The following is a 576716-nucleotide window of genomic DNA, read 5'->3' as shown; positions in this document are numbered from 1 at the left end:
CGTACATACGTGCACTTACAGGAAATTGATAATTTTTCTTTAAATCAAATAAGCTTCATAATTGTAATGACATTTGTATATTACCTGGGTTCGTAAATTCATAACAGCATCGATTTTATGAGACGCGAGGTTCTTCCGACGGGTGAAAGATACGGAGTTCGATTCACGTTCGATCGAGGTATGATAGGCGACGTAGAACGATGAAGCTGTTATGCTAATGACGAAGTTCGATCGATACTTGGAACAAGCTACTCTAAACGAGAACAACCACCCAAGTTATAAACAGGTTTATTACGTGTGTAATTAATTAATTAACTTAGGCAGTGTAAGCGAGTGTATGTTAATTAATGGTCGCATGTAATAGTATCAAGTAAATACATATCGACGTTAAATATGGAAAAAGGAAACTTCGTGATGGGAACGCTACACGAGGTTCTGCTTACTTTCGACAGACTGAAGATCATTTTCTAATTAAACCCTGAACACGATACGAATCGAAATAGAAATAATACGTTACAGTGTATAGAGAAGAAATTATCAAACAATTACGCGTTCAATTGAAATCATTTAAACCGCGTCAAACTACAGCACGGTTTCATTGAAACGAGTTTTTAAGCATCGCTTGAAAAGTAAATGAAACAATTCTTTTTTATTAATCATCCGAAACTTCATGTCAATGTTTTTGACATTTGATTGACTTTTTTGTTTTACATTTTTACAGACTGCACTTTTTTAAAAAGGTTCGAAATACACGAGCAAGCTAATGTATTTACTTCGAGATAAGTAAAATTTACTCTTTTGAAGTTGTCTGATTAACTTGTTTATTATATTTTACATTATTTTGCTATTAAATTAAATAGTACAGCCATTGATATTCGAAAACGAGTGTCATGCATATTATTCCTACGTCATGTTGTTTGAGCGAACGTCGTAATTTACCTTTTAATGTTTGAACACCTGAGTCCTTCGCATAAACAAAATCATAATGTCTATGAAATTTATGGAAGCTTCTACAAATGTATTCGAAATTAGAGTTCTATCGATATATGTGTAACGAAATAACGCACCATAAAATTTTACAACAGCTACAAAAATACGAAATCATATTCTAAGGTAAAGCGTCTGATTTACGACAGTTGGTCTATCGCGAGTGACATGTGTGAAGTCTGTAAAATTCAAACTATCCTGTCCCGTAGGGTACATCGCTGAAATACAGCGATATCAAAATTCACTTAACCTGCTTTACGTGTCCAATTTTACACCGCGAAAGTGCTGCCATCGAATTCGAGGACAAATCGATTTTTCTACCGATATTTCTTTAGAAATCAAAACGGGTATTCTTAGAAAATATCTTATGCGGATTAGACGATACGGCTACTTAAAAAGATTAAAATATGCGTCGGTTCATTACGATTCGAACATTCGATAAAATATAAAACCTAATTTCAAGAGAATTGTTAATATTTGCCTTGAGTTAATTTTTATAAGCGGTAATATTCCAAAAAAACATCGTCACATTTTATTTCTGTACTCTTCAGATTCAAGTACTCTTTTAAATTATTTAATATTTATTAAAAAGCTGTTCCAATCGTGTTTTCTATTAACGTTATCGTTTCTATATCTGGTTAATAATTAAAGAAAGTAATGTATATATCAGTGTAGTGAAATAATCTCTTTATGGAGATTGAAATTATCTCAACAAAAAGGAATCTCATTTCCCATGAACAACATCGGGACAATGAAAAACAGCCACCGGACAAAACTATATAAATACCAGCGCTCGCCTGTCAAATCTGTCAACTTTATAGTCTGAGAAGCATCCTAGAACCATTATCGGCCAGTTAAATTGTGTTTTATACGCTTTTCATTAAGGCTCATTGGATATGTGACAAGCGCACGTGGCCTGACACGTTGGAAACGTTGGCTCCTCTTCCATCTCCTTTTATTCTCTAGTTGCTAGCCGCTGGAGCCACGACAACCTTTTAGGCGAGTTTTCCCCATGAGGAAAAACATTTACCATCGACTATACAGTCCAACGATCTCACTCTCCTTACTCCACCTCCTTTCTTTCTGTCCCTTCGCTCGCCTGCTTCCCCGACTTCTTCCTTTCTTCCCCTTGGCTTCTTCTGCCGGCTTTTTTCATTTACCCGAGATAGAGAGCGAGAAACGAGAGCCAGTACTAATTAAATCCAGTACCGTTGCGCAAGGAAACGAGCTAACGTCCCCGCATTTTTCTACCGACCCCGCTTACGGAACCTAAGCCTTGTTTCTTAATTAAAAATACAGTGCGCTGGAGGACGTTCGATTACACACCGGAATCGACACCCCTTGTCAACGAGGATAACGAAGCCCGACTACTCCGAGCTGATTGCGAACGCCAGACCGCTCTACAATGCGGCAAATAAAAGGTTTAAAGCCTACCTTCCGATGCCTTGATCGATACATTCTTTCGGATATCCGAGAAGGACTCTCGTTCTTTAAGATAGGAAATTTGCATAACGACACTAGAAACGCGATAAGAATAGACGAAGCAAAGATAAATGTACAGAGCGTAGAATGACAAAATAAGACCAATGAAAATAACGTCACTTATAGAATAACGTCAGACAAATCCAACTGAGATCGTATAATTCCTGAGATTTCTCACCAAAATGTTTAAAGATACGTTCGCGAATCCAAAGTATGTCATAACGCACACTTCCTCGCTCACATACATGCCAACGTGTCTTAAAGATGAATACGTAACTCGAGCTAGGGACTAAGTTTCCGAAAAATGTTCGAAAGAGACCAGAGATGAATGAGGAAACCACGCGAGAGAGAGAGAGAGAGAGAGAGAGAGAGAGAGAGAGAGAGAGAGAAGGCGAAAGGAGGGTGGGAGTGGCAACGACCCTTATAATCGAGCTCTAAGCCGGGGCAGTTTATCTCGCTTCACCGAATGAATAATACAGCGGCCAGAAATGTAATTGGACGAACTCGTATAAAGCTAGAAAGGCCGAAAGTAGAAACGGACACGCAAAGGAAACAAGCTACCACTGGTAAAAATACGAACAGGCTGAAGGGCTGAAGAGTCGAGCGCGGTCAGAATGTATGGTTCCTAATTATTTCGCAAGCGTTCACCTTTCCCCTCGCCCCTATAATTCACTCTGTCCGTCTCCTTCTCCCCGTCTCTCTTTCTCTCGTTGCTCATGATTCTTCACGTTGAAATAGATTTCAATGTTAAAAAGAAAAGAAGAAAAAAAAGAGGGTGGATAGAGAAGGAAGAAGGTAGGTTCGTGGCAAACGAGGCACGTGTAACCGGAGAGCCTACGGACGCGGAAGAATATTTCCTCGCGCAAGAACAGCCTTGGCTGGGAGAAAAAGTGGCACCGGGCAGCGCGGTTACGGAGAATGAAATACTGGAACAGTTTTACGGGACCTCGTAGACGTGGATGCAAGCGGTTCTGGCTGCCTCCTGTTTATGGGCTTACACCGTGCAGTTTTCACTTGGTATCGAGGTCGGGTCGAGTATTTTCCGACGTCGTTAATAACAGAAAAAGCACTTGCCCGGGACCAAGTCTGCCCGGTGGATGTTACAACGGACGTTCATAATCTCGCCAGAGGGAAAATTGCGATGCAACCCCGAAGACGCGAACACCAAAAATTCTGCGCACCATCTCACGCGGCCCATCTGATTAATTCTACTGCTAGATGAATTCTAGATTACTCCCATACGAATTTCAACGCACGCTGATCTGTTTGATCTATCAGCGTAACATTGATTTTACGGCAAACGGATATATTAGCTTGGGTTTCAGCTTTAATTAGTTTTATTGGCATTTTTTTTAAAAAGTATCAAAACTGTATGTATTATTTAGTTCCAACAAGCGAAGTTAAGGAAGCTGGAAATTCAAGAAGATTGTGGAATTTTATGAGCAAGCGTGCATTTGTGTCATGATGCATTTACAAGCAATATTTTATCCATACAACGTATATATAACATGCAAAGGTGAGAGGACTTATTACATAAGCTGGTAGATATTGTGTGAATTCGTTGGAGAAGTTTACTTAATGCGATATAAAAAATACGTATGTATAATAAGATGCATATATAATAAATAAAGAATGATATATTTTACAAATGACAAGATTATAAGAGTCGCGCATTCTATAAATAATTAAATGTCATTTCAAACTATATAAGAAAAATATCTCTTCAGTGGTTTTCCCGGTGGTATCTCGCTGTGGTTTTTCCGAATATTGAATATGCGATGAGACGATAAAATCCATTAAATACGATTAAATCTATTTCGACTTAAAATTATCTTTCTTGAAAATCGCTCTGCAAAGATTGATGGTTGCGGAGGTTAAGGCGCTGTGCATCAAACTAATTTTAACGATGATGAGACGTTTGGTAACCTCGCGTGCTTCACTCGCATACCAACAATCTTCGCTTTTAATTTCGAGTCTGTCGTAACGTATAATCCAGTATTTTTCAGAAATATGGTCGATCTAAATTTTAAATCTTGTTTGTTAGATTCCTCTATTTAACGCAACAGTCCCATAAAATTCTTCGGTAACGTCTAGGATATCGATGACAGTCTTTGTACGCTGCTGGAATCTGGATATAATGCGGGAAGACCGAAATCAAATTTCAAAGAGGGAGGGAACGAAATCAAGAACGGGGACGTGATCGCGAGCGCACGCGTGCGGTATAGTCGACAAAGGGTTCTGTTGGTGGGGTGCGAGGGTTGAATGAATATTGCAAATTGCGTTTAATGTAACGCTCACCGCAGGCGAATATGTACAGTTCATACTAATGCAAACGTATCGTAATATCACATCTGCACTTCCGACTACAAATTGGCTCTTTAAGCCAATACCGCCCTATTACCGTCTGAGTAACGGCGCTAGTGATTATTCCTCGACAATTAGAAACTATAACGCGTCTTATCACCGTGGAAATTCTACAAATTCGCCAGTACCGCGGAACTTTACTGCTTCTCGAAATACAAAACAGCTTGGTCGGACCGGATTATCATGTTGAATAATCCGTTTCTATCCATGCGCCACCACGTATCCACTCAGCAGCAAGGTCAGCTTCCATTTGCAAATTTTATCGCGCGTGGCTGCGATAAATAAATAATACCACCCTTTCTCCGCCGTAAAAGATATCTTTCCCCGTGCTAAGGAAAGTCAAGTCTCAAACATTGCATGCGACGTTAAGTTATAAAACCTTGGTTGAGTCACGAATTTGGAACAACAAGCTGGTCAAAATTATCATCAAAATTATGTCGACGATGCAGCCATGAATGTTCGCACAGTGCGCGATGTATGGAAATTAATTAGTTGGATATATTCGTTTATGTGCGAGATTGCCAATTTTTTTGCAGTGGTACGGTAATAATAAGATATTTCGTATATAATGAAACGAATATGATATTTATTCATCGAGTAATTTTTTAAGAATAAATTTCTAAGAAAAGTGCATTCTTCCGGGCGCTCAAAGGTATGAAAGGATATCTGATAAGAGTTAATGACAATTTACAGATTGATTACTCGGTCGAAACAAATCACTGGAAATAATTGAAACTGGAACGAACTACAATGTCCAATTAAGGTTTTGTGAACTCTAACGATATTAGCACCGAGACAATGAAGTTTTAATTTTTAAGTCCTTGATTGTCGTAAAACACCATATGAAATGTATAGCAACTGATGCAGTCCGTCTGATACCGTAGAATCTGAAATTTCCTGACTCTAGAACTATGGGATTCGCCACGAAGCACACAATAAACATCAGTAGAGAAACAGTTTAACCGTGAGAGCAGAAACTTCCTGGCGTCGGAATCGCGAGGGAGGCTTCTAATGGCCCATAGAAAGTAGGATTTTCCGATTTCGGAGTCACACAACGTTCTAACCAGCACTTCAAACGAACTTACCGTACTAATCCATTGGGAAGCTTCAAACTCGATAAGAAAAAAAAAACAATTATATGACTTACAAAGAAAAGAAAACAAAAAGTTGATAAACATTGAAACATCTTACTCCACATCTATAAGCTTTTCTGATCGTTCTCGTTGCGATTGTGGAACAATTGAATCCTAAGAGTTAGTTTTTCTACAATTCGATCATTATCGTAAATACTTATTTTGTAATATCTATCAATGTTCATGACAAAGGAATCGATTTATAATGTTCAATAAATGCTATTCTAGCAAGAAATTCCTCAAAGTTGGATTTTTTATTTCCACTATCTTGTAATTATTCTATTCATAGTCATTATCTCTATAAACAGCAACAAAATTTACAGTTTACAAACAATTAAATTATTTTCTTTAAAAAGGGACATCCCTATGTGACCGCGTGGCCGATATAATGGCAATAAAATATTAGTACAAAACGTGATCGTAAGAACTTAAGTTAGCTCAACTCGGGCAAAGTTACAATCGAAGATTAGGTAAATTCATTTCACGGCGTCGCGTCGTAATTATCTTGTCACGCTCAGGACTAGGTCTTGGGAGCGGAATACACGTCGTAAAGTACACAGTGCTGCCACGTGGAATATTCTGACGATCGTACTTACTGATGGCCCGTGCTTTACTACGTAGGTACTCTATTATGTTGATAGAAGGACAATTAGCCCTTGCATGACGTTGACATCGTAAGCAACCGAGAAATTAATTGCGAGACTAATGCCGGCAACAAGGCGACCCCTTGACAAAAAGACAGCTCGCGTTTATATCGCTTAATTGCAAAATGCAACGCACGTTGACAAACTGTTCGAACACGACTGCACAATTTGAAACACACATTTGTATGCCTGTCTTTCATAAATATGAAAGCGGGCACACTGGCAAATAACGCCTGTTTCCATTTTACCGCTCGTAAAATGGAAATTCGTGCAACGATGTCTCTGTTTCGCCGGAGTATTACGATTATAACGCATGATAGCCTGTACGTTATCGTAACGTTCGCTCCTTGACGGCCACGGATCGGTTAATTGAAATTTGCGTCGAATTGACAACAACGAAATAAAGTGCATCGAATGGTCGTTCGATGCATGTATCTAGATGAGAACCGTTATCGCACGCTGGGATTACTGTCATGCTGGATGAACTTATTTTAATATGTATGTATGCATGTGTATATATATATATATATATGTATACTGGATTTAATTAAACGCAGTTCTTCTTTGATATAATTACAAATGCGCTTACAACAATTTATATAATATGATAAATATTTCCTTCAAAACATTCAAATATATTGAGTAGAAATTAAAGACGCCAGCTAGACCATTCTTTCGTGTTCTCCCAAGAAAACGTGACTAAGAATCATTTTTATTACGTACCTTTGGATTGTTATAAACAACTAAAAACCAATAAATTAATTATCCAATGAACAGAATATTCAACAAATTCGATAAATAGTCCAACGGATATTCCAAGAAAAGCTAACATTAGAATAAATTTCATTGCCATCGGTATCAGAGGAAAATAGATATCAGCTACGACGAAACAGAAAAGAGGATGTGGACCAGATAGGAATAAAAGGTCGCGGATCGATAAAGGACATATCCTTCGATAAAGGACACGATGACCAGCTTTCTGCAATGTATCGGCACGTGGTTGGTGGTCGATGCTAGGCTTCAGCCAGGAAGCCGTGCACAACGAGATAACGGGTGCACGCTACGAAGCACACTTCACAACGAGTCCACGCCACCGAGGCCGAAGGTTTACTAAGAACGATAACGTTATCGTACCTTGCCTCCTCGTTATCGGCCCTTCGGAGCTGCCACTCCTGCGTTCACGAATGAACTTTCAAGGTAATCGACTAGGGGACTCGTGGTCTGCACGCTAAACAGCTCGTGAGCGCACGTACGCCACCCTTCGAACACGCTGTTGCTTCGGCTACGTTGCGGTTAGAACAAACATGGTAAAATTATGGGCCTGCGTCGACCAACTTGCTCGCGCGCGAATAATTGATCTCGTGAATGGGAACGGAGTTACGTGCATCGGTTTCCTAATGCAACCAGGGTGAAAGGGTAACCGAGAAGTTTTTAATGCTACTGCGTGACTACGGAGGTAACGCGACTTCTACGAGTGATGAAAATATAACATTCTTTTTTTTTTCGTTGAGTTTTCCATAGAGTTTGCAATTATAAAGATTACAATGACTCTTAGTAATATTTGAATGTTACGGTGTTTGAGAGATTATCGCTCTATACATTCGTTTTAATAGTATTATCGAGTACTAATTGTGTTTAATTATATTAAAGATAATTACCGTAGTTAGTAAATACATCAATTTTATTTATTTTAATATTTATTTATTTAAAAATGTATTTAATATATATATATTTTTTCAAGAAATTACGTCATTTACGTCATTAAAAATGATAAGAGAATATAAAATAATGTATACCACTCGTCGTAATATACCATTGTATAATATGTGAAAAGCCTCGTATAAAAGGTAGAAATGGCTAAAAGTACTCTGCAATGTAAGAGTTGCTCTACTATTTACCAGACATATTTTCTTCTCCTTGCTTTCACTTTTATTACTCTTATTTACAGTTGTACAGTAAGATACAATGAAATTATCGCTACGAAACAAAGAAAGAAAGAAATATTTTAATGAAATAAAACGACAACAAACGGGTTCGCTGCGCTGGTTTAAATTTAACGCCGGCTTTTATTGTTTAATCAAATGAATTCTCTTTCGAACATGAAAGGTCGTGCTTTTGTGCGAATCCCGTTTGATGGAGATGGTACCAGCGCAGCGCGAGAAAAGCATGTCAAATTTTTATAGTACGCCTGCCAGCAGAAAAAATACCAATATAAAAAAAAAGGGATCGTTTCAGGAAAATTCTTCTGACACCTCGACAAAAAAGCTCCGAAAGTTCCACCAGTTTCCCAATGAATTGTTAATTTAAGATTTGACAGTCCATTATTCCAAAATCGTATTGTTCACTTTTCGAAAGAGACAAAAAACGCTAGCGCGCTTTTAACGGAGGATTTTTTTCTTCGACTTTGGATTAGGTTTTCGTTTCGCTTTGAAATACGTGACGAGAATATGTACGTTTTTCACGACTATGACTAGGTTTATTTTCTTAATCCTTTTCAAGCGAATTCTTCTTCCCAACAATGAATGCGCTATTATCTTTTTAATAATATTCATTCTCAACATTCGTGGCTCTACATTTATATGACATTTTTTTCTTTATTTCTGTTCATAGAATATGCCAGTATCGTTCAGTGAAAAAATAACTGGGACACTCTTTATAATCTCATTAGTTGTCTATAACAGTATCATATATTCCAAAAAAGTGCCATTATTAGTGATACCATGAAAAATGATAAAAACCCAAGAACCTTCGTAAAAGATATTTTGAAAAACGTATTTTTATTAATTTCAAAAGAATTAAGTCGAAATAAACTGTAAGACTTATGTCCTTCAAAATCGCTTTATTAGTTAAAAGCAAGGTTATAACAGAAAAGTGCGGTGCAACTATAACTTTGCGTGTTCTAAAGTGTATCCAACTGAACTTACTTTCCGGGCATAAATCACATTGCAATAACAGTTCCCGTGCTGTGTATTACTTCTCGATTGAGATATCGATTTTGTCTGAGGTTTGTAAACACATCCTCTATTTATTCTTATTTCGCGTCGAGTATCGTATAAAATTAGAACTTTCAGTATCATTTAATAAAAACTGTATCCTTTTACATGAATTTCGTATCGAAATAAATTGCCGTTTACTATCCGTTTTTCATTTTTGTACAATCTTCAAAACCTTAATATCGTAAGAGTTATTTTGTAGAGTATAAAAAACACAGGTATTCTGTTGCAAACCAAATAGACAAACAATATCGATAACATGATATTGATCGGCAGTGTGCTGAATTTTAAGGATTCTTCCCTGTAAAAAGTAGGAAATTCAATTTATCGCGCGCATTCTTCCATGGTCTTCGTGTGCTTCTCTATATTCATCTTGTCCTTGGAAAATTATGTATCGCGTTTCCTTTGAGACCCTAAAATAATAACTCAGGAATATTACCCTAACGTAACACTTGCTCTGTTATGCGCCTAATCTGAATGTATCTGGATGCTGCGTTGCGGGCCAGCCGCAGGCAGGATGTTGTTAATTCAAACAGTTTACTTAATTTATGAATCCCATCTACACGCGTGTTCCGTTTACACGCGCTGGTGCTTCTATTTCGCGGGCACCGCTAATGATTTCGACTGGCGCTGGGCCTCGGCTCTGTCTTTCCGGGAAAGTTGAAGTTTCCGGAAGTAACGCGCAGCTACTGGCGTGTTTTAGTTAAATACGTGAGATATGTAACGTAGGAGGAGGTGACTGCGGTAACGGCGGCGGTGGTGGCTAAATTAATGCGGAATACGTCTGTTCTCTGCGGCTGGGCTGTCTCTCAAGTGCACGCTCGACGAATACAGCCGTTCGCATAAAATACGTACGCTGGGTGTACCGACAGACAACCAGACAGTCAGACACACCGTGAATTCCGCTTGATGCCAGATACGCCGCCGTGAAATTAGATTGTTAGACGGGCATCGATTATTGACAAACGGGATACTATGTATTCAAAGTTTCCAGTGAACGCCCCGCTTTTCAGAAACTGCCTATGAACTGAGATGCAAACGGTGGTTGCAAGGTTCTATGGACTAAAACATGGTGATTTCTCTCGATGTTGGGAGATATTATAATTTCTGAAATCATATCGATAGATAGCGCCTTGCAGACTTGATTGTATTTAGTAAATACGAAGAGTCTGTTTTATCTTCAAAATTCGTACAGGTAAAAGTTTGGTAACTTTTCTGTTTGAAAGCGTACATTTCCCTATTAGAGTTTGTTACTCTTATAATATTTCCTCCAAACCATCTTTCAATAATCCGCGGTGCGATTTTTACGATACTCAAATTTTATTCCGCCTTCGTTTTAGCGGATAGTCTTTTAATCTAAATCCTTCTCCTATTCTCTACATTTTGTGCTCCTCGAATCTTAGACTGATTCAATCTGCATATAATTGATCCTGAATCAAACTTTAGTCGAGATCGTTTGAAGAACGAGTGACAAGGGAAAATACGAAAGATAACAAAGGGGCGTCTTTAATCAACACAAAGATTGTTAGAAGTCCGAGTGTAAAGTTACCTGTCTAACATGTCTAAATCGTAGAATTAAACATAGAATCGTAGAGAACATCCATAATAAATAAAAAATGAAGATTTTTATTCTTGTCAAAGATATTAAAATCACTGGTGTATCTTATTCTGGTACGAATTTTATAAGACAGGATATTGCGAGGGCGGACTGAAAAGTTTCCGGAATGACAATAGCAGTAAGATATAAAGCAACTGCTAGCGGCGATTCCGGAAACTTTTCAATCTGCCCTCGCAGAGTCATGATTCAATGACTAAAGCGTAATAAAAAATGTTACTTTATATTCTTCGAATCAATCAAAAACTTTATACATTTCGCCAGAGATCCAATAACGTTCTTATCAAAGGACTCGGTACGTCGTTCGTTTCTCGTTCCTATTACGCGTGTCATAAACCAAGGATCATTCTTATTAAACGAAAGTACGGTCTTCGAGATTACAGTCAAAATATCGACGTGCACATAGGGGTTAGCAACTTGGCACAACGCAGTGACCGTACGATTATGAGAGGAAAAAAGTTGCCAGAGTAATAAAGGGGAAAAGGTCGAAAAGCAGGGGCGCGATGATATCCAAACTGTTATAGAATTCTCGTCACGCTATCGTACATACATCATCCAGCTGTTTAGATTGACTCCGATGTTTTCATGGTATTTCTAATGGACACTCGAAGCTCGATCGAACGGCTGACAAGAACGGCCGGTTTTTGCGCAAAGTTGAACCGTGGATTGCGAAACTTTCGTCATTACGACCACCCACTGGGCAAATAGGTCGTGCGATATGTAGAGGGTCGCTTGTATCGCGACAGATGCAAGAAGATAATCAATTACATCGTAAAACAAAGAATACGAATCGTTGAAAGGCTAACTTTTATTCGCGTGCATCGATTCGTTTGGTCCATCGTGCGTTATCTTCCGTGACGGAAACTTTTCTTCTCCGAGAGAAGACGCGAACAATGGAGTGTGCGAGTTATAATGTTCTCGGCAGAGAACGGATCGTTAAAGTACCATTAATAATTTCAAAAAGCCACCCTCTCCATCGTAGTTGCGAAACGCGCTATAACGCGGTCGGCGGTTCTTCCTGACTACGAACAGATCACACAGATTAATTCACGTTTGCTTATTGATAATAATCTCGCGCATGCGTCGCAACTTGCTTGCACATGAAATTCCAGGGTGTAAGTTATACTTTAAGACGCTCTACTTAATTCACTCTTACTCGTAATCTTAAAAAAATTCGCGTTTTTACTCGTAATTGAGCAAATTCGAATATCATAAATTGAAGAGCAGACTAGTACGTGGCTAGATGTTAATGACGCGATAAACAATGAAATATATCTTACACATTAAGAGCTCGATGATTATTGTTTTCTACAAATGATTTGTAATTTAATCTTCCAATACAGCTTCAGCAGACAAGATGTTCCCAACCGATAACAACGTTAATATTCCCACAAATTATCAACAGCCTAGATTACATAACGCTATATGTGTACATCATTTTTATTTCTCGAAATTATTCCTTGTCCTTATATAGTAACTCCTCATTTTCGATACTCTTTTTACTACACCTAAAGCGCGCAACGCTTTCTCATTCCTTCATTACGATATCGGAGATTAATGCCATCTCGCAATATACAACAAACTTGATTATTCCGTACGAAGTGAAAAATTGAATTTTAAGATATTGAAACTAACTAACTCGGATGACCCTACTCCATTTTATTGAAATTTCTCAAGTCTAAATCAGCTTTTTGTCATTTTAATACCATTTCTATCTCAAACGAATAACTTCAGCAACTTGGTAGAATCTTAGGTAACAACGCAACAATGAGTGGCAACCGAGAACTCAATCAACGAAAATTAATATTCGTTCTCAGGGAGATTCCGCGAACGCGATGCTCGAAATTCCGGAAACACTTTGTTCGAAGGTACCGCTGCCCTCTGCAAGTTTCCCTTCACCAATTATTCGAGACATGCTTCGTTAATTTTCTATCACCGCGAGCCCTCGTTACCGCTCGTCCCCAAACAAGGCAACACCGCTAACAACTGGTCAACTCGATCAACCCACCGGGGAGCGCTACGCAAAATTGATACGACCCATTTCCAAACGGCGCGGCGGTCAACCTTCATCGATCACCACTGAATTTCTATGATACACGGCCTGCCAATTACAAGAACGAGTTATCTTCGGTGGAACACGAACCACCCAGCTGTTCGATACCCACCAATTCGATGAATATCCATTCCCCCTAGATAGAATCGGATCTAATCTGTCGAATCGTGGCCGATAACCGTGCGGGATAAAATCAGATAATGTGCATTGTGTAACAGAATAAGCTTCGGATTCCCTTTAATATCCGCTCCGATTCTCCCGTTATGCTTCGTCCTGCTACACGGTTTCACTTGGCATTATATATTCGTAGAACGACTACCAAATAATCTAAACTATGGATCGTGTATCGTGTAACGAGAGTGTGCTGGAACGATACTCGAGTATTTACGGAAATATCGTGGAATGGATGAGTTAGCAGTAGAGAACATCTCTTTTATCGTTATTTTATACCTATTAAAGAGACCAGTTTCCATTGAATTCATTAAGATTGATGGAATGCGATGAAAATGAAGAAAATAATAGATACAAGCATTTTAGGTATTTAATGTAGTAGATCTTTGTATCCTTTTTAAGGAAATAGATAATAATATAGAAACTGTTCCTTGCTTTATTTTATGCTTTACATAATAGAGACGCGTTAATTAAATATGAAAGTGTAAGAAGACCATAGGCAAGTGTTCGGAAAGGCAGGAATTCAACAAAATTCCAAACATAGCAGAGAAGCTTCTGATCGCGGAATTTTAATTACTGCATTTTACTGAATCTTAAATCACGCTAAAGCTATATTCTCCTCGCGAACAATGGAGAAAGATTCGTTCGGTATTAAGCAAAAATGGTATAGTATAGATTACAAAAATTCATCAAATCATGTAATACTTATCGTCTTCGTCAATTATGATACTTCACATATGTTCAAAATACGCGACTCGTTTAATTAAAAAAAAGGGCACAACCCAGCTCAAAGTAACAAAGCACAAGCGATAAAACAATAAAGTAAGATCTATATATCCGTATGTACAGTATAGTTTTCAAAAGTTATAATTAAAGAATCTGTTCTGTTCGTCGATCACAGCACGTGAAATTCGGAACACGCGATCGAAGGAACCAGATTAAATCGTTTATCTTTGAATGGTTCGCGTTTTAGTTACACGCTGTAATCTCGTCCTAGATTTAATCGCACCGTGGCGCCGTGACAAATGAAACGAGAAGATAAGGTCCGTCGCGTACGCAGCAATCTCGACGAATAGCAAAGCAACGAACGGATTCTCCTGGATCCTGGTTATCTGCTTTCGTTTCGTTCGACACGTTTCATTCTTCCGATATATTTCGAATCGGATAGTAACGCACTTGTACAATTAAAATCTGGCGATACTCAGCTCAGGTTTAAATCGATAAGGGAATCCTACAGATACGTGATAGATACGATTAGATAAACTAGGTACATCTTGATACACAAATGGCATTCTAAACGTAGTACTGGCATTATGGTTCGTCTTTTTACGTACGCGTACTTCTTATTTGGTCGTTTAATAAAACGATTTTCAAATTCAATGATTTTATTAGTCATTCACTAACTAATAATTTTTATTAGTTAATCTTCGCTTCGATAGTTTTTATTAAAAGTATCACTCTGGTGAAGCTTTACGCGAGTATGCATATTGTCAAAGTCAAGCGACATGTGTGCGTTCGATAAACGCGTGGACCGCGAGACCAGACAGATAGAACCCGAGGGAACTAAGAAACGGACGACTGTGCAGTATAAACTGAGATAGGTACAACCTCAATAAAGCAGAACTTTAACTTGACAGTCGTTCGAGCAAACAGGGAAGAAGGAAACGAACAAGAGAGAGAAAAAACGGCAATACTAAAACTAGCAGTTACAGAAAGCGTAACGCTGGTGGAAACAAAGAAAGAACGGGCCTCGATGCGTTTCAGTATCCAACTTCTTTGCATCGCTCGAAGAACGTTACATGCAATTTACGTATTTATTCAGAATAAATCGATAACATCATCGATTGATAGATATTCGAAATGTAGTAGCTGAGAGAGCATGCATATACAAAAAGTTATGCTTTCCACTCGTGAATATTTGAAAGATATTTGTCGCTTCGATAAAACCGTAAACTCAAAAGAGCTTCCTTTTACTACACGATAAGAAATGCAATGGGGTGGCATTTTGATACAATAGAGCGTCGCGTATCTTTAGTTCGCTATTTCCACGTGCGGCATTTAGCGAAAATTCGTTCGTTAGAGATTGATCATTGTTCGTTTCCTTGCTAGCAAGGTACCATAAAATCATATCCCAAAGGATCTTTTGAAATCCTGATACCTGGTACCTAGCCTAACGCTTTTCGGTATTTCACAGTACCGAGCCTTGACCTAGTCGGATCACCTTGTTGCAAAGCCACCGTCCACCAGCGACTAACTACTTTACCCCCGTTCAAGTGTATGTATTTATAGTTAGTCGTTGGTTGTCATCCTTGGTTGATATTCTCATTCGTAGTCGTCACTTGTCATATCTAGTCCTTAGCAATCGTTTCAATAGTTATTTGCCACGATAGTGAATGATCTTATGGGCTAGTTATTGTAGATAGCTTCTAGTAGTCGGCACAGTACGATCAGCAAAAGGGAACGAACAAAACAATTAGGTTCGTTCGATTAATAACATATTAAGGCAAAGATTTAAAACGCACTTTAGATAAAATTAGAAAATCCATATTTAATTCAACATGTATCGATGCATCATAGAAACTTACTACATTTTATAAGATGATTTTCTGCTACTTTGGTTAATATAAATTATCTAGTAGACAATATCAGTCTGTCGTTGAAATCTTTAATAGCGCGATTTAAAGTTCTTACAATGAATAAACTCATAAGAGCAGTATCAGCATTGAAATGACAACTCTGAATGAATTCTATGAACCATCACCTCAATCTGTCACAGCCACAGCGTTCACTATCGCCAACATTATCATCCTAAACATATCACGCGTTGCATCCCGTGAAACCTGAACACGAGCAATCTAAACGTCTGCTAGTCGGCTGAGAAGCACTCGAGCAATCCAACAGACTGACGCAGATTCCGTGGCACTTTTTGCAGCGACCGATGCGTCGCGTGTCTGCCTTTATTTCCATAGCCGTCGACAACATTCACGAGCCGTGTGTTCACCGAGCACCGATTCACAGAACGCCTTCAGAAAGTCGACGCATTGCTCGGTACGCGTCGCGAGAAACACGCCGTGAACGATGGAAAAGGGAGGACGAGATAAACGAACGGGCGCGAGAGTGTGTCGAGGCGGAAGGGTTGGAGACAGAGTTGGAGGGAGGCAGTGTTGGAAAGAGTGCATTAAAGCGTCGACACAGAACGCGAATGTTCGCGGAACAAAAACCGACACGACCGAAGATTTGCTTTGGGAATGGCGGAACCTGGCCCGGAGAACTCGCTGTGCCGGGTGAGAACTCGACTCATGAACGAAGAAGCTAAGCTCTTTAGCGAGGACGCGGCAAATGGAGTCGACGTTTTCGCTCGTGGATGGTCGACAACCGTCGTGAAATTCTGTATACAGACAGGAACCACCTAAACGGGGCACAATAAACGGCTGCTCGAAGCGACCGCGAAGCTTATTGATGAAAAGAGACGGAATTTGGATAGGCGAGTAAGACGAAGAAGAAGCGGAACGAGTGGCAATCGACGAGCAAAGAGCATCCGGAATGAAAGTTCCGCGACACTTTTAATCATCGCGCCAACTCGTCGTTTGCCTCGCTTTCTTTTTCGTGTTGCGATCTGGAAACGACGGAATTGTGGTTCCTTTTGACGAAGAAACTTAGAAAGGTTTTAGACTAGTCTTGTGATAAAATTGCGTTTAAAATATATTTATATGTAAATTGGGATATTTGTATATTTATATTGGTTGATTCGAGGCCGGTAAATCTAAAGATAGAATTTCTTCGTTCAATAATATCTACCGTTCAGAATTTTCTGCTAGTAGTAAGTGTTTCTGCTAATAGTAAGTGTTTCAATATATCAAAAGCTAACTCCATAACGATATTATGAATAAAATATGCATAGAGCAACAATTTCTGGAACATCGTAGTGTCCAAATATATATTAACGACAATCATTGAAAGCACTCCCGGCTTTACGTAATTCGGTAGCTGTAATTGGCTATTAAGACGCTGCAGATTCGTTAGTGTACGCTTTAAATTCGTCATTAAAGATTCGAAAAGTTAAAGCTTTAATCAGTGATCCCGTCAAAACGTTTTCGGTGGTAGGGTTGGCAATTTCATTCGGCGAACGTTGCTCCCAAAAAGGAAGTTTAATCGCCACGCGTAATTAGGAAATTAACAAGGCAGAAAATAGCTTGCACGAGTTTACAACTGTACATGTATGCGTTACGACAGGAGAAGGCTATACGACAGTTGATGTTTTATGGAGATAAATGAAATTCAAATTTATGCCGTAAATATATGAACACCATGAATTTAGACATGGATTAAGCACTTTTTAATTTTATTCGTCTTGCTTTCGAACGGTTCTACCAGATTTTACGGAGCTACCAGCTCCAATTTTACGAACAACTAGTTCTATATCTGAAGCTTTTTCTTTTGTTACATTTCGTAAACCCATAATAATCTATAGAATAATTGAAAGCCACGAGTAAAAAGACATGATAATTTAAATATTCAAGTTGAAAAACGTTACTTTGCTAGATAAATTGTAAGAATAACGGATTTAAAATCATTCGATTTACTGTTATGTAATATTCTTCGACAAAAACAAGACAAAACGGTGAAATACTCGCTTAATCTTCCAGCATTTGGAAGCCATAGCATGCAGCACTCCTCTCATTCGTACATTTTTCACTTATTTTATCGCGTAGACTCGTGATAAAAAGACAGAAGTATTGTTGCACATTCACGAACCGCCCTGTATTATTTCCGACACCCGCATTCAACGACGACCAATCTTTTTCCCACTTCTCGTTAACCGTTGTTTACGCGTGAAAATAAGTACAATGCCGGCGGAATCACAGCCCGGTGAAAAGGTTATAAAACGCGGAACCAATTTTTCTATGGCAGTTAGTAACATTGTTTGCGAAACAAACAACACTTTGTTGAAAGGTCGAATTATTTCGTGAACAAAAGACGAATGAATTCGTCATATGTTTCGTACAAATCCCTCGTCGCTATTTTTTTTAAAGAGGATCTCACGATAAAATGTGAACATTACACGTATATTGAACAGAACGAATTATCCTATAAACGGATTAATTCAAGTACGCGAAGTAATCACAGATATCACACAGTTTCATTTTCGTGTTTTCCGTCAAATTTTTACGAACTCTTAATGGAACTGCTTGGTAGAAAACTGTAAAAGTGTAAAAATCTATCACGACGGACGCCTTTATCGCGTGGCTTAATCGTAATCCCTCTGTAAACGAACGCTTTACAGGCAACCTGATTGAAAAGTATCTGTAAAACTTTCCCCGTTTCAAAGGATTTTTTAGACGTTTGTTTGACTTTGAATCAAATGGAATTGAACGTCGAATTAAACGGTATTATATTTGAGGGGAAATTATTGTTATTATAAATTCAAGAATTATTATAAAAAATATTCTAACAGGGTACACTGGCACATTTATTTTGCAGAATAAATACGAATTAAAAATAAATGATTCATGCAATAAAACGTGATCCATTAAAACATGCATTATGAAAACCATAACGAAAACACTGAAAGCTATAAGTCATTCAGTCTTGCATTCTATATTCAATATCACACGAACTACTAACCGTAATCAATTCTTAAAAATTAACAAAATATGTATATTAATACATATTAAATATATAATATTTGTAATATTTGATACCAGAGAATAAACTATCTTTAGATCCAAGTATAATTGAATACTAGAAAGAAGCAAGAAATATTTTATAAGCAAAATATCGTGCTATGTTCAAGGTATCATACATATGCAGCGAAATGATTCATCGCCTTTCTTCGTATTGACCTCAAAAGTGGCTATTAACTTTTCGTGGCGCAATGTGTTGACTCCGCGATTAACGGTACCAGTAACGGCCCCACGAAACAATTTTAAAACACGTCAGGACGGTCAGCTTGATCGAATATCATTATCGTTTGATCTATCGTAATCATCGAGAGAGCCGGTTACTGAGCGCGTAATCTTCAACCTGGGAAGAAATTACCATTTCTTATTTATGTAAATGTTAACCTGTTTCTTTTAAGGGTAATAGCCATTTTTCTTATTTCACAGTTAATCTTATTCCCACTTACACTCTTTTATTAATATGAATGAAACGATTTGTTGGCAAGTATCGTATTATCATTGGGTATATGTATAATATATTATGAAATATACGCAACTGAAATAATTGTAGATTATAAAATCGATTGAATCAGTTGCTATAAATCTGATTGTAAAATATATTCTATTTCGTAAAGAGGTGTTCTCTCTGGCAATTATAAATCTCGTTCCAATTAGCAAACATCTAAATCAATTAAATTACAGAAAGTGGATCTATCTCTTTCTATCTATCTCTAGTCTCGAAATATATAATAGTAACGATTTGTAACTTGGTTTGTTCATTTTTGAAAAAATTATATCTTAATAATTAAACAAAATTATAATTACAATTATATTTATTTTTTGATATATGATAATACTAACTAATAATTAATCATAACTTAGCTAATAAAAAAAAGACATTGTAAACCTGCTCATTTTCTTCTAACTAAAATTATCCTCAAGCTCGTGTCGCGTTTCTCATTTTAAACGCTTAAAATTACAACGCACACCGAAGAAAGTTGAACGTGATAAATGTTCAAACGCGATACGTCACGCTCGGGAAAGTATCCGTGCGTACAAAGGGAAATTCGTCTGCTTGGTGTATACAGTTTTTTACGTTTTAATTAATACGAGGATCAAAGCAACGTGCATGAGAGCGAGTTCGAAGCACCTGCTGGGTAAAGAAAGAAATAGAAACGTTCAAACGGGACATGAAAACGTCCCGACGAGAAGCCAACGTGAAATTTTTAACGAGCGATGATTTCAGATGCACGAAATTATGAAAACACGCTAAAATCCGTCAACGAGATTTATCCAATCGCGACACAATTTTGCGACATATTACAAGTTCAAAGGACCTGTTTCCAGCTAGTACTCGCTCGTAATATCGAATTTAGATCACAAAGAGCTGCTCGATGATGCCCGCTCGCGTGAATAACTCGATATATAGAAAAATGACATTTCCTTGAGGTATCTTTCGAGATACAGGAAGATTCTCTGATACTGAAACGATATTTGTCTCTGGATTTAACATTCGACCGAGCAGAAAATACGCAAGGGATCGGTAAAGGCGATGTTTTTGTGTAATAAACGCACGACTAACTTGGCTTTATTCTTTAGCAAATCCTCTTGGAAATACATGTCTTAAACATCTAACGATGTGCAATCCATCATACAGATGACTTTGTGCACGTAATCCGTTGCAATTCACTTGTCAAACTAGAAAAAATATTGTGACTGATCGCATTACTATAAAAATTTATATGTGAAAATCTACCTGATCTAACTTCTCTAATGACATTTCTTAAAATCTTACAGAAGCCATTATTTGAGAAAATAATTGTAAGATTAATATATATATAGATAGAAAGAAGGAGACATTTGGATGCGTCTATTTGTGTTGCTAAATAATATAAAGATATTTCAAAGAAAATCACGTATTAAAGAGGAATTTCTGCGGAACCGATGTGAAACAAGTAACTTATGTAATATGTCAATGTAATTTCTTTTATTAATGATCATTGAATTCATTACCAAAGTAGATATCCGCAATAATAATAATACGCTTCGTATGTAAGAACTCATGTCATATTATCTCCACGCAATTGACTCAAATGGCAATTTTATCAGCAGATATTAAGCTATCAGAAGTCGTCAGAGCCATTGAAAAACAACATTATATTAAAATATTTTTCCACGACCAATCTATGACCATTTTCTTAGCATTTTCAACTGTATATTTAAAGTAAAATATAGATCCTTTAATTAATCTAACAACAGCAAATTAATCTGATAATATACGTTGCTTTCATAAAATACCAACACGCTGCATCAAACCCAGTATCATCTACTCTTAGATTAATCCAAGGACGATCCTCATTTTCTTTTCTGTAGTCTGTAGGGCTCATCGTTATTAATAATCCGACATTTCGCTGACAATCACTCAAGAGATAACCAGCAACGAAAGGAAATGCGATTGCTTAATTTATCATCGAATAGAGGTCACCGGTGAACGCGATAACTAGTCTTATTTACTCGCGAAAATATATTTAACATCGTTTATCGGAATAGTTATCAGTTACGTTAGTCAAAGAGCAGGGCTGTTGGTGGAAAGCGAAGTTACTTTTGACTTTTGTAAAATAGGTATTCGTGAAAAAACAAGTAGCCTGAGAACGAACGGATGTCGCTTCTCTTGATCGAAAGTTCGCCTCTTTAATTTCTGTAAAATACAATATTAGGAAGCATTTGACGTTCCGCAGGAGATGTCACTAGACCACGATATTGTCATCGATCAACCGGCTGGAGAGTTTGTCACCTCTGGATCGAGGAGCAATTAATTCTGGCGAACGACTTCATGGATCGGACAGCGGAGCACGTAAGTAAACCGACTGTCAAATCCGATTTCTGACGCGGTCGAGGGCCTGAATTCGAATGAGGCCGTTCCGCCGAGATTTCTCACTACCGATAATCAGCTAAGATTCTATTCTAGATGGTGGGAACGCGCCTGTTTCCTATTATCATAACGGAATCGGCGAAACACGCTTTCGCAGAGTAATTAACTTTTCGCGTTCGCCACTGGTTTTCAATGCTTGCCAGTTATATACCGTTGGAAAGAAAACAAGAGGTATAAAAATACTTGAACCACGAACTAGTCCCGTTGTAACATTAGCAACGTCATTATCAGAACATTACGTTTAATTAATATTTACTTGGGTTTTACCTCTATGTAACAGTCTGTAATATTCACTGTTTGTTAAGAATTTCTGTTCAGTTTTTATAGACTGTACGGCATGTAATTCATTACATTTAAATTCACTTAAATACAAATTCATTGCCAATATATATATATATATATAAACATATATCTACTTCACATGCACGTATCGATTACAGATAGATTAATGCATAGAATTTCCATTCCAAATATTATACGTTATACTGGCGAGGAAACCCGATTCGACACATATTATTCCAAAAGAAATATTTGAAATAATTTCCATTGGCTGCTTATTTCCAATATTTCACAATCGATAATTTTTAATTTCTGAGGAAAGTTAACTCTGTTACAATCCTCGAATATTCTATATCTCAAACTCGCTTGAATTTCAACTGAGAAAAGGCTATTCGTTGTTTTAGGAAAATCATTAGCGTGCATAATCAAAAAGATTCTCTCAAAATAGCATTTGCAATCTTTTCAATCGCTGAACGTAACTTTTCTAAATTAGTTACCTTTTCATTTTATCAGGCAAAATAGGACACAACGTTAGTTGCGAAATGATATACCAAGCGCTGTACTTTCATCGGATGTTTTTCTTTTTAGATAGAGAATTAGAGATACAAAGAAGTGTTACAGATACAAAGTCCGCAGTCATAAATAACATCATAAATAATAACCAATACGCTACATATAGGAATTCTGTGAAAATATTGCCAGATTACTGCTAAGATTATCCGTTTGTGCCTGTTTCTCGTACAGACGTCGCGTTGGCAGATCGTGCGTTCCAATCGCGTTCGAACGAATCATCGACGTGTAAACCTTTCCCGCTCAACGGTACTGAAGACTCAAACGGAGTTACATTCACGCTATTACGACACACAACACATTTTTTAATGATTCCAGAGTTAAACGGTCTAATCAGTCTTCGACAATGTTTCCTAATCCCTTGATGTAAATGCATAATCGATATATACATGTATAGCGATAACGAGCGGTCGAAATATGTATGCGAATATAATCGTACTTTAAGAGAACTGTGGATCGATTCGAAACACTTTTTGCTGGAACAAGATAAATTCCAAGCACGTCGTCTGGAATGCGTACGACTTAGGAGTGTTCTAACTTTAAGCTATTCGGGACGCTTGTACTACGTGACATCGATTCTATGTAATATCTACTCGAGAATACAGTTTAGTTAATTATTTTCGCGGAGGGTTTGCGATGCAAATTCGCGTTAATGCGAGGAAACTTAATGGAAGATTCTCGTCAGATCAGATTAGTCTGGCGATATATTTAATAAAACATCGTAGGATCCCTAAAACTGCTTGTTGATTATTGATATTTACCTAAGTGCTTTGTGTATTTAGTTTAGTATTTATATAGATTAGTAATTCTTTTTGATACAAAACAGACGATTAGTATTTATTTCTATACGGTGAGATAGTTGTTAAAAGATTGCAGATAAAATGAAAATATTGCTACATATGATACTTTAATTTGCATTTCGTTATTTCAATTCGTCGATAGAATTTAAAAGCTGGTTGTAAATCAAAAGCACTCTGATATCAAACTGCTGTATAACGATCATTGGAATACCTTACGTAATGTCATGACGAAAGGGAAAATCTTCATGGAGATATGATTAATTCAAGATAGTTGATCAAGTTTAGCATCGCTGCAAAGAAAAACTATGACAACAGCGCGAATCTTTTTTGCACGACATAATGTTCCAGAAGAAACAGAGAATGATATACGAGGCTTATTACGTTGAAACAATGTTTCCCTAGCCTATATCAAACAACGTAATTCTAAAAATATACGTTTCTTTCTGCATTTCTCTATATTATAATTTTTTACGAGATATTACATACAGGTATAGTCAGCTTTCTAAACTCACATTGATGTGACTTATTTCATTTCATGAGGATATCATTTTATATAGACTATAACGAAATGATGTAGCAGAGAAGATTACGACGGGAGGAAATCTTACAAATCTTATACAATAATTGTCTCTAATCTTTCATCGTTGACATCATCCTAACCTACATGGAGATACAGACGCTTACATTTGAATGTGGCATGCCAGAACCCACTCGCGAGACCAGATGCCCAGCCGTTGAAACAGATGTTTATTTACCGAATGAAAGAATCCTTTGACCGTTTTGACGAGGTACGCGTCGAAAAAAAAAACATATGGCAGCACAAATACGTCGGCCACGTAATCAGCGTAATACATTGCGTTCCGTGACACGTGTGCCACCGATCGTCGAACTAACCTCTCAACGAGAGACGATCAAATAAATCGAAACAAAGAAATCACATTCGATCATACGTGGAATCTGACGTAAAATCTATCTGTTTCTCTGTTATACGTATATCGTGTTGATAATGTGTCACTGACCTTGAGTCGAACTTGGTACCATCCACCAATGTGCCGGTGTAATGCATCGTCAGCTGGTCACCGATCTTCGATTTGGCGTCGCATACTTCCGGTACATACAGCTTTTCGACCTTCAGTCCCGACTGGTTCTGATCGGCATTTGCAAGAACAAGAACGGCGACGAACACGAGAAGCACCGTACGGCACGTCGCGAGCACGACACCCGCGTTATTATTTTCTAAACGGACAGCCATGACTCGGTTCGTTCGTTGGCAAATGCTCGTAAGCAACTGAGTCGGTGTAGCGCTCTACTCCGCCGAGCTACCTTCGTTTCCCACTCCCTCTGACCGCTGGCTGCGCTGTACTTCGCTCCGAGATCAGGCAAACGCGTTGGAAAAGGACGAGAGCACCGTGCCGCCACATTGCGCCGTCTCATTGGCCCCACGAAATATGTAGGTCTCTGCCTCGGCCTCTTTTCCTCCTTGCTTTCCCTCTCTCTCGCTCCCATTTACTCTCTTCTTCCCTCTCCTTTTCCCTCCTACGCTCTCGCGTGCCAATCCTCTCTCGCGTCTCCTTTTTCCCTTCCGACTCGTTTTCTCTCCCTCCAGCCAAACACTTCCTCTCGCGCATTTCTTTTCTCACTCGCCCGCGCGAAGTCCCTTCTTGTCTTTTCCTTGTTTCTTCCTCGTCACGGCTTCGTTCCACGGTACGGTTCGGCAATGTCGACCTTCCTTTCCTATTGCACGCATGCCATGGCTACGTCGCTATACCTAACATCCCGGCTCTCTCTTTCTTCGAATCTAACCCGCGTGTCCTTCTTTCGAACAACCATTCGCGCCTCTTTCTTCCTTCTTTGCGCTAACAAACATCTTTCGAATCTCTCGTGATGAACCGAGTCGCGTCTCGTGGCATCTTCGTATGGCGTCTCTATTCGGGTCACTTTGTAATTTAGCCTTGCAGGCAGTTTCTTGGTCCTGTACAAGAAGCGCAGAGCATCGTTAGTACAGTGACGCGTTGGTTAGAATTTCTTGCGCGATACACGCTTGCTAAATGAGATTATGTCGACCGATCGACATATTATTTATTATTATTTATTATTTTCTCGTTGTTGTTTATTATTGAGCTATTGAATAATTTAACAAAATATCCCAAGATTATGGAGACAGGAGTTATACCGAAGCATAAATTGCAGTGTATTGTACCGCGCACCATTGAACTGCAATAGGGGGAACAATAATATGTTGCAGGTTATAGTAAAACCTCAAAATCGATCAGTAACGGATTTTTATTGGCATTTGAACTCCTCGTTTCGCATGATGTAGCATGATTATGGCATTATGTACTACATAATACTGATATTATTCAAAGCAGTATCATATTATATGGCACTAGAGGATTGTGTCGATCGATCGATTTTAAACGATGAAATATTGTGGCCCAGAAACGCCATTCTCCGCGTTATCGGATGACAAAATTTGAATAAGAAAATTGTGCGGTAACATAGATCAATGAGAAGGAAAGCTAGCAATTAGGATATCTTTTTCTTTCAATTATTATTCCTCCTCGAGAGAAATCTACAACCTCTTGAGATAAAATAATATGAATGCAATTTTTACAGCATATTTTTATCGTTCTTCTGGAAGACGATAAGAATTCTTACAAACATCTAAAAAACAAAGATCAACCACGTCGACAGAACCGCGCCTGATATACCAAAACATAGGAAGATACACAATTACTGTTGGCGTATTGAAACTGTAGAGGAAAGCAGCGCAAAGTTTCTCAAACGTGCCAGACTAAAGCTCCCTAAAAACATTAACGAAGAGATAAACGAATTGTGACAGGATACGGTGGTATTATAAAAAAAAAAAAAAAAAAAAAAATAATGAACGCTGTTTCGTTTCATTGTACAAAGAACAACCTGAAATATTATCGTTCTCGGACTTCGCTCTTTGTTTTCAACGGAAGTTCCAACGTTAGTCGCGCAACTTTTACATCAAAGAAAAACAAACTGCGTTGACGTTCGTCTCCGCTAACAATTCTGCCAGGTTGCCGGTCGCTGTCGTAATTAATTTCCCTTTACGTGTCCACTCGTTTTTCAACCCTTTTCGTATCCCGCCCTACTTACCCATTTACTTACAGTCTCACGCAGCGTCTTCCAAGCCTCGTTCAAACCCTTTGCTCCTTTCCTCGAACGTAATCCCTTTTCTTTTCAGGGCTTCTTTCACTTTGGCAACGTGCGATATCTTTGCTCTTTGCCATTACATCGTCGTTGTCTTTTCCTCTTTTTCGCATCTTTCGTTGCTCTTCCGCTCGTTTCCATGCAACAGATATCGTTATGATGCGTGTATAGCTCTTTCTGTAAGTTTTCTTCTTCGTGTTCTTCTGCACGTTCGGTAACTACGTGTCCATTTCCAACCCTTTCTCTTTCACATTGCTCACCGTCCTACTTTCTTCGTTTGCCAGCCGTGTCACAGCCGCAGCCAAGCGGACTGCAACATCGCAATACGTCTCTTCTTGCACGGAACCGCGTGCACCAACGCTGCCAGCAATGTTCAAAGTTACACGCGTATCTCGCAACTCGCGAATGCCTCGCTGCATCCCGTCGCTCACCAGCAAGAAATCCATCCTACCGATTAACGAGGTTTGCGAATTATACGCGAAAATTAGGCACACGAGCATCACTCGGTGAACACTCGACTTGCTTTTTAGAATTTCACGGCTCGATGATACGATCCTTTCGAGATTTCCACGAGTTTTCAATTGATGCTGTTTAACACTCGTGTCGAGTGTATTTCTCGAGAGTCGTGTTGACATGTAATATACAGAGTTGCGTTGGAAATTTTACATGGAAAGTTAATACATGGAGAAACTTAAAGCTTTAATCGTATCGTCGATATAAGTTATTAAAATAATTAAAAATAGTTGGTCAAAGATCGTTCTGTTTCGAGATGTTACATTTTATGCAGGTTAATTGTTATCTAGGAAACTCTTTATGCTTTTAAAATTAATTTCTTTATGCAACACAACCTTGAAATAACAAGAACATATTAGGAAGATACATATTTTGATTTACTATACGTAAGTCGATGTCGAATTTGTATATGTTGCGCTAACGATAAAAACTAAATATTTTTTCTTATCAAAAAATATGTAGACATTTGTTAAAATATATTTGAGAGAAACAATATTATATATTCATGACAAATATCTTCAAAGCATTCATCGTAAAACGTTTCGCTGCATGTGATGTAAAATATTTGATCGTTTCTATTTTGTTGGAAAGTAAACCTGACAAATTATTCCAAATTATTCCATAGATACATCCGCTCCATCGTGTTGAATTTTCGTTCCATCAAATTATCAAATATAAATTTATACCTACAGAGTGTTGGCCGATGATTGTCAAGTTTTACGTCATGTAAAATAAACTCATTATATAAATAAACTTAAAATCCTCTTTCGTGATAATTTCGTCCCAATCAGAGATAATTTAGTTTTTCCTATCGACAGAAATATTAACGAATACAATTCCACTGTGTAACTCGGAATTTATTATTCGCAATGCGAAATGCAATTTATCGACAAGAAATTTCACAACACTAACCATTGAAATATCGAGACTAAGGTATCTGCTGAACCAATAGTTTTTCGACATAAATCGTTTCGTACATTATTACAAGAAATATTTAACATCTAATATCTAAAAACATCTAAGTGTAAAATATAATTACATCAGATTACGTTACTCTGGAAACCATTCGGTTCTTTCCTGAACAATTTTTTCATACAAGTAATTTACGAGTAATTTGTAATTACAAAGCCATACAAAATCAGATGGAATTTTATTATATTGGAAATACATAATATGAAAAACTACGTATACCACTAACCAATACTATTCAAGTTTTCGTCTATTCTGAATAAATACGAGGAACGATGATCAAGGATGGAATAAAAATTCCAGTTTCAAATATTGGCTCACCACCACCATGAAAGCAAGCACTTGCCTATCTAGATATTCTGCGGATTCTAATCCCCGGAAATACTATTTTTTTATTTACCCAACCACATGTACCGATCGTTTCAAATTGCACATTCGAATCGCGCGGATTTTGCCGAATCGCGTGTTAAATTAAAACGTTCGTCACGAACGCTCCTCGTACGATCAATCCTTGCTGTCCTTTTTCTTTGACGTACAGTATCTCTCATAAGTACTTACATGGACACCTTGGTCGAATTTTATTAATACTATATACGTCCATACGTTAAATTTAACGTCGTTAATAAATTGTTAATACCGAAGAAAAAACAGCAAACTAACGATAAAAAGCAATAGTTTTATACTATCTCCATTAAATCAACAAAAATATCTCATACGAGATTTAAAACCTTATCGGTAATATGTTAAAACTAAATACACGACTCGGCGAAGTATCAATCGGTAGCTACTAAATGCTACTGAATTTTAAATATAATAGAATCGTTCAGAATAATCTCTCTATTAAATTGAAGAAAGCTTTTCCATCTCAACTGTAACTTAACGATCAAACAAACTACTTCCATAATGTTTGCCACTTAAGGATATCACATTTTTATCGCATATCGACATTTAGAAACAGATTTTGTCGTGTAATAACGTTCTGTAAAAATTCTATCAGGAAAGAATAGAATCGCCTTAAATCCTCGTATTTATAACTTCGTAGCTATGCACTACGCTTTTGAAAGGTAGTGTACAACGTACGTATTACAGTACCGCGACAGCTCGTAAAGTTTCTACATTATCACGAATAAACTCGTTCCAATTACAACGTTCGTAACTTTGCACATTGCACATGCTTCTTTCCGTCCAAGGACTAATTCATCGGTGGGATTCATCGAAGCGCAATGACGCCGCTGCCTCGAAATGGAAAACTCGAGTTCAGAGTTGTTTTCCTACCTCGATCCGGCGAAACGCGCTGCTCTAGATGAATTTCATTTATTCTTAAATAAATGCGATTAAACGGGTTACGACTGAAACGAATGTAGAACGGGAGAACATCGCTTGAAGAGTCGCGCAGAATTATAATTCGCGCGTTTACGTAGCTCGCGACCGCGAAAAGAAATGATCTTCGAGTGTTTGTTGAAATGGGATAAATGAAACCCCTTTATTGCGGGAGTAATTTGAAAGTAAGAAATGGGAGCGTTGTGAGAGGGTTAGATTAAAATTTTTATCTCGCTGAATTATTGAAGATGTCGCCACCAAGCTTAATTTCATTTACATGATTCTTCCAATTTTCACCATCTGCCGCTAGACTACGGATGTTTATACATTTGGGTAAAAATTTAGAGATACAAAAATGCATAGAATACATATATTAAGTTGTCCAAAAAGTGTCTTTCTTTTACAGACACGTCTTTTACAACGACGCATCTTTATACAAGCATGAAACCTAATTTGTCTAATGTCATAATCTTTATCTTGATAGAACAAAATGGATCATGCGTAATTCGATAAAATAATATAAAACGGAAAATGTTGTGCATCCATTATTTCCTTATAAAACGAAAGAAACTTTTCGGACGACCTAATAGTGTAGCATAATATATTTAGGGGATGAAACGCATCTCTACGTTGGTTTTATTTCTTCGCTTGTGTGTTTGTAAAAATATGAAATTGCATAAACACACGCGCTCTGTTTATCATTACGTTACTGATACGCGCGTGTGCTTTTTCGCGTACAAATGCGCAGGACATTTATTTCAGGGGAAATTTTTAATTGGCGATTCGCTGATAGATTCGTTCCGGGAAAAATATGGCTCTATTAACTCATAAAATAACATTTTTATTATCCCTGTTTTATGATTGAATGTAGCGGAGCGAAGAATAGTCGTAAAATAAGTTTCTAATAGACCCGGCATCTTAAAGGAGGGATATACGTATCACGGTCCCACTGCGGACGATATCAATAGCATTGGAATGACCTATCTTTCGTTATAAGCAACAAAAGATAGAATTTCATAAAATATGGAGAACTTGAGATATTTGGACGATATTTGGACACTGGACGATGCCAAGCAAATTCGTCAGAATTTCTTCTCTGTCCGTCGACGGGCACGACCTCTTTCGCAGGCTTTTAACAAGAAGAAACACGAGAGCTGGGTCCGCGAAAGCGATGTTTCATCGAATCGTCCACAAACTTGAACTCGTATAACGTCGAGAGAGAAAACGCGAAACGTTGAACTGTCTGCGTGGTTGTTCGTTACACGAACGGGTCACGACGTTCGGCCAGAAGTGAATTTGCGTCTGGCTCGCAGGAATCTCGGCGAGCCGTGACTTTGGCCGTGCCATCGCAACGCGTCTACATTCCGACTTCATGCATACAAATTATGTGATTTGTGGGGGATCCGGGCCTTTTGAAAGTTTCCAAGTCTGTTGAACAAGGAGAGGATCATAGAGTGCTCTATCGTCAATCCTCGGGGAGGAGAGTATCGCGTTCGATCGCGTTAAACCGAACACCGAAAAGGGAACGAGAAACGAGAAAGTTTTTCGATCCTGGCCGCGTGTACGCTGACTTAATTTCAACGTGGGTTCGTTCGACAAAATTCTCCGTTCCTTCTAACCTTTCTGTGTAACTTGCTCGTTTTATCCGCGACGTGTACGACGTTTTGTTGTCTGACGACGTTCACTGTTAACGAACTTACGAACGAAAGCATCGTGAGAACCGGTGTCCGCCGTGTTGAACGGGAACTTTTATTTCCAGAGAATACAGCATTTCCTGGTAATAAGCTCGTTTCCACGGTTACGGTTTGTCGCAAAAATATTCGCGCCATCCTGAGCGGAGGCAAGAAATAGGATGTAATACTTCGGGCTAGACAATTGTTTCGAAGAAATAGTAACACCAGAGTTCATCTTATCGATGTATCTCTTTTATTGTCCTTTATTCACGGTATCGTGTGTGTGTGTGTCTATGTACGCATGTCGTTGTTTGTCAAAGAGGTAAATACAAGGAAAACCGCGGCGAAAGTAGAGTAGAGGCATATGACTTTCATTGCGGAGCGGTTAAATATGGAAGTGACCTCCAGGTGAAATGGAGACGCTGTTATGCTAATTTATATTCATGCCGGATAGAATTGTTGAATGAGAGTTAAAACGAAAATTAATTTTGATATTTATGTTTGTAGTTCATCGTCGAGTTGATGATTACTTTCAGTTTTACGTGGTTTTAATATACATGTCGCTCAGGAAGATATTTTTTTAGCTTTATTTTCAAGGAAACAATTTGTTTCTCTTTTGACGGTTGATTGATATTTCGTATTTTAATTACTCGTACCCGTACGACTTTAATTTCCCATTTCAACTTCGGTTAGAACTATTTTCAGACATTTAATTATACGTAGAAATTTCACTCGCTTCCCAATAACACGTTTTATACGAATCTTTGCAAAATGGAATCATCGGTGTGAAATAAATTATCAATGAGAGACCGAGACAAAAGTATAAAAGCAAGGCATATTACAATGACGAATACACGAAAAGTTGGTGCAAACCATTTGTTAGTCGGCACTGTATTTCCTCCAAGAATAATTACATCGCGAAATCAATGGAGCCCCATAGAAATGCGGTAGTTCCGTTGGCTCGTGTAACGACGCTACCAACTAATCCCAGTCGCGGCTGCTTAACGCATGGAAATTAATAATGAGACAGAATGGAAATCCTGGAGCGATAAGCCCTGGATCTACATAACTCAGCTCGTGGATTATACAGCGACGCAACGGTGCCGGTGCGAATTGAACGAACGATCGAGAAACAAACATGGAACCGGTTCATTTAATCCGGCGCGAACGCAACCCGCTTAACTTGAAAATTTCTATGCCCGTTATGACGCGGAAGCGCGGCAAATTAATTGCCTACCCGCGACAGACACTCCGTATTGTTCCAGAGAAATTTCTATGGTGCGCAAACTCAAATTATTTATTTCGCATTAAACTTAGAATTGTGGTCTTAGCCGTAGGACGAAGTAAATCAAACGAGTCTACTTACGGTGTATGGTAGATTTTGTTACGTAAAGGACGAGAATAAATTCCCGATGTTTTCGTGCGTGCACCGAATTTAAAATGCAAAGTAAACGGTACATGAAACACGAAACCGTGAGGGCGGAGGAAAGGAAGAGACGAAATATATTGTAGTTTATCTGGAATATATAGAAAATTAATTGCATGGAATGATTTAATATTTTTCATATTATTTTGCTTTTTTAACTCTTTATGTTCCGCCGGTATGATACTGATAACACGAGACTGTTTCTTACATTGTTCGCATGAGATAAGAAATGGAAGGGCGTAGAGAACCATCGTATAGATAAATTTACAAATATTTATTTTATTCTTGCAGTACAATTCTTGATTTCGTCCACTTTCACTGTAAAAGCATGCTGGAGTTGCTGACCGATCTTATTATAAAAATCTTCAAAGTGCAAATATTTTATAGTTGTACTATGTTTTCTCATAAAAGATTAACGTACATTAAAAATCATCGAATTACACGATACGATGTATAATTTGTAATTTTGTTCGTAATTCAAAAACATCGAAATACATGGTGTTTTGCGAATCTTGTCACAATTGGATCAACAGATTCCGTTTCCTCGTATTCTTTCCGCGCATAAGGTATCCGCTTTGCAAATTACATGGCAAACAGATTCTGAAAGAGCGCTGTTATCATTTATTTTCTTGTCGTTAGAGAGGCGGGAGGCGGCATTAGGCAAATAATAACGGTTCGCAGGCCATTGCTCCTCTCTCCTTGAATCTCCGCAGACAGTTAAGGCCGTATCGCTGGAGCGAATTCTCGGGGCAAAGGAATTTTCGTATTCGCGTCACGTCGCCGTTTCTATACGTACCTACCTGCTGCATACCGTTCGATTTAGTGCGGTACCAGTGTTGTCCCGCCGTTGTCCCGCCGCTATCGATATATTAAAGCAAACACAAATAGACCGATTTGTTCTATTTATTACGAATACCGAGCATTAACACGGGTGAAATTTGAAAAATTTATTGAAATTCTAACACACGATGTACTTCAAACGTAGAAAAAAACAATGCGATTTTACTATTATTTATCGTGTCAGCATGAGCAAAAATATGCATTTTAAACGACAAGTGTCTAAATTTTGATATCAAATATTAAAACGCTTCGTCTTTGTCGTGATAGGAATAACCTTAACTGCTTCGATAAATTTCTAAAGTATCTCGATAAATAATCTAAATTTTAATTTGTATGTTATAATTTTATGGATCGAGGTAATTGACAATTAACATGGTATATTGCTTAAAAGCAAAATAATATCATGTATACGAATTGGTAATTGTAAGCCAGATCAAACGAAAGAACGCTGAACATGCATCGAAAAACGCCGATGAAATTGAAATTTAGAGAAATCTTCTTACGTAGGTACGCTCGTGCTTCGAAAGTGACACAACTGAAAGCATGCAGGAATTATGCCTTTGAACATAGCAAGATCTTCCTTCGTTGATTAAATTTATGAATAAGAAAAACTGCTCATAAAACAGAGTGGAGTACGTCCTTGTCATCTGCAAATTATAAACTTAAAGAATCGCATAAAGAACCTTCTCGTAATAATAATGTTGATAGATTCCCTATTTCTCATAGAACCAATCACGTTTTTACATGATATGATGAATGTATCTTCCCAATTATTCTGGTTGCGCCTCTATCGAGTGCAATGAATTCGATATTGCGTAGCTTGTTTGATCGGTTTGGGTCGATTCGTAGCGCGTGGCAGTTATTCTTGTCTGTATTCTGTCAGATTAGCTCGCTCATATCTATGCCATGCCTGCTAGTACCACTGTTATATATTTCTACATGTCTTATGCTTGTGAATCACGTTTGTCTGTTTTCTGTGACGCTGTGTCTTCCTATTTCATGTTGCACTTTCTTTCATTCCGTTTGCTCAGAGTGCTATCTGTGAGGTTGATACCTGCCTAAAGCTAAGGGTAAAACAGAATTAATCTACCGAACTAAGCTTCAAATTCAATCTCAAGGGCCTTGAACATTGCACGGGATAATCAAACTTGTTATCTCACTGTTGATCTTTGATATAGTAACGAAAAAATGAGAAGATATTGCACACTTTAGGCCTGATAAAGAAAGATATTAGCACGTCTGCAGAAAACTTGAAATGAATTCGACGGCAAATCCTGCAACTGAAATCTGAATCTGTTTTGTGGAACCATTTACAAAATCCGTGGAACCAAATGACTTGATCCGACAACGCTTCATTTAATTTACGAAAGGAGACGAGAAGTTATATATTTCGTTTGTTTCACAAGAGCTTTACAAAGTAAAAGAAATAAACTCTCAGATTCGTCTGAGAGAAAAGAAACGCTGGAAAGATGACGCCGCGATAATCCACGGTGTTTGCCATTTAATAGCCGATTTTCCGATATCATAGTGATCGATATTACCTGTATTTGAAAATGAAACGGCTGTACATAGGAGAATGGCCGCGGAAGCCTGATCTCACGAACGCTTAAGCGGCAAATGGCTCGAGCTTAATAGCGGCTCGTTTCCAGTGGGCACTGGTAGTTGGTTAAACGCGCGTAGTTTCGACAGGAAAGCTCGAAAGCAGGAGCGTACGTAACGCGAGCTTCAACCACTTTGAATGCCGGAGATAACTAAACTGGTACTCTTGTCCGCGGATGAGTTCGGGGTTAAGGGAAATACCGCGGCCTGCGGTGTGCTCAATTGTTCATCCGAAGGTTCTATCGCGTTACGCATTACATATATTAACAATTAGTTAGATACACATGCGCGAGATAGACTACACCCCTGAGTTACATTACGAGTTACCTCTCCTTTCTGGCAATCGGTATTTTCTTGATAATACGTTTCTTGATGGTGTGAGACGCGATACGCTCAAGATAGAACAGTCTTATGTTTGCTTTTGGATAATTTCAACCTTTCCAAAACTCGATTGTTTTCAGAATGTGAAAAAAATTGTTTTCCAGCAATTGTCAGAAATAGAAACACGTCTTTTGACGATTTTCTCGTCGCATGATCTTATAAAGAAGATACGATACAGTAAAATTTGAGAACAGTTTTATCGAAAAGAAATATATCTGTTATTTAGTGAACGAACAACTTTAGAAGCACAATCGAGCGTGGCAAGGTCAATACAATTCTCTGTAACTGAAATTTCACTTTCGAAAGAGAAGAAATTTTGCTTCTGGACGAAGGAATCAAATACACAGTTTGACTTTCTAATTATAATATCTATAGATTTCTTCGTATCTGATTATCACGAACTACTATACCGAAGATACTACGTTTAAGAAATACTTCTAAAGATAGTATTAAAATTTGTAAGAACAACACGAAAGAGCTACTCGTATTCGCGACAAATCTAATTCATAGAAGAAACAGTTCTTCTGTATCTTACTCAGCAATCGCGTCAAATGTTATCAAAATATTGCTTTCTCTGTTGCGGTAAACGCGTTCATCGCACTTTTGCAACAGGCTTATGGACTTTGTTATCGTTTAAAGTCGACGTTGTCAACATGTTGACAAATGCTAAGCGTCTGCGGCAGACAGTGCCAGGCTCGGTCGTGCTACGCGATATTCAAAGGTGTCAATGATACGCGTGCCGTTGACATACTTTTGCTTGCTCGATACATTTCGTCGAAAATTTACCAGTTTTATCGTATACTGCTTGATCGATCAGTTAGTTCTTGTTTGCCTATACGCAACAACTTCAACGACGACTTCTACGAATATTGAAGAAGCTGCTCGTTAAACGCAACGCTCTGAGCAATATGGACGACTCCTTGATTACTAGAATTTCCAACATGAGGTACGTTATCCCGAGAAACGACTCGAGGAACTGATTCGTCACGATTGCAACGCGGTTATAGTCGAGATTTGCTCCTTGGTGAGAATGTTTCGGGCCCTTCGGGGCAAAACAATTCCAGACTGAATTTGCAAATGATGCTTCTCGGAGAAGTTTATGGCTGATAGACGCTTTCCTGTGTAACGATTTAGAAACTAGCGATATTAGTAAACCGAATCACAAGTTACCGGGATTATAAATTTCTCTTTCACAGTTTCGATATGACCCTAGAAAGGGTACGATTGACCTGTTTTATACAGGTCAAGCAGAATTGCCATTGAAGTAATTTCCAATGCGAGATGGCGATATTTTTATCGTCAATAATAACAATTTTAATATTCACGGTACCATGTTGAAAATAATACGTCTGTGCAATATTGATATTATATTTGGGATTAACACAGTTCTGAAAGTCATATTTCGAATTGCCTGCCACTTCCATTCAACGGGCTATGCGATCGAATATTTATGGAAATTAATTGGATAGTACAGGTATGTTTTTGAGATTGGAATCATCTGTGGAAGGATAACGCGAGATATAAATAACCGTATACTACTCGATCTTAGGGAAATCGTGTTAAATGAACTTGAACTTCAAGAATAGGATGCCAATGGGACGCAAGCTAAATATGATTGATGGTTTAAAGTCGAAATTCTTAAATAATAGAAAATCCTTGATATAGATACATATTGTTGTAGGTAGACTGCTGATGTTTATACAAACTCAAACTTTTATAAACACAATTGAGATAAAGAAAATAATGATATATAATAATTAAGAATAATATTATCTAAATGATAAATAAATGACCGATTCAGCAACCTAAATATATAAACGTTTCATCTATTAAATATTATTATGAGTACTACATTTCGGATATTTCGTGTATTTTGGCATATCCTGAGCATACTGTGTATTTTTGCGTTTATCCATTTTCCGTAAATGCATAAGCATCCACTATTCTAATTATGACAAATATTTCCTTTATTTTCCATTCTTTCATTTTCAATTTTCCTTCCTTTTATTCAATAACAGACTTATATAAGATTTCTTTGTCCGTCAAATTTATTATATTTAATTAGTATCGAAAGAGGGCTATTACTTTTGCGAGACTCAACATTCGGAACAGTACATGATCTTTGACAATCTCGTTAATGAATAGGTGAAAATTAGAATGGCAGATCGGGGCAGAACAGCTCTTATGGAAATGACCAAAGGATCATATCGATCCATTGTAATTCTTGAGAGAGCGCGCGAGCTTTGAAATTTGTGCGGTGCCCCGCGGGAATGCGGATCTATTTGGATCGCTAATTTCGCCAGTTAATTTTAGGGAGGCTAACCATAGTAATGGAGTTTGCGGTGTGGGCCAAGCTTCTCATCCGTTATCGATAACGTCGATGGCTGAACTCCGTGTACCGGATGTCAGAGGGAATTGGACGTGTACCGAACACGTTTGAAATTCCTACAGAAAGTTCGGAGTACCGTTTGGCATTCCTACCCCAAACAATCGGCTACTTCCGACTCGGTCAAGAGATCCTGAACCTTTCGGCGCCAAGAACATGCGTTTCTCCGTAACTCAACCGCAATCGACGGTTGATTCATTTCCTGTCTAGATTAATTCGCATTTACTCACGATTACTGTGACTAGTGACACCGCACCGGCTCAAACCATTGAATCACCTTGCTGGAACATGTAATTGTACAATGTTGGTCGATTTGCTCGCGCGCATAATGTGTGTTGCAATTTTGGAAAATTCGAAGCAAAATCTGCGTGAATGGTAGAATGGTTCATTCTGTACTGATACTCTTGACCAACTTTCTCCACTTTTTATGGCATTCCCTATTGTGGGTCAGGTCACTTGTAACATCGTAGCCTCTGGAACTTTGTCTTTCTTCTTCTTGTATTCATGCCTTTGCCTGAATTTTAATCTTGAATTTTTGACACGTTGTTATCTACGGTATAGTTGTTAATTTATTTCGACGAATCTGAATTATTTGTTATGAACCGTAATCAATGTATTCAAAGATACTTTTAGTTTGAATTTTAGCAATTTGGTAATTATACAAGTATGTGTATTATACATATACGAATATTTAACTCTTAAAAGATATAGTCAACGACAATCACGTTTAATCCATCATGTTTATTCTAGATATCAATAAAATCAAGCAAGCACAATTAAATGTTCTATTGTTACCCGATATTCGATTTTCTATAGAAAATATATAGTTTCCGATGGATGTATGTCGGTAGTATTATAACGAAACAATAGTATGACAACAAAATGGGGCGGAAATTGCATCCATGATAACTTTTAAGGATTAAATTTATCGTTTTTAAAAAAGGGAAAACTATTTTACATATAAATGTGAAAAATTTCTAAATTGTAATTTAGAATCCAAATTAATCGAATGATAAAGCTTCAGGTTGCATTAAAAATAAACTGAAAATTCTATTATGCCCTGACGATATATGAAATGAATATCAACATTCTCGCCCCGCGAACAATAAAGAAACGAATGATAATCACGCTTGAAATTCGTTGCGTTCCCATTGTTTTTCATACGAACGGACTAATCACGCGATGGACGTTTGAAAACAGAACTCCCATATTGCACGGACGGAATAAACGAACGATTCGGGCTGCGAAATTAAAATCTTTTCCCGAATTCCTTTCTCGACTCCCGGTCCGTGGAATCGCGTAATGAGCTTTTTGTTGCGTCCCGCGTTATTACAAAGTCGAAATAATCACGAGAAATAGCGGAATTCGTAATATCACGAACGACAATCGGCCCTGTCCGCCTCGAATCCCTCTTTTTCGTAGCTGGTTTTAAAATAAGGTTGTTATCATTTTTTTCTTCTCAACGTGTTATTTACTTTGGAAACGAATTTTTATGAACCGAAAAAATTATCCCGATAGATGAAAAAAAAAAAAAAAAGGAAAGTGGAACGAAGAACACAACGAATAACAAACAGGATCGTTTAGTATCTTTTGTCGTCCTGTTCGTTTCGATGCATCCCAGAAGCCTGTGTGAACGTACTCGGTACCGTTGTGAACATGATCACGTCTAGGCAGACAACAAAAGCTACTTGAATAGGTCTCTGCTCTGGCAACGATTCTTCTTGCTATATTTCCCGTGAAAAACGCGCGTGGAAATAAGCCAAGCTTAACGGACGTGATAATTCCACCAAGCATCAGAGATACGTGCACGATTTTTTACTTGGCCGCTCGAGTGATTAATGAATCTGCCCGCGAGATCATATCTTTTCAGTCGGTTCACTATGGCTGAAACAGCGACCGCGTTCGAGCCAATTCGTTGCCCCCAAAATGAACTTGGAACTTGAATTGTACGATACGTTCATGCGTGTTGGTTTCAGTTATACATATTTAAATTCTGTGATTTTTTTTCGATTGCGCCGCGATTAGTACGGTTGAATAAAAGATTTCTTAATTTAACATTTAAAATTTCAAATAAAGAATTAAAGATTTACAACCAACGATTTCGAATTATAACATTAAGATTTTAGATGGCAAGTCTATAAATGTATTAATGAGGCTATTAAATGTAAATCGTTTCTTCGTAGTGATGGAATCAACTTTTTATCGTTCGATTTAAAATTTGGATATAGCCATAGTCTGTATGAGTTTATTGAACTCTTCCTTAACCTCGAATCGGTTTAAACCCAGATTACGAAAGTCGTTCCACCTTTGCTCTGGAAGTTTCTGATTTAAGAAAATCAAAGTGGCACAAAAAACAGTTCTTCTCGAAGTAGGTTAATTTTAGCCTGACACATTATCATTATCAGTCAATTTTAAGGATATTATGTATATATAGACAGACAGCTTTGTTGAAATTGTCAATCTATGAATGAAATAATAATTACTAATACATTATAGATATCAAACGTGTAAAATATCTTCCTGTGGAAAAGGTGAATTCAAATGCTTGCTATTAAAAAGAGAAGATTAAAAACATCCATATTAATACAGAATATCTTATTATAGCACCAAATTATCATGTTTAAAAAAGGAAAGAAATCGATCGGTTAAATTCGTAACAAAGTAAAATCAGATAGTGTTTTATTAGTCGACGATACTGTTTGTTGTTTCGTTAATTTAATGGTCCTTATACGTTATACGTTAATTGCACTAGCCGTGTGATATCGTCCGAACGAGTTTCGTCAATTAAAAGCATTAGATTTCGATTAGCAACAGCGACTCTCCTCGTTGCTTTTCAGCGATTTCATCCCGTTATGATACAACGCTTTTTCGTCCTTTTTCATCATCGATCTAGTTTGTACGACGAAAGGCTTTTGAACGTTTCAGTATCGAACATTGCGAAATAATTTCCTGCTTGACTGCACACTTTGATAGTTCGTCGTGTAATCTTCAGCACGTAAGTCGTTGCATCAAAAATCCTTTGAATGCTATGTTAAATCGATTAGTTCAAATGACAGTCTGTATCATTTGCCATGCTTTATTTATCATCTACTTATTATATATTTGCCGTTAATTATTTAGGATAAAATTCGTGCACGATGTTATAACAATTATAGTTGAATATTAAATTATTTCGTAATTTTTGTAGAATGGCTCGCGAATTGATCGCCATAATACTTGTACCGATTCCGATGGAATGTAGAATATAATTTGAATGTTTACTCTAATTACTGTTATGTATGCAAGTACTATAATTACATGGTGTTGGAAATTTATTTGTTTACGAGTCATTAATTTTATGCATCGGGAACGAAGTTGTGGATTTAGAAACTGTAATTTAGAAACTAATTTAGACACGCATTACGATGTACATGATGTTATTGCGGTGCCTACCTATGTTAATTGTATTATCGCGATATCAGAAAATTAGTATAATACGCGTTATCAGGCCACTGAATTCGTATTATTGCGCAGTTTAAAAACATCGTAATAAAAATATGCGTCGTTGTTTGGAAAGTCGCAAAATCCTGTTTTTGTAACAAAAATGATTGAAATTTTCTTTTACGTCAGTAAATTAAATACCAATGAACTTTTGCTTGAATGTTCATCCAAGCATTAAATGAATTATTTAATTAGAATTACGAATCTTACGTATATAAATATACTTACTGTACGTATTGTGGCGCGTATGTAACACATAATAAGGCAAATACCGCTTGAGATTAGAAAGCCTCACGAGTAGAGTAGACGTTTAAGGATGAGATGCGAGTACTTAGTACACAGGCCGGATTCGAAATGCGACAAGAATAACGGTTCTTCAAGGCTGAAGAGAAGAGTATCCAAAAGGTTGATGACTCGTTAAAATCGCCCAGAACATGGTATACCACTCGGTCTACAGCCATTAAGTTGTATTTAGTTAGCGTGATCCATTCAAGTACCATGGTTCCCAGGTACCATTGGAAATGCATGTGCTGTTCGCGTGACGACAGTCTCTTTTTCTAACGACAAGATACGACGAGCGAGTTTCGTGGGATTTAAATGGAAACGTTTTGTTGGAACTCTCTTCGACGAAGCTTTGGTATCGCGAGCGGAAATCGAGAGAGTGTTGTCTATTTTAATGAAAGATGATCGACGACGAGGCTCCCTTCGCGTCACGATCTCTCGAAACTGCATCCGAGGCGTACGTAGAAAGTTCTCCAGAGGTCAACTTTCACCGTCCGAAACCTGTTCCGCGAAAGAAGATGCGCCACGATGGAAAAGATTTCGAGTTGCATTCTTGGAAATTGTACGTTCGAGAAAATATCGTCACGTATTTATACTTGTTTAAACACATTTACCATTGGATGAGTTAGAAATCGAAAGGTTGTACAGCTTGTTTGCTTAGTCACAATGTGTTCGTTTTAACGGTGGAATTATTAACATTTTTGTTAGATATTTCCACAGCGTCGTCCGATTGCATTCTATAATAAATATGTATTAGTGACGAGTATGTAAATAGGAAAAATCCTAGAATATGACTTGAAAAACCTATTTCGGCATGTGAAAATATAAGACTATAACACTCAGCGAACAAGATCGATGATCTTTTTGTTATGCTTTTCACTATCCAATCTTATGTCTAATTCGCGCATAAAATTCTATTTAAACTACGCGTGCGATGTATTTCTCATAGAAACTGAGCCTTTCAATTTGTTTCGGTCTGTAAAGAAAGCAAGGGAATTTTCTTCTATAACTAATTGTTCTATTGAAGTACTTTCGGTGCAAGATTTCTAATATATCGTGTATGGCCTCGTTATCTATACCTATAACCACTTTTACTGTTTCATAGCGTATAATCTATTGTATTGTACGTGATACGTACATACTACATTTAACGCGCATTAATGCCATCAAGATTTGCTTGCAAGTGTAAGGTAATTACTTTAAGTAAAGATAAATGGACGATAATGGACGAAATATGTAAGAAATGATATTTAATTCATAGCCGAGGTATGCAATTTCGTAATGTAACGAAAAAGAACGCGATCTTCTGTGTTTCTGTGAGTTTTCAAGTTTCACAAAAATGATATACTAGATGGTTTTGCCGACGATAAACTACGCCATTGTAGAAGTGCTGTATCGAAAGATGCACTTAGCTCCTTTCACCATAAGGTTCTTTGAAACTACCAGTCGCAGCACACACGAGAAGTATATTTCTAAATTGGTCGAAGAACATCAATTTATTCAACAATGTAAGATTTGTCAAAAAATGTTGTATTTTGCCCTTAACTATGTGACAAATCGGAACTAGATATTTTATGGTACTCATTATACCGAGATGATAGACACAGATACAAATGTTATAATATATATTTCTAGATATTCTACTATCTTTTATTAATTTAATATCTCAAAAGTGTATACGATACCAACAGTTTCAAGCTTCAACAGGATTCACAAAACAACACAAAGAACAGGTAAAAGCGAGTAACGAAACATTTTCAAATTCTTCTCGATCTCTTGCAAAGCTTTATACTACGTGTTTTGTACAAAGCAAACACGTTTGTTTTTATTTTTATAACAGTTACAATTGGCAACCGGACCGATTTATAGGAATTTGGATTTAAAACAAATAAAATACGGATCTCTCTCCATATATCGAAGAACCATGAGCACGCCCGTACATAAATATTTTTTCCCAGTCAATTTTTTAAAAATCTCCATCGATTTCATATAAACTTCCATTACACCGACATCTTCAACAAACTCTAGTAATTCCATCCTCCCCAATTTAAAAAATAACAATTTAAAATTGAACAATCTCTATCAAGATTGCGCGACTTCGTGATTTAATTAAACACGATTCTTCCATGATATAATTACAGATACACTCGCAGAGTTATGATATTCTTCAATTACGCAAACGTGTTCCTAAAAAACACGGTCATAATAATTAATAAGTCTAGGAATAATTGCGAATCGTGTAAGATTAATTATCGCGCTGATAAACATTATACATAAATATCTCTTTCCCAGTCAGTTTTTCAGAATCTTTATCGATTTTATACAATCTTCCTTAATCAAATGTAATAACTTTAATTTTCCCTGTTTAAAAAATATCGATAAACTTATGCACGCAAACATATATTCTTCAAACGTGTTGCAACAAAATACGATCGCATAAATAAATAAGGGTGAGAGTCATCGCGAATCGTACGGGATTAATTAGCGTCCTGACGATTGCCGGATACTCGTTAGCAAGCTTCGGATCCGCGAACCACGATCCACATGGATCGGCGTAATTAGGTGATGCGTTCGGTTGCATTTCGATACGTCGTATCTGCGCGTATTTTTCTATAGATTTTCACGTTCTTGACACAAGGGTGTCCCTTTAGCCAATAGATGATATTGAAATATAGGTAAAAGGAATCAAAGACAGGTGCGCGCCACTGACGAGAACATCAAGTGGTCGTATGGTCGCGGCTTTTCCAGCGACAAAAATCCTCGCTCCCATTCGTTCGCTCGCTTCTCTCCCCCTCTCTTTCTTTCTTTTTTTCATTTCCCACATACTCGTCGCGTATTTCAACGTTTTCATCGATGTCAATCATGATCGCGGAACGACAGACAGCTCGTAATCATCGGGCCTCCCATAAACTGGTTAGAGGGACGCTTTTAAAATCCAATTCAACCGAAATATTATTTACCGCGTCGTGTCTTGCCGCTTCTGTTTTGTCGCTGTTCGAGCACCAGAGATTCGTAGGCCGACTAGAAGGTAAATATTTACGCGCGAAATGAAATGCAAATTTTCATTCGCAACGGGCCACGCTTCATCGCCGGCTTATTTGTTCCAAGAAGAACAAAATTTCGTCGATTCGCCCCTGTGATATTTATTACGACGATCCAGTGAACTGATGCGGCACGACTTGACAAAATAACGATTGCATATTCGAACGTCAATTGCACCTGGCAATTCGATGCCGCTAACGTTACGCACTGCTGCATCTATTTTATTATTCGTTCAATATTTTTCTTTCCATTTTCCATTCCCTATCGTTGTGTGGATGATACGGCTCGAACGAGTACTGCGCAACGAGAACACATACGAAGATTATCAGTGTTATGGAAAGAAGTGAGCGCATCGATTAAACAATCCTTTCTATCGACATGGGCGTAATTTCATGGGCGGCGTTCATTAATTCGAATGGTATCCCGTTAACCCCTTTATGTTCCTATCGTTTTCCTGTTAAAGAACTGCCGAGCTCTGCGTATTTCGCCTTCGTATGGAATTTTCTGGAAATACTTGATAACGGATAGCTGCGCGAATGTTCGGTAATAACGAGGCGCGTAATTTCTTGTTTTGTCCGGTTAACAAGTACAGAATGTGTTAGGGAAAAAGGAAGTAATATAAAATGTATGTAAAAATTAACCGAACACGGAAAACACGAGAATCGAAACAACTCATGAGCCGATAAAATGCGATAAAACTTAATTCTTGGTTACGAATGTCCCCTTTATTTACTCGTCAACTTCACTAACATATTGCGATGATTACGCCGCGATAAATGATGTAAATATCCATTATTTAAATAGTCGCAAAATTCGAGTTAATAACTTCCGCGATATGAAAAACAAATATTTATCAATTTTCATGAATTGAGAAGACTGGGAATCAATATTGAATTGCGGCAAAGATATCAAAACTGGTTTGTTGCGTGAGTTTACATTGGAAACACATATGGTACGTACGGTATTAGAGCACGTTGCTTCGTTCCCACGTAGAACGAATAGACAGCTAATCAACATTAAATACATCAAAATACTGACGTCAGTGATTGAAATTATGATAGTGGTTCTATATTAATGGTCGACTAATTTGACAACGATATGGACAGCGTATTAAATACTTCTACGTGCGATTGAAAACGATTTAGTAGACATGAAAATGTCATATCGTCGTTATTGACGCTTAAACGTATATGATACGATAAAATGGTATTAAATTATATTAGGTTGTCCGAAAAGTGTCTTTCTTTCGCAAACGTGTTTTTTACAACAGTGCACCTTTATATAAACGTGAAACCAAGTCTGTGAAATATCGCGGTGTTTATTTCAACAAAACAAAATGGATCGTACGTAATTCGACAAAATAATATAAAACAAAGAACGTTGTGCGTCTATTATTTCCTCATAAAACGAAAGAAACTTTTCGGACAAATGAATATATAGATACATAAATTTACAAGAGTGAAACATCCATTCTGCACAAACAGATGATCAATAATAACCATCTATGGAAACAAAAACCAAAGATACAGTTTTTAGAAAACTGACCTGAGACCTGTTAATGAAACAAATATTCTTGTCGCGTCGTTCTATCTGTCTAATAAGTAATTATCGCAATTAGAATCGTCAGGGCATGCCGGCAGAAACGATGTGAGAGTTTTTTGCGTATCATAGTAGACCGGGATGCGGACAATAATGCGATTTCTCAGCTCTCTCCACCTGCTTTTTCGAGGGGTCAGTGATCTACAATCATATGCTTATACGAGGCCAGCCCGCATGTGTGTACGTGCACAGTGCTATGCAAACGTGCCGTTACTCTGGGACCGTCGTTTTAAATCGTAAATAATTTTCTCTCGTTTTGCCAATATTGTTCACTGGCCGATGGAATTCACGAAGACTTGTAATATTGTAATTTTAATTTTTCAAATGTATGCCAAGGAGAGAAAAAAACAACAAAATGTGAGCTACAAAGTTTGGATCGAGTAATAAGCTCTCGTGCATTTCGACGAATGTTATAAAAATTGTTCGGAGAGAGCAAGAAGACATGTACTTGAATTTGTTGGCGAAAAGTATATATTTATGAAAGAACGGAATAAGCAAGTTACTGCTTGGTTAGATAGATTTTATATGAAAGTTATAATACTCGCAAGGTGTTCTTTTAAAAAGAGCATGAATGAACTTATTAATCAATGTAATATAATATCACATATTATTGATCCATGGATTTGTGTAACTTTCAGAAGTATAGACATTTCACTTCTTTCGTGATTATTTGGTGACTTAATCAATTACCTATCTTGCAACATTATTTACAAATTACCTCCAATATTCCTATAGTTTCTGCGTTTCTTACTGGAAGAATTCCTTCAATGAAAGTATATGATATTGTATGGTAATAAATTAATTGTGTCTACGTGTCGAATAATAATTTTGATAGCCAAGAAATATTTACTATTTATTACAATCAACTATTTGTTAGTATAATAGTTTGAAAAATGACATTTTTCCACGGCAATTCCATGGCTAGGGATTGTATAAATACTACATATAAATGCTCGCGTTTAATACGAAATGAAAACCACGCAAACTTATGTGTCAACCTAATACAGAATTAGGAAAGAAAGAAAATAAGGAAGAGAAACGTTACGAACAACGATTTAGCTTGAAATTGGACAAATATTTGGGAATGTTATTAAAAGGTGAATGAAACTCTGTGTGGATGGAGAAAGGGGCGATGGGAAAGCCGGGCCAACGGACAAAGCACGATTTCAAACTTTTTTTTAATCAAAAAACTTTCAGACGACGTCGAGCAACGATGACGGTTTAATTGCATGCGATGCAACGGCAAGTTCCGGTGAACAATAAAATGGAGAAAACGCGATATGTGAATGAAGATTTTTTTATTAAAAACCGGATGAGTCGGGCCCGGTTCTGTGAAACTGTTCCCAGACGCGTGGGCGAGGGAAAATACGTTGTTACGCGCCACCGCGAGATTTTTGCGGAATAAAAAGCTTTAATAGCGCGTGCCATGAAATTTGAATCTACGAGAACGGAGTATGACAAAAAAGTGGCGTATGCAGGTGAAAGTTTAAATAGAAATATGAAAAGGCAAAATAGAAAGATCGTAGGAGGAAGGAAAATTGATACGAGAAAGTAACAACTCTATTGTATATTGATAATTAACAACAGTCCTATTAAAATAAATCAATATATTACCAATCTATTATGCTAGAACGCATGAATGTATAATACGTTGTATGAAGCATGCTGTCTGAATTACAGAGCATGATGCTTCAATTAACCTACCGATTGTCATTTGAATATACATGGGAATTATATATCATAACGTATTGTGCAGTTAATTACAAGAAATTATTTATCCGTATGTTCGCTAATTATGTTGTTTCAATTGTTGTTGCCCTATTTTGAATGTCTCTGAAAATAATAACGTATTGTATATGCACTCACTTATATAATTATTATCGAGACAACTCCTGGTTTTGTATGAAATATGCTAAAATTATCACGACGACGATTAATCAATCATGACTTTGTACACGTGACGAGCGAGGCTACGAAAATTTGTTAAAACTGTTCGTAAGGATTACAAGAGTGTTTGTTTCTACAATTCTCTAACTTAATTGTCATTAATAAAATTTTCTACAAATTAAATGCAAAACTCAAAGAAACTTCTGAACTCTAAAATCACAATAGAGAATTGCAACGACGAATATCAACGATATTGGATAAAAATGCAACAATTTCTTGCATCTATTCCTGTTTTCCAATCTTTCTTACAAGGGATCATCCCAAAATTTTCCATTAGTCTGTTTTATAATCGAAACTTTATAAAAGTAGTTTAAAGTAGAAAATATTCTCTAGTATGAGAATGAAGTTATTCGTTTGTACAAATAAAATACTCATGATTACTTGAAAAAATCAAGATACCATTTCAGTATGTAACCTGCGAATATTTATGCAAATTCGTCTTTTTGTAAATATGATTTACAAAATGGAACTTATATAGAAAACTCTTTTATCTATTAAATATTGTAAAAGGTACTGAACTTTGAAAAATTTTCTGCATATTATACGTATTCAATATATTCGTATATCTTCTCCCACGAATACATAAGCAATGAAAGAATGTATAGCAAATAATAAGTAAATGAAGGAGTGGAAAAATGTAACTCTCTCGCGACTCTGTCGAGAATAGTGCGTTTATAAACCGACTACTCGGTGTTGTTAACGTCGTTCGGTGATGCCTGTCTGAGGCTGCAGGAAGCGTAATTACAGGTAAAATCGAACAATACGCGGATCGGCGAAGGTTCGGCTGGCGCCTCGATTATACGTTAACAGCGACGCGCATTTCCGAGGCAATTAAATGCACGCCTAGCAAAGTGTCGTTAATATTAAATTAGATTTTGTGTCGCTCGGACACGCGTAAATTACCAGATTAAACTAAACGTTAAATTAACGCTAAATTAATTAATACGCGAGTAAGAGCCCGCGAACCGATTTCCGATGACGTTCTAATTAATTTGCGAAGTATGGGAACGTCGTTAAGAATCATACCAGGAGATATCGCAACGTGTCCTAATTGAATTGTCCTTTTCTTCTTCATACTACTTTTGGAATTGTAAATTATGCCCTTACAGTGACTTACGAAGCCATCTGTATATTTATCATAGAAAAGTACTTACACTAACTAACTCTACCTTATCCTCGGTGATTTTTCGAAGATCGTTATTAACATTTCGATCGTCGATCAGATATCGTTCGTTAATTAATTCGTATCACGCGAAACAAATAAAATCATCTCATTTTTCAAATTCGTTTAACTTATGTTATCATGTACAATTAAGTTGTACAATTAATTAAGTACAAATAATTAATACTTAATTAATTAAATACAATTAACAAGTTAATTAATTCGTATCAAGCGAAGCACATAAAATCATTTCATTTTTCAAATTCGTTTAACGTGTGTTATCAAGTACATTAAAGTATATCGGAATAATATATCGGATTTGTAATATCACCAACGCCATTTCCGTTGATTCCCACCTCACTAACTCTAAAAATAATCTCCCGCCGACGACTATGCCGAGAAAGGATACGTAAAGGAAAAAAATAAGTACACATTTCACAAGTTCTAATGGACGCTCCGAAGCGGAGGAGCGAGGTCATTGCGTTAGAAAGAGGAATTCGATGTAAACCCGCGGGCGAAAGTGGTGCGACATCGAAGACGCTGTCCGGTCGGCGAGATTTATTTTCAATCGAGGAACGTCGCGATTCGTCGAAACGTACGGGTTGCCGTGTCCGTGACGGTTTGCCGGGCTGTGTTGTCAAAAGCCGCCGGTAGAATACGTGCTCGTGGCGAGAAAGAGCGGCACTCACCCACGTGGCCAATTTTCTTCCGACAATATTGACCTTCCCTGTACTCCGGATGGAGGACCAAAAATTCCTGCGGATTTCACGTCGCCCGGAGACGGAACAATGTAGATACCGGACGAGTGGCTAATCCGGGATGTTCGACGCGAAGACTCGATTACACTGCGGATTTATCGAAGGCATTGAGTGCTCTAAGCCCCCGGACGACGCTCCGAGGAAATCGAGATTTATATTCCGGTCGCGAGCGACCTCCACTGTCCGGGAAAAAATTCTTTCGCTGCTACACCACAACCAGACTCTCTTTCCCTTCCCTCTGTCTCGCTATTTTCTTTTCATCGGAAAAAATTAAGAATTATACGCGTTTCCGCGCGCACGATAGCGGAAATACACGCTGATTTACTGGAAGAAAGATTTCCCTTGTTTTGCTTGCGTAATGATACTCTGTTGGGGACTTTGTTCGTCGGAAAGATCGAGCATTTTCAGTAGAATAAAGTGAAACGGAATATACGAGACAAATTACTGTGAAAGTAGATCTCGATGAGAAATAAATAAGGAATAAGTTGCGAATAACGCGAACCTGAGAGTATATTAACTCCTTCATTCTGGATTAAAGCGATAATATGTTCCAATAACCACATCGTAAAGTTATTAAATTGAAGACAAATATACAGTATTAATAAAATTTGGGTATCAATCGAACGTCCATTCGTACATAACGATATTAATTTGTCTGTGTGTAATTCTCTTTCTGTTTCCCTCTCTCTCTCTCTCTCTCTTCCTTTTTCGTAAGAAAATTATCTTTCCATTCCTATTAAAAGCTCATCTTAGTGCGCAAACTCTCAAAGACGTTCAACTCCGTTCGTGCGAAAGATAAGGAAATTATTTTCGGTCGATGCAGATTGCCCTGTAATACGGAAGTTGGAAGGCAAGGACGGATGCAAAGAGCCACGTCGGTCAATAAACTGAATTAAAATAGCTCCGGAAATTACACATCCGAGGATGTCCGACGATGAAACGTTCTGTCCGTCTCGACGCAACGCAAACCTCGTAAGCCTACAATTTCTTGCTTATCTATTTGATGGGTAGACCTTGCTCGAACTTTACATTTCTAACATAGCCTTATCAAAGACCGTTTATGACAGTTAAATCAACTGGATTTCACGAGAAAGTATTTTCAAGAAGAATTCGTTATGACGATGAGAAATATTTACAAGTACGTATAATGTCTATTCTTTCGTAAAGTACAAGCGACAATGATCTGAACCTTGTCATTTATTATTAATTACATATTTATAAACGACAGAGAGGAATGAAAAAATTAGTTTGAAATTAAATTTTCTGTGCTTCTAAAATTGTAAAGAGAGATATTTTTTTAACAAGAATGAAAGAAAGATGACGATGCAATTCACGGTATACTTGTACCTGCGATAGAATGCTATTAGCAGTCAAATTTCTTTCTATAGTCAATTTTCTTAATCGAAATAAATGTACTGATAAGAAGCACTGATAATTACAATCGGAGGTAATTATATAGCAATTTATAAAGTAAATATAGTAAAATATATCATGAGTATATTTATTAAGAGAAAATTCAGATTTATAATTCGTCGATTCCGTAAAAAGATAGAAAGTACTACTTCGAATTATCGATATATCGCTAATTTATACACTTTGATGGGATTAAAAAATTGTCGTTACGAATCGCTAAAACTGTCAGTATACCTATGAACAAGAGTGTACATATTTACCAGTGCGTAATACTTTCAAGATTTTACAACCTTCCTATCTCCACACAAAATAACGACACCGAAGTAATCTCGTAACCACATTCACTAACAGCTAGTCGTCACTCGGTCGTAATTCTAAATAAGTCGAACACGGATTCGTCGTCTCGTTAATCGCTTTCACGAATCGTTTTCCGCTGTATGTCGAACGACAGTGAGAGCGACCGGTGAAAGCTGTGCGTTGGCAAAAGTTCGAAAGCTCGATGGTAGCGCGATGTCATCGACCGCTTTCGCGGGAACCAAGTAAACGATGACACGGCGCTTTTCGACGGCAGCGTGAAGCAAGAAAGCGTCTACAATGAAAAATGATTCATCGGGGAGAAAGCTGATGTTCCATCGCGCGAGAAAAGGGTTGAACCGATTCGATCGGATTAGAACATAAATTATGAGATATCTGTTACTGAGATGAATTAAAGACCAACACTGCGATCGATCTAGTTCGACCATTTATGAGATTGTTAAATCTCAATGCTGTAAAGCGTATCTTGTTTACGATTTCGCGAAATAATATCGTAGACTCGCGAGAATAACACGATTAGGAAAAACACATTTTTAACGAAACTCGAATAAACAGATTGAAATAGAAAATTTATTAATAACTCGATCGTTTAACCATAAAAATATTTTGTTTGTTTGCTGTAGCTTAGCTAATGTTGTTTAAGCTCGGATTTATTGTTGTCAGAAATGAACGCGTTAACTATCACGAAAATATACAGCTTTCTCTGGAAATCGCAATAGACTGAAACGTATTACCGCGTTAATATTTGTTACGTCACAAAACGCGTTAAGTTTTGCAAAATATTATGTTTTATTTGCGCTCTTTTTCTCTGGTTCTAGCAGGTTTCACTTTCATGACCTTCCACGACCGTGCATTCGTATCCTCTATTTGCATTTACCTTTCGAACTAAAGAGCAAGCGAAGCTGGCTTATTTACGCGTCAATAACCTCGAAGTGAACTCCTGAAGAAGATTTCTTTGAAGGGTAAAGGTCTCGTTACGCGGCTAATGGGACTCACGACTGCGAGATTACTACAGGGCAACGGTTTTTGCAATTCCACAGAGGAAGAGTGCACCGTCTTCCTAAAATGCACTTAATTAGCCGGAAGATCGGCTTCTTATCGCGCTCTCCGAGGACAGTCAACTCTTTTTAAGTACCCATAAACTTACAAAGGATCACACCTTAGTGACTCTCGGTAGTAACATAAAAAGCTTAAAACAGATAGCTGTTTCTCGGTCGCCACGTATCGATCGTATGTAGAGAAAGTTAGTGAGCGATATAAACTAACACTAAGCACTAAATGGATGCATTAGTCGTTTTAACTAGATTTATCGTGCTTTTATAACGAAAGAGCTAAATCTTTCCACCTGGACACCATTGTTCGACAAATAAAGATTTCTTGTCCGTTTAATATTAGATTGTCCGAAAAGTGTCTTTCTTTCGCAAACGTGTATTTTTACAACAGTGCACCATCGTACAAACGTTAAGCCAAGTCTGTGAAATGTCGCGGTATTTATCTCGACAGAACAAAATTGATCGTACGTAAAAAACAAAAAAATATAAAACAAAGAACGTCGTGCGTCTATTATTTATAAAATATCATAAAACGAAAGAAACTTTTCGGACAACCTAGTACGTATTCGGTGATATGAGCAGATCAATTCGAGCGACTTATAATTTTTATACTTGGAGAGAAATAAAGCTTTCTTCTTTAGAGTTTTTTAATTAACTTTGATTGCTGTGAGTTATATATATAGCATTGCAAGGTAGCTACGTATTTTGAAACACCTACTTCGAATAAAAATAAAGTTTATTACACAATATCGTAATTGAAAATGAAAAAAAAAAAAAAAATATTGGTCCGCTGTGTAAAACTCTAACCGATGAAACACGTAAATTCTGAAAGTCACCGTAAGCTAAGAGGAAAACGCGTGCGTAGAAACAAGGTGCTTCGCTGTATCTGAAAATTCGAAACGAGTAGGTAGTGGTTTTAGAGCTACCTAAAGCCGGAAGAATTAGGCAGCATTGCAGCAACCGATTAAACTGTTCGAAACTAGGTAAAGATAGGCTGTTTAATAGAAAAATACGCGAGTGACCATTTTCTGCAACAATACGCGACAAATGCATTTACATACAAAATACCTGAAAAGCTTTCTGGCAAAGTGATCTATACGACTATAAAATACCAGAACCGAGTGTATTTTCTGATAAAACGGTTAAATTATTACAAAATTTTTATTTATTTTGTAAATAGTTATACAACTAACAATTCAAAGGTAGCTAATTTTTGGCCGTTTCTTTAAAATGCTGCTCGATAGCATACGTACGAAGAATGTTCGTAAACTATGTATCATCTAGCTATTTTGTATTGTTTCTTTACTAACATCTTACTTATTCCCCAATGCATCCAAAAATCTAAACAAGAAATTTCAATGACCAAAAGCGATGGAGCTGTTCCGACGAAAGGAAGAAATACGTTTCAACTAAAATCGTTTCTCCATCGATCTAGTCACAACGTAAACGAAACTATTCGCAAATGCATACGATAATGCTGCATAATTTTATGAAACACGGGCGAACACGTCCGAACAATAAGTGCGTGGACGATCGAACGCAGGGGAATCTTACACCGTTGTTTTTGTGATATTCAAACGAAAACAATGTTACGATATTTTAACGACAAAAATACGCGATAAACACAGCGCAATGCAACGCAATCAGACTACAGGCTACAACGGGATACACCTAACCGCATACAAATTCACATCTACAAGCGAATGCACACTTGATCTCAATCCCTGCTTCCTCCTGCAGTTTAGCAGACGGTATTGTTCGTGTGTGACAATAGATGAAATTGAAGTTGGACCGGTGTGTGTTTGTAATTTCAATGTAGGAAGGATTTCGCGGTAAATCGCGTCCTCTCCCTTTTCATCTCGTCCTCGTCATATTCTAAAAAAACGATTAACTACATTCCATACAGAAATCAATTTCCAGAGAGAATTACATCCTTCTTGTTAATCATCCTAGTGATTGCTGTTAAATGTTACGTTAGTTTCCAGGGAACAAATTCTAGCGGAATTTAGAAATAGCGAGAAAGAGGAGATGGTTGAAATAATCAAGCCACGTGATATACGCCACTGCACACATTGCGCTACATCTTTTTCACCGCGCAATCGCCAAATTAATAAAATCAAAGATTTTTCGTGTATTTTTATCGTCTCTTCTTCCTCTTTTTAATTTAATCAGCTCTTTGCTACAGATTTAAAATCTTTTTCTTAAGACGTCGTGACTTACGATAAATCTTTGGGGGCAGCTCCGATCCAATGTCTAAATTGTCCTGATAAGAGATATTAGCTGAAAACAAGTTATTAACTTAAAAATTAACGGAGTAGCTATTTTCTTCTTGATAGTACAGCTAAGATTACTAATTTCAAATACATAGTTCGTAGCACAGTCTGCAACGAAGGCAGTTTCGTACGTGAGAGCAATTAAGCAAGTAACACGTAGTTCAGCAATGTTTATTTTCGTTCCTGACGCCATTAAAGCAAATTAACCGTGAAATTGTGACGGTCATTATAACGGCGTGGGCCACGAGGCAAAAATTATCCGGCCGCGTTCGCGGGCAACGATAGAATTTAAAGGGCGCGTTAGTATTCGAGATTACGACGATCCTAAGCTCGCGCTATAGGCGCTTAGCGGCCATTTTAAACTTCCAACGACCCGCTAAAGTCTGTTCACCTCATTGAATTCATAAAACCCTCTGAACTACTTACCGGATTGCAATAATTAATAAGCGGGCAACTTTAATCGCGAGAACTTTCAATCGAACCATCTTAAAATACTTAAATAATTCCAATCGAGGCAGCATCGTTCAAATTGACGAAATTATCTGCGTTCGAGCAATTTTCGCAACGATTATTCATATTATAGATAGAATCGCTATAGCGTGACGAGGCAGAATGAAAGTTTTTGAGGAAGAAAATAGTACGTCGAAATTTGGAAAAATTATCCGATTAAAAGGAAAGAACGTACAAGATCTTTGTCAGATCGTAGTATCGTATGTGTAAATCGATTAAGCGCTCGCTTTTAAATAACGTTTATTATTCCTGATGATTATCTCGAGCCAAAAGTGAGTTGTACCTGTCACTCTGTCTCGTGTTTTAAGCTTTTTATTTGAACAACTACGTTACGCGTGTTTTATTGCCGTTATCAGATGCCGTTAAAACGTACACTTATTTTGGATATAACTTAACCATGCTACGATAATATCGTGCGGAGGAAATATTTGGCTCAGGTGGTCGCCTATTAAATTCCAAGCCAACTGGTTAGCAGAAAGTCTTCCGCTAAATTTCCTTCCGAGTAAATATACTATAAACTGGAATTATAAATTTTAGAAAGAACGGTAAGGAACTGTACACGAAAAGCTGGTAGAGTCGTTCTGGTACATTAACGAGACAGACAAATTATTACTTTTATGAACAAATACAATTACTTCAACGATCCTAGCCTTTAAAGAAGAAAACAGCAAGACTTTCGTGTCGATTAATAGATTTAGGTCTAATAGCTACCGAGCAACACCGTACGATATAAGATAGTAAATAATTATATGTAATAGGAGTAACGTGGAATTTACGGCAATTTCCATTATCAATTCGCAGATTATTATAATCGAGCGAGAGATTACCTCGCATCGTATTTATCACGGCAGTCGCGAACAGCCAGCAAACTATTTACGTGTTCTATGTATTTCACGATGCTACCACCTTATTAATGAAAGCTATTTATTATCGACCTAGTATTTGTCAGATCAACGCGATTAAGCGCATGATCCTATTAACGCGCGTAACGTTCATTCGCAAGTTGAACGAATAATAGAAAAGAAAGCGAGCATACTATATTTTTGATCGAAAAGTAACGCCGTCGAGTTTGTAAAATTCTCGACTGACGAGTCTTGGCAAAACAGCCTGTTCGGCGAATGCAAAGCGAGTAAAGTGCTTGACATTTGGATTCCCTCGCACAATCATTTACCTTCTTTGTCAAACTCCCTTCTCATAATTTCACTGTTTTGGAATTACTGATATAATCGGTTGACCTGTAATTCTCAATTTCATCTACACTTTGCTTCTTTTCTTATCTTAAAGTCAGATATCTAATCGATTTATGAAAGAAAACAAGTAGGAATTTTATAAAAGGATCGTCGAGTTTACTGATCTGTCAAGGAGATAATTCGTAAAGGTCGTAAACAGATCTTGGACAAATAGATCAGAGAGGTTTACGAAAAAATGTTGTCGATACCGCGATACGATGTTTCTTCGCTGCTTTCAGAAACGTTCGCGAGTACAAGGAATAGATTTTACGATGCACGAAGATCGTGTCCTCGCGATTAAAGCGAATCTCCCGTCTTTATCGCTTGCCGGGGAAAGCTGGATTTCCTTTTATGGCAAAGAGAAAATTTGCATCGACACTGCCAATAAAATAATTCTTGAAATTTGTAATTTATATGATGATGAAATATTGAAAGCAAGTTTACGTTCGCTAAAACGTTTTACACGTGTTTCTCTCTTCGAGTCTCAGCAGAAAAGTATCATTGATTTCCGATTACAAATATTAAGTTCTTTTGTTTACGACGTCATTCGTGTATTTTTATTATATATTCGTATCATCTGTCATGAAATAAACTTTTTCTGAGGCAAACAGGTTATCAAAATAAACGTAAAAGTAAGAACGTGGCGTAACGCGTACATAAATCGTTTATTAGATTCGCATACGCTTTTAGAACACGGCGCCATTAGTTCGACGATATTCGCTTATGCCACGAGCGGAAATGAAATTTTTCGCTTACTTTGCCAATGATATCGCTGATATTTTCCATGTTACTGACGGCTTGCTACATTTTGATATCGATACTGTTTGTATATTTAACGCGCTCGCTACGCCGGATAAAAAAAAGCAAATTCGAGAAATAAAGTGGTTTACACATTTCGTGCCACAAAGCTGGTTTCGATCGAAATAGCGTTGAAGTATCAGGCTACGAAATTAATCTATGCACATCTATCGCGTTTAGATCGAGCGAATTGAAAACACGGTGAAATGAAAATTTAGTTTCCTCCGGCGATCAAATAAATTTTAGTCGGGCGCAACTCGAACGAACTGTTCCCTCTGCAATTTTGCGATACGTGCGTATGTCACTTGGAAAAGTTGCAGAATTGCAGAACGTAATAAAACAAATTTATTTTCACATGGAATCCATTTTGCTCGATCGCCTAAATATCAGACAAATGAGTAGGTATATCTTTGTATTATATTTTCTTGATATATTTTAACACAAAGCTAATTTTTTCCACATTGGTCCTACGTTCATTTTATAATTGATGACGTTCCTGGGCAAAGATTCTATAGAGTTATGAGCCCATTTTCGGAAAGTCGTTTTTAGCTAACTGTGCAAAAAGGCTTTTTGTTCGTGTTGCTCGGTAACCGCGAAAATTTCTGCCGTAATTTACTCTATTCGTCGTCTCGACTTATGGGACCTTTTTCCAGAAACGTCCTCAATTAGAACGTTTTCAATTTAGAAGTTAAACGAAACTTGTTCTCTAGTCGAAGAAGTTCAAATACTCCAATCCAACGCAACATTTCTCGGATAACTCCGTTTAAGTAAATTTCAAGCAGCGGTAATGTATTAACGGCGTTTAATACTTCGGAATATTTTGAAATTCCAATCTTCGAGAACATTCTTCTATGGTTAACGTCCGAAGGGATTTATTTTTGCGCCAAGCTCTTAATCTCGTAATTAAAACACGTCCTATGAAAAATAAGCAAACGTCCAGATACTGCAAAAAATTTACCCAGTAATTATATCAGACTTCATCGATATCTATTTTCCTATAACATCAAGCCGCAAACATATGCCATGTATACCAATAATGCTACACGTAATATTATTCAAATCGGAAAATCTGAAAATCGCGTCGAATAAAGAGGAGAAAATTCAAGCCAGCCGTCGTTCGCCCCTCTTGATGTTTCTCGCGAAACACGCAAAACCACGTTGCCACGATAATTGCGATAATTGCAACGAGCTGGCACGCAGTCGTTCCAAGCGAACCGCCGCGTGTCCTGATAACTAATAATAATTGACCGAAGTTTTCAGCGCGCAACTTTTCGACGCGGAATATTTCGGCAGGTAACTGTTGCTCCGTTCGGCGGATTTTAATGCGTACGCATCGGCGATCCGCGGCGGAGGGTGGCATTTCCGTTTTTAATTGGCACCGCTAATTGCAACAGCTTTAACGCACGATTCCCGGATATCCGAAAGCGTGAAGATTTACGCAGCTAATTGGTGGCCTTCTCGTGCCGGTTTCTCGTGACGATGAACGTTGACAAGCAGAGATGTACACGGACGTGGTGCACGCTCGTCGACGTTAACAAGCCGCTTTCACTCGAGCACAGATTGTCGTTGGAAACTATTATTTTGGTTCGAACGAGAGCGTAGAACGCATTGACGTTGCGTATACGATGAAGGTTCGTCGTAGCACCCCCTTAATGGAAGCCTTTCGCGAAAGAAGCCCGAGAGAACTACTTCGCCACAGCGTTATTTTTATTAAATTATCGTCGTATTACGTGGATGCTTTCATCGTGATGAAACGATAAGCATCGATTTTGCGTGTATACGTTCTCATCGATAAGTATCGGAGCTGTAAAGTCTCGGAAGAAATTTAAAGGCGAGCGAAAGAAAATATTTAACCGGAACCGAATGGAACCGACCCTTTGCTTATATTCACGTTACCTGAACGATATCGCACCACAGAATATCCATATTCGCTTGCTTTGAAATTTAGTTTTCCAGGGATTTGAGAGACAGTCACGGAATAATTAAATGTTTTTTATAATAAAATTTGAATTTCTTTTGTATCTAGCCACACAGAAATTCAATGCATTTATAGTGAAACGATTTGTTCATTGCAGCGAGAGTATCGAGAAGTTACACAGTCGTGTGTGTCTCGTCTGTCGGAAGACTGCGATACGAAGCTGCACTCGAAACGCAAAAGGATGCCGAGTGAAAAGGAGACCAGCATGAAATCGAACAGATCGATTCGTTCACCGTGTCTTTCAAACTTTGTAGAATCTTCGTTCGAATGAATTTTTATGTATCGAGTATAAATATTCACAAGCGGATATTAAATTTGCAAGGAGGCGGGGTTCCTCATTGCCACGTTCCCGCGAACCCTCGACCCATTTCATATCGACTACTAACCGGTGTTGGTATCGAGGGAAATAGCTGGCCCGATAATTAAACCAACGGTCGATCGGTCTGTATATGAAAACGCAATTTCCATAGGCACTCGATACACGGCTATGCATCTTACGGGTGCACAGAGGACAATTGATTCTTGACGAACGTATGTACGTCGACCGCGACGTATTATTGCTTTTTCCTCCTGGTTGGCTGATTCCTCCTCTCTGTGTCTCATCCCTGTGTCACAATTCATCCTTTTTACCATTTCGCTCCACTCGTATATAGAAAAACCTTTCGTACAAAGTAGAAATAGCGGACGTCGTTCGCGTAATCGATCGCGAAACTGAATTATCGCGTGTCCTCGCGGTACGTGGGCCGGGAATATGAACGTTTATTATTTACGATAAATATTCGTATCAGATAACGGACGATAACGACTAGCCGAATGTACATGGGCGCGACACCCGGTCTATTCCATTCTGATTTCGCGATATCGAGGAATATATCGAGACTAGTAATTAAACCATTGGCCGATCGCCGCGCAGGAAACGCAATTTCCATGGCCGCCGTTCTGAACGCGTCTACGTGCACGGTTTATACGTATATTTCCTCTTTGCGTCGTCGATCGATGCACCGAGGGAACAAAGAGCAGAGAGGAGAAGGAGGTCAAATAAAGCATGTCGACCAGGATGCCGGAATTGCGCGGTTGTCGTTATAGTTTCAGTAGCCACCGCCACGGGAAATGGAACAACTATAACCCTGAAGATGCAACGCTCCGCTGCGGACTTTCCCTTTCGTCTCACGACCGCTCAACTATACGCTACTCATTTCACAACTGTGTTTAGAGCTGTGATGTCAAATGGATCGCCCACCTTTGAAATTCGTTAACGTAATCGTATGGATATTAATGTGTTATGATAACGAACGTATTACGTTCGTATACGTATGACGTTTTAAGAGATTAGAACGTTGTTCTAATTGCCGTTACTGTTGAAATATGCAAGTATTATACAACATTAGTGTTGGTATTATAAGTATTATATTGGTATATTAGCGTATAAAATATGGATGCTGCTTAAAGAACACTAGTTATTTTTCTTCGATAAAATGTAATTCAATTATGAAGATACGGAAATATATTTATAGTTATCTTGTTCCTTATCATCGTAGTAATTAAATATGCAGATATCGTAAAATATTATATTTTATATAAATTGATTCTTGAAATCTATTACGTATACGATAATAAAATTGGCACCTGTCGAAGTTTCCAGAACATTCGTTTTTGAAAAGCTCTCTATCTTCGGGTGGTTTAATTTTTTCAATTATAAATCGAAACATTTTTCATTTACCGACACAAAGACAAACATCCTTGACGAGTATAATTGGTATATTTCCCAAGAAAATAAAAAATATCGCTTCCAGTAGTGAATTTGCTGTCGGTTTAAGAATTCGATAAAATTCATATATGCATTATATATTACCACAAGTATCAAAGTGTCCAGACTCTTATGAGCGATAGCGTGTGTGGTCATTCGTGGTCGTTTGTGATTTATGAAAGTCTCGGAGACTATACGTTCGTACGACATGGACAGGATTTGTGTTAAAAGTTGAAAACGCTTCTTTTAGTATCTAGATTTTTTGTAATTTATACGTGTGAATTCTGTATCGTTGAAACATAGATATAAGGGCAGTTTGTATCTTTGTATTTGTAAAAAAATATATTTTGATTTATTACGGCAAACTCATCAGTTAATATATACGGATTAAAAATTTCACATTTCAACGCGAGAGATCGACACGATAAAATTAATTACATACAAGCTTGCGAAAGTATAAAATTAAAAAGTCTTGTAATTACTAACATCGACGGGGCTATCGTATTTTACAACATAACACGGAATTTGTCGATCATTATAAATCACCGTGTAATTCCCTAATCGATAAATTCTACACTCGACTGCAGCTCGAGCAACAGAACGTCAAGCGCAAACCTTCCAAACTATCCATTTACATCTTCTGCTTCAAAAAATTTCAAATATTGAAAACTGCTTAAACTCTTCTTTCCTGTCAGATGCTTTAGATCTCCCACTTTGTTACGTTACTATCGTTAAAACCTCGTTTCAATTTACCCTTCGAACTAACAGTCTGCATCCACCAACTTCATAGATTTTAAACGTTAAAAATTACTCGTTGAGAAAAATTCTTTGTTTCTCTACGATTCTTAAAATCTCGCACCTCGTTATAGCGTATTATCATCGAAACATCAAACTTCTTCCGACTTACGCTGCAAACTATCAATCCACATCGTCGACTACAAATATGTTAAATATCCAGAATTGCTCCAACTCTTCTCCATCAGATTCTTCGAATCTCGCATCTTGTTATAGCGTATTGTCATCGAAACATCAAACTTCTTCCGACTTACGCTACAAACTATCAATCCACATCGTCAACTACAAATATGTTAAATGTGCAAAATTGCTCCAAATCTTCTCCATCAGATTCTTCAAATCTCGTTTTCGTATCATCGTCGAGAGAAAAGAAAAGTTAACTCGCACCAGGCTCACATGAAACGCATCGAACGTAGCAGCGAAGTAACGTAATTGTCGTTATAGTTCCAGCAACAAGGAGAGTAACGGAGGTTACGTGGAAAAGAGAGAGGAGAGAGGGAAGAGAGAGTGAGATCATAACGATACACGGTCGAACTATTAACGGATCCTCGGTCAAAGGACGGCTTAACCCTGCAATGGGGAAACACAGCGCGTCGGTTGAACGGTGAAACACGCTGGAAATTGTGGCAACGGTAACAACGCCGCTATCAGCAACGACAGTTACATGATGGCCGGGGCGCGGACAACATCCGGCCCAGGCTTTCCTCGCGTATTCGTATCCCAAGCAGAATTGCACGTAGCCAACCCCTTGACGTTACAATCCCATCTTAAGCGGCAGCTCCGTGGTCGCGATTAATTTTCCAGCCAGAGAGGAAACGCGCTCCAGTTGATTTCTTGTCATTGTGAAACGGTTGGGAACCGCTAGCGTTTTGCTAGAACGCAATTTTATTGGAAAACTGTTTTTGGAACTCGACTTTTCCATCGATCTAAAAAAAAGAAAAAAAAACAGGCGATATGATGAAGTGGCCAGACGCCATGTGAAAAGAGAATCCTGAAATTGAATTTTGAAGTAGGTAGCTGCCAAATTAATATGGCTAAAGGTTGTGCTTGTGTGTGAGTGTGTGCGTACGTTGTTCCACGTGGTTATTTCGCTTGATCGTTCATGATAATGAGGTAGGAATAGTCGATTCTCCCCGTTTTGCTTTCTTTTTCTCGATCAGATTGGATTTTGAGAGTTGATTTTATTTCGAGTACAATGTACGAACTAGATCTCGGCAAACGATGTTTATGGAATGCGTGTAAATATTTGAATTTGGAAGTACTGCTTCAAGTTTAAGGCTACGTACGATGGTAAACAATTAATTCTCCAACGAACACATTGTACAGTAAATATCAACAAGTAACAGAGTGTTAACGAGTAAAACGTAATTAATTAATAGAGAGAGACGCGCTGTTGTTCTGATAAAGAAACGGGTTTAATATTAAAAAAGAAATATTTGTTTCACGGCGTGCGAGGCTTTCGCAAACACATTTCGCAAGACTACGCGTACATCCTGTAGCGCGTAAAATTAACTTTCACAGCTTCGGTAGCTAGGCCGTGTCAACTCGCAAGATCCGCCTAAATATTCCGCTCTCCTCGTCGCTTAACGTTTTCATTTGACATTTCGGACTGTCGTGGAGGCGGCACGGCTTTCCAGCTAAAAGACTCTCGAGCATATTCAAAGAGCAAAAAGACCGAAAGGATGACGTTTCCTGGTCGCAAAGAATTCATGAAATATGACTGATTTCCCGGCGAAACGAGACGACAACGCGTAAAAAAGAGACGGCAAAAGCTTAGGAGAAATGGACATACCGGGCGAAATTTCTCTGGAAACTCGATTTCTGCTCGAGCATCGCGTCCTTTTCTTCGTGCGGAACCGAGTTCAAGACGCGTTAAAAGTTTCAACCCGCCTCGGGATGCCTCTGGCATGGTATCGACGCTCAACTTTGTCGAAGGGCTCTGCCTGTTTCACGTCCCCTCTCCCACGAATTCCCCCATTTTTACCCCCTTTCTTCTGTCCCCGGCTGATCTCACAGAAATCGCACATCGGGGACGAATTTCCGCGGAAAATTTGTTAATATTGCAGGCTCTCTGGGCTCGTGAAAGCTCGTGACACAAAAAGTCACTCGGCAGCTTCTGAGACGGAAGTTCATAAACGACAAGGGCTGCCGCTGGTGAGGCGACGATAGGAGCGTCGGGTGTAAAAATTAAAAACTTGCCGCGACCGTACATAGCGGACGTCGAGAAGAAACATTCCTGCGCTCGTTTCGCTCTCTTCCTCTTTCTCCCAGCTGGGTCTCCTCCGCGATAAAAGCCGAGAACTTTATACCCCCTGCCATATAAAGTTCCTCCAGCATTCTGTCTACGCACTTTCCGGAACTTTAAATTGAATTAACCTAATAAAGTGCCGGCTTAAGCCGGCGACTGGCGTATCTTTGCGGCAACCGTGAGACGCTGACGCGTTTGTTTGCAGATTTTCCAGATTTTTGCGATACCACACGTACACGTGCACCGGTATTGGTTGCTTTTCGTTTCAAACTTTTAAGCACGACGAATCGCGCAAACAGGTTTTAGAGAAAACCATTCGCCTGCTTCGTGAAATAACATGCAGGATGTTGATAGCTTTTTGGAGAGTTTTGTTCGGTTCTTGCGATTATCGATACCGGCGAATTTAACTGCTTCTTTTTAGAGAGAAATGCTTAATGAATTGTTTATTGTTAGTAGAATCTCTTTCGATGTTTTATACTTCAGTTTGTTGACAAAAAATTCTACTTGTTACGATGTTGTACTTGTTTTCTAGTAGACAAACGAGTAAAGTGAAATCTGATCTTAAGGTACTTGAATTAAATTATAAGCAGCTGATGTAAAAGGAACGGAGCGAAAGTTTGTTTTTTATAAATATTACATTTTATTTTCTACGCAGTGGATGTTACGATTTTTATGATTCACCACTATCCACTTATGCAGCTAATAGCGAAACGTGTTTACCTAATATTATACTGCGAATTTTTGTGTATTTCTAACAAGTGCGACTAAATATACGAAAATATATAAAAACGAGGAAAAATGCAAAAAGTTAGCAAAACATTAGAAATAAAATATATTTTACAACATTTAAGAGCCAAAATATTCTATTTTCCTCGAGTTTAATTTGTTGACGAATGGGTAGGAAAATACAACTCTGCTGAAATATTCGCAGTATATTTATTACACGGCCTAAAATTTCCCAGCGAAATGAATCGAATAAACCACGCGGGCAGCGTTAACAACACGGCTCGATGTTACTTTTAATTTCGCTTCGATGTCTTCCTCGGCTAATACGCCGCAGACTACGTAGCCAAACGAGGAATTAGAGGATCGACGAAAATCCCGGCGTGGCCATTTCCAACGTTGCAGAATCGAGCCTTCGTCTAGGTGTATCCGGCATTTACGATACTGTTATGGCTCGCTGCGATTAAGGAGAACTGGCAGATGGAAAACGGAAGCGTCTCGCTCAAACCCATAGCCTTAAGCCCCGGCCACTCGTTTGCGCCGCAAGCTGTTCGCGGAGAGGTGAAAATCCGATGAACGAGAAACGTTGTTACTCACATGTTAATGGACCGTTTCTCTCTTTCGAATTTTTTTCTATAGTCTGAGAAATGGCAATTATAAGATAGCGTCTGGCTCTTAATATGTTTGTACGTTCCGATTGAAATTTCCTTTTGAACGAATTGAAAAATTTAATTTAGTTAAAACGGCTGGCGCTTCTATTTGTTTGTCAAATATATCGAACTTTTAACTTGCTTTTAGTGGAATTTAAATTAGCATAAATCTGATTGAGCGCCGGAATACACCAGGATGGAATACAATTTTTAATATGGATGTTTCAATAATTCTCCATAATTATCGTTAGTAAGTTTTCGAATATATATTTTATAAACAACAAAGTTGCAGTAATTTCAGCAACTTCACTCTGTAACTTGAATTTTTCACTTTTAGCAGCAGAGCGTATGATTAATTTTTCATAAACCTGGGTACAATTAATTAACTTTATCCAGGCTACATTTATTTAAAACACGCTCGATTTTATCGTAAACATCCATTTCTCTCAACTTCTGCGTTCCAATCAACGTTTGTTACATTATTTCTCAAACGTTGCCTTCTCTCAATTTCCTTTTTCACATGGAAAAAGATCAATCAGATTTTTAATCTATACCTTCTGGTCCACTTTGTTTCAGCTCGCACGTCGTAAAAACGTTCGGTGACACGGAAACCGAGAAAACCACGCGTACCTTTTCCTATAACCTGGTTTACATTTCGAAACGAAACCATCGAAAGAGAGAAAAAAAAAAAGGAAAAAGACCGACGTGAGGTTTTCGCTGTATAAAATTCAACAGAAATATATGTACATACATCCTTCTAATACATCCAGATATTAGGTAACGCAAATTTTGGCGATTCGCGATCGTTAGTCACGATACACGCATTAATCAACGTTTAATTTATCCAATTACGTCGATCTGATTTCAATTAAAGTTGCGATTGAATCGCAACCGGAATTACTTTACCGATTGACCGTTGAATTTATAACTGGCACGTCGCTAAATATTAGTATGCACGAACGTCCTAATCAAAACACCGACACGCGCCACTTTAATTATTCCATTTAACTCGGTTTGTAAAAGTAATATTTCCGTGCTGCGTTTTGGTCACCGCCACCCTATTAATTCGCTGGCTTGACAGGAGTTACATTACTCCGGAAATTTCGAGGAGAGAAAGCTTAATTACCGATTTGAAGTACTGCAAAGCTCGATAAACCGTTTGCCAATTGCGTACTGCGAGTAGAGGGTAGAATTTGATGATTATCCAGAATTTGATTAAGAACAACATACTGTTCAAAATTTGACTGGTAAAACTGTAACGAGCTTCTATTTTAATAGAAAACTGCGTTAACGTTCCTTAATTTCAATCTTTGGTTTCAATCTGAGGAATCCAATAAAATTACCTCAGTTAAGAAGATCAAGTTATTAATAATACTCCAAATCAAACTTTCTATGTCAAATTAATTTCCGAAAAAATTTATTTCTCCCGTATATTTATAAAACTGGCGGATACTGATGGGAAATAGCTTGATGTTACTATTTTCACTAGGTTATAAATCCGTCCAAAAAAATGGTAGATTATTAATTTGCGGTATCTGCTTTTAGCTAGATCTCCTTCTGAGAACGTACCTGTATATAAATAATATCTTTCTCGGTAACGATGTAGGTTATCGTTAATAATTTTAAATCTAATAATTTGCTAAATTTTCTAAATAATTTTAAATTTAAAATGATTGGAAATACACGCGATAACAAAGTTAAACGAAATTTTTATAATTATCCCATATTTAGAAATATCTTACGATTATTTTAATCCGAATAAGTTAACAATAGTAACAACAGAATTAAATAATAAAAAGACAGCGTTGGTAAAAATGTTGCATACTTTCGCGTATATAAATAAAAAATATCTATAACTGCGAATTTTTTAACAAAACAAATATCGGACGCGTCAATATGAACATCTTGTGAAATGCTTTCACAGAGTAATAGAAAGAAGCGATAATAAAATAATCCAAATAATATACGATGTAATAGTTGCATATAGCATGCGCGCTCTCTATAGTTCAGTAATTTACGAATGCTTTATGATCTTCTATCTGTTTACTAACAATGAGTCTTTCAATGAAATCTCGCTTCTGACATAAGCGGTTCCAGTAATTTCACGAATTCTGTACGGGATAACGCGATTTCCAGTTTATCACGTCACGAGGCAAGTTCATCTTCCGAGAATGATGACCGTCCGGATACCGTTAGCAGACCGTGTATTCCATTAGTCGCACGGACAATTTCGGCAAATAGGAGACAAAACCTATTCAATGCCGTAGCATCAGCATTTTAGAATTGAAACGAGTTTCCTGCATTCGTAGTTGAAAGTTGTTATTAACCCTGGATTAAAGTATAAAATATCAAGAAAACGAGATGAAGAGATTATAACGCAAGGACTTGTTATTGCATTATACACACGTGGTGCAATAACTTGTTAGCTGTATATTCTGCAAAAAATCGCTCAAGTTCCTAGAAATGTTCTGCGGCGAGTCTATAAAATTCCTAATCCAAAAGATACGTGGAAGAATAATCCAACAATGTCCAAAGTAATTTACGATAACGGCGTTCTGATATTTCGTGCTTAAAAGATTCGCTGATTGCATAATAAACGTAAAATACCTAGAAATAAATCGCAAAGTCATTTATCGTAAAGCGATGGAACGTCAGGTCGTTAATAGGCGAAAGTAAATACGAGTGAAAGACTTTTGTAAAATACGTGTACCCATTCAGCAATTACAATCTAAGAGGATTCACGAGTAACGAGTAACGAGCATAGATATGCTTCAGACACAGAAACTGTAACGAGGAAAATACTTTGAAACGAAAATCGAAGGATTACTTGTTATTTCCGAAATCTGGAATCTTTCTAAAACACAATATCCAAGTACAGTACGTTTACTGTAAAATATTCTACAAAATTCTAAATTGAATATAACGTTTACAAAATTCCGCGAAACAATCTGACGGATCGTTTATTATTTCAGAAAATAACTGGAAAACTGAAACAACGCAGCGCGTTACTTCTTACGGAAATCCCTTTATCGCGTTTGTTGACTGTGCCTTAATCTAAAGAAGCGAAGGATCACCGAATCGCCGGACTAAATCTCTTTCCTTGTCTTATCTAACGTTCCCCTATCCGGAATAAGATTGATACTTAATTCATCGATTTCCAGAGCTAGATTTGCAACAGCTCGGAACCAATCTACTCCCAGAGCAAGGGAAAACGTCCGACCCGAATCACTGTTCTTCGTTTTCGTAGTAAACTACCGATCCTAGATGAACCGACTGCTTACGCGTTTCTCACCGTCAACATCGGGCTTCTTCCACTGGCTACATTCGCCTGGTTGCATTTAATCGTTTTCGCTTCAATTTCTTCGTTAATGTTTTAAGCGTTATTTCTCTTCGAATAATACAGGATTTCTTCCAGCGTCTTCCGTTTCGTTGCACTCGCGTGGAAGATTAATGAACGAGTATCTGATTTTGAGGTTTGAATTATGTAATTAATTTGTAATATTAAACGTTTAAGAAATCATAGCGCTTTATTGTTGAAATATTTTATGATATAATACTATTTGAAATGAAAATTAATGACGAAATATAAAAACACTAAAAATACGTGACGAAATTACTTTACTAATTGACAGGTCTTATAAAATCGTTAATTTAAGCAATTAATTCGGGTAGTTTCGCATTCGATTTCGATCTCTCTATTATATATGCGATATTGTATATATGTTCTATTCTACGTTCGGAGATTCCATTTCGATAATTCAATTCATTAAATGAATTTAATTATTCGCTACGCTGTTAGATGTGTATCGACATTTATTGTTTGATTGACGTTTACTCCAAAATTCTATTACGACAAAACCGTTACCAATCTGCTGCGAAAATAACGTAGCAAAAGTAACAACTCTGGTGATCGAGAAGCCATGCAAATACTCGTCACAGGCACGGTTAAGCAACGTAACGACTCTCAGAGTAAATCCTTTCATAATGTAAAATAATGTAAATCGATGAATAGCATTAAGCGTTCGGTCGAATGGTTCGTCAAACAACGTGTTTCATACGCGGCTACGCGCCACACGTCGCCCATAAAAATTCGTCTGAGCGGCGAAATTACGTCCGCGCGGTTGCGTATAAGCGCGCGTTAAAGGCGGAAAATAAACGAGCGCGGCAGAAAATTCCCGGCGAATTTGAGATCGGCTAAGCGAAGCGACAGCCAACAGAATCCTGGCCGCGTGCACGGCGTTCAGCCTATTCGCGTGAGCGTTCAACCTTGCTCGTTAACTCTCGCTAAACTGTACTTGACCGAATCACCGAGCCGGTGGCGATTTCCGGCTGCCCCGGGCAACAGTTTTCCCTCGTTTCATCGCCACCTTTTCTACTGATTTCACGGGCTCCCGCCTTTTTCCTTGCGCACCGAAAGAGCCGCATGCCATGACGACTTTCCTCGTAGGCGTTCGTTGGAATGGCCAGGCTCGGACGGAAGGCGATTATGAGCCGAGAGAGGAGTCTGGACAATGGAAGATAAAAATGTGGCAAAAGGCAGGATCAGAGGAAGAGAAAAGTTGAAATAACTGACGGAAAATTCGGAAAGCCGTTTCGGTTGAAAATGCAGCATTTTGGAGTGGATGATATATTATGACACGATTACATCAATAACGATTCTTCTGTTTTACTATCAAACTTCAAAAATGTTCTAAAAATGATAAAGAAATTAAATCGAAAATGGTGTAAACAGCACAGCAAGATAAACTCTATCTCCGATTGATTAACCGATAGACGAACTCATTATACCTAAAAATCTATTTGGTAATCCATCCTCTGGTCGCCTGATAATTTCAACCGGTCGATCCAAATGCTCTTCCTAAAACGCCTCTATATATGTAACTACCTAAATCAAATATCTGTACATCCATCATTTGTACGTGTACCGTTCTGTTTCCAAATACACTGACCCGTATGACAAAACCGCATCACTTCGACATATATTTAACGAATCGACGAATTTGTATGTTTGGAAACGTATTCACGAGTCACCATATTCTGCTATCAATTATCGAAACTGTATTTCCGCGTTTCGATATTTTTCGTCCTGTACTCTGATATTTTTTTATCCACAAACCGTTCATTTCCGCTCTTCCTTTTCCGGCAAATAATTGGCATTGTTAGAAGCGCTACGGAGAAGAATGAACTTTCTATACATTATAGAGATCCAGTGATTGAACGTGGAAATCGATTGTAACGAAGGAGATTGAGCGAATGTTCAGATAAGAATATATTGATTTTATTAAATTAAAGTAAATTAAAGTAACTGTTTGTCTATATAGTATAACGAATTATTTATCTTATTTATTTAGCTTATTTTATCTCTTAGGATTTCAGTTTTATAACTTGTAATTTTAATCTCACTCGTCTCCGAGAGGAATCCGAATTTTGATTTCATTACTTCGATCCTCTCATGAAGTAACGAATCTTAGATACAGTACTTGTCTATTTTCAATCGTTAAACGAAACAGTTATATCAGACTCGTTTTTATAACAACCAGTGAGTCGATAGCTGTATAATGAATAAAATGTGATTTTTAACATAAATTTTAAAAACCAAAGTAATTTAAAACAAAGAAGACTACAGATCTCTAATGATTTGTAATAAAAACAGTTGAGGGTTGGCCATGGTAGAGAACTAAATTAAATATTACCAATGTTTCGATAAATCATATTGTTTCTTACACGTTGGATTTACTAATATTTTGTAAAATTTTCTACAAGTAACGAAAAATATATGGTATGCATATAATACTTAATTGCCAGAAGAAATAATCATTTTTTACAACGTTTGAATAATTTCGTGATTTTTGCGAAGTTTATGTTTGCGATAAATATAACGTAATTCCTGTATACATATATTTTCGTGTTGTTTGAAAACTTTCCAAAATCTTCTTCTGCCAAATGATTACACACCGTAGCAGCTCGCTGAATAGGAGAACACTAAATGGCGTTGCGACTTGGAAAGTATCAATGTATGCTAACAACGGCAATTTTCGAGTCGGAAAGAGAGTTAAACGATCCCGCGATAAAATTTTTAGTTTCGAAACGCGGAGCACGGTTCATTTAGCTCTGCACAATGTTTTATTTAATCACCTGTTCCTGAAATTTAATTGTTCCGCTTTAACGACGTATTCGTATTAATTTCGCAAGGTCGCTTGAAATTCTGCACAGCCGTATTTCGATTTTACGAGTGCGCCTCGCGTGCTTTGTTTTTACGCCCCTTGTGCACCTTTCGACGGGAAACAAATTTGCTAGTGTGAATCACGACGCACGCGAACCCCGCGCACACCTATCAAGAAAATAAGCGAATGAGAACCGTAAATGCAGAGAACTATTTGTTGATTGCACGTTGCTACGTAACGGATCAATGAAATACGAAGACGAACGAGATTTTTCCTCGTTAGTCGACTTTTATCAAGATAAGTTAATAAAAATAAAATAATACATTTTATTAAGGTTAAGAATTATTCCGTTAAAAACCAAGCAGCGAGATAATGGTAAATCATTGTCAATGTCGGAGAATAAACCGAGAATTGTTACATTTTTCTCTTGTCGAAATGACACGAGGAATCGTATTGTTTATGCATCTCTGGTACAGAGTAACGTATGAAATATATATGCGTCTGACGTTAAAACGTTTATTCCACTTGATGAGGGTTCTACCGTAATTTTTCGCCTTTTCCATACTTGCATCGACTTTTCCCTTGGAATATTGAAAAAATATTTTTATGAAATTTGTAACGTGGCTTAGAATGTAATTTAATGTAATTTTTTTATTTATACTGAAACTTATCCACGCAAAAGCATATACATGTTCGCACATTGTTAACTTCATATATTAAGAACATCAACGCTTCCGGCTTGTGCACAACGTGACATCAGTTGCACGTTTATTCTCGTAAGGTAAAAAGACATGCGCAGCCCCCGATATCTGGCGAGTAAATATGAATCAGCAGACGCGTAGATAATACGCAGCCAGCCATATTTTTGATAGTAATGAATACGTGCTGCATACCAGGAGCTGTCTGCTATACAACGCTCGAGAGGACCGACCAGGTTTTGTTTTAAATGTTTTCCCCGTTGGAATAACGCCAGCCTGTGTCGTGCTACATCCACGCCGCATCCGACTCCCTGTTACTCCATCGAATCCTCGGAAAAACGACAATGCCACGCTAACTCTACCATCCCATCCTACCTCTAACCACACCGCCCTCCCCCTTCTAAATCGTTCGACTCATTCCCAAACCCTCGTCTACCGACATCCGCGCACGTATTCCGCGCTGGCGGAACGCGCGTGAACGCCAGAAATTTGCAGCGCTACCCAAAAAACTGCGATAGTCATTGCTTTCGCGGGGATAAATCGCCCTGTTAACCGAAGTAAAAGTAGGGCGTACATATGGCGCGAAAAATTACTTTTCCATTCGATCCTTCTCTGTTAGGCTGCGCTCTGACGTTTATCATAGGGAATGACGGAATTATCATAGGGAAGATGACTGAGTTTCGATCAAAGTTCTTTTTATCTTTGGTAATATCTTGTGGACGTTTCTTAAGATACAGAAAGTCGGGAAATACATGGCCACGTATGCGAAGGGTATTCGTTCGATTTTAAACAGCAAAACGAGAAAAAAGGGTCAGATATGTAAAATTGTCGTTCGAAACATATTTTCTAAAGTTATAAACAGTTGCGTTATAGTGGATAATTTATTTTGCGTCATTTCACAACAATGTCGATGTCGGAAATTTATGCTACAAATGAGTTCGCCAGAAGCCAAGTCGATTGATTCTACGTTTCGTCCATTTCTCGATTTCATTGTCGAGAAACAAATACCCGAAGAAGGTGACATACGCATAGGTAATAGTAAATTCTAAAGTAAATTTAAGAAACGACGTTTGCAATATCATCGATTTTCTGTAGTTTGCAATTTATGGGATCGATCGATCAAATATCAAATGTCCCTCGTACATGTTGTGAGTCCAAACAACTTGTCACACCCTGTACCTGTATAGTTTCACGAAGATCTTTATGTTAACTCTATACGATCGTATTTTAATGGAAGTTTTCTATGATTCTGAGCATTTGCGTACAAACGAGAAACGAAACGTAATACCAAATTAATTAGAAGGGTAACTGGACGAGATTATTTTTCAATGGAGATCGATGGGTTGAAATGATCTCGAAAAAGTTGCTGACACTAGTCACATTTCACGTTATCCACGAACCAGCGAGCATTCGTTCGAACGTGCCAGCGATATTTTACGACGACAAAATGACACGGTCGGATCTTCTTTCGCAACCATTGTCAAAAATACCATCGCGCCTGGAATAGACTACAAATTTGTACGGTCGTTACATTCGCGAAAAATAAATCAATACGTTAATCTAAATATAACAAACCGGACGTATGAAAGCGAAAACTCGTGTTTTTGTCCGAACGGTTCACAGCGAAATGAATTGATGAGAGTTCGAATTGTCGGGCGTCGCAGGCTGAATGTATTACGGGAAAAAGTTTGCTCGATTGAACGGAACTATTTCCCGAACAAAAAGCGCATTACACGACGAATTTGTGTATAATGCTCGTGTACCACAATCGTTACCACTTGGAAGTTGGTGTTTCGTTCGAATAATTTGAACTTCAGAATTCATTGAACTAAATTTCTATCCATTTATATCGATTAATTAGTCAAGGGTATCATTACGCTATCAATTTTTCAGACAGCGATACTTTGTAAACGAATTGTAAACGATTCCTTTCCAGGAAAATAAAATAATTCTCTTTTTAATTGATTTAACAAACCATTCGATAAATTTTAGATACAATAATTATAATTTTGATAAATAAAATATCCTACAGGTTTTGAAACTCATAAATTTCAGATTTTAATCTTTCACGGTGATTAAATTTACGCATTTGTGGTTGCTCGAGGTTCGATCGTGTTCATTAACGCGTTGCGCTTCGTTTCGACAGGCAGATTTGAAAAATGTTTTAATGCAACGAATTGAAATGTTTGGAAGAAAACCCAGAAAGCTACAAATATGAAATCCATAAAGTTTAACACGTTCGATAAACTTCCTCCGAGTAAAATCTGAATCGAAAGAAGTCTTCCACTGACAATAGCGAACGCTGACTGTCGACTACGTGCTCAAGGTACTTAGGTACCTTTCATTCGAGAAAGCAAAGTTGTTTGGAACGCAGGAAACTCTCAAGCGGCAAGGACCGTCGAGAAATCTCTAAAGCGGATCAGCGGCAATGTTTATATTCATTTTAGCATCCATTAGTGACGGCATTAAAACTGAAGATCCGTTCTGACGCAAACTGCTTGCAAATAGTAATCAGACTTCAGTCGCTCTCTGTGCTACACGCGGGTTCTCCCGGTGAGATCTCACGGCAAAGAAGTGGAAGAACATCGAACTCGCGGGAGAGGAATCCATTCAACTGGATTAAAAGGAAAAGAAATGAAAATCTACATCGAATGCTCGCGGATTGAAGCGAATCGAATCAACGCGAGACATTGATTTATCTCGAATTATCGGTCGATATATCGCAATTTAATACAATATTAAAGCTGTCTAGAAACGTACATTGACTGTTTCAGACATTTATATCGATTACTGTAACTGCGTGGATTATTATTGCACGTTTCAAATAATATAGAAACACTGAATTTGTCTCAGAAGAGATAATATTGGTACTTGGCATATTTTCTTCAGCACATACGTAAACTTTTTTATTTACTTCAAAATTATCTTCCTGCATATGTCGGAAGTAGAAATTAATAAAATTTCCCATATACGTATCGTTATAAAGACAGTAAAATATTACGCAGAGACTTTGCAAAAATAACTTGTAACTTCTGTACATTTTATTTCCAATGAAATACGGAATTTCCACGTTGCACTGTTCGTTGATAAACTGGGTCGCTGATAATTCGAGCACAACCCCTGATTTCTTTTTCTTGAATTTCTATTTCTATTCAAAGAGTTTCAAACGTTTGTTAGAACCGAATATTCTAGAATTTTTACAGACTTTTTGAAAGCCTAGAACAGAAAAAGAATTTGGTTTACAGTTGACCCAGTTTGTTTGCGAAGTGTGAAAAAATACGTTTACCTGCCAACAGTTAAATTCCTTGAAACCGGCTCAGCTGCGATATTTAAAGGCAGTATTTTTTAAGCAACGAAGTGTACCTAGTAGCGAACGTTAAACGCGAACGCTTTATCAATCACAGCAATTATTTAAACGAGCGTTTACACGTAAACTCAGAAATCAACGCGTGCATCGAGCGGGCGCGGCTCATTAATTAAACGCAATGCGCCGCTGATTTGTAGTTAAGCGAATCAGTCAATTATCGTTTAACACATTCGCTCGTTTCAAGCGTTTCCCGTGAAATAAAAGGAACTTTGCTGTTTCATGATAATTGCGCGTCGTTTCACACCTTCTCGTGTCATGCTCAAATTATACTATCAAACAGAACTTCTCTGCGATCTACTGATATAATTACTTTTTACTTTTACAGGAAATATCTTAAATCGATTGTACGTTTCATACTGTTTAAAGATAGGTAAATACCGATTGTTTCTGCGATGTTTTCAATTTTTATTCATCTTTGCGCAAACGACACGGGTATATAGATATATATAATATATTCTTTCGTAAATATCGTTGAATATTCGTAATTATTATACCATTTTATACGACGAGTTATCTACGTATATTGCTTGCCACGTGTATTAGGGCGAATTGCATTTTCCTCGGATTGTGAACGTGTTAATTGCGAATTAACTTCTCACACCCATAATATCAAGCGAAGCTCGCACCAAAGATAATGATCAAAGTGTAACAAAGGAAAGAGGGGATGGCTGCGCGTCCAATCCCGGTTCACAAAGGATAATGCAAGGATGAACGCAAACGAACAGGCTTGAACACCCACACTTTCGACCGTGTGGAAACCGCGAGAGTAAACCGGACTATCGAGTAACGGGGAAATAGACGAGGTAAGACGAAAGGTAGTCTGGAATAAGGGTGGTAAAGGACTCGGGAAACAAGGATAAAATAGAAGGCGAGAAGAAGACGGGTGGACGAAGTATCTCGCGCACGACTTGAAGATAAGACGAGCGTCTTTCACGGTTCGTCGCATCTCAACAAACTCAGTATGCGACCGGAGCGAAACAGAAAGGTCGAAGGAGAGGATATTTGCCTTAACATCTCCATCACTTCTTTGCCAGGTTTTCTTTTTCTTTTATTTCGCTCTCGAGCCAGTAAAATTCCGCCGGAATTGCGCGGAAAAAGTGCTCATTTGCAGATCCCACGCCTCCGGACCACACCGACCGCCATATCATCTCCCTCTTTGTATGAATATCGTTAAACTTTTCGTCCCGAAATGCAAAGACCGACCGCCATAAACTGGAATCACCGACAAAGGAACCCTTAATAAGGGGTCACTTTTCCTCTGTTCCTTGTTCTACTACCTTGTCACAACGAGAGACGTTGCCATTAGACGTTGCCAGATTCTTGCTCGATCAAACAAATACCAGCTACTTCTGATCTTCTACTTTTACCTTTTCATTGTTGTATCTCGTGGTTATTATTTCTTATATACTTACGCTTCGATTACTGTTGAGGTTATTAAATGTATAAAGAGAGAAAGCGCGTGGATAAAGTGTAAGGTAGAAAATATATATTTAATAGAGATAAAGTGTAATAATAAGTAGCAATAGAATTTGAGCTGGTCGAGATCCGCACGCTAGCAGTGTTACCTTATAACTGAAAAACCCCAAAGCCAACGTCGCCTGTCTATTGTTTATGGTCTGCCTTCGTGCCAATCTTTTGTCTATATGCTGTCGATGGCTTCAGCGCTTGAGAAAATTAAAAAGATCAGATGTAGAGTTTTCGTGGAAGTGGTGAGCACTTCAACAATCACGATACTAATATTTAGACGTATAAGGTGGACCAATAGATAATTCTATGGGAAATGATACACGTGGCATTGTACGCGTTAATGGAACTTGACGAGTGTTCCTAAGTTAATTTATTTCACCTTCCTGACACCGACACGCACCGCGGAATTCCACAAAGTACGACTTATCGACATTCTAATTTAGTCGCGCGAACTTCGAAGGGCAAGGGTAAAGATTGGAAAGACGAGCCCCTAGAGTTTGATATTTCTTCAAGGTCGTTACGAAGAGTTTCCGCAAAGACAAATGAACCGGAATCCCCCTGATTTTACACGACCACGGGACTTTAGCGAGAGGATTTCCTTCGATGCTTCAACGTACCTGTTCGTCGTCCCTTTCGCCGCACACGGTCCTCGCAATTACTGCGATTAAATCGAGTTAACCAATTACATCGCTCTTTCCAGCCCGAATCGAAAATCTTGCAAACTTTGTACGAATCTCGTCTCGTCAACTTCTTTCATAGTGTGATTTATTTCATTGATCGATTGAAATTGTTTACATATTGAAACGATGTTAAGCGATAATGAATTGTGATGTAAGTTTAACGTTAAGAGAGAAGCATTTTCTTTCGTTTAAATATGAAATCTAGTATAGGGATCGCTTGATAGAATGCTGAAACAGGATAATAATTGATGAAATCGTGTACACTACGTTATAACGCGTGATAAATGTTCTTCAATATTAATACAGAATACTAATTGCGATAATAATGGCATTAAACGCATGTTAAAGCGAGGGCAGCATGTGTAATTATCAAATTTCCTCGTGCTTTCGTAACGATCTGGAATAATCGTATTCGAAAGTATCTAATACAAACGTTCGAAGCGATAAAGAGTATTTAAATTGGATCGTTTAAAATTAACGATAAATTGTAAATAATAAATTATTCAAAATACGAAAGGAACAATTTACAGTGTTCGTTAAGCACTGGATAACATAATATTTCAACAGACGATGATACGTACACATGTCCTGAAAATTATTATTCACATCGGTTTACATGAAACCTATTACGACGTAATGATACAAAATTATATTCAACAACAGCGTATATACACCATATCTTCCTCTTGTTTAATCATTTCCCGTTTCATTCAAAAAATTCATATCTCTCTGTATAAATAAAAGTATATTTACTAGCGTATTACGTTCAACAGCAAATTAAATCTAACTTATTAATGCTATTCTTCTCGTCTACAATCTACCTAGACACAAAATAACGTTAATATAATGGTCGAAGCATACAAACAACAAAAGCAACAAGCGGACGCTTCGTGCATCCTCTAACGAGCAGGCGATTAAAACGAAAATCCACGTGACCGCAAACGCTAACGTTATAATCCATTCAATGTCCGCGTACGCTTATTAGGGGTGCACGGGGTTGCAGTTTTGCAACGTGGCAGTTATAAACGCATGAACGTTCGCCATATTCAAGAAAGCAGAGCTGCGAGAGACAGGTATACGAGGGCGTATCCGACAAATTATCGCGTTTCGTTGCACGAGTCCGCGCACGGCCGCTCGTATTTATACGCGAAGAATAGGCAAACTGAATTGACAAGAAACAGAATCAACGTCGAATCGGACCGAACAGACGTCGGCGGAAATAATGGCTCAAAGATTCTGTTCTCGGCTTCTCACCAGTTGTTTCTATTGAGAGGGATCAGCTCGTCTGAAGCGTAATTACGTCGGGCGACGTCTCCAGAAGCCAGAGAGATTATCAACGGAACATGAAAGCAGACAAAAGCGTGTCGATTTTGTCGAGAATTAACCCGGTTAGGATATACGTATTCTGGCTTAAGGGAATGTCGATGTGGAGCAGAGACTCGTCGGCTCGATCAGCTAGTCTGGTACGAGCAGAATTACACGGATGATCAAGTGGTACGTGTATACGACGACACTTGATATACTTGATTAATTATGGTTGGTATAACGGATGTTAAACTTGCCATTTGTACTGGCAAGGAACGCCAAGCGATTGATGATACATTATGTATAAATATGGTGGAAGTATTATAAAACTGTCGATTTTGTAATCCCCAGACTGGGAAATAGTATCTATAAAATTATGTACAACGGTAGGTGTTATCAAGATTAACGTTTCACGTGTTAACTGTCTTAAATACATTTTCAGAAAATTGGTTTAAGCAGCCAATGTCAGTAAAACTAGAACAGCAACTGTTATTCCTTTCAAGTAAAAGGATAGTTTAGGAGATAACTAACAGATTCATAAGATTTTTAAATTATTCGTTTGTAAGATGACGGATGATCGGATGACTGTCAATTTCACGCTGTTTATGAGATTTTAAGTTACTTACAATTTGGATTGCCTGAATTCAGGAAACTCGACCGATCCGAACGAAGCGTAAATTTCAAACTTGCTTATACACTCGTTAAATAACTTAATAACGATTAAGTAACAGCTGCTAAATAAAAGCAGCTGCATGGATATTCCAATCCACGAATGTCGCAGTCTGGATTTATTCGAGAGCTATTATCGGCACTGGTTTCAAAATCGCTGTAACAATCAAACTGTCGTTTCGGACGTTCGCAGTCCGCGCGGAAGGACCCGTGACGTTTGAAAAGAGTCGAGAACGATACGAGTTAACGTTGACAGGGACTACGCCGCAAATTTTCCACGCTGCAACAGGTATTTGGGTGCTGTTTGCACGCGACCGTCCGCGGGTAAAGTTATACCCGTTGTCTAAGCATTTAGGCAATCCTTCGACCAGGCGAAACTTTTTTTAACCGCTCTGTCACGGACATTCGTCGAGAACAATTGAAACGAGCGAACGTGCGAATATTTGTTACTCGTTGTTTGTTACTTGTCGTCGGGAAAATCTGAAAAAGAGAACGTGTACGCGTTTCGATTTAACAGAGGGAAGAAACCAGAGGAATTCAACGAAACTACACGCGTCGCACGCTAAAGTCGTATCGAAGACGAAAACGGTCTCTTTGAATCTAAAATGCGGGAGTAACTGGAAAAGGTACGTGACACTCCGTACAATATGTATCGAATGGTTTCGTTTCCCTGCGGAGAATACGGAAGTGGTGAACGCGAAATTCAGGACACGATCTCCTTCATAGTTCCGATCTCCGGAGACGCCGCCACATTAAACTTACATAATTTGCTTGCGTTATGTTTTCCAGAATTTTCCGTCAAATCAAACATGAGAACACCACGAACATGGGAGTGCCCTCCGATAGAGCGAGTAAAATGGATTCTTCCATGGAACATGAACGGTGAGTTAGCAAAACTTTTGTTACGCTTTTAAAGCGAAATTGATGTTCATATTTTACTATCGATCCACTCTATACCCTATACTCAACGAGACAAGCTCGATTTCCACTAATATTTATAAGATTTATAATTGTTATGCAATTTGTAAATCGTATAATTTGCGCGTAATATAATAGTACGCTACGTTTGAACAGTTTCACAATGTTTTATGATCCGTTGTGAACATAAAACCATGGAGATAGAAATTGTTTTACTATTTTTGATTCGAACGAAGCGAATGAAAATACTTGAATTTACCACTAAGAATATCGTCATTGGATTTAGTATCTTGAAATAATTTCTCTATTTTAATACAATTTTTAATCGACAAATTTCATAATCTCGTAATAGTTCGTAACCCAGCCAAAGTTAGTCTAGTTTCATACGGTGCTTCCAATGTCTACTGATATTTCTGAACTGGAAGTAGTAGATAAAGGGAAAGAGAATCCTCGTGAAATTTTAGTAACCCTATAAAAGCGAATGTGTCCTCGCAAATCCGTATGCTTTTGGTCCCCTTCGATTCTTCGGGGCCTCAGATTTATCAAAGAACTTGTACGGTTCGATCCTTAGCCACCCCCGTAGTGTCTTTCTTAACGACGGTGCGATAGAATCAAAGCGTTCCGATCATCCGTTTTATTCCGGAATTCACTTGGCCGAATCACTTCGCAAATTTTCCCACTTCACCGAGCCGAGCGAAAACTCTGCTCGCAGCAATTCTCGCCGCTTCTTATCGACTATTCTTTCTTAAACCAATTTAATTCCCATCCCATTTTCGTTCCGATGCGATATAAAGCATTCGGTACGATATAAAATTCTGATAATTCCGATCTATTACGAATACTTATAACGGAGTACGAATGAGTGGTTGAGGACGATAAATCGATCAATTCTGGCAATACGGATTCGCAGAAGAAAGTAGAAGGCAATATTTTGCTTCAAATATTTTGCTTCGGTTATTAAATTTTACAAATCGATAATTCGGCAATTTCGATATTAAATAAGTAAATTATACAGAGAGCGATTCGTTTAGAAAAAGGATTTTGTAAATTAAAAATTATTTTTATCGATGCGATGAAACGATCACGGGAATCTCGATTGATGTAACGTAACGATAAAGTCGCTGACAGACTGTGGATGTGGTGCAGATTTATATTTTTATTAACGCAACTAATAGTATTTAAATGAAGATCTGTCTCGCACGCTGCACGTAACCTATCACAAGTGCTTCACTTTGTATCTATGGTATATTTTTACATATTGCATTTCGCGTTTTACATATTTTTACATACATTTGAATTTTCCATAAACGTTCATATTCCTTTAATAGAAATCTATCGTTTGGCAAAGAAAGTAACAAAGAGTAACGTATAATATTGCAGACGATTCTATTCTATTCGTCTTCCTTTACGTTTAATCAACGAAGTATTCCGGAAGAAAAGGACGAAATCTAATTTTGCAGCTAAGACTGCAAATAATCGTTAAACGATATAAGTCGAAACTTGGGCGAGAAATACGTTGAAACTTTATCCAATCGTTACTATCGCAAATGTCGGAGAAGAAAAGATAGTCGTGCAAAGTTCAACGTGTGGACATCTTCGAATAGAAGCGGATAAAGCTGATCCAAGCAGGCAGAGCTTCGCGTAGGAGATCAGAAATCGGCTTAAACCTCGATATTCCAGCGCGTTTCGATGAAAAGTGCAAAGCGTAGTACGTGCTATGCGAGAGAGGGTACCTAAGAATCCTAAAAGGATCCGAAGATCTCCAGGAATTCGGATACATTTTCGTATATGTCTCTTGAAGCCTCGGCTAGAAATTCCCTTAATGTGTCGGTTCTTAAGGAAATTCTTTCTAAACGATTTTACCTACAGTCCCTAGCCATTCAATCGGAGGATCACGCGGAGAAATTTCCCTTTTTTTTTTGACTACCATATGTCGTATATACACGTAGCACGTTGAACTAACGAAGAAACTTAATACATTTTTTGTCGAAAGAGATTCTAAGAAATCGAATCAAATAATAGAATCAAATCAAACGCTAGAACGATACTAGTACATGAAAACAAATTCCTTTCATATACGTCACATATATTACCTTTAACTATCGCAATCATCGATTCACAATTTGATAATTATAACTATTTTTACGCATTGCTAAGAAATTTAAATTATTTAAATTACAAAAATATATAGATTATATACAAAGATATATGTATGTATTAAATATTTTGAAAGTATTCACAGCAGTGCCTTAAGCGAATCAAGATAGATTAAAATATTATTAGTGAATCAAATCTCTGTATTTCTTCACTCGTATTAATAAAAATGTGAAATAATCACATAAACGTCTACAGTCTATCAATAACTGTGCGCAATTAAATATTCCTCTCTCTTTATATCTGTTTCTCCAAAAAGCATTCTAATTTCAAGTCATCCAATCGGTTCCAACGTACAAGAAATTCGATCGGCAATGCAAAACATCCTGAAAGCAAAGCCAAAGAACGATCTTCGCTGAAGCAAAAGAAGAATTTAGTTTGAATCTGAGGCAGCATATCAATTTTCGTTCTGCCAGTGATCTTTGACTCTGTGATCAAAACGATCGCCCCATCTTCCACGAAGATATTTTACCAGGCGATGCTATGGTCGAGTTAGAGGATTTTGGAACGTGACCCGATTTCTGACCCTCTAGTCTCGGGATGTAATCATCGTTTGATGCTCGAGGGACGAGAACGAAGGAAGACAACAAAGAAGGGGAAGGATTATGGACAGAATGGACGAAGAACCGTGGTCGAGAATGAGATTTAGTTGGAGCCCGGGAATGCAAGGCAACAATCACGGACGATTGAATCGGCCGCACGAGAGATATCGATTGGCAGGACCAGCCGATACCATCTTGTTTCGAACAGCGCCGACGAAAAAGGAAGCACAGGCAGTTTGTAATTCGTTGTAATTGGTTCTTTCGCTTCGGTTGACTCCAGTTCTTTGCGAGTCTTCGGATTTAAGAGCCCCGCTCGCGACTTCAGCGATTGCGACGACGATGCTATTGTCCTCGAGTTTTAATCCCCGATCCGTTAGATTCCAAGGAATTTCGAATAATTGGATGAGATTAACTTTATAGAGAAATCGATTAGCGATCGTTTAACAAAATCTTAAAACTGACAAGCGTGTCTAAAAGATACGAAAGAAGTTCCAAACGAGTATTTGTAATTCAATGGTGTAAAATCGAATTTTTTTGTTGCATAGTTGAACCGTTTTTTTCTTTTTTAATAAATTTTATATCGTAAATACGATCGTAAAACTTAATCGTAATGATCTATGGCACGTAGTATGATTATAGTTCTCTGGTTACAAGCAATATTTTGTAGCAATACTTTGAAGTGTACTGACCGACCACAACGATGTTTCACTCCAAACGACTGCTTTTGATAATTTTGTTTGACTAAATCACGTTGTTGAATTCCGCTATTACGTTAGTAGAAAATACAGGTAGAATAATGAACGCCATTGATTGGTCGATCAAATAGAATTCTAGAATTAAATAAATTACATTGAATTCGGTACCGAGAGACATCTAAAGGTGCGGGAGGAAATAAAATGAGCAAGAACCGCTAACTAATTTTACCAAAGCAACTAATATGTATCACAATCCGTGTATCCGGCTCGTGTGTACAATAATTGTACGTGTTCTCGATTCACACGTGTTCGTATTTACAAAGCTGTAATACAAAACCAGGATGCACTATCTTTAGTAACAGCCAAGTCTTGTACACTACGTATAATCCACCAGTAATATACTTTGTAATGTCATATCGTAGTACCTTTATAGTGCCATATCATAGCTTTACACACCGGAAGACACATCTATACACGCATTCTCTCAAATTTACTGCTTTACATTTGCATACGTCAGACACAGATCCGCCTCTCTCACATTTTACAAAGAATTTTGGCACCATTCTCTGTTACCTTATGCTCGACCGTTTAAAATGCTTATCCTCTACAGGAAGACCACGCAGAGAAAACGTAATAGCTCTATTTTTGTTGTCTTTTCAACTTGTATGCCGTTTAGCTAAGTTTTCTTACGATGAAATAATATTCGATTAAACTTTTTCGAACAGTTCGAATCTTATTCGTACCTTCTCCCCTTAAAAATGGTAGTGTTTATTTAAAAATAGTGGTCGATAGAAAATTTAAAAACGGTGGTACGTGTTCACAGAGAAAGAATAGAAGAGAAGTTCCTAAGATACCGTTTTAATAATATATATTTATATTTACAACTTGTTTCACTTGTTATCTTCAATTGCTATTATTTAAGTAAAAAATTACAGTGGAAGAATTCAAGAATTCCCGGAACGAGACAAAGGGGCAGAATGAGAAGGGAATTGAAGATCGAGGCAAAGAAAACAGGAGAACGAGGCAGAAGGAAGTTTCTCGTCTGTGTGGCAATGGGCGAGAAACGCACGAATGTATTTGGGAGTTTACGAACTTAGAGAAGGGTTTTACTTATGTATTAGTTCATCACAGAAACGACTATTGCCGAGACGGATCCAGCTGCGCCCTTTTTACACCAACCTTTCTTTCCCTTGCTCTTTTCCACTCTGTTGTTTTAAGTATTTATGAAAAACATTAAAGCCCCGAAACATAGACTCGAATACGAACGTTGACGAAAATGTCGACGATAATATATCGAATGAGTTCACGCTGGGATATACCGAATGGATATTACAGTAGAACTCCATTTATCCGATCTTGTCAGGGGATAAATAATTTATATACAATAATTGGAGTTTATGTAACAGAAACGTACCATTTTTCGTTTACGTAATACGAGCTGGCGTTCAGATAAGTGAATCGAAGCAGCAAAAGTGCAGTTAATCAGGCATTAACTAAAATTTCGTTCAAATAAATACAGTTCTACTATACTCGATTCTGAAAGTTAATTTGCGTCGCATCATTGTTTTCTCTGTTTATCCATAACCCAGCGTGTGTATGTAAAATTCTTCGTACGTGAACGAATTTGAAAGAAACACTTTATACGATCGTATAGCAGATATTTACAAAACAGCAGAGTTTAAATGAAACGTGTTTAACATATGTTTCGAGATGAATTACGAGCTCGTATTTCCAACGTGAAGGAAACCGTACAAGATAATTAAGTACATGTAATTGCTCTGGAAAATGACGTCGATTTCCCGTGCGCTATACAAGTTTCAAAGCTTTTCATTGCAATTACGCAAGAAAGCACGCCTCAACCACGTGAAACGTGTAAATTTCATAGACGTTATTCCAATCTCCCAGTTCTAATCTTCTAATTTTAAACATCTCACAAAACGTGCCTTCTGTTTTTCATCTTGCTATTACTTTCATGTTCATGTGAGGTACTAATTAACAAAATGATCGCCAGAAATAAAATACACGCGCTACTAAATTACGTTTACCAAATTATTAATAAATAACAGTTATTCTCGCAATTTACAAATATTCTGTCAACTATTCCAAAGTAATTTTCATCGCGTAAGCATCAAACGCGTGTTTTCATCCAGAGCAGAGGTGAAAAAGGCCCTATGCGGGAAGAGTGACAATTGCGAGGAATTCCTGGGACGTTAAGGCGTCGCGTCGGTGGCAAAGCTCGTAAACGAGCGACGAGATAATAGATTAGATTGCCGGCGATGCGTTTAACGCGAAGTCCGGTCACGTTGGCGTTAAACGTATAGCGAATGCCATTTTATGCACGCGGCTATGCAACGAACGAACTCGACGAACGTTCTAGAAAATCGTGAGTAGTGGCGGTCGTCGAGACTCTTAAAGGTTCATCTTCAAATATTTAATGAAGCCTCGCACGGGCCTATTACATTTTTAACGCTCGCCGCCCACTCCAAACTCGTATCCGTGACGAGAAGGATTTATAAGCTTCTCAACGACGAATAAGACAAAAAAACGTAAAAGCTGGAAGGGAAAAATGGAAATTTCCGAGCAACCGCATAATTAGATGGAAAAGATAAATTCGGAGACGTCTAACAGTGCGTACTCGAGTCGACACTGTCCAGATGTTAACTTAATAATACATCGTTTGGGATCAAATTTTTTTTGCATCATCAGCTCCTTTTTTTTCTTTTACCCTAATGTTCTTTCCGTGTACCGAGATTTTTTTTCATTTTTTAACGGATTCGCCTACCCACGCTGTCCTATGACCTTTCTTTGTGCCACATACGTATCAATTTTCCCTCTCTTTCTCTTTTTTTTTTGACAATATGAATTTACATTACCGGTCATAACATTCCGGGTAGTTTAATCAAATTCTAGTAAGAATATAATACAAATTTGTAGCATCGCGTACAAATTAATGGCAGATTAAGATAATTTTTATGTGAAATTAATTGACAGTATATTAAATGTTTTAAATGAAAAGCAAAATCGGAGAAACGTGACTTATATTTTTCGTTTGTATATCAAAAATGAATCGATGTTTAAATATTTTTGGCTTATGTACGTATTCGGATTTAGCTATTATCATATTCGTTTTTATATTCATGGTGGACGATAGCCTATCGCCACGTGCTATGAAAAATGATGCGTCATATCGGACTAGAATCTGATAGAAAGTAATCCAGTGACTAACAGCCGAAAAGTATTTATTTCGTTCTAACATCCCTACTACGTACGAAGAAATTGAAGTTTATAATATTTCCAGTAGCATTTCCGTCTGCTGGTTAAATCTGCATATTTCACGGGTAAAATTCTCGAATGTTGTTAGGGCGGTTTCACGATCGAAGTTCCGCGGCAAAAGGAAAGCCGGACCAGGGAAAAGGGGAGAGTAGAAAACGCTGTTAGCCTGTGTTCCCTGCACGAGAAAACGTAATTTCACGTATTAACCGCCAACAAGGTTGTTCCTCTCAACTATCTAACCAGCTGCAGATATACCCGCGTAAAGACAGAAAGAAGTTCCAAGCCACGGACTTTTACACGCTTCGTTATGATTTCAACTCGAAGAACCAGCACCGAGACCGCTTTATTTTCTTAAGTCTTCGCGTCGCTTTCATTCCCTGTTTTTACCGCATAAAGCACGAGTTTCAACGGAATGAAAGGATATACAGCAAGCCCCGACCATGTTCCAAACCATCTCTTATTTTCAATATTTACCTCCGTTTTGTCGGCAAATAAACAGTTTCAACGCGTACTGAATTTCATTCCTGTACAAAATATATAATTGTTTCGCCGTACTCCTTATAGTTAGCTCCGGTACTAAGAAAAGGTAGATTTCCCCTTAGACAAACGTAACTTTCCGTTGCCGGTGTAACGAGATTGCGTTCGCTTCATACAACACGTTAATCGCGACTTTCTTATATACCCTATCCAGATCCGAAAAACGCGCGCACCATAGCCAAGGTAGAAAATGCGTTTTCCACCGTATCTCCTCGCGCGGAACGCCCCCATTTATTCGTAAGACGGTCACGTATTACTTTAGTCGGCTGGTAGCCGCGTTACCTCGGGCCGCGGTAAATCAACTAAGCGTTTCCGTGTACATATATTTCGATGTTTATGGCCTCGCGTTATCCATCGAATTTCTTTTACCTTCTTTTTTACTCCCTTTGCTTTCCTCGCCTCGTACTTCCGCAGTATCGTCGGCTTATTTTCCGCCTGATGTAAGCTCGCTGCCGCTTGCATCCGCCTACGCGCCGAAGAGCCATGGAACCAACTACGCCCGCGTTTACTCGCTTAGCGTGGTGGCCAGTAAACGGACCGCGTGCTCGTAAAATGCGGCGATCGCAAGACCGCAATAAAGACTTCGAGTTGGTCGTGTGTTAGAGATAGAAGCGCGAAAGCGAGCAACGCTTGGCATGTGGGCAGAGGGATGAAGGGAAGAGAAGGGTTGGAGGATCCTGCAGAAGTGCACCCCGTGGACCGGTGCCAGCGGCCGGCAGCTACTCTCGTGCTCGTTGCATCGAACCTCCAGTCGTACGTAAAGGGATCGGTATTTATGGTACTGCCACATTGATTCGTGTAAAGCCGACGGTACTTGACCTCTTCAACGTAAAGTAGTAGCCGGTCGAAACCACGAATGAATTCGGTTTACTCGCCGTCTACCGGTGGATACGTTGCACGTGTTGGCCCTCCGTGGATAGAGACATTAGCAAGGGTTACTTTATGTACAAGCCGATCCGGCCGCGTTGAAAATTTCATCTGGAACGCGAATTTGCGGCCGACCCAAACTGCGAGCGCATCCTCTGCAATACATAAGCTAATGGCTGAATGTATCTTGCTTTCTGCTTCTATCTTTTTGCTTCTCTTTGTTATTGGCTTTTAATTACCTCTGTCGCGTTCTTTCGGTCGTTTTCCACTCGATTGCAAATTTTCTAACGTTGAAAGATATCTCCAGTTTGAATAGAATATGAGATAATTCTTATTGGTATGCACGGTTTTTCCTTTCAATTTACGTCAAATCTTCGTGTCAATCTTCGTGAAATCTGGTGTTGAAGTATATCAGTTTTTAAGAGGAGAATTGATATCCGAAGGGAGAATAATTATTCGAGGATTTGATTACTCTATCGATACGAAACGTTAATATAATACGATGAAATGTAAATAACGCGCGGCGAGATTAAGAATGCCGTTTTTACCTTATCCTATTACGGTAATTTTGTTACATTCGTTTAATACGATCCCTCGCGCAGGTGATACACTCCCGAAACTCCCATACGTGTCATAATAAATTCCGGTAATTTGTGCGCCGGCCGCAATGAATTTCACGCGTGTTATTTCCATAGCCGCGTCTCCGGAAAAATATGGCGATGCGAGATAACGAGCGAACAAAATATGCACACCGTCCGGTAAAAATGCTTCCCACGCTTGGAAAATTGTTCGATCGACAAGACCGATTTTAGAACCGATTAATCTGCCGCTCAATACCAGTTAATAGAGAACTAGGTTCTACCCAATAGAGTCTATCAGTTTCTCTAGCAAAACCGAGCAGGATCAACAACTTTATTCTGATATACCGGTAGTTATCTGTGATTTTGATATTAAATTAAATCTTCACAAAAATAAATAAGTGCTTCAAAGATGATCGTAAGCGATAACGTAGTCGCGATGATGCAATTCTTCGAGTATAATTTTCAGTTAAATATCCATCAATTTCTCTTCCTTTTTTCATCGCCTTTCATCGTCTCTTTCAGCGAAGAGAAAATTTTTGAAAAATATCCATCTAGAGTTTTCCCAACTTGAGTTTTAGAACGAGCCTCTCTGTATTTAAGGCAGTTCAAGAAAATGTATTTGCCGATAAATCAGCAACTACAAGCGTCAGAAATTAATGTTAAATCTTTGTTGAAAAATCCTTTCTTGGTGAGATCAGGTTTCCTGATACGAATAACTTGAATTCCAGTAATTCGAATAAATAGAACGAGGCTGGAGAATGAAAAATAATATGAAACATGTTCAACGAAGCAGATATTTCGTAAGTAAAGATGGAAGCAAGCGGGAAAGGGTCGTCACAGGTGGCGTTGACATAGAAACGGGATATAAACGAAACAATCTACGTGGTTCGTTCGGTGATAGATGGTTGCCGTGGAAATCTGGCCAGAAGCCGACGGAGAGGAGAAAATTGGTAGGGGATGGAAAATTATATGTTAGCCGGCCAAATATCTGACGCGATTATAACTTGATCTAAGTTGAGCCCGGCATGGTACCTGCGTGATCTCCGTGGCAACTAACACAGCCGAGAAATCTACAAGTGCACCGACGTGCTTCCGCTTCGTAGGAGACAATTCGATCTGGCCCCGAGGACTCTTGCCCGGAAACAGCACACCCAACCCTGACTGGATATCCTTATTAATTACAACACCGGGTTAAGTTGAATTGTCTCCGTTCCCATTTGCGGTTACCAAGGACGGACTAATTACCGGCAAGTTACATCTCTCGCAGCCGACACCTTCTTAGTTCCAATTATTAAGACATCACGATTTTCGTCGACGGCTGGCTAAACTAGTATAAAGGAATAGTTATCGTTATACGAAATTAGACCACTTACGAAATTATTACTTGTCGAAGGTATCGAGTTTTAAACTCGGATGTTTCAACTGTCGAGTTTTTACATCTGAAAAGTGAAAAATGTCTTGTACTTGGTTTAATGCAAACGCGGTTCAATGTAGGAAATTATTATTTAAGATATATAAAAGAATATAAGAGAATATAAAATTGAAAACTGGAAAATCTGAACTATCGAGCTTCTACGTTTGAAACTTGAGGAATTTCTTGCACTTCGTGCATTTCGATAAGAAGATTTCAAAAGAGGAACGAGATAGTAAGTTAAAGTATACCTGGCTACTTGAAGTGGATCTTTCTAGTGAAGAAAAGTATAGTTTATATTTTAATAGTAGTGTCAACAGAGCAACCTAAATGAAACACGAGCAAACTATGAAGTATTGATATTTATCTCTTATAAAAAAAGGATTAAAAGTATGTATTTTTTATATAGGACGCCAAAAATACAGGTGATTTTGAAAATAAAGAGATACTTATATTCTAAAACATTAATTTTGAATTCTTCGTTATTTCATCACGTTATCGAAGGATAGTTAATTTTATATTTCTGATCATCTACCGATACGTATTATAATTCTAAATACAGAATATTTCAATATTCAAAGATCAGCAACTCGAAGCAAGTACATACATACACATCGAGATGGAAATACCTTCGCAATATGTGCACTTCAGTTTTTGGCGATGTATATAACGTTGTGTATACTTCTCCATTGTGGAAATTAGTTTCGAAGTGAAATTAATCTTGTGATGCGAAAGTTATTAATTGTAGCAAGCCTGTTCCATCCCATAAATATAAAATGGAATAAGTTTCGTGGTAACAGTTTGCAACAAGGGCCTATCTTGTATCCTTGCTGTTCAATTTTTCGGCCGTTTATCCTAAACGTTCGATACGTTAAAAGTTCTCATATCGAGTCGCCTTTCTATTTTCGGTTCGCTGAAAGTGACGCGATTGACGCCTCCCTATCCATCTCGTCAACGTTTTGTAGAGGTCTTCTCGGGCACAGTATAGAATCCCTTTATCCCTCATCGAAACGACTTCAAATCTCTTCCCTCTCTTCCTTTGAAAATGACTTTTGGATATGCGTCTTATAAATCTCGAGAATACGCTTAGTCAGTGGAAATTGTTACGATATGTCAGTTTGATCGCGTCCGAAATATTTCAAAAATCACATAGATACCAGATTTATTAAAAAATATTTTAGCGTGCTGCGCTCGATGTGATATTGCGCTTTACCGGGGGCAATATTCTGAAATTAATTTTAAGTATACTATGCCTGACATGTGATTGAAATTAAATTCGTAAGGTGTGCAGAAAAATAGGATGGCAATGTTGGATTTAACATATATTATATATGAGGTGAATTATTATTAAACGTGTTGGTTTATTAAAGATCGCTTTAAGTACAAGTACTGACGTAGTGTACACCGATCGTAATCGTCGCTTCTACCGTTCGACTATACGCTCGCTATTCGACTCTATGACTGGCTATAATGATTGTCCTAGAGAGCACGTTCGTCTATTTGTATCGACCGGTGTTATTACAAAAAGTTCAAGTGTAACTCCGGTTGACGACTACAAAGAACAACGATAATATTTTGTCCGGAGTTTGTTTACCTTTGAACCTAGCAAGCCAAAACAACGTTGCCACTCCAAGGCACAACGATACGAGTCTTTTTCGATTCTTCCTTTGACTCATGTGCCGCTACATATATGTAGTACATATATGTAGTATGTATATCGGTCGAAAATGTACAAAACTTTTAGAAATTTTATCAACATCGTGATGAGACACGGTTATTATAATTATACTGGTAATATTTAAAATCAATCTGAAAATGTATATTCCTGTTCACAAGTGTCGGAGCAACATTATCATCAGATACGATAGTTGATTTAAATTATTAAGAAAATGATTTATCGATAATAATTTTGCATTTGCGCAACATAACGATGCAAATCTTTATGAAGATCATTCGTATACGTCAGAAGATGAATACGTGTTAAAAATCGCAAATGTTGATCCTTGCGATTCTCTAACTTTTTAAATAAAATAAAAAGTGTATGATGTAAGTATATATAGAAAAATTTCTAGAGGATCGAACAACATTAATCAAACTATCCGCAAGATTTCTCGAACGAGACATGCCGCAAGGAGCAACATCTTCCAAACTTCGAAGTAACATGAATATCGCGTGAACAGTAGCGAGAATATAGCTGATAGCAAAGGAAGAAACTTTGTGCAATAGCACTGTTTGTAAGGAAACAAACTTCGATCGGATAATTATCAGGATCGCTGCCTTACGAATACTTGAACATAATTTATTTTGTATCACGTTGAACACAGATGCGTAATATTGCGGTTTCAACAAGTTTCGCGGCTATCCGCAAAGCGTATAATTTACCTATGGATAATCGTGAGTTTACTGTTTCTGTGACGGCTGGAGGAAGCCACTGCATCCCCTCTCTTTCGCTTGCCAGCATGTTAATAGAACGAGTAAACGGCTAAGTTCGTTCTCGCGTACAAACGACAGGGGGTGGAAGAGATAGATACGTTTGACATTACCGTACTAACAAAAAGTTTTATTCGGAGAGAAATTTCCATGTTTCGAGCGACGTGATCCGTGTCGCAGCAGGATTCGAGTGCTTACTCGTGTTTAATGCCGAACGGAGCCCCGTGGAATCCATTAAAGCACAAAACACACGATTAACCGCCTTCTGCTACAACATAATTCAATCTTCCTGCTGTATTCCAGACGCTTATAAAAACTTAATTTAATTTATGAAGCGATCATAAACCGACCCGTAAATGGACTCCTTTCTAATTATAGCTCGTCAAACAGTCAACTGATAATGGGTTCCATTTGTATCTGTTGTATCAAATTTGGAAATATAGTTTGCTGACGCGAGGACGCGGCTTCCATGATCAATTAAATAACAAAGTTTTATTATTTGATATTTGTCTTCGTACCGTTTCGAGATTATAACTGTATGCGAGTGCACAGTGTACATAGTCTTGTACATAAGGAAATATTAGTATCCTCAATTAGTAATTTCGACAGACTTTGAAGTACATAACCATGTATAACATAATTCTGGCAAAGGCTGCTAGAATATCATGCAAATCCCTCCAATCCGTTAATATGCTTGCTTAATAACAGCAAACCGAATGAAAAATTCATAACGGAGTTTGATAATGGTTTCTATTTAAACTGATAATGAACGGTTATGTAAATATGTCCACCATACTGGATCATCTTAACCAAAAGTACGGAAGTCCAGTAACGTTGAAAGCACGCGTAACTGGGGCATAAAATCAGGTAAAACGAGATTTCTACAGATTCGTCCCATTGTTTCTACCTGTCATCCTGATTTTAATATTATACGAATCCATTATCCATTGCTCCAATATCGCTCACGAGTGTCTCTCTTGATAAAAAAAAAAAAACACTCATTCTCCGTAGCTTTCATTCCGACTACTCCATAGTATTCATATCGATTCCGTAACGAGATTTCCATTTTTCGATTCCATTTTTTCCGGCTGCACTATGGTCGAGTGTAGCCAGGTGAAGCGAAAGGGACAACAGAATCTCCATAATTTCCCTAGGTCTGTCTCAAGAGCCGAGTTCTCACGCTATCGTAACAAAGGCAACAAGAGGAACTCTCCAAGTACACTCGCAAACCAAAACAGAACTCCAAAAGCTATGGCAGGGTTCGAAGAGGCAGCCAGCATGACGACGGCGTTGTCAAGTCTCGGTGACAAACTTCTTACCGTCTGGAGGCTGTGTGATCCACTCTCCTCTCTCTCTCTCTCTCTCTCCTTGGTGCAAAGCTCGCCTCTCGTTTGCGATTACGTTTCCTCTTGGTCCAGGTCTAGCTTCGCCAGTGGTCTCGAATACGTACACAGCAGTGGCCTCGTCACGATCTGGTCTTAGTCATGAGAGTTGCCGCGTGTTAGGTGGCAGACAGGATAGCGTTGGATGCAGGGAAAGCGGAAGAACGAGAAGGGAGATGGTAGCTAGAGTACACCGAGGGTTTTCGTTGCGCGATCCCTAAACTTGAGAAATCTACGGCGATCCCGTTCCATCTTTGTCGGACGAACCACCGTGTTGAAGCTCATGAATTTCAGACGCATTCGTGCCCAACTACCTCAGGCTTGCGTTAATACATAGGCCAACGCGAATGGACTACACGGACGTGAGCGCGCGGCCATGTTTGCGGAAAAGGATACACGTAATTACCGCCCTGGCACCGCTAGCACCTGCTATGAATCTTTTTCCATGGCACATATGGCTTTCCCCTAATTCGTTTGAATGGCTGTACTGATGCGTGAAGACCTGGTACAACGATTCAGTTACTCTACATAGTGGTTCGTTAGTTTTTCTAACTTTGAGGGAGGCTTTCTAACTACTTCGTCAGGGGTGAATTTATGGTAATATGTATAATATAATTTATGATGTACGACATTCTACACTATAATACTATAACGTATGCACGATGTAGATTAATGCAACGTAAATACATTATAATATAATGTGAAGCAAACATCGTGCCACTATCTGTTTAATACTTGAAAAGTCTTTCTGTGCTGATTATAATTGTACGGTAAAGATCAATTACATTTCTATAATACATTCTTTTGACACACTTTGATACGTTAAACTGACTGCGTTGATCATTTACTAAATAATAATAAGAATTTTAAGAAGCAGCTGTATGCAGATTCAGTATACTTCGATAACGCTATTTATTTAAATTTTGATTAAGAACGTGTGCAAATAGTAATATCAGTTTAGCTGTCGACATGGAACGTTCAAAGTATTTCATCTAGGCTGGCTTTAAACTGTCGCGTTTAATTCCTCCTGATTAAAGAGAAAAGTACAGGATATATTTTTTTTTAAAGAATTGTGCGTCTCTTGTAAAAGATAAGGATGGAAGAGGTATAAAAGTTAAATGTTATAATTTAATTGTCGCTCGTGCATCTTTTTTGTGCTTCATGGCTATATGCCGGAAGAAATATGCGATGATGGATGTAAAAGTCAAGAGATACAAAGCGAAATTCCCGGTACTGTCCAGGAAAACGAATGCGTATGAGAAAATGGACGTAATAATATGTACGTGTATTTCAAAGGAGAATTACGTCGCCATTAGGAATACAAATGGTAGCGTCGCGGTCGTGTTTTATCTCTACTGTTATTTTTCGTGTTTATTTTCTAATATTTCGACGGGCCACCGTCCACATCCGAACGTAATCCCAATTAGAAATGTAATATTTGCGCGAGCAAAACGAAGGTTGCGTTTGTACGAATACCGGCACATACGATCATGGAAGAAACATAGTCACATCGTAAAATGGTCAAGCACTAAAGCTTACATGTTTCGAAAACTGAAATTGCAATTGAAAACATTATCAGAGGATGTGATAAGGAATTCGAGTTTCATTTAGAATTTATTTAGGACCGTACGATTTCAAATCAGAATTATTGCTTCCGCTGTATTAGCTGTGTGGAAATGTATATTTCCGTTGACAAAGGAAACGTCTGAAAAGATAATCTACACATATGTAATAAACTGTAAATTTTGTAAACATATATTTAGAGAGAAATGTAAATTTCGCATAAATTTTAATCAAACAGTACGTATACTTAAAAAATATCTTGTATAACATATAATCAGATCCTAGAAATACATAATTTGTTACATTTCACGCGAGCCACGCACATCGTATAAAAATTTCAAATATAACAAATTGTATTAGGTCGTCCCATAAATTCGTGCCGACCTTTGTGTATACATTTCATATTTTAAAGAAGAACAAGAGAACTTCTATCGAGACGGAATAATGAAAAATGGGAAGAATTTGTACAACGAGAGGGGGATTACGTTTTTTCATGGAACTGAAAGGTATGTAAATAATCTTAACATATATAATCGCTCGAAAAACGGCACGAACTTATGGGATGACCTAATATGTGGCTTTTGCAATTTGATATTCAAGATACTTCCGTAAAACGCGTACAGCTCTGGGCACGATTATATTAATCGATATCACCGCTTAATATTTCAATTTATAACCTTGCTACGTCGGTTCCTTCAATATCTGCGCGTGTCCGTATCGAAGTTAGAAGGACGCAAATTGCTATTGCAGTCAAGCGTAACGTAAAACCCCGGCTATTAAATTGAAATCGTAAAACGTTTTCGTAAAAAGGCATGCAAAAACTTGGTCGTTTACGGCGAACGTGAATTGTCCGATTGTTTCTAAGTAAAATACAGGTGGAGAAACAAATATGTTGCGAACCTTGTCTACGAGTATTAAAACACTTATAGGAAATGAGATAAATCTGGAAGATCATTGGAAACTTATTAAAATTTTGTATGATTATTATCTTGTTTGGAACTGTGAGCTATAAAGAATTCATTTTGAATCTGAATATGTAGAATGATTCTCTAAGGTAATATATTTCTTTTATCGAAGGTTTTATATATTGCTTCTACGCTATAATTCTATAATACGAGTTTTAAAGCGATATGTCAAAACGCGTTCCCACGGAAACGATAAAAAGTCCACTAACGCAGAAGTACAGCGATTAATAAGAAGAGCGACTGATTGATGCCAATAGCTGCCTATTAACGTTACCAAGCTTCACCTTGTCGTCGACAGATACAGAGGCGTGTTTATCGGAAACGTATTATTTCGCTGATACACCGACTCTGATGACACGTGGTAGTACAAACAGGCTAATAAGCTTTGTTCCGTAGATACAATCTGCCTTACATGCGAGTCTTAATAAAAATTCCATGTGAGTTCTTAATCTTTAATCAAACAACTAGCTAAACGTGATTATTTTAATCGTTTTGTGTCATAAAATACATCGAAAATATTATTGCACGATTTAATATCTAATAGGTTTCCTTGTGTATAACGCGAGTTAAATTCGAAAATTATAATACGCACGACGCGTTCCTCGATATCGAACTTTCGATAATTGCATCGTTCGATCTCTAAAGGCATAAAAAAATTTATTCGTAGAATAATACACTCATCTGGATAGCTTTCGATGATGGAACCTAGATCGTCGATATCGTTCGGGATCGCAAACAAAGAAAGAACAAATGTTTGAAAAATTTCTACTGTAAAGAACTGTGATGCCACTGTAAGTCGAAGGGATGAAAGACGCGGAATAGCGGGCACAAAGATAACAAAATATACTCGCGCCTACTTTTCCTTCCTTTCCGTCGGTCTATCGTGTACTTTATGCTAACCCAAATTCAAGAGCTAACGTTGTATCTTCCTTTCCACGGGTACATTCGAGGCAACGGTGATCGTAGAACGGCGAACAGACAGAGCATTTCAATTGGTTGCTTTTATGCGTTTGGTTATACTTTCAAAAGTCCTACTCGCCCCCTGCCTCCCTCCATTCTTCGTACAATTCGAGAATTTGCAATTCCCAACGTCGACGCGTGTGTGCGCGCCAGAGAGAAGTCTGATGCCGTTATCTCTACATACTTGCACGAATCTCTGGCTCGTACGACGTGTCTGCATTCCTTTCATCCTCGAAACGGGAATTAGAAGGCGCGAAATTCGTGGAAAGCTTGCTAACGTTAAGGAAACGAAGAAGGAGGAAATTGAAACGTTGCTATAAAATTCGTGGAAGGAAAAGGACCGTTTACTCCGAAAATTCGACAAAACGTCTCCGGTTTATGACAGGGAAATGTAATAGCGACAACGTAGAAACGAGGAAATAAATATATTCCTTGAAAGTTCACGATAAATATCATTTATTTCCTTTGCATTTTCAATCGATCGATCGATTACTCGTCCTCGTTGAACGCACGTTCGAAATTCGATCAATGGAGGATCCAAGAAGATTTTTTATTTTAGTGTCGCTTTAAAAATCAAGAAGGAATATCTTGATACAAGAGATATGATTATTCAATTTTGTAGAAGTCAATGCTATGTAACATTTAACGCAGATTATATTAATATATCGACATGTTTAAAATTATGAACGAAGTAAAAAGTAGAAAATGTAACTTATCCTGTTCCTCTACTGTGGTCTTTAATTGTTTTCCTATACAAGACGAAAGTCATATTTCTCCCCTACAATCTTGAAATATTTTATTCAAATCTATATTTAACAACGTTTAATTACTAAATCCTGAACGATTTTACACGTTTGTGAAACCAGTAATTTCACGTGCAACAATTTTAATATTCTTTACTCGTCCGATTAATAAACCAAGAAACAGATGCAGGTGCTCTTGGTGAAAATAGAGCTTTAATTTTCATCGGAGTAAAAAATCCTAACGCGAAAACTTATTTTACACAGTGTGGTCGTCTCTGCTCAGGCAGCAATAAATGCTCTTGGACAAGACCGTCCTCGCGGTTTTCTTTCACCAGCGAGTGGCTCAGTCGTAGGGAAGTCTTCTCGAGCCAAGGATTTCCTTTTCTAAAGAGTCGTTGGGGCTAGCTCGCGATACAAGAGCTTATATAACGCGCGTTTTCTCGTCATGTTTCTCTCTCCTGCCGGCACAGCCAGGCTTTTCAAACCTGTTTTTAAGGTGGATAGAGCGCGCCAATAATGCCGTACGTACGTGCATGCGTTCATTTGCGCTCACCTCGCCGTAACGAAATCATTAACCTGTGTCTACCGGACCCTCCCAACGATAACGTAATCGCGCCATTTGTTGGTCCACCGTTGTGTTATTTAGCAGAGAATCGTACGAAAGGCGAGCTCGGTCGAGACTGCACTGCACGTAATTCGGAACGAAACGCGTCCAACAGAGCATTTACCGTGAGGTTATTCAGGAAATTAAAGTGCAAGTGCGATTCTACGTTTCGATCTTCTTTTGTTTCGCGTTTCGTCGTGATAGTGTCTTGTTTAATTTAGTTTAGTTTCATTTTGTTTTGTTGAATCAAGTGCGCTTCAAGAACGTGTAACATGATAAAAAATATGCCAGTAAATGGTAAACCGAAGATATGGTGTCCAAAAGAGGATTACCAGACGCACGATGCCGATGGTATCTCTATGTCCACGACATCCGGTTCGTCAAGCTGGAAGAACATCGCGGAAATCGAGGCTGTGATGTATCAGGGCACCAGGGCGAAGCAACGAGGAAACCTTTTTGTCTTAGAGCCCTCGAGGATGGTTATCGTCGATTCTAGACAGTCCAGGTATCGACTTGACACGAATAATTTAGCGCTTTAACATTGAGAGTTAATACAATTTCGTGCAAACGAAGGGGAGATTTCGTTCAAAAGCAATTACTTAAAATATGAATAATTTTGGACACGGGAAACTTGCATATGAATTTTGTCAATATGTGAATTTTAAAAAGCAAATATTTACACACGAAATATTGTATGATTTGATATTTTCTTTCGCGCTTTTTTAGCTTCTACAGTTGTGCAAACATGGTTCTGTTCGGGAACGCGTGTATATTCCGTTTTGTGTACATAATTCAAATTAAACCGGCGATATACATATATATTGAAAGAGCAGAGGTTTTCAACGTTAGGGATACTTTAATAGATCTGTTCTGTTTCAAAGAATATTATCAGCTGACAAAATGTCAATTTGCATAAATATATCGACTTATTCGCATTTATTAGAAGTAGAAGCGTAATAAGAAATATCTTTATGGATACAAACTACGATACAAAATTTCATTGTATATATTACATACGATAATAAAAGAAGGATAATCTATTCAAAATGTTTGTGTGCGCAATCACGTCGAAACAGAATTTTAATCAGAATTTTATCATGGTTAAGATTAATACGAAGAGCATGAATAAGAAACTTGGCCACATAATGTATTAACATAAAACGATAAAACGAGAATAATGTATTAATCGTTCACAAATATATTCATAAGTACAAAATCTTTTAAACGAAATTACCGAACGCGAAATTGTTAGTACTGTTGGACGATATAAAATCACCAAAAACCTTAAAATAATGAAAAAAACAACCAAAATAACAAGCAACGAAATTTCCAACAAGATAAACCTATATCACCAATCCACCTAACTAGCGTTTCAATCGCAGAAACAGTACTGAATCACGTATTCTATTTTTTATACCAAGCTAAAATATCACGTGCTGTAAAATTTTCTAAAACGACAGATACTACACGTCTGATAATAATAATCTGATTTGGGGGAGGTAGGTAGAGCATAAAGAATCAAACGTTCGACGTGGAAAATTGAATTGAGCTAGTCGGGAATGAGATCTCGTTCGTGGAAAACTATTTGAATGCATTCGGGGTAGTTGGAAAAAATACCCGGGTAGCATCTGTTGGTAGTCGGCTTTCATTCTAGAAGACGTTCACGTTGCTGCTTCTTGTAAACCTCATTGCCCGGAACTTGCAAACGCATGCACGTGCGTGCCATTCGTTCGGACCCTGTGTCTACGAATGTATAAGGTACAGGTGCAAGGGAGGAAGTGACGACTGCAATTGCGACTCGGAACTACTGGCCACGAATACATTCTCGCAGCGCACGTGATCTACTATACGTTGTTTCTTTAGTAAGCGTAGTATTCTCCGCTTCGTTTCGACCATTTCGATCGGATAACGTTCCATGGAAGCACATAAACAAATGCCCTTGCTTTCGCGCATTAACTTTTAAACGCGCTGCCGTTTCCTTGACATCGATGCCAATATTTCTTTATTAGAAAAGATTTATTAGAATACTACTTACATAAAAGATCTTGCAGCATGCTGCTTAAAATGGCAGATTTAAATTTGTATTTAAATTAACACAACCATCTTCTAAGGCAACGAAATTTCTATAAATTGATTTATTAAAATTTTTGCGAGATACAAGGACACTTACAGGTACAGTTTGACACTTTTACCGATTACACTGCGAATATGCATTCAACGAGGACAAGTAAGCAATTAATCAATCGAAAAAGGGGGAAAAAATGAATGACATTTATCACCCGCTTTCAAAGGAGCGATATACGATAAATATATTGATAAACGACCAATCGAAAGGAGATTTTATTCGCATTACATATTGCGTTATTTAATACGCGCTCATTAGAATCGCGCGATACTCGCGTGAAAAAAAGTGTAATATAGTAACATCTGCAAGAGTTACGCATTTGTAAAGAATTAAAATGAAGCTTACGTAATAACTGTAGAGTATTTTAAAAAAATATGTACTTGTAATATCATTATCCAAAGGTAATTTTATATTTTACCTGTGAAAATCCAGTTATTTTTCGATTTCACTAATTAAACGATTGATAAATCTCTTACCGTGTGATAGATCCATTTAAAAAAATAACTTTTACCTTAATAACTCTTTTTCTATTCCTCGCAATTTAATTTAGTAAGTTACAAAGTAACATCTAAAAATAGCCGAATTTTCAATGGTTAACCTTCACTCCATAGCGTGAATTTAGATATCGAAAAAATTGCATAATGTATACCTACGTACGCCTTATATGACCCCGAAGAATATTAAAAAAGTAATTGGCCAATTTTCAATAAGATCGAAAGCACAAACTTCAGCAGCTGTACTCCAGGTATATAAATTCTTTTGGCAAAAGAGGTAAAAGCCACAATACGGGAAGCTGCTCGACGGGCAAAAGTTAGTCGAAGGCAAATAATTCGAAGAGCGTTTTCATCAAAATGCCAATACATCCGACGACAGGAGCGACCGAAGTCAACCAGGCATATCAAAAGAGACCAGGACGATGGGTTAGGTTTTCTAGCAACGTATAAACTCGGTCTTCCGTTAACGTCGAAAAAGGCATCGACGTTGGTGACGACCCAACAGTCGAAGCTCTCTCCATTTGGTCAAAAATAAATTACAAGGAAAAGAGTTCTAGGCTGCATCATTTTCGATCCTCTTCTCTTTCGAGGAAGATCCGGAAGAGGAGAAACCGCTCTATGGCTGTTCAGAAGCTAGTCGACCAAAAGGAGGTTTACATTGATCGGCAAATCCCAATCGGTTTCGTCATTAAATATTTACAGCCAGGGGCCAGAAGTCCAGGGATGAAGCTGTATCCTCGTGGAAGCTCGCGTTTACGTAAGTGAACGCAAGTAAAGCAGCAAAGCTACGCCGCCGCTGTGTCTTTATTATATGCAGAGAATTTCATGGTAAACGGATTCGATAAATAGATTCCAGTTCAGATTATCGACACAACCAAATCAAGTAATCGGTCGCGTTCGATTTCCCGTTACCACGATATTTACGTTGCGTAATGGTTAATAAGCTTCTGCAAATACGCCAAGTTAGAGTTGGTTAACCAATACATATAACGTGGAATGTAAAATATTCGATTTACAAGAGGCGAACGAGTTTCGTGAAAGTAACCTGACCTGTTGTTGCAAGGAAACGATTTATACTTTATACGCGTTAACCGTAATCATCTCGCGATGCAGTGGTTTCTAACGAGGCAACTCGATATGTAACATTTCTATCGCAGTAAATGGCCATTGAATTAGGAACATATGGAAACATTTTTATTTATAGCAATACTATTTCATAAACGATGAACTACTCTTAGGGAAAGTAATATATGTAAGTACACATGTATATACATACTGAGATCGTTTCGATGTTTCAACTCTACCACAAAAATTAAAAGTGTCGAAAATTTTGAATAATCCTAATTTAATACAACGATTATCAGGCTTACTCGAACTGTACTTACATATCGATTCTCGACCATTAAAGCGTTCCGACTATTTGAATATCCCAGAAGAAAATCCCGGAACAATTAACGTTTAATCGAGTGTCGTCTTTATCGGAGTAGCAAAATGAACGAGTGGGAAGTCGCAAACACTCGCACGCGACGCAACCTCGGTTTGCAAGAATCGGTGTGAGAACAACTCGATCGAAGAATGATTCTAATTAAGTCGAATCCCTTTTATGTTAATGCACCGGTGCCGTACAGTTTCTCCAAACTTGTCGCCAAGACCCGCGAACTCTTCGAGACTTTATCGGATCTTTAAGCGCCTGTCTTAGCATTCGCTCATTTCGAAGTACGGGCGCTGGCTTTGCCGCGCAAGTACCGACGTCGGGAATATTTATTCAGCCGAGCTCCCTTTCGAGGGCCGCTCGATTTGTCAAGATTACGCGAAATCGAGTCTTCTCTAGTTTGAGGAAACTAGAGGCTGTCACGTATAGATACCGTACGGTTTTACGTATACTCTAGCAACGGGACGATGGGAGTACGCGAGCGCGTAATTCGACTCTACCGAGAATGCCGATGCATTTGCATAATTGTGCGTACAAATTTCGAACTTTGCCAGAAGGATTTGCCTGGCTCACCGCGAGCCGTCGCGGAGCGAAGCTGAGCGGCTCCACGTCTACGCCACTGTGCAGCTGCGGTTCCTCGTTCGTAGATTCCGAATTCTATCCGATGAATTATTTATGCGAATACGCGTCATTTTAAAAGCAGCCGTAATTTCCGAGCGAGTTCCATCGCGTCTGCATTTCGGTGCTCCGTGCCGGAAACGTGTACGACGCCACTCTGCTTCAACGAAATATTTCACCTTAATTTCTCTGTATCTTTACGACCCATGTATCATAGAAATATAGCGAATAAATGCAGGGTGTTTTCCTTGAATTACGTTTTATATCGGTTAAGATAAACATCTTACAATTAGTTAGCTGCATCGATAGAAAACATCGTGTTAGGAGTTAAGTTGATTCAGAATGACGAACATTCTGATTTATGATCTTCTGTCCTCAAAATCCATTCTTTTTTTTTTTTTTTGTTAAATTATGATGATCATATTTTTATGTAGGTTGAACTGAATATTCGATAAACATGGCATTGCTCATGAAATGGCCTAATACTTATCATTAAGATATGTCGCGCAATCAAGTTTAAAAAGAAATGCATACATATTCAGAAATTTCAACATTTCTATAAAAACTCGTGCATCATAGTCCGCATTATTGAACAAGACAGCGCATTCATATCACTGCAGAGTTTCGTGGGAGTTTAATATTAATACACAATTTCGCTTACTGTCTTGAAAGCTCCGGTACACGCGCGTATTTCTACCATGAAATATTTATATGATCATACGGTAAGGATACAAATGAGAATAACGCACCTGTTTCTTATCCTTTCTACGCGTCGGTATACACATGTGAAAGTAGAATCGGCATCGAAAGCTTTCCTAGTGTGAGCAATGATAGAACGAGGTAACCAACCTCCCTTACACTCGATCGAAGCACACCCCAGTGTCTCGTTGCTATATCTTTTACTCTGTGAGATTTCTGCGATGCAACCCGGCACGAGTATCATCGGCAAACGTGTAAAAAAATACCCAAAGGACGTGTACTAATTCAAGAACCCTGGTTTAACGATTTCCAGATACCTTCGCTATCGTAAAATCAAGAAATGTAAGAAAAGAAGAAACGCGGCCGATCTTGATCGAATATTATGCAAAACAGCTGTCTTAGAAATCTTACTACCTATAAAATGTCACGTAATATCGTCACTGAAACGTCTTAGCATCTTAGAGATTTTATTCCAAGAGAGGCGATTGAATCTGAACAGCTTTTTCAAGAATCGAGCGAAGTTCACGAGTTTGCAATAACGAGTTACATCGCTTCAAAGTACCGATCATTTGAAACAGGGGAACGTTCCCGTCAAGAATAATATTTGCCACATTGCGCGAACTTATCCAATTTCCGGCGAGTTAAAAAATGTACATTAATCTTATCCCTGACTCGAACTTCGTTCGAAGTTCATTCTCGTTTAATACGTTGCATACGTATTCATTCAAAAGTTATGCGGCGTAGCTCGATTCAGTTTTTTATCCATCAGAGAGATTAACAGCCGACCATTCGATAATTTAATAGCAAACTACAAACTTTGCTCGCAACCGAATTTCTTCTTACACATTATTAAACGCTACTTTTATATCGGTAATAATCCTTAACAGGTTTGATAATAATTTCCTAATAACATTTCAAGCTTTCTTATGTTTTCGTCAAGTATCTTAATGCTTATAAACGACGACAAATCGATCTTAGGTTCTATGACGATACGCAAAAAGTTGATAAGCAAAGGAACAAGCGACAAATAGAAGAACATCAAACGAATAGAACAGAGAGAAAGGGAGAAGAACATCAGCGAGTAATATCGATCAGTATTCAAGTTTTCCAAGCAAAAAAAGAGCTACGTGAAGTAGCTTTAAACCTGGCCCCTCTGCAACGCTCACAGCGATTCTTCACAACGGTTGACAGACTAAATACCGTTCCTTGACAACTTTTTATACAAGAGCTTGGCCTCCTCCAGCGAAGAGTTTCCGGCGTCAGAAGCACGTCGACTACAGGGGTGGATGTAAGATGGAAAGAAACGTAAGAAAAAATATGTAGCCGACGTTGCACGCATATTACAGACTGCCACGTACGAGTGAACACGCTCTCGCATGCCACTTTCTACAAATCCGGTGTAATCGAGAGGGTACAAAGTGGCATGGAGTGGCGCGTCGCAACAATACGTATTCCACGGAGCAGACCGGTAAAAATATACATAAATATACATTTTTATGATGAATATACTCGAGGAAATATATAGCGCTTGAAGAAGGAGATTCCAAAGGCGAATAGCGATGGATGGTATAGAGGGGTGGCGGGTCAGGTGCGGCGTATGATATCAGAGAAACTCGTAAACGGATGTAAAGAAGAAACGTCACGTCTAACACCGGATATTTCACACCGCGACTTCCGTTCTCTTCGTTTCTCTTTCGTATTTTTCTTTGATGAACGTGCGTTATAATGTAACGCGGCGAATTTGACTTCTGTGATGAAAGATACGTCGTGAGATATTTATTTAATCGATAAATGCATTTATGTTGGTAAAAAAATGTTCTCGTACAAATTTTAGTACATTGCCGTCCTCTTTGTAAAGGATCTGGAAAAATATTAGTATTACTAACATTAAAAAAATTAGTATTAACAACTAAGAAAAGATTCTCATTAAGCTAAAAAAAAGAATTAGTAATACATTGAAGAATTTGCAGCAATAAAAAGAAAAGAAATGTATGCAATTAACATTTCTTAGAATGACAGGTATAGATACATAAATGAAAGACTTTTCCATGAAAACTAAACTAAAATATTTATTACACAACGATAATTTAAATACTATAGAAATGGAGAATATTCATATTTCCTAGATTTTAATTACAATCGAGAATAGTCCGTAATTATTTGTTTTCTAATTGCACCATTACAAAAACCAATGGCTCTATACATTAGGACAATTCCTCTTCGCCTCTAGCCTCTACCGAAACTTAATTAAAATTTTAATGAGGAAGCAGTAAATGGAAACTTGATCGTTTATAAACGCATTTAAACAGCATTTCTGTCTCTTTGAATTAATCATTTATTAAAATAATTTTTTACAGCAGCAAAAGCACCGTGTAATTCAATTTCAATGACAAATTGTATAGTTAACTTTTGTCATTAAAATGCAATCTAAAGATTTCATTTCCCCATACTTAGTTATTATTCATCCCTTAATGAAGTTATCTTAGATATAATTGAAGTTGTCCCATCATCGCGACTCGCATAATCGTTCGCTCGGAATTAGGTTGGCGACTTTTCAGACAGCTTACGCTATCTTTTAATTAGCCCCGAGCAATATACTTCGATTCACATTTTAAAACCTAAGAAAATGCACTTAAAACCGTAGTAGATGCCCAGAGGAGAGGGAAAGTAACTTTTCCAAGCTTCAGAACTTACTTTCGATTCGATATTCCCAATCGTAAGGAAAATGTAAAAATGTAAAAATATGTAAAAATGTAAAAACGTAAAAATCATAAAAATTAAAGGAATTTCGAAACATGCTTCAAACCATCTTATAATTTTAATCGTCAAAATGAATTCGTAATCCGTACGGTACTACGCGTTATTTAATTATTCACCATATTCCCAGATTCTGTATTCTAATTTGCGAGACGTGCACGGAAGCAACAACGTAAATTCACGCGAAATGCATATTAATCTAACGATAAATATCGTTAAGAGCGATCTACCTTGTTTGTAGATACGCGATATGACAAACTTGGCGCTAATATCTGACCTCGTTCATCGAGAAAGTCGAAAAGGATTTTAATCGAGCGTTCCAAGATTTTTCTACGGACGATGGCGGCGACTACGCTAGAGTGTTGGAAAATGAATACGTGATCGCGTTGAAAGGCTATCGTTGAATCCGTAACGGTCGGCTGTTATACGGTGCTGTCGTTCACGGAAATTCCTCCGCTTTGGCGCAACCCCACCGCGACCATATACCGTTGAAGAATATAACGCGCGTCTTTTTGAATTACTACGGCAGGTCGCTGCTTTTAACCGGACATAAATAAAGCACGCTCGGCCGGGTAATCTCCGGAATTGATTACTCGGGTGATGCCAGCGCGAAAGCGAGAGACTTTCGTTTACCTCGACGTCATCAAATAGGGCGTAGACGCAGTCAAGCTGGGGATAGCTTGCCTGATTTTATCTGGTCTTGTGTTTTCGCGCACGTCCACCAATCCAAAAACGTCCCTTCCCATCCACAAGAGCGATTCCTTCGTAACGCCGAATCCCCGCTGTCCCGCGCAAATTTAATCTCTATCGTTCGCGTCAAAGTGAATTTCATAAAACAGACCGTCCCTCTTAAATTCTCCCGAGAACATTTCCGTTTCGTTGTTCCATTCTTCTCATATTTGACTCGATTACGAAGGAGAAAGAGAGAAACAACATCGATCGAACGAGGAAAGAACAAGGAAAAGAGGGGGAGAGGGACAAATGAATAAGGGAGAAGAGAAACGTGTTCGAACCGATCTGGGATTCTTGCGGACTAATCTCGAGAACGAGGTAAATGGTAACTGATCAACGGGGAAGAGACGCGGATGAAAGTGGAACGTGACGGTCTAGAATGCAATTGAATTTCAGATTTACGCTCGACAACGTAATACGACTTGGAATTACGTTGAATCGTACGTATAGGCTACTCATGCATACCGGTTACAAAAGAGCATCCGTCAGTTGGTTCGATTCTTTGCTTTGTTCTGCTTTGATCGTTAATTCGTTTCTAAGACGACAGTGATGGGCGCAATTCTGAGCGAAATTGAAGTCTTAAAAAATTATATTCGAATTGTTTGACCAAATCTTGGAGCGCGTGAAATACGACAGGTTTAAAAGCAGTTTAGGAGATATCAACTTTAAACCGACATATTACGACAATATACGTATATCGTGTCATAAGACATAAATTAAACGTGCAAATCGTAGGATGTTTACCGTGTCTAACAAAATCTTTCTTCGGTGCATGAAGCTTTTCGTTCGAGTCGTTGCGAACTAGATCTAGCTGGATCGTTCCTGTTAAGACTCGCGATAATTGTTGTAGAAACGATCGATTATGGATCTGGTTTCTCTTCGTATTTAACACTGCACGTAGCAAATTTCTTCATCGAATATCTCGTAACAGTAAGTACAGCTCTCGATCAGCTCAGGGTTCATACTTCGTTATTACAACACGTTACTCGACTCGTTTATAAAATATCTGTTTTCCTTGCAAAATAAAAATATTATTAGGAAATTTTTTAACCAAACAGAATAAACACGATGATATAATATAAGATAACGAAAATTATCTGCAATACATATATCGTTAAATCTAAGCACGTGCAACGGCGACTCCACTCTGATAAAGCAACTAAATACATAGTAACAGCGCGATAGGTAGCATGGATTCCTACAGAGCCGACGGAGCAAACCCTTCGGGATAAAACAAAAGTTGGTGTTATCCAAGGTCGATTAAGGTTGGCCGGTAGTCAGGTAAATGTTTTCCCTCTTGTATCAGGATCCTACATCTTGCAGCCAGATGTCGGTAGACCGTCCGTAACCGGTTCGATCCGCTCTACACCGCGCACGAAGCGACGCGCATTCCCATTGACCAGTCTGTAGTCTGAGTCGTGTATTCGGGCCAATAGTAATCGTGCGGTGCCTTTGAGAACACGGTACGGTCTCTCGTTAGTCTTGTCTCTCGTGGTGCGTTTTCACACGTCACACGTCGGAAACGAAAAAGGGCAAACGAAGGAAAAGAAGGGAACAACGACGAAAGTTACGTCAGAGCACCGCGTCGGTTAAGGAACGAAAAGACAAAATCACGAGTTAGCTGTGAGAGCTGTCGCGAAGGGATCGAGCAACAGAAAGAAGAGCGAACACAAAGATCCCTAACGCTTCGTAATCGTCTGTCGCGTCTCTGTTTCCGTACTATCCTGTTCGAAAGTCGCAGAGAAGCTGCAACTCTTTTTCGGTACCAGAATTCCGCAGCGGGAGCCGCGCAAGACGAGGTGAGTCACAGGTCGTGCACCAACCACGCGCAATTTCCTAGTCGAGACCTGTTTGCGAGAATCGAACAGGTAATAAAAAGAAATTCCCCAACACGACGTATAACATTCCGATCGATGACGATTGCGTTTGTCTTTGTCGTCTCTATCACTGATGTTACAACGCGCGTAAGTGCGTCTGTCCGTGTCTGTATGTATGTGCGCGCGTTCGGGCGTTCATTTCCTCGCCACATTTTCACACGACTCTTTCTGTTTTAATGAACTGTGGCGATTAAGTATAACCGACAGCGACGTTACTCGAAATGAGTCATAGGGCGAAGGTCGAGCTTCACCTTGCGACATCAATCTCCATTCTCATCCTTACGTTTTTTAAACCAGCTCCCGCCACTACGGGATTTAACATTGACTGTCGCAAGAGTGCGTCAGCGATACGATCGAGAGCTCGATACGTCACACTGGTAGCCCGGGTATGCGATTACTCGACGGGAAACGAGGTTAGACGTTATACACGCGGCTATCCACGCGAAAAATCAATACACGACCCTCCTGTGCTACGATTCAAACGCGCACCGATACATTTCTACTATTGCAGCAATTTTACCTTTCGGAGAAAACGACGATCGCCGTGGTTTCTGTCTTTGAAAAATTCCTACGTGTGCGTGGACACACACGCACACGTAGATGCATATACGAGTCGGAGACCGCAGCTGATCCCCATAGTTGTTTCCACGGTCGTACGAAGCTTATATAAGTTATACGACGCATCGTACATGTTTGTGGAGTAATTTTAATCGAACGACTCGAGAGAATGATCGGAGAGGTTGGAATCGAACGTTTCATCAATAGCTTGTAATATTTACGACTGTCTTCCTGTTCGTGATAAAAGTTTAATGGGATTTCACGGCTACGCTCGAATATCAAATTAACGGGCTGTAGAACAAACAGGGGTCATTCTTTAATACGGAAATCGGTTTATTTTCGTTCGTCAATCTACATACGTGTATCGAGCTTTTTACGATCTTCTTTCTTATCGATTTATTTTCCCATACGCGCGTCAACCACGAAATATAAATTCTTCGGGCTATGCTTGTAACGTATGCGTTTATATTTACAGCAAGGTTTAAAATCAAGTATTTACCTCAAGTAACGTTTATCGAAGGGACAAGTGATCCCATTTTTAATCGTAATATGCCGCGTACTTTTATCGGGTTAAAGAATTTATAGAACTTCGAGGAGCTCCGATAAAATGAAAAACCAATTGCGCGTTTAAATTGTATATTTATAATCTTACCCTGAAACGTCGTGACTTTATTTTTGCTTTCTTTTTTTTTTTTTTTCTATATCACGTTACGAGAACTCGATGGCCACGAGCGTAATGCACAATATAACGGTCTTCGTAGTCGAAGAAAGAAATTTCTTGGTGAGTGGAGGTTCTAATTGACAGGAAGACCGTCAAATCGCCACGTTAATACCCCTTGGTGTTCCGAAGAGGGTCGTGCTCGTAAAAAGTGATTTACGCTTTCGTTTTTACGGTCAATAACGGGACATCGTAGAAAAGAAATTTCTTTTTAGCGAAGCGGGTCGCGTCGACCGGATTAAACGCTTGCGTTACGAGGCGTTATTTTCTTCGCGACATCCAGCCCGGGTATAATTTATCGATCGTTATCGTCGCTTCGACATCATGCGAATTCGTCCAAACGCAAATAATGAGATACGAAATGAATTCGTGGTCCTCTTGTATAATTGAACTAATATTATTAGTAAAATTTGACAAGTGTGAGTTAACAGTATTGACAAATTTCGTCATACATGATAGAAGAAGTTTGGTAATAAAACAAGCGTATAATTGTATGATCCAATATAAAATTATAAAATTATAAATTATCTGTAGTAATAAATTCTCTTAGACAACCATAAGAAATTTGTTAATGAGAACTATCCACTTTAATTAAAATGTTCTATCTAGCATTCTTTTATTTTCCATAGATTCATAAATTTTTCATAGATTCTTTCATAGACAATTACGCTTAAATATTATAAATTGAATGAAGAAAGAAATGGCAGAAAGAAAATGATATAACTGCAGTTTTCTTCAGATTCGAAATGTCAAATAGAATATTTTAAATCGGGAGGACGGGTGACAAGTTCTGCGAGTACATGTTACAAATTAAAATTCGTGATTATAGTATTCGACGTGAAATTTAAAAACTTGTAAATTAATAATACCAATAAATTGTTTTAAATAATTTTTGTTTAATTACGAATAATCGTAAAAATTACTTGGCAAAGGCTTAAATAAAAGTTTACAACCTACGAATTATCCCTTGTTGATTCACTAATATTAGTTACCAAATTATTATGCAAGAGGTCTCACGTAACAAAATAATAAGGAAAATATAAAAATCGATCGAACATCGAATCTTCGATCAGGCTTTTTATTTATTCACAACTTCTGCATGCACGTGCCTGTTTTCTCGGATACATGTGCAAATACACGTCCAAAATCACCGGCGAAGCGTGTAATCAGTAAACCGTGTGATCATTCGAATTTTGAAAATGTTTTCGTACACAGTCGAGCAATTTCGTAACCATTTCGAATTGGCACGGCCACTGATCACCGTTTTCGCTTCTCTCTCAGCATCTGCGTGTTTTCACAAAGGCGCACAAGCGTTGCACCTTGCAATTGGCATGCGGCCACGCATGAATGTCTCGATGTGTAATGACTAAGTCATTGAATTTTGTGCATGCCGAGCCATGTTTCCTGACACCTATCTTACTTCCTTGTCTTGTTTTCTTGTTTTGTTTCGCGGAGACTTGTCGACGAGGTAATGGCAAAACGATTCTATTCGTAGGTAAAGAGCCTTTCTACATTAATGGAAATGTCAAACGTTCGGAAAAAAGATGAAGATATCGCGTTAGATGATTTAGACGCGATCCCGTAATCTCGAGAAGTGTATCGAGATCTGGAATCGAGGAAGGGCATACACAGGAAACGTCCTATTAGTTCTGAAAGCGCAACATCTGTCCCTTTCTTAGCTAGAAACCAATTAAGGAACGTCAATTAAGAATAGACAGGTGCACGCAGACAACATCAGTCTCGTCGTTCCTCTCTAATTTATCGAATTAAAGACGTTACGTTATAAAAACACCAACTATAGAAACAACGATAGAAAATGATAGAAGTAAATCCTACAATTTCAATGACATTTTTTCATATGTGATTAAACACGAACGAGAAAAAAAAAAACGATAAAAATAACCATGGAAATAAATTCTAACGATTAAATTCTGCAATTTCAATTCAATTTTTGTATCGGTGTATGTTCATGCGTGAATATGTGCATAACAGTTCGAGTAATTATGAAACAGTCTGCCTGCTTTCATTTAGTTATGGTGTTTGGAATAAGCAGTGGTTGGTGTTGAGTCATCGGAAACATAATGGCAATTGCAACCGAGTAACGACAGGTGTAGTTGTCCTTTCTCCTATATAATGACGTCACGAACTTCCAACGATCCTTGATGTACAGCATTAATGAGCGACTGTAGTGTTATTCATACCTTTCGACCGCGTTTGGTTTTGCTCGATTTTGAATACATTAAGATGAGAACGTCGGTGGATACAGCTGTACGTGCGGAAAGTTCACTTGAGTCGAATCACGAATAAAAATCTCATATAAGTATTAATGGAGTATTAATAATTAATAAGTATAATTAATAAGTATTCATATAATATAATGAAGTTGGATTATATATATAAAAAAAAAGTAAAACGGTATTACGAATATTTGTCACTAATATTCTTTAAAATGATTTCGAATATAAGTAATTTAAACGAGATGTACCTGCATTCTTTTTCTCTTTTTTTTTTCTTTTTTTTTTTGAAAGAGGAAATTACCGAGCGAAAATGAATTAACGAGAAAAACGGAGTAATTAAGAAAATTAGGTATCGGGGCGTTAATAAAAGCAGGCTGAAAACAAGAACAAAAGAATTACACGAGTTAATTATATATATATATGCTATACTTGATATACATAAATCCATACTTTGACTTGGTAAGCACATTTTTGTGGAATTCAACCGAAAAATTCTCCTCTCGTAAGTACGCGTTCCAACGAGGTACGAATTACAAGCACCCTTGCTCTATGACTGGCACTATAAATTCCGAATTTCAAACTAAAGTCAAGCTCATATTAAAATATACCTGCTTAACATGGTTCGTATCACGTAAACTATCTGCGTCTAAATATATAGGTAGAAAGAAATACTATAAACAAACTAAAATTTTGATTAAATCTTTCTATCGGTATATTTATATATGATTATTTAACGATTCGGTTAATCGCGAAGCGAATCGCCTTGCTTTATTTAATTATAATGTATTACATAACGACTATTAGTTGAAAGTTTTAAACATAACTTCTGTGCTGGAGTGAAAGTATTTCAACGTTCCAATGGTAATAATCATTAACGTGTCATAGATAAGCTATCTACAATACTGAAAACACTGGAATAATTCTATATTTCGACACGGTTTGCCTGTGGATATCTTAAACGGAAATTCGTTAAACGTCCGTTTAAATAAAATGAAATTAGAGGAAAATAAATAAATTGGTTAAACTTGAAACGTTAAATATTCTTTTCTGTACTAATCAAACGAGAAAGAAAAATGAAATAGAACTATCCATAACTCGCTCCACAAATGATACTTTTCTTCCATTATCGTACTTACCGTAGTTCGTTTATATAACTCCAAAATTCCAAAATTCCAAAACTTTCCAAGTTTCAACCATAAAACATTTACAGTTGCGAAAGAAATGTATGCTTCAACGAAACGTTGTAACCAATAAAAGATGTGACCAAATGCGATCCAATATCAAAACATTTACCGCCACGGTTACGCAATACGACATCCTAACTGGTAAAAGTATGGAAGTCAGTGGATTACGTCTCCGTATTCGTGGCGTCGTACCACCTGCGACTGAAACGAAGTCGATGGCCGTTCCATCAGAGAATCGTTTGCCAATGCCTCGATCGATAGTCCGAGCGCGTTCACATGGAACCTCTTTATCTTGGGTTTTCTTTATTTGCCCCTTTGCCCGTTCGTTTGCCTTGTTGACGCACGATATTGGCGTATCTCGGCTTCGGGCACGCGTATCAGCATCATCAACGCGGCAACAGCAGCAAGCAGCAATCGGAGAGGAGAACAACGTGGGACGCGTGTCGGCGAAGAACATCGAAGTCAGAGGTAGATCCACCGCAACGGTGGACAGGATCATCCTTGTCGAAGACGTCCGAATAGGTCGTCCGAGTCGGGGTTGGGTTTTATCATCGTGGGCGAGCAACAGCGAGCGGAAACGTCGCCATGCCGGCAGGTATTGGCGCTTCGTACAGGTCGTTAGGCGACCTGGGCGAAGACGTGTACAAAAGTACAACGATCGTCGACCAAACACAGACCACCGGGCAGAGCGTCCTCGAGAGTGTCAAGAAGGCTTTCAGTTTCGCCTCGCCCAAGGTCGAGCTAAGGAAAAAGGATCCGCTGATCGTGGACCGCCGTGAGAGCGTCTCGATCGTCTCAAGGTAATGTCTTATATATACGTTATTGTCTGCGTATACAGGGGAAAAACCGGTCGGCAGGTAGGGGTGACGGTCGCGGGACACGCTGTTTCGCTTCGTCTTTTCGTTGTTTCTCGACCTCGGGCCTTTCTACTCAAGATTTACTCATCGCAAGTCGCGGATGAAGTAATTCTGTAAGTAATTCTGATTACTAGCAGATTTGATGCACGATCTGTTTTGCTGACTTTTAAGTAAGAACCTAGATACAGAGTTATCAAATATTGAATCGTTATACGGTGCATCCGATCCTTTTAGTAATTTATGGAATGCTATTATTGTTTATCTTCTTATGAAATTTATGATACTTGTATATATTTATTGTATGATATCGAATGCCTAATACATTGTTAATAATTTTGCATTATTTAGAATATATAATACGCTGGTTTAAGTTAGCGACTTCATAGACATTCAAATTACGATTAATTGAATTGAAATTATTTCTATATTAAAGAGAAGAACCTCCTTAGAGCTTATCGAATACTTTCTCAGTGAGATAGCATTGTTCGTATCAAAGAGAGATTTCGTATTGAAAGACTAACTCGATCAATGACGAGGTAACCTGGGCAGAAGCTAAGGAGGTCGTGAATGATCGGTTCGAGGTCGAAAATGTCGGCGGTACGGTTAGAGTGCTTTTGCTATTGGCCACGGTGGTGGACTGGGACGTCGAGGAATCGATCGTTACAGTTTCCTGCTGCTTTTTTAAACCGGTCGTCACTAAAATTACAGAAACTTACTTTGTGTACTTGGAAGAAATATGACGAAAATTACGGGGATGGTGGCTTTTCGATTATTAAATTTTATTGCTACTAATACGTCTGACTTACTAACTGCTTGCAATAACGAACTTCGGAAATAGAACCTATAAAGAAGTTTGTAATCTGTCTGAAAATATCGTGTAGTTGTTGGAATAAATGCAGGGATTATATTTTGCGCAGATGGATTCTTTTCTCTTTTAAACGTGCAGCATTCTTTGAATCATTTTCGACTCTTAATCTTGTTTTAACCTATTTCCTTTCAATTTAAGAATAATGCGACACAGACGTTGTTGGTACGTCCAATTTCTCGTGACAATTTTTTACTATAAAATTGGTTTTAAAACGGTAGAAATTTGTTCCCTTAATGATACAGGAGTGAGGTTGAGACGTAATAATTCGATGACGGCAACAGGGTTAATACCTTTCTCCTGCTACGTTGAACTCTGTAACTTGAATTCGTACTGTGGCTTAAAACGGTATTCGAAGTACGTGTTGTGTTTAAACAATATCGTAGGAATTTTCATAAATATATTATGTGTATTGTATTTCGAAATTGCATTATCACTGTAATGAAACACGACTATTATGATTATGTTGTTAAAAAAGACGAGTTTGAGAATACATATTTTATTAGAATGTTAATGAAATTTCAATTAGATGTATCTCACATAATATATTCACAAAAGTTTTCCCTGGTTTTGTTGTTACCGAATAAACCACGGGACAACACGAACGATCTCGGAGTTTTCCAACATTCGATAAACGAAAAATGTTCAGGAACACCCGATTTAATCGTTCCATTTAAAAACGAGAAATTGCATCCGCGATGTTCTTGTTTTTCAAATTCCAATCACAATTTCTTGGATGGCGACGTCCTAAATTTGCGAGTGCTCCATAATTGAGAATAATTAAGAATCGATAGCACGACCACGACAACGTGGCTCCAACGATTTCGATCTTGCGATCGCTTCTCGATGTGAACTCCTTCCAGCCTAACGACGAATCGAATTAGGCACACGCGTGTCCCTGTTATCAGAATAATCAAAGACTGGTTTAACCTTAAGCACGGACGGACTTTAGGACCGGAAGTTGGTGGTGCGACTATTGATCGGTCTGGGTACAAAAGCAGGCCACGAGGTAAGCCGCATCGTGCGACATGAACGTCACTCCTTTCCTAGCACTTGTATCGCGTGTATTATATTCATTGTCTAATTTTTCGACTTCCTCTGCTTTCCTCTTTATCGCTTATGTTTGTGCTCGCTGCTTTGCCGCCTTATCTATGCTAACCTGAGCGAATGTCGTAACGCAACATTGGTGATAAGTTTGTTGTGCACCGAATTTTAATTAAGGATAACGATGTCACAACGCGAAAGCAATTTTAATATTTCTCTTTCTCTGAAAAGACATCGAGGGAAGAATTTAATATCTTATCGAAGAATTTGTATAATTTTATCTAAACGATCTAAGGTAATATTTCATTTTGATAGAAGATCCTTTCAGATTGGGACGTTTTTGAATTATACATAGCAATATCAGTTTCATAAGATGTGAACATATAGGGATAATGGTCTGATCTAGGTTATAGTCTACAGTGCAGACCACTGATAAGTCTATATCATTTGTAATATCGGCGGAGAAAAGTTTCCAATAAATCCAGTACAAATTCTGTTTCATATTTATGAATGAATTTTTATATGTTGCTACGACGAGATCAAATATTATGGAACGTATAGCGTTATGCGCACTTTGATTCGATAGTAGAGAATTGAGCAAGACAGGAAATGTGATGTTTGAGATTAAGTATATGATATAAATCACAAATTTTGAAAAATGTGATATATACGTTCAGTAGAATACAAAGCTGTGCTCTTTGTAATAGGAAGCTATTATTCTGATTTACGTTTCCGGTATCTATCTGCTATTTATCTTCCGACTATTTCATGTACCAATGAAAGCATACATATATATGCATTATTATTATACGCTTTGATTTATGTTACAACACTCTGAGAATTTCCGTACATTCGTTTAAATCAGAGTGATTCCTTTCGGCAACAAATTGTACACATTCTGACAGTGAAGTTTTTTTCTTGAGCATATACCTGTGTAATTTTTCTCTGTCATATTACTAGTGTTTTTAAAACTCTAATTACCACATTACGCTGTAGCATATAACATTTTCAATAAATCCTAAATCGATCGTAAGAAATAATGTTACAGAGAATTATTTCAATCTTAAATGTATATTATAACATATAATCAAAATGAAAGAATTACCATTATTAAATTTTTTTCGAAAAGGGGAATATCAAGCGTGTAATCGCGTGTTTCGTTATATAACGACTGAAAATGAATTTCTGTAACGTTATCACCGGTGTTATATTGTTATTATCGTTAGTAGTAATCTTTTTTTGCATGCACGTAGTCGGATGTGTGTTCCTTTGTCCTCGCAACGCTCGAGTTGCATTAGCGTGTGCTTCGTGGCGCGCGACGACAGCGCGTGCGTTGTGGAACCGGCTTCTCGGTTCGAGAGATCCTCCTGCGAGGTCGATCCTCCGAGAACGGCGACACACCAACCGTATTCAGCACGACGCGTCTCTTAACCGCACGGATCCTCGATTTCCTCTGCGGGGAACAGCCCAAGCTTCTTTTTGTTTCAACGATGCGTTCGATCGTTCTGGTTCACTTTGTTATCGTTTTTCAAGTCTATTTCCCCCGTTGGGCGGTTCAAGTCAACGAAAATTACGTGACATTAATTTATGATGTATTTCGATCGATCGTTGACCGGAAAATAATGCTTGGAACCTCGACAATATCGCGTATGCTTGAGGTGCGGTTAGGAAAACGTGTTTCATACTGATACGACAAATGATTCAGACTTTTGGGTATAGATGATCGTTCATCGGTTTTTTAAAATAATGTATTTGAAATGTTTTAATTATATTGCCTGCTAATATTTGTCGTTGGTACCCGGGTAGAGGCCGTAAGCCGCTAGGGCCGGGTGTTGTTATTATTCGCCGCTATTTTGTTCTAGGGAAAGAAACAGGATGCCGACAGCAGCCACACCCGAGAAATCTGCTCTTTTGGGGTAAGTTTCGTTGAAAACAAACAATGTAGAACGTAGTCGCGTGGTATACGTATCTATGTGTGGCATACGTATATGTATTATAGATCTACCCTGTTCATATATGTACGTAGACTGCAGTTGATTTTGTACAAGAGTGAAACTCGTTGTAGCTGATCGAAGCGACCTGTACGTACACGTAATATTCATTGACATCCATCTGCTGTCCCGTAGGGATTTTCAAATCCCGTAGAGAGAGAATTGGCATTGACCCCGATATCGGTAAAGCCGAATGATCGTCACGGTAATAGGCAGTTACGTTGTTAAGAGTGGCAACGTTACTCCTTCTTTTCAAATGTACAGACAAGTCAAGGTTTGCTTTCGATAAATTGCTGATAATGTCAGAGGCGCGAGCGTAGACACGTCTCTCCATATAAAAATCTAGAACGATCATTTCGAACCGGTGTCATATTTGCACGAACATTTTTCTCTTTTTTCCCTTTCCTCCCCCCCCCCACTCTTTCTTGTTTTTTTTCCATTGAAGTTATCGCAATTCTCTGAAGTTGTAACGCAAGAACGAATCGATACGATGCATTAACTCGGGCTCGGAGAAAATGAAATTGTAATGGCGAGGCATTGCGTGCGACCTATTTCTCCTGACTTTTATTGAATGACCGTGTATTGTTTTCGTTATTCACCATGGAAAATATATTTTTGATTACACAGCGGGATGAAGCCTGAAAAGTATCTGGAGCACCGGTTCCGCGGAAAGCGAGTATTTTCTCGATTTTCCACCGGTAAAATGGAATTCTTGTAGCCGATTATTCGAACGAACTTTGGCGATTCTCTTCGTTGCGCTCTTTGTCGAAATAGTACGAAAGTTCTTGGAAAGTTTCGCGATTTACGTAATTACGTCTCCCTTTTAAATATAAATTTTGGACACAATTACAGTTCTCAAATATTATCTCAACTTCCAAGGTTTCTTCAAAACTATCTACTTTCAAGCGCGCCAAACCGTATTCTTTTTAATTCAAAGAGCCAGGTACGAATTGACGCTTGACGTCTGCCTTAGAGTTAACAATAAAGTGCAAATTGAAGTCTCAGCTAGCCATTTAATCACCTGTGTTCAATATTTTTGAATTACTTAACAAAATAAAGAAACCGATCTATCTAACAGAGAAAGTGCATATGGGCGAAGTTTAAATGCAGTTTCTAACACGGCAATCTTAATGAAATCTGCGTTACATAACTGTCTCAAATGTACTTCGTTTGTGTACACTGTTCATGACGAGCCAAGCGGCAACAGCCGCTTTGATGCACGATGCGACATTAAATTTCTAATTCTGCCAACACGTCGTATTGTTCCCATATAATTAAACTACGAGACATACGCTTCTATCTGTTCGTACATAATGACGCTTGACTCGAACGTGTCCACGAGACAAAGAATTCCGCTATCGAATATATCGCAATCCTAACACGTTTCGCAATTTATTGTTGTATACATGTATCGACACGTTCTGTTGTAATTAATTTAATTTTGAGATGGATTCACTCTTGAAGCGTACATTGGGGATACGTGATCAATTGCGCATTATCGTGTACAAGTTTCGAGTGCATCTTGTTTTGATCGAAACGATCAAATCGAACGATCGAGTAAGTAATAGAAGAGTTCGGAATGGCGCGAATTGCCGGTTATTTTTCTCTGTTGTACCGAAATTGGGTAATCAGACAGACTGGCGCCCTACTTCAAATTGCAACCAATAAACTTCTTCCTAATTGATCTCCGTTGCGGAGGAGTTAGCTGTGAAATTAGGATTAACTGCGGGTCATTAGAGAAAGAAACAACTTTTCCTTGAAAACGTTAAGTTGCGCAATTTAAAAATATTTACTCGCAAATAGGAGCCAAGTTTCCGCGTTACATGGAAAGCAATGGGCAATATCGATCAACGTAGTATTTGTGTCACAAGCCTGTGGCAGTTGACAGTACCATACATCGCTTAAAATAATACTCTGGACAAGAAAAGTTGAATCTGTGGTTTCATCTCGTAATTCGAATTAAACAATTTATAGACAATGCCTGGGAAATATTTGAAAAACTGTCTCGACCTTTGAGGAATGCAGTTCTCCCACATCAAGTTTAATCTTTTATCCTTTGCCTCTTTTTGACTCTCCGAAGCATTTTATCTTAAATTGAAAAGGAAGAAAGTCGACTGTGTTTCGTTATGAAACTCGAGATATGCAATTTAGAGATAATATTTGAAAAATATTTGGACAGTCCCGACATTCGAGGAATGCAGTTTTTTCGCATCAAGTTTAATCTTTTATCCTTTGCCTCTTTTTGACTCTCCGAAGCATTTTATCTTAAATTGAAAAGGAAGAAAGTCGACTGTGTCTCGTTTTGAAACTCGAGATATGCAATTTAGAGATAATATTTGAAAAATATTTGGACAGTCCCGACATTCGAGGAATGCAGTTTTTTCGCATCAAGTTTAATCTTTTATCCTTTGCCTCTTTTTGACTCTTCGAAGCATTTTATCTTAAATTGAGAAGAATTGAAAGGAAGAAAGTCGACTTTGTTTCATTTCGAAACTCGAGATACGCAATTTAGAGATAATATTTGAAAAATATTTGGAAAATCGTCGGTGTCAGTTCGTCGACGTCAAACTTCATCTTCTTTGCTTTATATATTTTTCTAACTTCTCTTTTGCATCGCAGTATTTCATTTTCGATTCAAAAGAAAAATATGGCCTTTTAGGATATCGTAACGTAGTAATCTATAGATACGCACATATCCTTCGTTGACACTTACTCCTGCGATATAAGACACGCGTGATGATAAATGGTGTTAGCAGGACATTAAAATGTAAGAGTTCCTTGTGACACGACTCTGTGAACTCATACGTCATTTTGTTCTACTTTCGCTGAAAATTCGTTTTTGTGCCACTTGGCAACACGCCGTATTCACCTGAATTGTACGATCCTCGGGACTTAGCTCAACTTCCCACTCGATAAAAACAATGAAACCATCTGTGTCTCTCTTAAAGATATATCATTGGTAACGTGATCGAAGCATTAGAAAATCGGAAACTCTACACCATCGTATGAAATTGTGGTTTCCGCGAGACGTACTCTTCTAGACTATTGGTTCGTGTTTTGTTCTGTCACGTGTTTCGTTATTAAAATGAAAGAAATATCAACACGAATATGAAATTACTTCATACAGCAACTGGATTGCAACGTAACCAGGATACCGATCGTAACCTTAATTATATCGTAATAATCCATAATAAAGGTATATTAGTATACATTTCTATAAACAGTGTCTGTAACGAGAATATGGTAAAAAAGTGAAGGTAAATTCGTGATTCTCTAATTACTAATTAACAACTGTACTGAAATATCTTATACGCTGCCATTGCGTTATAATCCCGATCATTGTAGCAACTAATTAACGAAAACGGAAAATCCCACGTTATTCAATTCTCGTGCAACATCATAGTGTCCTTTAGAGGCAGACAAATTTCAATAACAGAGAGAGAGATGCCTACGTTGCGTAATTAGCGAGTGCGCATGAAACCAGAGAAGAGGTCACGAAATAGTTGAAAATTAGAACAGACCCTACAACGACTCTTCGAGGATCGGAGGCGAACGAAAGGTAACGAATTGTTGTGAGATTGAAGTTAATGCATGGTATGCATAGTCCATATTTCATTTTTCTCTTTATATTACATTTTGGGATGCATTTTTCTCGACGTTCAGCATTCGATCAATTTTTATCTGTAGAAGCGATTACACTTTATTTTTCTCTGAGTGAAACGGCTTTAGCGAATCGTGCTCTGCATTCAGCATAGATTTAGCGAGCAGTCGTTCGAGATCACCTGGTTTTCGAAAGAAAGCCTGACTCCAGAAAGGAAAGACGTAAATCAATCTGTTCCCGACAGCCTCGTCTTACACGCGTCTCTCTGCGACAGAGCACTGGCTGACGAAAAAATGTCATGTGCAGCTCGGTTAATCGATCGGTAAAAAGGATACAAACGAGATATCGAATGACAGGGATATCGAGTGTTCCTTCGTGGTGGTTAGCTTGCTTTTTATCGATCGGATGGTTTCTTACGAATCCACCATTTTCTCTTCTTCGGTAAGCGTTACGAATCTCGACAGGTACCGTAAACCGTATACGACTTGTTTCTACTTCTAACCGCAGCAATTTTATTTCGTGCTTCGGTGTGCTTTCATAAATTTATGTCTACTCGCGAGGAAGATTATCCAATTGATAATGGAACTGCAATGATTTTTTAATATATGTATAGCGACTCGCGAAAATGTTCGAACATTTGCTATAGAAAACTTAAAAAAAATACATTATTTTGAGATTTCATTAGCACGCGTTACAACGAGATACGACTGTCCTGAAAATAAAAAATCTGAAAATGTCTAGCTCTTAAACTGATTGTCAATAGTACATCCTTGCAATATCTTCGTGAACTAAAGATATTACAAATTTATGTCATGATAGATGGAATAATGTGCCTGGTCTGTTTTAGTACAGACTCTTATAGCTTGCGTTAGATTCCTGGTATATTATTTAATATATAAATATAATATATTATTATTTCTACGATATAATATATCTGACGACTAACGAGGTTCATTAATATCATTCACACTGTAAATTTCACAGAATGTGATACACGAACCCTAATAAAAGATACTGTTTCAGTGAATTTGTTATCTGTTTTAACCGCTCCAGTTTCGAGCATGCGTAGACGTTTATTTGACCTAAAATTTAAATCAACTTTAAATTTCGAATTAACTCTGGCAAAACTAGGAAACTGGCCACGGTATCCGCGATTAATTTGCAGCGAGTTTGAAGCGGATTTGAAGCTCGGCTTAAAGCTCTCTGATCTTTCTATGCGAATACCTCGAAAGTTCTGCCGTTTTTTTGCCCGCTAAGTCATTGAAGGCAGCCGCCGATTAAATCCTGCTTTTCAGCGATATTGTGTCTATTCAGGAGTTTTTCGCAATTCCCGCGAACACCTTCCACCGAATACTTTTTCTTTTCGTATACGTAACACGAAGCAATTTCGGAGTTGAAAAAAAAAAAACCGGTAGAACGTCCGATTCGCGTGAAAATCTTATCAGGCGTCTGCCTAGCAGATTTTCAACGTTACGGTTTTAGAAATCCATTTTCGTCCGTATTATCCAATCGTCGATGCATCTACGAAGCTTCTTTAAATAAAGAGGGATCCTGGAAGGCAAACCGACGTCTAGAATTTGCATAACCGATATTCCAGCATCTTCGCCCGCATCCTGGAATAATCAATTCCCATTTCTTCGAGCATTGGAACTTTAAAACTAAGCAGCTGTCGCGAAAAGGTAGATGAAGGAATCGATGAGTTTTGTTCGAATACCTTGTGAAATGCAAAGCCAGAATATATTTATTTCAACTTGCTTCGTGATAATCGTAATCCTGACTTGGCGAATGTTTGCGAATCAGTGGTTTTTTTACATAATTATAAAAGTTAATCAAAAAGGAAAACGCAAAAATACGTTGACAACATACTTTTATGGTTACTATCTTCATCGACAACTTGGGACAGGAACACAACCGGATTTAACTTGCACCGGAAATGATAGTGCGACGTGCTAGCGATGCGGGAAACCACACGCAGACAGATTTGCTGTGCTTTGAAATTCAATGAAGTGAACTCAAACGATATATTCGAACCACTACAAGTACCGTTTAATCTTTAACCGGAAACTAGAACAGCTGGAGAATTAATGAGATCATTATATTAACGTAATAGGTTGGAAACGATAATTCGAAGCGCTACTTAGAAGCAGAAGAACCAGTTATCTCAACGAATGAATTTTCAAAAACAGCGATATTGTTAAAATCATGTTGTTATTCTAAAGGAAATATCAAATATAAGGCAAGTGCAGTTCGCCGTGAAACGTATAATATCTTTTTAAAATAATTAATACTTCTTTTAAGAAAGCAGTGATAGAAAGAAACGGAGGGAAATGGAATTCTAACTTAATTTAAAAACTGAAGCCTAAGTAATTCTATCTAGAAAATATTTTTTACAAATATACTATATCTTGAATATTTTACATATCCTTGCAATTTTATATGCATCCTGCGCGTTTTTGCGCCTTTAAAAGTCATTAAAACGCATTAAACTCTTAATCCAGTAATAACCTACAACCTCTAACCTACATAAAATCGCGTTTATGCGAGATAAAGTTAAATTCATCGAGGCATAAAAAGAAGGCTGTTAAATCTACACAAGAAGTATACTTCAAGTTATATTATCCTGTTATTGGATGTCTCGTCGTATTTTTAGATTACATCGTATTTCGTCGCAAAAATATGGCAATCGTCTTTTATTGTAGTCTTGAGTAATTAGAAAACTCTTAATTAAGATAAGATGAAGCACTCGACATCTTTAAAATTTCGTTCGCCTCATGGACGATGATCGATGGTAATAATTTTCTTCCTCTTCCTTTAGTAGGTTTCTTCCTTATTAGGATTCTCGTTTGCAATTATGGAACGTATTTTCAACGAAAATGACTTTTATTATAGCCGAGTCTTAAAATGTAAAAAGGTAAATGGAAAAGCTTTGGTGAAACTATTTATTTTCAGTTATCATTATTGGATAGGTATGCTAATAAGAATCTAGCATTCGATAAAGTAAATATTCGTATAGAATATATATTGCAATGAATATTTCCTGAACGAATTTAATCATCTTCGCTTGTGTCGAAAAATACACATAGAAATTCTAAAATATTGAAAAATAATATTGATATTCGCATATAAATTACAGTATTTTACATACATTTCTCTCGTGAACCTCGTTTTTCCTCTTGTATGTTTTTTTCCTGCTGAATCTTAAACGTTCGTTTCAACACCTGTTCGCGTAACAACATTATGGTGTACGTTACCAGAGAAATATGATCATAGTAATAAAGTGAATAAAGTTGGGTTACTATCGTTCGCAAGCAATGCTCTATCAGTGTAAACAAGGGGGTGCTGTATATCTAACCGAGACTTTATCTATTTATCATCAAATTCCTTGGCGTGAGAAATTACTTTGAAGAACTTTTTATTGATGTCGTTCGATATTTAACTCGCTCGAGGCTAGAATTTTCTTTTAACAATAAAGCCAATAATATAATGGTTCATAATAGAAAATTAGATTAGATAAGATAGATTAGATAGATATGTGGCTCCATTTATAATGAACTCTCATATCCAAATGGCCCTCTACGGTGCTAGAAGAATTATAGCGAACCAACAGTTTTCCTAAAAATTACCTTCAAACATATTCTACTATTCTGATTACTATTCTGCCGTAAATACGAGTACTACCGATTTCAAATAACTTTCATTTGTTAATATTAAAAAACTGCCAATGTTGTTCCACTTTTAACGAATACTTGGAAACATTTTAACGACTCAATCTCTAAATGATTACTTTGAGAGTACATTTGTACATGTATGGCGATGTCCGCAGGATAACGTATTGATTTTCAAGTAAAATCAAACTGCCGCCATCCAGCTGTGTCTATAAATCTCGGCTATAAATTTAATGAAATAATTTCTGCAGATATATTTTCGCAGCGGGTGCCAACGTTTTGAAAGGGAGAATCTCGTTCCATATCTTCTTCTTTTTGCGAGATCACGGCTCCATTCAAGCGCCACGTGAATAAACGGAATATGGAATGTGACAGAAAGAGTATTAAAATTATAGCAGAAATTAATTCACATTGACTAACGAGGTCGTTCTTAAAGCTTGTATACCAGAAAATAGAAGCAGTATTTTCATTTACATATATATATATACATAAGAAACAGTATGAAAAAAGAGAAACAGGAGAATGGTATTACTGGAAAAGCAATTTACGCAACGCTGTCTTCCTAAATGATAAAGCTAGGAAAAGAAACGTTTAACAAAAGGGCAGGATCAGCCCCGGGAATCCAACGAAGAAAGTAACTTCTTTATGAGGTCAGTGGATGGTATTTTCACTGATATTTCTGCAAGAAGGGGGTGTCGTTCCTTTATCTCGCACGAACTTGCAGAAGCATCAGCATGTAGGGAACAGGTCAGCCTGAGATCCTGACATTTCCCCGGTAAACTAAATTGGGTCGCCCCGTAAATCCTCAGGAATACAGGTCAAAGTAAATTCTTCGAGTATTAGATAGAGAAAGAGCGCGGGTTGCATCGCCCAAGTGCTCTTTAAACGGTTAACATGATCAAATTAATCACCACGAGTATCATTTGTTTTTCCTAGCGATTTAAATCAGGAAACGCCTTACACGATACTGCGAAAGGACGGTCGTATAAAACGTGCCATTGATTTTATTGCAAGAAGCACTTTAGAATTTCTTGGAACTCTAAGAACTAAGATTCGATATTTTAAAATTCAACCTTGATCTTTTCACAAAATAGTGGAACTTGTACAGTATGAGACACTATTTTTAGTAGAATAATAAGAGAATTGGGAAAATATTGTGTACCTTAGATTCAACAAGAAAAGATATCGAAAAAGAAGAGATGTAGCTCGAAGATTGTTCGTAATCGAATTTAGCAAATTACAAGACGAATTACCTATTTCTACTTAAACGTCATGCTGACACGAATAATCCTATTTTATTCTAATATATTGCCCCTAAGTTGCTACGTTTTATAAGTCGTGAAAATAAAGCGAAAGATGATAGAATCATCGTTAAAGCCATAAATACACATGTCAAGACGTAAAAGAGGAAAATCAGTGTTCTGATTTACTGGATCACATAATAAACGCGTAGTTAAACGAATCTTAAACGGCCATTTCGCTGGAGAGTGAAATGCACTTTTGAACATTACGGAAGCTTTAACGAAGAAGAACGCGGTGCTACGTGTTTCCTCTTTAATGTGTCTACAGCTGAATAGAACTGCAGGCGTCAAAGGGAAATTGCGCACACGAATCACAAGATTACCGCATAGAATGCAAGCGTGTGGTATGCACGGTCTCGGGGACACGGGCCATCTTCAGTAACACACGATCCGGTCAGCAACGCCATGCTCGATAGGGCGTGGTCCTCAGGATCGATACCATAAAAAGCTCACTACACCACCGACTTCTTTAATAAAGTACGTGGCTTTGCGTGTACGCGTTTATATTAAGCGTTTCCACGAGTTTTATGCAAATCACCCATACCTTCCGTAGGCGCGCGTCCGATTACGCCCTTTATCACGCACATCTAGCGACATCGTGGGCATAGCAAGTGCTATCAGCGATTCAGCTGTAGAAAAATATAGTAATTCAAGAAAGCATTTGAATACTCGTCATAAACAATCTTTATGAACATATCAGATGCGCTATATGAAAACTTTTTGGAATTTCATTAACAGTGTATAACCTAGTTTATGTAAATGCCATTTGAAAGTATGAATTACAAACGATTTCAAGTATTTCTTACATTGCAATGTCTTGCCTCAAGCATTTAATTAATTGTTGCGTTAATGGAAATTATCTAGCTTGCTTATGTAAAATAATTATACGATAGACTGTTATGAAATAATGGCAAAATGTTTCCAATTGAACGAAGAATAAAACATCAGTTTCCACGGATGTTTCGAAATGATAGAATATTCTAACTAAGGGCGGCGGTATAATAGATAAATGTACGATTATTATAATTCTGGGATTCGTAGGAAAAAACGACCTTTATCAAAGCTTTCAATTTCTCTGATATCAAATCTTGTCTTCTTTATGAAGTGTGTGTTTGTTATAATCACCTTGTAACTTCTACGTACATTTTCAGATTTATTTCAAATTTTATCAATAGGATGAAAATCGTATCGCGCCGTACGCCATACAAACTCTTTTATATGATACACATAATATATATATATATATTTAGAAAAGTTTTTTTTATTGAAATACTCTCGTAAGCCATTGTACACCGTACATTTATAATATTCCATAAGAAGGTACTTGTAATTGTGATAAGAAAATTCGATATTTTGAAATTCGTATTCAGATAATCGTTTATCGTTTCGTTGGTATTGATAAGTGAGATGTATATTCGTGAACTGATCAAAGTTTATATCGATGAAAGAGCATATATTCGTAACGCAAATTGCACATCCTGCCCTGAATTTTGGCATATGGGAAGGGTGGTTTGTTTCTGCTACATTCGGGTTAATTACTTAATTAATTAAGCGCGAATGCATATCACACGATCGCACTTGTACGAATTCATATACATATTCATGGGTCAAATGAATATTAATTGTTGAACTATCGCGCAAATCGTTTCTGTGAATTACAGTATGGCGAAGAGTTATTAGAAAGCAATTATATAGCGATTACTGCTCCGTTAGCGATCATAAATCATTGACTAACTGTGCTCTGATACTTTTGTCTAATGTACTATGTATTGAGTTACATATTACGTATTAATTAATGAAAAGGGATAAAATATTAATTATAGAGCAATAATACTACATGATAAAGAACAATAATATTTATTTCGCTTGAACTATATTTTTATTCTGTTATAATTGTGATTATTAGAATATTTAAAATTTCTTAATAATATGGCTAAACAAAGGGAAATTATAACAAATAAAAGCAACATTTCTACCGAAACACAAGAACAGAGGAAAACAAACGTTTATTCACGAAATATTTATACGTCGCTTTGAAAGGGACAAAAACCTATAGGACTAGCCATTCAAATCCGCTGAAAGTATCAACTTGGCACATTTTATATTCTGGCGTTGACGTAGCGAATATTTGATGATACTTTGTCTGTAGTGCGAATGAAAAGAGAATAAACAAGAAGGAATAGCTTCTTTCACCTGGCTGATTCTTTTCATTTCACTGTAAACTTTTGCATATTCAATAGTTTCAGGGTTAGCACTCTCGTACCTCATTTGAATATAATTCCTTCTATCTTCGTTTAACCTAATAATATTCTAATTAGTCTAGCGATTAAAATGTAACATTAACAGGAGCGTCTTTTACTTGCATTACGAGCATGTAATTTCGCGTTCGAGAAAATTAAAAATAAAGAGTGCAAATATAGATATCAGGTGAGCATAAAAAATACGCGAGAAAAAATGCGTATCGATTCAACATAAATTTTCCACTATGCAATTTTCTATCGATCCTTGGTTAAGTCAGCACTAAATTTTCTAGGCTATCGATTATTTCCTCCTTATTAAACGTCCTTGTTCGCGCATTTAATTTAATGCTTAACACACCCGCTGTTATTAAAATACGACAATTTTTCCCCAAGAGCTGCATGAAGATAGAGATATCTTCTTTCTTCTTTCATAAAGAAAAAGCTAGTAGAAGAGAATTTATGTTTTTAGATATTTTTATTACGATACTTAAAAACAGAGAGCCAACGATTGCACCTTCAATTATTGCCAAGAGTCTAGCAACTACATTTAGATAATTAGAATAACGCAACGTACGTCACAAATAAGAATGATACCTTTATAAGTGAATGATAACAGAGTACTAAGCACGTTTCAGTATTTTACCAATGATAAAGACAATGTTTCTACTACCTACTTAACTCAAGAAACACCAACGAAGTATAAATTTCGTCTGACTCAACAAACTTTGAATACTTGGTGCTTTGTTTGCACGTGTGCCAAGAATGTCTCGATTGATTTAGTTGTGGCAAAATAGTCAAGGGATTAAGAGACTTCTTTTCATGCGCAGCACGATGCCCTCAGATAGTATGGACGACATTGAACTGAAAAATATTCAACTTCAATTTCCTCCGCTAAGATGCCTATCGAGAGACGACAGTTCTGTGCGAGAGGAAAGGGTTGAAACTGACAAAGGGAGTTTGCTGGTGGCTGTGCAAGGGAACCGAGCAAAACCTGCCATTCTTACTTATCACGACTTAGGCCTTAACTGTAAGTAATCAATGTTTCTAATTGTTTTCAGAGGCTATCATAGATCAAATTTCAGCCCATGTGAATTTTGTTCTAATACCATCCTAATATTATTCCTAACCACTTCGAACAATAATTTTTCTATTTTTCATCTAATATCGTATAGTAACGAAACATTTAATTGTATTTGTTCGACTTTATTGATTTCTAAGAAGAAAAAAGATATAGCAGTGTAAAATCTTACCTATAATAGTATTAATGAGAGTTCATCTGGGGATATCAGAGATTAATTTAAAGAAAAATTACGGAATATTCCCAAATAGATTTTTGACTTTGTATTTTAAAAGCAACAGCTGTATTCTAATTAATATGTACTGTGCATGCGAGTGTGGTAATATTAATTAAAATTCTTCAAAATGTCGTTGTTGGAAAATAAAGTGAAAAATCTGACCGGAAATTTTTCTACATCGCTCGAGAGAAGAAAAATAGATAATTTTAAGTGAATTTGATACGGATGGATAAGATTTTTGATTACAGAAGATATTAAAGAAACACATGGATCGTTATTTGCAGATATATCGAGCTTCCAGGCGTTCTTTAATTACATCGACATGAGAGTTTTACTCGAAAACTTCTGTGTTTATCATGTGAATGCACCGGGTCAAGAAGAAGGTGCACCCACGCTGCCTGAGGAGTAAGTACATTTTCTACAGAAAGTTTATTCGCTTCTCGAAACGCGTTATAAATTCACGGTTAAATATTCATACCGACAAACTTTTATTCTTTTGAACGTGAAACTTATCTTTTTTTTTTTTCTTCCAATAAATACAATTTTTTAATGTTGGAACCGCTGCAAACCTTTAGGTTTTTGTACTAAATAGTCGATGAACAATTTATACAAAGGACCAATTTCTTTTTCCATTTCGGACATGATCCAACAAACGAGTAATTACTAGCAGCCACACCTAACGTCGATAAGCGACCACTTCCAATTATCAACCAGGTTCGAACACCGATTCCCTTGACGTGCAGTAACGAGTTTGCTAATTAACGCGCAGCACAGCTGACAGTGACGAAACAAAACGAAAAAGCAAAAATAGAGACAGCTGATTTCCCAATGTTTACCATATGTGCACGTATTATACGTATGAATATTTAAATATCGTTGAAGAGGATGATACGCGCGCGTCACTTGACGACAGTGAATTCAATTAGTGCAAATCAATGACCTAATTAACATTCTAATTAGTCGAAGCCCCGACTATGTTCCTATTTTAACATGTACCGCGGGTAATTCCTTCATGTCTTAAGAACGATTTTCTCTCCTTTGCCTCATGCCTGCGCGGCAAATTCTTTCTTACGCTTTTCCCTCTATCGCCGTTTGCATTTCTATGGATTCGATCTTATCCGGCTGTTGCGCAGTTCGTCGTTTCGTTATTCAATTTCTCATGAAATCAGGAAATGTTAGGTCAGGAATTTATTCGAAGATCTCTGTCATCATCAATCATTGAACTAGCTCTTGTCGTTTAATGAAAACGAAGTTACGCGATAAGATCGTTTTTATTTGAAACAATAAAATACATTAGATGCTATATAGAGTTTCGATAGCAATGTTTCGATATATGTACGATAGCTGACGAAAGATTGATTTCAGATTGGTTTCAAATTTGATCAATACGTATAATCATCATAATTAATCTCATCACAGTGTTAATAAAATTTCTGTTGCGAATTATCGACTAAACAGCGACCGGTCAGGTCAAACCGATCGGTCGATATCGCGTACCTCGAATGACTTAACGCTCAAGGTGGAGAAGGTTTAATAGATCGTGTGTTAGACTAATCTAGCGCTGTATTTGCACTTGTTGTATAAAAGTAAATTGTGATGTTATGAACACGGCGATGGTGGAATCTTATTGGGTGTGAAGTATTTCACCCATATAGTACGATTTCTGATGATGAACTGTCCTAGTATGTTGCTGATTTTCCCCACCAGCTGTTGTGTCTCTTGCCTTCATAATGTTTTAATTTTAAAATGTTTTATATAACACACATGATACACGAAAGTTTTCTATGATAAATGTCGAAATACTTTGTATCATATACGATTCGATGTTTTACGATTGATGGTAAGAAGAAGAAAATTCCGTAAACCGCGTGACACAATCGCTGAGAATCGTTTACACTGTGGAATTGGAAGATTGACACTATCTACCTACGACGTCCGATTAACCTGACCTCAAACAATCGAGGTTCACCTCGGTGGACGTATACGTAGCTAAACAGAGTGTTACAGAGTAATTTGGACTGCAATGCAGATTTTCATGCAACCAGCAAATACAAACTATTTCCATTCGCGTGCCAAATCCGTAAAATTTGATGCCGAGTATATCTAGTCGAATATTTTGTTTCCGATCGATCGACTTGGTGATACTCGAGAGATTGTATTGGATTTTTGTAATTTAGTCAGAAGAATCAAGATCGTGATTTAAAATTCGCACCTTAAAGTCCATGTAAACATCTCGTATATTATTTTCCACGTGCCTTAGGCTACTTACAATAACGATTTCATAATGGCAACTAATCATATTTTTAGAAGTATTTTACATATTCCTACTAGTGTGTACTTGCATGAAAGAATTTGCAAATATAAATACATCAGCATTAATTTTAATTATATACATCATCAAATACATCAGCAAATTAATTACAACCTAAATGCAATCAATATAATTTATATTATTGATATGAAACTAATAACATCCCACGTTAATTGCCTCTGATGCACCGTATTACGGAAAACATAAATCCCGTTTCACACGTAGGATGCAATGATAAATATTGGCACAAGATAACCACCTAAGGTCAAATGGAAAATTGCTTTGCACGTACCATCAATTCCAATTCAAATTGAGAATTCACCATATAATTTAGTTTCCTTACCGCATGTGTCAAACATTGACACATAACGCAACTCCCGTAAAATGTCCTTCTTGTATCAAATCCAAACCTAATATTTTTTACTGTACATCCAACAGACAAATTGTTACAAAGATAAATTTATTATATCGAAACATAAAAGAAAAATAAAACGCTAAATCTTATTTTCGTATTACAGTTACGTCTATCCGTCCATGGATGAACTGGCTGAACAGTTGCTCTTCGTACTGGGCTATTTTGGCCTGAAATCCGTAATCGGTTTTGGAGTCGGCGCCGGGGCCAACATACTAGCGAGATTCGCACTTGCTCATCCGGAGAAGGTTAATGCTCTGTGCTTGATAAACTGCGTGTCGACGCAGGCAGGTTGGATCGAATGGGGCTACCAGAAGCTGAACGTTCGTCATTTGAGGTCACAGGGCATGACCCAGGGTGTATTGGACTATCTGATGTGGCATCACTTTGGCAGGGTAAGAGCATGCATTTACATATCTAAACACATTAACTAGAGAAACTACACATTCTTTCAACGAGAGAGGTAGACTATTACTTTTCAAATCCTTCGACGGTACTGTTTATTTTTTTCTTTTGTAATTCTGATAATAAAACTTCCATAAAGTCTAAATAATAAAATATTAGAAAATAATAAACTATAACGAAATTGATGTTGAATTTAATATTGTGTTCAGAACGTATAATTACATGTTTTCCAATATTATTCATTATAGATCTTTCTTTCTAATATCGGCAAACAGATCAATTAAACGAGAAGGTCTTAGCAATAAATTTCTAGCACGAAATGGCACGATACGCGTATATAAGAGAATAGGCAATAGCCTGGATGACCCACAAAGTTTCATCAAGGCAAGTTAGTTTAAGCAACGTTCACACGGAAACGTAGATCGATAAATTATTGACGGAATCGAGTATGCCGAAGGCTTATTCTATCGAGTGTTTCCAAGCAACGTAGGAAATTGGATTAGTGCTTCAACGACAATTCCGTCGCTCTTATTATGCAACACGTAGCTCCTTAACGGAGTTATCACATATGTAGGCACCGTAAAAAAAAAAAAAAGAAAATAATAGAAGTAGGTCATGTTTATGGTGTAAACATTCGACACAACGAAGAAAAAAATTGTCAGAGATTCAGCAAGTACCACGTATACAATTTGTTGCAGGGTACGGAGGAAAGAAACCACGACCTCGTCCAAGTGTACAAGAACTATTTTGAGCGTCGTGTAAATCCAACGAATCTAGCGCTATTAATCGACAGCTATGTTCGTCGTACAGATCTGAACATCACGAGGGAATTAGACCCGACGCGTAAGAAGGAAGGTCTCACGCTCGGTGTACCTGTGATGAATATCACCGGTGCTTTGAGCCCACACGTCGACGACACCGTAACGTTAAATGGACGATTAGATCCGATGAACAGCTCTTGGATGAAGGTAAGAGACACTTGCAATATTAATCACCCTCTGTGCTAAAAGATTGTACACATTTGGAGTTTAATTCCGTGGAGAGAGTTTTCACCAAGAATTTCGTGAACTTGACTTAAAATTCGCCTGATAACGTTTTCTCAGTGAGCTTTTAATTGCGAATTATTTTTAGCAAAATAATTCAAATGTACACAAATATAATATCTTTTTTACTATTATGCTATTTCACATACCTACTACCGTTAATGGAAATTCAAATGGAAAATATTTTTACAAAGAACATTAATATCCTTTTACATGGATTATCATTGTTCCTTTGCTACTGTGAATACTGTTGCAACGTTAGATGTAACAGTGAAAGAGATTAGCTATATCGTTAACTAGATAATATCAACTAATTTAATTTGTCCAATTGACAGATTTCTGATTGCGGAATGGTACTGGAGGAACAACCGGGCAAAGTAAGCGAGGCCTTCCGACTGTTTCTGCAGGGCGAAGGATATGGTAAGTGAGCGCCCTGACGAACCACGCTTTAGACGTTAATTATCAAATTGTCAAATGGTTATTCTCATCGATCTTCATCGGTATAAACGAATTTCGCTCGCGCCATGCTATTCCGCAAAAGAGCACGCGACCGCCTGATAAAACTAATACTAGTTCCCATTGATTGATATGTTAAAATAAAACTGGTAGTAAAATTCGAGTTAATGCTCGTTCTTTACAACCTTTACGCCACGTAAATAAGAGACAACATTATTAGTTGTTTAACATTCCAAACAATGAATTAGCGTTAATGATTTCATGAAGACGTTCGCGTGCTCTGTTGCGCAACGATACGCGGAAATGAGAACGCAAGTGTCGTAAATCGTGAATATTCGTAGGCTTAAGTTCGTTCAATCGATTGCTACAATTTGACGAGTATCGGTATTTTTGGCCTATATACACGTATACCCGAATCAAAGCCAACACAACTAACGAGTTATATACAAAAACGAAAGAAACGTTTTATGACCGAACGGATAATCTCTCATCGCGACGTTCCCGACTCCGGTAGTATGCGATCCAATAACGAAGTAACGCTTGTAAATGAAGTCATCCTCGACCATTTTGCCTTGGAACTCGCTAGACTGGTGCGGAAGTCGGTTTAAGCTGCATTTAGCTGTAGCGAGCAACGTTGTTTCTGTTCCCTCACCTTTAAATAGAAACGATTTTATCGCAGACTTTTCTCTTTCTGACGTAGACGTTATCTATCGTGCAATCATATTCGAAGTAACTTGACGTTCGCCAATATCGTAAATATTTTTATCGCTTCATTGAAAACGCATAATAAGCGAATACAAAATATGTTATCACCCCTTTAAACGATTAACGCTAATTACGCGAGTAATTGAAGTTTATTATTCTTTTTGGCTTCTTGATCACAGAAACACGATAGCACTTATCACATAACACAACGCTTTACCACTACTATCGCCCAGTTAATATGCAACAGAACAGAAAGAAATAAGGTGTATTTATCGCGTGAATACAGTACTTCGCCGATGATACTACGCCTCGCCTATTCCTTCTAATTATTATCCAACTCCTTTTTACACTATCGATTCGCTTAAAACAAATACAATGAATTTATTACTTATTTTACATGGTAGGTATCTGCGAATATTAGCCAAGTACGCCCGAGTTGTTCTAATTAAATTAATTAATTGTTCCTATCGTGATGATTATCGTTAATTAATTGTTGTTGTTACGATCGTCTCTGTTATACGAATAGAGTTTTCATGTTGTACGAATGGCGCGATGCCAAGATGTTGTTAATCCTTGATGCATTAAGGATCGATTACGTGAAACGTTTTAAATCTCTTCAAAAAATAATTTTCAAATTACTTTTTATTTAAACCATCGCATCGAATAAACCATTTTGATCTCTCTCTCTCTCTCTCTCTCTCTCTCTCTCTCTCTCTCTCTCTCTCTCTCTCTCTCTCTCTCTCTCTCTCTCTCTTTCTGTCTAACGATCTCACCAGCATCCTTGCTACATCGAGATTTAACAACGTCTTCGATCATGTACTTTCCTTCGTTGGAAAGCCACTGGCTCGACTTGATAAATAAAAAGAGGTTTGAAAAAGGATTACGTTGAATTCATCACTTTAGTCTCACCACCATTTGTCATTTATTTGAGAGCTTAAGAAAAAAAAAAAAAATGATTATCGAAGGCAAATAAGAAAAAAAATACATGTTCACCGACTTGCGCCTTTATTTCCCACGCGTCTCGGATCGATCGAGTGGTACGTATATACTAATACCTAGTGCTCAACTGAAGTAGTCAGTAAAGTAGTGTCGGCTTTTTGGCTATTTTGTTTTGCTTCTGAATTTCTGCCAGTGCTAAGAATCACGCTATCGTTCAAGTAGTTTAGACAGAAGATATACAACGTATATTGTTCTGAAAGTACTTTAATAAATATCGGCAAGAATTTACGCTTTTACTGTTCGAATGGCTCGTAAACTGTTATGAAGTAGCATTAGAATTTCCGATCAAACGATTTATTTGATAATTTCTTTTTTAAGAAGAAGCGAATTTGACACTTACTTTGCAATGTAAATAGCCAAAGCGTTTCTTTGCGACTCGCGTCCATTTCATTCGAATAACAATTTCTTTGACTGCACGAAAAAGGATGAACATGGACGTTAGTCGCGATCTAATCGGTGCTTAATTTTTATTATTTAAATGTATCAGTACACGACAATCGGCCTAGCGATGCATCGCACCCAAGAATGATTTTTTTCAATGAGAGTAAAAACAATTATGATAATATTCGCTATGGCTACGCTACGTTATCATCTGTTCCGTTTTTTTTTGAATGTTTTAAAGAGAATTTGTTTTTTTATGCCTTTTAGTGGTGAGATCCCCGCGGAAGCCCATGACGCCGACAACACCCGAAGGTAATTGTAATTAGGAATTGAAGGCCGCAAGGAGTCAAGCGCGCAGTTGGTCAGTTAGGCCACGTCTATGTGTTAAGTAAGTCGGAATTCAAACTTTTATCGGGAGGTATTAACCGACGATGATGTACTAACAATATCATGGACAACCTCGGGTATATTCTCTCTGTTTCTGTCTTCTCTGTCTATGAAGGATTATCAAAAGGCAACTAACTACTGTTCATTCTGTTAAACAATGCTAACTCTTTTTGGGCTGCAGATGTCGTGGGTTTATGTCTTCGGACTTACTAAACTCTCGTGCATTTCTCGTGAATTTTGATACATCTTGTAGATACATCTTAGAATCGTCGTCCCTCTCGCTGTTTGTTTTTGTGAATGAAATAAACCGTCGATTGAGCTTTTGCACGATGAAACTATAGAATATCGATAAACACTTTTACAATTGTTTTGAAATGTATACGAAGAGTTACAGCGAGAGGATTAGTTCGAGATTGCATTGCATTTTCCTATATTTATTCGACTAATTTTTTATTTAACGAATTTCTTAAAAATCTTCACTACAATGAGGATACATTTACTAGGATCACAAGATCATGGTAAAGTTTTATCGACTGAGTTCTATCATTGTTTGTTCTTATCGGTAGTTGGTATGAAGTAGCCTTTATCAATCAACGATAAATCAAATATCTTTCTAGAGACACCTTACTATCGCTTCCTCGTAGAAGTCGATCTTTCGAACGGAAGTATACCTAGGCTGTTTTCAAATTTTAAATTATTTAATCTGTTTTCTTATAGCAGCATATACTCATGGTGGGACATTAACAGATAGTATTTATAAAAATGTGCAATGAAAGAAAGACTCCGCACATACTGGGCAGTAGAATAGCGAACAACAAATTATGCCGAATCACATGCCTTGCACATAAAACAATTTCACTCTGACACACACGTTATTCTAACCTTCTTGTTTCTCGTTTTGCATGTGTGCCTTTCTATTTATTCTGTCCTCTTTATTTTTTTAATCTCTTCGTTCGATCAAGCTAAATGTTTAATCCCTTTTTAACGATTTTACGTTTCGATTTTTATCTCTATTTACGATACGATGAGTTTATTTGTTTTCGAACGAACGGAACATACATGTGGATACTTTCGTATTAGAAACCTCGATACGAGGATGAAGAATGTGATTCAGCACTCCAATTACTCTGACCTGGAATTTTCGTTTATTTTTCTTTACAGTGGCACCACTATCACCGTTGAAAATGGCTGACTACAGACTGGCTTCCCTCGAAGGACTCAATCATGTTTGCAGTAAGAAGATCGACTGGCCCACCGCCACTATACACATCACCGAGAATCCTATATCGGAGGCAGTCGTTTGTTAAATTTTTCTCGAGAAATTCCACAATTTACCATTGGTTATTTTTTCCGAATGACTAAGCATGCAATGAACTTGAAAGAAAAAGAAAACGAAGAAAAGAAAAAGAAAAAGAGAACGACGCAGATCGAATCGTACATCGATTTTTTTCAAGGCTTCGTCGGAGCAACGATAAACGTGGCTCTAACTCCTAATTTTCGTTTATCAAGCTAATATCGATTATTCGATTTTTAGTTCTAAGCATATTTTTACTTTGATGTATTCGTTTTAAGTTTACTCTACTTCCCTTTTATTTATAACGAGACTAAGATATTTACAAGCGGAATGAACGTTTCCAATGGTACAAGATATTTTGTAGCAACCATAATGCACGTTTCACTTGTTTTTTTTTTCTATTAACTTTCTATAATAGATTAGATTAGTCGGGTAGATTTTATTTCAAATGCAACGAGGATTTTATCGTTTGAATCAATGATACACCGTTTAAGCCGGTTATCGTCCACGGGACTTTTAAACGTTCAATATAATTCAGAATTAACACGCGAGTTCACTTTTAAAAAGCTGGAGACAATTTTTGCCAACACACAACGTGACAATTTTTACTGTTGTAATCCTACGCAATCTTTGTTCAGCGGAACAACGTATTTTTTTAAAATTTCAGCGAATATTATATCGCGTATTACCGACGGTCGTTTTAATAAGGTGAATTTGAGATTAGGAATATGCGATTACAAATTACATCTGACGCATCGAAAGCCAACAACCATCGTATTCATCTATTCGCAGATACGGTTCTCGTACAACGTCAGAAACAACGAAATCATGGTTTTACTTAACTGCGACTTTTACAAAGGAGCAACACGAAAAATAGAAACAGAAAAGATGACAGAGCAGAGTAACGATGATCTGAACGGAACAAGATCAAGGTACTCATCGTATAATGCGCGTGAAAAAAGGAATTTAGTTTAACGGACCGTTAATTATGGTTTAACGATGGATCGATTACGAAGGGTAGGGATGATCGAACGGTTCGATCGATGATTCTAAAAGCGTAAAAGTAATAATTATTCAAAACGATGTGCAAAAAAATCAAATTGCACTAAAGACGAACATGTGTGGTAGCACTGCATCGTAGAGAAGCGCGCACTATTGCTTTCCGTGTTCATAAGGAGATGCAAGAAACGACTGGTAGGTGCAGAATCAAGGGAGTCAAGTTCGTGGAAAGAGCATTGCGCACAATTCGAGCAGATATTCGCGTTTATTCAAACGAATCGACGGACAACAAAAAGCGTGATGTCTTTTTATAAATTTGAACCCGTCCAGCCGCGCCTACTAAAAGCTTTCCGTGAATCACGAGTAAATCGTCGAGCCTCGTCGTCGCTTATGCATCCTTATCGAATTTGACGGGCTGGCTTTATTACTCGCGATAAATCGATGATCGATCAATAAGACACGTTACACGGTTACGAGCAAAATCGAACGTGTCGCTGACACGATGTGCAGAGAATTAAAGAAAAACGAGGTAACAAAGGTAGGTATCGACAGATTAGACGTGTCGACATCTTCGATGATGTCGCTTGTTCGTTACCCACGGACACTTTTCAAGTGGAGGAATGCAACAAAATAAAGCCTAAAGCAATCGGTCGTGACGAACGACCGTCCGTGTTCTCTCGATAAGAAAAAATTCTCGTAGGCCTGCACGTGTGATATGTGCTTCGTGTTAAAACAGGAAGTCTGCCCGAGGATATTCGCGCGTTAAACATCCTCGAACGGCTAAATCCTATGAAATAAATAACGTTTCCTTGCCCGACAACGGAAGAAACGTTCGTTCATTTGTTTGCGCTCGCGCACCGTTCGCACCCTTTCCTTAGTTTCAAGCGTTTAGAAATAATTAGAAGCGAGGATGTATGTATGTATGTGAGCGTGTGTATGTGAAACCGAGAAAAAGAGGAAACGAACGTATGCGTATGAAAGCATGCGTCCGCGTGATATACATAGGAACGAGAATACGTAGATAATCGTTCAAAAAAGAAATAAAGATCGCAAAAAATTAAATAAAAAAGAAGTATCTGGTTCGATACCTCAGTACGGTTCTACCAGGCTTCTTAAAGCCTTTAGCGTGATATGATAAGACGTGCCTGCTACATGATGTCGTACGTAGCTTTCGAAAGTTTCAACGCCTTTAGTTTTATATATTACGATTCCCGTACGTCCCGGATTTTCCCAATTTTCGCGCGTCCTTTCAAAACGAAAGCGTGCAATACGCTACATTCATGGTAATAATCGCCACTGGAAATTCCGCTGAATTCGGCTATCTGGAGCGGACGCTCGAAATTTCTTACATATCTTATATTTCAATCGAGTGAAATTCATATCCAGTCCTTTGATCAGTTTCAATTTTTTTTTTTTTTTTTTTTTTTAATTAGTTAATAAGTTGTGTAGAAATTATCTCTGTGCAAAGAGGATTCTACGAAAATTATGGAACACGATAAAAAAGGATATACATAAAAATGACGAAATTTCTTTGAAATTCCAAAACCCTGGCAAAATTTTTGTAGTACGGCATTTACGACCATCAATGGCGTGTACTGTGCACGTCGGTGAGATATACAGTATCGTTTCTCGATTAATGAAGAAAAAAAGAACGATAGTATTTTAATCGGAAAGTCGTAAAAGAAGAAGATGCGCGAAAACACGACGAAAGTCGAGACAAAGGACGTATCGAGGGACGAAAGGTTTAATCGTTTCATGTAAAAGAGAGTTTATAAAAAAAGAGCGAATATATTATAGATGTATACCTATGGCGCGTTATTTAGGCCGGCGAATTGAAGACAGATCTGTAGTCGACAGCTTAGTATTAGATCTTTCAGGCTCGATTCTTCGAGAGGATTGAGAAAATAAAGGTATGCACGCATTAATCATTGCTAAACCGCGAGCGCTATAAGAGTAACCGTAGCTTCGAAGGACCACCGACACATTACTATTAATCCCTTCGTTTCCACGTCGCTCTTGGAGCTGCATTATAGAAACATTCAAGAACGGATTAGATCCACAACGTTCAAGTCTCACAACGTTTCCCTATTAATTATATTTGATTGAACATATCGTGGAAAAGTGTGATACCATTACGCATTGTACAACCGTTCGACAAGATCTAATCTTAATCCTTAATCTTTCATTGATAATGTTCACGAGTACGCATATCATTAGTACGAATTAATTTACGAATTATATTATATTCGTTATGATTCAACGAAAAAGAAAGAGAGGGAAAAACAACAACTTATCGATATCCCGAGAATTCTATCGTATCTGCACTTTAATTGAAAATGCTAACGGTGATTGAATGTCTATAAAGCTCGAAGGGGGTGCGAAACTGACATGGTTGTTGGTTACGAAGGGCTTAAAAAAAAAGTTCATTTGCACACGGCCGTTCACAAAAAATCGGTATCAAAACGCCACTACAATCTCGCGAGAGGATAGCGATGTTTTTCTTTGAGGTGCTGCGTGGAGCTTTTGCCTCCGAAGCAAATTTCCAAAAAATTCCTCGCGCCGTATCATCAAATAGGTTGTAGCGGAAAAAATATATTACTGACAACAACTCAAAGTAAAACAAGGTATAGTACAGTAAGCGAAATAAACTTAGACGGAGCTTGAGTATATCTATAAATATACAGGTTAAACAACACGTGCGCACCGAATATACATCTTGTTATTTATAATAAATGAACATAAAAAGAAAGAAACGGAAATTTTCTTATAAAATTTTCCTTTTCCATTCTGAATCAAATTAATGTTTCCGATTACTGAACCTCCATTTAATTTGTTATACTTTACATAAAAAATATATTTGTTTATTCCATTTGTTTTTAAAAAATTATTTCTTCCAAGAGATGTAGTATAAAAATTATCAAAAAAAGGGGAAAGCAATGAAATATTTCTTTATACCTATGTGAATGTTAATTGTTATTACAATAATCATATGGTAAGTAAATTATAAAATCTATCTTTTTCTTAAGTTGAAAAAATATATCATTATTATCATTCATATAAAGCCAACACAGAAAAATTAACGAAAGATATTTTACACACAGACAAAAGCCGTAAACGTGTTTTTCGTACACATACGCTCTCTATTACCGCCTTATATCTTTGATAATAAACATATTCCTTCTTGTTTCTTTCATGCAAGAAAAAACTGCCAAAAGAACACGCATTATGGGTCCCGGATCTCATCTGGGAACCAGTGAGTCAGGAGGATCTGGTATAACGATTTAAAAGAAACAAAACAGCTTACAGGGAAAGAAATTCGCGATGAAGACATTTGTAAAGGATTTTAGAAGGATAAAATGTACAAATCAAACGATAACATTTCGTTTCCATATAAAATCATATAAGTACTTCGATTGGAATGAAACATTCGCTTAAAGTGAATCGCCATGTTGCTTTCCTTCATAATCGAACTTCACAATCCACGTATCGATCGTACGAAAGTTATAATGGATTAGACATACGTACAACGATTAAGAAATTCAATAAGTTGAGCAAATAATGTCAATAAAGATTATTTCATAACAAGATTGAGATTAAAATATGTTACATCGGAATTATTTGTAACAAATATTTCATTAATAATACTTCTATGACTGTGAATACGTGATGAACAAAGTTTCGAAAATGTCTACGTGCAGAAGTGTCGATCATCAGAATTTTATTGTATATAGGTATTCGACTGACAGTATTTTCTTACTTGTATCGCATCACCGTATGATTATGTGCCACGTACATCGGGAAAAACTTGCTACGACAAGTATAAGGATACTTCATTTGTACTTACCTGTTGAAAGATATCGTATAGATAAAAAGTCCCTTCCATTTGCAATCTCTATTTTTGTCCCATCCAAATCGTGCGAAGAACATGTCCCTTATTCACTCTATCTCGAAGCATCGAGATTTTTCCCATGTTTTCATAGTTGAAATTAAAGATAAATTATCATTAAACTTGCACTTCTCACTACTTAAACTCATTATTTTAGCAACTAAACATACATTGTTAATTCACACCGTTTGTTACTATTCTCCCTCGCAAACGTTTGTTTGGATACAGTGCTGCCAAATGTCAAATATCGAACTTTGTGTTCGATTGAAATCTCGATATACGTATGTAAATAAAGATACCAACTGAAAAGAATGTATTTATCTTTATAAAGTAACACGTGCTTCAAATTGTTTTAAATATATTCAATATTACAGATATACGCGTTACATGATAAAAACTATTTACAGTTATTTATTTTCATTCGATAAAAAAGCTTACATCGTTTTAAATTAATCGATAGAAAATCGATCGTAGACGTATTTTCTCTTTCCACCGTAGTTCATCGTAACCTTTTTGTATCAAGTTTTCTCTTGGGTACGCAGTTGCATGTGCACACGTACTCTAGATGCGTTCCTCGGCGACGAGAAACCAGTCTCTCGATGATTTTTGCGACGATCAAACGACTACTGTCTTCAAGGAATCGACAGGCCCGTATATGCCGACATGTCTTACCTGGCTCGATGGACAATGACCCGATGCATTTGAATTTTAACTGACAATCTGTGATTTTTAAATAATTAAACAAGTAAATCCTTCTATTCGTATTGTATGTACAATACGATTTTACAACATTACATCGATCGTGTAATGTCAACAATTAATGTAAGGTTAAGGTGTGTCGATAAACATGGTTCGTATAAACACTAACAATATGATTCGATGAAATATTATTCATTTTGTAATCACGTATTTAAAAATCGATGTTTATATCTATGCAGGCACTTTCAGCGATGCCGCTTATCGATTCGTTGATCATCGGCGTTGTTCGTAAGCGTCCGTCAGGCCCCAATGTTACCGCCACCTGCCGTCTTCGAACGGAATCACGACTCGTCTTTGACAAGGCGCGCGTATTCTTGACTCGGCCAGCGTGGGAGTAAGGCTGTCCACCGAGAGACGCCTGAGAAGGTGGTCGATCAAGCGCTTTCTTACATTGAACCCAATTTCTTCGTATACGGTAGTCGAATTTTATTAAATTATCGTTCGATGAATATGTATTTTCATCGAACAAATCGCGAGTGAGTATCGTCCATTCGAATCAGTGAAATTGCAGTGTCTTTGTCACAGAGTGTTTAAGAAATCGTTTTTCCCCCGTGTGCAACCGGCGTTGTTACAAAACAAATCACGGTGAAAACGTAGTCGTTACGCGCGCATGCGTCCAAAACGCTTGAATTTGAACGTGGTTCGAATTTTTCGTGCTTCTTGCCTAATTCGAATGAGCAATTCGAATTGAGGAATATTCGCGGAACTGAAACGGAGCGTGTGTAGTACGATGCAGACTTTGAATGATTTGAAGTGGACTGATATATAGATCTGTCGAAGAGATTCCGATGGAAGTCTAATTCACCTGATACCGTAATAAGCAACTTGTTACTACTTCTATGACACTTGATTCTCGATGTGGAACTATTTACCATCGCCCTGTTGTCGCTAAATCGTTCAGGGGGCGTCCAAAAAAATTCGGAGTGATATATAGTGCGACATTATTAAGTGTGCGGTGCTGGTGTAGTGGATATGCGTCGATCTTTATTGTGAAGGTGCCTGGGGAATTCTTCCTGGATTGAAAGGCCCGGATAAAAGATGAGACTAGCCAGGATCCTCGGGGTTTGCGTACTCCTCGTGCTGGTGTACGTCGTCAAGGCCGACGTCATCGAGGAAAGAGGTTCGTCAATTGTTTATTTTTCTCTCTTCCAACTGAGAAATCATATCAAGTTTCGAAATAGGAACCTATTACCGCATCAAAACATAGAGCGTAAACATATTTTAGCGAAAAAATTAAAAAAACACAGACGCTAGACATTTACGTGTATTAATCGGTTGATACAGGTAACTGTTGCTTATGGCAAATAGTTTCTTTTTATTTTGTAGCGTAAATTTATGAACAATGCTGTATATAGTTGAATCATTTTAACAGTTTTTATTTGCTTTACATTACTTACGTGCTGAAAGAGCATCTTAATCATTTTTCATGCAACGTACATTTATAAATATATATAAATATATCACGCAATTGAATGAATAAAATATCACGCAACAATTGCTTTGTGATTCATAGTTTTGCAGCGAAGTTGTCCAACAAATACAGTTGTTAGAAGCGATAACATTGGAAGTAACATTCTTTTAATGTGAATTTCGCGAGATTAAAAATAATACAAATATGTACACTTTGAAATCTTCGCGATTTTGATTCGTCACCTGTAGATTTCACCTGAAGCGCGTTATCAAACTTAAAATAAAAATCCCCTATCTCAGCAAAACAACAAGCAGACGCTATTACCTTGCAGATAAGCAAATAGGAGATCCCTGGTAGAAACATATAGGCGTGATTCTCTTCCTTTGCTCCAATTTCTTTCTCTCGTTGCTCCATATTTTCGAATCAACGAAAAACATGTATGTTTATCTTTCTTACTTGATGATTAAAATACCAACAAGGGAACGAAGTAAATGTTTCGTTTCTCGGTAAAATCTATTGTAATTAATGCATCGACTGCTTAACGACCTCAGATTCTTTCACTTTTCGTCATGTGGCCGTTGTGTACACCGTAAGTTAAATATATCTTGTTAAATGGCTAATTAAGCCTTAATAAGATCGGTTCACCCAGAGCGCTCGGCCAAGAATGAGGCCAATGGTACAACGTGTCTCGTTTGGAACTTTTGTTAAACCGTGAATACCATTCCTTAAGAATCGCGAGCTATTGCCAGGTGCTTTCTTGCGACTCGCTCTTTGTTATTTCAAACGATCAATTTGCAATCCACTTGTACACATCCAATGACTACATACGAGTTTAATTAAGAATCGGTCCTCCAATCAAATGACACGCACAAACGATAATACGTCACGATTTCGCTTACTCGGTGCACGATTAGATTTGTCCGTCATACTCGTAGATATAATTACTATTTTACTTCTCTCTGATATCGCGTTGTAGGCTTTTACATTCCTTCCATTCAAGCATGTAATCGTATTAGAGATTTATTACTAGTAGAATAGATTGCATATACTGTGATTTATTTTCCGATCGATCTTTGTCCTCCACAATACCTCATTATATCGATTAATCGACGATATCGTAAAAAATTGTCGGGTAAAAGAACCACGTTGAAATGGTATACAGGCGACATACCAAATATGGCGAGGAAATGGTAGAATCAAACATCATGTGCCGATTCTTCATTGAATTCTTCGACCGAGTATCGGTCGAGTGAAAAAGCTGTAGCAACCTGCGGAAGAGGCAAGAACGCGTTCCCTCGCGTTCTTGACGCAACGTCTCTCCTCTCTTTTCTCTCTTTAGTATGCGAAGGAAAGACATAGAGGAGCGGTAGTCAGCCAACCATGAAGTCGAGACTCGAATCGAACGCTACGATTTCGCGGTAGCTATGAAATAATCGGGACGCGAATTAGAAGTGTGTAATTGATCTTGGGACAGTCCAGGATGCTCTCTGTCGAGCAAAAGAGTAAAGTCGGAATAATAAAAGTAAATCTTTACATCCAGAAATTTATCGGCCTGTTCTTTGATTCGCCTTGGATAATATATCAGAAATTAGTTTCTTTTCACGAACACATTAGCATCGATGACGTTTGATCTATCGAACGAACAATTGTTAATAAACTGTTATAGCAGTCGCTGGTTACTGGTTCGTTTTTGCTGTTTGACCGATCAAAGGAATGTTATCTTAATCAAGAATTATTCGGGTAGAAACTTGGCGTGAACGTGACAAATATCCTTTCACTCTGCCATTAGGAATATTTAGTAACAGCATTAATTCATGTTCCAAACCACTCGAGATGATATTCTCCTTCTTCCTTCGTATTACTCGTATGGTTCACACTTGTTAAAGTCGTTTACATGGCATTTTTTCACGTATCTTCTCGGAGGATAATTATTCTAGCAAACCTTGTCGCGAATGAGATCGTCGGGTGGAAAATTAGTACGGGATAGCCATGGCGTTCCCACGAATTGATAACGAGTCGCATGGATGCAAGGGAACGAGTCCGGGTCAACACCACTTGAACCGATGTCGATGACGACGATCGCTACCGATGACGCATCACCTCGCGAATCATCTTGTGCGATGATGTTTCCAAGTGATTTGACCATCGCGATGCTTCTCCTCTTACTTGTGACAAGGTTTTACATCTTGCTCCGTTTCTTCTATTATCTCGGACTAATAACACTCCCATTAAAGCTTATGGAAGCTTGACGATTTTGATATGTGTATGCAAGAGATTGTTATTCTAATGAGTACGTTAGAACGTGTAATATATACATTTCGGTTATCAGATCTTTCATTCGTTAGAGCACGCATCTACTGTAACCGTAGCCTAAATCGTACGTTAGATTAATTTTAGTGGAGAGATATTCTAGTTCTTTTGATTTCTTCCGAGAAGAAATGAATATAATATTATTCGACTGTGTATATTACATCACTTACTTTATAAATTAAAAGTTTTGCACATCTTGCATGACAGATAACTTTAAATATCGTGTACAATGGAGTAGAAGAAGTTTTCAATTTGTGATCATTACCTGTCTTCGATAATTTTTTAGCAACTACTTTCTAAAAAAAGCTCCAGGTTTAGGTCAATTAATTCGGTCTATATCTTGTTTATTGAAAATAGTACCTAACGCCCTTGACTTATCATGAATGAACTTTAGCAGCATTGGATGTTCAACAATTGAGCTATCTCTGCTGGTACTGTGGCGGCAGCAGAAGCAATCAGGGTCGAGCGACAATGCATTCACCTCGTGCATCGACCACGCTTTACTTAGTACATTGTCTCGCGTTCTAACGATATACATACTTATTTCTCTATGTTACTTCGTGCTATCCAAGCCGCATTTCCGCCATGCACAACCGCCGTAATCATTTCGTAACGAAGATTACTGCAAACATACAACTCCACCTTACCAACTTTCGTTTGCAGTAGGAGCAAAATGTGAACAAAATATTAATTTCTATTTTAACTTCTTGATATTTCTTCGAAATATTTCACGATAAAGACGGTTAGGAACAGAAGAAAGGAATTGAACGATCGATGGTGAAAATCACAGATCGTTTAGTGGAATGGATAAGTGAAAACGGTAATATATTAATTAGACAGTCGCATGGACTGGATGTTCAGAATTAGTGGGAACACGATTGTCAATCTCCATGGTAGGAACCTCGGACCCACGTGTCTGGCAAACCAAGAAAGAGACCGAACTAACGTAGTTCAATTACAAGGAACGCATTCACAGCTGGTTGTAGACACGAGCCTAAGTGTACCGGGCTTAACCGTAATTGTTTAATGGGTTAATGAAATGATACACCCGCCGAATCTAAGCGCGCACAAAAAGCCAATTGTGCCCCATCGACATTCCACGATTATTCTGACTTTGTGCCATACTCTCTCTATGAATACTCTATATAGTTTGGTATCATTTTAGTTGCCTGTGTAATAAACTAGGCTGTGGACAGCTATTTCAATGGTAGATAACTTTTATGTGAGATTTTTCGTCTAGCCTATAGAGAATCATATTGTTCTATATTTAAATAGTTTGGAGTGATTTTATGAAACAACATTATCATCAAATACCAAATATGTTTAAACTAATGTCGATATGTGTCTTCACGGATATTGTAGAAATTGAATTTACGAGAATTACGAGAAATTACGAGAAGAGGTTCCAGTAGTACGCAAAGCTCTTGCTGATAACAATAAAATTTTTCAGAATCAATATCTACAACAAAACGGTTGTATAATCTTTCTCTTTACGCTGGTTCCTCTCTGATCAGCTTCTTAATTATTAGGTAAAGATTATTCTGACATATTCATAAACGCATAAATTTCATAATTGGTCAGAGATCGGAAACGAAAATCTGGCAACGTGGTCAAGGAATTCTGAGTGAAATGGAGTCCATTTAGCTTACGGGCGAAAGATGCATCCTGCTGCGAGGGTTTAACGGTGACTGCTTACCTCTCTTCCATTCATGTTGCTTTTCATTCTACGCAGGAATCTCAGAATGACCTGACTACGTGCAAGTTATGACGGTATTGACTGCAATGTTACGGGAGCGTAATTCGTAACACGTTGAAGAGTGTGCAAGAGAGAAATTCTCGTTACATTCCGGTTTACGTATATGTGAAAAAAAAAAACGATTGCACCAACTTGCCCGTAAGAAAGTTCTTTGAACGTAAAGTTTGAAACTACCGTGTATGAAACATGTTTATTCTTGAATTAAATATTTCCAAGATAGGTTTTTGCTTATGCTCGAGACGAAGAAATTCATTCGTGCGTATATTTCTTCATTTACGTCCATAATCTTCGTTATGAATAGCGAAAACCGGCGCAAAATCCACTATCTTTCGTTCAGAAACTTGTTACAAATAGAATAACTGATTTTCTAGTTGAATCCAGTTGAGGATTTTTCCGAAGTAAATCTTACTAACGTTTTCTTAAGAAGCTTTTTATGTTCTCGTCGTTGTTCTATTAAAGGATGCGTCATCCGGTTTTGCGTAAACCGAAAGAAAATATAATTCTCCTGTCCGATGAAGAATTTTTCTATACGTTTGCGTGTAATGGTATAGTCATCTAATGGGCATTTAATGGTAATCTCCGTGTATATGATCAATATAATTAATATAATAGCGTCTAGTAATTTAATTTAGACTTCGTGCTTCAACGAAGAAAATCTTTGTACGATCATCTTATCGATTTCATTATCGAACTAGGGTATTATCTTGAAATTAACGAGAAATTATCAACTTTCAAAAAATTGAGAAGATTCTTGGAAAATGTAATTGTAACACATTGTCGATGCAATTTTGTATCGACGTGGAACATCTTTTCCTTTTTTTCTCCTTTACTCGCTTGCTTCTACATCGTCGGTCGATATTCAATCTAGCGTGAAAGATTTTGCGGATTTCGATGTTCGCTCGCTGTCAGATCGTATCTGGCTTTTCTGTTCTGCACTCAGGACGTGAGAAAATGATATAGAGCCTCTTCCGAAACGCACGCTCGCCGTGAAAAGAAACGTTGGTGCATGCTCGAAATCGAGTCTTGTTGCTCGTAAGGAGCAAGTTCAAAGACCTACACGCTGCTCGCATTCATCGCCACACTGGAAGGTTTTGAGACGGCCCTCGTCGAATCGAGGATCTACCTTTTTATGATCGAGCATTGAAGTTCAACGACATTGCTCTTACCGATGTATAATCCTAACGGTGATATTCAACGTCATGTCCGGCGTGAAATTTGAATCATACAGGTCTCAAGGAGCATGGTCACACTCCGAGGGTCACTAACAGGAAAAGATCTTAGTGGATCCTTAATGGTTGCTGATCGTGACAGTCTAAATGTCGCTAGTCGACAAGGCTAAAGGGATCAATCGCCACTCGTATTTATCTTTACTTATCTTTCTTCTTCGTTGCTGTCGAATAGCAAAAAGATGAAGATTTATAAATCAACGTGTTGAAATACCACGTCGCGTCGCCTTTGTTCTTGGTATCGGGAATTGGAGTGACCGACGCGACGCTTGCAGGCAACGTTGGACGCACGAGAATGTTGAGAAATTCGCGGCGATACAATAGAGCGCGATTTTATAATTGCTGTATAATGTATAACATGTAAACAAGAAACTTTCTACTGCACGCCGTGTGAGCAATGTAAAGTTCACTGGACCGCGTACTGGAAACGCGCGAAGAAAGTACTCGTCATCACTAATGGATTAAAAAGTCAAATTCAAATCGAAAGTTTTAATTGCACTCTTTGATCTTTCTTCGAGCAGGCACCAAAAACGCGAAGTAATTCGTACGAGGGGCGATTGTTCGCTTATTCGTAGCAGTTTTCTGCGATCAGAAACGAGGAAACAAGGATTCCTTTGATGATTCCAAGTCTGCAGAACAACCTTCTTGAGACGAACTCGCTCGACCAATAATACATAGTGACTTAACACCAGCAACACTCGGTGCGCCTCGGGTGCGAAGTGAGCATAAGTGCGAGACGGTGGAGTTTAATTGAGGTTGATGAGGGGGGCGTCCGTATTGGCCCGGAATTCAATGCCGAGATGATGTTTCTTGCTTGTAGCAAGACGTTGTCTTGGAGAGAAAGCGTCAGAAAAATCGATGAATTCGTCTAATTTCTCGACCGACTATTTCGAGATGGTGCAACGATTGCATGGTGGCAAAGTTTTGGAAAACATAAATTTTCCAATATAGTATCTTTAACCACAACGATTGTCGAATGAACGATCGTCAGAATTCTCGGTTGTTGTTCGCCATGAAATATTTTATTTTAAAATGATAAAAGCGAATGAGATCATCAGAGTTATTGAACAGACAATATCTAGTTCATCAGTTGAAATAGTTGTTCGTATCAAATAACGTTACAGAAGCTGTATCACAATTATGTCGAATTGTGCACTACTTTTGTTGTCGAATGTGTCTTTCATGACATTCGGGATCCTTTTTTAAATACTTGCCGTATGGCCGTCTATAGGTGCTTCTTATCAAGCATGTTTTGTACGTGACTTGTACGATACTGACTCTTTGAATGGAGGCGTTCCAGCCGCTTCGATGATCCACTCGTCAGCATCCTGTCTCCAGATACGCACGCACTTGCACATAAACGCGCATACCGAGAAAAGAACAGGATCTTGTGGTGGAAGAAAAGTCTTTCACGGATGTGCGCGAAACAAAATTGTGGCAATGGCCTCGATAGACTGTTACATAAAGGAAAAAAACAAGTAGTTGCCGGTGGATACCAACGCGTTAATAAGTTCTCTTATTACGGTTAGATAATGAAGAAACAGAGATACCGCTAGGTGCTCCATTATAATGTGGAACGAAGTTAATACGCAGTAACAGGAAACAGAAGCGTATCAGTTTTTATCATCGACAACTTTAATCTAACTGAGCAGTGGAAAGCTAAGATACGATCGTAAATGGACCACATCGCAATGGCGAGTCTCGTAAGAAAGATCTCCTAAACTCGTGCAATACACATGATTATCAAAATTCACCAACATTAAAGAACACTGTCAGTTATTGGTGTTAGGGCATTTAATATGTCTGAATAACACGTGATCTACAGTAAAAGCTGAATACTTTTCGCTGCTTTCATTTTATAATTACTGTGTTACAAGATTTGTTATTTTACTTACATTATACGACGGGCTGAAAATCAATTCTAGAATTTGGATTTAGTCACAGAAAAATTTTGTTGCTGCAATTGAAATTGATTTCAAAGACCAATATAATCATGATAATCTATTAAAATTTCAAGATGTTTCATATAATACATACAACACAAACACATGAATGTTTTCTATAAAAATACAAATACTTTCGCGAACCGCTATGCTTGCGACTTTCGTAAAATAATATTACACAGCGATAGTATTGTCGCTTAAAGCGTGGTTAATCGGGTCGGTTGTAGATTCAATCGCCACAACTTGAGCAACCAGTTATCAAACGGCAACCTGTCGAGTAAGTTCATAAAACTGGCGAAGCGAGGGCACCGAGAGTGCGTCGTAAAATCAACAACGACCATGCCACGACACGAGAAACCGTCACTCGCTCTTCAAACACGGTTCCTGAAAGTTTTCGAACAAGGAACTCGGTCGTGGACAACCCCACCCAATGGTTCCAGGTTGCGTGTCGCGGTTGCGGAGCAAGAACCTCCCCTTTGCCAGGAGTAACGCGTACGTTTCGCGTCCATCCTCTGCTACCTTCGACATTCCTGCCCGTCCTGCACATCCCGTCCCCTGTTCCATTCAGGCATAATAACCGTGCAGTTTCCCAGCGCGTCTTCAATGGGCGAAGATTGCACGCTACGAGACCTCGGCCTGCGTCCTCTTCCTCTCCTTCGCTACTCGAATCTTCTTCGCTCCTCTTCGACGCTTCTTGCCATTTTCTTTTCCTCGCGTCTCCTTTCTGCTTTCTCCCGTTCTTCTTTCTCCCCGACCATCTCTCTGCTGTTTTTCTCTTTCTTCTTTTTCTCAGGATTTCGAGTTAGTCGTTCGTTCTTCGATCTTGATGAAACTCGCGGCTGTGTCGTCCGCGGAATGTAGTTTTACAACATTTTCTGGAATTAAGATCTTTAAGAATCTTCCTACACGTTGAGTGCATATATGTAAAAATGAAGCGTATATATCAATTAATTTGAAGAATTGGTTTCGATAGAAGTAATCAGGACCAAAAAGTCTGACTAAAGAATCATTTATCGAGGAATTATTTATCGCTTGTGTTTGTTTTGTTTTGCGTGGATATCCGACGTTTAAACATTAGTATAAAATAGAAATCAAACGAGCCTTAATTATAGTAAAGTTACAAGGGTAACGCATATACGAGGGAATATCATGCTCTCGCGTTTTTCTCACGTGTTCTCCTAGTTTCTCGTCACGCGAGTAAAGGCGACATCCGATTCCCAGTAGGAAAAGGGTACTAAGCGTTACGATAGCGAGCAACGTAATCTTCCTTATTTTCCATCTGGCTTTTCTCTCGTCGTTCGGTATACCACAGATCGAACATCGTGAGTTTCTCTTGACAGTCACGGAGGAAAAACGCTGCTGACAAGATCTTTCTTGCCTTTTCTCTGAACAGCTTTCGGTTATTTGCAATTCAAAGACTTCTGTCATATACCACATTGTACTGTGTATTACGTGCTAATGAAAACGAGAGGTTTCTCGAAGGAAAAAGTAGACTTTCACTCAAGCTGATATGTTTTTATTTCTGCTTTTAGCTATTTATTCTGTTCTTAATTAATCTTTGTATCATCTTTACTTATAAATGAATGGCATTCCATCAGAAAAATATGCTGAATAATGATTATTAATTTATTTAATTGGTGATCTATGACAGTCAGCAGAAATGAAGATTATTGAACAATAATAGATATTTGTAAAAAGCGATTAATTCTAATAGGTTCCTCTTTACACACAGTTTCATATTTTTACTTCTGAATATCAAAACGTATAAAATCATAGGTGATGATGAGGTCAATTTCGACTTGAGGAAGGTAGATTATACTTCTACCAAAGTTTAATTTGAATATTCTCTTCACTTTCAATCGCCTGGATTGGATATACGTAATGTTTCTACATCCCATACAATGTTACAAATTACAATATGCAATACTCGTTTAAGAGGTCTCTGATAAATTCGTAAGAGATTAATCGAATATTGCAGAGAATTTCTATGAACCGAATACGTTGCTATCATTCCAAATTGACATTTACCATCCGTTATTTATAATAACTGTATCGAACGATTGGTATGAAATACGTGGTTTCCACGTAAACCCTTGACTTGTCGGAATCGTGAACGCGCGATGAACAAAAGAATCGTATTGCTTGGCCATGTAAGGTGATGTTTTCCTGTCGGACGACAAACTTGTGTAAAATTGCGACGTACGCTCCGCTGTACCGAAAGGATGAAGAACGAGCCACATCCGTCCGTCCCGCAGCTTCGATTCGCCGCAAGACGAGTCCACGCTCGCAAGGTGCCTGTCTTCTATACCAAATGAGGCAACCAGTCTTGAAGAAAACAGCCCAGATATGTCTCCGGGGACGAGGCTCTGGTCCAAACCGGGACTCGATATCGCGAACTCGCGTTCCCTTCTCTTCGTCACTTGGGATAAACGTCCACCACTCGTTGTTCGTCGTCGGTCAGACTGGATGAACAAGTGAACTCGAGATCCCATTCCTTCGCATCTTCAACACGTACATGTAACCTTCGGATCACATCGCGTTTGATATTGATCGTCCCCGGTTAAGCGATATGAATCTTTTTATCAATTAATTGAGAAGAATCATAAATCCTCCGAAAAATATATTATACGTACTATTGTTTGTGAATGAAATCAGACTCTAAGAGTGGCTCACAGTAGGGAATTAATACCATTAAAAATTTTCAGTAGGTTTCAAAATCTAGTTATTAAAATTAAAGGATAAAGAAACAAAAATCTTTATTTTGAAGTAAATTATATTCTAAAAAGCATTTCAAAAAAACTAGTCGTTAGTAAAACAAATATTCAAGAATTTGTGAAAATACGCAAGTACGAAAGGGCTATATAACTCGAACGCTGGTTAAAATAGCGAAAACCCACTTCCGTTCCGAAGCTTGGCTGGACAACGAAATGCACAGAGGTATGAGTCTCTTTTGCAGCTTCAGGACATCCCCATACCTCGCATGATACGGCATGTGCACCAAGAAAATGGCGCATCCATGAAGAATAGGTATAAAGAAAATCTGTTTGGCCATTGTTACGTGGACTTCAGAGAATCTCGGATGGTGTGACTGCAGTAGGCGAGACAGGGGGGTCCAGGAGGGATGAAAGGCATTGGGGGTTAAGTTACCCGAGGGGCCAAGACACTCAGGTACCGCATTATTGCATCGTGGTCGTGGTACGAATCGCCGTGGCCCTGCTGTGCCTGGTGGAGGTGGAGAAGCAAGCGGCAGGAGAACCGAGACTAACCTGCGAGCCTGTTTGTAGGTGGCACTGAACTTGAGACGGGAATTCAGACGCCTTCAAGGGACAGAAAAAAAAGGCGGAGGGCAAGATGTCGGTATATAGTTAGTTTGCATGCACCTTACGTTTCAGCCACGTTTAGAACCTTGGTGATCGCAAAAAGATAAGACCAGATGGACGAACGGTCTTAAAGGAATCCTATTTTTTCTCCGAAGAAGAAGATCTGCCTTGGCATCACTGCTGAAATTGTCAGAACGTGTGTTTTATACGAATTGAAAAACGAACACTTGAATGTAAATTCGAATGTTTTTCTAAGGAATGTTTAAGGATTCTGGACGTAATTCTTGATCTTAGCAAATTCTCCCTTACGTATTCGACATTGCAAATCACCTTGACCAGTTGAAAGGAGCGGTGAAATCTGGTCTGTTGTCGCTCTTTGGCCACCCATGCAGCCTGCTGAAGTACAACGTGTGCGAGATACGAGTTGGTCGCCATAGTGAAAGAACCACCATAGCGCGGCGGAGATATAACGTTACACTCTGGTAGCAGCCTTGGTGTGGGAACGCCACTGAGATGGAAGTGCCAGAAGAAGCAGCGGCATGTACGCTTGCTTCTCGTCGGACACAATCGCGGTTAAGGAACACCGTGTTGGCTCAACCCGTTTATGCGAGAGGAATAAGATACTCTTTGGTTTCGTTTCTAGAGGATACCTTTACTGTGAACTCCGCAATACGGTAAATACATGAGCGTATTACGTCTGTACGAGTCGTTGTATGCGGTTGTCGGTCGTTTCAACGAACTGAGACCAATTTTTAATAAAAACTTCCTTCGTAAAAATTCTGAAGTGGAATACGAATGTATCGGCAAAGATTGAAAGAACCTTTTCTTTCTTTAGCTTCCTTTATTCGACTGCTATCCAAGGTTGTTCTTTTGGTCCGATTTCTTTCTTTTTTTTTTTTTTACTGACCCCTGACACCGCTTAGCGAAAACACAGCCGCATGCAAAGCTCGTTTCGCCTGTTCGCGCCGCAGGAGAGGACATCGTGTCGTAAAAGAAGTAAAAAAAGTCAGTTTGCCGGCCATGTGCGTATGGTTGGCACACTTGGTAGCCGCACCGTGTAGAAGCATATGTCGTACTTCTTGCCGACCATTTTTTCGCGGGTGTACGAGCTCAGAGACGCCCATACCTTCTTTTTAACGCGCGCGACTTAGTAATACGCCATGTGAACATGCGTGAAATTACACCGAACTTGATTACCTATGCGAAACACGTCAGTAGAAAATTGACCGTGTAAGACCGTGACAAAGTCGATCAGATTGTTACTGGCATTTAGCTTCTATATTAGTGATATGTTTTACAGAAGTAAAACACTAACGCGAGTTTTAAATACTCTGTGTTCCAACGAACATAGAAGTAATTATTTTACGCTATATATGGAGGTTAGAATATTCTCGCCAGGTACCATGTAATTCTTAATTAGACACAGGGAATGAAGTAGAAAGAGGTGCTGAATGCGTAAATCAATCCAAGAAGTTCTTACCAATCCCGTTATGGGAAAAGAAAGACAACGCTGACATCCCGTGTCGTCCCGCGCGGTTTACGGTCTGTTTTTCTCCGACCTTTCTTTCCTCGCACTTCTTTACCCATCTCTGCCAGTATATAATATCGTACCCTTTTTTCTTTGGAATCTACTATGCCAGCAGCGACCACTCAAAACCAGAATAACGCACACAAAACTTCGTTTGATCTACGGCCAAAGGACTCGTTGGATTATTCAACTCATCCATCTTTACTGCTGCCGATACTCAAGCCGATGAACTTTTTCCTTTCGATCCACATATCCAGTTAGAAGAAATCCGCGAATGAAATTTTACTCATGACATTTTCTTAAAAAGCTCTTGAATGATAATTATTAGATTCTTTAGGGTTGTTTTTCGAAGCTCGTCATCCGAGATGAAAAAGGTAGGCAGAATAGGCGTACGACATGCAACGATGGCCTCCTTGATGCCTATTATAGTTACGAGGTATTCTTCCACCCTCGAAATTCTTGCTCCCTCTTCCTTCGATCTCGATGACACGAGAGATTTCTACTCCGGACGAAAGATAGGCCCATGGTCAATGCAATCTGCGTAGTATCGAGGCTGCTTTGTACACGGGAACGAACAATAGAGCGTTGGATTGTCCTGCACCGGCAACTTAGCCCCGTAGAAAAAGGCATACATGAACCTCTTTAAGTCAGAACGGCCGCCAGTGAATGCCGACAAGCCAAATGAATTGTTGGTTCACGTAAAGGATCTTTTTCAGCCAAGGTGCTGAACGCAATCCACCACCTTTGCAATACTGGCGGTAGCGAATATAAAAATTTGAGTTATACTAACATCGTCTCAGTGCTTAAAAAGTTGGTACGTGAATTATTGAAACGAATATTTTATTATAATATTTTAAGATAGTAGTTTCTTGTATCTATAATGAATTACAAAAGTGTCAGGTCTTTAAATAGATCGATGAATGACCATATTTTTCTTAAGGGTGGAACTTGAGAAGTGCAAATAATACTCGTTCTCGTTTGAGAAACTTATGGTCGTTGATAAGCTGGATTATAATAAACTTTACAAGTAGACTACCGGCCTTGTATCGTTTTTGCGTGCCCTTATGATGTATCTCGCCCTTTCTTTCCTCTTGAGACAAGATGCTTTCTAGCGTGCGTATCGAAGCTCCGTTCAAAAAATCCCCGCACACGCAGTACGCCTGTCGCCGATGAAACTCAACGAGTTCCACGAAGTGACGTACGGTTCGTGTCCAGAAAGAAAGAAAGAAAGAAAGAAAGAGAGGTAGATTGGAAAAGCAGCACGTATTGGATAAGGTATTCATGTATTCCCTTGACTCGTTGCCTATCACGTATGTTGACTAATGATGTTCGTCACTTTGATATACCTATACCTATAGTGTGCAACGAAAAGACTTCTAATCCATGAATATTTCTATGACACGTTTAAAATAAAGGAAACGGTACAAGTTGGTGCGATTACGTACCTTTTAATCAATTATTCCAATAGGATAATGCTACGCCTTTTAGGTCACTTTTATTATATATACACTTAGAATCATTTAGAATCGTATTTTTCTGTCGCTACAAAATTTCTTCGATTTGAGTTCTTTTTATAGATTTCATTTCAGACATAGGTCTCAAGAGTTCACTAGTAATATTAACCGCGATTATCGTCCAATTTCCGAGTGATATAGCTTACGTTGCACGTAATACAACGTTTTTAACAGAATTTATTCAGGAAATTCCTCGCTTGTCCTAATGCAATCCACAATAACAGAGGCAATTTGCAACGGTCGTTTGATACTAATAGAACAGCGTGCCATAAACGTGCGCGTTGTTGGAATGCATCGTTCACGCTGCTCTTTTACCTAGCTATTGCCAATGCAATATTATCTACGTGTTTGTCGGTCATACACCGAGCATCGACTTGGCGAATATGTAATTATTTACATCGTGTACTATGCGTGTATATGCGCGTGTACGCGCAGACCTGTTGCATTAGCCCTAGAGCTTCGCATTATACATAAATATACATGACACAATATACGTAAATAGCAAAAACCAGATCCCACCGTATTACCATCGCGACATTATTATTACATTCCTGAGGTTCGATGCTTCCTTGCGTTATAACTTTAGAGGTACGTCATCAACTTTCGAAATTATATTAATTTGACTTTAAATTACTTAAATCATCTGTATACGATAATGGAATTTCTTAATTCGTTGGATGATTCATTATTTGCTAGATTAAGGTGTCATTCAGCTTTGTTGTTCGAAAATAAATGGCGCCACTTTGCACCTCGTAGCAGTGTGGATGGCACGACGCTATCGATATACTTTGCACCTTTTGTGGTGGCCTCGTATCGTTGGTGGGAACAAGATTTAATCACATTACCTTTAGTACTTGAAACTTATGAATAAGGGAAGTGTTCGTTAACGAGTACATCACTTTAATTTCTTCATCTATCAAAGTTCGTAACGTAATTAATTAGCGCACGACTGTACGAATTCACTTTAATTCCCTGAATTATCGAAGTTCATAATAAAATTAATCAATGCACGATTGTACGAATTCACTTTGGTAATGATACGTGGAAATAGCGAATTTATGATATGAGAGTGAATCTACTTCCCACTTTTACAAAAATACTGCGTATTAATTAACATTTTTCATCACTAGAGTAAAAGCTAGTTATTATAGACGAGCAGCCGAGAGAAATATCTGAGAAATGTATACCTGCCTTTTACTAGCGCGTACTCTAGCATTTTACCGTACTTACTTTGTTTCCGGGTATCCTTATCCATCGAACTGTTTAAGACGATTTCAAGCGTCATTTCAAGACAGCATCCCGAAATTCCCCACAAATTGCTGCTCCTTACGGGCTAAGTGCTTGTCTAGCGATGCACAACGGACACAAAGGGCGCTTACACAGTCAAAATGGTTTCCAGCTTCTTCGCGGTGTCCTCTTTAGGAAAAGACGAGGGAGCAAAGTGAAAAGGCACTTCAGTTCCGTAAATATTAGGACAGGTCTGGCGAGATATCCTGCCTCCCTGCACAATTTACACAGCACCCTTTTTATCATGGGAACATGCCCCTTTCTAGAACTCACGTGATCGCGTTAAGAATTTCATTTTAACCTAATAGAACCATTTTTACACTACTTTTACACTATGGACTTCTTTTTATTGTTCGGAAAGAACACGATACTTTATTGATTCTAGAACGATATTCTCTAACAGAGAAGAAAACATTACGTCGAAGAATACGTTTCCAATAAACACACGTGTTCATTCATAATTACGATTCATTGACCGATACTTCATTGATATATCAATTTACCTGTCACCGCTCGTCTTTACGTTAGTTGGGGAGCCATGATGAACCTTGTATTGAAATACGACGCGTTTCTGCCTGCTTCTATCTGACACACGTCATAAAGAACATTCATATTATTTTACGTAATGAAAATCTCGTATTTCGAGCCATTTTGTCGCTGGCGCTTTAGCAAAAATCGACAAATTCACTCTACTAATATTTTTATCGAGCAGTTCCATTTATTCCATATTGTTTCCCGCGTTTCTGGTAGATGAGCCGTTTAGAACATTCGAACATTATATCTCTATAAATTCCTTCAACTGGAATTTCTCACGAGTCGATTCATTACCTATTAACATCGTGTATAACCCTTCCAACTCCATGGAACCTGTTTTGCTACTTTCCTTATGCTTATAACTGCATAGATATACAAATCAGCGACAAACGGTTAAATTCATGGATCGTAATCTACGGGTAGGTGTTCGAGCAGGTTGTTGTTGCTCGGAGACGAACGTCGGTGTACGTTTTAAAGTTAGTTCCCTCCTCGTTTCATCGAGGGGGCAATGGGAGAGAAAAAGCACCAGCTGCCCTGCCCCATAGGAAATGAACGTGAATATCTAATACAGAGGCGAACCCGGAAGCGAGGCTTTCTCGTACGAGAGGAGCACGTCCTGTTCTAAGGATTTCGCCTCTTCTCCCTTTTTTCACATGCTACGCACCGCGTGGCGTTCCATGGACACCGGCAGCTGGCCAACTCGCTTCTTCTTGATGTTTTAAGGAAACTCATGACGCGTCTGGTCCAGAGACTCTGAGAAAAAAGCTAGCTCGCCAGCTTGCCAGCGTCTTCGATTACTTCCTTGTGTCGTGATTCATGGATGCTACAGGGATCAGCTTTAACGCGATCCATGTTCAAACTCTCGTAGGTACTACTATGCGCTAAGATTAACAACTTCCCTGGTTATACCGCTACTTCTTTGCTTCTTACGTGGCCACTGCGATGAACGATATAACATATGGAAGTAATAACATGATTAACAGTGATAGTAATAACAACAGATGCTACGTTGCATTTATAGTAATGGTAGAAAAAATAGTGAAAACTTCCGGAGCTTTAGATTCTGGTTATAAATATTCTATGTACTAGGACATCTGCTATTTCTGATTAAAATGTTCTGCTATTTCCTCGTTAATTTTTTACAAATTTGTTATTTCATTCGTATTATATAACAGATTGAAAATCATAGTGGTGTATATCAAAATTTTGAGAGTCTAAATTTGGTCACGTATTTTATTATTAAAAGTATCACCCTATCAAGTTTCATAATTAATTAAGTTATAATTTTATCCTTTACCGCGATACGTTTTCACAACTTGAAAAAGATACAACGAAAAACACAATTTTTGTTATGTATGCGAAATGGCAGTGGTCTGACCACATATATTATGATTTAAGTTTCTCGGTATTAAACGAAACAAATACAATTCTGAGATAATGTTATCACTGTTTGTAATACGATAGCATAATGAATATAACAACGATAATATCATTATAATTTCACCAATCAGTTTTGAGCATCGGCTGTGCGTATGTTTGGAAACTTGAACGTGCCAAATAAATCTGGTCTTATTGGAGCCACGTGATAAGTAATCACTGAAATAAACCACGCAGATGTTTACGTATTTGTTGGTGACCTAGGAGTAACAGCGTTGCTAGTTCCAGAACAAGCGACGAAATGATCCTAAATCTCTATCAAAAAACACGAAAGTCCCACGAATGCTGCTGCGGTCCATAGGGTAAACGCACATCAGGATCGATGCTTCACGAGATAGACACCAACACGAACGCACGATCTTTATATTCACACGATTCATTAATAATGGAGGGAACCCGTGTTATCCTCAAGGTTGCCTCTCCCTTTTCATTCGATTTCTTTTCGAGGCCTTTTACCTGGGACGGTGCATCATCCCACGCTCGATGATGAGCAGGTGATGAACCAACGCCTCCACCAACCACCACCTTTCGCAAACTTCGAGAGATGGTCCCGGTTACCGCAGGTTATGTAGTATTCTTCCGACTTTCCCGTTGGTCTAGGTCAGGATTTTCGATTTCAAGCTGCTGCCACAGTCTGTGCACCTCGCATCTGCCCATATGTATCGTTTGAACGCGTCGATGGGCGTCTTTTATTAGCTTTCGCCTGCAATTTACGGCGGTCTTTAAACGTAGATTTCGTAACGCGATAAGACGTAGCTGTCTATCCATTCTTAAAGAAGGTGTGGTAATTAAATCGGAAGTGGTTGTAACAGTCATCAATTTTTCTTCCAAGAAGATTGATTTAAATGAACAAGCTGTTTCATATATTGTAGTTCGGTAGAGTTAAATTATACAGCTATAGAGTAAACGGAGTAATTTATTGCCTAAGATTAATTAGGCAATAAATCAGTGAACGAACGAATTATAATCGAACTAAAATACGGGCTTGCACCTTTCACGACCACCCATGATACCAGAATCACTCTCGGCTGATAATTCGCAGCGGGGCTGGAGAAAAGCGAGGGTGGGCGGTCTGGTAATCTATCGGTAGATAACAACTGTGGTAAGCACGACGAACAATCTGGCTTTCTCTGCTTGTTCCTTTGTTCGTGGCGCATTAATCGTTTACTTCGTGATCACGATCGCGAGTAAGTAAGTAGGTAGTCGTCTGCTTACCTTTGTATGGTCGTACTATAAGAGCAAAGGGACCGACGAAAGCGAGGAACATCTTCGTTTCCTTTGGAATCGAACGAGGCTGACAAAATGATCCGCTATAGTGAATGTAGGTACATACGTACGTACGTATGTCGTGTCGTATTCGAGGCGAAAAGATTCCTCGAAAAAAGGTCGAGGATGCTGCGATGCTCGTATTTCTCTTTTAACGGTCGCTAGCCTTCGCAGACCTTTGGTCTTAGAGCAACAGGTGAACTATAATACAAATGAAAGCGTGCCTATTTCATTTTGTTCCGCCGCACCGTGAACGATGGAATTCGGCTAAAACGGTCGTAGAACAGCCGGCGAGAATAATTAGTATCGATGAAGCGTAACTCCATATGGAGTTGTTTTTTTATGGCTTACTTTTTCCCGTACATTGCGGAGCATGTTAGGATTTCGAAACAAAAAGTGATATTCTTAAGTAAATGAGTATTTTATTCACATTAATGTTCCCTGACGCTACTAAAAATGAAACTTATAATATTCTTTCATTCTAGTTCACAGACAAACGTATGGAAAAGTTTGATTTGTCGAAAGAACAAACGATTTTTCCAGAGCCCTGACTCGTCCATCTAGAGATTATTTTTTTATTAAACATTTTAAGATTAATACAGGGTTCATTTCGGCTACACGGGTAATATTTGTACAACACATAACTGAAGTAGAATAAAATATTCTACATATATAAAGTACAATATTTGTGTAGAGAAGAAGTACCCAAATTCTTCCGGTAGTGTCTTAAATTTTTAAATCACGGTTTTTTAAAAAATTATAAATATGTACACGAACGATATATACTTCCGGTTAACAATTTCTCAAATTATTCGAATGTAGAACATCGAGGAATAGAAATAGGAACTTCTAATCTCTATCCACATCCATAAAATCTATAAAATAACGTTTCGCTTTATGAGAAAGCTCGTTACCGCTCCATCCGTGTCTCCAGCACCCTTACGGTGGAAGCATCTTACGCGTAAAGCCGATTTCATTGGTGACCAGGTATCTCGTGGCAGCAGGAACCGGTGACAAGAAACGCGGCACGGTGAATACGTTTCTCCGTTGAAGTTGCAACGATGGACAATCGATCGTTATTATCCCGGGTATATGCGGTGCAAAAAGTTCCTCGCAGCATTCTTTTTTCTTTTCGGATTTGAAACGCCGAGCGAGACCCCGGCACGACAATAATTCCTGCGCTCGATCCGAGTACCGTTTTCCGTTATCCAAGCGAGATGGTTAAGCGAAGTTGGCGAACGTCGAGGTTGTTTTGTGCTCTACCAAGCGAGACTACCGTGAAGAAGACAGAGGCATTTCGTTCGTTGAGACTTCGTGGAAGCGTGTGCGCCTTTGTGAACCCATGAAACACAGTCGAGGACGGTCCTGACCTTCGTCGTTCCTTCCTCTTCCCTTCTCTATCTTGGCCACCCTCCAAAATTATACGCCAGACGGAGTGCGGTCTTTCATTTACTTAATGCCATTTCTTAAAATCAGTTATCGCTTTTATTCGTAACAGCGCCGGAACGATGTGTCCGTAGGTCAGGATAGAACTTTGTTGTTTTTCTGTCGTCGAATTCTCACTTCGTGTTTTAACATATATGTTTTTGATTTTTTAGCGTCTCGTCCATAATGTAAAGTAAAGAGAGAATTGCGAGAATTTCAAATTAGAGTATAGAGGGAATATTAGGATATTTAACGATATGGAGATCTATTACTTTTTAGGGTAACTTTTACTAGTAGTTGATTATTTCCGACAAATATAATTTTCGTCATGTTCGTAAAGTCCAAAGTCATGCAGTTTGTCGTGCGATGGGTTGCACAACATTTCTCTAGATGTATAAATTCATCGATCAATCATCGATTGTCATAGCGTTAATTAGAGAAAATTATAGTTAACGTTGAATATCTGACATTTTGATTTTCTCCTACATCTCATTTAATGTAATTATAAACTATATTGTGTTTTGCCTAATGAGATTTTGTCCTACATAATTATTGCAAATCATTGATGATTCATGTTGCACAATATGTACTACACATAAATAGAATTATATAAATATAATAGATTTTGAGATGAAATCGATATATGTAGTGACAATACGATCTTCAAGAAAGCGGTAGAAAGTAAATAAATAGAGTCAGTATTTAAGTTGGAAAGATTTTTCTTTTATTTGGGTTGTGGTTAGCGGACAAGAATATAGTTTCTTCAGGAAGTACTATTCGACTGCAGAAGGTAAAAGATAAAATTCCTATAATTACAGACGCACACAGAGTACAGACGAAATGCCAAGGGTAACCATGCGTAACGCCAATCAGTTACGGGTCACGCGCCTTCGCTTCGCAGGGAACGACAAAATCGACATGTGTAAAATTCTAGTCCCTTTTTTACATCCTACTATGTACTAGGTTATCCAGCATTCTGATTGCAATATACTTCTTTCCCCTTTTTTTTTTTTGCTGTCCCTTTCCATTATGCAAACAGCTAATGTTGAAAAATTTATTTCTTCGCAGGAAGACTATTAGGCTCTCAAATTTGTCTTATTCTAATCGCTTAATAATTTTCAACGAGTTATTATTCCGTTCACGTTTACCTTTGAATCTCGAGAATTATCTCATTCTCCATACTATGTGATTTTAAGATATAATTCATTAAAATTCCTGGCCTATGAAGGTGCATTCGATAAGTGTTGCATGTAAAGCAACCGATTGTTACAGAATAAAAAACAATTTCCGCATAAAGCTACCAGGAAAATCCTTGACAATCACCGAGTACAAAGTATTCTATACCGTTTACGGAAAATATAATGGCTGGTTTAGTAAAGGAAAGCCGACGTGGAAATTATTATCTCATTCAAAGGAAACGTTAATTAGTATACCTGTTCTAAGAGCGAGACGAACAGTTACAGACAAGTAAATACCATAAGTTTTTTCTTTTGAACAGTATTATTTTTAATAGCATTATTACTTGGAATTCCTCGAGATTTATAATTTCCCTTCTCTAGATGTAATGTAAAACTCAAAATTACGAACGAATAAACATTTGCAGAACATAAGAGAAAAATATGGAGAGCCATGTATGTTCAAAATTTAAGATATTGTCAATTAATCCTATTTAAATAAAATTCGCTCTCTATTAAATACTAAACACAAGTTTGCTTCCATCTCTTGAATGTTTCGAAAATATCGATTGTCATAATATTACTGATTGGCTATTAATCTTTTTGCAATACTTTGTAGGTTTAATTGAAAAGAGACATATTCTCTATATTGTCAAATATGTTCAAATGTATATATAAGTAATTATGTCCTGTACATAGACCTACATATATGTTACCAGGTACTCAGGGTTTAAAGATCAATTGAAGACAAAGCGATTTTTTTAACACTATACACTTTGCATCATCTTCCGCGTCTATATGTAAAAACGACGTATGCATGCATACGCGTACATCTCGTGTGGGAAGCGAGCCAAAGTGAAGCGAAGCAACAGGCTGCTATTCCTGCAGTGGGAAGTTGGTCGAACGTGGAATAGAATGAAAAAGAAAAAACCGTGATAAAGGTATGAGGTTAAACAAGAAAAATTCTGAACATGCTTCACGAGTGAGGTAGCGCTATTAAACATAGGGTTTGATTCATTGAACGTTGACACGGAAACATGTTATTACACGATCGTTAATGGTACGTGATTTATAATTATACTAAAGTACTATTATAATTATTACAATGTGAATTTTATTTCTTATGGTAGAAGAAATGTATCTGTCATTAAAATTAGTTTCATTAATGTCCTCGAGTTTCCCGAGGATATATCATGGATATCGTTTATTCGATAGGAAAAAGAAACGAAAAGGAATTGTACTAATTGGAAATGTTCAATTATCCTTCAGAGTGTCACGTTTTTTACTTCTTACAATGCTCTTCTCGCCACATGGTTGGGCGCCACCCATTTCTTGGCACATGTGCAACATACTTCGAAGCCCCTGCCTTTCGCTTCCCACGTCCTGAAGGTTTCTGAGAAAGAAAAGAGTGCGATCCACCTCGGTACTAACCTCGAAGGAGAAACCACCGACCGGTGGAGTTTACACAATTTTCATGTAATAACTTCCCAGTGTCTATTCGCATCATCGATATATTTCACAAATATTACGCGATCAAAGCAGGAACCACAAAGGATTAAGTATTCCATTACTTAATTTGTCAATTAATCGATTTGTTAAAAACTCTGTTTTATCTCTTCAGCATATTCGTTTATGCGGAACGATAAAATTATTTATCTTGCCTGTTACCCTAATTTTGGTCACGTATTCGTGTCATTGTTATCGTGAACAATCCGCAGAAGATAATGATATTTTGCAGAAGTACCGAACGTACGTGCCCGGAACAAAAAAGGGTACGATAATCGAGTCGAAGTGTCATGAAGGCGTAACCGCTCCAGGTCCCTGAACGAAATGACGTGCGGATAATTACTGCAACGAAATAAAGCGAGTATTTTTGAATACGAAGGAAGTACGTGCTGCATTTTCGGCGCTGGAACAGGTTTCGTATACATATGTACGTCGACCTGAAACGGAAGCGACAACTCGCGATGGATACGGCCCTGTAACGGAATTTCTTGCTTGTTGGGAACCAAGCGACTGCCGCTAGCTCACCTTAGGCCCTGTTCACACGGTGACGGATGGTAATTTCTCGGAGCGTTGAGTGCTCTCAGTATCATTATCAACCTCTGCTAGTTAAGTGGGCGCAAATAAACGTTTTAGTTGAAAATATGTGTTTCATTTGTTAATTGTTCGGTTGATAATTAAATCACGTTCGCTAGGCGAACGAACATACAGGAGAAGGAATATGGACAAGGAAGATCTTGATACTTGATACTTGATACCCACCAGGAACGATCGGATTATCTTGTACGTTGAGAAATGCACGATGAAGAATTTTACCTGTGTCCCAGCTTAGCCTGGAAAATCTAGTCGAGCCATGTGAGAAAGCTGTCTAGTTCGTTAACACTGTTATTGAATGCGTTCATTCCCTTTGGCATTAGTTAGCGTTGTGATGTTTTTTATTATTTGTATTCACAATTTGTCCAATTTGGTCATTTGGTAGAATTTGGCGCGGTGATGTAAACATAAAGGTCAGGTTTTTTTATGAGATATAAAATTTAACTTTTTCCTTACACTTTTTTCGACCTATTTTTGTTAGTTTCCTGATTTCTATGTTACTCAATGAATACAACGAAAGTATTTTGATATAAAATGATTGAAGAAGGGAATAACCTGATAGATTTGAAAATATAAATACGTCTAGATATAAATTTCAATAAATTTTATAACATAGGTATAATCGTAAAAATTTTTCTATAATGTGCCCATACTTTCGTGAGCCACAGTAGGTACGTTGTTATTTATACCTATAAATGATTACTTGTCTGTAGAGAATTATATTTCTAATAAATTTGTTGAGTGTTTACGCTTTAATTTTCTAATTATGCTTGTGTAACATTTTGTCGTTAAAAGATAAAAATCAATATCAGGCTCGTGTTTGTTCGTATAATTTCTTCCTGTACAGAGAAATTTCCTAAAGTGAGAGGGAAATGGCTCGTTGGATGTTTTACTGTCTTGCTCGCCCGTCTTCGTCTTTGTCTTTTTCTTGTCGATAATAATGGGGTGTCGAAGAATCTAATCAGTTAAGACTTCGCGTGTGAGACCGTCGAAGCTCGAAAGTTCACGTGGAAGACGATTTAAACGAGATACGCGAATCCATTAAGCTCGCTTTACACGTTGATTGTCATGCGCGAGACGCTTTAGCCGGTACACGACCCACGCACTCTTTACGCATACTTAACGAGGACAGGTAGACATTATAGCCCAAACTGTAGCGATGAAATTAATGACACGATATTACGAAGGTAACTTGTTTGCCAGAAAGCATTTTCCTTGAATGACAACGACAATCAAGGGATTTGTATACCCGTCATCCTCGAGCTGCGATTACTTTCCGAAGACAGATGTAATGAAAGGTTACTCGTGTACAATGATTTATCAGCAACGATAGGTTAATAACATAATTGGTTCGTTTGTAAACATTTCATCACATTTCAGTTGTACTATTACATAATAGAAGTTAAAGTTTACAAAGACAGATTCATTATGGACCGAGCAATGAAATTGTATATAAATTTTGTGTAAACGAAATATGAAAAGGATAAGAGAAGCGTTTCATCAAAATAAGAAAAATAAATTACAATAATGCTTTAAAGAGCTCACTTTACAGATTAAAGACGCGAAATATATTTCTGATTCTTTCTGCAACTAAACAAAATAGTTTGTCATAATGTCGTAAGCAAAAATAAAATTATAAATGCAACGCTGACTTTTAATATGTTAATTGTTTATGGTATAAAAATAGAAATAACGATCTGAGGATACGGTTCAAATGAAATGTCGTGATAGGAAGGAAGGAAAATTTTAACGTTACTTGTTATATTTCACGTTACACGATGTTAATAGTTCGAGTTACCTCATTAACGAACCGGCGCGGTCCAGTTTCAAGAACAATCGCTCGGTTTCTCCGAAATCATTAGATAAAGTGATGGTTCTCCGATTCCAACATTCATTACAGGTTATTAATTGACAATTTCCGTGATTTATGGGGATCGTGGGCAGGGCTATTATATCCTCAAGTATTTCTCAATCGGCCGCGCGATGTTCAATCAACGATAATCTTCAATACCACCCGCAACCGTATAAAACCCTGTGGTCGTTACAGGCATTGCATCGGATTGTAATTAATTTCAGAGTCTCGTTAAATCAACTTTATCTGAAATAATAACCGATAACGACATAAACTTAACTAACTTGGTACTTGCGAATCTCTCCTTTGGCTCCAACTATGGGCCATGACTAGCATGTATCTTTTTTCTTTCATTATTGCGATTTAAATTTAATTGGGCATTTTTTCTTCTTGCTATAATTATTTCACGAATATAGCTGTTATATTAGCCACGCTATATTAATACAAAAATTAATTATGACCGTGTAAGACCAGTTAAATTAGATTATAAGCATTATGAATTTTAATTACTTTGTTGTTGGTACCATTCGCGTGTAGAGAAGTTGGTAAACATTTCAGAAGACAATATGGGGATATATCAGAAACTGAAATCGTTTTGTGTCGATGCATTTTCACTCTTACAATTGCGTAAGCGCGCACGACGATTTTTACGTAATTTCGATGCTAGCATCGTTCGCTTCAGCAATCCTGTCGTAATTTAAGGAGACAATTTTTGCGAGAAACTAATATATCGATATTTATATATTTTAAAACTCTATTTCAAGTCGGTTTGATATTTCTCACGCTGTTGTTCGTATCAAGAAGATATAGCACATTACGATAACTGTACCAATAATAAAATTCTAAAGTTTATTGTTTTCTTGCACCTGTTATTAAGAATAATTTTCGATATAAGAATGACGTCAATTTAAACGAGAAATGGCATGAATTTCAGCTAATTATTTCCTTGCCGCTTGGCCCCCGTTATCTCCTATTTTTTTAACGTTGCACTTTACGGAGCATAACCGAGCAGCGGTACTAATTCAATCGCCGTCCTTACTCCAAGTAACTGACCGCGGCCAGTGTTGGCCGCTAATTAAGGAAATATCTTAATTACCGTTCAGAATTCCATAAGTGGCCCATATAGTTTGTGCGAGATGATTCGCTGGCCAGAGATACGGGTCTCGGTCGAAACTATTAGATTTTTTTCTCGCACCGATGTCAAACAGGTTCGTGCATTTAATTGAAAAGTGGAAAGAAAGCGATCGTTGTTTTTGTCATTATCATCATTTGCTAAGATAATATAAATAATCAAGTCTTTCAGAAGTTGGCAAGTGAGTGAATTGCACAGATGCAACGGATTATTTTACAGCGTTGCATATACGAAACCGTTTCCTCAGAAGCCTCTCATTCTTGATTGTTTTCCATTGATGATAAAGGCTGCACGGCACGGATTACACACACGACCCGCTTTATGCGATTCTTCCCGAGGAGATAAAACTGGTCGTTTCCGTAATGATGTTCCACGAGATATTACCCTGACTATGTCCAGCGTGTCCTTCAACATTTTCTCACTGGTCGATTCATACCTACACGTTTCAAGGCGCTTACAAAATCCCACCCTGTTTCAAAATGTTCTAATACGTTCGCTTTGTTCTTTTCTCTTCTTTATTGAAGTACAACATCCTACGTGTGAGGTTATTTAATCATTCCAGACGAATTTTCTTTAGCTTGTAAGACAAATTTTTCTATATTCGTTATTAATAATAATTAGTTGCTTGATAACTTGGCGAAACATTTATGAAAATAGTAAATTATCAAGGTATCACTCAACGCGAAAGGGTTAAATTATTTTATGAAATAATTATATTCTATGATCCACTCCATCGATAGATAGTATCGAGTAGAAGCTTGGAATAACTATACGTTTTAAGAATTTTCAAAAAGTACCGAAGTGTTAAGTTTGCTTGAAGAAGAATTTTGCAATTCGATCTTCTAAACTTCCGATCTAAACATAACAGTTTAAGTTTAACCGTTGTGCAGTTGCAACGATTTATTTTTAGATAGTACTTCATCATTTACGCAGCCTTACGATATCTAACATGATATTCGTGAAAATATCCCGGATACTTTTATCATATTAAATTTGTCATGTATAATTTTAACGATGTGCGTCCGTTTTTACGCATAAAATTCTTAGAATCATTATTTAATCAGAGGATGCAGATATTATTCAGTATTTTCATATTTTTATGTGCACAATTAAAGAAATGAGACCTAAGCGGAAATTTATTCCACCCATGTTACAACTCTAATATGTATATTTTGTATATCTTTGCGTGTTGCGTACATGTTGCGCATTTTTACGTCTTTAAATGTATAAAGATCTTCAGTTCTAGTTGAACTTAAAATCATCTCTCGCAAAAACACACGCGGTACGATATTTAAAAAGCATCCGATATTTACACGGAAAACCCTCAGCTTCCTTTGTGCGCGAGTTTATCGTCTATACGTTTCCTGACGTCGGAAAAATCTTTCAGAGAGTTCGAATCGTGCGAAACGTTAGCAAATCCCGTATTCGTCGGCGTTTTTTCTGGAAATCTACATCGAAGGCGACACACGTTTAAACGTTCGGTCTCCATATCAGGAATACTCAATGCAAAGATACTTAGTATTCTCGCGGGCTGTTGAAAATACACGCTACTACGATCGGAGCGTACAGCCAAGTAAACGTGTCGAGATCAAGAAACGATCGGTTGGCAAGCAAGCGACCAGGATTCCAAGAAAATAACGCCTGTCTGCACCATCGAATTTTTCTTCGTCCGTATAATTTCTGCATTCGCGCGATTATTTATAACACGCATACGATTGCACGAATTGCCAATACCGGAGGTGAATTCGTTTTTTCTCTCATCAATATTCCAGCTTCTGCATCGATTCCTACGTTCGATAACCATTCGTGACATATTTTTCAATTTTATGAACTTCTACGGGGCCGGCTGATTTCGCATGATTGATGGATGTAGAATAGGAAAACGTCAATTATCGCTAATAAATTGGGAGATAATTCAGTTTGATAACTTGGCGATGTTACACCATATCGTGTATCTTGCGTGGATAAAATTTATAATCCAAAGGAAACACAAGCGGAATATTAAACCCAACAAGTTTTATTACAAATTAAACGATACAAAGACACGAGCGATCTTTAGAACGGATAGATTCGATTTTTTTTTATAGATCATGACTGGATGAGCTTTTCTATTAGATGTTTTTTAAGATAATATTATTCTCCCTGTGCGTACAATTTAAGTTCAAATCGAATACAAATATTAATTAAACTTTTACATTACTGTTTGTCATTAGACTAACTAACAGATAAGACTAACATGAAATATACTGTTAAAGAGTAAAATAAAATGAAACGCTCAAATAATAATAAAACTTCAACGCATCGCACGATGACAGATACAAATCTTCTGGTTCGTTGCAAAACACCGGTAATGAATAAATAATTTAGCTTTATAGATGCTTAATTGCACGTGACGTTCGCGTTTCACGAACGCCGTCGGGGTTTCGGTGCCGTGCGATTGATATCCTTTAGCCCATCCAGAGTTCTTCCTTTCTTTTTGCGTGCTGCCACTCGTTCTGGATCGCCCACGCCTCGAATAACCTGTACACATGTAAACCGACCGGTTAACCACGTCGTACGACTTAGAAGAGAAGGGATTCGTATATATTTTCGTATGGCTATGTCTACCGAACTGGGTACACCTGAGGTTCTCGACCGTGAATCGTACGCGCCAGTCGAAAATTAGTGGATTTCTAGACTCGTCTTTTCGCTTCTTGCAAACCTGGAAACATTTTACTCTCTAATTAATAGGACTGGTTTCGGACATTTTTGGCATACGATAAAATCGGTTACGAGAAACAACAAGGATAATTAATTTGAATATACTTCAAGTTGATCGACTCTGTTGTGTTCTTTCGGTAATTTTCTACTGAAACATGATTTTCTATCGTCAAGATTTTTTTTTAAGATTGGGATAATATGAAAAAATCGTTATGTATATTAACCCATTAGGGGCGGATATTGCGAAAAGGAAACATTTAATTTATAATTTTGTATATTATTGGATTTTACTTTTTAATATCGTGGTCATGAAAGAGAGTAGCAGCGATTTATCTAATATCTTTTTCGTCGCTATTTGTTTTTCCATGTAGATATTACGATTTTATGAATATCAAAGGAATTGTAATATTTATAGCACTATGATGAATTTGTTAACTTTTCTTAAATCACGGAAATCCTGTTTACGTTCCTAATTCGTGCGAGCTTTTATTATATACCTGTTATTCTAATACATTTTATGCGTTATTTTACTACGCGATTCTTACCGGATTACTTTGCATTTCCAGTTTCAATTTTAAGTTCAAGTTTCTTTTAGGATATTAAGGATATTTCTGCTGGTTGAAACTAGAGTAAGATTGGAACATACAAATTTTAGGACCGCAGGGTTAAGAAATAATAAGAACGGAATATTAGTAAAAGATTAATGAAATGGTTTGTTAGAAAGAACAAGATTGACTTACAAGCGAAGGAATTTTTGCAGTTCTTATTGATTCTAGCGCGCAAAAATGAACAGAAATAATATCCGAAAGCAATAACGTGACTGAAAATATAGGAAATCGAAGGCTAATATATCTGTACATGTGAAACCACTTGTTGCGTCCGTTCCACTTCTAGCAGAATCGAAGTGAAAGTCGTCGAGGCCGTTCTCAGATCATTCACAGTCTCCTGCAGGATACAGATGTTTGCGATCCTTCAGGCCCAATCACATCGAACCGATGTCTGAATGAAAGAAACGACGATGGTAGTAAGATCGTCGTTTCACGTGTGTCACGCGATTGCTCGGTGCTTGTGTGGAGCGAGCACGTTTGAACACAGGAACTGGTGTACAGGTTTTGTAGACGTTTCTAAATGTTTTAGTTTTCATAAAGTATGTACGTGGCTACAGATGGAAAGGAATGGTTTGGAGAAATTTGGAGAAAGGTAGTGAGTTAGGAAATTTTATAGATCGTATTAATTCTGCCACGAATTACGCATAAAATCAGCCAAATTAAATCGCTACAAACTCGGTTTGTCGCCACAGACTCGTGTCTTTCCCATTCAAGAAACAAATCGTGCGATGTTAATGTTCTCGGTCAGGAACCTAACCATTCCACTATGTGCTCGTCTACCTGAAGCGGACATATGTCGCGCTAACGAGGTTCGCTACGTTCCATGGAACTATCTGCCGTGGATTTTAATTGTCATAGCAGAGTATCAGCTATATCTCCTTGCGAACGGACGTTGTAATCATCGCTGGCGAGTTTGTCGACCTTCAATTAACGATAATCCAGAAAAAAATAATCCGGCCGTAAAGGGCACGGCGATGAAAAATGGCACGTGAATAAAAATGTTGTTTAACATACTTCTATAAATATACGAAATAGAAGAGTAACAATTTTCGAGAGAGCCGATTTCGCTTACAGCAACGACGATCGAACACTTGAAATTCGATAGTTGGCGACACGTCAGCTAATAAGCAAAAATTCGAGGGACGAATCACGGTGAGTTTTTTACAAAATACTCTGGATGTGTTCCGTTACGAGAGCTCGTTAGGCTCGGACCTTCTTTTTCCTTGTAAAAACAGTTTTACAAGGCACGAGCCCTCTGCGCACCCGTGTCTTACGTAACGACATCCTCTGTTGCGATATTCCAACAGCGTCTAAGACATATTCCGCGTCGAGCAGCCGTGAACAGGTTCTGCGGCAAATTCGCGCCTGCCCTCGTAGCCGTTCCCCTATTTTCTTCACCCGATTTCCGGTGAACGAACGGAAATCGCGACACGAAGCCCATCAGACTGTTGCAAAGGCTACTCGACGCGTGAATATCATTCCTTGCTGCGAATTTGGATTCGAATAATGCTCGATTCGTCGCTCGGTGTTCGCCCATCAGGTTGAAAACATATTACTGAGAACGCTGCGGCGCAACGATCGAACAATCGAGCGAACTTCTGAAGAGGAAATGGCAATCGTAGAAAGCCGAGGCGTGTACTCGCGGTGCCATTAACGTTCGACGACATTTCTGCGTTGCAAAACTCGATTACGCGATGAGTTCGCGGTAAATTTGAAGGAGAAATTCATATAAATGCGATTTCATACCATTAGCAGCGTGGAAAGGACGAAATAGGATGCTATAGAGGAAATTTCAAGCGCGTGATTTTATACAATTTTATAATTCGTTCTGTCATTATCGTACCTTTGTACGATTCGTCTCGTGGCTCGTGTATGCGTAGCTACTTTCAATGACTCACGAAAATGTTTCGCTGTTCGAAAAGACTCTACCACTTTTATTACGAATTTCTATCAAATAATGAAACGTTCGAACAAATACCGTTCTTTACTTTCTTTTTACTAGTTTTACTTTTTATTAGTCGCACCAACGCATGTTATTTCGATATAACGTATTCCAAGTCGAAATATTTTCTTCTTTCGTGGATCTGGTATCGATAATTGCAGTGTCTCGCGTTGAAAAACCATGGAATAGCAATAAACCACCGTGACGCAACCGTTTCAACTCCTATATCAGAAATCAGCTTGCGAGTGGCTCGTTAATAAACGGCCAACATCAGGCCAGTCAGTGTCTATTTTCTAATTGGAAAAATTGCGATAGCCCGATCGAACGAACGAACGAACGAACGAACGAACGAGTTACCAGGTGTCTCGTGAAAGTTCGGTGTATACATTGTTCAAGGATACGTAAATCAGTCGAGGTCCACGCAATCGAATCCGCGGCTGTAGAACGCGTCGCTTTGCCTTTTTCCGGGACCTAAGCGCAATTAGCATAAAAGCGAGGGTAGACACGCTGGCCACTCCATCGCTGGTGCACACGGTGTCTTTGTTGTTCAATCAAGAGACCGTTACACGCGAGTGTCTGTTTTAATGCGGTGACATTTCGCTCGGCCCATTTTGATCCAAGTTTTCAATTTGGTGCACAATCGAGTCTCGGCCAACGCAGCCTCGAGATAACATCTGCGCTTTCAACAGAGCTGCGTAAAGTGGAGTGTATTCAATCACAGATGCTGAACCTCTGGAGGTTGCGCAATAATCGATGCTGATTATAGACTGCTAAATGCGTTACAATGCAATGACGAATGCACGGTGATAGATGCAACTGAAGATACATCAGTCTCGCGAAAAAACGAACGGGAATTGCCTTTCAAGTGACGAAAAATCGCGTGGTAATGGTTTTCGATGACGAAGCAACGTCGCTGAAAAGCAAATTGTGTGAAATTTTTTCTTCGATAAATCTCAACGATTGAAAATTATCCTACGACTTGAAAAATTTGCTAGTAATACGACTTTAATTATGCAAGACCGCCCAAATACGAGGTAGACATATTTTAATAGCAGTGAATACAGTGAAAGAAATCCCGAGACGAATAATTACGATATTTGCTCCTTTTTAAATAATTGCTTCTCCGAAACCAATTTTTTCTGCATCATCGATAGTAAGGAAAACGTTTTACTTTTTGAACAGAACCAGATCTTACGATAAAAATCATCTTTCTCGAGACCAGTTTCCAGTAAGACCAGTTCACGGATCGACAGTTTTGCACGAAATAGCAATTACAGAGTAAGTGGTGTTCACGAGAAGAGAGATAAATACGAAAGAGGCAATTCGAACGGGCGACGATGATGCGTCATTGGTCACAGACTCTTTCACGAAGGTGTTCTCATGTCGGCTCGCGTTGCACGTTTTCATTCTCGTCCTCGTTCTCCTTCTGCTCCTCCCTGTAGACGTCGTCTCCTTCGTCCTTACAAAGCTGCCTTGATAGCCGAGGGTCTCGAGTTCCCAGAGCGCCGACAAAGAATTCAAAAGATTCCGTGGATTCGCGCCACGCTCCCTCCGGCGCTCCGATTGATCGACTTTTTCTCCTCCTCGACACTGACCCTTCTGGTTTTAACTGGTTTCGCTCCGTTAGACCCTACGAAAAACCTTCCTCATTTAAGGTTCCTCGATTTTTTCCTCTTTGTCATGCGTCCGTCTGACTACTTATCTCGGAATTTGATGATCGGCTATTCGATATTTCAATTATATACCACTTAAACAATTTTTATATTTTTTCGCCGATGTAACGACGGCTGGATTTTGTAACTTCAAACGTTTTTCAATTACATCGGTTATACAATATATATATCATAGCGCTTCCCTGCTTATTCATATACTTTTAACCTCGAGACGTACAACCGAAGAATTTAGTAGCACCTTAAAACCATTATTAAGCATTGTTCAATATGCAAACAAGCAGCAATTACTCGTGACCGGTTGCAGGCGAATTGTAATTATAGCTGCTTGTTTGTTACATTCCGCAATATGAATAGCGAAGAATGTGATCTCAAAGTTATAACTTTGCCACGTGCTTAGTAAACGACATCAGTTGCTACGTTTTTAATTAAAATTATTTGTTACTAATAGAAGATCATGAATTATTATGAAGATTATATGATTATGTCATTTTGATTAACGTCAGATTTTCCAGTTAAGAGATGGCAAATAGTTATGCAAATATGAAAATGTCCTTGAAATAACTTCAACCACCATTCATCAGCAAGAAAATCAATCGACAAAAGAATTGCCTCATCTCACGATGTTGCGTGTATTAAAAATGTCGCTGAGAAACGACAATTCTAAGTTGTAACGAAACGTTGAATTTTCTCTAGGTCGTAAATTATTAAGAAACACAAACCACAAAAGTACTAATTGTAATTAGTTATCACTGCCAATCACGTAGCACAGCGATACCATCGATGAAATTGTACATGTTGCTCGGTAATGATTCGCGATGTAGAGTATATCGCAGTCGGAGGAAGCGATGGAGAGAGAAAAGTACATAAACTTCTGAATATACAAATGTGTTACGGTGGCGTAACGACGTGTAGACGAACATAGGATATCATCCTGCGATCCGGACCCATAAAAAGTATGAACCGTAATTCAAACCAGATGCGCTATGAACCGCGACTTTATGTATACATTCGCGCGTGAGCCAGGGGAAAAGAAGAAAGAACGACGCGGGATGCCGAGTATCGATTAAATTGAAAGACATGAGCGCTGGATCGTGGCATGAAACGGGTGAAATATAGCGATGATGTCCGTTTAGATCAGATAGACGAAACCGTTGCGAATCTCGACAGAACTCGTTTTCTTTTTTTAAACACCATGTAATTTCATTGATATTGCCTACGAAGATCATGTAAGAAATGTATCATCGGAGCATCTTACATCGTGAAAAATTTAGCGAAACAATAAATTTCATCGACTTTTCATTTGTTGCTCTTTCTATCTTTTCCATCTGTCGTATTATTGGCACGTAGCGTTAGCTAGAATTAAACGAGATTCTTCGGTTTGATAAATGGCTCTATAAATTCCGAAAAATCAGAATCAAAATATAGAAAATTTAATATACGTAATGTCGTATGTGCCAATCTGCGTGACGCGATATAATTTTATGCACGTTGTTTTAAATCCTCTTCAAATTTTATATTACATCAAACGAATATCTTAAATTCGAAATTTGGTCTTCGGATATATCAAATACAACACGAATTTTGAGAAACTTTGAATAAACGAATTTGCTTGAATCAAGCTACACGCTACTGTCTATTTACGTGGTCGTATTAACATCACGAGTTTCTTACGAGTAATCTTACGAGTTTCGTATATCATACTAATAGTCGTATTAACGTAATATCGTTGTTACTATTAGTACTTGAACCGAATACTCGGATCTATCTGGCTGCAGTTCATAGGTGGAGTACATTCCTTCGCGTTGTGGTTGTAGCCAAATCGGTGGAAGACCTGGCTGGTGCTGTGTAAGCAGATCGAAGAATGTGCAATTACCACGGAACACCCTTTGAATTCAAAACTAAGGATTCTTGAATTTCCTGGTTTCGTATTCAATTTCTAGAAATATCCGGGTATATAAATTGTTCGGTTAATTCTGCCAGCGTACCTATACTACGTAAGTTATTTTATGCTCGACGACTTAATTTTCACTAATATCGTTTAGTTCCGATACACGTCTGAAAGTTTGGAAACACGTTCGATGATTTAATCCCTCGCCATTCGTACCAGTTTTTATACGAGACGGTACACTCGGTTCGCACAACGTTCGATAGTCGGCAAAGTTAACGGTATTTTCCAAACATCCCACGGTTTACGAGAGCCAAGACAATGTGTATTTACAGTATTGATCGCGCTATCGATCAGGGTTAAAAGAGGAACCTGTAAAACACAAGGTTAGTCGAAAGGAAACGTTGGTGCCGTGTGTACGCGGGAGCAACGCGAATTCCGGAATGTTTCCGCCATTAATAAACATAAAACCGTGACCCGACCTCGTGTTTCCATAGAATTAATGACAATGTTCGCCGACAGCGTTACGTTTTGTCTGTCGAAACGATAACACGGCATAAATTCGACCAACGACGCGAATTTCGACTCGAATAATTAAACCAACGACATTGCCTAGACGTAACGCGTAATTTTTCGACCTGTCAGGGTGGAAATGTCGCGTGAGTTGGATCACCGGTCGACAAGATGGCCGTAAACGGCACGAGTAAAGGTGGACAGGATGTACATACGAGATTACCAATGTCTACGTCGCTTCGAGCTCGATGCAACCATCTGATAAGCAATCAAACGATTTAATCGAAACAGGGATTGCGAATAACCAATTCATTGCTCGTGTTTCTATCGTGTTTGTGTTCGTGATAAAGCCGATACCCGTTGAATCGCGTGACATTGGATCCGTATTACTGGCAATGCTCGATCGCCATTTAACTTGCATCCTCTTCGATCGGTTGAAATTTTTAAATGTAACAACACCTATACAATATGATCAACGTCGATCGCTCTCGAGATTTCCTGTTGCGGAAAAAACAGCTCCGATTCGATTCGATCGTCTCTGCGTGTCGTCTCTTCTCTTCTCGTCTCGCTTGTCACAGAGCGTGACTCGAGAGCGTCTCCGGCGTCGGTCTCGTTTAATTTCCTATTGGCGCGTGCGGATATAATCGACCGGAAATCTTATCATTCGTTTCGATCAGCCCTCGTTGGAGCAGAGGATCCGGAAGAAAGGTGTCGACGATCAAGGGGCTAGGGAAAGGGTTATCCAGGATTCTGCTTCCGTTGTCGATCTTCCGAATGAACGAGCGACGCTCGCATGGGAAGAAAATGTCATTCGATAGCAGCTTCACGAAAGAAGGGGATCATCTGGTGCCCGTAGCTCGCACGAACAGCTTCGCAGCCTCGCCGAACTCTGCATCGTGCAGTTTTTTTCTCTTTTCTTTTTTGTTCGTTCATTATTATTCGAAAGACGCGAAGGGGAGGTGGAAAGGAAGCACGCCCACTTTCTGAGCAACCGAAAACGAACCTGCCGCGTGCACAACTCGAGCAGATGGTCCTCGAGGTACACGTACACATCGATCGGCATGTTCAGTCGTGCGAAACAGGCGATGGAAAACGAGGACAGCGACAGACAGTTCGGATCCACCTCCCGGGAAAAACCAGACGCTCCAAGATCATCGAGACCGGAAAATGAGCAATTTACCTCGAACGAAGATATCGACAATTGCGCGTTTTCTCTCGTCCGCTTCCAGCTTCCAGTTGTTTAGCCTGTTTTCTTTACGATTTGCTCGCCATCGTCTCTTTCGGACGGAGATTTTTGAACACGCGATCATGGTCTACATAAAGGCGTATCGTGTCTCCATGACGCGACGCGTTTAACTAGCGTGCCATCCGGCTCTCCTCCTTTTTCCTTGATACCGGTTTATTCTCTTGCGGGTTACAGTCTGACGAAGGATATTTTCTACGTGACGAAGATGACTCTATAGACACAGTAGTTGCATATTATTTAGCAGTTATTACACTCTTATGTATAATACTAAACGTAGTAAACTTTATTCCATCTTCGGGATTATATCATATACCGTATGCTTTTCAATTTATCGTTAATACACCAATTGTTTAGAAGATCGCTATCATACATCGAAAATTGGAGAAAAGTGGCGACGTCGGGATTATTTTTTAAAATTTACCTTCGAGCTTATAGTTACTCGTAACTATAACTATTTGTTTTAATCGACAAACTTATGTAAGTTGTACAATTTCACTGATAACGTTGATTTAATTGTATGAAAAAGCTGTCTAGGTAGTAAAGCTGAGAAATTGAGAAAAATTAGAATTAATCAGTTTCGTTTCTGAGATGCTATTATCATACGTCAACGAACAAGATAACAATTTCGATACTTAATTCCGATTATCTTTATCATTGTGCAAAAGATAACAGTAACATTGTACTGTAACATTGCAACTAATGGGGTAAACCTGTGTATTCGAGGCAGGAACGCGTTCGAATTTCTCACAGGCGACGGATTCCTTCTGAATTGTTAAGCGCACCTTAACGGGTATTGCCGATCATCTGTCGAGACATCTGGGTCGGTCCTGAGAATATTTCACGCTTATACAGTAGCTCGTATACAAGATGCGAGGAATTAATATGCATAATTTGTTAGAACAATGGCGAGAACGAGCCTCGCTCTCGAAAGCGGGGTCGCGAACGAAGCGAGCCAGCTAGAACGTGGAAATAACGAAACGAACAGCCGTACTTTGCTCCTGCAAAAGGTTTCTCTCGTTCCTCGTCGTTAGATTATCACCGATGAATCGACAGTTATATCGAAATATGTTTAAAAAATGTCGCGAACAACCATAGATATTCCGTGGTTGCTCCACGTAAGCAATATTTAGCTGCTGATCGCGTTCTCCAACAGTGTTTAGTTGATAAACAGGTGTCAGTTTCGTTTAAATGGGCTGAGTTAGCAATAGCTATCTCGTTCGAAGTATTCGCGTTACCAACGCGCATCAGTTAATCGAATTTCCAGCAATTATCGTCCAACCTGTCCATCATTCCTTGTATTATACAGATAATATTTCGTTCAAATTTGATTTCTTCTTCGGTCTACTCATCCCTGTTAGCCGTCCAATATGTCTTCTTCTCTCTTTAATCCTTTAATACAGTGTAATAGAATAATTAAAAATAATCTCTGTATCTTCGTGATTTCTTTACACCGTCTATGATAAAGCTTGAGGTCTAGACTAGCCTGTTTAAAAAATGTATTCTCTACCATCTCGAAATATGCGAAAAAAGCGAAGTTTTATCGTTTTTGGTGCGATCTTTGTCTTCCTCCATGGCACTTAAAATATTTAGTTATTAGATTGTTTTACCTAAGGGCCACGGTTAACGAGCTTACACCGATAAGTGGTATGAATGAAATTGTAGGACGTTCATTAATGAAACTTTTCATTCACAACCACCTTATCGCGTTAATAAAAAACAATTCTTATTGTATCGCCGTGGTCACGCGCGCGCTCGCGTGCAATAAAACACGAATTTTACCGCTCGGAACCGGCCTGTTGCTGACACGCTTCGTTCGGAGCACAATGGAAAACGCGTGAGTCCTAATCGCGATTTGGCGCACGCTCACGTGTGTGAACCACGAAACGTATTCGTCTCTATTAGACTGGCGACAACAACATCGAGTTTCTCGACGATTATGCGAGCGCCGCTGATAGAGTTAAACCGCTTGAAGCTTGTCGTATCTTATCCAACAGCGGGGCACGATTGTCGCTTTATGAGCCCAAGACAATGAGGTCGCCATGTTTTTCTTGTGTCCTCGCATGACGACCGAAACGACTCTGAAACTCGACGCCGTATATGTTCGTCGTCTTTCTTCCTTCTACTTGGACGCCCTCGTCCGTGACGCCCTACCTTCGCATAAACGTAAGACTCGCAACTCTTGCCACTGTTCCTTCCAGTCAACTGATTTGCAAACAACAATTAGGCGCTTGCTGTGAATTAAGTCTAAAGATAAGCCGATGATTTAAAAGACATCACTTGGATGGTTTCGAGGAAGCCAGCGGTCGAATTTATGACCGAACGTTAGTGGAAGAAGCGCACTTTCTCGTGGTACAAAAGGCTGATCGTGAAGATAAGGAAACTTTCAATAGGGAGGGCTATCGTGACTTTCTAGAAACAAGAAACGTTCGAAGTCTTTCAAGTGTTTCAGCTTTTTCTTTAATTTTCTGTTGACTTTAAGGAACCTGCATATGTTGCTATTTTTAAGGTTTCATGGCTATTTTACATTTATATTTCATGCGTATATAATTGACAAATTGCCTCTCTCTTTCACCGCTTCGAGGTATTCCTTGCTCCTGTAGATCCTCTTTTTCAGTTTGTCGGTAAAGCAGATTCACGATTCGATGGATCTAGTAACTCCCTGGAAATTCACTAGAAATTCTTTGGATAACAGTTTGGTCGATGATCAAGTAGGAACCTGTATGTCGGTATGCTCCACTAACGATCGATAAATAGAAACTGTCGTATCAACCTGGTTACTCTATCGTCGATAAAGTTCGTATTTTCAACGATAGAGGGGGATATTTTCAACGAAGAAGCATACGACGAAATTGTCACTCGAAATAATTCGAACATCACATTGCCTATAAAATATATATTTGGAATTAATATGTTTGAAACATTATAAACATTTCCAACGAAATTTAGAAGATTTAATTTCAAAAAAGATTTATTTCAATACGCTGTCTATTTAATACTTCGAAGAACGAATATAAGGGATTTTTTACCAAAGTTGCTTCGTTTCTGTTTCGTAAAATATCGTTTCCTTCTCCAAGTAATCTGACATAATCGGCAAATTAACGGGCTTTTGTTTCGTAAAAGCTGGACAAACAGAAACGTTCGTTTTATTATCCATGACCAATCAGGTAAAATGTCCGCGGTCCAATTCGATTCTGTCAGCGTGATTTAACGTTTCTTGCAAAAAATTTTGAGGCAACGATTAGCCGCGCAGAAATTTCACCTCGATACTTGCAAACGCGCCAAGGAATTCTTTTCTTTCAGAAAGAATACTGTTCCGCGTTTATAGAACGACAACGGAATAACGGATATTTCTGACGAACCTAATAAACGATGAGTGGATGCCGTGAATATTTCCGGGTCTCGAAGCGTTGTTCAAATATTTGACAAGTCTTCGGGGTAAACAATAGCTCATTAATTCCTACTTTGTTTGATCTAATCCACGTTTGCAAGCAGACGCTCCAGGTCCTGGTATATGCATGTATTACGAGTCTCGTGCTTTGTTTCGTTGCGACTATTTACTTCGATTCAAGTAAATATTGAAGTGCCGTAAGGAAAGTCGACGTATTTGTAAATTGTCCGCGTTGCCACATTTTAAAAATTAATTACGAAGAGTCGTAACTAAAATTTCTGACTTTTATGCTATCGTTTATTAGTACCTGGATATTAACCCATTTGTAGTAACGGTACATAAATGCTAGTGGTACGTACAAATTAATAAGAAACTAGCCGTTAAAAACAATATTTAGCATCTTCCTACGATATCAACGAATAATCAAATTTAATTATACGTTTAAAAATTGATCGACGATATATTAAAATTCAATTTACGCACATGAATAATGGCCAATATATCGTTACTCGGCTTCAAAACGCAAAAGGAGAGGAAATTTCTGGAAAAGATCCACGTGCAAAAAATTTCCCGAATTGCACCACCAAATCGAAATTATTCCACCAACAGATCGAACCTGACCTCCTCGCCGTCACATGGAACAGCATCAGCGAACTTGGCGCCCCGTTAATAATCGATGCTCCGGCAATTAATTCCAGGCTTGTCCTCTTAATCAAGAGTATTCATTCGCGTCATCGCGAGTGACCAATTCTATTACGTACACGCGTATAAAATCGAAGGAAGTTTCAGCTATTGCATAGCGTTTGAAACGTCCAGATGCTAGGAATTCCGAATACCCCTTGGCTGCAGTGAGATTTCAAAAACGTTCGCAACTTCTTTTACATCGTCATACAATAGCCACACCATAACATAATATATATTATTATATTAATTATAGAATATTATTATATTACGTAATAGCGGTATAGAGGTATAATAATTTGTAGCTATCTCAGCTAGCTATATTCCGTACCATCTATTAGATTCTGCAAATAGCATCATTCTTTTACAGCACGTCTTTTACAACGACGCATCTTTATACAAACGCGAAACATAATCTGTCGAACGTCGTAACCTTTATCTTGATAGAACAAAATTGATCATACGTAATTCGAAAAATAATATAAAACGAAAAATGCGCATGCATTATTTCCTTATAAAACGAAAGAAACTTTTCGAACGACCTGATACTTCTAAAAATCTTCATTGGAAGATTGAATGAAGGATCTACTGGATTGGATCTACCGGAAGATTTACCCCGTCCGTGACATCGAAGCCGCGACTATGCGGGTTCTTATAACCGCGAAAAGGCGAAGCACGAGGTAAGAGAGAGGGATTTTTTGGTCGCTTCTTCTCTCTGTTGGTGCATGGCCTCTCCGCACGCGTCCGTTGTACGCGTCTACTTCGCCACGGGGTCGACGGCCTTCCGGAGGATCGGGCTCCAGGTCCAGCATCACCTATCGGACGGAGATGGAAACTCGGTACTCCGCATTCTACGAGAACGGGGAGACCCGTTAGCAGAATCTATGGCCCCGTCGGCTCGCGTCCACGCTGTTTCCAACCGATGCGACTCTTAAATAATGTATTCGATTTATGAACAATCCTTCGAATTAATTATCCGGCTGTTTCTTGTCGAGTGCGCGACAGTATTGGTAGCATCGCGAACGCGTCGCGGATGCTGTTACGCCACTACTGTGTGTCACTCGCCACACAGACGAGATAATTAACTTTCAAATGTCAACAGCTATGCAACAACGTTTCGTTATCTTCTTCCTTTTGAAGCGTTCTATCTAATGGTTGATTGTTTTGTCAGGGTATAATGGTTGGTTATTGGAAAAAAGGGCGTTCGAAGTACGATAGATCTTGTTTTATTGACATTAGAACTACCACACCAGTCAAATTGACTGGTTTTACAATTTTATTTTCAAATTCCTACTTCATGTTATATTTTCTTTCCGAAATTATTTAATGACTTTCGCAACGATAACTAAAAGAATAATATAATGAATTTTATTTTGTTTTTTATATATTCAAATCCAAAATAATTTATACCTATACCAGACAAAATGACTGGTACTTGTCAAAGTGTAAAAGGACTCTGCAATCTGTTTATCGAAGCCCAATCAACCAGTTTCCTCGTTTTGTACAACTTGCCACGCGTTTTTTAAATTTTTACTGTGTATCATTCAATACGATGGTATCGGTTATCAGGAAAATTCCAAATCGATCGTTAGAGCGCTAGATGCCAACGCTAGAAATGCCCTACCAGGCAAAATGACTGGTTCTACGATTGTATAAGTGTCAATCCTCGTTTAGGAATCCCAGATGGATTAATAATATCAAAAACGTACTACGTAACATTGAATTTCTTCTGTAAGAAAGTAATAAATCGATAAATGTAAAAATATTTTATTATTACGTATTTTCTAAAGACCAGTCATTTCAACTGGTTTGGTAGAAATAGCTTCGTCTTAACCATCGGTAGTTGTATAGTGTTAAGCGTTCGATGTCTCGATGGAAGTTCGCTTTGGCTTACACGAGCCTTCCGTGAGTCGGATAAATTTTTCCGTTTGCTTTCTATTTTTCTATTTTCCTATATTTCTGTGTTTCTATGTTACTATATTTTCTTGAATATTGTTCGAGAGAAATTCAATCGCGAAAGGTGCCGTTGAAGGTGTCCTGGAAAGAGTACCGGATGAGGAACAGTTGCAGAACTGGTGAAAGTTTCAATGAATCTCTCGGCAAGCTTTGCCCAAGGTCAGCTGTTCTCTTTCTAAGGACAAACACAATCATTAGGAAGTTACAAAAAGATGGATAATATAATATATCGAATAGGGAAAGAGAGGTTCGACCTATCGTATAATGCTTGCGACATCAGAATGCCAGGAATTTCAAATATTTTGTCGCTGCGGAAATTTGAAAAAGAACTCTCCTTGACTGAACCATTGTACGACCAGTCTTCCATTAATCATTCGATACGACGCTTGATTTATGACATATGTGGCCTTATAACCAATGTGAAATTGCTCGTAAAGCATAGTTCTTTCAGGAACTTTCATAGTGGATTAAATATCAATAACGATATAAAATAAGAATCAACGTCAACATTTCTTTCATAAAATTAATATTCTGCCAAACGATAGTAATTAATATAATACGCGCGATTTATATTCTCCCAGACGACAGCAATTTCTTTTTTTTTTTTTTTTTATTTTTTTATTTATTAGAATATTTACAATCAATTCTCGTTGAGAATTTTCAGTAACTTCATTTGACGTGATACAATGACATGGATTATAATAGTTTTATATCGTTGGTTCTAGTAGAATCTAAGGATTTAATCTAGAGGGTATTTTCTTTTTAGTCTGCGGATCTGGTCCGTCGTGTCTAGTAGTTGGGTGACTAATGGGTTATGGTAGTTGTTGACTTTTGTGTTGTATCTGCTTCTGGACTTGTGTATTTCATCTTTGACTGTAGGTATCTCGAGGTCACGGTGGATTGTTTCGTTGGTAACATACCAGGGTGCATTTAATAGGGATCTTAGCGTTTTCGATTGGAAGCGTTGGAGTATTTCAATGTTGGAATTACTTGCTGTTCCCCATAGTTGGATTCCGTAGGTCCAGACAGGTTTTATTACGGTCTTATAGAGCGTAATTTTGTTGACAGCGATTGAAACATAAAATTCAATTAACCTACAGTTAATCAAGCACCAAAGCACTCGCTCCTCGATAGCTCCTCGAAAAAGAAAGAACAAAAAAGAAACTGAATATTAAAAAAGAAGAAAAAAGTGTATGATTATACCATTTATAAGGTACATCGCGCTGACGCGACGCAACATCGCGACATCGATCTTCTCGCGCGATTAGGATGCGTATCGGCAGTAGTGGAGGATGGAAGGCTCTCCAGCGACTCGTATACCATTACGACAGCCAATGACTTCTGTCCATGTAAGGCATCCGACGCTACAACCTATGATGCATGCCTAATTGCCTCTAATAGCCGGTTTTCGAAAGACGTCGCTCGCTGTTAGCGGAACGCGCGTACGGCGACGCCGCGAAATCAGAAAATCGAACAACAACGAAGAAGGGAAACGATCTCCGCGGCGAAGACGGTGAATTGGAGTTGTTAGTTATCCGTTTCACTGTCATGAATCAGATATATCCGCGTGTCTCGTTCGCAAGCTGTTTTCTCTCTTTGCCAGTTAAGTCGCGTGCGCGACACTGGCCACAGGGAGACTGTTCTCGCGTCCTTCTCCGGATCATCGTTTTGTCCAGGTCTCTCTAACTCAGTCGTATCCTCGATCTTTCTCGCGCCTCTCGAGAATCGTCCCGAGTCTTCTTTCCAGTTTCACCGGTGCTCGTTAGAGCACAGAACTCGCGCCCGGAACAACGACGATTCCTATCCGGACTCGACTATTTATGATGGTAACTGTAGCGCGAATCTAGCCTCCACACTTCGTAAATCTGCGTTCCTCGTTAAGAGAAATCAATCGACGGAATTGCCACCTATTTTCTCTGCTACGTGCCCTTCTATGTTCGTATCGAGTGAGTTTTTCGGACGAAACGAGATTTTCGTTTTTACGAGGTTCGTTGGCTAGGACGAAGCTTCTGAGCTATATCACCAGACCGTGGAAAGCGGTTTCAGTTGAATACGATAAGGGAATCTTCTTTCTAAACGGACGTGTTAAACGTTGCAGAAATATTTTATTGTTGTAAACTATTCGTGAGATGCAAGTTGGTCAGTTGTTTAGTTATTAATATATCGGGTTGGCGTTAAGATTGGGGTTAGGATTATGGGCGTGAAACGAATCCTCATTTGGATTAGACGTTGTCGTTTTGCGATAGAGGAGATATTTACTAGTGCAAATATGATTATTACAGAATTTGACAAGTAATCGCGATAATTAGATACTCGAGAAGCTAATGACAATGATCCTAGGTTCGATAACGAATCCGCGGTCAACGGGATAGCGAACTTTACTCTTCCTTAACGTCCAAGTTGTACTCAATCTTAGAACGCGGAGCAATCACTGCCTGTAGGAACGATACTTCGATCGTTGATGAGATCGTACGAGACAGTGTCTCTCCGTCACGGTGACGCTGTCAAGGAAAACTATGATGAGTGTGTCTAAGGGCGTCATCAGATTCGTGGAGAAAATTTACCCTTCGTTCGGAGGGTAAATTTCCATGTTGGTGGTTAGAGAAGACTGCTAGCCGCCCCTGAGGGAAAGTTGCTAGCGGGAAGCGTCGTTCGTGGAAAAAAGACTGTTTGTCTGTTTTTGTTAACTGAAACTTAAGATTTATAATTGGTCATCAAGCTAGCTGAACATATATCGTGGATATGCATCGATATCCGACAATCATCCTACACGAAGAATGGGGTCTGCGTATGACGAGCCACGGGACAGAGACCGTTAGAATTTTTACTGTCGAGTGCCGTTACAACTATTTCTTTTTAAGGAGGATTTAGAATTAGAATTTCTCCATAACTTTGTTAGACAAAACGTTCATCCCTTGACCCGAGCCCAAGCTCGCTATCACAAATCTTGAACAAATACTGTCGGATTGAATGACGGCAATTGCTTAATTACGACTATCGTAGAATCTAAATTACAGTATTAGGGGTATTTTCCAAAGTTCCAAAGGGAAGGCTCCGGTGTCCTTCCATCTCCGACAAATATAATGGGTTTTTTGCTTCTAATCTCGTACTATGCAAATATCCAATCCATTTCGCACAGATTGACTGATTCAATCGTGGCTATAAAATTCTATATGAAATTGTTATCTTCCGAAAATTCTAATATACTTCGGTATTCATAATTTTTAAGAACTAGATTTTCCTTGTACCTTCGCACGAACAACAATGTTACATACAATTAGCTTCTTTAACGAAGCCACATTTCCGATTAATTTATCGCCGACGGTTTGTCTAAATTTACGTTCCTCAACGATTTTAACAATTTGTCGGACGTAAGCGTTAACAGAAGACGCGAGGTCGGCTCGATTAACGATCCGAGAGCCGACAGACCCAAAGTTTTACGACTAGGGGTGTAAAAGAGGCTCTCCTGTTCGTTACTCCCTCTTGAAAAGCCGACCAGGCAATGGAACTCGTTTACTTACCTCTTACCTGAACAAGAGACCGAGCCACAGTGGAGGGGAATGCTTTCGTAGAAACGCGGCAAGCCGCGCAGAGTGTTTGCACATTGTATGTACCTAGCTATACTATGCCGCGAAACTGAAATGTTCCAGCCTGACGAGTTTGCTGGACGAACGATCGATTCGGAGGTTTTACCAGAAAATTCAACATTTTCGATGAACGTCGAGTATTCCTGAAGGCGACACCGATCACCAGTTAAAAATTTAGTAACAGAAAGTAACATTTCGCGTTGTTGCTTTCTGTTTTTATCGTAGAATGTCCAATGATTAATTTTTATGTAGCACAGTTTTCTACTATTTACTATCTTTAGAACATTTTGCATACCTGTATTAATAAAAAATATATCATGGATAAAACATGACAAAGATCCACCAGCTCCAAATCTTTTCAGAAAGTAACATTTCGCGTTGTTGCTTTCTGTTTTTATCGTAGAATGTCCAATGATTAATTTTTATGTAGCACAGTATTCTACTATTTACTATCTTTAGAACATTTTGCATACCTGTATTAATAAAAAATATATCGTGGATAAAACATGACAAAGATCCACCTGCTCCAAATCTTTTCAAATGATATATTCCCAAAGCCTAAAGGAATCCAATAAAAAGATGCTTCCGCTAAAGTCCATTGCTGTGTTCGTCGATCGTTCCAACTCAGTCTAAAAGTCGCAAAAAGGAGAAGGAACATAACGAGTCTCAACGTATCTACGTGATACAGGAATTAATAAAACGAGCAATCGAAACTATTTTATATCTCTTTATACGCCATCTTCACACGATCATCTCTAAACTTAATATTCTTTAATAATCGACGATCGGCTATCATTTCTGTCGGCGATCCACCAGAAGCCACTGTCGTCAGATTGTCCACAGGAATATATACGATCAGCGAGACAAGTGGCCGTCTTTTAAAGAGAGATATAAATATTTCACTGGGAGGCCGTACATCACGACTAATCTATGTTACACGTCCATTACGAATCGTCATTGACCGTCCAAAAATGGACGAGTCTCGAATTCGTGTAATTCAACCGGTCTAGAAGGAAAGAGACGAAACGGAGATAGAAGGAGACGGGGCTAGTTATACGACGCAAATTAGGCTACCTGAAAACCAACGTGCAAGAAGTATCGCTCGCGATTAGCAAGTCGTCTTACCAAATTTAGCGAGCCGCCGAAAGCGCCGCGAGCATATCGCCGCTCGGGATCGGCCATGTCACGACCCTTCCTTCCTCCATCGTCTCAGTCCAATGTTTCCATGTGTTTCCAGGAGAACCAGGGGCCCGGTGATCTTTAAACTCCAAACTGCGGCATTATGGCCGAATTTGGACTTTAAGGTCCACCGTCGGTACACCGCATTAATGTATTATTCCCGGCACGGTGGTCGAGCCTGGACCCCTCTAACGAAGTGCAAGAATCAGAAATGCCCCAGAAATCTCGCTGGGCCCTCGAGCAAAATGTGAATCTGCTGCCATTCTCTTGGGTATTTATTACGAGGAGACTTTGCACGTTTCCATCTTACGTAACCTGGATCATATTCTGTTACTTTGCGATGTGAAAATTACGCTCGAAATTAGCCGATCGTCGTATTCCTATTTCGATCCATCGATACGTAAAAAGGTGTGTAGAAAATAAACCATGGAACACCGAATTATGCAGCACTAAAGAGCATTAGATACGGTGAAATACAATTTATGTTCTTTATATAAGATCGAGAACCATAAATAATCAATTCCTATAATTGAAATTAATGTCGACGTTTAAGACGAGGGTTAAGCGCATATTAATTAGAATTCGCTTGCGTTTATATTCAACGTGCATTTACAGGGGAAGAAAAAAGCTGCGTAAGTAACTCGCTTAATAAATGCCGGCACAATACGGATGAAAGTATTATAAATACCCCTGCATTTATTATGAAATACTTCGAATTTACCGTGTAACACACCCTGAAATTATACCGTTAAAGACACACATCGAAGGCTCTTAACAACATTGAATGCACGGCGAACCAGCATCCGGAAGCAGAAGCGTACTCGCTGCACCGTGCAAATTACAGAGTGCCGAGAGAGAAATTAGGGAATCGAGGAACCGGCTGAAAATCAATTTTGATCGAAGATCGCCGCTACGCGGAGCGTTATATTATCGGTAGCAGAAGCTCGGCCAAGTAATTAACCCCCGGCGACCAATTTCCGGGGCACGCGCCATGGCAAACGGAACACGAGCCCCGGAACGCGTGAAATACGATTTGCCGAGGTGGCAACTTCGGTTCTCTCGATTACCGGCCACAATCGCACCTATGCGTCTCGTACGTTACATTGTCCCGTGTTTCTTACCACATTACAGTTCGTAAGCGCTGTTTATTGGCCTCTGGAAACGTGACTCGATTCGATTTCTGTTTTCTTCGACGAAGATCGGTGTATTTGGCTCGGCCGATCGAGCCAGTGTCCGGTTTCGCAGACTAATAGCCGTCCACTTTTCCCTGTCCACGACTCGGTAGCGTTTCTATTAAATTGCGCTTGCACAATCTCCGTGTTTAGTGACTCGATGTAAATCGAGAAGGCGTTTATTATATCGAGCGTCTTTATGCCCGGAGCTTGTGAAAAATAAGTCTGATTCGAATCTATTCTTGTGCAATAGAGAATCGTGCACCACTGACTTTCAGCGTCGATTAGATCTAGCAAAACGAGCGTTACCAAATTTTCTTTCGCGTTAGAGTTCCAGTTAAATAAGTCGCTGACTCATATTGTAATTCAGCTTTAATATCGCGTTGATATTCAAACGAAGTAGTTCGATATCTCTCTCTGATTGGATCTAGTTCGAATCGAGAACAGATCGTTTGAAATTGTTTTAATTTATGCTGCGATCTTTATCTGTAACGAGTCGAGTACGATTCTAGAGCAGATATAAATTTAATTCAACGAATTACCTTACGCGATACATTTAAAATTGTCGATCAATGCCTCTCAAATTTTGAAGGCAACGGAAGACATATCGAAATTGACAACCAAATATAAATACAATTTTGCTGATATAGCATCGACTGACAACGTGCTGAATTCTAAATCTGTTTCCTTGTAAAGAGTAGAAAACGTAATTTATCGTATTCTTCCCTCGTAGATTTATTCGTTTTAAACAGACCATCGCAATGTGTATTAAAATGACATATTATTCACAGAAATATCGTATTATAGAGTCTTGCTGCCGCTGTAGACATTTACAAATTACGATCTAGCGCATTCAATTATCATTAGCCAAATGGAAGAAACAAGATACGGTATCATTCGTATTATGGAGTACATTAAACGCGGTTATTGCTTTCAGCCGTAAAGAACCACGGTGGAGCACTTCTCGGGAACGTTTTAATTTGTTACAGAAAGGGACAAGCGAGCAGCGACACGCGTGGGTTCAGAAAGACGATAAAAGCATGGTCGTTTGATTGACGCTGGCACGATGCGGATTTCTTAACTATAATCGACTTTGCTGGCAAATTAAATGCCCTCTAGCGGTATCTAGTCGTTTCGAAATTATCCGCGTGAAATCTCCTTAGCCTTTGATCAGGATTTTTATTGACGTTGCATCTCATCGATTAATTATGCCTCGGTACGCGATCGATCGCGTTTACGTCAGCTCGAATAGAACTGAAACAGCGAAATGAGATTAAACTGTCCATATACCGACAGATAAGATATTACACAAGTTCGGTGTCTATCAAAGATTAAGAATTTTCTCCTCTTACGTAATTTATAATTTATGACATTACAGACTATACGTACGTGAATGTAAATTTCATAAATATCAAATACGTTGAAACGAAAAAGAAAGTACCGGTCATGAAATCATTTATCAATTTTTCACCGCCACAAAGTCTCCAGTAGATTATATTTTCTTAAATTACCTAACATATTTCTGTCTAGAACTCGTATTTGCACATCGAAAGCAGCGACAAATAAAAAACGATAACAGGTACGAGCGAGCCCGAAATTTCAGTAATTTCATGTTTACCTATCGATTCACGAGAGTTAAAAATACTTCAATGTTTATCTAATCTCCCACTTCGTTCGGTCACATGTTATCAGTCCTTCAACTCTTCGAATTTTCGGGTTCATTCCTTAGGGAAACTCTAAGTAAACCACGCTATCGCGATCAGATTTATCTACTTGAGCAGCACTGGGTCACTTTCAATCCGTTGAAAACCGCATTGGTCAGTCAAGAAAAAAGAAGAAAATATCGACGCGATCCAACGTAGGACAGCTGCACCGGCTGTGTTAATATTTGGCAGACACCTCGGGCCTGTCCTAAAGATAACTGCGAGGTAACCTCGCAAATTTTGAAACGTGTCTTGTTCTCTCGTGAGATCTATCCTCTGGAAAATTGAGATGCAAGATGATGGCGATGATCTGGAGATATAATTTTCAGTTGAAATTCTTTCATATTTACTAAAAATTTACTAGAAATACGCGGATAATATTTTTTATGTAAATTTATGGAAAAATAGATTGTTTACACGATATTTAAATCGTTTAAATTTAGATTTTTATGATTTCATGGGAAAGAAATTTACTAAAAATTTACTAAAAATACGCAGATAATATTTTTTATGTAAATTTATGGAAAAATAGATTGTTTGTACGATATTTAAATCGTTTAAATTTAGATTTTTATGATTTCATGAGAAAGAGAAACACGATCATTTTGATTAAAAACAACTAATTTTCGATAAAATTACAATCATACGCTATAATAAATATTCTTTATATTCATACTGTTAGGAGATTTCTAATTTAGCTGTAGCGAGAAGATTTTATTGCTTTTAATCGCCATCGATGGAATTTCTTCCACATAGCTTGATAGTCTGGAACAATACACATCATCAACGTTTTACCGAAACGTCCTCGATCTTCGATGAATAATAAATCTCCATTAAAGACCACTGAAGAATCATCGAAAGTCCATCGACCTCGCTGGGTCCGGCGTTCTCGACGGACGTCTGGACTAACGAGCTAGATGCGAAATTCATTCCGATCCAGATATCATCTGGTTTCGTTTCTGGATCGGCAGAGTGGCTCGATGGTACGGCAAAATACCGATTATTTATGATTCTTCGATGGAAACGTCCGAAAGATGACATATATCGATATTTTTGCCGTCGTGTCGTTTTTTAAAACTACAATTTATTTTAAATTATTTACATTAAAATCATAGAAATTTAATATATCATACTATTACTGTACTTATTTGGTTTGCAGATTAAATATTTATTTTCATAACACCCTCTTCGATATTTCAAAACAATTTATACGTATTATTATAGATATCTTCTGACCATTAATTAGCTAAGAAATTAGAGGATTAGCAAAAATAGCCTTGGCGTGTTTCTCTCGTGAAATTTTGTATATTTTTGCATATTACGTTCATTCCCTGTATGCCTACGCATTTAAATTTCCACTAAACCCATAAACATGCGCCGTTTACCATCGAACGAGAATATGTATGAATCCCTTAAATCTGCTTGCCTTCGAGAACTGCTCGCCGGTCGTCGATAATATTCCCTCGACTATCCAAATATTAATTTATCGTGGTAAACGTTCCCGGCTAATTGCAGATGGTTGGTCCGAGGTATTCGCTTCCGAAATGTTGGAATTAATAACCGATGTAGCGTTATTTATTAATTGAAACCTGCTCGCGTGCGATCCGTGCGAAGCAGAGGGTGGAACGATCGTTATGGACGGCTCTCGTACGATGTTCGGAGCTCGGCCACGCGGCAAGTGGCGACGGCAACACGGCCGTAGTATTACGTATGCTTGATCTGAATTATGAAAGCAATTAATATGGACCGGTAGCCGATACACGAGACTCCAGCGAACCGGTACGTCGTCGTAGATCGGCGTGAGACTTGTTTCCCGCCAAACGGTACACGCGACGATCCATGTATGTTATACGTGTGGCGAGCCCTCGATGGATAGACTCTCTGAGCCATGGTTTCTTCGTGGTCGATGTCGTTTCGTCGTCGTAAAGAGGGAAACGCTCCCCATACTCGTATTTATGAAGAGGGTTACAGCGTTAATGCCCTCGGTTGAAACTGCGCGTTATTACTTGCAACCAAGCACGCGATGAATGCAGTGGAGATTTACATGGATTTTTTTAGATGAATTACCGTGCAATATTTTTGTTATAATCTTTTAGCAGGTAACAGTTATTTTTCAAACTTTTATAAGAAAAGGTCATCTAGAAAATTGAATTTTTGTTTAAATGGACGACAGTGACCGGTGAATTTTAAAGAGATTTTTCAAAAAATGGAATTGATCAAAAATATTGATTTTTAAATGTTCTGATAACGAATAAATTACAGGCGATTCAAAGGTTATTAGTTGGAGCTAACCATTGTTATACGTCCTATCGATACGCGTTCGTATTTACTAAAATTTTTAGCTACAAATTATCTACTATATTAATTATATAATTATATTTATTACGACAATAGCAGGAGTATTTTCTAATTGTTCGATACAGATGTAATGTCCGTATTGCTGAATTTATTTTAAACGATTAATTATATAGGATTCTTCGTCCAATTATAATTATACATCGTCGCAACCAAAATGTACAAGTTACTCGACGTTGTACGATTCACGCGACAAACTCGTGGACTAAAAATTTAATAACATTCGAGATATCTAGAACTTAGCAGTTTGACATACCATTTCACAAAGGATCGATAAAAAATCCAGCAGTTCCTTTCACAAAGGATTCGATAAATTAATTCCACAGTACGCATCGCCGATCGGCCGAATTAACATAAGCTTTCTCTGCTGTTTAAACACGCGTGATATAATTGACAGAGGATAGAACGGACATCCCGCAGGCCCGTCACTTTGAAATTGAGTGTCATTCTATTTGGACGCGAACCGAGTTCACCGCGTGTTGGCTTCTGATTAATTTCAGATTAAATCGTCGGCTAACTCTTTCGAACGTGAAAAATTGATATCGTGCTCATAACGAGCATGATCGAGTCGGAAGGTCTCTCGAAACCGTCAGTAGGTTTACCGAACCCGTCGGTAACACTCTGCTGATCGTAGTAAACGGACAGCACGCGCTCAACGCCCACGTAAAAAGGCGGAGGAACGTTACGGTGCACCTTAAATTAAATCAAGAGCCCGTGGCGTTACGGTGGCGTAATATCATCCGCCTCGCCAGTGTCTCGTAAACTATTATTGTCATGGACAAAGTGATATCGAAATGGCCAGAGATTGGCTTCCGGTTAAGTCTCCATTTTCTTCGACGCTGTTACTGTAAATATTTAACGCGTTTCGCCAGGGAAGTAAACGGGTCGAGAATAGCCTCGATCTTAGTAAAACAATACCTAATTGTTCGATGTAACTTGTAACGATGTAAATATGTAACTTGGAAGCTTTTGCGTTTTACTCTTCAAACAACTTCGACATGATACCGATGATAAATCGGTAGAAAAAATGAAAAGTTATTCGACTCGTCGCATGCTTCGTCGTAATAAGCGAACATCGTGTAATAAATACGCTTCGTCGGACATCTGAGCGCTGGCAGGGTAAAACCAAGGTCTTTGTATACTCTCGTCCGATACCACGATTCGCTCGGAGCGACTGAAATCCCGAAATTTCCAAGTTTCTCAACGTTGCAGAGTGGCTCTCGCGATATCGCAATCTCTCTGGAAACGGATCGGCTGACGAGGGACACGGGGCCAATCGATAAGGTCTGTCGTCCTCCGTAACCACAAATCAATGTGGTCGCGGAGGGCCTGCTTCGTCGTAAGGGCCATTAAAGCACGTTCTCCATAAAATATTTTATCCGGTTTGCGGATCGATTTGAAATCCGTAGAGCGCCTCTCTCGGCTTCTCGTATCTCGACTGTGTTGCCCGTTCCCGGGCCAGAGATCTGCTCCGGGCAGCCTTTTTCGGCGCACCAAATTCATAAATAATGGCTCAAGACCGACCCTTCCTCGTGTATCACGGCCTGAATTTGTAGTCTTTAAACCATTTAGGGTTTTTGCGATCAGGGTGGCGCTCCCTGTTCCTTATAATCGCCTCGTAGAGAGCTCTCCTTTAGCCCCCCTGATCCCCCGTGGCCGACTAGAAGATCGAGACGCGATTCGGCCGATCAGTGACCTCCAAGTGAGCGCGTTTCTTGACGCAAGTACTGGCACTCGGCCAGAAGCGGCTTCTTGCCACGAAACTTTCATCGTTTACCGGCTAACACGACTCGAAACGTACTGGTACCGTTTTCGGTACTCGTTCCTCTGCAACTCTCGCCACGCTAAGTCGTAAAGCGGCTGTTTCACCGATCAAAATTCAATCGAAGTTCGCGTTAATGTGAAAGTAGTCAAGGCACATGGTGTTTTTAAGGAACTTGGTAATTACTAGACTGCAGGGTTTTATGCATTCGCGGGAATTTTAAAGACGTAGAATTGCGCGAATAGCGCGATTCATTCAAACGTATGTAAAATATTCCAAGGAATATTTAGCATATTAATATTATATTATAATGTTATTATTTAATAAGCGAAATAACATTATACGGTATTACACTTTGGATATATGTAAATAGGAGGAAAATGAGAAAACAAAGTTGAGCTTGTCGTATCTTTCTCCAGTAATCTTCATACGTGTCAGTCACGCAACATTTTTGCTTTTAAGTACGCCGTAAAATTTTAAAATAGTACTAAAACGATCCTTACAATTAGTTTTTGTTTAGAATGATAAAAACTGAATGAAGCCTACAAAGGCATGTTCTTCCTCGTTACAAAATCTTTTCTTCGAGCAACATTCCTCGTATAGTGTGTGTTCCATTACAAAAAGCATGGCATATAATCGGATTCGACGTGCATTCTATTAAACGGCAGTTACGCTACGTTTTACATAACAACCAACAACGTTTCTTCTTCCTCTTTCGAAAGGAATCAAAGCACACGCTCGCCGCGTCAAAACTTCAACCTCGATCCATGACAGACTTTCTAACATCTCCCGTTGTCCCCCGTATTACCTTAAGTCTAAATAATTTCCTTCCTCTCTCTCTCTCTCCTTTCTCTGTTCTTTTACGGCGGCACATTGTGTGTACAGCTAGGTACGAACAGGTAAACCAAAGAGATAACGGTAGTGGCCGACTGACAAAGCTGACAGCTATTTCTTTCGGACCTCGTTTCTCTCTCCGTCCTTCTCTCAACACGCTCTATATTCCGTTTTAAATAAGAACCGCGTCGAAACGACGCATCTGTACTCGTCACACGCCACGTAGAAAACGTCGTTAAAAAATCTTTACTCAGAAATCGTCCGTGTTAAAATACGCTATTCGTCCGAACTATTTCTTTTTCCTTGGAAATTTCTATTCAACGATTGGTTCTGGTCGTATCAAGGAGGTTCGCTCGACGATTTCGCCGTCATTATGAGAAATTCGTTCGTCGAATTAACGCCATCTCTCTGCTCTTTTCTTATTCATTTCTTTTCTTTTTTTTTTTCCATCGTTCCATTCTAAGAAAGAACTTATCTCGCACATTACTCGCGCACTCTGCGCATTTCTGCACCTCCGAATTTCACGTAAACCCATAGAAATCCACAATCTTATAATGGATTTTTTGTCAAGCATTTTAACGTGCATACCACGGAGCAAAACTGTGGCTATAAAAGCTTTGGAAATATTTTTACGTGTCTGACAAGCACTTTATAAAATTATTAGCCACGCTATATCGCCTTTTTTCTCTGGCAATCTCCACGACTAGCCGTTACGCAAGGAATGCTAATATTTCTATAATTCATAAGCGGCCAGTCTTTTATTTTTATTCGGCTGGATCGGGGAGTATTCCCAAAGGATATACGAAAATCCCGCGGTCGAAAATTCGAAACTGGTTTCGAGATCAAGATGGATAAGCGCGCAAACTTTCCGAGATAGTTTTAAGAGCGACGAGCTTTCGTCGTGGTAGCATTATTCGTCCGAAAGCTGTCGGTGGGTTCTTCAGGTCGTGCCGCTTGGTAATCCTATACGTCTTGAGAAACTGGTTTCCGCACGACGTGTTGCGGGTAGCGCGCAAAACAAATTAATAACAAGAACATCATAACCGCGGCCCCAAGGCTGTTGGAGACGTTCGCGAGCCGCAGCTGCTATACCGGGTGATCCATGACCATTGTTGTTGCAGTCGAAAGAGAAGCTCGCGAGCTGCTGTTGCTCCACTACCGCTGCGCGCGCTACGATCTCCTATGGGGATACATAAACGCGCGCTTAATCTTTCGCGTGGTCGTATTACCATTTGATAAGGTTAAGCTGATTGTGCCGGGAAAATTGCACTGCGAGACTTTAATTTGTGCACGATCTATTTCCAGACACCAACGAGATATCGATAGCTCGAACAATGTTGTTTGACAAATATAAAGAGGACGTTGTTAAAGATTCGCAATAATTTTTGTACACCGTGCGTTTCAAATATCGATTAAATAATGTTCGTAATAATAAAATTCAACTTATCGAGTCGATAAAATTACACAAATAAGAATTTGTAGTTCCAAGACGCGTTTAAACAAATATTTTTGATATATCACGTTACTTTTTCCGACGTTTCAATTTACGAAGCTAATCGATGTGACTTCTGAACATCTCGTATCTTGAAAAACGAAATAACGCTAGATAGAACACTTCGTGTAACCAAACAGGATAATACTTATCTTACACCGTATACCTCGAGGCAAGGATTTTTAATGGTGTTGGGCAGGAATTTTAATTAACGAATTCGACCGAGTCATCGATCCGACGATGCTTTATTATCTAACTGGCGGATCGATTGCAAGGTTTAAAGGATATCGACAAAAGAGCTAATCACGGGGCGCATTGCTTTTGAGAGATGCATTTTTCTCTCGTACGGCATGCGGTCTATGCGTACCGGTCGATACTCGAAGGTCAGCAGTGGCTGGCCGGTGATGGCAGGTCAGGACGATCCGTAATCCGCACTTACTTTTCAGAACAATGGCTGAGTCACGCGATATCATACCTAGCCGATGCTCGCCACGAGGAATTATTATCTCACTATTAAGGGCCAACGTGTTGCGTCGACGCAGTATTTTATTTATAACCATTTCTCAGTCGTCCGATGGTATTGCGTTATGTTTCTTAACATCGTGGTCGTTATACACGAGACTCGGTATAGTAATCGCAACTGGTATCACGGATGCGTTCTGTTGAGGTTGACTGATAGAGCAACGAGTGCAGGCATTTGTAATTGAAAAATATATTGAAATAAGTATAGGTATGAGTATAAATACAGGTATAGCGTATGCTGATCCGGATTCTTGCTTTCTCAGTGTTATGGTACAATACAATAGGAAGTATGATAGGAAACACGTTCAAATATTTACAGCAAAGGACATTACCAAAAAGTTGATCTTGGTGTGTAGCTCTAGCTGAAGGCTATAAAAAACAACAATAGAAATCTACTTATAGCTCTTTTGTTTCTAGACCTTGTAACCCAATATCCATAAAAACAAACCTATATTCAAGAACACAATAACACGGACCGATCCTTACTTTGAATTCTTTCAGTAAATTCTATTCTCTTCGTAACAGCGGTGTCCAGGTCACGGACATGCAAAACAAAAGGTGTAGATTTTTTGTCGAAGCAGTTACTTCAACGCGTTCGAACGACAGGCGCTTTCGATTTTGTCCATTTATACCTTTACGATTGATACTTTCTTTATGACGATCGCACTTATGACTTTTCAAAACACCACGCTCTTGCTTCTTTTTATCCACGCGAGAGCTGAATTTTATAGCTGTTGTTTAGTTTAATGGCTCTCATTATGTTTTACAAAATCGATCGTTATTGAGAAAACGCGTGAAAGTATCGGTGATAGTTTAACGATGGAATGAATTGTTCCCGAGGAATGTTTTCGAGGAAAATAGGAAAGCAAAGTAGGATAATTTACACGCGATCGATTTGGATTTGATATTTGTCGGGAAGGGAAAGCCGCCTAATGAAGAGGATTTTTACGTTGATGATCCAGGCGATCGTTTGGCTGAACTCTGCTTATGCATACAGCGGACGAAATTTAAATTGTCGTTCTATCGTGTCAGCTGTGCAGCGTGAATGCATGTCTCGTTGCATGGCACGTAAATTTACAGCTTTTGTCTTTCATTCCGAGGAAGCTGGAATAACGTTATATTAATATTGTGATTCTGTTAATGTCAATTTTTCTGAAGCTCTACATCCAAATCATGTACATGTAAATATTAAGGTTCACCATATTAGCGTAATAACAAAATTGTTTGTTATATAATTTTAACAAGACACCACAAAATTATTATAATTCCATATCATTCTTATGATATACCATTTAACGAAAATCACTCTACTAGTAATATTGTCAATGATATATAAAAATCTGGCCAAAATACACTTAAAATTACAGTCACACTACATTATTGCACATCACGTTATTGCAGCAGATCATGATTCCATTAATAGTCATTATCCTGCAAGATTAATTTCACAGAACGAAACATCAGGTTGACCGCATCGTTCGGATACTGTCAATCGTATAACTTCGATAAAATGTTCATAAAATGTTCGATAAACGATTAATTCGTCTAAAAAGATAAGATCGATGGATACGCGCGCTAATTTCTATCGTTGAGGAAACTCAGCACATCTGTTAATATTTTAACCTACAACCCTTTTGGAACATCGTATCGAGAAGGACAGGAGAATGAAGGCGGAAAGGAAAGGCAATCGGTGTGCGTGCCACCTGGAACGAACAGTTCTCGGAGGATATTTGCATGCGACACGATGCCAGAATGCGGCACTGCTCGCTGCTCGACACCGATTCCCTTTCCGACCTTCCTTTTCGCCTTTTTTCGCGCTGTTTATTTATCCGCCACAGCTGAACCGGCCGAAGAATCCTTTTAAAGCGATTTTTCGGCGACCATGGTCGGATTCCAGCAAGGTCGAGTGCTCGCTTATGAAAATACCGACGATAGAACGGGCTACGACCGAGGGTAATGGACGCGGAACGATCATCCACGACCAGCAGCTTCGTTAATTATTCTAATTAGAGGCGAGCCCGGTTGGCCTTTCGACGATCCTCGTCCATCGTCGTGGGTGCTCAAATCGATACGCTTGTCCAGAGAAACAAACATACTTATACCTGAATTTTATTTATTACGGTGTTTCTTTAAAATAAGTCATTCTTCTTCTATTTCCGATCTAATTTACATACAATAATTTTTCTGTTACCGCTATCTCAATAGTTCGCACAAAAGAATAGCGTCAAAATATGAACATCAGTGCTAGAAATAAAATTCATCTTTCGATAATTCTTTCTTCGGTTTCGTTATATTAATTTTTTAAACGTTGCGAGAAATTTTCAGAGTGGCTTCGATTCTAATCGTTGAGAGACAATGCTTTAAAGTAAAATTCGTAGGAACGTAGTCCTAACAAGGTTTAACCAAAGAGATGCAATTTCATTTGAATAATCGTAGCCAAGAAAAGGCTGATAATGAACTTAAGAGATATCGTTCGGTATTCCCAAGCATTACATTTTAAAAGGTAATATTAAAACGCGTTATCTCTCGGTACCCGCGAATTAAGAAGAATCTGGCTGTTACAAAGTAACGTTCGAGCCTCAAATTATGTCCGCGTGAAGAAGGATGCACCGAGAGACCGTGCGATAATTCTGAAATTAAGTAGGCGCCTTTCTTATCGATGCTACACGCCTTACATCACAACCTGTGCAGGACGCAGCGCGAGGGATAATACCGGGGTGTTTCGGATATATCGAGTTCCTCCGGGAATAACGCGCGATAGATCGTTCGACCAGATCTTCCCTGATATCGCCAGCTTCTTTTCGTCGGTGCCAGAGATTCAGGCAACGTCGTCTTAAAAAGAGGACCATCGCGAAACGGCTGCAGGGTAGAACAGAAGAAGAAGAAGAAGACGAAGAGGAAGATCCATAGGAGGTGGGGGAGGTAGGAGAAGAAGAAGAAGAAGAAGAAGGAGCATTATGGCGTACGCGGCGATTCAACCGCGATAACTTTAACGCACGTGGAATGTTGGACTCGCCGAGTAGGCAATTATAACTCCGCGTCTCGATCTCGAGCCTCGATGCACTTTGCTGGGGAGAACGAAGGAGATGCGGAGGACAAAGGAGAAGGGCGAGCGAACAGCCAGAGAGAAAGGGAAAGAAAAGCGATGTTTTTTACGAGAGCGACAGTAGATAGGTAGTGAGTGTTCAGACGATTAATGGTTGTTCTCTGCGCGTTTTCGATAGGGAAGCTTCGACAAAAGCTGTATTTCTACTGGTCCGCTGGTCTTGGAATAGTCTTTCGGCAGTTCGTTAAGAAACATTTACGGTTCGACGATGCGATCGATTTTTCCACCTCCGAGTACACTGGCTGAAATAATCTCTTAATTAAAATCAAATACCTCCGGTTCGATTCCATTCCGTTCCTATAACATTTGACTATCGGTTCTGTTACCACGTACTTTCAATTAGTTCGAACGAATTACGAAGGTCGAATCGAGTCGATTCGATAGTTAAAGCATTCACCAGATACGTAGAACGTTTAGTCGTACATCGTATATAGGGATATTTTCTTAAAATTAAGTACATATGGATATATATACGTTGCTACGTCGGCAATGGAAGCGTTACGAAACGTTCTACTGCACGGGCAATAAACTTTCTGAAAACTTCTCATCTCTGTTATAGCAGATATCTTTATATCGCGGTATTAACGTTCCAGGTAATATTCGCAGTGTAATATCTTGCTAAACATTTTTTTTCTCGGCCGATCTCGAATTTCTAAATGTTCCAACGGCCCCGGTATGCTGAAAATATCCACTTCCTTTCACTCGCTATCGCGGTACCGTTCACAGATTCAGCGAAACACCGATGCGCTCGTAAACTCATTTATACCAACGACGCTTTGCATTATCCTAACTCGATTCCAAAATAATCCTCCAGCGTTAATTAATCGGGGGACATTGACTGTCTTTAGCGCTGTAATTCGCGAACGTTCTTGCGCGTTATTGCGCGAGAGAACGACGTAATTTGGACGCGAGAAGAGCAAAATGTGGCACACTGAACGCGAGCGCGATGTTAATGTTTACAATAATGTCATCGTGTACACGAGAGATACAATGTTTCTTTATATCTTTTCTTGTATCAGTTTTTCGAAGGGAGAAAAATTCTTGCCGAAGGTAGTTATCACAGAGATAAGAGACTGGACAAACAGTTCAACGTAAATCGCGAATATTACGCTATAGTAACGAGCATAGACCAAGAAAATCTTCCTAAAATCCAATATCGAATTCCATCTTTTATTCTCTCTTACAATTAGACGATATCAGTTTGATTTCGCAATTGAGCCAATGATTTCTACTTTGTTGCGAGACCGGTACGCGTAGCATTACGAACGTTCTGAAGAGGATGGTATGGCAAAGTGCGTAGTCAAGATTCAGGTTCCATTAGCAGAAGTAGATTGCAAGGCCGTGGAAGGACGCACTTACCGAAATGAGTCGGCTCGAAATCTTTTGCTTATGGTCGCTCGATAAAATCCTACTACCATGCCGGGAGGTCCTTACGATCGCTGGTTACCGTTAACGTCCAGACTATAGCATTCTACAAGCGCTTCTAAACTCGCTTTAAACTCTTAGAAATACGATCCTTCGGCCCAAGGATGAGTCTGGCTGCGAATCGAGCGTTGTCCTCTACTCGAACTCGTTCACTCGAGGATCCTTGAATTTTTTTCAACCACGTATAATCCCTCCGACGTTAAGAAGGATTTTCGTTCCACGTTGTAAATCAGTCATTAAAGATTTTTCGGCTCTTAGCTTTCCGGAGAGATTTAACTTTATTGGGTTGTTGGAAAGGTTCGTGTTTTCGTGAGTTTTTTCCTTCGTTATTTTTATAAATTTGATATTTGCAATATCGATACTTGTCTCCGGATTTCGTCGACGCTGTTCACAGCACGCAGCATGGTGTATTTTTCAATATCGAACGCACGAAAACGAGACGACGATGATCCGCTGGAGAGCACCGGGAAATATAACGCGCGTATGGCTTTCTTGCGAGTAATAACTTAAAATTTGAATAAAATATTGCAACCGAGAGAAGCTGTCGGACAGGCTGCACTCCGTATACTTAACAGCAAAGATTTATCACCGTGTGCCGTCTTAAATTTTATGGCCAGTACACGAAATATCAACCTTAAGGCAATTATTTACCCGTCCCGATATTATTTTTATCGATAATATTAAATCATTAAGCGTATGAATATCACACAGCGATCATTCATTGGTATGATCGAATGAAATAAACGGATCAAACGAAGAAAAGAATACGAGTTTTCGTCCATTTTCTCATTCGTAATGCACACGCATTCACATGGAAAATATGTTAAGTACGATCTTGTTCATTTCTTGATTTTGATTTTATTTAACAATGGAAAATGTGGTTTGATATAACATTGTTAAAAAGAGAAACGATCTATTCGCCCCAGAAGTAGAGAACTTTTGTCAAGTGGATGATAAATTTATGAAGTACTGTGAAAAAGCTAACAGCACATCTGATATATAATACTTGTATATACAATAGTATAGAATATTTTTTAAAGCAAATGAAATAAATATTTTTCAGCATAATTTCTATTTCTTCGAATTTTTTCCAAACGATATCCTTCTTTAACTTGCTTTTCTCATGTAGCTTTCGTACGACAATTAAAAAGTCGTGTCTTTTCTCTGTGTTCTTCAAATATTTCTCTGGGAACACATCACGATTGTACACGATAAATACTGAAAGGAATGCGATTTGCGTACTTACACGGTTCTACGATTTCCTCGATCAAGAGAGAAACAGTGTAGGTGGCAGGGTACAGAGAAAGTGCAATAAATTATTTCGCTAATCCGAGGGGATGATTACGTTCGTCTCGATGGGTGGGACGAAATTTAATGTAACCAAAGTTTGTGGGCAGATAAATGAATGGTTAATATATATGTTAATATCTGTAGACACCTGAGAGAATGGGCCATTGATCGATAGAGAACAATCTGAGGTCAATCGTACTCTTAATACATTCTGACGTGCTTCTAACGAGGTAGAATTTTAACGCAGATGCTACGTGTCTATAGCTTTCAATGACACTGCGATCGAACAAATATAATTAAATGCTAACACCTGTGATACCTAGAAAACCTGAGAATAGAAACCTCGATGCCAGGAGATTCTGCAGATAGAACGACATCTTTGAACTTTATGTCGTCCGTAACCTGCTAAAGATGTGTTCAATGTACTCACGTTTCTTCGAGTCATTTACCAGACCTATTGTACTATTGCGACTCTTTGAATCCTGTTCAAGCGTCTCTAATTAATTTGTCTTTGTGTTTCTCTACAAAGTTAAATTATTATAGAGCCTCGTGTGACATTATTATTTAAAAACTAACCCTTTCACGGTATAGTACGAAAAATGAAACCTCATATGTAATACATTTGTAGATATTCCTTTTCTATCAATATTGAAAATATGTATATCTTGTATGTAAGGCTAGAAACGAAGATAGTTCCGACAGAAATAAAGAAATAAATTATTGTCCAAATTATTTCACCATCGATGAGTTTTATCGTCTACTTCCCTGATATTCGAACAATATTTTTCGTATTAACCCCATCATTATTAACGTCGATAATTTCCAATATTGAAAACAAAAGAAAATTTCAAAGAATTCATATAATCCGACTGCATTCCATTTTCACCCCCTACCAGCACCTCGTTCGATCGGCATTTGACGCGCCAGTAAAACCTCTTCTTCACCCTGAAATACGCAACAGCAGCCCCGTTGGATTATCTCTCGTATTCGAGAGGGCGAGCTGCCCGAAACGAGCTTGCTAACAAGCAATTAAATTAGGCCACAGGTATTCGCGATCATTCGTCGACTAAATTCGCCCGTTTCTTTTTGTTTCAGGTAAGTTCACGCGTCCAGCTCGACCGGACCCAGGGACTGACCTCAAGGAAGGACGGTAATGCACCAAGCCTCAGGCAGATAAGCATCGGTTGTTCGTTAGCGGGCCCGAAAACCTCACCGCTTAAAAACAAAACGGCCCGGTGGTCGTCGCGCGTTTCGTGGAACGGTTCGTTCGAATGTACCTCGCTGCGTGTATAATGCCCAGAACGAGTCCACGAGGCAACGGAGTAGTTCGTTTGCCTGTGCAATGGGGACTTAGATCGGGAGGGTAGATTAACAGAGGGATACACGTGTCAGGCTCAGATTGACGCGATTTCATTTTAACGAATTATCTTGACCCTATCGGCCAGGAATAGCAGAGAAGCGGAAGGGGTGTCGTTTTTCTTCTCCTTCGTGAAGTTATAGTTGATGGCGTTTCTTCTTTCCTTGCGCAGGTATTCCGGATTTCTAGAGAGGTGGCTGAAGATCCGGAGTGATGATAATTTGTCGAGCGTTTTGTTTCGGGGAACGAGGCTTCTGCGTTTTTCGTCTTTTTTTACTTTTATTTTTATCAGAGGGCTAGAAAGTATCTTGTAACTTATTATCACAACCGTAAAGAGGAGTGATTCCGTAGGATAAAATAAGTCGAAGATATTAAATATGATCCTTCTTTTATATCGTATTTTATCCTATAGAATCATACTTTTCCTCTAATTGTACCGCTAATTACGATTCTCTATTTATTAGAAAATTAATCAAAATTGTTTCTTCAGACGAGTAAACGAAATACAGAATTTTTACGAACAACGATAAAATACGTACCAAAATTCTATCATCTATTCAATCGAATTTTTCAATCTCTTTTGCAAACTGCTCGATCGTTCCAAGTTGCATTTACCGCGGACAAGTAGAATTCACGATCGGTAGACTTTAAAGGTGAACCGTACAATGCTATCTAAATCAACGTAACGACTGATTCTACAAGCGCGGCCAGTCGACAGTTGCACGGTTAACTCCGGTTAAAATCAACGTTTCCTCGAAACTACGACTCTGTAAATCAATTTGCATGCTCGGTTATAAAGCGCGTTCGCGTTAAAATAAGCCGCGGCCAGCATTTATGTAAATGGAAAACTGTCCACCGTCAGGCGCGACATGCGTCTGCACTTAATTTATTTTTCTCCCGGCAATTTTGTAGTGCGTTGCAAAAACCGTTCACATTTAACCGAACACCGCTCAAAGCGAAAGATTGCCTCTGGCAACGGAAGAATTGCTTGAAAAATGAGTTTGTATAATTTTAATAGCACGTTCGTGATTTTGCTCGAAGGATGGTTATCTACAAGTGCGAAGATTGATCGATACGTTCGAGGATGATTGCTAATACCATAGGAAGTTCATCCGAGCGGATGATTCTTCCTCTTCTTCTTCTCGTCTACTCTTAATCGTAGAAAATTGTTCCGCGTGTTTAGCGTTATAATTTACAAGACTCTCGAACATTCGTTGCCTTCTTAAGCTTTTAAAAAATTCGACGAGGCTAATGTAAAGTATCGTGAGTAATTTTTTGAAGATTTTTTAAAAATTACGTACACTTTGTTTCGGAATAACATAAAACCTTTGTTCGACGATCTTTCGACGATAATTCATGCAAATCCTCGTTGTCACGCAATTTGCGCAAAGTATTACGCCATAATTGGGATTAGTAGGGAGATTTGTTTTGTTTTCATCGGGTCCTCTATAGATTCGCCACGTAGATAGCCTCGCCTCGGAACCGGAGCTGACAGAACGCATCTCGACCGCACGTTTTACAAGTTGTTTTACAACCAAAGGATACAACGCCACACGCTGAGAGCCCCAGGACCTCTCCCTCTCCGCGCGTTAGCCGCCGCACTCCTTTGTCCTGGACACGGATTCGACTTTTCGACCATGCTCCCGGCTTTGAAACGTTCTGCTGTCGACGCCTCCGCGACTCTACAACGTAACTCTCGCCTGGTGGACAGTTTTACGTGATCAAACCGATTTCCGTTTGTATATACTCGTGTCACTTTCGAGAGAAATCTTTAAAAATTCTTTAAATTGTCAGATTTCTCCATAAACTTCTGTCGATCGATCAGTTACCTTGTGATGAATCTTCTTAGGAATGTTAATTAAGAAATTTTGTATAGATTAAAAGTGGAAGTATTTTTTAAATATTCGGGAAGAGAATGAGTTAATCATCAGAAAATTTCGTAAGCGATTGACAACACTCTTTTAATTCCGTAGATGCTTAGCAATTTGTTTTCTCGATTATTTTATACGATAAAAGAGTTCCATAATAGAATCGATATTAATCGCTTGCATTTATAAAAATAAACACACGGATATATACATGCAACAGATTGGTTTGATTCAACGAATATTGCTTAGTGGATTTCCTACTAATATATATAAATTTCAAATGTAATCGAAACAAGACAAGCAATTTCTCTATATTATTAGATTCTTCCTCGGTCTTATCTAATACATCTCCCTATACCATGTTATTACTGCATTACAATTACTATATTAGGTATTCATTACGCATCTTTATCGTAACTATTATACCAACTCGTTACTAACGCTAAGTATTAGTAAGCTGCGTGTGTCGTAAAGAGTTGACGACTTTAAAACAAATACCGCTCCTAGCATTTGGATCATTAAAATCCTAATTACTGTCTATCCTATTGCAAATAACGTTGATTTACTTTTCCTTGATAAATTATTCCTCGAATCTCATTAAAAGATTTTTATTAAGAATCTACGCACGATTTCCAAAGCACAATTGGTAGTGGCCGTATCGCGTCGAAACGGTACAACTTTTTGCTTTGCGTTGTCGCAACTGGAAACCTTTCGTTACCCGTTAAGCTGCAGGACATTAGGGTAATTAAGCGATCGAGGGGTTTATATAATCGCGCCGCCACGTTTGGAATTTATAATCGATGGAGCGGCGCCAACCGCTATACTGGAAATACTGGATATTCCGGAATAAGAGCACTCTCACTTTGCATGTCGACACTCTTTCCGCGATAGGCTAGCGTTCCTTCGCCGATAAAAGTGCATCGCTTATCACGCCTAGAGGCGTCGCGATGGTTCGACCAACTCGATTTCAAGAAACGAACCCGATCTTGTTACCGATAGCTTTATACGTCGTTCTACCTTGAGGTAATTGTCGTAAGATATAGACAGCTTTCTTAGTTTTTAAGCTTCTCTCTGTTTTTCGCTTGTTTCTATCTCTTTCTCTTATATCTTATAAACAAGACTATTTTGCAGCTACGAAGATATTGAGAAGATAAGTGACAAGGTTTATCTGCTTAAAATAAAAAATACAAGGTTACAAGGTCTGAGAATCGACCAAACCGTACAACCGCAATGAAACTTAGGCTAGTTCTATACAGAGATGTACGTGACTAGGTCTCTCTTGCATAGTAATTTATTACGTAATAATAGTAGCGGACAGGGACGAGTTAAATCAAAGTCGTAGATTATAAGCGGCCTTTTTATGATCCAATATAGAAAAATATCCGTCGTACGTACGACGTGTATCTTCGTATGGAACTAGCCTTTCAACAACAACGAATGTCTAAATTTCGCAAGAGGAATCCGAGACGGCAAATATATCATGTACTGTTTGACGACATGCCTAAATCATCGGTGACTGGCATGATTCGCGTAAATGCGTTTTACAAAGAGGCTGGCTAATATTCGAGGGCACCGAGAGCGTTGGGAACGCCTCATAGGTTAGTCGAGGAATTACGATGCGGTTGAACGGTACACGTGTAGACTAGGTATGCAAGGAAGAGCCGCCTCAATTATCAAGCTCGTTTGTAGCAACATTGTTTACAGCGTCTGGCTGCTACGGAGTATTTATCCGCGAGCTTATACCCCGGACGCTCGGACGGTTTTACAACCCGTGCCCGATGCGTGGACCGGCTTTTATACCGGTACTGGTATAAAAGCACGCGTCTACGTGCCTCCTCGAGGAATAATTCTTCATTAATTGCGATCGCATGCGCGGCATTCCTCCCACTGAAACGATGGTACGCTTAATTCCCAGGCTAATATTTCATTAGATCGTGGTATAGTAATATTGCACGAACGGACGTTCTGTTGGCGTTCGTTGTGCAAATATTCGCGTCAACCTGATCTCGAGTACATATATTTCAACCATAATATCCTCGCGTATAACGTATTATCAGAGACCGAAGAATAACGATCGGCGCGAGCCATAAAAGTCGCCGTCTGGTTCGAGCAGCGCCGTCATAGAGAGGATTCCAGGCTATTGTCTCATATCTGTAAACCGTATCGAGGGAAAAAAGTGCGTCTGCCGAACGACTAGGTTCTCAGGATCCTTAGCCAGAACCCTCTGGCCGAAGCAAAATCCAAAGAGTCCGTGGTCGGCTGTCGTCCACGGGGAAACGTGAAACGCGGCGCAACGCGTACCCTGTCCTCGGAATTCTCTCCTTCCCCAACCTCTCTTCGCTTCTATCCTTCCCTACGTTGGATTCTTTTGTTTCCCGCCGCGGAACCCCAGTCGAGATCCTATCTGCCGTAAATAATTATCCTGAAGAACCGGCAGATGCCGCGGCCTCGCGTTCGAAACCGCGTTCGAAAGGACCAAAGGAGGCTGAACGAGCGTGTACCCCTTGGGATTTTCATTTTAATCATTGATCTCGGGCCAATCGCAACGATTCCGCGCTTCCAAATATTCTCGATACTTCGACGATCTTCTTGGATACACTCGAGACCGCAGAATTCTTATGTTTGTGTTCGTTTATGATTCGCCAGCAAGTTGGTATTTGTTCGAAAGCAACCCCTTATCCGGTTCATGGACGCGAGTTTCGTTTTGATAACGGTGATCGGGAATGTACAAGATCGGTCGGAAAGTGGCAATTTTCAGAATTAATCTTTTAACGGTGCAATCTCACGGGCGGAATCAGGTGATTGCAGGGTATTGTTGCTAACGCGATTTCCTTTTTCGGTGTAAACGAACTCGATAAGGTACGCTTTTATGGCTCGCGCGTAATTGACCCGCTGATTTCGTTTTAAGGATACGGTTCGTGAGAAGCGATTTGTTTTAGAACGTACTATACTTGAAGCTTGTTTCAGGTCCGCCAGATGATTCTGATCGTGACAGTGAGATTCGATACTATCAAAAGATACTGTTACGAGTCTCAGCGTTTACAGGTATTTTACAACTTTATTCATTTTTGTCGAAAATCATTTCCATCTCTATAAAGCGAAGAATTTTTCAGAGCTGAAAGGGTAAATTTGGCATTTGGGGGAAAGTTAAAGACACCTATCCTACGTGTTAATTTCTTTGAAGCGTATAAATTATCTTATAATAGAGTAAATGTAAATAAATATAAATTTGAGATTACAAGTTTCTTACAAGCGGACGACGTAATTCCAGAACCGTTGCTCCGAGGTCTGGTTGTCCTCGATCGGCTAAACAAATTACACGTTAAACGACGTGCCCTGTCTCGCGCATTCGTGGCAGCCCGAGTCTAATGTCACCCTGAGGGAGCAATTTTCAGGCGTTTTACTCGCGACACACGTTCCACGCCTCTGGCCCTATTGTCTATCCATACGCGACCAACGCGCAATTTATCCTCGAGGACACTGTCACGATCAGAAGAAAGGAAAGCCAGCCTGTCCTTTTTCGTAAGGCCGCGAATTGAATTGCATGAATCTACCAAACACCAACGAGGAAATTTTGAAGAGAACGAAGATGAACGACGCAACAGATACCGGTGAGTGTACATCTTCCTTTTTATTATCTTCACTTGTTTGTTGTTATGTAGGAAATTATTCTAGAGAAGTATATTTTTACATCGTAAAAAGAAAAAACAGGATGTAATAGATAAAAAAATGTATAACTTGAAAAATAAGTCTTGAACGACATTTTTGTACATGAGCTTTCGTTGTCGTATCGATGTCTAGAATTACAAACTTTATAAATTTTTTTCCAACAACCTGAAAAAAAATTGCGTTATTGTCATTTTTCGCATTATTTCGAGAAAAAACAAGTATATGCGCAGTTTTGTAGTCGCGTTTAGAGACTATTGATTATCGAGAATATCAACAAGTTAAACACGAGTATGTTCGCTAGCAAACCGATAAAAGACGATAATTGATAAGGAAAATAAAAATGGCACTGTGGTAAATAGTAGTACTATTACTATATACTATGATATGATAAGACGTTTTTAAATTGAATATCAGTACCAAGTATAAAAATACTTCTATTCTGAGATTTGAAAGTCGCATCTAGAACTGATGCAAAATTAAAATGTTATAGGATTTAACTTGCCAAAAATAACTCTCTCCGAAATTGTCCCATCTTGACAAAACTACCAAAAATATTCACACATATATATTAACATTTTTCAACAATTTTAAAAATCGATGTATTTTGATCACTTTTTCCTCAGCAATTTTCCTCATTCCTGTAACCTCGTCAGAAACATGACTTTCGATAAACAGACTTTCGCAATATTCCACGTATCTAAAACTTAGAAAAACGTAGATCTTCTAAAACTATCAGAATGATGCATATGTACTTTTATACATATTTGGGAAGATTGAATGTTTTACGAAATCCATTGACCGGTCCATTCGGCTCCCTTGATTCACAGCTCTCACAATAATCCGTAAATTATCCGCGCAGTTTCGCGCAGTGTTCTCCTCGGACGGCGATAATTTATCGAATCCTGCGGATCGACCTCGTTTCACGCGACACTTCTGCCAATCGCACACCCCAAACGGATCTGGAATGCTGGCAAACCGTAACGTTGCCTCGCGTCTGATTTACGATCACGATCGATCGTTACACGAACGACTATCCGCACTCGCAAAGTCGAATTCCACGGTTCCAGTGTTCTTCAGCGTCGTAAGACGGAAGTACGTATGTGTTTGGAGGCTGCATCTTGTTCCGCAATCGGATCAATTCGATTTCATAGGGGTTTCAAAGGCAGTGATATGTACAGTCGTGAATTTCGCACTGAGATCGCTTTCGTGTTTGCTACATACGCTTACTACTACGCTGCCCTGGCTTTAACTTAGTATTCTATTGTTTGCTACGACGTTTGCATCGAGATAGAGGTGCTTGCTACTTGATGTTTAAGGCGAACGAGATGTCGAGAGAATACTGTAGGACTTGGCATGACATTCCGATTGTATGTTAAAGTTTTTTCCAAAACGTTGAAACTCTTTTTGCTTGTTGAAGTAAGAGCGAGATTGAGACACGAAGAAAGGATCACGGCAGAGCCAATGTTAAAAATGAAAATCTATAAACAACAAGGGAGAATAATGTAAAGAATATTCGTATCATAAGATTATTTATCGTGATAATCTGATAATATACATGATAATTTGTCGATATTGTGTAATAATTCTTATAAAAAATATGACGACATCGTAAGCAGAAAGTTACTTCGTTCTAGAAATTATCAATTCGATTATCTCGTATTTTATTCGAATACTACTATCAACGAGATAAGAATTTCTTCAACATTTTTCGAACCGAGTCAATCGAAGGATTCAAATATTACAATTTATAGGACGTATCTTATCGAATTATATGTTGTAGTAATCGACTAAGTAATCGATTCATTACGCTTTCTTCTTCTTTTTACTATAAGGAATCAACTATCACTTGTAACAGATAGTAATGAATGGATGCCTATCAAGTACTGTTTTATCGCCAACAGATGCTTGAAAGTATATACAACTATCTATCGCTAGTGGTTAACACGGCCAGTAATAACCGATTGGCTCGTTTATTTCGTGCTGCGTTCTCTCTTCTCTTCTTCGTATGGCTAATTTGTTGGCATATGGTCATATGGCGTTGTCTAAAATATCTGGCGGAAGATGAACCACGAGAACCAGATTGTTTTGATAATTGCGCTTCAAGGCACACCTCTACCTACCACTTTGCCGATATTAATCAACACGCTTAGCGGTTATCAAATTTCTTGATTTACTTTTGTTATAATTTAATTTGCACATCTTCTCGTCGACACGTATCCTTATCGAATTATTTCGAACACGTTTTTCATTTTCGAAAATTTAGCGTAAATCAATCGTTCTGCAGTTTTTCGGAATTTTCTTTTGCTTTTAGTTTTGAATTTTATTTATTATCGATATTCGAATATTAAATTTTTAAATGATAAAAAAGAACGAAGTTTTACTACAATATCGCCGCGGAGGAAGCGATTTTCGCCTTTTAGGAAGCACACATTTTAGAAGATATCCTGTTACAAAGTATTTTTAAATAACAAATAAAGTTTAACTGCAATATCGTTATAAAGAAAGCGATTTTCGCCTCTTAGAAAGCATATCGCCGGCAAAAAGCCGGCAAAACAAGCGTATCTTCCCATCGATTGCTCGCAAGAAGCTCATGAATATCCGCTTTACGGCCTCAAAGGTTTCGCCAAACGATCACCTGAAACTCAGTCAATCACGAAATGTCAGAGCGACTCTTGAATTATTCGCCGGCCATAAATCGACTAGCCAGATTGCCCCTGGTATTTGCAAAATATTCAGTATTCCTGCTCCGTACGGAACGATCTCCGTGATCGTTGGTCTCGCTGCTTTTCCACGAACAAACTACTTATGAGCCAAGGTGAGAATCACCGCGCAAACTGGCAGCTCAAAACGGTCAAACCTAACAAAAGGAATAGGGGAAAAAAAGGAGAGGAACTGAAAGAGTCGTTCGTGCCAAGAACGTCGAGACGAAAGAAAAGCGGAGGAGCAAGAATTCCTGCTTGCAACGATAATGTCTGCTTCTATAGCGATTGTTACGAGCCTGGTAATTATCGTCCTGTACGGACTAACAATGCTGGCAACTGTCAAAGTCCGCAACTACGGCGCTCGATGATTAGTCGACGCTCGCTAAAAGTCTCCGGCTCGAAACCGACCGGCTACGTGCGAAATTGTGAACAGGTTACGCGTGTAAGACCGTGCTTCTTCGAATTGGAGGAAAAATGACGGCTACGTTGCATGAATCTCGTTTAGCAACGCTAAGTTTCTCGAGAAAGAGGTCTTAAAACGGGTCTCATAAGATCGTTGATCTCGTCGTTTGGAAAAAGATTATTATTCCAAATAATTCTTACCTTGAAATTTTTATAAAGATCGATCAGCCTGCTTCTGGCAATTGAAGGATTTTGAAATTTAGCCAATTTGTTGACGCAATGTTTTCTTTCTTCTGATATTTGAAATAATCTCTAATGATTAAAAATTAAGTTGGCGATTGGCTATTCGATACGTATGCGCAGATTTCTTTAAAAAGCAATTCTTTTTTCAAACGGACAATGGTTTCAATTTTGAAAGCGTTACGTCAAAGGTTATTGGACTTTTGTAGACAGATTTTAAATACCCTACTAACGCGATAACATTCTGAAAAATCGAAACGTTAATTCTCAATCGTTCCAGCATTTTCTATTTACAGTGCAGCAAATTGAATTTACATTTGAAGCTCGACGTTCCAATTCCCGGTTAGCTTTCCAATTGAATTTACTTACCATAATGTAGCAGCGATATTTAAACAGAATTGTAAATTTGATTCCAAACAGGATAATTAGTAGCATTAAAACGATTTGATCGTTTTCCTGAATTCGTTGGCTACGGCCATTTATCGGAGGATGTATTTGACTATGTGCAAACGTTACATAATTTAAAGGCAATCTTCTAAATCTAATCTAAAGACGAAAGACGTTTTCTACAAACTATCGCGAAAAAGGGAAGAGACGAGACGAGAAGAAAGGGACACTAAAAAGCGGGAACAGTCTGTCAACACCCTCGTAATGTAATTTGCAATTTTAATGCCCGGCCATGAATCCCTATTCCGCACGATTCAAGTCGGTTGCGTTATGTGAGGATACGTAACTCGATAGGGTAATAATGCAAGGCTGATGCAGTCATGCAAATTATTATTCAAAGGCTGGCGTATTCTTCGCGTTGAATCGCTCGATCGAAGATATTATTGTTATGCGGTCGCGCACCTCTGCGTAATTACTTTTGTCGTGACACCGGTCGAAGGGTCAAAGTTGGACGTTTTACGTAGAAAACAATAGAATTAAAATTACAAATTATTAGAAATTAGAATTACATGTTACGAGTTAAAACGCTTCGGTTAAATCGAAGTGGAATTTTCTATTTACGAACGTTTCTCTTCGCGTGGTTTACAATCGATCAAAAATCATAATTCGAATCGAGTGACCACGATGAATGACATTCGACTGTTTCGACTACGAATTCAACGTAAGCCATGAATGAGCTAAGGTTATGTTTTCATGAGTCTCACGTATCGTTCGCACTGAAGTAATCGCGACGGAGTGTGTATCCCTGCTTTGTATGCACTTTTTTACTACCACGTGGATCGTAATCGCCATTACCAGGCTTAATAAACTGTAAACAAAACGTTCAAGCTACGGAGTTAAAACAATACCAAGCAAGGAAATATCTCGATGAATAAACGTTAGCCGGAGTGGAAGATCTACGTGAACATTCCCGTCGAAAAAACGTACAGTTTACGTAGCATGGTTTATCGGGTAAATTATTGTTGAATCGTTTCTGTGTCGTTATTTCTTAGAAATATGATTTCGTAATAGGACTACTTGATCGAAGGATTTGCCTATGAAGTTGATTCAAATTTTACCTCGTTTAAAGTGGTGAATTTTAGATGGATACATGTAATCGTGAAATAAAGGATTTTCGAATACCGATGTCGTATCAATTATTGTTGTTGAAGTAGTCACCACTTCTACGAAAACTCTACATCTGGTCTTTTTAGTTTTCTCAAGCGCCGAAGCCATCGACAGCGTATAGGCAAAAGACTGGCACGAAGGCAGACCATAAACAATAGACAAGCGACGTTGGCTTCGGGGTTTTTCAGTTATAAGGTAACACTGCTAACGTGTGGATCTGGATTAGCTCAAATTGTATTCCTACTTATTATTACACTTCTCTATTAAATATATATTTTCTATCTTACACTTTATCCACGCGTTTTCTCTCTTTATACATCTAATAAGCTCGACAGTTGTAATTTACAAAAGTAAGTAATTTATCTTTCGAGAAATCGAGTAGTAATAAAATTAACCAATTCACCAAATATATTTGTTATGTCGCGCAAGACATCTACATTCCATCCCGCGCCGCTTGACACCAACGGTCTACGTGCCGTCCTTCCGACCCTCAATAGACCCAAGGACCCACCATAAACTTGAACTCCTAAATTCATTGTTCTCACATAGGATTTAAGTCAATCTGTTTGCCCGGAAAGATTTTCTAATTTTCTAGAAGTGTTTTCGGCTGATTTTTAGAAAGGTCCTTAGGTTTATTACACTCTTAAGAATTACGGAGAAAGCGGATAGTGGCCAAACGCAAAAAGCGGAGGTTTACCTAACTAACAAAAAGTGTGAGCAACGAATCTTCTTCGCTCAAAAAAACACACCCATACCGAGCTTTCCTCCGTAATTGCATGAGAGCAAAGGGTTGATCTGTTCAGTCTGTTCAATCGCTACTTCTATTACAACACGAGGGTCTTCATCTATCAGAGCGTCTTATCTCAAAATCTCGTCTACGCCTTTTATATCATATATAACGGTGTAACTCAGTGGTGTATTAAATGTTGGAAATATAAATTTTATAACCCTGTTAATCGCAGTGTTATACTGCAACAATCACCCCTATTATCTTAAGCGAAATAAGGGGATCGATCTATTCGTGGTGTCGATTACTACAATCGTAACGGGAATTTATGACTCCCGTTGACGCGTTTTCTCGCGAACGCGTCTCCCCGCGATAGCTCGAAAATACAATATTTACTTGGTCGATTTAGTTTCGAAAGACTCGTACAACGAATTTGTATTATATCGATAGATATAAAATAAGAGTAAAAAAAAGCGAACGCGTATCGTCAAAACGATTCAAAAAATCGCCCGACTCACCTCGTTGGAATTATTATACATCCCCGACATCCTCGTAGATTGCCCGTGGCCCCGTTCCCCGAACAATCCCCTTACACAATATTTGAACACGTGACTCGGTCGTGCCCCGACGAAAGTCACTTTAGACAGCAACAGTTAAGCGATCACACTACATATTTGTTTTCTCCATCTGGCACGGTGCGTAGGTTATATGCAAGACGGGTCGGGGCCCCGACATTCTCTCGACGATTCACGGCGGGGAACGAACTGCACGGGGCCCTTGTACTGTTACAACGACCCGTAAAGAAGTCGATATTATTCCTACGTACGACGGTAGTTACCGTTGACATTCCATGCCCGAGGGTTACGGGCGGCGCTATGCTCGTAATTCTCATTTTTAAATTACCTCCGGTGTTCACCTATGCGTGTACATACGCTGCTCGCCTTTCTATGTCCCGCTTGATTCGCGTTGAAACCGCTGTCCACGGAGATTAGGATGAATAGAGAACGGGTGGAAACTGGTTCGTGAACGTTTGTGTAAGACACGAACGAAAATAGTTAACTTGTGTGGTGTGTAACGGATTCATCATGGAGGATGTGCGATGTTTTGCTTTAATTTATAAAGTACGAGAGAAGAATCTGCAGAACGTATATCTTTATTTGGCATTGGTATCAGTGGTAGGCGTAAATTGGGCGTACATATTTGGAAAACTTTGATTTTGCGCCATTTGATCTGTACGAAGTAAGAAAGTCATATTTTAGAAAATTCAATTGTTAGAATTTATTCGTGTTTTCTTCGCGTTCGAATATCTTTCTACCAATTTTGAGATATTTCATTTTTAAAGGATGGAGTACACGAAAATTAGTGACGTTTAAATGTATCGAATACTAGAATCAAGTATATAAATAGTATGTGTCAATAATATTTAGTGGAAGTATAACTTGCATCTTGAGCGCGACTTTTATGATCGCTAGCGGAGTTCTACTTTACGTTTGCTTGATAAGATTCGTTCTGTGGACTCTTCCAAAGGAATGTAGGAGGCCGTAGAATTTGTAGAGTAATACTGTTTGAAGAACAACATGTTTCGTGCTGGAGCAATAAGAGAATCGAGTCAAACAGACCCGGAGCCTGCCAGCTCTATTTGGTTGAACTTGGTAATTTGAAATGTCACGCTCACAGCTGTATCACGAGAGAACGAGTTCTGTTTACCGTGGCTTTTCGACGCGCGTATGTTAAAGAGAAGCTGAACTCTGAATTAGCAGCAAGAGCAAACAGCTGCAAGAGCCACTTTATTAACTGCTTGCCTCCACCTCTAGATAAAGCACCTTAAATTTCAACGATAACTCACTTTTAGGCTCCAAATAAACTTGTCATTTCGAAAAGACAAAAATATAGTTTAGAAATAACATGGAGCACCTATATATAATACATTATCGTTCGAGTAAAATGACAACTGAGAAAGAAGCAAATCCTATCGATCGTAGACCTTTCAGTTGCAAAATTTTTTCTCTGATCGAGCAAAGTCTAACGACAACATTGATAACGAAGATACTCAGAAGCGTTGAAAGTAAACAAAGAAATTGATGACTCTGTACGTTCGTTTGCGTTATACGTGGAAATGTACCACGAACAGAATCCTACAGGCGAAATCTTCGATGAAATCATAAACGCTTCAGGAACTTCAGCATCATCCACCAGCGAATTTCAACATATCCATCGATACACCCTACTGTAAGGTTTTTCGAATCGACTCGGGAACGAGGTCAGCTCGCTACTAGCTCAAGGACTTACGTGGAAACGATAACCGTAATCTCGATTCGCGTTACACGATCGCGACCGTGTAATGCCTAGTTTCCAACGAATCTTGTTTACCAGAGGAACGCGATTCGAGCGATTTACGCCGCAACTCGAGGTAAACGTCGCGCTATCGGCATTGCAACCAGCGATTCGCAATATTTGAGTTGAACATACGGTCGGAAACATCGATAGTAGCGGCGATAAGGACCACTGACGGCCCCCGGTCTCGATTGGTTGTTCACCACCCCATGCAATAACCGTTGCAGATAATCGAATTACACACAAATGCTTTATCGCCAGGTGTAACCGGCCGCGTTATTCTCGCGAACTGCGGCGTAAATCGCGTACCAGCCACCGATATTCGTCACGTTCGATCCTCGATGCCTGGAATAGATCGCGTAGGAGGTTAAGGGAGAAACTCGTCTTCCCGCGATCGGTCACCTTGACATTTCGTAGACTGAAATAATGTCGTGATCGGACGAAGCTTGTAGTCGCCTTTGAACTGGATTCGTTTTGTTTCATCGTCAAACAGTGAGATTACCTCGATTGAATTTCATTTCTAACGAGTAGAATTTTATTTGTTCGAACAGAACGAGATCGAACACGTTTGAAGACAGCTGTTTCGAACATACAATGGCTGATAAAATATTTGCACGTTTATTTCTTTAAAGTCGACTATTACAGTTAGCGTGTTACGTTCCTCGGGAAACAGTTAATAGACCAATCTGCAGGTATATTGAAATTTCATTGAAATTACGATGAAATATTCTTCTCTTCTTTAGCTGAAGAAAATAATTGACCTCGACGTCGGTTCTCTCAATCGTGATTAAAGACGTTCAGGTGAAGCATTATCTTAGTTACACGTTTTATATCACGCTTAAATATTGATTTCTACATATATCAAAATGAGGAAAGCTCGATACCAGTACTTTTATAGTCACGTTTCGCTTCTACGAGTTCAATAAATCTTCGTCCAACATTCTGTATCTTCTTTTCTTATTTATCTAAATACGATCTCTATCTTCGAGTTAAGTATAATTTTTTATTCAAATCGTGACATTCATTTGACTTCGAACGAGAAATTAATTAATATTTTCATATTGATATTATACTGCTGCGTTGAAGCAACGACGTGAAAATGTGTCAGTAGAAAGATTGTGCAAGCATACGAAATTAAATAGAAGATAAACGCAATGAACAGAAAATTAATGTGGAAAGATGGGATACGATATCGAGGAAAATCTTAGAAAGTAAACCCCGTTAAAAGTTAATGGCACGAACGTGAAACATTAAGCATTGAATGGAAAGGACGCCCACGTGCTGCCTATCGCTGAACAGACAGCTTCGTTACCTCCAGACAGTTATTTTCCGATTGCGTTTGGAAAGCAACAATAACGCGCTAAACTATCGCACGAATAAATAACATGCTTGCACTGCGGTATAGTATGTAGAAAAATTACTCGATGTGAAAGTACATTCAAGAATCTGGTTTCGAGAAACATTGCTGAAGAAACATTTGAAAATGAAACTTTCGACGAACCGATCGTTTTCCGACAAATTCGTTTCATAAACCTAACATAAATAATAAATACGATGAAAGAAAGAATCGAGCTTCTGTTTTAATATTTTACAAAATAATAATTTACAAAAATATGTCGCGCGCAGATATTCTTCGCTTTTTCTTTTGTAACCAAAATACTTAAGAAATTGGCCAGTTAAAACTTGTTTCTTGAAATTCACTATACAGCATAGATTTTGAAAGTAGATTTTGAAATCTCTATTATAGTTTGCATCTACACTGCGTACATAGAATCCGATAAAACGAGAAATCTATTACTCATAACTTGTAACTTGTCAATGTACTAATATTGTTAGTACAAGACCCGACCATTTTACAAATCAAAAATAAACTTCAAACGGGAAGAAACAAAACTCCCAGTTCTGTATAAATGTACGTAATACCGTCAGCTGTCACAATCGTGTAAACCCACGATTTGCCGTGCTACCGATAACGCCATCCAATAGATCCTGAATCCTGACCATAAATCCAGCAGTGGCGGCAATGTCTCGATGACATCGGTCACCAGACCAACCGTGTCTCGTAAACTGTATGTTCGAGGAAACGGAGTTTGATCGTAAATATACACGATGTCATGGCACGATGGACAGTGTGATATTCCAGCGAGACAAAATTACTGCCTACAAAATTGTAGTATAATAGATTTTGGTTATGAGACTTTCTATTAATGTAAAACATGGTATTCAACCGAACGTTGATAAATGTTTAATTCAGTGGCGCCTGTATCTATATCGCTTTATTTCTGGCATATTATTTCATCGCTTATTTTATTTATTCTTATACGATACGTCTCCGCTGATTCAAATAATCTTACCGAATTATTTTCTCGTTCTTTCATTTTCTCGTTTTTTTATTACATAAAAGACTAATAGCGTCTTACGATATTCGAGTTTGATCATTCCGTACAAAGTTCAAGATTAAATTTAAAGCTATCGAAGTTTAGGAAACTTGGGAAATAGAACGCGATCCAACCTTACTGTATCATCGTTTGTGACGCGAACTTAACTCGTGAATTAAAAACGTGAAGAACGGCGACGAGAATAGGGTGTTGCACAGTGGATGTATGTTAAGCACAGGCAGCGATAAGGCGCGGCTAAACCGGCCCAATCAGCCTATGTTTCACGTTACCCGCGACAGTCCCGACATTACCACTTTATATCACCTATCGTTCCCCATATATATTTGGTGTTGGTGTGCATTACGCTTATACGCGTCCTCCATCGCTGAAACCGTACATACTTTAGCCTCCACTGGTATAGGAATGTAGAAAACGTAAACACGAAGGAACGATATCAGCCCTCTCTGTTTTATGGTGTCGCCAATTTTGTTCCGAGAGCTAAGATCTTTACGACTCTCTTTGTCACGTTTTTAGCCTTCACATCCTATATATTATAATATCGGAAAGTTGGTACTGTTGTTATTGATGTTTTATTGATTATGCGAGTATTATGCGTTATGATCGAATAGAATTTTCGCGACATTAGGAAACGATGTTTATGATTGGAATTGACGAGGTAGATTTGAAAGGACGATGAAATATAGCGTAAGCAGATATTGTATCACTTTATCGTAGTTACGCAAAGAACATAGAAATTAGGAACACGAAACATTTCTTATCAAATTCCATCTTAACCGCCCCATAAAACGCATCATTCTCTCTTATGAAGTTTCTTCTCCTCGTCTCCAATTAAAATCCTAATTAACCTCAACCGACTCAACCCTAATGACTAGGTTAGGCTTATAGTTGCTCCTGGAGCCCTTGAAGACTAACCAATCCCTTGGAGCAGAATTGTGGTGAGATTTATCGCTTTGCCGCGAGAACTAATCGCGCGAAACGTAGGTTATAACACGAGGCGGCGTGTGTCGAAACTGTGGGCCTTGTCGACGGTTATACACGATCTGTGCATGCCGGGGGAACAATTATAAAACGGCGGCTATTGCCTAATCGTCGTCGATCGTTCTGGCACGTTCCCGTGCAATTGTACGCCTAAGCACAACGGAACCGGGTCTCATGTGGGCGAACTCGGCTAGACACTCGGAGACCTCTCCCAACGCAGAGTTGAGTCAGCGGTTCCTGCCACAAAACCGATTCGCTGGAAGCTGTCGTGTTTTATTCCATACGCACGGTCCCTCAACGCGACAATTTCGTTTAGAGTAATCTAAATACGGCAGAACCTTGATTTTTCGAATATCAATTAATGAAACATTTGACTATGGTTCCTTGAAAAAAAGACAGAGCTAGAAATTGAAGGAAGTTATCGTTTCGTAAAAGTAAAAGGACAAATCGTTCTTAGATTTCTGGTAAGTTGTTAATTTCAAAAGTGGTGAATCAGGAAACGCGTTCCACGACAATTACAAAATGATTCTACGATTTTGAAAGTTGAAAAATCTTTGCAACGTTTCAGAATAATGATATTTTAACATAAGACTCTTAAAATAACAGAAATTGAAGCGTAAATCACGTTCAACCGCTATTAACTTAGCAAATTCTGTTTGTAACGTTGCAGCGAGAACTCGTAAAACATTGTGCAAGCTATGATATATCAAATCGTTCAGAATTCGATACGGTTCTCTCGTCGACCAACAGGGAAACCAATTTTTCTTTTGGACCAAGGTATTTACGGCTCCGTAGAAGAGAAGGATAAAAGTACACGTGCTGGCCGATAGTTTCATTCGTCAAGGTTACCTGCAAGCGCTTACACGACTATACGTTCGACTGACAGATTGTAATGACCGACAGACCACTAATAGTTGCTGTTATTCAGCATGCGAGGCCCTGGCACGAAGGGATCACGGGAACTTTATGGGTATGATTGCTGTTTGCCCCGTAGCTACCCGTGCACGTTTGTAATACGTATGGTACAAGTCGCTTCAAAAGTGATGCTGCATCATCCTGACATACACATATATAATGTATATGCAAACGAGAGGATGTCATGTACGAGAAATAAAATAATTAGACAACTTGTAATTTGTAAAATTTACTTTGTTGTTTTATTGTCAAATTTATTACTATGCTAGGGGAGAATTTATCAATACCAAGAACTTGTTACTTGCAAAGTTCCGCTAGCGATATTAGTTCAACTGTGCCAGAGACTCCAATTATACTATTTTCATATCTCGCGCGTAATTTTCTCAACTAAAAAATTGATGAACAAACGTACGCATATAATATAGCTTTCGCTACATGCTCCATTAATTGATTACGTAACTGGATACGGTGTTTGTGTATAGAAACTCATGAAGTTTCTTATTTGATTCCACATCCTGCCGCGCATATTCCAAATCGTTGGTAGTATGGCGTCAACTTGCATAACACCGGCGCGTGAAAACATTAATTATCGGTGCGAGTGGGAAACAGGGCCGATTAGAACCTTCCTAGCGATTAACTGCAGAAGAAAACACGGAGTTTAACGTAGCATTTTGTCCTACTATTATTAGATGAATTTTCATAATTACGTATCTTTATTTTAATTACAGAAACGTATCTAAAGAAATTGTTTAAAGAACGTTTTGAAAATGTAGAAAAGAACATAAATTATATACTCTTGGAAAAACTGGATCTCATTTTAATATTTCATCGAGGATCTTCCGTGTTCAACTGGAAGATCATAATTAGCGTAATTGTACCCCTATTAAGTTAATTCCCTTGATCGCTCTTTTTCTTATCAAGGCCTTGATCCTAAGCAGGTAACGGTGTTATTGCGTCATAACTTTACGTGCTTCGTGAAAGATGTTTTATTAAGAAGAATATCTTCTTGAAAGAAAGTTGTTGTTTAAAAAGATTGTCATTGCCAGATGCTAGATGCTGAACTAAATTTTTGAAAATAAAAATTTTCATTTTTTTTCTATAACATCTACAATTCTTTTTAAATCTTAAATTTCGAATATTCTTCAAGAAGGAGAAAAATACACATCATTGCCCGCTTTCAGGCGAGATGAAAACTAAAGACTTAAAATTTCAAATATTTTACTTTATTCGGTATGTCACTGTATTAAATCTTCAATTACACTTTATCGTCATATAAGCGTCATTTATGTCGCAAAAAGCACCCGATATAAATCCAGTCAAAATTATTCAATTCCTTCTAAAATCTTCGTTGATCGAAAAGCCTGTAGCGCTCCAAGATCCACTTGCAACATCATCGCGGTCTGGGAAGGCAGCGTGATAATGGGCAGGTTGAAGTTCCCGATGCTTTCACACCTCCACGATGCACGAAGAAAGAAAGAAAGAAAGAAAGATAGAAGGTCGAGTCGGGTGGAGAGTTGGCTGGATCGGTTCTCGCGCGGTTTATCGCCCCTTACGAAATTCCCGGAGATAAGAGGAGCGGGTACCAAGGTACGTATTGTGTGAGCGCGTACGAGGTAAAAAGGTAAGAAGAGGTATACGAAGAGAGGGAAGAAAGGAGCCGACCGTGCTTGCTGTACCTGGAGTATGTACGTCCGTGCACCTTCGAAGGTGTACGCACCGCGGGCAAAAATAAGGATAGAAATAGCGGCAATTACCGACAGGCCGAGAGAGATGGGCGTATTCATCATCCGAGGTCATTTGAATACCGCGAGAGAAGAGACGGCAGAGGCGGATCGACGAAGAACGAAGAATCGCCGCGGAACGAATACGAGAAGGACGAGGAAACGAAGCGAACGAGTGGGACAGAGACGGAATGGAAATGGTGTAGGAGGAAAGGAGAAGAAAGGCAGATTCTACGCCAGGTTGTACACAGGTATACGCGGCCGATACAGAAGGGAGAAGAACGATAGTGGACACGAAGGAGGAAAGAGGGAGGCAAGAACCGGTTGCCGAAGAGGTAAACACGCGAAGGTGATGTACCCTCCGTGCCTCTCTTCGTCACTACAAAGTGCCGAGACTCCTCGGGGATCTGGAGTGACGTTCCCGAAAAGTCAGCGGATCGGAGAAGAGCCGTCGAGGCGGAAACACGAGGGAAAGCACGAGACGTCCAGCCGATAGCGTTGCCCCTCGATCATATCGGTTTGGACTGGACTGAAATCAAACGCGAGGGCCACGCAAGGAAGAAGATACGACAGGTTTCTCGGTTGGAAAAAAAGATAATAGAACAACGAATATACGTGTAGAAACGTCCGGGGACACGAGGTTCGTGAGGAAGATGGAAGTGAAATTTCAGTGACGGATTTAATAGACGCGACAGGGATACGATGGACAGACGAGGTGGATGGATAAAAAATTACACGAATTCCTGGTTAGGATGGCAGGTGTAGCAACCTGTTATTCCACGATTCGGTTCTTGCGCTGAACGAAGGCCCAGAAGAAAGGCTAATGTTTTGATCCAGCGTGGATTTTACTCACCGCACGTCGTAATCTCGAGACGTATGCTGACTTTTGCTCCGGTTAATTCCCAAAAAAATTCTGGCCCCGGCTGTTTTTCAACGCGAACCGGGTGAAAGTAGCTAGCTCGCTGACTTTTAAACTGCGCTCGCGGCTTTCCCATAAAAAGCTGCTCCCTGTGATTCAGCGTTGCACGGTCGAACATGTGTCAAGAAATTGGCCGGATCGGCGAAAAAACCGATCGCGATCGAACGACAGCGTGCACCGGGACGTACCAACCTCCGAGGGACTGACCGAGAGGAAAAAAATGAGAAGGCAAAAAACAGGGAAACCTTCGAATCGATAATATACCAATATACGTTATTATTCCGTGATTTCGATTAAATTACCCTGTTGTTACTCACGAATCATTACTGGTTCGATAACTTTCTTTATCCGACTTATTAATGTCCGACTTTCGAAATCATTCGATAACCTCGTGCTATTAGCGGAACGAAATTACCCGTATCGTAACAAATAGGCGGTTAATTACAGAATAATTCAACTCTCTCTATGCAGGATTCTATATAACGCAATTCTTTACGTGTGTGGGGTGATTTTGAATTTTGTAACAAATTCTAGGAGATTAATCTAGAAATATTATAAAATTTATTAAACTTCAAACTTTCCAACAAAGCGCTCACGATCAGTAATTTGCGTAACGCTATTCCCTCGTCCTCTTTGATAAATTACACGTATGCAGTTTGTTAAGAAAATCGAAAGAACTGTACATATTTTCTTGTCCTGCAAACTATTCCTTCTCTTCGAAATCGGCATTCTTGCAACGGTACTTGTTCGCGTTTCGTATACTCGACATCATCCATTCGGAGCTCCGTGGAATCGCTTTATCAACGCACAGTAACATAAGATGTTTATCGACACGTGTCAACGAATACTAGTTAAAATCACGAAGTTAATGTCGCGCGGCACATCGCCACCGACTCTTTCTTTTTACCGCCTTTACTGCCAACCAAGGAGCCGCGCGATTTTCAGAGGAATGCCAGCTATTATTATCGGTCCGCTTACTCAAGTTCCAGCTGATTTTTAAATCCTCTACCGACAATATGGCTGAAGCTCGTCCGCGGAATGTCGATTCTGCCGGCGTAATTGAAAAGAGTTGCGCTTCTTATCCAGTCTGCAACTACGTCCACATTCTTAACGCGCGTCTAATCCCTTGTACCTGGTGCTGTTTCAGCTACTGCTTCGATTAGTCGACGATCTCTTATAATGGCCTTTGTCGTGTATCAATCCGTATGCCCCGTTCACATTGAGAATACTTAAATATTTTAGAAACGTCATAACTTGATTCAAGCGCATGTATCTTTATATACAAAATACAATCACCCTGAAAAATTGCTGTATACCTTCCGAAAAAGTCAAACGATAAATCACTTCTTGGTCTTCTTGTAGCTGTTCATGCGTTATTTCGCCGAATTACGGAATTTTTGATCCCGATCTAGTTAATCGAAACGAAAATTGATATATAGGTACATGAACATAGTAAAACGAAAGGTTTGTCAGCTCGGTGCAAGTTGCTGCATTTAACCAGGCACTGCACGATTTGTTTTCTTCGAGTAGTCAGAGGATAGACGGAGAAAAGAAGCGCTTATGTTTAGCAACTCTTTTCGTTTCCGCAAATATTGGCAATCGTGGGACGATTCGTGGGAGGCGCATAGCTAAGGACGAGGCAAAGAGGAATTTGTCGTACCGCAAGGTCTCTTCTTGTTGACGAGTTTGACGGGTCGACGACTACTCGTTTCGTTTCCCATCATCCTTGAATGTTCGCGGACGCCATCGATGCTGTATCGACACAGCTGACGCGAAGATGGCGCTAAAAATTGAAATTATAGTTCGATACTTCTCAGAAATACTTCAATAGCGTCTCGATAGTTCCTGGAAGTATCGCGAAACACCGTTAACCTCATAGTTTTAAACAAATAAGCGGAAGAGAATTAAAAGTCTTACTCGCACAGAATGTAATTTTTCACTTTGCAAAAAGCATATAACCTTTGAGTTATATAAGTATATTATGTACTTTATAAAATACTATTCCATAAATTACGCGTTACTAGTTGTAATATTGTTCAAAAATAATGAAAAATATTTGTGCAGTACAGGATCTTAATTTCCTTTTCTTTATAAAATTTACACCAAGGATACGAAATTATCTCAATTTTTAACAAACCTGTTTTTCATTTGCTACTTTGCTGCAATGTACCGAACGGGTAAAAGTTAAAAATACACAAGTGTTGTTATATTTTCTTCAAAAGAGACGAACATGGGCAATAATCACCTTTGTTATGAGCTCTCGATTCTCAGAATACGACAAAACAAACACAAATTACAGAACGCAACCGATACACCTGTTCCTAAAAAAAGTCAAGGATTAAAAAAAGCCACGGAATAAAAGTACAGTATCATGCAAGTCGGCTTCATAATCGTGTCCGTTTTTCGTGTTCTCCGGCCCCTCATTAAGGGTGACGACGAGACGGTTCCAGGAAACGAAAACTCCCTCGCGAGACGGAGATTCTTAGGAAACGACAACAACGGAAAGACGCCCGTTCGATTTTCTACGCGATGAACAATGGCCCCTGCTGCTAACACGAAAGTAAAATACGAAGGCGCGGACAAAGGTTGTATAGACAGAAGAGGAAGAACGAGAAGGCGCGTTCGCGTTGCCTAAGGAAGGCGGGTAAGGAGGGTGAAACGAACGAAAGAGCGAACCAAGTAAAATAAAAGCACCGTGGCTCGATGGTGTTATCCTCGCGGCGCATCTTTTGCACGGTCCTGTAGCCAGGTATATTCGGTCGGAGCCCGTAAGTCGTTGTAACTCAACTTACGTATATACGAAGGATTCATTATCGGCGGAGTCACGTACTAAGACAGACGCGAATCCGCAAATGGACTAAATAAATAATTTTGCCAGGGATTATTATTAACGAGTTCTTGGAACCGACGCTCGATCTACGCGAGCGAACCGCGCTCCCCCTTATCGATCGGCTCTTTGATCGTTAACATTCTCGCGGAAACCTCGCTGCGGATCTTACTCTCTCGTTCTTCCTCTCTGTCTACATACATACACACGATGTTTCTTGACTTAGGCGACTATACTTTGATATGGTGCTCAGTGCACGTGTACCTCACGGAGAACCTCCATAGTATGTATTTATTTATCTATTTATGGGAAAATATATCCATTGGAGTAAACATGTTCTACATAACATGAAATTAAATTCATAAAGATGCATACTATTTCATACAAATAAAATTCTATACAAACTACTATAGATCAGGATAAGATACAGTTCTTAATTGCGAGCCTGGATTGGAAGAAAATATCAATGGAAGAATAAACACTATTAATGTTTAACACTATGCTATTGATATCAGTATGGTAACCATACACTCTTTTACGAGGCTGCACATGAAGAAAATCATAATGTCGCAGATTATTTATCTAACGCAGACATTTGTATTCTTTGTATTTCTAAAAATATGTAAAATTATTATCCTATTAAAAAATTATATTAAAGACATCGAGTATACTTTCTATTTGGGAAAGAAACCGAGCAAAAGAGGAAGCGTACGCTTGTGTATGCGATTCCGAGGAAAAATTCGCGTGACTGTCCGGTGTGAGGAATTCGAGGAACGTATGGACGAAGCGAGCGGTCGAGTAAGTTTTGTGACATAAGATGCAAGGGTTATTCAAATCTCGTCGAGCAGTGCGATTTTTTCCAAAGGCGAATTCCTCGGGTAGCGGCGCCACTGTGCTTTCGGAACCGGTATTCTCTTCTGGCCAACGTTATGGTCGACACTCTATGCCCGTGGTATACTTGGAAGCCGAGTTTCGCGGGGAGAGTTGGCCGCACGAACCAGAGAGGTTCACGGTGCGAGATCGCTCGAGGGTGCTTCGCCACTTTTCGTTGCCTCGCGTCGCTTTATGGTGTCTCAGCGATGAGTAAACGTCAGAATCCTAATAAGAGAAACATAAATGTTGGCTAGCCAACTGGCAACGAAATTTATTTTTTCTTAAAAAGGTATAATTTCACGCTTCTTACGAAAGGTACATGCTTTTATGTACACTAGCGCTCGTAAGTGCGATACATGTAGATATACATATACTTTACATATAGATATACGAGCGTTTCTGGTAGAAATTATTCAGTTTCATAAGAATTATGCGATTAGAGAGTCGAGCGGGAAATTTTAATTCCCGTGGAAGCAGTGTGGTATGTAAATCCAAGTAGAACTTCCATAATACATTCCAAGTCTGGTATTTAAGAACTCCGTTTCTCGATATCCGTTAAATATTTGCGACAAATAAATGTGAATCCTGAAACTTGATTCGCACTATACATCTAATTGACATTAAGTAATCGACTGGCAATAAAGTAAGAAAAAGCTACATTCTTCTCGGTAGAGGTGTTAAAAACCTCATTATACCGAATGACGAATTTGTTAATTTTATAAAACGCTGTCTGCCACTGCTAAAGTGGAAATTCGTGCTAATAAGCATTCTCGCAATTCGAAATTCCAAATTAATCTACTTAGAGTATAACAAAAAAACGCTAGAGAATCGAATTTCTGTCGACACTAAAAATTACAAGATCGAAGTAAAACGATTCTCAAACGTTCTGTATCAACAAACTCGAAAAATTTCAATTCTTCGACTCCTTGGATAATAATAACGATAATAGTAATAACGAAAATAAAGGCCAAATTCTCCATTCCAAATTATTTTGCCACCATTGCTGACAATCCAGATTTGCAAAGAACATTAATCCTTCGTAAAGCTTAATTCCTCGTGAAAACTCTTGAAAGTGTTGGCCATCCATAATACACCAGCGGTCACGCGATCGTAAGCGCGCGCGATCCCCCTGGATCCACACCGATTCTTCAAAGTCGCCGTGGAGGCCGCGGTGTATATACCTTCCAGTGCCACTTTTATCTGATTCGCGTACGGCAACGCGGTCGACGTTGCAAGAGGAATGCGAGGAGAGCCTTCGTTCGTTCGAAGCGAGCAACATCAGGAGAAGAGAAACGAGAAGAGAGAACAGGTTGGCGAATAAAGCAACGCGGCAGCTGTAAATCGCGCGTCGAAGCGCGAGATACGAGCTTGGCCCTGTCTCGCTTGAGGTCCGCAACGGCCGCCATAGAGATTGATCTCACGCTTCCTTATGGCCGTCATCGTCGTCCTTACCATCGGAATTATGGCCCTGATCCGCGTTGCGGATACGTCTGGAATTCCTCGAAAAGATCTACCCCCGGGCTACCTCGTTCGCTGACGCGCGTGCTCATTTTAGGGTTTATGTCATAAACTCTTTAACCACAAATGGATCCAGCCGCTAGATTAAAATGCGCGCGCCACACGGCTCGGCAACCTCTTCTTTAACGATAACGGTTTTCGAATCGAAACGAATATTTGCAGTAGTTAATAACGAAGCGTTAATGGACGCCAACCAACACCAATGTCGTGTCAGACGTACTTTGGTGATGTGCGAAATTTTTTCAGTTTCATCCATACCGTTTATCCATAGAAGATTGCAAGAGAATTAAAAATAATTTTATTAGTAAAAAGTAAAAAAGTATTAATAACTTATTAATAAAGAAGGATACAAAAATCCCAACTAATATTTAGAGTACAGTTATGGAAAAGGGTACGTGCCTTTGAGAAATAACATTGAGTTGTAATATCGAGACGTGATACTAATTTTCTCCCTCCTCCAATTCTGATATACTCAATCACAGTTGATCAACCGGTCAATCACAGGCATTCATCGTACACGAGCTGTGTTTAATAAACCAACACGAACCTCATCGCCGATTGAATTCAATTTCCAACTAATTACTTCATAATTGTTGATGCCCATTAATTTTCGATCTTTTTAACGTTCCACGGCGGAGCGTATTTTGTCATCGCGCGTTAGGTCGAACGGTTACGTTCGAACTAATTGCATTACGTGCGGAAACAAGAAAACGATTGGTAAGAGAGAACGTGAAAAGAGAAAGAGCAAGAGAGCGGCGATGGGTGGTGGAGACGAGAAGGAGAGAACGACAGAAAGAGAACAAATTCGATGACAAGAGTGGGGAAGTCGCGGAAAGAGAGTAGGAGAGGTTATGTCGCGGCTAAATTTAGGCCCACGCGTTCATGAAACCACCTGTTGATTCCTGGCAAACTCGTGCGACCACCATTATCGTCCCGAGACGAGTTGCACGTTCGATAATTAGCATTATCGTGAATAGTAAATCATTGGTTCCTGATAAGTTTAAAAGTTCTCATTTTTTTTTTTTTCGTTGTTTCTTTTATATCTGTAACGTAATTCAATTTGTAAATGTCGAATCGTCTCTTTTATACTTGAAGACCCTCTTTATGCGAGTAGAAAGACAGTTAATTATTTTCTATTCTTTGTGCTACTAAACATAAATGGAAATGTAGCGGCACCTGAGTTAGAGGACAATTTGGATCATATCGTTGTTTTGCCTCGGAGTATCAACATCGTTAGGACATACATAATGTAATAATAAATAAATTCCGAGCAAAACAATATCGCCGCTACGTGCAACCATCTAACAAAGACGAATCAAAATTTTCCGGTACTCCGCCGACCAGTATAAATAAACGAACACAATCGTAAGGCGACCAGTTTATCAATCTCAGTCTCGAGCGATCTTATTAGCGATCTAAGCACAGTCTTTAACGAATCCGCTAGTACCGAACGTCTTAGCGAACATTCTCTGTATTTATTAAATATTTTTAAATACATTTGACGGTTTCAACAGCGAGTTATCTGGTCATTTAAACCTCACGACCAACCATCCTCTACAGAAATATAGATGGAAATATATTGAAATGAAACTGATCAAACGATTCTTTTAATTATGAAGAATTAGAATTTATGACCTTTTCTGTCTCGTCTTTTGTTATTCTCGTAACTATTTCGAAAACGTCAAATCCTCTAAATTTGGAATAAACCATTAATTCGAAAGCAAATACTTCAAATTCGTTTATATCCCTTTATATTCAAACGCTACGCTCACTTTCACCGTGGAAACGTTTAAATCTAAGTCAATCCTTCGTTTAATCCACAACTACGAGACTATTAACCCTTTGAGTGCTGAATACTCGCGGCCTATGCCGTCCATATGGATGGCGCGCGTCTAGCGCTGACGATCGCTGTGGACGGAATACTTTTTCGTTAGACTGAACTCTGTTGATTGACTATTCAAAGCCCAAATCGTAATAAGTTATAGTAATTCTTTTGCACGAGATTAAATGATTCAAGAGCGTTATTTTTTAGTTATTTTTAATTATTTATCATAAACATTGAAATTTACAGTTAACTAGAATTTGGGTAATAAACTAGAAAACAATAAACTAGAAAACTAAATTTAGTAAATATAACACAAGTTAATAACTTAGTTGTGTGTGAAAAATTCAGTGCTTGAGAAAACTAAAAAAACCAGATGTAGAGTTTTCTTACAAGTGGTGACCACTTCGACAATAACGAGGCACTATTGGCATTTGTTTACTGCCGTAAGGAATGCAATTATATTTATTTCACACAAACGTAATAGTATTACTTCTGCGTAGGTGTTCGGAAAAATTGAAAAACCCATACATGCGTCCTTAGTCCATGCCGGGCACTTACAGAAAACGCATATATAAGTCCTTAGTCCACACCGATAGCTTTCGCCAGACACCTATATGCGCCCACAGCACTCAAAGGGTTAACTTTAAAATTCAAATTGTTTTAGAAATGACAGTTTGAAAGGCACGACTTTTCACGTCAGCATTGGAAATAAAAGGATCACCGATTCGGTTATAGTTAAAGGCTTTAAGACTGTTCAAGTAGCTGAAAGTCGGCCTTCCAAGAAGGGTCTGGTATCGTGTCCCATGGAGAAACACGCCCCTCCAATAATGACAAATGGGGTCGAAATAGATACGGACGAACTGCAATTTTGCAGTATTGTTCCTACGTTGTTACTAGTGTTAACGTAGTCGTGTCTCTCTATGGGGATCCTCTTTGCGGGGGTGAAGCCGACCATTGGCAAACAAATACCTCAGGGATAGTCAAACCACTTGAAGGGAACAATACTGTTGTCCGGTCAGTGGTCGGAAAAAATCGTTAGGGATGAATTGGAGATGGTTGGCCGAGGGTCGGGCATCGAACGATCGAAACGGAACATCGACAGGCACCTGCTAAGAAGCTACCCTCCTGCGTTCCAGAACGTCTGTGAGAAGCTTCTTAGCTGCGCTATCGTAGCTTTCTATCTCGAACCATCTAGAGAATAGCGATTTTTTTCCAGATCTAGAAAAGAATTTTTGTTACAACAATGAGTCGGTAAGTTTTAACAATACTCGTTGAAAATTTAACGAAAGATTGTTTCCGACTGAAGCGAGTGGTTAGAGTTTGGTTGGTCGATAAGTTGAGTTTAGTTGGAGAATTTATCGAATTGTTCAAACAGACGATTGAGCGTTTAATGCATTCGCGACATTGAAATAATCTCGTTAACCGTAAGTTTCTACTTTCTAAGAAATTTCGCAAACTAAGAGATAAACATAATACATGAGATTAGTTGGGTGTAACAAGGAAAAATGCAATGTACGTAAAGTATTATACGTACACTAGCTGTTTGTGGAATTTCTTATTTCACGAACATCGATTAAAACTTATACGCATCGAATTGAATAACAAAGATTATAAAAATTTTTGGACTTATCGCTAAAAGTAAACTAATTTCTTGAATATATGGTAATGTTATATTTGTTACAACATTAGGAACATACTTATGTATAATCAAAGAGTCAGAATATTATATAATCGCAATACGCATAATAATTATGTTACACAAAGAGTAAAAGCATACATTAAATATTTGCTGTTTCAACAGATTCCCGTTACGTTCGCGTCGATCTGCCGCGTCAGTTCGAGCTTTAGTTCCACGAAACGTCTCCCTTTTTTCGCCATTTGCCGGCACAAAGCGTTTACGCTTTAAGGTATAACCTCTACAGAAAGAAGCACCAGGTCTCTCGACCAAGTACTTACCTGCGTTATTACATATTTATGGTAAGACGTTTTCGCGTGGTTCGCGGAAGAAACAGTCGCTAGAAATACCGACCGCGATTTTGAAAATGTTTCTCCAGTTCTCTGGCAGCGCCACTGGCTGTAGATTCTTCTTGGAAACAGAACGCGATGTATTTTCACGCCTGTCCAAGGTGGCTTTCACGTAACGAGATTCTACATTCTTGCGAGTACAGCACTAGTGCTGCTTCATTAGGTATAGAGCACGAGCGAAGCGTTTTCGCGCCGATTGCACGAACAAATTTTTCTAACAATTCGTCAAATATAGAAGAACTATTCACAAATCGTCGAACGAGTTATCTAATTAATGGATCGAAATCAAAGGAATATGTAACCGTACTTCTTGGAACTCCTTATGCAACGACGTTTATTACATTCACCAAACCTAAGGTAAAATTTTAGTTTACCAAAGGGCACGACACCCGATAAGATACCGCTTCCGGAATTCCCCTATCCTATGCAGCTGTGCACAGAAAGTATGGAAAGGTCGCCTGGTAGTCCACTTTACGATTCAAGCATTGACATAAAACTTCTTCTGGGAACGTTTACTGTGCCTCTCCGAGGGATCTAAATCACGATCGTCAGAGTGACACCCACGCATCGAGCGCTCCAATTTTATTAAATCGCGGGTCGCAGTTCGAGCGGAGTGGCTCTTGGTATCTTCTTATTGCCTGTGTCGCGCTGACGGAAGAAACAGAGTCAGGGAACGTATGCTTTTTCCGAGTCCAGATGCACTGTGCGCGAGCAAATAGCTAGCAAGCAACCCTCGAATGCAGAAAGAAAGAGAGAGAAAGAGAGAACCAAGGGGGATCACGCTGGCCGTGCATCCACACCGGCGAAGAAGCGTTTCACGTAGCTACAAAGGGGCCGAGAGTCGTGGCCCCTGCTCCGTGTGGCTATGTGCGCGCGTAGAGATACTTAGCAGTCGCTCTACCTGGCTAGAGGAATAAAGTAGAGAAACCGAGTGATCCACGAAGGAAGAAGGACGAAGACGTTGGAGGAGGTGAAAGAAGAAGGAAGGTGAGTGCCGTGGTAAGGTAAGGCGAGGCGAGGCAGGTCGAGGGGTAAGGGAAGGGTACGAGGGACGAGGAGAGGCTAGGAGTTGTCTTCTGGTCGGTCGAGAGGGGTGGCGAGAGAGGCGAGGAAGTCTGACGGCAGCGAAGGAGAAGGTGGAGAGGCACTCTACGGTGGTGGCGACTCCGGTGCCGACGGTGGTAGTGGCGATACCGAGCAACGTGTGCCGGTGGTGGTGGTAAAAGGTGGAAAGGGAGAGGCCTGAACGTGCAGGAGAGGCGAGGAGAGGCTCCTGCCCAGCGTGGACCTGTGCGTCGTTGCATGGCCGACCTGGAGACTCGCTCTCCGCAAGGTGAGACGCGCGGACCGAAGAGGAGGCCTCGAAAGATCGGCTGGAATTCTCGTGAAAGCCGCCTCTTCCTTTCTCGTGTTGTTTAGCGCGTGCGTTCTTTCTCTCGGTGTGTAGTATCGTGGAATCGCGAGTGATCCGTGAAACAATCGTGTGTCGTCGTGGAAATCTTTGTTGTTCGGTTGTCGTTGCTCTCGTAGAGCATCTTCGTCCGCGGGATATCATCGTGGGTGGATACGATCACGGACTACTATCCAGGCAGTGGAGAACTAACGCGTGGTCGTCTTGAGGCGAACGGACACGTTGACACAAGGGGAGGCTCGAGAACTCTCGGGGTATTGTTGTCAGTGGAAACAGGTTGGCCGAAACGGTGACGATAAACTTTCGGATTTTATGCGGACGAAGCAACGACGAAGGAATTCGTTTCTCTGGTGTGTCCGCTCTCGGCAACTCGAGAACAACGGTCGAGAGAACGAGTTCGTGGAAGGAAGCGATGCCAGAACGACGCAGAATGCGCCGTCAACGTGTTTGACAGTGATAACGCGTGCGCGCGTGCACCTCTTATCAGCTGCGTAAATTCGATCTCGCGTGTCACCTCGTCAGTTGATCTCATGGACGCGCCTGTCTGGAGACGTCTGCTGTGTTCTTTCACGCATGTCGACCGTTTCGTGTGACGTTGCGTGCGTTGATCGTTGTTGGAGCACTTCTGACCAACTCGATTTCGATATCAGATCGCACGTCCGCCACGTACTATCCACTCAAGAGGATTGTTTCCTTGACCACCCATGGGGTCACGTGGACGACGTTAGTTTTTCCTCGATATCGAAGCCTCGTTTACGTGTAAGTGCAATACGAGTTTGCGGAACGAATATCGACAATGTTCTGTATGTTTCTGCCGGTGCACGCGGCTGAAGAAAACTTCGGGGACACGAGTTACTTGTTTTGAAAGTGAACGTTAGTTCCCTTGAAGTTTCGAACGTGCAACGTTTCGAATGCCTTGTCTTGGATATTTCGTCGGTCGAATGATCACTGCCAGATAGACGGTGAGTAACTTTACACATGGACACGCGTTATGTATCAGGTGTTGGGAGGGAAACCTTCGAGCTGTGTATAACGATCATACGAAACGGAGTTCTATCGTACGAAATAACTTCATCGAATTGGTGTTCTTTCTTTTTCTTTTTTTTTTTTTTTTTTTTATCATTTCGACGCAATCCCTCCTGTTCGGTTGTTTCTTACAACGTTCCCGTCACTATCGTTGGGACTACGAGTAGTCTAACGATCGTAGACTTCAGTTCGTAGCTCCATCGCACGTTCACGCGGCAACAGCGAAAGTTTCTAGAGAAACGTCTCGTCCACAGTCGAGAGACGGTCTCTCTCCGGTCTGGTAGATCGACACGCCTTAACTTTTCTTGCGTACATTCTTCCCTCGTGCAACACACAGGCCTGGAGTGTATCCTCGGCGACATCGGTCGAAACGCGGCCTTTTGCGAGCCGCCACCGAAAACGCGCAGCGACAACGAGACGCGCGTGTTTCCTGTAAAAAGCACGGCATACCGACGTTGCTTTTCAGCCAAAAGATTTATAAAGGACCGAGCCGGTGGCACCATCGCCATCGTGTTTCTTCCTCGAAATCGCGCGAGCCTAGACTTTCACGTACGAGTCGCGGCGCACGTTCGTCCCATAAATTCTGGCCGTGAACGTAAACAGATCCCCGCGAAACCATTTGTAGCTTGTCGCGGATCACTACGTGACCAGATATATAGGTTTTTACCCGGGCCGCGTCGACCGATCGCTCTTGATCATTTTGACACCGTGGTCAGGAAAAAGCACGATCCCTCGCGCGATCGACCACGATCGAGTCCCTGAAACTGAGGGCTTCACCGTTCCCCTCGTCTGAATTAGCGCTCGATCGACTTTACTCCGATTTCGCATCGCGGTCGTCCTGCAATCCGATCACCTTGTCAGAGGTGTATCGAGCTTAGGAACGACGAATTCGATACAGAGTCCAGCGTTTGAATAAACATGTTTGGTCACGGGCTTCTTCGACTTGTCGTATCCTCCTTCGCGTATTTCCCATATCTAACCGTTTGTTCTATTTCGTTCGTGGATTTTCTATTTGCACAGATCTCTCGAAACCTTCCTTACAAATTGAATTTCTCTTTTCAATATCAACGTACGCGCTACGTGCCGATCCAACGTTTCGACGAACATTTCCTCGTTCCCCTCGATATGCCGCGTTCCAATTGCTTCACATAGTTGTTGCACACGTATATACTAACCGACCGATCGTTGGTAAGAAACTCCGTGTCGATATCCAGGCCCACGAGCACGCGGATTGCACAAGCCTGGAATTTCTTCTTCGCGGTCTCGCCGGGATCTCTGCCGCCTAATGTTTGCTGGATCGTTAGTAACATCGAGAGACTTGAACGCCAGGGTAAGAAGCTGTCGGCTTGCGTTGGCGGCAAAACGCCCGTTTGGAAAACATCGACTGCCGAGCATGTGACATCTGCCACTGCACCGGACCATTAGGTGGCTTACCTTTTCAAACTTCTCGAGCCACGGGGAAATCATGGACCCGTCCACCCTTTTTCCCCATCGCCTGTTTCCCACTGGAGTTACCCCGTGACATCTGCTTGTGTCGTCTCTGCGTGGAATTTCTTCGGTCGCCACACAATTGTTAGTTGATATATGACGCTAGACTATCGATCGGACTAATTATCGATTAGACCGCAAATAATTTTTGTATTTGGACTTCGATCTTATTTCTCCCCGCTTCATTTCTCTACGAGCGCTTGTAAAACTATGACTTTGTGTAAACATCCGCGGTCTAGTTGTCACGTAGAAGTAAAAGACCTTGCTTTATCGTAATGGAACGAAACATACGAAGCTCGTGATAAGAGTGATCCAATCTTTCCCGAGTAATTAGCCTCTGTTAATTTGTTAACGACGTTTTAATAATATTATTTAAAAGATTGCAATGACCTATAAAGCTGTTTAGTAAGTAAGTACAAGGTAATAGATATTCGATAGCGATAAATTATACGCAGCTCAATAACGTCGATAGAGTTTGTTTCTCGGAAAGACAAATGTATTCCACCTCATTTGAAAATCATAAAATAGGGCCGGGATGATTTCCATGTTTCATCCGGGTACAAATTTATTCCTGCGTAGACAAAGTGAAGAAAAGCAGCCGCATAATTTGTTGAAATGCACTAAACGAAGCCGCATTAGGTTGCCGGTGTGCGAACGTTCGTCACGATAACGAATGCCTTCGACTCTTCTCCGCATCATTCGACGACGGATACCACGTTTGGGATGTCGCTTTATGGTTATGCGTACATATGGATGCGTCCACTCGGTCGAGTATGATGTAGGATGCGTTCAGTGTTCTCGTGGAGCAGCGTATTAAAAGAAAAAAAAAAAAGAAAAAAGGATATATATATCCTACTTCCTCTAAGGACGCGCCTACTCTTGAAACGGAGGAACTATAATCCGTTCGCGTTGTAGGTTCTCCAACCAAAGATAAGAGAGAAACAAAACAATAAAAAAGAAAACCTGACGAGGAATGACATTAGAATGTCATCCATATAATTAGAATAAAATTAAACGCATCCACTGAAAATGCAGTGGACTTCTATGTTTTGAGGTAATTTATGGAAAAATCCTGTATCGATGGAGCGTGGTGTGTGTTCTCGTAGATGCTGAAGAAACTCGGAATACCGATGACGTGAACGTGCAAGACGGCCTACACGAAATTCCCTTGCTTTTTCTTCGTCCTGAAAGCACGTTTCCCTACTTGCAGCCGAGAGGAGAACCGATTGTTAGAGTAATCGATGCAACGTGCATTGTTAGCGGCGGTTCCGCGCGCCACGGCCAGCCATTATTTTCAACGGAAAGACAAGACTCATGTCGGTGATAAATACGTTGCGCAACATTTTTGCCTCTTTTCCGCTTACTTCGATTCCTTGATATCGCGTAATTTGTCACATCGACCAGTTCGTGCTGGATGTGGACGGAGTAACCAGCACGGTTCGTCGCGGCGACGTAGGCGCGATAGTGTTTACGTTATCGCGACCAATCTATCTCAAATATTTCTACGCTTTACCTTTTGCTCGCGAGCTAAGTAATCATTCGATAAATATTATCGTAATTACGACGCTCGCATAATTTTACGTATCGTAAATCGATAATGATCGTTTTATCAGTTTCACGCTTCATCGGTTATCATAGCTTTATCAATTTAATAACAAAATCTATCTCCAAATGCGAAGAAGTAAGTACAATTTTTGTTCATTTTATAACTTTTGTGTATGACTTGATTTCTAAAAAAAAAAGTGTTCACGCGTCTTCCGACCACGAGCACCTATTTTTCTTCTGAACGTTCTGTGAAAAATGTCGTTACATGGCTTTCAACTCGAGACCTTTTTCTGTGCCCATGAAAGCAATCGTTTCTGCGTGAAAAAGACTTGTGCCAAGTGACCGAGAGTTCACGGTTTTCCCGGATATAACGTGCAAGAGTCGAGAGCAGCGCGCGTAGCTTTTGGAGCATCTATGGGACACTTCAAAGCCCATGCCAGGGGTCTTTGAGGCCCATCTTAGTTAGAGGATATTGATGCCGGATCCCTAGGGGTTACCTCATCTTCTTTTCTATAGCCTGGAAGAAAAGAATACAAGGTATACACGCACACAGACGTACTAGACTATTACTTCGAAAAAAAGTTTGTTTCCCTGGTCATAAAAAATGTTAATTTCTCCAGAAGAATTCGATATTTCGTTTTTCGACGACCTCCGTTTCCTTTTACCCGTTGATGTATCTTAAACGCAGAAATTATTAATCGACGATCATCCATAATTACTCTCTCTCTCTCTGTTTTTAATGAAATCGATATAATAGAATTCCATTAAATATATTTTGTTTTTTGGCCTCGTAAAGAAGAAAGAAAGGTTTTCATATAGAGAGATGGCAGAAAAAACATTTCGTAGATTGTACGGTGTAAACGTTTAATATCTTGTTATACACGTAATTTAGATAAGACACGGAATTTATAGAGCATCGATGACCTCGTTAATGACGGCAACACAAAGATCTGTCGCTCGTTAAAAGTCCAAGACGTCACGTTTTACTGTTATTCTTTGCTCGATCCGCAGAGTTATTAAGACCAATAAGGCATCGGAAACCTTGTATAGAAACACAAGTCGATTTGTTTACTCGACGGCGAGAAAACCTGCAATTTGTGCAATTTTTTATCATCAAATAGAATAAATCTTTATTTAGAATACATTGTTCGTTGCGATTACAAAACCAACCAGCTACGACAATCATCACTCGTCCTAATAACTGTTTGATAGCGTAATTATAGCAATTTCGCGGTGTCGAAGACGGATTGTCGTTGACAAGAAAGAGAAACAAGCCAATTGTCAGCGACCTTTTTCTTATGTAAGTAAGAAACTACGAATGCGCATTTAAAGAGAAGTTTCTATAATATTTCCATAATTAATCAAAATTACTTGGAAACAGAATTACGATACGATATAATTGGCAACAATTCGATACACTGCGTGATAAATATTGTTACGAGTATTCGATAACCGCAATGTGGAACGTCAGAATCAACGTCAGAAAATTAAGAAGACGATCGATCTTCATCGACATTCAGCATATTGAATAATCGATGAAGGACCGAGCAGTTAAAGTATTATTTACGTAAACGTCGAATAAATGCAACTTTATATTCTGTACAACTATATAACATGTAGTATAGCGAATAGATATCTATACATATAATGTAGAATCACGTTAGAAGAAGAGAATCAATCCCGCAAAAACATTTCTACGGAAAGCTAAGAGGGACAATGATGCGAACAAATCGAACGCAAATCTCTAATTAAATAGCAAACGAGCTTGCATATTGATCGAAAATTGCGAGTCGAATCATAGCCCCTTAAATTTCACAATTGACTTACTTTCACGGCGACCACGTATCGCGGCAAACTTGCGACTGTTCGTGATCGGTTTTTGTGTTTCTCGCACGAACACTCGAGACGCGCGGGGAGAACATACGAACGATCGCGTTTAACTGGCTCGCAAATCGCTCACCGAATCGAATAATCGTCCGTACGTCTATAATAGTCGATAGGTGGCTGGTTGCACATCTCGGGAGATGCTGGAAGGTCCAGAGTCGAGGGAAAGGCGAGAGTGACGTCACCGGCAGGAATGAGGTTAAACCGATGCTAAAGTCACGCTCGAATGGTAGCTATAGCGTGGACCATGGTGCAGGATGCACGCGAGATGCATGGTCCTGCGAGAAGTGTACGCAGCGTCCCGGGACTCGAGGTTTCCCGCGAGTCGAAGCCGCGAACAGAGGATCATAGATCCGTGATTGCATCACAGATATGTTGGACGTTGCACCGTTCTTCGCAAGTACCTCGATCCTCTGCCAAGATTCGAGATAATCGAGCCTCAACCGTTTCTCCGTGTTTCTTCTTTGATTTCGACTGAGATATTAGCGAGATGCGATTACGATTCTCGCGATTTCTGGCTGATTGCATGGATCACGTTTGATCGTGCTAGAAAGGATTACTTTATGTACACATGTGGCTTACGATCGTATTTGAACGCTTATCATGGAAAACTGTTACGTATACATCGTATGTGTCGTATAAAACATATTGAAATTTCATTAATATCGTAATGGAACGCTATCGTCATGATTGTATTGGTAATATTAAAAAAAAAAAAACAATCCGAAAGTGTATGTGTATAGAAGTTACAAGATATTTATTGCAAACATATTTGTAATAAAAAGTTAGTATACAGGATAAATAGGCGTTTTAAGTGTACAAGCGTTAAAATAGTTCTTGTGAACATTGACGCTTACAATTAATATAATAGATAATTGACCTTTTAGGTACTTTTGCTAGCTATGCGAATACTTTTGTAGCTTCTATGTAAATTTTCATATCTCTTTCAAACTTAGCAATATAAGTTAAAATTGATCCAATCTTCGATGCTCGAGGGATTCATCGAATAAATGAAATTTTCGTTTCATGCGAAATGTAGAAACGCGCTTATGCTCGTGAGATATCTTGTTCGATATTGGGAAATGTATGATGCAGTATCGAAAAGATAAAGGGAATTTTATTAGTTAGCATTCGCACCTGGTAAAACTCACGAACCGCTGTTGGACAACGCTCTTATCTCTTATCACGAACTCGTATACTCGTAACGCTCGTTCGTACACGAAGCTTTACTTCTGCTGTCAACATCTAAATGTTAATCTTCAACGCGAGTCTTGCACAAACACGCAACTTACAACGAAACGAACGTTCAAAGGGTACCAGAGATCGTTCCAACTGAAATGTTTATAAATCTTTATAATTATACGATCAACGCGTCTGATATTCTTAATGTAATTAAGACTCAAACATAATCAACGATCAGTAGAATCATTGGCTTCAAGAATTCGTTTCAACTCACATTCCGCTTAAGAGAAGAAATTTCAAGAATTTGCTCGATATTTTCTCTCTTACTATTTTTCTTCTATTTAAATTCAACAATTCTATGGGGTTCCTACGATTTGTGTAAAAGGTTTTTATACTCATCTCTGTCATATTGGTAAAAAGAAATGACAAGCAAAACGTCCAACTCTCCTCTTATTTATCGGCGAAGAGAAATAATTCCGGAACACTCAGATCTACTCTCTTTTGTCAGGAAAAAGAAATAATTCTGTAATTCTACGATGTGGTCGCCGAATGCTCTGAAACCTTTGAACTCTCGACTGCCCTCGCTATTTGCTATGTCACGACACAGGATCCATGGAGACCTTTGTCTTTAGCCAGAGCACGACTTTGGCTGCATAATATGCGGTCAGCCTCTGGACCAGGCACTGTCGGGTATCTATCTACCAATACAGAGGGGTAGCATCGTGTACCGAGCTACATACCAACACGAGTTTCTCAGCCGGGGCTTCTCTATCTACGGAGGATCTCCGGTGGTATGGACGAGCTCGTGCTGACCTCGAGGGCTAAAGATTACAAGGGCTCGCCACGACTAGAATTCAACCTCTGAACGAGATATATAGGAGCTTACACGTAGCTCTCTAATCTCTGTATATCCAAGCTTCGAGAGCACGCGGTTAGGTGGCCAAGTCCAGTTGCAGAAGAATCTTATGATCGCGTATTTTTCCGTTGATGCGGCTCCATCAGAGCGCGGAACTAAGCGAAAGGAGATATTATCTCGCGATGCCTCGCATGCCTTTATGCTTATACGCTGCCTTCGTTCGGTCTCGATGCTATTGGTTTCTATTTCTTGCTTTCGCAATTTTCTGAGGCTTAATTGAGTTTAAAAAGAATTTTGAATTTAGAAAGGATAAGAAGTTTAAAAGACCTTGAACGGTAAGATTTTTAATCGATGATATTCACACGCGTTGCATCTGCGTTAACGCAACATTTCATTTGTAACGTTTTATAGCCAATTATATTCCATAAAATTCGTATTACGACTGTACAAAGATATGCCAAGAATTTGTTCCGTATATTCTATTCGGTTTGGTATTAACGATTGATCTGAAAAATATTCCAGCGGAGAAATTGAAAATCTATGCTCTACCATAAAAATACATAAAACACCATCTACAAGAATATTCAAAAGTAACTGTTGTTTCCGAGCCTTACACACAAACGTACTTTCCCTTCGAATATTCATCCACGTTATTTCCCAACCGGACCTTTCCCAGAATACCTTCAACCTTGCCCGAACCCGAGCCACTTTTTCTCCTCGGGTGGCACGCGATTTCGTGCGTACAATTACACATGCTACGTACTTACGCGCATGTACGTTTAGTGGCGATCGAATCGTTCCATTCTCGATGGCATGCCTCGATCGAGAAAATCGTTTCTCCTTTTGTTTTTGCAAAGCACGCGGCAGCGTAGCTCGCGTTGCTTACGTGGGTCGGTCGAAATGAAAGGAACGAAACCGATGGCCGATGGGTAGGTAGAGATATACGTACTGTAACCAGCTAGAAGTACGAACCGCTCATTGGCTGGTAATTACGTCGATTATACTCGGTTTTTATGATTGCGTCGCGAGCTCACGGTTCTACGTGCCGCGCTCACTTACGCAAATGAGCGGTCGTGCACGAAAGGAAAGCAGTACGAAATACACCGACCCTCGATCATCCGATAATTGATCTTGCGTGTCGCGGTTGTCCGCGTGAAACTTGCATATGGTAGTGGACGGTTGAAACTGTTATTAGACGATTACGTGATACGAGTTTGCGGATCTAAACACCGAGCTAATCGTTGCCATCGATATCGCCCTTTCGGACACCCACGTGCTGTGTCGCCTTATCGCTGGCAGTTTGTTATTACTCGATGAAGTCGGTACGCGCAAATCGTTTAGCGCTGTCGGGGTATTAAACAGGAAAGATGTACGATAGCTCGATCAAGTACATAATTTGCGTTGTACTTGGCCAATTAGTACTTGTACTTCAACTACGTTACGTTAGGTTTGTTCTTATTTTGTTTACCGATCTCTGTTTATCGCGTTGACTAGGATATAATATATTCACTGTTTGTATGATATACTGCACCAATTTTTTACTCATTTGAACGTTGAATATGCTAATAAGCATCGATCCAATGATTTTAAATTTTAAATATCAAGTACGTGTAATTTATTTACGAGTATTTTTACATTTTACTCACATACCGATCATACGTATTAGAGTACCGTAATAAATATGACGCGAATGAAATAACAGATTTACAGTAAAATAACTAGAAAATAAAAACAGTCGCGCGTTCATTGGTATTAAATATCTTATGATCAGCAGTGTATATATACGTGCTCCTTTTTGCGCTGAATATTTTCAGTTTTCCCTACATATAAATAACGTCAAACATCGATATAAATTTATATTATATTATATTATATTGTAGCAATTGATAACATCAAGAAACAGGCTGGAGTTAAAACTTAAAGCGCCAATTTATATCAAACACAACTAACCACTAAATATATTCAATTTCCCCATCGCAATCATAAACAACACAACTACCACGATTCAGATACGTATAAAAAAGTGATGTGAAAGATCATTAGCGACAATCGTCAAACCTAGCATTCCAGAGACTGACGTCGTTCGCTAAACGAGTATACACATGCCGGGCGAAGGCACGAACCTCGTGAAAATTACATCATAACTTGTATTTTTCCGGCTCTGGTCGCGAAACGAACGGCTCATTTCACCACGTGTCGCATACCCATGGTTAGTATTCACGGTGCCGGCGTCCTATTAACGCAAATACGTCTCTGCGAAACCAGTTTGCGTCCCGACGGTGTAAAACCCGACGATTGATTGGTGCAGGACCGCGAAACAGTCGCTTACATTGGCACGCGCTGCCCGGAGAACCGGAGTGGACTCCTTAGGAACACGGTATCCGTCTTGCAGCCGAGACACCAACTCGACAAACGAGTATTCGAACATCTACACGCATACTCGCACCGGTACGTTCGCCACTTTTTCATTTTCTTCCTCTTTATTTTCCTATTCGCACGGGGTTGCCTGTGTGTTTCAAAGTGAAGAGCCATCCTTTACCATCGCGAGCATACAGTTCCACTTACGATCAATTAGCAGAAAGAGAAAAGAGCATGGAGAGATTTGTTGGAATTTCATTGTTAACGTTATAGTGGTAAGCGTTCGCTTCCACGAAGACAATATGTTCGAACGTATGCTGGAAAATACAGGATTTTACGGGCACGGTTTCGAGAAGCGATCGCTTCTGATACGCCGTTTGCATTAATCAGGGGTAGACGCAGCGTTGTTTGGAATAGTAAGAAGGAAATATTTATAGAAAATTACTTCGAACGACTTTGAGATAGATGGTGGGATGTCAAGTTACTGTTTGATATTCAGTATCTATTTTTACTTTCTTACAAAACAGCCTTTTGTTCACATTATTAATAGGAAAGAGTACATCGTGTATAGACGAATGGCGTAACTTTATATTCGTAGTATCGGTTAACACTTTAATATCTGATCTTTCAAGATAATTTCGAATATCTCAATTTTAGATTGATCAATTAAATAACGAATTGTGTAACTGATTCGTATGCCGCTCTATAAACGTGTAATCTATACGAGATATGACATCACGAGATTAAAAAAACAACTGCTTCATATCTCCCTCTTATGCATATCACTTTAGAAACACACCACAATCACAGAGCAGAATTTCGACCGACATACAATTAGCAAATCACCGGTCGTACCGAAAGTTCGCCGACGAATGGGTAGGTTCGGTCGCGCATAGGCGACTTGTGTGACGCGACAGAAGGCGCGTGTGCGCGTACACGCGGCCTGTTCGCCGTCTACACGGTGTCCACATATGGCCGCTTAGCCGTACCGTTCCCTCGCGTCGTCTCTTCTCCTTCGCCTCTAGAGTCCTTGACGCCCACCCTGTGTGTACAGTTCCTCGCCACGGGTATCTCAGGACGTCCGAGACGACGTCCTGCTTCCCAGACGCTGGCAAGCCCTGCGAACCTCCATTGTACGAGGAAACACTCGCGGCGCCTTGCATAATTGCCCGTTGTCCCCAATGGACGCTTTTCATCTTTCCAAGTGGCCCCAGACACTGTCTCCGAGCTATTGTTCAGTTCGTTCTTCTAGACACGTCGTCGTTCATCGATGAGATCGAAGGTCACTGGTTTCGGTTAGGTTTGCAGCGACTATTGTGCAAAGTGCATAATTGAAAAGAAAACGAGTAGAGGTACATCACATTGATCAGTCGTGATAGATCACTAGCGATGGAATAGGTTCGAAACTGTTCCCCTCCCCTCCCAGTCCACCCTCTCCCATCCCCTCCCTAATAGGCTAGCGAACTGTCCTGTTTTTGCGTCCAGGCTTTCAGGACATAAATTAAAATATCGCACATAAGCACAGCGCAACAGCGGCTTAAATTTAAGTTGCAATAATAATCTTAAAAGAAAAAGGAAAAAAAAATGTAATAATGCATGGCTATGTCGTACCGTCGCGTATCGGTACTTTTGCCTGTACCACCCTACAATCAGAATTCAGCGTTTATTCTGAAAAAAAAACATGTAAAAAAATATGTAAAAAACCTGAAATTAATAAACAAAGATTAAAAAAAAAAAAGTTCGAAACTGTGTCTCGTAATTGAGATTTTCTAAAATCAAACTGGTCAACACCAATTTTTGTAAATTTCTCAATTTCGTTACCTACGTAGTATAATCAATATTCAATTTTCAAGAGACGGACGATTACTTAAGTTTTCGCTTAAAAAATGTTATTTATTACGTTATTTTTTCTTAAATATCAGTTTATGGAGTTGATCGATGAAGGCTTCAATTATAAAAGTGTATGGTGCATTAAGTATAGCACAAAAGTTGAGGATGAATAAGGAATCAGAATGTTGTAATTCGGTGTTACAACTGAACGTTATAACCTGGTGCTATGATTCAATATCACGACCTGGTATTATATGGCCTGTTTATAACAGCACCACTGCGCATAATAACGTCACTGTTTGAACTCTCGCCTTCGGTTTCATTTCATTCGCATAGACAAAAGCGTTCTAATTCTCCACTGCGAATTCAAATTTCCATTTCTCCTTTCAATTATGTAAATTAGCGCGCCCGATGATACTCATCTCAAAAACAAAGACACCTCGATATTACTTTCACGCTCTCTCTCACGCTCAAACGTACCGAAAACAATTCCTCGTCGCAGCAGGGCTAAAAAATCCGCTGGATCGAGACTTCAGGTAATCAAGGGTTCCTGATGAAGACGACAGACGACGCGACGCAGAATCAAGTCGTCTTCCTTAATTACCCGAGGCCCATCGTGCCGGTAGGCGCGAAGTTCGATCGATTCCGGGGAACCGCGCGGAATTTGCCGGTTTCTCGAAAGCTGGCGCGCGAGATCTTTCGTAGCCGAAGAGGCCACAGTTGGTTTCTTGCCGATCTCGTGGCCAGTGGACGCGCGTCGATCCTATCCTGACTCTTCTCGTCTTTCTGTCTCTCTTTTACTCGTTCACGGTCGGTATGTTAATGTCATTCTCCCGAATCCCTACGGCCTCGATTCGAGGTACTAGCCCGGCCAGGTTTTTCGTGTCGGGAACGATGTCGCTTCTAATTGACGAGTGGCGGACGTAGACGCGGTCCGGGGAACGAACAACAAGGATTCGTCCGTGTACCTGGTGACATGTGTCCGAGGTGTTCGTAACGACGTTCATCCGTGTCTTATTATACGCTGGACACCCCGATATTTTCGGCGGATCGCGGCAAATGCTGGTTTAGCCGAGTCGAGGGAACGAAATACGCAGGAAAAAGTGGCGACGAGTTGCCGACCTCTGTCGCGATATTTCAGCGGGGTAAAAGAAGTCGCCACCGCGAACTCCTACCGCCGTTGTGGTGTCTGACGTGCCACGAATGTGTTGAGATTTGTTGCGCGAAGAGAGGACTGGATTTATCAAATGCTGCAGCACACAGTGTTTTGTCGATGAGAGAGTAGCGTGGAAGGTATTGGAAACGAATGATAAATCGTATCTTGTCGGGAGGATAATTTTGTCATCTTTCACCCTGTCGTAGAATAATACAGTTACGAAAGATTCAAAATTACGCAGAATTATTGACAAGATCCGTTACAATTCGAATGGCAAATAAAAAAGAAGCAGCGTGTATTGCTGCTTGTAATTATTTGAACGACACCGATAGTACATTTTTTGAATAATTGAAGTGCAAGACACATATCACTTTTAGCCAATAACCCAACCTTTAAACGACAATTTCCGAGGAATTAAAGTTAAGTAATCTTTAAAGTTACGTTTGTTGATAATATTAAACACGACTTTATACTATCATATTTATCGTTGAGCGATATATAAGTATGCATTTCGCATTCCACTCCTATATTCAAGCAGTGATAAAACGTGTCTACATGTCCAGATATCAGGCACCTTTTACCAATATTTAATTTTCTATATTAACATCTTCGAAAGAATACATTTGTAGCCTTATATTATTTTCACCTGTACGTAGATTTTAGGAACAAATTACGACCCACCCGTTAAATAAGAAGAATCAAATTATCAAACGCTAAAAAAAGGACAATATCTATTAATTGATCATTGTTATCAAACGAAACGAATACCAGTTTCCATTATTAAAATCTGCTTTAAACACTGACCTACATCCATAGATCTACGTTTGATCTCGCAAGAAGGTGCAATGAATCGTGTTCAACCACTTACACCGTAGCGACCGAAATTTGCAATTACACACGCTCGGCTTAAATCTCGACCGAAACGATATAAATTCCAGCAATCGATCCATTAAACCACTAAAACCGGCGAAATCGCGGCAGGCAGAGACGACTTCATTGAAGTGGAATCACGGGTAGGAGATACGAGGCTCGTCACCTTGATCCCCCGAACAAAGAGGCCTGTCTTTCCTGCTTGCTCGATACTCGCGGAGAGAGAAGCCCCGCTAATGACTGGAAAGAGACGCGGTTGAAAACGACAGACAAGTATACCTTTCAAGGCGCTGGCCACGTGGGCGAATCCTGCCGTTTACGGATCCGAAGGATCCTAGCTACGTCTGTTCTAATAAGCTCTCGTCGAGTGTACGACTCGCGAGAGGCTCACGACCGTTCCACGCGTGGGAGAAAGAGAAAAACCGGTGTAAAAGGGAAAGAGAGTCGAAGAAGGCAAGGATGGACAGAAGGAAACGACAGAAGAAGAAAGGAAAACGATTAGAGGTAAGATTGCAAAAAGAAGAGAAGGAAAAGGGGAGTTGGAAACGCGAGGAGTACTCGAATCGTGACGTTGCACGGCAAGTAGGTGTTAGGCCAAGTGGGTGTCGCTTCTCTGGAGAACGCGCATCGAGGAGAGTACGCTGCAACGGTGACATCATCGGTCACGCAGTCAGCTGACTCGACTTAGATGGAGCGAAAGAGCGGAGAAAAGTGCGCTGCATAATTATCGTTGTCCGCGTAACTATTATCGTCTGTATTCGTACAGACACGGCCTCAATAGTCGAACGGATGTCGACCTTAACGCAATCGAACAGCTTCGATGCATTCCCCTCCCTCGGTGGCCAGTAGCGGACGTGTTTTTTCACCGATCGGAAGTGCGTTGGTGGATAGAAACGTAAGGTGGACTGACGCAACGATCGGGATCTTTCGACGGAGGACAGTTACCTGTGACAAAATTTAAAGAACTACGACTAACTTTTTGTGGGATTAAATATACATCTTCGCAGCCTGTTGAACATTACGAAAGCAAGTTTTTACTTTCTCATTTACAGAATTAGCATTTACGAACATATACTTATGAACAAATTATTTGAAACCAAGAAATTAATAAGAGTGGACGTTCATGTTCCCGTGTGCTCTTCATATGGCAAAATTCATGCCTCTAATAATAATTCTCGGATTTTACCTTGTAGTATCTTTTTAAAAAATTCCAACGAATCGAATGTATGCGAAGAAAATATTACGTCATTTGTGGTACTTTTAACGTAAACAACGCGCGTCAACTTGCGCGTACAGTTATGCGACTGGTTTTAGTATGCCAAGTATGCTGTATCAGCGTGCAGATTTTCCGACCGAAGTAGTATTCTACGCTGGTTGAGGTTAAAGAGAAATTGCAGGAAGTTCAGGTTTCTTCATCGGAGACACTCACCCGTAGGTTATAAATGAAAATACACGACCTTCGCTACTACTCGTGATTACAAATTAGTGTTGCACTACACAGAAATATTTAATTTCCCTTAAGGAAAATATTTCCCGATGCAAGTTCCAGTCACAAAATTACGATTTCTCCAAATCCAATTACAATCTTAGTTATGTTCACTGACGACTTTCAAAGTACATATAAAATCAAGTATACGTATATTTTTTGGTCGCGCTTTCTGTTGTTTGAGCAAACGAGTCAGTAAACCGGCAGAGTGGTTCACCATTCTCCCAACGATCCTCTAACTTGCGAAACTTTCTCTACTCTCTCTTCAAGGTACTGGGAAGTGCACACATATATAATGCATAGCTATTACGTGGAAAAATCTGATTATCGAATTTAACCGTCAGTCAGTATACTGTATAGCAGTACCCAAGCAATTCTACAGGTGTTCACCCTACTAGGGTAATTTGATCTAACCTCGAAATTTGCTCCTTAGCCTTGAATCGCTACAAGTAGCCCAACCAGCTTTACTGCGTCAGTTAATACTAAACACCGCGCTATGCTACGATCGTATTTCACCTTCCAAGCTATGTATAGTACGAGGCACGCCTCGCGGGTTTGCCTCGCATTGTCTGTACATAGCTGGAGCTTCAAGGCATTTTTGATCTCGCCAAAAAACTGACAATCGTTGACTCATCCCGAGGCAGCCTCTCGTGTCTGCCCTGTACCGCCTGTACATAGCTTTAGAGTCACAAAACGAACGAACGCGGCGTAATCGCAACTAGTATATTTTGACTTAATTAAAGAATTTACTCGAATATCCTACATAAATATTATAAATCAAAGTTGACAAAAATTCAACCATCCGACACGATATTTTAATATTCCGTTTTAAAGCTAGAGTTAAACCAACGTTAAACTGTCATATTTGCCTATTGAGAAAGATCACATCGCAAGGGTTAATCCTCTTAAACTCGTCCAATCATAAACCTGACGAAGTCACCTGAATTAAAATCACCTAGCACGATAGTCCAATGTCTCGCTTGGGAAATGCCGTTAAATCAATAAACGACTAATCTTACTCGAAAAGATTCACAAGACGAGGGGGTTAATATCCGCAACTCTCCAGTCACTTGCAACTGTGAATCGCGAGGCGGGCCAAATGGCCCTCGGTTTAGCCGACGAAGGCACGGGCAAGCGTTGTCGCAAGAAAGCCGACCGGGTACGGAGAATACGGGGCCGATAGTAAATTCAAGTGAGACATTGTCGTTCGATCCCTCTCCGTCGGTATCGAACAGGGTGGTCCGGCGGTGGAGCGGCGCTCGTCGTTCCGTCGCATTCCCATTGCCCGTATAACGAGCTCTCAGGGCGCGCGTATCCAGCTGCCCTTCCTCTCCGCCGGTCCACCGTTGCTCCTGGGTGTTCTACGCGTCAGGCGAATTGTATCTTCGCGGGGAGTGATCCCTAACCTGAATAAATTGCATTTCATTGGCCGCTGCATCGCCATTTGCCGGCTACTCGACGGACGATTCTTGATGATCTAATCAGGGGACCAAGAGACACTCGGGTCTGCGAGTGCTCTGGACATTTCTTTTTCCTCCCCTTCGCCACCATCGTCAGTTCGCTGGTATGCCGCGTTCCATTCATCTCTTTCTCTCTGTCTCATCCAATTCCGTGGATTTCTGACGCGTTGCGTTACCGGCGAATCGGACAGCGTTTCTTTCCGAGGTATCTCGATGTTTTTCGAGATTGTTCGGTTAATTGGCGGACGATACACGGTTCGTTGAAATTGAGCTGGACCTGGTTGAAGGATTGGGTCAGGTGTGTGTGCTCGGGTAATGCTCCGTTTATCGAGAATTATAGTGTGCGAGACAGGGGAAAAGAATCTTTCAAAGTATTTGGACATTCTTGTACGAGTTTTTATTGTCCGTACCTATGGAGTTCTTTTCTTTTCTTTCCTTTTCTTTTTTTCTTTTGTATGTTGCCAGTGGTGAAAGGAAAGAATTTGAAAGCAATTTACGCGATGTAATTTTTCATCGTCTCTTCCTTCCATAGTAATTAGCCGAGATTAGATCCACTCAATTAATACTGGTTAATAACACTGGTATAGTAAGATAGCTAAGGTGATGAAATATCGTTTCTGATATGATGAAATTTTCTCTTCGAAAATAATACTGCGAATAGATCAAACTATATAATATCACATAATCTAATCACGTGTCTATAAAAAAATGGTCATTTAAAAACGATCAAGCGCGAAGAAGTTAGATAAATTTCCCAAAAGCATCGCGCAATTACACACTATGAAATTAATCTAAATATTAATCCTGATTAATCCACTATTTGTTAAAACACATCTAAATAATTCACGATCGTACAAGCGATGTATATCAAAGTCTATTTTACAGTCGTCTGTTCAGTTAGAAAGGTCCACTAGCACCACTAACGCCACTAGACCACATATTAGACGCCATCGATACGTCGTTAGTGACTCATTTAAAACGACGAACGCAGTGAATGACAATTAGAAATATCGTATCAAGGTTTTCCATGTTGCGAAACGAGGGATCGAAGTCGATGCTCGGTTCTCACGCCGCTACCGCGAATCCCGGACCGATCTGCCTTGAACGGCGAGCGCTAATGAAGCAACTCGAGGCTAGAATCAACGAGAGAAGCGTTCGCGGCACACGAAATCTGCATACGACGCGAATCAACCAGATATTTCACTTTAACGCTCCATAAGAGCAACTACGAGAGTCTAAAAGTGGCAATAATTTTCGATACGCGTGCTCGCATTTTCTTTCTTTTATTTCTTCCTCTTTTTTTCTTTATTGTTGCGAATGATACGAGGTAGAACGAATGGATAGGAGTTATATATACCGCTTGAAGACTCACATTATCGTTTTTTCGTGATCTTAATTCGTTCTGGCGTAGACATTCCACTGGAGGAATTCTTTTCTAGGAGAAAGTAGATAATTAGCTGGTTTGGTTTGGAAGACGTACGAAAGTTTCTGTCTTTCAAATTGGATATCAGACAGGAAGTACGGCAGAGCATGGATTTTCGGAATATCGATCAATGGAACGATTAATTAATGGAATATCGATTAACAGAGGAGATGATTTCTTTTAAGAAAGATCGCCGGACCAACGTACAAAGATGAAAGAAATTCTTACATTTTTATTTAAAAGATGTTGTTTTTGTCCGATAATATTATTGAAATACCGTGTTATGATTAGATTAAATAATAAAGGTTCTATCGTAGGTAGCTTTAGTGGTTTTCTTTGTTAAAATATAGCCCCGAAGATAAATCCATTTAGCATGAAATTTTGATCGAACAGTTTTAAAATTCAATTTAGCTCCATAATGTCAGATAGCAATAGGCTGAGCGTATATCAATGACGCGTTGCTCATTATGCGTGACATCAAGTGTATCCAAGCGTGGGCCTAGTAATTTGTCCATAATATTGTCATTCGAAAAAATAGTCTCAAAAAAGAAAGATGGAATTGTAACTTCTTGTTAATTTCCACTCTTTGATGTTGATGTTGAAAAGGTTGATCGATCTTTACATGGATCACGGTTGATTGCGCTCCAATCAGGCACCGTTTTTAACGCTAGTAATCGGCAATTTTCTCTTCGATTATGCTATCAACTCTTCTCGTTTTCTCCTCGATCCTTTTCTGTCGATTCATCATTATGAAAAATACCAACATTCCCAGTGTTAAATTGTACTGTACAGTAAGAGGAAGCGATAACGTAAAATAAAGCGTTAGGTAGCGTTACTAATCGAGATCAATTTATTCTTTTATCGCATCTTTGAATTCCCCATCGATACATAAAAATTCAGTCTAGATATAATCATCCTCCTTTACAAAGAGTAGGAATTAATTCTGAGTTGATATCGTACAATCCTAAACGAAAATCCAAGTCCTTGAAACCCTCGAAACTCTTGAAAATTACTTGTTACGATCGAAAGTTGCAAACTTGGAACACACAGATTTCACGACCTTGCTGTATCACTTTCACCCTACCAAAAATCCAAACGAATTATCAATCCAGATGAAATATTCCGTAATGAAATACAAGAGAAAGAACGTCAAGGAGAAATGCCGTCGATGTTTCAACATCGACAGCACATCAATCTGTTTTGGAACGATGTGACTGATAAATAGACGTCCGCGCGTTATTAATCGACAGTCACGCGTGCTACGAGGAGAAAGAAAGGAAGAAAAAGAACGGAAGAGGAGGAATTTCGATTCTCATTACAGATACGGGATCTCCGAACGGGACGATTGGAACTTTAATGGAGGTTTCATTATATTTCGTCGTAGAAGAACGCGTGTAAACGCACGGTGAATGTGGAAAAAGAATCGTCGAAGGGGAACGAGTAGGGAGAGAAGGATGGTGGAGAAAGAGCCGGAGTAAAAACAAGTGGTGATTGATACCATCGCGAACACTGTGAGGCGAGAATCGATCATAATTATTGCCCCCATTAACCCCTCGAGATGATCGATATAGTTTACCAAGCCGATCGATGCTTTCAAACCGGTCTCTCCTGTATGTTCAAGTTAATTGTCTTGTATTATTTATATTATCATGGTCGTTCTAATTGTTATCTCCCTTTCATTCCATTACAGAATATATTTTTCTATAAGAGGATTGTTTACAGATATAACGAAGAAGTTATGCATTAAACTGTTGTATACAAAATATTGAAATCAGAACACTACACTTTTTTCTAGAATAAATGAAAAAGTGCTTTACGCATACTTGCAAACTAAAAGTTTAAAAAGTTAAAGGAACCAGAAATGTTAGATCTTCCATTCCCTATCTTCCCTCTTGATATGAAAGAGCTTATCCGATTCGATCTTCGCGAAGCGTCGCAGCATCCTCCGCATAGATCTTATTCAACCATCACTTCCCGTCGTTTCTTCACGTTTATTCACGTCCATCCCTCGATACCATCCTTGAAACACAAAAAAAACATCCTCGGAACACGAGAATTTCTCACGCGACTTTCCCCATGTAAAGTCCTCTTCTATCAGTTGTTCCTCTGGTAAGCAGCCGACACGAAGCAACAGCTAGAACCTTGCCGTTTCAGTATTCTGCTGTCCGTTGCTGTCGGCAGGATCACGCGGCATCAGGCCGTGAAAAGCGCGGACTGGCAGCGCGACTGCTGCTGACGCGACAATAGTCGATTCGTTACTTCGCACTCGCCAACCTCCAGCAAAGACACACCGGGCATCGTGGAGTCCTCGGACCAAGTCGGAAACACGCGATCCGCGATGCCAGCCCATGCTCGCTCCATTTGTCTCCGTAGAAGCGACCGCGCCGCCGCGCTGAAACGGTTCTACGTGTCAGACAAACCAACCGTGGAAAAATGCTTAACCATTTCTGGACTACGATCCGGGAACTTTGTTCCAAGCATCGCCGACCCTTCTAAGGGTTTTTGTGACATTCTGAATGATCGAGCCAGATATCGGAAAAGGAGAGCCGTGGTTTAATTGAGTGGGAAAGAAGATCGCTACAAAGAGGAAAGAGATTCGACTTTGTGACGTTGTGTGATTTTAGATTCTTACAAATGAGACATTTTTTTAATGAAATTGTTCGATTGATAATTGAGCCGCATAGAAGTTAAATCGATCAACTTCATTCTTTATAATCTCGATGAAGACGAAGATTTTAAATTTTATTTATATTTATTCGTGGAATCTTCCATCTGATTTTTATGTACGTAGTGATAAAATATTCCAATTCAATTTAGCTTTCAAATTTCGTTATATATAGCAGTAAGAAATAATTGTTAAAATGCGCCTACTTGGATTATTCACAACGAAATTGAAATATAAATATATATTTCAAGTAATGTAAGTTAAATGTAAATTTTAAATCTCGACTTATCAAGCAGTGGACTAACAGTCTTTATCTAAACGATGACAATCCATGAAAAAAGAAATTCTTCAAAATCTTGTCTGCAACCACTCGACTTCAACATCAAGGAATATACATACGGTAATCTAGCTAATTTACGCATACTAGAATATCAAAATAATCTTATTGCAAACATTTCCACTGGTCTAAACAAAAAAAAAAAAAAATCGATCGAATCTCATTTCTCAAAGATCTTCGAATCAATTTAGATACAACCTACACGACTTATCGGATTTTCCCTACTTCGCCAAGTAAAAGGAACAACGAGGAAAGCTGGAGCACGTTAGTGAAGCGGCTTTTACAGCTACGACTACCGGGCGTAAAGCGTTTCGAAAAAATGTCTATTGGCGGCGAAGCTTGTTAGAAGTTTGCGGTGGGTAAACGCCGCAAGACGTATAAACAGGTCGAGACAACCAGAACATGGCGGTCTCGAGGATTTACAAAGCAATTACCCCATTACCCCGTAGTGAACAGGGCGAATTACGCTAATATATCGACGACACGTTACCAGCAGACTCCCTTTTCTCCAATGAACGAGAAGATCGAGGGAGGACCACATTCTTGCTGCTTGCTATAAAGTAATCGATTTACCGCCGAGCGACGTATCAATGCTCGCTCAATTAGCGCGTTGAATTGACTTGTCGAAGGGTGTTCGCCTTATTCCTCGAGTTTCTTTCGATTGGTCGATGTATGGAGATTCGACGTGATAGCTATGGCGATGCTTAGGGGTTGAACTGGCTGGTGGCAAATGAGAAATTGAAATAGTTTTGTTATCTGCTTTTTTTGAAACCATAGTAATCGATGGTAAATAGCGTGCACTACTTTTCACAAGGATCTGAAAAACTTAATGGATTTATGGTAATAATATAGATATTTTATTAAAGTTTAAAAAGAAATTAATGCTAATAGAAATGAATGGTTTTTATGGAGTCGCAAGACTATAAATTAAAATTAGTTATTACGAAATTTAACGATAGTATACTTCTTTTTCTACGATGAAATGCACGATCCTATCGAATAAAGATAAATAAAGTCAAATCAGAACGCAAATAAAGAGAAAGAAACGAACGAATATTTCTGCATGTAGTTGTTCGCAAGTGGAAGCGAATTTTCGTATGGCCTCAACATCCTGTAATAAAATCCTTTCACGGATTAAATTCTTTTTATACTCACAATTCTACGTCTGTAGCGTTCCACCAGGAATGCAAGAACATATTTTTTCTTATTCTTCTCTTCTCCTTTTATTGCTTAAATTATCATCTGTGTTCGTCCTCGGTGGCCGAACAATTCCTACGAAACTCGTCGAGCGCGTAGCACGATCATTAAAACTCCGTGAATAATTGGTTTCTCGCAAACAGCAGCCATTAAATCGTATGCCGTGTGATAACAATTCCACTTTAACGTCAGCGAACTGTCCTCCACCCATGAACAAACCCATTAAGAAAGGAACACAAGCGATGTACCCGCCTTGGATTATGCTCGTTCCACGCGTACAGACGAATCTTAAGACTCGATGTTTCGATCATTTTGCGACTTAAGCGTATTTCCTGGAACGATGTCGTCTTTACGCGAACGAATTGTTCGACAATGGTATTCCTCGGTTCGTAGATAAATATATTGTAAGCGGATTACTCCTGCGAATCGCCACGATTTCGCGACTTTACCGCTGTATTTCTCTACCTTTCTCTTTAACATTTTATAATTTAGAATTTATATACGTAAATTATGTTTAACAAACAAAAAATCGTTTCAAGCTTTCGGAAGATATTTATCAAAAAATTGAAACGAAAAATCAATAAGAATTTCTTCGTTACTATCTGAAACTCAAGAAATTTGTTCTACTCTCTTTAGATAAAAAGAAATCTCTATCATCTCAAAGCCGGACTTTCATCATTTCCTTTGAGCCATTTATATTTCCTGTCTTTAATTCGATTTAAAATACAGTCACTCACGGAAGTATCATATTTGAACATTTACCATACGAAATTTTTATGTATATGTCATATGTGTTATACAAATCTCTCAAAGAACACTGCGGAATTGCACACAAACAACAAGAACGACATTTATTCCCTCGCGTCATTTTTTTTACTCCCTGCGTGTAACTCCGACAGAATCGATCTCCATTTCTCGTTCGATCGGATTAAACAGGGGCTTCAAAGCCACTTTTCATATCTCGAGGAAGACACACGGAAATCGAGTATGGAGACTCGTTGGAGTGCGAAATAACACGAAAAGAGACTCGGAAGATGTCGTCTTGCTTCGAATCGCACGGTCCTTTGCGTATTTCGAGGATGCCAGAGGATTATGGGCAAGCAAGCGTCGCAACAGATCGACGGGAACAACCGTGAACACTCGTGGCCCATCGTGGTCGCAGAAAAATAATTAATCCGCTGCTGCAGAAATGGGAGAGGATTACAGATTAAGGGGGATACAACGAAAAAGCGAGTTAGGGCGCGGAGAAAAGAAGACGGAGAGGAAAGGTAGGATAAATCTCGCCGGTTCGTCGAGCAGGATTATAATATACGATTAATAAGGACCTCGTAAAAAGCACGCGTGATCGATCGGTTGTTCCGAGCCTGGTACGCACGGAATATCGTGGAATACAGAGTCGAGGCAGCTTCCAAGTGTTTGTATGTATTGTACGTGCAAATACCGACGAGGTATTTGCCGCACTGCTTTCTCGGTACAAGGCATACTGATCTCGCGGCCCGTTTCTTGCCGATAATTCTTGGAAAGTTGACTGGTAATGCGCCTCGCTGTGAATCTGACTTTTTCTTTTCTCTTTTTCTTTGATTTCTTCGAAATCTTTTTTCTTCCGTATTAAAAGTTGTTGGCTAGTTGGGATGCATAGAGGATACATAGTGGTGATAGCTTTTACAATTTATCGGTGAAATTCGTGCAAGATTTTGATCTCGCGATAGTTACTCCTAAAGTAATTCTCTGTTCCTTTGATTTTTATATGTTTTTATATGATTGTCCTAAAAACTATACATATACATATATCATAGTATTTATACGGTGAATATGTCGATCTGTTAATTATTTTATTCTATAGGATTTCATCGTTTAATTGGAGGGATAGAACCGCTCATAGTTCTTTTATAATGTCAACGATTGAAAAATAGAAATTCGCGAAAAAAATTTATCGCTCGACAACGCACACGTATGTAGTAATAAGGAAAATCCCTGAGGATTCCCGAAGGCCGGCTCGATTCTTGTAAATAATTTATCAAACGACATATCCGGAGACGTTCTTCGTAGAAACACGATGCGCTACCGGATTCCAAATAACGTTAGATACAGAAACAAAAATGTCAGAAACGTTGATCGGAAGAACCCCGACGAAGCTTCGACGTTTCGCAAGAGGAACGAAAGGTCGATGCGAGTGAAAATTGAATAAAACAAAAGCTGTACTGACGAGGTGGCGCGGTGCATAATTAAAACAAACAAAGAGTGCTGGGAAGCATAGAATTGGCCGATGGTGGGGCCTTGTCGACCTTGCAGTTCGAACCCTGAATCTCGTGAGGGGATTCTCGCGAAGAAACCGTTGCGCGTGCGGTTTCCTCCGCTGACTAAAATAGTCGCAGGATGACATCGACGCTTGAAACAAGACTGATGCTTTTACGTGAGAGGAATAAATTGATACGTGCGGTAATGTTCACATTTGGGGGACCAGTTACGGAGTGCGAATAATTCTTTGGCCACCTTTTTAAGCGCAGGAAGATAGTTTAGTTAAGATTGCGTTTTTAGCAGGGAAACGTAAAAGGAGCGCGTAGGAAGTGAAGAGAAAAAGCTACCAAATAAAACAGGTTGAAATATTCAGAGAAATTAGAAAATTCAAATACGATTAAAAACAACTAAAAAATTGCAGATATCGAAACATTAAAAAATTCAAAGATCCAACAGCTATAAAATTCGAACTAGATTCGCTTCCTCGTCTTCTTACCTTTTGTTATTTTAAAGTAAAAAATTAAACATGTAATATAATGCTTAACGTGATCTAAAAGAAACTTCATTTCCTCCAACGACACTGCACCAACCCGAATAATTTTTTAAAACGCCGCTTGTCTCGAAGGCGTTTCGAGCACCACGCTTCCTCACGCCCGAAAAGTACAGCGTCAGATGATCAATCTTCCAACCGGTGCGATCCTTTGAATACGAAGGGGGCCTGGAAAGCTTAGCCTTCGAGGCTTTCGCGTTCAAGGTTGAACGGGAAAAGCCAGCGGGGTATCTCTTCCGCCGAGTAGGTGACCGATGGACGAACGGGGAAGAGAAGGAAGGTTGTTCCCGGATATTTATAACAGACCACGAGCAACGCAACGATAAATCAAAAAGCAGGCCCCGGCCAGGGATGAACCAGCTCCTGGTGGGGTCAGATCAGCTTTCGCTACGACGCAAAAGGAGAGAAGAAGGGTCGTAAAGGAAGGATAAAGAAGAAAAAAGAAGAGGATTGGAAATAAGGAGAAGCTGGACCACGGGAGAAGGACGCTCAGGGCCGTGATGAATGCAGGCCGAAAGGAGGCTGACCTCATCTACATTCCTGAATGTACGATGCCGGACTCGGGCTGCTCTTGATAATCAGCACGCCTTATCGTCTTTCGAGAGCCTCGCTTATTGTTACTCGCCAACCATACGCTTCGCAATCGCGATTCATTCGTGAATGCCGGATGAGAAGCGAATACGTTCATACATGACTCGACTAGCGTGCGTTCGCTATTGTTATTAACCGAGCTTTGTCATTACTGTTAACTGGCGGCGTATCTCCGCGTGATTCGTAAGATTGAATAATGAAAGAACGATTCTGTGCGGTATGGTGCTGGTGATCATTTTTCCTTGCTACTTTTGTATAATGGAGCGGAAAGATCGTATCCGTTGAACGTAACGTGTATGTGGTTCCGTTTTTGGAAAGAGCATTTCGTAAAATTGTTGGTAATTTGAAAAATTGCAGTTACTCGTAATAATTGAATTTTTAATAAGTTCGGATACAGTCGCGGATCGGAATTGGAAAAATTTTGCTCAGCCTATAGTCGTGTCGCGTGATTACTAACTCTTTTCAAGCTGAATCCATTGTCCAAATGGCATCTGACAGTTAAGAGTGGTCAAACTTCTTCGCTATTTCCAACTAACCCTTTTATTCCGCTTAAACTAACGCATTTCCAATACCATCTTTCGACAAGAAAATTATCACTTTTCCTCTAATCACGATGACGTGCAACGATCGTTCTGCTCACGATCAGATTGCTATCTACACCAGCGGTGTTTAAATCTCTGCCTGAACTTCAACTCCCTTTAACCGCAAGGCACGCTAATCTTTGTCCAACCGCAACCTGCATGAATAGTACGGACGATAAAAATGCTTCTCCATCGAGGCGTATCCACCGCGTTACCGTGACAGCTACTCAAGAAGCTTCGGGATGCGAAGAATTGGCGATTTCACGTTCGCTAACAGGAACGATCGACTCTATTCGTTGAATATCGATTCGTTGGCGGGAGAATGGTGGTGATCGTCAATGGTTTCACCACTTGCGGGATCAGAGACGAGGCGCACACAGCGTGTAAGCATCGATAAAGCTTCGCTTAACCTCGGCCTGTCCGGACGCATTACTTCGAATGACTGGCAACCTGCCAGAACGGGGTTATGCGCGCAGTAAACGCGTGTGTAATGACGGGTTTCAGGACGTGGCACGAACCAACGGCGCCCTCAATGATGGTTGCTCCACCCAATACGGACCGAGCTTCGTGTTGTACGGCCAAAATTGGCGGCCGCCGCCAGATTCGAATAATGACCGGTATCGCGGCGATGCGCCGATTGCTCCAACTGCCGTATTGAAATGGCACGGTAACATGCGCTGCTTTAATCAAACGCGACCGAAACAACGTACGTACGTACTTACACCGTTGTTTTCAGAGTGATTGCAGTGTTTCGCCGCGAACGTTCGTGCTGTAGGGTGGAATAATTCCATGGGAATATTTATGGAAGTTTTGGAAGGTTTTACAGTTATAGATTGAATTCTAAATATAGATCTTTGTATATTGGTAAATAAGAAGAGAAAAATGTATAGGGCAATTTTTGGGGACAAACATTTCTAACGTAAGTAACATACTCTGTGCTTTCAAATCTTTCGCGAAGTTTTCAATCTACGACGTTTAGCATTTGATTTCTTTAACTATAAAACATGAAAGATGTATCTCGCCGTGTTTATTTTTCCTGTGATCTCCATATAGAAAAACATATACATGCTATATCTATCGGTGAGTTAATGTACAGTAGATAAGTCCCAAGTGTTAAAATCTAAACATACCAGTTAAGAAACATCAGAGACCCGAAACAGCGTATCACAAGCATGTCCGAACGCATCAGGTATTTTATGAGGCGCAGAAGAACAAGCTCGATACGCGGGGCTGCTCCGCGTTTCGGCTCCTCGAGATACCTCGATTGTAAACGAGACTTCGGCACGGGTTTCCTCTTTCTTCATGGCCTGTTAGCTCCGTTCCATTCTGCCTCTCACCAGCTTGCCTCTTCTCGATTCTTCCCTTCTCCCACTCTTCTGACCACGTTTCTCCGGGCCCATTTTACCCTCAGGGGCCCGCGGCCTCGATCCAGTCCCCATTGTCCGCGTTGCGTTTCAAGATGCCGCCGCTGGCTTTAATGAGAATTTTAATTACCCAATCCTGCGGACTCCGCGCTCTCATGGCTCTGTTTCTCTCTTCCCCTCTTGTAAAATGCTCATGGACAGCCTGGCCGATTACTCTTGCGCAAGCAACATTGAAAACTCATGCCATGTCACTCTCCGTTACCCCTGTAACCATCCAAGAGAGCACGATTACACGAGTATATGTATATGTACTCAGATAAATTGCACGTGGATGGACCGGTGTGCATGTGTTCCTGGAGCGTGAACGACGTACGAGCTGAGTCGAGGTGATCGATCGAGGATAGAAAGCAACCACGTTACCTCGCTACATTTCTTCGAGATGCTTTCGATCGTATGCTAACGGTTCATGCAAAAAAGGTCGCGTTTTTTGAGAGTCGATTAATTAAGATTAAATTGGCCGTCCACTTCATGGGTGTCCGATATTTTTTGTGCATGGGGGGAGATTGGATTCTTTTGGAATATTTTAACTCTATTGCGATCCCCGAACATTTACATTTCAATCTTGTACTTCAGCACACTTTTATTTTAACCCCTAAAGGCCCATTTCGCCTCGTATAAATTTCGTAACGCGTGCAAAGGATGCTTTTCTATCTTTCTTATGTAGTATCGGAAGAAAGGATAGGATTAGGATAATTTAGATTTGTAAAATTCTCCTAATACTATTTATTTAAGATAAATAAAAATAACAGAAATTAATTGGACAGAGAACGATAAATGTTCAACTTGAACTAAACGCAAGAATCTTATTCTACTCAAATCACTCTCGCAACTCTATAACGCAACAACTCGATCTCTCTACAACTCTACAACTCTCACTGACTCTCTCAACTCTACAACTCTAGTCTTCGGCTTCTGCACTCGCACGCTCTCGCTTCTCAACTCACACTGCACGCCTTTTGCATTCGTTCTCGTCGGCGTCTCAACTAACACTGTCTTTAACATCTCTTTGTCTTTTCCCGTCCTATCGGACACGTGTCCCGAAACGTCCGTGGCCAGGGTCACGCAGGCCCTTTCCACGAAACTATCCACTTGAAAGGACCGACGACACATTGATGTACACGACGATGCCGCGGCTCTCGCGACATTGTTTACGGTTCGGCCGATATCTTAGGCCTTTTGTCCACGATACTACACTTATTAATATTGAACGACATATTCAATAATATTAAAATAATTAATTCAGTTCATTCGACTATATTAATTTTTAAAACAAAAAGGTGTACCAGAGTTAGCCACGTTGGTTTAACTTCCACTCCTTTGACGATAGCTTCTAAGAGTCGATATTCTAAAGAAATCTGTAGCACAGAGTTAATAATTCTTACGCACGATAATAATTCTTCCATATTTTTCCCAAATTCGTGATATTTTTTAACGTTAGAAGAGCACCATTGACTCGAAAATAATCGAAGGACTGCAGCAAGCTCAACGTAATAACGAATACAGATATTGTAAATCGTAGACAGTGTTTTATATTAAAAATATATTAACATGTTATGGTAACAAAATAATGTTGCATTAAAAAACACAATAAAGCACAAAAGCTAAAAGACATACGAAAAAACGTCCACTACAACAAATATGGTCATGTTTTCTTTTAAACTAAAATAAAATACTGCGATAAATTCAGCAAATAATTTGGAGGCTTTTTAACGACGATAAAACCTTCAAACTCTAAACTGTTTTATCATCGTCAAAGTTGTTCCTGAAACGTTGTAACCATGACGAGTATAGTATATTTTTCTCAGGCCTGTCCACGAACAACATGTACGTGCTACCAGGTTTCTGATTAGTAGAACTTCTATTATCTTTTTTCTCAATATCGGCATTTTGGTCCTGCTTTTGTTTCAACCCAATGGGTGACTCTGTGTCTTCCGACTGCATCGATAAACCAGCAGGTCCTGTAGGAATTGTCGTAGGACTACTCGATCCTGTATTACCTCCTCCTCCATTCGAAGGCTTCTTCGTCACGTTCAGTCTCACGAACTGATCTTTTTGGTTCGCCAATTCTGAATTTATTTTCTCCTTGTCAGTGTTAGCTAGCTTCAGCAAATTGTCCTGATTATCCAAAGATTGAATATGTATAGTGCCTTTTAACGGTGCAATGCCAGTTTTATTATTTTTTTCGATTTCTTCTTTTAAATCAACAGCGGCTTCCCTTAAGGGTGCAATATCGCTTTTCACTGTCTTAGCGCTTGATTTTTGTGAACCAGGGAAGTTAATGGTCCCCATTAGTGGAGGAGTATCGACCTTGCTCGTTGTTTTATCCGAGATCTTAGAAGGAGCAGCGGTCGTTCCTTCTAATGGCGCTTTCTTCTGCTCTACTGATTTTAAAGTATCTTTTGATTCCTTCTTCTCAGAAGCTTGCGTTTCGCCTGATGTAACCGAGCTTCCAGGAAACGCGTTCTTTGATTTATCTAACAATGACGATTTCGTATCGTTGGCTTTTTCTGCTGGAGTTTCGAAAGATCGTTTAGAAACAGTTTCTTCCGAAGGAGATTTCCCTGATACTGATGAAATCGGCTGTTGGGATTGTTTATTTCTGTTGAAAGCATTTTCAGCTTGATTTATATTAGAAATGCTAGTTTTAAACTCTTTAATCGTCGAAGTAGCATCTTCTCGTGCTTTAGAATCGTCTTTCTTTACATCAAACAAAAATTTCTTTTCCTTTTTCGTCTTCTCTTCTTGAAACTTCAATTCGGGTTTGCCCATTTTATTCGCCGCGTATTTTATCTCAGTGTTTGCAATATCATTCGCTTCTTTCTTCACGGAAGATATCTTCTCTGGTTCTACAATTTTCGACTGTTCCACCAAGTTCTTCGGTTCCATCAGCGTCTTCTTCTTCGTGGAAGAAACCTTCTCTGGTTCAACGATCTTCTCTTGATTCTGCATAGATTCTTTTGAAATGATATTAACGGAGGTTTTATTCAGAATTCTTGGAATCTGTCTGACGTTTCTCGATGGGCTCCGCGATGGTATGATCACGCCGTAATCGATCAACGTGCCGTCCTTTTTTTTCTCGATCGGTTTCATCGACTTCAGAATCTCCTTAATTCGCAGCTCCTCGTTGGTCGCTTTAGTCGATAAATTCTTTCCTTCTGTTCCGGTCCGCTTTTCCTCCTTCACTGAAACATCAGCAGATCTGTTAGCACTTCCTCCTAATTCCTCTTTTTTGTATACTGTGTTTGAACTCTGTACATTTGTTCTCCCAATTTGCGAATCAACGCGCTCGATGACTACAGGCTTCACATATTTCGGATCTGTCTTCCATTTCGAATTCGATGTCTTTGTTTCACGTTTCTTCTCTACGTTGACGCTTTCTGGAAACACGGTGTCGTATTTAGCGATTTTTGGCGAACAACGAACCGTAGGAGCTACCGGAGTGTCAAGTTCCTTTTTCGCACTTTTTCTAGAATTAGTCGTAGTTTTAACGCGATATTTCGCCCTCTTTACTACTCTACTCGTGTTTTCAGGTCTTGTTTTTACTTCGGAAGTGCGTTTGATAGGCACCCATCTCGGCAAATTTTTCACGCGAACGTAGTTGATCACCGGATCAGGCTCGTTTGTCTGTTTAGTCACTGGTTTCATATCCCTCTGATTATCAGCCTTCTGCGGGTCAGGTTTTGCAGACTCTATGGAACTACGTTGCTGAGTTGGTGAAACATCGGTACTTGATTTGTCTTCTGTTCTTGCGCTCACTTTTGCGTTTCCTTCCGTCGCAGTTATAGTAGACATACGATCGTATTTTGTTACATTCTTTGGAGTATTACCCTTCTTCCTGATCTTCTTGAAAGAATCCTCGGAGGACCACCAGGGAATCACGTTCGAAGGTGTTCGATTTTTAGCTATCCCGTCTTCTTTGTTCATCGTTGGCTGCTGAGGACGATCATTCGATGGTACGTTCGGATTTGATGGTACGTTCGCGTTACTCTGAAAGATGGTCTTATTAGGATCCGCATTCGAGGAAACACCGTCCATGGTGTTTGGAATTGTTTCTTCCTTGCGTATGGAAGCGCGAATACCGCTCTCAGAAAAAGTGGTTTCGATTTGTGACGCGACGTTTTCAGACGTTTTAACGTCCGTCACATCGGAGACGTCCATGTACGTTGTTTTCATCGTTGGCTCACCTTTCGTCGCTAGATCGCCTTCCTTCGCTTTGCTCGTCGTTATTCCACTTTTTGGGATGTCCTGGCTGAAGAGATTCTGCGGTCTGTGAGGTTTTACAGGAGGCGCTGGAGGCGTGGGCGGCGTAGGCGTTACAGGTGAGGTTGGAGGTGACATATGAGGAGGATCCGTCTTCATCTCCGCGTTTCTAGGTTGTTGAAACCGTGGCTCGTTAAATTTTGCAGCAATCTGCAGGTTTAACACAGGTTTCGAACTGGTCGATGCCGTGATGTTCCTCGAGTGCTCGGCTGCCATGTTTTGACCCTTCGAAGGAATCCTGATCTCGACTTTGTCCACTGAACTGACGACATCCAGTTTATCCGCTCTGGCCACGATGCTCTTCAACTCCGACACCGGCTTCCCGTTTATTGAAAATTCGATCTGTTTCACTGGTATTGTACTCTCGCTAATGGATATCTGCATCGAACCGAAATCAGGACGTACGTTCATATTACTCATCTCGATCTTGTCAGTTCTGTTTCTCTTTGAGGAAATCACAACTGAGAGTTGCTCTTTGTTGCTACCGGCCGTTTTTGTCGCCGTCTCATCCACGTTGATGGATACCACGGACTCATTTTGCGAAGGAGTCATCCTGAGCTCAATTTGTGGCTCCTTCACCGAATTCGTCGGCGTGATTCGCGAAGTATTCACAGGCTCTCGTTTCATGTAGTCTATCGTGGAACTCGAAGATTTATCGATAGTTGCAGTTTGCGAAGATGATTTTGTAGCGGATGGTTTTGAAGCAGGAGGTTTTGAAGCAGGAGGTTTCGAACTAGGTGGTTTTGAACCCGGTGGTTTCGAGCCAGGTGGTTTCGAACCAGGTGGCTTTATAGGACCATGATTCCACGATGCTTGCACTGTACTTTGAGTTTCATCGTTTGATACAGATTCGTTATCCTGTACTGTCGTGTCAGGTATCGCGTTAAGATTTGCGAGTTCGGTCGCGGTAGTGTCAACCGACACTTTTTCCAGCATCTTTTTGTCTTTGATCTTCTTTTTGTGCGCGATCATCACCCTGTCCAACCAATAGGCACGCTCCTGCACCGACTGCAACATCCATTTGCTGCTCGAATCCGCCTTCTCGGTGATTCGTTGCAGATCCTTTATTATTTCGTCCATTTTCATTAACCAATTGTTTCGCTCCTGCGTTTTCGCCTCGTTTTTCTCGACTTCGGTTAAGCTTTGACTTCCACCAACGTTTTCACTTGCGTTGTTCGATGCAATCAGGCTTGGTTTTTTATTTGCGTCCTCGTCGCCCATTACAATCATGGGAACTTGATTGAACTTCGTGGACATATTACGTTTAGATACTTGAGTACCACCGTAGTTATCGATGCCAAGATTCATCGCGTTGCTGTATTTTTCTATCATTGACGCGTACGACAGAGACTTGTGAAGCTCGTTGCTGTTTGCTGTCGCGATGTCTGGACTCCTGTCGTCGCGTCGAAAATGAAAACGCGTCGCACAGGATGCGTTACTGAATGTAGCGTCTTGGTTGAAGGCATTTAGACCAACGTCTGAGATGTTCGTATTCCTAGTTTCTTTACGTTTATTATTCCATTCCAAAGAAACCAAGGACGCGGTACTAAACGGACTTCTATGGATCCCATTGATCATAACCGAACTCAGATTGTCCCTTAGCATCTCTGAACTACTCGAACCATACATTTTATCGCTGTAGCTGGCTATCATCTGCGCGTATGGTCGAGGTTCTTTCTGAATTGATCCTTTAATTTCTTTCGAAACATCCAAATGATTTGCCTTTTTCGTCAAATCTATCGGTTTCTCGATATATTCCCCAACGTTGCGCAGTTTACAACCACTGGATGGCCTTTTCACTTGACACGCCGAGATCAGTGGTTTTCGGATACATTTTTCCGAAGAAACTCCCTCCAGCGAAATCCTTTTGCCGCGTTGTTGCGTCGACACCGTTTCATTGTTTGTTCGCGGGCAGTGAAAATTCCTGAAGTCGCTGATCTTTCTGGTTCGTGATAGCAAAAGCGGTGGCATCTCCAATAAACAAACATCCGATTTCTGCCTTTTGCACATATGTTTGACATCTTGTTTCAGTGTCACAGTATCTTTGAACATAATTTATTACGAGTTAGGATAATGAAGATGATGTTTAAACAAAGAAATACAAGAGGAAATAGAAAATCTTATTGAAAATTTTAATTATAATCATATATCAAATGTAAATATTTTTTCGTAGGCATATGAAAATTTGTATTATTGTATTTAAGAACATTCGAATATGTTTGAAAACCTGCAATGATGTTATAACAGAGAATAATTATTCTTATGGAATCTTACTGGATGGTATCCGACGAGGGACGTTAATACCAAGTACACATTTCAAACGATTCATTGTATAGGTATATAAACCGTGTAAACTAATTTCAATATTTTAAAATTCAAAATTCAGGTAGACGATTTTATACATAAATTTTTACTCGTAATTTTGACAACGAATCGAAAAAAAGAATGAAAGTTTTTGATATGATCTTTCTACCACTCGCGATATACCATGTTGAAATGTCAATCGGGTTATACGAAAAATCCAATCAAACAAAGGAATTTACATCTCGATTTTATTCGTCGAATCGCTTCAAGCGGTGAATTGATTAATAAATTATGTATACATTCATATCTCGTTAGTAAAATATTGTAGAGATATTCCTATAATTTTTACACAGAATAGCAGTTATGTAATATTTTTAAATATAAAATAACATTTTCGAACAATATTTTTCATTTCGTAAACGACCATTTCCAAATAAACTTCGAAGATAATTGCCCTTTCCGTAGAAATTAAACATATTTCGATCAGAAAACTCTCCTTTCGAAATAAAAAATATTTTAATTAAAAAAATGCACGATACTCGTTCGTATTAAACCATCGACTTTCGATCGTAATTTTAAGTATTCGTACGTGTTCTTTTAAGTATTCGCGAAAATCGAGTATGCTGGCAATGCTTTTGTGTCACTGCACGCCGTAAGTAAACTTCGAAAAATGGTACTGGCGGCACTTTCAACTCAACGAAGGCTCGCGCGGTTAGATCGCAGGATAAGGATTTTCAGGATCGCTGTCGGCGTTAAAGTCACGCCGGCATCTTCGACGTGGCACAATGCAACGAATCGAAGCCCCCTCTATCTTCGCGATCTTTCCTCCTCTTTTTTCTTCTCGTGGATGCTACGTAATCCGTGATACGAATCGCGCAGAACGGTTGAAGACAATTGGAGCAATACGTTGATTTTATATCGATTTGAAGATGTTCCCATTTTAACATATTTTTTCGAGGAAAAGAAAATTGAGAAATTTGACCGCAGTGAAATTGTTTGGTTAAAGCGTAGAGAAAAACGGTTCATCGTCACGTGAAATTCATTTGTGGAGGTATTTATGGATATTGTGTATTTGGTAGAATATTTACACAATTAAATTATCTAATATTTATTTAACATATAATTGTATAATGATCTAGGGAAAATGTAGTTGTGTATCTACAGTTACATAAATAAATACAGTTGTGTATACTAAAATATTTCGATTACCTGTAGAAATGACATTGGAAATTTTTCTGCCTCCTGCCAAACAATTCGCAAGCAGAAGGACAAACTGTGACTAACGCGAACGCATTTTAGGACCGTCTGAAAGTTATCGCAAAGTCAACCGATTCACACGTCGACGTAAAAATCCGCCGACGAGTTACATATTTACACTAGCCATCGTAAAAATCATACGAAGAGATCTTCTCACGGATATCTCTCTTAATCCTAAACACCATCCTTTATTTTTCAAGATTGAATAGAAGTAAAACTATAATCCTCTTATGGCTCTACATATATTTTCCAATGTAACTATCAATTTGCATTCTATTCGAAAATGTCAAACGTGAGATGCACCCGGAAAGGCAAAACCACCGATTGGTTCCGCGTATAATCTTACCTGCAGCGCAAACTACACGTTGATCGATCATTCGCGAAGTCCAGATGGCATTTCGACGTTGCTGATGTTATCGCTACGTTCTCAGTAATTTGTTGCGTATTATTTGCTATAGTCTCGAAAATATTAACAACATATTCAATTTATTACGGAATTTAACGAGATTTAGAATCGATTGAGGAAAAGGAAGAGTTGATTTCTGCAAGCTATTCGAGAGAACGGAATTTATTATTTTTCCTTAACCAAAGAATTATTGTGTAGTTATTTCTATCGTTCAAACATTTGTTGAACAATAACTGTTGCATTGATATATAAAATTATCGCAAAACAAGTACATCACGATATAACGAATTGGGAATTTTTCTTTCGAGTTTCGTCAAGTTATTACTCTCGATAATTTTTGCAGCCAAGGCCCAAATATCAAATGTTGACATTTCGAAGTGTTTGTATTGCCGTTGATAAGAACCTGCGTACAAGATCACAAGGAACATCAAATTTATCGTAAATTGTTATCAGTAAAATACTCCATATTGTGTCATAACGAACTGTATGTTCGTAATAGTTCGATATAAACAATGTAAATTCGATTTAATACAAAGACACAAGCTAAAAAGGCAAATTAAATATCTACCCTTTCCCTAAATTTCCTTGTTCACGTTTAAACGCAAACTGATTCGTGTGGTAATAAATGTCTTATAATGAAAACGCGTCGCTTATTGTTTAAAATTCAGAAGATACTTAATGACTGGTAATAACGAAATTACTGGCTCGTCAAAATTGCAAAGATGACAATCGTACGCATAAGCGTGAACGCGTAGTAATTAGCATGTCTTGATAAAAATCAGTTACGAAGAGGAAGGCAGTTTATATACCTCACGTGCGACGAAATAACAATAATTATTATCATTACGTTGCTTTATCACGTGCTACTTCACGAGTCGGGCAATAATTTCGGGCTACGAATTCTTCCCTACAGGTGGTCAGAACGTTTGCTCATTTGACTAATTACCGGCCCTCGATCTGCTGTCCCTTCGTGATTCCTCACGGATCATCCCGAATTATTAACCTTCACTCTGTGGTATTTACATGACTTACTGTTATGTACAGAACATTCTTCTTATACTGTTAATTAATATCGCTGAAAATGAAATATTACACGTGTATTCTTCCTCTATATATATCTTATTCCTTGATGAGACAATACGCAAAATGTATTGCTTCGAACAACAGACAATGTACCTAAATTCTTGCAACTAGATACTGCAGCTTCGATCATTAGATCGCGGTAATAAAATAAAAAAAAATGCAGACTCTGGGAGAGATTAACGATAACAGTGAACGATGTACCATTGGATAAAACAAAAAATTATTACATAAACTAAATTGATTTTTATAGTGCAGTAATTTAATCTGCAATCACGAGCGGATTCCTTAATTAAGGCTTAGAGAGAATTCGTCAAAGCTTCCGAAACGTCGTTTACGAACGAAGCTTCGCGTGTCGATCAGCTATTATGGCACACTGGGAACAGGATCGAAACTGGCGGTCGAAGGTGCCGGGTCGGTTTCGCGAGCGGTGATTCTTGGAAATTCGAAAGTCTTCCAGCGAGATTGACCGGTTCTCGGGGAGATTCGCGGTGGCAGATACGTGCAACACGAAAGGCCACGGCGTTGCTTCGCCGTGAACGGGCAAAGTCACGATCTGGAGCTGCACGAGGTGCAGAGGTCGAGCAGCGAGGAGCAACTCACTTCGTGCCTTGAAATTCTATCGTGGTGCATGGTCAGAGAGAACGAACCGGCGCAGCCTCTCTTCAAGACGAACGAGGCTGATCGTGAGCGGCGATCCACGAGAAGGTTTTCAGTGTTTCCTTTTCTTTCTTTTCGTCGCTTTCCTTCGGCTACCTCGTGCCCAGCTCGATCTACTGAAAACCATCACGAAGTCACGAACATTATTAGCAAGTCGCGGACTCGACCCAGCCGCAAACCGGACCATTTCGCAAATAAGAAGCTTACGACGATTTAACGAACGTTTCACCGTTTCCACGAGCCGCGCTTTGCTTTCCGTATAGACGCGGATCTCTGCGGCTGCTAATTATACCAGACAATTTGCGTAACACGTGAATGTATAAAAACCGATAAGATCAAACGACGGAGTTTTGTATCGGAAATCGTAGTAGAAACTGGTCGAAAGCCGTCAAATATTGAAACTCCATTAAAGACGTGGATTTCAAACTTCGTGTTTTCTTTAGTGGATCATAATCAAACGCCGTTTAGATTCAACAATTTAATTTCAATAGCTAATCTAAACGTGATGCATATTTAAATTAGGAGCGTTTAGAAGAGACTCGCTAATCAAGTTTCTATTTGCGGTACTTTTTCAGATACCAGGTTTAAATAATAATCAATGGTACTGTAATATCCAGTGCTAGATATACAGTGAGAAATTTCTACATAATTTGTACTGTTTGACTATACTTTAAAGTAGCTTCTCTCTTCCTCGTCGATCAACATGGTGCATGTGTAAACCAAGCAAAATTTCTCGAAAATTTTCCAAAAATAATTCCTTCAGCCGCAATTTGAATCTCGTATCGCGTTAGGTTTCTATGCAAATTACGATCTTGCGTTAGATTCAAATATCGAAATTCCTACGCTATTATCAGGATGCTAAACTGCCGATCGAAAAATATCCGATAACAGCACGAAGCACGGCAATCTCGATTTGGCATAAATTGCATAACGCGCAATTGCTCCGTTGGGATTTGCATCGAAAGGGAAAATGGCCCAACGGTCCGACGATGGATCGCGATAGAAGGGGGAGGGTCGTGGGTCCGGTCGGGGTTCGCCTTTACGGCGTCTGATCATACAATCCCTCGCTACGAGAGCCGTGGAAGATAAAATGTTGAGCCATATACGGCCCAGTGGGAAAGTGAACCGGCGCTGGGACCACAGCGGTTCGCTCTCAGTTGGTTAAGCAGAGGCCGTTTTTGCCGGGACAACACAGGCCGACGGCGGCAACTGTGCCGTGTTCTAAATCAAAGCTCGTTCGCGAGCAGATACCACGAAAGACGTGTAGAGAAAAGAAAGAGAAAGAGGTAAAAGGGTTCTGTGTGATGGGGCCAGTCGAGCTACGGGGGAGGTGGAGACGGTACCTTGGAACGTATCTCAGATTGGGCATCCTCGAGATACCTTAACGTATCCTCTCGTTGGTCCGAATGCATCGAAATCGCGCTCACGTCCGGCTTTACCGTTACACCGCGTTTATTCCTCCTCTTTTTCTTCGTGCACGATACTACTCCCCTCATCCCCCTCCCTGTTTGTCTTCTTCTTCCCCTTTTTCCCAGCCCGAGTCTTTATTCTTCATCATCTTCGTCGCCGTCTGTTATTCGCCTCTCCTTAATTTTTTCCGACCGTTCTTCTGGCCCGCGTGCTCCCTCTTCTTCGGTCAATTATCGCTGAGTCTCGGAGCTTGATTGACGATCGATTCGACTCCCTTTGACCGGCACAATCCATTTCGTCGCACACCTGGGTGGGGTTCCCGCGTGTCGCGTTTCGACCTGCCGCCACACTCTCTCTCTCTCTCTTCTGTAGTCTCATCTTCCAGGACTATTCCAGGACTTCGTAGGACTCGATTCTTCTCTCGCTGTTCCGTTTATCACAGCTTCGTAATCAGACTTCTTCTACGAAAGATAGATAACACGTGCATGTTAAAGTAACGCTGACGAAAGGGCTGACAGCAAAATGTGGCGGAGAGAAAAAGGGGAACTGTACCGTTAGCACTGGCACGTACAGTTTACGGAGATATTCTAACGCGGTAGAAGTTGCTGCCATATTTCATCCGGCACTTTTCTACCTTTTCTCTTTGTTTTCTGCGCACGAGAGCTGACTCTCCCCAACGACGTGTGTCCTGCGCGATCCCTCGTTACGATAAATCATGCACGCGATATGCTCACGAAGAAATATTACACGTGGGTAAATAACGTTAATTTATGTTAATCGCTCGGCCGTACTTCACGCTCGTTTATTGCCACGACTGGCGCCGCAAACCCTGTCCGCTCGACGTTTCGACAAACGTCACGGTGCACCCTCGGGATTCCACGCTCTCGATCCATTAACAACGATCCACAGACGACGAAATCGGTGCGCGGAATTTTTTGCGATAATCGAGGTAACCGTGTCACCGACCTAACCCGGAGCCCAAGATATTGGATACTCAAGGTCACTGTTAAACATTTCCAAACAGGCTTTTACAAACTGTTAAGTTGATTGAATTTTTACAGACGTATAAACGTTAATATTATAGGCATAAGTTCGATAAATTTTTACAGACCTACGATGTAGAATAGACGTTGGTGCCTTAAGATCAGGATTTATCGTAATTGAGACAAAAATGTGTAATTTTACCATTCCTTTGTTTGTATAAATAAGAGAAAGTTTAATATAGATATGATATAACACGATAGCACAAAAACGGAAATGACTTCTGAAAGAAATGGTAAAAAGCTCGCGATTTATAAAATAGAAAATTTAACAAGGAGTTTCAACCATTTCAACGATCTCTCAGTTCCGTCATAGTCCTTCACTCGCACCATCTTCCAATTCACGGAAAGCCAATTCAACAAACTATTTCCATAAACATCCACGTATTTTACGCGACGAACATCGCAATACCGTGGCTTCGATCGCGTTTCCTGGTTGATCGCGAGCTCCTCGGATGGCTGTTGTTCACTGGGCACAGCCCCCGCAACCATTGTCGTACAGACGTTACACAGTGTGGAGGACAGTGAATCGAGAGGACCAGGGGAGAGAAAGCGAGTGTCGAAGCCTTCACCCGCATACAAATTGATCCTTTTTGCCGGTGCTGCGTCGCGTCTGGGGCGGCAGCTAGCGTGTCCGGTGTGGCTGGCCACCGAAAAACCGGCCTGGACACGGGTACAAGGGGGTTTGTCGCGTTTTGTGGAAACAATCAGCAGGTTGTCGCGAAACAAGGATATGAATGCATAAGCAGCGCAGTTAACACGGTTGCTCGCCGTGTTCCCCAGCCCTTTTTTTGCCACGATTTCTCCCTCAAAAGATGCCGCTTTTATGCTCTCGGTAGGGCTGCCTCTCGCTGGAGAGGGAAGAAAGACGAGGGACAAGGTCCAGACTTTAGATAAAGCAGGATGCCGGAGGCCCGAGGAGCAGCCTCGAGAAACATAGGTGGACGACTTGCGTCGATAAATACAACCGACGTTGTCCGTATGCCGGACCCTGGTCTACCTCGATTCTTCTTTCCTTTTTTCCTTCTTTACTTCTCTTTTTCTTCTTCTTTTTGTCTTCCTTCCTTTCTTTTCTTTTCTTACTCTCGTCGTCATTTTGCGAACTCTGCTCCGGCATTCGCGGCACCGCGTTCGACTAAGCTTCTCTTGGCATTCTTCCCTCCGTGGTTCGCCACTTGAAGAAAATTCCAAAGTTTTTATTCGTAAAAGACACGACTTCCTTCCTTCTTCTCTGCCAAGCCTTCAGAAGCGTATTTTCGTCGCCTACGCCCTTTCGGGCTTATCGTCGTTTATTATCGAGCCAAGCGACGCGCGACAGCTTGCATCCATTTGTCAATAGCGCTGATTCTGATCCATACTTTCGAGAGAGTCGATACGGAGACTCGATTCTGCAATTTGTTCGCTGATATTAGGTGGCTACATATATCGTGTCCATCTTATAACGTCCATCTATGCGTTGCATTGTGATTTCTTTATAAAAATCTTCGGATTTATCGCCGAAACAAGAAATCGTTGAAATTTTTACGATCTCGGTACCGTTTAATCTCTAAAGCATTTGATTCTTGTCTCCTTTAAAGCAATGCTAGCGTGATTTATATCAACGCATACAGCGTTGTTATCACAGAATTGCAATCAGGACTTGCACAATAACCTAATATTTCAATAAAGAAGAACAAGTTTGGAATTGAAATTGCGAAACGAAATTGAAGTTTATCTGAGAACGACAAGGAGTACATTGCTTCGATGAGAAATTCCGCGGTGATACGATATAAATGCAATATTGCAGGAACTCAAGGTTTATTTATCTTACGATATCTTTATTTTGGCAAGTCTGCGAACCACACCACACCTCTTAATCTCTCCTCGTTGATATTAATAAAACGACTGTACTGGATGACACTAGTTTGCAAACAGTCGACACCACGATGTATCGCGAATCTGACAGACTGCGATGTTCGTCAACGTTTCATTTATTTTGTCCTCGTGACACGACGAATCAAAACACTTTGAAATATTTTTAATTTAATACACTCTACACCGATCATTATTCCAAAGGAGCTGTTACATTTTAAGATAATAAGCTATTATTTTATTCTGAAATAAATTATGAAAATATGTTTTGCCAATTTGTATAGGCTGTCACTAATTTTAGCTCCTTGTTAATCATTGTCAACTATGGATCTATAAAACTCATTAATTTAGGTTGCGTGATACGGTATATTTGCTTTCGATAGCCAACAAGGTTTAATGTTCTTTTCTATCTCGAAAGATATCAGGAGCGTGTTTCGCGCAACCTTCTGCAGTAACCAGTTAAACCGCCTCGTTAACCAAGCAATTTCTCGCGCACAGAACAGAAATATCAAAATTCGGGACGTGTATATCAAAGCTTTTTCTCTTTCGAGTAATTACAAGAGAAAGGCCCGCGATATCGTGATACACGACCATGACGACCACGTGCATTTCCATTTGCCTGGCTCAACGTATATACCAGCGGATTCGAGACTCTGAGGACAAACGAACGAGACCATGGGCGACACACCCCGTTGATTAGTCACCGTGGCAAGGATCGACGTGTCAATTCGTTCGATACAACAATGACAAATGCATTTTGCTCGATTTCATCGAGAAAAATTTTGCTCGGTCGATTCTGTCGATGTCAACGGATGATAATGGCGATCAGATGTGTCGAATGGAGCAACGCTGAGTTTTATTCCAACAGCAGATAACAAATAGCCAACGTTAATTATGTTCGAGTGGAAACTTTACGACTTCTTTCTTGTAAACGATACACGAAGGTGTGTTTCTGCATAGTTACTGGGTTATGTACATATGTTGTACGTGTTCGCCATTGTGTACAAACAATCGAAGAACGTAACTTGAAACATTAAACAAACGATCCGAAAATATAAACAAATAGTCCGATAAGCAAACAAATCGATGTATAAAGTCGGTGATACGAATAAACAAGTGGAAAAAGTAAACAGTCAACTTGAAGATATAAATACAGAAATTGTAATCAAATAGAGAGGAGCAGATAAACAAACCAGAAATGTAAATAATAAATTGAACTGTTGCATAAGTATGAAATGACTTCAATACGCAATAATCTTTCAGGAATCTTTATCAAATAAATCTAAATAGAAAATATCTAATCATATTCTTCGTAAATAACAAAATGATAATTGACCGACGAACAGTTTTATAATTATAAATAAGATGTAATTGTAAAATGTCTTATACGCTATTAGAAGATTAAAATACGAGGAAACTGGAAGTATGGCCGAAATTGCAAGTATGAATCACCAGAATACAGATCGTCTACGAGCATAATTGCGAAACTTTCTCTTCCTTCTCTCGACTTAGTCAAAAAAACCCGTCGTTACAAATACGCATTATCTTGCATCTTGTTCAGCAGCAAGTTTCTAACTCTCGTTGCTAATGAAACGATCCAACTTGTATATAGTACGTGAAGTGTAACCCTTTCGACGTGGCCAATAAGAACAAGAACACCTCGGATTTCTACTTCAGTTTCTGAATAGCCCTAAACGAAGGAGGTGCCCTAAAAAGGGACCAACGAGTCTATCCAATAAGCCCTGCATTCAGTTGGAAAGTTTCTGAAAGAGGTGCAAACAATGGTATGTGGCGCTGTATAATGGCACCGAAACAGTCGAGGTTCAACGAACGATCAATCAAAATGCGCTCAAACTCATTAACAATCGGGACAAAACGTGCAATTAGCCGCTAATAACGTGTCCGACTATTAACCAGAGTTACCCTGTCAACCGGAACGCACAGACAAAACCGGTTCGTTCCTCGTGATTTGTTCGCACGATTTTTGACAAAATGAGCACGCATTGGCAAATCGAACAGTATCGCCGTGAACGTGGTGAGAAAACGTTTTAAAAAAAGATCACGCAGATCTTGTTACGTTATTAATTCAATGGACGTGTACGAGAGTTCTTAATCCTTTCTCGGTGTGACGTACTGTGGCGGTTATTTCGAAATGATTCTACGAGGTCACAGTAACGTATTATGCGAAGGTTGATAAGCTTGTTTGATATAAAAAGAAAAAGAACAGTTTCGGAGAAATATCTTAGAATAAGAGGGAATAACATTGTTAATGAGAAACATGGTTTCGTAAGGACGAAACTGGCACAGGACTTAATAGATCTTGAAAGCTAGGCGATCGCAGATGTCTGATTGATACGATCCGCTTTCACGAGGCTCTGAGTAAGGTTTCTAGGAGAGTATTGCTCGATAAGCGGGTATTCTACTTTGTAAATTGCAAACAATTTATAACCTTCCATTGCTATTGTTGCGTATATTGAAACAGGAGAAATGAAATTGAATACGACAAATATTCGGGAAGTAAACGTCCTTGCTCTACGAAATTGATCGAACTTCTTCACAGTATAACACAAATATAATACAATAAATTTAACATGTCCAACGTTGTATTTAGATTTTTCTACACCTATGGAAGATTTAGTGATGCAAGAATGCATAGAACATACAAAACATGCAAGAATACATAAAGTATCCAAAATTCAGTATTCTTTATGATACTCAGTAGATGAAACAAGCTTGTGCTTAGTTAGCTCTTCCTCTTTTAGACATATTCATATTACTAATTTCCATCTGTAATCTACTTACTGCGCTGTCAGAGGATTGTCAAACTGTCGCGTATTTATCAAGAATGCCAATACGGATAGGTAGCACAACGATCTAGATCCTGAACCAGGATTTTCAGTTGGCTCCCGGATGACCCCGATGAATTTAAATATTCACGCTAGTTTAACCAAACGCTTCGCGAGCCCTCAGCTTGCAAGACGTCCCACGTCTTTCTCACCGGCAGACAGCCTGGTACCACGACGACAGTCGCTTCTATGAGCGAGATGGACAAAGATGGGAAACTAGTTAGAAAGGGGAGAGCCGAGAGAAAGAAGCTCGTGCAAGAAACGAAGAGCAGGGGAATAAGCGAAGACGAAGCGCGAGGAATGCTCGACAATCACGATCGACACGATCGAACGGCCGCTCATCGACTTCGAGATTGAACGACTGAACCGTAGTCGGGCAGCGGAGGATCGTAATTAATAGAAGAGCGACAGAAAGGGGTGAGACTGACCAAGACGAGACTGGTGGTAATCAGGCTGCTACTTGGAAGGGAGGACTCGACGAAACCCTAGTCGACGTCATTTGTTTAAGTTGATCGTTGGCCGTCACGGCCGAATAAGGCAACCCGTGTTCGCCACTCTGCGGGGAGTGCGAAAGAACAAAGAAGGAGCCGTGAGAGGGCCTCCGGGATAAGATCGTGTCACGGCCAGGAGGAAGATGAAGAAAGAGAGAAATAAAGGGAGAGAAAAGGGCGAGGGAAGAGCAGACACCTGCTGTTCGCTGCATTGTCTCTCTTTTCTCTCGTCTTCTGCTCTCCTTGTCCTCTATTCTTCATCCTTGTTCCTCTTCGTCACGTTCTCGTTTCTTCTTCTTCTTCTTCTTCTTCTTCTTCTTTGGATCTGTTCGAAACAATCCACGAGACCTTTGGCGAGGAAGGGAAAGAAGGCGAGCCCTTTGGCCGAGGCGACGACAAAACAATTGCCGGCGTAAAAGGCGAATAGACGTTTTTTCGCGATCGGTGTGCTCTATTTCCAAATCGAGGTACGCTACCCGAGTATGGGAATCGATGCTGATCATACGGTGTCCTGGAAAGCTGAATACTCTCGGGAAAAATCACGCGACACGCAAATATGTCGCCTCAGACAATACCACTTTATGCGTTAAATTTGTTCGTGAGAACAAATGTGCCGATTCGTTCGAGTGTCTTGGGCTTGATTCATTTAAATATTACCTAATGACTTAGGCGAGTTGATACTTAGCGTAATCAATATATTTAAAGCTGTTCGCAGTATAGAGTTGTCGTTCGTTAAGTGTTGCTTGATATGCGTATAGAAGATAGTGCGTACATTCGCTCGATATAAGATTGCCCGATAATAACTCGCTATAAGAACGCTCGATAATAATTAACTCATTGTCTTAACGATCGTGTTTGTTTATTTATACTGGTCAGGGGAGTACCGGAAAGTTTAAATTCAACTTCGGTTGACGATTGCTCGTAGCTGCTATATTCTTTAGTCCGGAGTTTGTTTATTACGTTTCGTATATCACAGCGGTGTTAATACTCCGAGGTAAAACAACAACATGATTCGAATTGTCCTATGACTCACGCGTCGCTACAGTTGATACTATAAATATTCTATTATTACCATTTCTCTATCATTTCTTCAATGATGGATGGGTCACTGTTATCAAGCGTTAAACATTTTAGCAAAGAGCCAAATGAAAAGACTTTTCGCTCTCGTGTGACAACGCGTGATTGTAGCTTTGAATAAACGTACTAAAAATAGTGAAACTACGATATCTGGTTATACGATACCAATCATTAAAAAATTATTATATTCTTAAATAGAGAAACCATAAATTCTTTATGATAATCCCGTGAATTTTTCTGAATGGGATATAAAATTTCGAAAACTCTAATGGTGAATTATTCGTATTACAGACGTGAAACGGTCCCGTGACACAAACCATGCAAGTAACACGGTGAAGAGACAGCGATGGCAGCAGCGGAAACGCTTCTTCGAGACTCTTCCGATATTCTCCTTGTTCGTGACAGTCGAAGAGAGCACGAAGAAGTGGGAATCATTGTCGAGATCACCTTGGCAAGGTCCATGGGTTCGTAAAGGGCATGAAAGCTCATCATGTTTGAATACCGACACGGGCCACGAACGCTGTCGACCTGCAACCTCCTCGGCGTGACTTTTCTTCTACTGATCGTCGCCGGTAGCTACAATGTGTCAGCGGATCTCAGCTCCGAATTTGTCAAAGGAAAAAGTGAGTTGTCCTTTTCCGAAACATCGCTTAAACCATTTGCGATTTTCATATTATTGGTATAAAAAAATTATTTTATATATGTACTAATTCTAACGAGATTTAAATGTCAAGTAACGTAAGACTTACTGCGATGGTACGAAAACAATTTGTATAAATATGCAACTAATTTGTTATTAGTTACTAGCTGCTATAGCTATGTTTTTTTACGTTCTAAATTTTTGACATTTGTTGTAAAAAGTAAATTCGTTTAAATAAATTATAGACACAAAACCGATAATGTTCGAATAAAATTTAGCGATCTAAAAGTTGCAAATATGTGCAAAGAAAATATGTTTACAGAATCGTAACGGTAGAATTGTAATAGACGATACGAAACACAGTGCAGTTTGGAAATAATTTATACAAAGTGCTTTCATCGTTCCGTGTATTCGTTTGTATGGCTAGAAACTGAAAATTAAATATCCACCAACTCTCCCAAAATTACATTACTTGACCGTTTTAAAGTATTCATAACCGAAAGATTAGAAAATCCTCGAACGAGCAATATTCTTAGAAAATGTCTCGCTCTTAAACATTTTCAATCTTTCGGCTATATTCGTACAAGACGCACTAGAACCACTACGAACGTCAAATATTAGCCTGGGAACATCGATCGTACCGTTCGACCAGCACGAACCAGTATGAAGACACGCGTACACCGCGTTACGATACCTTTCAGATTGAATCCTAATGGAGAACTCTTCCTGGTCGCGTGTACATCATTGAGGCCGCCTAGAAAAGTAGAAAGTAAAGTTGCGCCAGGTTTTACGACCGCGTGGGTGGCTGCTCGATCGGTCGAAGGGTTCCTTTTACTCGAAGTACCTGGAAAGTACCGTTCTTCCCACTCGAGCAGGAGGAAACTCTTTAACTCCCGCCTCGTTCTAGCACGAGCTCCGCTAGGAAATATTTACGTTGCTTTCGGGAACGCGCGTGTAGGTGCACCGGCGCGTGTAACAACGAGATTCCTCTTGATTCCTGGCGATGTCGATGCTTGACCCACATCGCCATGTGCCTGCTTCGTCTTGGTAAGAAGACCTTTCCCCGGTTACTTTTATTACGTTCCTAGTTATTACCGGTGCACACTTTTTTGGACCACACGCGTGATCCTCTTCTCGTGATATACGACTGAACTTCAACATTGTACTCGTCGACGCGCCTTCGACTTTCAAAATGCTTTGTATATTGGAGAACGGCTCGTAGAAAGATCGTTGGCTAACGTACGAATGAAAAATCTTGCTTGTCAGTGAAGTTCAAGTCGTCTCTTGCGAGGATGAAAGAGCGAACAAGGTTTTGGAGAAAGATGCAAAGTGCGAACGTACATCCTTTATTCTATCATCGTTGTGACAGCACGCTTAAACGTACGAATTTCTCTATTATATATCGTAACAAACTTGAATAGAATTCCTCTTTCAAAATTCATTAACGATTAACAATGTACTTGTCTAGTTTATCTATCTCTTTTTAATCATCTATAACGATACGGGCTAACGAAGCCAAAACACGCTTTCTCTACTTAACGCCGTAATTAGATAAGTGTCAGCGAATTAGCGGGTGAAAAGCAATAAATAGCGATTTCCTTCGAACGTATCGAATGCTCGAGTTAAAAAGGGGTCCATGCTCGGAACCTAAAGACGCGACTCGTCAGACAGATAACCACCCAAGATTCCACGGTGTGCCGCAATTTCGAGAGATATCACCTAAAGTGGTCTCCATAAAGGTTTCCATTAACGTGATAAGGGGAGGTTGATACGTTCGTGGCCATTAGGGGACCGTAACCTACGTGGTGTCGCCGGTGTGCAGAGACTCTTCATGATTTTCTTCTATCATTTTTTATTTCGTCCGAGAAAATACATTCGACACGTTATTGCCGTACGATATTCGAGCGACAGGCGACATTTTTCTTCGCCAAATTATACTCCGTGCCGAGTTAATCGTTGCACTTTATCGCTGTGAGCTTTTAGCGTGAATCGCAGCTGGAAATGAAGCGCCAATTAACATGGCGCATTCGGCACGCCCGTCCTCACTGAACACTGTGGGAATACATAGATTTTGCCAGGCAAATTGAAATGTTTGCAGCGACTGCAGCCATGAGTTATCACATAACTTGTCAAATTTGCCTCGTCTTATGAACCGAAAAGAGTTATTTAATCGAAGTTTCGTGTTGTTTATCACGTGGAATTCGGAAGGTTCTTTTTTGGAATGCGGAGCCACTTTTATACCGCGTGGAAAATTATTCAGTCGTGAAGATTTATCTGAATACGTCGAAGGATTGTCAAACTTTAATTTCTTTCCCAATTTATTTTATTATTTTGACGTTTGAGATTTTTAGCATTTCTTATCGCAAGTGTAAGTGTTCCGTTGAAAATAAATTTTCAATGCATTTTATTTTAGTTTATTAGAGTACATTTCTTTTTATTACTAACTTTCGTCCTGTTTCTATTTGTTCAATTTTCTGCATCTTACTTTTCTGTTTCGTTAATTTTCTGACTTGTAACAAATAGAATATCAGTACTTAGATATAATTCAATCATCGGAGAGGGTAACTAAATTTTAAAATTGCTCTTCTACGAAAGGCAGCAAACCTGGCATATTACGTGTCCCACCTGTGCCGTTCAAATAATAACGTGCCATTCCAGAAATTTACTAAACACAGGGATATTTTATTCTCATTCCAATTAACAATTTACATTAAAATGAACAATTTAACGATATATCGTCAAAAACCACATATCGAATACCTTCTCAACTCGCATCCCATATTCAGCACTAATGACATGGCTATAACGAGTACAAACGACGGACGTCATACGGACCTTTCCTCCCTTGTTTCCTTTCTCAGTCTCCGTGAATGCAATTTTGAAGTTAACGAAGACATCGTTTTGGACATTCGGTAAAAAGCAGTCGCGGTCACGCCAATCGGAAATAAGTTTTTGCGAAGCGGGGCCGATCTCGTGCGCTTTCAGTCACGTTCGCTTTTGCATTAACGAAATTCGTGGCTGGGTTTTTTTTACGGAGGCGGTCGGTCTTTGATCAGGACGCATTAATTCTATCAGCTCGAGCCATGGCTTTCCCTTTAAGTAGGCGTCTGATACGCCGTCGATCTTCCGGATTACCCATGTTAAAGACGCGTATCGTTTCTCGAAAGAAGAAACATGTGTTCGCTAACGACACCGCTACCACACCGTGTATTATAATCGTGCAGCTATCGAGAGGCGAGCTCAGGCTTGGTATGTACTCGGATTTACCTCCTTTATATCTCTCGATTTATGGCTTCTACTCGTCGGCTACAAGCTGCCGTGAACTAACCATTAGAATTTTGTAAAACGAGATAAATTTTGTCGCACCTTTTATTGCGCACGTTGTGGAATAACTCGTTTGATTCCGTGCCTTTATAAAGTTGTGATGGCTGATGTGTAGAATGGAATAGATAAGGCTTACGAATGCCGCATGTTGATTTGTTTTTCTGTCTAATGAGGAAGTTATTGGCACTGGATCTTTAAAAGATTGACGAACGAAATGAATTTCGTCTCGATTATTGACAAGGCTCGCGAAGGTTACAGACGAAAGACAAATGTTGCTTCTAATAAGGAAGTTATTGGAAGAACTTTAATATGGGACAAAGTATCTAATTTGAAAGATTCCACCATTGATGACATTTATAGAATCTGAAAGAAGAAAAATAAGAATATCTTAGTAAGAACGTTGGCCTGACTGAATTTTTGGAAGTACTTTAGTATAGCGAAAAAGTAACGGATTTCAAAGACTCAATTATTGCCAAGGATTTTTCTCCTCGTACATTTAGTCGATGAAATTTTTCACCTACAATGTTCTCCACATATTTTCAATATCCTACATGTATTATCACTGAACTTAAGTTTTTAATATTCCTTATATTAATTTTATCCTTATTATGGTACGACGTCTAAACGTCTAAAATATCCCTCTCGATACTTTCTCCTTCCTACGCTTTTAAATCGTCCTCTTCATTTATATTAATTATTATCAACTTCATCGTAGCGCGTCATTTTAGCCACTCGCGTTTTCAACCATCTTAGTTTGGCGAACTAATGTTGCAATAACCGAGAAGGAGGACATGGTGGTAGGATAAACGCGATGCAAGATCACCTCGTGTGCAATGTTCGCTACGGTGGACAACAACTCCATCGACGTGTATGTGCAGGATCGGAAAGGGACATCTGGGAGGCATGCCTTAATTGACCGCTCGGAATATTGACGAGATCCCAGAGACGGATTGAGACGTTGAATTTCCGAGGGACGTTCGCTTTTTTTGCCTCCCCATGAAATATGACCGTTCAATATGCTAGGCAGATATTTATGTACTCGTGGGATTGCGCCTGACGTAGGGGTTCGAAAGAGATCGGGACAGGTTCGGAGACAGTAGAAAGCGTTCCTTTTATTTTTTCCCTTCGTTTTTCTACCATCTTCGTGCTGGGATTCCAGAGGATGTCTCATTGTTTGTCCGTTTGGTCGTGTTTGCAACAAAGTTGCAGAAGCACCACGCTCTTTCATCCGAGAAAGTCTATGGTTAATTATAGTGTTTGTAAGAACTGTCAAGACGTATCCTATTACATATGATCGGCAGCATATTTATGAATTGTCATACTAATCAACTCTGTAAATTGAAAGGCAGAGAAAAATGACCATAACAAGCACTGTCTTCTCTTTAAGTTTTCCAAAAGTTTCAAAGTAACCAGATATTACGAAATTACAGACATACCAATCGTAAACTTCAGACAAACGTCAAGAACGGATCGAATGTTAAAGTACGAACATAAGAAAATATAATCGCAATTTGCATTTTATAACGATTACGTAAACCTCGATGTAAAGACTACAAAGTACAGCAAAAGAACGTAATAAAATTATAAGTTCTAATTTACGCTATTCAGGAACCAGCATCATCGAATTCTTTCATAACTAAATACGAAAGAAATGATGAAAGAAATTCCTATTAATCTTTCCTTAATAAAGAAGAAAATCCTATTAATACTTGGTAACAAGAAAGATCCTTTTACATTAAAGCTGGATGAATTTTCTCATAGGCTCTACGGCCAGTTTTTCTCGTCTAACCAAAGCAGTAATTCGACCATCTCGACTATCGTATCGTCAACCGGTCAAGTTGGTTGCCCGTAAGTAACCCGCGTATCGGGGTTCCGACTGCCCGACAGAAATACCAAACGCCTCACGAACGTAATAAATGCCGGCGGTAATCGCTGTTAAACTTCGTCCGGCATCGAACGTCTCAGCCAACCATCACATAAATGCCATTCAAAGTTTAATCGCGTCGATTACAGGATCGAGATATTTCTGTTCGCGGTAATAAACGTCGCGACCACGAGGTTACTTCTCTATTATTTAACCGTCCGAGACCGATCGTCGTCTCCGAGTCATTTGACCGGTGCGGTGACACGTGCAGATCGACAAAGAATTCGCTAATTGAATAGCCACGCGTTGAGAGCGCGCGTTCGTTTCGCAAACTATTCTATAAAATCGATTCAATTAAAAGCGAATTCCACGTGCCCCAGATGAGAGGCAAGTCCTATTAATCATTTTCGCTGGATCCCTTTCGCAATCCTGCCGAGGGGGTAAACAAGGCGCGCCAATGAACAGGCCTTAGGGACGATGGTAACAGGTGCTTCCACAGGTGCGTACTAATAATGGGTAAAATGGCCCATTCGTTACGCGTCACGATTCATGGCTCGTTTCCTTTTCCTTCTTAAATAGGCCGCGTGTCAGCGACTCGAATCGTTCAAGTAACGATATTGTTTTTGCCTTGCTAGCAGAATTGCGAAGAAGTATGATTGTTAGGGATCGGCTTCTTAAAAGGAGTTTCCTTTTAGAAGATAGTGGAAATGAGTTAATGAAGTTGTTTTTCTGAGGCATTTATTCGAGCCTCTTGGTATACAGTAAAATGATTAGTTTCTTATGATTTGTAGGGAATTCAAGTAGTTGGGAATTTTTTGCTAGATACGATCTTTAACTCTTACTCACGCATATTGTAGTTTAATTCGCTGAAACTAGGAAGAGCAAATAATAAACATCGTTACCACTACAATTCGCACATTTACATTCAACTAATTATCAAGTACTGCCACTAAAACCTCTTAATATTATTATACTCCTCCTATCGATGCTAATCAGCTGCTACTGAAAAGAATAAATTTAATTACGATATACGTATACCATGAGTTAGTTCCATTTCAGTCTAACGTATCTTCCATAGCGTCACGACAGAACAATCGTCCTTCGATATACGACTTCAGCATAGAACGACTCTCGTTTAGATCTCGACTAGATAAACGAAACGATCCACTGCGAAATGATCTATCTTTCCCATGGCAATAGAACGTCTGGCGATCTCCCGTGAAGAGCATTCGCAAAGAATAGATCGTTCTGATCGGGTCGAAAGGTAGGGCGGTCGGAAAGTCGAGCCGACACCTCGGCTGCTTCGCGGTTGCCTGACCATTTGATGGATGGCGAACAGCAGCCGTTCTCCATTAGGGTTCCTGCAGGTCTAACTACGAAAATGGGTGGGTGGACGGCGGCGAGGGTGAGAGGCAAGAGTAGGTGGATTTTTCATCGATGGCGAATCGAGAAGAGCCATAAAGAGATTGAGCGAGCGAAGGGGAAATGGATACGAGTAAGTCGGCTTGGTGCGTCGTGAAACATTCCTCGAGCCTTGTAAACACGCCAAACACGCCTAACACGCCGGCGAGATTACGCGATTTTTTATGGTGTATCGAATATTTGGTGAAAGTGTAATGAATATGCGCGTACAGAATTTACGCGATAAGCCACATTTCGTATTTTTTTTACAAAAAATCAATTTTACCAAAATTGTCCTTTCATTTGAAAGTAAGCATGTTTTTTGACGCTCTTCAACATTTTGCAGAATATTACTCATCGTAATATCAAAATACTTCTTGTCTTAATAATTTTGCAAATTTTTGCATAGGATAGAAGATAGCATCTTTGCAGAAAATGTTATTGCTACTTTATTTTACCGATATCGATCAAAAAAATAGCTTGCAATATTATTATCGTAAAAAAGAAGAAAATTGCACGATACAGCGAAGGGATACCTGTTATTCCGTCCGTTACAGCCAGTAAACGCGAAATCGTGATCGGGAAAGTGGAAGGAGATGGCGTGGCGCACGTGGGAAATCAGCTTTCTTGTCTCGGCACGAACGCCGCACCGTTTATATCAATCTCGTGTTCTTGCCACCGATATCCTCGCGTGTCTCGAGGACTTTAATTGCTCTGTAATCGCCTCTGTCGCGGTTTGAAACCCGCCGCTTGCATTCCGTGGATAACGGATCGCGAGACGCTGTTGCGCGTAAGCTCAACATGGTCGACAAATGTCCTTCACGGCGGAAACGGAATTCCACCATTTGGGTTTGCATTCAGAGCTAGCATTCAAGAATTCACAAGATGCAGGGCGTTGTTTCTTGCAATGGGATACCTGTCCTGAACTGTGTGGTGGTCCGCTTTCTTTTTACCTGCGAACAGCGAAACCTTTGACAAATTATCCTTTACCGTTCTTCGCTACGCGAGAACAGGAGACTGACAATTCGAAAATAAATGAAAATTTATTCATAGAAAAGAGAATGTTACTCGCTTTCGATGCCAGACGAAGGTTATAATCTAGAGAAACTAATAATTGGCATCATCGACGTGTTTTAGAGAAACATTAGCATATAATAATAACCGCTACGTGGATCATTTACGCAAAATATCAAGCATCGTAATATTATATAGTAATTTCGATCAACGATTAAATATAGTATTTTAAAAAACATAATGCACACAGAAATCATCGTTCAAACTTGAAACGCTATATCGATACGATCTATTCCGAAGCGTTATTGAAGAACCGAACCGCAAGCAGGAATAAAGCACGGGCGAGAAAATAGCCGATCGCAATCTCTCGCGTGCAATCTCTTCGTTTCAAGCGCAAAAAGAATACTGTAGCCAAAGGTAATCGAAACGAACATAAATCCAGAACAGCGGGAAGAAATCGAGAACGATTCGTGGGGCGTCGAGTTCGATGGATCGAACAATGGCCAGTGTACAGCATTGCAGGCCTTTGCGCATTCAAGGGCTGATCCCTCGTTTCACAATCGGTGAATCTATTTGCAACGCTTTGTCGAATCTTCTTCTATTCTATCGTAGCCGATATTCTTAACGAGTGTGATACTTTGGTAACTGGAAAATTCTTGATGCGATCTATTCTCTTGCGATAGAACGACTCCAAAACTAATTCGTGGCACAATCGAAGTTAAGGTGAAGTTATTTATATTCGTAAATACATAAATAAAAATGTAACTAAACACGTTCAAATTTCATTTGCTCCAAAATGAAGCCTTGAAGGATGAAATTTTATTTTTCGCTACATTTTCGAACTTCTCTTCCTGTTTAGTCTATCGAATCTGTCTAGTTAGAAATTAAACGACTTCGCGTATAGCTACTAGACAAATTTTCGAACTTGATTCCTTCAAACACGAGGCCTGCAATGCAATTTTATTACGTTTAATCTTCGTCTTATTGCGAAACGTAGAATCTTCCTTGCTTTACTTATAACAGGATTTTACATTGTACATTTTCTCTATCGACTCGCGATTCACGTGTTACGTTATTGCGACCAAAGTTTTGGAATTTGTTGGTGACGTACGACTTCGAGGTGAGCTCCAACTTAAACCGAGTATCGGACCATGTCGAGATAAAGCGTGTCGATAAAACTGGTGTCCATCGTCTGGGTTTTCGGACGTGGCAGGTACATAATCACGATATATTCGTTTTCATACATATACCATATATTCACACAACTAGTGGCAAATTCATTTACGACAGATGACGCGAGGATAACGAGGTGTATGCGCGGTGATAAAGAGAATCTGTTTGCGGTAGTCGAGCTATGACGTTACGTGAGCGAGTCGTTATTCCGCGATTCAATTAAGCAATAACTCGTCGTGTTTTAACGACCGTTAACTGTTACAGGTCTCCGTAAAATGGGTTTTAACCGTTTCACAGTTCCAATCAATTTTATTATATTATTCCAGAGAATAGAAGTTTACCTTTGAAACAGATTGATTCTTTTGTTTCTCTTATTGCTGATATTGGTTTTATGCATTATATCAAATGATATTTCGTGAAAAATATAAGCTGTTGATAGAAAAATTGCAAAATGTTACTCAATCTCTATACCATTACGAACCTAAAACTCGAAATATCTTGCAAGAGTGATTAAATCCGATGCAATTTAGAACGAAATAAGAAACCAAGGAAACAGACGCTAGTTTCTTTATAACGAGTAGGTATCATCAATCATCGATAACTGCCCTAAGCACATTTAAATCTTGCACGATTTATCATGTGTCAAAAATACTGTTTCAATGCGAGTGATTGAACTGGTAAATCACAGACTCCTTGCAACGTTGCAATTATCATCGGATCGGACCACGAAACAAATGTGTCAAGCGTGGGCGTTTTGTATGAATGCTCGCAGAAACGTTTTCCATTTAGCTTGATTCTTTAGAGAAAGCTTCACCGAGATTGCGTAAGATAGCCCAATAACAAATGAACCAACCCTGATAGATTTCTGTAGCTTCTCCATCTTGATAAAATAAGTCGAATCCATTATGCTCCGCGAACCAGGCAAGAAGCAGAAATGCGGGTTATCGATTTGAAATAGAAGGGGGCTCAGATCGGCTCGCTTATTGCAATGAACTCGGGGGAAGTCGAGTGCACAGTACGCCCACATACCACGACTGAGAGGATCATCGATCGATCGAAGCTACGAGGATGGTCGCGGGAAAACTCATCGATAACCTTGAATAATACCGAGCAAAATACGAAAGAAGAAATCAATATGGACACTCGCAACCATAAATATTTCGATACCTGATGCAGTTGGATCGAAAGATCGATATCTTTGTTGTATTTTCAAAGCTTCGATCGAAGAACGTTTTTCTATTGTTAATTCCATATCTCTGAAAACCTCCTTAAAACTGGTGTCAAATGCTCTGCTAAATTTAAACTAAAAGAAAATATACTTGCGTTACTCAAACTTCGTGTTTATTTATAACCAATAGCCGATGCTTCGTAAAATCTATTTAAACCTTAAAAAGTGCCAGAAGCAGATGTTTCAATCGCTCTGAGATCTTAACGTTAAACAGACAAGTTTAAAGCCGTTTAACTTGTCATTTGTATAGATACAATATTCAGCAGCGGGGCCAATTATCATTTACTCTCTCGATTATTGCTTTTTTATTAAATGGTAGATTAATCACGATAGAAGATAAAATCAGATTCGAGAGTTTCATTCCGAATGTATTTTATATATGTGTAATAATTTGAAAGCGCGTAAATAAGTACTTAATGAACGGTAGTAGGTATACTCTTCGTGCCGCGATCCATGGCGCCTGAAATGCATCCACATCGCGATCCTTGTGTCTCTTGGCTCTCGAGGTGGAATAAGAAAGGAGAAAAGCTGGAGGAAGATGTACGTCTCTTCAAGGGTGGTCGACGCCCGATACGCGATTCACACTGGATGGATCGATCGCGAGGTCTCGTGTTCTGGATCCACCACAGACCGATTCCCTTTGTAGGCGCCTCGACTCGATGCGCCGCGTGTTAAATGTCAGACGTTCGCCTCGATCGGAGAACGCGGCGAACCGGATACCCCGCGATCGACCAAGAAGAAAAAGCGATGCTATAATATAACGAGACCGAGATGTATCTCGAATTCGACAGGCTCGTGAAAAATGTTTTACATTGTGTTTGATAAATGATGTTCAAAAAGTCATTCGTTTAATAGAAAAATATTTCAAAAACATATAGTAATTTAGATCCTTCTGGAGTTTATATTTGAAGAGAGAAAGAGAGATAGAGAGACAGAATATTAGATTAGTTTCAGTTAAGGTATAAGAGAATTTTAATATAACTTGTTGCCTTCTCACTCTTTCTTGTTTTTACCGAAGTAAGTCTATTGCAGCTCTGTTCTCTAATCTTCATCTAACCACGCTATACCGAAATATAATTCCAAGCAACGGAGCCCACTGATATTTCGAAACGAATAAAGCCAGGGATTCGCGAGCACCATTCGTCACGGCAATTAAAATATCCCGACGAAAATCCTTATGCAAGGCGTTTTTCAAGAGGGACTGCCGAGCAAACGTGTCGAGTTTTCGTATCTGCGTGTTTATCTGCAGCTCAGGGATTCCATAGGTACGAGTTGGTCGGTTTACACCGATCTCGGCCCGCTCGTATATTAAAATCTCTCCCCTTGCGTCGCAGTTGGCGAAACCGCTCGAAAGGGAGAAAAGAGATTGTTATCCGAGGCGCGAGTTATACGTCGGCCATTACGAATCCGCGATTCAGACCGCCAACGAAATGATTTACGAGCTGTGGTATCGATAATTTAAGATTCCAGAATCCTCGGAGGGGTGAAAGTCACTTTCACTGGTTGATGCTTCGATCGACGTTTAATCTAATCGTGTCCCATTAGTGTTGGCCTTTAGCTATAATAAAAACAAGCAGAGAGAGTATACAGTATACAAGTAAACATGCAACGTGGAAATTCCAAAGAAACATAGAATATAGTTGGAAATAAGATTTATGTATACGTGACATTTTTTACGAGGAATGACGTGTTAAATGCTGTAACAATGTTTCTTGCATTCGTGTACTGTGAAATATTCTATAGTGAAAGGACACAATCTCATTATCGAATTCACTAATGCACTTATTACGCTGCTAATGAGTAGCTGTGGGCAACTGGAATAATTTCACTGACAAATTAGTCGCTGAACATCGAATATAATTACACCGATCCTCTTATTATTACAGTATACTATACATTCTGCAAATTTCTAAGAATCTATTTTCCATTCTATAATTATAATATGTATAACACTATCTCATTAGTTCCTTCCTATTTATAATCTATCATTACTACGATTTTCTTCTCTCGCTCATATCATAAATTATTTATTTATGCCATAAATAACCAGCCTTCTGTGTTAATGTGCGTATAATATTAATTCTCGTGATACATTATACAAATGTGATTTATATAACGATTTGTTATTGTACGAGATTAGGTACGTAGAAGATCTTGCGATCGTATTTAAAGAAACAAAGTACAAGATGCATACCTGTTTCAACATAAAATGCAAAATATGACGTAAATCTATTTTTGTGTCATTTATATTTGTGGATCGTAGAAATTGTGGAACCTATCGCTTTACCTTTTCGACAATTCAAGGAAGGTCGAACGTAACGACCTTGACCATAGTATTTCAGTCGGTATGCTCATGCATGACCTTCGACCATGAAATCGAAATAGATATGCATCTACTTCCATTGTTAACACGGATCACCGTTTCAACATGTTGACCACAAACTAGTTTCTCTTATCTGTTCTTTGTCTTTCAGAGTCGTGAGAATACACACTAGAAAAAGCCGATTATGTTATTCAAGTTTTATCTTTGTTTAAACTCTTATTCTTGAACCAAGGAATCGGAGAATCGAATCGTGAATTTTTCTTCCTACGAACGTTCATAAAATGTCAGCGTGCCGCGCGGAAAACAAACAACGAATAATAAAAACCTTTTGTCTGCCTAAGAATCTGATTGATTAAATACAGCGACTTATTTTAATGCGTGGAAATGGGAAAAAATAGTACAGTTGTTCGCTTGAAACTGAAAATATACGTACAATTAACTTTGTCTCTGAACGTAAGAGAAAAGGAAATTACTTTTATTCGTCGATGTACAAATTGAGCTCAACTGAGCAGCATTTTATAAAGTACGATATATTTTAAATATTTTCTAATAAGATCTACACAACATTATTTGTTCCCGAATTCTACATCATCTTCTTGATCTTCTTCTTACCGTTAGTCTTCCGACAATTTTCAATTTGAAGTTTCTTACACTGTGATGCTAACGCTTTCGTCAGTGATGCACTGAAAAAGATGAAACGCTATGCTTAAGGGGCCAGGATAATTCGTGGACGATTCTCGCAATCAGCGAGTAGAAACTAGCGGTAGAATTGCGGAGAACGAAAGACAGCGACAGGAGAAATGATGTGTACGAGCAGCGGCTGGGAGTTAATACCCTCTCGGAGGGCAAACGCGAGTTCGCGTGCCCTCGACAAACGCGCGAGGTTCAGCCTGGCGGCTGCTGAGGTTGCCGAGGTGAGATGAGAACGAGAAGGATCGAGAAACAATCTTACCGCCTCCCGAGGTAAGGGAGAGGAACGATGGAACGAGACACGAACAGCATTCAAGCCGCGAATCCGAGAGAGAAGATCGAACAAAGCGCATTCCACATGCAGTCGTTCGTTCCTCGTCCACTCTGTTACCCTCCGTACTTCATTTCGATTCGTCGTTACTTTCTCGCCTCTGCCCTGAGCGTATTATCCTACGCGGATGGAAAGAGAAAATGTGACTCTCGTCGAGCGATGCTGATTGCTGCGTTCTTTCCAGAGAATTTAAATCTCGCGCGTTTTGCCACGTTTCAGTTGACATGCAGATTGATTTATCTGTGAAAATAAGAAGCGAGAATAAGGAGAAGGTATTGCTTTCTGACGCAGCGCGTTATTAATTATATTTATCTTCGGTAAACTGGATATTATATTTTAGCGCATCGTGTCTTCTTTACAAAACCAACCAAAAAGATGTGTTTACACTGTACGTAATTAATAAATAATCATTTTTCTCACAGGCTCTTAAAATATTTCGTCCTAAAAGGATTGATCGATATTGCTCTTTTTTCAATTAAGATAAAGTTTATAAATAAGTATGAGAAACTAAAGAAATTAGTCATTTTGAGATGAAGAGAGTCTTATAGCAGTTAAAGCTCTATTTATTAGATTCGTTTTCTTCTCAGTTTCTGTGCTTATGAAAATACCTATGTAATAACTGTTTTGTAAAAAGATGGTTATATTCATTTGCAGTTAATTTTGTGTTCAATATTATCTGCATGAGCGTAGTGAATACAATGTGCAATATTTAAAATGTAAATTGCTGTGGAATGTATAATTACGTCGAGTTACGATTGAGAAGAATTGAACTGATAAAACTATCATAATCATTTTTCGTATATTCAAGGCGAGGTTCGTTACATTCAACTTTAATTTTCAAAACTGTAAATGTTACGATTAAAAGGTTCCAAAAGCAACATGACATTCCTACATCGTCAATAAAGTCTGAAACAACAAAGACTAACGAGCGAAGTCTTGTATAAAGATGAAATGAATACCAGTGAAATAACATGTTTTTTATATTCATGGATTAACATCTATTACAAATTGTAATTTGTCTTTTTTTGAATTCAATAGCTCGTCGAAGAACTACGTCTCAAGTAAACAAAGTCGAAATTAGATTACCGATCTACGTCATGGAAATTTTTCTTTCTTTATGATCTTACTTCCATTCAACTTCGTTAATGTCATATTGGTAGATATCGACTTAGCTAATTCAAAGTCGATTTTAAGTAATAATGAGAAAATTGTTCACGTAATTCGTTATAGATCGAGCATTGTGTATTAAGTATCGCCTTCGTGAATGTTTCACACGAGGCATATCATTTTGGACGATTTACTGCTTGACTTCGTATTATTTTCAATTTATATCTATCACGTTCACAGCAAATTTGCAAAACAAAGATTTTTCGAGTGTATCGACTGGAAACGCTAATACCTCGCAATCTGCGCAAATTACGTAATGACTATGTGAACACCTGTTGAATCTTTCCCGTTCCACATGACTCTCGGCGAGAAATAGCACGATCAAGTGCGTCGTTAAAGATAAATACGAGATTATTCTTTTAACGATCTATATAAGTCGGAAATTACGAAGCACCGAAAACATAGAGAGGAATATCAGCGAAAAAATGCAATTAAAATGTTACTCGCAACTAATTGGCGCGTATTGAAACTGGAATAATGTAAAGCGCAGAGCAGGATTGGTTGTCATGGAGTATTAGAATTACTGCAAACGAGATCCAGGCTCGCAAGACCGTGACGATCAAAAATCTATAATGATCCCCGACTAGAATCGATTGCATTGGATACAATCGAATTTCGAAAGAACACGAATCGAAATTACATTCTGAGATAAAATGTCAATGAAATGTTCATACATTTATTTATTATTTTTTGTATGGGCCTATCCCGCTAAGAGACTCGAACGCATAGCTCGCCCGCAGGGAGCGGAGAGAAGCTTAACCGCAGACTCGAAAGCAATAAACCATAAAGCTATTAATGTTACGCCCTGGGATGGTTATGCTACGGCTTATAACGTATACGAACCACTTATATATCCTCGAACTGGTACTCTATTTGCCGCTCGGTGTCGGCCTTCTTTTCGCTCTTCAATTCCGCGCCGCGCGAAGATCGATCCTCGTGCAAGGTCATGGCGGCCGTGACTCCACCTTGATCGAGAGTGACGAAGCGATTCGTCGTTCTTCTGGCTCGTGTTCATCGTAATTTTCCGTGTTACGTTCGAGACTTTTTTTCGTAACGCGTCTAAAATGAAACAGAGCAGAGATCAGAAGGGAAAGAGTCTATCGACGCGAACTCTGTTGAAGATTCTGCGAAAACAGAAGAATATTCGCCGTTAACACGGCGAGAAGTGACGTGGTCAAATTTACAGGAAAGGTGCAGTCATGGAGCAGTACCATGCTTTTCTGCTTCGTGTTCTTCGTAATCTTCCGTGTTACGTTCACAATCTGGTCTCGTAGTATACCCGAGAAAAAGAGAAATAAAAGAAACCAGAACGAATAGGACCATCGATGAGATTTCTGGTGAAGTTTGCGAGAATACCGCGCGAAGATAGCGCGGAGATCACGAAGAATAAAAAAAAAAAAAAAGATATTCGATATATTCGAATTTGCAGAAAGATCGCGGAATGTCGCGAACCGGTTCTTACGGGATCGCTCGAGTTCTCTTATCGCGAAACGAACAATCGACGTGTTTGCCTTTCGTACACTGAGCGGGACGAAAGTTATTTGAATCGCGGTCGATTTGGCGCGCGAGAGGAGAAAATGGAGCGCAGTAGAAAATGCGGTTAGCACCGGCAGGCGAAGATCGGTCTCGGTATCCCAAGGTGGTATATTATTCCCGGAGTGTGGCGTGTTTGTTCGAGAAGTAATATTCAGAAGTGTGGCACGGTAATGGAGCTCCAGGCTGCATAAATATGTGTCAGACCGCGAAGTCCGAGCATTTCGTTCTCGTTTCATTCCCTTCTTTTTTCGCGACGAAACCATCGGCTTTTTGCCAGTGGATTCGAGCGTGTTCACGGTGAACGGGAGATTACACGCAAACCGGGAACTCGTATGGATGATTAATTGCTTTTCGCTTAAGCAAACCCGTTTTTGTCACTGGCAAAGATACCCTGGGAGCCAAACGATTCCTTTAATCTCGTTTTGCTTTTAATCTGAAAGGCGACGTTGTTGCAAATTTTAACCTTCCTTGGTTAACAGTGCGATAATTAACGTTACGAACCACACATCGGGTTCGAGCGTAGCGTTGACGTATTCATTTTCTGGTCCGGTTACTCGGTTTTATTGAATCTCTCGCCTCGATGCTTCGTTTTAGCACGCTGTACGCAATAAATCTTTCATGTACATATGTTTCGATTACAGGTCGGATTCGCAATTTACACGAATATAACCTCCCTTAAACGCCGTTGGATGTAATTTATTTAACGTTAAATCGAGTTTTAAATTATCGTCAAAATCTACATCGAGATCGATGGCTTCTTAGAAGATCTTATCGATCGCAAACCTTATACGAAAGTAGGTACGCTCTTAATTCTCATTTTGAAATAATAAATCGTTCGAAAATGTGATACAAACTTTTATCATTCTCGCGTTCGAAACATATTACAAAAATCGCGCTGTATCGCGACCGAAACCACCGCCATACGTCTCATCCATAATTCCCATCACCCACACTTGATACAAAGGCAATTCACAAAAAGATCACTTCAGGTTCCTTCATGCAAATCAATCCAGGGTCGGAACAAAGGAACGCTGCCAACATACGCATTAATTCTCGCAAAACAGAGAGTGGAATAGAGCGACAACGAAGCAGGATACTGTTTATCCAAACCCCGTTGGTTCGATGTCAGGAGTCAGCGCTCGTAACGCTTGCTCTTGCAGAGCGGAGGATGGCAAACTCGTGTTTACATGGTGACTTTTATTAGAGAATCAGTGTCTCGGTGTTCGGTGCGGTACGACGAGTTTCACCTTCGAGGTGGAGGAGCCCATTGTTCCTCGGCGTTCGGTCTCTCGCCCGGACGGGTGTTCCTAAATTATTGTTTCCCCTTCGAGCTTCCAGTCCGGTCGGCTGTCTCCCACCTACCCCTCCCATCTCCCACCATTCCACTCATCCTTTTTTCTGGCGTCCCTTCTCACCACCGATCTTTTTCTCCCTTGGTCCACGTCGGAAGAAACCAGAGCTCTCCGATGGTTATTTCGCGCATTTACGATACCTGGTCTTTATTCCTTCGAAGGAGTAGGGTTTGCCGTAGGGTCGGCTCCGCACGAGAAGACCCCGAATCGGCGGGGAAGAATCGAGAAGAAGAGGCTGCACGGTGCGTATCGATGTTTACGAGGCGAAATAAACGGCGGCGACGGCGCCGCCATCGGCGTGCGGTTATTTCGTATTACTTTGGCCTTTAATGGCGTCCTAAAGTGGCGCATAAAAATCGGTGCTTGCCTTCTCCTAGAAGGTGGTCGCCGGGCACACGGCGAGCGCACAACTCTGGCGCCCACAGAAGAAGCCCTCGCCGCGGGATTTCGGTTTCGCGGCCGTCGTCGGCTCGTTCGCTCGTTTCCTTCGTGTTGTTTCCTTCTGGCTGTTCTTCCTCTCAGATACGAGCCGGTGACTCGAACTTTTTGTCGACAGCTTCACTCATTGGCGAGTCCACGTGGCGATGGCTTTCTTCGCCGGTGATCCTCGCGGCCCCGACATCCTCCATGGTGATCCATCGATGATACATTATGCATCGCCACGAGACACGGTGGCTCGTTTGCGTGATCCGAGCATCAAATAGCCGACCGGGGAGGTGGTGAAATTTGTAAATAAGGAATCGAACGAAGACGAAACATATAGATTATTGCGTGCGGTATAGCGAATATACGATTACTAGACTGAGATTTTATGCATTTATGGGAAATTAGCATTTAAAATTTAAGCCTGCACGTAGCAAAGTTAAAAGCTAGCGCCATTAAATTCACCAATTTTATTCCTATAAACATCAACTTAAGGACACGCGCGGCGTGTGAAAACCGACACCTTGACAAGTGTTCCTAGAACTCGGCAAAGGTAATTGGCGAACTACAAGAGAATTCGCGCCCCTTACCCCGTAATCGATACGTTGCCATTGTCTTTCAGAAGCGTGCAGGCATCGTAAATTTAGGAGAATTTTAATCCTGACCGAGAAGTTGGCCCGGTAATTTTCGTAACCCCGTTGTCGAAGATAATTGCCACGTTTCCGTAGCCCTACGGGGCTCGAAATTCGCCGGTGGACTTCGTGGCTGGACCCTGGGCCCGAGAACGAGAGAGAACGTGTTGGCTGGCCGACCTCGACCGACACTTCTTCACCGCTCCCAACTACTACTTTTCTCCCCCGACTAAACGGGTCCAGCCATTCGCTCGGTTATCTTATGCGTACCCCTTCCGTTTTCTTCTTTTTTATTTTATTCTTTTCTTCCTCTTTTCCTTCTTACTTTTTCTTTTCTTTTCTTTTTTTTTTCATTACGACATAACTTTCTGTTTGACGCGACGCGGTTGCATCGGCTGTCTCGTAATTTTGTTACCTCGAAACCTCGTGAAAGCTCTCGCGCTCCTCCTGAAACCTCCGACTTCGCTTCTGATGCGTGGGCCAAAGTGCGAAGAGTTGCGTTGCGTCGTACGTTTTTTACGACGGCTTGTGGCTTTTCGGAGTTACTTTGATCCCACGGAGTAAACCATTGAAAAGACTTACTGTTGAAGCGTTTCTAAGTGTGTAACGCGTATGTTGGTAATATTCTACAATATGGTTTCTTTGGTTCCTTCCCTGAATTTTATCGAGAACGGAAACTGTTAACACCTCATGATATATTACGATATGAAAATGTTCGTAAAAATATGAATTAAACGTGCGAACGCGCTCTTTCAGAAGCGGAAACTCGCACAAAAATACAATCGATACGTCAATTTTTATTTTATACATCGATTATCTTCTCTCAAATTTGACACAAAATATTCCTGTATCGAAGAAGATTGGAACGCTTAAAGATCGAACGATTTACAAAGTTCTTGGAATTGGAGTTGATTCCACGACCAGAAGCGGAGAGCGTGAGCGCACGGCGCCGATGAAAAGTTCCGAAGAAACGCGGGGAGAAGAAGAGGAACGAGATGGACACGTCCCCGGAGGGTTCGGAACCAGTGCTCCTTATATTCTTCCTCCCGTAAGAATTTCCATCGTACGGCCGTCTTGCTCGTCACGGAGCAAAGTGGAACGGAGAGACGCACACGTCGTGCAGAATATAAAAGGGAAACACACAGGTGGAAAGGAACGATTCTGTTGTAAAATAACAAACGAACAGGCGAACAGACGAGCCAGGGTGATGTACGAGAGTCCTGAACATGGCGTTGCCTGAAAAGGAAGCCGACGGCGCCTCCGGTTAGCGGAAGTCGTCTTCCAACTAGTTTTACACACAACTGATCGCGAGTCTTGTTCTACGCGGACGTAACCAATATCGCGACTAACAATCGAGCCAGTAGAATTATATGCGAACAGACGTCGATGATTACACCGGTATGCCGAACAAGAATTTTTGAGAATGCAAATACGTACATGATCACCCAGTGGTGTAAGTCGACCCGCTTCTATTCATCATTAAACGATGTGTTACTTTCAGTACCAGGAAAGAACTCAATGATACTGTTCAAGATTAAGACAAACATATTGCCACGCAGGATAAAATGATAACCTTGGTTGACTACCGTTTAAGCACTGGCGTTAACTAACTTCTATCAGTCACATTCGACAAACTTGCCTAACGAGCTGCAAACGTAGACGCGAAAAGGTCGCATCGACAAACGTCGACAAATTAAATAACCCTAATGAACTTCTTGCGCGAGCTAACGTTCTTCCCAACATCGCAATCAGGAGCTAGTCCTTGTGTCTCCTTCGCAAGAAATCCTCGCTGTTTCTTATCTTCCACAACGATTAGGACATTAATCTTCCAAGCGGTCGAAGCGCAGAAAACGCGTCCGAGGGGGCCGCGAGGCTTATTGGCCGGCAAGAATCCCGCAGCGATGCAGATCCACGGTCGATCCGCATTCTCAAAGTTTGTGGCGCCGTGGGCTGGTACGCGCGTTCTGCATTCGTCTTGCACAAGCTACGTCGCAGCATCTGGTCAGTACGAAATACCAGGGTCCGGTTGTTCCGACGCTTCTTCCCTTCTTTTCTCCACCTTCGCCCCCCTGTACGTCCTACTCTCCCGATGACGTGTTCGTCGCGTCTGGCCTTCTTTTACGCGCAGTGGCCACCGAGATGCGCAAGAAGGATGTCGTTGCGCAATTATTTTCGCATGATTCCGATCGGTCGACCAGATTAAGACCGCTGATGGAACGCAGCGTCGCGTCCGTTTGCGATCCGCGTTACGCAGCAAAACCGAATTCCCCGAGTCGGGCCCGATACGTGCGACTATGCGCCGCGACGCGGGCGACGGTACGATTCCGGGGCCGAATCTCGTCGCCACACCGGGACAAAGACGTAAACAGATGAAGAAATCCGAAAGGGAAGACGGCGGATCGTGTTCGGACGTCTGTCGATCATTGGCGATCGTTTTTGTTCAGGGTGCGTCCACTCTTACCTCGATGCCGCTCCATGTTCCGGTTATTAACGAAGTTATGAATGATATTGAACAGAAATTGGCGGCGCGATCGGTCGCACGGATGATAATTGAGGTTATTAAGGTTTTTGGCGAACGAGTTTCACAACTACTCGGCTCGAATTAAACACGATTGTATGGTGGTTGCTGAAGGAAGAATTTTGGTTATTGAGTGCCTTGTCTCGAGGGTACATAGCGACTCGGACTATTTCTCATAACTATAACAAGTAACTACTTTTAAGGATCCAAACAAATTTTTTTCTTTAATAGTGTTCTCATTGAGAACTCAATGAGAACGGATTAATAATCATTAAGTTATCTTTCGATTTGCAGTAACGATAGCAAAAATGTTTACTGAACTTTTTTAACTGAAATGAAACAAAGTATAAGACACGTATCGTCCGAATAATTATTATCGTACGTGTACGTACAGTATCGATAGACAAAGCGTGGTCACAAGATCATCGATGCAAGACTTTGATACGTACGGTAGTTGTCAGTTGTACAACAAAATCAGGCGCGTGTGCACGCGTGTTATGGAAGTGGTTCGCCCACTGCCACGGCTTGCTTTCAAAGCTTAGAAAGCTATCTATAGATCGGAGAAGCGCTTTCGACGATGTGGGTGGCAACCTTAGACCGTTCCACTCGATGATCTTATGAACGCGGAGAACCGTCAACGTACGGAAGTCGTGCGACCAGTCTATATCTTAGTCATTTACGAAATGTCACCGTAGCTGGATCAATAGTCCTACCGTACGATGTAAGCTTTATTGCACTTTACTACACGTGTTGCTCAAACACTGACATTTGAGTATCTTGTTCAACTGCATATAAATTGTGGAACACGAAGACCGTTAACCTTTTAATTATATAGCTAAGAACGTTTCGCAATTGTGATTTTTAAACTGCGCGAGTATACGTGTATCGACCACTTCTGTATCTTAATATAAAAATAGTTTTATATGGTGTTTAATTTAATTCGATGTCCTTTTTGTAACATAAACATTCAAATGATACCTAGAAGATCTCTATTGAAAAATAAGTGTCTGAATCGTTTTGGAGACTATTAAATTACTTATTTGTATTTCTGTTGTACTTGTCTTTTTTCTTTTTCTTTGACGAAATTTCTCATTCGATGACATAAAATAATTTATTACGTATGTATTTATGTTAAAAGCTTTTCCTTTCGTTGTTACAGTTTGCATTGGAACCAATGGCCGCCTCTCCGTTCCGTCCAACAAGCAACATCACTATCGGAATCTTCGAGACCGGTACACCAACTGTACTTACGTCGACGGCAACCTGGAGATCACATGGCTCCAGAACGAGACTTTCGACCTCAGCTTTCTCCAGTATATACGGGAGGTCACCGGTTACGTGCTCATCAGCCACGTGGACGTCAAAAAGGTCGTTCTGCCGCGATTGCAGATCATACGGGGCAGAACTCTCTTCAAGCTTACCATCCATGACACCGAGTTCGCCCTATTCGTCACGATGTGTCAGATGCAGAACTTGGAGATGCCGGCTCTCAGAGGTAAACGAATCTATCGATTTTCTCTTTTAATAAGCGAAAACGTAATATTCAAGTTTCGTTACGTCCTTCCATCCTCTGCTTCTCTTCACGCGCTTTTCTTCCATCTGTCCCTCTGCCTTTTCTTAGCCCTTACACTCTTAATTAATCATTTGCACTCGAGCTTTTTGCCGAAATATCGTCTGTGCCTGGGAGGAGCATTTCCAGTGTAAAGGGTTAACAAACCTGAAATCTCACCGATATGATACACCATAACTAAATCACACGTGTCGTTACCAGATATCCTCAATGGCAGCGTGGGCATATACAACAACTACAACCTGTGCCACGTCCAAAAGATCAACTGGGAAGAAATAATCACCGGTCCGAGTGCAACGTACTCCTACGTGTACAATTTCACGTCGCCAGAACGCGCCTGTCCGCCATGCGATAAGAGCTGCGAGCAAGGCTGTTGGGGCGAGGGGCCTGAGAACTGTCAGAAGTATTCCAAGACAAACTGTTCGCCTCAGTGTTGGCAGGGCAGGTGCTTCGGGCCCAATCCGCGGGAGTGTTGCCATCTTTTTTGCGCTGGTGGCTGCACAGGCCCGAAACAGAGCGACTGCATCGCCTGCAAGAACTTCTTCGACGACGGTGTATGCACCCAGGAATGTCCGCCCATGCAAAAGTAAGTAGATTGATCCCTATCTCTTTGATCCGTCGTGAACTATCTCGTTGTATTCCCCTCGCGAACCAGGACAAATTTGGATTGTGTTCGGATTTACATTTTGATTGACAAGTAAAATCGATAAATATCTAAATATGAAGTTTATTCTACTAATGGAGTGTTTAGCATTTTTTAGAACATTGTACGTTATTGTTAACCTTGCTGCGGTTTTTCGCGCGGATTCGTATGCCCTGAATCCTAAATGATCAAATTGAAATGATAACATCAGACACAATAGAAAAGTAAATGTTCTAATTCCGACATACATGGGTAAAATGATAGAATACACTGTTCAAATCTATTGCATATCATAAAAAACAATATCTTCGCGTAAAGAATCTTCCCAACAATCCCCCCATAATGTCCTGTAACAATGATATGATATTTCGTGGCCTCTACATCCAAGCGAATAGTCGGAAACTATAAACGCAAGAATGGTCTATCAACCCGCGTTGATGTCCACGCGTTTCTTGGATTTACCACGCGTTTCGAACCCGGCAACGCGTTTTACAACAGTATCCTTATCATCGATAAATCTTCCCCGCTTGCGAATATCGATTTCCCGGTACGGTATCGTATAAGGAACACTCGCTAAAAAGTTGGAAACTCCCAAGTTTTATGACTTTGGCCGCACCGAGTAAGGATTACAACGATCGTTTCAGGTACAATCCTACGACGTACTCGTGGGAGGCTAATCCTGACGGGAAGTACGCGTATGGTGCAACCTGCGTGAGAAGGTGTCCAGAACACCTTCTGAAAGACAACGGAGCTTGCGTAAGATCTTGTCCGCCGAAGAAGAAGGCGTTGAACGGAGAATGCGTTCCCTGCGACGGGCCTTGCCCAAAAACCTGCAAAGGCGTGGAGAAAGTACATTCCGGGAATATCGACAGTTTCAAGGACTGCACCATCATCGAGGGATCGATCACGATTCTCGACCAAAGCTTTCAAGGATTCCAACACGTGTATTCGAATTTCAGTTTCGGCAAACGTTACGAAAAAATGCATCCGGACAAGTTGGAGGTGTTCAGCACGTTGAAAGAGATCACAGGGTTTTTAAATATCCAAGGGGACCACAAGGATTTCGAGAATTTATCGTATTTCCGGAATCTGGAGGTGATAGGTGGCAGAACCTTGACGGAATACTTTGCATCACTGTACGTGGTGAAAACGTCATTGGTGTCGTTCGGACTCAGCTCTCTCAAGAAAATCTATTCCGGATCGATAGCGATATTGGAAAACAAGAATCTGTGTTACGCGCAAAGTATCAATTGGACTAGAATCAAAAAGTCGTCGGAGCATGAGAGCTTGTTATCGAACAATCGGAACGAAAGCGAATGCAGTGAGTGTTATTTACTACTTATTACTTTCTAATCCATCAAATGAGACGTAGAATATAGTTTATACTTGGAGCGTTTAAATTTCAAGAATTATCATGTTGCGTAGTAATTTTTGTAATATTGGAAATATTATTTTATTTATATATCCATATACTTTCCATTACGTACACCTTCGCACGATTTATTCTAGCAATGCCTACTCAGCTTCTAATAATTCCCAAGATGAAACAATACCAATATTATACGAATTTATAATATAAATATATATTATATATAAATACCTTGTACAATTACAGTAAAAGATGGACTAATATGCGACGAACAATGTTCCGACGAAGGTTGTTGGGGGCCCGGTCCGGCACAGTGTTTATCCTGTAAGAACTTCATTCTAGGAAACGATTGTATTCAAGACTGCACCGCGCCAGGGTAAGATTAATCTCGAACATATGCAAAAATACTTTATAAATTCGTACCAATTGTATCGTACCGTAAATAACACATCTCTGTATATCAAATTTGCCTACCTCAGATTGTGGATCGAAGGTAAACTGCAAATACCTGAGAAGGCTTTAACTTTCTGCTTCACGTGCGCACGCTTTCGCTCCCTTTCCATGTATATTACTTTGTTTTCCCTTATTTGGTCTTCAATAATTCAAAGAAATTCATACCATCATCTAGAATTTATCGAGCGGATGAGAAGACTTGCAAGGTGTGTCACGAGGAGTGCGATGGCTCTTGTACAGGACCGAATGCCGAGCACTGTAAGAAATGCAAACACGCCCGAGATGGACCGTACTGCGTGCCAGAGTGCCCGTCCTCGAAGTATTATGACAACGGTCTGTGCAAAAGTTGTCACGAAAACTGTGTGGGTGGTTGCGACGGTCCTGAAAACAACATAGGCCCTAATGGATGCCACAGCTGCGATAAGGCGATCATAAACGGCAATTGTCTGCAGAAAAAGGAACCCTGTCCTGACGGTAGGTGATCTGCCATTTATTTCGTTTCCATAAGAACGAACTGGAATCTCAGTTCACCAAATTCCTTGTACTTAAAATTGTAATTTCACCTTTAAGCGATTTAAATAACAATTTTCCCGTAATCGACATTTCATTGACGCAATAAAAATTTTGTTCAAATAAACAGAGTTCATACGAACTCAGTTCTAGCAGTACCTTAAGAACGAATTTAATATTCTACGATTTTAATAACTTCAGTTTGCCGTTTCTAACTTTTTCATCCACAGTTTTTTAGTAACTTTTTAAAATGCGTCTTATAACTGAAAACGATGAAAAATCTTATAAATGTACTTACGACTTTCAATTTAAAATGTTAAGTAATAAAAGTGGGTACACCTGTAAAAATGTCTTTTCTCGATACCAATTTTGTTGGATTTCGTACATGTTATACGTAAGGGTGGGTAATATGCGGTTTGTCTAGAATACATATGACTAATACATATAACTAGAGAACATTTTTAAGTGCAAAAATGTTATGAGATTCAGTAACTTAACCAAAATTTTTCTGTTAAAGGGTATTACTACGAGTGGGTGAGTCCTCAAGAGCAAGGACCACTGAAACCACTTGCAGGCAAGGCTGTTTGTCGCAAATGTCACTCTCGCTGCAAGAAGTGCACGGGATACGGTTTTCACGAGCACGTGTGCCAAGAATGTACGAAGTACAAGAGGGGTGAACAGTGCGAAGACGAGTGTCCCGCGGATCACTTCACGGATGCCGATACTCAACTTTGTATACCATGCTACAGCGAGTGTCGAGGATGTTTCGGACCGGGCCCAAATCAATGTTACAAATGTCGAAACTACAAGATCTACATTGTAAGTGATATACTGATTTTCAGTAAATGCAAATTTTACAGAGTATAAATTTTTTATTCAATGAGAAAGAAGACTTGGAGTTACGAAACTTCTATCAAATGTAAACTGGTTTTCGAATGTATCATCAAAGTCTATTTTCTCGTTCCAGGATGGAGATACAGACGGAAACACCACGTCTTTCAACTGCACGGAAACGTGTACTCCCGAATATCCCCACAAGATCTTCAATCCAGACAGTGAACCGTATTGTTCACTGGAAACTGTGGGTTTAGTAGAATACGAACTTCAACCAGCTATCTTAGGAAGCATTGCGATATTCACTCTAGTGCTCATCATAATAATGGTCATAGCCATGTACTTCTGGCGTGCACGAGCAAAAGCCAAAGAAAACACTGTGAAAATGACAATGGCTCTGACCGGCTTGGACGACAACGAACCTCTTCGTCCAACTGGCGTGAAACCAAATCTAGCAAAATTACGTATCATCAAAGAAGAAGAGATGAGAAAAGGTGGAATTCTAGGTTACGGTGCTTTCGGGAACGTTTATAAAGGAGTTTGGGTGCCAGAAGGGGAGAACGTGAAGATTCCAGTGGCTATAAAGGTCTTGCAAGGTAATGGTACAGGAGCGAACACCTCGAAGGAATTCCTCGACGAGGCTTACATCATGGCTAGCGTGGAGCATCCGAATCTACTTCAGTTGCTAGCTGTTTGCATGACGTCGCAAATGATGCTAGTGACCCAACTGATGCCTTTAGGCTGTTTGCTCGATTTCGTGCGGAGATTTAAGGACAAAATTGGCTCGAAAGCGTTGCTAAATTGGTGCACACAGATTGCCAGAGGGATGGCTTACTTAGAAGAAAGAAGATTGGTTCATCGAGACCTTGCGGCTCGGAACGTTCTCGTGCAAACACCTAACTGTGTCAAGATTACCGATTTCGGATTAGCCAAGCTATTGGACATCAACGAAGAACAATATAAAGCTGCCGGTGGAAAGATGCCGATCAAGTGGCTGGCCTTGGAATGCATTCAACATCGGGTGTTCACTCATAAATCGGATGTTTGGGCTTTCGGTGTGACCATCTGGGAAGTTCTTACCTATGGCGGTAGACCGTATGAGAATGTGCCTGCTCGAAACGTGCCAGAATTATTGGAAAAAGGCGAAAGGTTACCTCAACCGGCCATATGTACGATCGACGTGTATATGATTATGATTAAATGTTGGATGTTGGACGCTGAGTCGAGGCCTAGCTTCAAGGAACTGGCGGAAGACTTTGCGAAGATGTCTAGAGATCCTGGCCGATATCTTGCTATCAAGGGCGACAAATACATGAGGCTACCTTCGTATACACTGCAGGTTGGTAAAGACCACTTAATGTTTTATTATTCCATTCTTTGTATATAACACAGAATGTGTCCATGTCATTTCAGAACACTCCTCTTCACTATAGAAATTTCCGAATGGACGCTTATTTCTAACTAATTATCGTTCGTCGTAACAAGGGCGGTAAATAATTGCGATTTTGTTGTTAGGACGAAAAGGAGATGATACGAAATCTTGCATCAGCCATGGACGGTCCTGAAGCCTTGGTAGACGCTGATGAGTATCTACAACCGAAATCAAGGGCTCCCATCCCACCAGGACTTTCAGCATCCAGTACTTCCGGCTCTCCGCCAAATACACCCGTGAAAGCTTGCTGGCCCAATGGAAAACCCCTAGCCACCGATTCACCCACGCCTCAGAACCAACAAAACTTAGACAGAGAGTTGTTGAGGTATGGCGCTAATCACAGAAACGGAAATATATCGCACGAACCAGGAAACTCCGGTCAAAACGGGCATTACGCGCCTGCGAATGGTCATTGCGGACACATCGTGGGCACGGACACTACTAGTTCGAGATATTGCTCGGACCCGTTAAAGATGATCGTTGTGAGAGGTGAGTTGATTACTCGACGAGTTTAAATAAATGGAATTTTACAATATGGTAGAATTAATATTATTTTGTAAAATAAAGAGAAATAATAGAATATAGAAAAAATAGAAAAAAATAGAATAAAGAGAAATTTAAATGAATCAACGTCAAAGATTAATTTCATTTTTCTTTACTTAGATTGCGATGTGACAGACGACTGTTTCGACGGCGAAATAAATTCTGCGCATCAGCAGGCTCAAGTAGGTAATCTCAAGCTCGACTTGCCATTAGACGAAGATGATTATTTGATGCCATCGCCGCAATTGCCAACGAATACAACGCAATACATGGATCTCATAGGTGACTCGAAACCTACGGGTAAGCACGAAACACTTTCTCTAAATCACTTAAATAAAAACACTTATCCTTCCTAAACAATTATAATACGTTCATATATATCCGCGAAACAATTCTCAAGTTACATTATCGTTTCTAGAAATGGAACCAAAGCGAGTCAACAACGGTTACCGAAAGTATCCTGAATTCCTAACTATTCAAGGGAAAACGTCGTTAGATAATCCCGAGTATATAATGTCCCAAGACGAAGGACCATTAACCCCGCAAACTTTAGGTATTCCGACGCCTGATCTGGAAAAGGTTCTAACGAACGGAACGTTTGGTTCTCAAGTGAGACAAAGGAGTTCGGAAGAAGAATCTGACCATGAATACTACAACGATTTCGATCGCCTGGAACGGGAATTGCAGCCGCTAAAACCCCTTAGGAAGAACGAGACGACCGTTTGATTTCGAGATTCCTAAAACTTACATCGAATAAGGACTGTTCCGTTAAGGTTCCAAGTTAGAATCGGAAAGCCGGTGCCATTCGATCGTCCGTTGATCTCAAACGCAACGGGTGATAGCATGAACATAGAATGGCGGACGAGCCCGGCTCCTCGCATTCGAGGAAACTACACAGTGTACTTAGAAAAAACACTTCGCTGGAAAGTGCCGTGTTTGATTGTGATTAGACGTAAAACGTGTGAAACTGTGCTAATTTTCCTTCTTAACGAGCTGACTGTCGCGAACGAATAAAAATATATGTCTCGCGCCTTATAAACTGTAAAATCGTTGTTGAGCGCGTGTACGATAAACAAGTAGTGCAAAGATAATCTTAATGTGCCATTAACGGTGGCTTGTAAATAAAGAAAAAAAAGTACTGTCTACCATTTCTACAAGACTACAAAAAGTTTAGGGAAACGACGTGCAGTAAAAGGCATAAACAATTGTTACTTTCCTATCTCTGTCTTCGATTTCTAACGCTATCTTTGATGGCTCACTATGATGGTTCATCGTGTTCTTTTATTTTGTTGACTCGTTTTACGCATGTTTGTTAGAAATTTTTATATTAAAATGCCGAAGCACAGAGGATTATATGAAAGCGCGAAGGTGGACACGTATCTTTCAAAATTATCCTCTTACTCTTATCTTTTATTCCCTAAAACTGGAATTGCGTGTGTAAATTCAATTGGATCTCTACTTTACGCGATCGAGCACGTATCATGAGATGCACATCGGGGCCGTTCAGAAATTCGAAACATGTAACGAATATTCAGACCGCCTCGTGGCGCGGAACATCTGTGCGGTTCGCCCCTTGACTGTGATAAAAAACTGCTATTACTCGAGGACACTTAAAAGGAACATCTCAATCGTTTATCGATCTATCTCTGTTTCCCTTTTTCTCATATATCGCAGTAAGCTACGACAGTACAACGAATTGTCCTAATTTACTGCTTAAATGGTAATAAGTTTCCGAGTTGCAAGCGAAGACCGGCCGGAATCCAGGGATTCGTCGAGGCAAAATCGAACGAAACACTTGAGAAGACAACGAAGGAAGATTCAGATGTTTGCCGTTTCCCAGGATTCTTGTCTCGCGGCTCTACTTAAATGTTTAACGATGCCCTATATTTTTTTATGCCATCGCCTTTTGTACATGGGACCAATGAAATTGGCCTCGGCCAGAGCGCACGGAAGTATCTCGATTTTTTATGTAGGAACGCGTCTGTGTAAATAGATTAATGGTTAGCGCGTAAGATATTCTACGTACGTAGAAAACGGAAAGTACTTGAGTAAACTAAGTAATTTGTATCTGTTTTTCTTTTCGAGTATAAAACGGACGAAAAAAGAAACGGACGTAGACGAAATAACTAAAAGCGCAGCGCCGGTATGCGAATTATACGGGGTTACGCTGTGCCGCGTAATCATAGGATTAGGACGTGCCATGTTGTGTACAGGGAACGCGCGAGAGAGAAAAAAAAAGAAATAAAAAATGATGAATACGTTTTATTGACAGGGAATTCGTGTTAAATCAAAATTTTGAAAATCGGAAAACAAATCATTCGAGGCAATGCGTTCGATTAGCAGGAAGAGCGTGTATGAATGTGTACGAGATCCCGATCTCATTCGTGACGATACGAGTAATAAAATGAAATTTGTAACGAGTTTCTGTGATGAAATGGTACCGAGTTTCAGAAATAAAAATTGTCTGATCTAATATACGACATGTTTTTCGCAACAATACAATTGCGCGAATTTGTAACCTCGTTACACACGAAATGCATGCTTTTACCCTTAAGAATGATAAGCCAATACGTATCGTGTACATTGCGTTAATCGTTATTAATGGTTACGTTATTGATTTCTCATCTCTGTAATATATTATATGTGTAATGATTGCGTTGCCGAGCAGATCAACGTGTACCTCGAGAAACGTGTACACGTCCATTTTCGATACTCCCGTCGGAAAAAAAGAAAGAATGAGAAAACGTGTTTCTCCATATGCTTCTGCCCATATTGTTCCCGTCTCTACGATTCCGTGTAAAACAAGTGTGAATTTGAAATTGTACAATACCGTTCGATAACCGGGATAAAATAGCTGCGAGAAATTGCATTTGCCATTCGGTTGTGGACATAGAACTTATAAAAGTTTATAATATCATTATATATCGTAAAGAAATTATTGTAATAAAGAACCATCATCATTCTTACGAAACCTGACGATTTGTTTCTTTCTTCATCCCGTTTGACAATGATACTGACTGGCAAAAAAGACGAAAACGTTTTCAAGTAAGACACGTGTAACTGTGTTTCTATCTTTTGTGTTCTTATATTGTTATATGTTTAGCAAATTATTTATTTGTCCGTCAACAAGAAAATATGCACTCTGCTATGTAACAAGCGTTTTTATGACTCGACATATATAAACGGAAGTGTATTTGCAACTGCTTTCGTCAATTACGCATAATAGTGGTTCGATGTACGTATATGCGAGCCTTATTTGCTTCAGTCACATTTTAATCTGCTAGCATCACAATCTATTGTATTTTAATATCTAATATAAGACTAAACGAACAATCATCGAATCATATCTTTTATATTTACTTATGAATCAGATTTTACACATAAATTAGTAAATATATCAGAAAAGAAGGTGGTTAAATTAGGGTGGAAGACGAGTTAACAGCTTATTTATCGAAAAGAAATCTTCATCAAATTCATTGGATTATTTATCGAAAATACACAACTTGCAACATGGAAACAATAAGTGATCCTTATCAGAGACATCTTTTCAACGATGATTCTATATTTAATGTCTACAATGAAGAATCAACAAACTTAACAGTCGGTGTTCCCGGTCCTGACTTGCTCCAAAACTGTCTAGAGATTGGTAAAAACTTAATACATTACGTACTACATTACACGTTTCAATACGTTTTATTGTTAATATACGTTAAAATATATTTCGTTGTAGGAAGAAGAAAAGAAAGAAGGAAAGTATTATCTGTTTCAATATGGCATCACAGCAGGCTTATGGGAGTGTCGCGAAGAATTGACAAGATTTTTGAGCAGACGTTACGGCGATGCTGTGAAACGGGAAAATTTAATTTTAACATGCGGAGCTTCGCATGGTTTACAACTTTTGTTAAATACCATTCTTTCACCAAACGGGATAATTTTTGTAGAAGAAGTTACTTACATGACAGCATTAGACGCTTTCAGACAATTTCCATTAATGAAAATAGTCGCAGGTACTATCATAACGAGTTTATTTTTTTTCTCGGTCGAATAACAATCAATTGTAAAAATAGTAAATCAAATCAATTGTAAAAAGTAAAATTATCTTTAAAAGGCGAAAATCATATTTTAGCATATCTAATCAGCATATTTAATCAGGCTGGTATCATCCTATAAATCTTTGATCAAATTTGATGTCTTGATTAGAATAAAATTATATCAATTGAAACATATTTAATATTTTTTTATTTGTCATCGATTGTTTTTTGTTAAATACGTAATAACATAAAACAGCTAAATAATGAAAAAATATTTTAGATGAATTTGAAAAAATGATTGTGGAAGAAAAACGCAATGGTAATTTTTTAACGAATGAGCAAAAAATATTCTGGGCTATGTTTTACACGATTCCCACTTTTCATAATCCGACTGGATCAACTTTACCACCTGATAAGTTACAATTGATACGTCTTATCAAAATCTATTAAAAATTCCAGTTGTTGTTTAATCCTCCTCTTTTTAATAGAAAATTGTAAGCATCTTGTTGAAATAGCATGAAAAAGTTCTATATTAATAGCTTGTGACGATATATATAATTTACTGTATTATGGAGACGGTTTACCGCCACATCGATTATTTTGCTATGATAAACAAACGGATCCTGAGTATAAAGCTGGCAATATTGTATCAAATGGATCGTTTTCAAAAATTTTTTCTTCCGCATTTCGCTTTGGATGGATCGAATGTAGTCCACGAATTGCTAAAATCTTTAGACTTTCGTAAATATGACACTTATTTTTTATTTTACTTTCTTCATTTCATCAAATATTAAACACAACAAGTATTAATTATGAAATTTAAACACAAACAATTTCTAAAGATTTTTTTAGCGTGTACTGCTGTTTTAACTCTTATATGTAAATCCATATTCTATCTAGAGGAATCTTGTGCAATGGTGGCGCAGTTAATCATTACGTTTCCGGTGTTGTTACAAGTTTACTACAGCTAAATCTTCAAGATAATTATCTCGATAAATTAACTCAAATATATAAGGTATATTTTCTAAACTAAACTGAAATATCTAAAATTATTGTTTTCTGTACAACATTTAAATATCCATCCTTCCACAATTATATTTATTAAGATATAAATTTATATAAATAATGAAACGAAAGGTATATTTAAAAATGTACATAAAACATACAACTAAAAAATAGCTAAGTATATTTTACACAGGAACAGCTATCAATATTATGTAATGTATTGGACTACTATTTACCACGATGCTGTTCATATAAAAAACCAGAAGGTGGTTACTTTGTATGGATTCATCTTCCTTTAGGTAATATATTTTCATCTAAAATTTTCTATTATGATTATTATTATTATCATGAAGAAAATTTCTAATATATGGAAATATAATTTATTTGTAGAAATAAATGCCGCTGATTTTATTCAATGGTGTCAGAAAAAATACAAAGTATCCGCCATACCAGGGATACTATTCTCATATTCAGGGAAATCTCATAATTATCTTCGACTTAGCATAAGTTTTCATAGAAAAGAAGTTTTAAAAACTGCTACAAAATCACTTTGCGAAGCTCTTTTAAACTATGTTAGAAAAAATATTGACTATAAATGAACTATAGTATGGTAATTTTCCAAGTCCAATTATGTTAATATTTAATTAATGTTACGAAAAATATATTGTCTTGCACGTAGTAAAAAAAATCGAATTATAAAATAGAACAGCGATGTCAACTTCTTACTCTTTATAAAAATACCGTTTAATCGCCAATAATTTTATTTAGTTATTCCATATTAGTTTCAAGAAATTGTTATAAACATGATTTAAAATGATACAATGGTATAAAGTACATTAACAAAATAGATGACAATAATGTTTATTACACTATGGTCATTATTTATTATATATACATGGATATATGCACATGTTTACGATCATGCATTTGAAATGTTTATGATTCACCTAAAAGTTCTTTCTGTTTTGCTTTCAACAGTTCTTCCGCTTTATTTACATATTGTTTTTGTAGAGCACTTACATAACTTTCAGCTTTAAATGTTAAATCTTTTGGTAAACCTTCTTTTTTTTTCAAGTCTCTAATATGTTCGTTTCTTATATCACAAATAATATTTTTGCACTTAACAAAGTATTGTTTTGCTGTTTTTGCCAAACATTCTCTATGTTCTTTTGTAACTCTATAAAATTTTATAACAACATTAATATTAGATAAAAACAACACGCATGAAGCATTTAATATTAACAAAGCTTACTTAGGTAATGGAATATAAATTGTTGTACCATCTTGTTGTGGATTTAAATTCATATTCGATTTTGATAAAGCTTCTAAAATATTTGGGATTATTTGTGGAAATGCAGATGCATTGAGCAATACCATATTAGGTTTTCGATTAATATCTACAAGCTCTTCAAGATTATGTTCTTCATCTTCGAATGTTATAGTCAACTCTTCAACAGCACCTACTCTTGTACGTACAGCTAAGTTTTTTACCATTTCATCTTTATATCTTTCAATTGCTCCATCAAATTGTGACATCATACGTTCTACCTTTACAATGTCAGATATTTCATTAAGATTAACATGTATCACTGATTTTTTATTGCTAGGTCGGTCTTTACTTTTTAACAATATATCACCAGTAAAAAACTTATTTATATTATACAATTTGGGTGAAAAATCGTACAAATTAGTACATGTATTTGTTGATGACATTAAAACATTTCTGGAACTTCCCAAGAAATGTAAACATCTAACATGTTTTGATATAATTTTCAATTCTATAATGCAATTTTTCAAAAAGCTCAAATTCATTATTACTTGAATACTTAATTAACGTTATGCTTTTATCCACTCTTCTCTGCCGATATACATATAACAACAATTTGCATTAATTATTAACAAGACAACAAAATTTCACTGTAGCCACTGAAACTGCCAGTAAATACTAAATACGACTTACTAAGATTAGAAACCACTACACTGCACTGTACACATAATAGGCAATTTTCTATAAAACTATGATACTTTAAATTCAAATATTAAGGACTATACATATATATGTATATGTATATATATATATATTATATATATATGTATTATATTATATTAGTATATTTATATATATTAGTATATTTTATAAAGAGTACGAATTTTTATTTAGCGTATGTTATTTTATATAATTTTATGCAAAATATATTAATATCAAATGTTCATAGTATTGATATGTAGCAATAATACGATGAATATTACACTTAATTTTTATAAAATTTGGATATTATTCGTTTATATTATTTCATTAAAATAAGCCTTAATTAGTTTAAGAACACTCTCCTAGAATGTATGTATTCTTGTGTTGGCAATAAACTATTTTAAATAGAATTTTCAATTATGTTCAGTTTTCTTTCAATTATGTTAATATTGAAAATCCTTGAAATAATATTATCAGATGTTAGCAAATATTAACTTCATGGACTTTTTCATATATATTGATGTGAATTGAAATATATTTTATTTCGTTTCACATAATGATCGGTTTTTATGTAAATTTACTTCCGTTGGCTTATTTCTAATGTCTGTGTTTACTCCTAAATCGTCCTTTCTAGTACATTCGTTATTCGTTAGTTTTCTTTTGTACCTTATATGGTATGGTTTTATTAATTATAAAATAAATTTTATTTTCAACTACTTAATTGTAAACAAATCATGAAGATAAAAATTGTACTTTCTCGGTATATTAGATTTCCATGAACCTCTTTTTCTCGGATGTTTATTTATGATTGTCTAATCGGGACTTCCTGTACTTTGACTAGTACGCACTCAAGAATACTACTAATAATTGTTAAGGAAATAGGAAAGGTTGAGGTTCGTTTCGCGTTTAAAACTTTGAGTGTGAGTATAAAGTGATCAATAGAAGTGGTACAACACATAGAGTTACTATTGTAATCCATTTATCGTTGAACGGTAATTATTCTTAATTATATATATTGTATTATAAATTTGAATATATTTTTATTGAAGAACGCTTCACTCTTTCTAGATATATATAAATATTTACAGCATGTTTAGATTTAGTCGTTTTCTTTCTTTTACAGATAACAACATATAGTAAATAAAAAATATATGTATTTAACTAAATATGGTGATACATTAATGTTACTGATTGCAGAAAATTATAATATAGATACAAATTTTTAAAACTAGGTTAGATAAATTTGCAACAATCCATAATGGATAAAACACCAGTATCTATTTTACATGAAATAATGGCAAAAAATCTAGTAATGCCTAATTATGAGCTTATACATGATGGAGGAGGCACGCATATAAATACTTTTACATATCGGGTAACATGTGAAGGTCTTACTGCTACTGGTATTGGACGTTCTAAAAAGGATGCAAAGCATGAAGCTGCAAAGGCAATGTTAGAAGCTATTGCAGCACATAGAGGTCATCTACAATTACCAGCATCGCCAGCACAATCTTCTGTAAGAACCCCTTTACCACCAACAATTCCTGAGGTAAAAAGAACTCCACCAGATGTACCATTTATTAATGCAGTTGGTGCTTTACAAGTAAGTTATGTTTATTTACTTTTAGTTTGTATCAGTACAATAATATTTATATGCATATTATTGTAGGATTTATGTATTGAAAACAATTTACAAGAACCTAAGTATAAGCAAATTAATGAGGTTGGACCTCCACATGCAAAAATATTTAGTATTCAATGCACAGTAACAACTTTTAAAGAGACTGGTGTTGCAAGAACAAAAAAGCAAGCTAAACAGGAGGCTGCTAAAAAGATGTTAGATAAAATAAACGAATTGACAAATGGCTTAAACATCGGAACTGATAAAGAATTAGATGAAAGGAAAGATCATAGTCAAATTGCTAAAGCTCGATATCCTGCACTTTCAAGGTTACCTACATCTAGAAAAATTAATTTAGGTGTTAAGATATCAGAGTATCATTTACAGTTTAAGAATTTGTTTGATACTGAAATGCAGAAAGAACTAACTGAAAAATTCACATCTATTATTTCACAAAATGAAAGTCATATTTCTGAAGATTTTGTAGAAGATCTGCTAAACAAATTACAAGATGTCTTGGCAATCATGGGGTTAGATGTAACAACTTCAGTATTTCCTTCAATTCTGGAGAAATTCGTTGTAACTATGAGAATAGATACGTCTCCTAGTATTGTTGAATTTGCAATAGGAGATACAAAAGCAGAAGCTCAAATGCATACAATAATAAAATTGATTAAAACTTTGATACTTCTTTTAAAATAAAGATAGAATAACTACACATAAAATAAATAAATTTCAAAATATTCGTCTCAAAGAATATGTTTATATTGGAAGAATAATTGTATAATTTTTTTTTTTTTTTACTATATTTTAATATATTAAAGTTAGATATCAGTTAAGCTTGCTATATCAATTAAACAATTTCTATGGGAGAGAAGGGGGGGGAGAGAGAGAGAGAGGGAGAGAGAGAGAGAGAGAAAAGCGAGGACTTTTTATTATAGATCTTACTTCAAATAGAAACATTTATATAATTTTTACTTCTGTTACAAAATAGTATAAGCTATATATGGGTGAGATACTTTATAATATATAATAGTGTATCATTTTATATATACGTAAATATATAATATTTATGTAGCACACCACATAATTGTTACATAAATTAATAATTTAGTATATTATACACAATCCTTTGAGATTAACCACTATTTTTCAATCTGCTAAAGAAATGTTTTCAATAAAGCTTAGGTAGTTTCGAGTCCGCTACATACTCGATATAAAAACATCCAAGAAAATTTCTTTTCAATAAAAAAATTAAGGTTACGTTATCTTTATTAAATGGCACTTTATATTTTGGATTTTATAGAGTTTTAGCTGATATTAACACGAATTCAACAGCTTACCATACAATGACCTTGAGATGACCGAATTCAGAAATTTATGTGCGATATACAGTTGTAGTTCATTGTAATATGTAATATAAAAATGTATTATCAATATCGTTGGATTTACTCGATAAATTTATTAGTTTGGTAGTTTTAGTCTTATTTTGAATATATAATTTAATCAAAATAAAATAATTTTCCTTATTGATGTAATATGTATGTATTAATGTGATATTCTTATTGATGTAATCTACATTTCAAAGTTCAAGGTTATTTCAAAATCATAGCGCGATAGGTCATTGAATTTATCTATCTTATCGTCAGCTGTGAGTCTGCCATTTAAAAAAAACTTTCTATCGAAAAAATTTTTTCTTGGATATTTTTAATATCCAAATATATAGCAGACCTAAAACTAATTTTTATCTAAAACATTTCTTTGGCAAATTATAGGAAACTGCCTGAAAAATGATGGGTAATCTCAGAGTATACACTTGGTATGTATAAATACTTGTATTATTTGAAATTATTATATATTATGAAAAGGATATTCGAATAACATTAATTGTTCTATTTAAAATTATTAAATATGATGAGCAGAATTTGAAATATGAAAATATAAACATCTATCCTCTATCAAGATGTAAGGTATAAAACCTGAACGATAATTATTATTTCACAGGTTAAATTGTTATATTATATTTTCTTCTTTTTTTTGCAGAATCTTAAATTTTCGTTCCGAAAATACCAAGACGGATGTAAACAAGTAATTCATATATTTTTTGAGAATTATTAGCCAAATTTTATATATTACTATTTACCTTCTATATTAATACCATTTGTCTGGTAATTAATTCAGAAGACTTATATCAAATCATTAAGGCATGAAGGATGTTATATGTATATATCATATCGCATTGGAATACAAATATGTTCACTTTAGAATTAAGTTATACAAATCTTTAAATCTTTATCATTTGTAATCCAAAATTTTTTATTTCTTTTATATAAAATCAGGCTGTAAAATAAGTGGCAAGAATGGTAAAAATTTAATAAAAACTATTTTGAAGCAGAATTTTAAAACTTTACTTTGTTTTCTTTTTAATTAAGAAAAAGAAAGTAATGTCGAGTATTTGAATATATTGAAAATTTTAATGCTTTGAAAGGATGTACATAAACATCTGATAAACCTTACATGGTACAAACTGGTATTGTTTGACATGCATTATATCTGACGTTTTAGTATTACATAATGTGATTGGTATTTAGCGAGTACATTATAGCAGAAATTACTTTATATCACACAAAAGCGCTACACCTCGTAGCGTCCAATGTCGAGGGTTATGATCAGTTTCAAAATCGATCGATCCGATGTACTTCGAATCTGTTCTTTGTGGTTTTCTATATATGGGACATTCATAAAGTTTTGGATCTTTTCCTGCAGTTGTGTTTATTGCGTAAATGTAAATCACAGGCATTTGTTCATATAGAACTTTCGGTTTACTTTCTACTAATTTGCTGGTTTTACGATCAAGCGAAGCACCCTCTAAAAATAGGCCATGAACGTATACTCCCTCCTGAGGTGGATTTTTTATATCTTCCTTGTTAAATCTTGTAATTAAATTTTGTAATACAACAGAGTCAAGAGCCCAACCTTTATGTGCTCGAGTTACTTCCTGCGAAATATAGAGATTTGAAAATCAAAATTATTTTGTTTCAAATTTGTAAATATTGGACAGCTTTCTTATCGATGCAATTCAAGAAACGATATCACGAGTAATTATTTTTAATTCATTCGAGGTATTGTATAATAATAAATTTCATTTATCGTTGAAAAAAAATTAATTTTAAATTTAGTATTTTCGAAAAAGGAATATTTGTCTAACTTGTCTCATTGCAGTTAGAAATCCTTGAGGATTGAAAAATCCAGTCATCCAAAAGACCTTAGGTCTGCCATAAATGCACCATTGTCTGAATTGATGATCTCGTTCTAAAAGTTCTGTGTACCAAAATCCAAGCGTTGCCGATTCCCAGGAAATTTTTAGCCACTTCTCGGGAATGCGAGCATCGTACATCGCATCCAGTGACTTTCGTAAACCTTGGCTCATCACAATGGTACCTTCGATAGCTAATTTCAAATCTGTTAAAGTGTTATACACCTCTTTAATGACTCTGGTGATCCTGTAGAAATTAGACTAGTAAGCAAATTATTTAGACATAAAAAAGAGAATGTAAGAAAGTATACCTGTCGATTTCTTGTCTCAAAAATATATTCATCGGTAACAGTGCACCCATTCGTTGAAGTGCTTCTTTCACTTCAAAAGAATTATATTGCTTCGGTAATTTGGCTAGCATATCGTTAGCAAGTTTATAGACGACGTTTTCTCTAGTTTCACCGCCTTGTGCATTCCCCTCTTTTGGTTGAACACTCAAAATCGTGTCAAGTATTCCTTTCGCTGTATTTATTTGGTAAGTAATGTCTGCATTTGGATGCAAACCAAACACTTCCGGCGTATCGGTTGCAGGCAAGCTATCGATGTAATCCAAGTATCCCTGAAGATTCTTAGTTTGTGGTACTTTGTATCCACGATAAAATTCGAAGCCAGGTCGCAATAGTACATCGCAAAACCAAACGTGTGTAAATGTAGTTAACAAACGCTTGTCGAAGTCATCAGTGACTCTACCACCGTACTGAACCTGCATATAGAAATAAATATAAAATAGTTAGATATAACGAACTTTTGTATTTTCGTTTCAGTTTTATGTTTGTAATTATTTTGAAGTGTGATCATTTTGAAGATTTACTTGTTTGGGATCAACCACGTGCAACTCGATGATATACTAATAGTAAATCACCAAAAATAAGGTAACACAAAAGTATTTTAATAAATATTTGTATAATTAATACAATTTTCAAACCTCTCCAAGCATATAGCAAATAGTTGGCCACGATACTCCCCGTTTTGGATCCATTTCATCCAAATGATTCTGTATAAACTGAACGGAAGCAGCAAAATCAGCTTGATTAAATTCGTATGGTACGTTCCAACCAAGAGGTCCGAATTTTCTACGTTCTTGAACTACCGTATGTAGAAATGCAACAGCATACAGTAAAGGTGGCCACTGTGTTTGCGTACTGTAATCTAATGTATCCTGCGTTACGCCTTGGTAAGTTCTTTTCAAGCTGGCTCTAATACCTTGCGGTGGTTCGTTCGTAAATTTGATGGCCATCTGAAATGATGCTGATTATAAGAAAGAACTTATTTGTCTATAAATTAACCCTTCTGACAGATGTAAGGAAAGACCTGCAATAAACCAATAGGAAATTGTGGATGAACTTCTGTAGTCATCCAAAGCCTAAATGCTTCGTGCACAATGTCTGTTTCAACTAGAGCGTCCATAACTTCCGTGCAAAAAGGAAGTGATAAGTGAATATTTTGTAGCAATACCCAAGTACCAGCATTCATAGCGTCCGAGATCAATTTTCGAGCATGAAATTCTTGGCCTTGTCCCATGGACACCGATCGCAATTCTTAAATATACATTAAATATAAATTATACTTTTAAATGAAATCGTAGCTTATTTTTATTTTTATATTTATATAAAGTTAAACGTTCTCAACTTGCTTACGGATGACTTTTTGCTTTGCCAGTGCAGTAATCTGTGGGCTAGGATCTGATCCTATCGACAATATACATATAAGCGGTGATCTAACTTCAGACTCTAACCACGTAGCTTCTAGATCCAAGATCTTCGTTTCTCCATACTCTTTCCCTAATGATTCAACCACGTATTTTTTCGCCTGGGACAAAGTTCGATCTGGACTCCACGATCTGATCAAAAGTAATTTTCTAAATACGTCGAGTTTCTTCTGATATCCGCAAGGAAGTTCCTCTTCCTCGGGTTTCTCTCTTTCGTACCATATTCGCCATTCTCTTTCGCTGAATTCGATTTTCGTTAGAATATCCGAGAACGTGTCTAGTTTGCTGATCTCGACTAGATTCAGCCAAGTTATGTCAAGAATCCACCTGAATGGTTTAGGTGTAACTGCGTTTAAGTCCAAGGATGCACCGCCTTTAATAAAAGCATTGAACTCTGTATGAGAAATTACACCTCGATGACAGTCTATCTTCATAGCTAGCATCAAGGTGAACAACGATTTGTGTCGTTCGTATAGACTTCTCAGAGTAAAGGCCCACACTTCGTAGGTAAGGTGACGAAGAATTATGTTTATTCTTTCACCAGTGATAGGACTTTTCACAGATTTGGTAATGGAATTATCGAATATAGTCAGAAATTGTCGCAACGAATTTTGGTACATTACGTTTACGTTGCTCATCTCTACAATAAGGAAATACAAAATAGATCCTCTCGACGCGACAGCGCGGAATTCTTCTCGGGCTAGCATGATCTTCTTTTCCGTTAACGCAGACACCTTTAGTTTTTCATTAACCGATTCTGCAGTTACTTTGGTTTCTCTGAGCACATTTATAAGCGCTTCATCGTCTACTAAAGAGCCTTCGGAAGAGGTGAGTCGATGTAACAGAGTGCTTTCGAGTTCTTTCATTGATCGTTGGTTCGTCATCACAGATTCGAACAGAGTCACCCTTTCGGCTTCTAAGTCTGCCTTTTCCATAAGGATAACTCTACCAAGTAGCTGATCTTCCAGGCCTAACATCGTGACGGTAAAATCGATTATCGATGTCTTTGCTGAAATTTCAGGACTGTAAGCAGGATTTGGTAATTTCGTGGTGATGTACAACATAAAACCGGGCATTACATCGCATTCTTTGTCACCGACGATTACTTTTTCGATGGAACCGGATTTAATAAAATTCTTTTCAAGCACGTTATCGAGAACTGGATCTAACTCTTCCGCGATGTCTTCTATCAGCAATGGTCTGCCTAAAGAGAGACTGTCTTCAAGATGAGTCCTAAAATATTTGTGATTAAGAGACGTAATCTGTAGTTCGTTCATGCATTCCTTGTTCTTTATCCACATTTTCCCTTGATTCTGAGGATCTATTAACAGAGGATAGGAGGAGGATTTAGTTACAATAAGCGCGTTTTGCACAGACAATTCGTCATTTGGTAATCCTTGAAGCGTCCATTCCGACATTGTCGCACTGTCTACGAGCATGTTTGTAATGTTCAGATTTTTAGTGAAGGGAATGGATTTAGTTGCCAAAATGTTCATCCAAGATGACACTAAGCTAGCTCTGTACTGTTGATTATATGGTCCACAGTACGATAAAAAGCCAGTTGCTAGTAAAACGTCTCCAACTAGTCGACCTAACTGAATTTTAAATTCACTGCTTTGCTCCGTCCAGCGTATTTTCTCACCGCCTAATCCGTTAATCAATGCGGTTGCAGCTGTCATTTTCCTAAGACACACGTTTGCAGCTTCTGTCAATCTTTGCTTCTCCGAAACAGCAGAGTCATATTGTTCCTTAACCGCTTGCAAGGCCATTTCTCTTTCCGATAATTCTCTCTCGGCGTTTGCCAGATCCTCCATGGCTACCTTGAGTCTTGCTTCCTGCAACGCTAAATTAGCCTTCAGTGGCAGGACTTCCTTATTCACCGAATGGAAAAAAGCCATTGCCTTTGTCCAGGACAATAAACCTGCCACGTCACCGCAAACTCGTCTAGCAGTTTCCATGTTATAGTCCTCCATCTTAAAGTAAGGTTGAAGTAATTCAACCATCTCGTTGTTTATTATGTCTTTCGGATAGTTTTGTAATTGAAGCAAGAACGTGGTGCTGGCCATTAACTTCAACGATTCTGCCCAAGAAGGCTTTGGACATGGCGCAGCTGTATCCGGAACAACCGATCCAATTTTACGTTGAAATAGAATTAACACACAATCCATAATTCTCATAATGAGATGAGGCGGTCTACCCAATTTTCTAACGGTAGCTATATGAGCCGGTTTAATAGTGTTCAAAGCAGCTTCTGCTTCCTCCAGCGCAGGCTTAGCAGCCTCTAGCTTTTGTTCAGCCAAGGCTTTTTCTTCTGCTATGCAAGCTACCAATTGCTCAGCTTTTTCTTTCACTTTTTGTACCTGATTCTTAAATGCCTCTGCCTGCATTGCTCTTTCTGTTACTTCCAAGAGGACAGTTTCTGCTTTTTCAGATGCTTGAACTAGCTCTTTTTCCATCTCAGCTAGATCTCTTTTCAAGATCTCAACTGATATGGAAGCTTCTTCCAGCTTCGCTAAGCCAGTATCCATGCGCCTAGCTCCCTCGCCTAGTTCATGTTGTTTGCTTTGGTAGATATTTTTGTAGCCACCGATGAAGTTCAAATACGATTTTGGCGTGACGTGAGTAGCGCGACGAAATCTTTGAAAGTATTCCGCGGACGTCAGAGAAACAATATCCTGTATGGAGCCTAAGGCATTTACCAATTCAGATTTGACTTCGCTGGTACAAGCTATGTTAAAGTCATGCAGAAAGTGTTTAGCAACTAAGATTAGAGCGTCTCTGGGCCAAGGTTGGAACCAATCGATCGTGCAGCCTGATATGAGAGCTGGAAAACGTTGAGCACGATTTCTAAACTTTTCGCCAACGGGAGAGAAACAAAATACTACGTGTAAATTTTGACAGGTCCTCTGAAGAAAGAAATCCATTACGAGTTCGTTGTTGATCGTTCGTTTTGGATTTTCGCGTCTCAGGATAGGCGTCAATTCTGAAATGATCTCTTGCTGTTCGTCACGAGTGAATAAGTTGCTGATAACCCCGGAGCTCAAAATATTATTCAAGTATTCCAAGAAGCCCTCCTCTTTAATGTCCAGATCAGTAAATATAAACGTCGTACCCTTTCCTTGAGCTCCACATGTTCGATAGAGATATCTTAGATCTTCTAAAAAATTTGCTACGTTGTAAGATCTTGTCAAAGTGATTTGAAACGTTTTGTAGCCGGCAATGAAGGATGATAATTTCGTGAGACTTTGCTTGCCAGATCCTCCGACACCTACTAACATTACATTCCCTTTTGGATGCCTAATGACTCTAGATATTTTAACCAAATGTAGCATGGCATCGGGGAAGAAGACCAAATCCATACCAGAACCTCTTTGCATTTCGTTGAATTGCGAAAGGAACATTTCTAGTCTGTCCCTGAGGATTTGGTCGTCATAAACGGGTTCGTATACTTTCGGTAACTCAACGTCGGCGTCTTCACCTTCTTCACCAGTTGGTTCGGGCGCATCTCTAAAAATTGTTACGAAAATGGTAAAAAGTGCGTGTAATTGAGCAATTCTTATGATTTCCTAATGCTAATAAACATGTTAATATTTGTTTAAGGTAGAAGTTTTATCACGCCTGTTTTTCGATCGACGATATTACTGTTGTGATAAGCTAAATAATCTGACTTAAATTAAGTACGCGGTTGATCGTACTGATAATACTTACCTCATGAAATCTACGAATACAGGATCTTGATCGAGCATGTTCGTATAATCCTTCCCTAGCATTTCATCAACAACTTTCAGAATTTCTTCATCGAACCAGTCTTTATCCGCTTGTATAGTGAATCTATCACTGAATACGCGACTGCACTCGTGTTTCCACAGCAACATAAGCACACTTTCCTTATCGATAACTGTGGATAGTGTACCAAGCATACCTTGCCAAATTCTTGATAAATCTCGAAGATTAAAGGTATAGTGAAACTTGGCTGGTGTAGGTAATAAATTAGCTCTAGTTCTTTCCCAAAGTGTTCTTGTCAGGGGAACCATTTTATTGACGAGATTCCTAACTTCCGTTGAAAATCCTCTTTTAGCGTTGTAATGACCTTCTCCGAGCACGCTAAAAATGCGATCAATGGATGCTTCGTTAGGTAGCGTACAATTGAAAATACAAAACTGTCTCTTCAATCTTAGAGGAATGTCATTCCTTCCACCACCTGGTTGACACATTGCTGCCAAAAATGTTACGTCTACGATGCTAGTAAAGTCTCCAGGTTTCTCTAAAGAATAAAATCCTTTCATATCCATCGTTTGACGAACAATTTCGTTGGTGATTTGATCCCCCCACTCGTTTATTTGTGGCAAATTTATATCATCGATGAAAACCAACATTTTTTTCCCTCCTGGAGGCCCAAACATGCTACCTAGACGTTTCTCCACGTAACTTTCTATGGTTTTCTGAAACTGATATGGACTCGTAGCCGAGCTGAAATTGAACGATCTACTTAAAGTGGTCTCTCTGTTCGCTTTTTTCATGTACGACTTCATCATGACGGTTTTGGCAGAACCTTGTTCACCTATTAATAAAACTGCTTTATCTTGACGACCAATTAAATCGATTAGGTATTGTATTCTCACATTATCAGGTATAGGAACCAATACATTGCTGTAATCAGGCGTCGAATACTCTGGATAAACGTAATTGGTCACCATGCTTGTCCACGTATCCCATTTACCCTTTTCACTGACATAGAAATCGAACAATTTTGCTTCGGGGTATTTTTCTGACGTTGGTAAATCTAAACTTTCGAAATTTTGTCGCAGGTAGGAGTCATACTTTTGCCTGTCCGATGTTTCTAATAGTGCTCCTATACCCCACACCAAAGCAAAAACGTAAAAACGTTTTAGATGTTCGGCTGTCATCGGTTGGCGTTTTTCATCTTCTGTTTCTTCGTCGTTGTCTTCTTCTATGCGTACTTCGGGTGGAATTAGACCCTCGAGGAGACATAACATTTGTCGCACTATGTTGCATTGTAGAACGTCTATTGTCAACGATAAAGCTTGAGTGCTCCATGAATAAATCTATAAATTAATTATATGTTGCAGCAATTACAATATTACAATATTACAATGTTACAATACAATAATATTGTTAGAAATTTTATTTAGGATACAAATAAATAGTTTCTAGAATTAACTTAATATTTTCATAGTAATTTTTTCAGGAAATATGAAATATGAAATGTGAAAAATAGTTTCGTAATAAGGTAAAACAATGTGATTAATTTTTCATGTTAATGTGTAATTACATTACTAATTTGTTTAGAATTGAATATTTACACATATGGATCAAATGGAAATATGGGATAATGGACAAATATAAACTCGAAATATCAACAACAAAATATATATTGAAGTATCTGGAAAATAAGACATAATTTTCTTCACATTTAATTTTCTTTATCAACATTTGAACAAAATTTGCGCAAGTACCTCTATTTAATCTAATTATGAATAATGTGTTTTTAAATATTTTATATAATGACAATTATGTTTCTTTACCTGCGTAAAAGAATCTGTAAAACATTGACCAAACACTTCTTGCTCCAAAGGTGTTCGACTTTTCAACCAAGCAGTCACCACAGGATTCCAGTCCAATCCTGATGAACTCATGTACACCATTCCATTACGAGATACCGTAGCTGGACTTGCATTGTCGATATTATGAGGCTCAAAGATGATCTTGCAATTAGATGACATCGATAATCGGTCACCATTCGCAAGAGTCAGAGTTTTATTGTCGTCCAGTACAGAGTTTAAGTTCTCGATCCAGATACTATCAACAGGTCCGTCAAGCACCATCCATACGTACTCTCCTTCTTTTAATTTCAGTGTTTTGCGCCATAAAGCTGAAAATATTCCATCCGTCCAATCATTAGTCGCCACGTCCAATCGGCCAAACATTTGAGCAGCTGTTATACTTTTTGGGTTCATTCTCATCTCTCTGTAAAATACGTTCCTGATCATTGACCGAGTTAAATCATTTTAAGTTATATTATTTGGTGAAAAAACAATTTTTAATGGTGTTTTGTAACGTTTTTCGAAAAAAATAACTTCGCGGACTAAGAATGAATTTTTATGTTGCCATATAAATTATTAGAGAAATATTTGTCAATGTAATTACCTATGGAAATTGCCGCATTGCGTTAAAGCTTTCATCAAAATATGTATACAAGTGGTTTTTCCTGCACCGGTCGGACCTAGGGTCATTATTCCATGTCTTACCCTTTGTGTTTCGTATAGCTGTATTAATTTTAGCACCCACGGTGGATGGTATATCAACCCAGCTTCTTCTACTTGTTGACTAATAGCAGCTTCCAACTCTGGATAAGAAGTCTTTTCAAGAGCTTGATTTGGAAACAGATCAGCCACCAATGATATAAATAATGGTTCGTCCTCGTCTAAAATGATTAATGTACTCGATACTAATATTTATTTTATAGATAACATTTATTTTATACATGTATCTTTGCAGGTAGTAATAGCAGATATTCTTAGTATAGTAATAAGTATAATTATGTACCTATGAGCTTCGAAAGATTCATATCTCTTAAAACACGCATAACAATCGTGCTTTCAGAATCTTTGGAGTTTACCCTTTTCGACGCTCCTAATGTTCTTAATACGGACAATATGTTTCTTAGACCAAAGTCGTAATGGACCTTCATAAATGAACAGGATGTTTATTGAAATTACAATTTAATTATTGTGTTTTTAAATATATTACCTGTTTTGTAAGTTGTTCTTCGCACAATTTGTATAAAGTGTAAAATTTCCGAGCAAGCGTGATGTTTTCCAGGAAACCACAACTAGCTAGTTTTACTCGAATAATGATTTGTCTATCAGGTACCATCATAGCGACGGTGCGGAACTGTATCTTTAGATTCTCTGGAAGTTCTTTTCTACCGGCATATCCAGGATTCTGTAACGTAATTCTTATCTTATAATTCTAACTTTTACATCACATACAAAGTTTCCTGCAAGAAAATAACTTTACATTACAGTATTAATACGTTTGTTATCTTTTTTTTTTTACCATTGTTATAAATATTCCAAGCTCAGGACACATGTCAATCAAGTCTCCATCGGTAAAAACGAACTGCTTCCTTTTCTCCCTCTTCGCAGCCAAAACAACTGCAACTTGTTGAGCAGCGACAGACAACACTGGTAACTCGATTCTATTAAATTCATCGAAGCAACCCCAAGATCCGCTTTGTGCTAGTCCTTTATAGATACGTCCTAATCCTCTATAATCCATTTGATCCGAACAATTGAATACTACTATATATTTGGCCAAAGTTTTGCCCATATCTTTGACAGTTTCAGTCTTGCCTGTTCCGGCTGGACCACAAGGTGAGCCACCCATAGACATTGATAATGCTTGTGCCAAAGTTATATAGCATCTAGAAACATGAAGTAAAAAATGAAATAGATGAATAGATAAATGAAAAAGCTACACATAATTTTATAATATTTACGTATTTATCGTAATTTATTGCCGTGAGATTTTTTCCGTACGTATTTGTAGTTACCTGTCTGTTAATGGAGTAATCACGAGTCTTTCTGTGCATCCTAGATATTCATTTTGATATGTAAAGTTCACGTCTGTTATACAGATCGATGTTTTGTCAAGATCTTCTTTGAAGTAAAATCTGCATTGCTTCAGCCACTCGAAATCGTTCAGTGATCGTACATTCAAACGGCACTGTGTATGAAACCTCATAAATTAATATTCTTTCAGAGGTAAACAGAAATGGTAAAATTCGATTTATTTGAAGTCATCGGGGGAGAAACAGACCATATAACTCGAGTCGTATAATAAGAAATTTCTAATTTCTAATTAGACACTAATTCAATACAATAAGTGAAGTCCAGATAAGTGGAATTTTTCTGTATTATTTTACAAAGAAATAATTTTTTAAGAAAAAAGAAAAATGTCAATAACACTCTAGTTTCGATCCCTAGATTTTTATATTTTTTATTCTCTAGAATAATAATCTTATATTAGAACGTAAACTTTAGATTTACTAGTCATACTTGGACTGTTCTTTATTATATTCTCTGGCAGCAAAGTTTGCACACTATACAGCAGGACACCCTGTATATATTAATATTATTTTCCTTTAACTTACTAATATATCGAAGATATCACGTTGATGCACATGAATTGTAATCAAAGTTTCAAATTTTGTTCTTTCAATTTTTGCAAGATCTCTGGTAGTCTGATCGATCAATGTATTTAGTAAGTCCAGGAATCTGTTGTTCGTTTCTGTCATAATCTTTTTATCTGCACGAGCTTGAGCTAAAGCTAGCTCACTGTCCCTGGTCCAGATCATTTGTATTCCTAGTAAACCGACCTGAGCTGGCATTTTATCCAAAAATGTAAGTAGATTAAAGTTTGCATCATTTATCATTGAATAACACTGCCGGATTATCGAGTGTAAAGATTGTTGCGATGTTTGCAAAAGTTGCGTTAGCCACGTTTCTACTGAGCCCTCTGCCCTCACCGCTTTTTCAAGCTACGTTTCAAAAATTGCTTAGCATTATATTTTTGTTAATGCGATACCACGATAATATTATATTTCAGCGTTTAAATATATCATTAAATGTTTTGAACAAGATCCCACACGTACCAAGATCGTTTCACCTTCCGATGATATAACAGCGGTCATTTTATTATATTCAATATCATGAAACTTCACATAACGCGTATTGTCGAAAATAGATAGCAGATGGTTCTGTATCGTATGAGAATCAGAAGCTTGACCAAGTATCTCCAACAAAGCAGGGTCCGATACAAAGAAGAACCTTGGGAACATCATACGCTTCTTTTCTAAATATCTGCAATTGCATTAATCATTGTAGCAATTTCGTTTACTATTTACATATAATTGCATGCGTACCCACTAAGAGATTTCTGACACAATTCTAGCTGTTCCTGCAGATGTGGCAGAAGTTGCTTAAGCAAATCATCTCCTACACAACATGGTACCACTCCCGGAGTTTCGTGTGCTCTTTGCATAATTTTCTGCCAGCTCTTATCAATCTTACTAAACCTTTTCGCTTCTTTCGGTAATTGTTTTGCTATGTCACCACCAACGAACACGGCTTCCAGATAAACCCACATATTTTGTACCAGTAGCCATCTTTCTAATATTTCATTTGTGTTCGACAGATCTGTGAGCCATTGTTGTATCTGCTTGCGGAATGGCGCGTTGTATCGATTCGACATCAACGAGCCAAGCACCATTAAACTGTCTTCCAGTTGGCCAATCGTCTCAGCAGTGGTGTCTCCTCTTAATAATAATTCTCCTCTGTTGTTAAACGTCATGAACGTCAACTCATGAGATGACCATTCATTCACCACAGTCCTTAATTTCGCCTCGATGTCTTTTTCTTTCATGGCTGAAATGCAAATGTCTTCGATGTCCTCTTTATATTTCAATAAAGGCGCCTCCAGGATGTTCTTCAAGCAGAAACCCTCGCTTTCAAGGTCAAACGAGTAGCCCGTCACTTCTACGATCCTGTGCCAGTGGCGAGGTTTCATGGCTTTGTTGGCCATTAATTCTAGGAGTGGACACATGTCGTTAAAGTCGTCGATGGTTTTCTTTAGGGCGAAGAACGCGGGCCATTCCTTCAGACCCTTTGGCAACTTGCGGCATCGGTTTTGGAATTCCATTAGCTCGTTGTTTATGTCCTCAATATTCACCTGAACATTGCATCAGTATTCTTTGTTATAGGTAACGTAAGTTATCTTGCTTTCAATATTGATGTATTATGTACGATATATATGATCGATATTAAATTAACATCTGCAATATGTAATAATGTTCTGATATAATATTCGTATATTACACGAATATATTCGATGTGTAATTAATATTAATGAATGATCAATGTATTATCAATACTTTTAAATAAGAAAATGTCTGTTCTTTTTGTCGAAGTTACAGCTATTAGAATATCAAATTTGAATATTACCATTCTCGGATTTGTTTGAATTTGTGGAAGATTGATGAAATCTAAAAATATCATACATAATACATCTAATGATATAAATAAAAGATTTTTCTATTAAGTATGTGCAAATATACTTTCACGAATCGCTTCAGATATTCATTTTTGAAGAAATATTTTACCTCACTCCATGGAATGTCATAGTAGCTGTTCACCCTGTCGATAACATCATTGTACAATTTATACAATTTCTGAAGCAAATTCAGCTCCTTTCTTATCTGTGATAGTTCAGGATAATCCGTTGTAGGCAAACCAAACAATTCTTCACCACTTTGGTAAGTTTGCAATTTTCTCCACATGCCATCGAATCTATTTTGGAACAAAATCTGTCTATCTGAAGCTTCTCGTGGACTTAGACCAGCCTGCATAGGTCCAGAAGATCTGTATTCCTCACAATACATCTTGTTATCTATATGGAAGTTCTCAAGATTGTTTCTAAGGTCTTCCTCGAACTGTGGCTGCAACTTCAATAGCAACACGTGACTTTCTTGCGCTCGTGCGAGCAACTGTTGCCACGTATATCTCAAGTTATCAACTTGTTCCAGACATTCTTGGTCTACTGGTACTTCGTATCTTGTGACAATGTTGAAGGCTTCCTCGATTGGGTCGATTTTTAATTCCATGTCAACTTCTTGTTCCCGAATTTTCTTTAAAGTATCCATAATAAGTCGTACGTCGTCCAGATCGCGTATCTGACGATCCAATTTACGCTCCATTTCGTTCATTAACGCATAAACATATTCCATTTCGCGTCGGTACTTCTTTTTCATCGCTTGACCAATTTTGTGGGTGCATGCTATGGACATTTGTGTCAGAAAGGCGTCTATGTCTCAGAATATGACTGCATTTTTTAATGTATTTTCTATTTTGCGAATTTTGAGAATTTCATTATATATATATATTTTTTTTTCGACAGTGTTTTAATACAATTCAAATCTGGCTTTATTTTGTGAACTTTAGTAATACATTTGACGTTATTTTTATCTACACATCACGAATATCGCTGTTCTTTCGTGAAGAATAACGAATAATAAATAGCAACACAAATATTTGATTAATATATTCAATCTGATTTCAAATTGGGGGAAAATTATATTGTTTCGGAAAGCGTTACGAAGAAGAGATTCGAACGTATTTGGATTGATCCAAACTTCTATTCAGTAGCACTGCACTGTTATCATAATTAAAAGGAAAGTAACATAAAACAATTTATTTTATGAAGCTTCAACGCTAGATTGTGCGTATAGAAGGAAAATTATAATTAATCTCCTACGAATCTTAAGTTAATGTTACTTTACCTTTGATTTCCGTGTATAAGCCATATTTCAGCTTCTCCGTGGAGACAGCGATGGAACTTCCAAAAATGACCATATCAGGTTCAGTTGCTAAAAGATCTTCAAGTTCACTGTGCTGTCGAAGCGTAGATTCAAATTCAGGCAAAGAAATTTGTAGTAATTCCCGCATACTTCTTTCATTCTTCCACAAGAATTTATATGGCTTCCACCTGTCGATAAATTCTGCAAGGTCCTGTAATAATAATTAGAAATTTGTGTTACTACAAGCAGAACAATATTTACAAATATATATAAGATTTCTTACTGGCTTGAATTCTTGCATGCACGTGTTTAACATGGATAATAGTTTCACCACTTCTTTGTTATCCATCACCATTGCGTGAAAATTCTGCTCTTGAACAGGAAAAATTGATCTCTCCTCAGAGATAATTTTGAACAGCCTTCGTCTTCTGACTCTTGCATCTTCTGGCTCTTCTTGTTTCCTGTTCGCTGCTTGCATCTGAGCGCGCATGACGATATCTGCGAAATTCCTTTTGGAGTAGGCTTGACCCCATGTATCCTGAATTATTAAAAAATAATAATGTGTTATAATAAGGTAAATAATATAATATATTATAATATATATTAAACGTTTTACATCACAGCATTATATCGTAACATAGATACAGTACTAATATAATAATGGCATGTAATACTAAACGTTTATCATTGTATGTATTATACTACATATGTTAAAAATTATACCTTATTTATTCTAGAATTCCATTGCGACACTCCTCTCGCAACGCCAGCAATAGTTTTACCAACTAAAGTTAATACTTCCTGTACGTCGTCTAAACTAGGCTTCACGGTCACCACCGGTATCATTAATGTTGCATGAAGCAGAAATATTGGACTCGGTGCGTCCTCTGACCGAACGATAATTATTAATTCACATGATCATCTGCAAAACTTTGGACTATGCATTCATATTTTATCGAACAGGAAGTCACCTGGATCGATTTCCCGAATAAATCGCTTTCTAATAATGTCCAATGAGCTTCTAGTGACTCTTATCAGAACATCGACGACCTTTCTAGAGTAATATCTCCTCATTTCAGACACGGCATTTCGAACCATGTCTTGCATTCCTTTCGGTAAGCTACCAGGAGTAACCAACAGCTGATGAGGATCGTCGAATAAATTCCAAACTAAGGACCAATCTTGTTGAACTGTTTGGTCCACTACCTCTTCATTTTCTGTAAGCTCATCGTACATAAAAGTTATGATTGGGAAATGTGCAAAAAGAAAAAAGTAAGAAACGTGGATTAAAATATTATAAATGATATTTATAATCTATTTTTTATATAATTGGTTTAATTCTTATTGGAAATTGATTAGAGTCGAAAAGAAACAGAGGCGTACCATCGTAAAAACTTTTTGAAAAATATCCAAAACAGAATTGCATTATGTATTAGTGAAGCTCACTCGCAAAATTTTTACGATGAAATTTTTCATTTTCACGCTGATATATGAAAACAAATTTCCTGGCTATTTCTATATTTAATTATGGAAGAAACTAGTTTTTCAGATAATGTCACATATCACCTTCGCTATTAAAAAATTCGAATTGACTGGAATTAGCAGCAGCTTTGAAATTCTCTGCCGCGTTCTTAACAAGATCTAGTACTTCTTCCACAGCCTCTTCCACCATCATACTTTTACGATATAAATCTACCGCTGCCAGTCTGCATACTTCTTCGGTCTTTTCTACAAATTCCTCTATAGTCCAAGGCTGATCAGATTCTGGCATAGAATGTAACGTTATCTTTTGCATAGCTGCCAGCACCTGTAAAATCCTTGAAACAAGGGAAGGGAACTTTTATTTGATTTTATAAATACCTATGAACTTATGCAGAACGATCAATGATGAAAATCTGGAATCCTTATCATTGTAAGAAATTTTCTTTAACTGTCAAATATCAGCAAAATTATTACATCTGTATAACAAAAATACCTCTTTTAATTCTAATAAGAATTTGTAGAAAAGTAAAATAGACGAAAATTAAGAGACACTAAAGAAAGACAAAGGCAAACGAGTAATATAATTATGCTTATCTAAAAAAAGCTATTGTAATTTAGAAAGGTACGATTTGCAAAAAGTTTAAAAAGAAATGTACCTATTGTCGTACACATCGTGAACCCTTGTAATAAGGATATCAAATTCCTTGATCTGCTGTTTTGTGTTCTGATAGAAGTTTCTCCATTCTGGATTGGTCCAATTCAGAGAAGTCAAACCAGGTTCCAACAAAGATGCAACTCGCACCAAATGCGGTAGTAACAATGGCCTCACTTCAAGTTTCACACGTCTGGCCGTAAAGACGAACTCTTCGATCATCAATTGGAGAGAGTCTGTGACCAATGTGAAATAATCTTTCTTCGCCAGAATAGTCAACGCGACGATAGGAATTTCCAGATTCAATTTGGCCAAGCAGTCAGCTTCTCGGAGCAGGAGAGTGACGCGTCCTTCCAAGTTGACTTTAATCTTTCCTGTTTTCTCGTCCACCGTCAGCAAAGGTCTGGATCAATAAAACAAAATATGATGTTTACATAAAAAATTAACACTAGGTTTACGGGCGTTTCGTATATACCTATCTCTACGGGACCCGTCAAATTGACGGGTAAACGAAAATACGTATTTTTCATTAAAAAATCGATTTATTCAAATTAAGTCTGCAAGGAACAATATTAGGCTTCACATTTAAATAAATTATTAATAAATAAAACGTCTTTTTTTAAAATTATCACTAAAAAAATAACAATAACATTAACACGACCCACCAATTTGTCGGATTTTGAACTTTGAACTGAAATATCTCAAAAACCATAGCATTAATTTTAACCATTTTGCATCGTAAATTAATCACTTCATCTAAAGAATTTATGCACAAAATTATTTTTTCCTAGGCTTTCTAATTTTTGAAATCTGTATGTAGTATATCTATCTCTACGAGACCCCTCAAATTGACAGCTTAGCTGATTTCATAAACAATCCGTTTTTCAAAGATAGTGTGCAAAAGTTTCAGTTATCGTAGACATTTCCCATTATTGTCTCCACTTATTGTAAGTATTTACAATAGGATAATTGAATTTGGGCACAGTATTTTCTTATTTTGAACAATCCCCCTTTTCTAGCAATCATGAGTAAATTCAAGAAATATAATAAGATATTGGACAAAATGTCAACATCAATGAAGATTGTTCTGAGGATACCTCCGAAGAAGATCAGTATGAATTAGGTCAAAGCAAAGCTGACAATGAAAGCTTTGAATACATCGAAAGTGGAGAGATAGAAGGATCTTTAGATAGTGAAGAGCAACACTTCTTGAAAGTGTGTCGTAACAAGAAAAGGATGCGTATTCTTTTTAGTTCTGACTCCGAGGATGAAAGGACGAGCATTCCAAGCATATCCCAAAATGTAATAGGTGAAATTGAAATTGCAATTGACGGGACATAGTGCATAAAACTGAAAGCAGGCGAATCTAGGGATAGGACGCCCGTTCGTATGATATTCAAGGATATCGCAGGGCCTACTGGCTATGCTAAGAGAAATATTATGTCGGGTTATGTAACTAGTGCTTTCGAATTAATAATTGACAGACACATAATGGAATATGGAAACGATTGCACTGAAACCGAGGCGCATCGAGTTTTGAAAAGGACTGGACAATCACAGTTGCTGAGTTGCGTAGTTTTCTAGGAATTTTATATACCCGGTGCGCATATGAAGCGAGATCATTGAAAGCCTCCGAAAGATTACAAACAGATAAATTTGCGCTGATATCCGAAATATGGAACAGATTTATAAGTAATAGCCAAACCTGTTACAAGCCATATGAAAATATCTCAATAGATGAACAATTATTTCCAAAGAAAGCCTGATGCAGGTTTACGCAATATATACTGAATAAGCCTCATAAATTTGGCATTAAATTTTGGTTAGCAGTTGACGTCCAAACAAAATATATTTTGAATGGTTTCCCTTATATGGGGAAAGATGAAACTCGATGCTCAAGAGAAAGAAGGACAAGATGACATTGTTTTCCTCAAATTTATATAAATCAGAAAACTGCACACTTACTGTGTATAAAAGTAAATCTAAAGTAAAAGTCCTCCTTCTAAGCACCAAACATACAGGTGTACGAATAGAAGATAATTATAAACGTGTTCCAGAAACCATTGCTTTTTACAATAAAACAAAGTATGGTGTTGACCAAATGGCACGCAAATATAGCGTGAAAGCAAGGAGTTTCCGATGGCCCCTTCAAGTCTTTTTCAATATTTTGGATTTGGCAGCGATAAACGCGTGGATACTATATAAAGAGTGTATCAGATCGAAAATATCCAGAAAGGAATTCATATTTTGTTTAGCCGAGGAATTAACTGAAGAAAACAAGGACAACATTTGCCAAAGATCAGACGCTTCATTTCTGTCACCTACAACGTCAGAAGTGCAAAAAAGTTGCCAAGTGGATTATTGCAAAAAAAATAGAAGTAATAATTATTGTTTATATTGCAAAAAGATCGTATGCGGAAAATGCACAAACAATATTCAGTATATTTGCAAAAAATGTGCTCAATAGATATGATTAGCCTGTACTGTTAATGTTATTGTTATTTTTTTAGTGATAATTTAAAAAAAAGACTTTTTATTTATTAATAATTTATTTAAATGTGAAGCCTAATATTGTTCCTTTCAGATTTAATTTGAATAAATCGATTTTTTAAAGAAAAATGCGTATTTTCGTTTACCCGTCAATTTGATGGGTCCCGTAGAGATAGGTATACTACATACAGATTTCAAAAATTAGAAAGCCTAGGAAAAAATAATTTTGTGTATAAATTCTTTAGATGAAATGATTAATTTACGATGCAAAATGGTTAAAATTGGTGCTATGGTTTTTTGAGATATTTCAGTTTAAAGTTCGAAATCCGTCAAATTGACGGGTCCCGTAAACCTAGTGTTAATAAAATGTGGAATTAGTTAGCTTAGTTGTTGTTTGCGAGGGACTTGTATGATCGATTTACCGTTTGAGACAGTCTTCGATGACCCAAGAGTTTTGATGAGTCCAGATTTCAGCAATGTCTGATTTATATTGGTTCAAAACACCGAGGGCGTAATTATACCGTTTTTCTAGTTCCATAGTGAGCGGAAGAGTCTTTAGCACTGGATGATTGGAAACTGATGTAGCCAATTCATCTAAATGTACTCTGAAGAGAAAATAATTTGAGTCAGTGATATAAAAATCATAAATTATCGTTTGACGATGTATGAATAACTCGTTTAATTTACTTCAATGAATTTGCCCAAGTTAATCTTCCAGCAATAGCTGGCATATGCCTTGGTAATGGTGGATCATCCCTCTGTTTTTTGAATAACTTTAGTATTCTGTCCACTTCTTTGTCGCAATATTTTACTACTATGTTGTACTTTTCATCTAGCTTCGTTAGTGGTATCTTCTCACTGACCTTAAAAACAAGCAAATTAATTAAAACATTAAAAAGTACAAAAATTAAGAAACTATAAAATCAAAATATTCAAATATTAAAGTATTAACAAATTTCGAAAGTAAATGATTTTAAGATGTACTGAATACAATATGTATCGACAAAGAAACATGTTCATACATACAATTAGATTCAAGTGCTATAATTAGAGTAATTGTGCAACTTTACATGTCAAATGTACAAATCCTCGTGCATTATTTAATCAGCTATAATGCACCACTTCACTTTTTCGAATCGAGTTAAAAATCGTATACCCTGAAGAGTTTCCCAAACGTCCGCATAATTTTTCTCAATGATGTTACCGATGTTTTGTTTCAGACTATCAGTTTTTGTCATGAAATAATTGTAGTCCGTATCAAATTCAGTATTCCTTGGATCTAGATAATCGTAACCTTTAGCGGTAGCAACTTTCTCAGCCTCTTCAAAAGTTCTTATGGCATCGTCCAATGCTATTGGAGTAAAAGAAAATAAAAAATAGAAAGCTGAAAATTACGCTCACAAAACGATCTAAAGTTGAAAAATGTAGACAAATATTAACGAATTAAAAACAAATAGCATCCGTATATTAATTACATACATTCTCCCAATAAAAGACCCTCCATTCTTCTTTCGAAGAGACTTTTGTAATCTTGTATCAATTCGAACATAGTCAAAATTTTTCTTACTCTATCGCAAAAGGAATCGAATCGTCCAAATACGTGAGTTTCTGAAAACGAGAATTCTTGTTCGGTTACAGCAGGAGAACACCGAACCAGTCTATAAGTTTCTCTGTAAGCTCTGTAATGTAATGGTATTCTTTGTTATTTCCCATATAAAAGGACAAAAAATGAATCGGTATGTCTCAGATTGAAATATAACGATAAAAAACAGAGAATCCATAATTTACTTGTTCAGTTTTAAGCAATGCTTCAGTTTCGATCGCGCAACTGCTCGATCTTGACCCCAGACAGTTTCTCGACCTCTATTTGTGACGTAATCACGACAAGCCACGATCATTTGATTCGTGATTTTTATCATTAACGAACTAGTTCGTTCCGAGGTGTTGTAATACCTCGACACGCTGTATATTAAACGAACTGTTTGTAATAGCGATACGAGGGAATCTCTCATCTTCACCTGAAAAATACTTAATATCAATATATATGAATATATATAAAACACACATAGAAAACAATATAGGAAAATAAAAATAATTTCTCTTTTTCGTACGATATGTTATCTTACTGGATCGTCCAAATACAAGCAGTGACAGCATTTTTCCAACGCCTGTATAAATTTTGCATTATCCTTCGCTTCGTTATAACAATAAGTGACTTCATCCTCTACATCGACCCAATCTTTTATTAACTTGGAACGCGCAACTTGCAAACAAAGAAGCGACATTCGTATTTCGTGATCCTAAATATTTATACGTAGCACAGATAATAGTTTACTCGTTATTACGATTGACAGTAAAATTATCTGCTACGATACGAAAATGCAAATAGAACCTGAAGTTTGTTGACTAACTGACTGAATTGTGCTCCTCTTCGTTTCCAATATTCCAATTCCTGCTGAGGACCAGAATTATCATTCTCTCGTTTCACCTGCTTGCTTTCTACCATGAAGTCTTTCAATCTCTTGATCCACGTTTGTACTCTTTTCTCTACGATATTCACAGCGCCTTTTTTCGCTATAAATGCTTTTGCTTCCTCAAAGTTGCGCACTTGCATCATTAGAGCTTCATCGTCATCGAATACCCGTCCTTCGTGAGCTATCTGTTCACACACTGCGAAAATTTCGAAAATATTTTATATTATGATCTTTATATCAAAAATAAGGAATCTTCGTAGCAAAGTTTAAGATATCGAATATACGCTAGTATATTCTAGTATATAATACGCTAGTATATCTAGTATATAATATACTTTTACGCTATCGCTGCAGGTTTCTATTCAAATGTTAATATTATAAAATAATCATATTAATATAATATTAACATTAATTTTAATATTATATTAATGTAGTATCTGAATGGGTCTTAGAGGAAAGGATAAATAATGATATTTTGATTTAATAAATAATATTGGAAGCAACGAAATGATTACAATGCTGTCGTACGTCTTATTCTCATACTCGGCTTTCGACTTCCCGATTCACACTCTCCGGCTTCTACACTCGCTCGCTCTCGCTTCTCAACTCTAACTGCACGCCTTTTGCATTCGTTCTCTCCGGCTTCTCAACTAACACTGCCTTTAGCGTCTCTTTGTCTCTTCTCGTCCTATCGGCACGTATCCTAAAATGCCCGTGGCCAGGGTCACGCAGGCCCTTTCCACGAAACTATCCATTTGAAAAGACCGACGACGCATTGATGTACCCGATGATGGCTTTGTTTACGGTTCTGCCGATATCTTAGGCCTTTTGTCCACGATACTACATTAATATTAATAATAATAATATTATAAAATAATAAAATGTTTCTAAAAATGTCAATCACGTTCATAAAAATATAAATTTGCATAAATATTTGCAATTTAATGATATAATCACCTAAAATTTTATGAAAATACAGTGACTGTATATGTAATTCTATTGTTACCTTTCAAAGCACTGCAGAAAGATCTTAATCCCGGTAATAAAAGGCTCTTTATCATCGGACAATCGTCCTCTCCTTCAGAACCAGGATGTGCAAGCGCATCCATGAAAACGTATTCTACTACCCTCTGTATCGCGGTTATTATCCCCACTTTTTTTGTGTCTATCACACCGGTATAAAGATCTTTTTGGAAACCTTCCTCAGGTAATTGTTTCGAGATATTTAATCTAAGAAAAATTTCGAGCTTGTATCACTGAAGTGCGACTATCAATTATAACTTCATAAGACTGTTATGTATAATACTTCATACTTTGTTAGACGTTATGCTTTATATCATACCTGAATATGTAAACGCATATTCCAGTACAAGGTACTTGCCATCCATCGGTAAGAAACAATTTCTTTTTCCCTGGTTCTTTTGTTTCCTTTTGTTCTTTAACTTTCGGCACCGATGTGCTTGGACTTGGTCTAGAGGTAGAAGTTTTTGTTTGGATCTGCAAAATAAAATTCCACGGTTATCTTATTATTAACAATGGAATAATTAGACTGTAATAATACTGATATCTAAATATACTAAATATATATAATTGTAATAAAGTGTCGTATCATAAAAATGTAATAGGTACATACATGTAAGAATTATGTTTACCATCTGAGTGAAAATCAACATTAACTTTGTCGAAAGCACTTACGTATTGTTAACAACTGCATACAAAATAAAATCGAAATATGACAAAATGACAAGTTTTAGTTTCTTTCTCCTGGTAATTATTAAAACCATGTGAATATTTTCAGCAAAATTAATATCGACTTTCATCGAGATAGAAACACGATTATACAGAGTAATTCACTTTCATAATACTACTTTAATTATAATTATTTATGTGTACATTAAAAAATACTTAATAATTTTGACGTTAGATTGAGGTTTTTATTAAAAAATAAAAGATAAAAGGTTTGACCGTTTCTATAGGACGTAGAGTTTCAGGTTCCTCCACTTCTTGATAATACCAGACAAGGGTGGACTTCATATGGGGCAAAAATAGTTGATTGATTTCGTCCAGCATGTCTCCCTCGAAAACGTGATCCATGACCTCGTGGCGGGACAATTGTGTAGCATCCATCAAGAGCTGGAAAGCGAATTCTAGACGGGGATCCATCTCCCCTCGTCTTGCCTTTCTCTCGCATTCTTCTCGGCGTTTCTGCGAAGCAAATCAAGGATATTAATTGTTTCTTATACGTCGTGCTTGAGTCAATAGTAATGCCTTATCATTGATCAGACATTATGTTCGCCTATCCTCTTTATTACAAGTATGGCGTAGCTTAATCGATTGCAGTTTTATTTTTTATTTTTGATGTCATCCCTTACTACTATTATCAAAATGTGATAAATTGTCATATCGCACACTCGAGTTTCAATAATCCAATTTAATTTCACAGTAGAGCGACTTTGTGAATTTGCGTTAGGTTAATATCGCTATAGTTTATCTAATTATTTATTGTCCTACTGTTCTACACGAAATTAACTACGTGCACGATACATTAAAAAATCACTGTTTCATATCCACTTATGACAATATTTCATTATCGAGTATTACGGTAATCGGTAGCTTCACTTAGCGCTTCGCATAATAACAAAAGAAAATATACGCGCGAATAAAATATAAACGGCCAAAAAGCGAAAGAACAATAGACCTGGAGGACATCACCGGTCCCTTCTTCGTCGCTGCCTTCCTCAGAATTCTCTGACTTTTGTTGAACCAACAAAGCAGGAGCTTGCACGAACATGGCCAAACGAATTAAACCGGCAAAGACGATACAATTACACGATAAAAGAACGAATAACGCGATGGCGAGATTCACCGACAGTCGCACCGGCGAACTGAAAGACTTCTGAAGTAATCTAAGGAGCGAATATCCAGTGCCACGAGTTCGTGTCTGGTACCGCCCTTCTACGTATCGTTCGTGTCGTGTGGGTATTTCCGCGCGATTCTGTCGACAGTAGTCGATACTGATACCACATAGTGTGTATTCTTCTTCCATTGTCGCAAAATCATGTTATACAGGAATAGTCGATATAACAATGAACAACATTCGTGGTATTAATGATAGTGATGGATTACATGGTGCATGTTTTAAAATTAATATTGGTCGATTTTTTGCATCGGTGATCGAGATATTTGTTAAAGCGACGATTGTTACAACATGTTGTGAATATTTCTTATTTGTGAATCCACGATCCAGTAGTTGTGTACGCGCGACGATGAAGCTAACACCTCTGCAACGAGTATACAAGAATAAGTTACGTATAGTATTTGTATTTATATACAAAGATTATTCTTATCTTCTGAAGCGTTGCTTTTGCTTTGTATTTTTCTGCCACCGGATTAACCAGCATGTTACCATATAACCAGAAATATTAGTAATTCAACGTCGCTTTTCAAGCGATGATTCGACGATGTTGCTTAAAAATTAGCATTGCAGCGAATGTTTTAAAATTGAAATGTAACTTTAGTTTTCCTGTTTCAATTTGTAGATTACCAGTGCTCGTGTATTGCTCGTATACTGTTTTTCTACTTTTTGGATTATTATTTATATTCATTGCATGGAGTAGGTCTGCAAAAAATTAGTTCAATTAATTCTACATAAAATACTCATTTTGTATTAATAATATAATTAAAAAATATAATATAATTAAAAAAATTTTTCACTTTATACCTGCAATATGTAGGTATATATATGTACTTTTGTTATCACAGTTGCTCTATCCGCACCTCGCTTTATGTGTATATAAATACGATTACATTTATGTACGTAACAAATAAATGCGTACGTCATTTTCAATATGCCATAATACAAAATCGAGATATAAATATATTCCTACCATTGAAGTATTTGTAAGTATTTAAAAATATGCTTCAAACTGAATCGATCACAAAATCAAAAAGTTAAAATCAAATCTCCATACGCCGATCATTTAAAATCAATCAAAACCATTACTCGTAATTTCCTATTGTCAATATGTATACGTGCCTTCTACCTTATTCTCCTCACTCGTTAACAATTTCGCCTTTATCGAGAGCTAACCATTACAAATTACACATGAGAATTACACGTTGCACGCGATCGATTACACGAATATCGAACAACTTGAATCGCCATCAACGAATAAAATGATCATTTTCTACGAGGTTTTTCAAACAACGCATCGATCAAACCGGTATTAAATATGGTTCGTACCATATTACCCAACGTGCACGCGAATATCCTCTTAACACGCAGATCGAGAACAACCATGCGTATCACTAATCGACTAATATACAAGTCAATATCCGATTAACATTCGTAGTTGCATCTCGAACATCTTCTGAATCGGTTGATCGAACAACGATACGAGCTTGCCTCGTATTTGCATACGAAAGTGTATGTTTCTTACGTGTAACAACATCGATTCACGAATGCGATAAAACGAAAATCGCACGATCCTTAGAACGAATCACGCGTGAAGCAACAGTGAAAATTTAGAAAGTTTGGAATATCGTGTTTGTTATCTAATCAAGATTTAAGAGTAAGTTGGTAGCAATATCCAGAAAAATGTTCGTACGAAAATTCGCTCGTACGAAATGGTATCCTTATTTACTGTGTCCTTAGCAACCATTCCTTACCGTGCTAATTAGGTTTAATTATTCCCGTTGTGAGAAACTATTCAATTCATACGTCCTATTCAATTTAGCGTTAATCCTTTTGTTAATGCTTACTCTGGCTTCCTCGGTGGTTTCCGTCATCTCGATGAATTTCTTCGCCACTGTTCCTTCGCGCTTCCACGATTTCGAACAACCGACGTTCTTATGCAGTCAACGTCGTAATGCGACATTAACTGTTACCCAGTCTCTTAGCTAACAATGCTCCCTTGTCCCTCTCTTCCGCCCCCCCTTTGTTTCTATTCCTTCTTGTAGTTACCTGTTAGTTTGCATACTATCGATGTTTCATTATTAGGGTACCAATGAAATGTACGAAGAAAACCGGTTGTATCTCTGATAGAAGAGGAACGATAATCACAAACAATAAAGGAACGATAAAATAAAAAATAATGTTTTACGAAATGGGTAAGAAATTTGGAGAAAGTGTTCTGAAAGAAGAGTCGAGAAGTTTATGACAAACGGTTTTATCGAGCGAGGAGTCATCATCGCGATAAGGAAATGAGCAGTGGCTCGGGCAAGATATATGTAGAGATAAGATATACGATAGATCTATCGGCCAATGTATTTCTTCGTCCTTTGTCTCGGACGGTAGCAAACTTTCTTATCATTCTAGTGTCGTTTCCAATGTTACCGATCCAGCATAGAATAAGATCGCGACATTAGTAGTGGTTGGAACTAAAACTAAATGCTACTGTGAAAATAAGAGTAAAAAGAGATACAAAATAGTGCTTGTGAAACGATTAGAAAGAAATATATTTATACTCGATTAAAGGGGAAGTTGTGCAAGTAGTTATGAATTTGCAGAAACTCGGATAAAATTTTCTATTCTCCGAATAATATGATTTCTCGCATAGATTGCACAAGATTATTACAACGTTCCAGGAGTACATATTTTATTTCTATTTTTCATATATTACGTCAGTCTCTCGACTTATAACGTAGCTCTCGTCTTTTGGTAATGGTAAAATCCCAAACTTTACCTTTGATAACGCTGCAACTATCCTCAAGCCAGCATCAGTGCATTTAATATTCTCGAATCTATCATTCAATATTATTACACAATTTCGATTCGATCTTCGATATTTCGAAAGAAAAAGATTCCAGATGAAATGCAAATTCCAGAGTCATGTACGTGCATCTAAATTCTTAGATCATCGCACGTAGAAAATCTTAATGAACCGAATGAAACGAATGAATTAAAATCCATGACATATGAAAAGAAAAATATTCCAGGTTAAACGTAAATTGCAAAGTTATCTATGCCCTTGATCCACATAAGTCCTAATTTCTTTTCCAATACATAATGCCATTTTTCTATACGAGGTCTAAATTAATTTTTCCACTTACCCTTAACTATTTCTTTACAATTCTAAACGATAAAACACAAAAGAGCAACAGCCAAACATCGCGAAATAAAATTATCTTGCGAAGATATTTATATGAAATTCTAAAATTCTTGATAAAATTAAAAAATCAATCTCCACTCTTCCACCTTCCCTTTTCTCCTCCTCAAAGCCAGCCACAAAACAACGGTCAGCAACAAACCATCTGATATTGAATCAAAGAGAATCAAACGGCTTCATCGCGTTCGAATCTGAGAGATGCAACGAGAAGGAAATCACCGTGAGGCGTGGAAGATTTGCACACGCGGGCAATAAAATAGTATCGATCAGTCGATGAGAACAATGGAGGAAGCTGGCAAGAATTCAAAAGTTTGCCAGCAAGTATCGTTCTGTTTCCAGGAAGCCATTCGATGGAAGGGGTTTTCGACCCTATTCCAGCCTCGTGCTGCCGGTTGCGGACCAGCGGCCACAGCGTGTATCGACTAACGTCGGCGTATTGACTAATGACTGGTACGCTGTTGCAAGTAGTACCACTCCGTGTCAGGACGGACACACTCGAGTCCCACGACCATATTAATGGCGCGCGACCGCCGCGAACACAGGGGTTAAGGCGCATTTATGTAACACGTAGGCGAGAAGTTCCTTCGACGTCGCGCGACCTACATTTCCTGACCAATGTCTGGGAAAAAAGAGGTCATGAACGCGAACTGTCAACCGTTTGCGGAAAATCCCTATTCTTAATTTTGCCAATATGATCATGCCTCGTTCTGGTGTTCGTAAAATTTCAAAAAGTTTCGTACGATACTCGTAACGTATATTTATAAAAGTTTTCTATGGTAAATATCCACGATACTTTCAGGAATCATCGTACGTTGGCGGAAGTAATAATTTCCGAACAAATAGTGGAATGTTTTTTCCAATAGTTTGTCTTTTACTCGCAGATAAGGTGTTTTGTTAAAACACCTTTTTTGTTAAAAAAAATAAAATTCTTCGAAATTCTCCCTTTTGTTTCGTAGAGTTTGTGAAAGATACTTATTAAACGATCGTTATTAACGTATTAAAGTATAAAGAAAAAATTATCGAGTACAAAAAAGACTATATAGTATATAACTGTGAATAACACAAAATCTTTCGTGGATATACGATCAATGTCGATCGATGAATCTTCTCAATAACAAAAAATAACGTAGAGAGAAAATCACAGGATTGGAACGAATATCATGACGAATAAATTAGAATCTCCTTTAAAGCCACTGTTCGATAATTAACATCTGCATTGGTAATTGCATGACACTTCATTTTATTAAAAAGAAACGTGTAACGAACGTAGAAGCACACAAATATACAAGTCCTCGTTAATTTGAGCGAATTTCGCAATCAAAATCTCAGTAATCGCGTAATCGATGCTTGTTAAGGATATTGGAATAAATGAATACAAAGCGTTATACCGAGTCGTGTATCGAGTGAAATTTGCGATATCTACGATCTCGCCATTTATTATTGGAATATCATCTTACTATTCTATGGCGCTAGGACAATAATCGTTAATATTGTACCGTTATCGTCGAATTCGTATTACGACGTATGTAGTACACCCGTCATTGCGCTCGGACAACTAGAATCGCACCGTAGAATCCACCGTGATTCGAGTTTCCTGCGTCCTGATCGCAAATTATCAACGCATGCAGGATGAAAGCACGCGAAATTAAACGCTTCGTTGACAACACGCACGATCGCAACATCTTCTCCTTTTTATTTAACGAAAGCGCTCGTTGATACGCGTGGAAAAAATCGATCGATCTAAACATTGAACGAGACAACAGGCAAAGCGTGAATAAAACGCATGCTTGCATCCTAACAACGAGTTTTTCTTGCGAGTTAATTCGTGTTTTTGATTGCTTGCGCGCAAGATCGAGTATTTCAGCGATCAAATAGAACATTTTTAGAATCGATAAATTCGCAAACCAGTTACTTCTTTCGTTCTAGATATATAGATTATCGTAACGATAAATGGATATTAATTAGCGAGAATGCTTCTTCTCTTTTTTCTTTACCTTTTATTATCACTTTTCAGATGTTTCATTTGCAGCGCTGAAATGACTCTTTAAAGCACTCTCGGCCTGTCAGGTGAAACCTCAAGATACTATTGTACTTTGCAACCTGTATGTCTCGTGTGATAATCACGATCCAATGTATCGACCAAATATTCTTACTTTTTTATTCCGTTTCGTTTATTCCAATTACTCGAACAGAAATCGAACAGAAGAGAAATATATCGTTTCAAAGGACAACTTAGACGGAAAGCGAGAGAGAGAGAGAGAGAGAGAGAGAAAGCGAGTTTCAATGGATCATCGCAATCGACGAGTTTCCTCGTATTTCACGTCAAGCCGTTTCATGGAGGTCGAAGAAACGTGCAACTATCGACCGTTTCGAGCGTCTATAGTTGAAAACTCGCTTCTCTGTCAAAACTTTCGGAATGAAAATGAAATATTCGCGAGGTCCCAATGTCATGTTTATCACACAAGGCAGCGTGGGTTTAGCATCGCGACGATCATCGATCGTACACAATCACATTATGACGCCGGACATTCGTGGGTGATCGATCAACCTTCCGTTTTAACAACCACTTAAAATATGCAATAACAGCACGTCCGGTGGTGAGGTACGTTACAAAACTAGTACAAAACTAGCAGCTAGGTACAAAAATGTAATTAATCGTTAATAACGAAGGCCGCCCGGAAAACTGCCAGGGACCAATCTCGCGTTTTCCTTTCATCCTCGTCTCGTTCTCAGTTCGTCGTTATTTTTATCCGCGTTGCTTTTATCATAAGACGAGGAAAAGAAAAGAAAAAAAGGAAAGAAAGATAGAGGAGAAAGAAATGAGAAAAAGAAGCAACGCTCCGATCTTCCTTTTTCAGATGCAGGTACCGTTACCTCTTTCTTTTTCTCCTCCTTTTGTTTCATCCAGTTCCGTATGCTTGATTTATTCCCTTCCACCGCTTCGTTCTCGTTCTTTCCTTCTCTTTGAGCGACTTTAAAGTATTTAGAATCTCGTTATCGCTGAGGAATTTAATACTGCTCGGTTTGGCGGTTTCGCGGATGCACGCTAACGTGGGTGGCACGCCGGCTTTGATGGAACACGCCCGAAAGCTGGTATTTCGACTGGTGTTCTCGTTTGATAAATGTTTCAAGCGACCATCGCTTTGCTCATTCTCCTCTTGTCTGGCATTACGAAGTAATCAAATTCTGCTTTAGGGAGGGCGCGTCCTACTGTTGAAATCTTACGTTTCAAAGAGCCGTTTGCTATTCAAAATAATTGTTAAGAAGAACATTTGATAGATATCGCATACAAATGTTAAATACAGTCTATACTATGTTGAAATAATTATTTCAATAAAAAATATATTTTAATGAAACGGATTATTTCATTCGTTATTAAGATAGCTTTGATTTAAAAGTTCACATATTATCCAATTTATTTTTTTTTTTTTTTTTGATAAGAAAGTGAATATTAGGAATAAGTCTAGCAAAGTTGATACGAAAAAGAGATATTGTCGAGCTGAGTAAGAGGTTTGGGAAACCTACCCTTAACTTCATCTTATACGTAATAGAAGTATAATAGAATTTTAAGTACATTAAGATTCATAAACGTTTCGTAAATGAAATAACAAACACGCTTAACATAATGATACGTTCAAATAAATATTATAAGCATTATCCCAGCTCAAGTAGTCATTTCACGTTAAAATAACGCCTAAACAATTACATCGAACGTTCTTCCAAAAAGCAAAAGAACTTCACCGTCACAAAACCCATTTGAAAGCAGTTTAGAATTTGCAAAATTCTTTTTACCAAATGAATCTCTATCGACACCATGAAGATGGATACGGCGGCTACTCGATGGAATTGCCTGATCGCGGAAGAAACATTCATCCGGGCCAAGCGGGCCGCTCATCCCTGTGTCGGCGTGCACCCGAGACGTTGCATCGTAAAAGTTTAAAGCGTGTAACGATGGATCTGGACGAAAGAATCGTGGCATGCGCGATCTAATATGTACACACATACAAGAAGAGACATTCGAAGCAAAATCATAACACTTTCTTCGTTCTTTTTTTCTTTCATTTTTTTTTTCATTTATGCGCCACGATCAACCCCGGCTAAAGAATTTGCGGAAACATTACACAGGAATAAAAACATCTCGCGAAACGAAAAAGAAACGAAACACAGACAAAACTGTTGCGTTTTTGTTCAATCAATTTTATTGGAATTATTCACAATACGACGGGTGACGGTACCCTCTTTCACGATTACCTCCTTAACTCATTTGCGAATCATCGTTAGAAAGGAATTAATCATTTAGCTGCGTTAAATCAACACTGTATCGTACCGCTTATTATTGCTTTGACTTCGCGAGTTATACAAAGCATTCGAATGAAGTGCAAACGAAGCGAGTTCGTTCGAAAAATACTTCGTTGTCGTGAACAGGTAAAAATTCGCAAGTGCTTTTCATCTTCAGACAGGGATGGACGTGTGTATCTTAGGGTAAATCTTAATTAGGATTCATCGGTGTTGTTCGCAACAGATATACTTGGAAGAACGGTGAATATCGATACCGTGACTCATCGCACTGGTAAATAACTCGCATGACACGTTGCTCGTTCGTGGTAAACAATTAACGACGATACACGTCGCATAACAATCGTTAAAATTTGTCGAACAATCGTCGAACGATGAACGAGCCGGCAATTAACAAAGAGATTGGCGTCGCGTCGCTTTTTATCTTGTTGCATTTTAGCCGGGGTGCTGTTTTACATAGCTAAAGTTTCAACTATAACGTAGCCCAAAATTTGCTTTGATTCGGTTCTATAGTTAAGACATCTTAACATCAGAGAACATCGTCGAACCGTACTCTCGTTATTTTCGATTCGTTTCAACGATAAATTTCTCATTCCATCGAACAATGGCCATAATTCCGTTTAATAATTCGATCAATGTGACGCATCAGCGATGGTAAATTATCGAAAGAACGTTTCGACGCTCCGCACCTTAACATCTGCGTTTTCAGAGCACTTCCGGGCACCTTAACCCTTTAACTTATAGCTTGGTATATCAAAATGGCACGATAAATTACCGTCGCGCATCTAATGGTATTCGTAGCCCCGATCGGGGCGTCCGCTTACGATTTATTTATTAGAAGAGCCTTATAGTTTAATAAAACACGAAGTCTAGAGTAAAAAATAGAGTAGAAGCTGAGACTTTCTAGACACCGATTTGCGTATTGGATTTCTTCTTTAAAGGGTTAACGTTCACCATTCAAGAAATCTCAGGATCTTGCCCACTTGCTTGCGCGTGAGCATCGCTTTTTGCAGCGTAGCGGGAACAATATTTTGCTGTGCTTTTTTTTTCTCTCTCTCTCTCTCTCTCTTTCGCTTTCTCTTTTTTCTTTAGTTTCGTTTCTCGTACTTGTTAAAATTCAGATAATTTGTACGAAGTAGGTACGAAACGTGTAATTCAATGCATAATCCTTCTTCCTTCGCTGTACGATCAGACGCGTAATAAAAACTTACTATTCAACCGATGCTATATCTGCTTCTGAGACCATTCTAAACCTTGGGAACATACATACATAGGAATCGATGAATAGCCTGTAAATTTTAAGCGACGCTAATTAACTTTCGAGCGACACGTCGTTCTTCGATCCAAGTGTTTCGAATTTTATTCCCTCTTTTTTCATATATTCATCCTTTTCAACGATTAAATATCGCCACTGTAGACCAGCTAAAGAATATGCAAATAAGATACGAAATTAAAAGGGCGGAACTTCTACCTGCGTCAAATTACTCTCCTCGATATACAATTCATTTCTGAATTCAATTTAAACCGTCGTAAGATATCCGCGATATCCTGCTTAACGAAACGGTTAATTACACGCACATTTTCATCGCCAATTACGTGAAACACGCACACTGTCGAGGCATAAATATCGCCATGACGGAAACGTCGCGGGAAGTTCCATTATATAAAAGCTGCGGAGCCGTGAAACATTCGTAACCGCGGTACTCAAACAGTGGACTTTATTCGCTATAGAAATGGCCAGGTATATAAATGAATCTCGCGTTTTATTAATAGCCGTTGCTTTCTCTCCACCCACGAGAAACGGTTTTCGCCAAGTTTTTGCCCGATTGGATCGCGTTGCGTTTTATGTCGGCCGATTTCCCTTTGAGTAAGAAACGGGGCCGAGTTTTAAATTAGATTTTCGCAGCGGACGGCCCATGACGCGACGGTTTGACCGGAAAATGGAATAATGGCGATTTAACTTTAACACGATCTACGATCCGACAACTATATAACGACGTTGCTTCCTTCAGCCCGTGTTCACAGTTCTCTCGCAGTTTCTTGTACTTCCATTCAATTAATCTCGCGCATTTATTGCTTCCGTCGGTGGCCAGAATTTCGTAACGCGCCGTTGGTGAAAGTTTGATTACCATTTTAATTGAAATTCGATCCCGTATGATGGAAACACGTCCCTGCTTCAGTTTCACGCTCGATAATCGAGTTTCCAACTCCGCGAGTCCTTCACTTTCAGAAGCAGATCTAGAATCGCGCTGTAAAACGACTCACAATCCAGCGAATAGAATCTTCCCATTCGTTTTCTTGTCCAACAAGGAGGTTTGCCTTCCGCCAAAGCAAGAACTGCTAAAAATCACGTACAAACGACGGAGATATCAGCTGTGTCGTGTAATGTACCTGAAGAAGCGAGCAAATAGAAGCTTCCAATTCGTTCAAACCGAAGGAAATATTAGAATAAAAAGGAGGTACTTGGAAATATTTTCTGCGACAATTCGATAATAATTATGAAAGTTACTTTAAATAAAAACGTTCGATTTTGATGGAATTATGTTCGTACTAAATGAAAAGCACAGAAACTTCCAAGAGAATTTAATAACTAGGCGTAAGAGAAGAAATTCGAAAGAGAAGAAAAAGCAAAACGTGCCAGCTCAAGTTTGATTAAAAACGAGAAAGAGAGAGTGGAAGGGAGCTCGATCGCGTGGCCGAGTAGAGGAGGAAGCGCGTTAAAAAAAGCGTATAACCGTCGCGATCGAAATCCCGTCCGCGAGTTTTCGTTTCACATTGGCGTTCTACGGGCGCGCAGATTGACGCGGCGTCGCATTCGTAGAGGCATCTCCGTTAATTGACCTAGTGTTCTCTTGTATTTTGTGTTCGCCTGCTTGATCGTCTTCCCTTCGCATCCCCCTTCGATCGATTTTAGTTTCGTAATCGCGCAGAATGCTACGCGATCGCAAGCGACTCCTCGCTCGTCCTCGTGTTATACTTTTACACGTTATTTTATCGCGACTCGCTAAGATAATTGTGTGATAAGATAATTGAGCGTGATCTTACCACGTAGATATAGGCAACGATTAGTTTTCCGAGAACGCTCTTCTGAAACCAGCGAGAGGAAAGGAACGCGCGAGACAGCTCTCCGCGTTTCGTCGACTTTCCAGAGCGTTCTTCGAGAAGGAAAAAAGCAAAAAGTAGATAAACAGGGCGTCTCCGATTTAATTAATCCGGACTGTAACGATCAGCGTCGAGCGAACCGTCGCCAAAACGAACAGGATGTCGTCCGTTGTGAATGTTCGATCGACGATTCGTCCACGAGGATCGCGTCCCTTTCGAGAATCTTGATCGCGCGACAAACGCGCCCCACACTGAGCTTCGATTCTTTCTTTCGGCCTTACACCACGCTCGTTCCCACGTTTTGTCGATAACGTGGATTCTTTTAATAACAGACACGTACACATCTGTATATGTATATATGTGTATATACGTATAATCGATTATATTTAAATCGAAATCGTATAGAAAAAGCAATACCCTAATAGTTTACGCTGTTTCTTTAAATAATTCGAATAAGTGTTCCGACGAAGAAGCGACCACGTGTCTCTGTCAGACACGTTTCTCGTTTTTTCGACATATTAATTTTCTTAACATCTTTTTCTCTAATCGTCATAACGGTTTGTTAAGTTCTTAATTACACGCGGTTCGACGGTTTGCGTCGAGACGAACTGATTTAACGGTAAAAGGTAATTCAGTTAGCAAAAATCATAGTCTTGGAGGTTTTGGTTTATTATCGTGACGCTTGATTGCTCGTTGATCTTACGGAGAGATTCACTTTATTGTACTTGGCCGATCAATCGTGCTCGGCTAGGAATAAATCGTCTCCTGTGGCGCAGAAAGCAATAGTCTCAATCGAATCGCGGAAACGGAAAATAAATGGATCGGATAAATATCCAGGGACTCTAAGGAACGATCATTTGCAAAGAAAAAGTGACTGAGAAGGAAGTATTCTTCTTTGGCGCTTATCGAAGAAGTTCGTTGGTGAAAAATCATTTCTTTTTTACCAGTTCCCTGAAATTTATTCCGCATTTTGAGACGCGACCAGATTGATCGCGCGTCTTACTCGTCGGACGTCGTGGTAGCGCTTTTCGGAACAAAGAATCTCAGTCTCAGCCTTGGAAGGAGACTCCGAGAGAACGGTGGCGGATGCAAGAAACGACCTCGAATACCGAGAGATGAAAAGCGATGCTCTAAGAATGGGGCGCGTGTTGTAGAACGCTCGCGCGCAAAAGGAAAGCGTTTCCCCTCTTGTTCTCGTAGGCGTTTGGCTTTTAATCGTCGTCGTCGAGGCCGAGCAGCTCCGGCGGAAGTCGTCTGTGCCGGCAGCACAACGTCAGACAGAGCACACGAGCCGCTAGTCGAAACTGCGGGCTCAGGGTACCAAGGACCACCGCTTTCCAGAAACTGTTCGTCACCCCCAACCACACTACTGCGAAATGAAGAAACGGCACCTGCAGCGTAAACATTAACATCTGTGAATTGCAAAAGTAATTTAAATATCGCGATAGAGGTCTTCCTTACAAGGCAAAAGTCTGCGTCGTGTTATATCGAGAGCTCGTTATACGAGAACGAAAAGAGCGAGCAATATTATTCGATAAACGCTGAGAATTCTTCCTCTCGAAACGCACAAACTCAGAAACCCAATAATTACTCTGGTAGAATTGCGTCGAATTTAAATAAAACGATAGAATTGATGTAACGTGTGCATCATTAGCAACGAACGTGTTAACGAAACCTGAGCTTTAATTAAAGCCAAAAATATTATTTTCACCTCTCTTTACGATGCAAAAAAACATACAGACTGCGTGAAAAAAAGACCAACATACATAAAAAGAGATGGATATAACGCGAAACCTTTATTCTAAAACTCTGTATTTAAAGGCAAGCTATAATTCTCGAAACATCTAAAAGCGAGACGAAATTCACAATGTCTCGTATGAACACGTCGAGACTGACCTTTCCCCTATATTTCGTTGCATTCACACAGAAAGAGAGAGAGAGAGAGAGAGAGAGAGAGAGAGAGAGAGAGAGAGAGAGAGAGAGAGAGAGAGAGAGAGAGAGAGAGAGAGAGAGAGAAAGAGAGTGCGACATTTAAATTACCTGCGGCGGTCCGTTAACGACAGCGTATATCCGGAGACCGGCATACGGTGCCCAGGACACCCAAAAAGTCATCACCAGGACAAAGGACATGATATGACTCGGATTGCTCAAGTTTTCCGAGAGCGCTGTCGCGTACTCCTTGTCGTGAATCAGTACGCCGGATTTTAGTCGTCTCATCATCGTGAAGATGTAGCAATAGGTGTAGACGATGGTGATGACCGATGGGCCTAGCACGAGGATCGACAGTGTGATGGTGTAAGCAGCCATGTTGCCCCAATCGAGCATACAGATGAACGCCTCCCGGTCGAAAATCGGCTTTTGGAAACCTAGAAGGGGCGGACAGCACATCATCGCCACGCTGATCCACGTGAAGACCATCCAGCACTGGCATCGGGTCTTCGTCTGCACGGTCTCGTATCGCAATGGTTTCCTGTGAAACCGAATCGTTTTGTTAGTTAATACTCGTACGAATGGAAAACGTTTCAAGCTAAACTTTCGTAACCTGTAAAGTTATGCTTTGAGAAGTTAAAACGTTTCAGTACATTCTATTTGTGTTCATAAGTATCGGGATATCTGCAGATCTCGCATAAACCGTGATAATTGTCCCAGGTTATTAGGGAAATGATTAATCGACTAAAATTATTTATTCATGCAGGGCGAAGATTTAGAATACGGAGAAAAATCTGTCAAAGTAATTTGCAAGAGTGATAAGAATTATCAGTAACGAATTAGTAGTATATTAATACGATGTTTGAGATTTTATCGAGAAAATGTTTAACATATTAAATAGGAAAGAGAAAGATTTCGTGAAATTTGAATCTGGCTCCCGAATGCATGGAATCGAAAAATAACAAGTAAAATGAAAAATAATGTACTAATACATATTAATTAATAATAAATTATAGTGCCATCGTCCAATTCATGATTTTTAATTAACTTTCAATCTATAATTGATGATATTTATATATTTGACATACAACAGATTTTTTATACTGCAAAATTTCGAACAAAATAAAGTTTCTAATAACTATTTAGGTTTCGCCTACTTGTCGTAATGAGTATCCTGATACTTATGAACATGAGTGTAGATCGAAAAGTTAGAGGTTACAATTGAGTGTGTGATAGAGAAATGAAAGGTCGAGGATACAGAATTTGCGTTCCAACGAATAATGTAAGTGGACAATTATTATATATGTACAATAGTAACTGGTGCAATGTAAGTTGTTGATCGAAGATGTAGGCGAAATGAATTAGAAATGTTGTTGAAGGTTGTCTAGATTTTAGTTTACCTATAATCTTGACATCGGTTATCGCTCCATCTTAGACCTATATTACTGCGTTACGAATCTGTTAGGCTAATAAACGATAAAGCTATTGTAGATTATAAGGAATATCAAGATTATCGTCCGTCGTATTCTTCTCGTTGATATGTATACTGTGAACTTGAATTTATATACTTTCAACTGTATATATATCTAAGGATACAAAACCTACCATCTGATCGTGTACTCAAGGTATATATATGTATTAAGTTCTACACGTAGAGAAGATGTAAAAACTTTCATCGTTATATCCAGCATTTTGAATATCAGACGAACATCAAAAGTTAAAGTTATTTATCCGATACTCTTCTCAAATGCTACTTGTCGTTTTAAAGAATACTAATAAAAAAAAAAGAGAGAGAAAAGTTGCAAAGTTAAAACTTATTAAACAATTCCCTAATATTTCTAGATCTTACAGATTTCTAGATTTATTTACATTTTATCAGTCGATACGGAAAGAAAATATTTTACGATTGGATTTTACGTACCTGATGGCCAAATACCGATCCACAGAAATCCACATGAAGGTGTAAACAGATACCGCCCAGAGAGTAACCTCCAAATAGCCAACGAGACGACACACGACGTCCCCATAGACCCATCGTCGTACCAACGCTGGATACACCGAGAGCGGAACCACCAGCAGACCACAAAGAAGGTCCGCCGAAGCGAGAGATAGCAAGTAGTAGTTTATCACCTCGGAGGGACCTATGCGGTGTGATTCTCATTTGTATTTACCTCGAGTGTGAATCACCGAACGGTCGGGTTTCACCGAATGTTACAGTTTTTATTGCTTTTTCGTTGTTCTGCGGCGACAGGGTCACCGGGAGAGGCAATTAAGAAAAACCCACAGCGACAAAGAAACTACAAGTCATTGCAACACCGATTGCCAGGGTAATATTACGAAATCACGTATAAAATATATAAAATACTAGTACGATTAAATATCGCCATCGTGTTACTTAGTTGATTATATGCAAAAATTTCTTTTAAGCGCACGCAATAAAGCGTTCTAATATTTTATCGGACAAGTAAAAAATCATCGCAGTTTTCATCTGATATATTAACGAATTAACAATTTTAGAAATATATAACGACGTTTTCGTAGATGATTAAGCCTGTTACGTTGCCTTCATATTTTAAACTGGAAATATGCTTTAACAAAATGTTTACACAAGTCACTTTCGTGATATTTGGTAGGCACGTTGTCTTTTTGTGTAAAATTACATAAAAAGATGAATATCTAATATTCGTTCCAAATATATTACTCCAACCATGCATCTACGACTCTTGTACTTTTATACATATAGTAATAACATAATTCAATAATATTTTTGTTTCTTTAATGCAATTCATAAAACGAAAAGAAAAAAAAGCCCGTCTAAAATCTATCATTTTACGGATTACAGATTTGGTAATTATAGTGTTAATAAATGTGTAAGAATTCGCAGTCTAGTTGAAACATGTTACAGCACTTACCACGGAAATTAAGGTAGGTGGCGATGATGAGGAGATTCGAGAAGATGATGGCGACACTGACCACGAAGATGAGGCCCGCCTGCATGAGAGCCTCCAGCGAGGGCTCCTCCATGCCGCCACCCTTTCGAGCTGCATCCCCCCACCCGCCCTTAGGTGCTGTTACCCGTCACCCCCCCCCCCGCCTTTGTCAACAGCCACTAAACAGCCAGGCGCTAGGCCTTCTTGGTAGCTTATACCTGGTTTCACCTCCGCTTCCTGCCTTCTCCTCTCTTCGCCTCGAGACCTGCCCTGTCGCGGGCTGTCAAATCCTCCACCAGCAAATGACAAACTTTCGCCGAGATCTTTACACGAACGTACCTTCTCTAACGACCTCGTAACTTCGACGATCTTGACGGAGGATCGATATAGCTATATTGCTGCAAGCAGAGAGTAGAAATAGCTGACGCCTCGTTTTTAATTTACGGGTGTATCACGAGGTGCGATAGGAGAATGTTGATGACTGCGACGAGAACGATGACGATGTAATGTCGGTGAAGTGACCGATGCGTACGATCTGATAGGATGAACGACGAGCTGAATAACGAAGTACTCTGATTCGTGAGACCCGCGGCAGATTTATGAGAAATGCTGCCATATTCGACATTTTGCGATCTGAAGACACGCGATGATCTTCGTATCTCGTATTTAATAGCGCGATTCGATTAGATGTAAAAATGGGTGAATCGAGGAAAAGAAGCGAGTTATCGTTCGTGCATCGGTGTTAATCAGACGCTGGAGGAAAAAAAGAAGGAAGTGAATATTCGTTGAGTTGAAGTGGATACGGTGTTTTTTCGAAGAAATGCGGTTCACTGTAGTCAAATTGGAATCAGATATCGGGTCTGATAACGATCGAACGAATAAGCGCAACGTACATTGAAGCTAGAAACGTTCGATTCCTTTCAAGTATAACGTAATCAAGACATTGTGGCAATCGGTACAGTCACAAAGATGAAGACAGATTTACCAATAATAAACGACGACAAAAATATCCTGCAGTTTTCGATAAAACCTCATCCGTATTCCAATAATCCACTGATAAATTTTAATAAAGGGGTCCTTCTTCGCTAGAAGAACAATAAGAAACAGAAGAAGAAACGCTACGAGACATCACGCACTATTTTTCACTCATAGTTGGCCATAACCGCAACCAGTAAGAATATTACATCCCTCCTCAACGTTACACATCCTTTGCAGTCACATCGTCATCGTTGTTGATATACGACGTCGTTCCGAGTCGTTGCTCGACATTGCGTTTATACCGGAAAATTTCATTCCAGACTATCTTCTATACAGGCACACGAAGTCTCCGTTTCTAAGCATAGGGTCGGCTTACATATTTGGGGGGAGGGCGGTTTGATTGTATTCTGAAGGGTAGATTGCTGGAATAACGGTCGCGTGGGGAAGGTAAAAAGAGGCGCAATCCCAACGTCGATAGTCGTTTCTTTTTCATATACATTCTTGCGAGGGCCACGTAAGCCAGGTGAAACTCGCATGGTCAGTACAAGCGTCCTCCCTCTTGATATCGACCGCCATTCATAATTCAGCCGAGTCTATCCTGAATGGAGGGCTGTATTATGAAGCATCGTGTAGGCTGGCCACTATCGCCGAATTAAAGCGGAACATATTTTATTCGCCACGTTTCGTCGACTAAACGCCGACGACGCAAAACAAACCAAACGAGTCGAGCTAACGAAGGAATTGATCGTTGTTTCCAAGTAGGTGGAGATTCGAGGGTTCACTATTGTTTGGTAGTGTTTGTTTGAACGACGGAGAAGTTTTAATTTCGCTTTCGACTTGTCGTCCTGTGACTTGTTTAACATGGGAAGGAAGTTGGTTGTTTTGAAGAGCGTTTTCAGGGAACGTGTATGTTTGTACACTGTTGGCAGAAGTTCGGAAATGTATGACACATAGCGTGCCTTGGTGCTTCCGTACCTATTGTTTTAATATAATTTATGGATTAGAAACTTATACGAGGATTATTATAATCTATATTAAGTTTCATGCGTCATTTCAAAAAACAATCGTCTTTTTGTAGATAAAAAATACAAAATACTAAGACAGTTCAGAACATTATCATCGACAAAATATTTCACTGACGTGAGATATAAATTCCTTAAAACGTTTATAATACAACTTATTCCACGATAGTTTATTATGAAAACTGAAAGAAATCTCATCGTCGCTATGGTATATCACTGGAGATTCTGGACGGTAAGCAAAGTAAATTCAACTAATGCCCCCCTAATCTCTATTTAAACAGCGTGCGAAGACAAATGTTACGCAGGATGATCCCCACAATCGACCACCTCAAGATAAACGTCGTTAAATGAGTCTCGATACCGCAAGCTTCACGGGATTCTCCAGATGTAGCAGGTGCAACTAGCGTACGCTTGTCTCATCAAAACCGCATTCTTGCACACACTATAGAAAATCACCATATCCGCAATTCTCAATTCAAAGATAAACGTCGCTAAACCAACATTTAGCCACGGATACTAACGCGACGATCATTAATCTCACCTCGTAAACCGTGAGCGCATATAGATAGGAGACAGCCCAACCTCGAAAATGCTTTCTTGACGAGACGATCAGTCCCTCGAGCATCGTCCTAGAATACGCAAAACGTTTCTCGACTAAGTCAATCAAATCGTCGTAAAGCTAAAGTTTCGTGTTGCATAATGTGCCGTAAAGTTCGCGTTTATCGTAGAAAGTGATCGTTTTGTAAAAATTTAGTCCTAGAAATAAACTGAAGATTAAAAGATATTTAACCTGTAACTGGTATGCTCATTTTATCACGCAGATAGAAATGTTTAGAAGTTTATAAAAAATGTTATTATGGATTATACGTACATTGATGATACATCGATGATCATTACAGACGGCGCGATCGTAGAGTCAACGTGTTAAATCACACATTGGTCAACACCTCGCAAAACGAATTTTCCAAATTATCACAAAAATTAAGACTCGGGTTTTAAAGGACTAGGGTTTTACAGATCCCAATTACGAGAATAGTTTCGAAGAATTTCTAAAATTTAATTCTAAATTTAAATTTAAATTTTAAAATTATTTTTTGAAATTTAGTTTTAAATTTAAATTTAAATTTAATTTTCAAAATTTAAACTTAAATTTCAAAATTTAAACTTAAATTTCAAAATTTAAATTTAAATTTCAAAATTTAAATTTAATTTTCAAAATTTAAATTTAAATTTCAAAATTTAAACTTAATTTTCAAAATTTAAACTTAAATTTCAAAATTTAAATTTAAATTTCAAAATTTAAATTTAATTTTCAAAATTTAAATTTAAATTTCAAAATTTAATTTTAAATTTAAATTTCAAAATTTAATTTTAAATTTAAATTTCAAAATTTAAATTTAAATTTCAAAATTTAATTTTAAATTTAAATTTCAAAATTTAATTTAAATTTAAATTTCAAAAAATAATTTTAAATTTTCGATTTAAAATTAAATTTTGAAAATTAAAATTAAATTTAAAATTAAATTTCAAAAAATAATTTTAAATTTTCGATCGATCGCGATCGATACGTTCGAAAATGGAGAACAGTAGCTCGCGTACTGTCAAGCAAAGTAATATGTTTTTCAGGTAGCATAGTAAGAAGAATCTATTTAATTACCGAACGGAACGTTCAAGAGTGAACGTAAATAAAAATGCAGTAAAGTATGTTCGCCTCTACAACTACTATATGCAACAATAAAAATAAGCGAAGCAAACAGTTCGTATCTTCGATGAAAGCGTTACAATAGATCCGCTTACAGGACGTTCTTCTCGTTCAGTTATCTCGCTTTCTATCAGATTAGCTTTCAACGGATACAGGTGATCTACAGTCAATCCTGAACATAAAAGCCATTCCCGTTTTTTGCAACGTCGGTATATTTGGAGACGATAATCGATAAAATACCAACACACCGTGGACAACGATAATGAATGATCGCTTAAATCGCGACGCAATCGGGCGAATATCTTTAACGAAGGTCCGAGCTAAGGAGAAATCTCCGTGTGCATCGATACGCGACATTCAACGACGGTCAAGTCAGTTACATAAAAATGCAGAGCTTAACGAAGCCCCGACCTCGTAGCGTTCGGATTTAGAAATTCGAGTCTGCTCTTTTCTACCATTTTCTCTGTTGCCATGTAACCGTCTTGTCGTCCGCGGTCTTCGACGGTACGTAACACGATCACGAAGGGCTCCTTGCTTCTTCTCTTATTTCTGTAGCACTTTCATAAAATAGTAAACTCGAATACGGATGAATAAAAATGAATAAATTTGAATTTTTCGTGTTAAATATTAGATTGTGTCATTTTGATGAACTTCTTTCATAAGACGATAGATATTATTGCAATATCGTTTGCGTTTACGATAATAGATATTATTTATTTCTTCTCTTCTTTCTACGCACATTTCTTGAAATCGTAATTACAAACTGTGGATGTCTGGATGGAAAAAATGAATAAGTTGGAAATGTCTGGATTGCGAATAACGTTTGCTTAACACCGCTTCCAGAATTAACATTCTTCGTGGCTTGGGTTTTAAAATTAACTGATAATAATATAGAAGAGTAATTAAAGCATGCAATTAAAGCAAAGCAAGCCCCGAATAAAGGAAAGACTATTTTGAAAAATTTTATAGAAGGCACGATAGAGAAATATTGGAAAATGTCAGATGATCTGGAATAACGCGCGAATATTATACTTTGAAGAATATACCTATAGATGATCTAAATTGGACAAAATAGGAATTGTAGAGTAACCGAGGAAAACGTTATTTCATAGCAGATTTCGTTTTCGACGTATTTAAATTTGAAAACTCGTCGAGCGCGCTTGTTACGAGAAACAGCGAAGCTTGTGTGGCGAAGAACGGTATTCTTTTAACCAAGAATGGTAAAGAAAGTGTACCCAATTAAGGGAGAAAATGGTTGGAACGTTTGTAGAGTGGTAAACTCGGTTCACGTCAACGGAAATTCGTAGCGCATTTCCGAATTCCATAAATGTAGTTTGGTACGCAAAATAGACGTAATATTTTTAACAACTCGCGAAATGGTCGAGAAACGGGACAACTGGTTGGTTCTGTAGCAAGATTTTTTAAAACATACCTTGGCCGAGTGCACGTGCACTCGCCTGCGTTTCAAAGTAAATCGAGTGGAAAACAAAGTCCTGTATAGAACACGAAAGAAAACAATTATTCTGTCGTTTTAACTCCTTATGAAAAGTTGCCACGTGTTGGATCGCGCCAGTATTTTCGTTATTTGCTACACAGATGGCATAATTACTGAACGCCATTGTATTAATAATTAAAAATCCATTAGCCTGGTTTTTTCCACATGCATTTATCCGCCAGATTGTATTGTTATTTTTATGATTACGAAATCTTAGGGAGATTTTTGCTCTACGCTGATTACCAACGTTATTTTTCAAAGGCACCGTTATTTTTAGCTTGCTGATAGAGCTACAGTAGGTACACAAAAGTAAACTAAAAGAAGCAGGTACAAAGAATTCTTTACCTTCGCCGCTTTAGATTTTCAAGACTAACGAGAATCTCAATGTAAATGGCACGGAAGAAAAGACAAGCGACAGTCAGGAGACAACTTGTTAACTGGAAAGTTGCCATTTTCCTGAAGCGGACTTTGAACTGATAATAATAAATTTTGTCGCAATATTTGTTGTCATCGTCAGCAAAAAATAACCGAGTAATGAATTATTTTATTTATACTTGAAATTTCGCTTCAATAAGTCTCTACAGAGGATTATATACAGCCACTTTGAATGGATCGTGCAACAATATCAGTTTTTTGTCTCGTTCCAATATTTGTTACTACTACAGCGAAAATGCACCTAAACAGGAAATTACTTTTCGCTTATACCGTAAAGAGAACGTCAACAATGAGCATTAAACGTATAAATCACAATTAATTAATTAATGGATCGTGCAATTTTAATTCGGCAAAGAAAGCTTGACATTTTTCATCGTCTAATTCGAAACAGAACTCTACTTTTTGGCCAATATTCAGTTTAACGTTACTATATATAACGTAATTGCATTTGATATTTGCACTGATTATAACAAAATAACACCTACACCGTGTTCCACGTGATTTTATCAGCCGCGCTTCGCACACAGAGAAGTCGATTGCAATTTTCCTTAATCACGTCGTAATTCGCGAACGGCGATTTTATTAAACCGATCAACCAGATAACAAGAAGCCGAGAAAATTACGTAGGGTTAATTTTCATTTATGAGGAGCAAGAATATCGATCAAATGGAAGGTGGTCTTTTATGAGAAAGCATTTTTACTCTACACACATATCGTTTGAATATGTACACGTACTCCGAAAACTTCCCACCTTTTTAAATCACAAACGTAAAAATAAGAAAGGGGAAAAGCAAAATAATGATTTTTTGCGCGTTCCTCTGCCGAGGCTCGAGGATCGTAACTGCTCGAAAATTATGGCTCTATCATATTCTTCTGCAGTTTGAACGTTCAGGGGCGCAGAAATATTCAATGACTTTACGATAACCGGCAATTTGCAGAAAATGGAACGCAATCAATTCCCGCGGCGATTTTGATCAAGCTACACAAATCATTCCCGTGCACGCGCCGCCCGAAAGCGAATTAATCCACGTGGCTGACTTTATTAAACCTTTAAATCACGTTACGGCTCGGCTAGCGTCCCGCTTTCTGAATTTTACCCTATATAGCAAAAGTTATTACGCCCTCGGTCGGGCGGCTTTTACACAGTGCTTCAATTAATGAGAAAAGTTCCGGGCCCAAGGGGATCGTTCGTTCGTCGATATTCTTTATTCCCGTGAACGCATTTCAACCGGCGCATAAACGAGTGTGTGGCCCTGGTGAACGACAAGAATATCGGACGAACCGTTTTTCTTCCGTCGGAAGAGGGTACGCGGAGAACGGAACGAAAATAGGAAGGTGGAGATAAAAAAAGAGAAGAATGTTAGAACTAGGAACGAAGAAATGCGTACTGAACTAAACCTTTGCCTTATAATATTTATAATATCTACTCTAACTTTAATTTCCCTTTAGATTGAAAATTGATAAATCGATAAATTATACACGATAACTTATATCTGATATGTTATTACGTATACTGTTATTCCAAAGTATTCACATACTTGCAAATAGTAACATTGAAATAGTAAATGTATATAGTGGTGTATATTAAATACTAACATATTATCGCTTTATCTGTCAGTAGACGATTTAAATTTAGAGTCAGCTAATTCCACGAAAAGGTAGCAAATGCCATTTTTAATTATCAATCCGGCATTAATTTATATGGTTCAGTCCAATACAAATATTGTTAATACAAGTCGACTAAAGTGTTCGGTTACTTTTAAACTATGAGAGTAAAGAGCCGTGAAAAAGAGATTAAAATTTCTTGCTTATTATTTAACATTCAAATCGTCCTTTCGCCGCGTGCTGATAACTTTATCGTTTCCATTTCAACCTCAAATATCATCGTAACGGATAGAGATAAGAAAAGGAAGATAGAAAATAAGCGAGATACAAGGGGAAAGAAATTGTTTCGAGTGTTCTCCGAGATAGTGCCATCGAAGAGTCGCCTAACCACGACACGGAAGTATACCTAGAATCCGCGTCAACGAAGATGACCCAATTTTTTCACCGATTTCTGGATTATTTAATCATCGTCGTGAGAACGTTTCAATCTCTTGAACGCGGTGCATCGACAATCGACGCGATACCGTTTTTCCTCAGCCAGTCGATTATTTAATTTCCAATTGAACGCTCGTTTGCGTTCGTTCGCCGCATTCGAGCAACGTCGTTTCACGACATCAGCCTACCGGTGAAGAAGAAAACGAGCAGCAAAAAGGCGAATGAACGGAGAACGGGGTAAAAAGGGAGGAGGCGGAAGAAGCGGGAGGGGAAAAAGGGGAAGAAAGAAACGAGTCGGTGGCTTATTACCGGGGATATGCTCTTCAATTATCATCGGAGCAGGAACAAGCTCGACGCACGTTTGCGAGCGAACGTTCGGCTTCGTCGCGATGCTGGCTTCTCTCCGTGTAACCAGCGTCGTGTCATATCGCGGTGTAACCACGATATAACCACGGCACACGGTACATGGATACGTATATAACGAGAGGGATGGCCTGCCTTGTTTAGTTAACCGAATATTTGCCCAATGATGCGCATGTCGTGATAAGCTGACAGGAGCACACAGATAGGCCCGAGTCAACGTACATCCGACGTCGATGTACGTGTATCTATGTATCTTCCGCACTCTCCTCGCCTCGTGACATCAATTTTCGAACGGCCGGTGCGTGCGCGCGCGTTCGCCTCTGTGTACGTGTATACGTGCTGTACGAAGACGGGGACTGTGTGTGCGGGTGTACGTCAAAGAAAGCCGAACGTGGGCCACACTGTGAAAAGGGGGATGAAAGGGTTCAGTTAGAGGAAGTAGAGGAAGCGGAGGCAAACAGAGATAGAAAAGAATAAAATAGAAAAGTAACGGAGGATGGACGAGTGTGCGACTGGGAGAAAGAAAAAGAGAGAGAATGAAACGAAGAGAAAAGTGGGTGAGAAACGAGGATGATGGAGCAACAACAACGAGAAGGAACGTCAAAGGAGCGCAACGCATTGTGCTCGTGGATCTCCTTTTCGGAGATATCCATTCACGTTTGATTACAGATGAAAGAATGATTTCGTTATTCGACCGTTCTCTCTTTTTCTATCTATCGAATAACGATACGGAGGAAGCTTCGAGGGTGAGGTGGTCTTAAATGCAAATGAGACTTAACCTTCTCCGAATTCCCGCCGTTCGACGCTAACCAGAGTCGCCTGGAGGCTTTTTTCGGAAAACATGGTACGACGAGACACGGCTTGCGAATCAACGACGTGCCGTTGGTACAGAACATCGTGGTCGCGAGGCTGTCGCGCGCGCGACAGGCTGCCTCTGCTAGCGCACGCACAGTGTGAACAGCCGGAGCGAAGAAGCGGCGGCACATGAATGAAGAGCGACGGAGAGGGAGAGTGAAAATGTGATATTCGGTCCACGCAGCATCCCTAATCATCGTGACTATGAATACGGTAGAACGGTGATGCGTGACCTAATCACTACCATCTTTGCCTGAGATGTGTGCACTAATCGGCGGAACAGAACGTCGAACCACGTACCTCCTCGATTTCATCCTGATCTCGTGCACCAGCTCCGCCAGTGCCTCGGACGCCGCCAGTCTCCGGCTGGGTCTGCCCGTGCTCGCGCCACTTTTATCCCCTCGTTGTCGATGGGCCGACAGAGGGACGACGTCGAGAGAGAGACAAAGAGGGAGAGACGATACGTATGTGTATGTGTGTACGTGACTGAGACGCAAACAACGAGTAACAGAGAGACAGACAGGCAGAGACACAGAACCAGCGAGACAGCCGAGCGAGCGAGAGAGAAACCGAGCGACGGACACACACTGAAACGGAGGGATGTTCACTGTGGTAGAGAGACGTCCTCTCCTGTATACGGTTCCCGTACGTCGGACGTCCGTCACGCCAGACGCATCTCTCTGCCCGGTTCGAGGGTCCTTCGACTACTTTCTTCAGAGACACGCTGTTCGTGATCTGCGAACGAGATCTCAGGTGAGACCAGTTCGAACGAAACGCGGCTGTCAGCACGTAGAGCGCACATTTGCGCTCGGCCGACCCGAGCTGGGCTTTACTACTACCGTCTGAGTCCGCTTCTTTCCCTCGGCCCGGGAGTCGAGGCGTCGATACCACGACGACGCTTGCGCGCCACCCCCGATCCACCCTTTCCCACCCGGGCATTTTCACAGCGCATTGGCTCGGAGCCTGCCGGCGCGACGCTACGGCGCCCTGCACGAACGACGTCGTTTCTCCTCGCGCGTCGTCCCCGTAACACCCGAAAATCCAGTCGATTTTTGGCAATTTCTCGCACCTCACCTACGCCCTTCGCCAATTTCCTGTTATGCTCTGTGCTTCTGCTTTCTCTTTCCCCAATTATCGCCACTCTTCTTCCGTTCGTCGGTTCTCAACGCGCTCGACACGTGCTCCGTGTGGCGATGTCGGTCAACGGGGCCGTTTCGTCATTCCACGCCGAAGCGGGAGGCTGCCCGCCTTCGACGCTTTCAATCGCGACACAGCTTCGTGTCGCAGCTGCGTCACACGTTTCTACTTGCTTGCTCGCTCGTTTGCTCCTGTTTTTCGTTGGGCCACGATGGAAACAATATCGATGGTCGTTCAATCGCTATAAACGCCGGATGTTTTCGAAGATATTTTCGCAGATATTTTCCAAGATACTTTCCAAGATATTTTCGGGGATATGGGGAGACTCGTATAGAATAGAGCGGGAGAAGGCGAAGAAAGATTGATCGCTACTGCGGAAAGTCGAGAGTGTCATCGGAAATTGATCGATCGTACGAAAAATTTTACGTCGTCTCAGAAAGAATACTTCGACCAAGTTTTTGGTCTGGTTGGAGATATTAGTTTCGCGAGAGAGTACGATATACAGTTAGGTTAGTTAGCTCATTGAGTTATTGGATACGGATGAAAATTTATGTTTTCCACTGGACAGCTGTCTGGTCATAGGTGCAGGTGATTAATATTTTGCACCTTTTTACGCGTGAATAAGGTGTCGCCGTGCCCGATTCTGGCGTGTCTACAGATTAAAATCCCATTATGCAAATTGCCCGTAATACTTCGTTTGCATTCGGCCACCTGACCGAGAACTTCTCCATATATTACAGCCAGATAGAAGTATCAATGACGTAATGAGCATGACATTCATCAATATTGTCACTGATTACTCCATGCCTACGATATAAACGCGTTGAAATCGTTAAAACCGTTTTATCTATTTTGCAACAGATCCAACGTTATAATAGCCTACGCGGATCAACGAATAAATCATTCCGTTGAATAATCTACGATATATCCCCTATGTATTTTAATTCCAATTTACCATTTCCGATCCATGCCTGTGTAGGATTTAAATTGCCAATTTCTCTAATCCATCATCGATATCGCGTTAAAACGATGAGCGCTCGTTAATCATCGAGATGTAACATCAAAGCTGGAGAAAGATGAAATAACGCGATTTTAATCAACGTTGTCGAAGCGGAGTGGGCCGAACGACACGGAGAATTCAAATTCGTGCATCGTCCTCACGGTTCGTAAGTCGAGAACGTTTAGCGACATCCTACATTTAAGTGCTCCGGTATCGTTGAAAGACGCGTTGTATAGAAACGGTGACCTTTCCACCTGAACCTGACTCTCTTTGATATTACGTAATAGCCCACGATCCGTAAATAACACTCCATTGACTAGCGTAACGCGATGATGAGCGTGTGGAGAACACCCTATCCGGAGTCCCGAAGGATTTACTACTGCTGCAACTGCAGAACGCAACAATCCCATTTGCACGGTCCGTGGTTCGAACATGCTTATTCATAGATAGAAGGCTCAGCTATCCACGGAAAGCAGAACGATATATTACGCTGAAAATTCTAAACCATTATTTAATTCGCGCGATTTTACGCTATCGCCCCGTTATAAATTGCGATTGCGACGTAATCCGACTATTTGCGATGTTCATTCGTTAACGAATATGTGGGCGAAGTGAAATTGACGTTGATTGGTTTCAACTCGTTTAATAACTGTTCCGTTATGATTTTATAGCTATTTATTAAACCGAACAGCTTGTTTCCTGGTCAAGTATATCCAGTTTTTGTTCAATGTTACGCCCAGGTGATCGAATCACGGAATTTTATAACACGTTGCACGTTTGAGTTTTCGAGAACCGTGATTCATAGCGTCGATTCGCTAGCAAACGAGGGGGAGAAAATAACGAAGTTACCATCGATCGTTCTCAGTTCCTACGAGAATTCTAATCTTCGCTCCGCGATTGTTAAATACCTTCTTTTTCCTCTGTTTTCCATAGCGAATTCGTTTATTCTCAACGAGAATGAATTTGTTATTACAACGATACGACGTGTTTGTCAAGCGACAAATTCGCTATCGTAGGAGACGTTACGGTCCGCAAAAGTGCCACGAGAACGCAACTTCTCGTGTAAATTCAATTTTCACTCAGCCAGCCGGCTAGAGTATCTTTTAAACGGTCATTATGCAAATCTAATTGAAAATTCGATGCGCGAAGGCGACCTCGACGAAGGCTCCTCTCCGCTCATCGCCGAACATAAATAACCGATGCGAAACACGCGAGTGAGAGTCGATGATAAAGTGAAACCACTTTGTAAGATGCACTTCGTCGAGATAACAGGAACGCAAGGAACGTGTACCCGCCTAGATATATGCTGATTCAATTATTTCTGTCGTGCTGTGAGCCACCCAGGTAGACGGGGCCATTTTACCCCATTCTTTCATCGTCCATTTGACGCTTGTATCGTAAATGAGCATCGTCTTCTCGTTACATATTTGTTTAATAGTTCTGAACAATTTTTTTTTTTTTACTAATTATCGAATTTAAGGAACGAAATATATTTCAAGATGAAATGAAAGTACAAACGTGGTATACGTGTTTAGAGTTTTGATAGAATATTTAAGTAAATTTGAAAGTATGTGTTTCGTTAAAGAGCAAGCGTAAAAGAACTTTTGAGAAAAACGAAAAGGTCAAGGGTTTTGTTAGTTTAAAGCAAAGTGCGGGGAGAGATTTAAGAGATTAAATACATGTAGCACGGTTTTATTAAAATTTTAAAAAGTAATGCGAATTCCTCCTTACAAAGCAATGTAAAGTTTGCTTTCGTAAAGTGGTTAATTAAATGTAAATCTGCAATGATTGTGCGAATGATTTTTAATTGTATACTCGAAATAATATCGAATATTTTGATAGAAATATTTGCTGCTGACTAAACATATTCTTAATTCTAATTCTAATTCTAATTCTAATGAAAATACGAATTTATGCTTATCGAAGCATTTAATATATATTTAGAATACCGTGTACGCATCTCTATTGCTGCTTAATCGCATTATTCGTGTCAGTTAAAAGCGGATAGTCCCAGTAGCATCGTTATATAAAACAAAGTGTTAAGAGGGCATTACATTTCGATGAGTCAATATTATTTTGCCGATATAGACCATCCATGACGTGAAATTGACGATCGCGTAATTCAGTATAGGCAAGGTCTTGCCGGTGACCTTACCGAAGCCCCATCCCAGCGTCGTTCTATTCAAATCAGATAGAACCTCCTTTCATCCACTCACGTTAGACAGGCTGATTAAGTCTTCCTCGGTGCTATTTTCGTACACTCTTGATTAAAAAACAGGAAATTCACGTGCATGATCCGTGAGAAGCCTTCGGCGATATTGCAATAAAGCTCAACTCATTCGCTTCGAACAAAGATTCTAATCAACGCCTCCGAAATCTAATTACATAATTCGGTCTCGAGCTGAAGCGACACCCAGGCTCGTTTGCGGATGAACGTCGTTTTCGTTGTAAAACTGTCGACACGACGGCGTCCGATGATCGATTACGAGCGTCGCCGCCGATGTGTTGCGCATTTTTTCGTCAAAAACGCTTTCAGGAATGTTGGGACGGTATCGAACGACGTGTCTTTGACGGTTCCAATTGAAAACGATTGAAGATTAATTTTTTGCTTTCAATTATTAACGTTAGATCACAGACATGACGAAAATCAGAGACGAATGTCACGGTAAAAAAGCAATTTGCTGCTTATTTTCGTGTATATCTATTTTTGAATCACTTCGATGGTACGCGTTTAAAATTGTGCTGAAAAATAGCAAAAGTAGAACGACTGGATCGAATCACTTAAAAACTATACTATACGATTATCGTATCGATACAATAGCGGAAGATGCTTCTACAGAGGCACAAAAACCGACTCTATCTAGTTTAACCCTCGGAAACGTAATCCCAATTAAACTCTGTAAAATAAGGGCGAATAATTAGGAACGAGTTGAAACAAGTACGCCGATTTTAAATTCCTCGACGTTTGGCATTAATCCAGATCTAAGACAATAACCTTACTTTCGTCAAGTTAAAAGAAAAGTATCTTCGTAACCAGGATCCGCGCAAGATATGCAGTGCCTCGTAACTCTGCGCTGGGTGCATCTGCACCGTCGAATGGAACGCTTTAAATTCGTGTTATCGTTCTATTTTTGTAGCAGCCCCTATATACGTCCACTCTGCGGATGGCGCTATTGTCTACCCTCAGACACAGATTCTATTTATAATTTCATCTCCGTCGATTGGGAACGTGGTTAAGGAGTCTCGGCTTCCACAGGAATCCCCCGAAAATCAGCGGGGATGAAATCAGTCGAGTGACGCTACCAGGTAATGCAACAGGGCATTGAATCATTAAATTTGGCACAGTTACGGTTCATTCTGAAACGGACGACGCGACGCACGCGATACGTTCGCTCATTCTGAAACCGACGGCCATTGTGCCGCTCAAATTGGTACATCTCTGATTAGAAACTTGCGCGTCCGTTTCATCGTTGTACCTGGACTCCGTGGGTGGTAACTTACGTGCGACAAGACAACGGCCCAGGCGAACACGATTTAAAGGGAACTTTTACGTGCAAATCCAATTAGTCGAAGAAGGCTGTTGCCCACTTTGTGATGTTGACACTTTTCAAGCAGCAGGTCCATTTAAGCGTCTCTTTAATTCCGGATAACGAATTTTTCGCAAACTATGCATTCTGTTCCTCTGGCGTTTGATAGAACCGAAGATTATCTTTCATTTTTAATTTCGTTTTAAAAGTGGATTTAGTTTAACAATTCAGCTGAAAGATTACAAAAATGATTTTGGTATTTTATTCGCTTTAGTGCTGATGCTTGAATCCAGGATCTAGGTTCTTGAGTTCCAGAATTTGTCCCAGTTATTCTAAGTTTCAAGTTAATCTAAAACTCTAATATTCCAATTTTTCATTCGTTTTTTCTACATATCACGTGCCATTAGTAATCCACGACGCGTAATAAAAGCAAACCTTCGTTGAACTGACAAAGATATTTTTGCCGTTTTGCTAATTGTAACATAAAACCAAAAGAAGATGAACGAATCAAAATATGAAGAATCCAATACAACTCCTCCTATTCTTTAACGAAACTTATCGACCTACAACGATGCAATTCTAGAAACTTCAATGATTTTTCGCGAAATATATGTTTTTCTCCCTAGTATTATTATATTCTTTCGTGCATCTTCCATTTTTATTTCGTTTATAGAAATTTTACGTTTCATTTATTTATTATTTCATCGATCATTCTGAGCCGTTAAATTTTCTTTCGTCAGAATTTGAACTTTTACAGTATCTTGGAATGTAGCAAAGTATTCAGCTGGAATTTCTCTCTCGGAAATGCTTTCGTGACAGACGCGAACGTTACATTATGTACTTAGATCACATAAGGACCGTTTCTATACCGTAGAGCGAAGAGCGACCTAGAATGGTCAGTCAACGAACGGTTGCGCAAGATGCAAATCATATCGCGGGATATGAGGGATATCCTAAGCCGTCGAAACGCACCGAACGCTTATTGATCTTCTCTTCCGCGAGAGGAGCGAAGAGAGACCATGAGTCCGAAACGACGCTCGCGGTCGTCGTGGATCTTGGATACAATGGTGACCCCGGCGAAGGTCTCTGTCAAACGACCTCGACACTCGAAACTGTGCCGAGGACATCAGGAAGAAGCAGTAAGACTAACAGTCGCACCCCTGCTTGAGTCCTTTGATGTGAGTCAAATCGGACGCACCGTGGTTACCTCTGCGTTCCTGATGAAATTTTAATTAAAAAGGACGTCGGTGAAAAAGAAGTTCGAGATAGATAATTCTTTTTCAAATTACAAACGTAGATTTTGTACCGACTTTCCATTCGATAAATCTTTTGTCTTCAAGATGAAAGTGGCGAGTATACGTACTTCATGCATTAATTTAATGTAATTATTACTAGGAATAAAAACTCGATATATTTGTATTTATAATGCTGCAAAGTATAAGAGTGAAAGTATTCTTGGATTCTACACGAAAGATTGCTATAGAAAAAACGGAAATGGAAATAAAATTGTTGATTGTCTTCCCTATTAGTTCTCTTTTTATATAATTATTATTGTATACAGATACATGCAGATAGATATCTATTGGAATATTAATGGCAAAGTTGTTGAAAACAGGTAGTTGCTTTTCTTTAGCTATAAACAAAAGATTTATGCGAATTTCAATCTATATAAATTTTCTGTTTTGAGAATACCTATCGAAGGATACTTCCTCAGGTAATAAAAGTGTATATTTTATGTGCGTATAGATGCAAGATGATTATTTTAAAATTAGCAACGAAGATTCTATAACATTAACCGCGATTCGGATGATTTTTAGATCAATGAGTATCTAGACAAAATTCCCCACTGATATGTAAAACGCAATTTAAGATATACCTTAGTAGAAGCTTACCTTCCCGCAAACTTGATTAACTTGTTTCTGACCTACTTCGTATTTGTTCTTTCGCAAGAAATGGAGTGCGCCTTTGTCTTCCTGTCAAACTCGACGCGAAACTCCTCGGCCCATTAAAAATTACGACTTAAAACCTCGTTGGCAGAGGAAGCCGACATACCAGTTGAATCAAAAACCAGTCTCGTTTTAATTTCCACAAAAATCCGCGATTCAGCCTACACCAGAGCAAAGCAACTTTCTACGGCTGCCTTCCAGCCAGAATATCTCCAAATATTTTTCCAACTCAACGTTCCACCAATTTAATTTACCTCGTTGATTCAAATCGCCCGAAACGAATGATCTTTGCAAATAGTTTCAACGTCGAACCAATTCTATGAAACCTTTAACAATCGTTAGCCCTCGAGATGTTAAAGAAAAAATACACGGTGTCCATTTGACGAAATAACTTTTATGCCAAACAAACCCAGAATTACGTATCGTACATGCACACGTGGTTTTTCGAGTTGAAACATCGGTCCGCGAGGAGCAACCGCGATTAATGCGAGAACGGGCACGGTCGGACAAAAGCGAGAGTCGTCGGTGTTAAACAATCGGAGAATATGGAATGGTCGCGTTTCAATGGCTTCTCTGGCTGTTGGTCACCGGCGTGGCGACCTTGTTTGGATATTTCCCGTATATTTTGCCGCTTCTGGTCACTTTATAATGAATTTGCTGGCTCTGGATTGTAAATGTGGAACTGGTCACGTGCGGCCCGTCACCGGTACATAGCCGTTTCACTTTCGTTCTGATACCCGTGTGCCTGTGCTGCTTCCGTTGCAATATCGAATTTTCTGATCTCTGTCGTTGTTTCGTCAGTGTCGCCGTGGACGAGCCTTTCGAACTGGTCAATGGTAGAAGGTTGCGTTTCTTCAGCAATCTTAACGGCGACACGGCTAGGATCGTCTTGGCGACGCTTCGTCGACAACGCCAGAGAAGTAGAGCTGTGGCGAACCATGCAAACCAGGGGCCGGCTCTTGGTCCCGGGGCTGGCTCCCTCGACCAGAGAAATAACATCTGAGAATAGTAGATATATTGTTCTATTAGCCGAGTAGAACAGAAGATGCAAAAAAGATACAAATATTTATGAAAATTGGAGAGTTCAGTTAGAATTAGTAAAGTAAGTGTTTATTTGCGATTAATAAACCGCGAATGTTTATGTGAATTCACATTTTTACGAACATTATACTTTCGATATTTTATATGCTCTTCCATATTATGTATATCGTGTAGTTTTGCTTTATGAATGGACGAGCAGTCGCAGTTTAAAAAACAATTGGTCACGTGAATGCTGTAAAAAAATATAAAAGGTCTTAAAACGCGTCTCGAATTTTTCATCGGTAATTCTTGTTCTAACTATAGCAAACGAGAAAAGAAATATATATATATAGTTTACACGTATAATTTTTAGCGTTTCAATCTACATATTCATTCGAAAAGATGGAAATTTTTATTCGACGCAGCCGTTATCGGTCTCAGTGGATCAACTTCGTTAACTCTATCAATGTTTTCCAATTTTCTCAGACCAGGCGCGGTGGTAGATAGAAAATCCGTAGCGAAGGTGTCGAATTACCGATAGACCTGGAGCTGGTGTTCTCCGTGACGAAAGATCATTTGCCAATTAAGAAGCAGGATTCGGGTCGAGCGCGTGGGCGTGCACGGCGTTAATTGAAGTCGCGAGTTTATTCGAACGATAACGAAGCGAGCGGAGCCGACCAGTCGTTCCGTGTGCTATGGGAAACATTTTTGTCGTTGACGGTTCGCAATTTTTCATTAATCAAATCGCCAGTGCGCCAGCAGGCTGCAGAGCAATTAGCGAATAAATTACAGTCACCAAAAGGGAGGAGCACGAAACGCTTTTGCTTCCCTAGTGACGTTTTTGCACCGAGTTAGCCAAGATAGCCTACGATATTTCAATGAATTTCAATCAATTCGTTCTCGTTGCTTTCAACACCGTCATTTTCATGGAAGAAGGAAAGAAAGGAGATTGATCAGAGTCTGATCGTTAATTGGAAATTTGACGCGCGTGTTCCAGTGCTAATTTAAAACATTTTTCTTTTATGCAACGATCTAAAAAAGGCACCCACCAATTTATAAAATTTGCTTGAACACGAGACAATTAAAAACACGCCGCGATCAAGTACCCTTTGAACCTGACGCGCATATACCCTTCGATTGACCGCATAAATTGAGACGAAAGGGATAAAGGTTAACACACACTGCATTCTCCTTACTTTGGTCATTCTCGCATTCTCTGGATTGCAACTTCCCAACTGAGAAAAACGTCTAAGGGTGAGTCAGGATAGGAGCAGCAAAGGGTTAAGAGAGAGGAGAGAAGAGAAGAACGTTAGTGAGAAAGATCGATTCCGTGACCGTCGTGCTTTTTCAAGGCTGTCCAGCGCTAAATCCACGATAATTCGTTTAGGTAGACCGGTATAGATCGCGGTAGTAGGCCGCGTTCAGACTTTTATGGCTCCCCGAACGGCGTGAATATCGTCATCCTCGTAGAGTTTTCCTACGTTTACCCTGCGTTCCTTTCCTCTCTGAACACATACATGTACTGAACACGTACACACGGCTGACCCATTTGGCAAAGACTACCGCCACGGAGAATTCCGCATTAGCCAGCCGCCGCGTGTTTTTACCGTTAAAACTGACCTTATAGATCCAGTCGCTGGCGCGCTGCCTGAAACTTAGGGGTCGATCGACTGGCCGAAACATAGAATGGCCGTGAACGGAGACTTACTCTGAACGGTAGTTGAACCTGCTACAGAAAGACGGTGTTTGCGTTAGAAAGATTAAATACGATTGAATGTAACGTATACGTAAGCTGTAGTACGTGCTTAAAAGACATATATGTAGTTACCATGGCTCACGGAACAGATTGAACGTTTGTCGTAAAAATCTTTTATGTTTATATACAAATTCCGTTGTGTGCGTTACACGAATGAAAAACGTTTAAAACTCTCGTTAAGTACTTCGCTAATCTCTGCGTGATATATACTTCAAGTTGATCCACTCGCACTTGACAGATACCGCAAATGATTACGGCGATTATAAAAGTTCTTCTTCGTTACTGTGAGTTTACATCTTGCCTGACGCGAGACTTATGAATATCTGTTAATTTCTAACAAAAGAGTTCGACATAGTTCAGGACGAAGAACCGTTGATTAATCTATAGGAAGACGATGCCGATATCTGTTTCAAGAACGGCTTTATAAAGTGCGAACAAGCCATCTGATCGAAGAAAAACTACAATTGTAGCCGCAACAAGTATCGGTGCTTAAAAAAAACCTCCGAAACAAACGCGCAGACGGTAATCTACAACGGAAAAACTAGATCGATTTGCTGACCTGCAAAAACTCAATTCCGAGCGGGAAAAACACATCGGAAGAAACTCTGTTCCACGGTCGAGCGACAGAAACGGAATACGCGATGAAAAAGGTAATTTATCGAAGCAAATGAACGCGTTGCGTGCGGGCTGCCAGAAAGGAATCTGAATATCTTTGAAGAAAGATCTAAGAGACTAGCTGAAATTTTAGAAATCACAATTACGTAGAAAAAAAAGTACGTTTTCTCTGTTTTGATCGATAGCGATCTACGTACCCATGGTCGATATTTTAAGAAATTTCACTTATACATCTATGTAACAGCTTCTCAACTTTATCTCCCGAAATAAACACAAAAAGTATGTTTTATGGTTTGGATTGAACTTATATATTACGTCCTGGTTACTCAGACCTTGACAATATACATAAAGCTCAATGAAATCAGCGATCAGTGTACCCTTTTTCCAATTTGCATTTAACGTTTGATCGTCGATGTATTATCACTAGGAAACACGTTTCACGTGTCTGACCAGTCAAAAGCTGAAAGTGGCCTACCATTTACGACAAGAAAGTTGTCAGACGTTAAAAATTAATAACGCGAACTGATTAACTGCGACTAGGAATTCTTCACTGTTGTAGTCAACTAGATAAGAACAAAGAGCCGACGTTGCAAAAGAAAAAGGAGGAACGTTAATGGCCTTCCCAACGAAGAGAACTTGACAAATGGTGGTCGACGGCGATGAAAGAACGGCTGCGTTTCGTTTCGTGGCCGCGTAACGAGTTCGGTCTTTCAGAACGGGAAAAGGGCCGACCATAAAGAACCGAGGCGATGCGGAGGACAGCTTGAATCGGGCAGCTTTTGTGACTACCTACTACCTACGCGAGCCTAAGATATATCGCGTGTCTGGAACAGTCGAGGGGAGCCAACGTGGAAATGGCGAGAGAGGGAAAATTTGCAAAACGCAACAACGTCCGCAGCCAGGATATAAATTAACATACAGCAGAACGAAAGATAAGGGACCTGAACGTTGTGGATGACAGGTTGAATCAGAAGCACGGGGATGTCGATGCTTAAAATATATTATGCTCGGCTGGAACTGAAACTCGATGAAATAGGGACAGTGGAAAATAAATGTTACTCGATTATTGTGTAAATGTAAGACCGAGTGTATTATAAAGTATCGAATACGAGCAATAAGCTGATAAATGAAGTCGGTGCTCTTGCAATTGTCAGTGCATGTTAACCAGTCCATGAGATTCGACTTTTCGCAATCATTACATTTTCTATACTAACTGTTACCGAAAAAATGTAAGGGTATCGGGCAAAATACTGAAAGTCTAAATATATAATATACATCATTGTTTATAATATGAGTGTCAAAATTAATCAAAATAGTGATCAAAAAACGCTACGCATATGGACTATAAAATAATTAATTTTGCTACCTCAAATTAATGAAATTGTTATTAAAATATAAGCGAATAAGCGAATCGTTAATTGGCCGACGTTTCAAACGAAATATCAATTCTTAGAGGTTTTCCTTTATAATTTCGTAGTAATTTCACAGAGTTACTTAAGCGTCTTAATATTTATGAGCAGGAATGTTCCTACGTTTAATGTAAGTAAGATTAAATTGAATGAAAATGGTGAAAAGGGAAACCGAGAGAAGAACGTTCGAGGCCCAAGAGTGAATTAATATGTATAACGTTATAAAATTACGGATGTGAAAGATAAGAACGAACATTAAATTCAGACTCTGATCATTAATTTGTTAAATGTACCGTGGTTAATTGAAAATGAACGTGAATGGGAGAGCAAGAAGAAAAATTCATGTATTAACAAAATGAGAGTTCAGGAGATAAAGAATGCGGAGGACAAGTACAAAATAGCGTGCTGTGTTCAGTTCTGTGTTCAACCATGTGTAAAATATGTAGCGATTAACTGGAAACGACTGCATATGGAACGAAAGCAACGAGAAGGAGAATTCACGTGCATTAATCTGTGTATGCGTAATTGAGTGAGTAAAATTGAAGCGCGATGGCTGGAAAACATCTGTGACTTTTCTGATCGCCAGTTCCTTAAAAGTTAAATGTTTTGTACGCACATACATATATCAATGTCTGCTTCGTTCTTAGCTGTATGAATGTCAATTCCATTATATAAAAATATATTCTTCCCAGAAGCTGTTCGATCATTAACCCTTTTCATTATTTCAAGAAATTTTAATATAGATTTCCTCTCTCGTGGTATTAAAGATATGACACAAGAATGATTAAAAATTTACTCTAAAGTGAAAACCAACCATTTAGAAACAACCGCGCGACCATTTAAAAAAAAATACAAATAAGAACATGAAGACTTTTTGCACGCGCGGTAGCAGAAACTCCGCTATTCCTTCCGCTTTAATTGGAAGCATCAGCCTCGAACATGAAACTCGAGAGGCCATAAACCACAAAGTCGAAAACAAGCATCCCTAGTAAATTCAATTTCCCGAGAGCTCGTAAAAACTTCTGATCCTAAACCTGCCATCTTCTTCTTTCAACAACTCTACGCTGCCCCACAAAGGACAATCGTCAACGACATCTGTCCTAGAGTCAGAATCGAACAGAAGGAAAAAGAAAGAAAGAAAGAGGGAGAGAAAAGGTGGCTGCAATAGATAGCCGAAGGTGGACATCCTCTGTCCTCCCCTCTGAGGGTGGAAGATTTGATATCGGTTCTGAGGGGAAAACTGAAAAAAAGGGGAGGTCAAGTAGCAACCGGAGAGATACATTTGAGATAACGGCGGCGCGGTGGGCCGATGTCAAGGCGACCGTGACACGGTGAGACACGTCTCGATAAGGACGCGAAGAAAAATACGACGCGGCTGGTAAATTGCGAAGCGAAACGTCTCGAGGCTTCCTTGATCGGCTGATATATCGCGACGACGCGACGCGCGGAACGACGTGACTTGGACGCGAAACGCGGCGATCCTTTCCAAGTCTCCTCGAGAGGAACACCTTAAATGGTGCACAGTGAACACGCCTCTTTGGTCCCTTGGTTCGTTTCCATGCAGAATACCGATTAATCGGCAATAAATAACATGCATAAACGGTGTTATCTTATTAAGATACATCAACGTCCAGTGTTTCCATTATCGTGTCGGCTTTTAACGTTCCGACTCGCTAGAATGGAGAAACCAGGCGCTCTGCTCGAGTATCAAAGAAGCCAGTTTCGTGTTTTATTACACTACACGTACACCACTTACGGTATCGTGACACACGATTCTGTGGCTTTGATAATGCGAACAGGGTTACTGAGATTACTTCTATGTACTTAGGTGATGTTTATGTTGAACCGAGTGGATTGAGAGCTCCCAAGTGCACGTATGAGATATCAAAAGGGTGATTGTAACGTGGATGCTGATGGAAGTAAAGTAAGAAGATGAAACGGAGTACCTGACGTTTCTCGTGAAATATTTGGTTTATCAGCGAATCGAAAAGATCAATGGTATTTAAGCGTTTGTTAAGACGTTCAGCTAGAGAAATCAGAGGAAGGGTTGATTTAAGTTCGTATGATTAAAGATTCATTTTCGATGCGTCAAAACGTGTAGATATGCGGCTTTACTCGGCAACTGTCTAGATATTATACGTGATTATTTTTAATGGTTACACGGTTATTTGTAATACAGTAGCTGCTACAAAAGGTATCTACTCTTCCTTTATTTGCATAAACGTTTTACTTCCGACAACTAAATGAGCTAAAATATGACGAAGTAAGGACAGTGGTTCAGAAATGTATGATATTTTCTACAATTAAATGAAATGGGTATTGTTGCACAGTGAGCAACCAAGCAGTCATATAGAACGTTGTTTTCGATATTCATTCCTCCTGATATCGGACTGGCTTTTTTTTTTTCTACAAACAAACCCTTGCTTTCATCATATTTCTGATAGTGACATGCACGTCCAGAAATAAAGTAACTTTACTACGTATCCGCTTAAATATTTCGAACCAAGGCCAGTGCTCGATCAAAGCTGTAAAACTGTGTCATGGATGTGCCTTGGCAGCTCGAGCGTTTTCGCTCTTTTTTTCATCTCCATTTCGAAACTTTCTACCCAGGGGTATGACTTTCACGTTCCCTAGGAAACAGTGACGTACAAATTTTGGTCCTTCTTATTCCCTTACGGCGTACTTTCACTTCGTTACGTTCTATGTTAACCTTTATATTACACAGTCGTCTGAACTTCGGAAAATTTTTCAAGTGTGTAATCTTCATATACCATATTAGGTTGAAAACTGATAATAGCAGATGATAATAATAAAACGATCAAAATAAAATGATAAAAATTACAGTATGTTAGGAAGCGAGCAAATGCTGGATAATTATATTAGGTGAATATAAAATTTCCAGTCGTGTCTTACAAAATCCTACAAATTCTCGTATAATAAATTTCAAAGTGTTCATAACGTCATATAATCACAGATATTTCACAATATCAAATACTACATGAATAGGAATATTATCATTCGATAAACGTTATAATCACGATCAAATTCTCGTTGACTTGTCGGACCATCATTATCATCTTCGAACTCCGGAGAGATTCGAAAGATCAAAAATACTGCAAAATTACTTGTAACGAGAGGAGGGAAAGTTCAACTGATATTTACTCAAACTTTCTTTAATCAATCAACTGAATGCTAGGAATTAAAATTATTAAAACTGCACGATCGAAAGCACATAAAGAGACATCGTATATATCAAATACATATGGGAAGCCTCTGTTCGAAGAACAAGTGATTGCACACTGTCATGTCGGAGCCATGTGCAATGTGCGCCATACAATTATTGTAATATGTATATCGGCGAAAATAAAATTTCTCGATCCAATTTACGCGTCTACGTTACTCAGTCGTACGAAAATCTCATCTAGCCGACCATAAAACGGCGACAAAGTCCCAAAAGCAAACACACGTATACCTTGACGTGTCTCGATCCACTCCAAACTTTCCACCTGGTCTCCCGTCTGGATCTCCACCGCGGAATCTGTCGTCCACTGCCGATGCAGTGGATGTCGTGCACGGCCGTGGTTCTCGTGGCGGTGGAATCGCGCGGCGAGGGATCCACCTGGGACCTTCGTGCGCCGTTTTCTAACCAAGCAGCGGCTCTTCGAACACGTCAGCCTCGCATATGGAGACACGTCCGGCAGCGGCCCGGCGACTTTTCATATCCTTCGACCGTGAATTTCCCTGGACAACGATCGCCGCGAACGAGCTCCGGACACGCAGCAGGGTCGCGGCTTTTGCACGCGGCTCAATGTTGCGAGAAAAAATTATTAGAAAATGATAGAAAAAAAAGTGTTGGGTCAAATGACAGACGAAGAGTGCCCGGAGGAAAAGAAATTTAGACAAAGGATGGAGCGACTCGCGGCTGATCCGGCTGAAGTTCGCCGATCCCCGATCAGGCTATCGATCGATCCTCGAGGCGAGACCTCGTTCACAGCGGTGGCACGATGCGCTTCCAACAGCGATCGTACGTACGGCCATCGAGAAATAACGAATCGATCGACCATGATGTGCCGCGGCTCCAAAGAAAATTTGTCGCTCGTCGAAACTCAAACCGTTGCAGAGTAAAGCGTTATCGGACTTTGTTTCGCGCTTCGGCTGCAGCTGAGTTTTTGTTCGAGCACCGTGCCCTTGTCTTTTCAGGTGATGCTATGATGCAGCGCTGTTTGACCAGTTGGTCTTTTTTAGAGCCAGCAGATGCCTCTTTCGATGGCATTATTTCCTTGTAACTTTAACGTCACTTCCACATCTCCACTTTGGTCGGTGTGAATTTTCAGACGTATTTGGTTTTAACGCTAACTTGTTCAAAAATATGCTGCGAGTAACTTTAGGATTAGTTGTCGTACTCGACTAATATCGTTTCGCTATTCAATGGACACTCAGTTGGAGAGCAGATCATCGAATATAACTACGTACGTATATAATGAAACTACGTTAGGCGAAAACTAAGCAAAGCTTGCCTCGTTTGAACGTTTCCGATTTTAACAAGTCTAACAATATTCTACGCGATTCGCAATTTTCCATTGGGTATTTCGTAACAAACAAAAATATTTATCTTTACCAAAGGAACCAAGTAGTAACCGAATATTTGCGTTATAAGACAGATTTTTATTCATCGGTCTGTGAACCTTTCGTTTCCACCACGTTACACCACAAAACATGATACGCTACACTAAAATCGACACCAGTAAAAAGTGCAAAAAGGAACACGATATAGATCGACGCAATTCTATACCCACAAATTATTAGCGAGCGGCATAAGAACATATTACTTTACAGTTTCGATACAATGTCTTTTTTGTCCATTTTTTCCCTTCCCTCGGTTGAACGAGTATTGCCTCGTCGCTTGTCGAAGGTACGGTAAAACTTCGATACACCCTGCTGCACACGGAAAACGATCCCCTTGGCTAGGGTCAACCTCCAGTCGACTATAGTCTTTTCGCTCCTTTCTAAACTCTCGTGCGCTCCCGTGACGTCACTGGATCGTGTCAGTAGGTCAGAACCTGGATACGTCGTCCGTGTGCGCTGCTGTTTGTTCAATGTACTGGGTGCTCGCAAATTGCATTACCTGACTGAAACTTTGCCAGATTGTATACAACTGTTCGACGCGTTACTTTTCTCGCGTTGTTTCCGTATCGATAGCGAATCAAGAAATTACCGAAATACAGAAACTGGTTGGAAACTTTGAGTTTATTCGAAGAACGTCTGGAAAACGAATTCTTCTTCGCAGTCAAAGAAATTATTATTACAATTAACAGAGATTGTATCTAGAAAATTGTAACTGTTGCATAGCTGTATATAGTTACGCGTTGTACCTATCGAAGAAATAATATTTCTCGCATGAGGTTGAAAAAAAAGCAGTACAGCATTGAGAATTAAAAATTTGTTATTAAATATTTATACGAACAACGAGTATCTGTAATGTTACGCTCGTTACAAAGGAGAATATTTTATATATACCGAAGGGAAGGAAGATAAATATTTTCTTCAAAGTAGTTCTTCACACGTTACGGACTTATATTTTTCTTCGACGTTGATTTAGCTATTGTAAGCGGAACAGCCGCTCAACGAAACAATTCAGAGGTTTAAATTCGAGAGTGAACAGAATCTCTGCAGAGAATTGGCAGCGCAACGAAGCAGCTTGTACGATGGTAGACGTCGCGAAGCTCGATTCAGTGAAATTTCACCCGAAGCATCGTTGCAATGGAAACATTGTCCTTGTATCATTCGATTATCCGAGAAGCGATACAAAGTGTATGCAACCGTAACGAAAAGAACACATAAAATAATATTTTACATGCTACGCAAGAGAAAACATGCATAGTGCATTTGTACTTGCTTCTATTTTTCCTTACAAGGATTATCGTTTGAAAGTCCTATTACATAATCGTATATGGTTTAAGCTGTGACTCGAAGTAACGATTGTCAGCCCTTCGTCCTCGCTCTCTACAACCGATCGTATCATATACCGATTGCAAATCTTTAATTGACAAGCCTATCATTGTTCGTTGTACCGACGTTCATTTATGTTTAACGTATACAAAACCAGTTATGTTGTGTCTCGCACAAGCATGCAGTCGTGCAGACGCACAGACTGAACGTCTGATGTGTCAGGCTGAACGTGACATGCAGAATCATAAGCATGGTACGTATCTTACAAAGGGACACACGTTTTTGATATCGCTCAACGCGTTACACACGTTCGTTTATTTTTAGACGTATCTACTGAAAGACGCCTGCGGGACATATTGCGTGTTTTCATATGCGCTCGATCGTTAAAATTGGCACGAGATTATCAAATCGAGCACCGACATAAAACGTGGGAAAAGCGTGAACGCTATTCACTCAAAAGCAGCCACGTCGACGCGTGTCGTTGATGTAATGCGCACGAAAAATTATATTCGTCCGATTAACCCCTTTTACGCGTCACCCTCGCCGAACGCAACGTTTTCTCCAAGATAAAGGTTAAAGTTTATCGAGTCTTTGCAACCTCGACAATTTACCGCGGTCATTAATTTCTTCCGCAACGTTGGTCCCTTGTGCAAGACAAATTTTTCTATAGTCCGCGTACGTCGATGTGTATTCCGTGCGACCACGTTACCGCGCCTTTGATCACCGTTTTTTTCCGTTGCGTTTTCTGCGATAAAGTCGCCTGAAGATCTCACGGAACAAGTTCCTCGGCTGACAACACAAATTTCCACGATAATTCAACGTCCGTCGCGTTTCTCCAAAGTTGTAGCAGGCGAACGAGATAAACAGCAAATCGCGCAAATTCTGTGAATCGCTCGTAAATTATTCGAGATCGCGCTGTACAAGCTGAGGTCGGTCGTATCTTTTATGACATTAATATCAATAAAAGTGAAACCGAACGAAACCTCGCCGAGAGTTTGTAACCATTTCCGTGGAATGATCTCTGAGACCGTTGCAGAGGATTTGTAGAATTGTTAAAATTAAATCTAATTTACATCGAAAGGGATCAGAGTGTGTGTGTAATGCGTCGTTCATAAGTATTGGAACATTTGAACTTTCCTGCGCAATAATTTATCAACTAACAATATCAATGAACTAACAAATTGCGAGTTTATAATTTTTCAAGTCCGCGACGAACTGAATAATCAAACTTGATCTCCAATTTGTAACATTTGTGCACATCGTTTGTTTTATTACCGAGCTTATTTGCTATTACGAAAGAGAATTCCTTAGAGTCGATAGTTTGCGATTCGTAATTTGTAAAATTTCACTGATAATATTAATCCTTTATAGTCAGTCTTTATAGTCTGAGATTTATTTATTTATAGTCTAAGGTTTTATATGAGACAATATTCTCGAAATATTTTCATAATTTCCTAACGATTTACAGGTTTATTTACGGTTTATTTAATTCTTTCTACTTGTATATGGTGTATAGGTAATAGTTCGATAATATTAATTATCGTAAAATAGATATTATACATTTTCCAAAATTAAGATGTTACGAAATATTTATCAAACATTAATCGTTAGTGGATTCTGTCATCGGCGTTTACGCTGGATTGTAAATAACAAGTCAACTTTGCGATTGCTATATCGAAAACAGAAATATGCATTTCGACGTGCAGAAAGTGTCGATCATTTTTCATATTCGTTGCGTATATTCTCGCAAGAATTTCATTGTGTTCGACTGGAGCGTGGAACCGGTCGGGCTGCCAAAAGAAAATACGTGCAAACGATGATTAATGGGCGAACATTCGATGACACGATATCGAAACTTATCGCTCGATCTTCGCACGGACGAAAGAACAGTACACAGATCGTGAAGTTAAACTTTTGGCCTTACCACGCGTTCCTTTGGTATCGTTGTATGGCGCAGATTTCATACGTTTCTAATACAGATTTTGAAAGTGACGACGTTATTACTTGAGCAATTAATGTGATGTCTTTTACGAAAAATCCGCAGAAGCGAGTACCGTTGAATGACTGTATTGCGTTTCTGAACGAAGTATCAATATGTAAGATCGTTTAAATCACATTTGCTTTTTAGGGCATTTGTGATATAAACGATGTTTGTCTCTGCTAACGCATTAGTGTACAATTTTAGGTATTATTCGATTTCACTTTCTTGTTTTTATTACCAGTGTGAGTATTTTTAGCATCGCTGGTCATTAAGCGAACGAAATTCTTAGAAATTTCAGCAGGTTCAAATTCAATGATTTCCACGATAGGCACAGAATATTTCTTTGTACAACCGAGACTGATTGAAATCTATTTTATAAATTATGTAAAACGTTTAATATCATTTGTAGCGTTTCCTATTCACCAAATAAATCACGAAATATCTTGCAATCCATCTGCAATAGTTTAAGGTGTCAACGTAGTGATCATTCAGATAGATATCAGCAACGTTTTACCACATCAAGACTTGCTATCTATCATTTAGTCGCAATTCTATTTCATCACTTTCATTTTCCAGCGTGTATAATTCTTCCGAACAATTTTATTCGACAACCTAAATACCCAAACACATCGAAAACATTCATACTCGCCAATTACTAAATCATCCATCATAGTGAAAGCAGTAAGCTCGGTGCAGGACTCTCTTGCGCGATAATTTACCAATCGTCTTTGCATTGATACTATTAGTAAAATTTTACAGTTCGCGAGTCACAAGTTACCAATGTCGATAAATTCTTTGTTATAACACGTTCGTAACAAGACAAAGATTCGTGAGTGAATTTTAAAAGTCATAGAAATATCTTGATCGTTCTATCCGCTGGAAAATTGTAAAAATTAGGAAAAATTGTTTGTGCAATAGGATCGTATAACGTACAATCGTCACTTCTCAATTCGCTAATTCTGAAATTATTACACAGGATGGTTCAGGTAGTCAAATTCCCTCGGTTGCACCGCTGTCTCGAAAATTCCTCTGGTAATGCCACGGGACGAAACCTGCTCCCGCGAGAAGCCAACAGGCATCGATGATTACATCTTCCCAGGAAGTCGATTTGCATTGCAGATCCATGGAAAAGGGAGTCCGAGCTGCCGGTCGTAGAGGATCGTCGCCGTCGCCGAAATGGCGCAATGAAGATGGATGAAAACGTTCGAGCGAATGGAAATGTCGCACGGTGGAATATTATAATGTCACACTGTGATTTATCGTTGGATTTGCTGCCGTGTTTTGTGTCTCGTGCTCGTAATGGCCAATAACGCGACGATGATGCGCGCAATTATCTCGCCGTTGCTCGTACGCCGCTTCCGAAGACAAGCACCGGGATACGAACAAAAAGACGGACAGACCTCGCCGCGGTCGCAGCACCACTGACCTTGGTCTCGACCACGTCGATCCGGTGCAGAAATTGCGCCTGGATCCCTTTCGCGTGTGCACTTTCGGATCCGAATTGCTCGACTAAATTGCGCACCAGTCATCGATGCTTCATACGCCGTCGGCGAAACCCTTTCGGGGATATGCAAGAAACGAATTACACCGTGCGAGTTGATTTTTTATATTATTTTCGTGATTGGTAGAATTTTAGAAGGATAATTTCAAAGGTGATTTTCACATAGCGGTTTAAGAACCGAATTGATGTATCGAAGCACTGAGAAACAGGCAATAGAATAATACGTGAAAATGGGTAAGTGCAACGTTATTAGAGTAAAAAATTTAAGTAATAAATATCGCGTAAAGTTAGAGCGAGAAAGTTAGGCGAGTCAGAGGCAGGAAAAGTTTTCACGGTGTAAAGAAGATGAAATATTATAGCGTTAGAAGTATTTCAATTTCTTCGAACTTCGTAAAATTGTGCAATTTATATCTTTCTAAGATCGTACAACTTATATAGGTATATCCACTCGGTACGAAGCTGCAAATTAAAAATAAAAAAAATTTTATGAAAGGAGCTCTCATAATAATTCGCGTGAACTTGGTGTAAAGTTCGTTAAATACGAGATTTTTCTTCCAGCTCTTAACAACGTTTATCTCCCCTAAGCGCAACTATCCACGTAAGAAATCGCTCGAGACTCCTGATATCGTAACAGTTTTAACCACTTTATTTGACCTCTAGCCCCGCCAATAAGGATAAAACTCAGAGAGCAACTTAAACAAGATTGACTTAATAGGTTTACAATTAAGAAAGTTCCAACTCGTCTGAAAACTTCTTGACCTAATACTTCCAGGAACACATTATCTGTGAAACGATATTAAAAAGCCTCGTTCTATCTTCCCGCTAAACCTAACCCCTCGTACCATATCAATCAACCCTAACAGCCTGAAACCTTAAAAAGAAATTTCGTTATCAAACATCTAATTATTTTTCCCCCTCTATACCTCCAATATTTCCTCCAGTCGTGAGACATCGTCGTGAGATTCAACGATATTACAAGCTTCACACATCACGTTGCAATATTTTCGGTCGTTCATGAAAGGCTCGTACGTATACAGCTCGTTGGACACCAATTTTCGACGAGCAACATTCCGATCGTTATACGCGGTCAACGTTGCACCGACATTGAACCAGTGCAATGCTGCAATGCAGGTGGACCAGCCGGTGCAGCTGGAAGATGCGTAGGCAGTTGGAGGCTGCAGCCACTGTCTACCGCAAATCTCTCGCGGCTCCCGCAGATGTTATCTTTACCGCAAGATATCCAACGATTCTGTCTCCCTTTATGCATGAGCTAGCTCGCAAGAAATCATCTCGCTCGTATGGAATAGGAGGAGACGGAGACGAAGAAGCGGGCTGGGCGGAGAGTCACAGGGACAACGAGGATATAGAGAGGCCCAGTAGGGATAGAAGAAAAGCAGAATGCCGTTTCACAACCCTTTGTTCCGTGAATGCCGGATGCCCGGGCGTTGGATTATTTTTCTCACGGTGAATAATTCATCCTGACAAATGGGACGGGTGCGCGCGACCCGTCGTGGCTCAGCGTTCTGCTCGTTTTTCTAATCCGCTTTTTGTAACGTATCAATTCGAGTATTACATCGAATGGCCGAGGATCGTGGCCACGAGGAGTCGCGTTAAATTTCAACGCGCGCTAGTGCAGCATTGTTAGAAATGACTCTTTGAGAATGGTTCTTTAACAGGTAGCGTGTTTGTAATCTTCAGGGTGATTGAATCCTTTTCGGTCGTAATTTAAGTCCTGATTATATTTTACCGGGATCTTCTAGGTTGAATTTTTGCGTTGAAATGGTAGACGATTATTCGATACTTGAAAGTTTTCTTTTATGGCGAGTTTTTGGCAACTGAAATCTTTTTACTCGTAATTGTTTTCAGGTGTTTTTACGTTGGAGTTTGTTTGCTATATTATTTTTACGTATTAAACTAGCACAAGGTTGCGTTTGTATTATTTAAAAGCAATTCAATTATTCGACGATTTAATCTGAAATCTTTTGGAAATTTCTAGTAAAAATACCGAAGAAATATTACACATATTTGCGAATTACATTTACATTGATCAGTATAACAGCAGAAAATTCCCTAATAGACAGAAATGAAATTGAATTCCGCAGTTTAACGTCAAAACCAATTTCGCAAGGACGGCCATGAATCACGGCAGTTTCAAGCAGTTTGTCTCTAATCTCCGATTTCAATTTCATCGAGAGACAGGCGAATGTACAATACTGCGGGCTAATTTAAATCAAGTTCGCGGGAAATGTTTGATCAATGAAATAAAAGTTTGATTGCGATCAGGCAACGTTTGCACCGAGAAAAAACGATTTAACAATCTTTTCTACCTAATAAACTATTTTCTGTCGATAATCCGTTGCTCTTTTCACAGAAACCTTAATAACAGAGATATCGTATCGTTTCGAATGCGAAAACGAAAAATGTTAAAGTTGTTGAAGTTGTTCTCATCCAGATCTTCCACTTTTGGTAACGATGATTTCATATTTCTCTTTGTAAGAATCTCAATGTCATATCGTGATATTTTTGTAGTATAAATCATCCTTTTAATCTTCCATATATTATGGAAGTAATGTATGTATGTAATGTTCCCAAACGTGACTGTATAATTAATTAAGAAATTCTGTCGATTAAAGAGAAATAAACAGGTATTTACAAATTCGAAAACTAATTAAAAAAGCTTCAACGGTATTCGGTACTTGATTTAAGAAATACATCACCTTACATGCGTATGGAGCTTTGCTCGCAGTTAATTAATACGTGCTTAATTTTTGTCATTTAAACAATCCACTCCCTAAACAAAATATTCCGCATAAATACGAATATGCTGTATCGTCATCAGAAAATAATATGTACGATATTATTTTCAATGCTTGTCTCATTTTTGGTCGAAAAACGTACTTCCGAACACTTCCTACCCAAAATAAAAAAGTTACCTAATTCTACTAATAAATCTAATAGCTAGAAAAAATCGCAAAGAAGCACACAACACAAATTCAGAACCAAAAAAAGTTGCAAAACATTCCCGTCTCCAACCATACACAGGTACGCGGACGTAGAAGCAGGTAAAAGAGATTAACAGGTAAGAGATTGAAAGCTAGACAATGGCCCAGCGTGCTCGACATTAAATCACTGGTAATTACGAGCAGCGCCACGGGCATTGTCTCCTATGTGCGCCACATTATCAGGCATCTATTCATTACGGCGGCGTAATTGCGCGTGTAAACGCGATGCCGCGAGCACACGCGTCCATCTTATTACTTTCAGTTCCTTTATTATCCAGATACAAAAATCGATCGGGATGACACACGTCGGTCGCACGATGTGGCCGCCGGATCGCTCGCTTTTCCTCGCACCCGTAATTTTCTAGCGTACACGTGTTCGGTCGCGCTGCCATGGTTCCAGAGGAACGCGTGACTCACGACCTACATTCGTCCCGCGTGACACCTTTTGCACGCACGCCTTTAACATTTATTGCTCGTAAATAGAGAAACTCCTGGTCTCCGCGTTCTTCGGATCTCGAAATCGATTCGCGACTCGGCAACGATGCAATAAACGCTCGCGAAACCCGATCGTTCGATTCTCTTTCCCTCTGCTTCGATTTTTGCTTTTCCAGGAAATTGCAGTTGGAGGAAATTGTTGATTTATTGGACGGTTGAAATAACAAGATTGCGTAGATGAGTTTCGAGCCGACAAAGGTTTAGACACGATAGCTTCGACGCGGCGTCGATTGCACGCGATGTAGGATTTCTACACGGGAATAAGAAAAGTACACTAGCGTTTAAAAGTATTTCAATGCTTATACGTTTCTTATAAATTTATTGTAAATTTATCATAAATGTATAGATCGGAAAATAAGAAACGTATTAAAAATATAAGCGTTACAAATTCCTTTTTTTAACTCCGACGATTTTATATTTAAAATTTCTTAAACGCGGCATACATACTTCAACTTTCATAGTCACGCCAACAATTTCTGATATTTTGTAAATTACCAAGACCCGTCGTACTATGCAACAAAGCACGAAGTAGACGTTCCAAGCGAGTCGTGCAATCTTCAGCAACCCGAAAGCAACAGTAAATTCTAACCACATCCACGGAAATATCTTCGTAGCGCTTTCTCACCATTAGCAAATTCCTACCATTCTACATTCGCTACACCCTGTATGTAATATGTATATTACAATGATCGTGGCAACTTAAAAAATCCAAGGCATGAATCAACAAAGAGGAACGAGGAAAAAATTCCATCGCGACAAGCGTACCCTTCGAGTTTCGCAATCGGTTCAGCCGGTCGTCCCATCTATCCCAAGGAACAAACAACGCGCACCATTGTGTCTCTATCCTACTGAGCGTTCTTGTCGAACGCGTGCAAGGATATGTAGGTGGTTAACTGAGCGGTTGGCGGTGTATCAGGAGAACAGACAGGTAGAAAGGGAGCGGAACAAAGCGGAACGAAGAAAGAGGTCTAAGCGAGCAAACAAGAAAGGAAGGAGAGATGGGTGCGAGAGAGGACGAGGGGCGGAACGAGGAAACGAAGAGAAAGAGAGAAAGAAAGAAGGATGGTGGGGTTGGTACGAGCGACTCAAGCACGTGGAGCCTACTCCGTGTGTCTCGTTCAGTAGTGCTCTCGGTTGCCTTCGAACGATTTCGCACCGGATGTCCATCGAGCTTGTTCGACGTATCCAGCGCAGCACCTTCGGTCAAACGTAAAAAAATCGATCAAAATCATCGAGAATGTGACCCGTTCGTCGTGACTATTACTCACACCAGACATCGCCAACGTAATCGAAGATCGAAGGCTGGTTTAGCGATGGCTTTCGTACCGAAAATTCTTCTGACGTGTGCTTTCTTTATTTTACCGACCGCCATCGCCTCGATCGAACACACGGCCAACGATCATCGCGACTTTACCAATCACAGACTCACCTGGCCGGTCTGGCCGTACCACGAGAAATTCACACGATCTCGACACGAACACGACGATAGGAGTTTCCAACAACAGGGTACCGTCAACAATTGGATTCGCAACGATCTGTTCGAAAGAAGCAGCTCGACAATCGCACCACTGCAAACAACCGCGAGTGGGGTCAGACATCGCGTGGAGCAACGCGTTTACGAGCAACGAACCTCGAAACCGGAGAAATTCAGCGCTGTCGCGGTTGCCGACTACACCGGCACCAGAGCCATCGCTTACGCCGGTTATCACAACAATCATCGTCACCAGCCGAGGGAAGTGGTCACACAGGGCTACCAGCATCACACGACCACTCCGGCTACTTATACCAGGCATCATCCTGGGTGAGTGAGGTCTTTGGAACTTTGCTTTTAGGCTTTTACGAGTGGTCTCGGTAGCTTGGTGGATTTACAAAAATGGCTTCATTTGTCTCATACTTGTCACTGTCGGTTGACAATTGCGTTGTATACTACGTTACTTCGTATCGTTTCAACCGTAATCTTGCGTGAACTTTAACATCCATAGGAGCAAATATGGGTAAGGAAGATCGCAGGTTTGTTCAATAAAGACGAGTACAAACCTAAATTCTTGAAATCTAAATTCCATTTCAAAATTAGAAATACGATAAGGTGCGAAGAGACGATGTTACTTGCGATTCTATATCAAGTCCAAATTCTTTTTAAAAGATACGTCGTTCGAATAAATTGTTTTTTATTTACTATAAATCTTAAATCTGCTTTATTATCGTATCATAGTCACAAACATAAAGAGTCACTTCTTCGAGTCATATCTAAAGTATAAATATCTGTTTTATGCAAACAAGCTGTAAGAGTTTTTTTTATACATTGATACACGACTAAAACAGCGAACGCAAATATCACTGCAAGAGATTTACGATTGGAGTTTAATTATTTTGCACCGTTATTCAATCCATCGACGCTAATAACAAACGGTTCATTCGAGATATCTTTTCTTTACGTCGTAACGTAACGATGTTCCAGTGATTTATAAGATCAAAAGAATCTCGCATCCAATCTATACACCGATAACGCATCGAACCATCATTTTTCATTCGCCTACTCGATAAAGCAAATTAAAAATTGAAAATTACAAATCAAGCGTTCGAATGTATCTGCGAGAACATCTTTACGATCACAAGTGCCTTTTGCTACTCTATATCTCTTCGTCATCCAGTTGGTCAATTTATCGAGATGTGTGTTGCATTCGCATTAAGAGTAAATTACGTTTCATTTATACCCATAAAAATTAGAAAACCGCTCTGTCCTCGCGCAATTAAGGTAAACATGTAGGTATTCGCGATTTACCGTTTCTCGATGCGGCGAAACAAGTATTTTTCTGTATTTCCTTCTGCTTCTGTGCTAAAACAGGATTAACTTGACGAATACGGATGTAAATCGAAGTCAACATCGGCCGTATGCGAGCCGTTCTTCGGACAGCGAATACCAAACAGGACGGGAAGCACATTTCATCGAATTGCGCAATAAAATGTCTGGCGTACCCCATTGTGTCGGGCGAAACTAAAGTTACGCGTAAACGGTGCGTTAAATTTCCCGGCAACGTCAACCGATCGAAGGAGATCAATTTTCTCGGTCGAACCACCCACTTCCTGCTTGGAGAGGCCGACTTCACCCACCTTTTCGGCATAAAACGGAACGTTTCGCGGTATATCGCCACCCTCGAGCCTGCGAACGTAGGTGTCTTGCGTCGCAAGTCGAGCCAACGAAGAGAATCGAAGCTAAATTCGAGCGGAAAACTTTACGATCTACCGGACAAAGCGCAACTCACGCGTTTAAATGAGTCGACGAGCGCGGTTAGCCGCGCGCGTCATGGAATTACTTCGCAGAACGATAATTTATGGTGCCAGTCCATAATCTTTCTCAGAGTTTTAACGCACGACTGTTCTGCTCCGGACTTTCATTTCGATTTTTAATCGTTTGCGAATTCAATCAATCATTTGCCCTTTTTTTATTTCGAAACGTGTAATTTTGTGTTCGGTTAATTTGGTGTTGAGAATTGAAGATGGTAGAGAGGCGATAGATATAGCGTGGCAAGGTAGAGTTATTCGAATCAGCTAAGCTTCAACCTTAGAATAATAATCTTTGTCGCTTGTCGTGTGTCGTTATCGGTCATTGATATAACAACGAAAGAATGAGAAAATATCGTGTATTTTAGATTCATCGAAAAGAGACGTAAAAAGACAAAACGCTTATCTCGACCTAAATATCCTACTGGTTTATCTTATACGGTACCTATACATATGTATTTTATCAATTTATAGTGGCTAAAAAGTATTAAAATTTGTTTGGCGAGGAAGAGGCAGCAGGGATTACTTTGACAAAGTTGCAACTGTTGCAAAGTTAAATGCTAGGTGTTTTATCTACAGTTTCCACCTTAAATATCTCCACCATGATTCACCCAAGAGATTATTTCTACGGTTGAAGGTTACACGGTTTTGAACGCTCTCGCGCGAGAGTGGGCGATTTTTTACTGTGCTTATCTGTTTGGTGGGAGCAACGGGATAACATTCGTTTCCTTGCTGAAAATATTGCTATAGCTCCTGGCAAATAAATAATTTTGCCAGCGTACGCTACACGCGAATAAAATACTCGCAGCCGTTCTAAAATATTCAATATACAAAGAACCGTGTTATTTTCGAGAAAAAGTCCAAGTTACCTTATCACTGTCACTGAAAAATAAATATGACAAAATATTATCCCGCGCCCGTGAAACCTACTAGCAATTGTATAACAGTCGGTTGAAAAATTTCCTTCGAAGTAAACTATGAATATTCGATAGAGCAGAAAATAGGGCAAATATTTTTCGTACATGACAGAAGGATATAAGTATGCAGTCATACGAATGTGTGGAGATAACTTTACATGGGAAACTAGTATAACAGGCTGATATAACGTATTAACAGAACGTCGAAGGCAAATAGGACGATACGACTGTCGATAACTATTTCCCAAAAATAAAATTCTTTTTCACAGAGTATCTGAATTCTAAAACTAAAAGCGCAAAATTTATTCCAACGCTTGGAAGCGAAAGTTTCAACAGTTACATGTTATACATACGTTCGTGTACATTTCTATATTTTCGCTTTCGTTGGCAATCACAAAATCGGCCGCAATGATTTGAATCTCCCGTTAAAACGATCGGTAATCTCATTGGGCGGGACGTTTAATTAATCGGCCGATTAATTATCTCGCGCGTAACGCGTTCCTCTGTCACGTGCAATTATTAGGATTGTTGGTGCGCGACGACGGCGGTTCCCCTTTGGCCGGCCTTAAAGGTTTCCGCATGATAATATTGCTTTCGCGCCGCTTCGAGCGAAACCGAGGGACGCCAATTAAGTCGCGCGATTGCTCGTGCATAACGGCGACGATACAGACCCGCGGTTCGCGACGATACTCGCCGGTGGGAAACGACCATCGACGATGGTGAACGTGAGACCTCTATCTCGTTGATGATAATCGACCGCAACGGGTCGCTACTCACGAGTCTGTGTTTTGCACAGAAATAGAAGAAAGATTTTGCCCTGAATGTCGATAGCCCGGCTATTAACATCATTAGCGTTGCGTCAATGGAACTACAACGTCGAGTTTTTAGTAAATTAAAAGGTGGTTAATGGGGAAATGCACGCGTTGCAGCGGGTGATTTACTGGTCACGATCTCGATGGTTCTTTTTGAGGTCAGCGCGAAAGTGGTTTAGCGTACGCCTCGGTTTACGGGGAACTGGTGCAACTTCGTCGACCGAATTAGCGATCAAAGCGACATGGATGGATTTTTGTTGCGGGCGTGGCAAGGTGATTTGTTCAAGCTTTTAAAAATTTGAGATTCGAAATATCAGGACGTTGAAATATCGATGGAACGAAGTATTCATCGCGTTAGAATGTTGATGCAATAAGGTACTCGTTACGTTATGCTAGGCACGTGTTACACCGTGTTAAAATATGCATAGGATGAAATTTCACCTATGACAGCCTCTAAGGGTTAAGGTACAGAGGAAAGTTCTGTGTATCTATCAGGTGCAAGTAAAATTTACGATATTTACTGAATATTGATTTGAGAGCTTAAAGAGGAAAGCGTAGTACTTGCAATGTTGGCGCAACGTTTCGTAAGAGGAAAGCAGTTCGTTCGATCCTTTGGTGTACTGAATATTTGATCGATAGAAAGTTTCAGGTGTAGCTAAAAGGCCTTTTTGGCAAACATAGATTTTACGCTATTTGCTAAATATTGATGTGGTAATTTAAAGGGAAAATCACGATATTTGAAATGTTATGAACAAGGTTTTATACTGTCAAAATAGTTTGATATTGTTAAATATTTGATTACATAAAGTTATCGGATGAAATGTTCATAGAAAAGTTTCTCGATGAGTAATTGATAATATTTTCGAAATATTGATTTGTAAGATCGAATGAAAAAGGTGAGATTTTATGGTCGGAACGTGCTGTAACGAAGTCGGCTCTCTTCTGGAGAAACGATATATTCAAATTGCCACTTAAGGTGCAGTTGATTCTTGAAAGTGTTTGATGAGAATTAACCATATTAGGCAATATGTAATCGCAAACAGTTTCCTTAAGGATTAAATAAAGAAAATTGTGTACGTGCCGTGGCCTATTAAATAAATGAACAGCGATATTCTGAAAACTACAGGTTTTTAAAAAAAGTGCAAGATATGGGCCTTACGATGCCAAGTACGTTATTGTGCTTAATAAAAGACTCGCTACCTTACATGTACAGAGAGATATTACAAGAAAAGAAATACAAGAAAGCTTTATAGCTTTATAGAAGTTCAGAAACCTACTTCCTATGTTCTATACTCGAACTATAAATTACCGTGACTTATATCGATTAAAATTATTTATAACAACGAGCGGTTTAATTTCACCGTGTTATATATACCACATTTATGAAGCTTCAACGCTTACTATCATTAAAGGTCACGATCTGGAAGTAAAAGATAAAGGCAACGTGAGAATGCATTCTACTTTTGAGGGACAAACCTACTAATTATTAAGACTGATTTTATGGAATTGATTTAAATATTCCCTGTGATAAAAGTATCGCGATGACGATGTTATAATATCGTAACACGTTTGCCTCCAAAAAATGTTATATTCGAACGTGTGCTGGCGAATCGCTACCGCCTCTCGGAATGTAATTTCGCAACACAACTCGGATGATCTCTCATCGTTTCAATGACTGAGGCGATGGGCCGCGGGCGTGTTCGCGATACATTTGGTTGCACGTGAACGCGGCCACTTTTGTCCGTGCGAAACAAAGCTCTCCTTGCACGCAAACTGAAAGAAACGGCGCGACGCATCGACGAGATCGCTCGTTATTATTTAACCTGAATGCGATAATTTAGCTCGTGCCTACTGTTCGCTCGTTCTTTCCTTTTATTCTATGCGCCGATCGAATTACCCAGATACAAGGCCGGACAGAGTAGCGAAACACTCGCAAACCTGTCGCACGAGGCCGACGAAAAGTCGTCTCGTCAACACGAGCAACGAATAACGCGTCTCGAACGATCGATCGGTCGTCATCGTCCCAAAATTTTTTATCGCCATCGCGGCAATAATGACACTTAAAATGCGATCTAGACGGCGACGGTAGCCCGATCAAGAATACAGAAGCGGAATTCGAGGTCGGTTACATTGATCTGGCGACAAACTCGAGTCGATAGGCGCGCGCGGGGCTTCGACGTGTTTCAGCTACTGTTTTCATGGACTTGTGCAGCCATCGTTTTCGATTGGGTTGCTGACGATTTCCATGGTAATGGAAATCACGGGATGAAGGATATAGAAAAAAAATGAGCACCTTTGCCGTTCTTTAGCCAACAGCCAAGTATCTCGTCGACTCTAATCGTTTAAACGTCTCCTTGTTTTTTCTTCCTCTTTGTAGTCGCTTTAAATTAAGGAAGAGCCTGATTATATGGGTGTAAATTTAGAAAAGAGCATATAAAGTAATAAGCTGGAGATAGCGGGCCCAATAAAATATTCATCGATAAGAAAACGAATGCAGCAAGTACCGTGGTTAATCGTTTATCCGAAATTGAATTTTCTTTTCAAAAGTGTATTGCCCTGTTGAATAACTGATTGGACGTTGGAACAGTTTAAACAGGCGAACGATATGCGTCAGAACATCCTCCTCAAATGGGTCTACTAATCTTTTATAAAACTATCGTTCGTCCCTTTGGTCATTTTACACGTGTGATCGACGGACGTCGATAAGAAGAAGCACGAATAACGAATATACGAACAGTTCCAAGTACATCTCAGATAATAATCCTGCCATGTCACATCGTGGAACGCTTGGTGCGTAGTCGTTTACATTGTTTATTATCCATCGTCTGTTGCGTTGTCGTTGGTCTAAGGTTTAACAGATCGGTCGATTGACAAATGGACGGTGTCCGTGTGGAAATAGACGCAACTGTTACGTTCACGTTGTTGTCAAACGACAGGCACATTCGTTTTGTCGCTCGAATCGAAACCGTTCTTCTGCAACGCAATTACCATTTTCCGATACTGTACACCGTGACGAGAAAAAACACTGGACACGCTTTAAAAAGAATCTTCCGCAGCTTTATATGCTGTCGAGTCACTATCATCCTTGCAGGCACGATAATACGGCTTCACGGCGTGTTATCATATGTCAAAGCAAAAAAAAATTGATAGCAGAAATTATTTGAAAATAATATTTGAAACGACGAGAGAAAAAATTTTCTAAAATTATGGAAAATAATTGTTGCAATTATAAATTGCTAGTAAATTATATAAAAATTTCTATTAATATAATAAAAATATCTTTTTTCTTCCATTATTTATAGTCGCATCGATCGCTTTCATGGGTTATTAGCAACGCAGGAGAGTAGACAATTACGATTATAGACAATTTAGAACGTTTTAGATAATTTAGCTGTTCTTATATCGATTTATGATCTTTTGAATTGTCCTTTATAGCGGGTTTCATATTGCAACGTTGTCTATAAGGAGAGTTTCTTGCATCGTAGGATCAGGTGTTCTTATCTTAAAGTGGCGTTGCATAAGTCGAATACAATGTAGAAAAGACAACTTCAATTCTGATTTACCGAAAGAATAAATCATAAACTACAAGACAGAAAAGACACTGGTAAAAACAGTTTGAAAGATAACTATCAATTAGGAAGTTGTTACATTGACTCAGAATTAAGAGGGACGTTAAAAACGCCATAGTAGTATATACCATAGTGACACTAAACTCAGTACCATATCTAGCTCTATAAACATTGTAATAGCGCTTTAGAAGTAATATGCTACAAATGGGCTTAAACGAAAAAACACACCTAACACCAGAGTACGACGTTAATGTCTGACTGCTTGCATTCGTCGCGTATATCCGCGCCTTTTGCAATTTCATAATCGTTACACCGCAATCGGCGCTGCCACATTCCCGTCGTAGATACTTTTCTAACGAAGAGATTAATAGTTGGCATGGTTATTGAACCGCAGCTAAACAAACAAATGTGTGAGCCAAATAGAGTGGCTATTCACTTTGATACATATACGTATGTATCTGGCAAGCTGTTCATAATTTTGTACGTCGACATTTAATCGAAATTTCAGCACCATGTAATAATGTTTCGCTGGCAATTTTTGTTCCGGTACATCCTCCACTGAGACGCGTTTCTCGTGCATCTCAACGCGTAAAAAGAAAAACTCGTCGCATCGCAAACACGTCACGAATTTATTTTTCGCCTGACGTTTCATTAACTTTTATCATCGCTCCGGTTTCCCTGGCACGCGCCAATTCACAATCTGGTTAAGTATAGAGCCGATTAATTACCAAATATTCGGAACACTCGGAAACAGTAAAGCCGGTTAGTCCAATTAACAAATGTGCTCGGCAAATCGCCAAATGGGACTATACAGCCTGGCTTTACCATCGTTTCAAACGGGAATCCGAGTCGTTTCTCGATGTATGCTGGTAACACGAGCAAACAAGAAGAGAGAGATTCGAACGGATAAAAGTAACGCAGGTTATTCGCTCGAAATTTGTAAATTACTGAAATCCTAAGAAACATATCTTCCTTGTGGTAAAGAACGTTAACTCGGAAAATATCAACGCGCATACATTAAAACTAAATAATCATGAAACATACCGTAAGTACTTTGTATATCAAAGTCACGTAGTACCTTCCTTAACGCGCGGTAGTTATTGAATACGATCGTTTGCCAGGAAATGATCGGAGAGAATAAATAGCGGTGAGACGATAATACTCCTTTATCTACTGAATTTCGCCACTATTTTCACTCGTTTTACGGCGCCATACAGCGAAATAAATTCTACAAGCCGGCGATTCACGAGGTGATAGTATCGGATTGCGTTCGCTTCCTTTCCTCGGCTGTTTTTCATCCTTATGTTTCGATGTTTGCTAAACACAGCCGTATGGGATTTACAGCGCAATTGTATCCAGCTTGGTTCCAATGGGATTCTCGTCGCTCGAGACGAAAGCTTCGAATCGAGTGATCTCCCGATCGAGAATTTTAGCCGAAGACTTATCACATACAGTGTGTAGATTCTAGTTACAACTTGTTCTTCGCACTCCTTGTTAACGTTAATTAAATAAATATTATAATAAAGCGCTTATACCAAGTTCAACTTAGCTTAGTTTGCAATTATTACAGGAGAAAGACAAAAATGAAATCGTTTGATTCACGAGTAAGCACGTGTCGGCTTACATGCTCGCCACTACGCTTTAATAAACGCTACACACCCTTAAATTCTTCGAATCTTTTCGTACACTACTCTGCGCATGCATATCTTGCGTAAAATTTTGCATATAAATTGCACGTTAGCTATAGTCAAATATGCAAAACCTTTAATTTAGAATAGCAAATTCGATAGAAAAGGAATTCGTGTCATACGTAGGAGATAAAACACTTGCACGTGGCCATACTTCGCACATAATTCATATTCAATTACCGCCCAGGTCTGGCTGATGTTGGTTCGCGAAAAAATACCAAGACGCGAACGTGCGCGAAAACCGTTCCCTCGAGTTTAAAAATGAAACGTCCCGGAGGTATTTTCTTTCTTACTTGACGGTTAGCGAGCCCAGCGAAATGTCAAATACCGCCGTCCTCCGCCGATTCAACTTCCAATCTCGAGGAAGTCGTCGAGCCGCGTGGCATTCTGCCCGAGAGCAACAACGTCTTCTTTTAGCACGGCCCATTTGAGAGGGAATTCAAATCAAGGTCAAAGTAAGCAGAGTACATTGTTCTTATCGATTTCGTGCTCCATATTTCATCGTATCGTATTTTGTCCCGATGGAGTGAAACTATCGTTATTCAGAACTTTACGGGTGAATGCGTTTTTTACGACGTCCACGTGACAGTAAGTGAAATATTACGATAGTAATTGGAGCTTTCGAGTATTAGACATTGCAATTAGTGCGTTAATTGATGTGTTAGAACGTCTTGGAACAACTTGTTGAAAATTGTTCAGCCATCAGACCATTAGAGTTGCAGAATGTAAGAACGTTGGAACGCCTATTCTTATTAGAATATTAGAGACTTGAAATATCGATGGATCGAGGTATTCGTAATGTTACAATGTCAGGATATTAAAATATTATCCTAATAGGATTTCGAGATATCAACATGCTGGAGGAACAAATTATCTGGATACTTTAGAGTAGGTATCAAGTACTATGCAAAGTAGTACACGTTCATTGAAATCTTGAGATATTTCTTAAGACAGCCTTTTGCCCGGAACAAAATACCCAATAAGGTATCAGGATTTAACGATGTTGTCTTTACATGTAACTTCATGTGTTCAAGAGATGTCAGAGATGTCCCTTGGCCTTTCTTCGAAAGAATTCGCAAATGATTCAGTCATTTCTCTTAATGGAACATCGCAAGACTCTTAAATGCCTTCAGGGAGGGTTTCATGTCGCGACTCGCCGCAAAACAAGTAGAAAGAAGGAACAACGAACGCAAAATGACATTCCACGGACGCAAATAGAGCACGTCTTTTACACGTACGTTCTGTCGGGACCTCCTTTTACTTTCTTTTCGTTTCTGTTAGCGCGTACTGTACAGAGATAAACATAACAGCGCCGGCCATTCAACCCGCACGACCTACGATGGGGTTCTGACCAGATTTTGATGTTACTCCGATTGTTTAACAATGGTTGAATCATTCAACTGACTCATATGGATAGTTCAATGCCATATAATATCGCGCGATTAAAATTTTATTTCAAGAAACTTCCCAATATCCTTTTCAAGCTTCACGTGCGCTAAAATGATTCTAAAACCTCAATATGAATGCCGGATATTCTAACTATGATTGAGATACACACGATTATACAAAAATATTGTAAATAAAAGTATTTATGGAAGAATCAAATTACGAAGTAACATATCGTTGTTATGCGAGTCAATAATATTATGAACAAATGTTTGCACAATCATTGAGATTAGGATTCGACGTTTGAATACCTTCACAAGCTATAATGAGCTCGCGAGCCTTAAAATTGACACGATAAAATAGTAATCGGCGGTTGGAAGAGTCCGTAAAGGATACGTTGCGTCGTGAACGGTGCACGTTCGCCGATCAAAGGGCAATCGCGAACGTACAATTTCGCGAGCGTGTTGGCATTTCGCATCGATTTCTTTGATGATCGTAAGATCTACCGGAGATCAACGACAGCTGGCACATAAGAGAGGATACGAGCAAGGTGCATGCTGTATTACGGTGCGAAATGCATTAGAGGAAAATGAAGAACAATCGACGTTCACGGAATGATGGACGCAAAATCGTCGGTATTTCCGCTTCAATTTTAGCACGTCGATTACTTCAATCTACAGAAACCACGACGAACAATCGTTCTACGCGAAAATCGAATATCTCGAAAGGAAATATCAGGACAAAATGTTTTTTTCAATTTACATGAATTTATCCTAATGACAAAAAATATTAACACATTTCGTTTTAATATTCTGCTGAGAAGAATAAAATACGGAAATGAAAGGAAATGAAATATTTTCATGTTTGTAAAGATCTCGCATGTGTTTGAACACAGTTTTCAACTACTTCTAATAAGAATACTCGCCAAATAAGCATAAATAGATCTTGCGATGTTATGCTAATACTTCTGGAAAGTTTTTACAATAATTACCCAGCGAGAGGTACAAACTTTTAACTCTAGAGAAATCATGTTGCTGCACGTAACGGGTATTACTCGCATAAATAGAGAATAAAGCGATAATTTAAAGATTGAATTAGTTCCTGATAAATACTTTCTTTTGAAATTGCCTAACTTATATCGTCTTAGCTATTCTATATGGATAATATTAGGCAACGTAACGCTATTTCGAGGTATAAATAAATATTCTTAAAAGATATTACAAATTTTCAACTATGATTCAAAGCTGCAAATTCAGCAACTAAGACGTAACTTCGTAACCTCGCCAACTCGTAACTTCGTAACCTCGTAAATATCCATAGGATATTTGGCAAATATTTGAAGAAACCACCCTTAAGCTTGCACTGTGTGCTCGAAGCAGTTCCTGTACCGTACAAAGTGCATAACGATGTCCAAATAAAACGATAAATGTATATTTAATTCTGTCGCATTCTTTCCGTTATTTTCAATCGATTTGTACTGCGTATTCAACGAGGAAGATATAAAAGAATTATTATCGGTACGCATAATTTCTCATGTAAATTGTATGCAAACATCTTCTTGGAAGATCAAACATCTTCTGCTCGATTACAACTAAAGCAAAATTGAAGAAAGAAATTCGAGGATTGCAACGAAATTAAACTAAAACATGGGTTGATTCGTTAAAGACAAAGCAATAGTTTATGGCAATATTCCAAATACTCCAATTTCCTTAAATTTTATAAAATCATAGAATCTAACTGGAAGAGGTAGCGAGGAGAAATATATTAAACGAATCTTTCGAATTCTTTTTCACAGCCAGAATGTTGAAAAGAAAATCCGGTAATACAAACTGATTTAAGAAAATTATAGATGATGATTGCGTCAACGTAACGTTGGCCCTTAACGAGTTGAACCCTTATCCGATATAAGATATCGGCTCTAATTCAGTCTTAAAAAAACCCTAATCTCCTCTAATATACTCTTAGGCTTATACTCGACCAAAAAGTCGAAAACTCATCAATAAGATATCATAGGGAAGGCAGTCCGTGTAAGGAGCCAAAGGATGCAGGTCCGATCGGGAAGAGTGATGGTCGGCGCTCCGCTTAAATCCATTAGCAGTGACTTTTTCCGCGCGTTGTTGTCCAGGGTGAAGAGGTCGCAGCCGCGGGCAGAAATTGTAGGTAGAGGAGGCGCGAGCAGCAGGTAGAGACGATCGTGTTCTTTGGCCCCTAGGGTGGTCGAACCGGATGGTTATATTCGACCGTAAATGGTGTTACGGATAAAAAAAGAAAGAAAAAAAGGAAGTGGCTTGGGCAGCTCGGTGGCGCGGCAAGAATTCGTGGCCCCGTAAGGTCGCCTCACCCGAGGATCTTCTTGAAAATTCCACGGGTCGGTTTATGGCCGGCATAAATGGACTTATCGTTGCCAAGTGTTCGAACGATGCGGTATCGATCGCACGGTACCGCGCTATTGCTCCGCGTTCCTGCGATTGCTTGAATAATTCATGGCGATTCCTTTTCTTTCCGTCTCGAATGGTTCGCGTTATTGCGGGCCCCCATTAAATGATAATTCCGCGGTGAGCCCGACGATTTGCGTCCGCCGTGTTCACGGAAATTGATAGCGCCGCGATCGCCTAACGGTGGCCTCTTATTTTACTTACAGAGAAAGAATCGCAGATGATGGAAGAAAGATACATTTTACATTGCGCTACAGTTCCGTTCATCCGAACTACGAACTACTGTTGCGATGAAATTTTAATTAATGTAACTCTTGCAAAATGTAACAAATTGAAAGCAAGCGCTGTTAGAACGTGTCGTAACGCACGCTACTAACGAACGATAGAAACATTTACATTTCGTTTGATAACGGTTGAATAGTCATGAAAAATTGGCTGCCTTGTAAAAGTCGGAGAAAATATATCACGGAGTAAGGCTACTCGTATTCTACGTGTGTATGACGGTTTCAGCGATATATCATTGTGGTACGTCGAAAGCATAAGACGATAATTCACGACGTAAGAAAACGTTGCATCACTCGACGCGTGCGTACACCGGTTTCACCGGCGATTAGTTAAAAGCACGATGTATCCATTATGTAATCTGCCATAGACGAAAATGACTTGTTCAAAAAGTAGGTGTAAACCTTTGAAAAATATTTCTATAGATTATTCGCGTCTATCGAGCTTACATTTTCCACTCGTTTATTTAAATCTGGCATCGACCCTGAATCATTTTATGAATTTCCCTGAATCCGATTAAAAGAACAGATGTTAACACATCGAATATGGGGCATACTTTATTACGCTTTCGTAACTTCGTAACTATAAACTTCGGTATCATCTGTTATTTAGAGCGCTTTTTTTTCTCGACGAAATGTTCAATTATTCGCAATGAATTTCGCATCGTAATGTTTAGTTCTTTGATATTTCCGTTTAGTAGCATCATTGGCAAATTTTCAATTTACGTAATATCTCTGTAGAATATTAACTGTTTGCGAATGCGATAAAATAACGAAAAATTCGAAATGAAAATAAAACTTGTAATTTCAACGCTTCGATTAAGAACATTCACCACTGTGGTGTTGTACTAAGAAGTAAGATGCAAAATGATGGAGATGCATCGCGAAAAATGATGAGCGGTAGCGTGGCACTTATTGGCACCGCGTAGGCGCGTAATTACTTCCCCGGGAACCGGTAACTCGTCATCAAGTAATTTTGTAGTTTGGAAGCTCCGCAAATCCGTACCAGCAGCCTGCGGCTTCTTTTGTAACATTGCGTATTCCACGTCGAAAAATCAGTGGAATCGATCGCAAACAGCGACAGGCGACTATCCGATTAGAATAATTTTATATTACAAACTGGAATTTACGTTCGCTTTGCTAGAAATAAGCTAATCTCGATACGATCGAAGGTACTGCTAATTTATGTAAAGCATACACCTCGTCTGGAAAGCACAGAATACTATCGGATCTTGGATTTCGTGGGAAACTTAGCACATTGCAAACTCTACAATTTACACTCGATTAGGCGGCACACATAAATTTTGTATGTAAGAGGTATAGAACGTACCATGGGGCAAAATGGGAGGTCTGTTCTGTTGGTCTAGCGGTGCATCGCGAACTAGATGTCTTCGAGCTATCGATAATGTTTTAAGAATATTTCTCCGCTCTTTCCTATCTGAGGCAGATAGTTTAAGAAATGATGCGGGCGAAGTGAAATAAAACAAACATCTCTTGTTAACATTAACGAAAAACATACTTGCTGAAATAAACTCTCTTTTATATCTCCTTCTTTTAAATATTCTTAATTGTTTGATACGATTATTTACAGCTCTGTATTATAACCACAATTTTCTATAAATGCAATAAAATATTTGCAACGAAATTTCGCGATAAATTTTTCAATTTCACGAAATGTTTCTATAGATTAACCTACGAAGCATCATCGCGAGGAATAGGAAATATAAATATAACATCGAAATGGAGAAACTTTTTATAAACAATTTCGAGAAAGTGGTTGCCGAAACAACGGCGAATGAATCAGGCAGGATTGTTTGGAAGAGATTCAAACAGCGACGTTTCACAAACTCCCGTTAACGTATACAACGGGAGTCAGCACGCCAGATTGTTTAGCCGTCGGTCGGAGGGCGAATGGCGAATGGAGATGGCGGAGAAAAAGGAAGCGGCTGGCAAAACTCCGTCGTTAACGAGCCGCACGCTCAATATCCTTATAACTTGCCTGCTCGATAAAAAGACTTCTCCTCTTTTCTTTCAGAGGCGTTCAAGAGAGACAGGGAAAAATATTCAACGAGAGGACACTGAACCCATTTGTCAGCCTCGAAAATAACTCCTTCGCTTTTATGATAAACCATCGTTATGCACCACGGCGGCGGGTATAGTTAACCGGGGAAAAAATATCGTCATGGCTGCAGCGGGAGTGCAGCCGAAGAGGATGAGAAGAGACTGTTAAGAATATTTCGGCCACATGTGCACGGCCGATGGAAATTATTTTCTGATGACGTTTGTCGACCGTGTTACTTTCTTATAGACATTTCAGATGCAAATAGGACCACGTTATTACAAACGTTTACATAGTTGTTAAAAACTAACATTTTAGCGACCAGTATATTTTACAAGAGATACAAAATAGTATATAGATGTTAGAATGTATTTACTGGCAAGCTACAATGGCAGACTATAAAATTGGTGTTGAGATAATGGTGCAATAAACTGCTGAGGCGCTGGGTCGTTTAACCGTGGAACTAAATTTAAAGTCTGGAAGATCAATAACGCATTTGCAAGAAAGTTATTTTTCAAAGCAACTTTCCAGAAGACGAAAAATCAATGTTATTTGTAACTACTGATTGCGAATCATATCTGTAACATAGGTAACAACGTAAAAAAAATATAAAGCATATATAAATATAAAGCAATTATCATATTGCAATTGGATCGGATGCCAAACTTTCATAAATATTTATTTCACAATTAACGAGAATAAATAAGTGAAATCAATTAACGCTCTCATTATTCCCAACACCAAAGTAAAAGCTTTAATTTGCACACCGATTATCGCTTATCATTTAATTTCCACATTAATTTACACATTATTAAACTACTTGAGAAACAAGGATCAACAAGTTAGCAACACGAACAACGATTACGTAATAGAAATTTACCTGTTTATTCATAAAGCAAGCAATCAGAACTTAATTCAAGAAGCCGCGCGTAGATCCAACTATGTACGCGCGGACCGTTGCGTCTGAAACCGCAAATCGTCGGACGGCTAGTCGTAACGTTACTCGTCGTTTGCCAAGCGAGCTCCTTCCAGCCGAGCACGTTTTCTCGTGGTATCCGTACGTTGCGATTCATTTCTCGCGCGATGTTAATTGACGCTGTGGAATTACATCGCATTTGCATGCCGGACACGTCGCGACGTCCGTTCCGCGTTGCTTTATTTTTCCGTTTTACGCGCGCGCCCCGCGTTTCACGCGTGTTCCGTCGCGAGGGAGATGGGATGACACGAACGTAACGGCCAGAATTATTGCATCGCGCACGATTAACCACCCAAGTATTAAGGCACGGCCTGGATTTCCGAGAAATCGACCGTTTGCGTGAAATAACTCGCCGATAAAATTGCATCGCCGCGCGACCCAGCGTTTTATAAATCAGCCGGATAAAGCGTTCGCTATTAAAGCAACATCGTCGGAACGTGTCGAGCTCGTTATTTATCTATCTAATCTGAATAGATTCGTGTACCGATAGTTTACAAATTTACTCGAATTAAAGGATAACTTTGATTAACGACCTTCTTTTTAATTCGCTTTGAGAACGATAATTCAGCAAACCGAATCTTACATGCGGTAAATCAACTATCGCCGGCGTTATTCGTTAAGCCGCGATAATAACAAATCTTTTAGTCTTATAGAGAGCTTTCAGGAACAGATTTCCTCGTGATTAATCGACTTCGTGTCGAGGGGATTAGGCAAAGTGAATGACGTTTTCAAGCGGCGACGAAAAATTAGGTGTCGCGATAGTCGAGGCTGTATTTGATCAGTTATCGCGACTCAAAACGAGTAGCCAATGACCGGCCATGCTGTTTGGAAAACTTTCGAACCAGCGAATTGCGCTGGTCGAGCACGAGTGCCACTTCACTTCGTCCGGCTATTTCTTTGTTCTTCCATGCGAACGTCTCGAGGACGTCTCTCTTCATGTTTTGTGTGCTTTGCAGCCAACTTCTGATTGCTCGTAAAATTGATCTCTTTCGTTCCTTTTTACTATCAACTGCTTACTTTGATCAATTTAATTACCGATTCTTGTCCCATTACCATTTTATTTGGACACAGCTACTCGTCCAGGAATGTACACCTGGACAAATTATAAGGAATTTGTAAGACTACGAAAAAGAACAAAATTTCCTTGTATCTTACAGCATTATTTATCCTGAGAATTCCTTTAATCCTCTAAAAAATCTTAAAATATTCTTTCTCTTTCAAATAAAGATTCGTTTCGCCTTTTAAATATTATAACGAGCACTTTGCTTCGAATATTTTTAACATGTTCGCGTGCTGTTATACATACGATCGTTCTGTATATTTTTGTACATTTAAATTTTCTCTAGTTGCATGAACGTTCATAATCTACTGACAACTGATCGAAACTTTAAACAAACGAACGTTAGTCTGAGGCGCTATTGTCGAGAAAGTGGAAGAGGAATCGGTGGAGTAAAGTCCACGAGATCGTACAATAAAGAATCGATGTTTATCACTGGCGGCAACGTCGAAACGAGCGTGCAAAGCGTGTTGTCACGATCGGGACAACGCGCGACGACGGTTTACCGGCATGCGATGATAACGTACGGCTTCAACGTTGAAAATTCGCCCCGTGTATCTGTGATTATGCGCGCTGTTCACGAGTATCATCAGGCGAAAGTAAAGCTGAATATTTATAGTTCAATTAAAGATCGATCGAGGATGCGAGATTAATCGATACTAGCTCGCTGAACGTATAGATTTTGCCGCGGATAGTGTACGCGATGTGTTATTCGCATTTTTCTTCCGATTCCGTAATATCGATGTATCAACCGGTTTGGTGATCTCGTCCGTTGTGCATCTCTAATGTAGCTACATGTATTTATGTTGTATCAGTGATACAATGTGTACGTGTTTGATAATTGCTGATTTTGCAATAAATACCTTGTAACTGTCATGTACGTTCTCCAATTGATTTTAAATTTTACCACTGAAAACATAATAGTCAGGTTCTCTTTACGGTACTAATGAGATTTCAAAAAGTTCTCTATAGTAAAAACTGTTCAGGATAAATGTTGTGATCGTGTTTGTCCACGTTAGAATCTCGATGCTCTTTTATCTGTAAATCTTGCGACATGTTAGTGACCCAGAGAAAGTTTGGTTTCGCGGAACGTCGTTCACCCATGGTCGTGAAAATATCGGTCGTGAGCAATAGATAGTCAACCGGACAAGGGTAATAACGAATGGCAACCATAACTCGACGCTACGTTCGCCTGTGGCGCGGCTAGAAGTGGAAAACATGCGAGATCACCGTTAAGGTTTCGGAAGTATGTACTTCTAAGAGACTCGCGGACACGCGAGCCGTCGATGCGGTAATTCATTGAAAATTTATCACCTGAAAGAAGCTTGCGAGCGGTATCACGCGACGGCGCCTTCGCTAATCGACATTAATTTTATTACACGCGACTTCTTCGTACATTTCCTCATCTTTTTTCTCTCTTCCAAGCCGGTTCTCTTCGCTAACGGAGAAAGTTCCTAGAACGCATTAGAAGTCTTCGCTCTCGATGAACTTAAGGCCTGTACGATGAAAAGTGAAACGTTTTCTCGAGTTACGAGTACAATACTCCAACTTCGTACATTATGTATATACGTCGTACAGTTGTTATAGGTCCGTACCCTTCTATTTCATTCGAACTAATTCCTTTTTAAGAAGAATTTGACGACTCATTGCGAAATAGTAGTAGGAAACGGAAAATTTCATAATCTTTTAGGGATGTATTTCTCTTCGTTTTGAAGAAATCGTCAAAAAAATATCGTATAAAAAATAAGTAACATTTGAGAAGAAAATAGTGGTATTTCTTGAAATCAGTATTACGTCAGAATGAGTTGTCGCTTTTATTACAGAGAATGTAATCCGTAAATCGTACAATTAGTTACAAGTACAAGCTAACTACAACACTTACACGCGTTATTTTCAAAAAGGGTTCGCGAATGTGCGTTTAACCTCTTCGTTTCTCTCGTTCAATGTCGTGGACCGAGCATGCTGGACGTTATCAGCGCGCAACGTTCAGTATGGCCACCAAAGCACCCGAACCAGTATTCCCACGCGAATGTCCTCCGAACCGTATCTGAACCTCCGTCGCAACGTGTTCCGAAGGATTTTTCTGCGAACGGAATATGCTCTGGGAACGATTTGATGTTAGCTCGTCGCGACAGCGAAGACATTTATTTTTCCGAATTACGATAATCCCACTGCCGTGAATAGATCACGATCATCGAACGTTATACGGAAACTTATCGTGTCGTCCAGAGTTAAACGGAGTAGTATTTACCCGCGTAGGCGTTCGAAAGCATCCATAATTTATTAACCAGAATAATCTCGAATATCGACAACACCAGTGAGAATTCCAGAAGCCCAAATTAACCCACCATTTAAATTATGCCTGACTTTAGCGAAAGTTATTTGATTTTCTTCCCTTTGTTTATTTAACTATTTATTTTCATTTTAAACAAAAGTTTGTATTTCTTATACATTCGTGTCTTTATTACGTGAATTGACAACACGTTTATAGATCGATGTGGAATGTGTGACTTCTAGAAGGAGAGATTGATTTTGGTCGACATGAAAACAATGTGCACCATCATCGTGAATATTATATCCAGCTCAAAGGAAATGAGCCAATGTCGGATACACTACCTGTCTGACAGAACCTACACGATCCGCTAACCTGGATCACCTACCGCGCTAATCCCTCTGATCCTTTCTGGCGCAGATAATCTGTAGGCAAATACGAGACTCGTCTTTAACAGACAGATTTTACGAGCATCCTTGACGTCGTTTAAAGACCTCATCTTGTTCTGTACACCTGCCGGATCTGGAGAACGTGGGAATTACGAAGGAAGGGAATAGTTTATTTCTTAATAAGTATAAAAATAACGTAGCGAGGAATTAATCGTTGCAATAAGAAAATAATTCGTAATTTCATGATTAAACGATAAACTATCTTTTGTAGCGCGTTTAATTCCCATCTTTCGATATAATTAATTAATGCGTGATTTACTCAATTCGAGAGACATATATTAATGACAGCAACGACGATACCTACTTTCGTTTCTAAATTGAGAACAACTATTTGTCTCAGTCTGTGACACTTTTAATCGAGTAACCTTCTTATTTGAACGACTTCTTCGCGCCCTTGGTATGTCTTTGGGACAAAGAAAATGGCGCACAGAGCAAGAAAAGTAGACGTCTCGCGATGCGAAGCACGTGGTTGGTGTTGCGACAGTAAATGTCGTGTCGCGTTTCAACGAACATGACAGCGACACAGCAAAATGCAATTTTCTCGCGAGTCGACGATGACGAAGTGGTTCCGCTGTGCGGGATCGGATCTCGTCGCCCAATCATGCGCGATTCGCGCGCGTTCGCGCGCACTGAATCGTCTCGTCCTCTCGCATTCGTGTAATTTCTAGTCAACATATCGAACCGTACAGAACAAGTAACGAGATATCAGCGTTCGAAATTTTAACAGACCGATCTTCCACTTTTCATAGCGATTCAACGATGTAACGTTCAAGGATTACACAGAAAGAACGCGATGTCATATATTCCACTTTTTTATAGCGATGCAGTTTGATTCGTTAACCGCGTGGTTTCTTAACCGGAAACTTGTACATGTAATTATAGAATAAAAAATGTTCTAAGAAAGATTAATTCCCTTGGAATATATTGGATATATCAAAGAACGAGAATATTTGCCTTTGGTTCAAAATGTAAATGTGACGGAGTGATTGATGACGGTGAAAATGAAAGTAATAGAGGCGAATGCTTGTTAACCGAGAACATCCTGTCAGCTAAGTAATTGTAGTTAAAACTGGTCGACGCTTTCGAGTGTAAAAGATACTCTGGGAAAGTCTCAATGTTCAATTACGGATGAAGCTCGCGCGTTTATGTAAACCGAAGCCGTCCTCTATCCTCTCTTTTATGTAAGTAAGTTCTACGCAAGATACTCAAGTACAAAGAGAAAGGAGCGTCTTCGATACTAAATATCATAGCTGTCATCGTATTATTTTTTGCATTTTAACAAGCAGACACTTAATATTCTCGAGCAAGACGATGTGGAATTTTTGTAATTTGCATTACAGGTACTTAAGCTTTTACTACAAATATACACTACGATTTTCGAATAGAAATCTTGTCCTCGTAGAAGAATCTTTCTGTCACCTTCGCGAATATAATATTCGCGATTACGTCGATGATCAAGTGTATACGATGTATTAGAAAAATCGATGCAAATGCAAAATCGTAACAAAGTGCACGCGATTTACATGAGAAAGCTTTAGACGTTTAAATGAAATCGCGAAAATCAGTGGCTACAGCACAGGATGAAAATAATTCGCTGCTGAGTTCATTCGAAATCATCTGAAACGAAATCATGGGTGTGTATCGATCGATCAGTTTAACCGATTCGACTATAATAAAATCGATTACGATGCAAGTAATAACAGCTGTCAAAGAAGATTAGCTACAACGAAAGCTATCGAATAATCCCTTAGGACGCGATAGCAATCATTCCACGTTCCTTTTACAATGTAGCCTCGCTTTCGAAGCCTGTTACCCTCGCATTTATCCAGTCGAAGCTTAAACGTACTCGTCGAAATTATCTTCTCTGTATTTAACGATTTCCATTTCCATATCGACTCGACGAGATGCAAATGAAGGCGTGTACCGTGTCGTATCGGCTGCGATCGCTATCAAAACAATCAATTGATTAATTTAATTTCGTCTTGTCACCGCTTGACAATGTGTTTGTATAAATAGCATAAATCTCAATAACAAATATAAAGCCACGGGGATTTGCGTGCTCGAAATACATTAAGGGAGAGCTGGTCCTCGAACAATAAACGCTGTATGAAGTGTCACTTTCTTTTGTGCGTTCAATTCCTGCAGCTCTTCGTACTAATAATATTAATATGCATTCTTTATTTTCTTCTTGCATAAAGGTATTTTTCTTATACTTTAAGAATTTCTTCTTATATGGAGATATTTTCCTTATGTTTTAGGAGACGAGTTTGTACCAGATCAGTTCCCAACTCTGTCAATCATCATCATCGAAATGGACAAATTAGGTAAATTAACGTTTCTGTAAAACGAGATGTTTCTTTATAGATTCTCGTAAATGTGTATTTATTATTAAACATCGACATAAGCGATTAAAATATTTATATTTAAGATTATAGCTGTTACGAAGAAGATTAGTACTATTTCGCACGATCAAGTCCGATTATTTTTAGGTATATTAATGTTATTAATGTTAAGACCGATTCATCTTCCGTTTTCTTGTGCTGTCCTGGATGGACACAGGCGACTCGCTTGAGTTTTGGATGTAATAAACGTGAGTAAACGATCATAGGCATTCTAAACATCTCCATAAAATGTTAACTTTATACGGATATAAAAGAACTGTCAAGTTAATAAGTCGAAATTTCTATTCTTGTAATTGAAGTTTATTGCTACGAATATTAGTCGACCATTAATTTATGGTATGTTTAAAAAAGTCATTCAATTTTGATGAATTTTCAGTTGGTTTTTGTTGGATTATTTAAATTACTGGAAATGGTATCGTTTATTGTAACAACACATTCAATTGTTATTAAAAATGCGAAAAATAATGAGAAAAATTTGATGACTTGATTTGTCTAGATGTGAAATGTAGAACAAAAATCTTTTATGGACATGCAAGATATTTATTAGTCGATAACGAATAATTATGTATCAGGTTATCGGTACCTGAATTTAATTGCTTTTCAGCTACTTGCCCTTCCCCATGCTTAAACGGAGGTGTGTGTACCTCTCCTGGCAGGTGCACGTGTCCCAAAGGATTTACCGGCAACCAGTGCCAGACAGGTAATGTCTAACACGAATACAAATCGACTGTAAATTGTCATTCCGAATGCTAATCAACGTTACGTGTCTAACACCTTTCCTGCTTTACATTTTATTACCAACTTCGCTCTATTAAGTTTCTTACAGGCATGTCTTGTTACAATTTCTCGTAACGACGTCTAAATTAAAATATATAAATACCAACTATACTTTCATCGCAAAGATTAATATATTAAAAAGAACAGCGAGAATATTAAAAAATAAGAATTTTAAAATTTCTTTTTCCGTAAAATTAATCTAAATTTAAGTTTATTCTTTATTATTAACGTAAAGTCAAATATTCTGATTCGATTATCACTAGAACGAAGTATTTTCAAACGCCTCGATTCTCACGTTCAACTCTAAACTGTACAATTGCGAGCAACGTCCTTTGCTCCTTATTTAGGCGAGGCCCCGGGTGCAGTAGAAGTAAACGAACCTCCGTCAAGCTAACGATGCAAACAATGAGCGTCGTTAAATCGTAAAATATCCGTAATCGATATTCGCGGCTCGGAAACACGTCCTCGTAACCAGAATCGTTAGGCGTAATTAAATTGACGTAGGCCGATACGCAGGTCGATGGCATTGCACGAATACCATGCCGACCAAACGTATTGTAGTGCCCAGCAGCTAGGCTGCTTTCGATAGATTTACGAGCGATTTCATTAAGCTATGCGGTCATTCTAATTACCAGGGCGAAGTGAGTCGTGTCGACGTGCCGCTTTCAATTCGATAGAAAAATCCTTTACAAGGAGTTTCAACACTCTCTAAAGAAATATCCTTGAAGCTTTCATAATTTTACGGTAGAATGTGTTGTTCAGCCCTACCGTAGAGGAACAAAGAGAGGACAAATCTCAGGATCCAAACGTACGTTCGTTTCTTTAAAGTAGTTTTGTAGCTTCGAGAAATAATAATTGAAATAGGATATTATTCGTTTCAACGATAATTTTCTTATACTTGTATTAAATTATATATTGGGTTGACAATTAAGTGATTGCGGATTTTTTCATCGGGAGTAATGACAAAACCCGCGATCATTCACTTTCTTTTCTATTGGGTTGGCAACTAAGTGATTGCGGATTTTTGCACTGGGGGTAATGACAAAATCCGCAATCACTTAGTTGCCAACTACCTACTTTCTCTTCTATTGGGTTGGCAACTAAGTGATTGCGGATTTTTGCACTGGGGGTAATGACAAAATCCGCAATCACTTAGTTGCCAACTACTTACTTTCTCTTCTATTGGGTTGGCAACTAAGTGATTGCGGATTTTTGCATTGGGAATAATGACAAAATCCGCAATCATTCACTTTCTTTTCTATTGGGTTGGCAACTAAGTGATTACGGATTTTTGCATTGGGGGTAATGACAAAATCCGCAATCACTTAGTTGCCAACTACTTACTTTCTCTTCTATTGGGTTGGCAACTAAGTGATTGCGGATTTTTGCATTGGGAATAATGACAAAATCCGCAATCATTCACTTTCTTTTCTATTGGGTTGGCAACTAAGTGATTGCGGATTTTTGCACTGGGGGTAATGACAAAATCCGCAATCACTTAGTTGCTAACTACCTACTTTCTCTTCTATTGGGTTGGCAACTAAGTGATTGCGGATTTTTGCACTGGGGGTAATGACAAAATCCGCAATCACTTAGTTGCCAACTACTTACTTTCTCTTCTATTGGGTTGGCAACTAAGTGATTGCGGATTTTTGCATTGGGAATAATGACAAAATCCGCAATCATTCACTTTCTTTTCTATTGGGTTGGCAACTAAGTGATTACGGATTTTTGCATTGGGGGTAATGACAAAATCCGCAATCACTTAGTTGCCAACTACTTACTTTCTCTTCTATTGGGTTGGCAACTAAGTGATTGCGGATTTTTGCATTGGGGGTAATGACAAAATCCGCAATCACTTAGTTGCCAACTACTTACTTTCTCTTCTATTGGGTTGGCAACTAAGTGATTGCGGATTTTTGCATTGGGAATAATGACAAAATCCGCAATCATTCACTTTCTTTTCTATTGGGTTGGCAACTAAGTGATTACGGATTTTTGCATTGGGGGTAATGACAAAATCCGCAATCACTTAGTTGCCAACTACTTACTTTCTCTTCTATTGGGTTGGCAACTAAGTGATTGCGGATTTTTGCATTGGGAATAATGACAAAATCCGCAATCATTCACTTTCTTTTCTATTGGGTTGGCAACTAAGTGATTACGGATTTTTGCATTGGGGGTAATGACAAAATCCGCAATCACTTAGTTGCCAACTACTTACTTTCTCTTCTATTGGGTTGGCAACTAAGTGATTGCGGATTTTTGCACTGGGGGTAATGACAAAATCCGCAATCACTTAGTTGCCAACTACTTACTTTCTCTTCTATTGGGTTGGCAACTAAGTGATTGCGGATTTTTGCATTGGGAATAATGACAAAATCCGCAATCATTCACTTTCTTTTCTATTGGGTTGGCAACTAAGTGATTACGGATTTTTGCATTGGGGGTAATGACAAAATCCGCAATCACTTAGTTGCCAACTACTTACTTTCTCTTCTATTGGGTTGGCAACTAAGTGATTGCGGATTTTTGCATTGGGGGTAATGACAAAATCCGCAATCACTTAGTTGCCAGCTATCTACTTTCTCTTCTATTGGGTTGGAAACTAAGTGATTGCGGTTTTTTTCATTGGGGGTAGTGACAAAATCCGCAATCACTTAGTTGGCAACCCAATAGAAGAGAAAGTAAGGTTGAGAAGAAACCCAAGAATTATAATAAAGCTAAGGGAAGAATACTTTATTTCGTTGGCAAAAATTTGACGTATCATAGTTAGGTCCTTTGCAAATTTAAAAAATATCGATTTTGGTTAAAATTCAAACTGATCTATCGCTATTCATTTTTATATTGTGCGTGTGTATAGCATTTAATAGTGTATTATTATTAAGATTATTTGATACTGTAATATTATTTTAATACTATCATCGATTAAACGATAACTCAACATTAAACACGTTGAATAGAAAAATTTGATCGCGTTTCACTTTCTACCATATAATATTATATGTTATCAAAGCTATATGGAATATGCGAATAAAATGTGTCCTTCGTATAATTAAGCCAAAATGATTTATACAAATCTTAGACACTGAAAGAGCACTCAATTTCCTTTATACTCGCCTCATTTTTTTATGTCGATCAATGAGCAAGTTACTTTAAATGGCACCGATCCCCACCTTTCCCCACTTATCCTCGATCACTCACCAACTAAACGAGCAATCTACATTGCCAGTAATTTATTCTGTAAAATCCTCGAGCTCATTTCGAGAAATTCATCGGACCAACGAAAGGCAACGTTTTATTGCGGAGAATTTGCGCAATACTACTGGCCGGAAATCGAAGGACTTCGCGATGGATCAGTCGGTAGCGTGCAGCTGTCACGTTTATGCAATTAATTTTTGCACGAATTAGCATAACTTGTCTACCAACGTTACAGACATCGACGAGTGCGTGACAGAGAAGCCCTGCGATCAACTTTGCAGAAACCTACCCGGAACCTACGAGTGCCACTGCAGACCCGGTTTCCAACTACAAAAAGACGGCCAGTCCTGTCGAAAGAATAGTGAGTAATCGTTGGAAAAATTCTACTCGACTGTCAAAGATGAATTTGTTTTCGAGATTTCTCGACAGTGACTAATATGCTATTGAGAAACACACGAAGTAGCACTTTTCGACCAATTTACATGCTGTCTATGAAACGTTACACATACGCTGCTGCTAGCACCAGCGAACAACAAGTTTTTGAATGGCTTCTTGTTGTTCTCGTCCCATTGTACGTTCTCGAATTTTAAATAAACCAACGACAATGTTCTTTTTATCGAAAGGACTATACCGTTTTGTCACATCGTTCCCATTGATCTTGAACCTCAGTGTCATCTACACGAGGTCTGACTATGTGAGAAGAAAAAGGTTGCCAATGGTCAAGTTCAAGATCGCTCGAAATTGGCTGAGCTTTAGAAAACAGACTGACATGTGGTAGATTGACCTAAATTTTAAGCTTGAGTGATTTTCAGCTTAAAATGTGACCAAGCCGTAATACAGGACACAGACGATAAGTGTAAAGTGTGACCTATTTAAATAAAAGTTCCAATCATAATTTTATTAGGAATAACTCTAGAGATTATATTATAAAAGAACATTAAAAAAAAAAGATTGTATTCCTACAATCCTCCTGCTGTTTTAATATCCCTAACAATAAATATAATTCTTTTCCCTGATACAAGTAATTCGAACCATTATCAGTAATTTCAAACCATTTTTATTAATTTACTACATCAATTCTTACTATAATAGAATATCAAAGTATTATATTGTTTCCATTAACTTTAATCATAAACTACAGATAGAACTAAACCATAGTAATAAAGGCACTGCCACTTGCTCTATAAGGCAGAAAGAGGCGATCATTGAATAAATTTATTACGGAATCAAATTTCTTTTCAAACAGTACGCAACGGTATGTAATAGCGTCAAGCGAAATGCTGCACATCGTAAACGTACATTACGTCTTTAGTATCAATATTTCGCAGTCTTACAAGAACCGGAAACAGTAATCCTTGTCCTAAACCTGAGAATCTGATCGCAGATCAAATTACTTCCACTTTGATCACGCTTTCATCTCTTTTTCAGTCACCGAAGATACAGCATTCGAGGCTCGAGACTTGGAGAATGATTTCCACGAAACAACAACGACAAAGCGTCCGGCGATCTCGTCGCATGGTTTGTAATTGTAAATTCTTCTGTTCTTTGCCTTTCTTTCTTCTTGCTCTCATTTCTCCAATATTATTTCCGTAAATGCAAGCATACTGTGAATTCTATGGTTAAATGACAATATCAGAGACTCCCATTTACAGATACGGAAAATGAGGTGACTGACGATGACCTCGATCAGGACTATGAGATTATACTGAAAAGGCTTACCAAGCTCGAAAAGGTATGCCAGACAATGGCTTGCCATGTGTTATTTGACTTATAAGGGAGAGATACGCTCGCGAGACGATAGAAACGCGGATGCAGCAGGTTGAAGGATTTCCTTCTTATTTTAAAGTCTAGTCCGATCGTTATGGGCATGTATGAATTATGTAGAAACTTGAAAAACAGTTTGTTCCCAGTTTTGGTGTTAATAAAAAGGGAACTAGTTGGGGCTGATTTTCTAATATCTTGAAGATTTAAAAAATTCTTTAACATAAGTGCATTTGGTATGTCACAATTTTTTTCAAACTTTTATTTCATTTATAAGCGGCTCTATTAAACCAACCAACAAAGATGAATATTAATATTTTGTACGAGTGGGTAACACTCAATAGTATCTCTACTACATTACAATTTAAAATAAAGTTATTAATTTGTCGTTTAGTTTTGAATCAACATTCAAAAATAGATAATTCGCTGAAATAAAGAAAATTCGGATAAAAATAATTATAAATTTATGTGATAGAAGTAAAAATCACAAACATGAAATGTTTGGATAATGAAATGATGTCATGTATTATATTTACTGCTTATTATATCTTTAGCAATTCGCAAAAGGGAAGAAGAGAGATACAGAAACGATGGACATGACTGTCAAAGTTGCGTCTGTGGTTGAAACTATTAACGAAATGAAGAGATCTATCGAAAATGTGGTTAGTTACCACTTTATTAACGTCTCATAAAATATATACTTCTGTTTAAAAACGCAGTTCTGTTTATAGCAACTCATGCAGCAGGAGATATATCAAATGAGGAGCAAATTGAGAGAATACGAATTAGAGAGAAGAAAAATGCAACATTTAACAAGTAGAGTGGTGGAACTGGAAAATCGTTTAAGATTACGTTGCAGATCAGCAATACCAATGAACACTGGCTCAATGAAGTTTTAAAATTGCTATAACGAAAGAAAAGTGTCAAAAACATTGGACATTGCCCATAGATGTAATATTTATGTGAGAAAATTGCATACTATCACTGCCATCTCTTTAGCTTTTATGATACTTTATTTAGTATAGTAGAATTTAGAATATAGTAGAATTCTAACTTAAATAATCATTATGATTATTTGTATTCAGCTTTATAATAAAATGGAGAAGAAATTTGAATGATGTTTGCTGATTCACATAACATAATTAGTATAACAGTTTACTATAATAATACAATTTACTTTTGTTACTTACTAATACAAAAGTAAAGAACAGTACTATTAATCAATGCTATCAATTTTATATAGAAGATTTACTGTTGCTTCATTGCTTTTCTCTGTCTCCTTGTTAACCTCTTATGTGGCTTTATGTTTCCCTTTTGCTTTTTTGGTCTACCCTTCTTGATCTTCATAATCTTTCGACTGTTCATCCATATAGGATAATTTCCATACTGATCCAACATTGTTTTTTTATTATATATTCTTTTATCAGTGTCCACATCCATTTTTTCATTATCTGCTTTAGTGTCATCGTTAGCTTTTTCATTTTCCTTTATTGTCTTGGCATCAACAACTTGAGACAAACGTTAAAATCAATTGAAATCATTATGTAAAAATAGTAACATATTAAGCAGAACTGTGCCCTACCTGTAGCAATTTTTGATATTTCTGACATTTCAACATCTGGTATCCCATTCTCATCAATACCTAACGTCTTTTTTAGTCTTTCTAATTCTTTTACTTTATAGCGTTCCCTTTTAATTGCTCTACACTTCCTCTTCCATTTACTACGTAATGATTTTCCCATTTTGTTTTTATATATCTAAATCATAATCGTAATGGTAAATTAATTATATTTTATCTAAATAGTGATACATTATTTAAGTACCGAATATGGAATTCTAATTTTATCTGTAATAATAAAATTAAATTTATTTTTAATGAACATATGAATATTAAAAATGAACAACTGGATTGATGTTGAACATTTATTAAATTAATTAATAATACACAGAAATTAATATACTACTTGATAGTGATATAACCTCGAACTACGTACTCGAATATATGCAATATACTCGAAAATATAAACTTAAAAACAATTAATTGCATGAATAATACCTACTTTAAGAAATTATATTCTCCCAAAATATCTTCGTAATAACTACTATATCACGTACTAAAAATCCGGAACACGTGGTATAAATTGTAACAGATCTCTAACAATCCTGACAATGGAAATCCTAACCTCAAATGTGTTTAAATTTTACTGTGTTAAGTGGCGATCTCTACAGGTCGATATTACAAAACAAAGTTATACAACATAGACAATGTAAGTAATAGAACTAGAACTCAATGCACTAGAAACCGCTTTTACCATTTTAGTGTCATTTCCATTATTATCAATTCAGTATAGAATAAGACTGCAACGATACATGGAATTAAAAATAAATTTTACCATGAGATGTTAATAAATAACATGTAGGACAAGATATCTTATAATTGTCGAAAATCTATCCGAAAAAATGTATTATGCTATAAATCAAACTTCAAGGAATAATACTTTTTCAGATTTTTAAGTATGTATAATATCTTACTCAAAGATTCAGTTTATGTATATTTCACAATTTTAGATTTTACAATTAATAATTACGAGCACGGCTAATCAGTTTATAATATTTGCTATATAATTCATAACTATATCATAACTATTAACCATAATGATACAGTACAATGTATTTATCAAATATTTAACACCAATTGCCTAGCTCTCGCCACGTGGAAATTGCTGTGAATAGGAAGCTCCTCTATCCAAAAATACATATATATATATATATATGTATTTACATGTATACATGTATACATACATATATATTAACGCTCTGCAAAATATTACAAACTTAATTATCATTATTTTTCGCATTATAAACTTTTCGCATTATATAAATCATATTTTTCAATATTACTTTTCTTTATGTACTTGATATGTATTTAATCTTAAATCATCCTTAAGCCAAGTTAAAAATATTCATAAACACTAAACAGATATATTTTCAGTAACAAACGCTCTTATAAAAAAAAATGTTGAAAAATAAACCAACTTAGAACAGATCATCCACTTGAAATTGTGAGTGAAACATTTTTTCTATCTTGTGACACTAATGTACCAGTAGATTTACATATAACATACAAAATTCTCAAAATAAACCGCAATGAGTGATTTATCATGAAAAAGAATAGAAAAAAAGTTGTTTAAATCTTGAAAACATACACGACAATAGAGTGTTTTAATCATTTACGCAATACTAATAAAAACTAATCAATATACTCATATTTAAGTATACGCAACACTAATAGCGGAAAATCCAGTACAACCATGTTGGAGGTTGCTGATATATGACCATTTCTGTGCAGCTTGTTTTTAGCTACATCAGGTGATATTCAGAAAGTAAGAATATACTTCAACAATCCCAGTGGAACAATTTTGGGCATTTTTACAGGCGCAACACTAATTAGAAAACGCTATATTCTATCAATGCAACTATCAACTAATTGTAAAAATAATTTAAGGAATCGCGTTAGAATACTAATTGCAATACAAATTTTCAAAATGAATTAAATAAAAATCACTATTTCTGTATGAATGAATGAAAAGTTACTTCAAATATTCTCGATAACAACAAACCGCAGCATTACAGAATTAATTAAGAATTTACATTTCTTTAATTCAACTTTAGATAAACAAAAACGTGTCAAGTTATAATATTACTTTTTAATAAATTCTAATTATTCATAATAAGAAATACGTATATACAATGAGGCAAACACGGTCATTATTCTATCGCAATGTTAATTAAAATCGAAATCAATTGTTTTTCGTAACTCTGATTTAGGACGGAAAATTTCGAACCAAACCAATTATTCGTAATATTAATAAAACAAAACGCGATTTGCCCAAAATTATGGTAGGCCGGAATGTACTTCAGCCAAAAAACAAATTAATACTACTACTACTACTACTACTACTACTACTACAAATATTAAAAGTGACCATAGTGACAAAGTAGTAACAATAATGACTTCCTATGCCCTGAATGATCCAGAGGATGGGAAACCATTAATAGTTGCTCTCTTTCATGGCTATTTGCCGGGCCTCTTCAGCTTCTAGCCTCTTCTTTCTTCGAGCGCAATGCCCATTGAAACTTACACCTAGGCTCGATATTCTCTAATCGTAAAGCAAAAAGTAACTTATTAAATAACTAAATAAATTAATTTAATTAATTAAAAAATAATAAAACACAAGCTTATCAACTCACTCATTGCACGATTTTCCCACATAACTTGTTTATTTGGTACACTACTTGTACAATTTAATTTATTTACCATTCTCCTGAAATCGACTGACGAAGTCTAACGACCATTGCGTTAAACGCAGTAAAGATACATAAATCTTAATTTTAATTACGAAAATTGATAACCAAAAGTGTATGTATATCTTTCAAAAACTTTATTGTATGTATTGCATAGCGTATGTGTAATTGTAGATAAAGATTTGGTACTATCATTCTGATTTGATGATAAGATTAATAATATTACTATCTACAATTTGTAATATTTAATAGCAGATCTGGTTATTATTATAGTTCTTGATTGAATTAATATTTGTAAATTTCTTTTTTACTATTTAATATTACATAGTCAAAATGACGTAATTCCACGTCCTAACAACACACACACACAATGCCGAAAATACATCGTGCACAATACGTTAACGCATCGTCAATCGCTGAAAAATTATTGTAAATTTATGAACTATGATCGTGCCCATTGCCTATTTTACCCAAGTAACACCTGGTCACGTGAATGAGCTCCTGGTAATGAACACGGAAAAGGTTGAACCTGAAAATCCTGAGCTAAAATTGATTAGTGTATTCATATATGTACTTTGTATCTACTGTACTGATTTAATGAATTATTAAAATTTTAGAAAGAAAAAGATTGGAAATGAACAAGAAATTTATTTTATAACTGATTCTGAATTTAATATTAATGTACATAATCTCAGGTTATCTCTTCATCAAAGCATATTTTAAAAAAATATGAAAGCAATGTTCAAAACTTGTTGCTTTAATTCAGAAATTTACCTGTCGCGAAGTTTCTTCTTGCACATAACATTTAATATACTTTCATACGGAAGGAGCTGAACTCTAACACTTTATTATACAATTTAAATTATACTTCAGTTTATAATATGAAGATCAAAGAATTATGTAAATTAAGATAGTAATGAAGTAGAAGATAAAATTACATTTGATTTATTATTAAAATTATTTATTGTATGCATTATTTTATACATTATGAATTCTCGTTATTATCATTGTGCAAGAATTGTAATAAAGTCGGAGGATATCAGACTTCTCCGCTACGAAATAATCAATATCATTTTAATATTTATTATGGATTCAAATATTCACGTCTCATGTATATTGTTATGGATATACATAATCATATTCTAAAAGTAATTCTGGTGATGCAATTATCAAACAATAATTATCAATATAATATAGTTCCTACCAGTTGTTAACATTATATTAATATTAATAATATAGAATCTTAATCACCAATATCATATTGATAATATAAAAAATGCAATGTGCAGGAAGATCTATCCTAAGCTAGTAAATAAGACGTTAAAATACAAAGTGTTACTACTCACGAATACAATAAATACTCGCGGTCACTATACTCGCATACAATTCTACGTAATACAACCAGTCACCCGTGTCGATGCGGACCTTTCATCCTACGACATGATTGAGTGACCGGAGGAACAAAAATTCATGCGATTCACGATTAGATGCGAAGGATGTTGCCATCAACGCTGCAGTAAATCGTCCTAAGCTATCGCAAAAGCAGTCATCAAAAAAGACCCACTGCATTCCATGGCGTAATGTGAAAAATCTTTAACAAAATATATTTATTTCATAAAATATTTTTGTATTTGTTCTAATATTTTTATAATTTATTCTTAAAGACACTGTGTCAATTTCATTTTTTCATAATTGGTAATAATTGAAACAACAAACATAAAATACAATTATTTAAAGTATGATATTCAAAGATTACTTACATTCTTGGCTCTTGGAGCTCAGAAATCGTCACCACGAAGGAATGAATCATCAAACCTCACAGTCTCGTAATGTTAGTAAATGCTGTACATAATTTGTAACAAAGCATGTAGTATTATAAATGTTATTATTTAATTCATGTAATTAAAGCTATTACACAAATACGTATTGATTGAATAAGACTGACGATAACTTTTAAATGACAATGGAAATATGTACTACACAACGAAAATCACGTACCTGAAACCGGATCGTAATGTTTATGCCACGGTTTTCGGCGGGAGAATGACGTTCGCGTCTACAGAATCGTTTAGTTAATTTCTGATTGGCTAATGCGACAAAATTACTTTTCCAATCAGCGCCGCGCACGGGATTCAAATTTATCATGTATATCATTATACATATATTTAACTCCTGAAATTATGAAATTTAAGTATAGATTTTTATTTTCTAGTTTCTTAAATGAAATATCTATTTAAAAATTGAAAAAGATATTATATTTCTTGAAGTTTGTAATTTAATAGTTCTTTCTAATTTAAATATCAAATATGTATTTAAAAATTAATATCGCGAAAGAGACTGAATTGACTACAGTGACATGACCAGCCAATCACATTACTGGTAAAGTTTATTTGGCCAAATTTCGAATTTCTATTCGAACATAGAAATAAATATAATAGTTTTAAATCAATTGTCAAATAAATTGAGAATAAAAAATTTGATATGTACTAGTATAAATTTTAAACACTGTAATGATATTTTTACGCAATTTTAAAAATGTTCTATTTACAAACTACAATATGAAATTTATTTATAGAATAATAAGTGATAAATTTATCTTCAAATATTAAAAATATTAGAGTAATAGAATCTTACATTTAAAAGATATTTTAAGTTATATATACCTATGTGTATTTATACTTAGGCACATGAAGGATAAACAGGTAAACAGTATGATATCCTTGACTTGTTACTAGCATATGTTTGCTTTATACGTACTATACAATCGTGTACACATAATTTAACATAAATTTCTAATAATTTACATATTCTTACGATATTACTATTTATTATACACACATAGCCAGCTTTCTAACCACAAAAAGAACTTTTCAAGCAATTATTCTATATTTTGAACAAACTTCTCGTAGAAAATTAAACTATTCATAAAATCATAGAAAGAAAAGTTTGCAAGTCTTCATGTTTTCCTCTGCATTACAAGCGTAACTGAAAATATATAATATGTATGTTTTCCCTATTTGTGTCAAGCTCCAGTTTCACTTGATCTCAAACGCGAAAATGCGTTGGCGTATTTTCATTATCCTTATCACGTTCTCAGTAGCAAACGATATTTAATTGAGATAAATACAGTTTCAAGAGCCATGCACATCGATAGATTTATTTATCAATGTACACGTAGCATAGTGACAAACCAGTTCTACCGAGGGTACAGCGTAAACGGAAACGTCGGTCAATTGCACGATTAACACTTTCTAAGTCACGACGTACGTCCACCGTTGGTATTTAGACGATCTACTTTTCATCCCACTTGTAACATATTTATACGCATTCAGTCTTCACATGGTGACTCTTCGAACGACGCGTATCTCCTACCCCAATTATTATTTTCTGCATTCGTATAGATGCACTATTTACATCTAGTGAAGTTTAATTTATAGCCCGCTGCGACATCTAGTAGTAGACCTATTGTATCGAAGTCACAAAATTGTCTATAGAGAAATTTCTCCGTAAGGTGCATGTAAAGTAAGACGCGGATTATTATTTTTCAGTTGGTAGCGATTTGAAGCAAAAGATACAATTGCTTTTATCCGGAGTCTCGTCACGTTGAGGTTATCTTGGAAAGTGTGGGGATTATGACAAACGCTTTAGGTAAATACATATATTTTTCATTCCTTCACATAAATTAATACGGTACGAAGAATTAAAGTAAATCTATTATCAATGAAATAAACAAAGAATTACTGACAATACTCTCCTCATAAAATTTTGTGAAAACTAAGCATCTGTACAATATTTCATTTCAAAACATACTCGATTCAATTAAAATTTTCACTTTCGCAATATACATTTGTCCATGGGTGCGTTAGATATGAATCAACTAGTACACGAAGATAAAAAGCAATTGCACTGTGCAAGAAACGGAATCACCGGCGTACCGACAAGGCATATAAACCCACTATCATCAAGAGAACTCTTATCAGGGAGTGGTGTTGGTGTTGTATAAAAGCACGAAGTGACTCGTTAAATGTAGTAATAGCCCAAAGCGAGACTGGAGTGCTCCGGTGTATGTACGTGGGCCGAGAGAGACCACTCTGTTTTTTCGCATTGTTGGCGCAAGTAGTTTGTTAACGGCGGATGTCGGCGATGTCATCTTCAGGCTTTAACGAGGAGTAAGTAATACTTACGATCCCTCTAAGCGGCTTGCCCTGGATGACTTCCGCGCTACAAATTGTCGGAGATTTTGCGAGCTACGGCAACCTGATCCTCCTCCTTCGTGATGTTCTGTTTGTTGATCGCGATGCACACGAAAATTGGTCTCGTTAGGTTAGTTTATGATTTGGCACAGTAGGTCGGTTGAAAACCTTGATTGCGTCGCAAATGATGCTTTGGCGTGTATGATAAGAAACGTAGCTATGATAAATGACATTCCATTTGTCTTCCTTTGGAAAATTTTCTTAAATAGCTTTCTCTCCCTTCTTTGCAAAGTAGGTAGCATATTCTACTATGTAGTTATTACCTACTGATTGAAACATGTCAGTTGAAAGATTACAAACCATTTCCAATAAACATTCAGCTATTAGTCAAATGTAAAATTCTCTATGTAAAATCTACGTTGTTATTATCTTGTTATATGAATATAGCCCCTAAAACAAAATATAGTATTTTTAAGATTATTTTTTAGCTTGTTTAAGTTTCATACAATAACTTAAGTTTAAGTATCTTTTAGGTTTGTAAAAATGATGTATTAAATTTTAATGTTACATAACAGTTAATCACTACCAAACCCGTAGCCGATTATACTTAATAGCAAATGAAGGGAAATTTAACGAGCAAAAAATGAGTGAACGTGTAAAAAATTGGTGGATATTTCAGGTAGTAATTGAACAAGATCAACATCACGTCTAGCTGCATCAGAAAATTCTTGAAATTGATACCGGTAACGACTTCTCATTAAAAACGTAATTCTCCGATTAGGTCATCTAAAAAGGTTAACAAAGAGTTTAACAAGTACATTATAGTCGACATGTACAATTACGCAAATACTACATTTCATTGCAGTGCCGACATAAAATATGATTAAAAGTTCAAAACTTAATGTCTGACGGCAAGTAAACTATGATTGCAAGGTTCAATTCACCATCTATTATATTGGAAATGAAGGAGATCATTTATAAAATTACACGGAAAGAGCTGTAGCTACAAATCAGCTAATCGAGTAATTAATAGGAAATGTTAGATACAAATTGCACCCTGAATAAATGCCCAAGAGATGTTCATTGACTATTGTAAAAAATAATTAGAATTCCTACTTTCTTGAAACCTAAATCTTATGCTACCTAAATCCTTGTTTTGTTGAAAATATCTTCTTAAACTTCCATTTTCTATACCTAGATATTTCTACAACTTTCATTTCAACTTCAATCAACTTGCTCCTTAGTTCTTATTACAAATCAAATCTTTCTTTTTATTTTCATTTCTCAGAATTGCTGATAGTTCGATAATTTTTCAGCGACGTTGATTCTCGTTCGTCGAAAAATCGTTTATGCTGGATCGCCGAACCGCGAATAACGACAGGTTCGATGCACTTGAGTGCAACGGCCTTTGTCGTAATCGTGAATGCACTCTCTCCGTACATTTGTAGTGGCTGCTGGCCCCTTTTTCACGCGGAATCGCGAATCGTTTCGCTGCTCTATCGCTTTCAGTATCTGGCAACGAACGACTAAGAAAGAGACGAATGCGCTAGGTCTCGCTGAGCGCGCGAAATCTGGTTCCGTTTCTAGATCGTCGGTGCTTTCGTTTCAGTCGATTCTATGAGAATGTGAACCGCGATATGGCACAAGGACATCATGCTACACTGACCTCGTCTCCGTGTGACCCGAGCCGAATGGCTCGTAGAACCTACGTAACGTATTCATACTAGAGCGATGACGGAACTTGTTCGTCTCATGATATGATTAATAAAACACGTTTGATAGTGTTTCGTAGTATCTTATAGGAGTGGCGATTCGGATGAGTTATAGCGTACCATGAAGAATCATCGATTCTACGAAGGTGAAACAATTGAATTTCATGAGCTCTATAAAGTTCCAGGAGATGAATTTTAGAAACTTCCTGTCAATATTATATGTATGCCTTAATTAATAAAAGATGTATCTAGAAATCATAGGCGTGGTTGGGGATTTTCTACTATCTAGTTTCTTCTATGTAGGTTTTTTTATAGAACATTTAATTGTAACATAACAGTGTTTGAGCCATGTTTTATTTTAGTTTCTGTTACTCGACGAATGCAACTTTCGCGTGAACCCTTTCATTAGTTCATCCGTTTGAAAAACAATGCGAGAGCCAATTAAACTCGTTTAAGCTTTAGACGTGTATTATGTAAGAGCCTACACGACGGAGGGTGGCTGCTGTCATTGTATTTCATGAATAGTCTTCCACAATGATGAGTCATTTTTACAGCGCGTGCCATTGTCTCGAACGAATACAAGGCGTCTGGCGTGTTAGAAGAATATAAAAACTATTTGTTTGAATGTGTATAAAAAATGTATATTTAACTACAATTCGTTTTGTCTTCTCCATTTTTAGAAGGAGCAAAAATTCTGAAGAAATATCAGATGGTGTTTTCGTGGAGTCGGATAATAGCTTGGAACACCTTTCAGAGGATATAAAAAATTTCAGTCCACAGTAAGTTTCTTATATTTATTTTCACTTATTACTGACTATTTGATGAAATTAAAAATTGACTTTTTCGTCCCTTGTTCATTCGTACAAATGCGTTAAATATAAATGTCAAAATGCGAGACAAGGTATTGATAAGATAACAAAATACACATTTCTAGAAGTTGTGCATAAGGATACATAGATAAAAAGCAGATTACTCTGATACACGCCATTGATATAAATATCTATTAAAGGAAACGTTTAATTATAATTAGATTTGCAGTTGTAGGAATGATGATGGTATTTATAGAATTATCAATTAAGTACATATTTTCGTAATTTCAATAGAATTGAACTGTTTTCAGTGTTTTTCTCCCAATTTTTTATTACGAACAAAGTTTCAAACATAAGTAAACGTCAAATGTTCTCATAGGTTGCGTTTAAAAGTGCAATTATCTTCGAATTAAAAAAACTTCAGTCGACTCTTTCGCGGAGAGACGCGTTCGCGGTATAACGCGTCAACGAAAGTCGTAAATTCTCGTTACGATACGATAATCGACGCCACGAATCATCTTTATTTCGATTAAGAATAGGGGTGGTTCGAATGATATTAACATTGAGTTAACAATTTAAATATAACTCTTTATTTCCAACAATTTTTGAAAACTGGAAAGTGTGTTTTCACCGAAGAGTTGTTAGCAAGTGAAGTTCGGTGACGGTGATGTCGGGGAGGAAAACTATTGATGGGTGTGCCTGGAACACGAGACAAGTGGATTCGTTGATGGGAATTTTCGATAACAAAGCGAGGGTAACAGTCAACGCAGCCAATTAGATGAGGAAAAAACTGTAGGATAAGGATGTTTGCCGGCCGCTCCTGACCAAAGACGTTCGTGGATGGCATTATACATGGGAAAAATCCGCTGTCCCCTATTTTCCTGGAATGAACAACCCTAAGGAACGTTACGACTTGAAAGATACCAAGGGACCCAAGGGCCTTGATTGTAAAAAATGTTAAAATTTATGACGGTCCCTAGGGTTCCTGCAGCTCCGAAGAAGGATGATAAAGATCTGATGATCATCTTGACCGAGGGTTTCTTTATGGTTTATGTCACGGGGCGTAACACTTGAAAATACCTAAAAATATATATATTTTATCAAATTCTGTTTTTTTATGCTTCGTTTAAAATTTATTGCATCCTCTAAAAACGATGATCCGTATTATACCACATACGTGTACTTTTTTACTATATACGTTCTACGTAAATTTTCCATAAATGTATAAAAATCCGTAATCTAAAAGTAAAGATATTTCTGATGAAAAAGAAATACAATTCTAGAGTTACTTGATTGTATTTTGTTGACAGTGAATGTGTTAATGCGTACAAAACGTGCATGAATGTAAATAATCAAAAATGCTCAGTGAAACGCATTCTGTCTATGAAAGAAGCTTTATCGCCTGATATTCTTCAAGCGCCTTTGGTGACGCGTTACACCGGTAAACCGTTCGCATACCTACTTATTTATATCGCGCAACTTTCACTGATAACGAGAGCAACATTCCAGAAGCGGAGTCTTCTGAATATTTAGAGAGTATACGGGTTTTACGTCGAAGCAGTCGCGTAGAGACGGCAGTTACACGTACGGACCTTCTTGTGAACGAGCGTGAAAACGCATTGGTTTCCTGTTCTTTTTCCTCGTCATCGCAACCTTGCCCCTAACTTGCACGATTTTAAAGATTCGTTCTGAACCGAGCCTCGTTGCGCGTATTACGAATAATTGTTATCATGGTAACAGTGACCTGTTCCTCTGCTAAAATATACGACGGACTTCGCGATGAGAAAAGAAACTAAATCGTAATAGGATATCGTCCTACCAAACTATAGTAAGTATTTTCTTTGCTTTATCTTTCTTCTTGAATCATTGTTTAATAGTTGTTTGCTGATATGTGTTCAACGGAATAATTTTTAGTCTGATTGTCTGTCCTTGCATGGAATATAGCGGTAAGTTGTTATTCTTTGACGTTGTGAACCGCGTTTTCTGAATTGGTGTGTGGAAATTTTAGGCACACGAAATTAGCTAATTTTGGTCGGGGAGAATGGAAATCAAAACAACGCAATGTGTCGTTTCCTGAAAAATCTTGCTTTATGCAACGCTGAAACTACTAAAAATAACCTAATATATATGTTTATTTTCAATATTCCTAGTAATTATACAATTATATACCGAATAACTTTTTCATCTATATTTTTACATGTATACATATTTTAATAAGCTTGGGAACATAACGTTTATCGATTATGCATAGATAACGCCATAGACACAATTCGAAACTTCCTGCTAATATGTGTCGTTAAGCTATCTATATATAATACCATTTGAAACAAGCAAAATGAAGTAAACGACGATCTCTGAACATTGATACGCTCATTCCTGAAACGAGGACATTTTATTCGATGCAGATCTTCCGAATAAAATAATTTGTACGCCCGTACTGAATTAATTTATACATTTTTCTCATATTCTTCCGCAACCTAGTTCGGTTTTAATGTAGCAGTTTACATCGCATTACAATTCTCATCGACATCATACACGATATACATTTAGAATAAATTGCACTTTGCGTTTCAGTTTGTTCGCTATACACCGTGAGTCTATTAGAGCAAAGTGCAATGCTCCAGCACGTACGCGTTAACCCGGTTTCGATGTCATCAGTGTCATCGACGTGACAAGTAGGCCATCGTGAGCCCGAGTTCCGTTCAGTTCCGTTCGTTATCATCAGTCTCCCTAAATATTGTCTCCTCTGAGGTATGTACCTACAGTTACTCGAATTAGCTCTTTCCCGATTTTTCGTTGCATCAACGTCAGTGCTGTTGTTGCAAAAGATGAAACGCGGCATCGCGAATTCAAGTGGATGTCAGTTATTCCCAACTTTCAGGTGGGCAAAATATCAGAAATATTTAAAAGTGTTGTGATTATCTGATAGAGGAACACGTGGGTGTGTGCGGAATAGAAATATATCAGAGTATAAGTGTTGGAATAGTATAAGTACAGTGTATGCTACTCCAGATGCGCACTCTGGCAGCGTTACATTACAACATAGCTCCGAAGCCATGGGCCTATGTATATTTATATAATTACGGAAACTGGCCTGTCTATGCCCTCTGCACTAACCTAACCATAACCTAACACCAATGTATGCAAGGCATGTTCCCGAAAAGGCTATGAGACTGAAAGACCCTTCTTATTGATTTAGTGTTAGATAATACTTAATGGCTTCGAAGGCCAGGAAAACTACACAATAGTGCTGATGTAGAGTTTTCCTAAAAGTGCCGTCTACTTCAATAAAAAGCAAAGCGTCATTGTAGACCGCAGACTTTTATATATTGTAATATCCTGAAAAAACCGTTGGGAAAATTCCGACGAACTACAGGTAGTGAAGAAATGAAAGGTCCCTAACGGGCCAGGTAGGATGGGACATTCCAATGGGCTAAGTGGGTCAACAACATGGCCGCATCCGTTTAGAAGAATAGGCAATCGAAAATGGTGGACCTGACCATCTTGGGTCACCAGCAGCTGTAAGATACATGTGCATGGTAGGGGAACCGAAAACCGTGGTATAAAAGGACGTTTTGGTGGAGAGAATAGTCAGTTACGAGTAAGTTGCGACTAATTGCAGACAGAAGGTAGTCGTCACACATTAGAAAAAAAAAAAGAAGACACGAACAAGGTGCATAAGGAGCTGTCCCGTTGAACAAAGAAGCAAACTCAGACATACTACGAGTATGTTTACAAAATGTTCGGCATAACGAAGATAGCTAGTATGAAGAGTTTGGCCGTAATACAGTATATTATCGACGGAATTCGCGAGCAGACTAACAACATCATACTGTACGGCGCCAAGGATATTCGCAAATTAAAAAAGAAGTTCGCTACGTACGTGAACATGAAGGAAAACGCGAATACGAAAGGCAAACTGGTCAAAGAAAAATCCAAGAGGACGAGATGCGACGGAGCTTTCTACGCAGAAACAAAAATCACCTAAGTGCGAACTGCCCAACGAAAGCAAAGGTGCCAAGCAAAAATGCCACGAATACGGACACGTCGCATCACAATTTAACAATGTAAGTCCTCTAAGAATGCATGTGGTGTGTCGCAGTCGTTACAGGAAAGCGTTATAGAGACGTTAAGATCGGAGATTGCAATTTGATCGCGTTGATAGACACCGGTAGAGAGTTGACTTTAACGGGAATGAATCGGTACGTGAAAATTGAAGCCCCAAAATTCGATGAAGTCCGATTAAAAAATGTCCAAAGAACGGAATAATAAGTCAGTCTCAGTTTGACTTTGCAAGCTCGATCGTAGTCGAAAAAGGAAATCGAAGAAAGTAGGAAAGAATGTACGGCAGTTGTAGTTCCCACGAATCCTTCTTGTCTTGAGGACACGGTCGTCATAAACAAAAATTTATTAGATGAATCGGTTGTTCGGGATTTTGAGTGGTCTTCCGTTACGGTACGGACAGCACATCTGTCTTTTTGGGGAAGTTGGAAATTCATACCTTACATTTTTTTTTTTATTCATTAGAATATTTACAATCAATTCTCGTTGAGAATTTTCAGTACCTTAATTTGGCGTGATACAATGACATGGATTATAATAGTTTTATATTGTTGGTTCTAGTAGAATCTAAGGATTTAATCTAGAGGGTATTTTCTTTTTAGTCTGCGGATCTGGTCCGTCGTGTCTAGTAGTTGGGTGACTAATGGGTTGTGGTGTCTGTTGACTCATGTGTTATATCCGCTTCTGGACTTGTGTATTTCATCTTTGACTGTACCTCACATGTTGTAATATTTACAGTGCCTCAAGAGGGTGCCTGCCACCCGGAGTGCTCGACGGGTCCGCTCTAAAGTTAAACATAAACACCAGATGAGTTACACCCACGACGGTAAGATAGTTACCAGATTGGATAGGAATAGATTCCCTCCTCAAAGGAAATATGGACAGAAAAACACCCCCTGGACTGAGAGCTAGACTATAAGGACCAGGCGCTTCAAGAGACGAGTATTCAGTCTTCATCACGCAGTCAGTACGTCGGAAAGATGCGACGGTGAAACGTCGAGAGGTTCCTTAGTATCTTTGAGCGGAAACTTCGAAGATGAACGGACCATACCCGTAAGTAACGAACTCTACCAGTGACGAAAATGTACTCAACGATTGTCAATAGCCTGCAATATGGTAATCCACAGAGATCGTAATCGAATGCGGAAGCGGAAAATCCTGAGGATGTCCATTCTAGAAGCAAAATGAAGAAATCTGAGAACTACGGCGTCACCGTAGAAAGAAAAGAAGCTGTTCAACCATTCTACGTGATTTCGAAGATGGGCGTAAATGGAGTGGCAGCTAAATCGAAACAGTTTCGAATCGTTGACGAGATCGTTGAGACTTGTGGACGTAGACTGTGTGATATGTCGATTGTCGAAGCTAGGCACACGTTAAAAACATGTTCGGGAACCATAGAATTGCAGATATTCGAAGATCCGACTTCAGCTTTCGGCGTAGATGTCACCTAGGTGTCACGTGGTGCGATATTCTTGTACGTACTAGAAACGATTTCGAGATGACGATACTGAAACAAAGGAACACGGCTATTGTTCATGATTCCATAAATGTCGTGCAACAAGAAACTCCTTCTCAATATAAGATAATGGGTACCCTGATGAAGAATGACAAGAACTTATTCGGGAGTTCTAAGGAGCGACTGAAAAGCGATAATGAAGGAACTATTAGAAAATTTATATAAATGAAAATATATAATATCACTATAATTGTTCGGCCGTGTTTGCGAGCAGACGCATTCGCGGTACAAGGCGTCAACGAGAGTCGTAAATTCTTGTCTCCATACGATAATCGGCGCACTTTCTTTACTTCCAGCAACTTTTAAAAACTGGAAAGTGTGTTTTGACCGAAGAGTTGTTAACAAGAGAAGTTCGGCGACGGTGATGACGAGGAGGAAGACTATTGATGGGTGTACCTCTGGAGCACGAGACAAGCGGATTTGTTTATTGCAATCTTCGATAAGCAAGCGAGGACATGTCAACGGTCATTGCTGCCAATTGGGTGAAGAAAGAACTGGTGGATAAGGATGGGACAGGACACATATCCTGTGTCTTACCGCGACGAGCAATAGGGAGCGTAAGTAAAAATCTAAATCTGAGGACGGCAATAGATTACTGCGGATCCGAGTATGTTTGAAAAGTCGTTGACCATCTTGACCGAAGGATGGATGAGGATAGATTCTGGGGTCACAGGACGTAACAATAGCATGTAAAATAATTTAAAGTATACGCTTCCAGATTTTTATTACATATACTTATATATCAGGTATATCAATGTCCATTATATGATTGTTTGCCTTTCTTCCTTCTTTCATTAAGTGCTTTCATCTTTTGAATTCATTCTCAAATTTAATTTTCCGGTCCTTTGAAAAAACAGAAGGAGACTTTCCTTTAGTTAATATATGTATATGTATTGTCTGTTGTAATAGAGAAGAGAAACCATGAATAAGGGCGCTGAGATATTGGGCGTACATAATAGAATTTAATTTTCTAATGATGTGAAGCGTATGGTTTTTAATTTCTCTGTCTCGATGCAAGGAACAAATTTCCATCTTATGCTTAAGTGAATTTGTGTTCTCTTTCATTTGGTAGTTGTTAGACTGTAGACGTTTATAGGTTTATGAGAAATTTAAAAGTAAAATATCCTCCAGAATACATATAGTGATAGCGATATACAAAATACATACATATGCGTATACGATTATACATAAACATGATTATTATTTGTGGAGAATCGCGTCATTTCGTAGCTGTTCAGCATGTGAAGCAGACAGTTCGTTTCGATCTCATTCCCGATTTTGATTCTCGGCCATCCAGCTGGCCATCGCATGATTAACGCAATGAAACGAAAATGCTGGAACGGAGCAGCCTACGTTCTGTGTTCGATCGAGTGTCACGCTACTTTCGCAGACAATGTTTCCCAGGAGTGAAATTCGTTTGCATCGTCGGATACGTTCGTTCTTTGAACCGAGGAAGATTGATCACGTGAACGATGCTTGTCCTTCCATGTGGATTCCGAATGGAATATTTGCCTAACTAACATACTTGCATTTAAGTGCAACGAACAGAATTAGTAACAAAAATGAAAGCAATGAATTTGAAAAATACTGTAGAATTTTATATAGATTGCTTGTTCGTAGTTTCTTTCAGAGAATTCTTTTTCACTGGAGGAATAATTACATACATGCTATCTAGTTCCTTATAAATACGTTTATTAGATTCACGAAATATTTGGCAACTATGATAAATAGTCAGACTAACAGGAAGCATAAGTGCAAATCTTGGTTTGATCGATTTATACTTCGTACGAATGTACTTTAAGATTTTTCGATGACCATTCAAGGTCTGTTGTTATGTTTGTGTATCGAACACATCGCGGAACATAGTGAATATTATGTTTTTTGGAGAAAGGGTCGTGCGTATCTATTTCTTATGAAACACTTTGTTATGTATCATAACAGCTATATTTACTCACTATTTCAGATTCTTCTATCGTTACGTAATTCTCGAATCAAGTTACAATAACAAATTCGACATTAATAGTAAAATAACACGAGCTTATATATCTCTGAAACAAGATACTCGTTGAAAAATTGACTCAAACTTCCTTCGTTAAAACCCGAAACGTCCGATTCTATATGTTACCGTTTATCTATATTACCAATAGGCATCTAGTATTCACAAACAGCGACAAACGCGTAGTAGATCTTACCTAAAGCGGCTAAACAGACATGCAACGTATCATTTCAATAAATTTCCACTGAAAGTCTTTCAATCTAACGATATTATGCCAATGAACATACGCAGTATGTACGTTAACTGTATCGATAACGTACGTCACTCGAGACAGGAATGAGGAAGCAGGAAGTTCGAGTTACTGATCGTTAGGAAGATGCTGAAAACACGGAACTCTTCCTTTACAGGTCGAATTTAATTGTGAGATCCAATAACAGCGATTGAACGAACGAATGGCCGTGCGATAATTGACGCTTTCGTGGAAAGTTGCGATCGGTAATAGGTGAGAATCGGGCGAATAGGAACGATCTACGAAGTTCGAATCCGGTTTCAGGTATCTTGTGGAGGTCTAAGGGAAAAGCAACGACGTGTGGGGACTCGCGATCGATTATCCCAAACATGGCCATCTTTCCATGGGGCTTTTTCGCGAAAGTGAAATTTGTCCGCGAGCTACGACAGATTCTCATTTATCTTCGAGCTGCGCCGAGTCGATTTCATACCCGCGAAAATATTTTTCATAATACAAGGGAAGGAGAATCGCGTCGTCGAATGGAAAATAGGCATTCACGACGATTCTCGCGATACCGAAATGCCACGGCTCACAATTATTCTCTAATGCTGGAAACGGTGAACTGTTTTTCGCAAATGTGTGTTCACAGGGAAATCTATTTGAAATTCGGAACCATTCATTTTGCTTGATTACTTTCTGCCACAGCTTTTAGGCTACATAATATGTATGATCGTACGTGTACAATGATAACACACATTTCTGAGAAAATGTGTGTCTAAATTTCATGCATCCATGCTATGAAATACGTTATTTGCAACCGGCAGTTATTTGAATGCAAATTATGTTGTTTCTAGTCAATCAATTAAGTATCTACTTTTATTCTGTGTTAGTACTACAGCGGAAATCTGGAATAATTCAATTATTCAAATAATAACCGTCAAACAGTACGAGCATGGAATGCGATCGACTTCTTGTTTTGTTCTATTGCTTTATCATAATTCTAAATTTACAAATATTTTTCAATCCATTCAACGTCTTATAACAAATTCCAATTGGATGGGAATCTAATAATATATCGAATGAAATGAGGGAAAAGTATAATTAATAGTCTGCAGATCTTTAGATCTATTAACTCTCTATATATTGTGTGAGGAAGAACAATTGAGGTAATACTTTAGCTATATCGAGAATCATATGCAAAAATTTAATATCAGATCGTATCAGTTCTAATTTATTTAATTGCAGAAGGATATGTCTGGGATTGAGGTTTTTTAATTGGATTTCAAAACAAACATGTAATTTTCACACTTCAAACGCATATAATTGGAGAAAATTTTACTTGCATCGTTTGAATGATGAACGCCTCGTTGTGGCATATTTCCACGTCAACTTTTATTTTCTGCATCGTACGTACATAAAGGTGCGCCGTAGTCAAAATCATTTTCTCCGATTTTTAATACAGATATCTTCAATAAAGGTAATTTTAAATATTATAATATACCAACAGACACATAATACTCGATTAAAAGTATTAGTGTCAGAAGATAAATAACTAATGTACGTATTTCTGAAATTATGCATTTCAATTCTTTATTCTATCTAAAAAATGTATAATTAAATTGAAAGAATAAAATCGATACATCTGTTATCGCCACAATAGCTACCACATTGTCAATTCACTAGGTATTTCGTATAAATGTGTACACCGATAAAACCGTATACCGTACACCGGATTCAAATTTTCATACCAATAACTAAATGGATTGTGATCAATACTTTCATATAGTGCAATAAAGTTCATTGCAGACATTATAATAGTATAGAACTTATCGCGTTAAAAAATCCGATGAAAACTTTTAGTTACAATTGTCTCGACTATGAAGACAAATCACGTACCTATCTACCTATAACGGTCAATGCACTTGTCATAGCTTTATGTATATGCCAATCGCGCCTACGCGCTTCACCATTGTAACCTCCACTTCCGATTCGTGTACGATGCGGCGCACAAAGCTGCTATTGACACCAATTTTGCTATCGACGGTAAATCAGGTCATTGTCTTTATCGTCGTGTAACATCAATGTGACCGCGTGTTGCATGCGGTTTATCTACCTTTCTACCGAGAAACTCGGCGCAGTCCGATGACGAAGCTGGAATCGCGGCAAAACGTTCGCGAGCAAATTGAATCAAGCGCGGTTACACCTGCGTCAATCGCATTTCCGCGACCAAAGCTACTGTCTCGATTCATCGAGTCAAATTTCTAAGATCGTGTGAAAGTAACCATTACAATTATTGTAAACAATTTAAAGAGACCATAGATGAGAGCTCGAACAATTTAGTTTACATTAGTATTACTCTAAAATCTCTTACAAAAATTTGGTAATAAAATTTGTCAAAATTGAATGCTGCTATTTTGAAATTTTTACAACAAGAACATTGTACGAAGATGCATTTCTGTATATTCTTGATTGATTCTTCTACTTTCTTGGTGCCCATTACTCTTATGCAATTAAGGTAAATTTTTAATAACGGTTTAACGTGTCGCAGTTTTGGACGCTATAAAAAGATTCTTCCTTCTAGTTTTCGTTATTATGCAATAGCTATATCAATAAGTACATATATATTATTAATTTTGCTCCTTTACATTATACCATGCTTTTTGTTCAAATGTGCTCTTTCGAAACATTTCCGACCTAATTTTATTTTTCTATCGCTAACTAAGTTAAATTTTAGTAAAAAAGAAAGAAATATGATAGGAACTACGGCAAAATTAGAGACCACGGCTGGGCCCTTACAATGGAACCCGTCGCAAAGTACCGATGTTTGGGCCCTGGCGCATCGTATACGGCTATTTCACCCAGAAGGTGGTGCGCGCAGTCTGCATCGCAGTGATCCTTCATTTCCACCTCCTTCTTCTGGGATTCCTGGAGAGATCCCGATCCCACATCAGCGTTATTTAGCGGGCATCAATGTTCTGCTTTCCATATATGATGTTATTGTTCGCATTACACGTTCTCCACGTATATATACTGTTTTATCGTGTAATTTTAACTAACATATAATAGTACTGTCTAGAAGCGTTTCTGTTACTATTCTAACTAACTGTACATATGCTTGTCCCATATTTCACAATTTTTTCTTGTTACGGGGTACATCCCCCACAATTTTGGTCGCAGACCTGTGGTTTTTTTGATCGGAGTTAGGTTTTCCCTTCAAATCGCGGTTGAAGCACAACTGCAAAAGTTGTGTAAACTAGGAAAATTATGACTAAGATATGAAAACGCGTATTTGGATTTCTAGTCATTTGCATTATCCACAGCTCAATCGTAGTCATATGATCTTTCTATCCACGATACGTGCTTAAATGTTAGAAGTGCCGGCCCTACATCGCATGGAATTTTACTAAAATATAAAAATCCTGTTGTCCGTTGAAACTGTTGCGGTTATCTGAATAGAATAGAACGCGTGGATGGATGTGTTGTAGAAATATATTTTTCGTATTGTATATTCGTAAATATAGTCGCTAGTTGCTCTTTGCTATTTACATATGTTACATTAATTTTGCCTTTATTGTATTAATTGCGCAAGAAATGATGTTTTACGTCGATATGTTTACTTCTTTGATGAAATTCTCAATTTAGCTTGACAGTTCGAACTCATTTCACTGTATATCTTCTGAGTTTTTGGCTTCTCTACAAGAGTTTATATCCTATTTTCATGGTGCGATTCCATATCGTCACGCATAGCCTTTTTCCATAACTCTTTCTTTTCGGACCTCCTCGTTTCGTTAAAGACCACCGGAATTTTTCCCGCTACGTACATTATGGGGCGACCATAAGAATCGGTTCGTTTGACCGCGCGTCTATCTCTCAAGTGTCTCACATTCTCGTCAGCTCTATGAGGTTGTTCTCTGGTTTCATGCTCACTCCCTGCACTTTCATACCTACGTACATCATCGCTCTGCGCATACATATCTTCGCGTTTAATATCTTTCGGTAAACGTATTTTAACTACTTTCGTCGATACTAATACGGGCTTAAATATTACGTCGCCGCTGAATATTACAACTCAGCACGTACACGCGATACCCTTGCCCTCATCTAGATAGCCTAATAAATATCCTTTTCTCGCCTTTTTATCAAGTTCTCTTCTCCTCTCCGCAAGAATGACTGCAAAGCACTCGGAACCGAAAACTCTAAAATTTTCCATACCTGAAGGTTTTCCCATACCATAATTCATACGGAAATTTACTGGCCTATCTCGTTGGCCCCGTTTTTTTAATGACACGCACTGCGGTGTTCATGGCTTCGGCCCACAAAAACAACGGTAGAGTTACTCTGGAATTGACTGGCCCGGCTCTACTATCATTCCATTCTCCCTCTCTGAGACGCCAATTTGTTCAAGATTGTGTGGGACGTTAATTGTATCCTTAATCCCCTTGGATCTTAGAAATCTATCAACTTTTTTATTTTTAAATTCTTCTCCTCTATCACTACGAATTTCTTTGATTTTACAATTGAATTGATTTCCAATTTCCAGACAAAAGGCTTTTAGTTTTTCAATTACTTTTGACTAGTGTTGTAAGAAGTAAATCTTTGTGAATTGTGAAAAATCACCATTAATCGTAAGAATATAAGATTTCTTACCAAATCTCTCGACTTGCATAGATCCGCATACATTCATGTATATAATTACCTGATAATGAACTACCTCGCGAAAGCTCGACCTATGATGTCTTCCATACGCGCAACCTTCATAGGAAATGTTTCTGACGTCTACAACTTCCCGCAGGGAGGACTTGCTTATGTGAGTCTATGGGGGCTGGCAAACCCACGTTCCCGCAGCCAGGGGGGACCGTCGGGACAAGCGTCCCGCCTACGTGAGTCCCCTATGTACACCGCAGGGAAGGTCGCCGAGAGTGTGAGGCCTTTAAGTACGGTTACACTCTCTCTACGTGGCCTTGGGTAGTAGCGCACCCACGATCCTGAAGCCAAGGGTGGGACCGCTGGGGTAAGTCCCGGTACCGGACTATCGGCGCTGAACAACACCCGTTGTCCCATCCGGAACTGTTGAGCTCGGTCAACAGGTCGCCGACCGGCAGTGACGTGGCCGTACATCCACTCGATAGTCCCACCAATCACTAAAGATCGTACCACGGGGATCGAGTATAAGGCCCGGAGGGAGTTGCGACCCCTCAGCTCGGTTAATTTCAGTTGGACTCGTGGTGACAGTGGTTGATGGGCAAGTGCAGGCAAAACGACCGATTTAAGGGGTGTTGGCTCCCCAGAATGGCCACCGGGGGATGAACAGCGTCCTGGAGAGACGGTACGGTTTGGAAAGCGCCCCGTTCGACCTGAGAGAAGTGACAACCCCTGCATGCTTAACTAATCCAGGTAGCAAGGTACTGGGAATCTTGTGCGCTGGTTGGGCGTACCCCAACCCCTATGGCCCTAGGGTTACTCGGGTCCAAAATGGCGTCTACGCTCAGGAATGAACCCGTTACTAAAAGACACACTAGATGTCGTCTACAACTATTATATTCAAATTCTATTTAAAATCGCTAACATGTCTAACGTTTTGATGACAAAGCCGCTGGTGCCATAACTGCAGTGTGTCCGCGTTTGACTCCGCTTTGAGGTGTAAGACGTGACGGGTGCCAAGGCATATACAGCGTATCAATTTAACATTGCGTTTATTAATGTTAGTAGCGCGTGTTGCTCTCTAGCCTCGCATTCTCTGCCACGGGCTATCTTTATTTCCCTTTTTTATATGGTACCGATGTTCTCGAAAAAGAGTCTCTTTCAGAGTAGAGTAGTTTTTCCTTGCCGAAGGTTCTTTTGCTCTTCGTAAAGTCCCAAGTTCTTTTTCTTTATGATATCATGGTATGGGACATCCTTTCGCTGGCCATGTGACCAGCACGTGCGCTTCAACCCTAGATATTTCTCTATGGTCCTGTGTCCTTATACCTTCTAGTTTTCATCACTATGCTTTAACAAGCACATACATATTATTAATTTCGCCTCTTTCCTTTGTACCAGGCTTTTTGTTTAACCGTGCTCTTTCGAGTTACTTCAGACCTAATCTTATTTTCCTTTCGCTAACAAAGTAAAATTTTAGTAAAAAAAAAAGAAATATTATTGGAATTACGGCAAAAATAGAGACTACGGCGAGCCCGTACTGCCGCTTCGATGGCTTAGGTAGGAAAGTACGAGCCCTTGGTGCATAGTATACGGCTATTCCACCCAGAGGACTGTGCTTACCGCTATTTACAGGAACCCTTCACCGTGATTCCTTCTTCTGTGCTTCCTGGAGGCCCGACCAACGCCAGCGTTATTTTGCGGACGTCTATGTTCCACTCTCCGGGTGTTAGTGCTGTTGTCCGAGGGAGGTGTTAGTATAAATGTATCTTAATTCTATGATTAGTAATATTGTTAATTGACTAATTTCTATTTGTATTCTATTACATATCAGTTAGAGGTGCACTCTAACTGTTATCACAGCTTGTTGACGATGAGCTTCGAGTGGCACATCTTCTGCCCGACTTTGACCGCTGACGGCTTCATTTGTTTTGGTCGGTGTTAGGTCTTCCCCTCCAGCCTCGGACGAAGCCCATCAGTTGGAATTCTCTAAAATAGGTAAATTACTATTAGGATTTGAACTCGGGTACCTTGGATTTGTAGCCGTATACTATATCCACGTCGCCACCGTAGTCGTATAATATTTATATTCTAGAACTCATACTTAAGGTTACAAGTGTCGGGCCTACATTGCTTGGATTCCCGTTGAAACATTAAAACTCTAGTTGTCCGTTGAAAGCGTGATTCAGATTTAAAAATGGGGTTATTAAATTAAATTAAACCTTGTTTTGTATCGAAGCCTTTCTTTGCTACACAATTTTACTTTTTTTTATTTGAACATAAAAAAAAAGCATGTCGTACGATAATCGAGGATTGAAACGCGGCCGTAGAATCCTGCCCTTTCTAATCTTTCCTGCTTGTTAATAATGTCACCAATATAGTCAAAATTTGATTTCACTAGATATCAAAATGTCTACAAAAACACCTGAAAACATGAGTAAGTCGCACAATTTCCAAAAACTGAAACACGTGGTTGTAGAAATCTTTCCCTTTCCAAATTTTCCGGCTGGTTACCAGCACGGAATGGTGCAGGTATTCACAATGATGATTCAAATGATGTCTTCTACCTTGTGCATTTATCCGCATCTCAAAATTATAGCAAAAGGGTCAAACAACACGTTTCCAAGGGTGCGTGGATAGTTTGCTGCGTTGTTGCAGATGGTTTGAAAGAGCTCGTTAACTCGCTATCCCATCGCGATTTCCGTCTTTTTTATGCGCTACTGGATAATGTGAGGCTCGACAAGATGATGGCATCTCTACCCAGAAAACACCCTTCCTCTGTCTCTATTCTCTGTCGATACAAGTACAAGTCATAGAACCACCTCAAGGCATTACTTCATTGTTGGTCTTCTCTCTGGCTGTACGCCTCATCTTTTCATCTTCCTATTCGTGATCTACCTTGTCTTTCGATGTTCTTCTCCTAGTTATCCAGTTATCGTAATTCTCTGACATAGCTCTTGGAATCTCGGCAAATATTCTTCTTTAAGGACAACCACGTCTATAACATTGTTGGTTGTCTGTATTTTGCCTACGTAGTTTTTCAGTGGAGTCCTTTCGTTAATCTACCCGTGACAATTGAACAAGACATGCTCTACATCATCACCTTCAACATTACAATTCCAGCATCTTGAGTGTGTCTCTTTTCTAATAGGATATTCATTGAATATACGAAGAAGCGATCGCGAAGAAGTTAACAATGTAAAGGCAACTAACTGCTGTGACGATGATACCGCGCAGGAAAACTAGTGATGGGTGTGTAGAAGGCGACGGGACCCAACATCCTCCCCTCGTTGAGAAGCTCCGATCAAAATTATGAATGAATAGAATTAATTGAAGCTTTCATGCCATTTCTCCTCACTTACTGGTTATCCGGAGCCGCGGGATTTGTCAGTGGTACGAGCCGTCTGACGCCTCGATCCAAGATGCTCGTTACCGTCAGCACAGCTATCCGGATGATTGCATCCTTAATGGCTTAAGGGTCACTGCATTGATGGAACGTTATCTTCTCTCAGGATTACGATGGTGTCTTCACGGATGCCATGACAACTCGGTTAGGTATTGCTGGTACCACCGGCACCACGAATGATGTTTGAGTTGATTGATGCTATGCCAGCTGGATATCCGGCTTGGTGGGGAGCCTCCCTCAAATCTCGTCCCCGCAAACTCATTAGTGCGTCGCCAATTAGAAAGTGGCCGGGAGTGAAGACAGGCAGATCATAGGGATCTGAGGATATTTGAGTCAGTTTGCAGGAGTTTAAAATGGCTTCGATCTCAATGATAAGGGTGTTGATGTGTTCGGAGGTTAATAGCTCCTTGCCGACTACGCGTGTGAGATGGCGTTTAAATTACTTTACAGCGGCTTCTCACAAGACGCCAAAATGTGGCGAATGAGAGGGATTCATGCGCCATTGTGTCTGTATTTCAAAATGAGTGGTCTGTAGTAGTCGTACTAGTTAATTGTGTGTCGAGGTTAACGAAGGTAACGAGCGATGATTCTCATTAGCTTAGACCAGGAAGAATACCTTTCAAGTAGACTATAGTTGAGGGGTTTCGTGGACAACCTTTTCCGATCAGGAACATCGACCAACGGTGTTGGGCTCCAGGTCGACCAATGTTCTTCGTTCTGTTGTAGCCACTCTGATTCGTTTTTTCAAATGGTTGGGCGCAGGAATTCCTTGAACGTCTCACCTCGGAAGATAAGTTTCGCGGAGTTATCGGTGGTAGGTACATGACGCCAGTTGGCGATGTTGGCCTCTGTTTGTATCTCGGCCACGCGGTTAGCGTCAACGATTTTTAACGTTTGTGGCAAGAACTTGATCCAGTGCAAGACGATGGTGGAATCAGTCCAATATACGATCCGAGAAACCTGCATCGTTAGGGCCTCTGTATAGCGGAGAATGAGGGTGCGAGAAAAAGTTCTCAGCTTAACTCGAACCGTGGAATGGTCAGAGATTTGAGCGGCGCTACCTGTCATCGCGCAGTGAGGAGTCGCAGCCAGACATGGTTGCCAGGATTAGTGGTCCGGAGGTAGACACAGGCCCCATATGCCTTCTCCCTGGAGTCATAGAAGCCGTGCAGCTCAATCTCTGTTGCGGATTCGATGACGGTCTTACGCGGGAATCTTACATTATATAATAATGGCAGTTATATATGATATCTGTTCCACTCAGTGTGTAAGTCTGCTGGAAGGAACTCGTCCCAATCGACCCTTAATGCCCAGACTCGTTGAAGAAGCATCTTGGCTTAAAAGATCACTCTCACGAGCAATCTCAGTGGATCGCTTCGTAACTCGTATTGGATCTGGCGTCGATCGATGTCAAATAGAGGATTGAATCGTCGGAGGATTCCATAAAAGAGATTTTAATCTCTTATAAAGTGATTCCAAGAGATTTTAATGTTTGAGATTCACACAACTGTAGTTTTTGGTTTGTGTCTTGTTCGCATAGTCCTTGTTGCAGTTCCTGTTCTTTCGATGCCCACTTTTATATATTTAAAACGGTTAGTTGGAGAAGTTCGGTGAGTTTTGCTCTGAGCGACAGTGCTTCCTCCTTCGTAGCAGCTCCGATGAGGGCGCCATCTACGTAAAAATCTCGTTGCAGAACCGACGAAGCTCGCGGGAATCGGTGTCCCTCGTTGTCGACCAATTGTTTGAAGCACCTGATAGTTGGCAACTCGAAAGTCACTGCTTTGAGTTGATATGTTTAGACCTCCAGGTCAGAGTTGCGCAACAAGATTTATTGATACTTCCTGTCTTCTGAAGGGACAAGAAACACCTTCTCAACATCACAAGTATGAACGTATTGGCAAGAGTAGTATCTCAGAAGAATGTCGAATAAATCCTCCTGCAACTTCGGTCCTGCATGAAGGGTGTCGTTTAAAAAAACTCCGGTTGTGTTTGGTGCAGATCCCTCAAACATGATCCGGAGTTTTGTAGTTTGACTCGATTCTTTGACTACACCGTGATGTGGCAGGTAATATCCGTTATCCGAGGAATCGTCTGTTGTGATCCTGGTCATGTATCCCAATTGCTAGTATTCTTGAATGATCTCCCGATACTCGGTTTCAAGTTGTTTGTCACATTGGAATCGGCTGTGGAAAGAGACCAGTCGCTTCATCGTAATTGTTTTAAACGACCCAAGCGAAGGAAGTTTTTTGTTAAACGGCAGTGCGACGAAGTTATCGTCCTTCGCTGGTGAATCGGATGTTTAAGGATTGTTCCTGACATCGTCAATCCTTCCTTCGAACGCGTTCAGTAGGTTGGCCCATGTCGATTTCCCAAGTTGAGCTCCCATTGTTGAATGGTGTCTGGACAGGAATAGTCCGATGATAATGGTGTTTGACGACACAGAGTCACCTGAGTTCTTTAATGCGCAGAGATGGTGTTTGATAGTGTCGATTAAATTCTCTAAGGTTTCCGGTGTCTCTTTGTTCAATTTAGGATAGTTCTTTTTTTTTAATCTTTGTTTATTAATTCCAGGTTTTTTACATATTTTTTGTACGTGATTTTTTTCCAGAATAAACGCTGAATTCGAATTGTAGGGTGGTACAGGCAAAAGTACCGATACGCGACGTCACGTCGTAGCCATGCATTATTACATTTTTTTTTTTTTTTTTTTTTTTTTTTAAGATTATTATTGTGCCTTAAATTTAAGCCGCTGTTGCGCTATGCTTATGTACGATATTTTAATTTATGACCTGATAGCCTGGACGCAAAAATAGGACAGATTTAGGATAGTTCTGCATCGCAGTCAAGTGACGTAGACAAGTTTGTCGTGGACCATCGAAGGGAAGGATCAACACTCACCGGGAATCCTGACCATGTCAATACAGTATGTTGGACCACGCGGTGTCTCAGCGTTTGGTCCGCTTGGTTACACACTCCTGGCAGATGGATCTTCCTAACTCATGGTGCCATCCTCGTCAACTTCCGTGGCAACAACCGAATCAAACTGAGGCTTTGGTGCGTTCCTATTCCCTAGTCGATTAAAAAATCGGTGGAACTGTTCGCGGTTTGTTGCAAAAGAATAGCTCTGTCCCAAAAGCCAGCACTTTCAATATTCGCTAACACAGCGACGAACATGATGCCTGGTTTCAAACTTTTCGCCTTCGGCTAGTACACCTTGAGCTGCGCCATTGTCTCCCAATTGAGAGTTCAGGTTATATTGGGCCATCCTTCTGTGCGGACCTAAATGGTAGTACGCGTCTCGACTCCCCCACCCTGACACGAATCCCTTCTCGAAACTGATCGTTCGTACGTTGCAAGATCTCCATTTCCCGGAAGACTCGTAAAAAATTGCGTATGTCAGTGTTTGGCTATGCTGATTTACATAGTCACATCTGGAGCTGAGACGACGCTCTGGATTTGTCGGAAGTTGTACCGCCCCTATGTAGAGGGTGGATTTCATCTTATGTTACGTGTTACAGAGGGACTACAGTGGCTCATTCTACTATTCATTCCCTCGCCGTTTGGACGATGTTTTTCATTTATCTTACTCCACACTTTTCTTATCCTCGAAATATTTTATAGCAGTGTTAACAATATACAGACAGAATATGTAGTTTTGTTTTTGATACGCCAATGTCAGATATCAATTGTTGCTTTTCGTTAAAATAACTATACCATCATTAGGTGCATTTTTTAACATGTCAATCCGTATCATTATAATTTTTTAGAATCTTCAAGATCAAAATGTCGCTTCGAAATAGAAAAGGAAGATCAGTTTGAAAAACGCTATATTATAAAAGCAAATGTTGAGGTTATTAGATGTATGAGCAGAGGAACGCGTGCATAAATTGTAAACTAGGAAATATTAGGTCATCCCATAAGTTCATGCCGTTTTTCGAGCGGTTATATATGTTAAGATTGTTTACATACCTTTCAGTTTCATGAAAAAATGTAATCCCCCTCTCGTTGTACAACTTCTCCCCATTTTTCAAGTGCATTGTTCCCTTATTGCCCTATGTTTATAAATCGACACATGAAATGTATACACAAAAGTCGGCACGCACTTATGCGATGACCTAATATATTTTAATACAGATGTGTAAGTTCTAGTAGTAGTATAATTTGAGCTAGTCCAGATTCGCACACCAGCAGTGTAGAAACCTGCCCTTTCTAAACTTTCTTGCTTGTTAATAATGTCACCAATAAAGTCACAATTTGATTTTACTAGATATCCAAATATCGAAAAAAAAAACATAAAAACACGAGTAAGTCGCACAATTTCCGAGAACTAAATCACATCATTGTAGAAATCTTTCCCTTTCTAAATTTTCTTGCTGGTTACCAGCACGGTATCGTGCACGCATTCACGATGATGATTCAAATGATGTTTTCTATCTTGTACTGTTATCCGCATCTCAAAACGATAGCAAAATAGTGAAACAGCACGTTTCCTAGAGTGCGTGATAGTTGCCGCGCGGTTGCAGATGGTTTGAAAGAGCTCGTTAGTTCGCTATCCCGCCGCGATTTCTGGCAGCGCTCCAGTATTCCTGCGTTCGATCATGTCGGTGTAACACGCCCATACGATATACCTACATCAACTTCCCTTTGTAATTAAGCAGTTTTTTCGATTGGATAGTTAATAATTAATAATAGTACATTTAAATCGTTAGTGTTACGTCAAAGATCGTGCAAAAGTAACCGTTACGATCAGTCTATGATCAAGAATGCTGCTTATTATGAACAATTTTACAAGATGATAGATGAAAGCTCGATGAATTTAGTTTTTATTAATATTACTCTAAAATTTCTTGCAATAATTTGGTAAGAAAATTTATCAATACTGAATACTGCATTTTTGAAATTTTTAGAACAAGAACTTATACGAAAGTGCATTTCTATATATTTTTTATTGATTCTTCTACTTTCTAGGTGTCAAAAATTTAATATTACATTTTTATAATGTTTTTTTGAATTATGCCTAAGTAATTTAGGTAAATTATTTATAACAAAATAACTGTTGCGAAGTCTTAACTAAGTGGCGATCAGTTAGGTTGCAACTGATCGATTGATATGTCAAACTTTTGTGGTGGATTGGTTTGGATATGGAGCAATAATATAGAATAACAATAACTGTCAAATATATTTGGTATAAATTAAATAAATATAAGTATAAATACTGTTGAAAGATGCTCGTTCAAGGTATTCGCAACGATAGTGTATGATCGCTCGCAGATAACTCGGTCCATCACGTAGATGGTGATGGCTAATTCGTAGATACTCGGTATAAAACTCTCTCGCTCGCCATCGCGTCCATTTATTTATACTGGTCGGGGAGCGGGGTCGGAAATTTTGAATTCATCTTTATTCGGAGTTTATTTACCATTACGCCTCATGCGTCAAGGCTGTGTCAATGTCCTGAGGCAAGACAACAACATGAGTCGCTCTCGACCTGCCTCGTCCTATGATGCCGCTACACTTTGAACGAGATTAACGCTCAAGGTGGAAGCAAATTAAAGATGCCTAGTAGTGATATGTTTTGGTTACTTATTTGCACTTTTTAGTATACACGAAGAGAATTATTAACACATTGAGATGCAGAATAATGTTATGTTTAGTTAATACGGTTTAGTGTAACTCGAAGTGTATGACGTTCTGATAAAAAAATACTGCCTCGAGAAGCTTCGTCTGGTCCTTATATACTAACTTTCCGTCCCCGTGTTTTCCATGGTTTAATCGTGTACACTCGTGGGCGCATACCCTGTGGTATTGCTAATTGATACCGCATGTTTACTGTAGTCCTGACCCATCAGACACTTAGGCTGTTTATTAGGCTCTTAATCAGGTCCGCATCCTAAGGCTTACACCTTTGGAGGTGGGAAATTCGGCCTTTCCTAAAAAAGGCAGATGTGTTGTCCGAGTCATAAATTTACGGCCACTCCAAATCCGTAACATCAACTATTAATTTCGTTCCTTTCCTTTGTGCAACGCTTTGTGTTTATCCCTGCTTTTTTAAGTCACTTCCGATCTAATCGTATTTTTCTATCGCTCACAAAGTTAAATTTTAGTAGAAAAAAAAAGAAATATAACAGAAACGACGGCAAAATTAGAGACCGCGACTGAGCCCTTACAAGGGAATTCTGTCAAAGAACCGATTTTTGTGCCTTGGCGCATCGTATACGGCTATTTCACCCAGAAGGTGGTGCGCGCACTCTAGTCGCAGTGATCCTTCATTTCCACGTCATTCTTCTGGAATTCCTGGAGGGATCCCGATCCCACATCAGCGTTATTTAGCGGTCATCGATGTCCTGCTTTCCATATATGATGTTATTGTTCGCGTCACACGTTCTCCACGTTTATAAGCTGTATTATCGTGTAATTTTAACTGACATGTAATAGTATTGTCTAGAAGCGCTTTTGTTAATATTCTAATTAACTGTACATATGCTTCTGCCATATTTCACAATTTTTTCTTGTTACGGGGTACATCCCCGCACAATTTTGGTCGCTGACGTGTGCTTCTTTTTATCGGAGTTAGGTTTTCCCTTCATGTCGCGGATGAAGCCCAACTGCAAGGATCGTGTAAAGTAGGAAAATTACGACTAGGATTAGAACACGAGTCCTTTGGATTTGTAGCCGTATACAATATCCACGTCGCCACCGTAGTTATATAATATTTATATTCTAGAACTTATACTTAACTTATACTTCGGCAAACTTATTTTCACAACTTTCATCGATACTAGTATGGGCTTAAATATTACGTCGCCGCTGAATATTACAACTCGGCACGTGCACGCGAAGCCCCTGTCCCTCATCTAGATAGCCTAATAAATATCCTTTTCTCCCCTTTTTATCAAGTTCTCTTCTCGTCTTCGCAGGAATGTGTGCGAAGCACTCAGAACCGAAAACTCTAAAATTTTCTATACCTGTAGGTTTTCCCATACCACAATTCATACGGTATTTAACTGCCCTGTCTCGTCGGCCCCGTTTTTTTAATGACATGCACTGCGGCGTTCATGGCTTCGGCCCATAAAAACAACGGTAGAGTTACTTTGGAATCATCCTGCCCGGACTGACTTGGAATTACCTGATAATTAACTTCCTCGCGAAAGCTCGAACTATGATGTCTTCCATACGCGCAACCTTTACAGGAAATGTTTCTGACGTCTACAACTTCCCGCAGGGAGGACTTGCTTATGTGAGTCTATGGGGGCTGGCAAACCCACGTTCCCGCAGCCAGGGGGGACCGTCCCGCTTACGTGAGTCCCCTATGTACACCGCAGGGAAGGTCGCCGAGAGTGTGAGGCCTTTAAGTACGGTTACACTCTCTCTACGTGGCCTTGGGTGGTAGCGCACCCACGATCCTGAAGCCAATGGTGGGACCGCTGGGGTAAGTCCCGGTACCGGACTATCGGCGCTGACCGACACCCGTTGCCTTGAGGCCCCCGCTTACGTGAGTCCCATCCGGAACTGTTAAGCTCGGTTAACAGGTCGCCGACCGGCAGTGACGTGGCCGTACATCCACTCGATAGTCGCACCAATCACTAAAGATCGTACCACGAGGATCGAGTATAAGACCCGGAGGGAGTTGCGACCCCTCAGCTCGGCTAATAATAACAATCGGACTCGTGATGACAGTGGTTAATAGGCAAGTGCAGGCAAGGCGACCGATTTAAGGGGTGTTGGCTCCCCAGAATGGCCGCCGGCGGGTGAGCAGCGTCCTGGAGAGACGGTACGGCTTGGAAAGCGCCCCGTTCAACCTGGGAGAAGGGACAACCCCTGCATGCTTAACTAATCCAGGTAGCAAGGTACTGGGAACCTTGCGCGCTGGTTGGGCGTACCCCAACCCCTATGGCCCTAGGGTTGCTCGGGCCCAATATGGCGTCTACGCTCAGGAATGAACCCGTTACTAAAAGACTAGATGTCGTCTACAACTTTTATATTCAAATTCTATTTAAAATCGCTAACATGTCTAACGTTTTGATGACAAAGCCGCTTGTGCCATAACTGCAGTGTGTCCGCGTTTGACTCCGCTTTGAGGTGTAAGACGTGACGGGTGCCAAGGCATATACAGCGTATCAATTTAACATTGCGTTTATTAATGTTAGTAGCGCGTGTTGCTCTCTAGCCTCGCATTCTCTGCCACGGGCTATCTTTATTTCCCTTTTTTATATGGTACCGATGTTCTCGAAAAAAAGTCTCTTTCAGAGTAGAGTAGTTTTTCCTTGCCGAAGGTTCTTTCGCTCTTCGTAAAGTCCCAAGTTCTTTTTCTTTATGATATCATGGTATGGGACATCCTTTCGCTGGCCATGTGACCAGCACGTGCGCTTCAACCCTAGATATTTCTCTATGGCCCTTTGCCGCTATACCTTCTAGTTTTCATCACTATGCTTTAACAAGTACATACATATTATTAATTTCGCCTCTATCCTTTGTACCATGCTTTTTGTTTAACCGTGCTCTTTCGAGTTACTTCAGACCGAATCTTATTTTCCTTTCGCTAACAAAGTAAAATTTTAGTAAAAAAAAAGAAATATTATTGGAACTACGGCAAAAATAGAGACTACGGCGAGCCCGTACTGCCGCTTCGATGGCTTAGGTAGGAAAGTACGGGCCCTTGGTGCATAGTATACGGCTATTCCACCCAGAGGACTGTGCTTACTGTTATTTACAGCAACCATCACCACCATTCCTTCTTCTGTGCTTCCTGGAGTCCCGACCAACGCCAGCGTTATTTTGCGGACGTCTATGTTCCACTCTCCGGGTGTTAGTGCTGTTGTCCGAGGGAGATGTTAGTATAAATGTATCTTAATTCTATGATTAGTAATATTGTTAATTGACTAATTTCTATTTGTATTCTATTACATATCAGTTAGAGGTGCACTCTAACTGTTATCACAGCTTGTTGACGATGAGCTTCGAGTGGCACATCTTCTGCCCGACTTTGACCGCTGACGGCTTCATTTGTTTTGGTCGGTGTTAGGTCTTCCCCTCCAGCCTCGGACGAAGCCCATCAGTTGGAATTCTCTAAAATAGGTAAATTACTATTAGGATTTGAACTCGGGTACCTTGGATTTGTAGCCGTATACTATATCCACGTCGCCACCGTAGTCGTATAATATTTATATTCTAGAACTCATACTTAAGGTTACAAGTGTCGGGCCTACATTGCTTGGATTCCCGTTGAAACATTAAAACTCTAGTTGTCCGTTGAAAGCGTGATTTAGATTTAAAAATGGGGTTATTAAATTAAATTAAACCTTGTTTCGTATCGAAGCCTCGCATTGCTACACAATTTTACTTTTTTTTATTAGAAAATCAAACAAAAGGCATGTCTTACGATAATAGAGGATTGAAACGCGGCCGTAGAATCCTGCCCTTTCTAATCTTTCCTGCTTGTTAATAATGTCACCAATATAGTCAAAATTTGATTTCACTAGATATCAAAATGTCTACAAAGACACCTGAAAACATGAGTAAGTCGCACAATTTCCAAAAACTGAAACACGTGGTTGTAGAAATCTTTCCCTTTCCAAATTTTCCGGCTGGTTACCAGCACGGAATGGTGCAGGTATTCACAATGATGATTCAAATGATGTTTTCTATCTTGTACTGTTATCCGCATCGCAAAACGATAGCAAAATAGTGAAACAATACGTTTCCTAGAGTGTGTGATAGTTGCCGCGCGTTTGCAGATGGTTTGAAAGAGCTCGTTAATTCGCTATCCCGTCGCGATTTCCGGCAGCGCTCCATGATTCCTGCGTTCGATCACGTCCACGCGATATGCCTACATCAGCGTTCCTTTGTAATTAAGCTATTCTTTCGATTGGATAGTTAATAATTAGGAATAGTAGACGTAAATCTGTTCATCACAAATATGATGTTGGGTCGTCTGATCCGTTCGATTTCTTCTATTTCTTCATCGCGACGTTACCGTTAACGATAAAATTGATCATGTAAAAGCGGAAACGGTATCGTGGTTAATTGCGGTTCAGCCAACCATGGGATAGTTTACGATTAATAAATCGCTGCACCGTACAACGCTGCTGGAAATCGGATGGTTTGAAACGAAATCCTTAACGATCCTTGAAGCTCTGGTAATGCGTGCCACCCAATGAGATTCTCGGTATGCTGAGAATCCATGCAGAAGGGATGTGACATGGTTGGGATTTCATAGTAATAATATTCTATTATTTGTATTCAGAGCTTCCCATGTTTTTTCGTTTTCCATGAGTAATGTTACGTCATGTAACCCTATCATATACTATAATTCATTCCGCAGTCAAGATGGTGAACAGGTGCTGAAATGTACTTGTTCGGGCCCGCAATAATGCTAAGGAATTGATAATTGCCGTTCTCAGATTTGGATTTTTACTTATTGTCGAGGTCCTTAATTTATATAATGCATGTTTCATGTCGAAACGCTCCTTGAGATTATTGTTCATTGCGATAAAACATGGGAAAGGCGAGTTTTCTCGTGTTGGATATTCGAGGAGGACTTCTATCCACGAGCAACCGTTAGTGGAGGGCGGACAGCACCCATCACTAGTTTTCCTCATAGACCTCAGCATCACCGGACATCACGATCGGAAGACCTTAAGATGCTACTAACTCATCGAATCCAAGAAACCTTTATTCGTGTGCAACTATTCGTTCTAAACGCTTCTCAATTTTTCTCGCAGCACTACACGCAGACATTCAAGTCTCGAAAGTTGTTGGAAATAAACATTATATTTAAACTGCTAATTTAGTGTTACGATCATTCAAACCACTCCTATTATCTTAACCGAAATATGGAATCGACTGATCAGTGGCGTCGCGATACAGATGAACATGAAGAAATAAAAAAATTATCAATATTTCCATAGACATAGATCTGATTCAATTGAAATAAATATTTTAAGCAATATGTATATGTCGGAGATGGAGAGACACCGGAGCCTTCCCGTCGAAACCGGGGAAAAACCCCTAATATTGTAATTTGGATCCTACCATAGCCGTAGTTAAGCAATCACCGCCCTTCAGCCCGATAGTAATTGTCTGAAATCTATGAGAATGAGTTTGGATTCGAGGTGACAACCAGTCACCGAACGTAGCCGCGGTCAACGGACGAACGTTTTGTCTAACAAAGTCATGGAAAAAGTCTATAGCCCTCCATAAAAAGAAAGAGTTGTAACGGCACTCGACAGTAAGCATACTAACGGTTCTGTCTCGTGGTCCGTCATACGCAGACCCTATTCTTTGGGTAGGTTGATTGCCGGTTGTCGAGACATATTCGCAAAACATCTGCAGCCAGCCTGAGGACCCGTCATAAACCTAATGCCTTAATTAGCGAAAATAGGCAAACAGTCTTTTCCGCGAATGACACTTCCGAAGACTGACCAATTAACAATAACGGCAATTTCCCTCACTCTCCGAACGAAGACTTGTCTCCACGAATATAAAAGACCTGGGGCCGCGAGAGAGTGGAGCAGTTTTTCCGAAACAGCGTCACAGTGAGAGCTTCGAGTACGACTAAGGTATCATTTCGACGTGCTAACTGAGAGTACCACCTAGGAGTTGCCAACGAGTAAAGGGTAAAAGAGTTCCGTTGACCGCGGATTATCGGACCTAAGACTATTGTCATTCGCATTGCGAGTACCTAACCGCCGCAGTTATTTGTCAAATCTCACATCTCCATACTTGTGCCAATAAACTCTGGATCGTACCTTGACAATGGCTAATACTGGCGAAGATTCATAACACGTCCACACCATCGATCCTAGTGTCTCTCTGACATATATAAATATTTTTATATTAAATGTTTCGATATAGTATTGCTCCATAAACTTAATTTTACTGAAATATATGACAAGCTTACTAGTCGTAAGCTTGAGAAGTCGTAAGACTTCGTCCATTATAGCATTAGTTCATAATCATTGAACTTAGTAAAACACTCGTTACTTTTTTGCGAGGTACCGTATTGTTTTGTAGAAGTGACATGTCAGGAATATTGCATTTATTAAAGAAACAGTCTAATTATAATTAACTTTGCTGGAATGGTTATAGTATTTATAGAATTATCAATTAAGTACGTATTTTTTTAGTTCCAATAAATTTGCTGATCTCTGTTTTCACTATTTTTCTTGTAATTTTCTATGACGAAAGGTTTGAAACATAAGTAAACGTCAAATGTTCCCACAGGTTGCGTTTAAAAGCGAAATTATCTTTGAATTAAAAAAACTTCAATCACTCGTTTTTATTTAGCCATATGATGTTATGATTTCGATATTCCTAGTTAGATTTTAATTTTGTTCGATAATAATGTGTATTTGTTTATAAATTTATTGCAATATTAAAACAATTGTACGCGTCATATTTCTTATTTCCTTTAAATTTTGTGTTTTTAATTCCATTTCCCGACAGTTGTAACTGGCGTATTGATGAATAATGACGAATAAAACCGTTGAGAACATTCCGGTGAACTACAGGTAGTGAAAAAATGAAAGGCCCCTAACTGGCCGGGAAGCATGGGACATTCCATTGAGCTAAGTGGGCCAGCAACATGCCGGTGTCCCTTTAGGAAAATAGGCAGTCGAAAATTGTGTCTCTGACCATCATAAGTTACCGTCAGGTACAACGTACATATACATGGTATGGGAAGTAAAAACCGTGATATAGGAGGACATTTTGGTGCAGAGAAGTATTTGTATATTGTATTACATTACTACATCAAGGAGTAGCTCTAGTTAAATAATCATCGTTTCAATTTTTATAAATATATCAAATAAATGGAGATCACTATAATTGCGGGAGCTTGAGTGAAGATTGAACAAAAAAGAAAGCGAAATCTTTGACAGAATTATTCATGTAGTAATTGTGAAATTGAGTTGAAGTCGAGTTGAATCATTATCCACAATAAGCGAAGGATCAAACGCGGATAATTTCATCATTGGTGTTGTCACGTCGGAGACACGCGGAATCGTGAAATTGAGATCACTGGTGGTTTCCTCGCGTTCTTCGAATCATTTCGCATAAGTTTAATTATTTCAGGAGCAAAGTAAAAAAATTCAGACTTTAGATATACTGCCAGATTTTATTACGTGTATCCAACAGAGTGACAGTGTAAGAATGTTAAAACAGAGAGCCTCCAGAGCTGATTTTAGGAAGGTTTATAGTATTGGTTTGGCTCCAGTGGAGGGGTTAGGTCGCCGGGATTCAGGTCACAGGTGGCCATGCTGTTACTGTTTTCTGACATGGAGACACTCTGTACGTTGTCGTCTCGATGGTCTGCGGGTTGTTCGTTAAACCCCGTTAGTTTTTCTATCGCCAATTTATGACTGGGTGACATTAGCGCATCGAGTGCCAGGAGCGGCCGTCAGCCTCGCGGTAGTTGCGTCCGATTAAGCGATAGGGGCAGTTTTACAACAACGCGTGAACGATAAATGACAGCCGCTAGGATTCCTTTCCAATTCCTTGACCCCCGCGTAGCAAAAATACAGCGCATACGACCGCGAACTTTTTGCAACGTTTTAGACACACTGTAGAAGGGCAAACTTCGTAATATCCACCGATCACAAGTTCTTGGCATACGTAGTTAATCAACATCCAGAGAAATGTTTGCCTCAACAATTTCGGTATCTCAATTACGTCGGACAATTCACGACCGACATCCGTTATATAAAAGATTTGGACAACAAAGTTGCCGACGCTCTTTCACGCATCGAAGAGATTGGGAAGTCCGTAGACGACCAAACTCTCGCCACCGCGCAAGAAAATGACACCGTGCTACGCGACTTCGACAACTCTGGTACATAAGCGTTACAACTGAAAAAAATACGTTTTCCCTGCCATAACATAGAGATATATTGGGATGTATCGCTCGACGCAGTATGTACCGAAAGCCCTGCGGCGTAGCGTATTCAATTCGCACCACGGACTTTCTCATCTCGGGATGCGCGCTACACAAAACCTTGTGACGACGCGTTTCGTCTGGTTGTCAGTTATCAAAAACTGCAGAAACTGGGCACGACAGTGTATTCCGTATCAGCGATGTAAAGTCACCAGGCACGTAGCATTCCGAGTCTGAACGTTTGACATCAAGCACATCTTAATCTACACCAGAGATAAGACATCGACCCCCGACTTTCGGACTCTTTTGCACATTATCCCCAAACCAAAACTTATATTAGCCGAGATTTCAGCCAGCTCGGGCAGTTCTTGTTCAGCCTTTCTCTGATTCAGTATCATTCTGCCTCTGTAAAATCATTGTAATCATTGTATTTATAATAAAGTTCTATAAAGTTCTAGAAGGTTAATAGTTGAGTTACGGCTCAACCTCCTTTTCTTTTATAATCAAAGTCTCAAGTTTACGTGACAGAAGCGTCGGCAGATAGATTCGAACACATACACGTAAACATTATCGTGATGCAGTATTCGCAAGGCTATCGATATTGTCTAACGTGTATCGACCGTTTCTCGCATTGATCCGAAGCAATACCCATAGCCGATAAGGAAGCATCAACCGTTGCTTCAGCTCTCCGTTCAACATAGATAGCTCGTTTCGGCATACCATCCAAAATAACTACCGATCAAGGACGCCAATTCGAGTCTCAATAGTCAAAAATTCGAGTCAATTTATAGCAAATTTACAAAAGCTATACGATTCCTGTTATTTTTAAGGAATACGACCGATAGTTGAAGACGGTAATCAAACGCCACGATATGAGTAACTGGGTTGAAATTTTACCGATCGTACTATTAGGAATTTGAATAGCCATTAAGAAGGACCTGAACGCAATGGTTGCTGAAATGATCCACGGTGTAGGAATACGATTGCCAGGGGAATTTTTCGTAACTCCGAATACGCGAATCGAAGAAATAAAGCCGCAACCGATCACTCGACATAGTACGAAAAACGTGTTCATTTTCCGTGAACTCGCAACGTCACCCTATATATTGCTGCGTAACGACGTTGTCCACAGTTCCCTACAAACACCTTACGACAGGTCATACAAGGTGATACAGCGCGGAGAAAAGAATTTCATCATAAAATTAAATAAAAGAAACGTAACAGTCTCCAGAGACCCCGTTAAAACCCGTGTTCCTTGTAGATGACAATATCGAACAACAAAGCGTCATAATAATACCGTTTAGACATCAAATTGAGCGAAGCGACAGACAGACACACAAAAAATAAATATGTCACGCGCGCGGGCAGGAAAATTCGATTTCCTGATACGCTACAAGCAAATTTCGGATAAGCGCTATAGTTCGTTGGGTTTGGGAATCACCCACGAAATTTGTAAACTAACTACAAAAAAAAAAAAAAAAAAAATGTTATCACTAGTAAGGAGATGATGTAGCGGCACATAAGTCATAGGACCATCCAAATCGAGAGTGAATTATGTGGTTGTCTTGCCTGGCAGTATCGAGACATCGTTACTATGTAGAAAATTTAAAAGTAAATAAACTCCGGATAAAGCAATATCGTCCCTACCTGGAATCGTCAACCAGAGTCGAGGTCAACCTTTCCGGTAGTCCCCGACCAGTATAAATAAACGAACATGCTCTCTAGGACGATCATTTTCTGGTATCCTTACAGCGAGTAGCATTGAGCGAGCAACGATTCAGACGTATTATACCAACTCTGTATTCTATATTTAGAGTAATCTTTAAATATATCTGACTATCGCAAGTATTAGTTCATCTCGTCATTAAATAAATTAACACGTTTGATACGAACAGCAAGTTGGCCGAAGAAAAATCCAAGAGGTCGGGACGCGACGAAGCTTCCTGTGCGGAAACAAAAATCACCTAAGTGCGAACTGCCCAACGAAAAGCAAAGTTGCCAGGTGTTTCAAATGCCAGGAGTACGGACACATCGCATCGCAATTTAACAATGTAAGTCCCCTAAAAATGCATGTAGTGTGTCGCAGTCGTAGAGACGTTAAGATCGGAGATTGCAATTTGACCGCGTTGATAGAAACCGGTAGCGAGAAAGTAGGAAAGAATATATGGCAGTTGTAGTTCGCACGAGTCCTTCTTGTCTAGAAGACACCGTCGTTATAAACAAAAGTTTATTAGATTTTTCTTTTTTTTTAATTTACACTACAATTTGTCCATCTGGACATTTGGTAAATTTTTCTAACTTAATTGCTAAATAACATGTGAATTACTAGCCCCAGTGGGATACCATCTTCGAGTTTGACTATTTTATTTCTTTAATGAAGTCAGTAGTTTCTTTTTAGTCTTCTTTCTATGAAAGTTTTTCTCGTTTTAGTAGCCAGCTGGATGTGTTGCCGTCTTTCGCTTCTATTTTTCTGCGTACCTGCCAATTTCTTGTTTGTATCTTTAAGTCTGCGTATATCCTCGTTTCACATACCATGGGGCGTTAAATATTGTTCTCAGTATCTTCGATTGTAGCGACTCTATTTATGTGGCTCATTGGTGCTGCCCCCATAGTGGTATTCCGTACGTCCAGATTGGTTTTATGATCGTTTTATATATTTTTAATTTATTAATTGCTTAATTTGGATTTTCGACTTGTTAGCCAATGCATTTGTCTCCTTGTCTATTATTGATTTAGTATGCTGTTTCCATGTGAGTTGTGTATCTAAGTGGAGTCCTAGGTATTTGACTTGCTTTGTTTGTGTTATATGCGTGCCGTTCAGAAGGATGTTTGGTTGTATCTGCTTTCGCAGCGTGAATGTAATATGGTTGCATTTATTGGGATTTGCTTTTATTTGTTTCTCTTGTAACCACTTTTCTATTTTTGTGATATGTTCTTGTAGTAATTTGACTGCCATTTCTGGGTTAGTATGCCTGACTAGTATAACTGTGTCGTCCGCGAATGTCAGTACTGCGCTATTGGTAGTTGTTGGTATGTTTGCCGTGTATAATGTGTATAGTATTGGGCCTAGGACGCTTCCTTGCGGTACCCCTACCTTGATGTCTTTAACTTCAGAATGTGTGTCCTTGATTTTTGTTACGAAGGTTCTGCTGCTTAGGTAGGATTTTATTAATTGGTGTATTTGCTCCGGGAATTGTTTCCTAATTGTTTGTAGTAGGCTTCCATGGTTAATTTTGTCAAATGCTTTCTCTATGTCTATAAAGAGGGCTGTGCAATATTCCTTGTTTTCTAGTACTGTTATTATTTCGTTGATAAGCCTGTGCATTTGCTCTATCGTGAAGTGTTTGTTTCTGAATCCAAATTAGTGTTTCGGTATTAGTTTTTTTATCTCTATTATTGTTTTTATCCGGTAATATATTATTATTGAGATATGTATAATTTTTGTGCTGGACTAGGTCGAATGCGTAGTGGAGATATTTGTTTGAGAATATCAGTGTGTGGAGATATGTGTGAGCACGGCGACTGAAAAACAGATGAATGTAAACAGTTTGGTCGGTTAACAGTTTACGAAAGGTCGGGTATGGAAGAAAGTGCTAAGACGCGTGCAAGTATGTATCGATGAATATTCTAGAATTCGTTTATAAAATAAATATGTGTCTACGTTAATAGTAATGCCCAGTGTAAATTTAATGTTTCCATAACAATATTTCGGCCATCAAGATCCACAATTCTCTACAATAATTTTTTCCACTATTTTGGAAAATACTGGAAGCAGTGATATTGCTCTGTAAGATGCAATTTGGTGTGGGTCCTTGCCTGGTTTAGGTAACATTTTGATCTGTGCTAATATCCATGGTTTGGGGAAGTATTGAATTCCTAGAATTGCATTGAATATTATTGTCATTAGTCTTATTGCTTTTGGCGGAAGGTTTTTCAAGATTTTGCCATTGATTAAGTCGATTTCTGGTGCTTTGTTGTTTTTCGTTTTATCGATTATGTTTCTAATTTCTTGTGCTGTTGTTCTAGGTATGGTGTATTACCATACTTGTCGGTTGTGATAATAGTGGTTTGCGCATCCTCCTCCGTATGACTTTTGAGGTTGCTGTTGTTGATAATGTGTGGTGTGAATGTGTTGCAGAGATGGTTGGAGAATTCTTCAGCTTGTTCTTCGTTGCTTCTTGCCCATGTGTTTCCATAGGGAGTAGTTGGTGTTCTCGTGTGTAGAGAGTGTCCCTATGAACTTTGCTAATTCCTTATTGTTCTGCTCTTTTATTTTGTTTTTTATTTCCTTTGCAAGTTTGTTTAGGTGTTTTTTGTTTTTTCGAGTTCTGTATTTTGTCATGTCTGTGTGCCATCTTGTTTTCGCTTTTCTCTTTTCTCTAATTTTGTCGAGTATTTCTTGCGGAAATGTTATTGTTCGTCTGCTGGTTGATTCGGGTATAGTGATTGTCCTTGCTGCTTCTTAGATAGTTGCTGTCAATGATGCTACTGCCTGTTCTATGTGTTCAGGAGTTTTCAACGGGATGTTGCAGTTTATTTTGCTTTCTATTATTTCTTTGAAAGTTTGCCATTTGGTGGTTTTATTGCAGTGTATCTGGTTTGCTATAAAGTATTGTTTTGTTTCTGTATTCAATTATTATGGGTGTATGATCGGAGCTAAGCTCGAGGTTGGATGTTATTTTTAGTTTGTTTGTGTTTAATTCCCTTGTAACTGTAAAGTCAAGTAGGTCTGGTTTTTTGTTCAGGTCAGTCGACCAGTATGTCGGTCTTCCTGTGGATAACATATTGATGTTATTATTTCTAAGGTATTTTTCCAGAGTTCTGCCCCGAGATGTAGTAATTCTTGATCCTCATAGCGTGTGCTTTGAGTTGTAGTGATCTACTGCATACCCCGCTGCGATGTACTTGTCCCCTAAGTGTTGGAAGTATTCTTCCCACAATTGTGATGTTATTTTGTGTCGCGGAGGTATATATGTTGCTGACAACTGGAAGTCTTACGCGAATGTCAGCATTTTGCTGTTGGTAGATGTCGGTATGTCGACCGCGTATAATGTGTATAATATTGAGCCTAAGACGTTTTATTAGATGAATCGATTGTTAGGCATTTTGAGTGGCCTTCCGTTACGATACTGACAGCACATCTGTCTTTTTTGGGAAACTGTAAATTCTTACCTCACAAGTTGTAAAATTTACAGTGCATCAAGAGGGTAATTGCAAACCGGAGTGCTCGATGGGTCTAAAGCAAAACATCAATACCAGATGAAATACACTCACGACGGTAAGATAGTTGCAAAACTGGATGGAAATAGATTCCTGCCTCAAAGGAAATATGGACAGAAAAACACCCCCTGGGAAGATGCGACGGTGAAACGTCGAGAGGTTCCTTAGTATCTTTGAGCGGAAATTTCGAAGATGAACGGACGTCCTCGACCGTACCCGTAAGTAACGAACTCCACCAGTGACAAAAATGTACGCAACGCTTGTCAATAGCCTGCAATATGATAATCCACAGAGATCGTGATCGAATGTGGAACTGGAAAATCCCGAGGATGTCCATTCTAGAAGCAAAATGAAGAAATCCGAAAACCATGGCGTCTCCATAGAAAGGAAAGAAGCTGTTGGATCTTTCTACGTGGTTTTGAAGATGGACGTAAATGGAGTGGAATGGAACGATTGAAAAGCGAAAATGAAGCAAACTATTAGAAAATTTATATAATGAAAATAAATAATATCACTATAGTTGTTCGGCCGTGTTTGCGAGCAGACGAATTCGCGGTACAAGGCGTCAACAAGAGTCGTAAATTCTTGTCTCCATACGATAATCGGCGCACTTTCTTTACTTCCAGCAACTTTTAAAAACTGGAAAGTGTGTTTTGACCGAAGAGTTGTTAACAAGAGAAGTTCGGCGACGATGATGACGAGGAGGAAGACTATTGATGGGTGTACCTCTGGAGCACGAGACAAGCGGATTTGTTTATTGCAATCTTCGATAAGCAAGCGAGGACATGTCAACGGTCATTGCTGCCAATTGGGTGAAGAAAGAACTGGTGGATAAAGATGGGATGGGGCACTTATCCCGTGTTTTACCGTGACGAGTAATAAGGAGCGTAAGTAAAAATCTAAATCTGAGGACGGCAATAGATTACCGCGGATCCGAGTATGTTTGAAAAGTTGTTGACCATCTTGACTAAAGGATGGATGAGGATATATTCTGGGGTCACAGGACGTAATAATAGTATTTAAAATAATTTAAAGTATACGCTTCTTGATTTTTATTACATATATTTATAGATCAGGTATATCAATCTCCATTATATGATTGTTTGCCTTTCTTCCTTCCTTCATTAATTGCTTTCATCTTTTGAATTCATTCTCAAATTTAATTTTCCGGTTTCGTTGGTAACATACCAGTGTGCATTTATTAGGGATCTTGGCGTTTTCGATTGAAAGCGTTGAAGTATTTCAATGTTGGAATTACTTGCTGTTCCCCATAGGTGGATTCCGTATGTCCAGACAGGTTTTATTACGCTCTTATAGAGCGTAATTTTGTTCTGCATGCTTAGGTTGGAGCGACGGCCAATGAGCCAATAAAATTTTTTGAGTTCGTCCCTGAGTTGCTTCGATTTGTCTGTGATATATTGTTTCCACGTTAATCTCCTGTCCAGAGTCATTCCCAGGTATCTGACTGTATCCTTGTTAGGAATTGATATATTGTTAATGATGACCTGGGGGCAGGTTTGTCTTCGCAGCGTGAATATTGCATGGGTGGATTTGTTTTCATTAATTTTGAAGCTCCATTTATGAAACCACATCTCCATAAGGTCCAGACATGGCTGGAGAGTGGATGAAGCAATTATCGGGTCTGCGTGGGAAGCTAATAGCGCTGTGTCGTCAGCAAATGTTGCTAGATATTTCTGTTGATATTGGTAAATCGGCAGTGTAGATGGAGAACATCAGGGGTCCGAGGACACTACCTTGTGGTATGCCAGCTTCTATTGGGAATGTTGTGGTAGTGGCGTCTAAGTATTTAACCATGAATTGTCTTTTGGTTAGGTAGGACTTTACGATGGAGTAGCAGGTGTGTGGTAGGATTTTTTTAAGTTTGTATAGAAGCCCTTCATGCCATATTTTGCCGAATGTCTGTTGAATGTCAAGGAATGCCGTTGAGCAATATTTTTCCATTTCTAGGCTTTGGTTGGTATTGTGCGTTATGAGATGGATTTGCTCTATTGTGGAATGTTGCTTCCGAAAACCGGATCTGGCAGTGTTTTCAAATCCTATAGGAGTGGAAGGAGTCGAATCGTTAACATCATCTCGAATAGTTTTGACAAAGTAGGTAGAAGACTAATTGGGCGATAGGAGCTAGTTTCATATATTGGTTATATTGGTTTCATATATTGGGTTTAGGAATGAGAGTAATCAGTGATATTTTTCAGGCCTTGGAATAGTATTCAAGGTGAAGAATTGCGTTAAAAATTGATGCGATGAGTGCAATCCCTTTCATGGGAAGTTCCTTGACTGCTTTATTGCATATTAGGTCATTTAGGCGATGGATTAATTTCTATAGAAGTGAAGGATTCAATAGGAGGAGACATTTGGAAGGGAGAGTGCAGGTATTCGGTGATATCGGCGGCAATTTTGGAAGAATAGGATTTAAATACGTTATATAGATGTTTAGCAGATAGGTTGGCTTTTTTTATAGGGCTACGCGCCCATCCACCTTGCGGACGGCGGATTGGAGGGATTACTTGCGGAGGGCGCGTGAGTTGCCTGGAAGACTTCCATAGCGAGTAGTTGAAGTCAGCTGGAGTCAGCTGGGGACAAATTGCCGAGATATTTCTGAAAACGGTAATTTTTGTATTTTTTGATGATTTTTGTTAACTTCCTAGTTGCGTTGTTGAGTTTGTGTTTGTCATCCGGTGTTTTATGGGTCTGCCATACTCTTCTTAATCTACGTTTTTCTGCGATTTTTTTTAATATGTAATGGGGATGTTCGTGGTTGCTGATAGAAGTCTTAGTAGGTGTAGAGAAGCGGATAGCGTTTATTATGCTCGTGTTTAAGTATTCTGTGACTGTTTCGATATCTTCATTTGTTTTTAGTGAAATTAAGGCTGAAGTTGAACGATTAAAGACTTCTCTAAAGAGCTGCCAGTTGGTGAGTTGGTTATGAATGAAGCCATTAGGTGGATTCTCGATTATTGTTGAACTGACTGTTGCTATAACGGGGGAATGTTCAGAAGAGAGTTCCGCCGAGGAGTTGATTTGGACATATCTTGGCGAGATACTTTTAGTTATGAAGAAGTCAAGTAGATCAGGTATTTTATTAGTGTCAGTGGGCCAGTATGTGGGTTCATATGTGGCGAGGTAGTTGAGATTGTTGGTGATTATGCTATTCAAGAGATTTTTGCCTCTTACTCTGATAAATCTGCTGCCCCATTGAATATGTTTGGCTCTATAGTCTCCTCCAGCTATGAATCTATTGCCCAGTGCGTCAAGGAAGTTAACAAAGTCTCCTTTAGCAATGGAGTACCTGGGAGGGCAATATACTGCTGAAGTGGTGATTGTACCATGGCAGCCTTCTATTGCTATGTTTGGAGCTTGGAGGTAGTCTTTCTGGAATGATGGAAGCTCGTAATGCTTAATGCTGGATTTGATAATGATTCCGGTGCCGCCGTGGGCCTTTCCATTGGGATGTGAGGTATGGTAGAAGTTGTAGCCGTGTATTTTGAGGTAGTTTTTGTCGGTGAAGTGGGTTTCAGATATCAGCATTACGTCGATTTGCTGTTGTTTTAAGAATAGTTCTAGTTCAAACTTTTGCTGAGTTACACCGTTGGCGTTCCACAGAGCTATACGCATTGGTTTTATTTTGCTTCTGTGCGTATTAGTTTGTCCATGAAGAGTGTGAGTAGTGGACAGCAAGTTGTTAATTTGCTCAGTTTGCTTCTCGATAAGATTTTCGAGTCTGGTGAAGTTGTCTGTGTTTTGTGGGGTGGGAACACTATTTTCTGAGTGTCCACTGTGGGTTTTCGAGTTGTTTATGTTTCCTTGTGCTGCCTGGGCATAGGACATTGATGGTGAGGTGAATTTTTGGGGTCTAGGTTCTTGTTTGGTTATATCTTTGAGTATCAGTTTTGGATACCTGTTGTTGTGTAGTGTTTTATAGGCTGAGCATCCTTTGTAGTTCGCAGGATGCTCTCCTTGACAGTGGATGCACTTCGCGAGGGTTTCTGGGGATTTAGTGCATTGGTCAGTGGGGTCACTACCTGCACATTTTACGCACCGGAAATTATGGTTGCAGTATTTCTACGTATGGCCGTACCTTTGACACCTTTTGCATTGTGCTATCTCTTTCTTTACAAGAGATGGTTCGATCTTCACTATGGAGTTCATCAGCCGGTTGACGTTGTAGATTTCTTTGTTATTTTCTTTTTGCTTTATATTGTTTGCATTGTTATGTATTGTTTGCAAAGAGAGATGTATTGACCCTTTGCCACGAGGGAGGAAGAACGGCGGTGTTATAACTTAGCTCCGGAGAGTCTGTTTGGAATGTTTGGGTCATCATCGAGCTAGTTAATTCAATATGAAAAAACTAGTCGAGAGGCTGTGTGAACACTTAGCTAGGTTTGTTGGATTCGCTTTCGACAGATGGGCGTCACGTGTAGTTTTGTGAACTTCACAGGACACTGGACACACGTTTGCACGCTTCGGCACTCACCAGCAAACTGCCGTGAACAAGGATCCTTTGGATTTGTAGCCGTATACAATATTCACTTCGCCACCGTAGTCATGCTGGCATTTCTATTCTACAATTCATACTTAAGATTGCAAACCCCTACATTGCTAGCAATTTCGTTGAAACATTAAATATCTTGGTGTAGGTTCTGACAAAAGTGTGCTTCAGATTTAAAAATTCGGTGATGCAACTGGATTAAAACTTGTTTCATATCACAACTTCCCTTTACTATACACAGATTTTCTTTTTTTATTACAAAATAAAACTAAAGACATGATGTTCGATATTCGAGGATTGAAACGCGATCGTAGAAACCTGCCCTTCCTAATCTTCCCTGCTTGGTAATAATGCCACCAATAAAGTCAAAATGTTATAAATGACCTTTCCTTCTAGTTTTTGTCATTATGCAACAGCTGTATTAATAGTTACATACATATTATTAATTCCGCTTCTTGCCTTTGTACCATGCTTTGTGTTTATTTGTGCTCTTTCGAGTCACGTCGCCTTTTTTTTTTGCTATCGCCAGCAATCTTAAATTTTAATAGAAAAAGAAATATTATAGGAACTACGGCAAAATTAGAGCCTACGGGGAGCCCGTACTACCGTTTCTGCGGCCGGAGAATGACAGTACGGGCCCTTGGCGCATCGTATACAGCTATTCCACCCAGAAGTTAGTGCTCGTACTCTAGTCGCAATGATCCTTCATTTCCACGTCATTCTTCTGGACTTCCTAGAGGGGTTCCGATCCCACATCAGCGTTATTTTGCGGACATCGATGTTCCGCTCTTTAGATGTTAGTGATCCGGCCCGGGATAGGGATGGGATTAATTTGTGTTAGTAGTGACTTAGGTTAAAGTTGTTAGTGGGTTAGTTTTTATCTTAGTTATATCTTACAAACTTAGAACTATTTACAAAGGACCTTAACTTTAACTATCACATGGATGCCTTGATGAACTATTGGCGGCACATGTCTGCCCGACTTTGAACGCTGACGGCTTGTTTATTCTGGTCGGTGTTAGGTATCGAAGCTTCCCTTTGCTATACAATTTTACTTTTTTTTATTAGAAAATCAAACAAAAAGCATGTCGTGCGATATTCGAGGATTGAAACAAGGTCCTAGAAACCTGCCCTTTCTAAACTTTCTTTCTTGTTAATAATGTTACCAATAAAGTCAAAATGTTATAAATGACTTTCTCTTCTAGTTTTCGTCATTATGCAAAAGCTGTATCAATAGGTACATACATATTATTAATTCCGCTTCTTTCCCTTGTACCATGCTGTTTGTTTAACCGTCCTCTTTCGAGTTACTTCAGACCTAATCTTATTTTCCTTTCGCTCACAAAGTTAAATGTTAGTAAAAAAGAAGGAATATTATTGGAACTACGGCAAAAATAGTGACTACGGCGAGCCCGTACTGCCGCTTCGATGACTTAGGTAGGAAAGTAGGGGCCCTTGGTGCATAGTATACGGCTATCCCACCCACAGGACTGTGCTTACCTTTATTTACAGTATCCCACACCACCATTCCTTCTTCTATGCTTCCTGGAGGACCCGGGCAACGCCAGCGTTATTTTGTGGACGTCTATGTTCCACTCTCCGGTTGTTAGTGCTGTTGTCCGAGGGAGGTGTTACTTTTAATATGACCTAAATACTATTGTTAATAATGTTAGTATTCGTATTAGTATTATTGTTATTCTATTGGGTGGCAGTTAGAACGGCACTCTAATTGCTATCGCAGCCTGTTGACGATGAGCATAGAGCGGCACATCTTCTGCCCGACTATGACCGCTGACGGCTTCATTGTTTTGGTCGGTGTTAGGCCTTCTCCGCCAGCCTCGGGCGAAGCCCATCAGTTGGAATTCTGTGAACCAAGAAAATTACAATTAGCATTTGCACACGGGTACCTTGGATTTGTAGCCATATACAATATTCACTTCGCCACCGTACTTCGCCATCGTGGTGACATTTCTATTCTACAATTCATACTTAATATTGCAAACCCCTACATTGCTAGCAATTTCGTTGAAACATTAAATATCTTGGTGTAGGTTCTGACAAAAGTGTGCTTCAGATTTAAAAATTCGGTGATGCAACTGGACAAAAACTTGTTTCATATCACAGCTTCCCTTTACTATACACAGTTTTTCTTTTTTTATTACAAAATAAAACTAAAGGCATGATGTTCGATATTCGAGGATTGAAACGCGATCGTAGAAACCTGCCCTTCCTAATCGTCCCTGCTTGGTAATAATGTCACCAATAAAGTCAAAATGTTATAAATGACTTTCTCTTCTAGTTTTCGTCATTATGCTAAAGCTGTATCAATAGGTACATACATATTATTAATTCCGCTTCTTTCCCTTGTACCATGCTGTTTGTTTAACCGTGCTCTTTCGAGTTACTTCAGACCTAATCTTATTTTCCTTCCGCTAACAAAGTAAAATTTTAGTAAAAAAAAAAGGAATATTATTGGAACTATGGCAAAAATAGAGACTACGGCGAGCCCGTACTGCAGCTTCGATGGCTTAGGTAGGAAAGTACAGGCCCTTGGTGCATAGTATACGGCTATCCCAACCAGAGGACTGTGCTTACCCTTATTTACAGTATCGCACACCATCATTCCTTCTTCTATGCTTCCTGGAGGACCCGGGCAACGCCAGCATTATTTTGTGGACGTCTATGTTCCACTCTCCTCTTGTTAGTGCTGTTGTCCGAGGGAGGTGTTAGTTTTAAGTTGCCTTAAAATCTATGGTTAGTAACTGTTAATTTGCATATTTCTATTACTATAAATACTGCATGGCAGTTAGAGGGTCGGTCTAACTGCTATCACAGGTTGTTGACGATTTGAGTGTTGAGCGGCACATCTTCTGCTCGATTTTGACCGCTGACGGCTTCATTGTTTTCGTCGGTGTTAGGCCTTCTCCGCCAGCCTCGGGCGAAGCCCATCAGTTGGAATTCTGTGAACCAAGAAAATTACAATTAGCATTTGCACACGGGTACCTTGGATTTGTAGCCATATACAATATTCACTTCGCCACCTTACTTCGCCATCGTGGTGACATTTCTATTCTACAATTCATACTTAATATTGCAAACCCCTACATTGCTAGCAATTTCGTTGAAACATTAAATATCTTGGTGTAGGTTCTGACAAAAGTATGCTTGAGATTTAAAAATTCGGTGATGCAACTGGATTAAAACTTGTTTCATATCACAGCTTCCCTTTACTATACACAGTTTTTCTTTTTTTATTACAAAATAAAACTAAAGGCATGATGTTCGATATTCGAGGATTGAAACGCGATCGTAGAAACCTGCCCTTCCTAATCTTCCCTGGTTGGTAATAATACCACCAATAAAGTCAAAATGTTATAAATGATTTTCTCTTCTAGTTTTCGTCATTATGCAAAAGCTGTATCAATAGTTACATACATATTATTAATTCCGCCTCTTTCCTTTTTACCATGCTTTTTGTTTAACCGTCCTCTTTCGAGGTACTTCCGACCTCATCTTATTTTCCTTCCGCTAACAAAGTAAAATTTTAGTAAAAAAAAAGAAGTATTATAGGTACTACGGTAAAATTAGAGACTACGGCGAGCCCGTACTGCCGCTTCGATGGCATAGGTAGGAAAGTATGGGCCCTTGGTGCATAGTATACGGCTATCCCAACCAGAGGACTGTGCTTACCCTTATTTACAGTATCGTACACCACCATTCCTTCTTCTGTGCTTCCTGGAGGACCCGGGCAACGCCTGCGTTAATTTGCGGACGTCTATGTTCCACTCTCCTCTTGTTAGTGCTGTTGTCCGAGGGAGGTGTTAGTTTTAAGTTGCCTTAAAATCTATGGTTAGTAACTGTTAGTTTGAATATTTCTATTACTATAACTATTGCATGGCAGTTAGAGGGTCGGTCTAATTGCTATCACAGGTTGTTGACGATTTGAGTGTTGAGCGGCACATCTTCTGCCCGATTTTGACCGCTGACGGCTTCATTGTTTAGGTCGGTGTTAGGGCTTCCCCTCCAGCCTCGGACAAAATCCATCAGTTGGAATTCTCCAAAATAGGAAAATTACTATTAGGATTTGAACACGGGTATCTTGGATTTGTAGCCGTATACTATATCCATGTCGCCACCGTAGTCATATAATATTTCTATTCTAGAACTCATACTTGAGGTTACAAGTGTCGGGTCTACATTGCTTGGATACCCGTTGAAACATTAAAACTATAGTTGTCCGTTGAAAGCGTGATTCAGATTTAAAAATTGGGTTATTAAATTAAATTAAACCTTGTATCGTATCCAAACTTCCCTTTCCTATACAATTTTACTTTTTTTTATTAGAAAATCAAACAAAAAGCATGTCGTGCGATATTCGAGGATTGAAACGAGGTCCTAGAAACCTGCCCTTTCTAATCTTTCCTGCTTGTTAATAATATCACCAATATAGTTAAAATTTGATTTCACTAGATATCAAAATATCTACAAGAACACCTGAAAACATGAGTAAGTCGCACAATTTTCAAAAACTGAAACACGTGGTTGTAGAAATCTTTCCCTTTCCAAATTTTCCTGCTGGTTACCAGCACGGTATGGTGCAGGTATTCACAATGATGATTCAAATGATGTTTTCTATCTTGTACTGTTATCCGCATTGCAAAACGATAGCAAAATAGTGAAATTACACGTTTCCTAGGGTGTGTAATAGTTGCCGCGCGGTTGCAGATGGTTTGAAAGAGCTCGTTAATTCGCTATCCCGCCGCAATTTCCGGCAGCGCTGCATGATTCCTGCGTTCGATCACGTCCACGCGATATGTCTACATCAGCGTTCCTTTGTAATTAAGCTATTCTTTCGATTGGATAGTTAATAATTAGGAATAGTACACGTAAATCTGTTCATCACAACTATGATGTTGGGTCGTCTGATCCGTTCGATTTCTTCTATTTCTTCATCGCGACGTTACCGTTAACGATAAAATTGATCATGTAAAAGCGGAAACGGCATCGTGGTTAATTGCGGTTCAGCCAACCATGGGATAGTTTACGATTAATAAATCGCTGCACCGTATAACCCTGCTGGAAATCGGATGGTTTGAAACGAAATCCTTAACGATCCTTGAAGCTCTGGTAATGTGTGCCACCCAATGAGTTTCTCGGTATGCTGAGAATCGATGCAGAAGGGATGTGACATGGTTGGGATTTCATAGTAATAATATTCTATTATTTGTATTCAGAGCTTCCCATGTTTTTTCGTTTTCCATGAGTAATGTTACGTCATGTGACCCTATCATATAATATAATGCATTCCGCAGTCAGGATGGTGAACAGGTGCTGAAATGTACTTGTTCGGGCCCGCAATAATGCTAAGGAATTGATAATTGCCGTTCTGAGATTTGGATTTTTACTTATTATCGAGGTCTTTAATTTATATAATGCATGTTTCAAGTCGAAACACACCTTGAGATTATTGTTCATCGCGGTAAAACATGGGAAAAGCGAGTTTTCTCGTGTTGGATATTCGAGGAGGACTTCTATCCACGAGCAACCGTTAGTGGAGGGCGGACAGCACCCATCACTAGTTTTCCTCATAGACCTCAGCATCACCGGACATCACGATCGGAAGACCTTAAGATGCTACTAACTCATCGAATCCAAGAAACCTTAAAATGCGTGCAATTATTGGCTCTAAACGCTTCTCAATTTTTCTCGCAGCACTACACGCAGACACTCAAGTCTCGAAAGTTGTTGGAAATAAACAGTATATTTAAACTGCTAATTTAGTGTTACGATCATTCAAACCACTCCTATTATCTTAACCGAAATATGGAATCGACTTATTAGTGGCGTCGCGATACAGATGAACATGAACAAATAAAAAAATTATCAATTGTTCCATAAACATAGATCTGATTTAATATAAATAAATATTTTAAGCAATATGTATATAAATATTTTTATATTAAATGTTTCGTTATAATACTGCGACATAAACTTAATTTTACTGAAATATATGACAAGTTTACTAGTCGTTAAGTCTTCGTCCATTATAGCAGTACTTCATAATCATTGAACTTAGTGAATCACTCGTTACTTTTTTGCGAGGTACCGTATTGTTTTGTAAAAGTGACATGTCAGGAATATTGCATTTATTAAAGAAACAGTCTAATTATAATTAACTTTGCTGGAATGGTTATAGTATTTATAGAATTATCAATTAAGTACGTAATTTCTTAGTTCCAATAAATTTGCTAATCTCTGTTTTCACTATTTTTCTTGTAATTTTCTATGACGAAAGGTTTGAAACATAAGTAAACGTCAAGTGTTTCCGCAGGTTGCGTTTAAAAGCGAAATTATCTTTGAATTAAAAAAACTTCAATCACTCGTTTTTATGTAGCAATATGATGTTATGATTTCGATATTCCTAGTTAGATTTTAATTTTGTTCGATAATAATGTGTATTTGTTTATAAATTTATTGTAATATTAAAACAATTGTACGCGTCATATTTCTTATTTCCTTTAAATGTTGTGTCTTTAATTCCATTTCCCGACAGTTGTGACTCGCGTAGTTCGCGAATAATGACGTATTCCTTTGGCGGCTCGCGTTACGGCTCGTGCGGACCGCAAGACCTGACAATGTATATTTTAATAAGTAAATTCTGTTCTATCATGCTTCGATACAAAATCGTTTGCTTCCTCCAAAAACGATGTTCCCTTTACAAAAGCAGCTATATCACCTGATATTCTTCAGGCGTCTTTGCTGACGGGTTATACCCGTACACCATTCGCATACATATTATTTATAGCGTGCAACTTTCACTGATAACGAGAACAACATTCCAGAAGCTGCGTCTTCTGAATATTTAGAAGGTATTCGAGTTTCAGTCGTAGCAGTCGCGTATACAGGCAGTTACACGTACGGACCTTCCTGCGAACGAGCGTGAAAACGCATTGGTTTCCTGTTCTTTTTCCTCGTCATCGCAACCTTGCCCCTAACTTGCACGATTTTAAAGATTCCTTCTGACACGAACCTCGCTGCGCGCATTACGAATAATTGTTACCACGATAACAGTGACCTGTTCCTCTGCTAAAATATACGACGGACTTCGCGATGAGAAAAGAAACTAAATCGTAATAGGATATCGTCCTACCAAACTATAGTAAGTATTTTCTTTGCTTTATCTTTCTTCTTGAATCATTGTTTAATAGTTGTTTGCTGATATGTGTTCAACGGAGTAATTTTTAGTCTGATTGTCTGTCCTTGCATGGAATATAGCGGTAAGTTGTTATTCTTTGACGTTGTGAACCGCGTTTTCTGAATTGGTGTGTGGAAATTTTAGGCACACGAAATTAGCTAATTTTGGTCGGGGAGAATGGAAATCAAAACAACACAATGTGTCGTTTCCTGAAAAATCTTGCTTTATGCAACGCTGAAACTACTAAAAATAACCTAATATATATGTTTATTTTCAATATTCCTAGTAATTATACAATTATATACCGAATAACTTTTTCATCTATATTTTTACATGTATACATATTTTAATAAGCTTGGGAACATAACGTTTATCGATTATGCATAGATAACGCCATAGACACAATTCGAAACTTCCTGCTAATATGTGTCGTTAAGCTATCTATATATAATACCATTTGAAACAAGCAAAATGAAGTAAACGACGATCTCTGAACATTGATACGCTCATTCCTGTTTGGATTTAATATCAAGGAAACGAGGACATTTTATTCGATGCAGATCTTCCGAATAAAATAATTTGTACGCCCGTACTGAATTAATTTATACATTTTTCTCATATTCTTCCGCAACCTAGTTCGGTTTTAATATAGCAGTTTACATCGCATTACAATTCTCATCGACATCATACACGATATACATTTAGAATAAATTGCACTTTGCGTTTCAGTTTGTTCGCTATACACCGTGAGTCTATTAGAGCAAAGTGCAATGCTCCAGCACGTACGCGTTAACTCGGTTTCGATGTCATCAGTGTCATCGACGTGACAAGTAGGCCATCGTGAGCCCGAGTTCCGTTCAGTTCCGTTCGTTATCATCAGTCTCCCTAAATATTGTCTCCTCTGAGGTATGTACCTACAGTTACTCGAATTAGCTCTTTCCCGATTTTTCGTTGCATCAACGTCAGTGCTGTTGTTGCAAAAGATGAAACGCGGCATCGCGAATTCAAGTGGATGTCAGTTATTCCCAACTTTCAGGTGGGCAAAATATCAGAAATATTTAAAAGTGTTGTGATTATCTGATAGAGGAACACGTGGGTGTGTGCGGAATAGAAATATATCAGAGTATAAGTGTTGGAATAGTATAAGTACAGTGTATGCTACTCCAGATGCGCACTCTGGCGGAGGCGCTGCGACACTTCGAGTCCCCGCCATACCTCGTCAGGGTGATCCAGGCCTATCTGAACGATAGGTGGATCACCTACACAGGCAGAAACGGCGTGAAGGAGCGAAGACCGGTAGAGCGCGGTGTGCCGCAAGGCTCGGTACTCGGACCGATTCTATGGATCACTGCCTACGATTCGGTCCTCCGAAGTCCCATGCCGCCGGGGGCTAGCGCGATATGCTATGCGGATGACACGCTGGTGCTGGCCAGCAGTCGATGGTGGAACGATGCCGCATGCCTGACCGAGACTGCCGTGGCATGCGCGGTACACGCCATTCGAAGGCTCGGTTTGAGCGTGTCGCCGGCGAAATCGGAGGCTTTGTGGTTCTACGACCAACGACGAAGAGGAACACCGCCTGTGGAGCTGTCGACGATCGTCATCGACGGAGAAGAGGTCCCTGTGGGATACCGGATGAAGTACTTAGGCCTGATCGTCGACAGTCGATGGACATTCGAGCCACATTTCAAGCATTTAGCCCCGAGGGTAACGGCCGCAGCTAACGCCCTATGCGGCCTATTACCTAACATCGGCGGGGCTGGACTGGGAGTCCGCAGGCTCTACGAGGGAGTGATCCGGTCACGAGTCCTTTACGGAGCACCTGTCTGGGCCGAAGATCTGGCGGCGAGTCGGCGCAATCTGACTCTGGTGAGAAGACTCCACAGGACGATCGCCATCCGGGCAGCCAGGGGATACAGGACGGTGTCCTACGCGACAGCGACCGTGCTGGCAGCGTCCCCTCCATTTGAGCTACAGGCTCTCGCCCTTCGTCGGGTGTACGAACATCGGAGAGCCTCGACCTTGGACCGACGTGCTACGCCGATGGCACCAACCACGGACGTTCGGGAGGAAGCAAGGCTAGAAGCATGGGAGCGGTGGCGCTCGCAGCTTTTGGAAGAGGATGCGGTACGCCCTCATCGAGCAGTCCGCGCCGTCCTACCCAACTGGGACAAGTGGAGAGATAAAGGCGGGGTCCCGCTGACATTCAGAACGACTCAGGTGCTCACCGGCCACGGGGTGTTCGGTGAGTACCTGCTCAAGATCCGGCAAGAGGTGACGTCCATCTGTCACCACTGCGGGGAGGAGGAGGACACGGCGCAACACACGCTGGAGGTTTGTCCGGCGTGGGAGGTACCACGACGCGTCCTACGACTCGAGATCGGCGAGAGATTGGCCCCCGACACGCTCATCGAAGCCATACTCAAGGGACCCCAGGAGTACATAGCCGTCCGCACCTTTTGCGAGCAAGTTATGCTCGTGAAGGAGCGAGCGGAGAGAGAGAGGGAGAAAGCTCAGCATCCCAGCAGAGCGCGACATCAAGGAGTCTCCGCGCGTCACGGAGCGGCGGCACCCCCGCCGTAAGCGCGCCCAAGGAGTCATCGAGGAAGTAACAAGACCCAAGGATAAGGGCGCTAGGGGGCGTGGTCCCCCCCCTGGCGGCCCCGATCTTCTGTCTAATAAGAAGGTCTCCCGCCCAGCAGGGAGATAGACGACGAGGAGCGCTTGGTAGTATTCGCAAGAGACCCCGAGCCCTCCTCGAACAGCCGTCTGGAAGACCACCGTGGAGTTTTAGTCGGTAAGAGTCCGACACTACCCAGCTGCGTGCAGCTGGATGTCCATGAGGATTTCTCCACGATAAAAAAAAAAAAAAAAAAAAAGATGCGCACTCTGGCAGCGTTACATTACAACATAGCTCCGAAGCCATGGGCTTATGTATATTTATATAATTACGGAAACTGGCCTGTCTATGCCCTCTGCACTAACCTAACCATAACCTAACACCAATGTATGCAAGGCATGTTCCTGAAAAGGCTATGAGACTGAAAGACCCTTCTTATTGATTTAGTGTTAGATAATACTTAATGGCTTCGAAGGCCAGGAAAACTACACAATAGTGCTGATGTAAAGTTTTCCTAAAAGTGCCGTCTACTTCAATAAAAAGCAAAGCGTCATTGTAGACCGCAGACTTTTATATATTGTAATATCCTGAAAAAACCGTTGGGAAAATTCCGACGAACTACAGGTAGTGAAGAAATGAAAGGTCCCTAACGGGCCAGGTAGGATGGGACATTCCAATGGGCTAAGTGGGTCAACAACATGGCCGCATCCGTTTAGAAGAATAGGCAATCGAAAATGGTGGACCTGACCATCTTGGGTCACCAGCAGCTGTAAGATACATGTGCATGGTAGGGGAACCGAAAACCGTGGTATAAAAGGACGTTTTGGTGGAGAGAATAGTCAGTTACGAGTAAGTTGCGACTAATTGCAGACAGAAGGTAGTCGTCACACATTAGAAAAAAAAAGAAGACACGAACAAGGTGCATAAGGAGCTGTCCCGTTGAACAAAGAAGCAAACTCAGACATACTACGAGTATGTTTACAAAATGTTCGGCATAACGAAGATAGCTAGTATGAAGAGTTTGGCCGTAATACAGTATATTATCGACGGAATTCGCGAGCAGACTAACAACATCATACTGTACGGCGCCAAGGATATTCGCAAATTAAAAAAGAAGTTCGCTACGTACGTGAACATGAAGGAAAACGCGAATACGAAAGGCAAACTGGTCGAAGAAAAATCCAAGAGGACGAGACGCGACGGAGCTTTCTACGCAGAAACAAAAATCACCTAAGTGCGAACTGCCCAACGAAAGCAAAGGTGCCAAGCAAAAATGCCACGAATACGGACACGTCGCATCACAATTTAACAATGTAAGTCCTCTAAGAATGCATGTGGTGTGTCGCAGTCGTTACAGAAAAGCGTTATAGAGACGTTGAATGAATCGGTACGTGAAAATTGAAGCCCCAAAATTCGATGAAGTCCGATTAAAAAATGTCCAAAGAACGGAACAATAAGTCAGTCTCAGTTTGACTTTGCAAGCTCGATCGTAGTCGAAAAAGGAAATCGAAGAAAGTAGGAAAGAATGTACGGCAGTTGTAGTTCCCACGAATCCTTCTTGTCTTGAGGACACGGTCGTCATAAGCAAAAATTTATTAGATGAATCGGTTGTTCGGGATTTTGAGTGGTCTTCCGTTACGGTACGGACAGCACATCTGTCTTTTTGGGGAAGTTGGAAATTCATACCTGACATTTTTTTTTATTCATTAGAATATTTACAATCAATTCTCATTGAGAATTTTCAGTAACTTAATTTGGCGTGATACAGTGACATGGATTATAATAGTTTTATATTGTTGGTTCTAGTAGAATCTAAGGATTTAATCTAGAGGGTATTTTCTTTTTAGTCTGTGGATCTGGTCCGTCGTGTCTAGTAGTTGGGTGACTAATGGGTTGTGGTGGCTGTTGACTCTTGTGTTATATCCACTTCTGGACTTGTGTATTTCATCTTTGACTGTACCTCACATGTTGTAATATTTACAGTGCCTCAAGAGGGTGCCTGCCACCCGGAGTGCTCGACGGGTCCGCTCTAAAGTTAAACATAAACACCAGATGAGTTACACCCACGACGGTAAGATAGTTACCAGATTGGATAGGAATAGATTCCCTCCTCAAAGGAAATATGGACAGAAAAACACCCCCTGGACTGAGAGCTAGACTATAAGGACCAGGCGCTTCAAGAGACGAGTATTCAGTCTTCATCACGCAGTCAGTACGTCGGAAAGATGCGACGGTGAAACGTCGAGAGGTTCCTTAGTATCTTTGAGCGGAAACTTCGAAGATGAACGGACCATACCCGTAAGTAACGAACTCTACCAGTGACGAAAATGTACTCAACGATTGTCAATAGCCTGCAATATGGTAATCCACAGAGATCGTAATCGAATGCGGAAGCGGAAAATCCTGAGGATGTCCATTCTAGAAGCAAAATGAAGAAATCTGAGAACCATGGCGTCTCCGTAGAAAGAAAAGAAGCTGTTCAACCATTCTACGTGATTTCGAAGATGGGCATAAATGGAGTGGCAGCCAAATCGAAACGAGTTTCGAATCGATGACAAGATCGTTGAGACTTGTGGACGTAGACTGTGTGGTATGTCGATTGTCGAAGCTAGGCACACGTTAAAAACATGTTCGGGAACCATAGAATTGCAGATATTCGAAGAACCGACTTCAGCTTTCGGCGTAGATGTCACCTAGGTGTCACGTGGTGCGATATTCTTGTACGTACTAGAAACGATTTCGAGATGACGATGCTGAAACAAAGGAACACGGCTATTGTTCATGATTCCATAAATGTCGTGCAACAAGAAACTCCTTCTCAATATAAGATAATGGGTACCCTGATGAAGAATGGCAAGAACTTATTCGGGAGTTCTAAGGAGCGACTGAAAAGCGAAAATGAAGGAACTATTAGAAAATTTATATAAAAAAAATAAATAATGTCACTATAGTTGTTCGGCGGTGATTGCGAAAAGATGCGTTCGCGGTATAACGCGTCAAACGAGAATCATAAAGTCTCGTGTCTATACGATAATCGACGCACTCTCTTTACATCCAACAACTTTTAAATACTGGAAAGTGCATTTTGATCCAAGAGTTGTTAACAAGTGAAGTTCGGAGACGGTGATGTCAAGAAGGGAAATTATTGATGGGTCTGCCTCTGCAGCACGAGACAAGCGGATTTGTTTATTGCAATCTTCGTTAAGCAAGCGAGGACAACGGCCATTGCTGCCAATTAGATGAGAAAGGAACTGGTGGATAAGGATGGGACAGGACACATATCCTGTGTGTTACCGTGACGAGCAATAGGGAGCGTAAGTAAAAATCTAAATCTGAGGACGGCAATAGATTACTGCGGATCCGAGTATGTTTGAAAAGTCGTTGACTATCTTGACCGAAGGATGGATGAGGATAGATTCTGGGGTCACAGGACGTAACAATAGCATGTAAAATAATTTTAAGTATACGCTTCCAGATTTTTATTACATATACTTATAGATCAGGTATATCAATCTGCAATATATGATTGTTTGCCTTTCTTCCTTCTTTCATTAATTGCTTTCATCTTTTGAATATATTTTCATATTCAATTCTCCGGTCGTTTCGAGAAACAGAAGGAGACTTTCCTTTCCTTAATATATGTATATGTATTGTCTGTTGTAATAGAAAAGAGAAACCATGAATAAGGGCGCTGAGATATTGGGCGTACATAATAGAATTTAATTTTCTAATGATGTGAAGCGTATGGTTTTTAATTTCTCTGTCTCGATGCAAGGAACAAATTTCCATCTTATGCTTAAGTGAATTTGTGTTCTCTTTCATTTGGTAGTTGTTAAACTGTAGACGTTTATAGGTTTATGAGAAATTTAAAAGTAAAATATCCTCCAGAATACATATAGTGATAGCGATATACAAAATACATACATATGCGTATACGATTATACATAAACACGATTATTATTTGTGGAGGATCGCGTTATTTCGTAGCTGTTCAGCATGTGAAGCAGACAGTTCGTTTCGATCTCATTCCCGATTTTGATTCTCGGCCGCCCAGCTGATCATCGCATGATTAACGGAATGAAACGAAAATGCTAGAACGGAGCAGCCTACGTTCTGTGTTCGATCGATTGTCACGCTACTTTCGCAGACAATGTTTCCCAGGAGTGAAATTCGTTTGCATCGTAAGATACGTTCGGTCTTTGAACCGAGGAAGATTGATTACGTGAACGATGCTTGTCCTTCCATGTGGATTCCGAATGAATTCTGGCAATAGATATATTTTAACGTATTGCGGAAATTACTCTCTTCTTATCATTTTTTCTGAGATTATTAGGGAATATTTGCCTAACTAACATACGTGCATTTAAGTGCAACGAACAGAATTAGTAACAAAAATGAAAGCAATGAATTTGAAAAATACTGTAGAATTTTATATAGATTGCTTGTTCGTAGTTTCTTTCAGAGAATTCTTTTTCACTGGAGGAATAATTACATACATGTTATCTAGTTCCTTATAAATACGTTTATTAGATTCGTCGAAATATTTGGCAACTATGATAAATGGTCAGACTAAGAGGAAGCATAAGTGCAAATCTTGGTTTGATCGATTTATACTTTGTACGAATGTACTTTAAGATTCTTCGATGACCATTCAAGGTCTGTTGTTATGTTTGTGTATCGAACACATCGCGGAACATAGTGAATATTATGTTTTTTGCAGAAAGGGTCGTGCGTATCTATTTCTTATGAAACACTTTGTTATGTATCATAACAGCTATATTTACTCACTAGTTCAGATTCTTCGTTCGTTACGTAATTCTCGAATCAAGTTACAATAACAAATTCGACATTAGTAGTAAAAAAACACGAGCTTATATATCTCTGAAACAAGATACTCGTTGAAAAATTGACTCAAACTTCCTTCGTTAAAACCCGAAACGTCCGATTCTATATGTTACCGTTTATCTATATTACCAATAGGCATCTAGTATTCACAAACAGCGATAAACGCGTAGTAGATCTTACCTAAAGCGGCTAAACAGACATGCAACGTATCATTTCAATAAATTTCCACTGAAAGTCTTTCAATCTAACGATATTATGCCAATGAACATACGCAGTATGTACGTTAACTGTATCGATAACGTACGTCACTCGAGACAGGAATGAGGAAGCAGGAAGTTCGAGTTACTGATCGTTAGGAAGATGCTGAAAACACGGAACTCTTCCTTTACAGGTCGAATTTAATTGTGAGAACCAATAACAGCGATTGAACGAACGAATGGCCGTGCGATAATTGACGCTTTCGTGGAAAGTTGCGATCGGTAATAGGTGAGAATCGGGCGAATAGGAACGATCTACGAAGTTCGAATCCGGTTTCAGGTATCTTGTGGAGGTCTAAGGGAAAAGCAACGACGTGTGGGGACTCGCGATCGATTATCCCAAACATGCCCATCTTTCCATGGGACTTTTTCGCGAAAGTGAAATTTATCCGCGAGCTACGACAGATTCTCATTTATCTTCGAGCTGCGCCGAGTCGATTTCATACCCGCGAAAATATTTTTCATAATACAAGGGAAGGAGAATCGCGTCGTCGAATGGAAAATAGGCATTCACGACGATTCTCGCGATACCGAAATGCCACGCCTCACAATTATTCTCTAACGCTGGAAACGGTGAACTCTTTTTCGCAAATTTGTGTTCACATTGCAATCTATTTGAAATTCGGAACCATTCATTTTGCTTGATTACTTTCTGCCACAGCTTTTAGGCTACATAGTATGTATGATCGTACGTGTACAATGATAACACACATTTCTGAGAAAATGTATGTCCAAAATTTCATGCATCCATGCTATGAAATACGTTATTTGCAACCGGCAGTTATTTGAATGCAAATTATGTTGTTTCTAGTCAATCAATTAAGTATTTACTTTTATTCTGTGTTAGAACTACAACGAAAACCTGGAATAATTCAATTATTCAAATAATAACCGTCAAACAGTACGAGCCTGAAATGCGATCGACTTCTCGTTTTGTTCTATTGCTTTATCATAATTCTAAATTTACAAATATTTTTCAATCCATTCAACGTCTTATAATAAATTTCAATTGGATGGGAATCTAATAATATATCGAATGAAATGAGGGAAAAGTATAATTAATAGTCTGCAGATCTTTAGATCTATTAACTCTCTATATATTGTGTGAGGAAGAACAATTGAGGTAATACTTTAGCTATATCGAGAATCATATGCAAGAATTTAATATCAGATCGTATCAGTTCTAATTTATTTAATTGCATAAGGATATGTCTCGGATCGAGGTCTTTTAATTGGATTTCAAAATAAACATGTAATTTTCACACTTCAAACGCATATAATTGGAGAAAATTTTACTTGCATCGTTTGAATGATGAACGCCTCGTTGTGGCATATTTCCACGTCAACTTTTATTTTCTGCATCGTACGTACATAGAGGTGCGTCGTAGTCAAAATCATTTTCTCCGATTTTTAATAGAGATATCTTCAATAACGGTAATTTTAAACATTACAATATACCAACAGACATATAACACTCGATTAAAAGTATTAGTGTCAGAAGATAAATAACTAATGTACGTATTTCTGAAATTATGCGTCTCAAATCTTTATTCTATCTAAAAAATGTATAATTAAATTGAAAGAATAAATTCGATACATCTGTTATCGCCACAATAGCTACCACATTGTCAATTCACTAGGTATTTCTTATAAATGTGTACACCGATAAAACCGTATACCGTACACCGGATTCAAATTTTCATACCAATAACTAAATGGATTGTGATCAATATTTTCATATAGTGCAATAAAGTTCATTGCAGACATTATAATAGTATAGAACTTATCACGTTAAAAAATCCGATGAAAACTTTTAGTTACAATTGTCTCGACTATGAAGACAAATCACGTACCTATCTACCTATAACGGTCAATGCACTTGTCATAGCTTTATGTATATGCCAATCGCGCCTACGCGCTTCACCATTGTAACCTCCACTTCCGATTCGTGTACGATGCGGCGCACGAAGCTGCTATTGACACCAATTTTGCTATCGACGGTAAATCAGGTCATTGTCTTTATCGTCGTGTAACATCAATGTGACCGCGTGTTGCATGCGGTTTATCTACCCTTCTACCGAGAAACTCGGCGCAGTCCGATGACGAAGCTGGAATCGCGGCAAAACGTTCGCGAGCAAATTGAATCAAGCGCGGTTACACCTGCATCAATCGCATTTCCGCGACCAAAGCTACTGTCTCGATTCATCGAGTCAAATTTCTAAGATCGTGTGAAAGTAACCATTACAATTATTGTAAACAATTTAAAGAGACCATAGATGAGAGCTCGAACAATTTAGTTTACATTAGTATTACTCTAAAATCTCTTACAAAAATTTGGTAATAAAATTTGTCAAAATTGAATGCTGCTATTTTGAAATTTTTACAACAAGAACATTGTACGAAGATGCATTTCTGTATATTCTTGATTGATTCTTCTACTTTCTTGGTGCCCATTACTCCTATGCAATTAAGGTAAATTTTTAATAACGGTTTAACGTGTCGCAGTTTTGGACGCTATAAAAAGATTCTTCCTTCTAGTTTTCGTTATTATGCAATAGCTATATCAATAAGTACATATATATTATTAATTTTGCTCCTTTACATTATACCATGCTTTTTGTTCAAATGTGCTCTTTCGAAACATTTCCGACCTAATTTTATTTTTCTATCGCTAACTAAGTTAAATTTTAGTAAAAAAGAAAGAAATATGATAGGAACTACGGCAAAATTAGAGACCACGGCTGGGCCCTTACAATGGAACCCGTCGCAAAGTACCGATGTTTGGGCCCTGGCGCATCGTATACAGCTATTTCACCCAGAAGGTGGTGCGCGCAGTCTGCATCGCAGTGATCCTTCATTTCCACCTCCTTCTTCTGGGATTCCTGGAGGGATCCCGATCCCACATCAGCGTTATTTAGCGGGCATCAATGTTCTGCTTTCCATATATGATGTTATTGTTCGCATTACACGTTCTCCACGTATATATACTGTTTTATCGTGTAATTTTAACTAACATATAATAGTACTGTCTAGAAGCGTTTCTGTTACTATTCTAACTAACTGTACATATGCTTGTCCCATATTTCACAATTTTTTCTTGTTACGGGGTACATCCCCCACAATTTTGGTCGCAGACCTGTGGTTTTTTTGATCGGAGTTAGGTTTTCCCTTCAAATCGCGGTTGAAGCACAACTGCAAAAGTTGTGTAAACTAGGAAAATTATGACTAAGATATGAAAACGCGTATGTTGGATTTGTAGTCATTTCATCCACAGCTCAATCGTAGTCATATGATCTTTCTATCCACGATACGTGCTTAAATGTTAGAAGTGCCGGCCCTACATCGCATGGAATTTTACTAAAATATAAAAATCCTGTTGTCCGTTGAAACTGTTGCGGTTATCTGAATAAAATAGAACGCGTGGATGGATATGTTGTAGAAATATATTTTGCATATTCTATATTCGTAAATATAGTCGCTAGTTGCTCTTTGCTTTTTACATACGTTACATTAATTTCGCCTTTATTGTACTAATTGCGCAAGAAATGACGTTTTACGTCGATATGTTTACTTCTTTGATGAAATTCTCAATTTAGCTTGACAGTTCGAACTCATTTCACTGTATATCTTCTGAGTTTTTGGCTTCTCTACAAGAGTTTATATCTTATTTTCATGGTGCGATTCCATATCGTCACGCATAGCCTTTTTCCATAACTCTTTCTTTTCGGACCTCCTCGTTTCGTTAAAGACCACCGGAATTTTTCCCGCTACGTACATTATGGGGCGACCATAAGAATCGGTTCGTTTGACCGCGCGGCTATCTCTCAATTGTCTCACATTCTCGTCAGCTCTATAAGGTTGTTCTCTGGTTTCATGCTCACTCCCTGCACTTTCATACCTACGTACATCATCGCTCTGCGCATACATATCTTCGCGTTTAATATCTTTCGGTAAACGTATTTTAACTACTTTCATCGATACTAGTTCGGGCTTAAATATTACGTCTCCGCTGAATATTACAACTCGGCACGTACAAGCGATACCCTTGCCCTCATCTAGATAGCCTAATAAATATCCTTTTCTCGCCTTTTTATCAAGTTCTCTTCTCCTCTCCGCAAGAATGACAGCAAAGCACTCGGAATCGAGAACTCTAAAATTTTCCATACCTGAAGGTTTTTCCATACCAAAATTCATACGGAAATTTACTGGCCTATCTCGTTGGCCCCGTTTTTTTAATGACACGCACTGCGGTGTTCATGGCTTCGGCCCACAAAAACAACGGTAGAGTTACTCTGGAATTGACCCGTAGAGTTACTCTGGCCCGGCTCTACTACCATTCCATTCTCCCTTTCTGAGACGCCAATTTGTTCAAGATTGTGTGGGACGTTAATTGTATCCTTAATCCCCTTGGATCTTAGAGATCTATCAACTTTTTTATTTTTAAATTCTTCTCCTCTATCACTACGAATTTCTTTGATTTTACAATTGAATTGATTTCCAATTTCCAGACAAAAGGCTTTTAGTTTTTCAATTACTTTTGACTAGTGTTGTAAGAAGTAAATCTTTGTGAATTGTGAAAAATCACCATTAATCGTAAGAATATAAGATTTCTTACCTAATCTCTCGACTTGCATAGACCCGCATACATTCCTGTATATAATTACCTGATAATTAACTACCTCGCGAAAGCTCCACCTATGATGTCTTCCATACGCGCAACCTTCACAGGAAATGTTTCTGACGTTTACAACTTCCCGCAGGGAGGACTTGCTTATGTGAGTCTATGGGGGCTGGCAAACCCACGTTCCCGCAGCCAGGGGGGACCGTCGGGACAAGCGTCCCGCTTACGTGAGTCCCCTATGTACACCGCAGGGAAGGTCGCCGAGAGTGTGAGGCCTTTAAGTACGGTTACACTCTCTCTACGTGGCCTTGGGTAGTAGCGCACCCACGATCCTGAAGCCAATGGTGGGACCGCTGGGGTAAGTCCCGGTACCGGACTATCGGCGCTGACCGACACCCGTTGCCTTGAGGCCCCCGCTTACGTGAGTCCCATCCGGAACTGTTGAGCTCGGTTAACAGGTCGCCGACCGGCAGTGACGTGGCCGTACATCCACTCGATAGTCGCACCAATCACTAAAGATCGTACCACGAGGATCGAGTATAAGACCCGGAGGGAGTTGCGACCCCTCAGCTCGGCTAATAATAACAATCGGACTCGTGATGACAGTGGTTAATAGGCAAGTGCAGGCAAGGCGACCGATTTAAGGGGTGTTGGCTCCCCAGAATGGCCGCCGGCGGGTGAGCAGCGTCCTGGAGAGACGGTACGGCTTGGAAAGCGCCCCGTTCGACCTGGGAGAAGGGACAACCCCTGCATGCTTAACTAATCCAGGTAGCAAGGTACTGGGAACCTTGCGCGCTGGTTGGGCGTACCCCAACCCCTATGGCCCTAGGGTTGCTCGGGCCCAATATGGCGTCTACGCTCAGGAATGAACCCGTTACTAAAAGACTAGATGTCGTCTACAACTTTTATATTCAAATTCTATTTAAAATCGCTAACATGTCTAACGTTTTGATGACAAAGCCGCTTGTCCCATAATTGCCGTGTGTCCGCGTTTGACTCCGCTTTGAGGTGTAAGACGTGACGGGTACCAAGGCATATACAGCGTATCAATTTAACATTGCGCTTATTAATGTTAGTACCGCGTGTTGCTCTCTAGCCTCGCATTCTCTGCCACGGGCTTTCTTCATTTCCCTTTTTTATATGGTGCCGATGTTCTCGGAAGAGAGTCTCTTTCAGAATAGAGGTGTAGTTTTTCCTTGCCGAAGGTTCTTTCGCTCTTCGTAAAGTCCCAGGTTCTTTTTCTTTATGACATCATGGTATGGGACGTCGTTTCGCTGGCCATGTGACCAGCACGTGCGCTTCAACCCTGGATATTTCTCTATGGCCCTGTGCCGCTATACCTTCTAGCTTTCATCACTATGCTTTAACAAGTACATACATATTATTAATTTCGCCTCTCCTTTGTACCATGCTTTTTGTTTAACCGTGCTCTTTCGAGTTACTTCAGACCGAATCTCATTTTCCTTTCGCTAACAAAGTAAAATTTTAGTAAAAGAAAAGAAATATTATTGGAACTACGGCAAAAATAGAGACTACGGCGAGCCCGTACTGCCGCTTCGATGGCTTAGGTAGGAAAGTACGGGCCCTTGGTGCATAGTATACGGCTGTTCCACCCAGAGCACTGTGCTTACCCTTATTTACAGTATCCAACACCAGAATCCTTCTTCTGTGCTTCCTGGAGGCCCGACCAATGCCAGCGTTATTTTGCGGACGTCTATGTTCCACTCTCCTCTTGTTAGTGCTGTTGTCCGAGGGAGGTGTTAGTTTTGAGTTGCCTTAAAATCTATGGTTAGTAACTGTTAGTTTGAATATTTCTATTACTATAACTATTGCATGGCAGTTAGAGGGTCCGTCTAACTGCTATCACAGGTTGTTGACGATTTGAGTGTTGAGCGGCACATCTTCTGCCCGACTTTGACCGCTGAAGGCTTCATTTGTTTTGGTCGGTGTTAGGTCTTCCCCTCCAGCCTCGGACGAAGCCCATCAGTTGGAATTCTCTAATATAGGAAAATTACTATTAGGATTTGAACACGGGTACCTTGGATTTGTAGCCGTATACTATATCCACGTCGCCACCGTAGTCATATAATATTTATATTCTAGAACTCACACTTAAGGTTACAAGTGTCGGGCCTACATTGCTTGGATTCCCGTTGAAACACTAGAAATCTTGTTGTCCGTTGAAAGCGTGATTCAGATTTAAAAACGGGGTTAATAAATTATATTAAAACTTGTTTTGTACCGAAGCCTTTCTTTGCTACATAATTTTACTTTTTTTTATTAGAAAATCAAACAAAAAGCATGTCGTACGATAATCGAGAATTGAAACGCGGCCGTAGAATCCTGCCCTTTCTAATCTTTCCTGCTTGTTAATAATGTCACCAATATAGTCAAAATTTGATTTCACTATATATCAAAATATCTACAAAAGCACCTGAAAACATGAGTAAGTCGCACAATTTCCAAAAACTGAAACACGTGGTTGTAGAAATCTTTCCCTCTCTAAATTTTCCTGCTGGTTACCACCACGGTATGGTGCACGCATTCACAATGATGATTCAAATAATGTTTTCTACCTTGTGCATTTATCCGCATTTCAAAACGATAGCAAAAGGTCAAACAACACGTTTCCCAGGGTGCGTGGATAGTTTGCTGCGTGGTTGTAGATGGTTTGAAAGAGCTCGTTAACTCGCAATCCCATCGCGATTTTCGTCTTTTTTATGCGCTACTGGATACTGTGAGGCTCGGCAAGATGATGGCATCTTTACCCACGAAACACCCTTCCTCTGTCTCTGTTCTCTGTCGATACAAGTCATGGAACCACCTCAAGGCATTACTTCATTGTTGGTCTTCTCTCTGGCTGTACGCCTCATCTTTTCATCTTCCTATTCGTGATCTACCTTGTCTTTCGATGTTCTTCTCCTAGTTATCTAGTTATCGTAATTCTCTGACATAGCTCTTGGAATCTCGGCAAATATTCTTCTTTAAGGACAACCACGTCTATAACATTGTTGGTTGTCTGTATTTTGCCTACGTAGTTTTTCAGTGGAGTCCTTTCGTTAATCTACCCGTGACAATTGAACAAGACATGCTCTACATCATCACCTTCAACATTACAATTCCAGCATCTTGAGTGTGTCTCTTTTCTAATAGGATATTCATTGAATATACGAAGAAGCGATCGCGAAGAAGTTAACAATGTAAAGGCAACTAACTGCTGTGACGATGATACCGCGCAGGAAAACTAGTGATGGGTGTGTAGAAGGCGACGGGACCCAACATCCTCCCCTCGTTGAGAAGCTCCGATCAAAATTATGAATGAATAGAATTAATTGAAGCTTTCATGCCATTTCTCCTCACTTACTGGTTATCCGGAGCCGCGGGATTTGTCAGTGGTACGAGCCGTCTGACGCCTCGATCCAAGATGCTCGTTACCGTCAGCACAGCTATCCGGATGATTGCATCCTTAATGGCTTAAGGGTCACTGCATTGATGGAACGTTATCTTCCCTCAGGATTACGATGGTGTCTTCACGGATGCCATGACAACTCGGTTAGGTATTGCTGGTACCACCGGCACCACGAATGATGTTTGAGTTGATTGATGCTATGCCAGCTGGATATCCGGCTTGGTGGGGAGCCTCCCTCAAATCTCGTCCCCGCAAACTCATTAGTGCGTCGCCAATTAGAAAGTGGCCGGGAGTGAAGACAGGCAGATCATAGGGATCTGAGGATATTTGAGTAAGTTTGCAGGAGTTTAAAATGGCTTCGATCTCAATGATAAGGGTGTTGATGTGTTCGGAGGTTAATAGGTCCTTGCCGACTACGCGTGAGAGATGGCGTTTAAATTACTTTACCGCGGCTTCACACAAGACGCCAAAATGTGGCGAATGAGAGGGATTCATGCGCCATTGTGTCTGTATTTCAAAATGAGTGGTCTGTAGTAGTCGTACTAGTTAATTGTGTGCCGAGGTTAACGAGGGTAACGAGCGATGATTCTCATTAGCTTAGACCAGGAAGAATACCTTTCAAGTGGACTATAGTTGAGGGGTTTCGTGGACAACCTTTTCCGATCAGGAACATCGACCAACGGTGTTGGGCTCCAGGTCGACCAATGTTCTTCGTTCTGTTGTAGCCACTCTGATTCGTTTTTTCAAATGGTTGGGCGCAGGAATTCCTTGAACGTCTCACCTCGGAAGATAAGTTCCGCGGAGTTATCGGTGGTAGGTACATGACGCCAGTTGGCGATGTTGGCCTCTGTTTGTATCTCGGCCACGCGGTTAGCGTCAACGATTTTTAACGTTTGTGGCAAGAACTTGATCCAGTGCAAGACGATGGTGGAATCAGTCCAATATACGATCCGAGAGACCTGCATCGTTAGGGCCTTCTGTATAGCGGAGAATGAGGATGCGAGAAAAAGTTCTCAGCTTAACTCGAACCGTGGAATGGTCAGAGATTTGAGCGGCGCTACCTGTCATCGCGCAGTGAGGAGTCGCAGCCAGACATGGTTGCCAGGATTAGTGGTCCGGAGGTGGACACAAGCCCCATATGCCTTCTCCCTAGAGTCATAGAAACCGTGCAGCTCATTCTCTGTTGCGGATTCGATGACGGTCTTACGCGGGAATCTTACATTATATAATAATGGCAGTTATATATGGTATCTGTTCCACTCAGTGTGTAAGTCTGCTGGAAGGAACTCATCCCAATCGACCCTTAATGCCCAGATTCGTTGAAGGAGCATCTTGGCTTAAAAGATCACTCTCACGAGCAATCTCAGTGGATCGCTTCGTAACTCGTATTGGATCTGGCGTCGATCGATGTCAAATAGAGGATTGAATCGTCGGAGGATTCCATAAAAGAGATTTTAATCTCTTATAATGTGATTCCAAGAGATTTTAATGTTTGAGATTCACACAACTGTAGTTTTTGGTTTGTGTCTTGTTCGCATAGTCCTTGTTGCAGTTCCTGTTCTTTCGATGCCCACTTTTATATATTTAAAACGGTTAGTTGGAGAAGTTCGGTGAGTTTTGCTCTGAGCGACAGTGCTTCCTCCCTCGTAGCAGCTCCGATGAGGGCGCCATCTACGTAAAAATCTCGCTGCAGAACCGACGAAGCTCGCGGGAAGCGGTGTCCCTCGTTGTCGACCAATTGTTTGAAGCACCTGATAGTTGGCAACTCGAAAGTCACTGCTTTGAGTTGATATGTTTAGACCTCCCGGTCAGAGTTGCGCAACAAGATTTATTGATACTTCCTGTCTTCTGAAGGGACAAGAAGCACCTTCTCAACATCACAAGTATGAACGTATTGGCAAGAGCAGTATCTCAGAAGAATGTCGAATAAATCCTCCTGCAACTTCGGTCCTGCATGAAGGGTGTCGTTTAAAAAAACTCCGGTTGTGTTTGGTGCAGACCCCTCAAACATGATCCAGAGTTTTGTATTTTGGCTCGATTCTTTGACTACACCGTGATGTGGCAGGTAATATCCGTTATCCGAGGAATCGTCTGTTGTGATCCTGGTCATGTATCCCAATTGCTAGTATTCTTGAATGATCTCCCGATACTCGGTTTCAAGTTGTTTGTCACATTGGGATCGGCTGTGGAAAGAGACCAGTCGCTTCATCGTAATTGTTTTAAACGACCCAAGCGAAGGAAGCTTTTTGTTAAACGGGAGTGCGACGAAGTTATCGTCCTTCGCTGGTGAGTCGGATGTTTCAGGATTGTTCCTGACATCGTCAATCCGTCTTTCGAACGCGTTCAGTAGGTTGGCCCATGTCGATTTCCCAAGTTGAGCTCCCATTGTTGAATGGTGTCTGGACAGGAATAGTCCGATGATAATGGTGTTTGACGACACAGAGTCACCTGAGTTCTTCAATGCGCAGAGATGGTGTTTGATAGTGTCGATTAAATTCTCTAAGGTTTCCGGTGTCTCTTTGTTCAATTTGGGATAGTTCTTTTTTTTAAAATCTTTGTTTATTAATTCCAGGTTTTTTACATATTTTTCTACGTGATTTTTTTTTCAGAATAAACGCTGAATTCTAATTGTAGGGTGGTACAGGCAAAAGTACCGATACGTCGTCACGTACGACGTAGCCATGCATTATTACATTTTTTTTTTTTTAAGATTATTATTGTGCCTTAAATTTAAGCCGCTGTTGCGCTGTGCTTATGTACGATATTTTAATTTATGTCCTGATAGCCTGGACGCAAAAATATGACAGATTTAGGATAGTTCTGCATCGCAGTCAAGTGACGTAGACAAGTTTGTCGTGGACCATCGAAGGGAAGGATCAACACTCACCGGGAATCCTGACCATGTCAATACAGTATGTTGGACCACGCGGTGTCTCAGCGTTTGGTCCGCTTGGTTGCACACTCCTGTCAGATGGATCTTCCTAGCTCATGGTGTCATCCTCGCCAACTTCCGTGGCATCAACCGAATCAAACTGAGGCTTTGGTGGGTTCCTATTCCCTAGTCGATTAAAAAATCGGTGGAACTGTTCGCGGTTTGTTGCAAAAGAATAGCTCTGTCCCAAAAGCTAGCACTTTCAAAATTCGCTAGCACAGCGACGAGCATGATGCCTGGTTTCAAACTTTTCGCCTTCGGCTAGTACACCTTGAGCTGCGCCATTGTCTCCCAATTGAGAGTTCAGGTTATATTGGGCCACCCTTCTGTGCGGACCTAAATGGTAGTAAGCGTCTCGACTCGCACCACCCTGACACGAATCCCTTCTCGAAACTGATCGTTCGTACGTTGCAAGATCTCCATTTCCCGGAAGACTCGTAAAAAATTGCGTATGTCAGTGTTTGGCTATACTGATTTACCTAGTCACATCTGGAGCTGAGACGACGCTCTGGATTTGTCGGAAGTTGTACCGTCCCTATGTAGAGGGTGGATTTCATCTTATGTTACGTGTTACAGAGGGACTACTGTGGTTCATTCTACTATTCATTCGCTCGCCGTTTGGACGATATTTTTCATTTATCTTACTCCACACTTTTCATGTCTTCGAAATGTTTTATAACAGTGTTAACAATATACAGACAGAATATGTAGTTTTGTTTTTGATACGCCAATGTCAGATATCAGTTGTTGCTCTTCGTTAAAATAACTATACCATTATTAGGTGCACTTTTTAACATGTCAATCCGTATCATTATAATTTTTTAGAATCTTCAAGATCAAAATGTCGCTTCGAAATAGAAAAGGAAGATCAGTTTGAAAAACGCTATATTATAAAAGCAAATGTTGAGGTTATTAGATGTATGAGCAGAGGAACGCGTGCATAAATTGTAAACTAGGAAATATTAGATAATCCCATAAGTTCGTGCCGTTTTTCGAGCGGTTATATATGTTAAGATTGTTTACATACCTTTCAGTTTCATGAAAAAATGTCATCCCCCTCTCGTTGTACAACTTCTCCCCATTTTTCAAGTGCATTGGTCCCTTATTGCCGTATGTTTATAAATCGACACATGAAATGTATACACAAAAGTCGGCACGCCCTTATGCGATGACCTAATATATTTTAATACAGAAGTGTAAGTTCTAGTAGTAGTAGTATAATTTGAGCTGGTACAGATTCGCACACCAGCAGTGTAGAAACCTGCCCTTTCTAAACTTTCTTGCTTGCTAATAATGTCACCAATAAAGTCACAATTTGATTTTATTAGATATCCAAATATCGAAAAAAAAAACATAAAAACACGAGTAAGTCGCACAATTTCCGAGAAGTAAATCACATCATTGTAGAAATCTTTCCCTTTCTAAATTTTCTTGCTGGTTACCAGCACGGTATCGTGCACGTATTCACGATGATGATTCAAATGATGTTTTCTATCTTGTACTGTTATCCGCATCTCAAAACGATAGCAAAATATTGAAACAGCACGTTTCCTAGAGTGCGTGATAGTTGCCGCGCGGTTGCAGATGGTTTGAAAGAGCTCGTTAGTTCGCTATCACGCCGCGATTTCTGGCAGCGCTCCAGTATTCCTGCGTTCGATCATGTCGGTGTAACACGCCCATACGATATACCTACATCAACTCCCCTTTGTAATTAAGCAATTTTTTCGGTTGAATAGTTAATAATTAATAATAGTACATTTAAATCGTTAGTGTTACGTCAAAGATCGTGCGAAAGTAACCGTTACGATCAGTCTATGATCAAGAATGCTGCTTATTATGAACAATTTTACAAGATGATAGATGAAAGCTCGATAAATTTAGTTTTTATTAATATTATTCTAAAATTTCTTGCAATAATTTGGTAAGAAAATTTATCAATACTGAATGCTGCATTTTTGAAATTTTTAGATCAAGAACTTTATACGAAAATGCATTTCTATATATTTTTTATTGATTCTTCTATTTTCTTGGGGTCAAAAATTTTACATTTTTATAATGAATTATTGAATTACGCCTAAGTAATTTAGGTATATTTTCTATAACAAAATAACTGTTGCGAAGTCTTAACTAAGTGGCGATCAGTTAGGTTGCAACTGATCGGTTGATATGTCAAACTTTTGTGGTGGATTGGTTTGGATATGGAACAATAATATTGAATAACAATAGTGACAGATTGCTGTTGCAACCTGTCAAATATATTTGGAATAAATTAAATAAATATAAGTATAAATACTGTTGAAAAACGCTCGCTCAATGTATTCGCAAAGATAGTTTATGATCGCCCGCTGATAACTCCATAACTATAACCCGGATAATTCGGTCAATCTCGTAGATGTTGATCGCTAATTCGTAGATACTCGGTATAGAGCTCTCTCGCTCGCGATCGCGTCCGTTTATTTATACTGGCCGGGGAGCGGGGTGGGAAATCTTGTATCCATCTTTATTCGGAGTTTATTTACCATTACGCCTCATGCGTCAAGGCTGTGTCAATGTCCTGAGGCAAGACAACAACATGAGTCGCTCTCGACCCGCCTGGTCCTATGATGCCGCTACACTTTGAACGAGATTAACGCTCAAGGTGGAAGCAAATTAAAGATGCCTAGTAGTGGTATGGTTTGGTTACTTATTTGCACTTTTTAGTATACACGAAGAGAATCATTAACACATTGAGATGCAGAATAATGTTATGTTTAGTTAATACGGTTTAGTGTAACTCGAAGTGTATGACGTTCTGATAAAAAAAATACTGCCTCCAGAAGCTTCGTCTGGTCCTTATATACTAACTTTCCGTCCCCGTGTTTTCCATGGTTTAATCGTGTACACTCGTGGGCGCATACCCTGTGGTATTGCTAATTGATATCGCATGTTTACTGTAGTCCTGACCCATCAGACACTTAGGCTGTTTATTAGGCTCTTAATCAGGTCCGCATCCTAAGGCTTACACCTTTGGAGGTGGGAAATTCGGGCTTTCCTAAAAAAGGCAGATGTGTTGTCCGAGTCATAAATTTACGGCCACTCCAAATCCGTAACATCAACTATTAATTTCGTTCCTTTTCTTTGTGCAACGCTTTGTGTTTATCCCTGCTTTTTTAAGTCACTTCCGATCTAATCGTATTTTTCTATCGCACACAAAGTTAGATTTTAGTAGAAAAAAAAAGAAATATAACGGAAACGACGGCAAAATTAGAGACCGCGACTGAGCCCTTACAAGGGAATTCTGTCAAAGAACCGATTTTTGGGCCTTGGCGCATCGTATACGGCTATTTCGCCCAGAAGGTGGTGCGCGCACTCTAGTCGCAGTGATCCTTCATTTCCACGTCATACTTCTGGAATTCATGGAGGGATCCCGATCCCACATCAGCGTTATTTAGCGGTCATCGATGTCCTGCTTTCCATATATGATGTTATTGTTCGCGTCACACGTTCTCCACGTTTATAAGCTGTATTATCGTGTAATTTTAACTGACATGTAATAGTATTGTCTAGAAGCGCTTTTGTTAATATTCTAATTAACTGTACATATGCTTCTGCCATATTTCACAATTTTTTCCTGTTACGGGGTACATCCCCGCACAATTTTTGTCGCTGACGTGTGCTTCTTTTTATCAGAGTTAGGTTTTCCCTTCAAGTCGCGGATGAAGCCCAACTGCAAGGATCGTGTAAAGTAGGAAAATTACGACTAGGATTAGAACACGAGTCCTTTGGATTTGTAGCCGTATACAATATCCACGTCGCCACCGTAGTTATATAATATTTATATTCTAGAACTTATACTTAACTTATACTTCGGCAAATTTATTTTAACAACTTTCATCGATACTAGTACGGGCTTAAATATTACGTCGCCGCTGAATATTACAACTCGGCACGTACACGCGATACCCTTGCCCTCATCTAGATAGCCTAATAAATAGCCTTTTTATCAAGTTCTCTTCTCCTCTCCGCAAGAATGACTGCAAAGCACTCGGAACCGAAAACTCTAAAATTTTCTAAACCTAACGGTTTCCCATTCCACAATTCATACGGAAATTTACTGGCCTATCTCGTCGGCCCCGTTTTTTTAATGACACGCACTGTGGTGTTCATGGCTTCGGCCTACAAAAACAACGGTAGAGTTACTCTGGAATCGACTTGCCCGGCTCTACTACCATTCCATTCTCCCTCTCTGAGACGCCAATTTGTGCGAGAGTGTATGGGACGTTAATTGTATCATTAATCCCCTTGGATCTTAGAAATCTATTAACTTTTTTATTTTTAAATTCTTCTCCTCTATCATTACGAATTTCTTTGATTTTACAATTGAATTGATTTCCAATTTCCAGACAAAAGGCTTTTAGTTTTTCAATTACTTTTGACTAGTGTTGTAAGAAGTAAATCTTTGTGAATTGTGAAAAATCACCATTAATCGTAAGAATATAAGATTTCTTACCTAATCTCTCTACTTGCATAGATCCGCATACATTCATGTATATAATTACCTGATAATGAACTACCTCGCGAAAGCTCGACCTATGATGTCTTCCATACGCGCAACCTTCACAGGAAATGTTTCTGACGTTTACAACTTCCCGCAGGGAGGACTTGCTTATGTGAGTCTATGGGGGCTGGCAAACCCACGTTCCCGCAGCCAGGGGGGACCGTCGGGACAAGCGTCCCGCTTACGTGAGTCCCCTATGTACACCGCAGGGAAGGTCGCCGAGAGTGTGAGGCCTTTAAGTACGGTTACACTCTCTCTACGTGGCCTTGGGTAGTAGCGCACCCACGATCCTGAAGCCAAGGGTGGGACCGCTGGGGTAAGTCCCGGTACCGGACTATCGGCGCTGACCGACACCCGTTGCCTTGAGGCCCCCGCTTACGTGAGTCCCATCCGGAACTGTTGAGCTCGGTTAACAGGTCGCCGACCGGCAGTGACGTGGCCGTACATCCACTCGATAGTCGCACCAATCACTAAAGATCGTACCACGAGGATCGAGTATAAGACCCGGAGGGAGTTGCGACCCCTCAGCTCGGCTAATAATAACAATCGGACTCGTGATGACAGTGGTTAATAGGCAAGTGCAGGCAAGGCGACCGATTTAAGGGGTGTTGGCTCCCCAGAATGGCCGCCGGCGGGTGAGCAGCGTCCTGGAGAGACGGTACGGCTTGGAAAGCGCCCCGTTCGACCTGGGAGAAGGGACAACCCCTGCATGCTTAACTATTCCAGGTAGCAAGGTACTGGGAACCTTGCGCGCTGGTTGGGCGTACCCCAACCCCTATGGCCCTAGGGTTGCTCGGGCCCAATATGGCGTCTACGCTCAGGAATGAACCCGTTACTAAAAGACTAGATGTCGTCTACAACTTTTATATTCAAATTCTATTTAAAATCGCTAACATGTCTAACGTTTTGATGACAAAGCCGCTTGTGCCATAACTGCAGTGTGTCCGCGTTTGACTCCGCTTTGAGGTGTAAGACGTGACGGGTACCAAGGCATATACAGCGTATCAATTTAACATTGCGCTTATTAATGTTAGTACCGCGTGTTGCTCTCTAGCCTCGCATTCTCTGCCACGGGCTTTCTTCATTTCCCTTTTTTATATGGTGCCGATGTTCTCGGAAGAGAGTCTCTTTCAGAGTAGAGGTGTAGTTTTTCCTTGCCGAAGGTTCTTTCGCTCTTCGTAAAGTCCCAGGTTCTTTTTCTTTTTGACATCATGGTATGGGACGTCGTTTCGCTGGCCATGTGACCAGCACGTTCGCTTCAACCCTGGATATTTCTCTATGGCCCTGTGCCGCTATACCTTCTAGCTTTCATCACTATGCTTTAACAAGTACATACATATTATTAATTTCGCCTCTCCTTTGTACCATGCTTTTTGTTTAACCGTGCTCTTTCGAGTTACTTCAGACCTAATCTTATTTTCCTTTCGCTAACAAAGTAAAATGTTAGTAAAAAAAAAGAAATATTATTGGAACTACGGCAAAAATAGAGACTACGGCGAGCCCGTACTGCCGCTTCGATGGCTTAGGTAGGAAAGTACGGGCCCTTGGTGCATAGTATACGCCTATTCCACCCAGAGGACTGTGCTTACCGCTATTTACAGTAACCCATCACCGCGATTCCTTCTTCTGTGCTTCCTGGAGGTCCGACAAACGCCAGCGTTATTTTGCGGACGTCTATGTTCCACTCTCTTCTTTTTAGTGCTATTGTCCGAGGGAGGTGTTAGTTTTAGTATGGTATAAATTCTATTGTTAACAGTGTTAATATTCATGTTAGTCTTATTACTATTCTATTTGGTGGCAGTTAGAGATGGGTTCTCTAACTGCTATCACAGACTGTTGATGATGAGCGTAGAGAGCGGGCACATCTTCTGTCCGACTTTGACCGCTGACGGCTTCAATTGTTTTGGTCGGTGTTTAGGTCTTCCCCTCCAGCCTCGGCCGAAGCCCATCAGTTGGAATTCTCTAAAATAGGAAAATTGCTAGTAGGATTTGAACTCGGGTACCTTGGATTTGTAGCCGTATACTATATCCACGTCGCCACCGTAGTCATATAATATTTATATTCTAGAACTCATACTTAAGGTTACAAGTGTCGGGCCTACATTGCTTGGATTCCCGTTGAGACACTAGAAATCTAGTTGTCCGTTGAAAGCGTGATTCAGATTTAAAAACGGGGTTAATAAATTATATTAAAACTTGTTTTGTATCGAAGCTTTGCTTTGCTACACAATTTTACTTTTTTTTATTAGAAAATCAAACAAAAAGCATGTCGTGCGATAATCGAGGATTGAAACGAGGTCCTAGAAACCTGCCCTTTCTAAACTTTCTTGCTTGTTAATAATGTCACCAATATAGTCAAAATTTGATTTTACTAGATATCAAAATATCTACAATATCACCTGAAAACATGAGTAAGCCGCACTATTTCCAAAAACTGAAACACGTGGTTGAAGAAATCTTTCTCTTTCCAAATTTTCCTGCTGGTTACCAGCACGGTATGGTGCAGGTATTCATAATGATTATTCAAATGATGTTTTCTATCTTGTACTGTTATCCGCATTGCAAAACGATAGCAAAATAGTGAAACAACACGTTTCCTAGGGTGTGTGATAGTTGCCGCGCGGTTGCAGATGGTTTGAAAGAGCTCGTTAATTCGCTATCCCGCCGCAATTTCCGGCAGCGCTGCATGATTCCTGCGTTCGATCACGTCCACGCGATATGTCTACATCAGCGTTCCTTTGTAATTAAGCTATTCTTTCGATTGGATAGTTAATAATTAGGAATAGTACACGTAAATCTGTTCATCACAACTATGATGTTGGGTCGTCTGATCCGTTCGATTTCTTCTATTTCTTCATCGCGACGTTACCGTTAACGATAAAATTGATCATGTAAAAGCGGAAACGGCATCGTGGTTAATTGCGGTTCAGCCAACCATGGGATAGTTTTCGATTAATAAATCGCTGCACCGTACAACGCTGCTGGAAATCGGATGGTTTGAAACGAAATCCTTAACGATCCTTGAAGCTCTGGTAATGCGTGCCACCCAATGAGATTCTCGGTATGCTGAGAATCGATGCAGAAGGGATGTGACATGGTTGGGATTTCATAGTAATCATATTCTATTATTTGTATTCAGAGCTTCCCATGTTTTTTCGTTTTCCATGAGTAATGTTACGTCATGTGACCCTATCATATACTATAATGCATTCCGCAGTCAAGATTGTGAACAGGTGCTCAAATGTACTTGTTCGGGCCCGCAATAATGCTAAGGAATTGATAATTGCCGTTCTCAGATTTCGATTTTTACTTATTGTCGAGGTTCTTAATATTTATAATGCATGTTTCATGTCGAAACGCTCCTTGAGATTATTGTTTATTGCGGTAAAACATGGGAAAAGCGAGTTTTCTTATGTTGGATATTCGAGGAGAACTTCTATCCACTAGCAACCGTTAGTGGAGGGCGGACAGCACCCATCACTAGTTTTCTTCATAGACCTCAGCATCACCGGACATCACGATCGGAAGACCTTAGGATGCTACTAACTCATCGAATCCAAGAAACCTTTATTTGCGTGCAACTATTCGTTCTAAACGCTTCTCAATTTTTCTCGCAGCACTACACGCAGACACTCAAGTCTCGAAAGTTGTTGGAAATAAACATTATATTTAAACTTCGTGTTACGATCATTCAAACCACTCCTAGTATCTTAACCGAAATATGGAATCGACTGATTTGTGGCGTCGCGATGCAGATACTTACTTAATATACGTATACGTACTTCAATATACGTATTTCCTTAGTTCCAATAAATTTGCTGATCTCTGTTTTCACTATTTTTCTTGTAATTTTCTGTGACGAAAGGTTTGAAACATAAGTAAACGTCAAGTGCTTCCACAGGTTGCGTTTAAAAGCGAAATTATCTTTGAATTAAAAAAACTTCAATCACTCGTTTTTATTTAGCCATATGATGTTATGATTTCGATATTCCTAGTTAGATTTTAATTTTGTTCGATAGTAATGTGTATTTGTTTATAAATTTATTGTAATATTAAAACAATTGTACGCGTCATATTTCTTATTTCCTTTAAATTTTGTGTTTTTAATTCCATTTCCCGACAGTTGTAACTCGCGTAATTGGCGAATAATGACGAATAAAACCGTTGAGAATATTCCAGTGAACTGCAGGTAGTGAAAAAATGAAAGGCCCCTAACGGGCCGGGAAGCATGAGACATTCCATTGAGCTAAGTGGGCCAGCAACATGCCTGTGTCCCTTTAGGAAAATAGGCAGTCAAAAATTGTGTCTCTGACCATCTTAAGTTACCGTCAGGTACAACGTACATATACATGGTATGGGAAGTAAAAACCGTGATATAAAAGGACATTTTGGTGCAGAGAAGTATTTGTATATTGTATTACATTACTACATCAAGGAGTAGCTCTAGTTAAATAATCATCGTTTCAATTTTTATAAATATATCAAATAAATGGAGATCACTATGATTGCGCGAGCTCGAGTGGAGATTGAACAAAAAAGAGAGCGAAATCTTTGACAGAATTATTCATGTAGTAGTTGTGAAATTGAGTTGAAGTCGAGTTGAATCATTATCCACAATAAGCGAAGGATCAAACGCGGATAATTTCATCATTGGTGTTGTCACGTCGGAGACACGCGGAATCGTGAAATTGAGAAGATCACTGGTGGTTTCCTCGCGTTCTTCGAATCATTTCGCATAAGTTTAATTATTTCAGGAGCAAAGTAAAAAAATTCAGACTTTAGATATACTGCCAGATTTTATTACGTGTATCCAACAGAGTGACAGTGTAAGAATGTTAAAACAGAGAGCCTCCAGAGCTGATTTTAGGAAGGTTTATAGTATTGGTTTGGCTCCAGTGGAGGGGTTAGGTCGCCGGGATTCAGGTCACAGGTGGCCATGCTGTTACTGTTTTCTGACACGGAGACACTCTGTACGTTGTCGTCTCGATGGTCTGCGGGTTGTTCGTTAAACCCCGTTAGTTTTTCTATCGCCAATTTATGACTGGGTGACATTAGCGCATCGAGTGCCAGGAGCGGCCGTCAGCCTCGCGGTAGTTGCGTCCGATTAAGCGATAGGGGCAGTTTTACAACAACGCGTGAACGATAAATGACAGCCGCTAGGATTCCTTTCCAATTCCTTGACCCCCGCGTAGCAAAAATACAGCGCATACGACCGCGAACTTCTTGCAACGTTTTAGACACACTGTAGAAGGGGAAACTTCGTAATATCCACCGATCACAAGTTCTTGGCATACGTATTTAATCAACATCCAGAGAAATGTTCGCCTCAACAATATCTCAGTTACTTCGGACAATTCACGACCGACATCCGTTATATAAAAGATCTGGACAACAAAGTTGCCGACGCTCTTTCACGCATCGAAGGGATTGGGAAGTCCGTAGACGACCAAACTCTTGCCACCGCGCAAGAAAATGACACCGTGCTACGCGACTTCGACAACTCCGGTACATAAGCGTTACAACTGAAAAAAATACGTTTTCCCTGCCATAACATAGAGATATATTGGGATGTATCGCTCGACGAAGTATGTACCGAAAGCCCTGCGGCGTAGCGTATTCAATTCGCACCACGGACTTTCTCATCTCGGGATGCGCGCTACACAAAACCTGGTGACGACGCGTTTCGTCTGGTTGTCAGTTATCAAAAACTGCAGAAACTGGACACGACAGTGTATTCCGTATCAGCGATGTAAAGTCACCAGGCACGTAGCATTCCGAGTCTGAACGTTTGACATCAAGCACATCTTAATCTACACCAGAGATAAGACATCGACCCCCGACCTTCGGACTCTTTTGCACATTATCCCCAAACCAAAACTTATATTAGCCGAGATTTCAGCCAGCTCGGGCAGTTCTTGTTCAGCCTTTCTCTGATTCAGTATCATTCTGCCTCTGTAAAATCATTGTAATCATTGTATTTATAATAAAGTTCTATAAAGTTCTAGAAGGTTAATAGTTGAGTTACGGCTCAACCTCCTTTTCTTTTATAATCAAAGTCTCAAGTTTACGTGACAGAAGCGTCGGCAGATAGATTCGAACACATACACGTAAACATTATCGTGATGCAGTATTCGCAAGGCTATCGATATTGTCTAACGTGTATCGACCGTTTCTCGCATTGATCCGAAGCAATACCCATAGCCGATAAGGAAGCATCAACCGTTGCTTCAGCTCTCCGTTCAACATAGATAGCTCGTTTCGGCATACCATCCAAAATAACTACCGATCAAGGACGCCAATTCGAGTCTCAATAGTCAAAAATTCGAGTCAATTTATAGCAAATTTACAAAAGCTATACGATTCCTGTTATTTTTAAGGAATACGACCGATAGTTGAAGGCGGTAATCAAACGCCACGATATGAGTAACTGGGTTGAAATTTTACCGATCGTACTATTAGGAATTTGAATAGCCATTAAGAAGGACCTGAACGCAATGGTTGCTGAAATGATCCACGGTGTAGGAATACGATTGCCAGGGGAATTTTTCGTAACTCCGAATACGCGAATCGAAGAAATAAAGCCGCAACCGATCACTCGACATAGTACGAAAAACGTGTTCATTTTCCGTGAACTCGCAACGTCACCCTATATATTGCTGCGTAACGACGTTGTCCACAGTTCCCTACAAACACCTTACGACAGGTCATACAAGGTGATACAGCGCGGAGAAAAGAATTTCATCATAAAATTAAATAAAAGAAACGTAACAGTCTCCAGAGACCCCGTTAAAACCCGTGTTCCTTGTAGATGACAATATCGAACAACAAAGCGTCATAATAATACCGTTTAGACATCAAATTGAGCGAAGCGACAGACAGACACACAAAAAATAAATATGTCACGCGCGCGGGCAGGAAAATTCGATTTCCTGATACGCTACAAGCAAATTTCGGATAAGCGCTATAGTTCGTTGGGTTTGGGAATTACCCACGAAATTTGTAAACTAACTACAAAAAAAAAAAAAAAAAAAAATGTTATCACTAGTAAGGAGATGATGTAGCGGCACATAAGTCATAGGACCATCCAAATCGAGAGTGAATTATGTGGTTGTCTTGCCTGGCAGTATCGAGACATCGTTACTATGTAGAAAATTTAAAAGTAAATAAACTCCGGATAAAGCAATATCGTCCCTACCTGGAATCGTCAACCAGAGTCGAGGTCAACCTTTCCGGTAGTCCCCGACCAGTATAAATAGACGAACATGCTCTCTAGGACGATCATTTTTTGGTATCCTTACAGCGAGTAGCATTGAGCGGGCAACGATTCAGACGTATTATACCAACTCTGTATTCTATATTTAGAGTAATCTTTAAATATATCTGACTATCGCAAGTATTAGTTCATCTCGTCATTAAATAAATTAACACGTTTGATACGAACAGCAAGTTGGCCGAAGAAAAATCCAAGAGGTCGGGACGCGACGAAGCTTCCTGTGCGGAAACAAAAATCACCTAAGTGCGAACTGCCCAACGAAAAGCAAAGTTGCCAGGTGTTTCAAATGCCAGGAGTACGGACACATCGCATCGCAATTTAACAATGTAAGTCCCCTAAAAATGCATGTAGTGTGTCGCAGTCGTAGAGACGTTAAGATCGGAGATTGCAATTTGACCGCGTTGATAAAAACCGGTAGCGATCAGTGCAAGCTGATCAATACGTGAAAATAAGAGCGTCCAAATCAGTAAAGTCGAAGTTGATAATCGGATTAAAAGGTGGCCAGAGAACGGAATAAGATTTTGCAAGCCCGATCGTAGTCGAAAAAGGAAACGGATCTCTTTTTGTTCCTATAGGAGAAAGTAGGAAAGAATATACGGCAGTTGTAGTTCGCACGAGTCCTTCTTGTCTAGAAGACACCGTCGTTATAAACAAAAATTTATTAGATTTTTCTTTTTTTTTTAATTTACACTACAATTTGTCCATCTGGACATTTGGTAAATTTTTCTAACTTAATTGCTAAATAACATGTGAATGACTAGCCCCAGTGGGATACCATCTTCGAGTTTGACTATTTTATTTCTTTAATGAAGTCAGTAGTTTCTTTTTAGTCTTCTTTCTATGAAAGTTTTTCTCGTTTTAGTAGCCAGCTGGATGTGTTGCCGTCTTTCGCTTCTATTTTTCTGCGTACCTGCCAATTTCTTGTTTGTATCTTTAAGTTTGCGTATATCCTCGTTTCACATACCATGGGGCGTTAAATATTGTTCTCAGTATCTTCGATTGTAGCGACTCTATTTATGTGGCTCATTGCTGCTGCCCCCATAGTGGTATTCCGTACGTCCAGATTGGTTTTATGATCGCTTTATATATTTTTAATTTATTAATTGCTTAATTTGGATTTTCGACTTGTTAGCCAATGCATTTGTCTCCTTGTCTATTATTGATTTAGTATGCTGTTTCCATGTGAGTTGTGTATCTAAGTGGAGTCCTAGGTATTTGACTTGCTTTGTTTGTGTTATATGCGTGCCGTTCAGAAGGATGTTTGGTTGTATCTGCTTTCGCAGCGTGAATGTAATATGGTTGCATCTATTGGGATTTGCTTTTATTTGTTTCTCTTGTAACCACATTTCTATTTTTGTGATATGTCTTGTAGTAATTTGACTGCCGTTTCTGGGTTAGTATGCCTGACTAGTATAACTGTGTCGTCCGCGAATGTCAGTACTGCGCTATTGGTAGTTGTTGGTATGTTTGCCGTGTATAATGTGTATAGTATTGGGCCTAGGACGCTTCCTTGCGGTACCCCTACCTTGATGTCTTTAACTTCAGAATGTGTGTCCTTGATTTTTGTTACGAAGGTTCTGCTGCTTAGGTAGGATTTTATTAATTGGTGTATTTGCTCCGGGAATTGTTTCCTAATTGTTTGTAGTAGGCTTCCATGGTTAATTTTGTCAAATGCTTTCTCTATGTCCATAAAGAGGGCTGTGCAGTATTCCTTGTTTTCTAGTACTGTTATTATTTCGTTGATAAGCCTGTGCATTTGCTCTATCGTGAAGTGTTTGTTTCTGAATCCAAATTAGTGTTTCGGTATTAGTTTTTTTATCTCTATTATTGTTTTTATCCGGTAATATATTATTATTGAGATATGTATAATTTTTGTGCTGGACTAGGTCGAATGCGTAGTGGAGATATTTGTTTGAGGATATCAGTGTGTGGAGATATGTGTGTGCGCGGCGACTGAAAAACAGATGAATGTAAACAGTTTGGTCGGTTAACAGTCTACGAAAGGTCGGGTATGGAAGAAAGTGCTAAGACGCGTGCAAGTATGTATCGATGAATATTCTAGAATTATAAAATAAAATTATAAAATAAATATGTGTCTACGTTAATAGTAATGCCCAGTGTAAATTTAATGTTTCCATAACAATATTTCGGCCATCAAGATCCACAATTCTCTACAATTATTTTTTCCATTATTTTGGAAAATACTGGAAGCAGTGATATTGCTCTGTAAGATGCAATTTGGTGTGGGTCCTTGCCTGGTTTAGGTAACATTTTGATCTGTGCTAATATCCATGGTTTGGGGAAGTATTGAATTCTTAGAATTGCATTGAATATTATTGTCATTAGTCTTATTGCTTTTGGCGGAAGGTTTTTCAAGATTTTGCCATTGATTAAGTCGATTCCTGGTGCTTTGTTGTTTTTCGTTTTATCGATTATGTTTCTAATTTCTTGTGCTGTTGTTCTAGGTATGGTGTATTACCATACTTGTCGGTTGTGATAATAGTGGTTTGCGCATCCTCCTCCGTATGACTTTTAAGGTTGCTGTTGTTGATAATGTGTGGTGGGAATGTGTTGCAGAGATGGTTGGAGAATTCTTCAGCTTGTTCTTCGTTGCTTCTTGCCCATGTGTTTCCATAGGGAGTAGTTGGTGTTCTCGTGTGTAGAGAGTGTCCCTATGAACTTTGCTAATTCCTTATTGTTCTGCTCTTTTATTTTGTTTTTTATTTCCTTTGCAAGTTTGTTTAGGTGTTTTTTGTTTTTTCGAGTTCTGTATTTTGTCATGTCTGTGTGCCATCTTGTTTTCGCTTTTCTCTTTTCTCTAATTTTGTCGAGTATTTCTTGCGGAAATGTTATTGTTCGTCTGCTGGTTGATTCGGGTATAGTGATTGTCCTTGCTGCTTCTTAGATAGTTGCTGTCAATGATGCTACTGCCTGTTCTATGTGTTCAGGAGTTTTCAACGGGATGTTGCAGTTTATTTTGCTTTCTATTATTTCTTTGAAAGTTTGCCATTTGGTGGTTTTATTGCAGTGTATCTGGTTTGCTATAAAGTATTGTTTTGTTTCTGTATTCAATTATTATGGGTGTATGATCGGAGCTAAGCTCGAGGTTGGATGTTATTTTTAGTTTGTTTGTGTTTAATCCCCTTGTAACTGTAAAGTCAAGTAGGTCTGGTTTTTTGTTCAGGTCAGTCGACCAGTATGTCGGTCTTCCTGTGGATAACATATTGATGTTATTATTTCTAAGGTATTTTTCCAGAGTTCTGCCCCGAGATGTAGTAATTCTTGATCCTCATAGCGTGTGCTTTGAGTTGTAGTGATCTACTGCATACCCCGCTGCGATGTACTTGTCCCCTAAGTGTTGGAAGTATTCTTCCCACAATTGTGATGTTATTTTGTGTCGCGGAGGTATATATGCTGCTGACAACTGGAAGTCTTACGCGAATGTCAGCATTTTGCTGTTGGTAGATGTCGGTATGTCGACCGCGTATAATGTGTATAATATTGAGCCTAAGACGTTTTATTAGATGAATCGATTGTTAGGCATTTTGAGTGGCCTTCCGTTACGATACTGACAGCACATCTGTCTTTTTTGGGAAACTGTAAATTCTTACCTCACAAGTTGTAAAATTTACAGTGCATCAAGAGGGTAATTGCAAACCGGAGTGCTCGATGGGTCTAAAGCAAAACATCAATACCAGATGAAATACACTCACGACGGTAAGATAGTTGCAAAACTGGATGGAAATAGATTCCTGCCTCAAAGGAAATATGGACAGAAAAACACCCCCTGGGAAGATGCGACGGTGAAACGTCGAGAGGTTTCTTAGTATCTTTGAGCGGAAATTTCGAAGATGAACGGACGTCCTCGACCGTACCCGTAAGTAACGAACTCCACCAGTGACAAAAATGTACGCAACGCTTGTCAATAGCCTGCAATATGATAATCCACAGAGATCGTGATCGAATGTGGAACTGGAAAATCCCGAGGATGTCCATTCTAGAAGCAAAATGAAGAAATCCGAAAACCATGGCGTCTCCATAGAAAGGAAAGAAGCTGTTGGGTCTTTTTACGTGGTTTCGAAGATGGACGTAAATGGAGTGCAATGGAACGATTGAAAAGCGAAAATGAAGCAAACTATTAGAAAATTTATATAATGAAAATAAATAATATCACTATAGTTGTTCGGCCGTGTTTGCGAGCAGACGAATTCGCGGTACAAGGCGTCAACGAGAGTCGTAAATTCTTGTCTCCATACGATAATCGGCGCACTTTCTTTACTTCCAGCAACTTTTAAAAACTGGAAAGTGTGTTTTGACCGAAGAGTTGTTAACAAGAGAAGTTCGGCGACGGTGATGACGAGGAGGAAGACTATTGATGGGTGTACCTCTGGAGCACGAGACGAGCGGATTTGTTTATTGCAATCTTCGATAAGCAAGCGAGGACATGTCAACGGTCATTGCTGCCAATTGGGTGAAGAAAGAACTGGTGGATAAAGATGGGATGGGGCACTTATCCCGTGTTTTACCGTGACGAGTAATAAGGAGCGTAAGTAAAAATCTAAATCTGAGGACGGCAATAGGACGGCGATTTTTTTTAATATGTAATGGGGATGTTCATGGTTGATAGAAGTCTTCATGATAGAAGTCTTAGTAGGTGTAGAGAAGCGGATAGCGTTTATTATGCTCGTGTTTAAGTATTCTGTGACTGTTTCGATATCTTCATTTGTTTTTAGTGAAATTAAGGCTGAAGTTGAACGATTAAAGACTTCTCTAAAGAGCTGCCAGTTGGTGAGTTGGTTATGAATGAAGCCATTAGGTGGATTCTCGATTATTGTTGAACTGACTGTTGCTATAACGGGGGAATGTTCAGAAGAGAGTTCCGCCGAGGAGTTGATTTGGACATATCTTGGCGAGATACTTTTAGTTATGAAGAAGTCAAGTAGATCAGGTATTTTATTAGTGTCAGTGGGCCAGTATGTGGGTTCATATGTGGCGAGGTAGTTGAGATTGTTGGTGATTATGCTATTCAAGAGATTTTTGCCTCTTACTCTGATAAATCTGCTGCCTCATTGAATATGTTTGGCTCTATAGTCTCCTCCAGCTATGAATCTATTGCCCAGTGCGTCAAGGAAGTTAACAAAGTCTCCTTTAGCAATGGAGTACCTGGGTGGGCAATATACTGCTGAAGTGGTGATTGTACCATGGCAGCCTTCTATTGCTATGTTTGGAGCTTGGAGGTAGTCTTTCTGGAATGATGGAAGCTCGTAATGCTTAATGCTGGATTTGATAATGATTCCGGTGCCGCCGTGGGCCTTTCCATTGGGATGTGAGGTATGGTAGAAGTTGTAGCCGTGTATTTTGAGGTAGTTTTTGTCGGTGAAGTGGGTTTCAGATATCAGCATTACGTCGATTTGCTGTTGTTTAAAGAATAGTTCTAGTTCAAACTTTTGCTGAGTTACACCGTTGGCGTTCCACAGAGCTATACGCATTGGTTTTATTTTGCTTCTGTGCGTATTAGTTTGTCCATGAAGAGTGTGAGTAGTGGACAGCAAGTTGTTAATTTGCTCAGTTTGCTTCTCGATAAGATTTTCGAGTCTGGTGAAGTTGTCTGTGTTTTGTGGGGTGGGAACACTATTTTCTGAGTGTCCACTGTGGGTTTTCGAGTTGTTTATGTTTCCTTGTGCTGCCTGGGCATAGGACATCGATGGTGAGGTGAATTTTTGGGGTCTAGGTTCTTGTTTGGTTATCTCTTTGAGTATCAGTTTTGGATACCTGTTGTTGTGTAGTGTTTTATAGGCTGAGCATCCTTTGTAGTTCGCAGGATGCTCTCCTTGACAGTGGATGCACTTCGCGAGGGTTTCTGGGGATTTAGTGCATTGGTCAGTGGGGTCACTACCTGCACATTTTACGCACCGGAAATTATGGTTGCAGTATTTCTACGTATGGCCGTACCTTTGACACCTTTTGCATTGTGCTATCTCTTTCTTTACAAGAGATGGTTCGATCTTCACTATGGAGTTCATCAGCCGGTTGACGTTGTAGATTTCTTTGTTACTTTCTTTTTGCTTTATATTGTTTGCATTGTTATGTATTGTTTGCAAAGAGAGATGTATTGACCCTTTGCCACGAGGGAGGAAGAACGGCGGTGTTATAACTTAGCTCCGGAGAGTCTGTTTGGAATGTTTGGGTCATCATCGAGCTAGTTAATTCAATATGAAAAAACTAGTCGAGAGGCTGTGTGAACACTTAGCTAGGTTTGTTGGATTCGCTTTCGACAGATGGGCGTCACGTGTAGTTTTGTGAACTTCACAGGACACTGGACACACGTTTGCACGCTTCGGCACTCACCAGCAAACTGCCATGAACAAGGATCCTTTGGATTTGTAGCCGTATACAATATTCACTTCGCCACCGTAGTCATGCTGGCATTTCTATTCTACAATTCATACTTAAGATTGCAAACCCCTACATTGCTAGCAATTTCGTTGAAACATTAAATATCTTGGTGTAGGTTCTGACAAAAGTGTGCTTCAGATTTAAAAATTCGGTGATGCAACTGGATTAAAACTTGTTTCATATCACAGCTTCCCTTTACTATACACAGATTTTCTTTTTTTATTACAAAATAAAACTAAAGACATGATGTTCGATATTCGAGGATTGAAACGCGATCGTAGAAACCTGCCCTTCCTAATCTTCCCTGCTTGGTAATAATGCCACCAATAAAGTCAAAATGTTATAAATGACTTTTCCTTCTAGTTTTTGTCATTATGCAACAACTGTATTAATAGTTACATACATATTATTAATTCCGCTTCTTTCCTTTGTACCATGCTTTTTGTCTAACCGTCCTCTTTCGAGTTACTTCAGACCTAATCTTATTTTCCTTTCGCTCACAAAATTAAATGTTAGTAAAAAAGAAGGAATATTATTGGAACTACGGCAAAAATAGTGACTACGGCGAGCCCGTACTGCCGCTTCGATGACTTAGGTAGGAAAGTAGGGGCCCTTGGTGCATAGTATACGGCTATTCCACCCACAGGACTGTGCTTACCTTTATTTACAGTATCCCACACCACCATTCCTTCTTCTATGCTTCCTGGAGGACCCGGGCAACGCCAGCGTTATTTTGTGGACGTCTATGTTCCACTCTCCGGTTGTTAGTGCTGTTGTCCGAGGGAGGTGTTACTTTTAATATGACCTAAATACTATTGTTAATAATGTTAGTATTCGTATTAGTATTATTGTTATTCTATTGGGTGGCAGTTAGAACGGCACTCTAATTGCTATCGCAGCCTGTTGACGATGAGCATAGAGCGGCACATCTTCTGCCCGACTATGACCGCTGACGGCTTCATTGTTTTGGTCGGTGTTAGGCCTTCTCCGCCAGCCTCGGGCGAAGCCCATCAGTTGGAATTCTGTGAACCAAGAAAATTACAATTAGCATTTGCACACGGGTACCTTGGATTTGTAGCCATATACAATATTCACTTCGCCACCGTACTTCGCCATCGTGGTGACATTTCTATTCTACAATTCATACTTAATATTGCAAACCCCTACATTGCTAGCAATTTCGTTGAAACATTAAATATCTTGGTGTAGGTTCTGACAAAAGTGTGCTTCAGATTTAAAAATTCGGTGATGCAACTGGACAAAAACTTGTTTCATATCACAGCTTCCCTTTACTATACACAGTTTTTCTTTTTTTATTACAAAATAAAACTAAAGGCATGATGTTCGATATTCGAGGATTGAAACGCGATCGTAGAAACCTGCCCTTCCTAATCGTCCCTGCTTGGTAATAATGTCACCAATAAAGTCAAAATGTTATAAATGACTTTCTCTTCTAGTTTTCGTCATTATGCAAAAGCTGTATCAATAGGTACATACATATTATTAATTCCGCTTCTTTCTCTTGTACCATGCTGTTTGTTTAACCGTGCTCTTTCGAGTTACTTCAGACCTAATCTTATTTTCCTTCCGCTAACAAAGTAAAATTTTAGTAAAAAAAAAGGAATATTATTGGAACTATGGCAAAAATAGAGACTACGGCGAGCCCGTACTGCAGCTTCGATGGCTTAGGTAGGAAAGTACAGGCCCTTGGTGCATAGTATACGGCTATCCCAACCAGAGGACTGTGCTTACCTTTATTTACAGTATCGCACACCACCATTCCTTCTTCTATGCTTCCTGGAGGACCCGGGCAACGCCAGCGTTATTTTGTGGACGTCTATGTTCCACTCTCCTCTTGTTAGTGCTGTTGTCCGAGGGAGGTGTTAGTTTTAAGTTGCCTTAAAATCTATGGTTAGTAACTGTTAATTTGCATATTTCTATTACTATAAATACTGCATGGCAGTTAGAGGGTCGGTCTAACTGCTATCACAGGTTGTTGACGATTTGAGTGTTGAGCGGCACATCTTCTGCCCGATTTTGACCGCTGACGGCTTCATTGTTTTCGTCGGTGTTAGGCCTTCTCCGCCAGCCTCGGGCGAAGCCCATCAGTTGGAATTCTGTGAACCAAGAAAATTACAATTAGCATTTGCACACGGGTACCTTGGATTTGTAGCCATATACAATATTCACTTCGCCACCGTACTTCGCCATCGTGGTGACATTTCTATTCTACAATTCATACTTAATATTGCAAACCCCTACATTGCTAGCAATTTCGTTGAAACATTAAATATCTTGGTGTAGGTTCTGACAAAAGTATGCTTGAGATTTAAAAATTCGGTGATGCAACTGGATTAAAACTTGTTTCATATCACAGCTTCCCTTTACTATACACAGTTTTTCTTTTTTTATTACAAAATAAAACTAAAGGCATGATGTTCGATATTCGAGGATTGAAACGCGATCGTAGAAACCTGCCCTTCCTAATCTTCCCTGGTTGGTAATAATACCACCAATAAAGTCAAAATGTTATAAATGACTTTCTCTTCTAGTTTTCGTCATTATGCAAAAGCTGTATCAATAGTTACATACATATTATTAATTCCGCCTCTTTCCTTTTTACCATGCTTTTTGTTTAACCGTCCTCTTTCGAGGCACTTCCTTCCTCATCTTATTTTCCTTCCGCTAACAAAGTAAAATTTTAGTAAAAAAAAAGAAGTATTATAGGTACTACGGTAAAATTAGAGACTACGGCGAGCCCGTACTGCCGCTTCGATGGCATAGGTAGGAAAGTATGGGCCCTTGGTGCATAGTATACGGCTATCCCAACCAGAGGACTGTGCTTACCCTTATTTACAGTATCGTACACCACCATTCCTTCTTCTGTGCTTCCTGGAGGACCCGGGCAACGCCTGCGTTAATTTGCGGACGTCTATGTTCCACTCTCCTCTTGTTAGTGCTGTTGTCCGAGGGAGGTGTTAGTTTTAAGTTGCCTTAAAATCTATGGTTAGTAACTGTTAGTTTGAATATTTCTATTACTATAACTATTGCATGGCAGTTAGAGGGTCGGTCTAATTGCTATCACAGGTTGTTGACGATTTGAGTGTTGAGCGGCACATCTTCTGCCCGATTTTGACCGCTGACGGCTTCATTGTTTAGGTCGGTGTTAGGGCTTCCCCTCCAGCCTCGGACAAAATCCATCAGTTGGAATTCTCCAAAATAGGAAAATTACTATTAGGATTTGAACACGGGTATCTTGGATTTGTAGCCATATACTATATCCATGTCGCCACCGTAGTCATATAATATTTCTATTCTAGAACTCATACTTGAGGTTACAAGTGTCGGGTCTACAATGCTTGGATACCCGTTGAAACATTAAAACTATAGTTGTCCGTTGAAAGCGTGATTCAGATTTAAAAATTGGGTTATTAAATTAAATTAAACCTTGTATCGTATCCAAACTTCCCTTTCCTATACAATTTTACTTTTTTTTATTAGAAAATCAAACAAAAAGCATGTCGTGCGATATTCGAGGATTGAAACGAGGTCCTAGAAACCTGCCCTTTCTAATCTTTCCTGCTTGTTAATAATATCACCAATATAGTTAAAATTTGATTTCACTAGATATCAAAATATCTACAAGAACACCTGAAAACATGAGTAAGTCGCACAATTTTCAAAAACTGAAACACGTGGTTGTAGAAATCTTTCCCTTTCCAAATTTTCCTGCTGGTTACCAGCACGGTATGGTGCAGGTATTCACAATGATGATTCAAATGATGTTTTCTATCTTGTACTGTTATCCGCATTGCAAAACGATAGCAAAATAGTGAAATTACACGTTTCCTAGGGTGTGTAATAGTTGCCGCGCGGTTGCAGATGGTTTGAAAGAGCTCGTTAATTCGCTATCCCGCCGCAATTTCCGGCAGCGCTGCATGATTCCTGCGTTCGATCACGTCCACGCGATATGTCTACATCAGCGTTCCTTTGTAATTAAGCTATTCTTTCGATTGGATAGTTAATAATTAGGAATAGTACACGTAAATCTGTTCATCACAAATATGATGTTGGGTCGTCTGATCCGTTCGATTTCTTCTATTTCTTCATCGCGACGTTACCGTTAACGATAAAATTGATCATGTAAAAGCGGAAACGGCATCGTGGTTAATTGCGGTTCAGCCAACCATGGGATAGTTTACGATTAATAAATCGCTGCACCGTATAACCCTGCTGGAAATCGGATGGTTTGAAACGAAATCCTTAACGATCCTTGAAGCTCTGGTAATGTGTGCCACCCAATGAGTTTCTCGGTATGCTGAGAATCGATGCAGAAGGGATGTGACATGGTTGGGATTTCATAGTAATAATATTCTATTATTTGTATTCAGAGCTTCCCATGTTTTTTTCGTTTTCCATGAGTAATGTTACGTCATGTGACCCTATCATATAATATAATGCATTCCGCAGTCAGGATGGTGAACAGGTGCTGAAATGTACTTGTTCGGGCCCGCAATAATGCTAAGGAATTGATAATTGCCGTTCTGAGATTTGGATTTTTACTTATTATCGAGGTCTTTAATTTATATAATGCATGTTTCAAGTCGAAACACACCTTGAGATTATTGTTCATCGCGGTAAAACATGGGAAAAGCGAGTTTTCTCGTGTTGGATATTCGAGGAGGACTTCTATCCACGAGCAACCGTTAGTGGAGGGCGGACAGCACCCATCACTAGTTTTCCTCATAGACCTCAGCATCACCGGACATCACGATCGGAAGACCTTAAGATGCTACTAACTCATCGAATCCAAGAAACCTTAAAATGCGTGCAATTATTGGCTCTAAACGCTTCTCAATTTTTCTCGCAGCACTACACGCAGACACTCAAGTCTCGAAAGTTGTTGGAAATAAACAGTATATTTAAACTGCTAATTTAGTGTTACGATCATTCAAACCACTCCTATTATCTTAACCGAAATATGGAATCGACTTATTAGTGGCGTCGCGATACAGATGAACATGAACAAATAAAAAAATTATCAATTGTTCCATAAACATAGATCTGATTTAATATAAATAAATATTTTAAGCAATATGTATATAAATATTTTTATATTAAATGTTTCGTTATAATACTGCGACATAAACTTAATTTTACTGAAATATATGACAAGTTTACTAGTCGTTAAGTCTTCGTCCATTATAGCAGTACTTCATAATCATTGAACTTAGTGAATCACTCGTTACTTTTTTGCGAGGTACCGTATTGTTTTGTAAAAGTGACATGTCAGGAATATTGCATTTATTAAAGAAACAGTCTAATTATAATTAACTTTGCTGGAATGGTTATAGTATTTATAGAATTATCAATTAAGTACGTAATTTCTTAGTTCCAATAAATTTGCTAATCTCTGTTTTCACTATTTTTCTTGTAATTTTCTATGACGAAAGGTTTGAAACATAAGTAAACGTCAAGTGTTTCCACAGGTTGCGTTTAAAAGCGAAATTATCTTTGAATTAAAAAAACTTCAATCACTCGTTTTTATGTAGCAATATGATGTTATGATTTCGATATTCCTAGTTAGATTTTAATTTTGTTCGATAATAATGTGTATTTGTTTATAAATTTATTGTAATATTAAAACAATTGTACGCGTCATATTTCTTATTTCCTTTAAATGTTGTGTCTTTAATTCCATTTCCCGACAGTTGTGACTCGCGTAGTTCGCGAATAATGACGTATTCCTTTGGCGGCTCGCGTTACGGCTCGTGCGGACCGCAAGACCTGACAATGTATATTTTAATAAGTAAATTCTGTTCTATCATGCTTCGATACAAAATCGTTTGCTTCCTCCAAAAACGATGTTCCCTTTACAAAAGCAGCTATATCACCTGATATTCTTCAGGCGTCTTTGCTGACGGGTTATACCCGTACACCATTCGCATACATATTATTTATAGCGTGCAACTTTCACTGATAACGAGAACAACATTCCAGAAGCTGCGTCTTCTGAATATTTAGAAGGTATTCGAGTTTCAGTCGTAGCAGTCGCGTATACAGGCAGTTACACGTACGGACCTTCCTGCGAACGAGCGTGAAAACGCATTGGTTTCCTGTTCTTTTTCCTCGTCATCGCAACCTTGCCCCTAACTTGCACGATTTTAAAGATTCCTTCTGACACGAACCTCGTTGCGCGCATTACGAATAATTGTTACCACGATAACAGTGACCTGTTCCTCTGCTAAAATATACGGCGGACTTCGCGATGAGAAAAGAAACTAAATCGTAATAGGATATCGTCCAGCAAAATATAGTAAGTATTTTCTTTGCTTTATCTTTCTTCTTGAATCATTGTTTAATAGTTGTTTGCTGATATGTGTTCAACGGAGTAATTTTTAGTCTGATTGTCTGTCCTTGCATGGAATATAGCGGTAAGTTGTTATTCTTTGACGTTGTGAACCGCGTTTTTTGAATTGGTGTGTGGAAATTTTAGACACACGAAATTAGCTAATTCTGGTCGGGGAGAAATCAAAACAAAGCAATGTGACGTTTCCTAAAAAATCTTACGTCATGCTATGCAGCGCTTGAACTACTAAAAATAGGTTAAATATATTTTTATTTTCAATATGATAGAATTACCAGGATTATAAAAATCAGAATTATAGTGAGGTGGCATTTGTCCGTGATAGTTGTTGTGTTACTGGCTATAGATGCTGGCTATTATTCTTCTATTTTTGACGCGTGGAAGAAAAATCGGACTCCAGTCACTGGAATTCGAAGAACCCGGGTTTCGAACGTTCGTAACCTAAGGCGCTAACCACTGCGCTGCCGTCGTCCGACTACAGTCAGTGTCGAGTGGCGGCATTTGATTTGTCGAGTGCCGCCACAATAGAAGTCGGAATTATAGAAATCAGAATTCTAGAAATCAGGATTACTAATGATCTCTATTTTGTATGATAAGTATATTGATAGGTGGATTTATTTACTGTGGTTAAACAGGAAACGACGGCTATTTAATTTGAATTTAATGCAGTAATGTGATATAACTAAGACAACTAAATTGATAACTCACAACTCATAACTATCAATTAACGAGTCATAACAACTCGCCAGCTCCTAATTAACAAACTCGCTAGCAACTCTCCCTCAACTACCACTCGCAACTAATAAACTCCTGGCAACCAGACTCTCGATTAACAACTGACGATTAATGGAATTTCTCATTCAATTATCCCTTTGTCATCTTTTCATACGTCCACCACGCACGTGTTCCGTAACTGTTCGTGATCATGGTCTCGTAGGCCTTTTTCCGTGTAACTATTTGACCGAATGACCTGAAGCATATTGATGGGCCCCATGGCCCATGGAAGTTTACGGCCCCTTTCAGCCTGTCCGTACTTAGGCTTTCTCGTAACATTGTAAATATTTCGTCCTGACTTTTTTGGATGATCTCTCCACGACGCTAGAATATTCATAGTAATTATGCTGTTATATACCGAATAACTTTTTCATCTGTATTTTTACGTGCACACATATTTTACAAATACAGGTTACAAACGTAATTTTAAGAGAATGGATCATAAACTTAGGCACATGGCGTTTATCGATTAAGCGTAGATGACACCATACATACAACCAAAAACTTCCTGCCAATATATGTCGTTAAGCTATCTATATGTAATACCATCTGAAGCAAGAAAAAGTGAAATAAACGACGATCTCTGAACATTGATGCGCTTATTCCTGCCTGGATTTAATATCAAGGTAACGAAACGATTTGTACGCGTGTACAGAATTAATTTCTACATTTTTCTCATATTCGTCCACAAACTAGTTCAGTTTTACTATTGCAATGAATTGCACTTTGCGTTTCAGTTTGTTCGCTGTACACCGTCAGTCCATTATAGTAAAGTGCAATGCTCCAGCACGTACGCCTTAACCCGGTTTCGGTGTAATCAGTGTCATCGACGTGACAAGTAGGCCATCGTGAGTCCGAGTTCCGTTCAGTACCGTCCGTTATCATCAGTCTCCCTAAATATTGTCTCCTCTGAGATATGTACCTACAGTTACTCGAATTTGCTCTTTCCCGATTTTTCGTTGCATCAACGTCAGTGAGTGCTGTTGTTGCAAAAGATAAAACGCGACATCGCGAATTCAAGTGGATGTCAGTTATTCCGAACTTTCAGGTGGGCAAATTATCGGAGATATTTAAAAGTGTTGTTGTTATCAAATACAGGAACACATGGTTGAGTGTGGAATAGAAGTATATCTGAGTATAAATGTTGGAATAGTTTAAGTACAGTGTATGCTACTTCAGTGCATTCTGGTAGCGTTATATTACAACATAACTCTGAAGCTATAGGCCTATAGGCATTTATATAGTTACGTAAACTGGCCTGTCTATATCCCGCTACACTAACCTGACCACAATCTGTGCATAGCCATGTCCCTAAAAAGGCTATAAGATTGAAAGACACTTCCTATTGATTTAATGCTTGATAATTTTTAATGACTACAAAGGCCGGGAAAACTACACAATAGTGCTGATGTAGAGTTTTCCTAGAAGTAAAGCTTACTTCAACAAAATGTAAAGCGTCCTTGTATGCTGTAGACTTTAATGTATCGTAGTATCCTGAAAAAAACCGTTGAGAAAATTCTCATGAACTACAGATAGTGAAGAAATGAAAGGCCCCTAACGGATCTGGTAGGACGGGACATTTCAATGGGCTAAGCGGGCCAACATCATGCCCGTGTCCCTTTAGGAGAATAGCCAATCAAAAAAGGTGCCCCTTACCATCTTGGGTCACCAACAGCTGCAAGATACATATGCCTGGTAGGGGAACCGGTAACTGTGGTATAAAAGGACGTTTTTGTGGAGAGAATAGTCAGTTACTAGTAAGTTTCGACTAGTTGCACTCAGAAATTAGTCTTTACACATTAGTTGTGGAATACTTGTTAGTGTTGAGTTGTTACTCAGCAGTTGACTAGTTGTACAAATTTAGTTGTTTTAGTTGTATTACATTACTACATCAGGAAATATCCCTAGTTAAATAATCATCGTTTCAATTATTTAAATATATCAAATAAATAGAGATCATTATAATTGCGGGAGCTCGAGTGGAGATTAAAGAAAAAAGAAATCGAAATCTTTAACAGAATTATTCGTGTAGTAACTGTGAAAATGAGTTGAAGTCGAATTGAATCATTATCCACGATAGGCGAAGGGTCAAACGCGGATAATACCATCACTGATATCGATGAAAGAGACATTGTTTACGATAAGCTGACGCGAATCGAAACAATGAAAGCTGTCGAGTTGCAAGATGACCTCAAAAAACGAAAATTAAATAGAATTGGTAAGAAGGGAGAGCTGCAAGAGCGTCTAAGAGCTTTCATCGCTTTGGCGTTTGAGCATGGCGAGTACGAAGAAGAGAAAGAAGAAGATGTCGAGGATCGCGACGGTTCAAAACGCGCGTTCAAATCTACATCAGGAAAGCGCACACGTCTTTAACATTCAGGGACGCCCTGTAAGAGACCATGAAGGAAAACGCGGAGACGAAAAGCAAGCGGGTCGAAGAAAAATTCCAGAGGACGGGACGCGATGGAGCTTTCTGTGCCGAAACAAAAATCTCCTAAGTGCCAGCTGCCTAATGAAAAGTAAAGTTGCCAGATTTTTCAAATGCCAGGAGTACATCGCATCGTAATGTAACAATGTGAGTAAATCCCCTAATGATACGTGTAGTGTGTCGCAGTCGATACGGACAAAGCGTTGTACTAACGTTAAGATCGAAGATTGCAATTTAATCGCGTTGGTAGTCACCGGTAGCGATCCGTGCGAGCGGATCAGTACGTGAACATTGGAGCGCCCAAATTAGATGAAGTCGAAGTTGATAATCGGATTAAAAGATAGAGAGAGAACGGAATAACAACTCAGTCTCAGTTTGACCTTGCATGCTCGATCGTGGTCGGAAAAAGGAAACGGATCTCTTCATGTTTCTGTTGGAGAAAGCAGAAAAGAATGTACGACAGTTATAGTTTCCACGAGTCTTTCTTGTTTCGATGATACCGTCGTCATAAACAAAAATTAATTAGACGAATCAGTTGTTCAGGATTTTGAGTGGGCTTCGGTTACGACACAGATAACACATCAGTCTTTTTGGGGAAGTTGGAAATTCCTACCTCCCAAGTTATAAATCTTACAGTGCGTCAAGAGGGTGCCTGCCACCCGGAGTACTCGACGTTAAACGCTCTAAAGCTAAACATAAACACCAGATGAGATACATCCACGACGATAAGATAGTTACCGGAAAGGAAGGAAATATGGACAGAAAAACACCCCCTGGACTGAGAGCTGGAATATAAGGACCAGGCGTTTCAAGAGACGAGTATTCAGTCTTCATCACACAGTCAGCAAGAGAAACTCAGCGTGCAGCAGCCTTAGTAGAAACGCCTAACGTACTCCTGCGTTTATACCAAACGGTGCAAATAAACCAAGTGACCACATTACTCTACATTTTTAATCTTCCGCCACCTTAAGCGTTAATGGCGCTCAAGGTTCGCGATATCCACCGATCAGTTGCAACCTGACTGATCGCCACATCGCAACATATAATTGGCAATCGCAACATCGGTTACAACGGACATAACTGCTATAGCTTCAGGTGGAGACAACACGGACGGTTGCAAAGTGGATTTCGTAAAATTCACGGTGTATCCTGTGAACTGTACGACCGAAGAAACAAAATCCAGCACGTGTACGTCGGAAAAATGCGACTGTAAAACGTCGAGAGGTTCCTTAATATCTCTTTGTTCGGAAATTTCGAAGATGACGTCCACGCCCATACCCGTAAGCAACGAAGTCCACCAGTCACGAAAATCTACGCCACGCTTATCAACAGCCTGCAGTATGCTAATCCACAGAGATCATGATCGAATGTGGAACCGGAAAATTCCGAGATTGTCCATTATTGAAGCAAAATGAAGAAATCCGAGAAACTTGGCGCCTCCATAAAAAGGAAAGAAGCTGTTGGATCTTTCTACGTCTTTTCGAAGATGGGCGTAAATGGAGTAGCAGCCAAATCGAAATAGTTTCGAATCGGTGACGGGATCGTAGACTGCGTGGTATGTCGATTGTCGAAGCTAGGCACGTATTAAAAACATGTTCGGGAACCATAGAATTACAAATAGCCAATGAACCCACTTTAGCTTTTGGTAATGAGTTAGGTGAGACGTCGAGCGATATTCTTGTACGCACTCGAAACGATTTCAAGATGTCAACGCTGAAACAGGGGAAAACGAATCAGCCAATACCCTATTTCGGTTAAGATAATAGGGGTGGTTCGAATGATATTAACACTGAGTTAACAATTTAAATACAACTCTTTGTTTCCAATAACTTTTAAAAACTGGAAAGTGCGTTTTGACCGAATAGTTGTTAACAAGTGAAGTTCGGAGATCGTGAGGTCGAGGAGCAAAACTACTGATGGGGTGTGCCTGGAATACGAGACATGCGGATTCGTTTATTGCAATCTTCGATAAGGAAGTGAGGACAACGGTCATTGCTGCTGGTTGGAAAACTGGTGGATAAGGATGGGGCGGACACTTATCCCGTCTTTCACGGTGACGAGCAATAAGGAGAGTCTCCACGTTAAGGATGTGTTGTATAAATTAAGGGCTTCCACAGTAAGTAAAAATCTAAATCTAGGACGGCAATAGACTTGGTCGCAGTAAAGAGGAATTTAGACACGGCAATTAACGGTTCTTTTGGATTAATGCGGGTCCGAACAAGTATATTTAAACTGATGACATTTGTTGATATATTTGGTGATATATGTTGGGATCATAGGACGTAACAATAGTATATATACGAAAATTTTAGGTATATTCATTTCTTGATTTTTATTACATATACTTATATATCAGTTATATCAATGTCCATTATATGATTGTTTGCCTTTCTTCCTTCTTTCATTAAGTGCTTTCATCTTTTGAATTCATTCTCAAATTTAATTTTCCGGTCCTTTGAAAAAACAGAAGGTGCTTTCCTCTCGTTAATATATGTATATGTATTGTCTGTTGTAATAGAAAAGAGAAACCATGAATAAGAGAGCTGAAGTATTTAACGTGTATAATAGGATTTACTTTCCTGAAGATGTGAAGCATATGGATATTAATTTCTTTGTCTCGATGCAAGAAACAACTTTCCATAATATGTTTAATTGAATTTGTTTTCTCTTTCATTTGATAGTTGTTGATAGACTGTGAATGTTTATAGGTTTATGAGAAATTTAAAAGTACAATGTCCTTCAGAATACATATAGTGATAGCGATATACAAAATACATACATATGCGTATACGATTATACATAAATACGATTATTATTTGTGGAGGATCGCGTTATTTCGTAGCTGTTCAGCATGTGAAGCAGACAGTTCGTTTCGATCTCATTCCCGATTTTGATTCTCGGCCGCCCAGCTGACCATCGCATGATTAACGCAATGAAACGAAAATGCTAGAACGGAGCAGCCTACGTTCTGTGTTCGATCGAGTGTCACGCTACTTCCGCAGACAATGTTTCCCAGGAGTGAAATTCGTTTGCATCGTCGGATACGTTCGGTCTTTGAACCGAGGAAGATTGTTCACGTGAACGATGCTTGTCCTTCCATGTGGATTCCGAATGAATTCTGGCAATAGATATATTTTAACGTATTGCGGAAATTACTCTTTTCTTATCATTTTTTCTGAGATTATTAAGGAATATTTGCCTAACTAACATACGTGCATTTAAGTGCAACGAACAGAATTAGTAACAAAAATGAAAGCAATAAATATGAAAAATACAGTGGAATTTTATATAGATTGCTTGTTCGTAGTTTCTTTCAGAGAATTCTTTTTCACTGGAGGAATAATTACATACATGCTATCTAGTTCCTTATAAATACGTTTATTAGATTCACGAAATATTTGGCAACTATGATAAATAGTCAGACTAAGAGGAAGCATAAGTGCAAATCTTGGTTTGGTCGATTTATACTTCGTACGAATGTACTTTAAGATTTTTCGATGATCATTCAAGGTCTGTTGTTATGTTTGTGTATCGAACACATCGCGGAACATAGTGAATATTATGTTTTTTGGAGAAAGGGTCGTGCGTATCTATTTCTTATGAAACACTTTGTTATGTATCATAACAGCTATATTTACTCACTAGTTCAGATTCTTCGTTCGTTACGTAATTCTCGAATCAAGTTACAATAACAAATTCGACATTAATAGTAAAATAACACGAGCTTATATATCTCTGAAACAAGATACTCGTTGAAAAATTGACTCAAACTTCCTTCGTTAAAACCCGAAACGTCCGATTCTATATCTTACCGTTTATCTATATTACCAATAGGCATCTAGTATTCACAAACAGCAACAAACGCGTAGTAGGTCTTACCTAAAGCGGCTAAACAGACATGCAAAGTATCATTTCAATAAATTTCCATTGAAAGTCTATCAATCTTACAATATCATGCCATTAAAGTAAGTACATACACAGAGTGTACATTAGGGGTATCGATAACATACGTCATTCAAGGCAGGAATGAGGAAGCAGGAAGTTCGAGTTACTGATGGTTAGGAAGATGTTGAAAACACGGAACACTTCCTTTACAGATCGAATTTAATTGTAAGAATTAATTTCAATTTTTCATTCCGTCTAAAAAATGTGTAATTAAATTGAAGCAGTAAATTCGATATACATGTCATCGTCACAATAGCTACCACATTGTCAATTCACTAATTATTTCTTATAAATGTGTACACCGATAAAAATGGTAAAAGATATAGAATTCGGTTCAAATTTTCATAACAATAACTAAATGGATTTTGATGAATACTTTCATAAATTGCAATAAAATTCATTCCAGACATTAAAATAATTTACAACTTATTGCGTTAAAAAATCTGATGAGGAGTTTTAGTCAAAATTGTCTCGGCTACAGAAACAAATCACGCACCTATCTACCTATATCGATCAATGCACATTGACATGACACAGCTTTATGAATATGCCAATCGTCGGTTACGCGCTTCACCGTTGTATCCTCCACTTCCCATCTGTGTTCGATGCAGCGCACGACGCTGTTATTGACACCAATTTTGCTATCGACGATAATCAGGTCATTGTCTTTATCGCCGTGGAATATCGATGTAACCGCATGTTGCATGTGGTTTATCTACTCTGCTACCAAGAAAGCCGCCACAGTCAGGTGACGAAGCTGGATTCGTGGCAAAACGTGTTCGCGGGCAAATTGAATGAAGCGGGGTTACACCTGCGTCAATCGCTTTTCCGCGTCCAAAGCCGCAGTTTCGATTCATCGAGTCAAGTTTCTAAGATTGTGTGAAAGTAACCATTACAATTATTGTAAACAATTTAACAAGACCATAGATGAGAGCTCGATCAATTTAGTTTACATTAGTATTACTCTAAAATCTCTTACAAAAATTTTGTAAGAAAATTTGTCAAGACTGAATGCTGCAATTTTGAAATTTTTACAATACGAACATTGTACGAAAATGCATTTCTGTATATTCTTGATTGATTCTTCTACTTTCTGGGTGCCCATTACTCCTATGCAATTAAGGTAAATTTTTAATAACGGTTTAACGTGTCGCAGTTTTGGACGCTATAAAAAGATTCTTCCTTCTAGTTTTCGTCATTATGCAATAGCTGTATCAATAAGTACATATATATTATTAATTTTTCTCCTTTCCATTATACCATGCTTTTGTTCAACTATGCTCTTTCGAATCACTTACGACCTAATTTTATTTTTCTATCGCTAAGTTAAATTTTAATAAAAAAGAAAGAAATATGATAGGAACTACGGCAAAATTAGAGCCTACGGGGAGCCCGGGCTACCGTTCCTGCGTCGGGAGAATGACAGTACAGGGCCTTGGCACATCGTATACAACTATTCCACCCAGAAGGTAGTGCTGGTACTCTAGTCGCAGTGATCCTTCATTTCCACCTCCTTCTTCTGGGATTCCTGGAAGGATACCGATCCCACATCAGCGTTATTTATCGGGCATCAATGTCCTGCTTTGCATATATGATGTTATTGTTCGCATTACACGTTCTCCACGTATATATACTGTTTTATCGTGTAATTTTAACTAACATGTAATAGTTCTGTCTAGAAGCGTTTCTGTTCCTATTCTAACTAACTGTACATATGCTTGTCCCATATTTCACAATTTTTTCTTGTTACGGAGTACATCCCCCACAATTTTGGTCACAGACCTGTGGTTTTTTTGATCGGAGTTAGGTTTTACCCTCAAGTCGAGGATGAAGCACAACTGCAAAAGTCGTGTAAACTAGGGAAATTACGACTAAGATATGAAAACGCGTATGTTGGATTTGTAGTCATTTACATTATCCACAGCTCAATTGTAGTCATATGATCTTTCTATCCACGATACGTACTTAAATGTTAGAAGTGCCGACCCCACAACACTTGGAATTTTACTAAAATGGTAAAAATCCTGTTGTCCGTTGAAACTGTTAAGGTTATCTGAATAGAATAGAACACATGGGTGGATGTGTTCTAGAAATATATTTAAGTAAGTATAAGTATAATTAAATGTACCCTTGTCCCTCATTTAGATAGCCTAATAAATATCCTTTTCTCGCCTTTTTATCAAGTTCTCTTAATGACATTCACTGCGGTGTACATGGCTTCGGCCCATAAAAACAACGGTAGATATACTTTGGAATACAGCATCGACTGGCCCGGCTCTACTACCATTCCATTCTCCCTCTTTGAGACGCCATTTTGTTCAAGAGTGTATGGGACGTTAATTGTATCCTTAATCCCCTTGGATCTTAGAAATCTATCAACTTTTTTATTTTTAAATTCTTCTCCCCTATCACTACGAATTTCTTTGATTTTACAATTGAATTGATTTCCAATTTCCAGGCAAAAGGCTTTTAGTTTTTCAATTACTTCTGACTTGTGTTGTAAGAAGTAAATCTTTGTGAATTGTGAAAAGTTACCATTAAACGTAAGAATATGAGGTTTCTTGCCTATTCTCCCGACTTGCATATATCCGCATACATTCGTGTATATAATTATCTGATAATTAACTACCTCGCGAAAGCTCGACCTATGATGTCTTCCATACGCGCAACCTCCACAGGAAGTGTTTCTGACGTCTACAACTTCCCGCAGGGAGGACTTGCTTATGTGAGTCTATGGGGGCTGGCAAACCCACGTTCCCGCAGCCAGGGGGGACCGTCGGGACAAGCGTTCCGCTTACGTGAGTCCCCTATGTACACCGCAGGGAAGGTCGCCGGGAGTATGAGGCCTTTAAGTACGGTTACACTCTCTCTACGTGGCCTTGGGTAGTAGCGCACCCACGATCCTGAAGCCAAGGGTGGGACAGCCGGGGTAAGTCCCGGTACCGGTCTATCGGCGTTGACCGATGCCCGTTGCCTTGAGGACCCCGCTTACGTGAGTCCCATCCGGAACTGTTGAGCTCGGTTAGCAGGTCGCCGACCGGCAGTGACGTGGCCGTACATCCACTCGATAGTCGCACCAATCACTAAAGATCGTACCACGGGGATCGAGTATAAGGTCCGGAGGGAGTTGCGACCCCTCAGCTCGGTTAATTTCAGTTGGACTCGTGGTGACAGTGGTTGATGGGCAAGTGCAGGCAAAACGCCCGATTTAAGGGGTGTTGGCTCCCCAGAATGGCCACCGGCGGATGAACAGCGTCCTGGAGAGACGGTACGGTTCGGAAAGCGCCCCGTTCGACCTGAGAGAAGTGACCCTGCATGCTTAACTAATCCAGGTAGCAAGGTACTGGGAACCTTGTGCGCTGGTTGGGCGTACCCCAACCCCTATGGCCCTAGGGTTACTCCGGTCCAATATGGCGTCTACGCTCAGGAATGAACCCGTTACTAAAAGACACACTAGATGTCGTCTACAACTTTTATATTCAAATTCTTTAAAAAACCCTAACATGTCTAACACTTTGATGACAAAGCCGCTCGTGCCATAACTGCAGTGTGTCCGCGTTTGACTCCGCTTTGAGGTGTAAGACTTGACGGGTGCCAAAGGCATATACAGCATATCAATTTGACATTGCGTTTATTAGTATTAGTAGCGGGTGTTGCACTCTAGCCTCGCATTCTCTGCCACGGGCTTTCTTCATTTCCCTTTTTATATGGTGCCGATGTTCGCGATAAAGAGTCTCTTTCAGAGTAGAGTAGTTCTTCCTTGCCGAAGGTTCTTTCGCTCTTCGGAAAGTCCCAGATTCTTTTTCATTATGACATCATGGTATCGGACATCGTTTCGCTGGCTGTGTGACCAGCACGTGCGCTTCAACCCTGGATATTTCTCTATGGCCCTGTGCCGCTATACCTTATAGTTTTCATCACTATGCTTTAACAAGTACATACATATTATTAATATCGCCTCTTTCCTTTGTACCATGCTTTTTGTTTAACCGTGCTCTTTCGAGTTACTTCAGACCTAATCTTATTTTCCTTTCGCCGACAAAGTTAAATGTTAGTAAAAAAAAAAAGGAATATTATTGGAACTATGGCAAAAATAGAGACTACGGCGAGCCCGTACTGCCGCTTCGATGGCTTAGGTAGGAAAGTACGGGCCCTTGGTGCATAGTATACGGCTATTCCACCCAGAGGACTGTGTTTACCGTTATTTACAGTAACCCGACACCAGAATTCCTTCTTCTGTGCTTTCTGGAGACCCGACCAACGCCAGCGTTATTTTGCGGACGTCTATGTTCCACTCTCCGGTTGTTAGTGTTGTTGTCCGAGGGAGGTGTTAGTTTTAAAATGGCCTAAATACTATTGTTAATAATGTTAGTATTCTTGTCAGTCTTATTACTATTCTATTTGGTGGCAGTTAGAGCCGCTTTCTAACTGCTATCACAGATGCTGCTTGTTGAGCGTCGAGTGGGGCACATCTTCTGCCCGACTTTGACCGCTGACGGCTTCATTGTTTTGGTTGGTGTTAGGCCTTCCCCTCCAGCCTCGGACGAAGCCCATCCGTTGGAATTCTGTAAACCAAGAAAATTACTATTAGGATTTGAACACGGGTATCTTGGATTTGTAGCCGTATACTATATCCATGTCGCCACCGTAGTCATATAATATTTCTATTCTAGAACTCATACTTGAGGTTACAAGTGTCGGGTCTACATTGCTTGGATACCCGTTGAAACATTAAAACTATAGTTGTCCGTTGAAAGCGTGATTCAGATTTAAAAATTGGGTTATTAAATTAAATTAAACCTTGTATCGTATCCAAACTTCCCTTTCCTATACAATTTTACTTTTTTTTATTAGAAAATCAAACAAAAAGCATGTCGTGCGATATTCGAGGATTGAAACGAGGTCCTAGAAACCTGCCCTTTCTAATCTTTCCTGCTTGTTAATAATATCACCAATATAGTTAAAATTTGATTTCACTAGATATCAAAATATCTACAAAAACACCTGAAAACATGAGTAAGTCGCACAATTTCCAAAAACTGAAACACGTGGTTGTAGAAATCTTTCCCTTTCCAAATTTTCCGGCTGGTTACCAGCACGGAATGGTGCAGGCATTCACAATGATGATTCAAATGATGTCTTCTACCTTGTGCATTTATCCGCGTCTCAAAATTATAGCAAAAGGGTCAAACAACACGTTTCCAAGGGTGCGTGGATAGTTTACTGCGTTGTTGCAGATGGTTTGAAAGAGCTCGTTAACTCGCTATCCCATCGCGATTTCCGTCTTTTTTATGCGCTACTGGATAATGTGAAGCTCCACAAGATGATGGCATCTCTACCCAGCAAACACCCTTCCTCTGTCTCTATTCTCTGTCGATACAAGTACAAGTCATAGAACCACCTCAAGGCATTACTTCATTGTTGGTCTTCTCTCTGGCTGTACGCCTCATCTTTTCATCTTCCTATTCGTGATCTACCTTGTCTTTCGATGTTCTTCTCCTAGTTATCTAGTTATCGTAATTCTCTGACATAGCTCTTGGAATCTCGGCAAATATCCTTCTTTAAGGACAACCACGTCTATAACATTGTTGGTTGTCTGTATTTTGCCTACGTAGTTTTTCAGTGGAGTCCTTTCGTTAATCTACCCGTGACAATTGAACAAGACATGCTCTACATCATCACCTTCCACATTACAATTCCAGCATCTTGAGTGTGTCTCTTTTCTAATACGATATTCATTGAATATACGAAGAAGCGATCGCGAAGAAGTTAACAACGTAAAGGCAACTAACTGCTGTGACGATGATACCGCGCAGGAAAACTAGTGATGGGTGTGTAGAAGACCACGGGACCCAACATCCTCCCCTCGTTGAGAAGCTGCGATCAAAATTATGAATGAATAGAATTAATTGAAGCTTTCATGCCATTTCTCCTCGCTTACTGGTTATCCGGAGCCGCGGGATTTGTCAGTGGTACGAGCCGTCTGACGCCTCGATCCAAGATGCTCGTTACCGTCAGCACAGCTGTCCGGATGATTGCATCCTTAATGGCTTAAGGGTCATTGCATTGATGGAACGTTATCTTCCCTGAGGATTACGATGGTGTCTTCACGGATGCCATCGGTTAGGTATTGCTGGTACCACCGGCACCACGAATGATGTTTGAGTTGATTGATGCTCTGCCAGCTAGATATCCGGCTTGGTGGAGTCTCCCTGAAATCTCGTCCCCGCAAACTCATTAGTGCGTCGCCAATTAGAAAGAGGCCGGGAGTGAAGACAGGCAGATCATAGGGATCTGAACATATTGGAGTCAGTTTGCAGGAGTTTAAAATGGCTTCGATCTCAATGATAGGGGTGTTGAGGTGTTCGGAGAATAATAGCTCCTTGCCAACGACGCGTGTGAGATGGCGTTTAAATGACTTTACCGCGGCTTCCCATAAGCCGCCAAAGTGTGGTAAATGAGAGGGATTAAAACGCCATTGTATCTGTATTTCAAAATGAGTGGTCTGTAGTATTCGTACTAGCTGATTGTGTGACGAGGTTCAGGTGTCTACGGTTATACGTGCCACTCTGATTTGTTTGTGTCACCACCGAATGTAACAAGCGACGATTCTCATTAGCTTAGACCAGGAAGAATACCTTTCAAGTAGACTATAGTTGAGGGGGTTCGTGATCAACCTTTTCCGATCAGGGACATCGACCAACGGTGTTGGGCTCCAGGTCGATCAATGTTCTTCGTTCTGTTGTAGCCACTCTGATCCGATTTTCCAAATGGTTGGGCGCAGGAATTCCTTGAACGTCTGACGTCGGAAGATAAGTTCCGCGGAGTTATCGGTGGTAGGTACATGACGCCAGTCGGCGATGTTGGCCTCTGTTTGTATCTCGGCCACGCGGTTAGCGTCAACGATTTTTAAAGTTTGAGGTAAGGACTTGATCCAGTGCAAGACGATGGTGGAATCAGTCCAATATACGATCCGAGAGACCTGCATCGTTAGGGCCTTCTGTATATCGAAGAATGAGGATGCAAGAAAAAGTGCTCAGCTGAACTCGAGCCGTGGAATGGTCAGAGATTTGAGCGGCGCTACCTGTCATCGCGCAGTGAGGAGTCGCAGCCAGACCTGGTTGCCAGGATTAGTGGTCCGGAGGTAGACACAGGCCCCATATGCCTTCTCCCTGGAGTCATAGAGGCCGTGCAGCTCAATCTCTGTTGCGGCTTCGATGACAGTCTTACGCGGGAATCTTACATTGTATAACAATGGCAGCTATATATGGTATCTGTTCCACTCAGTGTGTAAGTCTGCTGGAACGGACTCATCCCAATCAACCCTTAATGCCCAGACTCGTTGAAGGAGCATCTTGGCTTAAAAGATCACTCTGACGAGCAATCTCAGTGGATCGCTTAGTAACTCGTATTGGATCTGGCGTCGATCGATGTCAAATAGAGGATTGAATCGTCGGAGGATTCCATAAAAGTGATTTTAATCTTTTATAAAGAGATTCCAAGAGATTTTAATGTTTGAGATTCACGCAACTGTAGTTTTTGGTTTGTGTCTTGTTCGCATAGTCCTTGTTGCAGTTCCTGTTCCTTCGATGCCCACTTTTATATATTTAAAACGGTTAGTTGGAGAAGTTCGGTGAGTTTTGCTCTGAGCGACAGTGCTTCCACCTTCGTAGCAGCTCCGATGAGGGCGCCATCTACGTAAAAATCTCGCTGCAGAACCGACGAAGCTCGCGGGAATCGGTGTCCCTTGTTGTCGACCAATTGTTTGAAGCACCTGATAGTTGGCAACTCGAAAGTCACTGCTTTGAGTTGATATGTTTCGACCTCCCGGTTAGAGTTGCGCCACAAGATTTATTGATACTTCCGGTCTTCTGATGGGACGAGAAAAACCTTCTCAACATCACAAGTATGAACGTATTGGTAAGAGCAGTTTCTCAGAAGAATTTCGAATAAATCCTCCTGCAACTTCGGTCCTGTATGAAGGGTGTCGTTTAAAAAAACTCCGGTTGTGTTTGGTGCAGATCCCTCAAACATGATCCGGAGTTTTGTAGTTTGGCTCGATTCTTTGACTACACCGTGATGTGGCAGGTAATATCCGTTATCCGAGGAATCGTCTGTTGTGATCCTGGTCATGTATCCCAATTGCTAGTATTCTTGAATGATCGCCCGATACTCGGTTTCAAGTTGTTTGTCACATTGGAATCGGCTATGGAAAGAGACCAGTCGCTTCATCGCAATTGCTTTAGACGACCCAAGCGAAGGAAGCTTTTTGTTAAACGGGAGTGCGACGAAGTTATCGTCCTTCGCTGGTGAGTCGGATGTTTCAGGATTGTTCCTGACATCGTCAATCCGTCTTTCGAACGCGTTCAGTAGGTTGGCCCATCTCGATTTCCCAAGTTGTGCTCCCATTGTTGAATGGTGTCTGGACACGAATAGTCCGATGATAATGGTGTTTGATGACACAGAGTCACCTGAGTTCTTCAATGCGCAGAGATGGTGTTTGATAGTGTCGATTAAATTCTCTAAGGTTTCCGGTGTCTCTTTGTTCAATTTAGGATAGTTCTGCATCGCAGTTAAGTGACGTAGACAAGTTTGTCGTGGACGATTGAAGGGAAGGATCGACATTCACCGGGAATCCTGACCATGTCAATACAGTATGTTGGACCACGCGGTGTCTCAGCGTTCGGTCCGCTTGGTTGCACACTCCTGGCAGATGGATTTTCCTAGCTCATGGTGCCATCCTCCCCAACTTCCGTGGCAACAACCGAATCAAACTGAGGCTTTGGTGGGTTTCTATCCCCTAGTCGATTAAAAAAACGGTGGAACTGCTCGCGGTTTGTTGCAAAAGAATAGCTCTGTCCCAAAAGCTAGCACTTTCAAAATTTGCCAGCTCGGCGACGAGCTTGTCTGGTCTCAAACTTTTCGCCTTCGGCCAGTACGCCTTGGGCAGCGTCATTATTTCCCAATTGAGAGTTTCGGTTATATTGGGCCATCCTTCTGTGTGGGCCTAAATGGTAGTAAGCGTCTCGACTCACACCACCCTGACACGAATCTCTTCTCGGAACCGATCGTTCGTACGTTGCAAGATCTCCATCTTCCGAAAGTCTCGTCAAAAATTTCGTGTGTCAGTGTTTGGCTATGCTGATTTACCTAGTCACATCTCGAGCTGAGACGACGCTCTGGATTTGTCGGAATTTGGACCGCCCCTATGTAGAGGGTGGATTTCATCTTATGTTACGTGTTACAGAGGGACTACAGTGGCTTATTCTACTATTCATTCGCTCGCCGTTTGGACGATGTGTTTCATTTATCTTGCTTCACACTTTTTTTGTCCTCGAAATGTTTTATAACAGTGTTAACAATATACAGACAGAATATATAGTTTTTGTTTTTGATATGCCATTGTCAGATATCAATTGTTGCTTTCCGTTAAAATAACTATACCATTATTAGGCGCACTTTTTAACAAGCCAATCCGTATCATTATAATTTTTTAGAATCTTCAAGATCAAAACGTCGCTTGAATATAGAAAACAAAGAGCAATTTGAAAAACAATACATTATTAAAGTAAATTGTTAAGGTTGAAGTATATGCATCATATCTTTAAGAAAAATGATAATTTAATTATCAAAAACATCATTCCAATGTGTTTGCGTAGAGAACAGCATTATCCGTCACACATTGTAGTGCTGTATCGTATATATGTAATTCGCGTCAAACTCTGCCGTACAGAGATATAGGTCCGAACAATATTCAACCGTACCTAAAATGTTAAACTCCTCCGCCCCAAGTATCTTTAGTTCTTTAAATCACCAGTAGTTTCTACTTTTTTTTCCTGTAGGAGGATAAACTTTTTTTAATTCGGAGGCATATATCGTTTCTACAGTAGCCTGAAAACGTTCTCCACGTGCCTCGTCGTCGTTTGAATTATGAATAAATAAGTTCTGATAAATTAAGTCAATTTTTAAAATAAAACTGTCTATAGCCATTTCCTTCATTGAATATTAAAAATTATCGGCACTATGTCTCGTCTTAATAGTTTTAAAATCATGTAAAATATAAGTATGATCAGAGGCTGACAACATCTTAGGTATTTTACTTTCCTTGTGTTTTCTTAGGGATTTAACACTTATCCACTTTACATCCTGTATGTTCATCTCCTTATGGATGTCTTCCGCCAGTTCTTCCTTCGTGATAAGTGGATCGATGTTTTTAATTTCTAGTATCACCGTATTTAATAAAGGGGCAATCTCTATTTCCTGGGTTATTGCCGATTTTAATCTTTCGGCCACTTCATTTGCTGGAGTTTTTTTACTTAATTCTATGAGTATGTGACCGGCCCTAGTTTTCCTAACTCCAGTTGCTTTTTGTATCGCGTTCTTTGCTCCTTCTATATTCCTGTAAACCTCTATCGAGTTTTTGTCCTCATCAACTTTTACCACGGGAGCTTCGCTTCTTCTACGGGTTTGTGTTCTTTTCTTAGATTACGATCTATTAACCTTAGCGCTTTCGGGAGCGTTTAATTGCGTTGCTCTATCCGGTACGCTACTTACCCTCCTCCGTCTGTTCATTCTTGACCATTCGGTACCTGTGTCAACTGTCCTATTGTTACCGTCACTGCCGCGTACGTCTTCGTTACCGATGCACATCTCTGCCTATGTAGGTCTACACTGCCTAGGCTTTTTTATTTCAGTTGTCTTTTTATCCTCCCCTCACTTTCTCCTTTGGTGGTAGATTTCCAATCAGCGCAGGGTCTGTTAGAGTCCCTGATCTGATGAATCATTTTGTACTCTAACTCTCCTCCTTTTGGGGTTATCTGGATAGTGGCGGTTATTTTTTGTCGGGAACCCGCGTTTCCTTCTGAATAACTTTCCAATCTGTATAAAATATCTTTTAGATGTTTAGCACCATTGCCATTCAACTCCTCAGCGCTGGATCTCTTTTTGCCAGAATTTCAAGTTTTCCCATAATTGTTGCCGTAGCCCACGCGGTATACCTAATCGGTGTTCTTTTGTAATTAAACTTATTTTCGATTAGATAGTTAATAATTCATAGTATTCCACTTAAATCCGTTTATCACAACCATGATGGTGGGTCATCTTATGCGTTCGGTTTCCTCTATCTCTTCATCGCGACGTTGCCGTTGACTATAAGAATGAAAAACGAATGTAACATGTAAAAGCGAAAACCGACTCGTGAGATGCGACCATGTAACGTTATCGTGCACCAACCCGTTAATTGCGGTTCAGCTAGTCACGGGATGGTTTACGATTAACAAGTCGCTTTGTACAACGCTGCTGGAAATCGTATGGTTTTGAAGCGAAATCCTTAACGAATCTCTGATGATGCGTGATACTAAGTCAGATTTTCTCTATGCAAACGAGATGTGACATCATTGCGCTTTCCTAGCAGTGATATTCTACTATTTGAAGCCTGTATTTAGAGCGTCCCATTTCTTTTTTTTTTTTCGTTTTTCATGCGTAGTGTTACGTCGAAGATGGTGTTAATGTAACAGTTACGATCTGTCTATGATCAAGAATTTTGCTTATTGTGAACAATTTTACAAGACGATAGATGAAAGCTCGATCAATTTAGTTTTTACTAATATTACTGTAAAATCTCTTACAAAAATTTTGTAAGAAAATTTGTCAAGACTGAATGCTGCAATTTTGAAATTTTTACAACAAGAACATTGTACGAAAATGCATTTCTGTATATTCTTGATTCATTCTTCTACTTTCTTGGTGCCCATTACTCCTATGCAATTAAGGTAAATTTTTAATAACGGTTTAACGTGTCGCAGTTTTGGACGCTATAAAAAGATTCTTCCTTCTAGTTTTCGTCATTATGCAATAGCTGTATCAATAAGTACATATATATTATTAATTTTGCTCCTTTCCATTATACCATGCTTTTTGTTCAACTGTGCTCTTTCGAATCACTTTCGACCTAATTTTATTTTTCTATAGCTAAGTTAAATTTTAGTAAAAAAGAAAGAAATATAATAGGAACTACGGCAAAATTAGAGCCTACGGGGAGCCCGTACTACCGTTTCTGCGTCGAGCAGTGGCAGTACGGGCCCTTGGCGCATCGTATACAGCTATTCCACCCAGAAGGTAGTGCTCGTACTCTAGTTGCAGTGATCCTTCATTTCCGCGTCCTTCTTCTGAACTTCCTAGAAGGGTTCCGATACCACATCAGCGTTATTTTGCGGACATCGATGTTACGCTCTTTAGATGTTAGTGATCCGGCTCGGGATAGGGATTGTTAATTTGTGTTAGTAGTGACTTAGGTTAAAGTTGTTAGTGGGTGTTAGGTGGGTTAGTTTTTATCTTACTTCTATCTTACAAACTTAGAACTATTTACAATGGACCTTAACTTTAACTATCACATGGATGCCTTGATGAGCTATTGGCGGCACATGTCTGCCCGACTTTGATCGCCGATGGCTTGTGTTTATTTTGGTCGGTGTTAGGTTGTCCTTTCCCTCCAGCTCCAGGCAAGGCCCATCTGTAATTATCGTGTAAAGTAGGAAAATTACGACTAGGATTCGAACACGGGTCCTTTGGATTTGTAGCCGTACACAACATCCACGTCGCCACCGTAGTCATATGATATTTCTATTCTAGAATTCATACTTAAGATTACAAGTGTCGGCCTTATATTGCTTGGAATTTCGTTAAAATATTAAAACGTGATTTAGATCTAAAATTCGATGATGTAACTGAATTAAAACTTGTTTTGAATCGCAACTTCCCTTCGTTACCCATTTATATTTGTTTTTTATTATAAAATAAAACAAAAAGCATGTCGCACGATATTCAAGGATTAAAACGCGGTCATAGGAATCTGACCTTTTTAATCTTTCCTGCTTGTTAATAATGTAGTATCGTGGACAAAAGGCCTAAGATATCGGCCGAAACGTAAACAAAGTCGCGAGAGCCGCGGCATTGTCGGGTACATCAATGCGTTGTCGGTCCTTTTAAGTGGATAGTTTCGTGGAAAGGGCCTGCGTGACCCTGGCCACGGACGTTTCAGGATACGTGTCCGATAGGACGAGAAAAGACAAAGAGACGCTAAAGGCAGTGTTAGTTGAGAAGCCGGAGAGAACGAATGCAAAAGGCGTGCAGTTAGAGTTGAGAAGCGAGAGCGAGCGAGTGTAGAAGCCGGAGAGTGTGAATCGGGAAGTCGAAAGCCGAGTATGAGAATAAGACGCACGACAGCATTGTAATCATTTCGTTGCTTCCAATATTATTTATTAAATCAAAACATCATTACTTGTCCTTTCCTCTAAGACCCATTCAGATACTACAATAATGTCAGCAATAAAATCAAAATTTGATTTTACTAGATATCAAAATATCTAAAAAAACGCCTGAAAACATGAGTAAGTCGCACAATGTGCAAAAACTGAAACACGTGGTTGTAGAAATCTTTCCCTTTCTAAATTTTTCTGTTGGTTATCAACGCGGTATGGTGCACGCATTCACAATGATGATTCAAATGATATTTTGTACCTTGTGCATTTACCCGCATCTCAGAACGATAGCAAAATAGTGAACCAACACGTTTCGTAGGGTGCGTGATAGTTGCCGCGCGGTTGCAGATGGTTGCAGAGCTCGTTAGTTCGCTATCCCGCCGCGATTTCTGGCAGCGCTCCAGTATTCCTGCGTTCGATCATGTCTTGCAATAATTTGGTAAGAAAATTTATCAATACTGAATGCTGCATTTTTGAAATTTTTAGAACAAGAACTTATACGAAAGTGCATTTCTATATATTTTTTATTGATTCTTCTACTTTCTAGGTGTCAAAAATTTAATATTACATTTTTATAATGAATTATTGAATTACGCCTAAGTAATTTAGGTAAATTTTTTATAACAAAATAACTGTTGCGAAGGCTTAACTAAGTGGCGATCAGTTAGGTTGCAACTGATCGGTTGATATGTCAAACTTTTGTGGTGGATTGGTTTGGATATGGAGTAATAATGTAGAATAACAATAACTGTCAAATATATTTGGAATAAATTAAATAAATATAATGTTATGTTTAGTTAATACGGTTTAGTGTAACTCGAAGTGTATGACGTTCTGATAAAAAAATACTGCCTCGAGAAGCTTCGTCTGGTCCTTATATACTAACTTTCCGTCGCCGCGTTTTCCATGGTTTAATCGTGTACACTCGTAGGCGCGTGTGGTATTGTAGTATACTGTAGTCCTGACCCATCAGACACTTAGGCTGTTTATTAGGCTCTTAATCGGGTCCGCATCCCAAGGCTTACACCTTTGGAGGTGGGAAATTCGGGCTTTCCCAAAAAAGGCAGATGTGTTGCCTGAGTCATAAATGGATGGCCACTCCAAATCTGTAATACTGACTATTGATTTCGTTCCTTTCCTTTGTGCAACGCTTTGTGTTTAACCCTGCTTTTTTAAGTCACTTCCGATCTAATCGTATTTTTCTATCGCTCACAAAGTTAAATTTTAGTAGCAAAAAAAGAAATATAGTAGAACCTACGGCAAAATTAGAGACAACGGCTGGGCCCTTACAAGGCAATTCTGTCATGTTTGGGCCCTAGCGAATCGTATATGGCTATTTCACCCAGAAGGCGGTGCTCACACCCTAGTCGCAGTGATCCTTCATTTCCACGTCCTTTTTCTAGGCTTCCTGGAGGGGCCCCGACCCCACATCAGCATTATTTAGCGAACATCGACGTCCTCCTTTTCATATATGATGTTGTTGTTCGGATCACACGTTCACCACGTTTATATACTGTTTTATCGTGTAATTTTAACTAACATGTAATAGTACGGTCTAGAAGCGTTTTTGTTACTATTCTAACTAACTGTACATATGCTTGTCCCTTATTGCACAACCTTTTTTTGTTACGGGGTACATCCCCCCACAATTTTGGTCGCTGACGTGTGTTTTTTTTTATCGAAGTTAGGTTTTCCCTTCAAGTCGCGGATGAAGCCCAACTGCAAGAATCGTGTAAACTAGGAAAACTACGACTAGGATTTGAACACGAGTCCTTTGCATTTGTAGCCGTATACAATATGCACGTCGCCATCGTAGTCATATAATATTTATATTCTAGAACATTGCTTGGAATTTTACTAAAATATTACAAATCCTGTTGTCCGTTGAAACTGTTGAGGTTATCTGAATAGAATAGAACGCGTGGGTGGATGTGTTCTAGAAATATATTTTTCGTATTCTATATTCGTAAATATAGTCGCTAGTTGCTCTTTGCTTTTTACATACGTTACATTAATTTCCCCTTTAATGTACTGATTTCGCAAGGAATGATGTTTTACGTCGAAATGTTTACTTCTTTGATGAAATTCTAAATTTAGCTTGACAGTTCGAACTCATTTCACTGAATATCTTCTGAGTTTTTGGCTCCTCTACAAGAGTTTATATCTTATTTTCATGGTGCGATTTCATGTCGTCACGCGTAGCCTTTTTCCATAACTCTTTCTTTTTGGACCTCCTCTTTTCGTTAAAAATCACCGGCAATTTTCCCGCTACGTACATTATGGGGCGACCATAAGAATCGGTTCGTTTGACCGCGCGTCTATCTCTCAAGTGTCTCACATTCTCGTCAGCTCTATGAGGTTGTTCTCTGGTTTCATGCTCACTCCCTGCACTTTCATACTTACGTACATCATCGCTCTGTGCATACATATCTTCGCGTTTGATATCTTTCGGTAAACGTATTTTAACTACTTTCATCGATACTAGTTCGGGCTTAAATATTACGTCGCCGCTGAATATTACAACTCGGCACGTACAGGCGATACCCTTACCCTCATCTAGATAGCCTAATAAATATCCTTTTCTCGCCTTTTTACCAAGTTTTCTTCTCGTCTCCGTAGGAATGTGAAGGAGTGCGGAGCACTCAAAACCGAAAACTCTAAAATTTTCTAAATTTGACGGTTTCCCATACCACAATTCATACGGCATTTTGTTGCTCTGCCTCGTCGGCCCCGCTTTTTTAATGACATGCACTGCGGTGTTCATGGCTTCGGCTCATAAAAACGGCGGTAGAGTTACTTTAGAATCGACTGGCCCGGCTCTACTGTCATTCCATTTTCCCTCTCTGAGACGCCATTTTGTTCAAGAGTGTATGGGACGTTAATTGTATCCTTAATCCCCTTGGATCTTAGAAATCTCTCAACTTCTTTATTTTTAAATTCTTTCCCTCTATCACTACGAATTTCTTTGATTTTACAATTGAATTGGTTTTCAATTTCCAGGCAAAAGGCTTTTAGTTTTTCAATTACTTCTGACTTGTGTTGTAAGAAGTAAATCTTTGTGAATTGTGAAAAGTTACCATTAAACGTAAGAATATAAGATTTCTTGCCTATTCTCTCGACTTGCATATATCCACATACATCCGTGTATATAATTAAGCGAGATTTAGTTGTGCGTTTAACTTCGTCGTGAAAACTCGACCTATGATGTCTCCCATACAAGCAATACTAAAAACAAATTACTGTCGCGTATAACTTTTATACTCAAATTCTTTAAAAAACGCTAACATGTCTGACGTTTTGATGACAAAGCCGCTCGTACCATAACTGCAGTGTGTCCGCGTTTGACTCCGCTTTGAGGTGTAAGACGTGACGGGTGCCAAAGGAATATACACCGTATCAATTTAACATTGCTTTTATTAATGTTACTAGCGTTACTATTATGTTACTCTTCGTAGAGTCCCTTTCTTTTATAACATCCTGACATCTGACATCGTTTCGCTTGCCATATGACTAACACGTGCGTTTCAACTCTGGATCTTTCTCTACCGCCTTGTGTCGCTACACTTTCTAGTTGTCATTAGTATGCAATAGCTGTAACAGTAAGTATATACGCACAATTAATTTCGTTCCTTTAATTTGTGCAACGCTTCATGCTTAGCCCTGCTTTTTTAACTCACTTCCGACCTAATTTTATTGTTCTATGGCTAAGTTAAATTTTATTTAAAAATGGGAAATCTGCATCAGTAAGTTCATACATATTATTAATTTCGTTTCTTTCCTTCATACCATGCTTTTTGTTTATACCGTTGTTTATACCGTGCTCTTTCGTGTCACTTCCGATCTAATCTTATTTTTCCATTGCCAACAATCTTAAATTTTAGAAAAAAAAAGAAATATCATAGGAACTACGGCAAAATTAGAGACTACGGCTGGACCCTTACAAGGGGATCCGTGCCAAAGAACCGAAAGTTTGGGCCCTGGCGCATAGTAAACGACCATTCCACCCAGAAGACTGTGTTCGTACCCTAGTCGCAATGATCTCTAAATTCCCGTCCTTCCTTTCGGCTTCCTGGAGGTGTCGATCCCACACGTAGCCTTATTTCGTGGATTTCGATATCCCGCCTTTCAGATATGTACTTGTTTTCGTGTCCGGGAACACAGCCTGATTCTATAGGTCTATGTTATTGCTCTCCGATATGTGTGATTTTTCAGTCTTTTAAAACAGTGTATTAAACTCCACTATTATAAAACTAACTTAAGGTCTAAATTAATCACAACTGTTTGCTTCGGCGGGAACATCTCATTCTGCCCACGGACATGACCGCTGACGCGTGGTTTCTTTTGATCGCTCCTCCCCTCCAGTCCCGGACGAGGCCCATCGGTTGGAATCGTGTAAACTAGAAAAATTACGACTAGGATTCGAACACGAGTACCTTGGATTTGTAGTCGTATACTATATCCACATCGCCACCGTAGTCATATGATATTTCTATTTTAAAACTCATACTTACGGTTACAAGTGTCGGCCCTACATTGCTTGGAATTTCGTTAAAACATTAAAGCGTGATTTAGATCTAAAATCCGATGACGTAACTGAATTAAAACTTGTTTTGTACCGCAACTTCCCTTTATTAGCCAATTTTATTTTTTTTTTTTTTTTTTTTATTATAAAATAAAACAAAAAGCATGTCGTATAATATTCAAGGATTAAAACGCGGTCGTAGAAATCTGTCTTTTTTAATCCTGCCTGCTTGTTAATAATGTCAGTAATAAAATCAAAATTTGATTTTACTAGATATCAAAATATCTAAAAAAAAAAAAAAAAAAACTGAAGCACAAGAACTGAAACACATAATTATAGAAATATCCCGTTTCCAAATTTCCCTGCTGATTAGCAGTACTGTATCGTTCACTCATTTATAGAAATGATGTTTTCTGCCTTGTACAGTTATCCGCATCTCAAAACGATGGCAAAAAAGTGAAACTACATGTTCCCAGGATATGTGATGGTTTGCCGCGCGGTTGCAGATGGTTTGTAAGAACTTGTTAATTCCATACACCTGCGCTTCCGAATTTCCATTCTCGTTTATATCGGCGTAACATGCCCACGCGGTATACCTACAGTGGCGGTCCTTTGTAATTAATTTTATCTTCGATTGGATAGTTATCAATTAATAGTATTGCACTTAAATCCGTTTATCGCAAACATGATAGTGAGTCGTCTTACCCGTTCGATTTCTTCTATTCCTTCATCGCGACGTTGTCGTTGACTGTAAAATTGATCATATAAAAGGAGAAACCGCCTGATCAGATGCGACCATGTAACGACATCGTGCACGAATTCTTAATTGCGGTTCACCAAGCCATAGAATAGTGTACGATTAATAAATCGCTGCGCCTTACAACGCTGGTAGAATGCGGATGATTTTAAAACGAAATCCTAAACGAACCTCTGGTGATCTGTGCCACCAAGATCTGTGCGAGATTTTCCCTATGCTGAGGATCGGCGCAGATGAGTTGTGACATCATTGCGATTTCGTAGCAGTGATATTTTATTATTTGGAACTTCTATACCAATACTATAGTCCATTCTGCGATCAAGATAGACAACAGCTGTTCAAACATATTTGTTCAAACCCGCAATAATCCTAAGATACCGTTAATTGCCGTCATCAGATTTAGATTTTTACTTACTATCGAGCTTAATGTATACAATGCATCGTCCAAGTCGAGACGCTCCTTAGGGTTATCGCTCATTCCTGTGAAATATGGAAAAAGCGAGTTTTCCCATGTTGTATGTTGAAAGGTCACTTTCATCCACGATCGACCGTTGATGGGGAGCGGCCAGTATCCATCACTAGTTTTCCTTATAGACCTCAGTATCACCGAACATCACGGTCAGAAGATACCTTAAGTTGCTGCTAACTCATTGAACCGTGAACACCTTAACTTGCGTACAACTATTCGCTCTAAACACTTCTACATCTCTCTCACGCACTACTCGCAGACACTCGAGTCCCAAAATTTGTTGGAAATAAAGAGTATATTTAAACTGTTACTTCATTGTTACGATCATTCAAACCACTCCCTTTATCTTAACCGAAATATGTAATCAGCTGATTCGTGGTGTCGATTCGAGATGGGACTTTACCATTCTCGTTCATGCGTCATGGCCGTCTTCTCGTCTTTTCTGTAACACGGTCGAAGAGAGAAATAGTAAAAAAATTGCCAATTGTTACATAAATATAGGTCTTTTGAAAGCTTATTAAAAAACATTATTTCACCCACTCCGATATTAAAATACTTTACAATAAGTTCGTTTCAATATAAATAAATATTTTAAGCATTATGTATCTAGATAACTTTATATTATTTGTTTAAATATAGTACTACTTTTTTAAGCTTAAGTTTTACTGAGATATATGACAGTCTTGCCAGTTGTTAAGATTTCGTCCGTTATATCTTTAGTTTATAATTATCGAACTTAGAGAAACACTCGTGACTTGTTTGTAAGATACCGTATTGTGTTCAATAAATGACGTACATGTCAGGCGTGTTGCAATTCGCGCATAAAAACGTCGGGAAATTGAAAAACAGTGTCGATGATACAACGCTGATAAATTGGCTGTACCGCTATTAAATGTAATTTCAGAATCTTTGTTGCGTTGTTCGCTAGAACTTTCAACGATATGTAGCGCTGTTCATCGCTTCTGTCAGATAGAGATACTTTCTCCGCCGCTCGAAGGATTTCGCAGGGAAAATATAAAAGCTTCTTTCTCTCTTTCTCTACTGCACCTCGGCGAAGCGTATAAATGTTACACTTAATTTTACTTAAAATTACCTCAACCGATCTAAAAAATTAAGATATAAAATTCATGATTTTAGCATAGCTGCGTGTTTCTTCGGAATTTATTAAACTTGTATTTCGCTTTTAAATTTGCATCAATATTTATAGTATTTATTCAAGTACTAATTTCGCGAAAGAAATGGAAAAAAGTCGAAAGTTTTAATTACTTCGAGTTTCATTAATCGAAATTTCGAGAATGTAATTGAATTGATAAAAGTTTCTCCGAGACTTAGACGCAAGGTTAGAATCGATTCTGGTACAGTTGTTTCCGCTTGTCCGCTCATTAAGTTCACCAGATCTCGCTGGGAATGGGACCTTAACGAGTAGATTCTCTCGCGTAAGTAAAATCACGATTGTTGCGAGCATAGGTTCGCTTGTAATTATATAGATATGATTACCGTGATAATCATACCGTAATAATCACATGTAGTGCCACTTTATATAACTTGATTATTAGAGACATCGAAGAAGGTATACAGAACCATTTAATCGTTGCATTAAATGATCACCTAAGTGTATCTTTTAAATGCATCTATTAAAGTATACAATTACTTCAATTTATTTATTCTTCGAAAATAACCACTCTTTAACAGTTGTTACGCGTTGTTCCATTTACAAAATTTTTATTTAAGTTTCCTTAGTTGTTCTTGCAATAAGTTTGAGAAACATTCCCGAACCAGGGCATTAATTATTGCGTTAATTCCAGACAACGTTATTCTTAAACGTGTATTTCATTTTTTCCGTGCATATCAAGTGGGTTCTTAATAGGACAAGCGAATGCAACAAATAGATATTAATGGTATAAGAATAAAACGCACTATGCTACGTTAAACGTGTACCTCCTAAGCTTTAACCTTTTTAATTAGCTTTAGAAATTAATTAAGAATATGTACCTATATAAAATATGTACCTTCGTAAATAAAGAATTAAAGAACTAAAAATACCAAAAAATATTTTTGTACGTTTATTATTTCATCCAAGTTTTCTTTGAGAATTTCCCAACAGCCGAAGATATCTAGAATTAACCTTCGACACTCATTCAACATTCAACAAATGTGAAGAAAAGGCACAAGCACGAAAGATATAAAGAATGCATCTTTGGATGGCCACAGGGTGCATAGCAGTCCATTGAGGTAGCGAGTTAAATTCCTGAGTATTCGATTCGCTCACGAAATCCGGTCACGTAGCAGTGCCATTCTACTCTTTTGTTCCGGAACTTTTCTGGTACACGTCAACTCTTTTCTCTCACGATCTTATCCAACGCTGACCCACCCCCTTCTCCATTCCTTTGGTAACCTTTCTCGTAACCCTTTTCGTCGACCTATGCCGCACGTGCCGCACCTGAAGTGCCTCCAGTCGACTCTTACGTAATCCGATTACTTGCGTAACGTTGTCATTACTCTTTTATAGCAATTCGCTGCTTCTTACGTTCGTGCGTTCTAGGAAAAGATAATCACTTGCTCCCATAGTAGATTTAACGTCCAACTGATGAGACCTGACTGCGTCACGTAACACGTTCGTTAAAACGATACCGTTTGATGCAGGTCTAGAGAAATACGAAGAACGTAGAACGTAGAATAAACGGAGTATATTGCAATAATGATTTTCTGATAAATTAAATTACGAGAAATTAGATTATGCAGACGTATGGAGGCTCGACAGACTTTCGTATAGGAACGTTTGGTTCACAGTGAAAATCATCTATCAATAAAACATAATGATGATAATAAATTTGACAATAAAAAGAATTTTCTTCTTCGTTTATTTAAATTTTTGTTGCTACTGTATTTTCGAATAGATTGGACGATGATCATAAAACAAATTCGATATCGCCTACACGAATTACTTGAAAGAATAAAATTCAAATACTATTCGAAAACGAAAACGTTTGAATTATCGGTATGATTGAAGTAGAACTAATTATCGTCACACACATAGATACTTATCGTCTCGAACAAGTAAACAGCCTCGAAAACAAACGTTTTGCGTCCAATTAAAGCATTAAACGCTCGATAACGGGATAATTAAGGAACAATTAATTAGTAACATTCTCGCATTTGTCTGCGAAGGAACAGTCATTCGACGCGAGTCACGTGCCATGCGCTACCAATTCGCTCTCTTCGTTTCTATTTTATTTACACTCTGTTTACCGCTGCTCTTCCCTCTCAATCGGAGAGTATGGTCAAGTTCGAGAAAATGCTTTCACACGGCGAACAAACATTTTTTAGAATCACGTATCACAGAAAAGGTAGACACCATTGATCAATTTTGAATTACTCTTCGACTCTTTTATACGACTATAGCCTTCTTGAACAGAATTTCAAGCTGACGTTTTTCTCAAATTACTGACTTTTATGTAGCACGTGACGATTTCAAACTCTTGCCGATAGTATACTTATAGTATACTTATAGCTTTTTAAATCGATATGAAATAACTTCCCGAGATAACAGAAAAGAATTCCAAGCTAGCATTTTTTAAGATTCTTGACTTTTCTAGAACACATAGCGATTTCGAACTTTCGTCGATACTCCGTATATATCTGGAGATGGTAGATTCTTTAAAAGACGATACCGATTTCGCCGCGGGAGCAAATCGTGCAAACCGATATAACCTCGTGCAACCAGGCAGCGAGTCCTCGTACATTTTGATCGATATCTCGTTATTTTTACGATGAGTATTGAAGGTGTCTCGTTGAATAGAGTTGTGAGGTCAATCGGGGAAAGTCACAGCTGCGAGCCGGTTGCAGATCCCAGAAAAATCTGCCGAGCTTCGATGCTCGGCGAGTGCTCTCGCTGGTTGACCCACATCTGGCCGCGCTGATAAATTTCAAAGCAACGTGAGATGTACCTGGCTGGTTCGCCTCGAGAACCAAACGAGCGTCCTGGTTTGCTAGGGATGTTTTGTGTTGGAACGGGGTGTACCGATGCCGATCGATCAAACGATCGAAACGAAAAGTAAACAATGGGATTCAGCTACTTTTTTACATTTAAACTGATTTCAGTTTTAAACGAATTAGGTCGAATCGAATTAAATTCAACTTTCAACAGTTTTCAAACCAATGCAATTAAACGTTTCGTCATTATTCGATATTAAACGAAAGATAGAAATGTTATTGTCTGCAATACCAAAAATAACATTGCGACGATATTACGGAACGCTGATGTTAAAGGAAAATTCGCGTAAGGTGAAATTTCACTCATGGTAAACCATTAGAGATTAATACAGTGTATCTGTTTTCTCCTTTTCTCCATATTATTTGATTTTAATTACATAGTGCGGAAAATATGAACAGCGAATATTTTCTCTTTTTATTTCGTAGAATTTTTACAATCAATTCTCATTGAAAATTATAAGTAAATTATTTTGGCGCGATACTGTAACTAGGATTAGAAGTGTTTATAGTATGTTTGATTCTGGTTGAATCTAACGCTTGAATCTAAAGGGTAATGTCTTTTTAGTCTGCGGATCTGATCTGTCGTGTCAAGTAATTGGATAACTAATGGGTTTTGGTGGTTGTTAACTCTTATATTATATTTGTTACTGAATGAATAGCGAATATCGATGTTGAAAAACGAGTATACCAGGATTATATTTAATAAATATTTGTACATGAATAATGAAGGATACAAAATTGGCAAAGAATTGTCAATAACTTTGATAGTACTGGTGTAACATTTTCAGATGCTCGCGAATGTTCACGAGCATTCTACACGGCCAATGGATACTGGGTTTAAAGTTTATAACTATGATAGTTCATGATGATCCTGAGGAAACATTTAAACTTTATGCGGGCTTTAATCTTCGCGCGGATCGACACGTTGCGCGACCTTTTCAAAGGAATTCCATAAGATTCAACGCTAACTCGAAGAAGACCTTTTCTCATTCGCGTTTTCTCAGCTCTAACGAGCATCCATTTGTACCATGATATTGCATCATCGTATTAAGGCGGGTGTTAATGTCGTAACGACGTTACAGATAGAATTAGAATCCATTCTATGGTAACTTGAGCTGTTTTATCTCGATGGTTGGCCGCGTTGCTGAAAGTATGTATTTGCAAACGTTCGAGGACAATAACTCGTATTCCAGACGTTACATGTGTCGCAACTTGGATTTGAAAAATAATGAAACACGATCGTGTTGGTACATGTATCTGCTAAACACTTTGGCGCCTCGAGCGAATTAACCGTCCTGAGATATTGTGGTCACCTCCAATCCAATCGAGTGCTTTAACTCGCGCAATTATGATTTCTGAGCGATATATAATTAGATAATAAAATAATTGATAAATTGTACAGTAACATCGATGTTTTCTATTTAAATATCAGGTCAGCCCATAAGTTCGTGCCGACCTTTGTGTATACATTTCATATTTTAAAGAAAAACAAGAGAACTTTTATCGAGATGGAATAATGAAAAATGGGAAGAAGTTGTTCAACGAGAGAGGGATTATTTCATTTTTTCATGAAACTGAAAGGTATGTAAACAATCTTAATATATATAACCGCTCCAAAAACGGCACGAACTCATGGGATGATCTAATAAAATACGGATACCTATACCAAATGTATTTATTAATAATCTTTATAGATAGAATTTGATTTTTACATATAAACTTTACATGTAAGCATTTACGTTTGTTTCGATCGATAGTATCATCTTTTGCAATAAATCACATACTTTGAAACTTAATTTACGTGTGTTTATTATCCATAAAAAATGAGCTCAAGGTTTTAAGATTGCTACTATGAATGATTTTGTTCCATCAACCAGACGAACAGAACTGAGAAGGTCTTACAAATATGTAATATCTATAATCTATAATATAATCTGTAATCTAATATAATCTATAATCTATAATCTGTAATCTATAATATAGATTACTATGATATTCATATGACACTATAATAAGTTTACAGAAATTATTAAAAAAAAAAAAAAAAAAAAAAAAATACGGAAACAAGTAACGAGTATAATATTTAAGATCATATTTAAGACGATCCTTTAATTATCTCGAATAACGTATGCATAATTTTATCCGGAGAACGATTCCCGTGTATCTTGAAAAGAATTATCTCAATTTACAGAGATTGCAACTTCGAGTCTGCTAATTACTCGTTACGAGTAAGAATATTACGTAAAAATGTGGCTTCAGATTCTTCGTTTGTTTCATTGGCGTCAGTGAATTTACATATATGCGTTATAAATAATTTTGTTCACTAAAATCTACATTTTAACTGAATTTCCAATTTATGAAAACACTTTAGCAACATATTGCTATTTGTGAAGTAGTATGAATAGTATGATTCGTTAAAAAGAAGGGTCGGTAAAGCGAGGTTTAGAAGCCTGATCTAACAGAGGGTTACATTTCTCATGGCAGATGGTCGTTTTAACGCCATTAAGGGACAAACGAACGGTTACCCTAATTCCCAACAGTTATCCTAATCCAAATCTACGTGCAACTTTAATCGCTATTGGAATCGATTGCCCATTTCTGAGAACGAATGGATGCAGGCCAAACAATTGCACCGTGTATTATATCGTGAGTCGTGTATGGCAGCTGTGCTGTAAATCCAATGGATTATTCTTAAAACGGCCTACGGGCAAATTAAACTTGGTCAATTTCCATTAACCTTCGATGTATGGACCATAGAATTTCATTTAATTAGCGTTGGGTGATTGGGATTAACCATAACTGTGACGGACGTTTAATCGATCGTTTGAACGGTTGCCATTATGAACGGTTACGTTGAAGAGAGGACAGAATAATACTTGCTATTACTTACTTACTCGAGATACTATAATAAAAAATGTAATGTCCATGAAATTACTAATGAAAAATTTTGTAATGAAAAGTAACGTTGCCCGCTTTTTAGCGAAACTAGCGATTAGAATGTCCCGCATTTTTTAATAAAAATTGTAAATTACGTTATATTTTTCTGTAAGTTTCTATTTCAACTATAAATTAAATTATGTGTTAACATTTTTTTTAAAAATTGCGTTTCGCTTTATATATATTCGTTAATTTCTCGCAAGTACGTTTACGTTAATTTAATTACGTTGCTTATAAAGTACATTTCGCGTTTATATATTATTCATTATATCTTACACGATTAACGCGTTAACGAAAATAGAAAGGTACTAAAACCGGTTGAAACATTACCAATTGTTGTTTGCAATATAATCTAGTTTCAAGTTTCGCCTGGCAATTATGTTACTAATTAACATTCGCCTGCAATTAATTACATGCAAGCGTGTTTATACCCCATAACCGTGATATTGGAACAGAGACCCATCGTTAAACATCCTGATAAGGAAAATACACTTTCAACTGCATAAAACAGTTTGGAGTTTCCATCGTGACATGCCAGCCGAGAGATAGCGAATTTCACGTGAGCATCGCGAAAGCAGCATCGTTGCCAGAGTTTCGCTCGTATCAGGGCAAAAAGTTGCTCGTTGCTGTATCGATTCGCGCAATATGGAACAAATACAACTAGGTAATCGATGATTATTTATGGTCAACCATTTATCGACAACCTTACGATTAAAATTAAAATTTTGCCAATTCCATAACGCTGTTTCACTATTTTATAATAATAACATTCGATGGAAACTCGTTATGGATTCACGTCGAGGAACATCGATGAGATTACATTTGACCTTATACGAATACGAATCGAACCACGCCCTTAATGTAACGAATTTGCGATTTAGCCGAGGAGGAAACGAGAAACGCTTCTAGCGCAGAAGTAAGTGGATCTAACGTAGGAAGTTATAGACATGCGATGTTTCGTGGAATAGAAAAGCATATGTTACATATTAGGTAATTCTTGCGGAAAGAAGTACAATTTCTAGCTTCCAACGTAACTATCGTGCGAAGAAGTACGCGAAACGTTATAATCACGAGCAGGTAATTAAATCGTATATTTGTTTCTTGACTGATACCCGCGCTACGTTCAGTGTTACAAAATGAACAGACGAAGGTGTAAATTAATCTGCGCGCAGAAGAAACGCAAATTTTGAAGATTTAGTGACTTTCGATAATATAAAACAATGTTTAAACTTGAGAAGGAACTTGATTAAGACTGAGAAATATTTATAGAGAGAGATATTCGAAATACGTGCTGTATAATATTTTTATTTTTATTTTACAGTAGTATTTGTATATTTCAGCTATATCAATTGAACATACAACAAATTGAACATAATGTAATAAACCTTAATAGAACGTCGAAATTATAATTGAGATCCTAAACAGATCTGCAACTCCAGAGAGTCTGAAAGCCCTTAAAAGAACCTCGGATCGGAACACTGTCGCAAATCGTTGGTCAGACTCTTGAGAATTTTCCAGTCTTCAAACAATCGACAACCTCTAACAATGGATTGACCCGTATCTTCTAAGGAGATCAAAACTTAAATGGAAAAAACTCGTACATTAAACGTGAGTTCCTAAGTTCAGTTCTTTATAGGATCTTGTATGGGTCGAGGGTTGACATGGACGACCCTGGATGGCACAGATCCATGACACCACTTGTGTGTAACTGTGTTCTTGTTGGGGACTCTGGTGGTTTCCGAGAATTTTGTTGAGGATTTAAGATTCTGCTTAGTTTACACGTTTACAAGACGTTTGCCATTTTTTGGGAAGTTGTAATTTCCCAAGCTGCAAATTATAAAAACTTTGCAACTCAAACCACACCCGAAAAGTTATAAACATTTTAAGCGTTTGATAGGTCCGTCCAATAGCAAACGACGTATCATAAATTTCGACACCAGATGAGAACTCGACACAGTAGACCAAAGGATATGTTTCAACACGTTTTTTTGCTCAAATTCAAACTCATTTTTACTTACGTTTCATATTCTTACGTTTATACTGAACACTTCAAATATAACTATACAAATATCACAAAGCATACAACTAGAGAGAATTTTTAAAGCTTCTTCCACTTTAATATTATAATATCGTTCGAGTTTCTCGATCCCAATCGAACAGTTGCAACTTGACTGTTTGGCCACCTAATTTAGAGGTCGCAATAGATTTGATGTAACTTAAATTTAAAATCACTAGGATCCTTTACTCACTTCTCTTTGAACGTTATATATTGCTAGAATTTCTTAGATATCGTAAGATCGGTTTCTCGTTTATGTGTATTTTACTTTGATTTTCAGATAGAGTTAGAAAATTCATAATTATAATTTTTATCAAGTTTTTCAATTTTTATTAAATTTGAGGTCGATAAGTCGTTGTGATAGAGTACTGTTGCTTTCTTCTCATTTTTTGAAAATTACTCAGAAAAAAACCGAAACTATGAGGTGCCGGGATTCGAACCTGCGTCTTCAGCGTTCGTAACCAACGGCGCTAACCACAGCTCTACCGTCGTCTGGTCGGATAGGGTCTCTGTGTAGCAAGCCACGGGACAGAGACCGTTGGAAGATTGCTGTGGAGCGCGGCTATAAATTATTTTGTCGTTTATCATATGATTTTGTGACGACTTATACGATTTGATTATACTATATACGTTATTAAAAATTCGTTATCTTGCTATTTCTTTAGACTACCTAACTAATCTTACGAGTTAATTAAATTTTTTTTAATGTAAATAGGAATTTGTCTTATCCAACTAATTTTACACCTTTAAAATTTTCCCTCGCATTTGATTAACGTGGAATAAATTACGTACTAGTTACTTGGCAGTAAATCAATTTCTTGACAATAATTAGCGCAAGGTGTAATTTAGTAGTAGCTGTTAGCTACATAGGCTGTGATTACAGTGATGCATTTCGGAACGTGGTTACGTATAATGTTTTCTCATCCGAATGGTATTCGGAAACGTCAATGTGTACCTACGTGGAAATTAATCGAGCTGTGGAAAAGAAACTACAAACAGTTGGCGTCACCATCGTTCTTAATAGCAGCTGAGCGCAAAACAGATTTGCGGCCATTCGTACGCTAACAAGATTTTCGCATCGTGCGCGTCGCGATCGCGGATACCGTATGATTTACAGATCGCGACGATAGATCTGCAGGAACATGAATCGAATAAATTCGAAATCGTCGAGTCGTGTATCCTCATCTATAACTTCTTTGCAACCATCGATCCATCGAATCCGATTTATTTATCAGGTGAATTGCTTCGCGTAGCAGCGATTCATGGGATCGATGGTTCTTTTCTTCGTCCGGCAAACTTCGACGAGAGAAAGGTCGGTAACGACCAATTTCACGCTGAAACCTTCTCGAGGGTTCCGACGAAACTCGATCAGTGCGACATAATGTAATTTGCCCCGATGGTTCTGAACTTTCAGCGGACTTGCGAACTGTTGCTTCTGCCAACCTTAAGAGACACGTACACGCGTTAGTTTCTCAACAAACGAAACTATGTCTGTGGATTGTTACACAAACCAATCGATAGATTCACGTGTTGACGTGTGATACGATGACCTATACGAGCGCAAATATTTACGTTCTGGGAAATTGTCTTGTTTGCCAGGATTTATGTCCAATCGAACGTAATTGTTTGAAGAAATCGGATAATGTTTATAGACTTCTATTAACAGGCTATTCGTTGATACTATATAATCAAGTTTTTATGGTGATGTAATCCAATAACATGGATAATGTAATCCAATAACACGAGTGATGTAAATGTAAATAACGGAAAATATAATTCTTATAAGTTTTGGAATTTTGAGAGAAAGAAATTTTTAATAAACGATTTATCTATAAAACAGAAATTGTGTACGCTTAAATAGCAATTTCCTATTGCTATGTATGAAAAAGTTTCCATACCAAGATTTTGATACAGAATCTTATAAATCCTTTATTTACATTCAGTATAATATCATTTCTGATTAACATCATTTCAAGATCGAAATAGGACATATATTAATCGTTTAATTTGTTTACAATTATAAAATTAACGATCTTTCGAAACTCCTTTCAAATATATCAAAACATCAGTATATAGCAGCAAACCAATTCGCAGCACTGTAAATTATACGATTCGACTCGAATTACCGTCAACAGCCCCGACTGTCTTTTCTAAATCCCCGTCAACGCATTAACAGGGAAAATACAAACTCCACATAGACATAAGTTAACCTGTCACGCAGTATCTTCGGCACAGAACGCTTACCCTCTTTTCAACAGACCATTATCCAGCGTGACCTTCGGAAGTTTTCAAGAAGTCACGGCAAGAACGTTCATCTGGGTGGCCAGATTTACTTACGACGAAAAAGACTTTTCCCTCACTTTCCAGAGTCACAGAGAAAGGAGAGGGAAGATAAGTGTTCGCACACGCGGCGTGTAAAAACACAGAGGCGAGAAATGGCCCTAAAGGTAACGAAGTCCTCCGACAACCACGGCGGAAGCTACGATTTTAAGTGCAGCTCGAAAGACATATTTCTGGACGCCGTCTATATTTATACCGCGCTGCTGGTGCGCACCTATGCGCAGGAGAGGCGGCGAACGATTTACGCGTCTGGAACTCCCTGCATTCCGCGTGACTTTCTTTGTGTCCGCGTCCCGTGAATTCTATTCGAACGCGGACGCCACGCGACGCTTCGGAATCTCGTTTAGACCCGCGTAGACGAAAACCGCGATATACCGGCGATTTCGTGGCGATCAGCTTATTTCTAAAGTCGCATACCTACCAAACGCGCATTTTGCTTGATCTTCTTTTTGGATCACACCGAATCCGTGATTTTCTTTTATTGTAACGCACGACGAAGAAAGGCCGGTACCATGGCGATTTTACGATTCGACGTAAATTCGAATGTTATTCTACTGTTGCAAATATAAAGCTAGTAAATATCGCAAATGTCGCTGGGAAATTGAAACGGTGCAACGCTCTTTATGAAAAGAGGAAAAAGTGACAAATGGTACTCTTTAAGACGACGAGGATTACTGATTTCTGTGTACACATTATCTTAGTTAAATATTTTTAAGTAGGTAAATAACATTCTGATTAAGGATTCTTAAGGATTCGGAAACTCAAAATATCGAATACTCTTGGTCAGACAGCAATTTCTGCTGTGCAATGTCGACGTAATAACTTTGTACAATTTGACACTTTTATGCGATTTCTAATGGTGTAATACGTTGATTCTACTATTAGAAATGTTAAACTGCCGCATTGGAAAACGTTATTGGTGCGAAATCATAATGCCATGACGTTACATTGATTGTGTCACACGCTCAAGAAGGCCACCCGCTCAGAGACGGTAATAGGATAGGCTAGATATCCTGCATATCACAGCCATCGAAACAATAACCAAATAGTAACGGAATAGGCGCCTCTGAAATACACCGGACGACAATCCCTCTAAAGGGACTAAAATCTTGCTATGAAAACCCTCCAAAATAGGCGCTCGAGATCAGTCTGTTGTAACATTTTGAATCAGTCTATTGAGACACTTTGAATCATTCTGTTGTAACACTTTAAACCGCTACTCTGTTGGATTTGCATAATAAATTCCATTACCATATACAAAGTTCAATTTCTTCACCTTATTTGTAAAATCACCTTATCATGTAAAATTCGTGATAAAAAAGGAAGAGCTGAGCAATAATGTAACTTGATTGTGCTTTTATATTTTTGTAGGCTTTTATTCACAAAATGATTAAGTATAATATTCCAATGAAGTAGCGAAGTTAAAATAGTTGTTCAAATCACAGCCAAGACTATACACAAGACTAATTTCGTGGTCGAATGCTTGCAGTTTTTATATGTTGCGTTTATAGGTGTTGAGGGGCAACGAGAGGATCCTGATTGCCCTACGTAATGGTGAAAATGTAATGTTGGGCCATGCGCAAAGGTCAAGTCAAAACCTAACGGTTCATTGTCAGGTAATATGGAATGACGTGGATTTGGGTATGGTCGTTGTCACAAGATCATCGGCGATTTATCATTTTCGTGATTTCTTGTGTCTCCTACGTGACACTTGCATGCGTTGGCCCTTCTATCGTATCCTCACGATTTTTACCACTGCAAACAACCTCGCGTTAATCTGCGGATTCAACCACGTAGTACGTTACGTCATATGTAGATCGTCGACATGGGATAATTTGTAACGACCGGACATGTTGCTTTCAATCTTGAATTCGCGAGTTCGACCGACCGAGGACGAACGTGTCGTATCAGTTGCGAGATAATTCAATTTTGCTTACTACGAGAGCTAAAATAATTCGTGAAAGAAATTACATTTCTTTTAGGTGATGGGAACTTTGTTATGTTCTTTAAACTTTTTGTCAATCATGAGATGGTGTCGTATATGGATTTGAAATTTCCTTTTCCATTGCAGTTATTTGAAAAATTCCAAATCCGATGAAATATGCAATTAAAAATGGAAATGGTACATAATCTAAAAGTATATGTAAAGAGTAATATTTTCTGAAAAGTTTCTTCCGTTTTATGAGGAAATAATAGACGCACAACGTTTTTTGCTTTATATTATCTTGCCGAATTACGTACGATCCATTTTGTTCTGTTGGGATAAACACCGCGACATTTCACAGACTTGGTTTCACGTTTTTATGAAGGTGCATTGTTGTAAAAAACACGTTTGCGAAAGAAAGACACTTTCCGGTCAACCTAATATGTCATTTCAGAGAGCTATTCCAGCAGAAATGCTGTTTCCTATATTTAATCTACTCCTCTATTTTTCAGAATAGACATAGCTGCCCCCAAAAATTTTATTTCTTTTTGCAGAAATGATTTTTTTATGGAAATAGGTATTTTATAGAAAGGATAAAGCACGTTCAAATTTTAACAACCCATACGATATATACGAAAGCCTTCGTGTATAGATCTTTGCAAACAGTGAAAAACTGAAGTTTCAATAGGAATAGTCGATGTTCGACTCGCTAACTTCTTTAGATTCGCGTCATTTTAGATCTCTATACTCTCTGTGTTAGAGAGAATTCTTGCCGTATTTCGAATGGAAGTCCACGAATAATTTTCAGACACTCCTCGGTCACAGTTTTAGTTTGGACTGGTATGTTCAAATTGGCGTGACATCAGCCAATCTAGAACGGTTATTAAGAACCCAGCCCTTAATGATTTTATTTCCGTGGCACTCACGGATGTTACCCAGTCGTTAAAATAGTTGAAATAAGATTACTATTCAGCTTCCAGCTGTTGCACTCCTTGCTTTCTCCTTTTCTCAATGATATCGTTTCCATAATGAGAATTCAATTGTTCGCCATTTGTACATTCTAAGCAATTTATTTTTCCAAACAGTTAACACATTTAAAAGGAAATGCGCATATTTCTCTTCTCATCTAGTAACAACTTTAAAGAATTCAAATCAAAAATTTACATTTATTTATTTACATAATTAAGTAGATATATATCTTATAATATCATTTCATGTTTAACGTCGAATTGAAATTCCCAATTGTCCATATTTTACACGAAAAAGGCATATTTTTCCACGTTAAATACAGGAATTTCGATTACTTCAATTATTTCTTGAAATTTGAACATCAAATTTCGAAAATCATCGATAATCTCTGACATGCTGTCTGCCTGCAATGATCCACGCTATTCCCCAACGAGAAACAAAAGCAAAGAAAACGTTCGAATCGACCAAACGTAGAACGACTGAAGCCAACAATGTCAATTCATAGTCCCCGTGTCTGTTTGCTGATACCAAACGCAGAGCAATATTTCACGAAATCACTTTACCACCCGCGGCTCGTTTCCAGGTCACTAGACAGTTCTCTTCAATCGAACCGAAAGCAAACCTGTCCAAGAGGCAGACTCATCACGGTAATAATAATTCATACGAATCAAGAACAACCGAGCTTCGAGGCTTCCCCATCCCCTTCTATCATTCTCCACGTTGTTCTAGTTATACAAATATGCAGCCCCTTTCATAAGTATTACATCACATTCTAGTTTCGTATAAAACGTGATAAACGATCCACATTGTGGGCGTGGGAAATAATTAATGGGTTAGAATTCTGTACTTGTGCGAGATATTAACTGAAATTGCGTACATCGTGGTGACAAATTGTGAAATATATTAGCAAGAATTTTACAGCTTCTTGTCAATTTTACAATTAATGGGTTCGTAACAAAGATGACTTTTAGACAATAATGCGCTTTAGGTTGTGAGAAGCAAACCTCGCGATACGGTGAAATGAAAACCCATCTACGACTTGACTCGTAGTTAGAACAAAGAAAATATTTAGTCTCATTATACAGATGTATTTCTGATAATTGGTGGAATTTTTATTTGCACGTCGAATACATGAATTTACAATTTGAGATTCCAAATGAAGTTTAATAATTTCCTAATGGCTTGTCAGATTTACTTTACTTTTTACTTCTGAACGAGAATTTACATTGGAAAGTGTACGAGAGTTGAATCGATCATCGTTCTTGTTTCTTTATTTTTTTCATTTTTTCATCGAACATCGTAAACGTGGCAATCTGCCAGATTCTCCTGCGCTCGTGCTTCAGGATCGTTATAAATGTGGTATTCGTTTAATGTTGCTGCTATCGTCACCTAATAGCAATAACCTCGGAAATCATAGGTGTCGACTGCGTTCTTAATCTCGTGTTATATGTTCATGAAAGAACCGCTCGTTAGAGCTTGTAATAGAACGGGAACATAAATCCGACAAGGATTATTATTGCTTTCGATTAATTGACCGTCTGATCGATCGATCATGGTCGATCTTTAATTCGGTCGAGTGGATTCTTTAAATTCTTCGTGGTTGTTGCATATACATATAAATATGATCAAATTAGAAAAAATTATTTCGTCTGAAATTAAATAAGTACGTATAAAATATAAAACATAGTTTGCAAAGAAATATTTTCAAAACACACGGAGTTAGAGATATTTTCATCAAATATTTTTACTTTCCTTTCTTTTAAAGTATTAATAATTTTATAATATAATTAGTTTATTATTTTACTAACATTTAAATGGTTTTAAATTTAATCATTACACTTGCAAATGATCTTATTTTTCTTGACAACATTCGAAGCTACCTAAGAAAAATTTCAGTGTATTATATTTTGATAAATATCGAGCAGTGTTACGTTTCATTCCGTATAATTCGTTACGGTATCGATATCATTGTATCCTTCTGACATTTATACTATTGTGTCTCAACGAATTGCATATTATACGAGCCCGTAAACCTTGAAATTGTCTGTTAGTTTATCACGTAGATAACATGGCGGACTGCCAGCTTGCGAATATTTTGCGAGCTTGCTAATTGCTCCCATAACGATCGCGCAGGCATAAACAGTATAGTTTCCATCGTGTGCATTTTGCTTCGCATACAGGGTAAGAAAATATCAAAGGCTAATCACGTCGTATTCGCGGTCTCTTCCTCCTTTCGAAATGATGTTATACCTTCATTAAACTCTATACAAAATGTATGACGGAGATATTAATTAAGGGTTCGTTAATTCGAACGGAAGCAAGTAATTAAGGTTTACAAACGACAAAGGGATAGAGGTCTGGACTAAATAGAAATTCTAGCTAAGAACATATGTAGAGTTAGTTATCTTCTATAATTAATTTGAATTGTGAGATTTTAATAAAATCGTTAAATTTAATAAATTAACAATCTTTTTAACTTTCATTCCTTATTTTCTATTCAAACATTTTTAAAATGTTTTTAGGCACAGCTGAAACAAGTTTCATAATGCTCTAAAAATTCTATTTTCAGTATAAAATCTAACAATATAAGAAGTTTAGCATAATTTTTACATAATTGTGATAAGCGGAACCTGATAACGTAGCAGTTAACCTTGAGATAATGCTCCATAAATCATAACAGCACTTCAAACGTTATTTCGCTGGATATATACTATAAAATATTTCATGTTCGAGCTTTATGTTCAACAATTTTAAAATACATCGTTACATTATTTGGATACTTATGAAAATAATATATATCTAAAACACTACTCTTA

At 39.0% G+C, this 576716-nt stretch overlaps 10 protein-coding genes and 11 long non-coding RNA genes across 40 annotated transcripts in view; 11 read left to right on the top strand and 10 right to left on the bottom strand.

The window, feature by feature from the left end:
• Positions 1–25012, bottom strand: part of LOC126915543 (FK506-binding protein 2) — a 112181-nt gene extending 87169 nt beyond the window's left edge. Inside the window, exon 1 of the mRNA XM_050720306.1 lies at positions 24703–25012. Coding sequence (XP_050576263.1) covers positions 24703–24935 — 233 coding nt within the window. The 5' untranslated portion in view covers positions 24936–25012. The remainder of the gene's footprint in view (positions 1–24702) is intronic.
• An 85194-nt stretch (positions 25013–110206) lies between these two features.
• Positions 110207–144381, top strand: LOC126915538 (protein NDRG3). 6 transcript variants are annotated; one of them, XM_050720291.1, is made up of 10 exons: positions 110207–110602; positions 115759–116177; positions 120006–120059; positions 131769–131968; positions 132521–132641; positions 135066–135354; positions 136063–136332; positions 136743–136827; positions 139216–139260; positions 140497–144381. In XM_050720291.1, the coding sequence occupies exons 2-10, from the start codon at positions 115963–115965 to the stop codon at positions 140640–140642; spliced, it is 1425 nt and encodes a 474-aa protein (XP_050576248.1). In that variant the 5' UTR covers positions 110207–110602; positions 115759–115962; the 3' UTR covers positions 140643–144381. The 6 variants fall into 6 exon arrangements, 5 of the variants coding, with proteins under 5 accessions (XP_050576248.1, XP_050576252.1, XP_050576250.1 ...); XR_007710236.1 differs by having other exon boundaries at positions 110208–110602; positions 139216–139336; positions 140497–140705; XM_050720295.1 differs by lacking the exon at positions 115759–116177.
• A 2194-nt stretch (positions 144382–146575) lies between these two features.
• LOC126915532 (epidermal growth factor receptor) lies at positions 146576–321539 on the top strand. 6 transcript variants are annotated; one of them, XM_050720275.1, is made up of 13 exons: positions 146576–147393; positions 214862–217341; positions 289890–290221; positions 312374–312709; positions 312986–313370; positions 314072–314748; positions 315043–315172; positions 315425–315723; positions 316277–316578; positions 316727–317932; positions 318109–318514; positions 318689–318868; positions 318987–321539. In XM_050720275.1, the coding sequence occupies exons 3-13, from the start codon at positions 290089–290091 to the stop codon at positions 319292–319294; spliced, it is 4362 nt and encodes a 1453-aa protein (XP_050576232.1). In that variant the 5' UTR covers positions 146576–147393; positions 214862–217341; positions 289890–290088; the 3' UTR covers positions 319295–321539. The 6 variants fall into 6 exon arrangements, with proteins under 6 accessions (XP_050576232.1, XP_050576233.1, XP_050576228.1 ...); XM_050720274.1 differs by lacking the exons at positions 146576–147393; positions 214862–217341 and adding exons at positions 243804–246964; positions 247134–247365; XM_050720271.1 differs by lacking the exons at positions 146576–147393; positions 214862–217341 and adding an exon at positions 242486–243731.
• Positions 175911–177039, bottom strand: LOC126915550 (uncharacterized). 2 transcript variants are annotated; one of them, XR_007710247.1, is made up of 3 exons: positions 176927–177039; positions 176099–176187; positions 175911–176006 (listed from the first exon to the last, which is right to left on the bottom strand). It is a non-coding gene; the product is annotated as an uncharacterized LOC126915550 (long non-coding RNA). The 2 variants fall into 2 exon arrangements; XR_007710248.1 differs by having other exon boundaries at positions 175915–176006; positions 176094–176187.
• Positions 321540–321653: 114 nt separating the features above from the next.
• LOC126915545 (uncharacterized) lies at positions 321654–324468 on the top strand. Its single transcript, XM_050720308.1, is given in 7 exon segments — positions 321654–322234; positions 322299–322575; positions 322856–323029; positions 323088–323340; positions 323500–323614; positions 323798–323903; positions 323995–324468. Coding segments are annotated over 7 exon segments (1290 nt in total). The 5' UTR covers positions 321654–322078; the 3' UTR covers positions 324204–324468.
• Positions 324450–325649, bottom strand: LOC126915541 (ribosome-recycling factor, mitochondrial). The gene is made up of 2 exons (XM_050720303.1): positions 324857–325649; positions 324450–324781 (listed from the first exon to the last, which is right to left on the bottom strand). The coding sequence occupies exons 1-2, from the start codon at positions 325414–325416 to the stop codon at positions 324541–324543; spliced, it is 801 nt and encodes a 266-aa protein (XP_050576260.1). The 5' UTR covers positions 325417–325649; the 3' UTR covers positions 324450–324540.
• Positions 325650–326174: 525 nt separating this feature from the next.
• LOC126915126 (RISC-loading complex subunit TARBP2-like) lies at positions 326175–329591 on the top strand. Of its 5 annotated transcripts, none has more exons than XR_007710031.1 (4): positions 326175–326493; positions 326806–327176; positions 327243–329164; positions 329238–329591. XR_007710031.1 is itself a non-coding variant. In XM_050719553.1 (3 exons), the coding sequence occupies exons 2-3, from the start codon at positions 326832–326834 to the stop codon at positions 327894–327896; spliced, it is 999 nt and encodes a 332-aa protein (XP_050575510.1). In that variant the 5' UTR covers positions 326175–326565; positions 326697–326831; the 3' UTR covers positions 327897–329282. The 5 variants fall into 5 exon arrangements, 1 of the variants encoding a protein (XP_050575510.1); XR_007710030.1 differs by having other exon boundaries at positions 326697–327176; XR_007710029.1 differs by having other exon boundaries at positions 326175–326565.
• Positions 329205–357624, bottom strand: LOC126915048 (dynein axonemal heavy chain 5). Of its 3 annotated transcripts, XM_050719357.1 has the most exons (35): positions 355455–357624; positions 353392–354312; positions 352659–352898; positions 352036–352190; positions 351700–351923; positions 350612–350889; positions 350346–350519; positions 350008–350237; positions 349699–349898; positions 349347–349570; positions 348907–349082; positions 348642–348824; positions 345734–346132; positions 345162–345412; positions 344567–344812; positions 344319–344482; positions 343879–344133; positions 343578–343806; positions 342402–343075; positions 341166–341971; positions 340896–341103; positions 340395–340781; positions 339795–339967; positions 339299–339665; positions 338990–339184; positions 338786–338924; positions 338387–338663; positions 337765–338206; positions 335927–337284; positions 332148–335725; positions 331822–332048; positions 331436–331747; positions 330762–331213; positions 330403–330697; positions 329637–330192 (listed from the first exon to the last, which is right to left on the bottom strand). In XM_050719357.1, exons 2-35 carry the CDS (start codon positions 353737–353739, stop codon positions 329806–329808), a joined length of 14253 nt encoding a protein of 4750 aa, XP_050575314.1. In that variant the 5' UTR covers positions 353740–354312; positions 355455–357624; the 3' UTR covers positions 329637–329805. The 3 variants fall into 3 exon arrangements, 2 of the variants coding, with proteins under 2 accessions (XP_050575313.1, XP_050575314.1); XM_050719356.1 differs by lacking the exons at positions 349699–349898; positions 350008–350237; positions 350346–350519; ... (4 more) ...; positions 353392–354312; positions 355455–357624 and having other exon boundaries at positions 329205–330192; positions 349376–349628; XR_007710004.1 differs by lacking the exons at positions 349699–349898; positions 350008–350237; positions 350346–350519; ... (4 more) ...; positions 353392–354312; positions 355455–357624 and having other exon boundaries at positions 329950–330192; positions 330403–330656; positions 349376–349628.
• On the top strand, positions 337902–339000 carry LOC126915171 (uncharacterized). Its single transcript, XR_007710044.1, has 2 exons — positions 337902–338048; positions 338521–339000. It is a non-coding gene; the product is annotated as an uncharacterized LOC126915171 (long non-coding RNA).
• Positions 357625–358199: 575 nt separating the features above from the next.
• LOC126915128 (beta-2 adrenergic receptor) lies at positions 358200–378798 on the bottom strand. The gene is made up of 5 exons (XM_050719556.1): positions 378248–378798; positions 369040–369455; positions 368049–368268; positions 366239–366668; positions 358200–365589 (listed from the first exon to the last, which is right to left on the bottom strand). Exons 2-5 carry the CDS (start codon positions 369149–369151, stop codon positions 365410–365412), a joined length of 942 nt encoding a protein of 313 aa, XP_050575513.1. The 5' UTR covers positions 369152–369455; positions 378248–378798; the 3' UTR covers positions 358200–365409.
• Positions 378799–388269: 9471 nt separating this feature from the next.
• On the bottom strand, positions 388270–440124 carry LOC126915173 (uncharacterized). Its single transcript, XR_007710047.1, has 5 exons — positions 439549–440124; positions 438913–439086; positions 438675–438756; positions 438396–438505; positions 388270–388306 (listed from the first exon to the last, which is right to left on the bottom strand). It is a non-coding gene; the product is annotated as an uncharacterized LOC126915173 (long non-coding RNA).
• LOC126915088 (uncharacterized) lies at positions 404050–433708 on the top strand. The gene is made up of 9 exons (XM_050719469.1): positions 404050–405086; positions 426727–426792; positions 426958–427058; positions 427475–427570; positions 431084–431209; positions 432277–432366; positions 432501–432580; positions 433164–433271; positions 433341–433708. The coding sequence occupies exons 1-9, from the start codon at positions 404284–404286 to the stop codon at positions 433506–433508; spliced, it is 1638 nt and encodes a 545-aa protein (XP_050575426.1). The 5' UTR covers positions 404050–404283; the 3' UTR covers positions 433509–433708.
• Positions 431883–433035, bottom strand: LOC126915183 (uncharacterized). Its single transcript, XR_007710060.1, has 2 exons — positions 432568–433035; positions 431883–432461 (listed from the first exon to the last, which is right to left on the bottom strand). It is a non-coding gene; the product is annotated as an uncharacterized LOC126915183 (long non-coding RNA).
• Positions 433749–434835, bottom strand: LOC126915154 (protein LLP homolog). 2 transcript variants are annotated; one of them, XM_050719593.1, is made up of 3 exons: positions 434670–434835; positions 434192–434366; positions 433749–434117 (listed from the first exon to the last, which is right to left on the bottom strand). In XM_050719593.1, the coding sequence occupies exons 2-3, from the start codon at positions 434349–434351 to the stop codon at positions 433858–433860; spliced, it is 420 nt and encodes a 139-aa protein (XP_050575550.1). In that variant the 5' UTR covers positions 434352–434366; positions 434670–434835; the 3' UTR covers positions 433749–433857. The 2 variants fall into 2 exon arrangements, with proteins under 2 accessions (XP_050575550.1, XP_050575551.1); XM_050719594.1 differs by having other exon boundaries at positions 434192–434455; positions 434670–434832.
• A 170-nt stretch (positions 440125–440294) lies between the features above and the next one.
• LOC126915172 (uncharacterized) lies at positions 440295–449308 on the top strand. Of its 2 annotated transcripts, XR_007710046.1 has the most exons (6): positions 440295–440562; positions 440781–441083; positions 443500–443598; positions 444265–445456; positions 448429–448743; positions 448818–449308. It is a non-coding gene; the product is annotated as an uncharacterized LOC126915172 (long non-coding RNA). The 2 variants fall into 2 exon arrangements; XR_007710045.1 differs by lacking the exons at positions 440295–440562; positions 440781–441083; positions 443500–443598; positions 444265–445456 and adding an exon at positions 447564–447695 and having other exon boundaries at positions 448818–449296.
• A 19251-nt stretch (positions 449309–468559) lies between these two features.
• Positions 468560–487111, top strand: LOC126915164 (uncharacterized). The gene is made up of 3 exons (XR_007710035.1): positions 468560–468782; positions 484098–484312; positions 486503–487111. It is a non-coding gene; the product is annotated as an uncharacterized LOC126915164 (long non-coding RNA).
• Positions 475033–479084, top strand: LOC126915166 (uncharacterized). The gene is made up of 4 exons (XR_007710037.1): positions 475033–475160; positions 475241–475396; positions 478541–478783; positions 478858–479084. It is a non-coding gene; the product is annotated as an uncharacterized LOC126915166 (long non-coding RNA).
• Positions 483286–486707, bottom strand: LOC126915179 (uncharacterized). Its single transcript, XR_007710056.1, has 3 exons — positions 486584–486707; positions 484269–484393; positions 483286–483459 (listed from the first exon to the last, which is right to left on the bottom strand). It is a non-coding gene; the product is annotated as an uncharacterized LOC126915179 (long non-coding RNA).
• Positions 487112–493168: 6057 nt separating the features above from the next.
• On the top strand, positions 493169–530058 carry LOC126915165 (uncharacterized). The gene is made up of 5 exons (XR_007710036.1): positions 493169–494203; positions 494874–495188; positions 495263–496204; positions 513589–515017; positions 529945–530058. It is a non-coding gene; the product is annotated as an uncharacterized LOC126915165 (long non-coding RNA).
• LOC126915169 (uncharacterized) lies at positions 515274–545049 on the bottom strand. The gene is made up of 2 exons (XR_007710042.1): positions 544874–545049; positions 515274–515453 (listed from the first exon to the last, which is right to left on the bottom strand). It is a non-coding gene; the product is annotated as an uncharacterized LOC126915169 (long non-coding RNA).
• Positions 520785–525338, top strand: LOC126915167 (uncharacterized). The gene is made up of 4 exons (XR_007710038.1): positions 520785–520854; positions 520935–521090; positions 524399–524641; positions 524716–525338. It is a non-coding gene; the product is annotated as an uncharacterized LOC126915167 (long non-coding RNA).
• Positions 545050–576716: the final 31667 nt, after the last annotated feature.

Source organism: Bombus affinis, chromosome 4 (genome assembly GCF_024516045.1).
Source record: "Bombus affinis isolate iyBomAffi1 chromosome 4, iyBomAffi1.2, whole genome shotgun sequence".
Classification (NCBI taxonomy): domain Eukaryota; kingdom Metazoa; phylum Arthropoda; class Insecta; order Hymenoptera; family Apidae; genus Bombus; species Bombus affinis.
Note: the sequence above shows the minus strand (reverse complement) of the source record. Positions and strands in the feature narration are given on the sequence as shown.

Coding starts and splice junctions, on each gene's coding strand:
- LOC126915088 (XM_050719469.1), top strand. CDS start 404,284: ATGGGTGCGAGAGAGGACGAGGGGCGGAACGAGGAAACGAAGAGAAAG. Junction 427,571..431,083: donor CGGCAACCAGTGCCAGACAG/GTAATGTCTAAC, acceptor CCAACGTTACAG/ACATCGACGAGTGCGTGACA. Junction 432,367..432,500: donor TCCGGCGATCTCGTCGCATG/GTTTGTAATTGT, acceptor TCCCATTTACAG/ATACGGAAAATGAGGTGACT.
- LOC126915154 (XM_050719593.1), bottom strand. CDS start 434,351: ATGGGAAAATCATTACGTAGTAAATGGAAGAGGAAGTGTAGAGCAATT. Junction 434,118..434,191: donor AATATCAAAAATTGCTACAG/GTAGGGCACAGT, acceptor GTTTGTCTCAAG/TTGTTGATGCCAAGACAATA.
- LOC126915128 (XM_050719556.1), bottom strand. CDS start 369,151: ATGGAGGAGCCCTCGCTGGAGGCTCTCATGCAGGCGGGCCTCATCTTC. Junction 368,269..369,039: donor CACCTACCTTAATTTCCGTG/GTAAGTGCTGTA, acceptor CACACCGCATAG/GTCCCTCCGAGGTGATAAAC. Junction 365,590..366,238: donor TCGTTAACGGACCGCCGCAG/GTAATTTAAATG, acceptor TTTACGCTGCAG/GTGCCGTTTCTTCATTTCGC.
- LOC126915532 (XM_050720275.1), top strand. CDS start 290,089: ATGTTTGAATACCGACACGGGCCACGAACGCTGTCGACCTGCAACCTC. Junction 313,371..314,071: donor GAATGTCCGCCCATGCAAAA/GTAAGTAGATTG, acceptor CGATCGTTTCAG/GTACAATCCTACGACGTACT. Junction 315,724..316,276: donor AAAGGAACCCTGTCCTGACG/GTAGGTGATCTG, acceptor TTTCTGTTAAAG/GGTATTACTACGAGTGGGTG.
- LOC126915048 (XM_050719357.1), bottom strand. CDS start 353,739: ATGGAAGAAGAATACACACTATGTGGTATCAGTATCGACTACTGTCGA. Junction 339,968..340,394: donor GTGATATCTTCGATATATTA/GTAAGTTAAAGG, acceptor TTTCATACACAG/TGCCGTTTGAATGTACGATC. Junction 335,726..335,926: donor GTATTCGTAGATTTCATGAG/GTAAGTATTATC, acceptor AACAATTTTTAG/AGATGCGCCCGAACCAACTG.
- LOC126915541 (XM_050720303.1), bottom strand. CDS start 325,416: ATGAATTTGAGCTTTTTGAAAAATTGCATTATAGAATTGAAAATTATA. Junction 324,782..324,856: donor ATTTATATTCCATTACCTAA/GTAAGCTTTGTT, acceptor AAAATTTTATAG/AGTTACAAAAGAACATAGAG.
- LOC126915126 (XM_050719553.1), top strand. CDS start 326,832: ATGGATAAAACACCAGTATCTATTTTACATGAAATAATGGCAAAAAAT. Junction 327,177..327,242: donor ATGCAGTTGGTGCTTTACAA/GTAAGTTATGTT, acceptor ATATTATTGTAG/GATTTATGTATTGAAAACAA.
- LOC126915538 (XM_050720291.1), top strand. CDS start 115,963: ATGCCGGCAGGTATTGGCGCTTCGTACAGGTCGTTAGGCGACCTGGGC. Junction 120,060..131,768: donor GAGAAATCTGCTCTTTTGGG/GTAAGTTTCGTT, acceptor TTTCATGCGCAG/CACGATGCCCTCAGATAGTA. Junction 139,261..140,496: donor GACGCCGACAACACCCGAAG/GTAATTGTAATT, acceptor TTTTCTTTACAG/TGGCACCACTATCACCGTTG.